The sequence below is a fragment of the Sarcophilus harrisii genome, chromosome 2, assembly GCF_902635505.1.
Source record: "Sarcophilus harrisii chromosome 2, mSarHar1.11, whole genome shotgun sequence".
Taxonomy (NCBI): Eukaryota; Metazoa; Chordata; class Mammalia; order Dasyuromorphia; family Dasyuridae; genus Sarcophilus; species Sarcophilus harrisii.
This window is the reverse complement of record NC_045427.1, coordinates 316,261,537-316,744,663: the sequence shown is the minus strand read 5'-3', so window position 1 is coordinate 316,744,663 and position 483,127 is coordinate 316,261,537. Positions and strand designations below refer to the sequence as shown.

The following is a 483,127-nucleotide window of genomic DNA, read 5'->3' as shown; positions in this document are numbered from 1 at the left end:
GCAAGTCCATAGGCAAGTCACTTAACTCACCTAACCTTTGTGTTGTAGATAATTCTCCAAGATTTTAAACTGCAGATAAGTAGTCTAACTGCCCTAACAGAGGACATCTTCTCTAATTAACTCACAGGTATAGATTCATAATGTCACTACTAATATTACCTACCTGAAAAAAATGATTTATAAATCTTAAGTACTAAATAGATAGATATAGAGGTATACACAAATATATGTATTGGACCTATTTAACAAAATGAAAATATAATAGAACACAGATAACATTATTATGTAGTATATGTTCAACTATATGTTGCCCAACATTGTAACTGCTTGGCTCTTCTTGATATGATATATGAAACATTCAAAGTCTTTTAACATTTTTTCCCTTCCTTCCTTTCTTCCTCCCTCCCTCTCTCAGGCAAAATTATTAATTAGGGAAAGCTTATAGCTATTCTATATCAGTTTTCCCTTCCATGTCTTTACCCTGTTCTTAGTAATTTAAATCATACCCTCCCCACGTACTCATAAACCTACCTGTCTTGATTAGGTGTTTTTCAGTTACCTTTTACTAGAAAGTATGGTTTCATTTGAGGTTATAAAATAAGTTCCAAACTTCAACAATTCCCAGTTAGTGCTATTTTTTATTGATTTTGGGGGTGGACAGGATGACTTCTCTTTTTAAATTTTTTTATTTTTAAAGCTTTTTATTTTCAAAACATATGCACATATAATTTTTCAACGTTGACCCTTGCATAGTCTTGTGTTTCAAATTTTCCCCTCCTTCCTCCCACCCCTCCTCTAGATGGCAACCAATCCCATATGTAATACATGTAAAAATATATGTTAAATCCAATATGTGTAAACATATTTATACAATTTTCTTGCTGCACAAGAAATATTTGATCAAAAAGGAAAGAAAATGAGTAAGAAAACAAAATGCAAGTAGAATGAGAATGTTGTGATCCACATTCAGTTCCCACAGTCTTCTTTCTGAATCTAGATGGCTCTCTTCATTACAAGATCATTGGAACTGGCATCAGTCATCTCATTGTTGGAAAGGGTCACATTCATTAGAATTGATCATCCTATAATATTGATGTTGCCATGTACAATGATCTTCTGGTTCTGTTCGTTTCACTTAGCATCATTTCTCTTTAGAGAGTCTCCAGGACTCTTTAAAATCATCCTTCTGATCATTTCTTATAAAACAATATTTCATAACATTCATATACAATAACTTATTCAACCATGGGCATGCACTCAATTTCCAGTTTCTTGCCACTATAAAAAGGGCTGCTACAAACATTTTTGTACATGTGGGTCCCTTTCCTTCCTTTAAGATCTTTTTGGGATATAGGTCCAATAGAAACAGTTTGATAACTTTTTGAGCATAGTTCCAAATTGTTCTCCAGAATGGCTGGATCTGTTCACAGTTCCACCAACAATGTATTAGTGTCCCAGTTTTCCTACATCCCCTCCAACATTTATCATATTTTCCTGAGGATGACTGTTATCTTGTACCATAAGGCCAGCCCTAGGAAAAGCTGAGGTGAATGAAATTTTTCTTGGTTGTCTTCCCACTTCCCTGATATGTCTTTCTTCCCTTTCTAGGCAACCCTAGACTGAATTTTTCACTATCCTGTACTCTGGACTCATATTTCTCCATTAAAACCTGTTATCGACTAGTTGTCACCCACCTTACAAGAAAGTTAGCTGATAAAATTGTTAAGTGTTGCATTAAAAAGAACACCAAATAGTCTCATATTCAACTATAACCAGAGCTCCCAAGTTAATTAACATGCGATTCTCTCCTTATTCCTTGAGAACAATGCTTTGGTGCACTGAGCAATGAAATAATCATCTATTTCTATTTTCTACTTTCAAGTTTTCACTTTCAATAATTTTCCATTAAAAATAATAGACGTACCCAAGTATTTAGAAAAATGAAAATCTATGCTAGATATAAAAATGGTTCTCCAAAATTTAACTGTTGCTTTAAGTTTTCACCTTTCAGTATTTTGTTTCCAAACTTATGCCATTTGAAAATTATAAATAAGATAACTTTTTAAATTGAGAAGACATAATCAGTCAATCAACAAATTTATATAAATGCCTTCTCTGTAGAATCTACAATCTAGATCTAGCATCAAATCCAAAGTCAAGAAGTTAACTGAAAGAATGGACAAACGAAAAATATAGTGAGTTATTATGATGATAGGGATACTCAAGACAAAAATGAAATAGTCATTCCATCTATCTAGACTAGTCCCTATCTTCCTATTAGTCAGCTAGGTTTACTATGAACCACTATGCTAAGTGCTAAACATACAAAGAAGGGCAAAAAGCAAACTCTGGTTTCAAGAAACTCATTATCAGATAGGTAAATAATCAAATAAACAAATAATCAAATAGATACAATAAAATATAAAAACAATAAATTAGGGATAATCTCAGAGAGAAGACACTAAGATTAAGGAAAACTGGAAAAGATTTGTTTTGGAAAATAAGTCTTAAAGTTGAGAATTATAGAAATCCAAGAAATCCAGAAGACTACAAGAAGCTGGAGTATAAGAAAAAAGAGAAATCTAGGCGGAGACAGCTAGTAAAAATGCTTTGAGCTGGGAGATGAAGTGTTATGTGTTAGGAATATCAAGGAAATCAATGTCACTGGATCACAGATTATATGGTAGTTGGGGGAAGTAAGATGTAGTAAGACTAAAAAGACAGGAATATGCCAGAGTACAAAGGGCTTTGTAAACCAAACAGAGAATTCTCTTACTCTTTCCTATTTAATGTTTGTACAGATGCATAAAATGGTTGTCTTTTGTAATTTGTAACAAACGTTAGCTCATCTTCATTTAATAGCCTTGCTGGAAACATCTTGGAACAATTCATGACATAAATATCAGCCTGTTCCTATGTGGTTTTAATTTCTTCTAAGTAACTATATTTTGATAGCTTTTCCTTGCATGTAGTTTGGAATATTTAGTATTAGAACATCAATTTTAAATGTTTAAAATTTTTTAAGTATTTTAATTTTTCCTCAGTTACATTTAAAATATTTTTTTTATATTTGTTTTTAAAACTTAAAGTTCCAGATTCTCTCCCTTATCCCCACCCCCATTAAGAAAGCACAGGTTATGCAAAAATATTTCCCCAAAAGTTCTGTTGGGAAAGAAAACATAAATTTCCCTCCCAAAGAAATCTGAAGAAAAGTTTAAAAAGAGAGCATATGCTTCAATCTGTATTCAGAAACAAATCGGTTCTTTCTCTGGATATGAATAGGATTTTTCATCATAAATCCTTCAGAATAATTGTGGATTGTTAAGTACAGCAGTCATTCACACAACTGATCATTCCAGAATATTCTTAAATTTTTAATAGATCAATGTTTTTTAGTCGATTGTGGACTTCTCAGTATAATGAACTTCTAATATCTGCCACCATTGGAAGTACCCTTTCTCTCTTGCCTTTTCACTTAACCAGTAGGTTTATGTCCTTCAGGTTGTGTGTCCCAGAAACTATCCAGACTGCAAGATGCCCTGCCACCACTAGAGGTGCCCAATCCCTTTGCTTCCCTTTTTGTTTCCTCCCTTTTTCTGGGGCTAACCATAACTCCTCTGAATTCCTTAACCTGAAGTCCTTCAACTTTTCCCTCTTAGGTTTTAATTTAATCCATTTTAGGACTAGGACTAATTAATTTTTGTGATTGCCTAGCCCTAGCTCAAAAGTTTTATTGTGCTTTTATTTATCTTTTTCAAAAGGCTACAACTTGAAATGGGCTCAGGATAACTCTCTATCCTACTATTATTCTCTTACACAGGTAGATAAAATAGCTTTTGTTGTTGTATTGTTGAATAAAGTGTTGAAGTTTAATTAATTATTTTGTAGGTTTACTGAAAGTATGCTCCGTACTACTCCAGTAGTACATAGGACAACAGGGGTGGCGTGCACCTTACTCTGTTTTCACATGATGTTATTCTCCTCTGCTAATTCTTCACAGTGTGAAAGTTTTTTTTTGTTTCAAGGGGCTTTAAGATCATGAAAATTTGGTAGAGTGACATGTACTTAACATGTCTTGAGATTTTTATGGATCAGTGTTATGTCTGGGGGATTGTGGGCAATACTTGGTCTATGATTTAAAGCTCTCTCTATGGGGGAAAAAAGTGCTATTCTTTACATCAATTGTTCTTGACATTTTTGTATTGTGTGAATGTCTTTAAATAAAGAAAAGTTTTCCAAGTTGTCATCAAATATTTTCTTGCTTTCTCACTTTACCTTAATCGATACTATGTATTTACAATACATTAACAAGCTGTGAGGAGTTGTTATATAATAACAGTAATGATGAGAATAATCCTCCAGTAGAGAATTTAAGTTCTTTTAAGAATGGACTATGGGACTATTTCTTTTTTGTTTTTGTACCCATAGTACCTAGCAAAAAGTCCAGAAGCAATTAATAAATTCTTGTTGAAGGCTTTAGAATAAGAGCATGGAACCAACATTCTTCAATCCACCTGATTGATTGATCTGACCACTTGGTCAGATCTGAACTGTAAACAATAAAATACACCCATAAAGTAAAGCTGGAATATACTTGTTCCTTTATCTGCAACATGGAAGCTAATATAAACAATATTCTACTTTTACCCTATCTTTTAGGTTTTTACGCAACTGATTACAGGCCAGCCTCAGAGTCTGTGGCCCTGGTGTCTCCATATCTCTCATTTGTATTCTTGGTTCCAAGACATCACTCAAGGTTCAATTTTTAGTTAAAAGGTCAATAGCCTGAAGATACCCCAGAAGTGGTGTGGGGCTTTGGGGATTTTGTTTTTCGTGGTCACTTTTCATCCTTTTTCCAAATGAAAAACATTTAAGTTGACCAATCAGGATCTCCCTAATCTTCTCTGAACCGAAAGCTAGCATGAGCTTTGGAGCACTCTATGGAAGCAAGTCATTTTTACCTGCGTAATAATAGGTTCTGTAGTAGCGAGTCAGCAACCGCGGCAGGAGGAGGAGCAGTAGCGGTAACAGCAGCAGGACTAGGAGGAAAAAGAGAAGGGGGAGGAGAGGGAGGAGGAGGAGCAGCGTGGCAACAGCAGAAGAGGCTGTGTGATACTGCAGCCTCCCAAAGTCCCTTATACAAGCAGCATCAGAGAACAACCCAGCCCGCCACTGCCTCTAGTCAGAGTAGCCTCCTCTACAAATAAGAGACAAGTGAGTCACCGAGTCCAGCAGAATCATGTCTGTGCCACCGGATCAAAAAGATGAGCTGCTGCTGCTGGCTGGCTCTGGGTCACAATGCTTCGGGGATGGGAAAGAGGAGGAGGAGGAAAAGGAGGAGGAGGAGGAGGAGGAAACGGTGACGATGAAAGGGTTTCACCGGCCACCGTCGTTGCTTCCACAGCAGTACTCGGCAGGAGAGACTTGCTGGAGCGGGGGAGAAAGCATTGAAGAAGGGGCGCAGCAGGAATTGGGCTCAGGAAAAGATCGCCAAGAGGAGAAACACCCTCCCGTTGCCATGGAGACTGCATCCACAGGTAAAGGCGAGGTACCTAGATGCTCTACAAATCTGCGTAGATTCTTAATGCTACCTCTCCAGCCCACTATCCCACCTCTGCCTTCCTCCTCCGCAAACTCCTTTTCCTCCACTTTTTTAATTGCGACGAACATTTGGAAATATTGCTAGACTAATAAAAATAATTTTATAAATATAAATAAATGTAAAAAATAAAAAACAATATTTTGATCCTCTTTAGGAAAAAAAAAAGGTATGTAATTGGCCTTCTAGGCTCAGAGCCTCGTAAACAGCTTAAGCTTGCGCCTCCGGCTCAAGTTTCTTCTCTCCCTAGGGGTAAGGGGCTTCTTTTTTAGCTGGTTGAAAAAAAAATTTAGGGCGTGTTTCCACGTAGCGTGGGCGCTAGCAACAAGGGACTAGAACAACAAAGCAGCGCGGACGGAGGCCCTTATCTCCTTTACAGTTAGTAGTTCTTGGGATAGATTCATGGAAGGGATAGATTCATGGAAGGGATGCGGTCATTACTCTTCATCACTTGCCGTTTCTTTTTTCTCCTCCTGTCTTAAGACACCATCTAATTCCTATCGTGTTTGTTTCTCCCAGATACGTTAGAAAGGGAGGATTTCTAAAGGTCTTGGGATCTAGGAGTCCCCGCCCCGAACTTATTTTCTTTCCTTGCGAAGAACTGTGTCTTCATTCTGCCGAGATGTTATTAAAACTTCAAATGCACAAGTGGAGTGCGCACCTTGGTAAAGGGTTTTTGTGGTTTGAATAAGAAATAAGTAAAGCTTGGTTCCAGAGAAACTAGGACCAGACCCGGCATATTTGGCTTATTCCCTTGAGATAGTTCCAATTTGCTCTAGCACCTAAGCGTCAGACAGCTGCCCAGAGCATTGATCTTTTGCTCTGTCGGACCTGTGAATCAGGTGGCTACCACTTGCCTGGAAGTGAGGCGTTGTAGGGAGCAGCAGGATATGAGCCAGAGTTGTGTTTCTAGAGACTAGGGTAGGTGGTAGGTGGTGCTATTAGTTGTGTGCCCAACATGGATGTTATACTGATGCAGACCATTACGAATTCAGTAGTATCGTGAGAAAAGGGGCTAGAGTGGGACGAGAGTTGCACTGTTTTTGAAAATATAGCTTTTCAATACAAGGGAACCTGATAGTGTTGGGAGGGTTAAATTGGGAAAAGATGATATTGTACTGTTTATTGGTTAGTCTCTGGAGCAGGTGGTGAAATATGAACTGTCCACTGGGGAAAGGAGTCGGGAGAGAATGAAGAAGGGAGAGGAGAAGGAAGCCAGGAAGGCAAGGAGAGGGTTCTGTTACACCTGCCAGTGCCGCCTCCTCACTCCACCTCTTCAAACAAGTAACAAGTAAGCTAGTTGGTTAAGGTGAGGACCTCTTTAATATGATGATCTAATTCTTGAAAGATGGAGTTTCTTAGGTATCTTTTGCACAAAAGATATGCATAGAAAGGAATTGGAGAATTGGAAATGGTTGGAGAGAGGCATAGAATGTGTTTTGTTCTTGGAGTAAGGACAAAAAAGTAGAACAATGCAATTGAATAAAAATAAAGACTATAAAAACAGAATAAATCATAGAGGTAGAGAAACTGTTCAGAGATGATCTAGTCCCACTCCTTCACTTTACAGTTGAGGAAACTGAGGCCCAAGAAGGACTTGTCCAAGGTCATATACAGAAAGCTTCAAAAGTGAGATTTGAATCTAGGTCTCATAGACCAATATTTTTTCTCCTGTATCAAGCAGCCTCTCAATAACTTTTAGAATAGAAGAGAATTAATAAAGGCAAACCATTAGATTTGTATACTTCTGAAAAACTATACACCTCTACAAATGATAAGTAGAAAAAATATATAATAATTGGCTGTAGGATAGCAGGATCAGGGATTACATTTTTTTTTGTCATGCAAGCAAAGATAATTTTTTGTGACTAATGATTATTTTGTAGCTGAATCAGAACTCAAAATTTTAAATTAGCATAGTTATAAGATTTTTTCCAGGAAAATTAGCCCCACCTTATTTTGAACAAATAAAATGTTCTAAAGATTAAATGTCCAGGGTGGGGGAAAGAAGTTTCTAATCATTTACTTATAGCATTCTGATATTCCTCCCCCTACACTTGATTCAATATGTTGGAGTATCAAAAGAACCAAGGAAACTTAAAATATTGGGGATTAATGGAATGGGGGTACAAGGAACATAAATTTTTCACATGTTCTGTCCCTATTTTGAATTATTTTTATCTGTTGTAGATATTTCTCTTATAGGAGCTGAATATTTATTTAAATACTTGTATTTCTTATGAAATAGACATGGTGTCCATGAACCAGCACAAAATGCCTAGATGACAAGTTTATATGACAAGTTTATAATTAGGCTTTGGAATTGCCAAACAAAATTGGGTCATATTCATCATGTTACTATATCTTCTTCTTCTCTAGACAAAAAGCAAGGAGAAGAAAATGTTGTTCACCTCATGTGTTAAGAACTCAATTGGGACTCAATTCAAATTAAAAATTTACTTAGGCTTTGGAGAAACAGTACTGTAAACAGATTGCCACCCCCCCTCCCCAAAGGATTAACTTGTGAGGCAGATTTTAGAGCTTAAGAATTCTGTTTTCTGAAGAAGAGGCCATGCCACCTGGACAAAAATTCTGTTATTTATTTTTATACATTGGTGGTAATTAAAGTTTCCCAAGAAACATTTCCAAAAATATTGTTCAGACTGATGTCATTTATCTGCTAAAATGAATGTATGTTTTAATATCATTAAAGTAACCACACACAAAAAGCTCAGCACAGTGTTTTTAGATATTTTAGTCTGGATCTTTTTTTCCACTAAATTGAAATATTCACAATGAAAAGTAAAAACTTTTACATTAATCAATCAATCAACAGACATCTTGTTAAATGCTTGCTGCTTGCTGGGCACTATGCCAGGCATTGGAGATACAAAGAAAAAAGCTTAACAGACTGTTCTGCCAAGGGACTTATATTTTATTGCAGGAGATAATATGTACATATATATGGATATGAAGAATAAATATGTGCAGAATAAAAACAAAATACAAGGTAGTTAAATAAAACAAGTTAGAGGAAGGCACTAGTAGTTGGAAGTGGGAAGATCGGGAAAGACTGTGATTAGAAGTTAGTATATGTAAATAGTTGTGAAGGAAGAAACCTATAAGGCAGAGGTGAGGAGGCAGTGCATTCAGGTATAAAGAGGACTATACCATGGAACATAGTTAGAGTTGCTCTTCCTTGTTATGCTCTCTAAAAGTAGTAGGGCCTACTTTTGCCCCTGTGATATCCCAGTGCTAATGAGAGTTGACATTTTTTAATGACACAGCAAACCTAAATGTTGCACTGGTTCTCTCCAACCCTGGGATGGTATTGGTGTATACATTGGCAGTATTAATTAAAAGAAGAAATGGCTTCAGCATCGTGGCAAGTAGTGTACTCTTTCTCTAGAATCCCTTTGAGGGATCTGGTCTTTGTGCTTTCCCCTTTCTTGTAACTACTGCCACGTGGAATATGCATTCAATTAGATAAACTCATGCCTAAACCGCAGGTAATCTTTTCTTCTTTGTTTCCTTTCCTGAGTCATGACTGAGCATCAGCCTTGCAGTCCAGACATCCTAGGCACAATGAATGGTTCTGGTTGGTACAGAAGCTTCTGCATTGGAGACCAACCTTGGCCATTTTACTAGGAGATATACTGGGAGTTGTTTGGAGAGTGCAGACAAAATGAAATGTAAAATGCCTGATCAGCAATCCCACAAACTGCTTTATATTCTGATGAGATTTGAATCAACGTTTTAGCAGATTGTTAATAGCAATTATGTTACATTACTTACCAGTACTCTCCCACAGTCACACTCCCTTGCACTATTAGTAAACTTTTCAAGTGTTTAAGTCTAGCCTTTATATCTAGCTAGTCATGGTACCTTGCATATAGATGTTCCAATCATTTAAAAATACTTATATTCTCTGTTTATAAACAGTTGTTTTTGAATAACAGCTAGATTGCAAGCTCTTTGAGGGTAGGCACTATATTTTTGAGGGTAGGAACTTCACAATTATTGTTATTTATTCTTTGTCCTCAAAGAGGATCATAACATCAGGGAGGTGATGCCATGACATGCAAGGGAATTGGATTTAAGTGAGGGAAGGCTGTGCAAGGTCACCCGCCTCATATCCCCCTCCAGAGCCATCTGGGTCCAATGGCTAGATATAGATCAGGATGACTGGAGATGGCCTTGGATGCAATGGAAGACCTTGTACCTAGTATTTCACAGTACTCATCATAGCTTATTGAGTTCAGCCCCATTATTTAATAGATAAGGAAACTGAAGACCTAATATGTTAAGTGACTTATCCAAGGTTACATAAATAGTAAGGATTGTTGTTTAGTTGTCTTGCAGTCAAGTAAGTCCATCTTGGCAAAGATAAGGGAATGGTTTTCTATTTCTTTCTTCAGCTCGTTTTACAGATAAGTAAACTGAGACAAACAGGGTGAAGTGACTTATCCAGGATCACACAGCTAGTGTCTGAGGCCAGATTTGAACTTAGGAAAATGAGTCTTCTTGACTCCAGGGTTACATATTATCCATTGGGCCACCCAGATATGTAGTATCACAGGGAAGATTTGAACCTAAGTTCTCTCACTCCTAGTGTTCTCCCCCTCTCCCCCGACTGGATCAAGTCCAATCTAACAATTCTGACAGATACTATTTGACCTTCACTTGAAGATGTTCAGTAAAGTGATAAAATTGTATCATTTTTTTTCCAAAAGTTGTGGGGGTTTAGTACTTTTTAAGAGTAGTGAAGGATTAGATGAGCTTAATGGAAAAAAAGAGAAAGAAATGGGCAAATGTTATATGCCAAGTTTTCAAAAGTAAAAAAAGGTATACTTCTGAAACTGCAAAATAGTAAGTTTAATGTTAATCATTGGCAAAATTTTAGACTTTTATCTAACAGATGGGCAGTGGGCACTTAGAAAAGAATGAGGTAATCATTACTGATAATCATGTCTTCACTAGGAAAGTTTATGCCAAACTTAACATTTCTTTTTAATTGGGTCTCTGAGTTGACCAGTCAGAAGAATTCCATTTACATAATATTTCTTGAGTCTAGCAAGGCAGTAGACAATTTTTCCTTATGTTTCTTTAGTGTAAATATGAAGAAATGTCTGGATAATAGCACTGCTAAATATGTTTGTGCTAGTTGGACAACTGTAGCTAGAAATTTTGATTAATGATTTGATGATAACTCAAAGGAGGAAGATTTCTTTTTGCATGCTGCTGAGCTCTATCTGTGGCTCTATCCAGTTCAGTAATTTTATAAAGCCTTCCTTAGATTAGAAGCCAACTTTCTTTCTCCTCATAGTTTCTAATGGGAATGCTATATGTCCAAAATGATTTTGAGATTCTATTTGCCTGCACTCTCAGGATTGAATTTATTGATTAATCAGGGGCCTAATAATAACGATGATGACATTAATAATAATTGACATTTACATAATGTTTAAAGTTTGCGAATTCCTACATGTTACTTCACAACATTATGAAGATACTTTTACCATCATTTTATATTCAAGGAAACTGAGGAAATAGTGCAAGTGACTTGTGACTGAAGCAGGATTTTTAACTCATATCTTTTTACTCCAAATACAAAAGTATCCATTATCCTACCTACCTGGCAAACACAGATTCTCTTTCAATCATGAAATTTTACTATATGGTAAGTTTATGGTGCTCCATCCATGTGACTTCAGGATTTAGATAACATCCTATTCAGAACCATTTGTTTATTACAAATGAACAACTACAAATAGGTCATTTAAGACAAGTTTTCCCCTAATGTTATAAATTAGGAAAACTTGAATTGACATGCAGGTTATTACCTTCCCCCAATTCCAAAGTTCACACCATATACTTTATGTACTAAATTTTAAGAAAAACATTGACAATATGAAGGTTAAGGAGAAGGATCTGGCTTGACCATTGAGGCATCTGAGATAAATTGAAGAAATTGGAGATGTTTAGTCTAAAGAATAAAAGTCTAAGGGTAATTTGATGGGTATATTTAAATATTTCAAGAACTCATATGCAAATATTCAATAGAGTTTAGGCTACTTGGAGGTCAAGTATTGTTTTATTTTTGACTCTGTATCTCTAAAATGTAGCACAGTGACTTGTGCATAGTAGGCATTTAACATATGCTTGTTGAACTGTGGCTTGGACATGGCAGATTTTTAATATATGCTTGCTTGGTGAGCTATAGATTTGAAATTAAATTATATGAATGAGATGTAAAACTTGATTCTTAGGATCAGAGGATGTAATACAAATTTATCTTTTTGGTAGGCAAGTAGTTATTTATGAGTATTATCTTTCTACAATATCTAAGAGATGGCCCTTCAGCCTTTGCTTAGTAGAAACTTTTACAACTTCCTGAAACAATCTGTTATATTGTTGAATGGCAAACCACTCCTGTATTTTTGCCAAGAAAGCTCCTGAAAGGGGTTTTCACAAAGAGTTGAACAAAGCTGAAAATGACTAAACCACAAAAAATCCACTATATGAGACATTTTGTGATGGTAAGATTTTAGGATTTATAACTTTAAAAGCTCTTAGAGGTCATCTTATCAAAATCTTCCTTATTGTATAGATGAGGTACAGATATGTTAATCAAGTTGACTAAGAGTATGCTAGTTGTAAGTAGAAGACTAAGTAAGGTAGGAGCCAAAATTAAAAAAAAAAAATCTCCCTATGTTAATTTTCAACTGAGTCTTGAAAAATCTAAGCAGTATGTCAAATTTGAATTCATGTATTTTAACTCCAAATTCAATTTTCTGATCACCACACTATATTAAAATGTGGTTACCATTTTAAATAGGGATATACAGAAAGATATTTCTTTCCATATTGAGGGCTCAGTAATTCCAACTTTAGGTGGCAGCATCATTTAGACATGTCTCAAAGAAGAAAAGTAACAAGCAAATGAAATCAGCAACAGTATCCACAAAACTTCAGCTAACTTCCAAATTAGAAGTCTCAAATGTGGAGATTTCTTTAATATATTTCTTTGAAATTATAGTTAACTACTTATTTGTAAATTATTAGTGTTCTTTTTTAAAAATAATTATAACTTTTTATTGACAGAACCCATGCCTAGGTAATTTTTTTTTTTGCAATATTATCCCTTGCACTCATTTCTGTTCTGAATTATCAGTATTCTAATAGTTTGTGCACTACTATTAATCCTCATGAATCTTTTCAGCCTTAGGTAATTCGAACAGACAGAAATTTGCTACATGTGATAAGTAATTCAATTTCTGTATATGTTTATCTTTCTCTTTACATCTCTTTGTCCATCTTCTCTCTCTTCATCTTGATCTTTATCCTTATTCGTAATCTCTCACTTTTTTTTATCCTTCCCATTTTTCTTTTTTTCTGTCCTATGGTAGCTAAAGAATGGTTTCCAACATAGCCAAGTACAGTGACATATCTTAGAATACCTTAATAACTTATTAACTATTAAATGTTTCAAATAAAGCATATCCTTTCCTGTCTTCTATTTACCCTCTTACTCTAATATATTGCTTATTACAAAATCAAGTTTAGTGAGTAGCCTCATGAACTATTTTTAATATGAACCTTTTAGTATGAATAGTTGCAGTCTTTGATGATGTTTATGTTTAAAATAATTATACTAAGTGGTAGTTTCTTGAAGATAGACAGTGTGTCTTATATTTTTCTTGTATCCTTTACAGTGCCTAGTACATTAAGTGCTCAATACATACTGTTGATTTGAATTGAAGATTCTGGCATGTATTGCATTATTTTTTATAAAGAAGAATGATGTGTATTAGAATGACAGTTAAGCTTTGGTGGTAATGGAGTAAGAATCAAAATAAATATATTCCTTCTATCTCCCTTGTTAATTTGCAACCAAGTCTGGGAAATCTGAGCATCTCCCATTGTCCAAATCATTGTACTATTTACTCTGAGAGAAACAAACAATTGTTCAAATTGTTTGAAATCTATCAAGAAGGGGATAGGATCTATAAAGATTAATTGTGATTTACTCCTAGGTCTGGAATTGGCATGGTAATGACAATATCTATCTGTTTGTTGATTTTTTAAAGAATAGGTCTCCTCATCTCACCTAGGCTATGGAAGGGCCTGGGCCACTATTTTTTTATCATGGCAGCTTTGACCTGTTCTATTTTTGAGCCAGACCACTTTTCACCTCCTTAAGCATATCAATAGCTTCCCTACTCCCAGGGACTTATTGTATGGATAACTCAGATATTGACTCTGTATAGCCAACTGCACTTTAGAGCTTCCAAGCTCTAGACCCACCAGCTTTTTCCTCCCAGGTGCCTGTGGTTATAATGTTATAATTATAATAATATGTTCCATAATGTCTAGATTAAAAGGTATTTACAAAAGAAACAGGAGGAAAAATTTAGAGCTAATTCAATTTCACAAGTATTTATTAGCTTACTATTATTAGGTACAGAAGTAGACTCTGGAAAAAGACACAAGGATGAAAAAAATGATACAGTATCTTGCCATCAAGTAGTTTAGAATCTTTGTAGAGGGATTGTTGTATATGACGAAACTGAATGTTAAGACATATATGGACAAAGACTGAGTAAGGAAAGTGGTTGAAGAACCTAGTAATTGGGCAAGTCAAATTATTCAGGATTGAAGGGGTTATTGCTGATGGAAATTATTCCTATAAAGAGAAATAAACAAAGTATCAAAAAAGTTCATCAACTAGCATTTATTAAATGCTGTGTAATAGGGATTGTACATAAGCTCTTGGGATACAAAGAAAGGCAAAAGACAGTCCCAGATCTTCTGCTTTTAACATTCTGATGAAAGAAACAGCAAGAAAATAAGACATATAAGATTGATTGCAAATAAATCAACAGAATGAAAGCACTAGTAATTAGGGGATAGTTGTTAAGATGGTGGGAAAACAGACCAAACTAAGATTTTAGTACTCAGGATTCTTAAATGTTAAGTGCCATGTTTTGGTGGTTGTTAATGGTACTTTCTTTAATTTCATCCTGGTGAGTGGTATCCTTTAGGGGAACAATTGTTTAATAAAGGCCTGCCTTCACTGGAAGAGTAACTGCCTTCCTTGGAGCCAAAAATTCCCTAAGTCATGGAGACAGTGTTAAATCCTTAGATAATAGTGGGAACTCTTAATTTCCCCATTTCTAATTTATTTTCAGATACTAGTCCAAAATGCTGATAACAAATATTAATATAGAATAATATATTATGAAACCATTAGTCATAGTACAAGAGGGAATATAATGAGGTGCTCAATTGTGAATATAACTGTTGTGGGAAATTAGAAGAGAGATAAATCAATGAGTATTGAAAAGATCATGGAAGACTTCTTGGAGACTATGATCCCATGGGAAAAATCTGGATAGAGAATGAAGGGAAACATTCTGGATAGGGATATGACACAGACAAAGCCCTAGCATTTGAAATAGAGTACAAGTGTTTGGGGCACAATGAAGAGAATAAGTTTACTCAAGAAAAGAGAAAATGTTTGGAGTAGTGTAGAAAACAATATTAACAAGGTTTTAAAAGCCTTGCTAGTTATGAAGAGGAATTTAAACCTGATTTGGAAGGAAAGAGAGAAGCATTCCGTGTTTATGTGTGGTAGAATAATATGATGAAAGTGATATTTAAGGAAGAAATATACAGGTTGAACTCAAGAAAGACAGAGATATGGATGGGAGCAAAAAAAAGAAACTAGGAGTTAGAGAAGTAAACTGTGAATGAAGAAAATGGGAGTTTCCATGTATGAGGTGATGAGGACATACCTATGCCAGTGGAAATAAGGATAATAAGAAACAAATATGAGAGACCTTTCAAAGGAAAAACTGGTAAGATTTAGTGACTAAGAAAAACAAATAAAGAAGAAGTATTCCTAATTTGTAAAAATGTAATGCAATACGGATGAGGAGTATGAAACAGGGATAATTATAATCTGAAAGTATATGACAAAAAGACATAGAAAATAAATTGTGGGGGCTTAGATTTATAAAACATTGTATTTAAATTCTGTCTCATCACATTATTCTATAAGCCTGAATAGGTAATTTATCTATGTACTTTGGTTATTTATGAATATTTATTTATGAAGTTATTGACTGCCTTTTGCCTTAGTGGAGAGAACTTTCATATCAATACTGAAGTTTCCTTAAGCTAACAAAATTGCAAACAGTATTTAAAACCTTAAAGGCTTCCATCATAATAATCCTGAGAGTTAGCTTGCTGTAAGCAAAATTGGCTCTATTTTACAGATGAGAAAAATGAGATTATGAGTCTATGAGATCTTATGGATCAAACTAAAGTATTGGTTCTAGCTCTTTGAACAATACATTTTTGTTGTTGTTGTTAAGTTGTTTGTCATATCTGAGTCATTTTTTAATTATTGTTTTTATTAGTCAAAGATTACTTCTAGGATTTTGGGTCATGGGTGACTCAAAGAATCCTGGTACTACTACTGAGAGATATAGGGAAATTATGAGGGGAACATAGTTCACTATATTTTCCCCTAAGTATTTGGTTGACAGATCCTTACTATTAGTAAGCTTAGAATGTAAACTCCATGAGGATAGGTACTGTTTTTGATTCTTTGGGCTTATCACAATGTCCAAATAATAAAAATACTTAATGAATAAATGGTTGTTGATTGGTTAATTGATCAACTTGTCATTTTTAGTTTGGTTTTTCATATGCAAATAATAAAATTCCTTCCTACCAAAGCAAAAGAGTATTTTGAGAAATTGGGAGATAGTGTAATAGGGTAAAATAAAAAGCCTGTGCTCAGAAGTCAGACAATTCAAATGTCAACTGCAGAGAAGGTTCCAATCAGCTTTGGAGTAGTTTCCTATATCATTGGTATTCCCTTTATCAATGATATAGTCCCTAGACTTAAAGAATGTCCAAGCAACAATAGTAGAATAGTGTCATATATATTTCTGTTTTGTAATATTCCTTATTTGTAGTAATAATAATAGCTATTATCAATAATATTTGGTAATCAATATTAATAATAATATTGAATAATATTAATGGTTACTATTATTAACATAATGAATATCAATCATTACATTATTAGGCAGTAAAGGGTTAAGCATAATATATGAAATCATCTGACAAAAGTGAGAATAGATTGCTTCTTTTCTTGGTGATTGTAACAGAGGAGAAAAAAAGTGAACATAGCAAGTGTTGATTTACTTTCCATCTCCATAGTTCTTTCTCTGGATATTGATGGTCTTTTCCATCCAAAGTTTATTAGGATTGCCTTGGATCATTGAACTACTGAGAAGAACCAAGTCTGTCAGAGTTGACCACCTCACAATCTTGCTGTAACTGTATCTAATACATTCCCAATTCTGCTTATTTCACACAGCATCACTTCATGTAAATCTTTCAAGGCCTTTCTAAAATCAGCATGTTCATCATTTTTTATAATAATAATATTGCATTACTTTCATATACCAAGACTTATTCAGCCATTCCCTAATTGATGGGCATATAATCATTTTCCAATTCTTTGCCACCACAAAAAGAACTATTACAAACATTTTTGCACATATGGGTCCCTTTCCCTCTTTTATGTATCCCTTGCTGGATCAAAGGATATACACAGTTTTATAGCTCTTTGGGCATAGTTCCAAATTGCTCTCCAGAATGGTTAGATCATTTCACAAATACATCAACAATGCATTAATGTCCCCATTTTCCCACATCCCCTCCAACATTTATCACTGCCTTTTTCTGTCATCTTAGCCAATCTGAGAGGTGTGAGATGGTACCTCAGAGTTGTTTTAATGTGTATTTCTCTAATCAGTAGTGATTTAGAGCATTTTTTTATAAGACTATATATAGATAGCTTTAATTTCATCATCTGAAAGTTGTCTTTCATATCTTTTGACATTTATCAATTGGGAAATGGCTTTTATTCTTATAAATTTGACACAATTCTTTATATATTTTAGAAATGAGGTCTTTATCAGAAACATTGACTATAAAATTTTTTTGTGCTTCCCTTCTAATCTTGGCTGTGTTGGTTTTGTTTGTGCAAAACCTTTTTAATTTAATGTAATCAAAAACTGTTCTTTAGTTCTTCTTTGGCTATAGATTATTCCCTTCTTCAAAAATTTGATAGATAAATTACCCATTACTCTCCTAAATTGCTTATACTATTACACACTTTATGCCTAAATCATGTATTTATTTTAACTTTGTTTTGGTATGGGATATGAAATGTAAGTGCATGATGAATTTCTGACATATTATCTTCCAGTTTTCCCAGCAATTTTTGGGAAATAGTGAGTTCTTATCTTAGAAGTTGGAGTTTTGGGGTATATCAGATATTAGATTATTATAATCATTGATTGTTGTGTACATCTAACCTATTCCAGTGATCTTCCATTCTATTTCTTATCAGGTATCATATATTTTTGATGACTGCTACTTTATAATAGTTTTAGATCTGATATTGCTAAGCTATCATCTTTTGTATTTTTTTTCCATTAATTCCCTTGATATTCTTGACCTTTGTTCTTCCAGATGAATTTTGTTATTACTTTTTTCTAGCTCTGTATTTTTTTTGGCAGTTTGATTAGTATAGCACTGAGCAAATAGAATAATTTAGATAGGATTGCCATTTGTATTATATTACCTCAGCCTACCCATGACCAATTGATATTTTTCCAGTTGTTTAGATATGACTTTATTTATGTGAAAAGTGTTTTGTAATTGTGTTCATGTAGTTCCTGGGTTTACCTTGACAGGTATTCACTCAAATATTTTATTTTGTCTATAGTTATTTTCAATAGAAATTCTCCTTCTGTCTCACTGCTGGGCTTTGTTGGTAACTTACAGAAATGCTAATGATATCTGTGATTTTATTTTATATCTTGTAACTGCTAATGCTGTTAATTGTTTCAAGTAGGTTTTTAGATGATTCTCCAGGATTCGCTTAAGCATACCATTATATTAGAGTGATAATTTCACCTCTTTATTATCTATTCTAATTCTTTTAATTTCTTTTTCTTTTCTTATTATTACTCAAGCTAACATTTCTTTTTTTTTTTAATTTAATAGCCTTTTATTTACAGGATATATACATGGGTAACTTTACAGCATTAACAATTGCCATACCTCTTGTTCCAATTTTTCACCTCTTACCCCCCACCCCCTCCCCTAGATGGCAGGATGATCAGTAGATATTAAATATATTAAAATATAAATTAGATACACAATAAGTATACATGACCAAAACGTTATTTTGCTGTACAAAAAGAATCAGACTCTGAAATATTGTACAATTAGCTTGTGAAGGAAATCAAAAATGCAGGTGTGCATAAATATAGGGATTGGGAATTCAATGTAATGGTTTTAGTCATCTCCCAGAGTTCTTTTTCTGGGCATAGCTGGTTCAGTTCATTACTGCTCCATTGGAAATGATTTGGTTGATCTCGTTGCTGAGGATGGCCTGGTCCATCAGAACTGGTCATCATATAGTATTGTTGTTGAAGTATATAATGATCTCCTGGTCCTGCTCATTTCACTCAGCATCAGTTCATGTAAGTCTCTCCAGGCCTTTCTGAAATCATCCTGTTGGTCATTTCTTACAGAACAGTAATATTCCATAATATTCATATACCACAATTTATTCAGCCATTCTCCAACTGATGGACATCCATTCAGTTTCAGTTTTAGCCACTACAAAAAGGGCTGCCACAAACATTCGTGCACATACAGGTCCCTTTCCCTTCTTTATAATCTCTTTGGGATATAATCCCAGTAGTAACACTGCTGGATCAAAGGGTATGCACAGTTTGATAACTTTTTGAGCATAGTTCCAAACTATTCTCCAAAATGGTTGGATTCGTTCACAACTCCACCAACAATGCATCAATGTCCCAGTTTTCCCGCATCCCCTCCAACAATCATCATTATTTTTTCCTGTCATCTTAGCCAATCTGACAGGTATGTAGTGGTATCTTAGAGTTGTCTTAATTTGCATTTCTCTGATTAATAATGACTTGGAGCATCTTTTCATATGACTAGAAATAGTTTCAATTTCTTCATCTGAGAATTGTCTGTTCATATCCTTTGACCATTTTTCAATTGGAGAATGGCTTGATTTTTTATAAATTAGAGTTAATTCTCTATATATTTTGGAAATGAGGCCTTTATCAGAACCTTTGACTGTAAAAATATTTTCCCAGTTTATTGTTTCCCTTCTAATCTTGTCTGCATTAGTTTTGTTTGTACAAAAGGCTAACATTTCTAATACATTATTGAATAACATTGGTAATGATGGACCTCATTGTTTCACCCCTCATCTTAATAGAAATGCATCTATTGATGGTTTTAGATGGATACTGTTTATCTTTTTAAAGAAAATTCCATTTATTCATTTGCTCTCTAGTGTTTTTATTGTTATATTTTGTCAAGTGCTTTTTCTGCTAATATTTTTTTAATTTTTGCATCAATATTAATTGGGGAAATTGGTCTATGGTTTTCTTTCTCTGTTACGGCTCTTTGTAGTTCATTATCAGTCCATGTCTGTGTTATAAAAAGAATTTGGTGATACTCATTCTTTAGGTATTTTTCTAAATATTTTACATAGTATTGGAATTAATTTTCTTTAAATGTTTGGTAGAATTCAGTTGTAAATTCATCTGGCCCTGGAGATTTTTTCTTAGGGAATTCATTGATGGCTTGTTTAATTTCTTTTTCTAAAATGGGACAATGTAAGTAATTTATTTCCTCTTGTGTTAATCTGAGCATTTTATAGTTTTGTAAATATTCATTTCAATTAGATCATTACATTTGTTGGCACACAGCTGGGAAAAATATCTCCTAATTTTTGCTTTAATTTTTTCTTCATTAGTGGTAAATTCACTCTTTATATTTTTTATGTTGATAATTTGTTTCTTTTTTCCCTTTTTTTCATAAAACTTTATCTGTTTTGTTAAAAAAAAGATTGTTAAAGATTGTTAAAAAGTATAATAAATAAATAAATTAAAAAGTTTGCTAAATAAAGTAATTTGCTAAATTGCTAAGTATTAGCCAATTAGTACAAGCCAATTAGCAAATACTTTAGCCAAATACTTTAGCAAATTACTTAGCAAATCTTAGTTAAAAAGTTTGCTAAAAAACTTTATCTGTTTTTTTTATTTTTTTTCATAAAATCAACTTAGTTTTTTTAGTTTAAAGTTTTCTTAGTTTCAATTTTATTAATCTGTTCTTTGATTTTTAAGATTTCTAACTTGGTATTTAATTGGGGTTTTAACTCTTCTGTCTACATTTTATTTATGTAACTATTTAGAGATACAAAATTTCCCCTAAGAACTACTTTGACTATATTCTACAGGTATTGGTCTACTTTTCTCTGCCCCTTTATCGAATGTAATTTTTATTGCATCATGATCTCAAAAGGAAGCATTTACTATTTTTTCTTTTCTGCATTTGATTGTGAAGTTTTATGCCCAAATATAAGGTCAGTTTTTGTGTAGATGCCATGTACTACTGAGAAAAAAGGTATATTTCTTCTATCCCTACTAAGTTTTCTCCAAAGAGCTATCATAGCGAAGATTTCTAAGATTCTGTTAATCTCTCTAGCTTCTTTCTTGTTTACTTTGTAATTAGACTTACCTAATTCTGAGAGGGGGAGGTTGAGGTCCCCCACTAGTATTGTTTTGCTGTCTATTTCTACTTGTAACTAACTTAACTTCTTTAAGAATTTGGATGCTGTACCACTTGCATATACATTTAGTATTGATATGATTTCATTATCTATGGTATCTTTTAATAAGATGTAGTTTCTTTCCTTATTTCTTTTAATTAGATCTATTTTTTACTTTTGCTTTATCTGAAATCAGAATCGCTATCTTTGCCTTTTTTGCTTCTGTTGAAGCATAATAAATTCTGTCCTAGACTTTTACTCTTAATGTGGAGGTATCTCTCTGTTTCCTATGTGTTTCTTGTAAACAACATATTGTAGGATTCTGGTTTTTAATCCATTCTGCCATTCCTTTATATTTTATGGGAGTGTTCATCCTATTCACATTCAAAGTTGTGATTACTAACCATGTTTTTCCTTCTGTCTTATTTTCACCTTTGTATATACTTTTTTCTCTCTTTCCATCATGTCCCTCTTTAGTAGTATTTTGTTTTTAACCCACCTTACCCTTAACTCTCCTTCTTATGACCTTGCTAGTGTTTCTGCCCTTTGTTCTATCCAGTCCCTCCTTTTTCTTTTCCCTTTTTCCTGCTACTTCCTTATAGGGTAAGATAAATTTCTGTACCTAACTAAGTGAATGTCATTCCCTCTTTGAGCCAAAAACTGATGAGGTTAAGCTTCAGACAATGCTCAAACCCCCCTCCCCCCACATATTGTAATAGGTCTTTTGTGCCTCTTCATGGGATCTATTTTGTCCCATTTTACTTCTCCTGTCCTTTATTCCCAGTACAATCCTTTTCCACCCCTTAATGTTTTTTTCTTTGATGTCATCACATCAGAATCAATTCATACCCATACCCTCTGTCTATGTATATTCCCCTCTAATTGGCTCAACAAAAGAATATAGTTCTCAAGAGTTATATATATCATTTTCTCATCTAAGGATGTAAACAGTTTATCCTTTAAATATTTCCCCCCCCCCCCATATTTACCTTTCTATGCTTCTCTTGAGTTCTGTATTTGAAGATCTTTTTTTTTTTTTTTTTTTTTTTGGTCAGTTCTGGTTTTGTCTATAGAAATGTTTGAAAGTCCCTTACTTTATTGAGGAATAATGGTGCTCAGTCTTTTTGGGTAGTTGATTCTTGGTTTTAATTCCACATCCTTTGCCTTCCAGAATATGATAATTAGGCCCTCCGACCCTTTATTATGGAAGCTGCTGCATCCTGGGTGATCCTGACTGTTACTCCTTGATACTTCAATTGGTTTTTTTCTGGCAGTTTGTAACCCTAACCCTCCCTCCTTCCTTCCTTCCTTCCTTCCTTCCTTCCTTCCTTCCTTCCTTCCTTCCTTCCTTCCTTCCTTCCTTCCTTCCTTCCTTCCTTCCTCCCTCCCTTCCTCCCTTCCCTCCTTCCTCTATCTCTTTCTCTCTTCCCCTATTTTGTGATATTTAAGGTTGAGTTCTATTTCTGGAGTACATGGTGTGTTGTCCCAAGTTTCTTGTGCTGCTCTGAGTTTTATTTTGAGTACAGGGGCTCCTCCTGTTTGGTCTCTTCCTCATAGCAGTCAACAGCCTGGTTTATCTGGGCTGTTTTGCCTTCAGTGCTGGGACTGGAGGCTAATTGCCCCATTGCTCTGCTACTGAGCCAGAACTGAGGGTCTCAGTTGCTGATACACTATGATTAAGACATTTTCACTGGCTTTCCCAGCCACCATCTGAGCTGGGCTAAACAACCCTTTTATCCCAGTGAGAGTAACCTTTCTTGAAATCCTTCGAATCTATCTTGAGCTGGAAAGTGGGTTTCATTCTGTTAGACTCTGTTCAGAGACTTAGTTTCATGTAGTTATTGAGAAAACCTGAGAAAGCTCAAGGAGCTTCCTGGCTTCACTCTACCATCTTGGCTCCATCCCTGGAACTAGTCATCTTTTTTAAATTGCTTATCTCAGTACTTCTATATAATAGCTTGTATTGTTATCTGTTTATGAGTATATTTCTTGGCTCTTCAACTTACATAAGAGCTTCTTGAGGGAAGGCACCTCAAGTCTTTTATCTCCTTGAATCTTATTATGTGAAAAGCTATTATTATGTGCATAGTCTCATACACAGTTCAGTGCCCAAAATACGTTTGTCAACTGATTGGATCAGCAGTTGAGCTAAGGGAGTGCTCTTCTCCCTTTCCTTCATTATGAACTGGGTAAGTTCCTCATTTTTTGTTAAGAATCCTTCCCACAATCTTCAGACCTATATTATTTTTCTTTAGCTGAATAATCCTTTGCAAAATAAAATTCTTAGGAATAAGGTACATCTGTGTAGAGTTAGAATTAATTTGAGAAAAAGAACAATAAACAAGAGAGTGCTAAGTGCTAAATTGTACAAATGTAGGCTATAAATGTGGTAGGAGTTGTGAGAAGGTGGAAATCAGTCATTGAAAGCTGGAGCAATTAAAAATCTGTTGAATAGTGAAGTATTTTCCAACTATGTTTTATTCTTCATGTAGGAGGTAGGAGTTAAGTTGGATCTTGATAAAGTTTTTAGTGATGGCAGACTATATCTGTAATTTAATAGTGATCCACAAAATCTAGCTCATTCCCCAGTCTCTTATAAAGCCAGGCTTATATTGTTTCAAGCAAACATCTGATAACATTGCATTTTTCAATAATTGAGATTGGAAATTCTACAAACCTGTAAATGAGACTTACTTAAGAAGATGTTTGAGGATCAGTGGTGATGGCTTTGCAGTGTTATTCCTTTAGAATTCCTATCCACCTCACTGGGAGATTTTGATAATAGGTAATGATTGATTGTATTTCATCTTATGTAGTTATTTTTAAAGGTCACTAATTAGATTTAAATATTTTTATCCTAGTAGAAATAACTTGAACCAGTTTGAGACCTTGGGTTGGTTATTCCTTTCCTGAAATGTTTTGCTAAATATTAATTTGAGGGGATACAATGAAAACAGATTGAATCATCATGGTCTCAGCGCATGCTTGTTAAATGTATATCAATCTAACTTGTGTTCATGCAGACAAGAGCCTTAAGCAGAGAATTTAAAAAAAAATTATTATAGCTTTTTATTTACAAGATATATGCATGGGTAATTTTTCATCATTGACAGTTGCAAAACCTTTTGTTCCAATTTTTTCCACTCCTTCCCCCACCCCCTCCCCCAGATGGCAGGTAGACCAATACATGTTAAATATGTTAAAGTATAAATTATAAATATGATAAAGTATAAAGCAGAATTTTTAATAGTTTTATATCCAAATAGGAGGGACATCACTTAAAATTATAGAAGTCAAATATTTCTGCATTTGTTTTTTCATGTCTTCCTCCTTATTAATTATAAATAAACATGAGGCAACTCAGCATAAATGTTCTAAATATTTTACTTAGTTTTTAGTTATTTGAAATGGGATTTTTCTTTTGTTGCTTTTTGTATTTTGTTACTATTATATAGAAATACTGTTGATTTTTGAGGAATAATTTTGTATTCTGGAACTTTGCTAAAGCTATTAGTTATTTCAATTCTTGTCTTTGCTGAGCAGATAAAATTTTAAAGTAAATTATTATGTTACAAATAGGAATAGTTTATTTTCTCTTTTTAAATAAATAGCTTTTTTTTCAAAATATATGTAAAGATCGTTTTCAACATTCATCCTTGCAAAACCTTGTGTTCCATATTTTTTTCCCTCCTTCCTCTCTTCTCCTCTCCTCTCCCCTAGACAGCAGTTAATCCAATATAAGTTAAACATGTGCAATTCTTCTAAACATATTTTTGCATTTATCATGCGGCACAAGAAAAATTATTTCTCTTAAATTATACTTAGTCCTTTAATTTTTTTCTCTTGTATTATTGTTATTGCTAGTATTTCCAGAATGATAGTGAACCTTCTTTCTTTCCCTTGGAAGCAGAGATACTCATTTTAAAAATTATTTTGTTATGATTATGCCATTTTCTTATAATTTCCCTTTTATTATGTATTTTAATAACTTTATGAATATATATGTATATATACAGTAGAAAAACATTTTATAGTGGTATCAAGAATAATGTTCAAGCTTTCATAAGATCAAAGGATCATAGAATTGGAAAAGAACTTAGCAGAGGTAATCTGGTCTAATTTCTGTCATTCTGCAAATCAGGAAACATAGGTATTATAGGTTTTCTGTAAAATTTATGTCTGACTATTCATGATCTCATTTTTTTTTTCTGCAAAGATACTGGTGTTATTTGCCATTTTCTTCTCCAGCTCATTTTACATATCAGGAAACTGAGGCAAACAGAGTTTAGTGACTTCTCCAGGGTTACATAACTAGTGTCTGAGGCTGAATTTGAACTCTTCTGATTCCAAGATAGGTATTCTATTCACTGTGTCACTTAGTTCACTCTTTCTGTGAATCATACCGCTCTAAACATGGAGTAAATGATTAAACCAATATAAAATAAAATATCACTAATTAATTTACTCATCCAGAAAATATTTATTGAATATCTCCTTTATATATAGCAACTATTTATTGAAAAATCACCTCTCTCTAGCCTTATACTAGACAATTTGAGGAATACAAAGAAGTGTCAGCATAGTTTCTATCCTTAGGGGGCTTAAATCTAGTCTGGGATATAGAATTCACAACTTTTTGTGGTCTTATCATCATGGGATTTTTCTTCATCAGGGAGATTCATAGCCTATCCATGCCCTTTCGTCTTATGAGACTCTTATTTATGCCTCTTTATATGAAGAGGACCCCCTTCTAGAATAAGATTTACTTATTAGACATTCAATAATAACATGAGAATTAATATAGTTAAAAACAATGATAATACAAAAGAGTAAAACTTGCTAATTAAAAGAAAGAACACTCTGAATTAGTGACAAATCTGAACCAAAGAGTTTTAAAAATAGTAATGCCCTTTTATTTCCTTCAAGTCTATATAGTAACCTGAATTTATGACTAACAATTACCAAACAGATCCTGCTATACCTGTTTAAGTGATTAGATAAGCATGATTTATAACTTGTATATCAATTTTTTCTCTGTTACCCTGAGTATGCCCAGACCAGTTTAGGTTATTTATATAAATGAATAAAGTTCTTAAACACCTTTTTCTTACAAGCAGAATATTCTCCCTTCCCCATTGTGGTATACTATTAATTTGTTTAACAATACTTTTTCTACACAGAAAAACCTTGTGATTTCTCTCAGACTGTCTTTTGAACATAATTCTGAATTAACAGTAGAAAGGTTGGGGAGTTATAGGCATCTGATAGTAATTTTTAAAAATAATATATTTTTATTTTCAAAATACATGCAAAGATAATTGTCAGCATTCACTTGCAAAACTCCATGTTCCAAGTTTTTTCCTCCCCTCTTACTTCTTATTCCCTTCCTTAGACAACAAACAATCCAATATATGTTAAATGTGTGCAATTCCTTTCTATATATTTGCACATTTATCATGCTGCACAAGAAAAATCAGATAAAAAATGAAAAAAAGAGAAATAAAGAAAAAAAGCATGCAAACAAAAAACAAAATGTGCAGATTTTGTTGTGATCTGCATTCAGTCCCAACACTCTTCTTTCTGAATGGAGTAATCTCTCCATTAGAAATCCACTGGAATTGCTTTGAATCACCTCATTGTTGAAAAGAGCCAAGTTCATATCTGATAGTATTTTTCAAAAAAGGAGCCAGTATTATGTTTATGTTGAGCAAGAATTATACTGATTATACTAACCCAAAGAAAAACTCCTGTCTGGATTTCTTTAGCCCTTTTCAAATATAGTATAACATTTTTCTAAAAGAAAATTAGAGGTAGATTTCTTTAAAAAGAAATTTACATTTAGATTTTAGGTGTAGTACTATTAAAAATATCAAAATTACTTTAGAAATGAATGCTTTATAAGTATTACCTCTACAAAACAAAGCTAACCCATTATTCTCTTTAGCACATATCTAGGTGTAAGAGCAACTCCCAGAAATATGGGTTTAAAATCTATTGATTGTGTCATTCTAAAGATAGCAAAACTTCTCTGCTGGTTGGATGGTCATAGAAGTCAATTTTAAACTACAATATTATCTAATTCAATATAAATACCTTAATCCAGCCACATCTGGAGTATCATGCTGAGCTTCAGATGCCACATTTTTATGAAGAATATTGATAAGTTGCACAGACTATCCAGAGGTGGGCAGCTATTATGATAAAAGGCCATTATTTTTGTCATGGAAGGTTTATTTGAAAGAATTAGGCATGTTTAGCCTGAAGAAGAGAAAAATGAGAAGAAATTATGCAGGCCTTCAAATATTTGAAGCATTGTTAGTATGGAAGAGGGCTTAATGTTTTGTCCCCTTTCCTGATCCATGTTATGAAAAACTTCTCACCCAAAGTGGAATGGGTTTGCTTTGGAGTTGTTGGGCTTCCCTTTACTAAAAAAGTCTTTTTTTTGCCAAATCTTGTTCAAGGATGGATTGAAGTTGATGACCTCAGATTTCTTTAGCACATGTTCTGGAATTATCCTCCCAAATTCCACTTACGGGAACAGTCTGGAAACCCAAAATATGACTGCTGTTGTCTCCTCTTATATTTCTAGGGGACCATAAGGGGCTGGGGAGATGTCTTTCTAATGCTGTAGCACAAGGCCTCACCAATGTGCTTTCCTCCATAATTTCTGACTAACTGAGGCTGGTCAATAAGACTTAATTGGCATTTAGAAAAGGTAGACTAGTAAGAATAATTTTACAATACATCACTTCTCCAAGAAAAAAAAAAAAACTGCAATAGACTCTTCTACCAGTACATATGGAGTCCAGAGGAAAATAGATACAGGCTTAGAAAACATGTGACAAAGGGATAATTTGCAATTCCTGGTTTCTAATAGTCCTTTTCTGTCCTCATGAAGTTTCATTTAGATATAGTGTTTCTTTATGCTGAGCTCCTTGCAGAGTCCCCAAACTGTTTTCCTCAGCAAGTCTGTCTTTCATTCTTGTTACAGATAGGTTCAGCAACTATTGCTGGTCTGGAGACACTAACTAAAGATGTTGATGAAAAGTGTAATTCTCCTAACTTTCTAAAGCTGACAAGGACCTCTTCTAATTAAGATTTATTTCCCCTCCCCAAAGAATTACTCCTATTGGATTTGACTGGACTCTTCTTTTTTCCATGTTATCAGATGCTGGAATCTTGGGTTCTAAAATGTGTTCTTTTATAGAAGATCAGCAGGTCATGACTGAATCAAGTACCAATATACCTTCTGTGAAACTTTACTTCATTTTATCCAGTGGTTTTCAAAGACTTCTAAAACCTAGTCTAATGTCTTTGTATGATTATATAAACACCTTTGATAATGGTATCCAATTATACCTAGATCCCATATAATGAAATGCAGTAGTTTGCTCTAAGTAGTTTGATGTGAGTGTCATAAGTAACTGTCATAAGATCAAAGATTCAGACCCAGAAGAGACCATCAAATCCAACCCCATTATTTTGCAGTTAAGGAAACTGAGATTCATATAAGGTAAGTTTAAGACTTGTTAAAGGCTACACTGGTAGCAAGTAGGGAAGCCAAGATTTGAACCCTGGTTTTCCTTTCTCAGATTAAGTTCTGGGAATGTTTAACTTGGGGAATAATAAAACTAGTTGTCATAGGGAAGGGAGGATATAGGGAAAGATATGATAATTGTTTTCAAGTATTTCACTTTACTATGATGCCTTTCTCATTTGAGAGTATAAGTGATTTCTGTCCTTGAAAATGGATGTCAGGGGGCTACAAGATGATGTAACGGATAGAGCATGCCCTGAGTTCAGAAGGACCTGAGTTCAAATGTGACCTCAGACATTAAACACTTACTGGTTGTGTGAAACTGGGCAAGTCACTTAATCCCATTGCCTTACACAAAAAAAGAAAGAAAAAAATGGATGTCATCTGAGATCAAAGGAAGATATTTTTAGGCTAATAAATGTGAGTGATTTTAGAGTAAATGGCGGGGGGAGAGCATAAACTCTGTAATGGGCTACACTATTAAAATTTTTTATTTTCGAACCACAAAGTTATTAAAAAGGATTTATGGGAAAACATATGTAAGATTTGTATGGGATGAGTCATGGTATAAGTTAGATGAGAGCTACATTGATGCTCAGGAAGGATTATGAACCTAATGAAGTAACACTGCTTTCCAGTATTCTTTTTCATGTCATCTTTTTCTATGATAAAAATTCTTAAAATTTTTTTAGTCCCTGAGAAAGTTTATTTTTATTGATGTATTTTCAAATCAATATGTCTAAGCCATAAGCTTTTTTGGAGTTTAACCTTTTGAGTGATTAAGTTTAAATAATTTAAATTTGATTATAGCATAATGGACTTTGGCCAAGTATCTTACTACTTCAACTTTTTCAAATTCAAACACATTTAATGAATCCTACTACCTCTTTTTAAACCCAAGGAAATGCTGTGAAGTCACAATTCTTTAAAAATGGAATGGGAGACTCTGAGATACAGTGAACTTCCTATTTTCTGGAAGTGTCTAATAGACCTAAGATGACTATGGATGTGGGATATATTCGAAAAAGATTTTGCATTGACTGGGATGATGAATTATCATGAAGACTTTAAGATTAAGGGACATCCAATTCTAATTATTATTTTGCTATGAGAAGCATATGACTTAAAAAAAAACAGTGGATTTGGTAATGTGCATTTGAAACATAAACCTGCTACTTACTAACCATGTGTTCATGGGTAAATCATCTAATCTTTCTGAATCTGTTTTTAACCTGTAAAAGGAGAATGTGAACATTTGTACTACCTACTTCATAGTGTTTTGAAAATCCAAATAAACTATATTTGGTACTATATAGTAAAGTACCATATAAATTGTAAAGAGCTATACAAATATTAGCTATTAATGCCTTATCATAAAAGCAGAAATTTGCCTTTAAATTTGTATAAGATCTTTTTAAAATATGTGAGCATATGTGTATGTTTTTGTATGTATGTATATATTTACATATAGATAAGAAATCTATATATATATAGTCATAGTATCATAAATTATATTTTAGTGGAAAATATGCATATGTTCATAAATATGGGTTAGGGTATCTAGCCTAATTTATTTATCTAAAATAAATATTCAACCAGTACACTTTTATATAACTGGTATTGAATCATATTTTCCCTTTTTTGTAGTAGTAGCTGTAGTAGTAGTCTTTTTCTTTTGACTCCAGAATTTTTAAAAATGGAGAGAAGGCTTCTTCTTATGGAGAGAAGGCTTTTCATTGATATCTCTTTGCAAATCTCCAGATCTATGCTTGGTTCATGAATAAATGATTTTTCTCAGAAGACAGACTTAGGAAGCTTTTCAGCTTAAGGATTACTGCAGCACACCTTAGGAAAATACCCAGGGATCTGTACTGACAGACCTACTTTTAGACTTACCTCAGAAAGCAGGTAAGATGATGGTCTATGCAGCACACTAACATAATTTCATTGCAAAGAAGTACCCCACATGAGCAAGATGAAGTTTTCAAATAAGACCATACCCTAACGTCTGAGTTGGATAATTGTTTTTTAGGCCTTTTTTTTGGAAAGACAAAATTAAATTTCGATGTCAAACCTTACATAAAACTCTGTTTTGTACCTAATTAATGCAGTTATTATTATTTTGTTTTACAGCTGTCTCTCACCTTGGACTATTAGCTACAAGATCCCTAAATTATCTAAACTCTTTCATGTCAAATAGAGATTTTCCCTACTATGTCAGTAAGTCTGACATTATGGTCTTAAGGAGATCACTCCCTAGACTTTAAATGGCTCTGATTTTTTCATTGAAGTAGCTATGTGACTCAGTAGACAGTGATGAACCTGGAGTCAGGAAGATCTGAATTCAAATATAGTCTCAGATACTTACTAGATATGTATCCCTAGTTAGCTTACTTAATCTCTCCCTTCTTCAATAGCAGATACTGCAGATAATAATAACATCTACTTTTTAGTATTCTTGTTAGGATTAAATGAGAATATATTTGTAAAGACCCTGGTTCAGAGAAGGTGCTTAATAAATGCTTATTGCTTTTCCCTTTTTTAAATCTATAAGATTTTTCAATATTAATACATTTATATCTCATCACTTCTCTCATAAACCATATTATAATTTATTTCAGGGTAGCAATATTGTATCTGGTTATTTCTTTTTATTTCTCTCAGAACTTACCACAGTGCTGAGTACAATATATTGGTTGAGTTTTAGAATTCTGCCACATTTAGATAATGAAATCTTTATTTTTTTATTAATGTTTTCAAATGAAAATTTCCATCTAGATAGGTAAGTAAGTGGATAGATTTATAGGTAGATAGAAGGATGGATAGGTGGATCAGTAGATAATCAAGTCACATGGAAATTTTCTTTTAAAAATAGAGATCTAGTAGGAAATAATTAGTTATCTCATTTAGTTTTCCCTCTCTCCCCCCAAAAACTGTAGGACTGGAGACAAATAAAGAAAATCCACAATAAAATCAAGGAATAGTTTTTCCTCTGGGTACATCAAGTTGATTTCACTTAATACCTTCAAATGTACCTGACACAAGTCTGATCTCTACATGTTACACAATTGATAGTCCAGGTAAACCAAAGTATGAATCCAAATCATGATTTAATAGATCTGGTATTATCTGTGAAGGTCTATATTCGCACACTGAGATTTAGTCTTTTAAATTCTTCTAGTAGTTTTTACTAAATGGCTTAGTTGTAGCAATTATTTGATTTCCTTATAAAGTTCAGTTTGCAATTCCTTCAATTGATACAACTCGCTGTAGATTTTGGCATGAAAAAGAGTTTTACATTAGTGTTTTTCTATAAGCCTTTCAGTTACTGCCAAATGCAAATTAGGATTCAATGAGGAAAACAATAATCTCCTTCTCAGATGAACTATTATTGAAGGCAACCTAACAGTTCAATATGAGCTGAACAAAGGATGTAATGGAATAGTGAACACTGAGCATTTCTTACCTTCCAACAACTTTTCTTATTAAAACAAATACAAATGTTTATAATAGAATATTTATTATGACAGACTTATGTAAAGTTTTTCACTTTCAGCTTAATTTATCCACAAGGTTGAAGAAGACTCAGTTAATAAGGAAAATTGGAAAAATGAGAATGATCATAGTCTTAGAGTGATTCCCACCCATAATTTTGTGATATTGAAAAGAAGTTGAAAGGTGGCAAGATACTCAGCCAAAATTGCTTATATCAATTCTTCCTCACTTGCTCTCCAGATCTAATATCCTTTTTATCTAGATGCTGAACTTTTTACCTATTTAATTAGAAGTTATATTGTTTTCAACAAAAGAAATCGCTGGGACTGGAAAGAAAAGTGCTTTTCTACCTAGATACAGGTTTCTTTTTATGCAAGAATCTAAAGACCCTTCTAGGACATTGTATCCTGGGACAGATGTGATGTTTAGAGAAGATGGTTGTCATTCACAGGTTTGCAGTCGTTAATGCAAGCAAGTCGTTAATGCAGAAGCACAATCTAGCCACTCAATTAATGTCTTCCATCTTAACAGGAAAAAACAACTGAGGAAAAACATAGAAAAACTACAAGAATCTATAAAGTCCAGAGCATGCATAACAAATCTTAAAACATCTCAGAATTTGATTGAAGTGACTCTGTATTACATCAGGCATCCCCTCACCTCTTTTACTTTTCAAATACGACAAATGCACATCTTCTATAGTAATGCGAATAGGAAGAACAAATGAGAATCTTGATTTTTGTTTCCAGTTTATGTTTATGACATAAATATCTTGGAAAGCCTACAATTATGCATTATTAATTGCATTATTAATACAAATTGTGAGTGGGTTTTGGTTCTCTTCATTCACATAGTATAGGAACCCAACATTGCTGGACTAACCTCTATTCTTGCAATAAGGCAGGGAAAGATGAAGTCCTGAGAGAATTTATGGAGTCTCAAAGCAGCCTTTTGGTAGAGCAAATTGAGGCCAGACACAAAACACTTGGGATTTTGACCTAAATCTTAACCTATTTATTTGCTTAAGATAAATCTAAATTTTCCTTTTTCCAAAGTCTCTCATCTTTAAAATGTTTGCAAAACCTACTGTGTGGTAATTGTTGTGTTTTAAGTTAAAGATGGTGAAAATGAATGAATGATGATTACAAAGTCATTGTAATAGATGCATACATTACATAGATATAGACTATTTTTTCAAAAGACATGAATTTTCAAGAGATATATCTCTTTAGTATTAGTTTAAAGCAATCTTTACTATATATCTCTTCAGTTTTAGTGTTAACTGAAAAACTGAGCTCCTTCTATAATATACTATACTTCCTTAAAGACTCTGAAATGGAGACTTCTCTTTCTAGATTTTTGCTCTTATTCCCAAGATGAAGAAGGGTTGATATTTTTTCCCTCTTTTCTGTCTCTTCCAGACAAATTTCCCCTACTGTTTCTCAGCAGTCTCTTATTCTTTGTAGTCCATGCCATCTGTCCCCTCCACTCTCTTCATGTCCTCATTTCTCTCATTTATTGACCTCTAAAACATACTTTCACCTTCTTTAGTGTTTTCAAAACTTATAACACAGCTTTTTTATCATGTGATCTGCTATCTTCCTTGGCACCTTCAACATTCATATTGATGAACCAATACTATTGTCTCACATTTCCTCATCTTCCTTAACTCCAATGACTTCATTTTAAAGTTCATATCTACATATTGAGAAACAGAAATATATCCCTAGATAAAAATGCAAACAAAAGTTCCTTGGTAGTTAAGAGCTGTTATCATAGATTCATCAATAATAGTAATGACAGTAATTGTATAATGCTTTAAGATTTACAAAGCACTTTACAAATATCATCTTCTTCAAATTCCACCTTTGATATTTACTACCTTGTTAAACTTCAGTTTTTCCATCCATAAAGTGTGGGTATTAAATTAAATTAATTAAATTCCTCTTAGGTTCCTTCTGGATTTAGCTTTATGAATCTTTTTCTTTTTATATCTTGGGCATATCAATCCCCTTAGCTTTCCTTTTTTTTAAATAGCTTTTTATTTTTGTAAATATATGCAAAGACAGTTTTCAGCATTCACCTTTGCAAAATCTTGTGTTCCAAATTTTTCTCTGCTCCCTCCGTTCTCTCTCCCCAAGACAGCAAGGAATCTGATACAGGTTAAGCATATGCAATTCTTCTAAATATATTTCCATATTCATTAGGCTGCACAAGAAAAATCAGATCAAAATGGAAAAAAAAGAAACATGAGAGAAAAAAAACAAGTAAATAAACAACATCAAAAAAGGTTAAAATACTATAGTTTTCCTTCTTCAGCTTTGAAATAAGAGACAGAAAATGTGTCCTAGAGATTTAAAAGTTGAGAAAAAAAGGAAAAATGAAGTAAGATACAATCAATACTGATTTATTCTCACTTAAGACTCAGATAAACATACGTATCAGGAATATAAACTTGAAATTCTTGAAACAATGTTTTACTTTATTCCACTTTATAGTTTATTTCCTTTATAAAATAACATTTATAGAAAATATCCATTTTCAAGATACTCTTGAGTCCCTGAAAAACTAAGTTTATCAATTCTGTGTAGAAAATATTTGCTAATGTTTTAGATTATGTACCCAGGTAAATTATTTATTTTATATACCCTTTGATGAGTCTTCTCAAAGATACATTATAAAGAATGATGCTTCTGAGCTGTGTTTTTCTATTACCTATTGGTAATTCTCTTAACCTATTCTCTTTCCCCATTTTTAATTTTTAATTTTCAGTAGTATTTTATTTTCCAAATACATGTAAAGATACTTTTCAACATTTGTTTTTGTAAGTTTTGTGTTCCAAATTTTTCTCCCTAACAAACAAAAAAAAGTGAAAATACTATGCCTCAATCCATATTTAGTCTTTATATTTCTCTCTTTGCATGTGGATGGCATTTTCCTTCCCAAGTCTATTCAATCTATTCTTTCTTGACAATAACTCTGATCACCCTATTTTCTGACTTTGAGTAGGGCAAGAGAAAGATGGAGAGTAGGCTCTTGCATTTTTACAAATGGAGACCTTAACCATGTCTTCTCAGTTTTATGTAGGAATCAGACTATGGAGAGGAAATGTCTCTCTTATGTATAAGATGACAGACTACAGTTTTGGATAGTTTAATAATGTTTATTATATTACCTGCAAATAGGGTTAAACTATATCACAAAGCATGCTGGATACATTTCCATGTTTTTAGGTTCTAGCGGAAGCTTAAGAAAGTGGTAAGCCCTTTATGTTCTGGGAAAGCATAAAAGCCTTGTGTTCTACTTCAAGCTAGCGGGGAAATTGCTAGGTAAAATAGTTTTTTTTAATAGTACTATTAGAGTAGAAGGAGAGGATAGAATACTTCTTGGAGTAGTATCTGGGTTGTGCTTGCTGACTCCATTGTATTCTATAATAAGACTGGGGAGAATTAGAAACAACAAAAATGAATATAGTTAACATAACCCTCTTTTTAGAGGAGCCAGGTTATAGTAGATCAGTGGTTCTCTAAATTTTGGGTATTTTACACTGTTAAAAATGCTAAGAAACTTTTATGTTGGTTTGTTTCTATCATAACTACTGTATTATGTGAATTATATCCAATATTTATTTGTTACATTTATCACAATTAGCATATTAGCTATTAAGATATATCAATATTATTTTGAAAATAGGTTAGACATTGTAGATCCCCTGAAAGGATCTTTCTCAGATCACATTTTGAGAACTACTGTGGTATAGAATAGAAAAAATGCTGAAGATAGCTCTTTTCTATGACATTTCAGAAGGAACATCAGAAAATTCATAAACAAAAGAGAGAATATATTCACCCTCAGCATCTAAAATTATGAGTATTTTTGTTCAACGTGAACTAAATTTGATGAAATAGCATATTAACAATATAAATTTGGATGAAATAGCCATATTAGCAAAAACAACTTATCCATCTTGGATGCAGAGAATACACTAAATTGCAATTTGTTGTTGTTAAGTAGTTTTCCAGTCATGTTAGGCTCTTTGCAACCCTATTTGGGGTTTTCTTGGCAAAAATACTGAAATAGTTTGACATTTTCTTTTCTAGCTCATTTAATAGTAAGAAAGCTGAGGCAAACGGGATTAAGTAAGGGGCATACAGTTAGAAAACATTTAAGGCCAAATTTGAACTCAGGAAGGTGAGTGTTCATGATACCCAGCCCTGTACTAATTGTATGGTTATGTCATAACAACTTCACCAAACTGGTTTTCAGAATGCCTAAAATCATCTAACCGTGAGTGTGGATACTGAATCCATTAAATCAAAATTCTTTCCTTTTTACCTCCAAACCCCATTTTTAGCTTTCATAATAATTAATTAGATAATTAATAGATAATTAAATAGCACCTAGTTTGTGCCAGGCACTGCTCTACCAAGGACTTTACAATTCTTGTCTCATTTGATACTCTTAACAATCCTGGGAGGTAGGTGCTATTTTTACAACCTTTTTGTAGTTGAAGAAACTGAAGCAGGTAGAGAGGTTAAATGACTTGTTCCCCATAGAGCTAGGAAGTGTCTAAAGTCATATTTGAATTTAGGACTTTCTGACTTCTTTATATTAATAGATTGCTTTTTCTGTTATTAGAATAAATTTCTCTTTATTAGACAATTTGAATTATTCCCCCCTACATTCCCCCTTTCCCCCCTCAGGATTTAGAATGGATTAAATAATCTGAATGTCTGCCTTCCCACCTCAGGAAAAAAACAAAACAAAATATGAAACAACATTAAAATTTATATAACCAAATAAATACTACAGTTCAAAGGATTTACCTTGGAAGAAAGGTGTGTTGTTGTTTTTCCCTCCTTTCTGATGGAACTTTCTATTTCATTGTCACGAGGGATGTCTGAGAAGGAGATTCCCTCTACATTGCAGACAACCATAGTATTAGAATAGTTTCCCTTCCAGTGACAATTAAAAATTTCTTGTGAACCCTCAACATAATTTAATAAACCACTTGTAATACTCTTTTATATTTATTGAATAAGTGCTTACAACAACTACAATGATATCTCTTCCCCCTAAAGTTCCAAACTAAAATGAACATTCTATGATTATAATTACAAAACACTATTTTTCTGCCTATAATTATTCAAACTCTAAATATAAAATCATAAAACCTTAATTATGAAATAATTAACAAACATTTTATGTGAGTATTCTATAAGAATTAAAAGAATATCCTGCAAGATCTCATGTGTGTATTATCTGTAATATTTTATAGTGAATTTCTTAATTTACGTATTTTGTTGAATATAAACATTTTAAATAACTTCCAATTTGAAAGCTGTTTAACATAACATAACAGGCACATAAATTTAATTTCAGTGTTGGACTTTTAAATTTAAATACAAAGATTTGTACCATTTGGTTCAGCACCACAGTCATATCTGACTCCTTATAAGATGTTTTTCTGTTATTTTGATTTAAAATAAGATTAAAGTAAAAATGCTTACTCACACAAATATGTGATAAAAATAGGAAAATTTTACAAGCTCCCTTACTGAGAGACAGAAATTCATTTTGAAAAAAATTAGCCACCTAATTCATCAAAATAAATGAATACCTAGTTATGATATAAAATATTTGTTTTTCTACTGGCTAACAACAAGTGCTATATTAAATGATAAAACTTAAAGTTCTATTGCACACATTGCTTTGTTTCTGACAATATTTATTGATAATCTTTGTAAGGAAAGAATCTCAGATATGACTTTCTTCTATTCTATCACTGGCACACTGGCTACATTCTTACAGAAATTCTACTGAATGACTAACCAGTGTTGCTAACCAATTTATCTGAAAATCCTTCAGATAAAAGAATAGTAATGTAAATGAAAAATAAATTTAAGTCAAAACAGCCTTAAAACTGCAATAAGAAGCAATATAATGTATATTCCTGCAAAATGTTTGTGAAGGTCCATGATGGTTTCAAGATGACTTGTAATCCACATGCCTAGAGATCGTGATGTACAAACAAGCCTGCTATTTGCATTTCAAAATTACTGGCATGCTGCTCTCAAGACATTCCTGGCTTTACACATCTTTTAACTCTTCTCTTTCACTTTTTCCATTGAATTCACTGTTATTAACTAAAAACCCTAACCTTTGTCCCCAAATAAATGGGTGAGGAAAGTGAGAAGAGTTGATTTTCAAGATCTCTTAATATTATTTTATTCAAAGACAAATTTAGAGCATCATCCTGTCTTTTTAAAGTTTATGGAAAGTTTATGGCAGTTTTAGCAGTTTATGAAAAGGATGTAAGGCTTCTAAATATTTGAGCAGATTTGGTGCTTTTCAGAAACTTATTATTTTGTTCCTTTTCACAGACTTTAGCAGTATGCTGACCTGGTCAGTATTTCTTATAAGACAAAGCTATAATTGGTCCCCATTAGTGACTATTAGTTGTAGAACAGTTCACTCACTGCTGCTCAGGGAAAGTTGTATACTTCATCCTTCCATAGTAACTGGGTGAATTTAGATTCACTTGGTAGTTGTACGACTACAGCCTTTTTTTCTGTATTGTCATCCACATCATAACCCTATACTAGTGGGTTTACTTGAAGGCTTTTTCCTAAAGCTGCCTTCTTTTTACTCTCTACACTCAGTGGTGATTTCATTGATTCATATGAGTTTAATTAGCATCTGTATAATAATGAAAACAATTGATGGCTCAGGGCCACCAATATCAAGTATAAACTTGAAAGAACTTTAAAAATATTTTCGCTAAACTCTTTAAGCTAGTGTTAGCTATACATATACACATGTACTACATATGGATATTACATACTTAGATATACTGTGTCATATAAGTGTATCTGTAAATATGGTATAGAGAAAGAATAATGTGATATAATTTAAGATGAATCATTTTCAAAAATCCTTGGATTTCTCATCTGAAAAATAGGCATATAATATCTTCCTTATATTACAGACTAGTTGTTTCTATATTGTAAACTATAAACATATTTATGAATGTTGTCCTTTTCCCAAATTCCTAGAAAAAGGTACCACTTGTGGCTGTCACTTCCTCTCTTCTTCAAGCTCAACTCTAAAATCTGACTTCCAACTTCATTACTCAACTAAAAGTATTGTGTCCCAAAGTCACTAATACTTACTGAATTTAATGTTTAATGTGATGCTTTTTCTTTAGACTAATTCTTCTCCATATCTTGGCAATATTTGACACTATTGACCATCTTCTCCTCTTAGTCTGTCTTTTGTGGGCCTTCATTTAGTTTTTTTTTTTTTTTTTGCTACTTATTCAACTCCTCAGCCTTTTTTTCTGTATTGTCATCCACATCATGTTCTATATCAGTGGGTTTACTTGAAGGCTTTTTCCTAAAGCTGACTTCTCTTTACTCTCTACACTCAGTGATGATTTCATTGATTCATAGGAGTTTAATTAGCATCTTAATAATAATGAATTTCAGATCATTATCTATCCAGTACCAATCTCTTTCCTGAATTCCTGTCATGCTTCACAAAGTACCTATTGGATATTTTGAATAGCAAGTCCTGCAGTCATCTCATATTCAATATATCCAAACAAAACTGGTTGTCTTTTCCCTCTTAAACCTTCCTTTATTTTAAAAATCTTTTATTTTGAACTTAAGAAATAAAAGTATTGTCTCATGAATATATACTTAAAATCCTTTTTGAATTCTTATTTATAAGGTATATAAAAAACTATCATGTTCAGTTTTATGAGTAGCTTTTAAGAGCAACTGAATGAAGTGAAACCTATAGACAGTATTTATCTTTGCTACCTTTTCATTTTTAATGTGTCTTTTTGTCAACAGTTTGGAACCTACTACATTGACTTAGGATTTATAGTGTACCATCCGAAAAGAATGGATATAAATACTATCATTCAGGAAATGTAGGTGCAGAAGATTGATGATTAACTGAAACATATCTTTAGAAAATCTGCATTTATATTTAGATAATCCTAGGAAGACCTCTTTTTATGTGTCTATCTGGATTGGATAATTTGAAGAAAATTGGCTTTTTGGAGAAAGTATCCTTAGTTGGGAAGAGAAGGCATTGTGGAAGATGTACCACCTGAGCTGAGCTTTGAAGAAAGAGAAGGATTTCATCTACTACTGCTACCATCACTAAACATTTACGTAGCGTTTTAAGATTCACAAACTACTTTATAACCATTATCTTCTTCAAACTTCACAACATCCCTGAATATATACACAATATTATGTGATAGCCCCTCTAGCTAAGATAAACTTATTGATTAAATTGTTCTATGATATCATTCATTGATTCATTTAAAGTCAGTGAAGCTGTAGGCTCAGAGAGGAGTCAGGTTAATAGTATTAAGCTACCAAATAGCTGATTTGGTTAAATGATATCTTAAGGTCTCCTCAGTTTGCATTTGTCTGTCAAGAGTAGCTGAGTCTGACAGACCAATATTCTTAGGAGACTTGGTTGAATGGTGACATCTTGTGAGGCAGCTGTGTTTACTGCTTGTATAATATTTATGCAGTGGTATCATAAACTGCAAGCTTCCTTCCCTTTTAAAAGAAAAATATTTTCTTTTTGAAATACTAAGTCTTCTTGAAGCATAAAACACAATTATTTCCTCAGTATAACCATATAAAAAGACTTAATAGAAAAACTATTCTGAATAAGTATTCAGACACATGGATCACATAGTAGTTCTTAGTAGTTTCTAGGTAGGTAAAGTTACATTATTTGAAGTCAAATTCTAAAACATGCCAACATATTTTAGTGAAAATTTTTAATTTATTAGTAGCATTTTGAAAATTCCAGTCTTCTACAGAAATTAGAAAGCCTTAAGTTAATAGGATAAGGTCATTGGCCTATAGTTCCAACCTATTGTCTTTTTTTTTTTTGCTCTCCACTATTGATTCTGCCTATATATATAATGTGCCCATTATATATCCTGAACAGGAAATTTAGCAGCTGATTGGATTAAAAAGGAAATAAACTGGAATGTTTCCAGTTATTTGCCAGAGTTGCTGTGAGGATAAAATGGGATAATATTTCTAATGTCCTTTGCAAACCTTAAGCTGCTATATCAATGCTAGTTTATCATCATTATGCCAGAAATATTGAGAACGTTAGAATATTTGATGTCTCATTGGAAAACTGAAGTTTATTCTAAACATTCTACTAGCATAATAATGGCAAGAAAAAATGAGAAAAAGCATAGTTTTATACTTTTGTTATAATTTTAATACTCTGTGGTTCTCCCTAAACTTGAACTTGTTATGATCTATTGAATAAAATTGAGTAAATCAAGTAAGAAACTTGTATCAATCATTTGATGGACATGAGTGATATAATATAACTCTTCATTAAACAGCTTTTTTATTCTATAGAAACTTTTAGACTATGCCCCAAAGAAGAATACAGACTGGGAGCTTTGAACTGGAATTGAAAGGTCAAATTAAATTAATGAAAATGATACTTAAACATATCTTTATTTTCTCTCAGTAAGAAAAAATGAGCATGAGAAAAAAATATGGCTGTTAAGAGACTGCCTGGCATCCTGCAATCTAAGATTAATGTAACAAATGCTTTTAGAGCAAATGATGCTAATGTAATGCCAGTTTTAAGGCACTTTTGGTATAGGAAAGTGGACCACAAAGGATATGTGTCCACACAAAAACCATGAAAGCACAGGGCTCATTACCCAAAGCCTAACACTTCATCGGTAAAAAAGAAGTGTGCTCAGGGTACATAATAAACACTTACCAGAATACTTTGGGGAAACATTAGTAAACCTCACTTTAGAAAACATTAGTAAAGTTTGGAAATAGGTATATATCCTTGGATTTGTTGAATGTAAGGAAATGTAGTTTATCTCTGGATAGAACCCATGAAATGGCAAATAGTGAAATCAAAAAGCTCTCTATGGGGTTATTAATATGAACTCAACCAACATATTAGTAAACATTGAACAAAAGTCTGTCATTTAGATTTGTGTATAGAAGCAGATAAGTTTATTAAAGTAATTAAGGTTTGTGTCATTGTCACAAGAAATTATATATAGAAGTTATTTTAATATGCCTGGCTTACTGACTGATGCAAAATATGAAAGGATTGATTAAAAAATAATGCAACATATCAGAGCAAGTTGAAAAAGTTAAGCATTAATTAAATGATTGGAAAATAGGTGACTAAAATGATATACCAGAAGCAGCTCATTATTTATAAACTAGCATCTCTGCCCTACAAATAACCCTCAAATATACTTTAAAATTCATTCAAAAACAGTTGTAATTAGAATGTTTCAAATAGAAGTTACCCACAACCATCCAAAAATACCCCGAATACATTATATTGAACGCAATATCCAAATCAACATTAAAGAAAAGCTTCCAAAATATTGACACATGATGGAAGAAATTAAAACCATGTGGGAATAGGGAAGAACTGTTTGTTCTGCCATTCTTTGTACTATTTGACTTGCCCTGCAGACAATTTGAGTGAATCTATAGAAGAGCTACTCTCTTTATACTGTTATTCAAATACAAAAAAAGTTATGTCTTACCCTCTTCCCCTCAACCCCTGGTCAGTAATCTATAGAACTTTAAATATGAAAAACAATAAAGCAAAGTAGGGATGACTCCTCCCTGGACCTTGTCTCTCTGAACCTTGTAAAAAGAGGAACTAATTATTATAAACATAATATTCGTTATATTAATATAAACAGCTGTAATATTTTGCAATAGCAATAATAAAGGTGATGCAAGAAATTTGTCCAAGGTTAGATAGTAATTAAATGGTTGAGCTGGGACCAAACCTAGGTCATCAAGTTCCATATTGTTCTATGTTTTCTTTCCCAAAGGAGACATATATCCCCCGTGGGATTGTAGGTGATTTTTGAATTTCTACCATTCAAGAATAATTTCTGTTCATTTAATTAATAATCACTGCCTTTGCTAAAATGCAAATTGCTTTGGGTAAAGCAGCATATAAAACCATTACAGGTACTTATCCTTTATGAATTACTTTGTAAGAAATTTTGTTTTTACAACTGATACCTGTCTAAGAACAAAGTTTTAAAGTAGAGGGTAGGCATGAGGTCTGCATCTCTAAGGAAAGGCAGGTCTAAGATTAGTGGCAAAATTGTAGGTTGGAGAAGACCTCGAGGCAAATTGTAGAGAGAGAGGAAAGAGGAAAGAAGGGAAAGAGAATATGAAAGAAAAATTCCCAGTTCTTTCATGATCTGTGTAGGGATAGCCTCAGTTCATAGAATTACTTTCAAGAATCCTCGAGAGTTTATTGTTCTCTATTTTAAAAAAGAAATGCAATTGTTATTTTTGTTTTCCATAATGACATTATTAGAAGACAGAAAGCAAAATCTGATTCAATGACTGATTCCTTCCTCCTTCCTCTAATGAAAAGCAACAAATTATACTTACCTCAGCTGACAATTTATATGATTTATAAGATAGTTGTTGGCTGTTTGCCATAATATGTCCCCATTTCAGGGAAGCTTCATTCATAGCTGAAGTTTTGTTATGAGTTATAGTTCCCTGTTGTGTTCCTTAAAAGATAAAATGGCTGGGATTTAAAGATATTGACACATAAAGCTGGAAGATTTCCATATGTCACATATACGGTGATGATAAATAGTAGCAAAAGTAATGGATTTGGAAAAACAGACCCTGGATTAGAGTTCCAGCTTTGCCACTTTAAGAATTTTCTTCCAAGAAAGCTTGGTGAGGTGTGGGTGACTTCCAGCCCTCAAATTCCTAATCCACACAGATGTTTGAGGAACTCATTTAAGGAGTAGAATTTCCCCATGAGAAACTAATTTTGCCTTTTTAATTTAAATTTTTTTTTTTTTTGCTAATTTTATTCTTACTGATTTTTCTTTTTTTTTCCATTTGGGTTGCTTTCAGGCCCTTAGGAGTACTAAACCTACAGTAACCTATGAAAACATACTAGAATGCCCTTTATTTATTGATTGTTATTCCTTTGTAATTGGGAGTGATTGTAATCCTCAGACCCACAAGATCTGGTAGATCTGGGACTTCCCAAAAGATCATTATGTGGGAAACTATATCAAAGTTGTGCCAGGGCACCTTTTTAGACTCTAGAATAAAAGACCAGGGAAATCACTTGAAAGGACAATGTTTGAGCCTCTCCAAGACTCCAGAGAATTTTACAGAATTGGGTCTATGGATAATAATGTCAACTCAACCCCATTTTATTTGCTAAGGACAGAAAATATTTAACCAGGGGAGAAATATACAAGAGCATTTGTAAAGCTGCTCTCCCTGTTTTCAGCCAACCATATGTGGCTGGTGCTTTGCAGCAAACTAACTATGGTTTCTCCCTCCACATACCATGCTAGTGGCAGTTGTGGGGGGGGGGGAGAGGAGAGGGTGCAGAGTAAGTATAAAGGAAAGACCCTTCTGCTCAGTTTCTTCTATTATCCACAATGTGTGACACATAATTTTCCTGCTAGGGGTAGAAATAAAAGCTACCCTTTTCCCTGACTCTTGCAGCCTGGTGACTGTTCTACATGGTAGCTAGAGTGAGAAGGGATCAATAGATAAATTTGAACTTGAGCTTCTGGCTGCTGCTTTTCTGTGTTTCTCCTCTGAACATAGTTGACTGTATGTTGATGCTGAATATTTTCAGGCAATATTCTGAGTTCAGAAAGTTCCTAGCTCAAGATCCTAGAATCTTGAATCCATTGAACAGAGCTAACCGGCATGAGGGGACCTTTCTTGCATTTACAATATGAGGATAAATGTGGTAAAATAAAAGCTTTTAGCTTGGTTTGCCAGAGGATATGAACCTGGAGGGAATGGTTTGAACAGTGCATGGCTGAGATGAAATACAAAAATGGTAGAATGTAGCAGTGGAGATGTTTCTGTATCTTAGAGCCTAAGCTGCTTCATAGATAGATAAAATGTAGATAATTGTACTTTTCTACTAGGAGCAATATCTTAACCTCTCTATGCAGTTTAAAGACTAATTTCTCCTTAAACATCATTGAAGTTATCCTTTAGATTTAGTTGACTGAGGAGATTAAAGACCCAGTCCATTTATATCACTTTCTGGTAACCTGAGAACAAAACAACTATACTAACATCTTGGAACTTCAGACACCCTAAGAACCTCTGGTGTTTCATAGACCATAATTGGAAACTTAGGCTAGGGAAGCTTGGTTTAGCTGATTCAGCCTGGGGAGTCTATAATGCATTTTCTTACTGATTACTCTCCTGCTATTGGTAAGTCAGTCTCCTTTTGTTAACTGTTGAATAAACTACTAAGGGACTGGCCTGAATGAAGCCTCATCTAGAAAAACTGCCTGGTACATAATGCTATTATGAGGATAAAATAAAACAATAGATTCATTTTCTTCATAAGCCATTAAGTGTGGGTTTAATGTGAACTATTATTAATCACTATAATTTATTAATCTAACTTTCTTAAAAATTACTCCTCTCTCTCATTTCTCTAATCAAATCATATTGCACATAGAGCACTCCATCTCCATTTCTCCATCCCTGGAAGACACTCCTTCCTCACATCTGTCCAAGCATTGTCATCTTCATGAAGCTTTTCCTAGTCCCCTAAGACTAATATATAACTAATATATTCCCTCTGAAAACTATTTTGTTTTTATTTTGAATATAGTTGGCAAATCTTGCCATTTTTACCTATGTGGCATCTCATATCCAAATCCTTCTCTCTATTCACATAACTGCTATTGTTTTAATCTCTTATCACCCATTACCTAAGTGATTACAGTGATTGTTCTTCCTATGCTATATCTCCACTCTCCATTCCAGTATTATCTTCTCCATAGTTGCTTAGCTGTGTGATTTTTTTTTCTTATGCACAGATCTGGGCATACCACTGCCCTACTTGGTAAACTCTGTTGGTTCCCTCTTGTCTCTACAATCAAATATAAACTCCTTTATTTCACTTTTAAAACTCTACACAACCTGATCCTAAATTTACCTTTATATATATTGCTTTTTTGTCTGGTTTTGTATTTGTTGATCTTATCTAGCATTCCTTCTGTCTCCATACTTTTTAATATCTCACACCAGAAATATACTCCTTTCTAATATTTGTTTTATGGAATCCCTTTCCTCAAATTGCAACTCAAACTCTATCTTCTTGGAAGTGTCAAACATATAATTTCAATGCTGTTCCTTGATGGAAACATGGTATAGGTACATATTAATAACGATAGCCAGTTTCTACAGGCTTAGAAAATCCATTGTTATGTGTTTAATGTGAGCATTTATGCTTTGGAAATTGGAAAATGATAAAAATTATGATTTGATTTATTATTTTTCATTTCTAGAGTTCAGAAGGGGATGGAGAAATTGTTAAAATGTAGATTAAACTTAAAATATATCCTCTATACATTCCCCTCACCCCCACCCCCTCCGCCCAGTAAACCTTTTGGTAAACATTTACCAGCACAGCCCTGGATAAAGGGATATTTAATAGACATCTGTACTAGTCCACTACATAAGCTATATTGTGAACATTCAATTTTTTTGATACTTTAACATCTCCCTCTCTTGGTTGTTACAGTTTGATGTTTGGGTCAAAGTTGTTCAATAATCCAAACCAATATTGTTAAAAGGCTTTCTTTTAAGTGGGCTCTTTGTCATATTGTACAGAATAGTCTTTCGTTGTTTTGTTATTTTGTTGGTGCCTGTCTTTCAAGAGGGAATTTGGATAATTGTATTCATTGTGTGAAGTAATAATATCTTTCTTAGGCAGCTCTCTTGTTAAATAGGAAAAGAAAATGCTAGAGAACTTACAGGAAATATAGGATTTTGGGATATTACTAAAAACTATTGAGAAATGTTTATTTCATAGCCCTCTGATTTTAATGTACCACCTGGGAAATTTTAGTTATAATCCTTTTGTGTAGTTAAGTAAGCATGAATGGTCTTATCAATAGGCTAACCCCTTTTTCTTTTGTGCGTGCATATGCACATGTTGCAAGTGTTTGTTAGTTTGTGTGCACATATGCATTTATATGTGTTTAGTATAATGACAATAACAGTAGTATAAAAGTATACTGAAATGAATGAGATTCCTGAACAAAGTAATAAAGTGTGTCTATGGACTGCTCAAAGTTACCTTGATCTTCATTAAATATAATAATGCAGTCTCTGAAGCTGCTTTCCAATCCCTGCTCATACCAGAAAGTCATTTCCACAGGATTTCAGGGTACCTTGACAGGTTGGCAGGTGGTTTTCTAAAATCATAATTCAGAAGCTTCACAAATTGGTATTTAACTAAAGTGGTATAATAAGTTGGTACAAACCATTGTTTCAAACTGGGGGTACATTTCCCCCCAAGTACTTTCAGAATCCAGGGGCAAGTGGGTTCAAGTTTAAGGTTCATGTGGCAAAGGATAGCTTTTATAGCCCTTGGAAGTCCTTTTACAAGAACCTCAAGAGGTTCTCCTTGAAGTATGTATGTCACAGCTTTCTACAGATATCCTTGTTTAACAAGATTTTATTGTATTTAGTTTAACCTCAACTCCCAATGAAGACACTACTCCCAATTACTGCTTTTTCCAGGATGCTGCTTGGATGCAGATGAAAAGTCCAAATCCTCTGACCTTTTGAAGTTCACAAGGTCATCCTTAGGCCAAGATGGTAGGGTGAGGAGAAAAATATTCCCTCTTTAAACGAATATTCAAGGATTTGACTGGAACTGCATTCTCCTCTAAGCTCCCAGAATACTTGCATTCTGGGTTCCAAACTAGTTTTGTTATTTTATAAAAGAACTATTGGGCATAAAAAAGTATAAATTAGTATAATACCTTTACTTGATTCAGAATAGATATTCTCACCTAAAAAATGTAGCACGACTAGAGTATATATTAGTTATTTTCAATGGGATAGAGTGTTTAATTCAAATTATGCCCTCTTATATTTTCCCCTCCCCTTCCTATCCTTAGAAAATATAATGGAATGGAGTCAGTCCATAATCCTGAATTCTGAATAACTATTTAGCGACTTAAGAAAGTGTTGCATTATTTCTTTGGAATGCCTTCCTCAGTGCCTTGCAGCATAGTTTTAGGGAAAGTATGTAAGGAATAGTTTCACAATCAAATCTGGTAATATCCTTTTATGCTTTCAATGTACACAATGATATAATTTAATACAAATCTGATTTCACAGATTTCTAATAGGTTACCATCACTTATCACTAATAGGTTATAATGCTCATGAAAAGTCTTTCCCAAAACAAAATGAGAAATAAAAATAAAGAAATTAAATTTAAAAAATAAAGGAAAAAATCTCAGAATGTCTAGTTCTCACAGTGTTCCCAGAGGATGTGGGACATTTCTCACAAGGATTAGGGATCAGAAGTTTTCTGAAAATTACCTCTTAATCTTTTAGGTGAGTAATTAAACCAATTTATTTTAGTCCTTGTATTGCAAACTGGTCTCCTGGCCTCAGCAAGGCAGGAATCTTTGCCATCTCCTTTCCCATGAAGGGCCTCTTTATACTCTGGGCACAGTCAAGCACCAAGTGATATAACCATCCAACATTGTCTAGATGAGACTAAATTACCCTTTTCCTTTACCTCTGAGTGATCCTTTTACTCTGGATGGTTCTCCTTTGTTTCCCTAGGCTGGATTTAATCCTGAGCTAATTTCAAAAGGAAAAAACAAAGATATTTCTTATTTGGGATGGTAAGCATAGTATCTTACAGAGATCTCAAATCATGTGGATCTCTTTCCCACAGAGATTAAGAATCTGGGTTTACTAGAAATGACTCCTATGCCTTTTTTAGTGATAAACCAAACTCTGCAGGGTGCAAATGAACCTTTACATGGTTCCCACAGTGCATTATTGAATTGTTTGGGACAAAAAGACCTACCCAATTTGACTACTACAGAGATCACTCATAGGAAGCATAATTATTTATTAGAATCTTGAGAAGCAGACCCCATCCTGGTCCGCGAGCTAAATTTCACAGCAGGATAGGGCCAGAGCCTTGAAAATGCTTACAGCTTTTATACATTTCAGACAAAGAACATCCAAAATCCCACCCTCTATATGTTGTGATTGGTCACATAAGTCTACTGTTCCCCTAGTTGGTCAGTGGAATGTAGTGGACAAGGTGATATACAGCTTCTTCGGCCATTTCCTTCCTTGGACAATGGAATGTAGTCCAGGCCTTATCTAAAATCACGTGACTCTAGAGAAGCCAAAACTGATCTATTTTTAGCTAATAGTCTCTGATCAATATATGCTTAATCTGTAAATTCTTCATCTTTTCTCACACAGAATTAATCTACTTGGAATCTAGACAAAATCTAGGTGTTCCTTTTTACACAGGGGACACCAAAATTTTTTCTAGAACTCTCCAATAGTATAGATGATACCCTTTGATATCCAGGAAAATGTCCTTTAAATTCCTATATCAAAAGGCATTTTTCAAACATTTCTAACTTGATATCAAGAAAATTATCTTAAAAAAAAACAAACCCAGGAAAGTTGTTAAGAGAGTTATATGACTCCCTATAAGGGATTAAGGAGTTAGATTTGATTTCTTTTTATTCCTAGATCAATCGACAAGCTTTATCCCATGAACATAGGTTCCATATCAATCCATATAATCCATAAGTATCTGAGAAAGATTGTATGTGCTCATGTTGATGAGATAAATGGGTACCAAGAGTGATAAATAAAAAATGTATTTGGAAGAGCAATAAATTTTGGAGAGCGTAATTGTAAAGAATATTATTTAAAAAAGCATAATACAGATTTGATTACAGTTCAATCAACCTGAAGAGATTGAAGTCAGGTATCTATTAAAGATTACAACAGGGTACTATTTTGTTTACATGAAAATAGCTTTATGAGCTCAAGCAGATATAGAAATATAAATGAATGAGTAGTTTACATTTTGGGATACACAGCTTTTAAGGTATCTGGAAAGCAGAGGCAGGATCTAGGCAGTAAAGGGAAAAGTTTGGTAGCTCAGAGGGAAGGATCGTAGAAAAGTCAGGTGGAATACATCTGGCTGATCAGATCCCAGACCTGTCTAAAGATATGTCCAGGAAGATCTCAAAGGCTGTTCAAAGATGCTCAGAGGTTGGAGAGATGATAGAGTTGGAGGCTGATAGAGCCTTTTTATATCACTTTACTTAAACAGGGCAGTGTGCAGAACGTGGTTATAACTTGGTTATGACTGATAATAATAGAATAGGATCCTTCCTGATAAAGAAAGAGAATAAACTGGTTTCAAAATCTACACCAATGTATATATAGGGATAAGATTATTTAAATGCAAAAAAAAGAAAGAAAAAATGACTGACATAAGGATCACAATAGAAAACAACCTGTTCAAATACAATCTATAACAAAAGAGAGAGATGCTATTTTCTCTCTAATCAGTTCTAAAAATTTGTGTGTCCAATATGACAAAAGTTGACTCTGATCCTTATAAAAGAATAGCTATTCTTTTCTCCCTATTGTTTCAACCACCTATAGCTAACTGCACGTTATATCTCACATGTAGGATGTTTTTTATTCTCTATTTAGTTTTCATATTTATACTTAACAGATCTTAGGTCTGTAGCATTATTTTATGACAATTTATTAAATCTTTCATTTTCTTCTCTTAAACTGAAGTAGTATTCTTTTTATACTGTCTCTGTCTGGAGGACATCTTGTTTTGCTTTGCTTTCATGACTAGTCTTTAATTTACAATTACGTGATTTCCAAATGATCCACTATACTGATTAGCATAAATTTCCCTTTCCTCACTTTGTTGGGGTTGCAGGGATACAAAGGATCCCCAAAATATATTGGGGTTCTGGACCCATGTTGCAGGTATACCCAAAGAATTTGGAAATTTAGATCATTTTTATGCAAGAGATAAAGTTTTGTCATAACTGTAATGCCAATTAAAGTAGGCTAAATTCCAAGACAGGAAGATTGCCAAGACCAAAGAGGAAATAGTTACATTTATAGGGAAAACTGTTACAGGTGGATTAGGGGGTACAGAACAAAAAATCGAGTAAATAATATCATGGGATTGAGTTAATATGATTGGTTGGAAGTTTGGTAGTGGAGGTTAACAACAACCCATCTTTCTTCTCTTATGAAACTAAGAAGTGCTTGTTGTTTGAGCCTCAGTATACAATAGCAACCTAGATTTTAGGATAACAAACCAGGATAGATTGGTAGAATAAAGATATCAGGCCCAACTTCCTTTTTTTCATATACATTCTCTATGGTTGTGCCACATAATTCCCAATATTCCTGTGGCAACTTCATCAATCCCAAGGTCTGGTGGCCTTGGTTTTCTTGAAAAGTATTGGGGTCTCTATGACTACTGGGGTTTCTACTATATCAACTAGGTACTTGGAAGTGTCATTCCCGCAGTTTAACAACACTGAGGACCACTGGATATGCCTACTCTTTTGGAACCAGAGCTCTCCTCTCTAATTTCTTCCTTTAATACAGCTTCATGTCATTATCTGTAATTTTTTTGTTATTAAAGTACCAAAGCTTTATCTAACTTTATCTCTTCTTGCTCCACTCCACTTATTTTATGTTCCAGTTAAATGAAATTATTAGTCACTACTAAAATCATCTCTCCTTACCAACATCTATCCCTTAAACATCTCATATGCTTTACATTCTGGTTTTTGCTCATTTAATGCACCTTGAATAGCACTCTCCCATCACCCTCAGGTTTGGCTAAAATCTTAGCAGTATTTTGTCTCATTTCAAATGATACCTTCTTTATGAAGTTTATTCTGATCTCAACAGTTAGGATCAATCTTCTCTCTAAGAAGATCAAGTACTATTTAAGATGTACCCTTCATGGCTCATAATTTTGTATCATAATTATTTGTTTAAAATGCTTTATTAGATTGTAATTCCCAAGCGGGGATTAATTTATTTTTTATATTTATCTTTGTCTCTACTTTCCATTACACCCATTTACCTCAGAATACCCAGCACAATACTCTATATATAGAATATAGACTTAGATTTAAAATTTTTTTCTTTTATATTTATTTGTTGTTGTGAACTTGATAAATACAAATGATAGTTTCTGTGTTTACCTGAACTCTCTCTAACTTTCTTGGAACTGCTTTTCTTCCCAATTCTGCTAGTCTTTTTGGTTTAGATGGGGGCTCTTCTAGTTTTTTCCTCAGTTTTCTTTTTCACTCTTTTTGGGACTTTTTTGAGTATTTTTCAGAGTTCATCCTGGAAAAGTGGGCTTCTCTATGACATTTCACATTGTGAGCTTAGTATTGATTGTTACTGATATTGAAATAATAGCTTGTTATCCTTATATAACCAAAAGGTATCACCATGTACAGATGGCTAACCTTCAGCCATCCGTGGGATTCAGTCATCCCAATCATCCTTGGGTTGGATGGGAGGAGCTGAATACTCAGACTACTTCCTTGTTCTTCGTCCCCCAGGACCTAATTTTAACCAAGAGCGTCCCCTTTGGCAACTATCCTCTCCTTTCCTTTCCTCCCTCTCATTTCTCACGAGTGAAGCAGAATCGAATTTAGATTGAAGGTACAAGTGGCTGCAACAATCGATCCACAGGAAAAGCCTTTCCTCTTTTAAGGATCTTATAAGATTATTAATTATAGATAGATAGATAGATAGATAAAGAAACTACTTGCCAGACCCTCGAACAACCACTTCTGTCAAATCACAAAAGTGACTGTATAGCTAGTTAAGTTTTATATATGTAGAGCAGCAAGAGCTGTCCCATTTGAGCTCTCTGAATATAATTAAAGACTTACATGTAGATAAATGGAGATTAATCTTATCTTTACTCTTGGGGAAAAAAAGACTTTAAAATACTACTGAAATAGCACCAAAAAAAATTTAAAGAGAAGTAGGAAACTTTGTATTTAAATCATCATTCTGGATAGAAGCAAAAAAAAATCATCAAGGAAATTGTTTTTTTTTTTTTTTTTTTTTTTTTTTTTTTACTGACTTGAGGACTTATTCTCTCTGCATTAGTGACTTATTACATCTGCATCTGGTTAATAAAGATGTTGATCATGATCCTCCCAGCAATTCCTCCTCCTTCCTCTCTGTATCTTCTCCCAATTCCCATAGCAGAATTTTATTCAATTCTCTTGGACAGGCATAATCTCCCTTGTTATCTAAATTGCATGATAGTTCCAAACAACTTTTCCTTTACTTCAGAAGAGAGGCAAAAAAACTCCAAACCCAATACTTTTCAGTGAGGATTTAGAAAGAGGAATTATTTGAACCCATTCAAATGTCTCATATGAAAAGGCTATATCCATAAGTCTATGCTTAATATTTGTCTGTTGAATGATCAATGTCAGAGAAGCATTATTTTATAGCAGAAAAAAAAACCACCAGAGACTTTATTTCTTTAGTTATTCATCTATTTGATTTTTCTACAAAGTATCAAAGCATCGTTTTTCAGTTCTCAGGATAATGCCCTATGTTTAGTAATGTACTTAATTAACATTTGTTGACGTTATTATTGAAATTAAAACTTCTAAATTGATAAATAAAAATTTTCTGTGATTGAGATAGAAGTGATCAAATAAATTTTCTGTGATTGAGAAAGAAGTGGTCAAATTTAATTTACTAAGTACTAATTTTATATTATTCATATTCTAGATCATCTATATCATGTGTTAAATAGGTTTTTGTAAAGTGGCCTGAAAACCTGACCATCTTTATAATGTTGGAATCATGAACAATTTTTTATTTATTTTTAGATGGTAGAGGGATGCATTTTTTTTTTTTGGCACAGAAGAAAAAGCTAAATAAATTGTAAACCCAACATATTCTTCCCAAATCATTAAACAAAACAGCATAAAATAAAGTTTGTAACTATTATTAAATGACTTTATATTCCTGTACAGCCATAAGTAGAGCAGTTCAATTGTAACGTTGGCCTAGAGTGATGAAAGCATTAGCAGACCTTCATATCATACAAACAACCAAGATTAGCACCTAATTAGCAAGAATGATTAATTAAAATTTGAAGCTCTCAGAACGCTCCTTTCTTTCTTTATTCTCCTACACCATAGCAGCAACACTGGTGACTTTCTTCCCAGGCTCTACCCATGCTCATTTCTATTTGTGTTCAAATGAATCTGTCTTTAAAAATTAATTTCTGATTTTTAAAATGTGTGCATTTTTGCTGCTTTCTCCAGGCACAAAAACCTAATAAATAGATTCACACCTTTCTAATCTTTGAAAAATATACTCTTCCATTCACAGACTTTTGTTTTTAATGGTGTGGTTGTTCATATTCAGATGATTTATCCATTTGAAATTTATTGTGGAATATGGAATAAGCTGCTGGTCCAGATCAATTTTTTAATTTGTTTGTTTCCAGAATGTTCTCTAGTTTTTCCAGTAGTTTTTATTGAATAGAATTGTTTCCTTCCTTCCTTCCTTTGTATTTGAACTCAGGTCTTCCTGCTTTCAGGGCCAGTGCTCTATCAGCTGAACCATCTAGCTACTCCTAGAATTGTTTTCTTTAGTAGTGCACTTATTGGCCACTAAACTGCAATGCCGATTTGTTTTTTAGTTTTATAGATCTAATCTATTACACAAATCTTCTTTATATTTTTATTCAATACCAAAGAATTGTGATAAATATTTTATAATATAACGAGATCTGGTAATGCCCATGCTCTCCTTTTTTCATTGCTTCTATATATATATGTGTGTGTATATATATATATATATATATATATATATATAATTTCTCTATAGGAATTATGTTTTAATTTGGCTAATTCTATAGTGTGTTCTTACTATATTGATTTGCTTCTTCAAAAAATACTGAATATGTCTCTAATTATTTAAATCTTCCTTTGATTCTGTAAAAATTATTTTGGTCATATTTATTTAAATCCTACATATGTATTGATAGGCTAACTCTAAGTAGCTTATTGATCTTTTAAATTTATTTTAAATTATTTTTGGCTTTCAATTGAGTTCCCTCACAGTTCCTTAGTAATAGCAGGAAATACTGATGCTGATTATAGATGTATTTTTCATTTTCCTACTTTGATGAAGCTGTCTATTTTCTTGATCAATATTTATTCTCGTGATTTTAAAGATAAACCATTATAAAATCTATAAAATGAGGTGTTTTTCCTCTTCTTTGTCAATGCTAACTCACTTTATTTCCATTTTATTACTAAAATTATAATAATTGTGACAATGAGCATATTCACTTCATTCCTGATCATTCTCGAAGTATAAAAAAATGTTTCTACATTGTATAAAACTATACATTTTTGGTTTCAGATGGATATTTTTGGTATTGTTAAGAAAAGGATATTTTATTTTTATGCTTTTAAAGTTAATAGCATATATGAGTGTTGACTTTTATCAAAGGTTTGTTTCTGCATCTCTTGATATAGTCATATGATTTGTATTATTCCATTAGTAATATGATTTATTGTGTTATTTGATTTTTTAAAAGATTATATTATCCTTGCATTCATTTTAATAATGATGAATAACTTTTTGCATCTACTTCTTTAGAGACTTTACCAATCTTCTATTTAGTAATTTAGCATCAATTGTCTTTAGTAATTTTGGATCACTTTTTATTCTTTTTCTCTGATTTGTCCTTCCCTGTATTGGAGATTAATACTATATCTCTCTTACATAAGGAATTTAATAATGTGTATATTTAATGATGCATGTAAGTAAATTTTAATGTATATTTTAATAATATATATTTAATTGAACATAATTCCTGTAGCAGAGGGATTGTTGTTGCTTGGATGGTTGCTAGAGTTCACTTATAAATTTATTTCATCCTATAGAAATTCATTTATGCCTTGCCCATTTTCTCTTCTTGAAATTAGGTTGTTTAGGTTTTGCATTTTCTGTTTTTAAATTTCAGTATTTTTGTATATATTCATCTATACATCTGAGTATTCAGTTTATTGATGTATATGATGGGGAATAATCATTTATAATAATTTATTTCCTCTCCATTTCCTATGAGTTCCTTGTTTTTAGTTATTTAGTATATTACTTTTTCATTTTTAAGTCTTCAAGTTTGTTCATATTTTCTTGATTCCTTACAATTTGTATTATATTGTGGTTCATAAGTGATGAAACCATAGCTTTGATTCAAAAGAAAAATAATTTGTTAAAATCTCTAAAGAGTTTCTTCTTTTGAAAATCTCTTTATGAGTTCTTTATAATGCAGAAAAAAAGCAATTTTAAAGGTACTATAGAATGTAGAAAAAATATATATATACACTATAGGATTCCTATTTTTTCTTTTCATAAATTAATTTAATCCATTTAAAAATATTTGGTTAATCTGTAATTTTTTTTCATTTGTTATATCGTAGAATACAAAATATTTGAGAAAGTTTTGGTTTTTGTATCTTCATTATCTAGTTTAGTGCCTTGAGCGTAGTAGACACTTAAAATAAATGTTTATTGAATGAAATTTAATTTAATTGTTCTATTCTATTTGTCAAGTTACTAAAGAGGAGTGTTAAATTTCCAAATCTTATTATCTTCCTTTCTTTCTAGACTCCCCCCCCCATTTCAGTTGTCTTTTTGAAAAGTGCTAAATTGTAACATTTTTATTTTTATAATGATATTTCATTGTCTATGGTATCTTTAAGATAATATGGTTTCTTTGTTCAACTCTATTTTATTCCCTTATGTCAATATCTTATTGGAAAGTTGCTAATGTCAGTTGCCATGATGGGGAGATCAAAATAACTTAGAGACCATCAAATGATCCAGATTTGCATCTGATCTCAAACTTACTAACGGAAGTTCTGTTTCCTTACTTACAGAAATATAACAGCTAACAACAAAACTTAGCCCTAAAATATAAATTCATTTATAAAGTTTTATAGAAAATACTGGTAAATTGTGAGCAACACCACTTCACAAAATAGTAGAAAATTAAGAAGGGGTATAAGAAGAGCATAAATCTAAAGAAAGTTAAATGATTAATCTAAATACCTGAAATCAATTCTTTGGCATTTTAAAATGAACCTGGAAAAAAACAAAGCAATATAAGAGAAAGGAATAAACATTTATATAGCACCTACTATGTACTATGTAGCATTGTGCTAAGGGCTTTACATAAATTACCTTATTTGATCCTCACAATAAGGAGATAGTAGTCAGATTGTCATGTATGAGAATTACCAAAATCAGGCTAAACAACAGAGTGTGTGAAGCATAATAACTTATAATAATCTAGAATGGAAATCATAAAGAGTATACATATTTTTAAATTCTGTACGGCACCTTTACAGAAACTGGCAAGTTGTTACCCTTAAAGGGCCAACTAAGTGACATAATGGATAGAGCACTAGACTTGGAATCATGAAGATTCATCTTCATAAGTTCAAATCCTGCCTCAAACACTTACTAGCTGTGCTATCTGAGCAAGTCATTTAATCCTGTTTGCTTCAGTTCTTCATATGTAAAATGAAATGTAGAGAAGGAAATGGCAAACCATTCCAGTATTTCTGTCAAGAAAAACCTAAATGGAGTCATAAAGAGTTGGAAATAACTGAATAGCAACTAGGACCTAAAAACTTCATAAACAAATGCCTAAAAATGGAAGCATTAAATCTATTTTTTCACCTTTGATAATACAATTAAATTATAATAAATTTAATTTGAATGGAAGAAGATATGCTTCAGGGAGGAAGATAGTTCTTGATAAAATAAAAGATGGAGATTATAATAAAAGATAAAATACATAATTTTTGTCATTTAATATTTAACTTTTCCACAAAAGCAAAATTGATACAATTAGAATTAGAAAAGAAACAGTTAACTGGGAAGAAAATCTTTGCAGCAAAATTATTTGATTAAGGTCTAATATTTAAGACATAAAGAAAACTGATATATTAAAAACAAGAGACATTGCTCAAATATAAAGGGTGAAAAGATATGAAAAGACAGTTTTCTGAAGAAAATAATTCAAGCTATTAATAATGACATAATTATGCTTCAAATCACTAGTAATTAGAGAATGCATATTAAAAAACAACCTTGAGATTATGCTGCATATCTATCAGATTGAAAAGATGATAAAAATCGAAAATGATAATCATTGGAGGATTCTGGAGAGACAAAGATACTAATGCATTGCAGGTGAGGATTTTCAGGGAAGAAATTTAGAATCAAAAGTGACTGAACACAGTGTATACTCTTCAACTCAGTGGCATTATTATCAGGAATACTCCTAAAGAAATCAAAGGAAGAAAGTACCCATATATACAAAAATAATTATAGTAAGACTTTTTATGGTACTAAAGAACTAGAAAACAGTGTTGGAATCCATCATTGGAGAGTGGCTGAACAAACAAACTGTGGTATATTAATATAAGTGTTTGAAGAAATGATGAATGGGACAGTTTCAGAGAACCCTATGAATGCTTCTATGAAATGATGATGAGAAAATTGAACAGAGCCAGGACAATTTATATTATAACTTTAATAAAATAAAGAAAAAACTTAAGAATTTTGATTAATCAGTAATTTGAAAAATTAATGATGAAACATTTCATTCTTCTTGATAGATAATTCACAATAATTGCAGACTGATACATTTTCAAAATTAGTCAATATGTAGATTTAATTTTTTCCCTTATACTTATTTGTTACAAGGGAGGGTTTTTAGAGTAATAGGAGAAGTGGATAGGTAGATATATGTATATATATATGTGTGTGTGTGTGTGTATGCATATATATATATATGTGTGTGTGTGCGTATATATATGTGTGTGTGTGTATATATATATATATATATATATATATATATAATAAGAGGAAAAGATCAAAGAAACATTTAAAAGATAGATGATAGTCCAAGGAAGTTTAAAAGTAATACAGACAAGTACAAGACTGATACTACTGTATGAAATTTATATTAGGTTGTGAATTTAATGTATATTTTCCCAGTTTCACATATAAAATTTTCCTATTCTTCTGTATAGGTGGAAATGCTAAGTTTATGTTTGTTAACTTCCTGATTTAAAAAAAAAATTCTTAAAATAAGAGTAGAAAATAGCAGAAAGAAAGGACACACTTCTCTTTTCTCTCTTTTTGTTACATAGAGGTACAGGCATCAGCTCTCCTTGTCCCCCCCCCCTTTGTTTTTTTTTTTTTTTTTGATGGGTGGAGGAACAAGAATAAATGCTTTTTCTTTCTTCCTTTTAATTCCCTCCTCTCTTTCTTTTCTTCTTGTTTAGGAGCTGGGAAGTCTGCATGGTCTCATTTTAAACTAGGACGCCTGAGCCCATGAGAGGGAACCTAATTCCATCCCATTTGCAGAAATTCTTCTGTTTTATATATTTACATTTACTATTAAGAATTATAGTCTCAATTACTATTAGTCATTATTGATGGATTTACATCAATAATATTTTCATAGAGCTAGAAAATTACCCCAAAGTCCACATTTGCTATCTTTATTAAGGAGTGGATGAGACTAGATAATTTCTAAGGACCTAACAAATTACAAATCTGTGATCTTATGACACATCCTCCTTTCTTCTGACTAGAGAAAAGAATCAGTACTTTTATTATTCATTACCAGGAGAAAGCTATACCTATTATCTAATTCACAGAGTAAGTAGGTAATGCTCTTGGGAGGAATATAGCACAGTTGTTTGTCCAAGGCCTTTACCTACACCCATAATAGGTGATTAAATGACTGTCTCTACCAGCTAGCAGACCCATCTCTGTTTTGTCTTCTTCCATTATATCTACTTAATTGTTTTTTGTTTTGTTTGTTTGTTTTTTGGCAGGGGGAGGCAATCAGGGTTAAGTGAATTGCTTAGTCACACAGCTATTAAGTGTCTGAGGCTGGATTTGTACTCGGGTCTTTCTGACTCCAGGACCGCTGCTCTTTTCAATGTGCCACCTAGCTTATCCCTACTCATTTAATTTCTATTTTACTTATTCTTCGAGGTCCTATTCAAGCTACCACCTCCTCCATGAATACTTGCCTGATTCCTTTCCTATATATATTTACTCTCCCCTTATATACAGTCTCACCCTAGTTTCAGTGCTTGTCAACTCTTCCCCAATTCTTCTAGTAATAACCTCTTTTTTGATTCTGCTTCAAGCCTCTCCCCACTCCAATTCATCTTCCACACAGTCATCAAAATGATTTCTTAAATTACAGTAAATTCCAATGGCTTGATTCTCTGGATCAAATATAAATTTCTTTGTTTGATATTTAAATGTCTTCAGAACTTGGCTCCTTCCTATTTTTTTTTTTTTTTAGTCCTCTAACACCTTATATCCACTGCTCCTCCGCTCCCTGTTGAACTCTGAAACCCAGTCTAGCACTCAATATATTTGATATACTATATCGCCTGCCTGAGTTTTTGCAACAGATGTCTCTCTCCATACCTCGAATCCCCTCCTGGATTCACTCTTTCTACTATCTCTTGGGATTCTTCAGCATTTAGTTCAAGCACACCTGATATATGATTTCTTCTCCATTCTTCCCTAATTAATACACATACACATACTATACATATGCACATATACATATATGCAATACACAAATGTACTTAAATCATGTTCATGTTGTTTTCCTCAAGGAGGTTGGGAACTGTTTTTACTTTTAGTTTTGCTTTATGTTTGCTTGCTGAGTGTGTCTCCTAGCCACAATTAATCCCAGGCACTCTCTTAACCTTTTGCTCTCAATTGATTTCAAAAGACAATATGAAATTCCCACTGGGGACAAGACACTCTTCTAACTAGAGATGCAAAGATAAAAATGAAACAGTCCTTGCCTTCAAGAAGTTTGAATTCTACAAGGGAGACAGTTCACATAATATATCTTGTACTTGAGTAAGGATATTGCAAAGAAAATTAAGAAATAGAGTATTAAAAACTGAGGTGATTTTCTATCTACTTATCACATTTTCATCTGTATTATTGTTGTTTGTGTTGAGTTATGCTGGAGGCAATTTAAACTGACTTTCAGAGCTAATTATTAATTTTCTTAGTATGAATATATCTTGGAAATTGATGAACAGCTATATATTAGTGTTTAATTTATTATATTTTGATTGTCTTGACTTAAGAAAGTGATGGATAAAATGTTAATAATTCAGATTAAATTTAAAATCTGTCTTGAATTAGTTTTTTTTTTTCTGGAGAGCTATTTGTTAAAATTTTTCAGCACAGATAGACTTGTATATCTGTAATCTCCATAATTTCTACAAAAGTGCCATTTTCTTGAGATCAAGAATCATTTGTCATTCATCTCTGAGATAGCTGATGGTGCACTGGATGAAGCACTGGGCCTGGAGACAGGAAGATATGACATCAAATCTGATCTTAGACATCGATCAGTTCTGAGATCCTAGGCAAATTAATTACTTATGCCTCAATTTCCTGAATTGTAAAATGTAGATAATTATAACATTTACTGTTCAATATTGTTATAAGGATCACATGAGATAGTATTTGAAAAATACTTGCCAGAGTGCCAGGCACGTAGTTGTTATTGAGCTGTTGTTCAGTCATGTCCAATTCTCCATGATAGTGTTTGGAATTTTCTTGGCAAAGATACTGGAGTGGTTTGTCATTTCCTTTTTCAACTCATTTATAGATGAAGAAACTGAGGCAGACAGAATTAAGTGACATGCTTAGGGGCACACAGGTAGGAAGTATCTGAGACTTGATTTGAACTCAAGACAATGGGTCTTCCTTATTCTAAGCCCAGTGCTCTAACCACTGTGTCACCTAGCTTCCTTCTAGCACATAATAGGCACTTAATAAATATTTGTTTCAAAAACTGCTGGGAAAATTGGAAACTAGTATGGCAGAAACTAGGCAGTGACCCACACCTAATACTGTATAGCAAGATAAGGTTGAAATGGGTTCATGATCTAGACATAAAGAATGATATTATAAAGAAAGTAGAAGAATATAGAATAGTTTACCTCTCAGATCTGTGGAGGAGGAAGGAGTTTGTGCCTCAAGAAGAACTGGAGATCATTACTGATCACAAAATAGGTAATTTTGATTATATTAAGTTAAAAAGTTTTGTGCAAACAAAACTAATGCAGACAAGATTAGAAGAGAAGCAATAAACTGAGAAAACATTTTATATTCAAAAGTTCTGATAAAGGCCTCATTTCTAAAATATATAGATAATTGACTTAAATTTATAAGAATTTAAGCCATATGAACAGACAATTTTCAGATGAAGAAATTGAAACTATTTTTAGTCATATGAAAAGGTGCTCTAAATCAATATTGAGGGAAATGCAAATTAAGACAACTCTGAGACACCATTACACACCCTCTCAGATTGGCTGAGGTGACAGGAAAGGATAATGATGAATGTCGGAGGGTATATGGGAAAACTGGGGTACTTATATGTTGTTGGTGGAACTGTGAATGGATCCAACCATTCTGGAGAGTAATTTGGAAATATGCCAAAGAGTTATCAAACTGCATATACCACAGCAGTGTTTCTACTGGGCTTATATTCCAAAGAGAACATGTGCAAAAATGTTTGTGGCAGCCATCTTGGTAGTGGCATCCAGACTGAATGGATGCCTATCAATTGGAGAATGGTTGAATAAGTTATGATATATAAATGTTATGCAATATAATTTTTCTATAAGAAACAACTGACAGGATGATTTCAGAGAGACCTGGAGAGACTTACATGAAGTGATGCTAAGTGAAATTGCAGAAACAGGAGATCATTATACATGGCAACAGCAAGATTATATGATGATCAATTCTGATGGATGTGGCTCTCTTCAACTATAAAATGATTCAAACTGCAGTTCCAATTGTTTATTGATCAAGAGAGCCATCTACACCCAGAGAGAGGACTGTGGGAACTGAATTTGGTTCACACCATAGCATTTTCACTCTTTTTATTGTTGTTTGCTTGAATTTTATTTTGCTTCTAATTTTTTTTCCTGGCTTGATTTTATTTTTCTTGTGCAGCAAGATAATTGTACAAATATGTATGCATATATTGGATTTAACATATATTTATTTCCACCATGTTTAACATATATTGGACTACTAAATTTGAACACAAAGTTTTGCAAGAGCTAATGTTGAATAATTATCCATGTATATGTTTTGAATAATAAAAAGCTTTAATAAAAGAAAAAAAAAAACATTTGTTTCTTTTCTTTGTTCCCTGATACCAAGCATCTTCTACATTATAGATGCTTTAGTACATGCTTACTCATTTTGATGGAACTGAAAACATAGGTCTCGTGATTTAGAGCCAGGTGATATGTATTGAAATCTTCATTCTGTTACGTATTGCTTATGTGATCTTAGGCCTCAATTTTCCTATCTTCAAAATGAGATGGGAAAGCCATAAGATGGGATTCAGGTTTTTTTATTTGTAAGTGAATTAATTGGAGTAGGATAGCTGCTAAGGTCTATTTTATCTCTACAATATCTCACTTGGTTGCCCAAATTTAAGAAGTTTTTTTGGAAGATAGTAAAATGAACATATAATTGGAAAAATGAATCTGTTTTTTTCTCTGCCAAAGTAGATTAGAATACTTCCTGATGAAATAGCAATTTTTCTAATTACCAGTAATGGAATATAAAGAAGTTTCCTAAATATTCTGATAGATTATTGTCCATTGGATGAAGACAACAACAAAACACTGTGAATGACCTTTAAATACCTACTCTTCAGGAAGTCAGCTCTAGAAGAAAATACTGAAATTTGAGGAATCTCTTCCTTTCAACTTTATTTTTTTTTTTTTTTTGCAAAATACAAGAAGGAGGAAGAGATTTCTGTTTCCTTTCCCCCACTCATCAGCAACAGCATCCTTCAGCAGAAAGAGATGCTTGAATGCAATCTGAAAGGAGAATTTGAGGTCACAGATTTTTGAATCCCTAACTTAGGACAGAGTTAGTTGAGAGAACAAAGAGGATATGTGTCTGAAGTTGAGATCCTGCTACTCAGAAGATGGCAAACTATAGAATTAAAACTCTCAGGGTGAAGAGTTAGGGAGATTTCTTGCTTTTTACAGGGTAAGGTATTCCATTGTTTCTTAAACAGTAAAGTCATCATTAAGGAATTCATTTGAAGGCAGAGGAGACAGAGATTACAACTAGCCAGTAGAACAATGTGTCTGGCCAAGACATTTGCCTATTGAGGAACAGATCAGGGACATTATGGGAACTCACCAGGCAGTGTTGGAGGTGGTAGTTGCCTATCCATATGTGTCTTCCAAATGTTAGCCCCATCAAAGAACTTCTCTTTCCTTACTCCTTATCGATGGTATATATGCTTAAGGGAGACTACTCCCTAAGGTTATGGAGAGAATGTCATATAGTGAAATCCAGAGGCTAACCTGAACATTTGAATTGTTTGAGAGGTGTCCTACAGGGTGCCACATCTATAAAAATGAAAAAAAGGAAATAAACCCAACAGAATTCTAATAAAATGGCATGGGCATTCATAAGTATCTCATAGTGAGAGAAATAAACCCAACAGAATTCTGATAAAATGTCATGGGCATTCATAAGTATTAATAGTGAGAGAAAATAACTTGGAAACATTTGGGCTTCATTTGCCTTGTAATGAATAAAATCTTTTTTACAAGAATGGGTTTTGTGTCCAGTGATATACTTGTAGCTCTAGATTTAGTCAAACCTCAGTCAAGGAAAAGTTAGCTTAATAAAATGGACTTTTAAATTTTGCCCATTCATATAATTATTACCCAGTTGGTCCTATTAAATAACTGATAAGTTAATATATAGATTTTCCAGATTTCTACTAGGCTTAGGGGAGGGGGAAAAGCCAAAAAAATCATAATTAATTCTAGTTTTTCATTGTTGAAAGTCAAGATTGATAACTGTAGGTTAGGCTACCAGAAATGATTTCCTAGTACCTGTCCTAAACTGTTATTCTCAAATTTCTGTATTTATAGGGAAAGGCAAAAAGGGGAATGGGGAGGGAACAGCATTTATTAAGCATTTACTATGTGCTAGTACTGAGCATTTTACAAAAAATTATCTTATTTGATTCTCATAAAACCTTGGAAGGTAGGTATTATTAACAGATGAGGAAACTGAGAAAGAGGTAAATTGATTTGCTGAGGATCATTTAATTACTAAGTGTCTGAGACTGATTTTGAACTGAAGTCTTCCTGACTCTAGGCCCAGGGCTCAATCCACTTGGCCACCAGTAGCCTCTAAATGGGAATAATTATATTTCCTTTGGATTATTTTAAAGCTGACCTCTTAAATGGGAAAAAAGGGAATAAGATGGAAAGAGAATGAAAGGAGCTTAGAATGGAAGCTCTGCCTTAGAGGAACATTGCGCAATTAAAAAAGAATAAATGAGGTAAGTGCTTTGAGATCTTTTCAAAATAAGTAGTATATCAGTCAATGACTGAATTTCTTCTCTTGTAGAAGCTTATTTTTCCTATCTTGATTCAAGTTAGCCAACCAAGTTTTCATAGTCAAGAGCTGTTTTTTCTCTTTCTGCCTTTTCCCAGAAGGTATTTATAGCATGTTGCCAAAATTGTAAGGTATTAAGAGTTAAAACTATGTTAATACTTTTGGAAAACATTGTATCTCAGATTTAATGTGCAGAACTGAAATGAGCAGAGTATGGCCTAGTATTAAGCATCAGGGTCTGATCAGTTCTCTAGGCCAAGTTCTCAGCTCTTTATTCCTATCTGATATAGGTGTCCACCCCCACCCCCACTCCCATTTGGATAAATGAGGAGGTAAGCCTGCCCTTCTAGAAGTAGCCTTTTACCAGCACAACGGGGGCTTATCAAGCATAATGGGACAAGTTCCATCCTTCTTAGCTTAAAAGATAGATGTTCAAGCCACTTAGGATACCATTGATACTCTTCCAGGTTCGCCTTGAACTTCTTTGGCTTACAGACACTGACTTCTTATTTTGATTGAATTTAGCTTTGTTTTTGGATACTATTTACTGACTTGATACTAGAGTTTTTGAAAATACCCCTTCCTCTGTCTCTTCCCAAACTGCTTTGCTAAACCTGATACTTTACCTTTCTTCATGTATAAAATAAGCTCATTGTTCTTACCCCTTGGATATTTGGCATTTCCTTGGTTCTTTCTACCAGGGTGCTTTATGTGGAGAAGCCTTAGCTTTAGCCCGTGCCTCCCAGGTGTTGTAAGCTAGTCGAGACAGAATAGCACTTTAAAGACACTTATTTTAATGCTTTTATCTTGGCAATCTGAGAGCCTGATGAATTATTGATGTTGATTACAGAATTTTGAATCTCAGAGTTGGAAGGGAGACCTGAATAAAATATTCAGCATATAATCATCTGGCCTCTTACTTGAAGAATATCAATAAAAAGGTCAGTGAATTGGAACCTGTGCTTCATTTTCTTGCTCAAGACTTCATAATCTCAGGGCAAAGTAAGAAAAAGAAGGTAATCTTTCTTGCTAAGGAAGGCCAGATGATTTTTGGTAAGGGACATTATAGAGAACATTTTTGTACAAGTGCTAATTTGAATAGATGATCTTGGAGTTACTTTCCAAAGTACACTCTGTGATTCTGATTTTCAAAGTTTTGTGACATTTGAGAATAGAGGGTTCAAGACAATTTTCAGATGATGAAATTGAAACTATTTCTACCTGTATGAAAAGGTGCTCCAAATCATTATTGATCAGAGAAATTCAAATTAAGACAACTCTGAGATACCACTACATACATCTCAGGTTGGCTAGGATCACAGGAAAAGATAATGATGAATGTTGGAGGGGATGTGGGGAAACTGGGACACTGATACATTGTTGGTAGAGTTGTGAATGGATCCAACCATTCTGAGAGCAATTTGGAACTAGGTTCAAAAAGTTGTCAGACTGTGCATACCCTTTGAACCAGTAGTGTTACTACTGGGCTTATATCCCAAAGAGATATTAAATAAGGGAAAGGGACCTGTATGTGCAAAATTTTTGTGGCAGCCCTCTTTGTAGTGGCTAGAAACTAGAAATTGAATGGATGCTCATCAGTTGGAGAATGGCTGAATAAGTTATGGTATATGAATGTTATGGAATATTATTGTTCTATAAAAAATGACCAGCAAGATGAATACAGAGAGGCATGAGAAGAGACTTACATGAACTAATGTTAAGTGAAATGAGCAGAACCAGGAGATTATTGTACACTTCAACAACAATACTATACGAGGATCAATTCTGATAGAAATGGCTCTCTTCAACAATGAGAGGATACAGATCAGTTCCACTTGATCAGTAATGAACAGAACCAGCTTCTCCCAGAGAAAGAACACTGGGAAATGAGTGTGGACCACAACATAGCATTTACACTCTTTCTGTTATTGTTTACTTACATTTTTTGTTTTTCTTCCCAGGTTATGTTTACTTTCTAAATCTGATTTTTCTTGTGTAGCAAAACAATTGTATAAATATGTATATGTATATTATATTTAACAAATATGGGACTACCTGTCATTTAGGGGAGGGAGTGGAGGGAAGGAGGGGAAAAGTTGGGACAGAAGTTTTTGCAAGGGTCAGTGTTGAAAAAACTACCCATGCATATGTTTTGTCAATAAAAAGAGAATAGAGGGTTCAGAGGATGCTGTCAAGTACACAGATATTGACCCTTTTGGATTATTATAAATCTTAAAACATACATAAAACTCTTCCCAAAGATTTACATAACATAAGAGGGGTACAGACAGGGGAGCAGCATAGGTAGGCAAGCATCTTAGAACTGTGATATTCTGATACACAGATTTTTTTTCTGGTTCTCTTTTCTGAAAGCACAGTCAGCTTGAGAACCAGTTTAGAAATGATGTTATAAAAGATTTGACAAATCAGTCAGTCAACCCAGTATACATCTAGCTAAACCCTAGGGATAGAAATATAAGTAAAAAAAAGTTAGTGCCTTCAAGGGGCTGATGGAGGAAGGCAATACATACAAAGGAACTGCTTCTCCTTTCTGTCAGTGGTCTATTTAATTCTATGATACTGGGAATCTCAACTACCAAGAATGCATCCAGAACAAGCAAAAATAATAATAAAAAAAAAGAAAATAGCTGTGTCAGTATGTTTCTTTGTTATTGGTAACTTGGAGTGGTTTGATGCTATAATGTTGGAAGACAGAGCTGTGATTCAGTGTATGAAACAGAACCAGAGTGGGTTTGTTGAGGGGATTAAAAAGTGAATGAGTGAGTGGAATAGAATATGGTGGATGGTGGGGAGGGGAGCAAGTTTTTAGTAAACATCTGCTATGTGCCAGGCACTTTGCTAAGTGCTTTACAACATTATCTCATTTTATTCCCACTAACAACCTGGTGAAGTAAGAACTATTAATGGAGTGGTATGAATTAGGTGAGTGCTTGCAAGGTGGAAGTAGAATATTACAAATGAATATGACAAGTGTCCATTTATGGATTCAGAACTGGTTTTGTGTTATTCAGTAAGGGGGGGGGGGTACAGTCCTGAGGATGGATGTTCCAGAGTCCAATCTAAGTTAGATTTTTATATAAAAAAGGTGGGGCTGCATAACAGAGGCAGGTTAATCCTGGCTGCTTAGCTAACCAAAGTTTATTAGTCCTGGATCCTAATGCTGATGTCTATGGCAATACATCTGCAATTGAGGTTTATGATTGTGAGTCCTGAAGGATATGAAAGTGTTTTGCAAACCGTAAGAGTTAGTTATCTTCATTCTCCTCATTCTTCACATTATTATTATCATTACAATTATTATCTAATTAGAATAGTTCTGAGCTTTTAAGTTGTCCTTCCCTGGGTAGGAGAACAATTGAAGTCAACAGAGCCAGAGTCTGAATGTATTGTTGGAGGTAGGTGCTTGTCTGTATGTGAGAAGGGACTATCTCAACTATATTCTGGCTTCACAGGGATCCTTTGTCTTGCCTTTCTAATCTTGATAACTTTGGGATGGATTTGTGCTGTAAGAAACAGAATCATAAAGCTTGGAGGAACTATAAAGATCATCAAATTCAATTTTCCTCATTTTACCAATAAGGACATCAAGGCATAGAGAGGTGAAATAATTTGGCCAACCTCACATAGCAAAGTGACAGCAGAGGAAGACCTGGAAGCTAGCTTCCTTAACTCCCACCCCAGTGCTCTTGTCTTTCTTTTCTTTTCCTGAGGCAATTGGGGTTAAGTGACTTGCTCAGGGTCACACAACTAGGAAGTGTTAAATGTCTGAGACCAGATTTAAACTCAGGTCCTCCTGACTTGAGGGCTGGTGATCTATCCACTGCACCAACTACTGCTCAACCTGCCCCTCCCCCAGTGCTCTTTTTAATATTATGGCCTGTGACTGTATATTAGCTTCCTGGCAGAGAGGCATAAGGTTGCCAAGCATCAAGGTTTCATTGTTTCTGGTGAGCTGTAACTGTGCCCAGACTATTTACTTGCTTTGTTTCCTGAACCTCTGCTGCTTAGATTGTTCAACTCAATTTCTATCTCCTGTATTGCCTTGGTCTTTTATTTTCTGTGGATTTTCTATTTCTTGAACGCTTGATTTTGTACTGATCACTTTGTATGATCTTTTAAGTATCTTTATCCTCCCAGTTCCTTCCTGCTTGCCTAATTTTTAACCAGTTTTCTTGGTCTGGAGTGTGGTAATGTTCATCTCCCAACTAAGGGACCAGCCAGAGTTTTATTTCTACTTTGACCATGTCAAGTTGGGTATATCCAAGAGTGTCCTAATTAAAGCGCATACAAGAAGAAAAGCAACAACAAAGTGAAATGAAGTGTGCCCATATTATCTGATAATTACTTTTCTCTTATATTCTTGTGCTTTTTAAATATATATATTTTATAAGATTGATAAAGTAAATAAGCCTAAACATTTCCTAACATTAACAAGAACAGAAAAGGGGATTAGCTATGGCATAGTCTGTTTTCTTTAGGTATATTTTAAATTTAACAAAATAATTTTTAAAATGCCTTGCTTGTCCATGTCCCCTAATGAACTTACTTTTCTTCTTTTCTGAATATTTTTAAAATGTTTCATTGATACTCTTTTGTTTATTAAAAAAAATTCTGATGATTATGAACTTGACACATTTCAGCAAACATGAATATATCTGTATACAAAGGAGGACAGAAAAAGAAAGCTTACATATATAATTTTGTATTCTATTGATGTACAACATAAGTTTTTAAATATTTTAAATTTAACACAGTATTTCCAACATTGTCCTTCCACTCTGCTTCCCTTTTGAAGTTTTTTTTTTTCTACATGCTTTTTATTCAATGCTTGATTAGCACTTTCTTCCTTTTCTTTTTTAGTATTTGGGCTAGGCCCAAAATCTGTGCGTCAACCTTAACTTTTCTCTTACTCTTAATTCTCCTTTTTTAATATTTCTCATAACATTTCCTTTTTCTCTTTGACACTACCACACATCTCTATTATTGCAGTAACTGATTGGTTGATCTCTTTATCTCAGCATACAGTTCATCGGTCCATTCAGCTGACAAATTAATTCTCCTAAAGCTGGATCTGCTTATATCACTCCATCCCACCCCCTTCAATAAACTCCAGTGACTCAGGATTAAATACAGGTTCTTCCAGAACCTGGATTCTTATCTTTCTGGTCATCTTACATTTTTCTCCCCGTTCCCTACTCCAAATATTCTGAGATGCAGTGACACTGGCCTTTTTGCTACTTTTCCAATAAGAGGCTCCATCTCTGAAGTGGGCATTTTCACTGATTGTTCCTATGCCCATAATATTCTTCGTTCTCATATCCTCCTCCGAGTTTCCCCAGATTCCCTCAAGTCCAATAAAATTTCACTTTTTGCAAAAAGCCTTTTCTAATTTCCCTACGTGCTATAGTCTTCTCTGGTGATTATCTCAAGTTCATCACACACACATATTATACACACACACATATAATACACATGCACGTATATATATACATACTTATACACAAATAACATAAAATCTTTTTGTGAACAGTATTTGCATGTTATTTCACCCCATTGGAGTGTGAAGTCCTTTGAGATCAGAAACTATCTCTTTGCTTTATTTATTTATTATTATTATTTGTATTCCCAGAATTCAGCATAGTTCCTGGCAAATAATAGACACTTATAAATGTTTATTGACAGACTAAAAATGTGTGTCTCATTCTGTACCATAGTGATTTTTGTGATATAATTCCAAATTGCTTCCCAGAATAATAGGGCTACTTGCTCATTTATTAAAAATAAGAATTTTTTTTTGAGGGGAGGTATGGCAATTGGGATCATAGGAATTGCCCAGGATCGTACATCTAGTAAGTGTTGTGTCTAAGGCTAAATTTGAACTCAGGTACTCCTGACTTCAGGGCTTGTACTCTATCCACTGCATCTATTTGCCTCCAATTGCTCACTTCAAAGAATGAATTGATATACCTGTCATCACACTGCCTTTCCAGTAATTTTTATTTATTTATTTTTTGTGGGGACTGAAGTGAGTCCTCTTTGACAATCTGATAGATGTGAGGAAGGATCTCAGAATTGCTTATGTGTAATGATGTGGAATTCTAAAATACAGTTCTTAATATTTTGCTTTTTGACTTTTGAGAAATAACTTTATATCTTCTGAACAGAATAATATTGAGATGGGTTTTATTTTTCTTGATTTTTATGAATTCCCTATGTATTTTAGATGTTAGATCCTTATCAAAGACATTTGTTGCAAAGATTTTTTCTTGTCAACTTTTTTTTCTGCTAATTTTAACTTTATAGATTTCCATTGTGAAAATCTTTTAAATTTTATGTAGAAAATTATCTGCTTTATCTTTTATGATAATCTCTATCCTTGGTTTGGCCAAGAACTTCTATCTTATCCCTAGTTCTCAAAGTCATCTCCTCTATTTCTCTAGTTATTTTTTGATAGGAACTTTTTATATCTAGGTCATATTTCCAGTTGGCACCTATAGATTGTGTGAGATGTTGATATAAATCTCATTTCTGCCTGTTTTCTAGGTTTCTCTACAATTTCAGCTAATAATAGAATTACTCTACTAGTTAGATTAGTTATGTCTTTCTGTATCTGACTTCTTCTGGACCTGGTATGCCCAATGTGTTAAACTGATTGATTCTTTTGTTTTATGATTATTGGTTTATAGTATTGTTTGGGATCAAGTATTTCTGGATCTCTTTCCTTTGAAATCCTCCCCCATGCTCATTATTTCCCTTGAGATTACTGACATTTTGTCCTTTAGAGTGAAATTTGTCATTTTTTTTCTAGTGCTATAAAGTAAATCGTTGGTGGTTTGTCAACACACTGAATCTGGAAGAGTATTTTATTTTTCCAAACTCTTTTCCTTAATGTATTAATATGATCAGATGATTGTTATCGTTTTGTTATTAAATTGTTTTATGTGTAGAAATTTCCTAATCTTGAATCAATTTTGCAGAATTCTGAGTTTCTCATATAATATAAACCCAACCTCATTGTAATGTATAATGTTTCAAATACATTGCTGTATATTTTTGCTAATTTATTATTTTATTAGTTTTTTGCTAACATTTTAAAATTGATATTCTTCTTCTTCCTTTTTTTTTTTTTTTGGCTGAAGCAATTGGGGTTAAGTGACTTGCCCAGGGTCACACAGCTAGGAAGTGTCAAGTTTCTGAGATCAGATTTGAACTCAGGTCCTCCTGACTTCAGGGCTAGTGCTTTATCTACTGCTCTACCTAGCTGCCCCCATCATTATTGTCATCTTATTCAAAAGGATGCATTAAAATTTATAAATAAGACATTGGTAAGCAAAGTGATTTTAATTTCATTGGCATCAGACGTCTCAGTTATATAGTCAATAATATAGTAGGCTTTCAGTAAATGAAATAAAGGAAAAATAAGATAATTATAAGGTGGTTTAGATTAGTATAGAAAGAAACTTTTCCCAAATTTTTCCCTTTTTTATTTTGCCCCAGTCATCTCTTTATTTTCTTTAACTATGCTGTTTGTCATTGTAGACAGAACTATTTTGGTATTTGTGGTGCTGATTACATAAAGCAGAGCTTGATGAACAAAACTCTTTTCAAGTTCAGATATCAATTCATTCCATATTTAGACATATGAAATACAGAACAATTTTTTTATATTTGGTTAAAAATAGGAGTAGAATGATATGTTTTTCAGTTGAGTTGGTAAGATGTGGCTGGCTTAGTAAATGCTTAATAAATGTTTGTTAAGTGATTTGTTGATGAGGCAATATAGTATACTGGATTTTTATTGTTGTTTTTTTTTTTTTTTAAAGTTATGTCTGACTCTTCATGACCCTATTTAGGTATTTCTTGGCAAAGATACTGGTGTGGTTTATCATTTCCTTATCCAGCTCATTTTACAAGTAAGGAAACTGAGGCAAATGGGGTAGAGTGACTTGCCCAGGGTCACATAGCTAACAGGTATCTGAGGCTTGATTTGAATTTAGGAAAATGAATCTTTCTGACTCCAGGCCCAATACTGTGTGCATTATGATGCCACCAGGCTGCTCAGTGTAGTGGATAAGATGCTGCATTTGGAATCTTAAATTCAATTCTCAATTTAGATACTTATTAGCTCTGTGAATTTGGACAAGTTGTCTTATTTCTCTGTGTTCAGTTTCCTCATTTGTAAAATAAGAGGCATGAAATCAGTGCCCTCTTTCATTTAAGATCCCATAATAGAAGATGAATTTCCATGGAAAGCTGTATCATAATTAGTATTTTAATGGAATGACATTCTCATTGTACAACTTGGTCCAATTTAATCTTTTATATTATTTAAATTATATCATTGTTTCATTTTATCTTAAAATGGCTAATATGTATCATCTTGCTCAAGATTTGCAAATCATTCATTAAATTTGATCAGTATTTATGCATTTTAAGCCTATTTTGTAACAAATAAACATATAGCTTGTTCTCATTCATTTGGGCAATGCTGAGTAAAGATAACAGAGAAAAAATACAAAAATAATTTTAAAATCTCTCTACAGCTTTTAGTTTTTTCCTCTCATAAAAACTACTGATAAGGAACTATTCAATATGAAAGAAATAATTCTGAAACAGCTATCAGAGAACTCAGATATAAATTCTGACTGCCATTTTCCTGAATGATGCTGGGCAAATTATAAATTCTCTGAGCCTAAGGATTCTCAGCCAAAATCTATTGGATGGACTACAGAATTTGTCAGGTCCCTTCTGTCTCAAACTTTTGAGTTCTGTGATTTCCTCCCTTTCCATTTTTCTTTATCTTTCCTTCTGATAGTTCTATTAATGAATTGGCCAAAAATAAGTAGTATCTTGCAATTAGGAATTGATAACATTATCTTCCTATATTTATAACCTGCTTACATTGCCCATCTAATATAATTTTGAAATAATGTAAGTAGCATATTGTAACTCAATTATATTACAGCATTTTAAAACTATGCTATTGTTTTTTTTTTTTTATTACACATTCACAGCATTCATAGTCCTGTTGCTATGGAAGTAGCTCTGCCTTGCAAAATTGTTTCACCTAGCATCGTTTTTTTTTTTTTTTTTTTTTTTTTTTTTTGTTTTTTTTTTTTTTTTTTTTTTTTTTTTTTTTTTTTTTTTTTTTTTTTTTTTTTTTTTTTTTTTTTTTTTTTTTGTAGAAGGACATAACAACAATATAGAGAGTATGCCCATAGATGCATTAACTGAGAAGTTGCAGTCCAGTTAATGACATTCTTTTCTGTCAGAGGTTTCAGGGTCACAAGTAGATAGAGCAATAGAAGAGCTATAGAGATGCCTTCCAGGACATTGTGGGGAAATGGAAGTTGCCTTCTAAAAGTATTATTAAACACCAATTTAAAAAAAATAGATAGGCAGCTTAGGGGAAAAAAAAGAGAAGTGAAAGGATTAGTTAAATCAGCATTAAAATAATCAAGAGTTGACTACTTTCATATGTTCTTAACCACATATGTCTTTTCTATTAAACTCTAAACATAATAGCTGACATTTGTATAGTTATTTAAAACTTCTAAAGCACATTACATATATCATTTGGGTCTCATAACACAGTGATGAAGGAATTGTAGACAGAGAAAGGAATAAATCCAAAAATAAGTTTAACAACTGAATAAAAAAAGTCCAAGCAACTTTTAAATTTAATCTGCATTATTACATTTCTTCATTTTTTAAGTCTAGAAATTTGATTAAAAAAATAAATACATAAATAAAAGCCTGATTTGTAGTGTTGCTAATTGCAAGATATCAAGGCTTACACTGAAATTCCCAGTGCCTCTGGTTCCTGATGTACTCTCAGAAGAGAGAATATGCTGTAGTAGATAGAAGACTGGACTTGGAGCTGGGTTCAAATCCTGTCTCAGATATTGGCTTTGACCTTGATCAAATTACCTAATGAAATCAACTAATGGACTTGATGACTTCATAAATTTTGATGTGGCATACTTGTATTACTCAAAACTCTTTACTAAAAATCAAATCACAGAATATTTTACTTCCATAAAATATTTAAAAGCACCATTATAAGAGAGAATGTATATCAGGATCCTTTTATTAAAAATTGGTTTACAAGAAAATAGCTTTTAGCTTCAAATCAACAAGATATATATTATTTATTTTCAATACTACTTTTCTTCTTTTATTCTTGGCCTTGGAACAGTGAAGCACTCTTGTTTCAGTGCTATATTTAGACTCCCTCTGGGTAGGTTTAATCATGTATTATTTTCATCACTCACTAGCAGAAACCAAAGAATCAGAACTTCTTTTTAGAATTTCTCTTCTAATGATGTTAGTTAATCAAGCCACAGCTAATAATATATATGCTATATTTTCCCTTTGTTTATTGATTTTTTATTTATATCATATTTATTTTTAAATATATTCCCCCTTCAGTAAATCCTTCATTATAATAAAATAAAAAATAAAGAGAAGAAAGCCACAACCAGAACACCAACCATATCCAACAATCTATACCGTATTGCATAGCTCAAGTACTCTACCTCTGCAATGAGGGAAGAAAAGTATATTATTTGAACTTCTCTGTAGGTCAAAGTATAACTAATAATATACAACATATTTTGTTAAATAGGTTAAAAACTTATGCCTCATTCTTGTTAATGCCCTACTGATAAATTCTTTCAAATAGGTATTTAGGAAAAGAATGATCAAATTAGAATCAAATTCATAAACTCCTTCAAGGTCAAGAAAATCATTTAGAGTTGGAGTGTTTTATAGCAATTGTAGCAGATTTATAGCTATTTTGAATTTCCTTATTATTTCTATAGAATAGATAGAACAGAATTTGATATAAGTTGAATATCTTATACCTTTTCCCAGAGAGGTTAGCTATCAAAGTATCAAAATAATGATTATTAATCTAATATTAAAGAAGCTTTGCTGGATTCATAGGAACTGGGGAACTTTATCCACATCCTTCTCTTCTAAAGGTCTCTTCTGTGCTGGACTCATGCACATTATAAACAATAAACACTAGGTTGTCTTGAGAGTGACTAACCTCTAATGCATGGGGAAATGGATTCCCTTTTCTCATATTCCTTCCCTTCTTAAAACCACACTCCAATGCTCCAGTGACAAATTATTTAAAATTTAGATTTTTTCAATATCAAAGGTTCCTCCAAAAGGGAAGTAAAAAACATTTTTAATGTTCAATGTAAATAAGAGACGGGGTAGATATTCCTTTCCTACACATAAAGAAATGCTACAACAGATGAGATTCTTAAAAGCATATATTGAAATAATGACTTAAAACAGAATTCACTCTTGACTTACCAGAGATTGTTACTTAAACTTTATCACAACATTAAACAATGTGTGATATCACTAGTTATTTTACATTTTATTTCAGCTCTGCACTGTCCAAAAACGTTGCACATTTCTGCCAGTAAAATGTGCCTAGCTTGAGCTCATCTTCTTTTCATTTTTGCCTAAGAGTTTTGAAGAAGTTGCTAAGAACTTCTCCCTAGACCACCAGTCCACTCTGATCAAAGAATCTAGGTCTGGATCTCACCAGGTCATCTCCAAGCCGGGAGATGTTCAGCTCAGAATATATACTGTTTGCCTAATTTTAGGAAAGGAAACAAAATTGAACAGGCAACCAGTAGTTCTGGTACAACCTTGCTGAGTTGAGTTCCCTGCTCTAACTGCTAATGGGGTACAGTCTGGAGACTGTATGGATAATATTGGCATAGAAATAAACAACAATATTTCTTCACTCCTCGTTAGAAAGCTTTGAAGTCAATGGCATAACCTGAAGGATTGATTGATGGAAGAGAAAGCAAATCTTAAATCATCTCTCTTATTAACTCAGAATATCCTGCTGGCAAGGGAAGGACCAAAGGATCATCCAGGATTTTCTTCATCATTCCAAAGTAACAATTTTTTTTTTTCAGCATTTTGCCACCACATGTCTAGAACCAGCCAGGAATTTTGTCATATCCTAAAAGTCCAAGTGCTGACTCACTATGTCTCTGGAATCCACAGGAATTTCCATAGTATCCAAGTGCTCAGTCTCTGGGATGGTCCCAGTAGGACAATTCATCTTTTGTTTTGTGAAGCAGCAACATCTATGTAGGTGTGTAATGACATATTCCAAAAGATAGGAAGATAAAAAGTACATAATATAATTGCTCCTAATACTTCTCTTTTATAAATGCTTTTGTTGCTGTTGTTATTCAGTTGTTTTTTACTCGTGCCCATCTCTTCATGACCCTATTTGGGAATTTTGTGCAAAAGATACTGGAATATTTGCTCTTTCCTTCTCCAGCTCATTTTACAGATAAGGAAACTGAGGCAAATAGTGTTAAATAAATTGCCCAGAGTAACCCAGCCAGCAAGTATCTGAGGCCAGATTTGAACTCAGGAAATTGAATTTTCCTGATATAGGTCTGACACTTTATCTACTCTATTACCTAACTGCTAATTGTGAATGATTAGCTATTTGATTTTATTAAGCTCAAATTTTCTCATCTATAAAACAGAAGAGTCACTTTTTCTACCTTACGGTTATATTGCAAATGATTTGATGATAATAACAGATGTGCTTTGAACTTCTTAAAAAGCACTAAGGATTAATAATGAAAAGGAGATTATTGTTATAATAACTTATATTTGCATATGTTACGTATGTTGTACTATATTTGCATAGCACATATATTTTATATATCTGCGTATAATATACTTATAATTTCAAAATGCTTTCACTTCTGTTATATCATTTGATTCTTGCAAACAGTCCTGTCAGTAAGCAGGAAATTTAGTGGAGTCAGAGATAATGTAATATAGTAGTAACAATGCTGTATACAATTCAGAAAGTCTGATTTGACTTCTTATAACTTTCTTAGTAGATATGTGAGCATGGTCAAATCGTTTAACTTCCATGAGATTTCCTCATCTATAAAATGGGATTATAATCTATATACTACTTGTATTTACCAAATGTTGTGAGGAAAGTTCTTTCTAAAACTTAAAATTATATGAAAATGTGAGTTGTTATTATCCTCCACTAGCTCATAAACAGAAACTGTACATTTTAAAAGGGGAAGTTCTAATCTAGAATGCTTATCAGTCATTTATACATAATATGAATGTAATGATAAAATTGGTTGGATCACAATGATTTTGCCTTTTCCCCTTAGCTTTTGTTCTGTCTTAAATTAATTAGTATGTCTAGATGGAGAAGATATTGAGAATTTGTAATCCTAAATCAGATAGTTATGTGGGACCAAGAAATATGATTCACCCCCAAACAAGGACAAAAGAGAAAACACACAAAAATGCTTTTGGACAGCTAGTTGGCACAGTAGTTAGAGCTCCAGTCCTGGAGTCAGGGAGACTTGAATTCAAATGTGACATCAGACACTTATAAAATGTGTGACCTTTGGCAAGTCACAATCCTATTTGCTTCAGTTTTCTCATTTGTAAAATGAGCTGGAGAAGAAAATGGCAAATCAATAGAAAATCTTTGCCATACCTAAAACCCCATTCCACTGCAAAGCAGGGAAGAAGGTATTGATATTTATCTTATGCAGTTTTATTAAGTACAATTTCATTTAGAGGTGGGACCTTACTAATTATGGTATTTTGAATGGACAAGGATCTATTAAGTATCTTTCCTGAGGACTCCATATGTGGGAGAAATGGAAAGAAACATAGTTTACATTTCATATAAGCAATGTGACTCTTGGTGAAGTGACTGGCCCAGTATCATAGAGCTAGTAAGTTGTAAGGCAGTTATAGACTTGTTTAGTGGTACAGTGCCGAGAACAGATCATTTAGTCTCCAAGATAGAATTTGAAATCCTCAAACTAGTAACTAGAACCCATCACAATATGATTTCTGCCTATCTTTCCACTCTTTTTTTGCTTTATTATATTCTCTGTTTAGTCAAACTAGCACACTAACATTCCTCATACTTAATATTTTGTTTACAGCCTCTATACCTTTAAGTTCTTTGGGAACAGAGGTCCCTTATTTTGAAGCCTCCTTACTTTCTTCTTTACTCCCCACTATGCCTAGTAGAGTGTTTAAAATATATTTGTTTAAATTTAAAATCTGTAATCTTCTATAAAATAGTCATATTTATGAATCAAAATGACTAAGAGTTAAAAATTCAAGTAGTCAGATTTTAAAAATTGTTTCAGGCCCTCTCTACAAGATGCCAAAGTAACTTATTGATTTAGCCAACTTAACTCAAAAGTTAGTCACTTGAATAAAAAAAAAATTATCGACCCAGCTTGTTTAATGTCATGCCAGCATAACAGTGAGAGAATTGTAAAAAATATTTCATTTCTCAGCTGTTTTTCGTGATATTTGAGAGAGAGCTTCCAGCAGTGAAAAGTAATTTTGTTATTTGGAAAGCTTTCTCATTGCCTTTAAATGCTCGATTTTATCAGCTTTTATGCTAGTTTACAGTTATGTCAGTCTCAAAAGTAATTACAAAAAGAAAGAGCAATAAATACAGTCAATGGAGAGGGAGTCACTGACAAGCTTAGCTATGGACACTCTCTTTTACTGTTATATCCCTTCTTGCTCACAGAGATAGTAAAAAAATGACAGGAGTCCATAAATGAATAATTCTCCAAAGACTGCCTTGTCACATACATGCTGGAGGAATATAATTGGAATTGTATATGTCTCTTATTTGCTGATAAGGATAATTGACTTTATAGTAATCCAGTAAAGGTTTCACCACATGGGAGTTGTCATTCCACAGTTTACTAGAAATTATGATTAAAACATTTTCAGCTACTGAAATAATCACTCTGACTTCCAACTACAATTTACCAACTTACTACAATTTCATGATCATAGATATATATTTGTCTGATACAGTGCTTTGTGTTTGCTCATGCTTAATACTCTTTGGTGATAATTTATTTGAAGTATTTTGTGTGCTTATGGATTCATGAATTCAGCTGCTCTTGGAGTTTAATTTTGCAAAATGGAAGAAATCAATTCTATTTCTTGGAAATTGCCCCCCTCCCCATTCCAGTAGTATTTTACTTTTCCAAATACATGTAAAGATAGTTTTTGGCATTCATTTTTAAGAGACTTTGTGTTCTAAATTTTTCCTCTCTTACCTCTCCCCTTCCCAAGACAGCAAGCAATCTGATATAGATTAAATATGTACAATCCTTTTAATATTTTGGAATACTGGAAATATTTGGAAACTGTTAAAAGAAAAACCTGCATTTGGTAGATGAAGATTAGACTTGAGTACAGGCACCTACTATCTATGCTAGTTAGTGGCTAGACTCATATCCAATTAGATTTATTCTTAGCCAACAACCCATTCCTATCCAGCCATCTTTTATATATATGGTTTTGTCATATGGGGGATGAAAGAGTTTAAATGGCTCATTTTAAATCCATCACCATTAAGAAAAAGTAACAATTCAAACAGATAGTCTACTGAGGATGGGTAACATTTTGTTTATGTACAAAAAATCTCAGCATATATTTCTGTTTTTTCTTTTTGTCTTGATACCAGTAAAAGGGCACTCTTCCACTTAATATATATCAAAAGCTTATGTATAAATGATAATTTTGGAATGGCTTGGGACACCAAGAGGTTAATTGATTTATCCATGATGATACAGCTAATATGTATCAGAGGTAAGATTTGAATTCCAATCTTGCTGACATCTTCCTTTGCTTTTCACTGAAAGCATAGTGGTTAGGGAATTGACTTGAAATCCAGGAAAACCTTCATTCAAGTCTTGATTCTGAAACATGCTGGCTATGGGACCATGGGAAGATTATTTAACACTCTTTCCAGGGGTCCTCAAACTATGGCCTGTGGGCCAGATGCAGCAGCTGAGGATGTTTATCCCCTTCACCCAGGGCTATGAAGTTTCTTTATTTAAAGGCCCACAAAACAAAGTTTTTGTTTTTACTATAGTCCGGCCCTCCAACAGTCTGAGGAACAGTGAACTGGCCCCCTATTTAAAAAGTTTGAGGACCCCTGCTACTATGAATCTATGAATCATCAACTGACTATTTGAAATGGGATGCTATTTATTTGTTCTCTTTTGCTTAGATGTACTTAAAATTTGGTTGTCTTAGTCTTACATAATGTTAGATGGGATTGCAGGAAGTGAATGCTAAGAGGAAGCTCATTTGTTAATGATGTTTTATTTCATCTCCAACCTAAAAAACTTGTTTAAAATTGCCTTTCAGCATATAGTTCTATTAGCTCTTTTCACTGTAAACGTGGACCTGTCATGACCACATTTGCTTTTAGTCTCAGCACTTAGTGCAATCTCATCAATTATTCTAATGGCAAAACAAGTAATTGATTGAGAGAGTGTCCATGAGAAATGCCTTTTATTTATAATGAGGTATTGAACCTTTCCGTTCTCTGGTTATGGTATACATCAAGCATTTCAAGTTTCAGAAATGCTTGCTTGCATGGATGCTACCCAAGATGACTTCCTAAATCAAAATGTATTCCAAGCTAAAAATTTTAATGTATTATTAATTTTTCTCTAAACCTCACCCAATAATACAATCTCTTGCTAATTCCTGTTGATTTTGCCTTTAAACTGTTGTTTGCATCCATTAGAAAGCAGATCCTTTCTATTTCCAATGCCACAATCTTAGTTTAGTTCCACATCACCTCTGGCCTACATTATTTTAATTGCCTCCTAAATGACTGCCAATCACATCAGTCTCCTCTAAAATCCTTTGTACAATCCATTTTACCTTCAGAAAAAACTGCAGATTCCTTACTCTTGCTTCCAAGGCATTGCAGTGGTCTTTGTAGTTTCCCTTTTCATTCATTTTTCATGCTACATTCCTTCACATACTCTATGTTCCAGATAAAATAGAACACCATTTGGACCCACCATCTCTCTTATCTTGAGTGGACTTAAAAAACAAAAAAAAAAAAAAACAAAAACAAAAAAACCCCAAACATTTCCACCTGGTAGCATTCTGCTCTTTCTTAGATGGCATCTTTTGTTTTAAACCTTTTAAGATTCTCCATCTTCCCTCTCTCTCAAGTCTTTTTGCTTGGCTTCTCCTATAGTCTCTTCTCATTCTGACTTGGAGTATATCTATTTAGATGTATATGTTACTGATCTGCAAAATTGTGAGTTCCTTGAGTCTAGTGATTTTATTTTTAGCTTATCATTTAACAGAGTCCCTTGAACATCCTAGATGATTAATGAAAGTTTACTGAAATATACTAAAACAGAATTTGTAATATAGGGTGACCTCACATAAAAATGAATTTTTAAAATATTGTTGCTCTTTTGTTTAATATGGGTATCTAGCTTTTAGATAATAGCTTTTTAGATAGTGTTTATTTCACTTCAACAATGGTGCAGTTATAAGAAAAACGTTTTCAAGAATAAGAGTAGAGATTTGGAAGCTTGAAGGACATTAATAGGAAGGGGTGGAGGAAGATGGGCAGATCAGGCTGTTAATAACAAAGTATTTGATTCAAATTCCTGTTTCATAAGTTAACATACAGTGGATAAAGCTTGCTCCTATTCCTTCTTATCCCTTCAGTATTCTATAATTGGTCCTGCTTCAGGGAGGAGCAATAGCCAGATGTTAGATCTTCATTTCTGGGTGCTTCTTATCCACCACTTTCTCCTCCAGGCTTTATTATTATACATAGTACATTATTTTCTTCTAAAGACTGATTCCTAAAGTGAATTGATTAGATACTAAAATAAGAGACATACTGTGATACCAATAGCACTATTTAACTTTTCATTATCTGAGGTAATGGTGGGTAGATGAGACAACATCTTCAGATAATAAAATCTAGGCCTTTGAATGGAATGTTTTTCAAAGTACAAAACTGACCAGCTTAAGAACAAATCTATATGTGGTCAAACAAATGGACTTTGCACCATGGTAAAATCAATCATGCATGCATGCATTTATTCATTCATTCACAGAGTGCTACTTTATCTGTGGCACTATAGTAAATACAAGATGTTATGGAATATAAACTTTCAGTTGAATTCACCGTTGTCTAAATGATCAATCCAGATTACCATATAAATTTAAAAAGTTGAGACTTGATTACAACCAACCAAAATAAAATTCAGATACACAAATACTTTAATAGAAGATAACTTATAAAACAATTGTTAAAGTAAATTGAATATCAACTTTATGAAAATAATAATAAGCCTTCCTGTTTGTATCTTTGTCGTGATCTTTTCCATATATGAATTTTTTCCAGTTGATTCTGATCTCTTTGCTCTATATAACTTAATTTTAAATTTCATTTTTTATCCTCTCCTCATTCTTTAATTTATGAATCTTATAATTATCTACTCTCTCTTTTTTCTCTGTATTTCTCATGCAATCAAAGCTTTCAGGGTATTCATTCTAATGTCTTTCCTCTAGATAATTTCTGCTAGTATCTTGTAGAGCTTGCCCCATGTATTCCCTTTTTCCATTGTGCCTTACTTTCAGAATAGTGCCAAATCTTTTCAGGTGTAAAGATCACTGCTCCATGGTAGGTCCCTACCCTCACCATGGCTCTATTTATGTACCCTCCCCTGGTAATCTTTTTTTTTCTACATTTTTCCGAAAATGTATTTCCTGGATACATACTTCCCCCCCCCCTTCCAGCAGTTAGCTGTGTTCTCTCCCCCTTCCCAGTGTATATAGCCTTTTACCCTTTTCCTCATGTTGCTCCCTATAACTCTTCTCTTTCTGACACCACAGAGGTCACCTTCCTCTCAATGCAAGTTTTGGTTTGATCCTGGCACATCACTAGCATCTCTTTAACCTCTTCTCCTCTTCTCTTTCATGTGCCTTCCCATATTGTAATATATTCTCACAAAAAACCAAACTGAAACAAAGTATTGTTTCACTTATAGGCAGGATATCAGCAGATTCTGTCCATAATGCCCTTAGTCTTCCTCTTCACTGTACCTCTACCAGATTTCTGCCTCCATTATGTCTCCTTGTATACATTTAGAAAGAAGTCTTTTTTTTTCTGGTCTCTCTGTTGTTACTCTGTTGTTGTCTTTGCCTGCTCATTTATTTATTCCCTCCCTTCTTTCCCTTCCTCCCTTCCTCATTTTCTTCTTTCATCCCTTCCTTTTCTTCCTCCCTTCTTTCTCTTCCTTCCTCCCTTCTCTTCCTTCCTTCCTTCTTTTCCTTCCTCCCTTCCTCCTTCTATTCCTTCTTTCCCTACCTCCCTCCCTTTCTTTCCCTTACTCCCTCCCTTTCTTTCCCTCCTTCTGTCCACAAAAGATATCATACCCTTGTCTACAGATGCTCTTAAAAAGTTGTTTTTTTCTTTTGGATCTCTGAACCCTGCCAAGATATCATAGGATTTACTGGTTAGATTTCTTTCTTAAAGAGCTATGCCTTAACTCAAACCTACTCTGATTCTCATTTATCTCAGGCCAAGCCCCATTTGGTCCTTATTTCTATCTCGATCAACTCAGATTGAATGTAAATAGCAATCATTTCTATTTTGGCCAGAAACTCAGAAGGTCTTCCTCTCCCTGCTTTATTTATTAATTTAATTAGTTTTAGTTTAATTTTTGTTTTTGTTTTTTGACCAGCTGAGATTCTTTGCCTTAGTTGCTACCTAGCCTTAATCATTGAATGGGTTTGGTCTCAGTCAAACTGAGACCTGTTGAAGACCTTAACTTAAAAAGGCCAAGGTCGTCTATTTCATCTAGGGCCATCTCCAGTCATCCTGATATATCTGGCCACTGGACCCAGATGGCTCTGGAAGGGAAAATGAGGCAGGTGACCTTGCATAGCTCTTTCTCACTTAAATCCAATTGACTTGATGTCATGATCCTCTTTGGAAATGAAAGACAAACAACAATCTTAATGTAAATTCAGATTTTCAAGATAAGTACCCTTAGTTTGTTTCTGAAACTCCATGGCTCTGCAGGATAAATTATTCCATTCCCTTCTACATTTTCTAGTGGTTGCAGAATAATCTTGCATTATTCAAATATCTTTTCCTTTGTATTTGAAGGTCTATATCCTGATGGCTTGTAGAACTTATTTCTGAATTAAGTTGTTAAATTTAACCATTATATGTCTTGAAGTCTGAAGCATTGGATTTTTCCTGGAGGCAGTCTGTGAATTATTTCAATTAGAATTTCATTTTCTATGTTCATAAGTTCTGGACTATTAATGTTCTTTTATTCTTTTCTGCAATATTGTTTTTTGTTTTTTGGTTTGATTTCATTCTTCTGGAAGACCTATGTCTCTATGCTTCCTGATTTCAAGATCAGCATGTTTTGCCTGTATCATAAAAATATTTTATTTTAACATTTTTTCTCATTCTCTTCTTCTAGGCAATCCTTCAATTCCGAATACTTGCATTCCAAAGTCTATTTATTCTTTCTTTTGTTATTGTTGTGGTTGTGTGTGATACAGGTTCCCCTGTAGATATTACTTTTCTTTTCTGCTACCTCTAGCCTCTCCCCACCCCTACCTGTGGTAGGCCATAACTGTGTACTCCATAAATTCTGTGAAGCACTCAGGGAACACCATGGGTTCTTTGTTCCCTCAATTTCCAAAGGGTCCTCTATCTCATCTAGTGTTGGTTCATTTTCCTTTGGTTTTCAGTATTTATTCATAGAGGCCTGAATTGATTACTAGATCTAGAGGTCACATTTCTTTCTTTTGTTACTGTTTTTCTTACTGATTTAACTGTTTATGTCCCAGGTCTTTGAGTTTTCTTTTTTTTTTTTCTCTTTCTGAAATCTTTGGTATTTCAGTCTTTTCTTCCCTTGTTTTCCCCATCTCTTATACTATGACTTCTTCTCCTATGCTTTTGATTTCCTTGAAGGCTGGCTCTCAAAGCATCTTCCACATTGGACAATTCATGGATCACCAACCTAGCCTTCACTGACTTTTGGGTAGGCAAAACTGGCTCCAACATGATGCTATGATCTTTGCCTCAAACTTAATGGAGTGCTACACAACCCAGCCACATAACACAATGTACTGCTCTAGTATCTTGCCTTATTCTCTCTGTTACTTGGTTCTTTGACCCAATAATGTTTGGAGTTCTGCAGCACTGGTACTGCAGGGTTATGGTCGCTAGTAGACTTTTATTCCTGTGGACATGCCACCTGGCTATCAACTAGCACCTCTATACTAATGACTCTTAGTCTCTATATCAAGTATGTATATCTCCTTTGAGCTTCAGTAATACATTTCAAATTGCACATTGGATATTTCTACCTGGAAGCTCAATATCGTCCTTTTCCTAACTTCCCTATTTCTGCTTCATCTATTCTTTCAGTCATTCAGGTTTTCAATTTCTGCATCATCCTCTTTATCTTTACTTCTCCCTCATATCAGTCACTTGCTAAATCTTATCAATTACATTTCCTCAAAATTTCTTGCAACCAAACCTTTCTCTCCGCCCCACCACTCACAACAAAGTACCCTTGTGATTTCCTTATTTCTCCCCTGGACTTCCTACTTCTCCCTGAATCTGAGTTTTCTCCTCTTCAATCCATCCTTCACACACCTGTTAAACTGATTTTACTAAATCATTGGTCTGATCATGTTATTCTCCTGCACAAGAAGCTTCAGGGCTCCTCTTTGCTTCAATGATAAAATTTTTATTTAGCATTTAGTGCCATTAGTCTTACTACACCATATCTTTCTAGTCTAATTATATATTATTCCTTCTCACACGCAGCGGTCCTCAAACTTTTTAAATAGGGGGTCAGTTCACTGTCCCTCAAACTGTTGGAGGGCCGGACTATATTAAAAACAAAAATTTTGTTTCGTGGGCCTTTAAATAAAGAAACTTCATAGCCCTGGGTGAGGGGGATAATTGTCTTTAACTGCTGCATCTGGCCCATGGGCCGCAGTTTGAAGACCCCTGCCTTTAGACACACCGGACTCCTTGATGTTCTCCAGAACAGTATTTCACTTCTTGTCTCTATGCATTAACTCATGCTGTCCTCAATGTCTGGAATTTTTTTTTCTCCTCATTTCTGTCTTGTGGGAGCCCTTACTCTCTTTCAGGTTCAATTCAAATGCCATTTCCTTCGAGACACTTTCCCTGATTTTTCCTGGTTGTTTTTCCATATATATTTTTCTATTTATTCTATATTTACTAATCTGGAAATAGTTTGTAGTACTCTAGGAGAGTATAGGTTCCTTGAGAACCGGGACTTTCCCTTTTTTTCTGTTTAGTTAACCAGTGCATAGCATAGTGCCTGTAGTACATAATAATTGGTTAACTAGAAGTTAGATGATTTATTTACTTAGTGATGACAATGACTAAAAACTAATTTTATCATTTCTAAGTAGTTAGTAAAGTGAATATATGATGTTTGCATGTGTTATGGTAGATATAGTGTTAGATTCATAGTCAAGAAGACTTGTTAAGTTTTTCCTTTGTTTTACTATCTGGGCAGCTCTGTCACTTAACCTTTGTATGTTTCTGTTTCTTCATCTGTAAAATAAGAATAAGAATAGCATCCATTTTTCAGGGTTATTGTGAGGATCAAACAAGGTAACATATATAAAGTGCTTTGCAAATTTCAAAGTGCTATAGAAAAGCTATTATTATTATTAATTATGTTGGTGAGATTGGAGCAAAGGTACAAAAATAAGTGGAATATAAACAGTACATAAACTACATGTACTTTTCGAAAGAAAATAAGCTTATTCTCTATTATTTTCAAACTTTTCTGTTGTGATACTGCTAGTGGCTGCTGGAAGTCTAACTCAGACCTGTAGAATGGATCTCTTCATGTGAGAGGATGAGGATGAGGATGAGGATGAGGATGAGGATGAGGATGAGGATGAGGATGAGGATGAGGATGAGGATGAGGATGAGGATGAGGATGAGGATGAGGATGAGGATGAGGATGAGGATGAGGAGACTGAGAGGCAGTTGCATTCTCTGACCTCTCTCCTCTTCTCTCTTGCCTTCAATTTATTTATTCCCAATCCGCAAGGAACACCTGTGTTAGTAAAGAATGCTTTGAAACTCCTTCAAATGTTATGATTCACAGCTGTGGAGGCTCTAGGAGAATTGACCTGCCCCTTCACTTAGGCATGATCTTTAACACTTTTCAATTAAGTTTTCTAATATTTTCATTCTGCAAATTGCTAAGTGCTAAAGAGAAGATTAATTTGCTCAAAGTCATATTGCACCTAATTGTTAACCAATTTAATACACTCATAGTTGACTAGCAGTTCTCAAAAGCTGGGCCAAGGATCCTTCGGTATCCTTGAGATACTTTCAGGTAGTCTGTGAAGTGAAAAGAATTTTCAGAATAATACTTAAATTGTTATTTCCCTCTTAAAATACTTGCCCTTTTTCTAATGACATCTCTGTGTGAGAGCCATTTTTCTTCATATACGTTTAACCTAAACAATATATAACAACCATTGAATACAGAAGTAGATATAAGAATCTAGATGTCTTCTATTAATCCAGATCAAAAAGAGATTTTTCACTATTATAAATTGTTTTAAAAAGTAAAATATATTATTTATGCTAACATATAATTGATTAATTATTATTTAAGTTAACAAATAGGTGTTTTATAATTTTTTCACTTTTAATTTCTAATATGGTCAATATTAATATAGCAGAGTTTTTTGGAATACTCAATGATTTTTAATTTAGAGAAGCAATTTTGAGACGAAAATTATTTGAGAGCTGCTGATCTAGACATTAATGCTATTCAAAAATTATTTATCCTGAGAAAATATCAATATTGCAAGACTCACTTGTTATTTTTATAAACTACAAATTTAGAAAAAGATACATGAGATGTTAGATTTCTTGCGTTAGTGAAATCTGCCCACACAATTAATGAATAGGCATAATTTTGAGAGTTCACAGGAGCACAGGATCCTTTTTTTTTGGGGGGGGGTTAAGGTTCTGCTCCTTCTTCATCCAGCCTGTGGTTGACATTCGAAAAGCTGATATTCTAACTCTGCTAAATCATGTCTGGACTTTTTATTCCTTTACTCAAGAACCTTCTATGGCTTCCCATTGCTCTTAGGAGTGAATGGGACTGATTGGATGAAGTATTTCTCAGTATTGAGTCACATGATCCTTATTCCCAGAATTGGAACCTTGGAGAGGTCATTTGATCTCTGGAGGAATGAACTTTGAACCTGGAGATATAGGAAATTGCAGGAAGTGATGTGACCTGTTGGAAGCAGCCAACCTTGGTGACCATTGATCAAGGATGGTTATGTCCTTTTAGTCTATCCAATGAGAAGGCTTTAGTGTTTTGCTTTTAAACCCTGGACAAGACAGAAGCTGGCCAGGTTCCAAGAGCACATGATGGGAGTTGGGATGGCTCCCAGGTGTGTCTGGGCCTCTGCCTGCAGGGATTACATAAATGCTTTCTCCTGTACCTGATGATGTCTCTGATTAGTTAATTGGGAAGGGGGTCTTGCACCCCACCTGTCCCACATAGGAGAAAACAATCATCTTGATGACATTTTGTAATCTGGGTCCATGCTAATTATACATAGTCAAAATAGCCTTATTCTTAACTTTTTCATTGCTATCTTCTTGTCTTTACACAGGTGGTTCCCCATTACCAGAATTCTCTTTCTCATCTGCCTCTTGGAACCTTCACTTCTTTTGCTGACTTAGCTCAAATAGTCTACCTTTCTTCTTTCTTTAAGAGATAGAAACTTCTTTACTCTTTCAGTCTCTATTCTGCTGCCATCATGGCAGAAATTGATGGACACCATATCAGCTAGACAGGTATTGTGTATTTTTTGTATGATGGTGTATAGGTTGTCATGGCCAAAGAATCAGAGAACCTTTTTAGATTCCACAAGTGGTTGGTGCCCACATATTCTAAAAAAAATAAAACAACAAAAGATCAAACCCAAGGCCAAAAATCTATGTATTTATATCCATGAACATGTTGTTTTCTTCTAATAGAATGTAAGATTCATAAGGGCAGTGATTTTTCTCACTGTGGTTTTTGCATCTTGAGAGCCTTACACTCAATGGACATCTAAGAAATGCTTGTTGATTAATTAACTTATTCATTAACCTTCATCCTAAAAGGTTTCTGACTATACCAAAAGTTACCTTAAATAAAGATTTGCAGTAATCAGTAATTTGTTTGCCATCTGTTGACAATCTCTTTTTTTCTCTTGTGTAATTTTATTCAATGCTCTCCATGTCTAATGTCTCCTAATTCTTCTCTGGAAGAAAGCATTCTTTATAGATATCTATAAGCTTTTGGCCTCTTATTTTTTTCTTCCTGCTCCTTATTTTCTCATACAGTTTTACTGTCTTCTTTTGTATTAAAGCAAAGAGTAGTAAAGTACATAGTTTAATTTGGAGGATTTTTACCAAGTTCTTTATAGAATACCTCCTTCTTGTCATCCTTTTCAACAATTGGTGCATAAGTTGCAATTATCTTCTTTGTAATTGTAAGAACTGCAATATAAGACAATAAAGATGAGATGTTATTTCGTGTTGCCTTTGGATACACTACAAAACCAACTCTGCTAACTTGTATTTGCTTCTCCGAGGGGAATCAGTGAAGCATTTATCCCTTTAGCTGCATTTTGTTGTTGTTGTTTTATTTCCTGGTTTCCTTTAGAGTAAGAATGTCATTCTTCATAGAATTCAGTTACTCAAATAGGATGACCACACATTGGTGACTGGACAAAAATCCCACATTTAGGACAATAGTTCAATTAATGCTTATGGTGCCCAAACTAGAAAATTCCTCACAGTCTTAATTTTGCTTCTATTGTGGCAGAAATAGATGGGTATCCTACCAACTAGAAGGATATTTGGTAGTTTTTACATTATATTTTGTAAGTTGTCACAGCCAAAGAACTATCATTTAGTGGTCAGTCTATCAGTGATTTTTTTTTTATTTAGTTAGGCTGATCCTTGAAAACCAGATATAAAATGTTGCTTGATCTGTACTAAAAGACTTGACAAGTCTGGGTGAACCTACTGAAGTTTGCAGTGTATTATATAACCTTGGAGAATCCAATCTTGATGATAGATCAGAGAACAAACATGTAGAAATATTCTATGTAAAAATAAAATGTTAGCTAACATAATTCAGTATCAAAATGAAATGCACATATGTACACATACATCTATCAATCTATCAGATCCTATGAAATAATCTGTTGTAATTCTGGCAAAAATAGAACTTTTGATTTAAAAACAAATATATTCTTTCATTTTTTTTTGTATTCATGGAAGCTTTATCTTCTCTTCTTTACCCCTAACCCTCTGAATTTCTGAACTTTCCTCTCACTTTTGAAGTTACCAATTGTATGATTTCAAATGTCCTTTCTTGCTCTAACAGTTTGATTCTGTTTGTATTCTTTTGTTTTTATGAATGGACTACTCCCAAATTTGGTATCAGGGCAGAAACTCCAACCAATAATGTTAATAGATGCATAATAGCTGTTTTTTTTCATTTTTAAAGAAAATTGATCTATAAAATAATCACATTATCACTACTAAAAAAAAACTACACTAAAAATTCACCAGAACCTTTTTTTATATCTTTTTAGCACCTTGAAACTAGTGATAAATTTAGGTTTTCTTCTTTCTCAATATTGAGTCCCATTAGTTGACCTTGAGCTAAGAGCTATGAGAGAAACTTCAAGAATGCTTTGTCTGTCAAAACAAGTTTTTCCAATAACAAATTGTCCATCCAAGTGAAAACCCTACAAGCTACTCATACTTTAGTGCTACTTAAGAGAGGAGAAAAAAATTGTTGACTCACCTTTTCTTCAAATTCACTTTGCAAGTCCATCTCCTAAACTCATTACTCCAGCAAATCAGCTTTGAGGATGTAAAGGGGAGAAAAATTACTAATATTTTATTGTTAATAAAGTTAGCTATAGACATGTACTAGCTATGTGACCCTGAGCAACTGATTTAACTTCTCTGTGTCTCAGTTTCTTCAGTGGTAAGATAGGGATAATAATAAAACCCGCTTTCCAGGGTTGTGAGGACATTTACATAGTACTTTGCAAACCTTAAAACATCACATAAAACATTAGCTATTTGTTGCCCTCGACAATTTAATTACTTAAGTGGAATGATTTTAATAAAATACAGAGATTTCCAGATTGTGTCCTGTATATCATTCATATCAGTCTTTCTTGGTAACTCCCTTGTTTCCTCCAGTTCATAGAATACTGTCCATTCACTGTACCAAAGCTACAGTGAGTCAGCTGATTTCCTGATAGAGATGAGAGATTGACTCTCAGAGAAGTTGAATAGGAGACTCCAGGGGGAAGCAGCGTAGACTAATCTTTACTTTATCTCCTGCCATCCATCAAATGGGAAGTCTGAAATATTTTGTTCTTTGATTTTGACCTGTAACTCTAGTCTCATCAATGACTCTAAGTCTGGACATTCCATGCCTTTTCCTGTCTATTTTGATATTCCCGGAATTCAAAGGAACAGATAATCTTTAAAAATGATGTGATAGTGCTTATTTTATTTATGCAGCTTTTTATCTATTTATTCAGATTTTTTCTTCTTGACATTCCCTTACTAAACAATTCTAAAGTAAATAATAAAAATAGAAGCTATATTGAGTAATATATGATAATAATAAGTAATACTGTCATTTCTATAGCAGCTATGCTGTCTCGAGCAATTTATAAATATTATCTCATTTGTCCTTCCATTAACCTTGGGAGCTAGGTGCTTTTATTATACTTATTTTACAGATGAGGAAACTGAGGCAAACCCAAGTTAAATAACTTTCCAAGGATCATACAGCTAGGAAATTATCTTGATTTGATTTGATTTGACCTCAAGTCTTCCTGACACTAGACCCAGTGCTATTGTAAGCAACACATTCCTTTATATCCTACACTTCACTTCAATCCAAACCCTGAAGTTTCCCTTATTTCCCTGCTTAAAATTTAAAGGAATTTAAATTTTGGGATTTGCCCTGGACTTGTACAAATATTATATAAATTCAGGCAAGTCATTCACTAAAAATGTGCTTACTATAATGCCAGGCATTAAACACAAGGAAGAAGAAAAGCATACAAAGAAGGAAAAACCATATCAAATCAATGACAGATTGTAACTTTGCTATCTTGGTAGTTTAATGGGGTCAAGATTGATAAAGTCCATTTAGGAGAAATTAAGACTCAGCAAATCCTAGTATATTTATTCAGTGTATTTCTGATTGAATGGTATCAATTCTATTCCCTGACAAATGTTCTAATGACTATTGTTCATTATTTTGATCATATCAAAACATGTATTGGTAGTGGATGTTGTGCCACGGTTCTCTTTTATTGTCCTGACTCAGTTTCCCTAAATTGGCCTGCCTTGGTTTCCCTGAATTGTTCTGCCTCAGTTCCTAATTGTTCTGGTCAATCCTGCAAAACCCCTCCCCCTCCTAATAATGATTATTCAGATAAGGAGAAAGACCATCTATCTTAGGAATCATCAGAATATCTGGTGCCTCTCCCCATTTTGTAATCCCAATTTATCTGAATGCCTTCCCTCACCCTGTCAGAACCAGATTGTTAGTCCCATGTTCCCGCTCTCTGCACCCTGACTCCGCCCCTGCCTCAATTTACCCCTGGAGCTGAGCTATGTGTATATATGTCATTGAGAACTCTCATTGTTTGCTGGATCCTTGGAGACCATAGTCTCATTCAGCTCTGGCACCAAACCATGGATCCATTTGGTCCCAGTAAATCTCTCCCTTTTAAATAAAATATAACTCTCTAATCTCTATCTTGCCTCAGTTTCTCCAGCATTACATTTTGGAGGTCCCAGCGAGATATTAGAAAATGAGAGCAAGATTAGAGACCTTCAGGTCTCCGTGTTGGGCCTCAGGGTGGCTAGAGATTTGAGTTCTTGGCCTGGAGAGGCCGGCCCTCTGGATTTTTTCCAGAGTCTCCAGGAAAGAGAGCAGTTTTCAGTCACAACCTGGTGGGGGACACCTCCATTTAGACACTGGAGTGTAAGTCTGGATGTCTTCCAGTCATCCTGGAGAGTAATTTGGAACTATGCTCAAAAAGTTATCAAACTGTGCATACCTTTTGATCCAGCAGTGGTACTATTGGGCTTATATCCCAAAGAGATTTTAAAGAAGGGAAAGGGACCTGTATGTGCAAGAATGTTTGTGGCAGCCCTTTTTGTAGTGGCCAAAAACTGGAAACAGAGTGGATGCCCATCAATTGGAGAATGGCTGAATAAATTATGGCATATAAATATTATGGAATATTATTGTTCTATAAGAAATGACCAACAGGATGATTTCAGGAAGGCCTGGAGAGACTTACATGAACTGATGCTGAGTGAAATGAGCAGGACCAGGAGATCATTATATACTTCAACAACAATATTGTATGATGATCAATTCTGATGGACCTGGCCATCTTCAACAATGAGATGAATCAAATCAGTTCCAATAGAGCCGTAATGAACTGAACCACCTACAACCCAGTAAAAGAACTCTGGGAGATGACTATGAACCACTATGAATTCCAATCCCTCTATTTTTGTCTGCCTGCATTTTTTATTTCCTTCACAGTTAATTGTACACTATTTCAAAGTCCTATTCTTTTTGTACAGCAAAGTAACTGTTTGGACATGTATACATGTATTGTCTTTAACTTATATTTCAACATATTTAACATGTATTGGTCAACCAGCCATCTGGGGGAAGGGGTGGAGGGAAGGAGGGGAAAAGTTGGAACAAAAGGTTTTGCAATTGTCAATGCTGAAAAATTACCCATGCATATATCTTGTAAATAAAAAAGCTATAACATAATAATAATAATAAAAAAAGATTCAATCTGTTTACTTCTCAGTATAAAACTAAATAAATCTTTATGTCTCAGACCTAAAAAAAAAAAAGTCTGCATGTTTTAGGACATAATCTGATTTGTTTATCTGTTCTGTCTGTGCTAGCATCTGGATTCTCAGAATAATAAAATGCTGATGGGCATTAAATTCTGAGAAGGGTATCATTCCAGGACACTGGATGATGCCCTATAGTTTGGCTGTCTTCTAAGACGCATCTGATCTGATCTGATTCTGAGCGCCTTTTGGAGCACTCTCTGGTTATATGTGTTAAATGTTTTGTTTAATGTTGTAACTGTGCAGTCTATGTCTGTGTGATTGTGTCTGTCTCTCTTGTTGGTTAAAGAGCTCTGCTAAAAGTTTAGGAACAATGATTAAGAATTGGCTACTTCAATGTTGCAAGTGTGCTTAGTATAAAATTGCTTGTGATTTTAAACTTTTTAACCTGTTGCAACCCTTATCTTATTGAAACTCAGGCAGGAGAAAACATTTGATTAGGAATTTTAGGATGATTCTGAAATTGTGGGAAATAATTTTACTATTACCTTTGCATGCTAGATTTGTTCTGAATATTCTTTTGGGCAGTTTTAAAATTGTGAGGAATAATTTTACTGTTGCCTTTGCAGGCTAGATTTGGTTATCTTGGAATGTAAGATCTTAAGAACAATGGCCTGTTAAAGAGAAGTTCTGTTAACTTGCCTGAAAGGGATCATGTGCCTCCAGTGAGGTAAAGTTTATTATCTTCTGAAACACTTTGGGTATTTTGTTAACATTTTAAATTATGCTTTAAATCCAGTTCTGCTGGACATGTGGGTTTTATGGAGTCATTTAGCTTTCCACTGTATTGTGAATCTTAATAGTTTTGAAGGCTATTTAGGAGAGACAAGAAGGAAAATTTGGATGTGGAAAAAGGTTGGGTGGAGTAGGGAGAAACAAGGTCTTTTGTCTTCAAAGGTGAAGATTCAACTCTCCCCCTCCCCCTCTGCTCTCTGCTACATTAGCAATGGAGCATAGTTAGAAAGATTGTAGGGTTGAGAATTGCTTAAGGAAAAGACAGAGGAAAGTTTTTAATGGAAAGATTTCTGTGTGAGGAAAAAATGAGTAGGAAATAGGAGGAAATCTTTTGTCTAGGGGTGCAGTTTAGTTCACCTTCCCTCCTCCCTGCCTCTTTGGAAGTGGAGTGGGGAAAGGGTGGCCATGAGGAATCCTCTCCTTGCTCCCCCTCACCCACTAAGTGTGTTTCAGCTGTTTTTTTTTTTTTTTTAATCAAGTTGTAGCCACCTGGTTCATGGCTAAAAGGAGCAAACTGATTTTAAGTTAATTGGCTGAATATTTGTTTCTTTTGATACATAAGGTTTCCTTTGTTAAGGAATATGGTCATAAATGTGATCTATAATATGGAAGGGTTATTTCTAAAACTTTAAGAACTTTTTGGATTCTTTTATGTGGAATTAAGATATTCTATATAAATTTTAGTTTATTGTATTGATTATATCCTGAGGTTATGTCCATCATTTAAAGAGCTTCTGAAAATCATAGTTTTTTAGTTTGTCCTTTTGAAAATGTCTCTGTTATGGACAATATGCAATTTGTATATTTGTCTATGTATTGGGTATTTTAAAGCACACTGATTTGTATCAATTTAAGGTCATGGTAACTATCTTTTTAGGATTTATTTGAAACTTTGGTTAATGAGATTTGTTATTGGAGGTAAAATTTCTTGGTGTAGTTAATATTATTTGGGAGTTTTAAACTCCCTTGGGACAATTATCTGGAGTAAAACTGGGTTAAAGTGACTATTTATCCTGTATGAGCTTAGGTATCAGTTTTGATTTCTTATGTTATATCCCTGCATTTTTTTCCTCCTGTGACTGATTTTTATAATCAGAGCAATGGTAAATAGAAACTGTTAATGCAATTCAATTATGTCATACCTTGCTGTTTCTAATCATTATATCCTAAATACTTGGGCAAAAAAGTGTTTAGTCCAGTCATCTATCTGTTACTAGATATTGTATCTGGATATTCAAGTTTTTTTTTTTTTTTAAGGTTTCTAACTAATGAGAGGACAATTAACAGCAGTCTATGAAACCTAACTGCTGTTTTATCTATTGGGACTATAGCTGACAGCCATTTGCCTGTCCTGTGAAGAAAACCTATTAAGGTGCTGGCCAATTCATACTGGCCTCTTCACATTTTTTATCAGTATTTTCAAGCCTTTATTTGTTAGATTTGTGTTTGTTTGTTTTTTTGTTTTTGTTGTTGTTCTAGATTTGGTCAAATTACAGATATTGATTTGCTTCTAGAACCTAGATCAGCTTTGATTGTCAGCACCCCACACCACACCCATTCCCCTCCCTGGACTGAGCATCTCCGCCCATCTTCAGCAGGAAGCAGTTTTTGAGAGACTATTGCCTCTGCTCCTAGTATACTTTGGACTGATAGGGGGAATTTGGGAATGGTTGAATGGCTGTTAAACCCTGACTGGGTCATGTATTACTGTGTGTTTTAAGATTTGGGATGGAAATTGTTAAAACTGTGTAACTATTGATGTTATGTTTGAGGGATTTTTAGGAAGACCTATTATACTAGCCTGTTATTTATAGGAATTTTGATTCACTCAGGATTTATATATGTAATGGTTACTTGATAATTCCTTTCTGTGAGAAAAAAAGGGAGGAAGAGATAGGAAATTGGGGGAATTGGTGTATTTTTCTTAAAATACCTGAAAGAATGGGTACCCCTAATTCCTATTTACTTTGCACTTCTGCACCATCCCCTATCTCTCTAGTTCAGATTAAATTGGAAATCCTTTAAACAGTCCTTTTCGTTTTTACTCCTTGCTTAAATTTACTGGACTATGATTTTCTGGTTATGCTTTAACCTTGGAAGCCCTTATTCTGTTGGAATTGCCCTGGTAGACTCAGTTATTGGGATTATTTTTTAGAAATAACCAAAAATCAGACACCTGTCTTGGGACTGGCAGTCTCTCTGATTTGTTTCTCCACTCCTGTAACTCCAGTTCCTTAATTAGTGTTTCAGTATTCTCAAAGAACCTTGCAGTTTTGTATCAGGCCTCTAAGAGTTTGGGTTGCCTGTGTTGGTCTAACTGTGCATAATCTGCTCAGAAATCTGGATTCTAGTAGTATCCCTGTCTGTTCCTCTGGCCAGGGACAGGTAGAGCTACTTCAAGTGTCACCCTTCTCCCCTGGAGTGGGTTGCCCCTCTGAATGGGCAGCATGATTGTCTTGAGCACCCTCCCACTCTATAAGCAGAGGCTGAGTTAAATGCACAAGTGACTGCAGACTAACTAACTCACAGTAAACTATCCATCTCAAACTGGATTCTCTGGCTAAGATGCTTTGGAACTGCAGAAGACCTGACATGATAGCAACAAGGGAGCCTTTGTATTGCTGATTAACTCTATGGTTATCAGGGAGAGACTTGTTCTTGCCATATTTTCCAGTTTTATTTTGGTTTATTTGCTTCACATAGGGTTGGTCAAAATTATGGTGCTAAGACCTCCCAGGAATCTACAGGAAGGTAATTCAATGATTTGAATATTCAGAAGAGAGAGAAAGAGAGAGGGTGTGTGGAATTTTGTGCCATACTTCTCTATTATTGTCCTGATTCAGTTTCCCTGAATTGTTCTGGTGAGTCCTACAAAACCACACCTCCTTCCTAATCATGATGATCCAGATAAGAAGAAAGACCTTCTATCTTAGGCATCATCAGTATGTCCGGTGCCTCTCCTCGTTCTGTAACCCCAATTTATCTGAATGCCTCCCCTAACTCTGTCAGAGTCTTGCGTTTCTGCTCTCAGCACTCTGACTCCACCCCTGTCTCGGTCTACGCCTGTATCTGAGCCACATGTATATATATATGTCATTGAGAACTCACATTGGCTGCTGGATTCTTGGAGACAATAGTTTCATTCAGCCCTGGCACCAAACCATGGATCCATTTGGTCCCAGTAAATTTCTCCCTTTCAAATAAAATATTATAACTCTCTAATCTCTATCTTGCCTCAGTTTCTCTGGCATTACATAGGGAAGAGGAAGTATGCAGTAGAGTTCTAGAGTCAAGAAACTTAGCTTTATATTGTCTCTGAGGCTTCCTTAGGCAAATTATTTGAAATCCCTGTGATTTGGTTTTCTTATCTGTAAATGAAGAAATTGAGCCAGATGGGCTCTAAAATCACTTTTCACTCTAGGCTTATATTCTTATTCACTTTCTCTTAGAGCTGAAAAGGGTTCTCACAGAACCTCCTCAGAGTCTATAGGTATCTTAGAAGCCATTTAATCAAACATAATCTTGATCAAAGGCCCTATGATGATATTGTTGAGTTGGGAAGGGGGGACCCTGTCTCAAAAGAATTTGCAGACTTGAACCTATTTCCTTAGCCAAGTGGCAAAGTTTATTGAAATTTTAATATCTTTTTTTTTATTATAGCTTTTTATTTACAAGTTATATTCATGGGTAATTTTACAGCATTGACAATTGCCAAACCTTTTGTTCCAATTTTTCCCCTCCTTCCCCCCACCCCCTCCCCTAGATGACAGGATGACTAATACATGTTAAATATATTAAAGTATAAATTAAATACAAAATAAGTTTACATGTCCATACAGTTATTTTGCTGTACAAAAAGAATCGGACTCTGAAATATTGTACAATTAGCCTGTGAAGGAAATTAAAAAAAAAAAATGCAGGCAGGCAAAAATATAGGGATTGGGAATTCAATGTATTGGTTTTTAGTCATCTCCTAGAGTTCTTTTGCTGGGTGTAGCTGGTTCATTTCATTACTGCTCCATTGGAACTGATTTGGTTCATCTCATTGCTGAAGATGGCCAGGTCCATCAGAATTGATCATCACATAGTAAGTATTGTTGTTGAAGTATATAATGATCTCCTGGTCCTGCTCATTTCACTCAGCATCAGTTCATGTAAGTCTCTCCAGGCCTTTCTGAAATCATCCTGTTGGTCATTTCTTACTAAACAATAATATTCCATAGAAATTGTAATATCATTATAAAGTGCACTGAATTACTAAAAGAAATTAGCAGAGAAACAGAAGCAAGGAGAAATATTTATCTAGCTTCTATCATTGATATGCTAATTCTATGGTTCATCAGTAGGATGGAGGAGTGGTCTTCCGAATTTGGTTCCTGTTGACAAGATTAAAAGTCAGCAATGAATTGAGGAATGGTTCTACAGAATCAGGCAGGTTGTTAGAACAATAGCATTCCTAGATTGGGTGTGTATGTGGGGGGAGGCAAAGTCAGAGGACTTTGGAATCAGATAGATTGCTAGAACAGAAGCCCTCTCAAGGTCAGGGGCCCTCAAAACTATCCCTATATTTCCCTAGAAGCTATACCATATCAATATTATTTCCCACAAGCAGTCCTCCTGGTTCTGTTTGAGATGACCAATCTCGTACTTATGTAATGCTGAAGAGAGTAAAACAACATAGAGATTAGAGTTTTTAATATTTTATTTGAAAGGGAGACATTGTGCTAGGGGCATGCTGCCCCTAGGGCTGATGTCCAAAGGATCTAGCAGATAATGTGTGCTTCCCATGAAGTATATATACATAAGTAGTTCTAAGCTGCCGGGGAGTAGACTGAGGCAGGGGCAGAGTCAGAGCACTGAGACAGGAATGGACTATCAATCCGGTTCTGACAGGATGAGGGCAGGCATTCTGATAAATTGGGATAAAGAAGAACAATGATAGAATGGGGGGAGCACTGGACATTCTGATAAGTAGGGAAGGGCTGGGGTCATGATATCTAAGTTAGAAGGTCTTTCTCCTTATCTCGATCATGATGATTAGGAGGGAGGAGTGGTGTTGCAGGATTGAGCATAACAATTAGTATCTGAGGCAGAACAATTCAGAGAAACCAAGATAGGACAATTTAGGGAAACTGAGGACAATTTAGGGAAACTGAGTCAGGATAATAAAAAGAAACTCTGGCACAACACTTATAATTCATTAGCTCCCGAAGCAATTGATTTCACTTTAACATAACTGTAATTGCTAGGAAATTTTCTCTTGTGCCTATTCTAAATTTACCCTCTGGGTTAAATGAAGCAATTCTAATCTCTCCTTTCTTATAATAATCCTGAAAATACTTGCAGTTAGCTATCAACTCTCCTTTCCTTATGTCATTTATTTCTTATCTTCAGTCCTTCAATTCATTCTCAGATACCATATTGCCTTATTTTGTCACCATCCTGATCAAACTTTTCTGGATATATTCCAGTCTGTCTAGGACTTTCCTGAACTCTGGGGCCCCAAAGGAAATATGCTATTCCGAGATGTAGATTGATCAGGATAAAATATAGCAGAGCTTTTACCTATCTTTTTCGCTGAACATTGCTCAATAAATGTAATAGGGGATAGAAGGAGTTTTTTGGCTGCTGGTGCGTACTGTTGACTCATACTGAATTTGCAGATCATTTTTACAGGAACTGCTGTCTAGCCAGACCTCTCCCATCTTGTATTTATAAAGATGATTTTAAAAATCCAAATGTAGAACTTTACACTTATTAAATGTCAACTTGCTCAGTTTGGCCCATCATTTTGACCTGTCAGCCTCTTCTTTTTTGTTTGATTCAGACTCATCCAATATGTTTAGTTATCCTCACAGGCTTTGTGTCATCTAGAGATTTGATAAGCTTGCCATCTATTCCTGCATCCAAGTCACTGATAAAAACATTGAATTGCACAGAATTAAGCACAGATCTCTTGTATAACTTACATCTTTTGCTTTTATCCCCCAAAATAAAATGATAGACTTTGTGAAATGTTTTCACTAAAAGCCTAAGTCCACCATTTCTATAGTCTTCTCCTGGTATAAATGATCTGGTTATACTGTAACCAACATAGTATGAGATTAGTATAGTATGACCTGTTCATATTGAAGTTATGGAAAAATTTTAGTAATTTTTTTTGCTGCTCTTTCTGAGTATGCAGAAAGTATACTGAAAGGCAGTAAGTGCAACTAGCATGTTTTCAAAAATTTCCACCCATAGAATTCAACTTCACCAGCCTATAGTTTGAAATATATATATATTATAGTATGAAAATTCATACACTTATTCTTCTCTTGTCTAGCAATTCTTTCTCTAAGATCTTTCAAGATCACAATAACCTTAACAACAATGCCAGTCAGTTCTTTTAATAATATAGGATGTTCTATAGTTCATCCAGCCTAGATGTCTTAAACCTACCAAGGAAAGTTAAATGTTGCTTGCTTGTCTTCTGACTTATTTTGGGTTCCCACTTTCTGATAAATATATGGGTTGTCCTTCAGAGTCCAAAGAAAATTCATTTTGGAAGAAAAATAAAAACTAAAATAAGAGTTGAGTGGTTTTTTTTTTTGTTTTTTTTTTTTTGTAACTATTTGTAACTATTTCACTTAGCTTTGTAAAATAACCCTTTAGTTTTACAGGTTAAAGGTGTAAATTAACTTTTCTTGCTTAAATTTTTTATATTGGTTTTAAATGTATGTCATGAGTTATTTCAGTTATTTAAGGTTTTTTTTTTTTTTTTTTTTTTTTCCCTTCTGTCTTTATGGCTCTATCCAGCTTTTGGTTTCTTTGGATTTTTGCTTTTCATTCTTTTTCTTGTGTTGTTAATAACTTCTCTCTTCTTTCTCACTCTTGGATCTTTTGATTTCTATTGTTATACTGATCCCTGAGACTGGGTGTATTCAGCCTTCTCTGTGTTGGAGAGTTTGGGAGTTTAGTTGGCTCTTTGACCAATAAAGAACTGAGTCCCATTGAGTTTCTAGCCCTCTTCCCGTTGGACACTGGAGCAAAGACTTTCTTCTCCTCCATTCAATTCTGTATTGTCATCTTTTCTTCTGTACAGAACTCTGCAGAATAACTGTCTTCCAATCCTTGTGGCATATGATGGGGTTTATACCAAGTCACTGATGTGGGGCACTTGGCAGGGATCTTTTAAAGTAGACCCTGAAACACACATCTGTGAAGTGCTGGCTATGTCCCACATGTAGCATGGGGCAGATGTATTAAAAAGTAGAAGCTCTATGTATTTTCATTGCTGTTATTTTATATCTTTTTAAAAAACAATGTATGGTGATTGTCTTTTTTTCTTGCTCATTCAAATTTACTTTATATTGGTATATATTATATACCATACCATACCATAAAAGTATATATTATATACTTTTTATGAGTCAGCACTATGTAGAAAACAAATGTTCTGCCATTCTGCCAATAACATCTATAATTTTTTAAAATTTAAAACAGATTTTCTCATTGGCCATGTCATTCATATACATATTATATATATCCTATCTATCTATATCACTCAATCTGTACTGAGTCCAATACTTCTCTATCAGAAGATGGGTCATTATGAGCCCTCCGGAATTGTGGCTGGTTATTGCATTGATCAAAGCTCCTAGTATTTGAAAGTTTTGTATTTAAAATATTGCCATTCTTGTAAAAATTGTTCTCTTGCTTTTCCTCATTTCATTCTGCATTAGTTCATATAGGTCCTTCATAATTTCTTATAGTACAATAATATTCCATCACATTTATATACTATAATTTGTTCAGCCATTTCCCATTTGATGGAACTCTCTGAGCTTCCAATTCTTTGCTACCTCAAAAAAAAAGTTTATAAATATTTTTGTGCATATGAGCCTTTTCCTCTTTAATCTTATTGGAGTAGATAAACTTATAGAGCAGAAAGTAAAAGAAGCTGAGACTGTTGAGCTGGCAACTGTAGCAATTGGTGAAAGTAGTAGTACAGTTAATGGTTTCTCTCTTGACCATTTTTTTTTCTTGAGCATAATTCTAGGAAAACTTCACTTAGTTTAAATTATAACCCCTTTCTTTAGTAAAGGACTCCCCACCCCCACAAGTTGAGAGTATGGTAGGTAAGGAGGAAAAAGATGACTGTTAGCTGTGAGTTTCATCATAGACTATACTTCATACAACACATTAATATAATAATTGGCTCAGCTTTAGGGAGTTTACTTTAGATGAGTCATAATCATTTTGAAGCCTGAGGAAAAATGGCTAATACACAGTCAGAGTAGCTGGATTTACATTTAAATCTGTGTCTAATTAACCACAGCTATTTTTGTAGTTGAGCAAAATTCAGTTTACCTGAAATAGTTGAGTAATGAAACAGGAGAATATTTATTGCTTATGGATAAATAGAAATTGAAAAGGGAAGCTAAGGAAAGAGCTGATAATTTTTTTTGAAATTTCTTGCTTTCTGGATCTTCCTATTTGTAATACCTATAGAATCCAAGGAGTATTCTCAATTTCTTCATCTCTATGACAGTTCACTCCTCCCTTTTTTCATGCCTGAGTGAACCTCTTGAATCTTTTCTTTCCCAATTCTGAGATAGCATTCCTCTTTTATAGGTGGTGCTTAGTTCATGCCCCAGTCTCTCACATAATAGCTTTGATTGATTCAGGGTGTACAGGCCTTGTTCCCACAACTCTGATTGATTCAGTCAAAAAAAAAAAAACTGAAACTAATGAAGAGAACAGAATCAAAAATGGGGTGGACTTGATTAGTATTCATTTTTATTTGCTAATAAATTACAGTGATTTTGTTTTACTTGCTAATAAATTACAGTGATTTTATCTAAATCTATAAGTTCTTGGTTTAGAGTTAAGATAAAGGAAACTGGTTCATAGCATAAGATATTTCCCTAATTTTAGTCCTAGGTAAGGACCAGTAAATGAGAATCTTCATACTTTTGCTAACTTCTGATAATATTCTAGAGCATATTCTCTACATGGTCCCCAGTGAACCCTGAGAATTGGCAAAAGGGAATGAAAACTAATATGACTGTCTTATAGTGAATCTTAAAGATAATATATTTAATTTTTCCACATTTCATTTATCATTTTATATCTCTTCTGTCTTTTGTATCTAAACTCTTCCAAAAGACTGTCCACAATAAGTGTCTCTACTTTCTCTCCTCTCATTCTCTTATCACCTTTCAATCTGTCCTTAGAAAATTCCTTAGAAACTGCTTTCTCCAAAGTTGTGAATAATCTATTATTAGTTAACAAATCTAAAGACTTTTTCTCAACCTCATTCTTCTTGAACTCTCTGCTATCTTTGGCACTCTTCACTCTCTCTTCCTTGATAATCTCTTATCTGTAGATTTTGAGGAAACTACTGTCTCTTGGTTTACTTCTATCTGACTTTCTCTTCTTTGCTGGATCCTTTTCTAGATCATGCTCTCTATCCAAAGGTGTCCTTCAGCATTTTGACCTGGACCCTCTTCTGTTTTCTTCTCTCTATATACCACTTCACTTGGTGAACACATCATGATTTAGTTATTGTCTCTGTGCTAATAATTCTCATAGTTACCTATGCTGCTCCAAATTCTCTGCTGACCTCCAAATTCTCATCTCTAAGTGCTTTTCAGATACCAAAAACAAGATATCCAGTAGCTATCCTAAATTCAACATGTTCAAAAATGAACTTATCTTTTTCTCTAAAGTTTACCCAGCACTCCTCCCCACTCCATCTTCCATTATACCTTTCATTTTACTTTAGAGGGAAATATTCTCTCAGTCCCTCAGGCTCACAACCTAGGAGTCATCTTTGACTCCTCATTATCTTTCACCATCCGTATCCTATCTGTTACCAAGGCATATTAATTTCACCTTTGCAGCATCTCTAGTTTACATCCTCTTCTCTCCTTTCTTCATATTTGGAAAACTATAACAGCCTGCTGCAACCTGAACTCTCTTTGGGCATAGTTCCAAATTGCTCTTTAGAATGGCTGAAAAAGTTCACCATTTTTTAAACATATAATGCAACTCTATCTACTTCCATTATGTTTTTGATTTCTTTTGAATGACATATACTGCCCCAAAACCAAATTCTAATCATGAATTCCATTTAATCAGTCCTCAAAATCACAGCCAAAGGAACTTAGGGATTATTGGGTAATGATTTCCTGGAATGATACCTTCCTGATTCCCTACAATTCCCAGAGTTAAAATTTATATTGATTTTTATTCCTTTCCTTGAATAAATTTGCTTTAGTTCTAAAGCACAGGATATTGATTCTCTAGAAACTTGTCTGAAAGTTGGGGATTTTGTCATATCATTTATATACATGATGGTGTTCCCCAGAGAAGGATGAGAATTTATCTGTTGTTTGGGAAGAAATACTTTCAGAAAGGCAATTCTATGACGATACAGCTTTTGTATCATATTGTATTATAGTAACCTTGTAATGCCAGAGAAACTGAGGCAAGACAGAGATTAGGGTTTTAATTATTTTAATAGTGGAGAATTTGAACCTAGTGGCTGAACAAGATCCTTGCCTGGCCCCCAGTCAGTTTAATGAGACTCTTGTCTCAAAGCATACAGCAATGATTAAGTAATTCCAGAGACTTTCATAGGGCTCCAGTTATCAGAGAAATGAAGGCAAGGGGGAGCAGAGCACTAGGTGAGTGGAAATTCCAAGAAAGGACCATAACTTTTTAATTCTGACAGGTTGTGGGTCAAGAAGATGGTTGAGCAGGAGACAGAGTCTGAGGCAGAAGATATTTGAGATAAGCCATCTGGAGTTTTATGAATCTTTGGAGTGTGAGAGTGGTCAAAGGCCCTAATTCTCTCAGTCCTAATGACCAGGAAGGGGGTGGTGGTGGATTCAGGGCATAATAATTCAGGGAAACTGAGGTATTTCAACTTGAAGTCAGAATTTTGGGACATTTTAGATTAACAAGTATCAGAGTCAAGTATATTAAATACTTCACTAGTGCCAGTAGAGTAGTCAAAACCTCATTTAGGAAAGTGTAGAGCCAGTTGTGTTGAGTCATAGATGAAAAAGAACAGTCTAATTCTAGGAGAAAAAGGCCAAAGTAGTTAATGGATTGTTTCCTATCTTGAGGTCTCAAGTGAAAATCAATTGAGATATTAAAGAACCTGTACATAGTAAGTGACATATAAATTATAGCTCTTTATTAGTACATTATCATAAGGTAACAGATTATCAAGACTGGTGTAAAGAGCATTATTAGTCAATTATCAGTCGAATTGGATGACTGAACAAGCTTCTTGCAACTTTTGAATTTCTCTGATTTTATTCCAGATGATTCAAATAAATATAAGCAGTGAAGGTAGAGCAACGATTAATTAGTCATTGTCTTTTCTATTTCTTCCTCCTTTGGGAATTTGGAAGAGGAGCTGCTTCCTTTGAGACCACATCTTTCTTCTCCTGCTAAATCATCCTGGGGCATGACCTTTCCCTAGGTTTTTACCTTTAACATGCTCCTTACTTAGAGAAGAATCTCAAAGTCCTTAGATAAAGAGCTTTGCATAACATTGAATTTTATTTAGTTGTCTTGCTATGAGTTAGAAATGAAATCTTTGTATGTCTCTGTTCCAATCAATTTAGTTTAATTCAATTTAGTTCAAATCAACAAAAATTTAAATGTTTCCTCTAATCAGAAGAATATTTGTCACATTCTTTGCAAAACTGACCAAAACCACAAATAATGTCATGTTTGGGACAGTTTTTGAAATTCTTCAGAAAAAGAATATCTGTGATTTTCATAGCATAACATTGCTTTTCATAGCACACAAAGAAACAAAAATGAATTAAACCATTTGCTCAGCTACTGTTAACTGTTGTTATTTTGATTTGTAGGTGTTGCAGATGACCCTTATGCTAGAGATTATACTTCTCCAACAGCAGCAAAAGAAGAAGGAGCTTTTTATACATCATTGATTTCTGACGTCCATTCATCCCAGCAGGATTCTATGTATTTCACTGGAATTCTTCAGAAAGAAGATAATCATACTACCAATTCAGAGAACACTGAGAAGCTGAATGCACAAGGCTCTTCCTTGCAAGATGCATCTGGCTTGGAGTCTCATGGCTTATTTAGTTCTGATTCTGGAATAGAGATGACTCCTGCAGAATGTACAGACATGAATAAGACTTTAGCAGATCCCCTAGACCAGATGAAAGCAGAAGCTTACAAATACATTGACATAAGTAGGCCAGAGGAAATAAAATACCAGGAACAATGGGAATCAGGCCAGGAAAGCAAGGACTCAGATTTTAAGAATGAATGTGCTGAGACATCAGTAAAGTCAAAATGTACCTCTGAGCCTGGAACACAGGCTGCTATAGAGGTAAAGGAGTCCAAAGAACATTTATTGGAAGAGTCAACATTTGCATCCTATAAAAATGATTTGTCTGAGGATCAGCACTGTGTCTCCTTGGTTACAGCACCAGTCAAAATCACACTGACTGAGATCGAACCAGTTTCAGAGACTTCTAGCCAAGATAAGACCCCAGAGAAGCAGGACATATGTCTGAAATCAAGTCATGAAACAGTGCCAACAGTCACTGTCTCAGAACCAGAAGATGACAGCCCAGGATCAATGACTCCACCATCTTCTGCAACAGGTAAAAAGCACAAGTGTTCCTACTTAAAAAAACAAAAAACCAATCACCAGAGTAGGATATGACTGAACAACAAAAGTAGAGAAAAATCTAGTTCAGGTCTATATTGCACTGGATTTTCTTAGAAATTTTAACTCTGAGATTCTGGAAACATATTCTTTTGCTCAAAAATCTAGTGACTTCTTGGAATTTTAGGTTCATTTCAAACTTTTTCCTCTTAGTTCTGGTTCAGTGGATAGTGGTGGAGCTGGAGTCAGAAAACCAGAATTCAAATCTAGTCTCACAAAATTACTAGCTGTGATCCTTGGGCAGGTCACTTAAGTTCCTTCTGCCTTGATTTCCTCATCTATAAAATAGAGATAGTAGCACCACCTTCTTCCCAAGGTTGTTGTAAGAATCAAATGAGACATTTATAAAATGTTTAGCAGTGTCTGACACATAACAGGTATTTAATAAATGCTTGTTTCATTTTTTTCTTCTGCAAGAAACTTTTCTAAATACTTCCAAAAAAAAGTATTCTCTTCCTCTTGAATGCTGCACTACTTCAAACGTTGATGTAGCGTTTATATTAATTTATATTTAGTTACTTGTATACTTGTCTTCTCTATGTGACTACAAACTCCCTGAAAATAAAAACTATGCCTTATACTTCTTGGCATCCCCCTCAGAACCAGCATAGGGCTATGTACTATAGGGTGTTGTTTTCTTAAAATGTGACATAATTTGAGAAGCAGTGGTACCTCTACTGCTTGACTCCCTTGCTGATTACTTCTTGCATACTGTGTCAGAGCATTCTATAGATAGGGCTTAATTGGGAAGGATCTCACAGGATCTGATACTGTTTTTAGAGCAAGAACTAGGAATGCTAGGTCAGCATGAGACACATAGACAGAAAGAAAAAGACAGAGAAAGAGAGACACAGACACAAAGACAGACAGAGAGAAGAGAGACAAACACAACACAAAAAGACAGAGACAGAGAGATAGAAATAGAGCTACAAAAAGAGATAGAGGCAGAAAAAGACAGAGAAAAGAAAGATACACAGAGAAAAGAGAAATAGAGAGACAGAAACAGAGAGAGATAGAGACACAGAAAAAAGAGCAATAGAAAAATAGATAAAGAGAGTGAGACAAAGACAGAGATAGACAGAGACAAAGAGAAAAGAGATGTAGAGAGATTGAGACAGCGATAGAGACAAAGACAGAGACACACAGAAGAGACAGAGACAAACAGAAATGGAGAGAAAGAGAGACAGAGAAAGAGACAGACAGACACTATCCCAAAGGACACATTAGTGGACCTATGCAATAATACACACATTTTTCATTTCAGCAGTGGAATAGAGAGCATTGGTGGCCTCAGTTATAAAAAAAAAAAACCCTGCCTAATGCTTTGGGATTATGGAAATTGACAGCCTATTTTGTAAAGATGGTTAGAATCTGAACAAAACCCAGTAGATATAGTCTGTGCATATATTTTCTTTTGTTCTGGCCTTTGCTCTTGAGCAGGGAGTTGGAAAATATGAGAAATGTAGGTTCTAGTATCTGTGTTTATTTGCTTTTGTTCTCTTAGTCCTGATCAGACAAGAAGTGTTTGAAAAGACAGAATACACCCACAAACATCTTTTCATTTATAATTTTGAAATTGAATTGAATTAAAAAAAAGATTGAGGAGCAGAATCATCAGCTATCCCATCTGGACCATTTGAAAATTTCTCTAATCTTTTTTCTGAATAGAAGCTATATTTGTACTGAATGATTCATTATAATGAAACATTCAGGGATCCAATCAAATGGTTCACCTAGCAGAGACTCTTCTAGAAATGATGTCCCTGCTAATAACATTTTTTCAGCTTTTAATCATCATCAAACTGTATTTATTTGCTTCTACATCCTCTAATTAAATGTTTTTTATTCAAGTTTGCATTTATTAAGGTTAGAGGATTTTAGATTTAGAGCTGGAATGGACCTCACAGGCAACCTCTTGTAGAGTCGTGATTTTTCTTGCTAATAATTCATTATTAAACATTAGATCATTCATTAAAGACTTATTAAGTGTGTAGGGCACTGTGCTGTGGAAGGCATATTGATCTTCTGGAGCTTGCATTCAAATCTAGTGGAGAAATAAAATTCTGGCATATAGTGGTCAGTGTTTATAATCAGTCTCCAAAAAATGTGTTCACCTTTCACTTTTTAATCTGCATTATTAACATTTTGTCCATCATTTCTTAAGCTTAGACAAGCAACAAAACAATAAAACAAATGCTGATTTGTACCAATTTCCATGATTTAAATAGTTACATTGAAATTTTACCAATTGGATCTTACTTAGTGGAGTTGACTCCAGCACACCATCTCTAGAGAACACAAGTCTAGATAATTATACTACAAAATATTGCATAGATAATAAAGAAACATTTTAAAACATATACTATGTATCAGGTATTTCTCTGTCTCTGAGTGATGCAATGACAAATCTCAAGGGGCAAAACAAAATAATGTGTGAGATATAAAGACTAATAGATCATAATAGACAGCACAGAATGAGGAAAGACTTCATGGAGGAGTTTCCATGTAGTTTTTATCCAAAAATGAGCCAAGTATATATCCCCCAAAATTGGATTCAATATAAATAACATTCTACTTGTGGTTAATTATATGTCTGCTTTTTAATAAAACTCAAGAACATTTCAGGTTAAGAGGGAGAAGTTTCTTTAAGCACCCCTCCCATGCTACCTTTAATTAAATGTTAAAATCTATGCTGCATCAAGCATTGGACTAAATTCAATGGGATAGGAGATTTAACAAAAATTCAAGTCGTAATCTTGGTCCTCAAAGAGCTGACAATATAGGTAGAGAAATAAAATGAACCCCTATGAGGCAGCACAACTATATAAGGGCTAAATTATGTAATCCGAACCAATAGAATTTTGAGTACAGAGAAAGTAGAGATAATAGCTCACATTTATGTAGTACTTTGAGGTTTGTAAAGTGCTTTACAAAGACCACCTAGTTTGAATCTCATGGCAATCCTGTGAGATAGGTACAACTAATATTCCCTATTTTACATATTAATGTTCACTGTAGTTACCAGAGAAGGCTTCATGGAAGAAGTGCCAAGGACTTGAAAAATTTTTTAAGTCTAGTAGCATGACTCAACTGTGCCTTTTCTTGATGTAATTGCCAAAGGAAATAGATCAATCAGTCAATAATCATTTAAGTGCTCTAATATGTGCAAAATTCTGTACTAAGTTGCTAGAAACTTTAAAGAAAGGAGGTCTAGCAATAGCCAATATTAATTGAAAACCTGCTCTATGAAAAGTTCCATTCCACTCTCTCATCCACATTTTGAGGAAGTATAACTCAGTGGCCATATACATACCATACACAGGTTTTTAATATTACTTCAGTGGTTCAGCTCCATTTATACTCAGAATAACAAAAAACAAACCATAAATCAAGGGAAATACTGCAAAAAAATCATGCTGAAACACTTGGACTTAGTAAATTTCTCCTAAGCCCTTGGAATTGGGAAGGATCTCAGCAATTATGTCAACCAAAGCCTGAATAAAAATCCCCTGTACAATTTTTTTTCTAACTTCCATATAATCATACACTAATTATACCTCTTCTAATGCAGAATCTTTTCAGATTTCAAGACTCAAAAAAAGAAAAAAGGCAAATTCAGTCTTTGTATTGATAAATTAGTTGTGTAATTTCTGCCGTCCCCTACTCTTGTCCTGTTCTTCTCTCCTGAAATTCAACAATTTTTATAACTGCTATAGTGTTTGAAGTCACATAGAAAAAGTAGATTTGTATAATCTAACTTAACAAGGACTTCATTTTCATATGTGGATTAGGCCATTTTGGTAAAGAAATTTGGTAAAAATTTCTTCATGGACACATGAGAAAACTGAGATCTTGAGAGATGAAATAACTTAGCTGAGACCATATAGGTAGTAAGCAGTAGAATTGGAACTAAATGTAGGTGCTGCAAATACAAACATAGTATGAATATTTATTTCAACTAAACATTTCTCAAACTTTTTGGCCTCAGAAATATTTTATACTCTTAAAAAATTATTGGAAATCCTAAAGAATTTTAAAGAGTAATATCTATTATGTTTACCATATTAGAAAATAAAACAAATTTTAAGTATGTGACTAGATTAATTATTTTTAAAATAAGAGCAATAAATTCATTACATTTTAACATAGATAATATATTTTTTTCCTGGAAAAAAAAAAAAACATTTTCCAAATGGGCAGCTAGGTGGCATAGAACATTGGACCTAGAGTCAGGAAAACCTGAGTTCAAATCTGGCCTTAGACACTTACTGGCTGTGTGACCCTGGACAAGTCACTTAAATCTGTTTGCCTTAGTTCCTCATGTATAACATGAGATAGAGAAGGAAATGACAAACCAATCCAGTATCTTTACCAAGAAAATCCCAAATGAGGTCATGGGGGTTGAACATGACTAAAACGACTCAACAATGACAATATATTTTCCAAAACAAAATAAAAAAATTAATGAGGATGATATTGTTTTACACATTTTTTGCAAACCTCTTTAATGTCTGTCTGACATTTTAGAAAACAACTAAATTCTCCTATCTGCTTTTACATTCTGTCTGCTGTACTTTGTTATTTTACTTAACTTTGGGAAGAAAAGCCAGCCATGCACAGATAAGTTGTTGGAAGAGGGACTAGTATTTTAATAGGCAAATAACATCTTACTTAGTAGTACAAAAGGAATCTTGTCTTTGTGGTTTGAAAGGTTTTTGTGGAGGCTCAGGAGGACCAGGACTACACTTTGAGAATTGCAACATTAAATCATGTTGTTACCTTTTTACATAGGATTTATACCTAGAACAGGATTTTTCTTTTCTTTTCTTTTCTTTCTTTCTTTCTTTCTTTCTTTCTTTCTTTCTTTCTTTCTTTCTTTCTTTCTTTCTCTTTCTCTCTTTCTCTTTCTCGCTTTCTTCTTTCTTTCTTTCTCTCTTTTGCTCTCTTTCTTGTTCACTCTCTTTTTCTTTCTTCTTTCTCTCTTTCTTTTACTCTTTCTCTCTTTTGTTCTCTCTCTCTTTTTTTATTCTCTCTCTCTTGTTTTCTCTTTCTTTGTATATTTATTTTATATATCAATATATCTAGGGTCATGTAAAAATTTCTCAGGAGAAAAGAAGTCATGAGTAGAAAAAAGCCCTGGTTCTAGCCCAACCCCCTCACTTTTCTAAATGAAGAACCTGAACGTCGAGTAATCAGCAAATAATAGAGTCTGGATTTGAACCCAAATTCTTTGACAGGCAGATTATTAAGAGATTCAGGAATTATTTATAATCCTTTATTTAAAGTATGATGGAATCCCCAAGATATAATAGAGGTCTCCAGCCAATAGATTGGGATTTAGTGATAAATGGGAGAGATACAGCTGGGTGGTACAGTGAATTGAGTCCTGGAATTGAGTCAAAAAGATCTTGAGTTTAAATCCAGACTCAAGCATTTGCTGATTCTGTCACCCTTGGCAGAGCACTTCACCTCTATCTTCCTCAGTTTCCTTATTTGTTAAATGGGATAATAATAGAATTTATCTCCCAGGATTGTTGTGAGGATTAAATGAATAATATTTGTAAAACATTTTACAAATCAGGTGTCATCACACTCATTACTTCCCCTCCACCACTAGAACCACTCCAACCCATGAACTCCTTATATTAATCTTCAGGCTTTGAAAAAAGAAAGAATGAAAAATAGCTCATCTATATGAAGTTCAGAGCAGTTAGGATGATGTGGGAAAAGTGATGAATATCTATCAAGGATCTGGGTTCAAATCCCATGTCTGCCCTTTGTGATGTATTTGGCATCAGACAAATCACAGCCTGACTTTTCCTTATCTGTAAGATGAGAGACTTGGTACATGACCCCAAAAGTCCTTTCCATCTATAATCCTTGCTTGAATGGGTCCTGAAACAGAGCCCGGTGGAGCCAACCTTGTGGCTCAAACACATTAGGGTAGTCCTGGGGTCTTTGCATCTAAAGATTATAAAATCTTCACAAAGGTTTAGGTTATTCTTTCATCAGCATCTAAGTTGGACATCTGAGCAAAACTCAGTTAACCAGGAGAAAGGAAATTCTCCATGAGGTAGGAGTATACAATTGTATACCACTGACTAGCAGGCTAAATCCACAAAGTTAGAACCCTAAAAGAGTTAGTTGACCACAAGGAGAAAAACACCATGAGACATAGTGGGTGAATGAGAGGAAAGATACCAAAAGTTACTGGGGAGGGATGAGGAAACAAATACCCAAAGGGCAGTGTTATGGCATTCTTAATACAAAAGAGGTTCAACAAAAATGGTGTGGGTCGTGGACATATTTATAAGAGAAATTTAACTTCAGTGGTTTGACATAACTTAAATTTCTGATTGAACACAGCTAGGTGGGGTTACCCAGAACTTTTACAGAGGGTGAGACTATAAAGTTTAACTTGCCTCAGGGTATAATCTTATAAATACTTCAGTCTTTCTCAGTTAACCCCACATGGTTACTCAGGGCCTCATCATTAAATCAGAACTGACAAATGGGATCTAGGTTTGTGTCCTGCTTCTGCTAGTTATCCCTTGTGTGATGTTGGGCAAGTAAATTCACCTCTCTTGGCTGCAGTTTCATCTACAAAATGAAGAAATTAGATCAGGTAACCTCAGAGGTCTCTTCCATCCATAAATCCTTGATTTTATGACAAAATAAACTTGTCCTTTCTGTCTAAGAGAATGCAAAAGTTGGAGTAAATGAAAGAGAAAAATAATTTACTTTCATTTATTTTTATAATATAGTAATAAGTTGAGAGGGCAATGAATAATATGTTTTGCTAACCGAAATTGCATTGTTGATATTAAAATATCTTTTCCAGAGAAAGAAATTATGAAATAAAGTACTGACTTTTAGATGTCACATGCTGCAATTAAACATACAAACTAAGATTTTTTTGGTAAAGAAATCATCAGTATTGGGTTTCTTTTATTTTTTAATAGTTAGTTGCCTTTAGAAAGATATAGCATTAATAATTGAACCGTAAAAGTAATTAGCTTTTATACTCAGGTGGCCTGTCTCTGTGCCTAACCTTGGAAACAAGCTAGATTTTTGCTTGCAAGATTTTGTTGCTAAAGAAATGATAACGCATCTTCTCTAATAGAATTTTGTTTCTTCTGTCTGTCTGTCTCTGTCTTTCTCTGTGTATGTGTGTGTTTGCCTTCCCTGTCTCTCTTTCTCTCTTTGTGGAATAATAGAACCATCTGGCGCAGAATCCCAAGGTAAAGGAAGCTTCTCAGAAGATGAACTTATCAATGCCATCAAGGAAGCAAAGGGATTATCTTTGGAAACCGCTGAAAGCCCGCAGATGATAGGACAGGTTCCAGATAAACCAGAGCCCCAAAACAAGTCTGGACCACCAGCTGCTCCTTATCCCTTGGACCATGAAGTTAGCAGTGCTGAATCTGGTGACTCAGAGATAGAGCTTGTCTCTGAAGATCCTCTGGCTGCAGAAGAGATGTTGCAATCTAACTATATGACTTTTAGCCATATCAGCGGCCCCCCACCATCTCCTGCCTCACCTTCTATACAGTACAGCATCCTGAGGGAGGAAAGAGAAGCTGAACTGGACAGTGAGCTCATCATTGAGTCCTGTGATGCCTCCTCTGCTTCTGAGGAAAGCCCCAAAAGGGAGCAGGACTCTCCTTTGATGAAACCCATAATCATGGACATTATCAAGGAAGAAAATGGCTCCAGGACAGAGAATATTGGAACTTCCGAATATGATGTGAACAACAGTGCCAAGGAGAGTAAAATGAATCGGCAAAACCTGGCAGAGTCAGCCTCATACCTGAAATATTCCTTTGTTTCCCCCCAAATCAGCACTGAGCTCCTTTTGTCTGAAGGCAGAACTGAAGAGCTAAAGGGGGAAACATCCCAGAAGAAGACAGCTGATGTGACAGGTGTTAGTCAGAGTAATCGGTCTTCAAAGGACTCTGGGCAAAATATCTGGTCCTTACCCCCACTGCTGTTTTTAAATAAGCAAAAAGGTAATTTCAAAGCTTTTATGATTGAAACATTGTTTTTTTGCTTAGGTATCATTTCTTTCTCCTAAAATATAGTCATGAAGTAGATCAAGATATTTTTTCTCTCTTTAGCCACACTCCCCCATTCCCCTCCCTCCCCATCTCCTTGGCTTACTATTTATTAATGGATTGGTTATACAGCTGACCAGAAAACAATAACAAGAAAAGAGACAATGAAAAAAAGAATTTAAATTCACAGCTGGAATTTGGGTGGCTGAATCAAATGCTCTGAATGGCTCCTCTGCTGGCAGAGCCCAACCATCCATAGTAATGAATTGTTTTGCATACATTCTCAGTTTTTCTGAATGGAGTAAGCTCTCTTCAGCTGCTCTAAAAATCCTTCTAGTATTTTACTCTGGGCCTGAATTTCCCATTTTCTCATTATCTTCTAGTTCCTTTTCAATTTTCCTTTCCTCCAATACTGGATGATAAAAATTTTATCTTATAATCACAGGGCTATCGTATTTGCCCAGCATTAATCTCTCTCCTTTTTTGTAAGTCAAGTACTCTCTAGTGGAGGATTCTCCTGATATACATTTGTTCTTTTCCACCCCCTCTCCTGCCTCAAGAACCACTGAGCCTCAGTGTTTTAGATCTCTGCATCTCTGGGAAGAGATGAAGCAATGTTTGCCACTAGAACTTATGCTCCTAAAATGAAATCATAGAAGCTTTTCTCTCCTCTGAAATAATCTACAAGTGATTTGCTCATTTTCAAAGTTGCTTACAGATTAGAGTGCTTGAATTTTGCCATATGATCTCTCACTGATTGATCCTTGAGTGGAGATTTTGATTATCAGTGAATACTGACAGACAATATACAGCAATCATGTAAGGAAAAGATGACATAGTTGATTAAGACCTTGATATATGTATATATGAGTATAGAAATCTTCCCAAAAAACTGGCTATTGAACCCTATCTGAATTTCACATTTTTGCAATAAAGTCATAAATGAACAAATAAGATCAAAATTTACTGTAAGAAAAGATGGATGTTGATTCTAACTGCCCCCTATATAGTATGGAAATGACCATCCATATAAAATTTCAATGTAGATCTGAAGAATTATAACATTGACTGAATACCCTGTCCTATCCATCCACCTGCTCTTTTATTTTTTTAGAATAAAGGCTTGTCTTCTTGGAGTTAATTTTTCTAAGGATATAAAATCATTCTGGTGCAATGTTAATTTCATTTAGTTTGCTAGCAATTAGCATTATATAAAAATGAGAGAATCATTTTTCCCTCCCTGATCACTTTGAAATTTAGTCTCTGAGTTCTTCAAAATAAAACTCTGGAATAAGGGAAGATTTACTGCAGTATATTGATAGAATATAATAAAAATAGTCTGAACATGGTTATTACTTCTTTGGATCAGAGTCATTGGTGTGATTTCAGTTATCATAACTTCTTCTTGCCTGATGGATTGGGTAAGTAATGGAGGGAGATGCCCTTTCTCATGAGATTGTAATAAAATTCCTTTCTGCTTTTGCCTTGAGAAATCTCCTTAATTTATTTGATTTATTTGAGCTAGCGGTCTTGTGCCACACATAATAAAATAACACCAGACAGTGAAAAATCTGAACAGCCTTTTCTCATTGACCTTGGACTGCATTATAAGGGGACTTTGACAACTAAGTTCCATTTTGGTTAGGCTAATGCTAGAATTAGATTCTATTCTTTGAATAGAACACTAACTGGTGCAGGCCAGATTAGGATTAATAATTTTATAAGAATAATGTATTAAGGATGATCCCCCCAACACATCTAGAGTGAAATACACTAAGTGCACATAAAATTTAAAATATTACTATAAAAACGTACTTTTAAAGCTAATCCCCCAATTAATGATTATACACTGAGTTCACTGCATGCAAAGCTCTGTAGGCTATTGTTGAAGTAACATAATTGATTATATATTATCTAAATTCTTAAATGGACCTGTGTAAGGCAGTATTGACCACAAAAACAGAGACTCTCAAATTAAGAAAAAGCAAAAAGGGGAATCTCATGAGAAAGGATATCTCCCATCTGACAAGGTGTTTTTTCCTTAAATGCTGATTTAAGAGGTGGGGGGAAACCAAAGGAGACAAACACCTGCAAAGGTTTTTTTGTTTTTTTTTTTAGTTATAATTCTATTTGTTGTTATAAAGTCTCAAGTCACAATTAAGATCTAGTTTAAGGCTATGTTCCCATGAGAGTGTCTTCGCTCAGTTAATTCCACACAGACCTGTGATTTCCAGAGTATTATTAGTATTCTTTGAGTACTAGTTCACAACTTTTCTGTGCCTTATTTTTTAATTCTTGTCCATATCTTTCATGGGAAACCCATCTAAGGTTTATCCCAAAGGTCTATCTGTGCTCCTATTAATATATTGAGAGTAACAGTGCAGTATATATGCTGTCCATATGTTGTCCTTTTCCTTGAATGATCTAACCTTCTTTTGGGGCTATACATATCCCTGGGTGATGGTTTTCATGTTTTTTCCTCAAAGCCACATCAGTATTGGCAATGTGCTGCATCTTGCAAACACTGACCATGTAGCTTTCTCAAACATTTAGGTATCTAATGTTGATTCTTTTGAGTGTGACATTGCAATATTATATAGCATATATTTTAAAATTTTTTATTGATTAAAAAGTTTTATATGGCTTCAGTTTCCTCTAGAAAGTTGTATTAATAGGAAAAATGTTGTTGTTGAAGTTGTGTTATTGCAGCATTGAACACTAAAATTTATGGAAAACACTGAATTTTCCCAAATATAGATTTAGCATAATGTCTTCCTCCTGGTCATTGGTGGGCACAGTAATGTCTATCCAGACTATATACTATCATATTGGTTTGATGCCCATCTGTGTATTGTAATTTCAGCAACAATGATGATAGGAAAAAATGACAACTACATTTTCACCCACTTTGTTTTTCAGTGTGGATGGTTAGTCTGTTCAGTTTTGTATTATTATTACAGTGACTATTAAAATGTGGTCCATAGACTCCTGGGCATCACTGAGGTCCTTTCAAGAGATCCTTGAGGTCAAAATTATTTTCAAAATAATACTAATTTGTTTAGCCAATTAAATACTTCTTTTTCCACCTTCACATTTGAGGCCAAATTTTCCTCATTTCTTTAAGTAAAACAACATAGTGCAACAGATAAAATATAAAAGTGATGAGGTTAGTAGCAGTGCAGAGAGTTGTGGGAATCCCCTTCTGGTCAGTGCAGGTGAAGAATGAGCTTATGAAAGAATTCACAAACCCGAAAGGTTTAAGTGGCAAAAAGGGAAGTTTATTGTAGGATGAGAAGATAGCTTTGCTAGGAGACTGATTTCTTCAATGGAAGAGAAATAACAAAAGGTTTTTGCTGAGAAGAGAATGTCTTCACAGCAGAGAGGAATCCTGGAAGGCAGCTATGCCCTACTCCAGACTTCTGCAAGGATCAGGAATTTAGAAATATCCTTTATAGAAATCTGAGACTCAGGTTTCAGGTTGAAAAGAAAGCCAATGCCCTCAGGCCTAGATGTTTATCAATATCAGGCCCAGATCTCCAATTGAGTGGAAATAAGGCTTCCCTAAATGAGGATCTGACTACCAAAGTTGGGGTGGTGATTTGCCTTAGAAAAGGCTGACCCAGGAGGATATGCTCTCTTTCATAGACTCTATGCAGCTTGGGAAACCAGAAATATCCCTTCTTTTATAGATCAAAAGGGGACACAATTTTAGAATGATAATTTTATAGATTAAAGGGAATATAGTTTCACTCCCCCATCAGAAGCAGATAGCAAAATTCAGTTGTTTTCTGTTAAATCAGACATTAATAAGATTTGCAAAATTGTAAAAATTGTCATTATCACCATTTTTTTGGAAAATATATAGTCATTTTTCATAAAAATGTTACTTATGTTAATGTAATGGGTTTATTATTGTCACTTCAAAATAAATACAAAAATATTTTATATTTTCAATTTTAATTTCTAATATGGTAAATACAAATAGATATGACTCACATAAACACTAGGTCTTTGAGGTTCTAAATACTTATTAAGAAGGTAAGAGGATCCCGAGACCAAAAAATTTGAGTACTACTTTTTAACCAATTTTGTTTAGGATGTTTTGCTGTTTTCTGGAGCTGAGTATGAATGTAATATTAAGATGTCATTGCAACTTAGCAGGTAGATATTTTCAACAAAGGGTAATGATTTTACAATCTTTCCTACATAGTGATTTGGGGACTTGAAACATAAGACAAGTTACTATTGGGGATTAGGGAGAGACCCTAAACCAAAAGCTAAAACTATATGATGAAGGATGAGAGGTATAACAGATGTGACTGCATAGGAATGCTTCATAGCATATTTTAGAAACTTTGTCTGCTTGTGTCACTTCAGACTTTTGTGAAAGTTCCCCAATATTGCCTGAACCATCTGTTACTAAGTTTAAAAGTTAGAAATATATCAGGCAATCCTTGCAAAGGACTAAAAATAATCACTAAAATAACCATCCTTCTCATTTTGTCCTTAAAAATTCCTTTGAAACCATCCTCAAACCTGATGTTTCAGTAAGACTTGTTTTAATGAACAACAGAAACAACAAAACAACAAAGCAACCTTTTGAAATATAGCATGTTACTGAAATATTTTGTTTTTATATTCCCTGTATTTCCTAGGGCATCTTTCTTTTTACTCCTCCAAAGATGCATTCCCTATATCAAAACATAAAAAAGAGGAAAAAGAAAAATTAGTTCAGCAAAACTAATCAACCATGAAGAAAACTTGACATCATGATGCTAGTCTATACTCAGAGTTTCCCACTTTTGAAAAGAGGGATTTTAGAAACTGTCTGTGCCTTCTCATATCTCTTCTGCAGAACCAGATTTAGAAATGATCATTTTTTTTAGCATTCAATTTTGAATCATTTTGCTGTTTTTGTTCCATCCATATGTGTTTGTTGTTGTATGTGTTGGATAAAATCATATACATAAAAAGTTTTGCAAATCTTAAAGTGTTATTTATATAGCAGTTACTATTATTATTATTCATTTGTATCAGCTCATATGTCTTCCTATGCTTTTCTGCACTAATCACATCCTGCATTTCTTACAGTAAAATCCCATTGCTTCATGTACTGTAATTTGTTTATTCACTCAGCATTAAATGGGCATACATATAAAATAACAATAATTTATTATTTCAAATTCTTTCCCCTACAAAAAGCCCTTCTAGAGGTCCCATTGGCCTCATTGGAATATATATTTAGCAAAGAAATCTCTGGGACAAAGGGAATGAACTTTTTAGTTACTTTGTGTACTTAATTCCAAATTGCTTTCCAAAGCAGTTATGCTAGTTCGCAGCTCCACTAACTAATCATTAGCATATTTGTCTTTCCACAACTTTTGCAACATTAAGTATTATATATTTATATGAGTTTCTTATATGTAATGGAAATCAGTTTCTTATCAAATATATTAAATGCAAGATTTTTCTCTCATTTAACCTTTTTTTTTAACCTTAGTTGCAGTAAATTTTACACAAGCTAAATTTTTCAATTTCATGTCATTAAAATAATCCATTTTATTATTTTGTAATCTTTTTGATCCTTTTTTTTTGATTAGGAATTCACTCCCTGTCATAGCTATGAGAGATACCCAGTCTGATTCTCTTCTAATTTTTTTAATGGTATGATTTTTGTTATCCAGGTCATATATCAATTGTGAATGTATGATGGAGTTGATCATAAGATAAATAGGGCCCAATTTCTGTCGGACTATTTTCTACTTCTCCAACTGGAAAAAGAATTCTTTCCTGAGTGATTTGTTTTTGTTTGTTTGTTTTCTCCTTTATGAAACACTGAGTTATGAAATTTGATTGTTTCAGATTCTTCTTTTGTTGGTATGTTTATTTGATCTAATTTATTATTTTTAGTCTAACATAAATTGGGTGATGATGACTTTTAAATTTTGATTTAATTGTGGAAGAGTTATTCTTCCATCATTTCTACTTTTGTTCATTATTTCCTTTGATGTTCTAGATCTTTTACTCCTTCAAATAAATTTTATTAATCTTATTAGTTCTGTAAAAACATCCTCTTGGTAGTTTGATCAGTATAAAATTAGTTTGAATAATATTGCCCCTTTTATTATATTGCTACAATTCATATATAAGTACAAAATATCCCTCTATTTGTTCTTTTCATGTGGAGTTGAGAGAGATATGTCATCATTTAATTTCTGTTCACCATCCAATTTTCAGTTCTGTTCCACAAAATGCATTGTTTAATATATATCTGAGTTAGATGGGTTTGTAAGTTGAATATTCTGATCTTATCAGCATTTTTAGGAACATCTCACTCATTTGCTGAGTGTCCATCTTGTCGATTTATGATTAGGTTCATGTTTATAGCAAACATCATTTTGGATTGTAACAAGTTCTGTTGATGTTTGCTATATAGGATTCTATTCCCTTTGTGTAAAATTTACACAATCTTTTTTTTTACACAATCTTTTTTTACACAATCTTTACACAAACTTTTTTTTACATAATTTTACACAATCTTTTTGTGTTCACAAAATAATATATCTCATTTGGATTTTTTTTTCCTCCTGGCCTTGTGAAAAACTTGTTGTCTTTGAAATTATTACATTTAATCATATATATGTATATATGCATATATGTTTATGTGTATATACATATACATACACACATATGTCTTAAAATGTGAAGCATAGAGTTTTTTCCTAGAGATTAATTTATGAATTTTCTCTACTAATGTTTTGATTTCTGTATCTAGAAATTCTTAGTTTTCTTTATAATTATTTATTGCATTATGATGTTCAAGTTTTTTTTTAATTTATTATGTTTTTTTCTATCCATGGTCTTTTATTTTGTTTCTACATATCCTTTCTTCAAGATCAATTAACTTTGCTTTGTTAGTGTTCATGTACCGTTTTCTTATTATTCAAATTATTATCTCTGCTTTGCTTCTGCTAAATTTTTCTTCACTTGAGTATTTTTGATTTTCAAATCTTTTTATCTCTCTATACTGTCTTTAAAGAGACTCCCTATAATGTATTCACTTTTTAAAATAGTATTTTATTTTTTTCTCCTGTTACATATCAAGAAAATTTTTAGCATTCATTTTTACAAGATTTTGAATTCCAATTTTTCCTCCCTCCATCTCCTTCTCTCTTCCAAAGATGGTAGGCAGTTTGATATAGTTTCTACATGTGTTAACATGTAAAACATATTTCCATATTAATCAGAGTTGTGAAAGAAGAAACAGATCAAAAGAAAAAAAGCATGATAAAGAATAAAGTAAGTGAAAAAATATGCTTCAGTCTGCATTCAGAGCCCTCAGTTCTTTTTTTTTTTCTAATTATGGATAGAATTTTCCTATGTGAGTTTCTGGACTTATCTTGCATCATTGTATTGCTGTGAAGAGCTGAGTCATTAGAGTTAACCATCACACAATGTTGTTGATACTATGTGCAATGTTTTCTTATTTCTGTTCTTGGTTTTCTTGGTTCTGTTCATTTCACTTTGCATTAGTTTATACAAATTTTTCCAGATTTTTCTGAAATCTGCCTGCTAATAATTTCTTATAGTACAATAATATTTTTTACATTTATATTCCACAGCTTACTCATCCATTTCCCAATTGATGGGCATCCACTCAGATTCCAAGATTACCAAAAAGGCTGCTATAATCATTTTTGCACATGTGGGTCCTTTCCCCTTTTTTATGATCTCTCAGGGATGCAGACCTAGTAGTGGCATTGCTATACCAACAGGTATTCAAAATTTAGTTGCCATTTGGGCGTAGTTCCAAATTGTTCTCCAGAATGGTTGGATCAGTTCACAACTGCACCAATAGTAGAGATTAGTGTTTCAGTTTTTCCACATTCTCTTCAATATTTATCATTTTCCTTCTTTGTCATATTAGCCAATGGGATAATATGAGGTGGTACCTCAGAATTATTTTAATTTGTGTTTCTCTAACCAATAGTGATTTAGGGCACTTCTTCATCTGCCTATAGGTAACTTTGATTTCTTGATCTGAAAACTGCCCATTAATATTTTTGAACCATGTATAAATTGGAGAATTTCATAAATTTGACTCAGTTCTCTATATATTTGAGAAATAAGGCCTTTATCAGAGATATTTGCTGGAAAGATTGTTTTCTAGCTTTTTGTTTTCCTTCTAATCTTGGTTTCATTGGTTTTGTTTGTACAAAAGCTTTTTAATTTAATATATTAAAAATTATATATTTTGCATTTTGTAATCCTCTGTATCTCATTTGGTCATGAAAATTTCTCCTTCCCATAGATCTGACAGGTAAATTATTCCTTGTTTTTCAGATTTGCTTATTGTCACTCTTTCTGTCTAAATCATGCATTCCTTTTGACCTTATCTTGGTATATAGTATGAGATGTTGGTCCTTACTGGGTTTGTGCCCTATTGCTCTACCTATTAGTTTTTGCAGCAGTTTTGTGAGTTCTTATTCCCAAATCTGTGGTCTTTGGGTTTATCAAGCTCTAGATTATTATGGTCATTGTTTACTGTCTCTTGTGTATTAAATCTATTCCGCTGATCCACCACTCTATTTCTTAGCCACTTTTTTTCCTAATCTAATAATTTAAAACTATTAACATTTCAAAACTGATAAGTCTAAGTTTTTACTTATATTCAGTCTTAATATTTTGGTTTTTTTTAAAATTTGATTGGCATTTCTTATGTTGTTCTGTATATGTTGTATTTCTTGGGAGTGTAGGAGTTTCTGTTTCATTAAATTCTGATATGCTTTGGTTTAGTTTGGAATGTTTGTTAGAAGAGCTTTGTATTCTCTTTGAGAGTTTATTCTTCATCCTTCCTTCTGGCATTAGTATTCACTCTCTTGATTTGCCTGCTTTTTCTTTTGTCTTTTGTTAAGGATTTTTTTTTTTGAAATCTAGTCTTTGCAAAAATTTTCTGTCATTTATTTTCTCACTCACTATTCATTCTCTGTTGGTGGATATACATTGAAGTTGGCTTGTCAGAAACTAACGATTTCTGTTCTCGACCTAAGTAACCATGTGGAGGACATATTTGGATTTTAGCATTCAATCCTCCAGGTCCAGCCAGTCACTCACATTTTTCTCTCTCTCAGTTCATCCTTTTCTTCATTAGCTGACTTAAATTAGCTTCTTCTGATTTTTGTAGAAGCAGGGAAAGTTGGAGAGGGTATTCCAAGAACAGTGTCTACAATTTTTAGAATCTTTACCCTAAGGTAGAATCCTAGTCAGAAGACAGAATAGTTTTATTCTCTTTCCCCTTCTCATGTACCTGGAAATGGGTGTGAAAGTGCATCTCAGGATGGGCCCCAGACTCATACTTGATACTAAACTTGAGTCCCAAATTCTTGCCCTTGTAGGCTCGTAGAAGCATTAGTGGCGAGTGAGACTTTAAGAATTAGAATTCTCCAATATTAATTCCCTTTTTCATGTTAGCGATTGTGAATTCATAGTAATAATTGTTCTATGTTTGACGCAGAAATTGTTTTTTGAGAGTTATAATCAAGTTGAAGGGATCAGAGGGTCATGTGATCTTGACCTTTTAAACAGTCTGAAAATGCTTTTTTCTGTGACTACTAAGACACATTTGCATGTTATTTGACTTCTCAAATTCTTTTCTGTCTTTTTTTTTTTTTTTAATTTCATGCCTGTACTATTACAGTAGATCAGATGGGAATGTTTCTTTGATTTCTGCTCAGGTAGGGAGTGTCAGGTCAATGAAAATGTGTTCAGAAATCACTACTTATTAGTGTATTGCCCCCAAGCAGTGTCTCTCTCCATGAGCACAACTCCCTTTTGTAGAATCTTGAAGAAGTAGGTCAGTGAGGTCAACTATTACTGCTCTACTGTGAAATTTAAACTATGTGAATAAAGGATGTTCTAATCCTTTTGACTTGGTACTTCAAGACAACATTGTACAGAATTAAAAAAAAAAAAACTTATCTAGGAATCAGACAAAAGGGAGGTCAAATTTTAGCTCTTTTAATTGTCTTGCCAAATTAGAGAAAGCTAGATCAGTGTATTGAGTACTGGGTCTGGAGACAGGAAGATGAGTTTACATCTAGCCTCATATACTTACTAGCTGTGCATTCCTGGGCAAGTCATTTAACCTGCTTCAGTTTCTTCATCTGTAAAATGGAGATAATAGTAACTATATAGGATTGTTGTGAGGATAAAATATGATAATAATTGCAGAGTGTTTCACAGACTTTAAAACAATATATAAATACTATTATTAAAATATTGAACATAAAAATTGCAAGCAATGTCAACTTTGTTTTTTATGGAATAAACTAAGTATCAACTGCTTAGGTGTACATAATGAGGAAAGATAGCCCATTAATTAGGCATTGGCTAAACAAATTGTGGTACAGAAAGTAAGAAAACTATTGAACTGATAAATAGAACTAAGAGTTGGTTTTATGAAAAAAAACCCACCAAAATAAATAAATCTTTGGTTAATTTGATTAGAAAAAGAAAAGAAGAAAACAAATTGTGTACAGCATGTTAAGAAATACTAAATATAAAAGGTTCTTGGAACCATGGGAAGATATATGAATGATGCAGAGAAAGATCAGAATAAGGGAAGTTATGCCCAGTAGCTATAATAAAACCAGTAAAATGAAGCAATACACTGTGAAATTATAAAGACCGTACTGGGACTCAGAGAATACATGAGAAAATGTATCTCCTTCCTTTATTACAGAGGTAGAAAGATTATGCTCTCATATGTTTCATTTGTTGTCAGATGTTCTCAAGATGTTGATTGGTTTTTTACCAAACTTCTTTCCCACCTTTACTTTCAAATGTTAAAAGAAAAGGGTCACTGAGTTGGGAGAGAGAAGAATATATTCTTTTAAAATTGTGACATCAATTATATGACATCAATTATAAATGTAAACTGATTTATAAATTTATATAATTTTCACCATAGACATAGAACTATACCCACTGTCAACACCATGGACATCTTTTTTCAGTGATTTCCTAGGGCAAGTCTCATAATCTAATGCACTCATTCTAGTCCTCTTTATATTCAGTTTTAACTTACTGACTGGCACATAATAAGAACTTTATAAATATTCTGAATTCTCTTTTATAATCCACCAATTTTGTAGAAATTATAGATATTATTTTCCCTTTTCTCTTCATCTCAGAACTAAAGTCTCTTCTCTACATTTCCCCTTTTAACTTGCTTCCCCTTTCTCCCCTTCAAAGATTTTCTACTTTGTTTTTTCTTCTCTAAAGATTTTAATTCACAAGAGAGTATGGTCTTTGGCAATTAGTATGGAGGATGAACTTTAGTGGTCTAAAGACAAGGACATCAATACTATTACAGTAATCTGAGTGATAAATGATGTATTAGTGTGGTAGTTATGTTAGAGACTGATATGAAAAATGTTATAACTGATATGAGAGATACTGCAGAGGTAAAAATGACAATATCTGGAAAGTGATGAAATACATAAATGAGTGAGAGTGTGGTAGTGAGGGTGATAACTCTAAGATGATTTTCTGGGTTTCTGAAACAGTGGTAGTAGCCTTACAGAAATGGAAAAATTCAAAAGAGGGGTAGGAGAAATTTTGGGGGGTATATTGAATTCCTGGGATGCCTGAAAGACATTGAGTTAAAAACAATGTTCCTTCACAGCTGAAGGCCTGTCTCCTAATTGGTTGCAAATTAATTGGTTGTTTTTGGAATTGTGAAATTTAATCGCTACAGATTTGTATTTTCAAGCTCGAGATTTTTCTCTGGCCACCATCTGAAGTTGATCAGAACTTCTTTGTATGTATTCAAATGTTCTGGGAAGTTTTTGATCTATCTATGTCTATTTTTGCAATATAATGTTAAGGTTTTCTCATTTATTAACTCTTTTTCTTCTCTTCTGCCAAATTTTCTACCACTTCTGTATTTTTAAAGTTATAAATGTGTCATCATCTTTTTAGGGTCCCCTACTTCTTCAGAAGAATATTCCCATCTGTATTCTTAATTTTCTGTTTGTCTTCATTAATTCTGATTTGAGTGCTTTGATTTCTGACCTAGATTCCACCCTAAAATCTTAGTTTTAAAAAAGAGGTGCTGAGTGCACTTGGCAAACAGTATAGGCTAGGGCTTAGAATGATGAGTGAGTGCTTTAATACTTTTCTCCAATGTTATTTGAGAAGATTTTACCTTGTGTGGTGTCCTTAGCTTCCTATTCTGTGGATTCAATTTTTGTTACTCTGTAATTGGCTCATATTCACTTTTTGGGTGGTTTTCAGTTTGGAGACATTTGTGGGAAAACAGTTACTTCATCATCTTGCTGATCACATAAGTACTAATTTTTTTTTCCTGAGGCAATTGTAGTTAAATGACTTGCCCAGGGTCACACAGCTAGGAAGTGTTAAGTGTCTGAGATCAAATTTGAACTCAGATCTTCCTGACTTCAAAACTGGTGCTCTATCCACTGCACCACCTAGCTGCCTCCACTATATTTTTAAGCAACCAAAGATAGAAACAACAAGGTATTTGCATTAAAATCAGTGCACACAGAATATACATATATATATATATATGGCAAATTCTTTCACATCCTCACAACAGTCCTATTCCTTTATCAAATTGTGGCTTGGAGGTAAAGCTAGGTTCTCGAGAGTTCTGCTTAGTGGATCATGACTCTTGCAGGTCAAAATACCTAGAAAAGGATTTGCATATAGACCTAGTTACTTTATATAAAGCTAAGATTAAATGGTTGTCATTTGTCCTTCATTTTCTAAGAGAATCACAGATGATGTCTTGACTTGCCTGTGAATTAAATTGAAATGAGGCCGAGTTGCACAAAGTTATCGGCCTCACTTTTCCTGATTTTATCAAATCCAATGGCAAAACAACAAAGTTGTCTCAGGATGCAGTGGCTGACCTTGGCTTCTTCAATGTCTGATCAAGCTCGAAGAGCTCCACGGCTCTTGCTTCCACTACCTTCATGATTGTTGGAATAAATTGTTCTCATTCATCCATCTGCCTGGGAAAGTCTTCATATGCTTCATGTAAACATATCCTTAACTCACCACTGCTGCCCATGTTGCAGCTTCTTGGAGCTATAAGTGAGAGTTGGGCGAATCAAGTGAACACCAAAGATGGATGAGCAGCCCTGAAAAGAGTTTGTCAAGCCCTCAGACCAGAAGTGCTAGTCTTCCTGAGCACTCCATATAGTCCCCATAGCTAATAAGCATTAGAGTTGGAATATGAATCCAGGTCCCAACACTTGGTCCAATGTTCTTACTACTTCAAAAAATAGCACATTTAATTTTTCCAAGTGATGCAGTCATTCTTCAGAATACATGTATGCATTCTTCCAAGATAATGAATATTCTATATACTGAAGTTTTCACTGCATTTTTATTTAAAAAAAAAAAGTTCACTTCAATGAACATATTGATTTTTTTTTTTGGAGGGGATTGCAAGGCAATTGGGATTAAATGATTTGCCCAGGATCATACAGCTAGTAAATATAAAATGTCTGAGACTGGATTTGAACTCAGGCCCTTCTGACTTCAGAGCTGATGCTCTATATACTGCACTATCTAGCTATCCCAAAATATTGATTTAATGCTGCAATATAAATGGACCAAGCCCACCCACAAGCTATCCTTTGGGTATTCCCATGAACAAAAAGAGAGAATAGCTTAGCTTTTATAATAATCATTTATAATAATTAGAAATCTGACCATTTTGCAGGATATTTTTATAGTTCATGGTCCATAGTGCAGAATTGGAAGGGATCTTAGAGATCATTAGTATACATGTACAACAGTTGAGAAAACTGAGGCCCAGAGACAAAAGTGACTTGCTTAAAATAATATTGATAGTAAATATGATCAGGATTAAAACTGGTGTAACAGGATTAAAAATTTGGTCAGAAATTCCTCTGACCAATCCAACATTCCTTCCACTCTTCTCTTGTTTTTCTCAGTTTGTTGGACATGGCAGTAGTGATTGCCCAAGTCCCTATCTTTACTTATTTAGATTCATCAGCCATATAATCATTGTACACAATAGGTGGGGTCAGTTATTATATTGGCACTTAGAAAAAAATAATAGCCTTGGTACTCTATCTGATCAAAATATGCTTATGCATAAGCTCTTATTCTGACCTCACCCTTTGGTTTATGATTTCTCTTATTTAGGTCCTATGTAGGAGCCAGCCAGGAATCTATGTCAATCTTCTCCTTCCCACTTGTAGGTAATCTGCTACTGAAGTTCTTCTCTTCCCATCTTTCTACCCCAAGTTAATCCACTGCATAATCCCTTCCCATGCTTTTAAAATAAAATATCAAGATGAAATTTAGATCAGAAATCAGAGGTCTCAAGTCAGAATTAATTTAGACAAACAGGCTAGAGAATTTGAAACATATAATGGAGCATTTTTCTAAAGAAGTAGGGAGACTCTGATAAAAGAAAATGAGATATTAAATTCAAAAACATGGAAGTGGCAGATTTCTCTGTAGTGAAGCAAATGAATAGATAAATCAATGAACAAATATGTCTCTTCTCCTTCCACATGAATCTGTTACTTCTCATATTCTCATATACACTTCATCTAATTCTTCCAAAGTCTCCCTCTCCATTCTGATAATCTGTTGTTTACCTACAGATTTTCCTTTCCTCATTCTTTAGTGTTATCTCTTTTCAGGGGCTTATAAGTGTAATTGGAATAAATTCATAAGGAAATCAAAATGAGGTCATTGTTGTCACTGAAGAATAATCCCTTCTCTACCCCTGTCACCTTTTCTTGATGCTAATTTTGAGCTTCATTCTTTTCAATAAATACATCATATATATATATATATATATATATATATATGTGTGTGTGTGTGTGTGTGTGTGTGTGTGTATGTGTGTGTGTGTATGTATAATATGTATATATATATATGTGTGTTCATTTATTGTCACTATATAATTTTCAATTGCAATAATAAAATAAGTCTGCTTATTTGATCACGATCTGATGGTGATGTTTTTTTGTATCAGACCATAATAGCCTTGATTCCCTCAGTCCTTGACCTTTCTGAGAAAAAAGTTTTGCCTAATGTTTCATTATTCACCAAGTTTTATTTGGTCTTCAGCCACTGCATCTGTACTTCCATCATAGCTCTCTTGTTTTGCTTCAGAGCCTATACCTAAGATGTTCTGGGCCTACTGAGATGCAGCCCTTCTTTACAGAGGTACTGTGATCCTCCAGTTTTTAATAACATTGGCCTTACTTTGGCTTAAAACCCATTGATATGCAGAAACAGTTAAGACTGTCTCTCAGATTTTTGCATGATTTGTTATCCACCCAATCCTTTTCCCCCCACTTCTTGCTATGCTATTTTGTCTTACTCTTTGTAATTAAGAATCCATTCTGAATGAAAAACTAAAAGGCTCTTCTTTTTTGCTGAACAATAGAATTGATAATTGTGGTGTATGCTTCATTTGGAGTTTTAAAAGCATCATATTTCATTTTTAAGCTTTGCAAGCATGCTTGCCATGTAATTCCAGATTGTATGGCCTTTAGGTCCTGCACAAAAACTAGTACTGTTCCTTTCAGATTTTTCTTATAAATTCTCTTTTATGACTGTGGTGCATGATGATGATGATGTAATAGATCTAACACTTGGCTAATCCAAGCTTCCTAGCAGCATTCTCTTAGGAATCCTAATTCTTGTCCTGAAAAGATTTCTATTTTGTAAACAAATTACCTCTCTAGCACAGGGTCTCTGACTACAACCTTACCTATGGGGAAAAGACCTTTGCATTTCCAATATGAATCCCACTTATCTGAGAGAAGGTTTTCTTTGTTTCTTGGTACATAGGATTGGTTACTGACTGATATAGCCCTTTATTGCACAATACCAACTTTACCTGTTGTTTCAAAAGCAAGGTGGTATTTGCCATGAAAGCATGGGGAATTTCAATAATCAGCATTGTTTTCTTGCTTCTTGCTTTAAAAGGGAATTCTTGCTTTTTTAATGCAGTTCCTCCTACACAGGGGCTAGTCCACAGAATCATTCCCAGGAAACTATTTTATACTGTCGGCATATCAGGAATGCTTGACTAGGTAAGGTATGGGTTAGGTAATTCTGAATATCTTCTCCTGGTTTCATATTGCTATATATTATAATCTTCCAAGTCTTTCATATTTTTCTTGACTTTTCTCATAACACATTTATTCTTTGTTGTCTGTATGTATTCCTAATATTAGAGGTCTTCTTTGACTTTCAGCACTTCCTAAATGACAATTCATTTAAACTATTCCAACACCCATCTTTCAAAGAGATTGCTCCATGTCTAAGTCATATTTAAAAATAATAATGTTAATATAATTAATAAACATGCAACATTCTACCAGAATAGCACAGTTATGAAGGATATATGAAGTTAATAAAAAGATGTAAAAATAGTAAGCAAATGTACAAACTGATGTCAATATAGCACCAGTAAATTAAGGATCATAAAAAATATAGCAATAATTTATTCATGTATCAGTATAACAATGCAAATAGCATGCATCAAATCAGAAACATTTGCTTGTTTTCCTAGAAACATAAATTTGATATCTTATCAGTATAGGGCATCAACTAATACCATCAATAGAACATTTTGTGTAATAATATTTTGCAGGGGACAGGTTGGAGAGAAAGGATTGTTTCTATGAGGCTAAAGACAAAATTGAAAACAAAAAGAACTTTTTTTCATTGAATGAAAGTTGAAAAAATATAGAGGCTAACCATAAAGTACAACAATGGGAAAAAGATGAAACAAGGAAACCAAAATAATAACTTTTTCAAAGTAAAGAGAGGGAGAGGGAGAAAGAAAGGGAGAAGGAGAGGGAGAGGGAGAGGGAGAGGGAGAGGGAGAGGGAGAGGAAGAGGGAGAGGCGGGGAGAGAGAGAGAGAGAGAGAGAGAGAGAGAGAGAGAGAAGAGGAGAGGAGAGAGGAGAGAGAATAAAATAAATTTCAGAGTGGAGAAGAGAAAATCTCACTGGCAGCAAAACAAAAGAAAGCAAAATTGGAACAAAACCAAAAACAAAAGTAGGACTTAAAATGTCATAATAAGGAAAAAGTCACTGAATAAATACAATACGTAAAATTGAATAGTTGAAGCAGAAAAGTACAAGAAAAGTGAATGAGACAAAATTCCTTTCAGCTAGAATATTGTGAACAAAAGTTCACAACTCAAAACCACTGCTAAAAATCCTAGTCTTAAGGGGACATTAAAATAGCTTTAAAAACATAAATGTCAATGACAAGAGATAATGTAGGAGGAAAATAAAGAAAAATAAGCAGTCAAGAGTTAATTCCAAAGGATGATTTCCAATTTGTAGCATATCCAGGGGTTTGTTTTTCATGACTATGACATGAAAGGCAACCCAAATATCTTATAGACATCTGATCCTTCCTGGGCTCTTCTTAGATTTGTTTGAAGAGTTCTCTCTGTGTGTGTTTCTGTGTCTGTGTCTCTTTGTGTATCTCTGTGTTTTCGTCTCTGTCTCTGTCTCCCTCACTTTATTCTTCTGTCCATTCCTTCCTCTTCCTCTTTCTCTCCCCTCTCTCTTTTCTTCTTTCTCTTCCGCTTTTTCTCTCTCCATCTACCCACATTTATATATAGTATATAGGCAGATAGATAGCTATAAGTATATATTTACATATATATATAAGTATATAAAATATAATTATATAGATACATGAATATAGGGGTATTTAGGTGGTACAGTGGATAGAATACTGGGCATGGAGTCAAGAAGATCTGAGTTCAAATTAGACCTCAGTCATTTATTAGCCATGTCACCCTAAACAAATCATTTAACCCTGTCTGCATCAGTTTCCTCATCTATAAAATGAGCCAGAACCACAACATAGCATTTCCATTTTTTCTGTTATTGTCTGCTTGCATTTTTGTTTTCCTTCTCAGGGAATTCCAATTCTAAATCCAATTTTTCTTGTACAGCAAGATAACTGTATAAATATGTATATATATATATATATATATATAATATTTAACATATTTAACATGTTTTGGACTACCTTCCATCTAGGGGAGAAGGTGGGGGGAAGAAGGGGAAAAGTTGGAAAGAAGGTTTTGTAAGGGTCAATGTTGAAAAATTACCCATGCATATGTTTTGTAAATAAAAAGCTATAATAAAAATAATGAGCCAGAGAAGGAAATGACAAACCACTCTAGTTTCTCTCCCAAAGAAGATCCCAATTGGGGTCAGGAAGAGTCAGACACTATTAAAAATGATTGATTTACAACAAAGATATATTATAAATATATAGATAGAAATAAAAATATAGAGATACTTTCTTATTTTAAGTTTTCTTATTAATAGAAACTTGTGCTTACCTAAAGATATGATGGTAATACATAAGACCTCTAGATAGGTTCCCTTTCCATTCCTCCATTCTTACACTTCAGCCTAGTTAGAAGCAGGAATGTGCCTCTTTGTGAATCAATACCCACTAACCCTATTAATCACCCCAGGTAAAATATATGTGGCCACTGAATTTTCTTTAGTTATAATCAGCCATAAGATATATAGGGCAATTCGTAGTCTTGCAGGATAAGGAGAGAAAGGAGAGAGGGAAGAGAGAAGAGAGGAATCCTGATTAGAAGGTAAACACATGAATGAGCATGGGTTGCTTTGACTATGCTTTGACTGGGAGTCAAACCTTTGTCTCTTTTTTGTTTCTTCTCCCTCTGAGTTCAGTTCCAAAGGCCATTGTCCTGTTATTTTGAGGCAAAGAAGCCATAATTTTAAAAAATCCGACATTTCTTGATTCTGCCAATGGCACAAGAAGGATAATCTTTTGATTTTCTCTTCCTTGAGGTCTGCAGTGCCAATTAAGAAATATTTTTGCATTATTAGGAACTTGACAAATATCAATGTACCTGATCATTTCCACATATAAAGAAAGATAGGAAAGATTGCATATGAAATTGTAAGTTTGTGGTTTTTAAAATAAAAAAGTATTTATCTGGCTTACTTAGCAGAATGTATTCATTCGAAAGTAAGACAGAAAATGAAACAGGTTATAGATGTGGAAGCAACTGTATTAGAACTATATAAGAAAAGAATTCTATCGAGAATTATTTAGACTTGGAAATATTTTAGGGAACATTTGGAATATAATTCTTAGGTATGTCTGTTCTCAATAGAATGCATGCAAGACAGAAATAAAATGTTCATGCAATAAACAAACAAACAAATGAATAAATTACAAATTTACTATGGTAATTCCAAAATTCCTGCTCGCTATATCTCCCACAGAATGGCCTCCTCCTTTTTAAATTTCCATGAAAACATTTTATGAATTTTTTTTCTTCTTTTGTGTCACTATTACCACCCTTGCTTTGAGTTCTATAACCTACTCCCCACTAAAAAAAACCTCTGCCTTGTAACAACTAAGCATAGTTAAAATAAATTCACACATTTTCTATATTTGAAGGTATGTCTCATCTTGCATCTCTTATCTATGACTTCTTTGTAAAAAAGCATAATTTATCATTGAACTTCTGGAGTCATGGTTAGTCATTTTATTAATTAATATTCTTAAGCCTTTCAAATTCGTTTTCTTTTATCATTGTTATAATATGAATGATTCTTCTGGTTCTGTTCACTTTTTTTTTTACAATCCATTCATCTCTTCCGAAGTTTCTCTGAAAATCTGCCCTTTTCCCTAATTCTTAGGTATTCCTTAATTAATACCCCCATTAACATTCTTCCCTTATAATAAAAAGCACTGTTGTCAATATTTTTATACAAATGAATAACTTTCATTTTCTTTTATCTCTTTTGGGCAACATGCTCAGTAATTGAATCACTAAATCTAAAGTTAATTCAAAATTTAGTGACTTTTTGGGTATATTTCAAAATTACTTTTCAAAATGGCAGGACTAAGTCTCTTCCACCCAAATTGCCTTACTATCTCTGTCTACATGCCCTTCAACAATGTCATTTTTTTATTATATTTGTAAATCTAATGGATATGAAGCAGTACATACAGTTTGCTTGATTTGCATCTCATTTTTGGTGATTTGAAGTATTTTTATGTGGTGGGTGATAATTCACTTTTTTTTTAGAATCTTCTCTTTATCTCTTCTAAGAATTTATTATTAAATTGCTTTTATGCCTCTAATACTTATATATTTGAATCATTTCCCTATATATCTTAATTATGGGACATTTATTAGATAAATTTGCTGCAGATTTTTCTCCCTAGCTAATTGGCTTCTATTCTAATTCTAACTACATAGATTTAATTTCTGTTAAAATGTTTCAATTTTATGTATTTTCAATTCCTTCTTTTATCAATAATTTTTCATCTATTCATAATTGTGAATTTTCCTTTCTATTTTTCTTTCCTACTTCCCTAATTTATTTATAATATAGCCTGTTATATTTAGGTTATGTATCCATTTGAAGTTTTTTGGGGTATATGGTGTGAAATATTGGGCCAAACCCAATTTTTGCCAAATTTCTTTTCTATTTTTTCTAGCAACTTTCATTAAATAGTGAGTTTTGAACCCAAGAAATTGGGAGTATTTGGGTTTACTAAACATTATGCTACTATGTTTATTTGCCTTTGAGTCTTCCTGTATTTAATCTTTTGCACTGATACAATTTAAAATTTTTTAATCAATACTAAGTAATTTGGATAATTGCTACATTGTAGTTTGAGATCTATTAAGGTGTCCTTCCTTACTACTCTTAACTTTTTCTTTTCTTTTTTTTTTAAATTTTTCTTTTGAAGTTCTTAACCTTTTGTCTCTTCAGATGAATTTTATTATGATATTTCTTTGGCAGTTGGAATGTCCTGTCATTGAATTTATAAATTAATGTAGAACAATGTTGTCACTTTTATTATACTGGCATAGTCCAACCCTGAACAGTTAATTACTACCTAATTTTTTGTTGATCTTTATTTTTTAAAAGAGCATTTTGTAGTTGTATTCATATAATGCCTGCATGTTTTGTTAGATGGACCCCTGGCTATTTTATACATTTATTAGCAATTTTGAAGGGATATTTTTGCTACATCTGCTTGTTGGTTTTTGTTGGTAAAATATTGAAAGATAGATGATTTTGTTAGGTTAATTATATAACCTCATAATTTACTGAAATTCTTTCACTGCTCTAAGATTCTTTAATTAAGCTATTATAGTATCTTAAAAAAGTGATACTTTTGTTTTTTCTCTGCCTATGCTTATTCCCTCAAATTGCATTACTTCTCATTTCTGTGGGTAGCATTTCTAAAAAATATATATAAAAAATTATACTGTTAACAATGAACCTCCTTGATCTTACTGACAAGATCTCCACTATTTCTCCACTACATATAATGCTATACTGTTTATTAAATCAAGAAAAAGTTTATTTATTTTTATAATTTTAATGTTTATTTTTATGAGTTCTTTATCTTGTCAATTTTTTCCCATTTCTATTCATTTGATCATGATTTTTTATTATTTTTGTTATTCATATGGTCTATTATGTTTATTGTTTCCCTGATATTAAGCCATCTTGATTTGCTGGTATAAATTCAACCTATCTGATATGATCATTTTCATCATTTTTGTGTTTCAGTAGTCTCTACTAATGTTTCATTAAGCAATTTATCTTCGTATTCATTAGAAATATTGACTTGTAGTTTTCTTTCTCTCCTTTACCTCTCTGGATTAGAAATCAGGACCATACTTTTCTTACAGGAGGAGTCTGGTATCTCTATCCCTATTTTTCAAACCATTAATATAATGTTTAGATTAATTTTTCTTTCAAAGTTTGGTAGAATTCACTTATAATTATTTTTTTGGTATCAGATTTTTTTCCTTTGGGAATTCATTCATAATTTATTCAATTTCTTTTCCTGAGAATCAGTTGTTTAAACTCTCTATTTTTATATTTTATAGATATTATCTTTAATTTGTTTTCATAGTGATTGATGATTTCCTTTGTTTTCTCTTCATAAGTTGTTAATTTTTTTATTTTAGCAATTTGGTTTTTTCTTTTTAATTGCAAAATAGCTAATGATTTATCTAATTAGGTAATTGATTTTTCTCCTTAAAGTTCCAAGATAGTTTTTATCACTTCAATGAGGTTTTCATTTTAAATTTTCTCTCTTCCTTGATTTTCATAATATCTATTTATTGTCTACTTGGATTTTTTGAATTGTATTTTGTAGTTATTCTTAGTTGTGTAGCCAATTCATTCATATGATTGTTCTCCCTATACTCCTTTTTTTCTGCATGCTGCCATTACTACTAACTGTCCTTGTTTTTTTGACTGATAACATGTCTCACCCTCTACTAAAGTTTTTGGCTTCTTCTTCCTCCTTTCCTGTCTTCCCAAAGTGGGTAGTGGCCTAGGTCTTTCTATTTCTCTTTGTATAATTTCCCAACAAGAAGTTGTTTCTGTCCTCTTCTGTGTCCTTTGAACATAGGAAATCATACTAATTTCAGGCTTCTTGAAGGATCCACACTACTTTGCTATATTATTGAGTTATTCTTGTTTTCTCCTATAGCTGTAGTTGCTTTGCCCCAACCACTTTGCCCAATATCCTTCTTTCCCCTGTTGCTCCAAGAGGCTGGGGCTAAAATCCTACTGGCTTCAGATCCGGATTATCCATAGTCACTTAAAACAGCAACAACAACAACAACAACAACAACAACAATAACACTACAATGTCTTTATCATCAGAACACCATCCCCAACGCCATCCCAGGCTTCTATCCTTGTGAAATGCATTTACAATCAAGACCTCTTGACAAGCCCCTGCTTTAAGTACCCTTTCTGCCTCCATGCTTCAGGCTATTTTAATAGTTATAGAACTGGCTTCTACTTTTTCAGTTACAAACCTTCTTTGAGTTATTGGAGGTCATCTTCTTATTATTACTATTTCTTTTTGGTGTTATTTTTCATTGATTCTCTTTTAGATACTGTCTGGAACAAACATGTGAGAGCCGAGTTCCTCTTCTATTCTTTGCTATCCTATCACAAGCCAGGAATTAATGTCCAAAAGTTTTTTTAAGCTAAAAAAACTTCCATACTTCTATGTAAATCTTTTAGGAATTCTTTCACTTTTGATGCTAACTTTATTTGGGAGATCTCTTGAAGGCTTCAGGTACCATTTCATTTTTTGTAGTTCAAATGATTATCTGCCTTGAATTCCATTTAAACTTAAAGCGAATCATTATAGTTTGTCTCTCCTAGCAGAGGAGAATGTATCTTGCTTATTGCTAATTGTATCTCCATTTCAAGTATTCTTTTCTGGTCCCCACCTTCCCTGAGAAATTGGATCAATTTATTCAGATTACCTAGGTCTGCATCCTGAAATATCTAACAAAAGTATAGGAAACCATTTCTTCCAGGCAACAGTGTCTGTATACTGGAAAGAGGAAGTAATTTGTCATCTCTGCTGAATGAGGATATAATTTAGTCAAATTTCAAGTATAGTACTGATTACAGAAATGAATTCTACATACAAAAACAGATGTGAAAAACTTGGTGAGAATTCAGAGGGGAGCAACAAAGATGATTAAAGTGTTGAGGAATAAAACAAAATCAAACCTAAGAGTTAAAGTTGAAATTGCTGATATTATTTCATCTCAAGAAGAAGGCATAAGCATACAACTTAATAAAAATCTTAAAATATAGGAAAAATTAAAACAAAAATACTTTAAGCTTCAATCAATCAAGCATCTGTTAATTAATTTATTATATGTCTGGCATTGTGTCAAAGCACTGTGATATAAAGAAAGGCAAAAACAGTCTTTATCTATGATGATTTTAGATTCCAATGTGAGACATAAAACATGAATACTTAGGTACATACATCATAAATGCAGAAGCGAACAGCTGGGAGGTAGGGAATGACCTCCTGCAGAAGATTGTATTTGAGCTGAATCTGAAAGAAGTTAGGAATTCTTAGAGTCAGAGATAAGGAAAGAACATTCTAGGAATGGGGATCAGCCAATGAAATATCATAGAAATAAAAGATATAGGTATTATTTGTGAGGGATGAAAGTATAGCAGCATGGTTGGATCATAAAGTGTGAGGAGAGAAGTAGAATGTAAAAAGATTAGAAAGTTAGACAGGGACAGGGTTGTGAGGAACTTTATTGACCAAAGGATTTTAAATTTGCTCACAGAGGTAATAGGAAGGGCATTGGTTTTTATTGAGTAGGGATAGAGAATGAGTGATATAGTCAAGCATTTTAGAAAAATCACTTTGTCAGCTTTGTAGTGTATGAATTGGAGTGAAGATTGAGATATGAGCCTCATTATTACTCACTATTATCCTTTTGAGCCTCTCTTTTCTCCCTTTTCCTGTTATCTTTTTCTGTTATTCTCTTACTACTTATTCTACCTTTATTCTTTCTTTATTAATTTTCTCTATATATTTTAGAAATGAGGTCTTTCTCAGAAACAGTGGCTGTAAAAATTGTTGTCCAGTTTTCAAAGCAGTGATTCTTTATCAAGAACAAATCATGATAGATTAACTCATTTTCTTTTCTTGACAGGATTACTAAATGAATTAATTAGAAGGATATTGTGGGTATAATCTATCTAGATTTTTGTAAAGCTTTAGTAAAGTATCTCCTACCATTCTTGTGAAGAAGATAGAGTGATATATATTGGAAAATAATATCATCTGATGGTTTCAGAATTGGTTAGAAGACTAAATTCAAAGAGTAGTTGTTAATGCATCAAAGCCAATAGGGCATGATGTGCCCAATGGAGTACCCAAGAGATCTATATGTGGCTTAAAAGTTTTAATTGATTATTTTGATAAAAGTATAAATATTAAAACTAAAATGGCAAATGATCCAAAGCTGAGAGGAATAACTACTATATTAGATGATAGAGTTAATGTTTAAAAAGAATCTTGATAACCTAGGGTATTGAGCTGGATCTAACAAGATAAAATTCAAAAAGGAAAAAAAATTACACTTGAATACAAAAAAAAAACCTTCAAAAATAAGAAAAGGATGATTAAACATCAATTCTGAAAGAGATCTGCGGTTTTAATTGACTAAAAGCTCAATATAAATCAACAATGTGATGTGTTAGTCAAATCTGTTAATATGATCTTGAGCTGTATTGAGAGGTATAGTTTTCAGAATAGGGAGTTTCTAGTGTTATTAAACCCATTTATCTGGATTTATATGGGGCCCAGAATTTGAAATCGGCATGATAAGCTGGATATTATGCAAAGGAGGCAACCAAGGTGTGAACAGCCTTGAGTTCATGTCAAATCAGTAGAAGGAATTGGAGAAATGAAGATTGTAGGGATCAGAGAGGATTGTAGATGTCTTCTAGCATTTGAATTTCTGCCATGGGAAAAGGGTTTAGACTTGCTCTATTTGGCCACAGAACCAGGAGCAGTTGGTAGTTTCTGCATAGAATCTAATATAGGGATGGTATTGGGAAAAACCTTTCTAAAGAATACAACTGTCGAAGAAGAGAATGGGCTATCTAGAAAGGTGGTTGGTTCTCTTTCCTTGGAAGTTTTAGATGTATGATTATTTTTAGGTAATAAAGACTTGTTTTGTGTATGGATTGAACTAGATGGATGCTCAAGTTCCTTTCTACCTCTAAAATTCTGTGGTTCTTTGGTCTGTGGACCCAAATCTTAAGGTAGGAAAGGAAGGTTTGGTCATGCTTTCTCCATTTTTTTCTTAATATGTAAAGAGTGGAAGTAAAGCTCAAGAAGGGCAACATCCTTTAAATATTGAGAATTCAGGATGAGGAAAATGGTGTTCTCAATTCTTGCCACAGAAAGAAAAATTCAGGATCAATATTTGCTAGTCTTCTATAAAAACTATACCTTCACATATCATTAAGATACTATTCTGTGTCAAACTATGTTTTCTTCTGAATACTGAACACTTATCCCACCAAACATTATGAGTTTGCTCTGTGAAATCTTGTTAGTCAAAGCTAGGGCTTCTGCTTCAATAGATATATGATCAGGCAAATGACATTACAATGTAAGAATTGATTATAGTTTTTTACCAATACTATTTTGAAAAAAATGTCTATTGGGGTATTCTCCTGTCTATTTTATAATATTATCTTCCTAAGTCTGAGCCCTAGAAAATAACTAGATCTCTTAATAATATCATCTAGAATGGAATAGCTAGAGAATTAGCTATAGAAAATCAAAGTCTATTATTCTGACTTCATTACAACATATATTCATATGACCTCCAGTGAATTTTATTTATCATATATTAAAATGAAAATGTGCAAAATAGAATGAGGAAAGTAGATGAGTTGCTTCTATGTTGATGGGTTTTGATTCACTGTTGAATGTCTGTTGCCATCCAGTGGTAATAATGAAAATGTCCAGCATCATATTTTAAAATTTATATAAAATTATCATGGCATGAACAATTCATTGTGACTTTGTAGGTTGTATTTTATTACTTAAATCGGTAAATTATCTACTCACCTCTACAAAAGAGATGAGATAGGGAAATTGTTTTCTCTTATCTCTTCTTTGGATCTAGGTTTATTCTTTGTAATTTTGCAAATTGTCTTTTATTAGACATAGAAACCAATAGTTCATAAAAGGTCTGAGGGATTTTATTCTTAATTATTTTTAGAAATTGTAAGCTAATATTTGGGTTAGTTTGGTTTCTTAATAACATAATTGTAAGTATCTTTTTCTAAGAATGACTATCAATTTTTTCATATTGACTTGGAGTTAATGTTCTTGTAAAAATCCAAATTTTCTCCCTCTCCACCTTCCCCTTTCCTAAGACAGCAAACAATCTGATATAGATTAAACATGCATTTCTTCTAAGCATGTTTTCTTGTCATGCTGCAAAAGAAAAATCAGATCAAAAGGGAAAAAATACATGAGAAAGACAAGCAAGTAAACACCCAACAACAATAGCAACAAAAAGTATTTTCATTATGCTTTGATCCATATTTAGTCTCCATAGGTCTCTTTCTGAATGTGGATGGCACCATCCTTCACATATCTATTGAAACAAACATGTGTAGGCTAGACCTATATAGGTAGCCAGTTAAATTTTTACAGAAGGGCAAGTCAGTGAGAAAATCAGTTGAATCAGTAAAACAAACAAAAAAAAATCTTTGAATTGATTTAATGATCTGACCAATTATTGAACTATTGTGCTTCATACATAATTTAAATTTTACTTAGCAAACTTCTGTAGTAAAGAAAACCAGATAAAACATTTTTAACAAAATGCTTTTTTAAAGTAAAAAATTTACAAAATAAATCAGTGCTATTGAAGAACAAATAGATAAAATATTCCCATTAACATTATAATTTATTAGTTTTTTTCCTTTTAAGAAGACATTTTTATTTTCCTTTCCAACTTTAAATAGAAACTCTTACAATACTAATATTAAAATATGATATGGTATAATATGTAATACATTTTGTGTGAATTCTGTGCATTTTTAGCAATATATGGATTATTTTCTAGTTCCCACTTTTTATTTATAATGCTTTCCATAGTTTACATTCTGGTTTTATTAGATGTCTGATTTTCTTTTCAGAGTTCTCCATTTTGGTTGAAAATAATAATAGCTAATAAAAGGACATACTGTGTGCTATGCACTGTGCTAAGCACTTTACAAATATTATCTCATCTGATTCTTACAACAACTCAAGGAGGTGGGTAAAATCCTCATTTTACAGATGAGAAAGTGGAGGCAGAGCTTAAGTGATTTGTTCATTGTCACACAGCTAGTAAGTGTCTGAGATTAGATTTGAACTCAGATCTTCCTGATGCCTAGCCTGGCATCGATCCATTATACCATCTAGCCCTATTTGAGGGTAATGTCCCTGATTTAAATCCTGGGGACCAAAACCAGTGTTATTCCCAGTGGAAGAAACACTAGTTTTGCACTTAGACTGACTGCCAGTCTGCTGCAAACTGCATTTATTTTCTAGGATAAGGTACAATGTTATATTTCTGAGTGGCAAGCTTTGTTCTCTTCATCTCTAAGTAACATTTGCCTCCAGTATATTGTCAGGATTTTCACAACACTTAGCTTCTTCATCATAAAAAGTAGCTATATAAATGTCAAGTTATTTAAATTAATGTGTTTCCTAACTGTTGGAAATTAGGGTCCTGACAGAACTTTTTTTCTTACTTTAAGGGAACAGGCTAGATGTGGCCGTCAGCTCCAGAATGACTAGTACAAAAAATGTCTAGGAAACACTATAGTAAAGAGAGCTGTACTCCCACAACAGGAGCATGGTGTGTGGATTTTTGGTCACTGCGATCACAAAAGAGGTGCATTCTCTGACATGGTTGTTTTGTCCTCTTTCTGATCTTTTGAGTCAATTTTCTCTTGTCATACATCTTTAGTTCCAAATTACTTTGCGATTGGTAGCCTTCTGTACGAGCTATAACTCTTAATAGATATGTCATCATCCAATTTATGATGAGCACTTTCAGGGCTGAGGTACATAGATGTACAAAAAATATGAGGGTAGGAAATTTGGAAGAAAGACAATGGAAAAGAAAAGAACAGCTGTTGAAATTGATTTGGCTTGCCTGTTCCCATAACCAGGTTATCATCAGGAGGCACTGTGGTTGTAAACAAACTGCCATTGATTCCAGGAAGGGAAGGAAGAGAATAAGCATTTATTAAGCACCTAGTGTGTGCCAGGAACTGGGCTAAGTGCTTTACAAATATCTAATTTATCCTCACAATAGGTTCTATTATTATCCTCATTTTATAGTGGAAGAGACTGATAGAAACAGAGATCAAGTGATCTCTTGGGTCACACAGCTAGTGTCTGAGGCCACATTTCTTTCTAATTCCAGGTTCTAACATAAAATGCTTTAGACAGCTGCCTACTTGAATCTACATATGATATTCTCCTCAGAATAGTTGAAAGAACTAGGGATGCTTAGTTTGCAGAGTAGTGGATTATTGTTATATGGGTGAGGAAGTAGATTCAGTAGAACTCCCTTCTAATTCTGAGATTCTTGACTTGTTCACTTCTGCTCCAGAGGGTAAAGGAAGAACTCATGTCATTAAGAAAACTGATTTTGTTGACTATGTAAACTTTTTTTTAAATTTAGAATAATATTTTATTTCTTCCCAATTACAGGTGAAAACAATTTTAACATTTGTTTTTTAAAAATTTTAATTCCAAATTCTCTCATTCCCTTCATTCCTCCCCCCATCCATGAGACTATAAGCCATTTGATGTTATGAAAATATTTTCTAAATAGAGCTGTCCAAATTAAAATGCTTTAGGAAGATAATGAGCTTAACATCAGTGGAGATATTCTTGTAATTCAATTCAGTTTAACAAACACTAAGTGCTTGTTGTGTGTGGAAAGAGCAAAAGATTTGGCATCATCAGACTTTTCTTGACATTGCTGCTTAGTATCTGTATGACCCTGAGCAAATAAATCATTTTACCTCTTTAAGCCTCAGTTTCTTCACCTGTAAGATACATAATAATACTTGCCCTACCTAATTTACTGTGTTAGAAGATTGATCGAGGATATGTGTTGTAAATGCTCTACAAACTATAAAGCACTTAGAAATATAAATTATCATCACTTTTATTATTTTATTAAGTGAAGCACCTCTAATGAAGTCCTTCTCTTATGCTTCCTAGTGGCATGGAGTTGATTTTGTATTCTCAAAGGCTCTGCCAGCTAGCTTTGAATATAGCTCAATAATATGCTCTCTGTCATCCAAAAATCACCCTAAGTTTATAGAGGTTAACCAAAAAAACATTGATAATCAGGGTAGGAATTTTTTTTTATTATAGAACTTCATTCAATCTAATTCAACAACCATTATGAAACAGTAGTTGTGTGCAATGGCAGTGAGTGCTCTGGGAATATCTTCTCCCACTCCCCAAATGAAACATCTCTGCCCTCAAGGAGCTTTTTTTTTTTTTTTACAAAATGGAGATTCTATGGAGCTTCATTGGTATAATTTTAAATCTACACTCATTTTCCCCTATGTCAATAGCATCTTTAAGCAGAAATAAAGTTATCTATGTGTTTTAACTGTATGTTAAATTAGAAACTTTGAAGGAAATGACTTGTTTTAAGTGAAGCATAAATAATAGCTACTTAATGAATATATGTTGAACTGACTACCCCCTTCTCAACTTTTGTACCTGTGAGTGAAAATGGGAACCCATAATCCCACAAGGCATAGGTCCCATAACTCAAGGAAAAAGTTTCAGCAGAGTCCAGGCTGAAGTGAAAAATGATGGCAAGGAATAAAGGCCTCTAGGATAAAGAGAGAGAAGAAGAGTGGTGGGATGAGAGACTGGAATGGGAATCTTATGAGGTTGAAGGTAAGGTGCTATAGGGACAAGTCTTCCAAACCCTTAGAGATACTTCTTAAGTTCTGATTGTTTTATTAGTCATACTTTTTTTTCTTTAAGAAGCTTTAAGGATTATTATGCCTTTCTTTTCATTGTTTCTACCTAGAGAAATTTAGCAATTTTTCTCCTCTCTGATCAGATGTTGAAAAGAACAGCTTCACAGTTTCCTCCCTTTCTATTCCCAGCAGTTCTTAAAGAGATTTTTCTATGGGTTACTACCAAAAACCATGAGAATTAGACAAGAGAAGATGTGTTTCCTTCTATTGTTTTCTTTTTTCCATTTAGACTCTAAGAGGGAAGTTATAGTTGTTAATGGAGTAAAATAAGGACTGAAATAAAATTTGTCTACATTTTAAGAGGAAAAACTCAAAATTGCTCATTCTGGGTCTTTCTTTGTATTTCTTAGGCTTAGCCCATTGTCTGGCATATAGTAGACACTTAAAATTCTTATTGATAATTGAATGGCTTCCTGTATAGGCCCCAGAAAAAAGCTGGAGTTTTTTTTAGTGGGACAAAGTCTGAGGAGGAACACTATTGGAGTTTGCTCATACAAGGAGAATATCAATGTTGGAATCAGTGGAGTTTAGAGAGAGAGAGAAGGAAGAAGTCGCTTCAGGGGGTTATCCTGTCTTCTTTTTTCCTCATCTGTGCCACTAAAAACCATGCTGTGAAACACCCTGCAATGAGGTGGGAGGTAGGGATGAGTTAGAGAGAGAACAGATGGTAGGGAGGCAAGAATGTAGGGAATTATATTGTTGAATTTTAGAGGTAGAAGAGACCTTTGAAACCATTTGGTCAAATCTTTTCATTTTAAGTAGAAGATATAGATACAGAAGTAACTTGCTCTAAATCACATAATAGGTGATAAAACTGAGAATGGAGCACAGGTGTCCGAACTTTCAACACTGTTCTTTCTGTTCTGCCATATTGCCTCCTTTCAAGATGTAGCTTTGAGGGAAGAAGGTCCCCAGTTAGCTACACCACTAAAGTAATTTCTAAGATGCTTATTCATATTTAAGGATTATTTGTAACTTAAGTTGAAAACTTATTATAATTAGAAAATAAATATTCTCCATAAGCTATTTATTTTCTATTTGAGTTATTGTTCATCCATCCAACAAACATTTATTGAGCCAATTATTTGCAACTTCTCTATTTAAAGAGGACAACATGAAGTTTCTCTAAACTATGAAATAGTATGATACTACCTGTGAGTGAAAAGCTAATGCTTTTACTACTACATATATCCTTCCTACTAATTTTCTGTAGACCTGGAACTTACCAATTTAAATTCTCTCTACCTTAGCTTCTTACCAAGGAAATGGATCAGTATTTGCTATAGCTCTTTTTCTTGAGACTTAATTAAAATTTGCAAAGTCCTTGATAGTGGCCTGCCTAGCCTTTACAAGGTATTTAAAATTTACAGTCTTTTCTCCTATGATCTCAACACACATGATCAATATTATTTACCCTGCCTTGCAGCTGACATTCTTTTTTAAAGTATGCTGGGAGAGGAAGGACTGTGGGAACTGAGTGTGGACTACAACATGGCATTTTCAGTCTTTCTGTTATTGTTTGCTTGCATTTTGTTTTCTTTCTCAGTTTTTTCCTTCTTGATCTGATTTTTCTTGTGCAGCAAGATAATTCTACAAATATGTATACAAATATTGGATTTAACATATATTTTAACATATTTAACATATATTGGATTACCTGCCATCTAGGGGAGTGGGGGGGGGGGAAAGAGGGAAAAATTTGGAACACAAGGTTTTGCAAGAGTCGGTGTTGAAAAATTATCCATATGTATTTTTTGTAAATAAAAAGCTTTAATAAAAAAAATAAAGTATCCTGGGAGACCCAGATGCTGTATTAGGAATCACATCATCCCATTAGCTTAGGTGAGAAAAATCACAAGCCATCCTTTAAAAAATTCTCAGGCAAGTGAAGCAGGCAATGTGTTTACATCATCTGCACTGTCAGTTGTATTTCAACATTATCCAAAAATATCTAGCAGAGGTATTTGGAAAGAAGGAAAACAAATCTGCCCTAAAATTTTTTGTTAAAAAAACCCCACACAATAAAGTCTGTCTGAAGGTTGCTGCTGTTGCTATGGTGATACCAGAAGCAGATTTTCCCTGCTCTGCCACACTGAGCTGGTTTCTGAAAAGATTCCAGTGAGTGTGGCCTCCCCCCTCCCCTTCTATTCTAAATGTTTTTGTGAGATCCAACCTTCCCTGAATAATATTAACATGTTTCTCTTGTGAACACATACTAGGCACTAATGTTTAGAGTTGTTTTTAGCCAAATGATTTAACTATGTAGGATTTGTTCTTCATCAACATATTTTGAATAAATGAACTCTATAATCAGCTGAAATATAGCTCTACTTAGAGCAGAGGGAAATGTTAGTTTAATATTTTAGTGCCATCTGCTGTAAGTTATACAGAATACTGCCCCATCTGGTTACTTGCTGCAATTCCTTTAAAAAAAACAAGTCCTTTAATGCCTTAGGAAGATCCAACAATTCTGTCTGCAAAGCATCTTTATTGACTGGTCCACCTTCTCCTTTTTAGTCTCAGTGAGTCACACATGTCAGTACAGCTCGTTTAGCTACTGTTTTAACTTCTTGTAGGTTTCTGCTACTGTTTCTCCTTCTGTTTTATCTAGTAGCCAGTATGATTTTTATCTTCACCAAACATTCATTCCCTTATATACAACTTCTGTAATTCATACTGACTCTTAGCAATATAAAATCCATTTCTAAAAGAAATTGGAATCTCAGAGACCAAGGGAGGAAGCTAGACTTGCCTAAATTTGGAAGGTCAATGTCTGGAAGGACACGTGCATTCCTAAAATATATACCTTGGTGCCACTGTCAGAGATGGCTGTATGAGCCAGGTGCCTGAGGCTTTAATTTATGGACAATTCTTTAATTGAAGAAACATTTTCTGAAGGTCCCATTTATGTTTGGTGGCACAGTGGATAGAGTACTGGACTTGGAATCAGGAACATTCTACCTTCCTGATACTTATTAGCTCTGTGATTCTGGGTAAGTCACTTCACCCATTTGCCTCAGTTTCCTCATCTCCTCATCCTCATCAGTAAAATGAGCTAGAGAAGGAAATGGGGCAAACCAGTCCAGTGTCTTTGCCAAGAAAAACCCAAATGGGGACACAGAGTAGAATACAACTAAAATAACTGAACTACAGCACATTTATATGTAGCATGAGATCCGGTGGGTATATAAAGGAAGTAAAGAATATGATATAGAAGAAATTTGCAGAAATAAGAGCCAAAAGACCTTAGATCTTATCCTTGCTCCTTAGCTGACTCATTTGCTTATTTTGGCAGGTACACTGTCCTTGGCTCCAGTATCTTATCTATAAAACAAGGGAATTGGATCATATGCCTTCTACAGTCTTTTCTCACTATAAACTGTGATTTCTTGGATAAGATAGAGTCCCTGTTTTTAAAGTGGTTATGATTTTATCAGGAAGATAATATACCTTCTTACTGTGTGTTATTAAGTCTCATATATTATCTTCATTTTGAAGATCAACAATTTTAGTTTTCAAAGGGCTTTGATTATTTCTAGTCTGATCTATAAATGGAAAATTGACTTTTTGGATGAAATCCAAATTGCTTGATTGGTTGTGTTTGTTTTGTTGTCCCTTGACTCTTTATCCCCCAAAAATTAAGTACAGAAATATAATTGGCTAAACTGAAGATTTTGGTTCCAGTTAATATATGCAACGCAGGGCATGATGAGGGATCCATATAAGTTCTGGTTTTGGAGTTAATGAACTTATATTTGAACCAACTTTCAAATTTTCTGATCTTCTCCACCAAATTCTTGGAATTTTCCCCTAAAAGTTTCCAGAAGTGTGAAGGACAGTATCTAGAAATTTCTAGAGAGGGAGTGTGGATCGAGAAGTGTTTTTAAAGTTGTGGGTTAGTTCAGAATTTTCCACAAATAGGCATTCTGATTTAGACAATTCTAGATGTGGGAGGAATAACCCCAAAATGCCAAATCCTTTTTTGAAGAATGTCCTCTTTGCTTTTTTTGGAGCCAATGGATTCTTCATACACCTGAACACACACATCCTTTCAAAATTGATGAAATATCTTTCTGTGGCAATTGGAATCATAAATAAAATATTTAGATATTGATTCCTCTATAGACCTATCCATTATACTTATTTGCACTATGATACTAAATGAATTTGTTAGCTTCTCTATGCCTTTATTTCCCAAGCTTTTAAAAAACAACAGCAACAGCAGCAACAAAAATGTCAATCTTAAATTAATTAAAACCAGGAAAAGGAGATAAAGATAAAGAGAATGATTCCTCATTACTGATCACTCTTGAGAAATGCCATGTTTTTGTGAGATAGCTGCCATATTTATTTTAAACTCCCAGGGAAAAAAATGAGTCCAAAATAGTATTTCTGTTATAATTATTTGATTGCTACTATCATGTATAGTGATGATATTATGCCACTGGGAGGAAAACAGCAATTGATAAGCATGTAACAAACACCTATTATGTGCCTGGCACTATGAGGGATGGTTGGAGGCACACAAAACTACAGAAGAAAAAAATTAAGATTTTCAGGAGTGAGTTTATATTAAAATGGGAATACAAATTGGAGAGTTGTTAAACTTATTCCAAATCAGCAATAGATATCCCTTTTCCCGAACCATGAAATGCAAACATGATAACTCTTGCTAGTCTGCTTGGGGACTGAAGATTGTAAGAAAGTAAAGAGAGTAGTGAATTCTGAAGGAAGCAATGACATTGAGGTGCAAAGGGTAAGTCAAAAAGGCAGGAATTCAAGGATATATGGTTTCATATTTACTCCCATTCAAGAAACTGAGATCATGCCTTTATGGTCTATAAAGGTGAAGTTCATACCCATTATATTTTACAAATTTTTCTTTAAATTTTGTCTTTCCAAATAGAGGAAGATCTTTATTAGACCAGTTCCACATGGAGTAAATTGGACTTGGGGGGTATTTTTTTGGTATTGACTATTAATCTTCCTGATAAGACCTTGACATGACAGTGATATTTTTGTGGTTTCAGTACAGTTTTTGTAAATTATGGATTCTGTTCCTTTTTACTGTATTCAGGTGGCAACCAAACCCTTTCCCTTCTCTTGTCCCCAACCTCATTGCTTGTGATTTCACTATATCCCCTCAGCTTTCTGTTCTGTCTAAATGAATAGTTCCAAATACTATCTCTATTTTTTCTATTTCTTTTCATATTCTATATATTTTCTGCATAGGATGTTCATAAATTAGAAATGTGACAAATGCCTCATCTTTATGAACACAAATCAATGAGTGTTTATTGCTTTCTTTGTGCCAAACACTGAGCACTAAGCACTGAATCTTTACATTGGGAATGTTGATGCCAGTCAGAATCAAAGAATGAATATATCCCATCACTTTTTTGATGAAATACAATATTCCTTTTTTTTTAGTTTTTAAAAAAGTATTATTATTATTTTGTAGCTTTTTATTTACAAAACATATACAAGGGTAATAACCCTTGCAAAACCTTCTGTTCCCACTTTTTCCTTCCTTCCCTCCACCCCCTCCCCTTAGATGGCAAGTAATCCAATACATGTTAATATATTAAATATGTTAAAGTATATGTTAAATACAATATATGTATACATATTTATACATTTATCTTGCTGCACAAGAGAAATTGGATCTAGAAAGAAGGCAAAAAAAATCCTGAGAAGGAAAACAAAAATGCAAGCAAACAGTAACACAAAGAATGGAAATGCTATATTGTGGTCTACACTCATTTCCCATAGTTCTCTCTCTAGGTGTAGCTAGTACTGTTCATTACTGATCAATTTGAACTGATTTGGATCCTCTCATTATTGAAATAGCCACTTCTGTCAGAATTGATCATCATATAGTATTGTTGTTGAAGTGTATAATGATCCCCTGCTTCTGCTCATTTCATTCAGCATCAGTTCGTATAAGTCTCTCCAGGCCTTTCTGAAATCATCCTGCTGGTCATTTCTTACACAACAATAATATTCCGTACCATTCATATACCACAATTTATTCAGCCATTCTCCAATTGATGGGCATCCATTCAAATTTCCAGTTTCTAGCCACTATAAAAAGGACTGCCACAAACATTTTTGCACATGTGGGCCCCTTTCCCTTCTTTAATATCTCTTTGGCATATAAGCCCAGTAGTAGCACTGCTGGATCAAAGGGTATGCACAGTTTGATAACTTTTTGAACATAGTTCCAAATTGCTCTATAGAATGGTTGGATCCATTCACAATTCCACCAACAATGTATCAGTGTCCCAGTTTTCCCACATCTCCTCCAACATTCGTCATTATCTTTTCCTGTCATCTTAGCCAATCTGAGAGATGTGTAGTGATATCTCAGAGTTGTCTTAATTTGTATTTCTCTGATCAATAATGACTTGGAACACCTTTTAATATGCCTAAAAATAGTTTCAATTTCTTCATTCGAAAATTTTCTGTTCATATCCTTTGACCATTTATCAATTGGAGAATGGCTTGATTTCTTATAAATTTGAGTCAATTCTCTATATATTTTGGAAATGAGTCTTTTATCAGAAACTTTGACGGTAAAAATGTTTTCCCAGTTTATTGCTTCCCTTCTAATCTTGTCTGCTCTTTTAACTTAATATAATTAAAATTTTCTATTTTGTGATCAATTATGATCTCTAGTTCTTCTTTGGTCACAAATTCCTTCCTCCTCCACAGGTCTGAAAGGAAAACTGTCCTATTTTCTTCTAATTTATTTATATTCTCATTCTTTATTTATGTCTAGATCACGAACTGATTTTGACCTTCTCTTGGTGTATGGTGTTAAGTCTGGGTTAATGTCTAGTTTCTGCCATACTAGTTTCCAATTTTCCCAGCAGTTTTTGTCAAATAGTCAGTTCTTATCCCAAAAGCTCGGGCCTTTGGGTTTGTCAAACACTAGATTGCTATAGCTATTGACTATTTTGTCTTGTGAACCTAACTTATTCCACTGATCAACTAATCTATTTCTTAGCCAATACCAAATGATTTTAATGACTGCTGCTTTATAACATAGTTTTAGATCTGGTACAGCTAGGCCACCTTAATTTAATTTTTTTTCATTAGTTCCCTTGAAATTCTTGACCTTTTGTTCTTCCAGATGAATTTTGTTGTTATTTTTTCTAGCTTAGTAAAATAGTTTCTTGGGAGTTTGATTGGTATAGCACTAAGTAAATAGATTAGTTTAGGTAGTATTGTCATCTTTATTATATTTGCTCGACCTATCCAAGAGCACTTAATATTTTTCCATATATATATATATATATATATATCCCATCACTTTTTAAAAACCTTATCCAGGTCTAGTAAATATTGAAGACCAAATAAATATTCATCTACTAAGGATTTAATATGTTTAATATGTATGAATCCACACCATTCTCCTGTTAGCACTTATTGAGTAGGTTTCATTTTATTCTTACAAAGACATCAGTGCTTATATTAATACTATATCTTAGAGATTTATAAAGCACTTTCCTCACAGCCTTATGAGGTAAATAGTTTAGGTAGTATTATTATTCTCTTCTTGCAGGCAAGGAACCATAGGTTCAGATATGAAGTGATTTGCCTAAGGTCATGAAGTTGGTAAATGACATTTTGGATTGTTATCCTCTACTAGCTGCCTAGTGTTGTTGTATCAGGATGATTTATGGAGGGATGTTCTATAATCTTTTGGGGTGGAGGGAGGGAGGGTTACAGGTAGAATACATTATAATCTTCATGGAATATTTTAGATATGGTCTCAAAAAATTTTTTAGCTCTTTTCTAATTGACTTCAGAAAATGAAATCTGCCCTTTCCTTTCGTTTGTTGACTTTTACACAGAGGAGCTGCTTCTGTCAAGATTACATGATTATATTTATATTTTTCAAGATACATTTTAGATAATGGTTCTTAAATTTTTTGTATATCACTGACTCAGAAGTATTCTGGTAAATGTTTAACAAGTGGCTCTCCCCTTTTCTTTCCCCCCATCCCCAAGCACGGTGTACATACTTTTAAGTTTAATCTTAATTATTAACATTTTCCCCATCCCTTTTAAAAATCTAGACAATAGCAAAAAAAACAAAATCAAGCTTTGATTGTAGCAATTGCTGTTTTCTGAGGTGTAAATGCTCACATTAAAAATTTAACAATTGACCTTGTAAGTAGCCAACATGGTCAAGGCATGAGTTTTATATTGGAAAAAAAATCTGAATCATTAGAAACAGATGGTCAACTGGTTATAGCAGATTTTTGCGTATTAAGAGCTATCTATCAAACTCAAAATTCTAATGTTTTAGCCAAATAAGCAAATCTCAGAGGGTTGGTTCAGGAAATCATTAACCTTCTGTTGTTGAAAGGCTATGGGAACAACAAATAACAATCCATAAGGAAACCTTCTTATGCTATCTCTATAAACAGTAAATTGACCTCTAAAATAAGGAACAGATCTTGAAAATGCCTATGTGGCATATTGTTGATCTTTTGGTAAAATCTCCTCATGACTGCACTGTGAGGCTTTAATTAACTTAAATGCTTCAATAATAAGATATGCTTTTTATTTAACTAATGCTTAATCTCAAATCTTCCTTTGTTTCAACTTCTAAAAATGCTTCTAAATGTTCATGGAATTTATCTGATTTAGAAAATATAAATTTTAAATAAAATGGCTTTTTCTTTGGGAACTGTCTTGGGATTATATCAAGTCTCACAGAATCAACGTTTTGAAGATCAGCAATTTTAGTTTTCAAGAGGGCAAAGAACTATAACTATTTCTGTTCTGATCAATAAATGGAAAGCTGACTTTATGATGAAATCCTTGATAATGACTTGGTCATTTGTTTTTGTTTGTTGTCACTTGCTTTTTTCTCCACAAAATATAGAAAAACAGTTGGCTAACTGAAAGTTCTGACTCCATTAATTAATGAATTAATTAATATTAAGAATTTATTGCATTATTTATATTATTCATTCAAAGCAATTTTCACAAGGAAAAATTGTTTTTTCTTAATAGCCAAGTTTTGATTACTAGTCTGTAAGACACTTTTGATTTATCCATAAATCAAGGGATAAATGTACCAGGATCAGCAAGCAAAAAAAAAAGTATGTTTCTGTCAACATATATTCTGTTAATGTACTCAATGACAGTGAACTAGAACCCAGTTCACTTTGTTCTCATTCACTGCACACTTGAACCTCTTCTAGGAGAAATGTAGACATATTAAGAGGTCCAAAACATTACTTAACTCTCAGGAAGATTTGTAGTCACAACCAAGACTTCAGGAAGTACTACTGATTTAATACTAACAACAATTTACCTGAAAGATAGGCCTTGATACTGATATTAAAGATGGAGTCCATTTTTCAGCATGCCACATTAGGCAGTGTTTTTAGTTTGGTTTTCCTTTATCTTTTCTCCATTAATTACTACAGTCTGGAAGTCTCACTAACGCACAGACTACCCAGATAGAGTCAGATTAGTAGTAGAACAAAGGTAGACAAGCCAATGTTTTGAGCAGTGTATTTTAGTGACAATCATCACATTTTTCTCTATTGATGCAGTAATAGTCACTTAAAAGTCTACTTAGGTTAGAATGGCATTAGTGCATGAAGAGATTTTAATACATGTACAACATTCAAAATCTATAGCAGAGAAGGAACATTTATCAATAATAATATCTAGTATTTATAGAGTATTTTAAAGTTTACAGTGTTTCATACATGTTATTTCATTTAATCTTCATAACAACTCTAGGAAATAGGATCTTTTATTACCCTTATTTTTAGAGATGAGATTACTGAGACAGGCAATAATTATATGATTTGTCCAGGATTACACATCTAATAAATATTTGAGGCAGAGTTTGAACTGAGATCTTTTTGACTCTGGGGCCAACAAATATTATATCATTCAGTACCCTGCACAATCTTAGGCTCTGAAGATACAGACAAAAATATCTCTGACCTTAAAGAATATAAGATATATATGTTATACAAGCTATTGACTTTTTCTCCCAACAACCACTTGCCTTGGTGGCCTGGGTCCCCAAAGTTGAGTCATACTTCTCTCCTCAAGGTTCTAGGAGCAACTTCTTTTTTTTTTTTTTTTTTTTTTGAGATTAAGAACATTTTATTTCACAGATCATATACTAAAGAGAAATTAGAACTGGGAGGGTCCTTAGAAGTTATCTAGTTTATTTTTTAAATTTTTTTGCTAATTATTAGTATTTTAATTATTACACTTATTGTTGCCCATTCAGAGAACTTACAGTTAAAACAATAGCCATTTATCTGAAGAAATGTTTCCATGGACATTGATCAAACTAAGTTATATTACTGAAGCTAAAGATGTTGTTAGAAATGAGTAAAATTACCTTTTTTTTTTTTTTTTTTTGGCTTCTAATAACTTTTTATTTACAAGTTATATGTATGGGTAATTTTACAGCATTGACAATTGCCAAACCTTTTGTTCCAATTTTTCCCGTCCTTCCCCCTCCCCCCTCCCCTAGATGGCAGAATGACTAGTAGATGTTAAATGTATTAAAGTATAAATTAGATTACAATAAGTATACATGACCAAATTGTTATTTTGCTGTACAAAAAGAATTGGACTCTGAAATATTGTACAATTAGCCTGTGAAGGAAATCCAAAATGCAGGCAGGCAAAAATATAGGGATTGGGAATTCAATGTAATGGTTCTTAGTCATCTCCCAGAGTTCTTTTACTGGGTGTAGTTGGTTCAGTTCATTACTGCTCCATTGGAACTGATTTGGTTCATCTCATTGCTGAAGATGGCCACATCTATCAGAATTGATCATCATATGGTATTGTTGTTGAAGTATATAATGATCCTAGGAGTAACTTCTAAGTGGTAACTTTTTTTTCTCTGGCATCTCAGAAGCTATAATCAATGAGCTTTTGCTGATAGCTTCTGAGATGCTTAGGGCTTAGAATAAAAAAGCCTCATCTTTCTGAGTTCAGATCTGGTTTCAGACACTTACTAGTTATGTGATCCTGGACAAGATATTTAATTCTTTTTGCCTCAGTTCTTCATCTGTAAAATGAATTATAGAAAGAAATGGCAAATCATTCTAGAATCTTTGCCTAAAAAACCTTAAATGAAATCAGGAAGAATTGAACACAACTTATATGACCAAACAGTAACAACAAATTAACCATACTTAATTAGGTTTTAGAAAAGAGTTATCTTACTAAAATAACATTGTAAGGTGGTACAAAATATCACCCCCCCAATACCCACAGCCCCCCTGCCCCCCAACACACACACACACACATACACACAACACACACAATAGCTGTGTCATGATCTACCATTAGTATATTACAAATTCAATGGGAAAGAGAGCTCAAGCATAGATATAGCATCTAGTACAAAGAGAAACAAAGCTTTTGGTGTCTGGAATTATTTTGTATTCCTTCATGGGGTACTCATGTATTTCTCCTAGGCATGGTGGAGTTTTCTCCTGGGTTCCTTCTAAAGTCCTTTAAACTACTTTCCTAGGCATATCTAATGTGTCCTTGGTTGCCATTAGCTTTTATGGGAATGTAGCTAGAAGACTAATGAAAAATCAAAAACTTAAAAAATACAGACTTTGAAAATCTTCCAGAACATCTGAATCTTTATTAGATATTCCTTTAATCAAGAGCAAGGGTGGGAGTCTATTTTCCCTACCCAAGCAATTCCATTACAGAGGCTTTGTTGGATTGCTCTGAATTCTAGCTTGTCAGATGCTTGAATGTTCACATTTTGATCTGGTTTACTATTTTATAAAAATCCCACATGGTGGGATTGAATTTCTTCAACCAATACTAACATTCTTCCTATGAAACATCACACTGCTGACCCAATGGCTTCCAAGGACTTCTAGAAATTAAGTCTAAGGAAGTCAAATGACTGATCCAATAAAGATTCCTAGACCTCTTTCAAACTTAGTTTATACTTAGAAGGATCCATTTGAGATTAGGTAACCCCCTTCCCCCATACAACATATAGATTACTACAAAATATAGACACAAAACCCCCTACTTATGTAATGGGAGTTGAAGAAGTAGTACCTAGAGAGGGTGTTAGGAACTCCTTAGCAATTGGGCTGAACTTTGAAGGTCTAGCCACTGGGAGAGCTGTGAGCAAGTTTTTGGTTCTCTGATTTCAATTGCTAACAGCTTCAGGCACTGAGAACATTGCTTCCAGCCAGGCCACTCATACTTAAAGAGACTTTATTCTTCCTTTAGAGACTGGACTTATCTCTCAAGCCATAGCCTATGAAATAGCAAAAGAATATGGGGCTTCCAATGTGCATGATTTTTGTTTTTCCTCAGCTCATTGTCTCCAAGAATAGCTGTTAACCTTGAGTTCTTCTACAAAACACTTGTGTACCAAATATAGTTAATGAGAAATAATAATGGCATTCTCTCCTGTCTCTATGACTGGCTCTGTATGGCTTTGTCTCAGCCCAGTTTTATAAAGTAAAACAATGCCTCATCTTTGAAAAAGAAGTTTCTCATTTCTTAGTATCTTAGTATATAATAAATGCAGCAAACAGCTTGAGTTCTGTTTGTCAACAAATTATTCTTCTATAAATAACAACTGGTTTAAATAATGCAAACATAAAATTAAACAGGGAAATTGAAATCCTAAATCCAGCTGCAACAGCCAAACAAGGATAATGGGAAAACTAGGAAATTAAAGGAATTAACTAGCAGAGAAAGTTGGTTTCTTTATGAAGGGAGGGAAGAAGTGATGGATGTTCATTCTCTTATTTGTACTTTTTTCCCCTTGACCATTAGTCTATTCACCTTGACATGAACTCTATCAATTGTGATGGCTTCTTTCCTGAAATACTCATGGTGATTTCTCATTACCTGTTACCATATATTTCCTGCCTCCTTTTCACCTAGAAGATAAAGCTTAAGGTCAAAGTCAAGACTAGGGATATGCTGAAAGCCAGTTGTTAAATTGAGTTTTTACATTTTGGAAATCAACAAATGTTACACATCAGAAATTGAATTATTGTGGTGTTGACTAGATAGACTTTAAAAATTAATTAAGATAGAACACTGGCTGAAGGCAGGAGAATCTGAGTTCAAATGTAACCTCAGATATTTAACACTTACTAGCTGTGTGACTCTAGGCAAGTCACTTAACTCCACTTGCCTCACTGAAAAAAGCAATGAAGAAAATATTAATAATTCAGATTAAATTTTAAAGTGTGTGATACAAACATTATTTGTTCAGAAAATTGGCTGTCAAATATTTACCAAGATACTGGTAATTTGGGGAAAGTTACCTATACTGCCTAACAAATAACTATTGTCCCTTAAGGTTTCCAATGGATAATTAACAGGGTACTAGATTAAGATCCAAATAGAACTTAACATGCTTGTTCAGAAGGGTCAAACATAATCCTGGGCCATATGGTATACACTTGAGTGTAGCAGAAATTAGAGAAAAATGCAGTTGGAAAATATTTAACAAAATAAATAAAATATAATAAAATATATTTATGTTAATATGTGGTCTAAGTCAATGCAAGATTACAGGATTCCTTATGTATGATTCAATGACCTTCATTTCTTTTTGTTTGCTATAATTATGTTAGAATATTTGTCTGCATATAATGAAATGAAATTCAGCAAAGATAAATGGAAACCAATAACTCAAGAATGATAAATAATTTCCCAAAGTAACTACAAAAGTAGTATAAAGAGACATAATTTGATCTTAGGTCTTCTGTCTCCAAAACCAAACATTTTTTTTAACCACATTGCATTTTCTCCTTGAGATTTCTCTTCTCTAATGCAAATTAAGACAACTCTAAGATACCACTACACACCTGTCAGATTGGCTAAGATGACAGGAAAAAATAATGATGATTGTTGGAGGGGATGTGGGAAAACTGGGACATTGATTCATTGTTGGTGGAGTTGTGAACGAATCCAACCATTTTGGAGAGTAGTTTGGAACTATGCTCAAAAAGTTATCCAACTGTGCATACCCTTTGATCCAGCAGTGTTACTACTGGGATTATATCCCAAAGAGATTATAAAGAAGGGAAAGGGACCTGTATGTGCACGAATGTTTGTGGCAGCCCTTTTTGTAGTGGCTAGAAACTGGAAACTGAATGGATGTCCATCAGTTGGAGAATGGCTGAATAAATTGTGGTATATGAAAATTATGGAATATTACTGTTCTGTAAGAAATGACCAACAGGATGATTTCAGAAAGGCCTGGAGAGACTTACACGAACTGATGCTGAGTGAAATGAGCAGGACCAGATCATTATATACTTCAACAACAATACTAGATGATGACCAGTTCTGATGGACCAGGCCATCCTCAGCAACGAGATCAACCAAATCATTTCTAATGGAGCAGTAATGAACTGAACTAGCTATGCCCAGAAAAAGAACTCTGGGAGATGACTAAAAACCATTACATTGAATTCCCAATCCCTATATTTATGCACACCTGCATTTTTGATTTCCTTCACAAGCTAATTGTACAATATTTCAGAGTCTGATTCTTTTTGTACAGCAAAATAACGTTTTGGTCATGTATACTTATTGTGTATCTAAGTTATATTTTAATATATTTAACATCTACTGGTCATCCTGCCATTTAGGGGAGGGGGTGGGGGGGGTAAGAGGTGAAAAATTGGAACAAGAGGTTTGGCAATTGTTAATGCTGTAAAGTTACCCATGTATATATCCTGTAAATAAAAGGCTATTAAATAAAAAAAAAAAAAAGAGAGAGAGAGAGATTTCTCTTCTCTGCATTAAACATATTCAGTTCCTTCAACCAATCTTCATATGACAGGAACTCAAGATCTTTTGCCATTCTGGTTATTCTTCTTTGGATATTCTTCACTTAAAAGAATTTCTTAAACTCCAAAACATAAATCAAAGAAAGTATACATTGGAGAAAATAGATTGGACCATATAGATTGAATGAGCTCTACATTTGAGAACAAGACAATTCATTTCAACCAAGGTAGAGAGTCTCAGATCTCACCAAAATAGTCAGATTTTTAAACCCCAGCACTTTAGGGTTATAATATAGATCAAATGAGATAATAGTTTTAAATATTTAATATAGACCTTGGCACATAGTAGTTGTTATGTTTGTTGTTGTAAAGTCATTTCAAATGTGTCCGACTCTGTGATCCCTTTTGAAATTTTCTTGGCAAAGATACTCGAGTGATTTGTCATTTCCTTCTTCAGTTCATTTTACAGATGAGGAAACTGAGGCAAACAGGGGCACTTATCTAGAGTCACATAGTTAGTAAATATCTGAGGTTAGATTTGAACTTTTAACTCCAGGGCTAGCATTTTGTTCATTGGGTAACCTAGTTGCCAGTAGTTCCTTTATCACTCTCTTTCCTTCCCTTTTACCCAAAGGTAAATTCCCCAAAGTCTCCAGTGTAACAAGTTAAAAATAGGGATATGATTGTAGTTCTACTTGCTGGCTTTTTCAATGAGTCTTTCTCCTTTTATAGAACTTGAATCATGTATCTTCTTTTTCAGAAATTAGAAGTAAAAAAAAAAAAAAACCCAGGATCTCTCTTTTCTTCCAGTCTCAACAACTTATATTGCCTCAGGACACTAAGTAATCAATCTTTATCAGTGAGGAGAGAATCATATATGAATGGCCCTTTCATTTAAGGATTACATGTGTAATATTATTTTATATAATAAATGAATAAAATAAGCCTTTCTCTTCTGATATAATATAATAAATACTTTTTTTTTTAAACAGAGCCCATAGATGGCTTGGTCAGAATAGATGCATTTTTATTCAAGGATTTCTTTTTCTCTTCTTCCTCTTCGCCTTCTGCTTCTCTTCTTTCTTCTTCTGCTTCTCCTCCTCCTCTTCCTCCTCTTCTTCCTCCCCTTCTTCTTCCTCCTTTTAATCCTTTCCCTTTTCCTTATCTTCTTCTTCTTCTTTATCTTAACTTAGATAAAAGAAGAATCTGGATTTCTGAAGACTAGAATTTGATTAACTTGTAAAAATTGCTGGTACTGTACTCAGCAAAGAGCCTATTTAATATTAAAAATCTAATGACCCATGTGAAAGGGTAAAAGAACAAGTAAGCCTGAGTGATAAAGTTATAGTGGTAGCTATGGTACTCAAAATGAATTTTTATCTTGATTGGAAAATTATTTATAGTTTACAGTTTTACAGGAGAAACAGCTCTGGATGTGGACAGGGAAGGGATGAGAACAAACACCGTGTTATCATTATGGTTTCTTTTGAGTTTTATTTTTCCCTTTAATTGCCCTATGAGGAGACAGAAAATGGAGGAGCTTGGTTGTTTGAAGAAAGACACTTAGGACATATACATTCAATATAACCTGAAACATGGTACAGTCAAGGTACTTGCAAGAGTCAGTGGAATAGGAAGGAAGAAAGAAGAGAAAGAAGGGAATAAGGAAGAAGGTACAAAAGATGAAAGGAATGAACAAATGAAGGAAGGAAGGAACAAAGGAAGGAAGGAAATGAAGAGAAAGTTAATGAAAGCTTTAGTACTGTAAAAGTATATAGTGAAAAGATCATCAAAATGAGAGTTGAAAGAACTAAATTCTAAGGAGTCTTTCCTGGCTCTGTAGTTTGCATTGATTAGACATTGAATAAGTTCTTTACCTTCAATGGGTCATAGTTTTCTTATCTGTAAAAAAGGATTTGGACTAGATTTTTTTTCTGAGATCCTCTCCATCTTTAATATTTCATCTGATACCACAAAGCACAATTCATTTTTGGAAGACAAACCAAAATATAGACCTTGCCGGGGAACAAATGGAATGTAAATAAAACTCAGCCCCATAATTGGCTTGATCTTGATGCTTCTAGTTTCTTTTGATTCCACCTATGATCCTACGATATATTTATAGAAACTTTGTTGAAAGTTCAGAAATGAAAAAATAGAATATCTTTTCAGAAACAGTATGAAGACATGTAGATTTCTGTACCCACACAGCCCTACCCATGGTATTTCTGAAGAAGATGAAATGGGAGCCTTTTTTATTATTTCATTACCCTATCAGTATAATTACCTCAATCAGAAAGAGAAAAAAATATTTCTTTGCAAAAAACCAAAATATTAGCACCTCCCCTCAAAATAATACCTCAAGAGTAAGAAATTGCTTATAAATTAGCTTTCTACACAAGCTGTGCTATTGTTCTATAAACTAGTGTCTTGACAATGGGAGTGATTAATAATTCTGGCATGAAGCACTTTCTGTATACCAAGGTGATTGTTCTCTGGGTCAAGTAATTCATTTATAGTTTCAGTGACATTTTGTGGTGTTTCTGTAAGTTTTAAAACTAACCTTTTTTATTGTCTCGGGATAAAAAAAAATAAAATCTGTTAAAAGTAGAGAGATCTAAATTTCATATTACCTGTTGGCCCAGTTGCAGTAAAGTTCTTCATTAAATCATTGCATTCTTCAGGCTGTGAAAAACAAAATCAAACCATAATTTCCTGAAAATATAAACTTTATAAAGCACCACACTGGTTCAAGTCTTGCCCAGAAGCTCTTAACCTTTTTTGTGTTATGGATTCTTTTGGTAGTCTGGTGAAACCTGTGGACTCTTCTTAGAATAATGCTTTTAAATGCATGAAAGGCAATATGTAGGATTACAAAGGAAATCAATTTTCTAGAAATAGAATTATCTATCTATCTATATTTAAAAATAAACTCAGAATCCAGATGAAGAACCCCTAATATAGTCAGAGAACAATTTTCCCACAGACAACTGGATAGGAGGGCTTAAAATTCGACTTAGGGATATTTTATTTCAAAGTGGTCTATATTTACTTTATAGAAACAGAGTGACATTTTGGAAAGAAGTCTGAGTTGGTGGCAAAAGATCTGGGTTAAAATCTGGAAATTTACTAGATGTATAAACTTGAATAAATCATCTAATGTTTTAATTTCATTTCTTTCCTCAACCTTTTGGATTCTGATCTTTTTTAATCTAAAAATCTTATCTAAATGATGTTATCTAAAAATGAGGACAATAACTCAGCATTATGTGGTGTCTGAAGATTTGTGAATTCTGCCTCCCCCCATAATCAGTCTATGAAGCAAATAATAGTACTTGGAGATAGGACTTACAGATGGAACATAGCACTATTTACTTCACCCAAGTTATTCTGAGGGAGAAAAAAGAACTTTGTAAAGTGCATGGAAGTGTGAGCTTTATGTCCTTCTGTATTTTTCCTACAGCTTATGAGTTCTTTTTCAGGTTTCTAAAATATATATATCATGGACCTTATGCAGTAATGATTACATTCTTTTCTAGTCAACAGATAATTCTGAGGATTGGGTTAGGAAATTCTATTGAGTTCAGTGTTTTCATTCCTCGCCAGATTGGCATCCTGACTTTCCCAGACTTTCTCTACTTTCTCTACAATCTATAGACTTTTTAAATTATCTTTTTCATTCACCCCCTTTTAGATTCCTTTTTAGCACGTTGTCATACTCCATTAGAATGTAAGGTCATTGCTTGTATTTGTTTTCTCAGTGCTTAGCATAGTTCGCCCATCATATAGTAAGCAATAAATATGTGTTTTATGACTCCCTTATCTATCTATTTAGCTCAAATCTCTCTCCTGAACTCTAGTGCCATATTTCTAATAACCTGTTTTAATATCTGTACCTGGTTGTAGATTTCAAAATCAACATGTCCAAACCTGAACGTTAACCCTTATAAATTCACAGTTCTTCAGAATCCCTATTTTTGATGATGATACCATCAAAACCTTCCACAAATGTTTAAATTCAACAAACATTTTAGCCATGAATCATGGATAGAATGTCAGCCCTGGAATCAGGAAGACTTGAGTTCAAATGCACCCTAAGACACTTACCAACTGTGTGACAATGAACAAGTCACTTAATGCTATTTGCTTCAGTTCCTCATCTATAAAATGAACTGGAGAAGGAAATGGCAAATCACTCTAGTATATTTGCCAAAAAAACAACAACACAAAAACAAAACCCAATGGAATCACAGAGTGTTGGACTTAACTGAAATTACTCAACAACAGCAGCCAACAAAATGAAAAAGGCACAGTCTCTGGAGATACAAACATAAAAATTAAAGTATCTATTCTTAAGAAGCTTATATTCTATAAAATCTTTTATCTCCCCCCCTCCCACTGTCCATCCTTCATTGTTAATCACAGTTAATTCCCAAAGCTCTTTTCCACACCCACAACATCTAGCCCTTTCTCTTTACCCATGAAACTACCCATCAAGGGTTCTCACCCTCATCATCTCGGGCCCAGACTACTATAATAGCATACAAGATGGTCACTTTATTTCCAATTTTTCTTTTATAACCCATCCTTCTCATATCTGTTAAAATAATCTGTAAACATAAGACTTACCATATCACTCTCTTGACCAAAAAATTTTGTGTTTCCCTATTATCTCTAATATATAATTTATGGTCATTTTAGCCTCTCCATAGTTTGATACCATCTGGCTTTTCCAGATTTTTAACAGTACTTTTTTTCACTCTGTATTCTAGCTAAATTGCACTAGCTAGCTTTTTCCTATTTTAGCTCTTTATTGCTCCCCCTCGTGCATTCAAAAACCTGTTCCCCCTGACAGAAGTGCATTCTCTCCTCCTTGTAATCTTTCAATATCTTTACCTCCCAATGATTAGCACAGTACTTGGCGCACATAGTAGGCACTTAAAAAAATATTTACCAATTGATTTCCTTAAAGCTCATGAAATCTTCCTCACTTACATGAAACCTTCTTTTCTGGCCCCCTTCAACGGTTAATACGGTTATCCTAACTTGAAATTTTCCTGAGGATCTCCCTGTATCTGAATGTTAGAATCTTAAAAAGTTTCCTGGGATGAGAGTATAAATTACTTGTCCATGCTCACAAAGCTAGTATATATCAAAAATAGGATTTGATCCCAAGATCTGTCCCTTTCTTAGGCCAGTTCTCCAACTATTATTCTGCACTATCTTTTGTCTCTTATGTAATAGCCTTATGTGATAAGGCTAATTAAATTAAAGAGGCAACTAGATGGCACATAAGAACTGGACATAAATTCAAGAAAACCTGAGTTCAAGACTAGCCTCAGACTAATTCTGTGACCCTGGATAAGTCATTTAACTTCTCTCCTTCAGTTTCCTCATCTATAAAATGTAAATAATAATAGTATTTGCCTCCAAGGGTTACTGTGAGGATAAAATTAATTAATATTTGTAAAACACTTCACATTAAAGATCTATGTGAATGCTATTATTAAGATATAGTTAACTTCAACATACAACATACATTATCAATATGTATTTAATACAGCAATATTCAGTTAGTCACAGAGGCCCAAATTTGAATGTGCTTATTATAAAGGAAAAGTAAAAATTTTTAAAAAACAGGTAAAATTTAGTGAGTGTGAGAAAAACTAAAAGAACAGAAGAAATCAAAGGTAGTACTATGAGTGGAAGGGTTGAATTGTTGAAATTGTCATACTAATATTTAAATAAAACCTTGAAGTTGTTTGATAACACAATATCTGATTAGATTCACAAAAATTTTTTCTTATTAAAAACTTTCAAACCTAAGAAAAGAGTTTCAATTATCTCCAAATTGAAAGGATATACAATTGATCCACTGCTTCTTGTAAAAATTCTTTATAGCATTTAATTTTGTAGCTGGCAGAATCCAGGGGACAAAGGGTGAGGAAAGGTAGATTGTAAATCCACAAATATACCCCATAAAACTGACAACATAGGGTCATAAGATCCTAAGTACCAAAAGTTCAAGGGAACACTGAATTCACCCAACTCTTGCAGATGATACAGAGGAGAAAATAGATGAGAGAGAAACAGACTGTAAAACCTCATCTGAGATGTTGTATTAACATGGCACCGTTTAAGATAGCCCCTATCAGCTGGAGTTCATGTTGTTTGAGTGCTAATTGAAGGAATCAGTCATGTTTATCTTGGAGAAGAGAAGACTGAGAGTTGAACTATTATAAAGGGAAGATTGTTGGTTTTGGAGTTAAAGGGTCGAGGCTTAAATCATATCTCCTGACACTATGTTTATGGCATTAGAAAAGTTATTTAATTTCTTTGGGTCTCAGTTTCCTCATCTGTACAATGAGATATTTGAACTAGATAACCTCTGAGATACCATCCAGCTATAAATATATGATTCTAGGACATGTTAGCTATCTTTAAACATTTGAAAACCATCATATAGAAGAAAAAGTTTGGCTTGATTTTTGTTTGTTTATTTTATTTTACTTCAGATGATAGATAGAAGGATTGGGTAGAAGCCATGAAGAGATCATTTTAGCCGTGACACAGGAAAAACAAATAAACTTCCCAACATTTAAAATTATCAAAGATAGAATTTGTTACCTAAAGATTTACTAGCATTCCTCTTTTTAAAGAACTTGTTGTTTTTTGCCCTTTGTTTTCTTTCCTTTTTTTGAGAGGGGGAAGCAATCAGGGTTAAGTGACTTGCTAGGATCACATAGCTAGTAAGTTGTCCTTCATTTTCAAAAAGGACCAATGACATCATAGGATGATGTCTTAATATGTAAGTAAATTGGATTAAATTTGATTTAAGTGACATAGAGTTGTACAAAGTCATCAGTCTCATTCTTCCAGAGTCAACAAAGTCCAGTGGCAAGAAAAAAGTCAAGATGACAACTGACAATGGTTCAAGATGCAGTGGATGACCATGATATCTTCATCATCCAACTAAGCTCTAAGTGCTGCACACCCTCTGCTTCAGCTGGCTCCATGGCCATTGAAATCTTCACATGTGTGGGGGAGCCATTTCCCTAACTCACTGATAGGTTTGAGGTCAGCTAGTAATTTTCAGTCCAGTTTAGCTCATCTGCCAATAGGGTTTTCTGGGGTGTGGCTGCTGAGCAAGCCATACCTTCTTGGAGCCCAGATGAGAGCTGGCTGAGAGTGAACACAAAGGTAGAAGGCAGGGCAAGCCCTCCCATCAGAGGTCCTAGTCTTCCTGAGCACCTTATATACCCCACAGAGGTAGTAAATAGTAGAGAATAGATGAGCCCAGGTCATCTGATTCAATATCTAATCATTAAGCAGACTACAGACATTTTATATAGATTTGCTCTGATTTTCACATAATAATAGATACGTATATACCACCAAAATAAAAAAAATATAGGATTGGAAAATTTTAGAAGTGGAGAGGAGTTTGCAGATCATTTAATGCCTCTGATTCTAGTGTTTAATAGAGCATGCATTGAGAAATTAGATGTTTTCAATCAGTTATAGAAATGTATGCATGGAAATCTACACCAGTCTTTTACCTTTAGCAAATGAAGAGAGAAACAGACTCAGAGAAATTAATTAGGTCACATATATAATTAAAACAAGGGGCAGGTCAAATTACCATAAAATTCCAAAAAAAACCAGTCTAAGCAAACTTTGAAAACAGAGTTAAGCAAGACTTAGAGAAAATGGAGCATGATTTTGATGGACTATAACAGGAAGATGAGGGTACCATTTTAGAATAAAATACCCAGTATATGTTTTTCCCTGATTTGTTAACAAACATTTTAAACAGATATTTTCTGAAGTTGTGAGAGGCAGTCAATAAAATACTAGGTATTTATAACAATCTAATATGTGGCACTTGGTCCTTGAATTCACACAGTAACTGGAAGAATACAAGGAAACTCTTCATAGAAAAGGGAATCAATTTCAGTCAGAAGTTAAAATCTAAGGTAAAATTAGATGGCTCATTATTTGTTCTAATACAGACAGGGAACAGAAATACTTTACTGTCTAAAAAGGTCAACTACCTGAAACCAAACAGAGCACAGAAAGAAAAGAATAATTCTAAAGTAAAAGAAAGGAGACTTTCAAGGGAGTTACCAGTGAGCTAGTGCATCTAATCTTTCAGGAAACGGAGGTAGATGAACAGATTTTTAACTTTTTTTTAAAAGTGCCAACTTGCTGAAGAAACAAAGAAAGTTTTCAATGACTGTGATAGAATTGCATTAATTGCTATCATTCAAGCCTAAATTGGACAGAACCAAGAAAAAGTATATCAAAAAGTGTTCTTGTATTGGCTAGAGAAAAACTTTGTGACCTAGTTTCTTTCATTTCCTGAAAGAAAAAAGAAAAAATAAAGGAAAACCATTATCATCAGAAAGACTTGCCATATTAACACAAAACTTTATATTCCTATCATTATTCAAATATAAAAAATTACATTACCAATAATAGCTATGATAATTAATATCTTTTATCCATTTGCTATTTTAACCCAACCTTTGAAGAAATCATTAGTTCATCTAGCTGCACTTTAGTTTTCTCTTGCACACAGTGAGGGGCTTGGGACTAGTTGGTCTCAAAGAACCTTTCCGTCTATGATTCTTTATAATTTGAGGGAATTAGATGGTACAGTGGTTGGAACACTTACCCTGAAATCAAAAAGACCTAAATTCAATTCTTCACAAAAAGAAAAATTTGTATGATACATAATAAGCACAGAAATAAGTACTTTCATTAATTCATTCCCTTAACAGCCTCTCTTTAAATACTTATATTGATGGAGAACCCACTGTCTCCCAGGATAGTCTGTTTCTTTTTTAGACAACTATAACTTTTAAGAAGTATTTACTTCCCCACAATTAAATGTAAAAACTATTTTTAACATTCATTTGAAAAAGTTTTGAGTTAAAAATTCAATTCTTCTTTCTCTTTCCCTCTCCCTGAGATAGTAAGCAATTTGATATACAAATGCAACCATGCAAAATATATTTTCATGTTAGTTATTTTGTGAAAAAAAAACAGGTCAAAAAACCCTCACAAAAAATAAAGTGAAAGATAGTATGCTTCAAATCTGCATTCAGAGTTGAACAGTTCTTTCTCTAGCATTTTTCATAAGTCCTTTGGAATTTTCCTGGATCATTGTTTTTCTGAGAATAGCTAAGTCATTCACAGTGGTTGATTATCATACAATATTGTTTTCACAGCTATAATTTTAAAGATTTTTTTTACATTGATGAAAAAATATGTTCTCTCATAATTTCTGTTCACTGGTTCTATTTGTCTGCTTTGGAATCTGGCATAATAATTTCCAATAACAATCCTCCAGATATTTAAATATTTCTATTATATTCATTTTGTCTCTTCTTTTCTAAAATAATTTATTGTTGTTGTTGAGTCATTCAGTTGTGTACAACTCTTTGTGACCTCATAGACCATAGCATGCCAGGTCTTTCCATTTTTAAATATCTGTCCAAATTCATGTTCACTGTTTATATGACACCATCTCATCCTTCTCTGTCCCCTTTCTCTTTTGCCTTCAATCTTTCCCAACCTCAGGGTTCTAATGAATCCTATCTTCTCTTTATGTAGCCAAAACATTTAAGCTTCAGCTTCAGTATTTGACCTTCCTGTGAATAGTCTGAATTGATTTCTTTAAATATTGATTGATTTGATCTCCTTTCTATTCAAGGGACTCTTAAAAGGTTTCTTTGACTTCATAGTTCAAAAGCATGAATTCTGCAATGCTCAACTTCCTTATCATCAACTCTCACAGATTATGCTACTGGAAAAATGATAATTTGACTATATAGATTTTTGCTGACAAGATGATGTCTCTGCTTTTTGGTATGCTGTCTAACTTTGCCATAGGTTTTCTTCCAAAGAGCAAGTGCCTTTTAATTTAATGGCTACAGTTGCTGTCCGCAGTGAATATAAAATTTGCATTCAGTTTTTTACTCTCTATTTTCCAGGAAGTGATGGGACTTATTGCAAAGACCTTATTTTTTGATGGATTGTTGTTTTATGTTAAGCTTTAAGCCAGCTTTTTACACTCTTGTCTTTCACCTTCATCAAGAGATTTCTTAATTCCTCTTCACTTTTTGCCATCAGAGTGCTATAATGTGCATATCCGAGATTGTTAATATTTCTCCCAGCAATCTTAATTTTGGCGGTTGATTTATCTAGCCTGGCATTTCACATGAGTTACTCTGCACATAAGCTAAATAAATAAGGTGGCAATGTATAGCTATGTTGTATTCCTTTTCCAATCGTAATCCAATCAGTTGTTCCATGTTCATTTCTAACTGTTGCTACATGCCTGCATACAGGTTTCTTAGGAAAAAAGTAAGAAGATTTGATACCCCCATTTCTTTGAGGATTTGCCACATTTCACTGTGATCCAAATTATCAAAGACTTTGGTGTAGTCAGTAAAGCAGAAGTAGATGTTTTTGTGGAACTCCTTCATTTTCTCCTTATTTCAGAGAATGTTGGCAGTTTGTTTTCTGATTCCTCTGCCTCTTTGAAAACCAGCTTGCTCTTCTGGTAATTCTTGGTTCAACTATTGTACTTTCAAGTCTTCCAGACTACTTCCTAAAACATGGCATTTGGAAGTGGACACAATATTCTAGATGTGATCTGAACATATAAAATATTTGTTTCATCTATTCGTATGATGAGTAAATATTAGATATAAAGGAAAGTAAGACCAGAATATACTTGATGAACTAGGAGAACATGATCAAAAGGTCATAGACTGCTAGAAAGATCCTTAAAGGTCATCTATAGATAAGCAAACTAAAGCTCAGAGAGCTTGAGACTTACATGTGATCATACAATTAATTGATGTTAGAAGCAAAAGTTGAAATGAATTTTTAGATTTGATGAAAGGAAAAATTTTCTGACATTTGTAACTACTCAAATGTAGTAGGATTCCTTTAGAAAAGGAGGGGTAACCACTTGATGGGGATGTCATAAAAGGTATTCTTGTTCAGGTGAAGTTGGACTAGAGGTCCTCAAAGGTCCTTTCCCATTATGAGAATCTGCTATTCTATAACAGAAAAATAGTTTAGTCTACAATAATTTCAAGCAAGCAAACTTTTATTTAGTTTTACTATACTCCAGGCATAGTGCTAGGTACTGGGGATACAAAGATGGTTTAAAAACAATATTTACTCTCAAGTGCCTTACATTCTAAGGAAAGACACAATATATATGTGTGTGTGTGTGTGTGTGTGTGTGTGTGTATACACACACACACACACACACACACACACACACACACAAAACTAAAAACAAAGCAGAAGCATATTAACCTTCAGGCAAAGACATTAGTAGCTAAGGGAATTAAGAGAGGCCTAATGGCAAAGATGACACCACATAAATCTTAAAGGAAATCAGGGATCCAAAGTGAAGTGGAAGACCATTCGATACATGGGGGATTACTAAAAAATGGAAATGGGACATATAATAATACATGATAGGATCAGCAAGAAATTCATCATTGTTAAAAGACAGAGTATATGGAGGGAAATAATGTTAATGAGTTTAGAAAGGCAGAATAGGAGTAAGTTGTGAAGAGTTTTTAAAACCATATAAAGAAGTTTGTTATTTGATGTTAGAGAGAAATAAGAGCCCAGTGCTTCTAATGAATTAACAGGGAGCTGTAAGAGGGTGAAATGGTCAGATCTATTTTTAGGAAAATCACTTTGACAGCTATATGGAAGATAGCTTGGAATAGGAAGAGACTTGAGGCATGGATACCAATTAGGACACTGTTGTAATAGTCAGGTGAGAGGTAATGGAGGCTAAAACTACTTAGGTGGCTGTATGAGGAAAGTTCACTTTCTATCATTTCCTGGCAAATATAAGGGGAAGAAATGGAAGCAGGATCAGATTTTATATTCTTGGACTCAAAGATCACTGCAGATAACAGCTATAGCCATGAAGTTAAATGAAATTAAAAGCCACTTATTCTTTAGAAGGAGAGATAAGATTAAAATAGGGTAACCAAGTACATATTTGAGGTATGTGAGAAGAAGTAGTCAAGAATGAAGGGTAGTTCCCTAAATAAATATATAGGAATTAAGAAGATGGGAGGGATGGTGAAAGACTTATCATGTCGAATTTGAAATGCATGTTGACATGAAGTTTAAATGCCCAATAGTGATATACACACACACACACATATACATATATATATATATATATATATATATATATATTATTAGAGATCAAGAGAGAAACTAGGATTAGAGATATATTGATTTCAGAGACAGTAATATGAGATATAAATTGAACCCACATGAAATGATGAGGTCACTGTGAGACAGAGTAGGAAAAGGAAGGAAAAGAGAATAAAAAATAGAGAAGGAAAAGTAAGGGAAGGGGGTCCTTGATAGATATGTTTTAGGGAACATCGGCAATTAAAAGATTGTTATGAATGATAATCCATTAAAAAAGACTGAGGAATAAAACAGGTAGGAGAACCAAGAGAAAACATCATCATGAAAACCCAGACAGGAGAGAGTATCCAAGAAGAGGCAGTACTCAGTAGTGTTAAATGCTATAGAGAAGTAGAGAAAGATGGGGATTGATAAAAACTCACCAGATTTGAAGATTACTTATTAGTAAGTCAGGGGAGAACAATTTCAGTTAGTGGTGAAAAGACTTGTTATTAATGTGGAAATGATCCCTGAATCAGCTCTATCTACTGCCTCTCAATTTGTTAGAGCCAAATTCAGAATTAGACAAACAACAACAACAAAAAAGAAAGAATAATCTTAGAAAAAAAGATGTAGCATACGGTTGAAACTATTTAACCCTGAATTTAAACAAACAATAGAAAATTAAAAATGGGAAATGGGGAAAATGACATTAATATTGACAACAGTGATTTAATTTAAAAGTGACAAGTTTTTGGACCACAAAAGCCCAGAAAGTACCTTAGCAGACATTTGACTTACTCATCAAATGGAGAGATGGATGCCAAATAAAACACTGGGTAATAATAGAAACTCATTTGCAAAATCTTGCAAGGAAAGGTAATAGTTAGTTATGAGAAATATCATCTCATAAAGTAGCAGGAGTTAAATACAGTTTAAAGAAAATGTGGTAAATTACATAAGCAATATTACTCCAAGAGCACTCAAAGATAAAAATGTAAGGATGAATAAAAACAGGAGAAAAATGAAAATTTGCAACAACCACCACCAAAAAAACACTTTAGCATATTTTTTTCTATGCTTGATTGAATCACCATACTTGGATCCAACCATCACAACCTCAGATCTGTTTATCAAGGAAGTTAAAAATAGAATTAAAGAGAAGAAAGACAGGAAAAGTAGTTGGAATAGTATGTGTGTATGTTTTTCATATGCATATGAGAGAAAGAAAGAGAGGGAGATTTGTTCTATATAAGGTAATTTGAGGAGCAAAGGATAACAGATGTGGGACAAAAAGTTTCAGATCTTATAAAATAGAAACAAAGATCAAAGAAACATCAAACAAAAAAAACAACAACCATGCTATATGCGCTCTCTCATCTATGTAAAATTTTTGAGACTCACTTATACATGAATTGGAACTTCATCAATGAGAATATTTATAACGAAATGAGAAGGCTTTTACTAATGATATTCAACAATGAATTGTATCTTCAAAATTTCAAAGATGTAGAGTGCATAAAAATCTCATTCTGCTTATTGTTTGTTTACTTAATTATTGCTGTTTGCTTATTACTGTTTGTTGATTGTGATGAGGCATTTGACTCAGCAGAACAAAATGCTTTACTGTATATTTTATAAGATATCCCTCATCCATCCATCAATGTTATTCAAGATTCTTCAGAAGATATATAACAAAAGAAATAATCCTATCCAATTACAATAAACATTAGTCAAGATATAAAATAGGGAGATATATATACCTACCAAAGATATTCACCACTGTCAGAAAGGAGATGCAGTGCAAAGTCTATGTTAAAGAAGTCTTCCCTGTTGCACATTTGTTCTTTTTTTGGACATAACATTAGGTTGATTTCATTGATTCCAAAGAAGAGATCTGTAGTCATTCAAAGGAGTTTGACTTGTTAATCCCCCCAAGAAAAAACAAGCAAGTAAGGAATTTTCTAGTGCCAAAATTTCAACATGCATGTGGATGGTGACCATATAGAACTTGACCAACATTATGTTTATATGGCACAAATAGTATAGATTCATTTTTAGTGAATTGAGTTGAGACAGGAAAAGAACTGCCTATATTGTTTTCTAGAAATTATAAAACTTTTTTTTATTGATTCCAAAATTCTCATGAAAGCAAAGACTCATCTTTTCAACACTAACATTTTATCAGTGTTGCTATATGTCAGTGAGATCATCTCTGAAGAACTAAAAATGACTGTCAGACAGAAAGGAATAGAGAGTTACATAGTTGTTGTGAATAGACTGTAACACATAACTTAGAAGAAACTCGGAAGAATATAAGTAAACAATGTTATTGAGGAACTATTTACAAGGCAGGGGTGAGAAATGAGAGAAGAAGAGCTAGAATGCTTAAGAGGAACCCTCAAGATATCAAAACAAGGAAAGCCTCCAAAATATTGGGTGGACTTCCTGTGGCAAACTGTAACAGGTTGTGGACAAGAGTCACACAGAATGGGAAGTCATGAATAAATTGAAATCTGCATTGCTGGCAGTAGCTTCTTGGTCTAAGAGATCAAAAATTTACATAAATATATGAACATATATTTTTGTAATAGAATGGAATATTTTTAAAAATATAAGAAATGTTTCAAAAAGATATAACAATAAGCTTTATATAATAAGATGAAATTTAGAAAAGATAAATTCCATATTTGGGTCCAAAAATTTCAAAAAATGTGAGAGGATAGTTAGCAGACTGAATAAAGTTTATATGAGAAATATATGTGAGTTGTAGTAGATTGCGAACTCAAAAATGAATTAATTGTGAGAATTATCAACTCAAGACTAACACCCTCCCTTAATAGAAGCCTAGTGGGTACTAACCAAAATGGCAGAGAGTACACAGGTCCTTATCTGAGTTCTTCCTGGTATCCCTCAGATCAACACTAGATCAAGCATCTGAACTGGTTATAGAGTGACAGAACCCACAAATATTTGGAGTGTAATAAATTTTCAGCAGAAGATATTTTGAAAGAACTTCAGAGAAGGTCTGTTTCAATTGGGCATGACTGGAGGAGAGGGCAAGAGGCAGCTGAGTGCAAGCACAGTGCAGGGACTAGGGTGATGTGATGTTTGCTCCCTAGGGAATCTACCAGGAGGATCTTAGACAAAACACAGCAACATTGTCTACTCTGCTCTTCTTGGAAGCCAGTGGATCAGCAGATTAGCTATGAAACATCCAACACAAATACAAAAAGCAAATAGTGAGCCTCTGAACCCAAGAATAACATGGGACTTGGCCATGCACACCCAGTACTGGAAAGAAGTCAGCAGCATCGTCCCAGGGCAGCCTAAAGATGTTGTTGCCTATAAAGGAAGCTTGGGACAATATCTCCTTTCCCCTAAGAGCAGATTTTAACTTTAAAAATGAGAAAAAAAGCAGAAAGAACTCTGACCATAGATAGCTTTTATAAGGCAGAGAGTAGACCTCAACCCTTGAGAATACTAAAGGCAAATTATCTCCAGATGAAGTCTCAAAGGGTGATATGACTTGGTCCCCATCCCATAGTACCCTCTTGGAAGAATTCAAAAAGGATCTTAAAAGAGAGTTAGAAGAAAAATAAGGAAAGGAAATGAGAACTTTGCAAGAAAGTTTGGAAAAACTCTGAATCTGAAATTATCTGAAAAAAACAACAACTCCTTAAAATAGATTTAGTGAATAGAAAAAGCATATAACTCCTTACAAAATAGATTTGAAAAAGAAACATTGAAAAATAGAATTTGTGAAATGGAAAAAATGCAATGAACAAAGCACCTCATTTAAAACTTCAATTGGCCAAATGTAAAAGGAGATTTAAAAAGCTAACTGAAGAAAGTAATTCATTAAAAATTAAACTTGAAAAATCAATCAAAGCAAAAAAAATGAAAAAAAAAATAGAAGAAAATGTAAAATATCTCACTGGAAAAAAAACAAGTGACCTGGAAAATAAATCCAGGAGAGAAAAATCTAAGAATTATTGTACTACCTGAGAGCCATGATGAAAAAAGAGTTTAGATATCATCTTTCAGAAAATCATCAAGGTAAACTGCCCTGATGTCCTAGAAACAGAGGGTAAAATAGCCATTGAAAGACTTCACCAATTTCTTCTGAAAGACACCTCAAAATGAAAAGTCCAAGGAACATTATAGTTAAATTTCAGAATTAAAAGATCAAGGAGAAAATATTTCATGCAGCCAGAAAGAAACAATTAAAATACTGAGGAGCCACAATCAGGATTATCCAGGACCAAGCAGCTTCCATTTTAAAGAAATGAAGGGTCTGAAATCTGATATTCAAAACTTAGGAACAAACAAAGGAACTTAGATTGCAGTTAGGAATCAACTATCCAGCCAAATTAAGTTTTATCTTTCAGGGAAAAAGATGGACATTCAATGAAACAGGGGAATTTCATTTATTTCTGATGAAAAGACTAGAGCAGAACAGAAAAATCTGATCTTCAAATACAGAACTCAAGAGAAGTATAAAAAGGTAAAAAGGAAAGAAAAAGAAAACTTTATTTTAAAAGTTAAAAAGCTTACATCCCTATATGGGAAGATGGTATGTTTAACTCTTGAGATTTGTATTTCTGTTATGGGTATACTTAGAGGATACAGGTATAATTCAATTTTTATTGTTATGATATAAAAAAGAAACTAGAGACGAAAAGGGGATTCTATTGGAAAAAGAGGAAAATATTGGGGAGGAGGTAAGGGGGAAAAGTTGGAAAGGAAAGAGAAAAACATAATTTGGGGAATACAATATGGTGGGAAATATAGAGTTAACTCTGTATATGAACAGGATGAATTCTCCCTTAAAACAGAAGTGGATGACAGACTGGATTAAAAGTAAAAAACCTACAATATGTGTTTATAAGAAACACATTTAAAGCAGAGTGATACATTCAGAGTAAATTAATTATGCTTCAGATGAAGTAAAAATATCAGGGGTAGTGTTCCTAATCTCAGATCAAGCAAAAGCAAAAATTGATCTAAACAAAAAAGATAAAGAAACAACTTCATAATAAAGGGTATCATAGATAATGAAGTAATATCAATACTAAACATATGGTGTAGAATCCAAATTCTTAGAGAAGAAGTTAAGAAACCGTAAGAAGAAATAGACAGCAAAACCATACTAGTGGGGGGATCTGAACCTTGCTCTCTCCGAACTAGATAAATAGAACCACAAAATAAGAAAGAAGTTAAGAAGATAAATAGAATATTTAAAGTTAGTTATGATAGCCCTTTGGAGAAAATTGAATGGAGAACGATAGGAATATACTTTTTCCTTAGCAGTACATGGAACCTATACAAAAATTGACCATATATTAGGTCATAAAAATCTGAAAATCAAATGCAGAAAGGTAAAAAAAAAAAAAAGTAAATGCATTTTTTTCAGATCATGATGCAATAAAAATTACATGCAACAAAAGGCCAAGGGAAAATAGACCAAAATTTAATGGGAAATTAAATAATCTAATCCTAAAAATGAGTAGCTGAAACAACAAATCATAGACACAATTGATAATTTCATCCAAATGAATGACAATAAGAGACCACATAACAAAATTTATGGGACACAACTAAAGTAGTTCTAAGAGAAAGTTTTATATCTCTAGATGCTTATTTGTATAAAATACAGAAAAAGAAGATCAATGAATTGGGTATGTAACTAAAAAAGCTACAAAAAGAACAAATTACCACCTCCCCAATTAAATTAAAAATTTGAAATTCTGAAAATAAAAAGAGATTAATAAAGTTTTTTAAAAAGTTAAGAAAACTATTGAATTAATAAACAAAACTGAATTGATTGTATGAAAAAAAAACAACAAAATAGAAAAACCTTTAGTTAATTTGATTAGAAAAGGGGAAAAAAATCAAATTGTCTTAAAAATGAAAAGTCAGAATTTTCTACCAATGAAGAGGAAATTAGAGCAATAATTAGAAGCTCTTTTGCCCAACTGTATGTCAATAAATATGATAATCTGAGTGAAATGGAGGAATGCTTTTAAAAATAAGCATTGCCCAGATTAACAGAAGAGGAAATAAATTACTTAAATAGTTTCATTTTAGAAAAATGAAGTTGAACAAGCTATTAATCAACTCCCTAAGAAAACAATCTCCAGGGCCAGATGGATTTACATCTGAATTCTACCAAACATTTAAAGAATTAATTCCAATTATTATGTAAACTATTTGGAAAAAGAGGCAAAGAAGGATTCCTACCAAATTCCTTTTATGGCACAGATATGGGGCTGATATCTGAACAGGTCAAGTCAAAACAAAGAAAGAAAATTATAAACCAATTTCCCTATTGAATATTGATGCAAAAAATCTTAAATAAAATTTTAGCAAAGAGATTACTACAAGTTATCCCCAGCATAATACACTATGACCAACAAGGATTTATACCAGGAATGCAGAGCTGGTTCAATATTAGGAGAACTTTTAGTATAAGTGACTATATAAGTAACCAAACTAACAGAAATCATATGATTATCTTAATAGATGTAGAAAAATCATTTGACAAAATCTAACTAGAGAGTAGAGGAATAAATGAAGTTTTCCTTAAAATGATCAATGGCACCTATTTAAAACTATCAGCAAGCATCATACAAAAGGGGGATAAACTAGAACCATTCCCAATAAGATTAGGGGTAAAACAAGGTTGTCCACTATCACCATTACTATTCAGTATTGTATTGGCTATATTAGCTTTGGCAATAAGAGATGAAAAAGAGATTTAACTAATGGCAGGTAATGAGGAAACCAAATTATCACTCTTTGTAGATCGATATAATAGTATACTTAGAGAACTAGAGAATCAATTTAAAAAAACTACTAGAAACAATTCACAACTTTAAAAAACTTGCAGGATACAAAATAAATCCACAAAAATCATTAGCATGTCTATATATTACTAACAAAGTCTGGCAACAAGAGATACAAAAAGAAATTCCATTTAAAATAACTGTAGATAATATAAAGTATTTGGAAGTCTACCTACCAAGGCAAAGTATAATTACAAAACACTTTCCCCACAAATAAAATTCTATCTAATCAATTGGAAAAATATCAAGTGCTCATGGGTAGGCCGAGCTAATATAATAAGCATGACAATACCACCTAAATTAATCTACTTATTCAGTGCCATACCAATCAAATGCCCAAGAAATTATTTTACAGAGTTATAAAAATAACAACAAAGTTCATCTGGAAGAAAAAAAAGTCAAGGATTTCAAGGGGAATAATGAAACAAAATGCAAATGAAGGTATCCTAGCTGTACCAGATCTAAACTATATTATAAAGCAGCGGTCATCAAAACCATTTGGTACTGGCTAAGAAATAGAGTAATCAATCAGTGGAATAAATTAGGTTCACAGGATAAAATAGTCAATGATTATAGTAATCTAGTGTTTGACAAATCCAAAGATCCCAGCTTTTGGGATAAGAACTCACTATTTGACAAAAAACTGCTGGGAAAATTGGAAATTAGTATGGAAGAAACTAGGCATTGACCCATACCTAACGTCTTATACCAAGATAAGTTTGAAATGGGTTCATGATTTAGATATAAAGCGTGATATTATAAGCAAATTAGAAGAATTAGTCTACCTCTCAGATCTGTGGAGAAGGAAGGAATTTGTGGCTAAAGAAGAACTTGAGTACATTAATGAATGCAAAATGGATAATTCTGATTATATTAAATTTTTTTGGCAAAAAATTTTGGTAAATTTAAAAAATTTACATTAATGTATTATGATAAAGACCTCATTTCTAAAATGTATAATAATTGACTCAAATTTATAAGGATTCAAGCCATTCTCCAAATGATAGTCAAGGGATATGAACAGACAATTTTCAGATGAAGAAATTGAAATCATTTCTAGTCATATGAAAAGGTGCTCTAAATAATTTTTGATCAGAGAAATGCAAGCAACTCTGAGGTATCACTACACACCTCTCACATTGACTAAAATGACAGGAAAAGATAATCGCAAATGTTGGAGAGGATGTAGGAACACTGGGACATTAATATATTGTTGTATGTTTGAATTTCATTTTCTTTCTCAATTTTTTTCCCATTTTGATCTGCTTTTTCTTGTGCAGCATGATAATTGTGGAAATATGTATGGAGTAATGTAGTGTTTGACAAATCCAAAGACTTCGGCTTTTGGATTAAGAACTCATATTAATAGATATACTTTTTTGAAATGGTATTTGTTATTATATATTTTGAATCTTCCCTGTACTGCTGGGTACAAGACAATGTTCTCTTTTGTTTTGTTTTCCTTTTCTATTTTTCTTTTTTCTTATTCTTTAAATAAAATAAATTTGGAAAAATAATAAAGGAATTTGAAACTGTGCTATAGAGGACTGATTGGAGATGGTTGGAATAATTATACTGGAGAATGCTTAAGGGAGACAAGACAGGTCACCTCAAATTTTTGAGGATAAGTACATAGAAAAAACAGCTTCTTAGAGTAAGAGAATAATAGCCTTGGAGTCAAGAACTGGGTTTAAGTCTTCAGTCTTTGTATCATTAACTTTGTGTGTCATTACATTATTATGTCATTGTGTCATTATGTAATAATGACAAACTTTTTGTGTTATTAAATTGCTCAGTCACAGATAAGTTGTTGATTTAAATATGTGGAGGAAGTTTTCACATAGAGTTCTATACAGTGATGAAATCAGAAGTCTGGATGCTCCCTATTTCATTATCTGACCGTCTTCTATTTAAATAAAAGAGGTTTATGCTTATCCTAAGAGTTCATTGATTACTCCCTTCTTATGAATCACATGGTCAAGAACCCTAGGGCAGGACCCCATCGTTGGTCAGTTATAAATCCTATTACATATAATAGGTCTCCTTGTCTCTAATTTTCCCTTTTTTTAAATGTATTTATTTGTTCAAAACTTAAATACAAAATAGAAAAAAAAACAGAAAAGGATAAAAAACATTGTCATGTGCACAACAGAACATAAAAGAGGATTTGAAATATGAAACAATAAAAATCCAATTCAAGAAATTATATTATATATACTGCACATTATATTCAGAGATGTTCATCTTTTCTTTTTTTCAATGTTGGTTTTCTATTATTCTCTTCTGTGCACATTTTATTTTATTCTTTCATAAGAAGGGAGTAAACACAAGAGTTTTATTCATTTTTATCCTTTCCTCCCCCCTCTATATCCCCTAAGTAGACTACAGTTAAGTGTGAATATATTTATACATATTGCCACATGCATTATGTATATACACATAAATATATAAAAACATACACATGTACATTCATTTATATCTATGTAAGATTGTACTACACTTATTAGTTTTCTGTTTCTCTGAAGGTATATAACAACATCATCCTTCTTAGTGTTGAGTCCATATTTTTCTAAATTCACCAACTCATCATTTCCTACACCATAGATTTATTTCTACCATACACTATTTAGTTGTTTTAAACAGTCTAATATAAAATTGATTAATATGGCTGACATAATGTAATTTCTCTATTTTTCTCTTTTGATTAAATCTAGTTTAACTTTAACTTGGAGAGAAATTATTACAATTCCTGCTTTTTTCTAACAAATTCTACTCTTTATCATTATTATTTTTGTGTATAACTTGTTTCCTATCCCTGCTGACTCCTCTATTTTATTTCTAACCATTAACTTGCCTTGCTATAACTTAATTTACTTCCCCCCACCAGAATCCCTCCCTTATCTTCTTTCATTCTTTCCCCCTCCTCCTTTCCCTCAGGTCTTTTTATCAAATTCTAAACTGCACACTTTATCTCATTCCCATTAATCTACACAGCCTTCTCTTCACACCCTTATCCTATTTCCTCTCCCTTTTATTTATTAATAAATTTAGAAGACTTTTATATCCTTCCCAATCTCTCTCTCTCTCTCTCTCTCTCTCTCTCTCTCTCTCTCTCTCTCTCTCTTCATGTCCTGGGATAACACGTAGGGTGCCTCTGGCTTCAGAGCATCCTTCAGTTCTCCACTTTGGCCTGAAACAAAACCAAGAATTGCACCTCCTGTATGTGCCCATAGTCAGAAGCTTCTGCACACACTAGACATGTGCTGGCCTTTCTCACCTAAGGGTGTCTCAGCAACACAGTTGGGCTCAGCATTCCTTTTCAGCAGAGGTTCCCTCAAAATTTCCATTCAGGCATTGACTCTTCACACTGTCTGGCTGATGAAAATTCCTGTAACTGGGGTCAAGGCTACTTCTCAATCTAATTAACCTCAGGACAGGCTGCCATTAAAGTGGAACTAGCCTGGAAGTGTTTACACTTCACATTGGTTGGTCTCTTCCTGCTATCTTTCTTTGGATTTTCTCTCATTGTCTCAGGAGCATCTCTGTTCTGCCTCAATTCTTAATTTTTAAAATTGCTTCTACTTATCCCTGATGCACATTTTCATCTTATTTGTGTGTGGGGGGGGAAATCTGGAGAGTATAGAAATTTCTGATTAACTCCATCATCTTTTAGAATTTTCTCTTAAATTCTCCCATTGTCATGTCATACTTCTCATAGAGGTTAAAATAATCTCTCCAGTACAATGGTCTGATCATGTCATTCTCTTCCTAAAACAAAATAAACAACTTCAGTGGCTTTCTATTGACTTTAAAGTAGGAATATTTTATCCTGAAATGTCTCTCCACAATACTGACATCTTTCTAACCTTATTTCACATTGATGACATCAGGGTAGCAATTCCTAGTTCGAAATACACTTATGTGAAATTCTTAATGGCCATTCTCTTTGCTAAAAGAGATATTTATTTAGGAGAAGAAGTTACAGACAAAATAAGAGGTAAAGTAGGCACCAGGAGTGGCAAATATGAAATAGAATTGGGAAACCAATAGGGTTACCAAGGAAAGGATTTTGAAACAATCCATTAAAGGAATATGCTATGAGATCAGAATATGCTATTGATTGACTGGCTAAATCCATAGAGGACTTGAGCAGACTAATCAGAATTACCTATAGTAAGGAAAAAGACACCATTAAAGGGAAGGCACTATGAGGGAGAGAAAGAAACTACAGCATAACTAACTTATTCCTGAAAAGGACTTAGCAAAGATCTTCATTGTGAGTACGTCTTTTATAGGGAAAATATAACATTGGGGGTTTCTCAGGGGAGAAGAGGAAGCAGCAGAGAAGAATTTGGTAGCTCATAGGGAGGGATCAAGGAGAAGTCAAATGGAATGCACCTGGCTGACCAGGTCCCAGATCTGTCTAAAGATATGCTAATTAATATCTCAAAGGTTGTTTAAAGATGCCCAGAGGTAGACTCAGACTTTGTTATGCCTGATAATATCCAAATGGGCTCCTTCCTGATATGGGAGGAAAATAAGCTCAAAGTCCACATCACATATCACTTTCCATTATGCCCAGAAGAATTGATCCCTCATCTTTGCCTTTCAGACTAATTTCTTCAAGACTTAGTTTAGATCTGTCCTCTATGAACATTTTCTTGCCTAGCTGAAAGTTATTTCTTCCTCTTCAAATTTTTTTCTAAAGCCCTTTACCTGAATCTCTCCTTTTCCTCCATCATGCTTTCCATTGCATTATATTTCTCTGTGCTCATGTTGATTACCCGTTAGTAGCATGTAAGCTTCTTAAAATAGTTATTATGTTATTGGTTATTTTTTCTCTCTTGTACCTTAAAAAGCTTTTTATACAAAGTAGAAAATTGGAGTTATAACTTTAGTGCCATGAGGTATCTTAGAGGCTATTTAGTCCTTTCCTCATTTTATAAATGGAGAAACTAATGACTAGAAAGAATAATTGATTTGCCCACAATCAAATAGGTAGTAAAGCCAGAGCTTAAATTTAGATCTTTTCATTCCATACTTAACATTCATCCAATCCATACATCCTGTCTTCTGTTGTTAAATTGTTATGCCCTTCAAGTTTTAAAGTTCTTTCACTGTCTCTAGCACACAAACACACAGAGACATACATATGCATATATGTTATACAACTATGCATACATGTATATAAATATATGTATATGCATACATGGGTTTATTTGTGTATAGATAATAGATGGATGGATAAATAATAATTTTTCTTTTACCATAACCCCTTGAGAAAGATAACACTGACTACTGACATTTAGCATAATGTATTTTTAAAGAGTCTGACAGTAAAACTAAAATTAAGGGAAAAATTAAGTATTCTTTGACTCCAATTAGTAGTTTTAGAAAAGCTAGATCATCAATAACAGGAAGATAAAGATAAATTTTCCTTTTCTGTGAGGCAGCAGGTGAATAACTTTGATCTTTAAAGATCTTTAAAAATGAACTTTTGATCTTTGAAACCAAAGAAGGATTTTACGGATGTAGAAATAAGTAGTACAGGTGGAAAAGGTAATACTAGCAGATTTAGGGCCTCATAGGCTGGGAAGCATCATTGCTGACCCATATATGGGTTTTGCTGGAAAATGTTTTAAACCCTGGTAAAATTAGGGTTGTAAGAGAAAAGAATAAAAGAAGCAGCAAGAGATCAAGCAAGGATCCTCAGGCTTTTGCCATCAACACTCCTTAGGATATTAATTCCTTGGCAAAGGAGGTGAGTAGGAAGTGAGGAGTTTGCAAGATAAATTTAAACAGCAATCTAATGCCATCATTAGGAAAATAGTGAATAAAAATCTATTAAGATGTAGATAATCCAGAGTTTTTACTAGTTGCAGAGTTTCATTGGTTTGCAGAATTTACAGAATAATTTTTTTCTTGCAAAGTCAGCTGCATCAGAGGTCCCAGATAGGGATTGCCTTTGTGACCTAATAGATGGCTAATGAACATAAAATTTGGAGAGTTCTCTGTATAGCTCCAACAAAGATGAAATCCCTTTGAAAGAAGTGAACAGGTTGCTTCAGATGTAATTAGATTCTGCCTTTTGGGCAGAACCTGGCCTGCATGACATCAGTCTTTAACTGTGAGCCTTCTCTACTTGGCCACCATACAGGGATGAGCAAATCGTCTAATGAAGGGCAGATCCGACAAGGAGATCAGGGCAGCTTAATAGGTCTTCAGGGAAATGGGATTGTATATACAAATAAGTACTCTAAAGATGAAGAGAGGAGGCATTATGTCTCCTAACCACATTAGCAGAGTGCAGGTAATTATACTATTTTCCTATATGGAACTTTGGGCATGGCTTTTGAAAAGAGATTGGATAGTTGATCATCAGAAGCAGAGTCAAAATCAATAAATATTAAGGGTCTACATGTGCCAGGTACTGTGTTAAATTTTAGGAACCCAAAGAAAGATATTAGATAAGCTCTTAAGGACCTCAGAATCTAATAGATAAAAACAATACATAAAAAGAAGTTGACAAAGTGGATGGCGGAGTAAGGGAGAATATAACGAAGTTCTAAAACCAGGATGAAAGGTAAGAGTTACAGAATTGAAGGCTAAAAGGGCAGCTATATGGAAAATGATGAGGTGAATAGGACAGAAAGACAGAGAAAGAGAAAGAAACTTGGAATATGAGGAATTTAGATAAGCATGAGGCACTAGAATGAATGAATGGAGAATGAGGCTACTGCAGGCTACAAAAGTATAAATAAAAGGATTAATAAAACAACACCAAATGGCTATACTTGGCCCTAGGGAAGAATTGAGGAAATGTTCTTCTTTCCAATCCTTGGAGATATGGGAATTATCAGTATGGAATACTGTTAGATAAAATATATGTGTGTTAAATTTTCTTAACTCTTCCTTCCTCCCTCTTATTACAAATGAAGAGAAGGTTCACTAGATAGAGATGTGTGGGTTGTAGGAAGGATATGATTGTTAATGACTTTAGTGGTTAAAAAATAGAAACAAAGCCTTGAAAAATTTGTGTTAAAAGATAGGGAATAAAGATAAATAATGAAAAGGAAGGTATCTTATAGAAAATGATGAAAATTATCATTTCACTCTTCACCAGTTATACAAATCTTCCCAGTTTTCTCTAAATTCATCATAGTCATAATTTCTTACAATGCAATAGTATTTCATTTATCTACATTTACCACAATCTGTTTAACCATTCCCCAATGGATGAGCGCCCACAATTTTTCCATTTGTTAGAACAATAAAAATACTGTTGTAAATATTTTATATTTGTATGGGTTCTTTTCCTTGGTCTTTGACTTCTTTGTGAGTATGTTCTTAGTAATGGTATCACTGGATCAAAAGATACCAACAGGTTAGTGATTTTTTGAATCTGTTTCCAAATTATTTTCCAAAATAAAACCTATTCTCATTTCTACCAATCATGCTTTAATATACCTATCTTTGTACAGTCCCTCCAACAATTTTCATTTTAATCTTGTGTCATCTTCAAAATTTTATGGATATGTGATGGAATCTCAGTTGTTTTCATTTACATTTCCCTTATTACTATGTTGTTGCTGTTGTTCAGTTGTTTCAGTCCTGTCCAACTCTTCATGACCCCATCAACCTCTGTCGATGGAATTTTCTTTGCAAAAAGTGATTTTCCTTGCAAAAAGTGATTTTCCATTTCCTTTCTTAATGGCAAGTAGTGGTTAAGTGGCTGTTACAAAATTACACACCTACAATGTTTCTGAGGTTGGATTTGAACTCAGATCTTTCTGACTCCAAGCCCAGTGTTATATCCATTGCTCTTTCTAATTGTCCTTCTCTTATATGGAAAACTTTTTTCACATAGTTGTTGATAGCTTGCATTTCTTTTTTTTTCATTTGAAAACTGTCTCCTTGAGACTTACATGAACTGATGCTGAGTGAAATGAACAGAACCAGGAGATCATTATACACTTCAACAACAATATTGTATGAGGATGTATTCTGATGGAAGTGGATTTCTTTGACAAAGAGAATATCTAATTCAGTTCCAAATGATCAATGATTGTTAGAATCCATACAAAGTGATGTTAGTTGCCTAATTTTGCATGGTACTTAGCAAATTCTCTAGCTCACTAATGTATTTAAGTACTCATTGGAGTTCACACTTTTGAGAGATTCACAAGTCAGTATTCAGTATGAGATTCACAAGTCAGAAACCCCCACAATCCCACTCTTGGATCCCATAATCCCACTCTCAGAGGAGGAGTCAACCTTTGAGATAGCATAGAACAGCTGATCTCAGTCAGCCAAGTTCAGCTGAAAAGATTCAGAGGAGAGGAGAGTTCAGTTCAGAAGAAGCCCACTCTCAGAGGTGGAACCAGATTCATTCACTTCATCTCACACCACCATGGTAGTTCCTGCACTGAGACCAAGGCTGGTCTGAAAGGCTCTCCAGAAAGCTGCCCAGCCCCAGGCAAGGAGACAAGACTCGGAAGGAGAAAATAAATGTTTGGATTTTATCAGCTGTCTGTATTTGAGGTGATTATTACTCTGAACTGAAACTAAGACTGCTTCCAGAGAACCTCCCCCAAGAAACCTGCTCTCAAGGAGAACCATTATATTATAAAAAAGAAGAGAACACCACAAATGATGGACAGAAGCAGCTACACTCAGAGAAGGAACACTGGGATATGAGTGTAAACTGTTTTCATTTTTGTTTTTATTTAAAAAAAAAAAAAAAAGAAAACTGTCTCCTTAAATAAGGATATAAAGGTTATCCTTATATAAAGATGTAAGGATAAAGGTATCCAATTTTATGTTGTGAAATGCTTTTTAAAAATAATCTTATCAGTTTCACATATAACTTAGTAAAATGAGAAGAACAGAAAAAAATTAATATAATGACCCCCAAAATATAAAGAAAACATTGAAAAGTAATCAGAAATTCTGATCAATACAATAATCAATCATGACTTCAAAAGACCAATCATGAAACATGTCATTTAATTCTTGGCACAAAGGTGATGGACTAGAGATATAGAATGTGACATACATTTCCAGACATGACAAATATGTGTAATAATTTTGCTTAACTGTGGAAGTTTCTGGGGATGGAATAGGATAAAGTGTTTTTGAATTAGTGGATAATGTTAAAGATGAAAAAAAAATAAATATGATCAATACAGTATTTAAAATGTAAAGAAGTTTATAAGGAAACAAATTAATAAGTCAGTTTTGTAATTACCACACAAATTTTTATATATACCTGTACAGTATATCATATATAATATGTTTATATATACATGTACAATCTATATAGCATATAATGTTTTATAATATATTATAGACACATTACATTAGCTATACAATTCTATATATTGTATAGTTATGTACATTGTTTTTAACAAGCTGTGGCATAAAAGAATTTCATGATTTCCTATGCAATTTTTAAAAATTTAAATGTCTATGTTTATTGAAATAAACTGGTAAAAATTACTTTGGTAAGGCCCTAGCCCCCAGATATATATATATATATATATATATATATATATACATACATATATATACATACATACATATATATATATATATATATACAAAGATTTAAATAACCCAAAGATTTGGCATTTTCCCACTCTCTAGCCACTAGACAGAGTTATATTTTTTGGATCTCTGCCTTTCATTTCTTAAAGGGCAGTTCAGAATTTTCTGATTTCAGTGGTCCAAACTACCACTTTGCTTTTCCCACAGATGATGGATCAATCTCTTATTAATGTCATATCATCTTTTTGTCTAAAACCGTATAAATTTGAGTTCTGACTCCCTTTGAACCTTGGATCAAAGATCACACTTTATTGTATGTCCAAGTCACTAGCCTATCCCTAGGACTGGAGAGAGCAGAGGAACAGGTAGATTGGAGTGGGGAGGGGGTAGAAGAGTGTTTCTCTCTATGTTGTTTCCATTGGCATCTGTCCCTCTGTCAAGATTACCATCCCTTTGTGGCAATGTCACTCTTGGGGACCAGTTCTCTATGATTGTTAAATTCATTATAAAATACAATATGATATTATATAATAACATAATAAAAATTCAAATAAAAAAGATGGAAAATTGAATGATATGAAATCTGAATAATTAGTGATTGCGTAAATAATGACTTTTATAGAATTACCCAACAATCTTTCAAGATAAAAGTGGTACATTAGAAAAAAAGATTCCTAGTTCTGGAAGCACAGATGGACCAGTTAGCCTCTGAAGTTCCACTCAATTTCATGACCTTATGAAACTGAAAATATAATGTATCTTAAACAAGGAAAGATGAGGCTAATGTTTTCAGTCAGATAAAAGAGGTGTAAATCAGTGATGACTTTTAGGCTCCTATCAAGAACATTCATGCCAGGTGTATTTTCTGTCATCATGGCTAAAATTATCATCCTGTGATATTTTTACTCTCAAATCTTTAAAAATATAAAATCAAGAATTATACAATTTGAAAGAGAGAAAGATTGCTAGTTTTTCTGGCAATCTTCCACATGTACTAGCTAGGGGAGACTAAAGTTGCCCTCATCTTTATTTTGATGCTGTGGTTTCTGCTTGACAAAGTGAGTCTAGCTCTCTCTTCTTCTGGCTTCAGCAATGCCAGTTCTTTTAAATAGCTTTGCATAATTTATCTTTTTTTAAATCTTAGAACAGTGTTTAGATGCCAAAGCACTTGAGAGAGAAAGAGAGAATTAATTTGTCTTTGTTTTTTTAATACTATTTAGGGATAGGATTGGGAGTGAAAAAAAAAAGCTTAAGATCATGAAATGAGCCATATGGTATTTTAGGGAATATCTTTAAAAAGCCTAAAGTTAGTTTGTTACCTTACTTTAAGGGTTTTTAGTAGTGGTCTTCCGACTTTCTTTCAAGGACACTCCTATGATTCTTGAATATGAGACTAATGTCTGTTCCTAGAATTTGTACAGACTGTTGATTTAACTTTGATCATGTTTTAACTTAATCAGAAGAAATACAATAGATTAAGTTTATCATTTTACTATTTATCTTTGACAGCTGGTTTCATATTTTTTGTCCTCTTCCTGATAAGGTAAATTAGTATTATGCCTTATACTATGGCTCTCTTCAGTGTCTATTTTAAAATATGAATTAATCTCTAGTAGTAGATATGTAACATGAAGATCAAACTCTAAATTTCTTTTATGTCATATACATCAGTCTATATCCCCTTCATTTCTAATCAGTTAGCATTTATTAGCACCTATATGTGACAGGCATTATTCTAACCAGAAGACATACAAAACTTGTAAAAAGAAGTTAAACCATGTTAATTAATGTTTAAATTTGTAGTAAGATACTATTAGATTAATCTTTGATAAGCCTATTTGTAGTTTTTGCCTGACTTTCTAAGGCTGCTGTGTGGTTCATAAATGGTGAGGGGTCATCAGTTAATTAAAAAAGCTGGAGAGATCTCTAGAAGCAAAGCAAAGTTTATTATACATTCTCTCGAGAAGGGCATCCTACCCTTCTAGCAGACAATCGAAGGGAGGAAACATCGTAGAGGGCAGGGTCAGCACTTTTAATTCTTAATGCAAATTTCCCCTCCCATCACTGGCCCTCATCCTTATTGGCTGAGGATCTTACATTCTAAAAACATTAACTATCCAAGAAATTGAACTTGACCAATAAGTACATAGTTTTCCATATTTGACTGAAATAGGGAGACACTGATGTCATAGGAGGATAGCAGGAAGAGGACTTAAGTATACCTTTGACTCAATCTTCAAAGTCCTTCAGGCCTACTCAAACTCTGAAGTAGATGAAATCTTACTCGATTTTCACAACTGTCTTGAAAATCTCACCTCATCTCGTTCAGTGCTGAGGAGAAAAGGTGCTTTTTATTTTTTTTCTTAATGTAAATAAAACACCTGAGGCATTACTTTTTCTGTAACTAGTAATTATCATATTCTATAAGATATCTGCCTATCCTTTCTTCTTTTATTTTCCTTCTGGGATATTTCTGCCCACATTCTAAAAACATCTTTTCTAATCCAATGATATACTCTTCCACCAATGTGTCTGTAAAAATGGGTGGGAATGTAACTTATACATATATAGCATGCAAGCACATGAATGATAAAATCCATGTCTGTGAGGCAACTCATAAATTCTGGACTTTAGTCCTTGATGTTCTTAGTCTCTTCAAGAATAATTTGTACTACAAAAGATGTTTCTGGGTTAGTTGTTCCACTTTTGGTCCTCTGTATGCCTGTCAGCAATTCTATTCCTCTTCTGCTCTTAAACTTTTAAAATAATTGACATCTTTAAATTCACTGACACCTTTAATAAATAAACAAGTGTAAAACTCATATTTGAAAGCAGTTTTTTAAGCCAGAGAACTTCAAAATTCGTTAAGTTGACTCTTTGGGTAAGACAGACAAAGCTAACTAGCTCTTTACTCCACAGGATTCTTTTGTTCAATCACCTCGTAGTCTATTTTTATAGGAAAATGCAGTTCAGAACAAAACTCAAATTGGCTTTCTGGGAAATGCAGACAAGCCCATCCTATCCCTTATTCAACAAGATTCTGTATTACCTAAAAAATGAGAAGCCTCTTTTTAAAGCAAAGCAGCTAAAAGCCTGACCATTCATTTCTCTTTCTTTCAGACTAGATAGAGCAATAGAAAGATACTAGATTCCTTCAAAAGGTTTATTCCTCCTATACTGTAGGTACTGATGGAAAGCAGTAGCTTAAAATATAGCTGAATTCAGTTCTCTTCTAGTGAGCTTCTGGGCAACTCCTCCAGCCTTTTCTTTAGTCAATCTGCAGAACAATATCTCTCTTCCAAACAGCAAGCTATCAGCACAGTAGCTGAAACTTTCCTTTCAAGTCATTCTCCTGCTAGCTTCCTAACTATTTCTAAGGCCTCAAAGAATATGTTAGTGACTCATTTTCTCCTTACAAGTTAAAACTAATGAGATCTGTCTTCCTTTCTGATATGAACCCAGCAATCTATTTGAATCCTCCCATAGGATTTTTTTTAACACCTTCCAGGCTTCAAAAATGACATGCAAATGAACTAAAGGATCACAATGCTCAGGTAGTCTTAGTCATTATTTTTTGTTTTCAAATAGGCATTCAGAACATATATCAGAGAGCCAATTGTTTTACAATCTTCCTAACAATCTGTGCCTTTTCACATTTTATTTGAGAAACTTTTTTTTTTTCCCACAAATGGATATGACAGAAAAGGGGAAAAAAATGACAAATGTTGGAAGTTATGTGGGGAAATTGAAACACCAATACACCGTTGGGGAAGTTTTGAACAGGTTTAACCATTATGAAGAGCAGTTTGGAACTATGCCCAAAGGGTATAAAACTGTGCATACTTTTTAACCCAGCAATACCACTACTAGATCTACCTCCCAAATGAATTTTTAAAAGAACACAAAAGAAAAAGAACCTTTAACTACAAAAAATATTTATAGCAGGTCCTTTAGTGGTGGCAAAGAATTAAAAATTGAGGGAATGCCCATTAATTTATGATATGTAAGTATGATGGAATTCTATTATGCTTTTTACAAGAAATGATGAGCAAGATCAAAATGAAGTGAGCAGAACTAGGAAAACATTGTATAGTAACAGTAATAATGTATGATGATCAACTGAGAATGACTTAGCTATTCTCAGAAGTACTATGATCCAAAACAATTCTGAAGAATTTATGATGAAAAGTGCTCCCCACCTTTAGAGGAAGAACTGACAGAGTCTGAATGCAGGTTGAATCATACTTTTTTAAACTGTCTTTTTTTGTCTGTATTTTCTTTTATAATATGACCAATATAAAAATATATTTTGGACCACTGCACATTTACTACTACTTATATCAAAAGGGTATGGGAAGGAGGGGAGAAAGATAATTTGGAATTCAGAATTTTCAAAACTGAATATTAAAAATTGTTTTTACATGTAATAGTGGCAAAAATAAATAATAAATAAATGATTTTTTTCACTCTACCTCTCTCCCCTAAACAGCAAGCAATCCAATATAGGTAAAACATGTGCAATTCTTCTAAATATATTTCCATATTTGTCATGCTGCATAAGAAAAATCAGATCAAAAGAGAAAAAGGAAACATAAGAAAGAAAACAAAAAGGAAAAAAAGGTCAATCCTTTGATCCACATTCAGTCTCCATAGTTGTCTCTCTGGATGCAGATGACTTTTTCCATCATAGGTTTCTTGGAATTGCCTTGGAATCACCTCATGGTTAAAAAGTGCCAAGTCACTCGATTGCAGTCATCTTGATGCAATCTTTAATCCACAATAAATTATTGCTTCTCTGATTTTCTTGACCCTAAGTTACACAAGATAATATCATAAATTATATTCTGAATGCCCACTATATGGAAATTTTAGTCTTGTTTTAATTTTGTTCAAGAGATATGCACTAAGTACCTAATCTTTGCCCCACACTGGACTGGGTACTAAGGAAGATTTAATCAACATTTATTAAATGCCCACTATGTGTAATATATTGCACAAGGTGCTAAGGGAGACAAAGACTAAGTATACCCATTCTTGAGTAACTTACAGTCCAAAAGGAAAAGTAAAATTGGGCCAAAAATAATTGTAGTTGAAAAAATAAAGATAAACATATAAAGATATTATATAAAGTGTTGTTCAAAGTCCAAATTAGAGAATATTAGTTCTTCTTGGAAAAAGAAAAGAAACTTTCATGGAGGAAATGAATTTGAACTGGTTAGGTTTTGAAGAATAGGTTGTTTAATCTGAGGTGTGTTGGAACAAGCTCTATCTAGCTTGGTAGACATAAACAATTATTAAATTTTCTTCATGAGCACTTATATCTTAGAAATCAACTAAGGCTATAAAATGGGATTTTGTTATTTGTTATATTTGTTAATTGTCTAGGTTTATGAAAGTGTGAGTTGAAGCTGGGAATGTAATAATCTCTCACAGAAGAATCTAATCTTTTATTAGAAATAACATTTTATTACAGAAAAGTCATAGAACAGAAGCAGGCAAGAGTTTTGCCTCTCCTTGTGTATATAAAGAAATATGAAGTTTTACCTTTCTTTGTTTTTCCTGATTTGAATTTAGATGCATTTGGTAATGAAATAAAGACATACTCTTTAGCACAGTGGAGGTGGAGCTAAAAACACAGAAGCCATAGATATTTATTCAGCAATAAATAACCTCCCAAAACACAATGTTTCTGGATGAGTACCTGTTCTCTTCCAAGAGTATGCTCTTATTTCTGGGCCAAAAGGACAGTGATTATGCTGATGCCCAAGGGCACACATACACTTTAGTCAGCTTCTGTTCTATCACCTTTGCCAAACATTGGGATGATGTCATTATCTGGAAGATTCAGGCCAAAGCACATAATTTTTCCTGAATCACAACCAACTGCATTGTTTCTAGCATATGTAACTACTATCAGCATCCTGAACCCTTTGGAAAACTCTATGGGACCATAGAGATTGAAATCATTCTCACAATTTGACAACCCCCAAATTTCTTAACTAAAGTAATTTTATGTACCTCAAAATTCTTAATTCCAAAATAATTTGACTATTTGTTTCTTTTTGCTGAAAGAATTTTACCAAACAAAAAACAAAATGTGTTACTCCTGAAATGTACTCATACCTGTGATTTACTTTGGGAGTTCACATAAATGTTCTCTCCTTTATTCTTTCTATGCTGAGCACAACTTAATTGTTTTAAGGGGTAAGGGGCTTCCTCACTGTTGATAATTTTAGATTGGGAAACAGAGAAAGTGTCTCAAAAGTCTTAAGTTTTAAGCCTCAATAACATATTTTAGATAAGAAATATATATATATATACATATATATATATATTAATGTAAGAAATGTGATGTCTATCTACTTATCTATCTGCATGTGTATGATATATACACACACATAGCAGCACTTGCTTTCCATACATGTAATACTCTCCATAGATTATATATATATATATATGTGTATATATATATATATATATATATATATATATATATATATATACACGCACACACACATATGTATGTATGTGTATGTGAGGAGAGAGAGAGAGAGAAACAAAGAGACAGAGAGAGACAGAGACAGAAAGAAAGAGACACAGAGACACAGAGACAGAGAGAGAGAGAAAGAGAGAGACAGAAAGGTCAGCGACAAAGAGAGAGGAGGGAAGGAGGGGGAGAGAGAGAGAATTTGCATTAGAGAGCTGTTTTGGAGTGCAGAAGGCCTGAATATAATTTTTGCATCTTAAGACAATTTTCTATTTAAATATCCATGCACACACATACACATATATAAACACGTGTGTATGTTATACATGTATGCATTGCCAAGCAAATCACATTATCAAGAGACCTTTTCAAGAGACTGAGAAACTAAAATGGACCTAAAAGATTATTTTTTGTTGTTGCTACTCTTTTACATTCACATTATTATAATCATTGAGTTTATTGTTTTCCTGGCACTTCACTTTGCTTTAGTTCATTTTATAAGTCTTTGTATGCTTCTCTGTATTTATCATAGTCATTACTTCTTATACTATATAGTAAGGTCATAAAAATCAGATATAGGCCTTTATCAGAACCTTTGAATGTAAAAATCTTTTCCCAGTTAATTGTTTCCCTTCTAATCTTGTCTGCATTAGTTTTGTTTGTACAAAAACTTTTAAACATTTTTTATTATAGCTTTTAGTTTACAATTTATATGCATGGGTAATTTTACAGCATTGACAATTGCCAAACCTTTTGTTCTAATTTTTCCTCTCCTTCCCCCCATCCCCTCCCCCTGATGGCAGGTTGACCAACACATGTTAAGTATGTTAAAGCATATATGTCCTGACAGTTATTTTGCTGTACAAAAAGAATCGGAGTTTGAAATAGTGTATTATTAGCCTATGAAGGAAATAAAAAATGCAGGCGGACAAAAATAGAGGGATTTGGAATTCAATGTAATGGTTCATAGTCATCTCCCAGAGTTCTTTTGCTGGGTGTAGCTGGTTCAGTTCATTACTGCTCTGTTGGAACTGATTTGGTTCCTCTCATTATTGAAGATGACCATGTCCATCAGAATTGATCATCATATAGTATTGTTGTTGAAGTATATAATGATCTTCTGGTCCTGCTCATTTCACTCAGCATCAAAAACTTTTTAACTTAATATAATCAAAATTATCTATTTTGTGGTCAGTAATGATCTCCAGTTCTTCCTTGGGCACAAATTCCTTTCTTCTCTATAGGTCTTAGAGGTAAACTATCCTATGTTCTTCTAATTTGTTTATAATATTATTCTTTATGTCTAGATCATGAGCCCATTTTGACCTTATCTTGGTATATGGTGCTATGTGTAGGTCAATGCATAGTTTCTGCCATACTACTTTCCAATTTTCCCAGCAGTTATTGTCAGATAGTGAGTTCTTATGCCAAAAGCTGGAGTCTTTTTGTCTGTCAAACATAGATTGCCATAGTTATTGACGATTTTGTCCTGTGAACCTAACCTATTCCACTGATAGAATTTACTCTATTTCTTAGCCAGTATCAAATGGGTTGATAACTGCTGCTTTATAATATAATTTTAGGTCTGATACAGATAGGATACCTTCATTTGCATTTTGTTTCATTAATTCCCTTGAAATGCTTAACCTTTTGTTCTTCCAGATGAATTTTATTATTAATTTTTCTAGCTCCATGAAGTAATTTCTTGGGGGGTTAATTGGTACGGCACTGAATAAATAGATTGATTTAGATATTATTGTCATTTTTATTATATTAGCTTGGTCTACCCATGAGCATTTGATATTTTTCCAATTGATTAGATAGAATTTTGTGTTGAAAGTGTTTTATAATTGTATTCATATAATTCTTGCCCTTTGTCTAGACCCCCAAATATGTTATATTCTATATAATTATTTTAAAAGGAATTTCTCTTTGTATCTCTTGCTGCTGGACTTTGTTGATAATATATAAAAATGCTAATGTTTTATATGGATTTATTTTGTATCTTGCAACTTTGCTAAAGGTATGAATTGTCCCTACCAGTGTTTTAATTGATTCTCTAGGATTCTCTAAGTATACCATCATATCATCTGCAAAGAATGATAATTTGGTTTCTTCCATAACTATTCTTTTAATTTTTTTCTTCTCTTATTGCCAAAGCTAACATTTCTGATAAAAATAATATTGAATAGTAATGGTGATAGTGAGCAACCTTTACTCCTGATCTTACTGGGAATGGTTCTAGTTTATCATTATATCTGATGCTTGCTAATGGTTTTAAATAAATGCTATTGATCATTTTAAAGAGAACTTAATTTATTCCTATGCTCTCTAGTGCTTTTAATAGGAATAGGTGTTAGATTTTGTCAAATGCTTTTTCTGCATCTATTGAGATAATCATAAGATTTTTGCTAGTTTAGTTATTAATACAATCAGTTATACTAATAGTTTTCCTGATATTGTACCAGCCCTACATTCCTGATATAAATCCTACTTGATCATAGTGCATTATCCTGGGGATAACTTATTGTAATCTCTTTACTAGTATGTTATTTGAGATTTTTGCATCAATATTCATTAGGGAAATTGGTCTATATTTTTTTTTCTCTGTTTTGTCCCTACCTGGTTTAGGTATCAGCACCATGTCTGTGTCATAAAAAGAATTTGGTAGGAGTCCTTCTTTTCCTATTTTTTCAAATACTTTGCATAATTTGGAATTAATTGTTTTTTAAATGTTTGGTAGAATTCACATGTCAATCCATCTGGCCCTGGAGATTTTTTTCTTAGGGAGTTGATTATTAGCTTGTTCAATTTTTTTGTTCTAAAATTGGACTATTTAAGTAATTTGTTTCCTCTTTTGTTAATCTAGGCAATCTATGTTTTTGTAAGTATTTCTACATGTCACTTAGATTATCAGATTTATTGATATATAGTTGGGCAAAATAACTCATAATTACTGCTCCAATTTCCTCTTCATTGGTACAAAGTTCATGCTTTTCATTTTTGAGACTAACAATTTTATTTTCTTCTTTCTTTGTTTTTATCACATTAACTAAAGGTTCATCTATTTTGTTAGTTTTTTCATAAAACAACTCTTAATTTTGTTTATTAGTTCAATAGGTTTTTTTTTTAACTTGGAATTTTATTAATCTCCCCTTTTATTTTTGGAATTTCAAATTTGGCATTTACTTGGGGGTTTTTTATTTGCTCTTTTTGTAGCTTTTTTAGTTGCATTCCCAGTTCATTGACCTTCTCTTTATTTTATGCAACTAAGCATCTAGAGATATAAAACTTCCCCTAAGTTTTAGCTTTGGCTGCATCCCATTAATTTTGGTATGTTGACTCATTATTCTCTTGGATGAAATTATTGATTGTGTCTATGATTTGTTGTTTCACCAACTCATTCTTTAGAATTAGATTATTTATTTTCCAATTAATTTTTGGTGTATTTTTCCCGGACTCTTTATTACATATGATCTGAAAAAGATGAATTTACTATTTCTGCCTTTCTGCATTTGATTTTGAGGTTTTTATGCCCTAACATATGGTCAATTTTTTTATAAGTTCCATGAACCAGTGAGAAAAAGTTTACTCCTTTCTGTCTCCATTTAATTTTCTCCAAAGATCTATTATAACTAAATTAATTTATAACTAAAATTCTATTTAGCTCCTTAACTTCTTTCTTATTTATTTTGTGGTTTGATTCATTTAGTTCTGAGAGAGCAAGTTTGAGATCCCCCACTAGTATAGTTTTGCTGTCTATTTTTTTCTTGCAGCTATCTTAATTCTCCTCTAGAAACTTGGATGCTACACCACTTAGTACATATGTGTTTAGATTTGATATTACTTCATCATCTATGGTACCCTTTAGCAAGATATAGTTTCCTTCCTTAGCTCTTTTAATTAGGTGTATTTTTTGCTTTTGCTTAATCTGAGATCAGTATCACTATCCCTGCTTTTTTTTTTTTTTTTTTTTTTTTTTTTTTTTTTTTTTACTTCACTGGAAACGTAACACATTCTGCTCCAGCTTTTTACCTTTACTCTAAATATATCACTCTTCTTTAAATGTATATCTTGTAAACTACATATTGTAGGATTCTGGCTTTTAATCCAGTCTGCTTTCCACTTCTATTTTATGGGAAAATTCATCCCATTCACAATGACTAATTCTGTATTTCCAGCCATCTTATTTATCCTAAATTATGCTTTTCTCTTTCCTTTTCCCTTTTCCTCCTGTATCTGACCACCAACCTCTTCCCTCAAACAGCCCTCCCCCTTTATAGTTCCTTCTCTTTCTTATACCTTTCCCCTACTACTTGTGTTTTTCCTTCTATTAGCCTCCCTCTTTCCTTTCCCCTTTCCCCTCCTACTTCCCTATAGGATGAGACAAGTTTCTCTATGAAATCAAATATGTCTAATATTCTTTCTTTGAGACAAATCTGATGAGAGTAAGATTCACATAATGTTCATCTCTCTCCCTTCTTTCTCTCAGTTATTATAGGTCTTCTTTGCCTCTTCATGAGATGTAATTTCCCTTATTTTACCTCCATTTTCTTCTTTTTTCAGTCCAATCCCCTTTCCCACTTCTAATTTCTTTTTTATATTACCAAAATAAAATCAAATTATACCTGCACTCTCTAAGTATACCCATAACAGAATTATAGTTCTCAAGAGTTCTTTCCTTTTTACTTTTTTATACTTCTCTTCAATTCTATATTTGGAGATCAAATTTTTTGTTCAGGTCTGGTTTTCCATCAGAAATAAATGAAATTTACCTGTTTCATTGAATATACATCTTCTTCCATGAAAGATAATGTTTAATTTTGCTAGATAGTTCATTCTTGGCTGTTCCTTTAGCTTTTGGGCTTTCAGATTCCAGACCCTTCATTCCTTTAAGATGGAAGCTGCTAGGCCCTGGGTAATCTTGATTGCGACTCCTCAATATTTGAATTTTTTTCCTTCATCCAATAATTCTGAAATTTAATTACAATAGTTTTTGGAGTTTTCATTTTGGGGTCTCTTTCAGGAGGTGATTGGCGAATTCTTTCATTGGCCACTTTACCTAATGAGTCTATGACATCATGGAAGTTTTTCTTGATGATTTCCTGAAAGATGATGTTTAGGCTCTTTTTTTCATCATGGTTTTCACAAAGTTCAGTAATCCTTAGATTATTTCTCCTAGATCTATTTCCCAGGTCAGTTGTTTTTCCAGTGAAGTATTTTACATTTTCTTCTGTTTTTTCATTTTTTAAATTTTGTTTGACTGATTCTTGCTGTCTTATTGAGTCATTCATTTCCATTTTCTCAGTTCTAATTTTTAGTGAATTATCTTCTTTAGTTGCCTTTTTTAGCTCTTTTTGTATTTGGCCAATTGAATTTTTAAATGTTATTTTGTTCAATGGATTTTTTTTTCATTTCACAAATTCTGTTTTTAAGGCATTGTTTTCGTTTCCCATTTTGTCAAATATATTTTGTAGGGAGTTATATTTTTTTTCCATTTTGTCAAGTCTATTTTGTAAGGAGTTATTTGCTTTTTCCATTTCACTAAATCTATTTTTAAGGAGTTTTCTCCAGATAATTTCTGTGTTTCCTTTTCAAAATCTCTTGCAAAGTTCTCATTTCCTTTACCCATTTTTCTTCTAACTCTCTTTTGAGATCCTTTTTGAGTTCTTCCAAGAGAGCCTTGTGAGATGGGGGCCACCCTTTATGGCTTCATCTAGAGGTGCTCTGCTTTTAGTATCCTCAGGGTTTGAAATAAGTTCTTTTCTTTCTCTATAAAAACTGTTTATGGTCAGAGTTCTTTTTGCTTTTTTCTTCATTAAAAAAAAAAAATTAAGGTCTGTTTTTAAGACAAAGCTTCCTCTAAGGCAGTTGTGCTGTGCTGGGTCAGTGCTGACTAACTTCTGGTGCTGGGTGGGTGTGGTCAGATACCAAGTTATTTTGGGGTTCAGGGGCTTAGAATTTCCCTTTTGTATTTGTATTGGATGTCTTACAGCTTATCTGCTGATCTACTGGCTTGCAACCAGGATGGAGTAGCCAATACTGCTATAGATTCCTGTGGTTATATTCCCCAATCAAAGAGGCCCACACTGCCCTGGGTCCACACTATGCCTGCTCTCAGGCCCTCTCTGTGCCCAATTGAAACAGACCTTTTCTGAAGTTCTTACAAAATATCTTCTGCTGGAAATTTGGTACACTTCAAGTATTTGTGGGTCTGTCACTCCAAAACTAGTTTAGAGGCTTAATTTACTGTTGATTTGAGGGACATCAGGGAGAGCTCATATAAAGATGTGTCTCCTCTCTGCTATCTTGGAGACCTTACCCCCCTTCCCCTCATTTCATATCTTCTCCAACTTTCCAATATTTCCTTCCCTTCTCTATCAGATGAGAGTCTTCTCATTTCACTGAAAAAAAAAATTGAGACTATTTACCTAGAACTCTCTCTTCTCATCTCCTAATCTCACTTCACTCAGATGTTTTCTGCCATTATTTCCTTCACAATCTCACATGAAGAGATGGCCTTTCTCTTTGCCTTAACTAACTCCTCTAAATACCAGTGATCCCTTCCTCTCCAGCAGATTGTCTCCTCTATCATCTCTACTCTTTGACTTCTCTTCCATATGTCCCCATTTGCAACAAGTTTTTTTCTATGATGTGCTGCCTACAAAATGCCCATTTACCCCTCATCTTTTTAAAAAAAAAAAAAAGAAACTCAATCCATCCATCCCTACTATATCACACTATCTCTCTTTTCCTTATGCAAATATTACCTCACCTTAATCCATCCTTCACTCATCTACCAAGATGTTTATCCTGAAATATAGGTCTGACTACCCATACCCACCACACTTCTAGACCTCAACCTAGGGCTTATTTTTATCCTATCACTATCTGGACTGTCAATATACTCTATTCTATGATCAGGGTGAGCATCAAACTCAAAATATGCTATAATTGGAGCCTTACGAGCAGTTGCACACACAATCCCAAACGAAGTAACACTAGCCATTATTCTTCTCCCAATCATACTGATTAACGGATCCTTCACCCTAAAAACACTTTCAACAACCCAAGATGCTCTACTGAATAAATTCTGATGATTCCAAATCCAAATATGTTTGGCTTTTAAAGCCTTTTATAACCTATCCCTTTCAAGTCTTCTCACATTTTACTTCCTTCTTTGTAGTCCCTAATCCAGTGCTTTTTCTTGCACAGCAATGCACAGTCCATCTCCAAAATCCAGATATTTTCACTGGCTTCTTCTCATATGTTGACTGTTCTTCCTATTTACTCATCTCTGCCTCTGAACTTCCCTGACTTCCTTCATATCTCAAAATCTTACCTTTAGAAAAAATATTTTTCAGAAATATCCTCCAATTAGTTCTTCTTCCTCCTTCTCTTCCCTTCCCTCTCCTTCCCCTTTCCTTCCTCTTTCTCCCCCTCCTCTTCCTCCTCCCCCCTTTTCCCTTTCCCTTCCTCTTCCTTCCCCTTCCTCCTCCACTCTCTTTCTCCTTCCCCTCCTCTTCCTCCTCCTACCTTTCTTCCTGCTCCTCCTCCTCTTCCTTCTTCTCCTCCTCTTCCTGCTCTTCTTATTGCTCTTCCTCTTCCTCTTCTTCCTCCTCCTCCTCCTCTTCCTTTTCCTTCTCCTCCTCTTCCTTCTTCTTCCTCTTCTTCTTCTTCTTTCTTCTTTTTCCTCATTTCATTAAATATTGCCTTAAAAGTTTCATAATTTTATCTGTCCAGTTATGTGCTTTAGTAGAGTCTCAGAAATTTCATGTATCTTGTATCTTTTAAATGGATTCTTCCTTCTTTTATTCCCTCTTGAACTTTTTTGTAGCATGCAACTTTATTGAAACTATTAATTTCCTCAACTAGTTTGCTGATTGGAATTCTAAGTAAAAAAAAGAGTCATTGGCAAATAGGGATCATTATCCCTAACTGTGTTCACTTTGCCTATCTTTTTGTTTTTATATTTTTGTGCTGTTATTGTTAACATTTCCAAAAATATAACAATTAATAGTTGGGAAAGGGAGCATCCTTATTTTATCTTCTATTTTTTGGAAACCACTGAGTGTTACCCATTGCATATAATGATAGTATTTTGTCTTACATTGATAGTAAACATAGTAATTTTTTAAGTTAGGGCTTATACTTTTAATTTTTAAAATCTGAATGTCATAAAGACTTATTCTGACTATTGATAGAATTATATGTTTTTATATTTTGTATCTTAATTATGTTATTTTCTTAATTGAAACAGTATTGTTTATTAGCATTTTGATAGGATTAATCCAGAATTTCTTGCTTCTCCTCCTCCTTGACCTAGGAGCTCTGGATTTTGGTTAAAATATTTCTAGATTTCATTTTGGAGTTTTTTCAAGAGATAATTCGTGGATTTTTTCAGTTTCTACTTTATCCTCTGGTCCTAAGGACAATTTCCTTATATTTTTTCTTGAAGTATGATGTTTATGTTCTTTTTATTATTCATAGTTTTCAGATCGTCCAGTGATCCTTAAATTATCTCTCCTTAATCTGTTTTCTAGGTCAGTTTAATTTTTCTATGAGATATTTCACGTTTTCTATTTTTTTAGACTTTTGACTTTGTTTTATTATTTCTTGATGTCTCATAGTATCGTTTGCTTCTACATGACAATTTCTAATTTTTAAGGAATGATTTTCACTCCTTAAAAAGAGAGCCTTTTTTCCAAGTTGTCAATTCTCTTTTCATAATTTTCTTCCCAATCTCTTGCCTCTTTCCCCGTTTTTCCTCTATTCTCAATTGGTTTTTGAAATAATTTTGAGCTCCTTTTTTAGGAAGTTTTTTGGACTTCTGTCTCAGCTGCATTTTACTATGAGGCTTTGCTTATAGATGTTTTAAATTTATTCTTTTCTTCTATTTTAGTGTCTTGAGTGTCTCTATTGTCATAATAGCTTTTTATTATCAGATTCTTTTTTGCTCATTCTTCTAGTCTACTTTTTGACTTTAAACTTTATGTTAATTCTGGGGTATGTACACGTTTGATTTAGAGTAAAAATATGGGGAAAGGATGTAGAGTGATGCCTCGTCTGAGTTTTATCTTCTTGTGTCCTTCTACTGCTTTTATATAGCTGGTTGGGTTTTTTCAAGCTTTGAATGCTTTCAAAGTGGTGTAGTCCAGGAAGAAGTCTGTTCATTGCATACCTGATTTGAGCTCTGAAAGTTTCTGGCTCAACTTTGAGAGTTCTGGCAGACTGTTAATTGATTCATCCACAGTTGACCTGCTGGGATGCTCTGCAGTTCCAGAGTATCAGAACTGATGGCTCTTTGGTTAAGACACTGAACTCTCCTCCAGGGATCAGAGCCATATACCTACCATTTGCTTCTTGGAACTTGTTCTTAGGTCTAATGTTCAGGACTACTCTTCATTGGGATCTCTTACCCAGAACTGGATGGTAAGTGTCAGATAGCAGCTGCTATATGGTCCCCATTTCTCTACCAAGAATTTACTAACGTAATAACTGGTATCTCTTTTTCTTGCTTCTTGCAGTCCCTGGGCAATAGAATGCTCCCCAACTTCCACTGCCATTGCATTATGCTGAGGCCAGAAACCCTCACACCAGTGGATACAGACCTCTTTGTCTCTTTCTTCAAGCCACTTTGTACTGGAAAAAAAGATTTCACTGTGATTTTTTCTTGGTTTTCCCAATCAGAATTGAGTTTATTTATTTGTGTTCTATTTTTTAATTAAATCATCATTCAGTTGATTAATTCTATTTTTTTCTATTTTGTTTATGTGTATTTTAGAGATATAATTTTTCCTTTGATGATTATAGTAGCTATATCCCAAAAATGGGATACCCCATTAGTATCTTGTCTTGTCAGTAACATTGACCTTTACATAGTTATTTATTTCATTTTTAAGCCTTCATGTGGGTCTGTCTTTTGCTTCTTCTGCCTTTGTTAATCACTTTTATTTTATTATGTAAGATAAATGTTAAATTTAGTATTTCTAATTTATTTTAATTATTTGTAATTTTCTATATTTTAATGCATGATCTATTTTTATTAAAGTGCCATGTGATACTGAGTCTTTACTTTTCTTATTGAAAGATCATAAGTCTTTTTAGATCTAATATATCAATAATTTATTTGGATCTCTATATATTTAAATTATCTTTCCATTAGATTTCTCTAGTCTAAGAAATGAACAGTAAGCCTCCCCACTATTTTATTGTCAATATCTTTTTCAACTAATTTTCCCTTTGTGCTTTTGGATGCTTTGATGTTTAATGTATATATACTTAAAATTTATATTGGGTTAATTATTTTTATGCATAATATAATTTCATTTATTGATATTTAAATTTTTTATTTTTTCTCATTTTCTGATAGCATAATGGCAATTCTGCTTTCTTTTGGCTTCATATGTTTCATGGTAAATTTTGTTTCAGCCTTTCATTTTGATTCTATTTATATTTTTGCTTTTTAGATATTTTTCTTACAAGCCAAATATAATGGAGATGCTTTTCTTATGCATTTTCTTACCTTTTCTTTTTTGCTGAGGCAATCAGAGTTAAGTGATTTGCCCAGGGTCACACAACTAGGAAGTGTTAAGTGTGTGAGACTAGATTTGAACTCAGATCCTCCTGACTTTAGGGCTGGTGTTGTATCCATTACACCAACTAGCTGCCTCAATTTCCTTATTCTTATGTGAGTACTTTGTTTTCCTCCATTTGTTCTCTATTACTGCTTTAAAAATTATAACTAATTTCCTCTCTTAAGTCAATATCTTGCCCTTACCAACAATTTGACATAAATTACTTTGATTTTCAAACTTGTTTCTACAAGTTTTCTCCTCCTTCCTCTACTCCCATTTTTTAATTCTCTTCCAACATTTAGGGGATATATTTAAATGTCACCTTGTCTCCAAATCACATATTCCAATATTAATCCCCAGGCTTTTCTCCGGATCATTTTGTCTCTCTTTGGCCATACTGTCTCACCTCTTGTCCTATGGAATTATTAAATTTTACCAATATTTCTGTCACAGAAATTCTGGATTCCCTTTCATCACTGCCTTTGAAAGCAAATTTGAAACTGCCTGTGGATTTTTTTGAACATACTCTGTTTCATATTTTCAGAAGTTCTAGAAAGTTGTATTCTCTGCTTTATGGTTTTCAGGATTTTTGGTTTTACTGTTCTTATGGAAGACCTAAGATTCTTAAATTGTCTTTGTACACCCTGTTTACAAAGCCAGTGGCTTTTATTTATACAGCTATTGTCTGTTTGTTGATGCTTACTAAATTTTTGATGATTTTTTTATTAAAGCTTTTTACTTTTCAAAACATATGCATGAACAATTCTTCAACATTAACCCTTGCAAAACCTTGTGTTCCAATTTCCCTCCCTTTCCCCCTCCACTCCCCTGGGTGGCAAGTAGTGCAATATAAGTTAAACATGGTAGAAATATATGTTAAATCCAATATATGCATACATATTTATACAGTTATCGTGCTACACAAGAAAAATCAAATCAAACCAGTAAAAAAAAGAGAAGCAAAATAAAATGCAAGCAAACAACAACAAAAAGTAAAAATGCTATGTTGTGAACTACACTCAGTTCCCACAGTCTTCTCTCTGGCTGCAGATGGCTGGCTGTCTTCATCACTGAACAATTGGAATTGGTTTGAATCATCTAATTGTTGAAGAGAGCCACTTCCATCAAAATTGGTCATTATATAATCTGTTAAATACCACTTCATAAATGTTTTTAAAAATTCAAAATGTTCTTTGGCTCCAGCTGAGTTTATTGCTCTAGAAAATCTATCAAGTCCTCACTATATTGGAATAGTTTTACTCTCTCCTTTTCTTGTGTGTGTGTGTGTGTGTGTGTGTGTGTGTGTGTGTGTGTGTGTGTGAGATTCAACTGGGATTAAGTAACTTGCCCAGAAGGAAGTTTTAAGTACCTGAGTATGAGTTTGAATCCAGGTCCTCCTGACTTCAGGGCCAGTGTTCTATCCACTGCACCATCTAGCTGCTCCTACTCTCTCTTTTTAAAATGCCCAGTATTCCTCTAGTTTTGTGGTTCTTGTGTAATGACATAGAGAAAACATGTTTTGGGAGATGCTTAACCAGTTTCCCCTCTATGCAGATATGTTCCTCAAATGGCAAGACTCATTGCTCTCCAACTAAACTTATATAACTAATGAGGAAATAGTGGAGTCATATACTTTTTAAAGCACTTTTTTAATCCATCACATCCCCAGGACCCTAAAATTTTTGAGTCCTCTGATTTTAATAATAGCACTCAGGATCTTATACTCTTAATTTTTTTTTTTACTAATTTTGTTTTTACATCACTTTAATTTCTCTCAGTATTGTTCCACTTCCTTTCCAAGAGAATTGTCATAAATAGCAAAGAATATTTTTAAAGAAGAGAATAGTCAACAAAATACATAAAACAAGTATGAAAATACATGCAATGTTCCACATTTGTAGATCTTCCACATCTACAAGAGAATGTATCTTTCTATCTTCTTTGGGACTATGCTTATTCTTTCTAATTCTTCAACATTCACTTTTAATTGTTTTGTTGTTACATACATATGTATGTATACATATATTTATACATACACATATGTATTACATTTACATTTTTGTAGTCATGTATCTTTGAGCTAGCTTACTTCTCCTGAATCAGTTCAAATGAGTCTTTTCATGCTTTTCTGTATTCATCCATCATCTCCACCACTTTTTCCAATACAGTAATATTCCATTATATGTTCAGCCACTCCCCAGTCCTCTACTTCATTTCCTGTTTTCTTTTGGTACTCTAAAAAATGGCTCTATAAGTATTCCCATATATATGAGGACTTTCCCTAAATCTTCTTTCTTTGTAGATTATCAGTTTCACTTGCTGCATAGTCTCTTGTCATTTAAGAATGCTTGCTCCAATTTCATCCTACCCTATGCCAAGGGTAGTTATTATATGTGCCCATAATACTTCTGTGCCAAGAGAGAAAGCAAGACTACACTGATAGGACAAACTTATAGCCACTGAATCTAAATCTGGTACAATTTCATAACCACAAATGCCACTCTGACATTCAAAGTCATGGAATGATAACTGAGAGGTAGACCTCCCCATATTTAGAACCATCAACATCTCTAGTTTTTCTTAACATTTCTAATTTTCTTTGACATGAAGAATAAACCAGCATACACTTTAGGGGTTAATTAGCATTTGGCTCTTTACAAAAAGATATTGTCCTTGCTTTCTGTTTTGTTGCACTTGTGGCCATCATTATCATGCTTATTTCCAGTCTTCCAATTGCAGGTGGCAATAGAAAGAGGAAAAGAAAAAAGAGATTCCTTCCTCCCCCTTCCCCCCCCCCCTCAGCTTTGGACAAGCTGTAAGTGTGTTTTCCATTACAAAGAAAGTAAAAAATTGGAAATTTTTCATAAATATAGTGCTGTCTCCATCTCTCCTGGCAGTTAGATGAAATAACTTGATCTGAGTCTTGGAACCTTTCTTTTACTTGTATATTGCTTCAATAATTTTCTTCAGTTCTCTTTGAAAATGTTAGTTAACAGTTTCTCCTAAGCTAATGTGTCTTCCTATAGTGTTGCCTTCTCACAAATGTTTCTGTAAAAGTCTAAAATGCAGCTTTCCACCACTATCACTACCCCTCACTCAGTTCTACCCAGCCAAGCCATTGTCCTATCTATAGCTGGAAAACAGCATTCTATGAACAAAGTAAATTCTCTTCTCCTTTACCTTCAATGTGTCTTATTGCCCTCTAGTGAAGAGCATCTGTGCAAGTTGGGAGAGAAATATTTTTTGTCCTCCTGCAACATCCAAATTCTAAACAGAGACTTTGATTATTCATTCTCATTTACATGTTTACTTTTGCATTACTGCCTCACAAAATTCCAGTGTCATTGAATTAGTTTTTTTGTTGTTGTTGTTGTTGTTGCTCTTGTTATTTGTTTTTAACATTTTTTTCCTTTTAAGTTAGGGATAATATGCCTGTTTATTCCTCAAGAAGAGGATCTGTTCTTTTCATCTTTACTTAGCACGTAGTAAGCACTTGTGCTTGTTTAATGAATAAATTAATATTCTAGGTTTTAAGTATTCAATGAGATAATTCAATCTAGTTTCTGATTCTTCATTAAAATACTTTCAATGGAGGAAATGGTTTGAGGCAACTTTATATTAAAAATTGATTAAATATTTATTAGTTTGGAATGTATCTCTTTTGCTAAGGCAGAGATTTTAAAAGTTTGTAAATGCTATATGATCTATTGCTAATGCAATGAGTTGACTGCATATTTCTTAATTAAAGAATTTAAAAGGAAGTAGAGGTAGGTAGTATTTCTGATGTGGGAGGTCTGCCTTTTACTTGCCATTATAATAAAAGGTTTACATAAAGTAGAAGAAAGTAAGAATATACAAAAGAGCTTGATCTTAAGCATTTTTCTCCCTGTTACATTTTCATCATTGGTATAAGGAGATTTATTGAGTACCCATCAAGATCTAGAGTTCTCTTGTTATTATGGTGTTTCTTGCTTCAGGTTTTTAATTCTTTAATTATCCACTTCTTTTCTTATTATGATCCACTGTTTCTTTGGAAGCAACAGAAAGTTCTAAACATCCCTTTGTGGAAATAATAATTCAAGTCCTACTCTGATAAATTACTTTGTATCTATATTCTATTTCATTTGTACATCTTTAAGCTGTTTTCCCTGAGTAGAATGTAAGCTTCTTGAAGGGAGGGGCATTTTCAGTTTTGTCTTTGTTATTTCTAGCTTCTAATATTGTTTATGGCTTATATTAGTTGTCTATTAAATGGAGGTTAAATTGAAAGTAGTAGCTAACTGTGACTCTGGGCGGAACCACTTAATTTTTCTGGCATTAATTTCCTCATTTAAAAAATTGGGAGTAGAACTTGATGGGAATCTCAGGTCACTTATCTCTAATAATGGCCCAATTCAAAATTCTTTTAGTGGACTCCAGTCCTATACCTACAGTCTATACATAACTATAATTACATGTTCAACCATCATCTTTAATCCAAATTAAATTTCTCTCTACACTAAACCCTGTTCCTTTTCTCCGGCACTCCATTTTTTTAGTGCTACTCTCATTAAAAAAAATCTCTTAGCCTGATTTTAACTAAGAAACATCCTTGGCATTTAAAGTTAAAAGTAATAGTAATTAGTCTGTCAAAAAGCATGAATTAAGTACCTACCATGTGCCAAGTATCATGCTAAGGTATGGGAACACAAAGAAAGAAAAATGCCTTTAAGGAGCTAATAATCTAAGAGCCTGTGGCAACTCAAGTGTCTCTAGTGCTTTGAAGTTTTCAAGACCCTTTACATGAATTATCTCACTTGATTCCGTCTCCTTCATTCCCTTTGTTTAATGTCACTGAGTATAAAAAAGAAAACTGTTCATAGATGATTACAGGAGTTGATATGATTTATCAGTAAAGTTTACCAGCTATTTTCAGGCTATTACATACTGTCATGAAATGCAAGTCTAGATCAACAAAAATTCTGTGGCTATATTACCTGCAGGTACAGACTTGTCAGTTCTGATTAGGTGAGCTTGTTGGGTTCCTATTAGGATTGGTGACCATATTCACTAAGCTATATTGCAGACAGTTGGAATTCCTAGCTTCTTTCTCTCTTCCAAGGGAATTTTACAGAGCCCATCCTAACTCCCAGCTAAGCTCACCACCACCCCTCCCAGCTGCTGCTATTCTCCTTAATGATTTTTAAAAATTTGTTTGTGTATCTTTTGTGTTTGTTTATTTATATGTATATATATTTTCCTTCATATAATCCTGGGACTAGAGTGAGCTTCTGGGATGAAGAGATTTCTGGGATGTGGTAGAAAAAAATCTGGAGAGGAATAAAGCCTTTTATTGATTTTGTACAAAGTTAATATCTTCTTACTTTAGTATGTATTTATTAATACTTATTAGATACTAAAAATAAGTATCTATATTTAATTATTAGTATCTACTTATGTTTTACATATAAGTTCCTTGAAAGCAGGGTTTAATTCCCTTTTGTCTTTCTATAACTAGAACTTAAAACAGTGCTTGGAATATTTTGTCTTTCATGTGTTCATTCTTGTCCAACTCTTCATGACCTCCTTTGGGGTTTTCTTGGAGAAGATACTGGAGTGGTTGTCTATTTCCCTTTCCAGCTCATTTTTCAGATGAGGAAATTAAGGCAAACAGAAAGTAATTATTTTAGGCCATATTTGAAATCAGGAAAATGAATATTCTTCACTCAAGCCCAACATTCTATCCACTGTACCATCTAGTCTGGAACATAGTAGGAACATAATAGATGTTTGTTGATTGACTAAATCAAGAAATGCGTACTGTACAAAGTTGTTCCAAGTATATGGGTCCTTAATTTTTATTTTGTTCCAGCATTACAATATTGAAACTTTAATTCTTATGCTTGGAGGAAACAAACAAAACAACTAATCAAATAACAACAAAAAACCAAACAAATCACTAGTTATCTATTGATTAATACTTTCATTCTGAAAATTAAAGAAATGAATGTGCCTTGAGTATCGTGTAGTAACTAATCATAGCTAATACAAATCTAATGCTTTAGAGTGGATACTATAGCAGCACTTTCATCACAGAAAATAGAATGTTAGTTTAACTAAGCATGGTCACAGAGAACTGTTTCATATACCACGATTTATTCAGCTATTCTCCAATTGATGGTCATCCACTCAGTTTCCAGTTTCTGGCCACTACAAAGAGATCTGCCACAAATATTCTTGCACATACAGGTCCCTTTCCCTTCTTTAAGATTTCTTTGGGATATAAGCCCAGTAGAAACACTGCTGGATCAAAGGGTATAACACAGTTTGATAACTTTTTGAGCATAGTGCCAAATTGCTCTCCAGAATGGCTGGATGTATTCACAATTCCATCAACAATGTATTAGTGTTCCTGTTTTCCCACATCCCCTCCAACATTCCACATTATCTTTCCCTGTCATTCTAGCCAATCTGACAGGTGTGTAGTGTATCTCAGAATTGTCTTAATTTGCGTTCAGAGAATTGTTTCCATCAAAATAGTAGATTACTTAAGATATATTTGGAGATTGTCATTAAACTTTTACTGATTACAGGTGGACCTTGAAAACTTGTTTTATTTAAAAGACTGTATTCTCAGCATCCCAAGCTCCTCCAGTAGCAAGGTAGAGCCCTTTCTTTAGTGGTATCCTAGCGTAAAATGGGTCAACTTCTGTTGCCAGTATAATTTCCCTAACTCAATAATTATGGCTCTAGAAATTCTCTGTGACACCATACACATACATGTAATGGGCTGAGGCTTGAGTTGATGCACTGAGGTCCCAACCACATGAGGCTAAATAGTAATTGGACTATACTCTATTAATATACATGCTTGGATAAAGAATGGCCCCCGCCCACTCTCTGTGCAAGTCCTGATTTGTTGTATAGGAAATGACGATTTTGGTGGGTGGAGGCAGAGAGACAGGAAGAGAGGCTGGGAGAGATTGGCCTGGGTTCTATGCTCATAGCTGCTGGTCGTGTGGCTGCTGGTCTAGCTAGCTTCTTGACTCAGCTGCACACATTGCTATTGCCCATTCTCTTCTACCTCCAATCTTTCTTCACTGAGAATAAAGATTGATGATTTTCCCCCAATCTGAATTCCTGACTCCAGCTGATTTTAAAATACATGTCTTCACATATACATACACATACACATATGTGTACATATGAGAGAAACAATAAGTTGGGTTTGGGGGTTAGGAATTAAAGAAAAAAATAAGTTCACTTAAAGCCAAGTAGTATGGCAGAAAATGTCATTCTATTTTCTTTAAGGAATGTCCTGGTTTGTGATTGTTTGGCAGGACCTGCTGTGGCATAAGATTAGTATTAGTATTGATTAGTAATCAATGCTAAATCTGTTAATGCTGTTGATGTCTAATATTCAGGGCTAAAACTGACTGCTGGCACTTTTTGCTGCTAAGCACATATTACTAGTACTAATATTAAACTAAGTTTCTACTGGTGTTATACTCCATGTACTGTCAGAACTTCACTAAAAGTAGTTGTGGAAACAATACCTAATCATTGATAAAGGGCAGGTAGGTGGCACAGTGGATAGAGTCCTGGTCCTGAAACCAGAAAGCTCTGAGTTTAAATCTAACTCCAAATACTAGCTGTGTGACCTAGGTAAGTTACTTCACCCTGTTTGCCTCAGTTAACTCACCTGTAAAATGAGCTGGAGAAGGAAATGACAAATCCTTCAAATATCTTTGCCAAGAAAATCCCAAATAGGATCATGAAAAGTTAGACACAACCAACTGAAAAAACTACAAATATTGTTATCTCATCACACTCAGTTTCATTTAATGCTTCCCATTGAATATAGGACATCATATTCTAAGAGACCTTTGGTTTCAACTGTCTCCTTTATAAATGAATCAAATGGGACCCAGGGAATAAAGTAACTAATCCAAAAATAAGCAGCAGACTCAAGATTAAACACAGATTCTATAACTTCCAACTTGATCATGTATTCTAATACAATATACTGGCTCCTCTGTAGTAAAAACAATTAAATAATGATCAGTTACATCCTTTCCCTTTTTTAAGTGAATCTCCAGATGTTACTAGATTTCCATAATTTTTTTTAAAATTCATTTTTAAGAAGCTCTCAAATACTTTTCCTGAGCAGCATAATTTGTTATTTTTTATTATAGCTTTTTATTTACAAGATATATGCACGGGTAATTTTTCAGCATTGACAATTGCAAAACCTTTTGTTCCAATTTTTCTCCTCCTTCCTCCCACCTCCTCCCCCAGATGACAAGTAGACCAATACATGTTAAATATGTTAAAGTATATGTTAAATACAATATATGTATATGTATCCATACAGTTATTTTGTAGATCCATACAGTCCCAAAAAGAATTGGACTTTGAAATAGTGTACAATTAACCTGTGAAGGAAATAAAAAAATGCAGGCAGACAAAAATAGAGGGATTGAGAATTCTATGCAGTGGTTCACACTCATTTCCCAGAGTTCTTTCGCTGGGTGTAGCTGGTTCTATTCATTACTGCAGTATTGAAACTGATTTGGTTCATCTCATTGTTGAAGAGAGCCACGTCCATCAGAATTGATCATCATTATCATATAGTATTGTTGTTGATATATATATGATCTCTTGTTCATGAGCAGCATAATTTAGACAATATTTTTAATAATACATTCATTATTTCTGATATCAAATCATCATCAGATTATATTGATTAAGCATCCTCAGGCCTACAGTCCTCTAAAATGTGAGACCAAGTCACTCTGATTCAGTCCTTCTTTAGGATAAGTTTATATTCTAAAAAGGAAAAAAAACATAAATAAACAAATGTCATTTTTAAAAGTATATGTTTCTTGTAAACATCATTAATATGTAATCTTGAAATCTTCTCTTTTTATAGTTTTTCCTAGAACCCATTAATAGCATAATATATGTGCCAGGAATGGGAAAGTAATGAATTCTTTGAAGATAACTGAAAAGACAAAAAAAAAAATATCTAATGGGATATGGTAAAGGACATTATAAAAAAAACATCAATGAGAGAAACACTGTGGTCAGGACAGGCCAGATCTTAGCAGAATTTTTTTTTCTTGAGTGTTCCTCTACTGAGAACCAGAGAAGATATCTAAGCAAAATTAAGAGGCAGAGTAGCTTTTTGCATCCTTCATATCACTTTCTCTATGGCTTCCTATCCTCTGAGGAGGCTTGATTACCCAGGATACCTATTGCCAGGATACCTATCTAAGTCTTCTTTATAGTTAAGTCATAACTATAGTTATAGTTATGCTTCATGTAACAAATTTATCTAAACTGCCATCCTTCCTTTTATATCTACTATATTCTCCTCCACAAAAAAATGTACTGTTAGAGTTTCCATTCTGTCAGAGCTTGTTAGAAAATCTGATAAACTATTTCACACTGATATTAATAGATGATAGATTAAGGTACTATATTCTTCTGGGACAATTGCATTCTACTTGCATACTTTTGCTAATACATAAATATTGGTCTCTATTGCTGAAATATCATGCATTATTACAGTATTTTGGGGGGAAAGGGGAACTTTTTTAGTAGACCTCCTTAAATTATGTGATGTAGGTCACCATTCTTGGTATAGAATACCAAAATCAAATGAAGGAGGCCAAAGGAAGATGAAGTAGACAGTAAGAGAGTAGACAAATTGGCAATAATCCAGAATAGACAGAGATCCTAGAAGTTGAAAGGGAGATCAATGAAGATTGTGTGTGTGTGTGTGTGTGTGTGTGTGTGTGTGTGTGTTTGTGTGTGTGCGAGAAAGAGAGAGAGAGAGTAATTAATAATTTAATTAATGGGCATGAAAAATAGGTCACATTGTTTCTTGTTTTCAAGACTGTATATAACGGATAGTTAGGACTTCTAGGTCTTAGTTCAGCTATCCGGGAACAATTTATTTCTTGGTAATAGAAAAAAAGCTTATTGAGATAAAGACAGTGCTGAAAGTTTGAGCCATTTTTTCTATTCTAGATTCAAGATATAGGGGAAAATAACATTTTTGGCTCCTTAATTTAATTATTATTTGGCCCATTTATTTCTTATGAAAATGGCAAAAAAAAAATATAATCTCAGACTTTTTGACTCATCCAAAATATTGAAATGACATTTTTTCTTCAGTTTCCAGAATTCTGTTTATTTTTCAATGATAAACAAACCTTAGTATTTGACTTATTAAATCTGATTTGTCATATCTTTCTTTAGAAATATAGATTTACCAGCAGTGCTTCTAATGGGTTTATATCCCAAGAGATCTTAAAGAAGGGAAAAGGACCCACATATGCAAAAATGTTTGTGGCAGTCCTTTATGTAGTGGCAAGAAACTGGAAATGGAGTGAAGGCCTATCATTTGGCTGAATAAGTTATGGTATATAAATGTTATGGAATATTATTGTTCTATAAGAAATGATCAACAGGATGATTTCAGAGAGGCCTGGAGAGCCTTACATGAACTGATGCTAAGTGAAATGAGCAGAACCAGTTCATGTACACAGCAACACCAAGATATATGATGATCAATTGTGATGGACGAGGCTCTTTTCAACAATGAGATGATTCAAGCCAATTCCAATGATCTTGTGATAAAGAGAGCCATCTATACCCAGAGAGAGGACTGTGGGAACTGAGTGTATCACAACATACGATTTTCACTCTTTTTGTTGTTTGCTTGCATTTTATTTTCTTTCTCATTTTTTTCCCTTTTTGATCTTGTGCAGTAAGATAATTGTATAAATGTGTATGCATATATTGGATTTGACATATATTTTACCATGTTTAACATATATTGGATTACTTTCCATCTAGGAGAGAGGGAGTAAGGGGAAGGGGTGGGGGGAATTGGAACACAAAGTTTTGCAAGGGTCAGTGTTGAAAAATTATCCTTGCATATGTTTTGAAATTAAAAAACATTTTAATTAAAATAGAAATATAGATTTAACACATTACCCATCCCTTAAGGTTGATTTGTTTTAGAATCAGTACTGGGAATGTAGGTCCAGACTGACAAGTCTAAGAAATCCACTATAATTTGGAGCACCAGGACAGATGGTCAACAGCCCAAGCTTGGTTTTGGCTTAAATATCAAGTCTAGCTATCAGTCAAGTCTTTTCAGGGATTCTGGTTCACTCTGGGATGGACATTAATAATTCCGTCTGTGATTCTTGAAGCCAACTAGGCTATAAGACATAATCTTGAAAAGAACTTCTGAAAGGCTCCAAGAGCCTATCTATCTCCTAAGTGGTCTCCTCCAGTTCCTACCCAGAACTACACTGGTGACCCAGTAGAGATTGAATACAATTTGCCTCCATGATCAATTTTCAAATTTTTCATCAATTCAATTAAAAAAAAAACACTTAGTAAGTACTTACCATGTACAAGGGAGTAGGCATATAAAGAAAAAAATGAAAGTCTCTAACCTCTTGGAGCTTATATTCTGTTGGAAGATTATTTAATGAATCTGCTGCTAAGGCTTGTTGAATAACTAGTTCTTCCCTTGCACCATCGTTCACTGTATATTCATCTAATTTGTTTACTTTGTATTTGTTTAGTTTTGTTGTGTGAAAAGATATTTTGCTTGGATCTAAAATCCGAAAAAGGCAGTCAGTTGTCATAGTCAATAGAGTGTCAAGCCTAGGAGTAGAAATACTTGTTTTCCTAAGTTCAAATCTGTCCTCAGACATTATATGTGTGATCCTGAGCCCTGTTTGTCTCAGTTTCCTCATCTGTAAAATGAACTGGAGAAGGAAGTGGCAAACCATTCCAGTAGCCAAGAAAATCCCCCAAAAGGAGGTTTGATTAAAGAACTGAACTACAAAAACGACAAAAATCTGAAAAAAAAAATTTTTTTTCAAATCTCTCTATCCCAAATATATTTAGTACTGTTCTGCAGTGGGCCAGGAACTAAAAAATATTTATTTCATTAGAGAGGCTTATGATTCAGATTTTTAGACTTTTTACTTTTTGGAGGAGACAGTTTGTGAATAGTTTTATATTAGGTATTCAATAAGCTTTATACAATAAGATCCAGCAAATTATTAAATCAAATTGTAATATATTGCAACTTAAGCCACAGAAATGACTAGATTTTTTCATATTCTTAAGAAATTTCTAGAACATTAATATTTAAAACTATATCGTAGGAAACACTTAGCAGACTCCCTCCCCCACTCTCCCATCCCCATGTCTTTGATTTTCCTTCTCTCTCCTACGACTTTGGTTTTTTGTGCCTTTCCCAGTCAAAATTCAGTTAACTATTTCCACGGCGGAACAAACCTGAGCTGCCCAAGAAACGCATTTAATTTGCAAGGCAACTGCATCTTTTTTCATAGGCAACAACAGCTCCCCAGGGCAATCACATCCCAATGCTGATTTGCTGCAGTGAAGACTGCAGCACTTACAATATGCCCTCCCCCTTTCCCTGTTCTGCTTACAGCATCAGTCTGTAGCCAGTGCAAGGAAGCAGTGATACCCACTAACCTATTCATGCTTTGGAATGCCTAAGTGGTAGCACAGTAAGTACCCTGACAGAAAGCAACAGAGAGACTTCCTTCGCCACTCCAAGATGCAGGCCAGTGCCGATTCTACCAAGATGGACTATCTGTGGAGCAACTGGAAATGTCAGGGTATTAAATTTATTCTAGTAATGCATGCCTACAATGAGAGGGTAAAGCCTGCCTGTGAGAATCTCATAGAAGGAACTCACCCATTTTATATTGTTTCACCTGTGTGGGATCTTTGCATGCTTTTATAACCAGGAGCTTTTGACTGGAATGGTAAATCTGTTTACTTTCATCACAAAATTGTGCTTTGATGTAGTCTGGTTTTCATTTTGGGGTGTGTTATGTGATGCCTCATCTTTTGCTTGCCCTGGAAGCTCTTTATAGAAGCATTACTCTTTTACCTACCATTTGTTTAAGTTTTGCCCATTTCTGTGGTTTACAGTTGAGTACTGGCTGATGTGTTTTTCCCTGACAGTGTAGTATACCACTTTTATTTCTGTTGAGAGAATAAAATCTCTTAGAAGCCCTATTTCAGAGAGCTCTCTCTCTAGTGCATCCTTTTAGACAGGGACACACCCATTCCAAGGTATATGCTTGTGGTCAAACAAAAGATACTGGGACTTGGGAATAGCTCTCACTATTCTGAAAAAGACTGTGGCGTAGCTATATATTATTGTTCAATTGAACACATTTTTTTTTCAGTCAGCCAGTGGGGCAAGCATATAACTTCTATTTGTTAATAAAATACAATAATGTGAGAAGCATCTGTTGAACAATTAAAGAAAAATCAACGCACAGTGCTAGTTACCCTCTGGCATAATGGATTTTTTTTTTTTCAGAACAGTCTACATTAGAACAGGGTGTGGCTACTCTCTAGCTTCCCTTAGATTTCTTTTCAGCCATTTTTATTCAGCCTCACACTTCACAGCTAACACTCATCCATCCTTTGTTGTTAGAAAACTCTCCGTCTAACCTTGCTCAGAGAAGAGATTTCCAGGAGACAGGGATTAATTGCAAAAATGCATCTCGTGCCATAAGCTCTTTTAGGATTTGAAAAAAGCAGTTGTGAAGAAAGCATATTTGGCTTAGACTGCATGGTTTGTAGCATACTTTACACTCTAACAGCATCTGATTCTAAATAGCTGGCTATCCTCCCATTATAATGTTGCATCGTGGATAGAATAGGAAGTCTTTTTGTCTGTAAAACAATCCTGGGTCTTTTGTATCCTTTTATCTTAAAAAAAAAAAAGAAAAGAAAGAAAGAAATGGTGAACATAAACCTTCAGAATTAAAAGGACGGTTACTTTTCTTTTTTTTTTTCCTTTTTGTAGTGATCAGCATGAAACACCAGAATCTTTTTGTAAATTCAGAGGGATGGATCAGGAAGTCAAGTAACTACAAAGTAAACAGTAAACAGATTTGGATAATATAACTCTCAGGAGATTAAAGACTCATTAGTTACTGCTATGAGCAAGGATTTTTAGTATGGGATGCCACTTCTCTCCAGCAGCATACACTCATTGTGGACGTTGGGAGTTTTCATGTAATACCCTATTTTGTAGTTTTAAAAATTGGTCTTGTTATCTATTCACTAAAAAAATAAAAGAAAATATTCCCATTAGTGCAAAGAGGTAAATTTAATCTCATGTTTTCTTTGAATGTATAGGTTCAGTTTTTAGTAGCATTTAGACATCTGTTTCTTACTAAGAGTAGACATCAACCAAAAAAGACATTGATGTATATGAATTTGTACACTTGCAGAATATAATGCTCAAATACAATTGGCTCCCTAAGTTCCCCAATTGAGTTGTTTATTAAAAATTAAAACTAAAATATTCTAATCCATTAGATCATTTGTGATGAGAAAAACAAAGACTGAGAAGACCCTATTTATTCACATCTATTTATAAATTATAGATACTGTATGCCTTTCAGGTTATCATTTTAATTGAGCAATGTAATTTTAAAACCTTTTGTGAAAAATTGCTCTAATCATCTAAAATATTATTATTTTATAATAAATTAAAACAAATCCAGTGTCATTCAAAAATATTACTAATGTCATTTGTTTCTATACCACCTGTATTTCCAAATATATAGTTTTCACCTCTCTTATTCATCCAGAAACCTCTTGTAACAAATAAAAAAGAGAGGAAAAATCAATTCAGCAAAACCAATACACTAAAGCATGTTTAATAGTATTTGTACCTGTAGTGTCCCGCCTCTTCAAAGAAGAGAGAATCATTTTCTCAAGTCTCTCTGTTTCTCTCTCAATTTTTCTCTTTGTCTGTCTGTCTCTCCCCTTTCTTTCTCCTTTTTCTCCTTGTCCCTTTCTTCCCCACTCCCCCTACCTTTTTTTTTTTTTATCTCTTCCATGCTGAAATGCAAGGATCAATCATAAGCCCAATCCCATTAATGATGACCACCTGCTCCATTTCCATCTTGTGTTAGTTTACCCTTCCTTAGGCTATCTGGAGGTCCCCTGTTCCCAGGGGGTCACCATATAAATGGTGAACTTAATATGCACACGCATTTGGCAGAGTCCACTTTACCTTAGAACTTCTGAGCTCAAGCAATCAATCTTCCAGCCTCAGTCTCCATGTGCCACAATGCCTAGCTATTTTTCTCAACTTCATTCAGGGCCAAGTTTGGGCATTATAATGATTTAACATTTAATTTTGACAAATTAAATATTTTAAAAATGAAAAAGTCTATCTAAAACTCCATGATATATAACTGAAAATTATTTTCTTCACCACAGGAACCAAAACTATTTTCTAATAAATATTCTTCCATACTTTCCCCCTTTTATTCATCTTTCCTTTTATCACCACCTAAAGCCATTCTTCTCTTAAATGGCCTAGAAAAGTAAGCATAAAAATAAATTCATATTCTAGGACAGACAAAAGTCATGTAATAGTATTCCAGATAGTATTCTAATAGTATTAAAAGAAATTTAATAACATTTGTGCATACAATTGAAATAACTACTGACACATTATCAATAATGCTTTTATATATTAAGAAAAATAATGGTTTGCTTTTAAAGAAAAACAAAGAATTTTAATTTCATCTTATAACTTTCTTTTTTAATTCTTAAAATTTGGTGGAAAATTTGGAATGAATCAAATATTTCACAAGTATCATGATGAAATGTGCCATAAAAATAATACTATGCGTGTAACTGCATATACATACACACATACAATCTCAAGTTTTGGATTTCATGTCAATAATACATTGTATTTATGGCTTGAGAGAGGAAGACAAAAGCTAACTTTCATACTTATTGCTCTTTTGGAATGGAAACATATGGGAACAAACTCAGATATCATATACTTCATAGGCATGAAATGGAGGGGGGAAATTAATGTGAGGAAATTAAATAATGCAGATATGACCAAAATAGATGATGGACAACTTTGACTGTCAAATAAAATTCTAATCTAATTGAGGAAAATGCTTGAAAACTGAAAATAAATCTCTTATTATATAGGTGGGAAAATATAATTACGATAAATAGATAATTTTCTAAAATGAATTGGAATCAAAATTATACATACACATATATGTATATTCTGTTGTATGAATTTTGTTTCCTTATCTATAAAATGGGATAGCAATCCTTGCACTATTTGTTTTATAGAATTGTTTTAAGGGAAGGCACATATAATTTTGAGTATATAATAAATATACTTATGTATAACTATATAAGTAAAAAAGTACTTATGTGTGCATATATGTATATATCCAGATATTACAATATGGTATCATTTTTAGAAGCAAGGCACTAAAAGTGTAAGTTAATACTATCTATAATTTCAATGAAATAAGAAACTCCCAGTGAGGAAACCCTTCTCCTAGAATGCAGATTAGCAATTGCTTGATAACTTAAGAGTCTTCAAGAGTTCCTTGGGGAACTGAAAGGTTAAGTGAATCACCTAGCATCAAGTAACCTGGAGTTAAAATCCATTTCTTTGATATACATTTGAACTGTAATCTACTGGATAGCAGAATTGGTTTAAAAAACCTTAAAAGGTAGGAATGATGGTAAGAATTTAATAAAGTAATATTTAATTTTTAAAAATACATTTAATAGGACTAATGGAAGTCAATAGCTAGAAACCTCTGTATATAAAACAAAATTTCTAAGGGTTTAGTAGAGATCACTGGAATAAAGTCAGTAGGAATCAGCAGTATGATGTAGCGCCCCCCCTAAAAAAAATCCAATGTAATTTATTGAATACATTAATAATAAAATTGTAATGTCACTAGAAGTGATAAGGAATATCGTCAGTCTTATCATCCCTGTTTACACTTTAGCCAGCAAGAGACCAAACCACATTTATTATCAGAAGTTAGCCAAACTCATGCTTAATCCCACTACCTCAGTTACATTTTTGTTGTTTGGTTATTTTCATTACGTCTGACTTTTCTGAATTCCATTTGGGGTTTTGTTGGTAAAGATACTGACGGGGTTTGCCACTTCCCTCTCCAGATCATTTTACAGATGAGGAAACCAAGGCAATCAGGACTAAGTGACTTATACAAGTTCACACAGCTAATAAGTTTCTAAGGCTAGATTTGAACTCAAGAAATTATTCTTTATAACTTTAGACCCAGGACTCTATTTCACCCCAACACACAAAATTTCATATATATTAAATTACATATAATTTGTATATAACATATGCTAATATATATCATTATATAAATATATATTTAAAAGAATGTGCATAATGATGATGGGATTTAAGGATATTTAGTTTGATAATAAAAGACAGGGAGGAAATTAGATTATCAGTTTCAAATATTTGAAGGGTTATTTTATAGAAAAAAAATAATTTTGTTCAGATTGTTGTCAGAGCATTTGAAGGAGATAGATCTCAGTTCTTCATAGGGAAAATCGTTCTAGCAATTTGAATTCTTCAAAATGGAAATACTCTTTCTGAGGATATACAAGTTCCCCATCAATGAAGCTTTTCAAGCAGAAACTTGAATAACCTCTTATGGTTTTTTTTGTAAATCACTCAAATTCTCTAAGCCTGGGACTATTCATTTGAAAATGACAGGACTGGATTAAATTATCTCGGAGGTCTCTTTCTAAGCTAAACCCTATATTGAGACTACCTTCCTGTTTTAAGTGGCCATTTAATTATACCTCTTGCGTTCTTTCTAATTCTGCAATTCTATGATTCTATTAAATTTGCCAGTTTGTACCTGGTTGGTCTGATTGCTCAAATAATCACTGGAGTTCACTTATACTATCAGAACTATTAGTTTTAACTTAATAGGCAGAAAAAACAAATTGAGGTGATATTTTTCTTAATGATCTTGAATTATTGTCTGAATGGGGGGACTAAGCCATTTTCAAATAAACATTTACAAATATTAACACTTCTGCTCACTTCCATGGTATCTGTTGTTTCTCTTTTCAGCTTCTATTGCTTGCCTTTTTTTCTCATGTTCCTCCATTTTTCTTGAGTCAACTTTATTCACTTTTCCTTATTCTCCTCAAGTTTCCTGTAATTCTCCTATAACACTACATGGACTAGGGGCAGCTAGGTGATGCAGTGGATAGAGCTCCAGCCCTGAAGTCAGGAGGACCTGAGTTCAAATCTCACCTCATACACTTAACACTTGCTAGCTGTGTGACCCTGGGCAAGTCACTTAATCCCAATTACCTCAAGGGGAAAAAAAGACTACATGGGGCTGTCAGCAAATTGGTATGAGTAGGCAATGGCTTTATTTGTTCTAGACAGATCTTATTCTCCCATCTCTTAACCAGACCTATCATAATCAAGGTGTATTTTTAAAAAGTAATCAAACTGTCCCCTTCCTTACTGATAGAGACCTTCTCAGTAACACCAAGAAGACCCAGAATGGAATTAATCCCAGTGATGGTAGAAGAGTTCTAAAGTCTCTAACTTTCAGGCCTACAATATGGCATGTCCTAAGCAGCTTCATCTTTAGCACAATTTATAATTTTAACATTGGTACATTATAGAAGGCCCACATTTCTATAGCACTTTTCTCAACAATACCCTTCTATAGTAGTAAAGACCCAGCAATATTTCCATAGGAGTCATCTAGTCCAATCTTCTGGGGAAAGAAAGGGAAACTGAGCTCCAGAAAAATTAAGTGATTGGACTAAGCTCACAAAAATCCAGGATAGTGGGTGGAGACAACCGTCTCTGGGAGCCAAAGGATTTATGACATTCAACCTGCCCTGTTACTCTGTATGCACATATATAATTATGTATCAGGTTCATTGTTGGAGAAATCCTAACTTTTTGGTAATGAAAGTGGTTAACCATTTCTCACCTTCATTGACTCATTACTCCTACCTTGATTATTCTACTTTTAGTTCTAATATAGTTTTTTTTTCTCCCCCAAAATGGGATCTGACGTTAAAAAGAACAAGACAACACCACCAACAAAAAATATTTATTATGAACAAATATGATTCAAGTTTGGAACAGATTCTTTATTTCACTGCAAAAAAAGGGAGCAGGGAACCACTAGTCACAGAAGAATAATACTGTGCATAACAGTGAGTAAAGGGAAATAAGTAACATCACTACTAGCATAATTATTGGAAAGATATATTCAAGCCCCATTGGGACATGAAGAAGTTTTTAGTAGGTTGCTAATTAGCCATTTCACATTCATGTCTACTGAACAGTCTGCTCAAATGCCAGCTGTGAACTTCTTTCTGGTGGTTTCTTTCTCTCCAATGCTGACTCTTCCCTTGGCACCAGCCCATTCTTGCTGTTGCATAAGTGCTCTCTCTTGGAACAGTGAAACTGCTCAATACAGACACTACCTTCTGCCGTCAATCATTGACACTCCAAGAGCTGCTACTGTCATCACTTTGTTGGTAGGAAATGCTGCCATTGTGATAGCCACCTTTGAAGTTTCCCTGTAGTCTTTTACCAAGGGAGAGAAAACGCACAGGAAGGTGGCTCTATCCTAAGCACAGGTTTTCCTATGAAGTATATACATGCTCTGCTTGTAGGGTATAGGAAGCATACTCTCATTTGATCTCTGAATAGTTCAGAGTCTCCTTCTCACACCTCAAAGGAAGAAGCAATAGGGTGAGCTGAGGGGCAGATTATCCCTTTAGTGCATCCCTAGAATTCTGGTTTAGCAGCCAATTATCACTCAACATAGTGATAAATCCCTACTTGACCAGAAGCTGATTATAATACCCCTTTCCCTAAGCTTTCACATGGTCACCAAGAATAAGTAAGAATTCTGCAGAATTTGGAGAGAACTGGAGAAGAGCACTAGAAGAGTACCTATTATATAAACATTAAATATTATAGCTGGTATTTTAATTTAGATCCCATAACTGCAACTTGAATGCTCATTCTGCAGCACCATGCTGCCATTCTATAAATGAGGAAACGGTGTGTGTACATATATGTACATATATATGTGCAGTGCATATACATCCATGTGTATATGTATGTATAATGTGTGGACTCATTATTTTATGTATATTTGTGTCATTCTATGCATCATTTGCATGTGTTTATCTGTGCCTGTGCCTATCTTACATCTACACCATATACATATATGTATATATCTCTCTAAATTACATGTTGGTATTTATACATACATATGTATACAGTATTTATATATGTACAATATATGACTGTGTATAACATGTATATATGTGTGTTTATATATGTGTAAGTCATATATCTATGTAGGTGTATTCAGCATATCTCTATGTATATTATATATGAAATATGTATATTTCAATGATATGTCTTCTTATGTCATTGAATTTTGTAGAAACAGTGACCTAGCCTCAAATTTAGAAGATATGATATCAAATCTTGCCCATGATACATATTACGTGATCCTCATCATTTAATGTCTCAGTGCCTATTATAGTGCCAATTATCAATTGCCTCACTCTTACTTTGAAAAAAATTATGGTTACTATTTTGGAGGATAACTGAAAAGGGGAACTTTCTCAGCCTTCTGCCCATTTTCTTTCATACAAATTTTTTTGTATCCTCAGTACTAAGTACCATGCCTAACAAATAGAAAGTACTTAACAATTTGATAATGAACTGATCAGCTAGTTTTTATATAGTGCTTTAAGGTCTGAAAACATTTTACAAATATTATCTCATTTTATCTAACTACATTTAGTAGCAATTGCTATCTTTGCTGGGGATGTTTGAGGGGAGTCTATGTTTGATTCTGGAAATTCCCTTTAACACCAAAGTGAGCAGAAGCTCCATCACCTTAGCCATTCCAGCTGTCTCAGCACCCTCCTAAGTAAAAGTGTTAAGATTAATTGGCCAGCCACAGCAATACCAAAGCTAAAGTCATCTTAGTTTAATTTTCTTATGCATCTCCCTACCTGTGTTTAGGGTATAATCAGAATTCATCTTCTCTCTGTCTGTCTGTCTGTGTCTGTCTGTCTGTCTCTTTCGGTCTGTCTCTCTGTCTCTCTCTGTTTCTCTTCTTCCTTTCTCTCTCTCTCTCTCTTTCTCTTTCCCTCCCTCCCTCTTCCTCCCCACCTTTCTGGCTGTAGGTTTCCCCCTACCCTACCTGATGTTGAGGAGCAAAAATATTTCATTTTCCAGTCTTTTAGAGGAAAAACCAATCTCATTCTTTGTCAAAAATAGCCACATTATTTTGCATTGATAGCCACTAATACAATATCAAAAACTGAACTAACACAGACATTAAATGATTAAAGAGTTGGGGAAACAAAAATTTAAGTGCTGGCTGCTTTTTGTCCGGCAGCTGAAAATGTGCATTTGGCTTGCCTTTCTTCATCCCTTCTCCCTCTGGGTATAAAAGATCTAGGAACTAAATTGTTAGGTAATTAAAGGAGAACAGCTGACTTAGGGCTAAGTGTTAAAAAGAAAAAAATTAAGCTTAGCATTTCAAATACTCTGATACATGCCTCATTCAAAAGGCCTTCTGCCTCCACCTATCAGGTCCCCCAGTCTCTGACCAAAACCCTTCAGCTCTTTTATCTTCAACAATTCCATTCAGCCATGAGCAGAATATCCTTGGGTTGGGAAGGCTGGATATGGTATACTACTCTACTTCAATGTCAGTACCCTTCTCCTTAGCTAGACAGCTTACATTGCAATGAAGTGTTTTTCTTGGCATCCTCCTCCAAAGTAAAATTCAGTATCATGGATACTTAGAATTCTGGGTAGGATCTGTTCACCTACAATTAGACCTCCTTATGTCTTTTGTGTCCCCTGTGATACTCTGAATATGGTGAGCTGAGGAGTGAACATAATTAAGCATTTTTGAAGATGACACTACAGGTAGAGGGCACAAGAATAATAGGGTAAGCAGGATAAAGAAAAAAAAATAATAGGATCTTCAATATCTTGAGTTATTTTAAGAATATCTCTAAATAACTTGACTATCAACAGAGAGAGTAGTTTGATGAACTCTTGGGGCAAGGTAGAATTACATGACAATAGAGCCTTTAATTTCAGGAGATACAGATCTATTTCTAAAATGAAATATGACATTTAGGGTTTACTGGAAAAAAAAGTGTTGAGGTCAGGAACCAAATGTTGAGGTGTAGACCACATGTTGAGGTCTACATTTGAGGTACCTAAATGAAATTAGGGTTTAGTTAAGGTCTAGTGGCAGGTTTGGGATACAGGGAGTCAAACAGAGTTCCCCTGCAACCCCCTTGGATTCGGCGCAAGGATACGGCGGTATTTGAGGTCTAGTAGCGGGGCGGAATTCCCAATAAAAGCATTTATTGGCCCGGAGAGCTAGATTGATAAAAGAGGTTTATTACTGAGTTTAGAAGTAGGAGATAGGTGAAGGTAGAGACAAGGAGGGCACTGAACAGAGGGTCCAGTGGACAGAGGGTCCTCACATGGCTACCATGTTTGGAATCTCTGCAAAGAGGGGTTCCCAGTGTGGTCCTTTTAAGTCGGAGACTTAGCTCGAGGGGCTTTGGGGTGTAGCCCCAAAGTTGGCTCAGATCCGGGTGGGGCTGGGACAGGTCCGGATCTTCTATTGGAATTCAAAGGGACCAGGATTTGTGAGTCAAAGGGTAATTTACATTAGCTAGGGGGGGTTGGGAATCAAAGATTGGAATCTTTCCCGCATCAAAAGGAAACTCTAAAAAACAAATGTATCCCTATGTGGCAGCTGCAAATCAGACCTCATAGAATGAATAGTGGCAGTTATAGTTTAATTGTCTTCTAGTACAAAGCTGTTAGGCAGCTAGATGGCACAGAGGACAGAGCACTGGGAGTGGAATGAGGAAGACACTTACTAGCTAGATGATCCTGGGCAAGTCATTTAACTCTTTGCCTAGTTTCCTCATCTGTAAAATGAATTGAAGAAGGAAATACTAGTATCTTTGCCAAGAAAACCCCCAAATGGGATCATAAAGAGTCAGATGTGACTGGAAAATGGCCAAACAACAATAGCACAGTGCCACAGGCATCTCTCTTAAGGCTACAAATTGTGGAACATTTGCCAATCTATAGTGATAATGGCGCTTCCAATAAAAAAAAAATTCAGCTATGGACCAAATCCTGTCCCTTTCAATAAAATATACTATATTTTACCTTATGAATAAAATAAATTAAAATACCATGATTTTCCATGTCATACATATTTAAATAGATTTTCTTAATATTGTAACCATTAGAGAGGCAATTGCCTCAGTAGTTAGACAACTAGCCTTGAAGTCAGAAACACTTCAGATCATAACAGGGACTCCTGAGCAAATCATTTAAACTCTCAGTTCCTGAGATAACTCAATAAGACCATAAATTATCAAGGAAATGCCTATCTGCACTGGTACAGAAAGTTCATCTCCAGGGTTGCCTATAGTAATGAAATCACAGGTTCAACTTTAAAAACAACAACAAAAATTATAACCGTAATTTAGGCTGTATTACTGAATATACATAGTAGTAGTACACCAAAGCTATTTATCATAGAGTAGCATTTGTTGAGAGCAGGTAAATTAGGACAAAATCCAAACCAAATAAAAAAGAATAAATTATCTTTTTAAAAATCAGTATATTTGAATTTTATAGTTTTTTTTCTGAAATTTTTATTAAGGAATCAATTTCTACTCATTCATCTCAGTTAGTGATCTTTAGTTTCTGGGAACATGGATAAAAATGATTTAAAAAATTTAAACCTGATAGCATTTCTCTTCTGTTTGTAAGTGAATTTTTTATGTTCATGATATAGAATATAAAACTGGTTTCTAAACTATTCAAGTATGATAATTTGTTGATTCAGCTTTCCCAGTTCACATTTCTCTAAAAACAGTTCTTCATTGACCACATTATTGACCCCACGGCATCAAAATTATTCATTTTACAAATGAAGATGCTTTGGCCTTGGGGAGCTGGAGTATCCTTTACCATGAAAAATGCTCAGTTTCACAGACACTGGATTTAGTTCTATAGAAATTTGGCCCAAAGTAGGGAATCAGAGTCTTCATAAATTTTCTGGCTCATTACACTCTGAAGATAATTATTTCTTTTTTTCCCCTCAACAATAATTTATTAAGCTCTTTTTATGTGTTCATCATTTTGCAAGGAAATGGGGTTAAAAAAGAAAATAATGAAACATTCCCTGTCCTCAAGGAACTATAATATAATTAATAGCTTATATGTATATAGTTTTAAAGTTTTACAAAGCACTTTAATTATATAACTTTACTTGATTCTTACAATTATACTTTAATAAGTACTATTTTCATTGCATAAATGAGAAAACTGAGGGTACCAAGATAATTAAATCTTAAATCAAGCTTAGGTCTAGCTTATAGTTAGGGCCTCCCCAAAAAAGATTAACAAGGACCCATCTAGAAAGGTACTCATTGTACAGAGGTAAATTCCTATTTAGGAATGAGCAATAGCCTTGGAGGCTAGGAATCCAAGTTTATTCTGGCCTCCACCTCAATACTACCTGTGTGGTATTGGACAGGCACAAAACAGAAGTGGCTCCAAGGACAGTTTTAGACTTATCCAGACCAGTATATGTGCATGTTGTTGTGTGTTGATTTCTGCTAGAACTTCCAGGTAGAAGTGAAAAGAAATATTCTTAGAATGTCCAAGGGAGAGCTATAAAAGTCCCAATGTACACATTCAGAAGAGGAAAAAAAAGAGAGAACAAAAGCTGTTCTATTTCTCTATAAAGTCTGCAGAGTGGAGAGCTCCTAATTCTGCTTGGTCACTTGGCTTTGATACAATCCACTGCCACTGGGATGGTAGAGAAAGACTGCTATAGGGTACTAAACCATGTTTGTTTTTTTGTTTGTTTTTTTATCAAAAAGCCAGAGCACATGTCTTTTTATTGGCCAATTTAGCTAGATAGCACTATGAATGTTCCATGAGATAGACCCAACAGACCCAATCATGCTTCCTCATAAGGTGAGTTCTGATCCAACTCCATCTATATCATCTTAGTCCCTTTAATTTATTTCATTTTTCTAATCTCTAATTCCATTACCTAATTTGTCTCCCTATTCATTCTGGGTTCCTTAGTATAATTTCAGTGCTTCCCCTTTAACTCCTTAGACTTCCTAATCTGCACCATAAGCTTCCTTTATACCCATCAAATCAATCACCATCTCTTTTTAACTTTCAATATCTTTTTTGATCCCAAACTCTGACCAGGAGTGCTGCTGGAGAAAGCCATGAAATTGAACTGATTTATTCTATAACAAATTTGTTCTATACTAGATAATAGTTTTTTTTTTTCCATTCTCAACACTCCATGCCATTATCACTTCATACCTGAACTATTACAATGATCTCGTACTTTGCCTTTCAACTTCTAATATATCCCTCTTTCAACCCACTTTATATATTGATGGTGGTTTAAAGTTCTTAAAATATTGGGTCTATTCCAACACACATATTTATCAAGTTTCTCATGGCAATAATGTGTCCACCTACTTCATCTAGCTACAGTTCTCATAAAGTCAGCAGATTCCACAAGACTCCTAAGATTTTAGGATGATTCTAGATTTAAAACCAAAAAGACCTTCAGGTGCCATGTAGTCAATTTCTTCTTTTAGTAGAACAAGAAAGTGCTATCCTTTGCACTATATTACTCAGATAACAAGTAGATAGGAGAAATGAGATCTGAACCCTGACCCTTTTTACACCAAATTCATTATATCATATTCAGCCCCTTTATATGGTCCCCAGTCTACTGAGCTCCTCTAGTTTCTTTTCTCTCTTGGTAATCTAAATAGCAAAGTCAAAGAAAAGAAGTGAAAAGGCAAAAAACAGAATACTTCAAGGAGCAGATAAGGACCTCTATGCATGAGTTCAGTGCCTGATGACAGGGAAAATGCAATCCCTGTTCTGCGCCAGGATCTTCAGAAATTGCTATTTCAGTCACTATCATTGAACCATCTCCTTGGACACAGAGATATAATAGGGCAAGCAAGATACTAGGATACATTGTCCTTATTTGGAATGTCATTTCATCTTCTCCCTGTGTAACAAGTTCTTTACCCTTCCATCATGAAACTCCCTGTACCTAGCGCATTTCTCTGAAGAAGCCATCCCAAGCTTTAGTGGATTGTTAATCCTGTAATTATAAATGTGCCCTTTTAGTAAACTCAATTGTAGTTATCTTCAAAGGCAAGGGTAGTAGCGTCTAATAATTATGATTTGGTGCTTTGCAAAAGCACTTTATCTACATTATCTCATTTGATTTTCACAACAGCCCCCATAAGGTAGCCCCCAGGTATTATCTCAGGAAACCAATAGTATAGTTATTCACTTCCCTGTTTTGATTTTAACCAAGGTTTGTGACAAAAGATCGTTTTCTTTGGCACTTGTTAAATCAAATTAAAGTGGGGGGAGTAATTATTCATTTCCATAAAAGGGTTAATGAAGGAAATAAAATTAACTTTAAATAACAGGTTCCCTAAGTGAATTTAAAATAAAATTCAATCCACCTGGAAAGAAAGAGACAATAAATGAGTAATTTGGGAAACATCATAAGCCTGGCACAGAAGTAGCATATGGTAGTGATGAAGGACTTCAATTATCCAGGCATCTGGTGGAGTTCTTTCTGTGCCAAAGGCAGAGCAGCTAATAATTTTTTGATTTGCCTTGATAATACTCTTCTTCTTTAAGAGTGGTAGGGGTAAATGAAGAGGAATTTTCACCAAGAAGGAGAAACTAGTTTCTAAGGAAGAAATTATAGGAACCTTGTAAGTTATAAATAGGAAATTTAAAAGTGATGATGGAGGAAATAGATTCTGGCGTATTTCCTGGTTCTGAATCTGTGCTATCATTGATGCATAGGTTCTTTCCAACAATGTGAATAGCAATTCATCCATGTCTGCCCATCCTTGTTTTTTTTTTATCTCAGGGAATCTGCTCATAATATTCAGGGGCTTTTCTCATTTTCTATTGGATATCATAAAGAGAACAATGAAGCCTACCAAGTGATCAGTTAGAACTCATCTTTGCTTTGTGATTTAAGCTATATTTTTGTTTTTTTATTGAAAAAATGTTAAGATTTACACAATTATATTCCATTAGGCATCTTTTCATTTGTTCATCATTGAACTGGATCCAACATTTAGAATATCAACAACTAAATTCATGTTTATAGACCTCTAAAAGATATGTAATTCTTAGTACTCTTTGCTCCCTTTTCTGACATTCTGCTACATCATTAAAGGAACAGAACAAGGGAAGAAAGGGAGGAAATGAGCATTTATTTAGAATCTATAATATGCCAGCCACTGTGCTGAACATATTACAAATACTGTTTCACTTAATATAACAATCCTGTGAGACAGGTGCAGTTCCCATCCTCCTCTTACAACTGAGGAAAATGAGATAGGCATAGATAAAGTGATTTGCCCAGGGTCACACAGCAACTAAGAAACAAGGGTCATTTTGAGGATCACTGCACCAGATTGTGGTTCATTTTGTATTTTTGTTTATTTATTTCATGAGTTATCATGGTCAAAGAATTTATCATCAACATCCTGGTATTGAACCACTTTGTATTTACCTACACTGATTCCTATTTCAGGGACTATACTCAAAATATTCCCTCCATGATAGAATCTTTCAGAGTTTATGCTCTGATAGCATAGCCAGAATCCAGTAGTCACCTCTATGGCTTCTGGGGTCTCTTTTAGCGCCAACTTTATGAACCGATGAAATATCTAACGAGTATTTTATAGAATAGTCTAATGTATCATAGATTTTAGGACAGAAAATTTCAAAAGATTCAGAGAAAGGGCTAGGTAAAATGAAGTGAAATATAGTTTTACAGAGGAACTCATACAGGAGGAACATGAAAAGTGCTCAAGAATGAAATTCTTAAGATACAAAGAGTGGTGATCTTGAGGAAAATGGAAAAGAAGCTTTGGAAAGACTGATATAGATATAGATAAATAGGGAATTAAACATGAAATTTAGGCACTAGTGTGGTCATGAGACACTCATGTCATGATACATGAAAGGTACCCCAAATCCTAAGGATGGGCCTTTTGTGTCTTCTGGTAGCCCAGAAGCTATGCCAATTTGGTGAGATGTTACTAGAAATCTATATTAAGGGAGGAATAAATTGAGTTTTTCCCCATCTCTGAGCTAATGAATTTCTATATAAGTCAATTTTTTAGAGAGAATTTAGTCTAATTCATATTGTAGGAGGTGGGTTGGAGAGAGGGGAACCCTGGTAATTAAACTACCTCAAAGTATTTGAAAGTCTGCTATGTGCAAAGGGGATTGTAATTTTTCATTGTTTTGGTTTAATTTTGCATTTCTTTATATTTTCAACCTTTAGCACATAGTCTGGCACATAAGAGACATGTAATAGATGGTCATTGGCTGAGGATCTCAAAAGACAAAACTGGGAAGTGATAAATGAAAATTACAAATAGAAAAAATTAGATTTGGCTTAAAGGAAAGCTCACTAGCAATCAGAACTATCCAAAAGTGGAGTGGATTACTTCAGAGATCATAGGGCATAGACTTCAAAAGAGATCTTTCAATAGCTGTAACTGAATGATGCCTAATCAGACATGATGGAAAAGGAATTCTTGTTTGGGTACTAGTTGATTAAAGGGGTTTCTGTGGTCCTTTTCTATTCCAAGATTCTGTGATTCTTATTTCAAAAATTCAATTTGAAGCATTTAAGGCAAGGCATTTCTTGTGTATACACCATAGAATACATTTATGTATGTAGTATGATGAATAGAATATGATGGTAGAGTCATTGTTTAATTTCTTTTTTCTTAAATTTTATTTTTAACTTAGTTACTTGGAAAATTTCCACTAACATTAGATGCTAACTGACAGATACATTAATGTACAGTTTACACCTAAATTAATTTTACTTAATTAATCTTTACCAGTCTGAGCTATTGTCTGTCATTTTCTTTACCCATTTCATTCTTATTCCTTTCTCTTCATACATGAAAAATGTATAGTATTTGGGAGATTTGGTGTTTTTTTAATAGTGCATGATTTTTGCATAGTAGTCAAGGAATTAGGCAGAAATATAGTTGAAAATTGAGGATAAATATATATTTTTCTTGCTTATTAATTATTAATATAATGGTATATGATTTCATATTTCAAAATTTAATACATCAAATAGTGAGGACAAATTGCCTCAAAATGTCATTTATTTGAAAGGGAATATCACTGAGTAAAGGACAAAGTAGTTCTTTATATGTTCCTTTTGTCATTTGTATTTAGGGATAGCATTCTTTCTTACTTTATACAAAACAAAGCTTAATAGAAGTAATTACCAATCCTCTAAGTGGTTGTTATAGGGACATTTGTGTTACTTCAGCCAAACTTGATTAGATGTAAACCCACTTCCCTAGTTTAAATTGTCTGGATTGACTCATTCTATTTCTGAAAAAAAAAATCGTGAATTTAGAAATCCTTCCCTTTGTTTATAATCGAAATTGTTCCCTCACATCTATAGAGCATGCCTATTCTTCACCCTCACTGAGACCTATCCCTCACTCCAATCCTAAAGTACTATCACTACTACCACCACTACTACCACTACTACATTACTATTTCTACCACTAATTAGTCTAACAATGCACTCATGTCTTCCCTAAGATAAACCATAGTATTTACTCTCTCACTAGTGCTTTTTTTTTGCCTTATCATCATACCTATTTTGCTAATTGTACCATTCAATATTTTTTTTTCCTTTTGTCAAGAAAAAGCTACCAAAATTATCCACTACTTATTTATACTATGAAGGATGAAGAACAAGCTTTTTTTCCTGTGTCTTATCAACATCTCCATGATATTACTAAAATTCAGTGGAATTCAATTCAGTGAATAGTTAAATGGCTAATATCTATGCAGGCACGTTGCTTGGCTTTGAGGATACAAAGTAATAAAATCTTGCTTGCAGGGTCCTTGTTATTTTACTAAAGAGATGCACTGTACATACAAACAAATCAATCTGAGAAAGGAGAGAATACTAATAAGGGTAGGTGATAGGATATCAGGAATCAACCAGTCTTAATCTAGAAGGTAGCATCAGAATTGGATCCTAAGGGAAGCAAGCTAAAAGTCCCACTGATGTGAATGAGGATGAATTTATAATATGAATTTTAAACATAGGAGATAGTCTATGAACAGAGATAAAAACCGGGCACTGTGAATAAATTATTTTGTTTGAAAATGCAGACCATGTAGAGGAGGGATTGGTAAGGGGAAAAGACAGTTTAGAAAAGGATCTTGGAGGTAGAATGGGGAGGAAAGGGTTATAAATATCAGGTTGAGAAATTTAAACTTTATGCTATTGGTATCTTTCCTTCCTTTCATTGTTAAACTTCTAGAATAGTTTGTTTTATGCCAATACTACACACTCCTCAAATCTTTACAACCTAACCTCCACAGTACTTTTGCAATTGCTTTCTCCAAATTTATTAGTGATATCCTAATTGCCAAGTCTAATGGCCTTTTCTCATTATGCAGATTTGATACTTGACAGCTCCTATAAATTCTCTGTTGTGATTTCATTTTGTCCAGTTTTTATGTTATTAATTTTATTTTCAACCTTTTAAATCAGTTTAATTAAAGATGAATGATAAAGATGAAATGTTTATCTTTTCCAAGAAACAGCTGTTAGTTTTATCACTTATATGGGTCATTTTGTTTTCCAACTTATTTCTCTTCCAATTTTTAAGATTTCTTATTTTGTCATAATTTGGAATTTATTTGTTGGTTTTCTAGAGTTTTTTACTTGCATATTCAGTTCATTAATCCTCTTTCATTTTGTTAATATATATTTTAGGGATATAAATTTCCCTCTAAGGACTGCTTTAGCTGCATCTCAGAAATTTTGGTATGTTGTCTAGTCATTTTCATTGTCTTTTATGTATTTAATAATTGTTTCTATGATTTGTCCTTTGACTCTATCATTATCTAGTATTTTGTTATTAAATCCCCACTTAGGTTTGTGTATTTTGCTTGGGTTCACTGCATTAATTATTGCTTTTTATTGTGTGATAATCTACAAAGATATATTTAGCATTTTTGCTTTTAAAACATTTATTTGTAATTTCTCTGTGGTTTAAAATAAAAGCTATTTTATCTGGTTACAGATTTCATCTTGTCCTGAGAAATATGTATTTTAATGTTTTTATTCAGAAGATAAAAAAAATATTTTAGTTATAAAATTTACAAGTTTGTTCATTTCTGTATGTTCATTTTTGTTTATTTTTCTTTTTTCTAGCTCTGATAGAAGAATGTTAAAATCTACTATTACTATGTGTGCCTTTTTTGCAATTTATTTGACTTAGAAATTAAGATGGTATGCCCTTGATGTCTGTTTTATATTTATATCAATTAATCATCTGTGGTACCTTTAAGTAAAATATATTTTATTATTTCTCTGTTGATATTAATTTAAAATTTGTTTAACATGATAGCTTAATTGCAACTTCTAGGCTGCTTTTTTTTTAATTTATCTCATGTGTAGAAAATTTTGTTTCAGTCTCTCATTTAGATTATACATGTCTTTTTTTAAATTTATTTTTGATAAATAATAAATTGGGTGATTTTATTTTCTTATCCTTCTTTTTCATTTTACTGAATTGTTAAGCCAGTTCACCTTTAAGTTAGGGAGTGTCATGGTCATGTATCCCTCTGTTTGTTTCTGTAGCTTTTTTTTTCCCAAGATGTTTGCAATATTTTCCATTTTTAAGTTAACATTGTTCTTGCAATTAATTTTGCTGACTATCTAGTACAATTTTATTCACATAGGTTTTCTTTCCTTTTACTCTACTCCCTACTTCCATTTGCCTATCCTTTCTCTAGATTTGATATTTTACTCAAATGATTTCTTTTTCTTTTTTTATTGTTTTATTTATCACTTTTTTCTCTTTTCTTCTCTTTACTTTTTCCCCTTTCAGATAAGTGGTTACTTCAAAATCTTCCCATTATTCTCCCCTTCTAACTTGCAACTATATTAATTAAAATGATTTGATTTTTCAAATTTAAGACCACATACTTCTGGGTTCTCTGCAGCATTTTACACTGTTAATTATCTTCTCTGTCTAGTTACTCTCTCTTCTCTAGATTTTTATGATTTCTTATTCAATTCTCCTCCTACCTATCTGCTTGTTCATTTATCATCCACAATCCATTCCCTAACTATGGATTTACCTCAAGGCTCTGCCCAAGGTCCCATTCTTTTTTTTTTCTCTGTAATTTCTCAGTGATTTCACTTGTTCCTATAGGTTCAGTTTTCACCTCTATGCGTTAACATCCAGATCCATCTTTTATTTGTGTCTTGAATTGTATTCCCACAGTATCTCTTTCTTTTGGACATTTCAATTTCAATATCTTATATTCAATATATCCAAAAAAGAATTCATTATCTTCTGTTGTTTCTTCCTTTACAACATCTTTATCTCTTTGCTAGCCCTATCATAACCCAAATGTAAGCCCTAATTAGTTCCCTTTTTTTTGGACTATTGCAATAGCCTCATATTTGTTCTCTATGCCCCATCTTTTTCTTCCCAACCCATCCTCTATATAGGTTCCAAAGTGATATTCCTTAATTTCTAAATACAACTATGTTATCGCAGTATTCAAAAAGCTTCAATAGCTCATTACTACCTTTGGGACAGATAAACATTTATTTAACATTTGCTCTATTTCAAGCATTTTGATAAGTGCTGGGAATATAACTCTTTTTGGCATTCTAAACCCTTTACAATTAGAATGTGGACTATTTTTGAGGCTTTTTTACACATCAATCTCCTCACCAACTTTACTTTCTGATTAAACTGACCTACTTTTTGTTCTTTGTATATGATATTCCATTTCCCATTTCTGTGCTTATACACAGGGTTGTTTTCCATGATAGGAATTCACTCTTTCCTCATCTCATTTCTTTCCCTAGTTTCTTTCAAAGCTTAGCTCAAGTACTCACTTCATGCATTCTGGATTCACACCCCACCCTCAACTGACAGTGTTTCCTTCTACCTCCAGTAATTGTGTATCTGTATCTTATCTTGTAGCTATTTCATATAAATACATATAAAAAGGTGTGTGTGTGTGTGTGTGTGTGTGTATAGCCACAAATGCATACATATATACATTTGTATATGTATTAATAGATATATGTGTATATACATATATATTTATACATTATATATAGGTACATGTCTCTGTGTATGTGTGATACACACACACATATACTTGTATATAATGTTCATTTATGTGGGCAACACATAATTGGTCTAGCAAAGCAAACTGAACAGCCAGTACACTTGATGGGGATGAGTGTGGAGCACCTTCAGTATTGTGACTTTCTTTTCAAAATCAGTTTACCAAAAAAGGCATTAGAAGTTTAAAAATGAAAACTCACAAACCTTGCTCCTTGAATACCATTCTCTTATTAGTTTGTGATTTCCCCCCAGTAGTAGTTAGATCCCAAATTCATATAACAAGCTTATGCATCTATGCAGATGAATACTGCTCTACTACTTTGTCCTAACAGTGCCAGCCTCCACATTAATTTCTATTGGTCAATTGTTGGTCTTCTTAGAAATTCTTAATTTTTATTAAGATTCTTAATAAGATTTATTTATTTATTAAGATTCTTTAATAAGATTCTTAATTTTTTATTATTTCATAGATGTTTGTAGAGTCTGATAGACTTCCTAGACCACTTTCTTAAAGTAAATTTATAATACATAGGATCAATTATATTGAAATATAATTATCAATCTTTTTTAAAGTTCACAGACCCTAGATTAAGAATGCCTCATCAGGAATGGGGAACATTCTCTTCCATATTCTTTCTCTACTTCTAAGCCTTAAATAGCATACATACCTTTACATTTTTGCTGACTAAAATAGTTTTATAGTAGAAAACTGAGATTTAAAATGAGAAAAATAAGATAAAGAATAGGCAAGCTAGCATTCCTGGCTAACTATAAGAAAGGAAATTAACTTTGCTAGGAAATAGAAAAGGCCTCACTGCCCTAGAGCTATGGATCTTTGTGTTCCAGTACTCTTTCTGTGTCACAGCAAACGATCAATCCAGATCTCCTGATAGGTCATTAAAAGTTCTTTATTGGAATGCTTCCCACTTTCATGCTCAGCTCTCCAGCACTTCTGTCCTACTTTCCTACGGTCCCCTTGTGTGCTCTTTTTCTATAACTTCTTTTCCAAAAGAAAAATTTCAAAGTCCCTAAGTCCCTCTGCCTCAAAGAAAGACTACACTTATGTGCTAGCATTTCCCCCTCTCTAATAGAATTTAAACTTCATTAGGTAAAGGAGAGTTTCATTTTTACCTCAAAATCCCCAATTTATGGACAAATAATATATGCCAGTAACTAGCTGTGTCAAAGCCAACAACAACCCAATTCACCTTAATTTTCATGATAATTTTTTTCATGGTAGCTTATTGCCTTATAGACTTGTATTTTTTAGAAATATTTGAATAGGTCAATGAAATTAAACAATGAGAGAAGGGACTCTCTGTTGGTTTCTAAATCCAGCCTTAGAGATGCCTTTGGATAGAATTGGAATGTACTTTAAAATTCTTCCCTTTATCTAGGTTTTAGCTAGGACTGCAGAGATGTTACTCCCCAGGGGATCCTCCTCAGATATTCAAGACAAGCTCTTCCTATAAAAAGAACTTGAAAAATCTAACAGGTGGTAAGAACCCAGATTTCGTGGATTAGTTCCAGGAAGTTATATGGTCCCAATTTTAGCATGGCAGTCACCTTGTATGAGGCTTCTTCTGTGCCCAGGCTCATTAGAAAAACTCGGATGAAGTAAGTGCCTAGAAGCATTTTTTACCTGGGTCGTTTCAGCTTGTTCATCACAAAGCTAGCTGTCTGGAGGGCCTCAGTATCAGTCAGAGTCAGAATCAGTCAAAGTCCTTGCTCTTTAGGAGGAAAAGTAAAGGACGCAGGCAAGCTGCCACATGGCTCATCAAAGCTGGATCCTGGACTCTGGAGTCTGGAGCCTGAAGTCTTCCCTGCTGAGCGAGATGTGACAGAGAGATGCTGACTCTCTCCCTCAGCCCTCCAACCCTTCCCTATGATTACTTCACCACGATACATTCAGCAGGTGCCAATTAGGAGAGCCATCACATCACCATATCATCTAAGTATATGTTTATAGAACCATTATCTTACATTGAGTAGTAGTCTTAAGTACTCTGCTGTCTTAGATTCAAGTACACCTTTTCCAGCCCTCTACAAATGTACATACAGGTGTGTACATATGCATGTATGTACACATGTGTATAGAAAAAGAAAGATGAAGAGGAAGTCAGATTATTATAGAAGGATCTATCAAATTAGTTTTTTAAAGCAAATTTTAGCCGCAGAACCTTTTTTCATTGCAGGTTTCCCTAAGATCTAGAGCATCAGTTCTCAAAGTGTGATCTGTGGACTCCTAAACTATTTCAAGGAAATCTGTGAAGTCAAAAAATGTTATGATAATCTCAAGATATTTTAATTTCTAGTGCTATTAATAATGATAAACATAACCCACATAAAAGCTCTTTTGGGAGAGGATCTCCAACCATTTTAAAGAATATTAAAGGGGCCCTGAGAACAAAAAGTTTGAGAACTACTGATATTGGCAAAGCTGGTGGTATCTACATTCTGGCATACCATATTGTAAAATACCATTTTTTGCATCCCTTTAGGAGACTAGATAGCATTTGGAATCTATTTTGAGATTTCTTTCTTAATTCTAAACCCTCTTAGGGGCTATAAAAATAGTACTGTCTTCATCCTGACCTCTTCCCCCTCTTTGGGAGACATAGTAGAAAGACCCTACTTTTGGCTCAGATCAAAGAACTGTAGGCAAAAGGCTTAGTTCTGATATCATCATTGCTCTTCCTTGACACATATTTGCCCAAAATGTCAGATCTAAAGTAGATTTTGAATTGTCTTTAATGCTTAGTAAAACTGTTCTATACTTTTGAAAATTTATGTCAAGTATCTAATAAGAAAAGATCTTTAATTTAGCAAGATGGCACATTCTGTCTGTGACAATTTGAAATCCTTATTACATTTTAACGTACAGAAAATATTCACTGGTGCCTATCATTAGTTGATAACTGGCTTTGAACCAAAGGTCAACAGCAATTCATATTATTTCCATGATTATAGAATTGAAAAGGCAGTGGTCCTCTACTCCCTAATGCATACTATAAAAGAAATTCTTACTACAACATACTTGTCAAGTTATATTTTGACCTTTTCTTGAAGACTCTCAATGAGGGGGAACCTATTATCTCCCAAGATAACCTATTCTACTTTGGGATAGCTCTGATAGCCAATAATAATTTCTTTATATCAGACATAAATTTGCTTCATGAAACTTCCAACTATTACTCCTGTTTCTGATAGATAATAACCCACCAAGTACTTAAACTCATATATCCCTTAAGTTTTCTCTGTCCTGGCCAAACAAACATCTCTATTTCCTCCTGTAAATCTTTATATGACATAGACTTAAGCCCTTTACTGGTTTCCCTCCTCTGTATGCTTTCCATGTTAGCAATGTCCTTCTTAAATTACGGTGTCCAGAATTAAATGGAATACTGTTGTCTGGTTAAGAAAGAGTACAGAGGAGCTTCATTCTTTCTGAAAGTTATGCCTTTCCTTACTGCTGCCTAAGATCTCATTAACCTCTTTGACTTCTGCATCACTCTGTCTACTCATACTGAGCTTACAATTCAAATTTCTCACATTGTTTTCAGATTAAAAAACATTTTAATCTTGTTTCATTCTTTTATATGTGAAGTTACTTTTTTTTTTTTAACCTGAGTAACTCTTTATTCCTATTGAATTTTATGTTGGACTGATCTGATCATTCTAATCTGTCAAAAATTTTGGAAGAATGACAGTGCCCTCCATTATATGAACATAACACCTGTGGCTTCCTATAAACCATTGATAAAAATCTTAAGCATCAAAGAGCCAAAACCAGATCTCTGGAGTATATCACTAGAAACTGTCTGCCACATTGACATTTAATCATTACTTGGTGAAGTGTCAAGAAGGGTTAGTGTTCACTAAGGGGAATTAAGGGTGTTGTATTGTTGGAGAGAGAGACAGGAAAATGCTATAAATATAAAGGATGAAGTAATATGAGTATGGGATATTCAATGTGTGTACACATTAGGGTTGATATTATTGTCATTCCAAATGAAAGATTAGCCATGGCTCTGGGGATTGAGCTTCAGGGTTTTACTTAATTCCTTACTCTGACCATATATAGATATCTGGACCTGGGTTACCAATGTCAGAGTGGGGGCACTAGTATTGGCAGTTTTGTGTTGTATGGCTATGTTCTGGGTACCATTTCTTTAAGAAATACACTGCATAATGAACTGAACCAACTACACCCAGTGAAAGAACTCTGGGAGATGACTAAGAACCATTACATCGAATTCCCAATCCCTATATTTGTGCCCACCTGCATTTTTGATTTCCTTCACAGGCTAATTGTACAATATTTCAGAGTCCGATTCTTTTTGTACAGCAAAATAATGGTTTGGTCATGTATACTTATTGTGTATCTAATTTATATTTTAATATATTTAACATCTACTGGTCATCCTGCCATCTGGGGGAGGGAGTGGGGAGAAGGAGGGGAAAAATTAGAACAAAAGGTTTCATAATTGTCAATGCTGCAAAATTACCCATGCATATAACTTGTAAATAAAAGACTATTAAAATTAAAAAAAAAAAAAGAAATACACTGCACTTCACTCCATTATCTACTCAGATACCAACATGATTTTTTCAAAAGCATTGTCCTGACCTTGTTTTTCCCTTGCTTAATGAGCTTTAGTGGTTCTTTATTACCTCTAAGACTTGATAAAAAATCTTTTCTTAAGCAGTTAAAACCATTCATAACCTAATCCTTTCCTATCTTTCAAGTTTTTTTACAACTTATTTACTTAGAATTAACGTGTTTGCATTTCCTCTCACATGACACTCTATGGCCCATCTCTGGGGCTATCTTTGTACTGGATGGCCCCAAAGCCTGGAATATTCAGTCCGTTTTTCTCCACTACCAAGTTTCCCTGGCTTCTTTAATCCCAACTTCTTCAAGAGGCTTTTCTGGTCCCCCTACCTGCTAAGGCCTTCCCTTTTCATATTACCATGTAAACATAATACCTGTTACTATCTATCAAATCTTCCTTCCCTCCCTCTTAATATACTTTTATATCATTTTTGTATATATGTACCTGCTTATTTATATGATCTCCATTTGACCATAAACTGCCTGAAACAGGTGTTATTTTTTATCCTTTCTTTATTCCCCATACATAGGACTGTGGTTGGTATATATTGTTGCTCATTCATTCAGTCATGTCTTACTCTTTGAGACTCTATGGATCCATATCATGATAATAGTTTTCATGGTTTTTTTTTTTTGGCAAAGATACTGTTGTGGATTTTCATTTTCTTCTCCAGTGAATCAAGACAAACAAATATAAAGTAATTTGCCCAGGATAATACAGTTAATGTCTCAGGATGGATTTGAATTCAGGTCTTTCTAATTCCAAGTCCAACATTATATCACTGAGCCACCTAACTTCTGAGAAAAAAAAAATGAAAAGTCTCAAGAGACATAGTTTCTCGGTAATTAATAATAATTTATTAGTTATGACTAGCAAATAATAAAATTATTTAAGTGATCCACTTGGAAACCAGAGACAAACACTGGAGGTCCCTGAATGCTTAAATATTCTTGAAGAAGGGGTTGTTCCTGTTGGATGAAAATCAACTCTGATTGGTTAACGATTAATGAGAGAATGAACATTATAATGGAAGATGGCCTTCCTAATGAAGGACTAGGATTCTGACTATGATCATGTCACTCTTGGACAAAGAGACTCATCTTAAGCCAGACCACTCCTGCCTTTGGCAATCTGTACAAAAAGACCTATTCTCCATCCAGTCTACGAACAATGAACGATGGTGGGTAAGAATTCCACCTACATGAGATGGACTGAGAGGGGAGAATTCTTTGGATGAGATCAGAAATGTCGTTGAAAGGCTGGGCTCTGAATGATGAAATAGAAAGGGAAAAGCCCTGGATTTCTTCCCCCATATTAATAATTGATTATTGATAATCATTTCTTTTACTGTCTGACATAGGTTGAACTCTTAATAAATGTTTGATGACTGACTGACTCAGATATGGTACACAGAGGTCAAACTTTTGTCAGGTTCCGTTTCTCAGGATCTGATTTATTACTCAGTCTTCTTCACTGCCTGCCTATAGGGCAGGGATTTTTAACTTGTAGCCCAAGGATTTAAAAAAAAAAACCTATTCCAATATATTATTGATTTCCTTTTAGTCTTATTTATTTTGTGATATATATTTTAAAACATGATTCTGAGAAGAGATCCATAAGCTTCACTAGGTCACCATAGAGTCACAAAAAAGGTTGAAAACTTATTGATCAAATGAGATAAAATTTGTAAAGCACTTAGCATGGTGCCTGACAATATGGTAAATATGAAATAAATGCTTATTCCTTACTGCCACTCCACTCTTTGACCCTAACTAAAATGGAACAGAAGTAAATATTACTAATGTATTAGAGATATAGTTCATTATTTTTCATCAGCATTCAAATTGGAAATGCAAACTCAAAAGCTATATATAGATCAACTCAGCCCAAAGGCTGTTATTCCAAGGGAATAATACTACTACCTGATGAATTTCATGTATGTATGGTTTGAAAACTGTTTCCCACATTAATTCACTTTTAGTTTTTGTTGCTTGCAGCTATTGACCTGTTGTACTGGCGTGATATTAAGCAGACGGGGATAGTGTTTGGAAGCTTCCTGCTACTGCTCTTCTCTCTGACCCAGTTCAGCGTTGTCAGCGTGGTGGCCTATCTGGCCCTTGCTGCACTCTCGGCCACCATTAGTTTCAGAATCTACAAGTCTGTCTTACAAGCTGTGCAGAAAACTGACGAAGGCCATCCATTCAAGTGAGTACTTGAAGTCAGGAAGGGTCTATCCCATGCTGGGGTCTCCAGTACGTTGCTTTGAACTTGGTTCAATCAAATACATTGATTATGAGTCATTTATTCCCTCAAGTAACAGGAGAAGCACATTTTCCGATAAACCCTGTATTCTTGATGGTAAATCTTTACATTTCAAACAATTTCATAATGGGTACATACTTTGTTCCCATAACTGTTTGTGTATTTTGTCTAGAATATCTTTGTCTAGAAGATATTATTAATATGGTGTCTTATGCAGCATAGGAGAGGCAATATGACTCGGAGGATAGAAAGCCTTAAATTGCATTTAAGTCCTGTCTCTGATATGTCCTGCTTGTTTAATGAGGCAATGACTCGCTATTCTACATCTTAATTGCCTTCAGTCATGTCTATAAGATTGGAAATTGGGCAGTGAGTATTGGTCTGCATAGATATACTGAATTCCCTCACTGAAAATTCTCTATACTATGAAATAATCCCCCCTCTAAAAATTTTCTTAATACTAGCAGAACCATCCTTTTTAGGACACAAGAATCAATGTTTGCACATCATTTCCTAGTTTTTCCCTGCTATGTAATGCATTACATTTTTATACATTACCTGTTTTATACAGGTAAAATATAAGCTGAAGGATCATAGAAGGCAGAGATCCCATGAAAGAGTAATATGCAGGGAGAGAGAGAGGGGGGGGATGTGTGTGTATGTGTGTGTAGGAATTGGGGAATGTACATATGTGTTTTCAATATTTATTTTTTGGTACCATCTCCTACCACCTTTTCACTTCACTTTTCCTTCCTAACAATCTCCTAAAATTTTAGGTGCCTAGGTGCCCCAACTGAAGAATCTAGGGTTAATACGCACACTTAATACTGTAGAGACATGCCTAGACACCAAACTAACAACAACAACAATAATCAATCAATAAACATTTATTAAGTGTTATGTGCCAGGCACATGTGCTAAGTTCTGGAGGTACCAAAAAAAATGAATCCATGTCCTCAAGTAGATTACAATGAAATGACTAACTTTAATAACTTGAATGAATATAGTGGTTTAAGATTTGCAAAGAACTTTACATATTTTGACACATTTGATCCTCACTATGAAGTAGGAATTATTATTATTCCTATTTTATAGATGAGAAAATTAAGCCATAGAGAGAGATCAAGTTGATTTGCTCAGAATCTCACAGTTAGAGAGTGTCTGAAACAGAATTTACACTCTATTGAGTAATAGATTAGATTAAATTAGAGTGAGGAGATAACCATGATCCAAAAATCTTGTCACTAGGAAATTGGTGGATCTTTTAATTGGTTGATCTTTTGATACATTTGTGCTGGGAAGAGTTGGGATCATTCTTTCAAGAGCTGAATTTGATAATATGTATAGATGAAAAATATTTATAGATTCTGACAAAGAAACAATAAAAAATAAGAAAACTTTTTTAAAAATTAAAATAATCCTCATTTTAGTTTTATATATTTTCCACCTAGAACCTTGAAGTAAAGTCGTTCACCTCAAAGAGTGTTGGGACTCAGTGCTAATTAATTAGGTATTGGCAACTGGGATTGGTAGGTATTTAGAGACTAAGACAAGGACTTGACCAATGACCTCATTGGTATAGGGAATTTTCATGTGAGGAAACTGTTAGAAAAGTGACAGTAAAATGGTACAATGGATAGAGTTCTGAGCTTAGAGTTAGAAAAATTATAGTTCAAATCTGGTCTTAGATATTTCCTAGTTATGTGATTCTGGACAAGTCACTTAATTCTGCCTTATCTGTCAAATGAAATGAAGAAGAAAATGGCAAATTACTCCAGTATTGCAGCCAAGAAAACCCCCAAAAGGCTTCACAAAAAGTTGGACACAACTGAAAAGAACTATTTTTTAATCTGTCTAATGGAATTTTATTTTGTTTTGTTTTGTTTTTTGTTGTTGTTTTTGTTTTTTTGTTTTGTTTTGTTTCGTTTTTTGCAGGGCATACCTAGAGCTCGAGATCTCTCTTTCCCAGGACCAGATTCAGAAGTACACAGACTACCTGCAGTTATATGTGAATAGTGCTGCTAAAGAACTGAGAAGGCTCTTTCTGGTCCAGGATCTGGTAGACTCCCTAAAGGTACATGGGCTTAAGTAGTTTATTATACAGCCATTGTTTTTCCCTGGGGTCAAAACTGTAGGAGTTTTTAACAAAATATGCCTTAATAAGATAATATTTTTACTTTGTTTTTATCTGTTAGATTGGGGATACATTAGGATTACTGGTTCTTAACCATGAACCCGTAAGAATTCAGGGCATCAGTATATATAGATATGTATACATATTGCTCTATGTATGTTTATATATAGATATATGTGTATATGTGTCTGTGTGTGGGTGTGTGTGTATATCTATTAAATATAGCTGTGCTTAAATATAGCCTGCTTAGGGAAGTGGTGGGGATAAAAGGGGGAAAAAGAAAAAAGTAAAAAAATCCACAGCAGAGAATAAAAGAACAATCTCCGAGGAAGGAAAGAAAATGTGGACACTTGTGAATATAATTTCTTTTACTATTATGTATCTTTTTTTGAATTGGAAACCCACTATTACATTTTGAATCCTCCCTGACATTCTGCTGGGTACATGACAACATTCTGTTTTATTTTGTTTTATTTTTCTTTTCTGCCTTTCTATTTTTTATTAAATTTTTAAAAATAGAAAAAAAAAAGAATTCAAGCATCCACTAACTTGACATTTTTATTTCAATGTAATTGGTTTCCTTTGTAATTCTATTTATTTTTACATATATAAACATGTATATTTATATACAAAATATATATGTTTATATGTATTAAAATTTTATAAATTTATATATATATATATATAAATTATCCCAACAAGGATATATAGTCTTCTTTAGAAGATTTCCAAAGGAAATTATGTCATCAAAAAGGTGAAAAAATCCTGAATTAGCTGTTCTTTGATATCTCTTCTAGTTTCGCTTTTATATAATTCTTTATATTAAAGCAAAAATACCACTTGCTCATGACTTCAAAATCTGTCTTCCCCTCTCCCACTTTTCCTAAATTCTTAAACCTTATAGCTCTTCTCTCCTTCCACTCCCACTACATACTCTCCATTGACCTACTTGCTGTTCCTTGCACAAGACAGTCCATTTCCTCATTTTAATGCATTTTTACTTCTGTCCCTGCCATGCCTGGAATTTTTCTCCCTCCTCATCTCTACTGTTAGCATCCCTGGATTCCTTCCAGTCCCCACTAAAATCCTATGTCTATAAAAAGCCTTTCCTATTTCCTTTTCTTAGTAATCTCTCTCTTTTTCATTGATTAGCTCCATTTTAGCTTGTATGTGTCTCAGTGGTCCATAGTCATTCTCATGCTATCTCCCTTCTTAGTAATCCCTTTTCTCCCTTGATTATTTATAATTTATCTTTATGTATCTCACTGATGTATATGTTTAGACCAGGAACTCAATGAGAACACAAATTTTCCTTTACCTGTCTTTGTATCCCTAGTATTTAACACAGTTCCTGTTTGTAGATGTAGTTTGCCAGACTTCCAAACTATTATTTACCTTTTGTATCAAATTTTATTTTAAAGCAATTCTCATTTGAATCTAAGATAGCAGTAGAAACATATTTTTCAGATTCAAGGACTATGTGCTTTATACATTAAAAAGTTTCTTGCATTATCTGAAGTTTTTGTTTTTGTTTTTATTTTCAATTAGCATATTCTTTTAATGTTTGACTCTTCTTACACTAATTTCAACTTTGAGGATGAATTATATAAAATAATCTAACATAGCAAATAGAAGCTCCAGGTGTGAATCCAAAGCATTAGACTTTATTTTTAGTTCTAAAATAGACTTAGCTATCTTTGGATAGAAGGAGCTCAGTGGTACAACAGATGCTGTAAATGCTGGAAATCAGGAAGGCCTGACCTTTGACTGCAAAAACTTGCTAGCTGTGTGACTCTAAGCAAGTCACTTAACTTCTGATTGCCTCAGTCTCTCATTTTTAAAATGAGGGTGAAAATAATAACACTTGCCTCCCATAGTGGTTGTGAAAATAAAATGTCTCAAGTTTTCCAAATCTTTGAATATTAAGTATAAATGCTAGCTATTGTATTTTTTCTTAATTTGGGGGATTATGTTTAAAATAAGAATAAAATCAGTTAATCAATATTTATTAAGCATCCACTGTATGAATGATGCTGCTAGAGATGCAGATAGGCTTCCCTGACCTTAAACATCTTTTAATAATGACCAAATTGTAAAATTATGAAATATAATAAAAACTTTGTTACTATTCATAATAATATCTTAAGATGAATGTTAAATTGTATTCATAATAGAAAAATGTAGACCCCAGAGCATTATTTTAATTTTTTCTTAGAATTTCTATGCAAGGAGATTCAGAAGAAACAGAAAAATGGAAGATTTAATTAGTTTTCATTTCTTTTATGATACATTTATATAGTGATACTTAGTAATTTTTTAGCTGATTTACTTTTAAATTTACATCAAACTCTTTCTTCCAACTTGTGGTCCAGGGGATAGATCCTAGATTTGGAATTGGTAGGATCTGAATTGAGATCCTTCCCCTAATCTCTTTGAGCCTCAATTTCATCATCTTTAAAGTAGGATATTAATAATACCTCCTTCCCGGGGTAGTTGTGAGGATCAAATAAGATAATGTATGGAAAGTTATTTGCAAACATTAAAGTACTACATCAATGAGAATTAACTCTTTGAAAACCTGACAATCCTTTTAAATTTCAGTTTGCAGTGCTAATGTGGCTACTGACATACGTTGGTGCTCTCTTCAATGGCCTGACACTGCTGATAATGGGTAAAAAAAATTCAGTATTATTACTTAATTTTTATGTAGAATTTTAATGGAATTTGATGCTGTCCTCAATGTTGCTCTTATCTTATTTTTATTTTTTATATTCTGAATATATACAATATACATTGTAAATAAAAACCATGGAGTTTCCCAACTATAAAGTAACTTTCTTGCCATGGAAGAACATGTTTTTTTTAAAGTATAATATATTACTCACTAAAAATGTAATCTTATTCTCTTGCCTTATGTTTTCTATCAAATATTGTTCTTCCATTGGCTTATCTCACACTTTATATTGTGGCATCAATGGATTAAGATGAATTACTCACCTGGGAAGTTCAGACAGCATTTAACTTCACTCCAGTGAAAGTTGGATCATCACTGTAGGCTACTCCATGTCTTTTCTTTTTTCTTTTGTAGCATCCTTATATTTAGCATCTTTATTTTTGGTGTCCATAGAATGCTAAAAGGAACTATGCAGTGGCATCTTATAAATAGATGATGTGACATGTACACAGGTTTTTTTTAATTACTCCCTAGCCTCAGAACATTAACTGTATTTTTTTTCCCTTCTCTCTAGCTGTGGTGTCAATGTTTACTCTCCCGGTAGTATATTTTAAGCACCAGGTAAATTCAATGGGGTGTTTGTAATTTGTGTTAAATTTCAGAGTTCTATCTTTTGGCATGCTCATAATTCCTTTTTCTTTGTAGGCACAGATTGACCAATATTTGGGACTTGTGAGGACTCATATAAATACTGTCGTGGGAAAGTAAGTTCAATAATACATTTTTAAAAGGAATGTTTTGTTTTCTTTGAATATATTTGATATTCAAATGTGAAATATGATTATAATTGTATTAGTACTGGATTTGAAGTCAGAGGACCTGAGTTAGCACTTACTACCTATGTGACCCTAGACAAGTCAATTTTCCTTATTTATAAAGTAAAAGATTTGAACTAAATTTTGTCTAAGTTCTTTCCATGTAGAAATCCCATAATTACTTATGTACTTATTTATTTCAATTATACAACTGTGTTCTTTGTTCCTAAATAAAAGCACAAGTTTGGAATTTTGAAACAAATTAAATTATTGAAATAGAATGATTATAGCATGGATTATAATAAATGTATTTGATATAGATGATAAAGCCATCCATAGAAGATACCCAATGTTCATTGATTGAACAGGACCCACATAAATGGAAAGAAAAGTTCACTGGAAGCTCCCCCCTAAAATGAAATTAAAGATTTTTTTTATTAGGTTTAAAACTTGGGGCAGCTAGATAAAGAGGTGGATATGGCATTGACCTTAGTCAGGAGAACCTGAGTTCAAATCTGGTCTCAGACACTTAACATTCACTAGCTATGTGACTCTGGGCAACTCATTTAACCTCAGCTGCCTCAAAAAAAGACACCAGGACAAATATAGTAGCACAAGCCTTTTAATCTTTATTGTTTAGAAGACTGAGGCTCATGAATTGCTTAAGTTCAGGAGTTCTGAGCTTAAATGAGCTAAAACTAATCAGGTGTTTGCACTAAGTCCAGCACTAATATCTTATGTTCCCAAGAGCAGCATGCAGGAAAGAGTCATCAGGCTGCCAACAGAGGACTGAACTTGTTCTGGTCAAAAATGGAGTAGGTTAAAGTTTTTGTGATGATCAGCAATGGGGTTGGGCCTGTGAGGGGCTGTTCTATTACCAGTCTGAGAATGATAGGGAGAGAGAGGGAGGGAGGGAGGGAGGGAGGAAGGAAGGAAGGAAGGAAGGAAGGAAGGAAGGAAGGAAGGAAGGAAGGAAGGAAGGAAGGAAGGAAGGAAGGAAGGAAGAAAGGAGAGAGGGAGAAGGGAGAGAGGGAGGGAGAGAGGGAGGAAGGGAGGAAGGAAAGGGAGGGAGGGAGGAAGGAAAGGGAGGGAGGGAGGAAGGAAGGGAGAGAAGGAAAGAAGGATTTGGGGAGAGAGTGAAAGAAGGAAAGGAAAGAAAGATGTAAGGAGGGGTGGGAAGGAGAAGAATAAGAAAATATTAATCAGGTCCTGCCTCTGCTTGAAGCATGAATCCCAACTCTGGCATTTCTGTAATTGGGTGAAGTTTTCTTTTTTTTTTAAATGAAGAAGTGTTAAATAAATTGAACACTGGACTGGGATAGGACCTGAGGTTGAATTCTTGTTTCAGTCATCACTAGCCATATGATTATTACTTGACAAGTCAATGAATCTCTCTAGATCTCAATTTATTCATTTGTAAAATAAAGTTCACTAAGTAGGTGTGCTAAACTATTTTAATTTTAAGAGATTTTAGACTAGAAGAAAATGGGTAATGAAAAGAGAGTTTGGAGATTACCCTTCATTTCATAGAAAAGGTAACTAAAGCTTAGAAAAATCAAATGCCTTATCAAAAGTCTCTCAGGGAAATAGCAACACTGGCAGCAAGGTGGTACAGTGAAGAGATTGCTGATTTTAGAGTTAAGAAGACCTGAGTTTGAATCTGACCTCAGATACTTGCTGATTGACAGTAAGCAAGTCATGTAATCTCTGTCTGCCTCAGTTACTTCATCTATAAAGCAGATAATAGCACCTATCTTCCAAGGTTGTTAAGAAGATAAAATAAAAAAGTGTAAAGGATGTTACAAACTTTAAAGTGATATACAAATGTGCTAGTATTATCCATATATACTATTTATTAAAATAATATAATTATATATTACATAAACATAATATATTAGTCATATAATATAAAACATCTGCTATTATCCAAAGTCTATAATTCAAAGTCCAGATTCTTTCTAATGCATCAGATTTATTGTGTATATTTTACTTTGATGATTTCTGGACATTATACTGGCATTTGGCAAAGTTTCTCATGGTGTCATCATAAATAATACTTATGTGGGCTGAAAGATGATACAGTTAGTTGGATCAGAACCTAAATGAACAATCATACTCAAGTATGTTTCTTAACAAAATGAGGTCAATTTGGAGGAAAGTCTCTAGCAATATTCCACAGTGCTGTGTTCTTAGATCTTTCCTTTAAAATACTTAGATGTTGAAAATATCTATATCAAATTTGTAGGTGAAAAAATAAAGTGTAATTTTAAAAAATATGTAGGTGATCTAAAACTGGGTTAATTAATACTAGGTGACAAAATCCAGATTAAATTAAATTATCTTTTCCAAGTAATATATAATAACTATATAAATAAATATATAATAAAGTGTTTTCTGCATTTAGAGTGAACAGAAAAAGAATTGATGCTTCATTAAAGCTATATAGGGAAAGAAGAAAGAATAGGAGTGCTAAGGGGTGATGATAATTGATGATGCAGAGGAAGAAGAGTTGTTTAACTCTGGTTCACTTTCTTCCACAAGGAGATCTACCTTCAGACTGGAAGGACAGAACAAAAACAAATTGCTAAGATTCAGCTTATAATATAAATAAATATAAAAATATAAAGTATAAAAATAAAAGAGAGATATTAAGAGACTTTCTAGAAGTCCTTAATAAATTCAGATCACCAGACCTTGATGAAAATCATAACTGGTAAACATGATTTCTAAACTACTGTGATTTTTGAAAGAACAAGGAGACTCATAGAGGTGCCCTAGGACTAGAGAAGGGTGAATATCCTGAGTTTCAGAAACAAAGAGTAGAGTCTTACAACTCTGTAGCCCAGAAACCTTGACTTCAAATTGTTGCAAAATTCTAGAATATAGTTTTATTCGGATGGTTAGTGAAAACCTCTGAAGGGAAGCAGTGATCATAAAGAGCCTCTCTGGCTCCATGTAAAGCAAACTAGCCTTATCCTTTTTTGGCAGCATGGTGATTCTGATAAATTATCTCCATTAATATGGAGTTTACTTACCCACATTTTAGTGAAGGATTAACAAAATCTCTTATTATATGTATAGACAGGATGGAAAGATAGGAGTAAATATTAGTACATGTATAGATGGGGAATGTCCAGAGAAAGTCAAGTAGAGCTCAAGATCATGAAAAATGAAGAGCAGTTAAGAGTACTAAGAATTTTTAGCTCAGAAACAAGAAGGTTTTGGGGGAAAATGAACTTTCTTGAGATATATGAAGGACTGTTATATGAAGAAAGAGTAAACTTGTTCTCCTTGATCATAGAGCACTGTGGGTAGAAGTCACAAATAGGCAGATTGAGGCTTGATTTCAGAAGCAAACTTCCTAATGATTAGAGCTATTCAAAAATAGAATTGTCTGTTTTAAGAAATAGCGAATGCTACCACATTCAAAGTCTTCAAGCACAAATGGAATTTATCCCTTGTTAGATGTATTGCTGAGATTATTGTCTAGGAATAGCTTGTATTGCTGAGATTATTGTCTAGGAATAGCTTGAAAAGGAAAGGAGATCCTTTCCAATGCTGAGATTCTTAGAGACTGGGATTCTGTGATTCAAAGATTGAATTATAAAAGAATGGACTGAGAAAGACTATCTTAACTTGGTTCTTAGAGTAGGATTAAAAAAAAAACAACAACCAAAAATTTGGTTGGGGAGAGGGAAGTTAGTTGATCATAAGCCTAATATGAGCCTTAGCTGCTTTAAAACATAACATGAACATAGATTTTATCAATAGAAATATAGTTTCTAGATCACAAGAGGTAATAATTCTGTACTATCATGCTCTAATCACATCACTTTATTCTGTTCATTTCTTTACATTACATTTTATAAAGGAAATTGATAAAGGGCAGCAAAAACTAGAGGAGATTGACCAAAATGGTAAGAAATCTGGAAAAAAAAATCCTATGAGGAATTTATAAAGGGAATCCAGATGGTCATTTTGGATTAATAATAAGCCAGCATTTAATTGGTTCTTTAAAGCTCATATAGCACTTTACCTATGTTATCTCATGTGATCCTCATACCAATGCTGTGAAAGAGATTGTCCCTATTTTACAGATGAGATAACTCAAGCTAACTGTTAAGTGGTTTGCGCAAGAGTCACATAACAGTGAGTGTCTGATGTCCCATTTGAATCCAGGTCTTTTTAATTCCAGGCTCATCATTCTATCCATTTGCTTTGGGAACAAGGAATGGGAGCATGGAAGTCACAGTAATTCTCTTTCAATATTTGTGATGCTATCATAGATAAAAAATAGCATTTTTTTTTTTTTGTGTTGGTCCACAGAGTAAGACTAGGAGCAGTGGGTGGAATTTATAGGAAGATAGATTAAGCTTAATATAAGAAGTAACTTTCTAGCACAGCTGTTGAACAAATTGTCTCATGAACTAGTGAACCCCACCCACTGGAAATATCAAAGCAAAACTAATGCCTCCTGCCAGGAAGCTTGTAATGGGGATACCTGTAAGGGGAGGAAATTTAGATTAGATGACTACAAAAGTCCTTTCTAACTTCAAGATTTTATAATTCTATGAAATGAAATAAATGTCAAAAACTTGTGAAAACTATGAGGTACTAGACAAATGTGAGATATTATTAACAAGGAGTCTAAGGTAGAATTACTAAAACTGATAATTTTCCTGGTGTATAATAGCTCCAAAATGAAGCTTCTAGAATACATATGCATCAAAGAATGGGAAGATTGCCTTGATTTTAAGGCATTTTAGGGTAAGGAGTCTATATTATCCTTCTCTGATTGGTCATCAGTCCAAACTTCCCCTTTGAAAAAACCGAGGGTGTGTGCGTTGTTTCCTAAATTAGTCATGCTGCTCATAATACTCTTAATTATTGTATTGGGAATATTTACAAAATAAATATAAATATAAATTGTTGTTCAGTCATTTCAGTTGTGTTCAACTCTTCATGACCCCATTTTGAGTTTTCTTGGCAAAATTATTAAAGTGGCTCACCATTTTCTTCTTCAGCTCATTTTACATAGGAGAAAACAGAGGCAAACAGGGTTAAGTGACTTACCCAGGGTCACAGAGTAAGTATCTGTGACCAGATTTGAATTCAGAATATGTGGCTTCCTGACTTAATACCTACACTCTATCTACTGTACCACCTAGCCGGGAACAACATAATTAATAGATGTTTGTTGATTGACTAAATCAAGAAATGCATACTGTACAAAATTGTTTTGAGTTTATTAGTCTTTAATTTTTATTTTGTTCTAGCATTGCAATACTGAAATTATAATTTTATGCTTTGGAAAAACAAATGAAACAACTAGTGTCTTAGACTAGATTTGAACTCAGAGAGACTCATCTTCCTGATTCCAGGTCTGGTACTGTATCCACTGTACCATCTTGCTACCCCAGATCCTTAGGTATCTTTATATATGAATTAGTGGCCCCCCTTTTTTGCTAAGGGTTAAGTGACTTGCCCAGGGCCAGGTAGGAAGTGTTAAGTTTCTGAGACCAGACTAGCTGCTCCATGGGCCCCCTTTCTATTTGAGTTTGATAGCATTGCCTCAGACCACACTATTGCAAACTTGAAATGTGTCATCCTATTTAAGCAAATTCATAAAACTATTTCAACTTACTAATTTTACTATTTTTGCCAGTGTTCATATCAAGCAGCCCTGCATGAAAAATTGATTTGTAGAATTTGTCTCCATTGTGATAGCTACTTATTATCAGATCTGGTATTTACTAATCAGAAATAGTTTTGTAAACATTCATATTCATATACGGACTATTCTATTGTTTTAAATTATATTAAACATCAATCAGAAAAACAAATATAGTCTTGTAAAAAAAGCACGCATTCTTTCCCCGTATTTCTTTCACAAATACAGAAACATATTTCTTAAACAAATATTTCCCATAAGAATAGTGACCCTATCTCTAAATTTTAGAGTAGTGAATTAAAATATTATCTGGAAACCTTTTTTTTTCAAACACAAAAATGATTGACTGTGACAAATTTAATTTTCATCTTAAGTATACTGTATATTCCATTGATCCTAAGAGATTCCTGCTTACCATACTAACCTTTTTACCAAGCATCCCTGAGATTCATTGCTATCTAATATCATGTAATTCTATCTAAGCAGATATATACATTAAAATGATAATGTTCATAAGCAGTAATTTGTGATGAATTGTTTTCTGATCTTATAATCCTTTTCATTTTTAGGATTCAGGCCAAAATCCCAGGAGCGAAAAGGCAGACAGAGTAAATTGGATTTTCATCAGGCAACTAGGGATTAAAGAGGAGTGGTAAAAGCTCTGTTCTTATACTTTACTGCAAATTGATTGTTTCCTTCCCCCAATATCTTGGTCTTAGAAACATATACTTTTCAACAGCTGTTTTTAGGCTGGTTCTGTACTCTTAAAATATCTGCAATCACTTGTGTCGAACACTATAGTATAGTAAAGAGAAAATGTGTAGTGGATATGGTTTTTATTTTGTGTTGCTTATAAAGTGCATGATGGTGAGACTCTGAATAATCTTTCTTTCTTTAGTGTTCTTCCCTCTTCCCTTCTCTTTGCAATGCTTATGTAACTTTTAATGTTCCATTTAGCTAGGCTTTTCTTGCTTGGTGAACTGTCACTGAGTTGCTGGTTGGATTAATCTTTAATAACTATATATAGAATCGTAGGTGGATGTTTTAGTGTTTTCCCAGCACGTGAACACACATACACACACAGATGAAAAGTCAGTAGTATTTACAGTAACCAATTTTGTATAACTTAAGAAAAGTAAAAACAAAATAAATACCCAGTACTTTTGTTGTATGAGACTGATGGACTGATTTACATGTATGGTAACTAAAGAGTACCAGCTTGTTAACTTTATTACAATTTGTATTACTTTCTCTGTAGTTCCTAATGAACTTAATTATGAACTCTGAATATTTGCACTTATGTACTTGATACCGAATGCAGAAATAAATGTTACTCAATATAGAAAGGTCTCCTTTTTTTATTCTTCCATTGATATACATGGTTCTCTAGAAGGTTTAAAGAAGTAGACCCATTGATCCATGTATGAAAGACTGGTTTCTTGGCCTTTGGGGATCTAATGACCACTTTGTATCAGATGACCCAATTCCAATAAATTTCATGCACTCTTTGGGTAATATTAACAAATATCTTTGAGCAATAATGTGATGATAAGATGCAGGCAATGTGTGCTGGTGTGATCTCATTGGAATTACTTCATTCATTTTCCTGTGCCACATTTTATAAAGGAAATCAACAAAAGGCAACAAAGCCAGAGAAGATTGACCATAATAGAGAGGGATCTGGAAACAGTGTCTTATAAGAGATCTATAAAGGGAATAAGGATATTGAATTTGTAATAATAGCGATAAGCTGGCATTTATAAAGTTCTGGGTTTCCCCAGATGACACATAAAAGACTCCAAGAACAAAAGGAGACTAAACCAGAATTGTCTCTGCTTTTTTATAAACCTATAGGGAGCAAGACATCACACTATTTATATGATCAGTAAAAGGCATATTCATACCTGTTTGCAAACATCAAAAATCTGCCAAGATTCAGACTTCAAACACATGAATAAGAATTTAATCCTTGATGGCTCAAATTTATGAATTCTAAACTATGATATACAATATTTTTTTTCAAAATTAGTAAAACAGAAAAATCAAACCCTCAGTTAATTCTTCCTTCAGTATCTCTCCGCATATATGGTGCTATATTTTTTTATTATATAGGCAATCCAGTTTGTGGCTGCAGATGTTTTATTTGTACAGGAAAAATAATAGGAAAATTAATCATTTCCTCAAATTGCCTTCCATTTCCAGCTTCTCTTCTCACTTTCTCCAGATGGGGAAAAATTAGGAGAAGTAATAACATCTTTGGGACTCCTTTCCACATTCAGAGTTCTATATTAATTGGGATCAAGGGAACATTATGGGAGAGGAGTTTATCCTCCTTCCATCTCACCTGCTGATAATGCTTCTCAAAAGCTTCTGGCTCCAGGTTCCAGATCGGATTCACCATGGCAACAATAATTTTCCCAAACTTGTTAGACAGATCTCATCTCGGTTTTAGGTCCCACCATCCAAGTGCTCATTGCCCTAGGTCATAAAAAGTGGCTGAAGTATCAATCTATGTGCCCTGCTGGTTATTTTCTATGCCCAGCTTGACTGAGGAATGTGGCTCCTGATGCTCTCTCTTTCCTTTTCTTGCACCTTGACCTTATGGCATGAAGTTCCTTCAAAGACCAAAAAAAAAAAAAAAAAAGAGGGAATAGAGGCAGTGAAGGGCCACAATGGAATGTTATAATCCTGGAGTCTTATATTTTTATAATTTACAATTTCTTCAATTATGAAATGGGAAGTATCATAGCACCTAACTTACAGGGTTGTTGTGAAGCTCAGGTAAAATAATATTTTGAAAGGACTTTCTACAATGCATGGCAGGGAGAACGTGCTTAATAATTGCTTATTGACTATTCCTTTCCTTTCTAAAAAACTCATGTAAATTTCCTCCCTTCTCTGTTGTCTCACTAATTTATTTTCCCCAGGTTAAACTTCTGAGAATGGTTAAGGATAAGAAAAATATTTGCCACATTCATTTTTTTTTTAAATGGAAGAACAACACATTTATTAGTATCTTGATTTTTTGATATTGTTATACCAGAGAGAGGTAATGACATTGTGCATAGAGTCAGGAAGATTGGATGTTTTTGATGCATACTGGTTGTGTAATTGTTATGTCATTTAAATCTCTCAGTGCTTCCCAGTCTGATCTAAAAATTGTGTGACAGATATATATGGAGATCTGCATCAATGGAGAATATATCCACATCAGGAGTTCCCTTATATCATTGAAATCACTGATCTGGTGAGGAATCATTGAGGAGGGGAAACAAATTACACTACCATTGAGACATATGAAAGAGTTTTTTTAATTGAAATTAAGCTTAATCTACTAGGCAGAATATTGACACAATAGTTTTAATTGCTTCACTTTTAAATTGTTTACTCTATTATTTTTTCCAGTCAACAAACATTGATGGCTATGTGCCAGGAAATGTGTTAAGTATTGAAGATATAAAAAACCCTTCAGGTGTTTAAATTTTATCAAGGGATATCTTATTTTTAAAGTAGTGAAACATGTTTTAGTTTGGGATTATAATTGTTACTATGATTCATAGTTGAAGAAGTCAGTAAAAGCAACCCTGTTTGGACAGGAAGATAGACGTGATTAAGCCATTCTTCAGTGTTTCCTGAATAACCAAAATGATAGTTCTTTGAGGACATTAACACTAACTGAACAATTTCAACTGGTCTTAAAAAAAAGTTATGGAGTTATGGAAAGTTATGGAAAAATACCTGAACTTAGCCATCCTGATGTAGTTCTAGGCAAGCCTTAGGCTACAAAAATAATTTTAAAATAACAAAAGTAGCATTTATGTCATGTTACCAGAGCTCTAAACCAGTATTAATTCATTTGATTCTCATAACAACCCTGGGCAGATGGTAGATCCTATTATTATCTTCAATTTGCAGATGAGAAAACTGAGGCAACAGAGGTTAAGTCACTTGCTCAGTAAGCAGAATTAAATCCAGGTCTGACTGATTCCTGTATTCTATTTACCACACCAGGTAGTGGCTTTCAAGAAGCTTTCATTCTACTAAGGGCTACAATATATATTCAAATAAATACAAAATATTTACACTTTACAAAATATTTATGTGAGCTGAGCTCTGAAGAGAACAGAAGATTCCAAGAGATGAAAGTCCAAAGGGAGATCATCTGTTCCACATGTGGGGACAAGATATAAAGGTGCAACTGTGGAAGATAGAATGTTGTGTAGAAGAAATATTAAGTTGTCTAGTTTGATTGAATGATGTGGGGAAGAGGGGGAATGATGTGAAATTCAGACAGCTAGGCAAAGCCATAGTGCATAAAGGACCAGACCTGAAGTTAGCACTACTCATCTCACTGAGTTCAAATTTGGCTTCAGACAACCACTGGCTGTGTGACCCTGGGCAAGTCACTTAACCTTGTTTGCCTCAGTTTCCTCATCTGTAAAATGATCTGGTGAAGGAAGTGGCAAACCATGCCAGTATTTTTGCCAAGAAAACCCCAAATAGGATAATAAAGAGTCAGATATGACTGAAAAACAATTGAACAGCAATGTGAAATTAACCCCCAAAAGTAGGGTATTACTAGCTGTATGGCCCTGGCCAAGTAACAATCCCAATTGCTTTGCAAAAAAAAAAAAAAAAAAAGATTTCAATTCTGAAATAAAGAATTTTTATATTACATTCCACAAGTAATGGGGAATCATTGAAGATTCTAAGAAAGTAATGTAGTCAGATTTGAGGATAATCATGAATTACATAAAGTATGTTTAGTGCTCAAAACCTGTGGAATTTGGTAGTTGGATATGATAGGGAAGTTCTCTTATCTTCTAAGATAACTTGGAGCTAACAGTTCAATGGACCTTTAAAAATAAATACATCTCCCTGCCTTGCTTTATTCCTTCAACTCCCCAGTGCTAGGAAGTAAGGGCAGCTTGCCCTAAATGCAGGAGGAGCCCTAAAGCCAGCTGTAATTAGTTCTCACCATTGTTAAACTTTTAGTGTAAGAATTTACACCTCAGCCAACTATGTATCAGAGGTTGATTTATTTTTATTTTCTAGACTTAATAAAGTGCTAGAAAAATGCAGATAATACAATTAAACTTAAAAGTATGTGTTGGATTCATTTTTTCCCCAGAGTATCTAAACACTTGCTGATCAGCTTGGCACTGCCTATCTCCTACACCTATGGCGAAGCATTCAGAAGCACATGTTTATGTGGTGGGTCATCCTGGTTCTGAAGTTGGAGCTGCCTTTTCTGTATTTTTACTATTTTTTGGTTAATGATTAATAGCCCTAAGTTCAAGACTCTCAGAGGTTCTGGGCTTCGATTGAAGCAAACTGATGAGAAAAATAAAAGTCCCTGGCAATTGCTCTATAGTTCTTGGAATAGATAAAAATCAATAAGAGAGTAAGCCCAAGTCCTAGTTGAGACTGACAGAATAGTTACTAGCATTGAGGTTTATGGAGAGGGGTGGTGGGCAGAGGAGATAGTGCAGAACTGAGGTGCATTGTAAAATGCTCACTCGGCAATATTATAAAATGTTTTACATTATGCTGAGGTTAAACATTAATCTTTTGGTAGAAAGTATAACAATAGTGAAAAGTTAATGAATTCTGTTTTAAAGTCATTTTGGCTATGTGCCAAGTAATGTTTTGTGTTTAATATTACTTTTTTGTATAGGAAATCAATAACTGTCCCCTACTTGATTCACATTGTACATTGAGTACCTTTGCCACATCGTTCAATTTTGGGGAGATCCTAGAGATCGGCTAATACTTAAACTTTGTATAAATCATTTATACAAACCTATTAATAGGTTTAATATTATTAATATTATTTATTATTATATATAGTATTATTATTATTTATTAATATTATTTAATATTAATAAAGGGGCAAATGCTTGTCTTGATTTATGGATCTCATTTCTTAAAAGTTAGAACAAAGAATTGAAAAGGGTAGGTGACACCACAAGGTTGATGACAACATAACAGACTACACCACTGAGATTTGGGAAGTAATAGGATTATTTGAAAGTTGGAAATGAGAAGCTAACAGCAGCCCTCTCCTTCCCTCCTGTGACTTAGTTGTGTTCATTAGTTGAATCTGCAATGATTAAAAAGTAATGGGCCAGATTTCTTTAGATAGCAAACTAGCCATCCTATATGCTATAAAGGATAGTTTGGTGGTCCAGACCAGACTGCGTGATGTCCATTCACATTCCTTAACTTAGAAGATTTCCTTGAGGAAAGAATAGAACAGTGATTAACAAAAGAAGTGGATTTCTAAACTTAACTCATTATAGGTCATCTGAATTTCTGCATTAAGTTTAGAGACAAAGAGGAATGACTTAGTTGGTTACAGGACAAAAATAAATTAACTGAAAATAGAATCAATAAAAAAAGATACAGGATTAATTTAATCTTCTCACTAGGATACTAGAGTGGGCGATTGCAATAAGCCAAAGTATGTCACACAATGAGTCATATCTATCCTTCAGGTAGCCAGGTTCTCCCAAGAGTGAATCTTATCTGAATCATGTGTATGGCTCCAGAGCAAATGAGTTCCTTAGAGGATAGAGTGTGGGTGCAGTATAAAACCCCAAAAATAAGCTTTAAGAATATTCATTTGACAGCTATGAGGACAAACTGCAGAGGGAAAAGATTGGAAACAGGAAGACCATTAGGAAGCTATTGCATGTTAACATCTTTTTTAAAAAAATAGCTTTGGATTTTCAGAAATGAGTATGGGAAATTACCCTGTTATCATAGCCAATATTTTCATTATTCCCATTGTGCTTATAAAAACTTTCAGAGTCTATGACATTATTATATTCAGAAAATAAATACAAGCCCTTCAGTAATTAGGAATGGCTAGAAAAACTTAGATAATATATAAAATATGATTTGCAAGATTTCATTTATGTAATTGGGTATCATATTTCTTTCCTTCTCAATGAGTGGGGGAAAGGGTGGGGGAGAGAGAATTTGGAATTTAAAAATACATTTTAAAAAATACCTGGGGAGCAGCTAGGTGGCACAGTGAATAGAGTACCAGCCCTGAAATCAGGAGGACCTGAGTTCAAATATGATTTCATTCACTTAACACTGCCTGGCTGTGTGACCCTGGGCAAGTCACTTAACCCCAATTGCCTCAGGGGAAAAAAAAGAATACCTGAAAGATATTTCTTAATTGATTGATTGATACAAGGGGATTACAGTTAAACTGACTGCTTTGCCACAAGGTACCCAACCTTTTAATGTAGTATATAGATCATTGCTTTTCTTTGCTGATTCTAGGTAGAAAATATGACAATAAGTTCCTGCTACAAGGGAAAATAACATTGCCACGAATGTAAAGCTATATCTTTTCTTTGAAATCATCTTATAATGAAAATAAATTGCACAAAAATATAGCTTTAGCTAGAGTTTTTTAAGTCAAAAAGCAAAATCTATGTTAGGACAAATATGTTATTCTCAATGAAGTCAAGTTGGGGATTCTTGGGGAAGTACAGGAGAGGAGAAAGAAAACAAAGAGGAAGAATGGTGAAAAAGCACACAGAAAGAGAAGAAGTAGGTAAAGACAGAAGAAAGTACAATTACTATATGATCTTTAACAAGTCATTTCACCATGCTTCAGTTTTCTTATAGGGAAAATGAAGCAATGAAATGTGCACTACATGACTTATAGGATTTCCATAAGCATCAATAGAATTATATAAAGTGCTTTGAAATTTACCAAAATTATGTATTATAAGCTGCTTATCATGAGCAGCAACATTATTATTGTATCTAATTAAATATTGTACCTAATAAATAACTGACCAGGATACCTTTTGCCAAGGGTGTTTACCAGTGCTACAGAAGGTATCCTAAATTAAGTCCTAACAAAAGAGTAAAGTTCCATTGTGATGAGGTTCTACAAATATTCCTTTTTTTGCAGATGAGATTGCAGATGAGATATTTCCAAATGCTGAAAAATCAAAGTCTCTTGGTGAAATTGACAGCAAATGAAAGCAATTGATTAGCCCAACCATATCAGGAAATAGCCTAGAAGATAATTTTGTACATTATGAGTGGAAACAATTGTTTGTTTAATGTTCATCCTATATTTCCTTTTTTTTTTCTAATGTATATATCCACAGATTTACTACTTATCTCCTGGAATTGATTTTAAACAGAAATTTCACTCTGATATTGTATAGTTCCCTCAAGCTATGAAATAAGGTTAATGATACTTAATAAGTTAAAAGTAAACACTATTTAAGACATCATAGGATGTCTTTAAACCTATAGGTTTAAAGCTAGAATCATCTATTATAATAGATGATTTAAAATATCTACTAAATTCCTTATTTTACAAATGAAGAAACTGAGACCAGAGAGGTTTACTTGGCAAAGATCACAAAGATAGTAGGCAAAAGGAATAAGATTTGAACTTGGGTGCCATTGCTTTTTTCCACTGTACCATGATCTAAATTCAGCTTTTTAAAATAATTTAAATTAGCATTGCCAGGTATAATATCAGGTGTGTCATTCAGTATTTCAGACTCAATTTAATTTCTAATTACATACTGAAAAAATCATGAAAAATTGATAATGTTGTTGTCCCTAACAGTAAAATATTACCTTAGGTAGAAATAAATATTATTACCAAGTGTAACTGCCAACAGAAAAGCAATTTAATTTGTTTTTTATCAGGAAATAATTGGACTTTTGTGAAAAAGAGAATTTCAGGATACTTCAAGCCCTAAAAGGGGATAGGTACTAAAGGTGTCTATAAGCAGGAGAAATACTTTATGTAAGAATCCTTTTGAGTTCTTTGGAGTTCAGTTAAACAGTTTCTTCCACAAGTACATACTACCATCTCCTAACTCCACATCTTTGTTCTCACTGTTTTCTAAGACTACAACACCATTACTTCAATCTCTATCTATTGAAATGTTAGCCAGCCTCTCTGATCCAAGCAAAAAAAAAAAAGCACTATCATAACTTGAACTTTGGAAGTAGTTACGTAGTACAGTAGGCTGCTGGGTCTAGAGTCATGAAGACTCGTTTTCCTGAATTCAAATCAGGTCTCAGATACTTGCCAGCTGGGCAAGTCACTTAACTCTATTGGTCTCTATTTTCCTCATCTGTAAGCTAGAGAAGAAAATGGCAAACCACTCCATATCTCAGCCAAGAAAATCCCAAATGGGATCACAAAGGATTGGACATGACTGAAATGGTGGAACAAAGACAAAAGAACATTGGAAACACATACCCTGTTCCTTGCTGCTCTCCCATCTTTGTATGGTCTTTCTTTCTGGATGTTCTTTGCAGCTTATTAGCACATTTATAATACATTCTTAGAGCCAATGTGGCCACCCTTGAACACTCTTCTAGGTCCCAGACACACTGTGAATAGAGATTGATGGCCACTAAAGATCACAATTCACAAGCCGATTATATATTTCTTTTACGCATCAACTAGAATACACATTACTTCAAAAAAACATTTAATGTAACAATACAGCTAGAAAGTAACACAATTTTTCTCTCATGGACTCAGTGGGTACTCTTCTACAGGGTGCTACGTACATTACTAGTGCCTGAGAAGAACTAGGAGACTTATATAAGCAAGGAACATATGTGAAATGGCATAAATGGGGTAAATGTATATATGGAATGGGGTAAATGGAATATGTATAGACATGACAACTCATGCTTTTGAAGCTATGGTGCTATTGATGCTCAATGGGAATGTCATCACAGGAGCTGTTTTCTTCATGGAGAGGAGAATCTTCTATTCCTCTGTTCTCCCTGCTGGCTGTCTCCTCTGAGTATTTACACCAAAATTCTGTCCTTCACTTAGGATTTCAGCAACTGCTCTTTGCTAACATTTGCTGATCTTTGGCAACTTCGTGGTTTTTGAGCTATCATTTCTTTAGCTCAAAAACTCAAGGGAACACTTTTGTTAGCATTTTTTTTATAATCATATTATATAATTGATGTAAAGTGCTTTGAAAACCTTAAAGTGTTATATAAATGTCAGTAATGAGGAGGAGGAGAAAGAAAAGAATCCAAATCTCAGCTGCTAGTTGGAAAAGCCTTAAGGAATTTAAAAAATCTGTTTACTTAATTCTTTTTCTCTTCCTGTTACTGGTCCTTCCAGTTTTAAATTTAAATTTGAATTATGATCTGAAATGTCCTTAAACTTTTTTTCTTTCCCTAGTTCATTAGTCTAAGTCCCCTTAAAATCATTCCAGGAATTCCGTTGAGCAAAACTGCAAGATTTGAGGAGAACCTGAGTGAGGAAATTACTTTCAACATCCCTTTAATACTTTTGTTTGCTATACAAATTAATTCAAGAGTAAAAACAAAAAGGCCTAATTGGAGTCACTAGAATTTGTGACTTCTGTTTTACTTTATACCAACAACCAATATCATTATATTCCCAATTCTGTTTTATATCTCTTCCAGTGAGTAGCATAGTGTAAATGTTTATCTAATAAATGAAACTAAATTTGCATTAAAAAAAAAAAAAGATGGAAAGAGTGAGATTAAGGGAAACCACTAGTCATTAAGAATTATGAGAGTATAATAATGATATGGAATGATAGAAAGGACAGATCCTGAAAACATCTTAAATGTTTAGGAATAATGAAGTCCAAAACAACAATTTTTTTTAAAACTAACATTTGGTCATGTTTTAGAACTGTCTTTGATCTGTGAAATAAAAATTAACATATTTTTATTTTCCCCAATTGCATGTAAAACAATTTTTATATTTATTTTGTAAAACTGTGAGTTCCAGATTTTCTCCCTTCTTTCCCCACTTTCATTGAGAAGACACATATGAAGTTATGTAAAGCATTTCCATAAAATTTTTATTAGATAGTAAATTATTATTATTATTATAGTAGTAGTAAATATATTATTAATATAATGTGCTAGAAATATCTAAATGGCTCATGGAAATCAAGTGCTAAATTTCCATTGCAAGCACTTATATTTCAGAAATTTAGATTATACTTCAGAAATCCATAATAACTAAATATCAAGAATTGATTTATTGTTCCATTGTGTGTCTACAGTTAAGAAAATAATGGAGACCAAGGGAAAATCAGAAACTTTATGAGCAAAATTACAGACCACTTTTCACACAAATTAAGTCTGATCTAACCAATTGGAAAAATATTAAATGCTCTTGGATAGGGCGAGCAAATAATAAAGATGACAATATTACCTAAACTAATCTATTTATTTAGCGCTATACCAATCAGACTCCCAAAAAACTATTTTAATGACCTAGAAAAAATAACAACAAAGTTCATATGGAAAAACAAAAGGTCAAGAATTTCAAGGGAATTAATGAAAAAAAAAATCAAATGAAGGTGGCTTAGCTGTACCAGATCTAAAATTATATTATAGAGCAGCAGTTACCAAAACCATTTGGTATTGGCTAAGGAATAGATTAGTTGATCAGTGGAATAGATTAGGTTCAAGGGATAAAACAGTCAACAAATATAGCAACCTAGTCTTTGACAAACCCAAAGATCCCAGCTTTTGGGATAAGAACTTACTGTTTGATAAAAATTGCTGGGAAAATTGGAAACTAATATGGCAGAAACTAGGCATTGATCCATACTTAACGCCGTACACCAAGACAAGGTCAAAATGGGTTCATGACCTAGGCATAAAGCATGAAATTATTAATAAATTAGAGGAACATAGGATAGTTTACCTCTCAGACCTGTGGAAGGGAGGTCTTTATGACCAAAGCAGAACTAGAGATCATTACTGATCACAAAATAGAAAATTTCGATTATACCAAACTGAAAAGTTTTTGTACAAACAAAACTAATGCAGACAAGATTAGAAGGGAAGCAATAAACTGGGAAAATATTTTTACAGTCAAAGGTTCTGATAAAGGCCTCATTTCCAAAATATATAGAGAATTAACTCTAATTTATAAAAAATCAAGCCATTCTCCAATTGAAAAATGGTCAAAGGATATGAACAGACAATTCTCAGATGAAGAAATTGAAACTATTTCTAGTCATATGAAAAGATGCTCCAAGTCATTATTAATCAGAGAAATGCAAATTAAGACAACTCTAAGATACCACTACACACCTGTCAGATAGGCTAAGATGACAGGAAAAAATAATGATGATTGTTGGAGGGGATGCGGGAAAACTGGGACATTGATGCATTGTTGGTGGAGTTGTGAACGAATCCAACCATTTTGGAGAGTAGTTTGGAACTATGCTCAAAAAGTTATCAAACTGTGCATACCCTTTGATCCAGCAGTGTTACTACTGGGATTATATCCCAAAGAGATTATAAAGAAGGGAAAGGGACCTGTATGTGCACGAATGTTTGTGGCAGCCCTTTTTGTAGTGGCTAGAAACTGGAAACTGAATGGATGTCCATCAGTTGGAGAATGGCTGAATAAATTGTGGTATATGAAAATTATGGAATATTACTGTTCTGTAAGAAATGACCAACAGGATGATTTCAGAAAGGCCTGGAGAGACTTACACGAACTGATGCTGAGTGAAATGAGCAGGACCAGGAGATCATTATATACTTCAACAACAATACTAGATGATGACCAGTTCTGATGGATCAGGCCATCCTCAGCAACGAGATCAACCAAATCATTTCTAATGGAGCAGTAATGAACTGAACTAGCTATGCCCAGAAAAAGAACTCTGGGAGATGACTAAAAACCATTACATTGAATTCCCAATCCCTATATTTATGCACACCTGCATTTTTGATTTCCTTCACAAGCTAATTGTACAATATTTCAGAGTCTGATTCTTTTTGTACAGCAAAATAACGTTTTGGTCATGTATACTTATTGTGTATCTAATTTATATTTTAATATATTTAACATCTACTGGTCATCCTGCCATCTAGGGGAGGGGGTGGGGGGGTAAGAGGTGAAAAATTGGAACAAGAGGTTTGGCAATTGTTAATGCTGTAAAGTTACCCATGTATATATCCTGTAAATAAAAGGCTATTAAATAAAAAAAAAGAAAATAATGGAGAAAATATTAATACTGCAGATTAAGCTAAGAATTGTCCGTATACATTTTTCCCCTAGAGAATTCTAACATTGTAAGAAAATATAATTTTGACAAGCATTTTCTGAGCACATACATAAAATTGTCATCCTTTGTAACATTTTTTCCCTTTGTAACTATAGCAAATTATATCAAGACCAGAGAAGTATAAAGACAATGATTGAAGAATTTATTTTGGTCAGATTTCTTTTAAACTTGCCACCATCACCAACAGAAATCTTATGATCATCTCAATACATTCAGAAAAAGTTTTTGACAAAATATGACACCCCAAAACACAAGAAACCATAAGGATAAAGGGAGTTTTCCTTAAAATAATAAGCAGTATCTATCTAAAACCAACAGCAAGCATTATTTGTAATGAAGAGAAACTGGACACATTCCCTGTAAGATCAGGGGTGAAACAAGGATGTCCATTATCACTGTGATTATTCAATAGTGTATTAGAAATGCTGTTTTTTTGAAATAAGAAAAAGAAATTAAAAGAATTAGAATAGGTAAAGAAGATAACACTATCACTTTGCATATGATTCGATAATATACTGACAGAATTCTAGAAAACCATCCAAAAACCTATTTGAAACAATTAACAACTTTAGCAAAGATGCAGGAAATAAAATAAACCCACACAAATCATCAGCATTTCTCTATATTGCTAACAAATCCCAACAGCAAGAGATAGAAAGAGATATTCCATTTAAAATAATTATAAACAAAATAAAATATTTGGGTGTCTACTTGTCAAGACAAACCCAGGAACTTTATAAATACAATTACAAAACACTTCTCATAAAAGTAAAATCAGATCTAAACAATTAAAAAAAATATCAATTGCTCATGGGTAAGGCAAACTAATATTATAAAAATGACAATTCTACCTAAGTTGGTCTACTTGTTCAGTGTAATACCAATCAAAATGCCAAAAAAAATTATTTTATAGAGCTAGAAAAAATAACAAAATTCATCTGGAAGAATAAAATGTCAAGAATATCAAGGGAATTAATGAAAAAATACAAAGGATGGTGCCCTAGCAGTACTGGATCTAAAACTACATTATAAAGGAGTAATCAAAACCATTTGGTACTGACTAAAAAATAGAATAGTGATAGTGGAATACAATAAACATAATAATCATTGACTACAGTAATCTAGTATTTTATAAACCCCCAAACTCCAGCTTCTGGGATAAGAATTCACTATTTTACAAAAATTTCTGGGGAAAATGGAGAATAATATGTCAGAAACTTGGTATAGAACTACATCTTACACCCCTTATCAAAATAAGGTTAAAATGGATACATGATTTGGGCATAAAGGGTAATACTATAAGCAAATTACCTATCAGATCTTTGGAGAAGAGAGGAATTTATGACCAAAGAAGAACTAGAAAACATAATGAAATACAAAATAGATAACCTTGATCATATTAAATTAAAAAGGTTTTGCACAAACAAAATTAACACAAACAAGATTAAAAGAGAAGTAAAAACCTGGGGAAAAAATTTTACAGCCAGTGTTTCTGATAAAGGTCTCATTTCTAAAATATGTAAAGAACTGTGTAAAATTTATAAGAATACAAGTCATTAATTGATAAATGGTCAAAGGATATGAACAGATAATTTTCAGATGATGAAATTGAAACTATTTCCACTCATATGAAAGAGTGTTCCAAATCACTATTGATCAGAGAAATACAAATTAAGACAACTCTGAGATACCACTACATACCTGTCAAATTGGCTAAGATGACAGGAAAGAATAATGATGAATGTGGGAGGGGATGCGGGGAAAACTGGGACACTGATGCATTGTTGGTGGAGTTGTGAACGAATCCAACCATTCTGGAGAACAATCTGGAACTATGGCCAAAAAGTTATCAAACTGTGCATACCCTTTGATCCAGCAGTGTTACTACTGGGCTTATATCCCAAAGAGATACTAAAGAAGGGAAAGGGACCTGTATGTGCACGAATGTTTGTGGCAGGTCTCTTTGTAGTGGCTAGAAACTGGAAACTGAATGGATGCCCATCAATTGGAGAATAGTTGGGTAAATTGTGGTATATGAATGTTATGGAATATTATTATTCTGTAAGAAATGACCAGTAAGATGAATACAGAGAGGCTTGGAGAGACTTACATGAACTGATGCTGAGTGAAATGAGCAGAACCAGGAGATCATTATATACCTCAACAGCAATACTGTATGAGGATGTATTCTGATGGAAGTGGATTTCTTCGACAAAGAAAAGCTCTAACTCAGTTTCAATTGATCAAGGATGGACAGAAGCAGCTACACCCAAAGAAAGAACACTGGGAAATGAAAAGAAACTGTCTGCATTTTTGTTTTTCTTCCTGGGTTATTTTTTACCTTCTGAAGCCAATTCTTCCTGTGCAACAAAAGAACTATTCGGTTCTGCACACATATATTATATCTAGGATATACTATAACATATTTAACATGTATAAGACTGCTTGTCTTCTGGGGGAGGGGGTGGAGGGAGGGAGGGGAAAAGTTGGAACAGAAGTGAGTGCAAGGGATAATGTTGTAAAAAATTACCCATGCATGGGTTCTGTCAATAAAAAGTTATAATTATTTTTAAAAAGAATACAAGTCATTTCCAATTGATAAGTGGTTAAAGGATATGAACCAACAATTTTCAGAAGACAAAATTAAAGCCATCTATAATCATATGAAAAAAATGCTCTAAACCACTATTGATTAAAGAAACTATTAAAACAACTCTGAGGTATCACCTCACATCTTTCAGATTGGCCAAGATGACAAGAAAAGACAATGATAAATATTGGAGGGGATATGGGAAAACATATGTTAATGCATTGTTGGTGGAGTTCTGAAATGATGCAATCATTCTGGAGACCAATACGGAATTATGCCAGAAGGGTTATAAAACTGTGCAAACCCAATACTGAGTCCGTATCCTAAGAAAATCATAAAGGAGGAAAAAGAATTCAACAAGTGCAAAAATGTTTTTAGCAGCTCTTTTTTGTAGGAGCAAAAACTTGAAAAATGAGTAGATACCCATCAACTGGGGATTGACTGAATAAGTTGTGCTATATAAAGGTGATGGATTATTATTGTTCTATAAAAAATGATGAACAAGCTGATTTTAGAAAGGCCTGGAAAGATTTACATGAACCAATGCTAAGCAAAACAAGCAGAATCAGAATATAGTGTACATAGTAACAGCAAGATTGTGTGATGATCAATTATGAAAGACTTGTTTCTTCTCAGCAGTTCAGTATTCCAAGGGAATCATAATAAACTTTGGATAGAAAATGCCATCTCGCATCCAGAAAAAGAACTATAGAGATTGATTGTAAATCAACACATGCTATCTTCACTTCTTTTTTGTCTTTTTTTTCCTCTCCTGTGATTCTCCCCTTTTGTTCTGATTTTTCCTCCCAACATGATTAATAAGAAATGTATATTGTAAAAGTTAATGTACATGTATAATCAGAAAAATTAAAACAATAATAAAGAAAAAACTGCCATAATTTTGTGTCAAAGTAGTACTCAAGAAAAGATGGGCACCATGCTCAGGTGCAGTTCTCCTTCATCACCTCAAATAAGCAACAAATACAGCAACCTAAAGTAACAACAAAAAACAGAGGGAAAGGGGATCTTTGCAGGAGGAAAAAAGCACCTTCAGAAAACTAAAAAACAAAACAAAACAAAAAATACTAAAAAATAAAGACGCCAAAAAATAAATAAATAAATAAATAAATATTATGGGCTAAAAGATAGAACAATATAGGCTACAAAAGGACAGAATGATACAGAAGCCTTATAAGAATACACCCAGAAGCAAATAATTAACCAACAAACACCTACTTGGTGCTTAATAAATAAAAAGCATTATAGTATCATGAACAGAGAACTGGCTTTGAAGGCAATAAAAATTCAGTTCCAGTCCTACTTTTGATATACATTGTCTCTCTGGTCTTAGGCAAGTATCTTAACCTCTCAGTGCTCTAGGCAATTCTCAAAAAATATAAATTGCTAATCTGTGTTGGTAAAAGGAATTTTCTCACCTGGGAGTTTCCTATATCAATGCAATCACTAGTTTAGAAATTTTCCCTTTCCCTTTCCTTATCCCAGCAATGTGTTAGATGTTGAGAATATGAAGCTAAAAATGGAAAAATCTCTATTCTCAAACAGATAACATTTCATCATTGAGAATAATGAATTCATATTCAAGTCTTACAGTTATTCAGACAGGTTCAGCTAAATTTCTCCTGCAGTATAAGGAAGCAATTTAAACCTTCACTAAAAATTGTACCCTTCTAAAAACTGGAAATTGAAGGGATGTCCACCAATTGGAGAATGGCTGAATAAATTGTGGTATATGAATGTTATGGAATATTATTGTTCTAAAAGAAATGACCAGCAGGATAAATACAGAGAGACTTATAGAGACATATATGAACTGATGCTAAATGAAATGAGCAGAACCAGGAGATCATTATATACTTCAACAATGATCAGTTCTGATGGATATGGCTCTCTTCAACAATGAGGGATCCAAATCAGTTCCAATTGATCTGTAATAAACAGAACCATCTAAACCCAGAGAAAGGACACTGGGAAATGAGTATGAACCACAACATAACATTTCTACTCTTTCTGTTAATGTTTGCTTGCATTTTTTTTTCACAGATTATTTGTACCTTCTTTCTAAATCTGATTTTTTCCTGTGCAACAAGATAACTGTATAAATATGTATACATATATTGGATTTAACATATACTTTAACATATTTAACATGTATGGAACTACCTGCCATCTAGGGGAGGGGATGAGGAGAAGGAGGGGGAAAGTTGGAACAGAAGGTTTTGCAAGGGTAAAAGCATTAATTTTTCAATTGAAAAAGTATCCATGCATGTGTTGGTATATAAAAAGCTATAATAAAAAAAAAATTTTAAATTGTGCCCTTTCACTTTTCTTAACCTTACATTGGAAGAAATGTACAATTTAGAGGACTGAATAGGATGAAGGAATCCCAATAGAAGCTTGAATTTATCTGGATTAGGAAGGTGGAAAGAACCAAGCAGTTAAAAAAAGGGAAACAGAACTAGGTAACAGGAGAGTCACAGGGTTGCTTTGGTGATCAAGAATAAGAAGTAAGTGTTGAGGTTGCAAAAAGGCTGCTTCCACTGCCCACTTTTGTCACAGCAGACTAGGAATTTTCACTGAAAAGTGTCCATCCTTTGGCAACAACTGTTAGAAAGCTCCACAGACTTTTCTCTTTCTTATTTTTCTACCACTATTTTATAAGGCATTCCTTTATGATTTTTTTTATAGATATTCCCTTATATCTTTTTCCACATAAAATTATGATTAACCAGGAATATCATGTCTGGTTGTATTTTATTTATTTAGTCAGTTTTTGCTTCCAGAGAGTATATATCTAATTTATAATATGTCTGAGGGCGGAAATATAATAATCAAAATATTTTTAAAACAGGCTCATGGACCCCAGGTTAAAAACAACTGACCTAGCAGTACACTGAACATAGAATGCTCTTAAGAAGTGCTTAATGCTGAACTGAAGAGTTTTATTATACAGTCTTGATAACTTAAAATGTATATTTCATATGATCCTTTGTAATACTTTTCTCTAAAATATATTATCTTGTTGGGGTTTTCTTGGGGTCTCTGAAGGCAGCCTTAGTTTCAGTTCAATAATCACCATACGAGTACAGCCAGGGGTTAAAGTCCAAATTCTTTATTTTCTCTTTCCAAGTCTTGTCTCTTTTACCTGGGGCTCCACTAGTTTTCCTGGAGGCCTTCCTGATCTTAGTTTCAGTGGAGAAACTAAGGAGGAGGTCCTGCCATCACTTCTCTGGTCTTCCCTCGTTCTGATTCTGGCTGAGCTTGTCTGAGCTTATATGGTCTCTTATTAAAGGTGTGAATCTTGTAGAACTATAATAAGTACTAAGTACATGGACTGAACTAGAGAACTGTTAAGCACCATGCTAAACAACCATTGTCTCTATCAATTCCACTGACTTAGCACCTTGTTTCAAGTTCTGGCCCATAAAAAGAATGCCTAAAGAAGAATGTAGCCTATGAATTCCTTGAGGGAAAGGTCACTTTCATTTTTATTTCTGTATCCCTAGTGATAAACAGTGCTTAGCACATAAAATGCACCTAATCCATTCTTGTTGAATTTATGAATGGAAGTAGATTGTGTCTATTAGGGGTTCTTAATTTTTTTATATCAGTCTAGTAAAACATATGGAAACCGTATGTTTAAAATACATAAATTAAAGTGCATAAGATCACAAAGGAAAATCAATGATATATATATATACACAATTATAACATAATTATTTGTAATGACATCATAATTCTGTCATAATTATTATATATTAATAACATAATGCATTTATATTACATTATATAATTATATGTTTTCTATAGTTATAATCATTACATAATTGTATATACTTTATATAATGATAAGTATAATTCCATTAAGCCAATATATGCTATGTAATTATAGTATATATATTTATGACAAAATTATAATCATATGATATATAATTGTATTAGAAGTATAATTTTATATATATTTTAAAATTCAGAGACCCCCATGTTAAGAACCTGTGCCATAGATCAATATTTAAATAGGGACAAAAGCCATATACCAGGTGGAGCTGTAGGAAGCATATGCCACCAGACAGAAGGAAGAGGAGTTCTAGACGTTGTAGGTAGAATCCTTTCTAGTTGTTAATGGAGGCAGTGCGATTTTTAGGAAGAAATTTAGCAAAGAGTCACCTTTATAGCCACAGAGACTGTCAGGAAACGATGCGACTAAAGGTTTGGGTATTCTGCCATCTGGTGGATATAATATACATTACTCTTTCTCACTGATAAAATTATAAAATAATAGGTCAGGAGTTAGTGAGTTCTCTGTGTCCAACTTTCCATGACCCCATTTTGGGTTTTTCTTAGGAGAGATACTGGGATGTTTGTCATTTCCTTATCTCAAGTGTTACATGTGACATCCAAGTATACACACAACCTCCACTATTGGTACAATAGTTGTTGATATTTATTTCATTCCCCTATTAAACTATATTTTTCTTGGGGCATATAGGATAATAGTTACAACTGAAATAGATCTCAAAAATAATCTATTCCAGAGGTGGGGAAATATTTTTGTGGCCCACAAACTCCTGAATTGAGTTCAAACCAAATTAAATGTATTTGAGAAATATATACCAAATATATGGAAATATCATAAAATATACATAGATGATGTTAATATATAATTTTCTAAGTCAACTCGCAGGGATTCTTATATATCATTTAGTGGCTCCCTTTTTGAGTTGAGGTTGACCCTACTTCTCTAGTACAGACCCATCATTTTACAATTGAGGAAAATTTCCCCAAGAAGTTTAAGGAACTTAATGAAGCTCATAAAAGCATTAAGCATCTGAAATATATCTTGAGCTCTTCTTGAATCCAAGGTCAGTGATCTCTCTGCCATACTGGTACTATGATACATTATTCTATGGTAAGGACTTTTAAGTTACTTTTTCAGCATTTTGTTTCCAGTACCTACACATTTTGATGTAAAGCAGATATTAAAATAGAGGGGCCTTGAGAACCCTAAAATTCAGTTACTATGAATTGAAGTATTGTTCTTTGTCCTTTGTTTTTGAAAAGGATCAATCACAAGGTAATGTCTTGACTTGTATATGTATAATTTAAGTGAGGCAAAGTTGCACAAAGTTTCAACTCTTTCAGAATTATAGAAGTTTAGTGGCAAGACAAAAGTCAAGATGACTGGTGATGTTCCAGGATTCAATGGATTCATTGGATGCAGTGGACGACCTGGCTTCACATGCTTGGAAATAGATATTCTCCTAGTTCACTGAGAGGTTTGGTGCCTGTCAGCTCTCAACCAGATTTGGCCCATCTTCTCACACAGTTTTATTGGGGTATGGCTGGTACATATGCTACACCTTCTTGGAGCCACAGGTGAGAGTTGGGTGGCAGATGGATTTACAGATTTGACCTGTAAACCTTTATTAGGCATAGAACTCAGAAGCATTAATTTAGAGGTCTACATACTGAGTAAAATTCCTTTTCCGAGAGTTAGATGGGTGAGTGACCGGCTTTTGAGAACTATGGTAAGGTAGATATAAAATTTTAATGAGATTTTTATAAGGCAAGTATGTGAAAACTTGGATAACATTTTGTTTCTCAGGATATCCTTACAAGAGTCAAAAGACATCCTGAGTAGGAATTGTATCAGAAGGTGGCTCAGGCTGGCGGAGGCAGAGCCAGCCGCTCTTTAAGCATGTCTTTTCTATACTGTCACCTGGGATGGTTTCTACAATGACTGCTCCTATCCCCAGGGATGCTGGGAAATTTTCTTCCTCCACTACACATCTCCTATCCTTGTTGCCACGGCAACTGGCCAAGACTTCTGAGCACTAGCTGACTTCTTTCTCTGCAGCTATGGATGACAGTCTCTGCCCCCTTTCCTTGGGTTCTTCAGTGGCCATAGAAGTGCTGGAGAAGCTCTTTAAAGTTGGTAAGGTAACTTTAGATTCTGTAGAAACATGGATGGATAGTGGAAAAAAGAGGGAGGGAGATCTCCCCCTCCTCCATTCCTCTAGAACACAGCATCTTAAACTGTGGTTTATGGAGTCTCATAACTGAATGTAGGGGTTGTGAAATTATGATTAATTATCAGTAAATTTTTGGTTTGTATACCTATTATATATATATACATATATGTTTTTATATACTCAGAATGATGTAAAAATTTCTCAAGGAAAAAGTGATCATAAGTGAAAAAAATTTTAAGAAGCCCTGCTTCTTAAGAAAAGCTTGAGTTTAAAAACTGGGAATGATTTTAGAAGTTCCTGATTCCATATCTCTTTCTTTTTTACAAAGAAGGAAATCAAGATTCAGAAAGAATACATCACCTGCCCAAAGTCACACAACATAAAATGCACAGAAACAGTATTTGAATTGAATTTGAATTTGAATTGAATTGAATTGAACAGTATTTTTGGTTCTAAACCCATGGGACTCTTGCTATACTATATCTGCTGCCTCCTCTTCAGTGCTCCTAAGTAAAAGTAGAAAGTTATCCATATCCCCAGAACTCTGTCCTAGGACCTTTCTTCTCCTTCCATCTTATTTCACTTGATGATCTTATTGGTTTCCATGGTTTGTTATCTTCTGTAACCTGATGATTCTCAGCTCTCCTTTCTAGCTCTGATCTCTGATCTCTCCTAACATCCCCAACTTCATAAAGATATCTTGTACTCAACATATTCAAGAACTTGTTATCTTATCCCCCAACCCTCTTCTTTTCCACACTTCACTTTTATTGAGTCTCCCATCCACCCCTGCTAACAAATTCAGTGTAAACTTTGACTCCTTTCTTTCTCAATTCCCCATATCCAGTCAGTGTTGGAATCTTGTTTCCATCTCCATAAAAATTATCTATTTATAAGCCCTTTTCTCCACGATGCTGAAACCACTTTGGTATAGTCTGTTATCACCTTTAGTCTGTAACATTGCAATAGTCAGCTAGTTGCTTAATCTCTTTGCCTTTCTTCTTCCCACTTACCTTTGCTTTACTTAGCTGTTAAATTAATCTTTTTAAATTTTGGATCTGAGGGAAATGAAATGGTACAGTGGATGGAGTACCTGACTTGGAGCCAGGAGGAGCTGAATTCACATTTAACCTTAGACTAGTTGGGTGACCTAGGCAAATCACTTAACCCTATCTGCCTCAGTTCCCTCATCTGTAAAATGAGCTGGAAAAAGAAATGGCAAACCCTTTCAATATCTTTGCCAAGAAACCCCAAATGGGATCACAAGGAGTCAGACATGACTGAAATGAGTGAACGACAACAAAAAAGCTCAGATCTGACCTTGCCATTTTACCTCACCCCCATTCAATACTTCTAGTAGGTCCCTATTGTTAATATAATCAAATATAAAATCCACAATTTGGCATTCAAATTCATTTGATCAGTATAGCCCCTTTATACCTTCCCACTCTTCTTATACCTTTCTCTTCCCTCCTTCACATACTCTGAAAATCAGTGAAAATGGCTTCCTTCCTCTTCACTGCACAATTCGCTCCATGTTCAGACTCCGAGAATTTTCATTGGCCTGGAATGTTCTCCCTCTGCAGCTGCTTCCTGGCTTCCCTGGCTTTCTTCAAGCTTCACCTAAAATCTAATCCTCTACAAGAAGCTTTTTCTTATCCCTCTCAATACCATACTTTATCTGTATGGATTATCTTCAATTTATTTGCATGTAGCTTGTTTTTATACAGTTGTCCTCATACTATCTCCCTTTGCCCTCATCCTCTAAACTCATTGGACTGGATAACTCCTTGAGAGCAAGGAAATAGTTTTAGGGGGTTTGTTTTTACTCTTTTTTGTATTTTGTACTCTTTTTTGTGTGTTTGATGTGGTGCTGGGCATATAGTAGGCAAACATATAAATGCTTATTGACTGACATGTTGACTGATTAATAAAATAACATTTTAAAAGTATTTAGTGTTTACTATATACTAATCACTGGGGGATACAAAGACAAAAATTTAGATAGCCCCTGTCTTCAAGGAGCTTTGATGATAAATTTTCTAACAAGTGTTGCTAAAATACATATTTTTTATGATGGAGCATTTTAAAAGGTTTGAGAGCCATAGTTTATGGTTAATTTAATCACTTTATTAACAAGACCAGCTTGTATATTAATATAAGGATGATTCTTTGGCCATCTTTTTTAGACCAAAGATCCCTCATGGTGGTGACCTCACAATTTATATGTCTTTGAAAGAGCACATATTCCTCAACATGGCAATCAACCCTGATTGGTTAACACTTAATTAGAAAATGAATATTATAATAGAGGTGGACTATATTATAATGAAGCTCTTAGGGTACATGAGTTGGGTCACCCAAATCTTGATCAAAGAGACTTATCAATTTCCATATAGCCTGTCTGACAAAGGGAAGAATCAAAACTTCCTCAAACCTAAATGAACAAACACAATGAGCAGAAATGCACCCAATAGCCCAAACTTACAATTTCTTTTACTACTTGAATAGATCTTGGCTTGCATGAATCTCTGCCTAAGATTTCCCATACTGGTTGATTTATGAATAAGAAAGCAGAAAATGGAAAAAAAAAACTTTAGCCCTACTATAATAATTAGTTCTCCAATAATTAGTTATTAATATCAGAGAGAAATAATCATTTTTCACAATGATTACAGATTACTCTTCTATGATTTTCCATATGTATGTTCTCTCTTTCCAATAAAATCACGTAAGTTAGGGAAAGAATCCAATCTTAAACTTCTTAAGACCCTCTACAGCATCTGGTTATTAGGTAATACAATGGTTAGAATTCTGGGCCTTGAGTCAAGAAATACTGAATTTAAATGAGATAATTGTAAAGTGCCTGGCATGTAATAATAACCATATAAATATTAGTTGTTATTGCTTTGAATTTTATTAGTAACAATGTTTTTAATTTAAATACTTGCATATGGTTTTGTTTTACTGATAACCTGCTTGTTGCACTATATCCATTTCCAAATACTCCTTTTCCAGTGATTCTTCTCCTTGTAATAATTTTTTTTAAATAGTTGAGCAAAAACCAACAGAAACAGCAACCAATAGCATGCCAATGAAATATTATGCAAGTACACACCCTTCTTCTGTAAGGAAATAAGGAAGGCAAATGTCCTTATTTTTTTTCTAAGGCTAAACTTGATCATTACAACTATATATCATTCAATTTTGGTTCAATGTTCTTTTCAATAATAATAGTTTACATTTATATTGCACCTATTGTGTTCCAGGAACTGTGCTTAGTGCTATACAAATACTTTCTCATTTGATTCTCACAACAACCTTGGTGAGGTAGGTCCTATTTTGATTCTAAAGATGAGGAAACTAAGGCAGAGATTAAGTAACTTGCCCAAGATCACACAGCTAGAAAGTATGTGAGGTTGGATTTGAACTAAAAAAACAAATCTTCCTGATTCCAGATCCACAATTTATTTACTGGGCTACTTGGCAGCTCATATCTATTCATATGTGAATATCATTGAAATGAATTGGCATGATGAAAAGTCTTGGCATTTTCTGATTCTCCTTATTCTTCTCCCTATCACTCATTTTTTCATACATTGGCAAAAGTCAAGATATTGCTGTCTTTGATTGATAGTAGCTTTCTGCTCACTCCTTTAGCTCAGTGATTCAGAGGCAACTTTAAATTTGAATTTTCATAATAATCATATTCATGATATGAATGAATGAATAATTCATAATAATAAATTAAATTAAATCAAATTTAATTATATCAAAGGCTACTTTCCAACTAACCTCATGGTAACTTAGTGTAACACTTCACCTTTTGCTGTTTTTATTTAACTTCATTTCCTTAATGTGACAAGTTAAAAAGGTTTACTTCCAACAGCATTTCCAAACTGGGGCACTGTGGCATTAGTCTTAAATACAAAAGTAAAAGTACTCTGGGTCAACACATTCATCCAGAGTAAATAAATTTGACCAGTCACATGTAGCTAACCTTTCCTCCCAGATACAAAGGTGATAATCAAATCATACTTATGACCCTGGATGTCATTGAAAGATATAGGAAGGGGACTACTTGATCAACCAAATAAATGTGTCATTCTTTTACAAGTATTGAGGAACTAGCTATGCTTTGCAATTAACTTCAAACACAGTATGTTGGAGCTAAAAGAAACCTTAGAAATACACCACTTTTGTTTTATACATTAAAAAGCTGAATTCCAGAGAGATTAACTCTGCCAGGTGAAAGATGAAATGAATGAGAAACAAAAAGGTTTGAGTTTCTAAACATTTCAATTTATTAAGTAATGAATGCCCATTGCACAATGAACTGGAACAAGACCCCCTCAGAATATGAGTGAAAACAGACTTTTATACATTAAAAATAATTTAATTAATTAAAAATAAAGAAAAATCCAATTAATTAAAAGAAACAATCCTGATACAATATTAGGTAATCAGATTTCAAGTTGGAGGAAAGATTAGAAACTTTCTAATTTGGAAGGGGAAGAGTAAATGGGTACAATTCCATAAAATCAGAAAAAGAAATATTCCACTCTCTCCAAATATCTGTAAACAATCAAAGGAACATAAAAAAAAAAAAAAAACAACTGATCATTATGGGGCTAGTTTTCAGATAAGCCAAATTATTTGCTTCAGAGGTATACTTGTGGGAAAACTCCTTGCAATATCTTTGGGTCTAATTGAGTTTCTGATCAGCATAATGACTTTAAAATCATAATTACTTAACATCTAAGAAAAGGGAACAGTGAGTCTTAGGTTGTTAGTTAAAATTCTCTAAGCAAAAGGTAGGGGTAGTTCAGCTTCCCAGCCACACATAGCTAGATTCAAACAGTGGAATAACGTTTTGTTCCAATTTCCACAAGTGAACAAAGTTTTCTCACAGGACAAATTGGACTAGACCCATAAATGAATAGAAAGAGAATTGAGCTAACTTCAGAATTAAGTTACAGGATAGAGTCAGTGTGGCTCATCTAATTCTCACCATCACTTGCTACTTTAATCCCTTCAATTCTTTTATAATTTACTTGCCCAAAGTCACATATCAAATCTATTTAGAGAACCTATTTGGCATAAACTATCATTGTTTACCATTTCCTTATTCTTATGCCTCTCTTAGTAATAGCCTTGCTTCACATTTTCCTCCTCCCCTCCTCCTCCTCCTCCTCTTTCTCCTCCTTCTCCTCCTCTTCCTCTCCTTCTTCTCTTTCCCCTCCTTCTCCTTCTTTCCTCTTCCTCCTTTTTCCTTCCTCCTTCTCCCTCTCCCCTCCTCCTCCTCCTTCTCCCCTCTTCTTTCTCCCCTCCTCCTCCTTTTCCCTTCTTCTTCTTCCCTCTCCCCTCCTCCTTTTCCCCCTCCTCCTCCTCCTCCTCCCTCTCCTCCTCCTTCCTCTTCCTTCCCCCTCTTCCCTCTCTCTTCCTCCTCCTCCCTCTCTCTTCCCCCTCCTCCTCCTCATCTTACTTCTTTCTTCTTCTTCCCAATAAAACCCCAGATGTTTTTGTTAGATAGACAGTTATCTAACCCTATCTTATACTTGGGGAATTTATTTTTTTAATTTAAGGATAAAGCCAGTGATACAGTTTGTCCAGATCTTTTAAAAACCTAGCTTTTTTAACCACTGTTAGTTGTCCCATTATGCAATTTGAAACTTTGATGAACATATCATTTATACATAAATCATCCATAAAAATCTAAAACAGCACAGGACCAAGCACAGATCTCTAGAATCACTCTATTGGAGACTGTTTGCCAAGTAGACATTGTATCATCAAAAACAACTTTTTGAATCCACTTATTCAAGTACTTCCAAATCCATTTGATTATACTATCACCTGGCCCATATCTCTATCTTTTCCAAAAGAGTAATATGAAGTACTTCATCAGAGTATTTACTTTCAAAAATTTAGGTAAACCAGGCAGTATTCATCTGATCTAAGAGTTTAGTAAGCCTATTAAAAAAGGAAAAAAGCTTAGTCTGGAGTAATGTTCTTGATAAAGCCATGGCAGCTTACTGTTGCCATTTCTTTTCTTTTCTTTCTTTTTTTTAAATCTTTATTTTTATTTATTTTTATTTTATTATTATAGCTTTTTATTTACAAAACATATGCTTGGGTAATTTTTCAGCATTGACAATTGCAAAACCTTCTGTTCCAACTTTTCCCCTCCTTCCCCCCAACCCCTCCCCTAGATGGCAGGTAGTCCAATACATATTAAATATGTTAAAGTATATGTTAAATCCAATATATATATATATATATATATATATATATATATATATACATACATATTTATATAGTTTTCTTACTGTTCAAGAAAACTAGGATCTAGAAAGAAAGAAAAAAACCTGAGAAGAAAAACAAAAATGCAAGCAAACAATAACAGAAAGAGTGGAAATGCTATGTTGTGATCCACACTCATTTTCCATAGTTCTCTTTCTGGGTGGAAGTGATTCTCTTCATTACTGAACAATTGGAAATGGTTTGAATCATCTCATTGTTGAAGAGAACCATGTTCGTCAGAGTTGAGCTTCGTAAAATCTTGTTGCCGTGTACAGTGACTTCCTGGTTTTGCTTATTTCACTTAGCATCAATTCGTGTAAGTCTCCCCAAGCCTCTCTGAAATCATCCTGCTGGTTATTTCTTACAGAACAATAATATTCCATAACATTCATCTATCATAACTTGTTCAGCCATTCTCCAATTGATGGGCATCCATAAATGAAGTCGTATTTTAAATACAGGACCGGAGTTCAGTTAGGGGAAAATCAGTCTATTCTCAGTGAAGAAGATTAGGTGGAAAGAAATTGGCGATAGCAATGTGCATCATCAAGTAGCTAGACCCAAGCCACTGACCAGAGCTGGAGATGGACCCAGGCCCAATTCTCTCCCAGCTTCTTTCCTGTTCCTCTCTCTGCCCACCCACCAAAATCGTCATTTCCTGTACAACACATCCCAGGACTTGCACAGAGAGGGGCAGGGACCATTCTTTATTCAATCATGTTTATTAATGTAGCCCAATTACTATTTGCCTCTGTACGGACCTAAGTACATCAACCAAATTCAGCCATTCTCCCTCTTTCTTTATTTTTAGAACACAGGTTACCATCCTGACCCTCAGAGTTGGGCCCGGGGAGGTCACAGCCTCCACTTCTCAGAAAAGGTGGTGAAAGCACTAAAAAGGAGATGATCCGCCTCCCTGACATCTCAGGAAGGGTGAAACACCAAAGGGAAGGGGGTTGCAGCGGTTCTGACTGAAGGGTCTTATTAAGCAAACCCATCAGCATGGGAGGTATTCACACACATAGCAATAATGCAGAGGCTATTAGGGATGGCTCTACCACATCAGTGCAGGCTCGATGTGGTGAACAAACATGAATTGTACATGCAAGTGGGAATAGCAAACAATATAAATCAACATGGTGTTGGAAGATCACCAAAGCTCAAGGAGGGTATGTAAACAAGTCACAATACACCTTCTTCAGCAGCCAAAGAATAGTCAAAACCAATCTACTGTCCATTGCTTCACATGTCGGGAATCCAATGATCCGCCTGAGTTTTTGAAGTCCTCCAAAAGTCATTTTATGTGTTAGAAGTCCAATGATTCCGCAGATTTTGAAGTCCTGTAAAGTCTTATCATTTCTCAGAATCCAATGATTACTGAGAGTTTTCAAGTCCTATGTCTCAGAATCCAAGTCTGAGGGTTTCAATCCTATGTCTCAGAGAATCCAATGATTCCTGAGGGTTTTCAATCTATGTCTCAGAGAATCCAATGATTCCTGAGGGTTTTCAAATCCTATGTCTCAGAGAATCAATGATTCCTGAGGGTTTTCAAGTCCTATGTCTCAGAGAATCCATTGATTCCTGAGGGTTTTCAAGTCCCACAACAATTATCATGTCTCCAGAGAATCCAATGATTCCTGAGGGTTTTGGTCAAAATCTTGATGTCCAGAGTCAACGCCGACTGCCACGCTCTTTCAATGGTGAAACAATCGCAACAGAACCACCCAATATTTCTTGGGTCGTCTCCTTTGTTTCAGGGTCTGCTCCATCTCTGCGATGGACAAGGCGAATATGGCTCGTTGGCACCCATCTGATTCCTTCTCCACCTGTGAGATACAAGCAAACCCTCTCCCCAAGCAGTTAGCCTATCTGGTCCTTTCCATTCCACTTCTGGGTTTTCCACATCACCTGGCGATTATCTAAAGATGGTGGAGCTGCTCGCACTGGACACTGACCTTCCGGTGGGTTATAAAACCTGTCTCTGGAGCCAGTGCATCTTGTCAAAAAATCAAAAGTTAATAGTATAAAGAGCTAGATTTAGAAGTTCTCTAGGGTTACCTGTGGCTCCCCCTTTCTTTTTGTTTTGGAGGGCGTCTTAATATCTCTGTTTCTCCCTCTCCACTATTGCCTGTCCTTGAGTTGAAAGGTATGCCTGTGGTGTGTAAAATCTTATACTGTGCACAAAAAGTGTGCAAAATGTTTTAAGTATAAGCAGGACCATTGTCTGTTTTTGCTTGTGGCACACCCATAATGGCAAATGTTATATGAGAATTCAGTGACCACTCGGGCTGTCTCTTTTGCTGCTGGCATTGCAAAGTGAATCCCGAAAAGGTGTCTACCAAACGTGGATGAAAGACAGACGACCAAAGATTTATAATGGGTCACATCCATTTGCCAGATTTCATTGGGTCTCAAACCACGAGGGTTCTTCCCTGGAGGCAATGTAGGAGCGTGGAAAGGAAGGCAAGCCATATAGGCTTTTACTATGCTCCTAGCTTCCTCTCTTGTTATTCTAAATTGTAAACGTAAAGCTCGAGCAGCCTGATGATATTTAGAATGAGATGCCTAGGCTTCCTGGAACAAAGGGATATTGACCAACATAGTTAGAAGGCTATATGCCTTTGAATTGCCATCAAATATGGGACCTGGAAGTCCACTATGAGAGTGGACATGTAATATATAGATCTTACCTGGATGCTTTCTCACTTGCTCTTGAAGTTTCTTAAAGAGTTGATATATATTAGAGGCTGCAAATTTTATTTGGGCTGTGGCAATTCTTTGTACCACACCTACTGAATAGGCCGAATCAGATATTATATTTATGTCTCCTGGATAATAAGTAAGAGCTAGAATGAATTGTAAATTCATTCTGCTGGAGTGGAACTGAAAAGGAGTTCTAACTACTCTTTTATAGTTAGATCAGAGACACAGCACAAATATTATGTTTGGATGCATCCGTGTAGATAGTTGGTCCTTTAAGAGGAACTTTAAAACTTTTCTTCAAAGAATCCATCGCCAATTATGTAATAGTCTGTTATCTTTAATGGAGACCCATGTAAAAATTTGGAGCCATGGCTAATAAAATTTGCCCACTCTGGGATGGTCTCACAACACACATTAATTTGTGTATTGGTATAAAGGTGTATATCTTGTCAGGTCTTGTCCCAGATAATTGTATTGCTCGTTTAGTGGCCTTTAATAAAATTCTAGCCACAAGCACTGGGTAGGGTGTAAGGCTTTGTTCTGGTTGTGCTGGGAGGTTCACCCACTCTATCACACTGTCTCCTTGATGAAGGACTGCTATGGGTGCCTCTTGTGTGGCAAAAACTGATATCTCCAAGGGTTTTTGAGTGACTCTTTCAACCACATTGGATAAAGCCAGTTCAACTTCTCTCAAAGCCTTTGAGCTTCTTTTGTAAGCTGGCGTGGTGAATTTAAAGCACTGTCTCCCCTTAAAATGTCATATAACGGTTGTAACTGATAGGTAGTCAAATCTAACACTGGTCACATCCATTGGATATCTCCTATCAATTTCGAAAATCATTCAATGTGTTTAGCTTTTCTGTTCTTAAGGACAGTTTTTGAACTGTAAGCACCTTAGGGTATACTTCATATCCTAAATATTGAAAAGGAGCATGTCTTTGAATTTAGACATGCTTCTAACATTTGTTCCTCAGGTGCACATCCCAATATGTCATCCATGTAATGTAATAGCATAACTTTTGGGAATGCTTTTCTTACTAGAGCAAGAGCAACATACATTTGACACTAGTAGGGCTGTTTTCATTCCTGTGGCAAAACTGTCCATTCATATCTTTTATAAGGCTCAGCTAAGGTTGGCTGGGCACTGAAAGGCAAATCTTTTCATATCCTCCTTATCCAGAGGATAGAATAGAAACAATCCTTAATATCTTGACCCAAAGAGGCCATTCTCTAGGGCAACTGGTAGGAGATGGAAGTCCAGGTGAAGAGTTCCCATAGTTTCCATCTGTTCATTCACTTTTCTTAAATCCTTAACATCCTCCATTTTCCAGATTTCTTTTCACACAAACCTGGGAATTCCAAGGACTTAGAGAAGGTTTAAGTGTCCTTGGTCAAGCTGCTCCTGTACTATATCCTAATAAGGCCTGAATTTTATCGTTACTTAAGGGCCACTGCTCTATCCCACACTGGTGTATCAGTTTTCCATTGGATGAACAGGTGAAAGTGTTGGCAGGTTCAACAGCAGCCTGCTTAAAAACCAAGTACTCATTTTTAACCCTAATTGCTGTAAAACGTCTCTTCCCCACAGATTGATGGGATTTTTTCAACTATAAAAGGGTAAAAACTCCTGTTTTGCCTTCAAAAGTCCATCTCATAGGGAGCACTAACTTCAGCTGCTATTGATCCTCCTACCAGACATGTAGGTGTCTGCTTTAATCTTTGGCCAGTGATGGGCCAATTGGCACCTCTAATGACCGTCCGATCTGCCAGTGTCTACCAATCCTTCCAATGGAAGGCCATTTATATAGATCGTGAGCATAGGTCGGTCAGTTGTTACAGCTGCTGTCCAATATATTGCTGGATTTTGTGATCTGAAATCGGTATCTGGGTGACTATCACCAAGCTGCTTATTAGGATTCTGTATAAGTAAATCTGATGCTACTATTTCTCCTGGGTGATAAGTCACACATTGTCTGCCTGTATTGGTGACTGGGATATTATCTACACATTCCCCAGTTTCCCATATCAGTGTGTGGATGGACACTGTTTTTGTATTGTTCCTCAGGAGGTGAAATGGTCAAGCCTACTGTGCCTGGAGGCAGGGATCCATAGGCTGGAGAGGAACAGATTTCACCCCTCTCCAGGGGTCTCAGTTGTCTCAGCTGCATACAACTCTGTTCTCCCTAATTGTAATCCCTTTCTCCCATCATATGGCTTCCTGGCTGATTGGTCATATTGGGGTATTGGCCATTTAGGCACTCTCTGGGTGCACCATTGGCTGCCATCATGCCCCAAAGTGTTTTTTGCCTGGGGCCTGGGGCTGGGCCCCTCATCCCTTCCTGAACCTGTCTACATTCTGAAGGCCCAATGGAAGCCTCTGTTGCATTTGGACATGGGGTACTGGGTCTTTCTCCACCCTGCTTTTCTCACTCTGCCTCTATACCAACATTGAGCTTTCAGATGCCCTACCTTTACCACACTGAAAGCATTGACGTGTCTCTAGAAGTCCCTTGCCAGAAGGGACCCTGTCTACCATGTTGGGATCTTGGGAAGTCTGCATCATAGTCTGGCTATAAAAGGCATTTGTGCCCACTGTGGCACAGCGTCTTATGAACTCCTCTAAAGGAGCATCCTTGCGCAGTCCTAATATAATCCTTCTGCACACCTCATTAGCATTTTCCTTAGCAAGTTGCCTTATTAAAACATCTGTTGATGCATTTTCGCCATTAATTCTTGTGATAGCAGTCTGCAAACGTCCCACAAAATCAGCAAAGGGTTCATGTGGCCCTTGTGTTACTTTTGTGAAGGCCTCACCTTTGTCATTTTTATTGATCAAGTCCTTTGATAGCATTAGCAGCAATTTGCTCATATGCTGCTACTGGATAATTAATCTGTGCTGTGACGTCTGCATATGGGCCTATACCTGTTAGTAGGTCATAGGTGATCGCAGCATGAACAGCATTTTGACTATTTTCTTGGGCTTGTATCCTACAGAGCTCACTATTTTCAGAAAGCCACATGTAATTTTGTCCAGGTTCTAGGCATACTCTTGCTATAGATTTCCAGTCATTAGGAGTCAAGATTTCAAAAGCCAAATTCTGTAATAGCATCTTAACATAAGCTGATGTAGCCCCATAAAGAGTGCAAGCCTTTTTCAGGTCTTTGATGATTTCTATGTTAAAAGGGGCGTATCTTTGACTTTGTTGACCGAAGGCATTAAACTGGGAAATTACAGGAAAGATATGTGGTTGGAGCTCTCTGACGTCCACGCCCTTTTCTTTGGCCTTCATTAAGCCCTCTTGTAATCTACTCATGATTGGATACTGGGGATGCTGGGGGAGGTGCTTGCTGTCACTGCCCCCCCACTTCCCTCCTCCCATCCTGGAGGGTGGAGTTGATGGAGGAGATTCAATCACTTGCTCCAGAAGGTGGGGCTGAAGCTGCCTCCTGAGGTGGAAAGTCACCACACCCTTGCTCACTTAAGTCTCCATGCCCTGTGGGGATATGGTCATTAATCTCTTCATTGTCTTCCTCCCTTAATATCATGGCTACTCTGAGAAGGAGCAGGAGCAACAGGGGTTTTCTTTCTTCTAGGGATAGGGTTTCTTAGTGCTAACTGAATTATATTGTATAAATAAAATGCCTCGATGGAAATTGAATGAGGACCGTTTTCACTGTAATACGTGGACATCTCTTGTCCAACCAGGGACCAGTTATCTCGAGAGATCTGCTCCTGCTCTACGAACCAAGAGGAGATGTGGTTTAATGTACCCACAAGTCTAGCTACCTGTTCCCAAGTTATAAGTAGCCCTTGTCCTTCTATCAGCTTCAGCATGCTTTCTATAGCACCACTAGTGGGTGGGGTTGAAGGGGTTGAAGGGGTTGGGGATGGAGAGTTTTTAGCTAGCATTTGTCCCATTTTAGCCAAAAAAAGATTACTGGTTTAGTTTTTAAGAACAATACTCACCCAAGTTCCTGGTCACCGGAGACTTCTTCAGTCCTTGGTTCCCCACGTTGGGCGCCAAATGTGAAGATCGCGTATTTTAAAATCAGCAGGAGTCCGGAGTTCAGGTTAGGGGAAAATCGTCAGTCTTTATTCTCAGTGAAGAAGGATTGGAGGTGGAAGAGAATCTGCAATAGCAATGTGTGCATCTGAGTCAAGAAGCTAGCTAGACCCACAGCCACATGACCAGCAGCTAGGAGAATGGACCCAGGCCCATTCTCTCCCAGCTTCTCTTCCTGTTCCTCTCTCTGCCTCCACCCACCAAAATCGTCATTTCCTGTACAACACATCAGGACTTGCACAGAGAGTGGGCAGGGACCATTCTTTATTCAATCATGTATATTAATAGAGTATAGCCCAATTACTATTTAGCCTCATGTACTTGGGACCTAAGTGCATCAACTCAAACTTCAGCCCATTACACATAAACTTTCCAGTTTCTTGCCATTACAAAAAGGGCTGCCACGAACATTTTTGCACATGTGGGTCCCTTTCCCTCCTTTAAAATCTCTTTGGGATATAAATCCAGTAACAACACTACTGGATCAAAGGGTATGCACAGTTTGATAACTTTTTGGGCATAGTTCCAAATTATTTTTCAGAATGGTTGGATCCATTTACAACTCCACCAACAATGCATCAGTGTCCCAGTTTTCCCACATCACTTCCAACATTCATCATTATCTTTTCCTGTCATCTTAGCCAATCTGAGATGTGTGTAGTGGTCTTAATTGCATTTCTTGATGTATTTTGTCTTTTTGATGCCTTAATTTGTCTTAATTTGCATTTCTCTGATCAATAATGATTTTGAACACCTTTTCATATGACTAGAAATGGTTCCAGTTTCGTCATATGAAAATCATTTGTTCATATACTTTGACCATTTATCTATTGGAGATTGGTTTGAATTCTAAGTCTGAGGAAATTCTCTATATATTTTAGAAACAAGGCCTTTATCAGAACCCTTGAATGTAAAAAATGTTTTCCCAATTTATCACACTGTTCCCTTTTCTAAGATGCCAAATAACTGTGACTCTAAAGATTCATTCTAGAATTTTCTCAGGAACACCCAAGTTCATTGGGGGTCTAGCTGACAGTTGATTGGATGATTTTCTGCAGTACTGCTCAGCAGTATGAGATAAAGATGCTCAGAAGGCAGATCATGGAAATAAATCTATATATGGCATATCAGAGAAAGCAGACAAGTTGTTCAAGGTTGGAGGAATGGGATAAAATTGAACTGGTCAATTATATGGTCAAGAATGAAGGTAAGCAACTGCAACCATAGTAATAAATTGGGAAAAGAAGGAAGAAGATTTGGTCCATTTATCATGGTAAGGATAAAAAATAGTATAAAAGGTATAAGACAAAGGGAAATATATGGAACAGCAACAAGTCTAGGAAAAGACAGGAATTTCTGAGTTTGCATGGCAGTTTCCCATTTATGTGTTGTAAAAGTAGTTCAAGAAAAGCAATTAATAGTAATATTTACAGGCCAAACCTTCTGTTTTAGAAGATATATCTATATAAATAAGTACTAGTAGTTAAAAATATATTACATTGCATGTAAAAATAATCCATGAATTTAATTTTATTTTTAAAGAAAAAGCTCTGAAAAATGAAACTTTTGAATTCAACCAAGAAGCTAAGACTACTCTTGAGGAAATTGCTGAAGCAGTTAAAAAATTGGTATGGTATAATCCATGTTATTGATGTAGATTTTGTTAAATATTCAAGTGTCTACTATGCAAAACATGCCCTATCTTCATAAAACTTATAATCTAATAGGGACATATGAAACACAAGTAAATATAAAACAAAAGGCATTTTGTGATTCTTGGGATTCCCAATTATGGCTTGGGAAAAGAATTATGGAGTAAATGGCATTTGAGTTGAATTTTAAAGTATGCAAAGTAGAGTAAAAGAGGAGAGTTTGAGAGCTGAATGTAATTGTGAAGACTTTTTTTTTTTAAATCAAAGCAACTCAGCAAATACTCTGTAAAGATTTAGTTTAGTTTTTGTAGCACTGAGGTTATATGACTTCATCAAGGTTACACTCTCATTATGTTTCAGTCAAAACTTGAACCAAGCTCTTCCTTGTGGAATCCAAAACTGTTTTTTTTAAAAAAAATTACACTCAAAAAAATTGCTTTACACATAAATATTTGCTATGTGGGGATTTTTCTTTGTTTCCGGTTTTTTATTATGTGGACTTTTGGGGATAAATGTGACTTTCTTTTCATTTATAGTTTGGGTATTAAATGCCTCTCCCTCATCCCACAAAGTTCTTGGTTTTCTAATTACATTTCAGGTTCTAAGTTCTATTGTGGGTAAGGATCTATGCAAATCCATATCCTTGATCTCCTTACCAATGATTTTGCCAGACCATGCCATATGATTCATGAAATCAAAATAAAAGACATTTAGTTAAAACAGAATGAAAGGTAAATAAAAGGAATTAAATCATTTAAAAAAGCTTGCTCAGTTAATCTCCCAACAACATGACAGAAAAGATTGATTGGGGAATGACAAAACAAGTTGGGGCACATAAATGTAACAGAATATTGCTATGCTATAAACAAAATGATGACTGTGGAATACAGAGAAGCATAAAAAACATCTATAATTAGATGCAGAGTGAAGAACCAAGATAACATTATACCAATGACTACATCATTGTAAATGGAATGACTAATACAAAAGAAAAAAAGTGAATGCTGCAAAATTACAAAAAATAAAAGTAGCACCAAAGAAGAGATAAGGGAAGACACTTCACTCTCGCTCCTTTGAAGAGGTGGGAGAAGAGCTAAGCAAGAATAGCAGTAAATACATCAAAATGTTATAGGAACCAAATTCAAAGAAAATGATAATAAAAATCAGAACCTCGGGTATCTATATGCAAATGTACAAAATATTAATTATACCAATACTTGGTATAATTTTATTGGTATAATTAGTCAACTGGGTAGTATAGTATAGTATAGTTATACTATAAAATTGTAAGTGCAAATCCAGTTTCAGACACTCTTTAGCTGTGTGACTCTTGACAAATCAATTAACCCTCTATCTGCTTCAAAAATGTGATACATTATCCTCTAGAGAATCACAAATTTAGAGTTGAAAGATTCCTTTATGACCCTATGATTTAAGTTCTTCATTTTATAAATGAAGAAACAGAAGTCTGGAGTAAATAATTGATTTTCCCAAAGTCACACAAGCAATAAATCACATAGCTGGCATTTGATTCCAGGTCTGCTGCATCCAAATATAGAATTCTAGCTATTTCAACATACCATCTTTCATGTTGTCTTTTAGGGGAAATACCAGTAGGTGCTCCTCTAAGATGAACAGACATCCATCAAAGTTTTATACTTGGCCATGTTGAACACCAAGACTTATTGACAGGACTTTATCCTTAGGACAGAATTCTTGAAAGTAAACTCGAACATCATGCTGATGGTTGTTCTTTTTAGAGTTCATCTGAGCCCAGCCAGAAGACACACTGTGATTCTAATTCTCCACAGTTGTTCACAGAGTAGACTCTTATATAATTAGGCTCAGGTCCAAAGTAATACCTGTGGTATTGATGGCATTATATACTAATGCTAACTCCTTTGGACCTTTTGCTCAGATCTAAGAATTTCTAGCACTCAGCAGCATGCAATTTCAATGTTCTGATTGAAGACCTCCTTGAGGATGATAAGGAATATTTCTACATTTTTTCATTCCTCCCAAAGCTAGTATCATCTTGTGTAACTTAGTCTCAAAGTCTCAATTTTGATGGCAACTTTGGAAGATCTGTGGGAAGAAATGCTTCTTCCACAGTTCTTTGGCTAGGGTAGTAGCCACCTGTTCCCTGATTGGATTAACTTGGGCACACAAAATGAAATGGTCCATCACTACTATATTATTTATGTTCTTCACATCCAAAAGAGATGTCTTAACAGACCAGTTCCAAAAGCTTTCTAGTGCTTGTGCTTTCTAAATAAATTATGCCAAGATATCCCCTACATTTGTGATACATATGTATTTGCCTCACATGTCTATATAAAATTATCCAAAGCTTTGTTAATAAAAAAGATGAACTATAGATCCAAATTCAAGGAGATAATTTTAAACCAAAATCTATCACTGAGACTCAGTGAAAAGACACTATTTATTTGAAATGTAACTCTAAAAGGGTATAATTTGTTCAAAAGAATCATATATTAGGTAAAAGAATAAGGGGGAAGCAGCAGTGTATATTAAGATATATTTCTGTAAGAAAATCCAGGAATTGAAGGAGAAATATGATGGAGAGCATTGGATGAAGTTCACTGGAAAAGAAACAGTAGCAGTGTTTATTATCCACATAGCTACTAGATGAAGTTTATTAGTGAGGTTTGGCTATATAAGACTAAAAATCATAGATATTTGCTCTTTATTCTCCACTTTAGGAGTAGGGGTATTACTAGTTAGGCTTTTGTATCTCTATGAAAGCAGGAGATTTGGGGTGAGGGGAAAAGTGAGTGACCTCACAGCCCCAAACTTATTACAGAGAGCAAAAAAAAAAAAAAAAGGAACTCTAATTTATTTTAGTCCATACATACAATGGGATGGGGTGGTGGTCTATATATGAAATTCAAATTACTTCTTCCTCTTAAGCAGTTTATAAAAGTCATAAATCAAAACCATTGAAAATCTTTCCACTTTTTTCAGAACTTTTGGTTAGGAAAAATTCTAACACAGATTTAGTCATTGCTTTCCTCCATTGCATTCATCTCTGCATTCAGACATGAATCAAAGACCATATGTAATTAAGAACAATTTATAGGAGGCAAAGTCACCAAATAGAAATATCTTAAAAAATAGAGAAAGTCATGGAGGAAACACCTTACCCACTTGCTACTGACACTAGAGAAATGAGAAAGAAAAGGTAAATCTTTCCTAAATCTCAAAAGGAGCAATTGTAGCTAATGATATCAGGGCAAAAATGTTTGACATTTTTCACTTCCTCTCCATGACCATTATTGTGCCCCTGAACTTGTTACTACTAGACCACTGCCCTGGCCCCTGTTGGATACCCTCCTTTTCCTGGAATCTAAAACTGCAGGACAACTCAATGGAGGCTATGTCTTCTCTGGTTCAGAGATTGCAATTATCTTAGTCTGTCTTACCTGTTAGAATAAGAATTAAAGGCATAATCATAGACAAGGAGGAGATAGAATTATCCCTATTTGGAATTGATATGGTTTACTTAGAAAATCTTAGAGAATCAGCAAAAATACTGGGACAATAGCTTCTGCAAAGTTGAAGTCTGTAACATAAGAACATGAAAAAATAACTAATAGATGTAAAAAGGTATATCGATCTAATGCCACAAGCATTTATAAAATAGATTGGGTATATATATTTTCCTCACTTTGGAGGGAGGGAGCATGTCAATAAAAATTAGAAACTTAGATCTAAGTAAATATCTATGGAGCATTGTTGTTCTCCCCTTTCTCTTATCCATATTGTTTTAGCTTCTTAAATATTACATACATTTTCAGGAATGTATGAGGAAAACCACAATTGATCTTCTAGAAATTGAAAGCATAGAAGCCAGCAGACTCCGTTTTCTGTTAATCCATCTTCCAGGAAACATTTCCAAGGAAATAGAAGGTATTTTGGTAGCAAAAATATATTTCATCTGTAAAAATGTAAAATACTAAGAAAAAAAATCCATTCATATTTTGAAAAGGAATTTTCAATGTTTTTGCCCTTTCTAAAATGTAATTCAATTTGACAAATATTTATTGAGTGCCTATTATATACTAGGTGCTAAGGTGGGAAAACAAACAAATAAAAATAAATATTTGGCCTTAAGGAATTCATCTTTCACTGAGTAATGAAATATGTAAATAGATAAGTAAAGCAAAATTATTTAATTTGAGGCTGAAAAGAATAATAACAAATTATAGAGAGATTAGAGAAAGCTTCCTAGAGAAGATGACACTTAAGCTGAGTCTTTAAAAGAAAGGAAGGAAGCTTATTAAGCATCTACTATGTATCAAACACTATGCTAAACACTTTACAAATACATCATTTAAGCGTCACAACAATCCTGGGATGTAAGTGATAATTTTATCCCTATTTTATAATTGAAGAAACTGAGATTTAGTGACTTATCCAAAGTCACATAACTAATAAGTGTCTGAAGTTAGGTTTGAACTCAAGACCTTCCTGAATCCAAGTCTACACTTTATCTACTGTATCACCTCATTGCCTCTAGACAGAAGTGAATGAATACATTCCAAAAATAGAGGAAAGTATATATAAAGGCATTACTGAGTTCCGGGGTGGGGAGGGGGGGAAAAAGCATACCATATTGACTGGAGGGAAGTATGATAAAATAAACCTACAAAGATAGATGAGATCTATATTATAAAGGGGTTTAAAATCAAATTGAGATGTTTGGATTTTATGCACTAAAGATTTCTGAGCAAGAAAGGGACAATAATTAGCTCTATGCATTAGGAAGATTATTTTGACAAGAGTGAGATATTTACAAATATTATCACTTATTTTTAAGATGCTGTTATTGCTGCCCGTGTAACAAATGCAGAGGAGATAAATAGTTTAAATAATGCAATTGAAACTGTCAACTTTGAAATGGAGCTACTGAACGAAAGACTAACCAATCTGGAAAAAATGAATATAGAGTTGTGGTAAATATTGTAATTTTTGCAATCACTTCTTTGAAAATTTATCAATATTTAACAATTTGGCCAATTAATACTTATTTCCTGTGATAATCTTTTTAGATTAATTTTTAGATAGTCTTTTTAGACCTTGTTTATATAATTAAAGCAACTACTCATGTGTTATAAGTTCCTGACACAGGACCGCATTTCTTAACTCATTTTTAAATACTATGCAGCTCAACTTTTCATGTATAAATAAGCATATGTTAAGTGTTTGGATGACATCAGAAAAGTCCTTTTGATCACAAGTTTTCACCTCAATCCTTTTATTCTTCTATAACTGAATCCCACATTTCAGGCCCCACAGAATCATTATAAACCTCTTCTTTCTTAAATCTTATCACACTTTTCCTACCCTCAGCTGAAGACCTCATCTCTTACTCTACTGAGGGGCCACTTGTTATAAGTTCCTCCTTCTCCCTTTCTCTTCATATCAAAATCCTACTATTTCATCTTCCTCTCTCACTTACTTTTCCTCAGTCTATGATAATGAAGTGGTTCTTCTCATTGTCAAGCTCTTTGATCCCATCCCCTATCATTCTCTCTAGCAGAGTATCATTCAGTCATCTCCTCTCTCTTAAATCTTTGGATTTTTTTGCCGATCCTTTTCCTACTACCTTCAAAATGCCTTCTCCCCCATCCTTAAAAACAAAACAAAACTTAAACTCTTATCAATGGTGATCTAATTCACTTTCCTTTCTTGGACAAACTGGTAGAAAAAAGATTGCATTGTACCTATGCATTGCCTCTGCTTGTTCTTGCCTCATATGTCAACCCTTTGCAAATTTGGTTTTTGATCTCATCACACAAATAAAATTATTTTCTCTAAAGTTAAGAATGACCGCTTAATTGCTAAGTCTGGCATCTTTTCTCAGTTTTCATATCCTGCTTCACCTCTTTGATGCATTTTTAGCATCACCTTATTTCTGCCCTTTATTTTAATTTTCAATTCCCTCCCAATTTAATATATTAAAACAAAACCCTCCAAAACAAAGCCCTCAATAGAAGGTTATTTAGTCTGGCAAAATAAATTTCCACATTAGCCACGTCCAAAAATGTATTGTCCTTTCTACATTTTAAGTTCATCCCCTCTCTGTCAGGAGGTGAGTGGTATGTTTTATCTTTCCTGTGGGCTTGTAGTTGTGGCTAACATGAAGAATAAATTATTGTTAAATCACTCTTATCTCTTTATCACCTAATTACCTATAGTTTGATATAGTTTTACATGTATATCTAGCTATAGAATAATATAAATTTACATAGTTATATACTTATATATGTATATATATATTTCAATATATGTATATTATTATGCATGTATATGTGGTTATATGATATAACCTCCCACCCAGAGATTACTAGAGTCTTGCCTAGTTCCCAGGCCTTCAGAAAATCTCTGGCCACTGTCTGGTACAGTGGTTCTTTACCCCAGTCAGAGGTCTTTGGAGATCTCTGGCCCCTGCCTCTCTGAGTGGTGGTTCTCACGTGCAACAGAACACCCTAAGACTCAGCTGCCCACAAGCTCAGGTCTTTATTCCACATGTTCACATCCTGCCCTTGCCCTACTCCCTGGTCCCCACTCCTTATATTGGGTCTATGAGGTCATATGCCAATAAGCACAGCCAATAAGAGAAAGAGATTATACATAAATAAGACAAAGGTAAAGAAAAGTAAAACAGTAAGAAGTAGGCCCAACAGGGGCCAAAACCAAGCAAGGATAATGTGGTGCTCAACCCACTCACGAAAGTCATGTTCCAGAAGGTGGGATGCCATAAGTCAGTGGTTTCAGTTGTATGCACCTTTTGTAAGAAAGGTACAGAGGAGAGGGATGCGAGAAAAGTCATGCCCTGTAGCACTGCCTCATTAACTTTGGCAGGGGCCGACTTGGTTTTTCACCCACTGATTTAGAGGCCTTGCCTACAAGGGAAAAACAGGGCAAAGCCTCTCCCCAAGTCACCATATGAATAGCAGGAGGCTGTGGGAGAAGCGCACAAGCGCATTGTCCAGTTCTGTCAGCCTCTAGACATTGCACATCAACCAGCACAGTCCAATTCAGCTGTTTCACTGGTATTGCATCTGCCGTCTTTGGTGTCACGGTCAGGAGGGACATGGCTGCCATCAGCGTCTGAAGGGCTGCTGACATCTGACCAATCCTTCTGGGCTATTGTCTGGTCCTGTTTTTGATTCCCCAGGTCCCAGATGTTTCTGGTTGGGATTCATTGCTCTGCTGTTGGGTCTGCATCTGGAACAACAAGCACGCACCCAGGACCCCACACTCTGACCCAACCAGGCCCCTTCCAGATGCCATCTAGGCCCTTCCACATCCCTGTGGAGAGAGGGCTCTTGTCCTTGTTGGCCAGTCTGTTAGTTAGCCGGGCTTTCTGCATGTGCCAGAAGCGCATTGTTGGGGTGAGATTCAAGGAATGTGAAAATTGCAAGTACTTGTATGTATATATTGCTGCATCTAAGCGAGCCTTTGTGAGTTGGGTGAAGGGTCCTGCGAACCCAACACTCTCTTTTCTTGTTTGGACAGGAGTGTTTTTAGGGTGTGATTAGCCCATTCCACAATGGCTTGGCCCATAGGGTCATAAGGGATGCCAGTGGAGATTACAGAAGGACCAAAAGGCAGAAGATGTATAAGCCGGTCCATTATCTGTCTTAAGTGCATGTGGGACTCCCGCAATGGAAAAGCAATGATAGAGATGGCTGATCACATGCCTAACCACTTCCCCAGGAGGGAATGAAACCATGAGGAGCTGAGAATGTGTATCCATGGTTACATGGATGCACTACCTTTTAACAGGAGTGACATCTATTCACCATAAAGCATTGGGTGACTCACCACAAGCACTTGTTGCAGCATTGTGTGGAGCAGGACGAAAAGGAGCACAAGTAGTACAGCAGCGAACAATAGCTGTAGCTTCTGCTTTAGAGATGCCATACAGCCTCCACGATGAGCGGGCAGATAAATGAAACGAAGCATGTGCCTCATGGGCAGAGGATTAAAGCCCACACAAAGGATAAAGAAGGGCATCAACTACCCTACTGCCCTCCAATATGGGACCAATACCATCAGTATGAGACCTAACATGCATAATGAAGAGAGGTGTGGCTCTGCTGTTCAAGGCATTCTGAGCCTGATGAAGGAGCCCGATAGTAGAGTGCCTGTCATCTATATATGCGTGTGGTAGCTGTTGGATGGCTTGACAGGCATAAAGACTGCCCATAATGATATTAATAGATAATTAATAATAATCCAGAATTAATAATTCTGTTGCATGGCATGTACGATGGCATATAACTCATTTTTCTATGTGGAATCATAGTGGGTGTCAAGAACGTGTGTCTCTTGAGCATCCCCTCTGTATATTGTGGCCCTGTGATCTTTGGTAGCATCAGTGAAAACCTCAGGGCCTTGCACTGGCTCTGAGGAAAGAGATCCAGCGGTGATGCTCACCTTAACCTCCTGTACAACTGCCTAGGTGGCTGAGAGGTATGCAGAGGCGCCAAGGGACAAAGCTGTAACAGCCCACATTAAGTTATCCTGGGCAATAGCAAGCACTTGATGTGCTGGGATACTGAGAGCCAATTGAGAAGGCCGTCCTGAGATAAGTATGGTCCATTGGCAACATTGCCACAAAAAGGAACCAAGTCTCTCAGTCTTATTGGTCAGAATACATGAAGGTCTAGTAGGGTACAACCATCCAATGGGGTGCTCGCTTTGGTGCAGTGTGGGGAAAAAGGGCTTATCCACAAATGCCGACAGCATCAAGGGTTGTGAGGGATCAGTTCTAGAGAAGGGACAAGCGCACAGCGAAGGAATAGATTGTAATGCTGCAGGGGCCTCTGCAGACCACAATCGTGGTGATTTTAGGGCAGAAGGGCCTTTCAAATATCGTAAAAGGTGCACAACAGAAGGGGGGATAGGATGGATGGATCGTAACCACTGTAAGATTCCCACCAACTGTTGGAAGTCGTGAAGAGTTTTATACTTACCTCATCCAGGGGCACCTTGGACACAGTGAGGTCTTGAATAATATGCCCTAGAGAGAGAAATGGAGGCTTAGTCTGTATCTTATGCGGTGCCACTACAACACAAGGTTCTGCTGAGCCAATATGCGAATAACGTGTTGCACAATGCGTTGCCACTGTGCCTCTTCCTTAGAGGCCACCGGTACATCATCCCTGTAATGGAGTACATAGACATTGGGGTATATATAACCTTCTGACTGGAGCAAGAATCTTATTCCAGTACCGTTGACAAAGGGTTAGCCATCCCTTGTGATAATACTTTCCACTGCCACCCAGTGGGAGAAGCTTGTAAATTAATAGCTGGAATGGAGAAGGCAAACTTCTTCCTCTCAGGAGGGTGTAAGACAGGGGTCCTCAAACTTTTTAAATAGGGGGCCAGTTCACTGTCCCTCAGACTGTTGGAGGGCCAGACTATAGTAAAAACAAAAATTTTGTTTTGTGGGCCTTTAAATAAAGAAACTTCATAGCCCTGGGTGAGGAAGATAATTGTCCTTAGCTGCTGCATCTGGCCCTCGGCCGTAATTTGAGGACCCCTGGAAGGGAATAGAGTAATCCTTTATGTCAATAACCACCATATGATATTCCCTAGGGACCATGTTAAGATATGGAAGGCCTGGTTTAGGGTTGCATGGCGGCATTCACAGCTCTCAAATCAATTAACATATGCCATGCCTTGTTCTTTTTCCTAATTACAAAAACTGGTGAGTTATAAGCACTAAAGAAGGGCTCAATATGATCGAGTATTTCTTTGTTCAACAATGATGGATCTTAGGGCAGTGAGCTTTTCATCAGATAGGGGCCACTGATCCACCCATATAGGATGGTCATGTTTCCATCTTAAGGATGCACTGCCAGGGCCTTCTCAGTGGCCCCTATTAGTTTTTCTCAATGTGTAATGTGGTCCAAAGGGCTTTCAGTAAGTCTCTTCCCCACAAGGAGGTTCTGAGCCCAGTGATGACAAGAGGTCTAAAGATGCCCTTCTCTTCTCAAATTCCCAATGAAGTTTCCTACTAGACTAGGAAACCTGCTGCATGTTGCCCACCCCATTAACTATTACTGTTTGGGTTTGTAGTGGCCATTCAGGAGGCCAATCAAGTTTTGTTATAACAGATATATCAGCCCCTGTATTAATCATTCCTTGAAATGGCCTATGTTTTATATGAATAGTACACATTGGTTTTTCTCACCCAATCATCTCAGTAAAATTCACCTCACCAAAGGGATGTAAAGGGAGGGCTTTGGCAATTGGATAATCTCCCTTTAAGTTCACAGGATATGGATGAAGATTGGTGACCAAGATAAATGGTGCCATGTGTTGTACAATCACAGGTGAATAGTCTGAAAGTCCAATCACTAATCTATCTCCAGCCTTGAGTTGTATCTCAACATGTGCAGTGATCCATGGATTGATATCAAAATCCTCAAACTCATTCATCAAGTGCTGTCCATATTCCTCATCAGAGCTTGATAAGTCTCTTTGAACCCTGTAACTCCTCCTTAGGTACGTTTCCGATCTATCTTGAATAGGTTCTTGGGGGCCCTGTTTTATTGAAGTAAAATGTCGCTGTACCAAACCTTCCTTACCTATTCTCTCCTTAGTCTGTATAGGGCACTGTGCAATAGTGGAAACACATTCACATCATATACAGCCCGAGTCTGGTTGTGGAATAGAGGCCAGTGCCAGTAATTATAAGGACAGACTCTTCTGCGACCTTCTTGATGATCAGTGGCCACAGCACACTTCTGAACCTTTTTAGCAAATTCTGATAACCATACAACTGATTGGCCACGAGTAAAACAGGCAGATGCCATGGATTTCCATGAGGGCATACCTACTTGATAACAGTTGTAACATTTGTAGGGTATAGGGAGCATGGGGGCCATAATTAACACAAGCTTATTTTACTTCCTTCAACATTTTAAATGGGATGGGGACATGCATCTGACCTCCGGCCCGTCATCCTTCACTGGATAGGCCTGGAGGCCCCAATCAGAATCTCACAGAATTACATCCTCCCCCTCAGCATCTGCCCTTATCAAAGCTTCCTGTTAAACCAATCTCAGGCAAAAGTCAGGAATTTCAAGATTGAATTTATCTATTCCACTCTAAATGAACCTGAAGCAAACCAGCAAGGTGACTAGTGATTTCTCCCCTGTTCAGAAAAGAGGATGTGACACTCCAGAGAAAAGAGAGACCAGGCCTTGTGGTAATGTGTTTACCATTTGCAAGGGGAAAAAAAGGCTGGACATTATATTACTGATGAATGACCCTTTTGAAAGAGTTATGAAAGATTTGACTTGGGGAGGGGGGAACTGAAGCAATTTTCCCTGAAAAAAAATTTCATTTCTAAGAGAATTCTAAAGTTACTGAATCAACTTTATAAGGAAAGACTTCCCCCAATTAATTACAATAGATAGCATTAATAAAATACTTTAAAGTTTCCATCATATTACATTACAAATATTATTTCATTTGATCATCATGGCAAATTTGGGAAGTGTTTGGAAATGTGAGGCAGCCATCTATGATCACACAGAGCATGGTGTTAAATTTTAATTCAAATCTTTTTTAAATATCAGTTTCCAGTCACTATTAACTAAAGAAATGCACATTAAAGCAATTTTGAGGTCTCACCCCATGTAATTATTGATCAAGTTGACAAAAATGCAGCCAATGCAACCTGACGTGTGTTTTCTCCCTTGCCATTATAATGTGTGATACCTATCTTTGAGTTATTTTAGAGACAAGATATTCTATATTATTACTGCCATATAGGAATAATGGGAAATAATGGAAATATTGAATTTTCCTTCTGTGGAAAGATTAGTGTCAGTAAAGGAGCTTTGCAATTTCCTGAAAGCAATTGAATTTTAGGCTCTCTTTACTGTCTTTACTATCTCAGTTATACATATCAAGCTTTCTTGAATGTTGCTCCAAATAATAATATAGTAACTAATACTATTTAGAAGTTCCTAAAATGAACTACCATTTATTCCAATGAATCACTGATATTTGTTTCTACATAGGGAAGAACAGGAAGAATTAGCTGATGATCATCAAAAAGCTGTACTTATGGTTAACATGAAGATGAAAGAAAGAGCTGAAAATGATACTTCTACAAAAGAGATATATGACAAGAAAAAAGTTGATGAAGAAAAAATTGACCACTATCAAGATCTATTGCACACAATAAATACTGAACTGACTGAAGAAAGGGACATATTTGTAACGAAAAAAGAAAGTTTAGAGAAAAAGGTAATTATCATGATTAATATTTTTATAGGACTGATAAATAGATGGAATCTTAGAGATAATCTTAATTGATTGAATGCATGTTCTAATTACAAGATGACTTAAGTAGTAAGTGCAAACCCAAGGGATGAGGGCCTGCTCCTGGGTAAGAATCAGAGAGCAGACCAAGAGAGCAATGAGCACATCTCTCCCTAGATCACAAAACTTTGGAAAGATCCCACATTTCCAAATCCAGAGAACTATCTCTGAAAACAGTTGTGCAAAACCAGGAGCAGGCCTTGGGAACCACTGAATTAGCAGCAGGTTTCAACCCAGATAGTATGGAAAGGTCAACTAGCTGTTAAGAAGGAGATTATAGAGGTCTCTTTGCTAGCACTGAGGTAGGACTCTGTTGCTTTATCTACACTTAAATCTGGACACAGCCCTGGCTCATAGTCCCAGAGTGAAGAGAGCATTAGCACTCTAGGGTCATGTAGCCCCAAAGGAGTAGGGACCCTCCTTACAGTTTCATAGCATAAAAGAGTAATTGTGGTCACTCACAGACATAGAGCACAAACCAAGAGAGTAGTGAACACACTTTCCTTGGATCATACCATCTTAAACGAACTGAAAACGTACAGGTCCCTAGAAGGCTCTCTGAAGACAACTACACAAAAGCCTTGAAGCTTGAGAAATTGTACCTTACACCCTGGAAACAGAGCTGTTCTTTAACAAAGTGTTAAAAATCAAGTAATAAATATCTGGGAAAATGAGCAAACAACATAAAATTATTCTAACCATAGAAAGCTACTATGATGACAAGATCAAAACACACTCAGAATAAGATAACAAAATCAAAACTCCTACATTTAAAACCTCTAAGAAAAATGAGAATTGATCTCAGATCATGAAAAAGCTCAAAAAGAATTTTGAAAATCAAGTACAAAAGGTAATAGAAAAATTGGGCAGAGAAATGAAAGTAATACAGAAGGAAGTACAAAAAACCAATGAGGAGAATAATTCCCTAAAAAGGCCAAAAGGGGGGGGGGGAGGGAAAGGTATAAAAGCTTATTTTGAGGAAAATAATTCCTTAAAAATTAGAATTGAGCAAATGGAAAGTAATGACTTTGTGAGAAATAAATAATAAAACAAAAAAATGAAACAATGTGAAATATCTCACTGGAAAACAATGCATCTGGAAAATGAATCCAGGAAAGAAAATTTAAAAATTATTGGATTAATGAAAACCATATTCAAAAAAGAGCTTAAATATCATCTTTCAAGAAATTACCAAGGAAAACTGTGCTAATATTCTAGAACCAGAGGGTAAAATAGAAATTGAAAGAAACCACCAATCACCTCCTGAAAGAGCTCCTAAGATGAAAACTCAGGAATATTATGGCCAAATTTCAGAACTCCCAGGTCAAAGAGAATGCAAGTATACAGAAAGAAATAACAAGTATGATGAAGCCACACAGTCAGGATAACCCAAGATTTAGCAACTTCAATATTATAGGATCAAAGGACTTGAAATATGATATTCCAGAGAGCAACTAGGAGGTAGGATTTTTATCAAGATTCTTCTACCCAGCAAAACTTAGTATAATGCTTCAGAAGAAAAGGTGTACATTTAATGAAATGGAGGACTTTTAAGCACTCATGATGAAACTATCCAGAACTGGATAGAAAATTTGAGTTTCAAATACAGAACTCAGGAGACGCATAAAGAGGTAAAAAGGAAAGAGAAACCATAAGGTATTTAATAAGGGTACACTTAACTAAGGTTACTGTTTACACTTTTACATAGGAATAATGATAACTTTTAACTCAGAAGAACTTTATCATTATTAGAGCATTTAGAAGGGCATTAGATACAGACAAAAGGTATAGTTATAGTTTGAATATGAAGGGATAACATAAAAATAAAAGGGATAAAAGAAGAATGTACTGGGAGAAAGGGAAAGGGAGAGGTGGAATGGTGCAAATTAACTGCCATAAAAAGGCAAGAAAAAGCTTTTACAGTGGTGGAGAAGTGGGGGAGGGGAAGGGGAGTGAATGAAACTTAACTGTCATCTGAATTGTCTAAAAGAGGGAATAACATACACACTCAATTGGCTACAGAAATCTATCTTGCAGAAAATTAGGATATAAAGGGGACACAAGAAGGAGGAAGGATGATGGAAGGAAGAACATATTGGGGGATGTGTAATCGGAAGCAAAATACTTTTGAGGAGGAATAGTGTAAAAAGAGAGAACAGAATAAATAGGGGGAATACAGTTGAAAATAGTAATTGTGAAAATAATTTTGTATTATCTGAAAACCATGATTAAAGAAATAGCCTAGGCTCCATAATTCAAGAAATTATTCAATAAAATATTCTTGGATAATTTATATCTTAGATTCATAAGACAACATAGAAATTGAAAGAAGCCACCAGTCACCTCCCAAAAAATATCTTAAAGGAAAAACTCCCAGGAATATTATTGTCAAATCTCAAAGCTCCCTGGTCAAAGAGAAAATACTTCAAGTACCTAAAAAGAAACAGTTCAAATATGGAGCCATAGTCAGGACAACATAAGATTTAGCAAGTTCTATGAAAAGGAAAGAGTTGAAATATGATATTTTGGAAGACAAAGAAGCTAGAATGAAAACCAAGATAAACTATCCAGCAAAACTGAGTATAAGCCTTCAAGGGGAAAAAAAGATTTGATAAAATGGAGGACTTTGAAGCATTCCTGATGAAAAAAATGAGAGCTAAATAAAAATTTTGACATTCGAACACAAGACCAAAGTGGTGTAAAAAATGAAAGAATAATCATAAGGAACTCAATAAAATTAAGTTGTTTATAAATTATAAGGAAAATGGCATGTACCTCCTAAAACAGTTATTAAGAAAGTTAAAATGAGTTTTCATAGATAGAATTTGGATGTAAATTGGTTATGTTGGAATAATCTCAAAAAAATGAATCAGAAAGATACTTGCACTAAAAGAAGGGTAAAGGGAGACTTAGGATGAGAAAAAAAATTATTACATAAAAGAGACAGGCAAGGAAAAGATTTTACAATAAAGGAGATAATTTTTTTTTGGGGGGTGAGCAATACTTGAACTTCGTTCTCATAAGAATTGATTCAGAGATGGAATACATGGAGTTTTGTGTAGAGATGTAACTTACTCAATAGGGAAACAGGAGGGAAGGGACAGAAGAGCAATGAGGGAAATCATAAAAGGAAGAGATTAAGGGAAGCAGTAGTTAGAATAAAAATAGGCTTTTGAAAATGAATGTGTGTGTGTGTGTGTGTGTGTGTGTGTGTGAGAGAGAGAGAGAGAGAGAGAGAGAGAGAATCAGTCAGTCAAAGGACATAAACACAGTTTTCAGAAGAAGAAATCAATTATACATGGTCATAAGAAAATTTTATTTTTTTATTAAAGTTTTTATTTTTTAAAACATGGGTAATTTTTCAACATTGACCCTTATAAAACCTTGTGTTCCAATTCCCCCCCTCTTCTCCCTACCCCCTCCCCTAGACTGCAAATAATCTAATATAAACAGGATAAAAATATATGTTAAATCCAATATATGTGTGCATATTTATAATAGTTATCTTGCTGCATAAGAAAAATCAGATCAAAAAGAAATAAAAAATGAGAAAAAATAAAATGCAAGCAAACAACAACAAAAGGAGTGAAAATGCAATGTTGTGATCCACTCCCAGTTCCCACAGTTCTCTCATCAAAAGGATGAAAAAAATTAATTGTTGGAGGAAATGAAGAATAATAGGTACACTAATGTGCTGCTGGTGAAGTAGTGACTCGGTCTAACCATTCTGAAGAACAATTTGAACCTATGCCCAAAGGACTATAAAACTGTATATATCCTTTGACCAAGCACTGCCAGTCCTGGATCTCTTTTTTCAGAGAGTTAAAAAAAGAGGGAAAGTACCTGTATGTTTTAAAAAAAACCTATAGCAACTTTTTTGTAATGATACAGAGTTAGAAATTGATGGGATGCTCATCAGTTGGAAAATGGCTGCATAAGTCATGGCATATGACTGAGATGGAGTACCATTGTGTTATAAAAAGTGATGAAAGGAGTGGTTTCAAAAAGACACAGCAAGACCCATGAATTGAGGCAATGTGAAATGAGAAGAACCCGAAGATCCCTGTATATAGTAAAAGATTTGGTTGCTCTACAGTGATGGAAGACAATTTCAAAAGAATCATGATGAAAAACACTGTGCACCTCCAGAGAATTGATAAATTCTGAATGGAGATTGAAGCATAATTTTTAAAACTTTCTTAATTTTTATTGTTTTATTTTGTGTTTTACAACAAAGACAATATGAAAATATGTTTTGATGACTCACAGGTGTAATCAATATTACATTTCTTAACTTCTCAAGTAATGGAAAAAGAAAGAATTTGGAATGCAAACCTTTAAAAAATGATTGTTAAAAATTTTTATATGAATTGAGGCAAAATGTAAAAAAAAAATTATATGTAACTAGGAAATGGGGTTGGTAAGTGGCTCAGTGCTGAACCTGGAGCCAGGAAGATCCATCATCCTTAGTTCAAATCTGATCCCAGACACTTCCTAGCTCTATGGTCCTAGGAAAGTCAGTTAATCCTTTTTGTCTCAGTTTCCTCATCTGTAAGATGATCTAGGGAAGGAAATGGCAAACCATTCCAGTATCTTTTCCAAGAAAAATCAAATGGGATGATGAAGAGTTAGACACAACTGAAATGACTGAGCAAACAATAATTGGGAAATATTTAATGAAATAATAATTTAAAAAATTAATGTGATGTGAGCTATTGTAGTCTAATGTGATATTAATCTACTCAATACTATTTTAACCAACTGAATAAAGAAATATTCCCAAAAGTTCTCTAATGAAATTTTTCATTCTAAACAGATAAATAGTTTCTTCACAGCATTTGAAAAGTTGTCTTGTTTGTCAAATTTTTTTCCCTATGCATATATTTTGCCTCAAATTCTACCCCCCAAAATAGTAATTTGATCTAAAGAAAAAATATTTTATTCATCAATACATTATAATTTGTCTTTAAAAAGTTTACTGTGTTTATCAATATAGATTGCTGAACTTAAACAACTAAAAGATGATGAAATTAAGTGCACTCTTAAAAAGAAGAGACAATTGTCCCAGATGGTTACTGAAATAGCAAAAATAAAGGAGGAATTCAAGCGCAGACAAGGGGTAAAAATAAAATAAATTACTGATATATTAAATTTTTTTAAATTGTCAGTTCATTAAAATTTAAGTTAACAGGTTTGAAAACTTAAATTTTGTGCCATGTAATTCTTGATAACATGTATATGTAATCTTCACATATCATATCTTTGGATGAAAGAGATATTATGAACCTTAAAAGCCAATTACTGTAGAGCATCAGCCCTGAAGTCAGGAGAATCTGAGTTCAAATCTGGTCTCTTAACACATTCTAGCTGTGTGACCCTGGACAAGTCATTTAGATTCCAATTACCTCAGGGAAAAAAAGCCAATTACTAGGATGATAATAAGAATGGAGAAAACCTCTATGGCATATATTTTGGAATTCATACAAAATGACCTAAATTCTTTAAAGTAGATCACATTTTATTGATATTGCTTCACTTTAAAATTACATAGTAATCATAGGGATTAATTTCTATTCAATAGTGCTTAATTCAAAACAATCAGAATTTATGAAAAAAATGAAGAGAAACTAGGCTGGTTTACTTTGCTTTATCTGAGAAAAATGAATTAATTTAATCAGTAAATGGGAAATGTTTACTTAAAATATCAAAAAAACTTTAGAATTTTTCAGGCTTAGTGAACACTTTAAAATACTTTTATTTCATTTGAACCTCACAATCCTATGAGATATTCTTATTCCCATTTTACATATGAAGAAATTCAGGCACACAAAGATGAATTGACTTGTTCATTGTCAGGCTATTAGTCATTGGCAGTAGGATTCAAATACAGATGTTTATGCCTCCTAAATGACTGGAAATCATAGGAAAATTCAGAATAGGAGTAGGTTTTGAGAGGGGAATGTTTACGGGATATTGAGGTGGAGGTACTTAGGTGACAACCAGTTTGAAATGTCCACTAGGTAGGGGGTAATGTTAACTTTAAAGGAAGAAAAGTTATTGAGTTATAAGAGCAAAATGAGAATCTTGATGTGGTATTACTGAGAAGCATTAAATATATTTCCTTCTCTAGGACATTTGAAGTTGGGAGAAAAAAAAAGAAATGGTCAGTATTGGAAAAGGCCTCTACTTTTGTGAAATCCTTAGGAGAAATACACTTTTCATTTCATGCAAGGATATAAGGGAACTTAATTAGGATGAAAATATAGTTTGTATTAATAATGTAAACAAAAATATTAAAGGAATGATGAAATTGGAGCCGAAGGAAGATAGTGATTTTGGGAAGGGATAAAATTAATTGGAGTGAATATAGATATGAGAGTAGGGGGCTCAGCAACAGAAGGATGGATGTAGAGAAAGGGACAATGTATCTGAAAACTGAGAAATTAGCTACAGGAGAAGGAATGTATGGCATTGCCAGATGTGGCAACTTCAAAAAATTATAAGGTCAAGTAGCTTCAGATTTTCATGTAGAAGTTTAATTGTATGGTAGCAATACCTTTGATTTCTTGGTCAGTTCCACAGGATGGGGTAGGATGGGATCAAGTAGAAGTAGAACTAATTCCCTAAACCCATAAGCTCAAAAGAATGTTGGAGGTTCAAACTAGACTTCACAAATCATTAGCTTAAACTGTTTTCTACTTCTTCAAAATGTACTAATAAGTAAGACTCGCTAAGGGAGATAAACTTGGTGATAATAAAGTGAGTGCATAATGAGCCTGTTCATCCTTTCAAATTCCCAAGTGATATTTTAGCAGGATTAAAATCTTCTTGGTTTCAAAGTGTCCAAGTTTGAAAAGAACAAAACCGTTTTATCAGATTCTTCATTTATTTATTTATTTGTTTGTTTGTTTTGTCATTAATGGAAGCCATGTAGAATTCATTATAAACAATGACAGTTTCTCCTAGTGTTCTTGAAGCAGAAATCTGTGCTTGTTTGAAATAAGGAGCATTATAAGAAGGATTACTATTCCCTCAGTACCATTCAAAGAGCATTCACCCTACAAAGTATTCTCTTTAATAAGAGCAGTAAGGAGTGTTCCATCCCCATTCAGTAGAACTGAAACACCAAAATGAATTCTAGCATTCTTGTTGCATATCAAATCATTTCATTTTTAATAGGCAATGAAGGAACAAGATGTGGCACGAGACGAGCTGGAAGAGGGACTGAAAAGGTTGCAAAAAGAGTTGCAAATACAATTAAAACAACCAGAGCAACTGGTGACTAAGAGGTATTATGTTGTCTTTTGGTTCATGTGTTTGTAGGTGGTCACATGTTTTTTTTAAGTGATTGAAAGCATTTTATAAGACAGACTACATTCAATAATAATTGCTATTTGTTATAACATATATTAGCCATAAATTCTCTATCATTTTTATTAATCCCATTGACAAGTAATTGAATTTGTCCTGTTACTGCTTTTTTCTTGTAAGTATTTAAGTCATAGTTCTTTGTCTTTGAATTTAGTTCAGAGTTCAGCTGACTTGTAATGGATTAAGTTTAAAAACCCGGCTCTCGATTTCAGAGAGGCTTGGAGAGACTTACATGAACTGATATTAAGTGAAATTAGCAGAACCAGGAGATCGTTGTACACGGCAATAATATTATACGATGATCACTTCTGATGGTCTTGGCTCTTCTCAACAGTGAGATGATTGAGGCTAGTTCCAATGATCATGTGAAGAAGAGAACAATCTATACCCAGAGAGAGGACTGTGAGAACTGAGTGTGGTTCACAACATAGTATTTTCATTCTTTTTGTTGTGGCTTGCTTGCATTTTGTTTTCTTTCTTTTTTTTTTTTTTTTCCTTTTTGATCTGTACAGCATGATAATTGTAGAAACATGTATAGAAGAATTGAACATGTTTAGCATATGTTGGATTTCTTGCCATCTAGGGGAGGGGTGAGGAGAAGGGGGGAAATTTGGAATGCAAGATATTCCAAGGGTTAATGTTAAAAAAAAATGATCCATGCATATATTTTGAAAATAAAAAGCTTTAATATTTTTCAAATTAAAAAAATCCAGCTCTCCTTCCTCAAGGCAAGAGAATGAATGTGATCACAAAGGAAATTTGGGCTTGATATTTTTGTTAATATAGCTGCTCCTTCTAACTTTTTTTAAAGTTTTTTATTTTGAAAACATATGCATAAATAATTTTCAACATTCACTCTTGCAAAACCTTGTGTTCCAAATTTTTTCCCTCACCCACCCCCTCCCCTAGATGGCTACTAATCCAATATATGTTAAATATATGCAATTCTTCTATATATATTTTCACATGTATCATATTGCACAAGGAAAAAACAGACCAAAAAGAAAAATTGAGAAAGAAAACAAAATGCAAACAACAACAAAAAAGTGAAAATACTATGTTGTGACCCACACTTCTTAGTCTTATAGGGGAAGAAGAAAGCTAATTACTAGCCCCCATTACCAAACTTCCAATCAATCATGTCATTCCCTGTGTATCAGCTCTATAACTAATTGCATTGCCCATACTCCCATGATATCATCTTTTCTGCTTTGATTTTTCTTCTGTATTCTCCAAAACCTAAATTTTTCTTTTGCTCATAATCTTTGGCATTAATGAATGCAATCTATTTATTGGCCCATTTATTGACACGTAGCATGCCCCTGCTAATAAAAGAAATCTTGTTCAGTGAGCTGCCCCAGTTTACTCTTTTGTTGAAATTCAAACATGATATTATAGAACTTCTTGTTTAATGATCTTCGTAAGAATAAATTGAAGATTACAGCTTTTGAAGAGAACAGATGCTTGGAATATGTACTAATAGATTGCCCTCACTTTTTCCCCCTTGCTCCTTCAAATATATTGTTGCAATTTGTTCCCTACACACATACTCAAAGAATCATAACCCTATTGCCAAAGAGGCAAAGATTAAATTGGAGGATAGCCCAGGTCTTGCTTCACATGAATCTCAGGGAGGCAAAGATTAAATTGGAGGATAACCCAGGTCTTGCCTCACATGAATCTCAGGGACTTTGATGCATATGTGCAGCAAATACTTGTCCCAGACCCATAGCTAATTTTTTTGGTTAATATAGCTACTCCTTCTAACTTTTTTTAAAGCTTTTTATTTTGAAAACATATGCATAAATAATTTTCAACATTCACTCTTGCAAAACCTTGTGTTCTGAATTTTTTCCCTCTCACCCACCCCCTCCCCTAGATGGCAACTAATCCAATATATGTTAAATATATGCAATTCTTCTATATATATTTTCACATGTATCATATTGCACAAGGAAAAAATATATCAAAAAGAAAAATTGAGAAAGAAAACAAAATGCAAACAACAACAAAAAAGTGAAAATACTATGCTATGACCACACTCAAGTCCCTCAGTGCTCTCTCTGGGTACAGCTGACTCTCTCCATCACAAGACCATTGGAACTGGCCTGAATCACCTCACTGTTGAAAAGAGCCCAGTCCATCACAATTGATCATCATATAATCTTGCTGTTGCTGTGTACAATGTTCTCCTGATCCCTCTAATCCTGAAGCAGATCAATGCTGCTTATAAACTTCCACAGGGTTGTTATTTCTGGCACTAAACTTCCTTCACTTTGCTGCACTATTCTTCAGGGTGATAGCTATGAAGACTTAACTTCTATAAAGATAGCCTTATAGAATTTAATCTTTGGAACAATTCTCCCACTAAAGTGTTTGCCCAAGCAGTTTTGAAATTATGAGTCATATGCATCCTTCTAGAGAGGATTGTCAGCTTTGTGTCAAGGCATAAGTATTTTGTCTTTCATATGCTTAGAAAAACAGGACATCTTCACTGGATCCCACTAAGCCCTATAACTGTGGGGGATGGAGGGAATGAGGGAGCTGGAACTACACATATTGGTCTGTGGCCTGAAATAAAGAGTTACTTGTAGACTAGTTAATCCTAGTTCCTCTTCTGACTCCTCCTTAGGTCACAACGTTCTAAATCGCCATATACCATGCTCATATACCAATTTAGGGACTTGATTCACCCCAATAAATGGAGGTGATTTAATAATCACATTTTGTAGTAAGAAAAAAAGGCTATTCTCCCATGCCATGCAAAACAAACAAACAAACAAAAATCGACCAACAAAATAGCCCTTGCTCTCAAAAAACTAACAATCTAATGGGAGATCAATATGAAAAAACCTGTACAAGCAAGTCATAGGATAAATTGAGAATAACCTCATAGGAAGGACATTAAAATTAAGTAGGAGTGGGGAAAAGTGCTCTTGCGGAAGATTGGTCTTTAGTTGTAACTTGAAGTCAGGAAAGGTAGAAGATAGAAAAGAGGTCTGATAGGATTTCCTATATGGTGTGTAAGTAAGAAAAGGGAGGCAGTGAAAATTCATAGAGTAAAAAGATGGAGTGTCTTGTGTGAAGAACAACAAAGAGGCTAGTTTCACTATGGTACAGAGTATGTGGAGGGGAGTAAGGTGTAAGACACCTGGAAAGAAAGGAAGAGGCGAAGTTATGAAGGACTTTAAAATCCAAGGAGGATTTTACACTTAATCCTGGAATTAAGTGAAAAGTGATTATCTAGATTTTATTGATATTTATTGAATTGGGGAATGTTATGGTCAGACAGGTACTTTTAGGAAGATTACTTTGGCAGCTGAGTGAAGGATGCATTGGATTGGGGCAACACTTGAAGTAGGGGGATCAACCAGAAGGCTATTGCACTGGTCTAGCAAGAGAGGACGAGGGCCAGACACATAACATAACAGAATATACTGTCATAAATGATGAATTAACAAAGATTGACAACTGATTGGATATGAGGATAGGAGTGTGTGAGAGAAAGTGAGAAATTAAGGAAAACAACTAGATTGTGGGTCTGATTGAGTAGAATAGTTGTGCCCTTGACAATAACAGAGAAGTTAGAAAGATGGTAGGTTTGGGAGGAAAGAGTAAGTTCCATTCTGCACATATTGAGCTTAATTATGTCGTCCATAAAACATCAAATTGGAGAGGAGAGATTATAAATCAGAGAAGAGGCTAGAAATGTATAAGATCATCTGAGAATCATCAAAATAGAAATGATAAATGAATTTATGATTGCTGATAAGATCAAATGAAAGCTAAATAATCTCAGGAAGTATAAAATCACTCTATTACTATTAATCAATACTATTTAGTACCACTAATAAGTACAACAGAATTCACTCTTTATCTAAGCACACATAATCACAATGATTGCTTTGGAGAAGATTATGAAGAAATATCATCTTGCTTTCTAAAGGATAAATTTATGTTGTAATAAACCAAAAAAATTATGGATTTAAAGTTGGAAGATCATTCACACCATCCCTTACTGAAATCATGAATCCTATACAATATCCCAAATAATTAGTTGTCCAGAATCTGTTTAGAGACCTTGAAAATTCAATAATATGGTTGACTTTTGGACAGTTTTCACTGTTAGGAAGTTTTTCCTTATGATGAACTTTATTTTGAATTTATCATCTTAATGAACTTTCATTTACTGATCCTGAATTTACCATCTAGAACCAAGAAAAACAAATGAAATCTCTTTTCCATATACAAACCATGTAAACCAGAAGTTCTTAATCTGGAATCCTCAGGCCTCTCTAGGGTCTATAGATAGATTTCAGGGCATCTAAAAACTTGAAACTTCAAATATTTAAATAACTATATTTCAATATGATTGACTTTTTGGTAATCCTATGTAGTTTTTTGGATTTAAAAACATCATTCTGAGAAGAGGTACATATCTTACACGAAAATTCCAAAAAGAATGATGATGACACCAAAAAAGGGTTAAAGATCTTTTTTTCCCAAAATTTGAAGACTGGCTCAAGTTTTCCCCTCAAGTTTCCCTTCTTTGAGTTAAAGATTTCTAGTTTTTTTGTTTTTTTTTTTTCAAATGGAGATTTTATGACATTGATTTTATTTTAACCCTTTACAATGTTAATTGACCTTTTCAAAGATACTCTCCAGTTTGTCAATATTCCTTCTAAAATGACACCTAGAACTGAGCACAACATTATTAGAGTGGTCTGAACAGACCAGTAGACCTGAAAGACAAACAGCTCTTACTGTGAGAGAATTCAGTAGGTATCACATCCAAATAGCAGCTGTGAGTGAAACAATGCTGGCAAACAGACCTTAAAGTTGGAGCTGGATACACATTTTTTCTGGAGTGGCAGAAGATGAGGGGAACCATGAAGTTGGCATAGGCTTTGCAAACAAGTCTTATAGTCAAGAAGCCTGTTTGTCTTTCAAAATGAATGATGACAGGGTCATGGCAATGCGGTTGCCACTTAGAGAAAAGTGTAATGATACTTTCATGTGTACATGTGATCCCACCATGATGAGCCCTGATGAAGTTAAACAAAAAGTTGTGCATCTCATGACCTTGTTGTCAACAACATTGTCTTCCATTGACCTAAAGGCAATTCATGAATGTACCCTTGCAGCAACCATTAACATTTAATAAGCTAATGTGATTCTAAGGAGAAGAGACACAACATGGTAGAGTTACAAAGGTAATGAGTGGCACAGAATGCTGGACTTATCATAGACTTATGTTTTCCAAGCAGAACATCTGCATTCAACCAAAGCAGCATCCCCAAGGCAAGATGACTATCTAAAGATTCAAGGTCAACAGATTAGAGCATAAGTGTAAACAGCTTGTTGTTTACTTCAGGGAAAAGTTGATCTAGCACATGGCAACAGTAAACCAGAAAAGGAATGAGCAGCTTTCAGAGATTTTATGTAGAGTACTACATTTATTCATCTAAGCCAAAAAACTTAAAAATTAGTATTGGTTTGATGAAAATAATGGGGAAATTCAGAAGCTACTAAATAAAAAATGAGAACTCCATAGAGTTTACTAGAAAAATAATTTTTCCATGTCTAAAAGCATTTAATTTCATTAAAAATTAAGTTCCAAGTAAAGTTTAGAGGCATGCAAGATTATTGGCTCAGTAAAAAAGCAGATAGAATTCAGTTTTACACAAATAATAATCCAGAGTACTTCCATAATGCCTTGAAGGCTATTTATAGGCCAAAAACCTATGGTGCATCTCAATTATTCAGTGTTGATGGAGCCACACTGATCACTGAAAAAGATATGATCCTAGACAGGTGGACTGAATATTTTCATAGTATTCCAAACAGACTCAACCAATGATAAAGCCACTGACCATTTGCCTCAGGTTGAAGTCAATCCTCTTTAGCCATATGTTCAACTGAAGAAGTTTTGAATGTCATTAAGCTCCTCTTCTGTGGCAAAGAACCTGATCCTGATTTTATTCCAGTCGAGATATACAAGACTCTCTTACACTGCTCACACAAGAGCTAACTGAAATCTTCTAGGTTACATAAGAAGAAGAGGTTATATTCCAGGAGATCAAGGATGCCTCACTTCTTCATCTCTTTCCTAAGAAAAATGAAATTGGTTGTCCTGTGACAGCCACAAAGCAGTCTCTCTCTCTCAGTTATTTGCAGCAATATTCAATAATAAATTAAATAATTAAAATAAATTAAATTATATAAATAATAAATTAAATAATAAAAGTCATCCCCAGCCTAATACATCATGACCAAGTAGGATTGTAAAACTATTAGCATAATTGACTTTATCAATAACTAAATTAGCAAAAATCATATGATTATCTCAATAGATGCAGAAAAGGCATTTGATAAAATTGAATATCCATTCCTACTAAAAACAGTAGAAAGTATAGGAATAAATGGACTTTTCCTTTAAATAGTCAGTAGCATCTATTTAAAATGATCAGCAAACATCATATGTAATGGGTATAAATTGGAACAATTCCCAATAAGATCAGGAGTGAAACAAGGTTGCCCCCTATCACCATTACTATTCAATATTGTATTAGAAATGCTAACCTTGGCAATAAGAGAAGAAAAAAAGATTAAAGGAATTAGAGTAGGTAATGAGGAAAACAAATGATCACTCTTTGCAGATGATATGATGGTATACTTAGAGAAACCTAGAGAATCAACTAAAAAACTATTAGAAATAATCCACAACTTTAGCAAAGTTTCAGGATATAAAATAAATTCATATAAATCATAAGCACTTTTTATGTTACTAACAAAGTCCAGCAGCAAGAGATACAAAGAAAAATCCCAACTGTTAATAGTATAAATATTATAGTATTATAATATAATATTATAGCATATAATATTATAATATAGTATTATATTTAATTAAATTAAATTTAATAAAAATAATAATATAATATAATATAGTATAGTATATAATATTATAATATAGTATAATAATATAATATTATAGTATAAAAATAGTATAAAATATTTGGAAAACTATCTGCCAAGGGAAAGTCAGGAACTATATGAGCAAAACTACAAAATACTTTCTATACAAATACAGTAAGATCTAAATAACTGGAAAAATATTAAGTGCTCTTGCATAGGCCAAGTGAATATAATAAAGATGACAATAGTCCCTAATCTATTTATTTAGTGCTATATTAATCAAACTCCCAAGAAACTATTTTTCTGACCTAGAAAAAATAACAGCAATAATCTGCGAGAGCAAAAAGTCAAGAATTTCAAGGGAATTAATGAAAAAAAGGAAATGAAGGTGGTCTAGCTGTACCAGATCTAAAACTATAAAGCAGTGGTCATCAAAACCATTTGGTACTGACTAAGAAATAGAGCAGTTGATATTACCACTCATATGAAAGAGTGTTCCAAATCACTATTGATCAGAGAAATACAAATTAAGACAACTCTGAGATACCACTACACACCTGTCAGATTGGCTAAAATGACAGGGAAAGATAACACGAAATGTCAGAGGGGATGTGACAAAACAGGGACACATACATTGTTGGTGGAATTGTGAACACATCCAGCCATTCTGGAGAGCAATTTGAAACTATGCTCAAAAAGTTATCAAACTGTGCATACCCTTTGATCCAGCAGTGTTTCTACTGGGCTTATACCCCAAAGAGATACTAAAGAAGGGAAAGGGACCTGTATATGCCAAAATGTTTGTGGCAGCCCTGTTTGTAGTGGCTAGAAGCTGGAAAACGAATGGATGCCCATCAATTGGAGAATGGTTGAGTAAATTGTGGTATATGAATGTTAAGGAATATTATTGTTCTGTAAGAAATGACCAGCAGGATGAATACAGAGAGGATTGGCGAGATTTACATGAACTGATGCTGAGTGAAATGAGAAGAACCAGGAGATCATTATATACCTCAGCAATGATACTGTATGAGGATGTATTCTGATGGAAGTGGATTTCTTCAACAAAGACAAGATCTAACTCAGTTTCAATTGATCAAGGATGGACAGAAGCAGTTACACCCAAAGAAAGAACACTAGGAAATGAAGTAAACTGCTTGCATTTTTGTTTTTCTTCTCGGGTTATTTATACCTTCTAAATCCAATTCTCCCTGAGCAACAAGAGAACTGTTCAGTTCTGCACACGTATATTGTATCTAAGATCTACTATAACCTATTTAACATGTATAGACTGCTTGCCATCTGGGGGAGGGGGTGGAGGGAGAAGGGGAAAAATCGGAACAGAAGTGAGTGCAAGGGATAATGTTGTAAAAAATTACCCTGGCATGGGTTCTGTCAATAAAAAGTTATAAAAAAAAAAGAAAAAGAAAGTAGAAATAGCACCAACTTAAAAAAAAAAAAAAGAAATAGAGCAGTTGATCGATCAGTGGAATAGGTTATGTTCACAGAACAAAATAGTCAATGATTATAGCAGTCTAGTGTTTGAGAAATCCAAAGACCCCCAGCTTTTGGGATAAGAATTCACTGTTTGAAAAAATTTGTGGGAAAATTGGAAATTAGTATGGCAGAAACCTAGGCATTGACCCACACTTAACACTGTACACCAAGATAGGATCAAAATGGGTTCATGATCTAGGTATAAAGAATGAGATTATAAATAAATTAGAAGAAGATAGTATAGTTTCCCTCTCAGGCCTGTGGAAGAGGAAGGAATTTGTGACCAAAGAAGAACTAGAGATCATTATTAATCACAAAATAGAAAATTTCGATTATATTAAGTTAAAAAGCTTTTGTACAAATAAAACTAATGTGGACAGGATTAGAAGGAAGCAATAAACTGGGAAAATATTTTTACAGCTAAAGATTCTGATAAAGGTTTCATTTCCAAAATATATAGAGAATTGACTCTATAAGAAAACAAGCCATTCTCCAATTGATAAATGGTCAAAGGATATGAACAAACAATTTTCAGATGATGAAATTGCCACTATTTCTACTTATATGAAAAGGTGTTCCAATGATCAGAGAAATGCAAATTAAGACAACTCTGAGATGCCACTACATGCCTCTCAGATTGGCTAAGATGACAGGAAAAGATAAAGATGAATGTTGGAGGGGATGTGGGACAACTGGGACACTGATACTTTATTTGGTGGAACTGTGAATGGATCCAACCATTCTGGAGAGCAATTTGGAATTGCACTCAAAAAGTTATCAAACTATGCATACCCTTTGATCCAACAGTGTTACTACTGGGCTTATATCCCAAAGAAATGAAGAAGGGAAAGGGACCCATATGTGCAAAAATATTTGTGGCAGCCCTTTTCGTAGTAGCTAGAAACTGGAAATTAAATGGATGCCTACCAAGTGGAGAATGACTGAATAAATTGTGGTATATGAATGTTATGGAATATTATTTATTATTCTATAAAAACCTACCATTATTTCAGAGTCTTGGAGAGACTTACATGAACTGATGCTAAGTGAAATAAGCAAAACCAGGAGATCATTATACACTTCAACAATACTATATGATGATCAATTCTGATGGACAAGGCTCTCTTCAATAATGAGAATATCCAAATCAGTTCTAATTGATCAGTAATGAACAGATCCAGCTACACTCAGAGAAAGAACACTGGAAAATGAGAATGGACCACAACATAGCATTTCCACTCTTTCTGTTATTATTTGCTTGCATTTTTTTTTCTTCTCAGATTATTTTTACCTTCTTTCTAAATCCGATTTTTCTTGTGTAGTAAGATAATTGTATAAATATGTATACATACATTTAATTTAACATATACTTTAACATATTTAACATATATGGGACTACCTGCCATCTAGGAGAGGGGGTGGAGGAATGGAGGGAAAAAGTTGAAACTGAAGTTTTTGCAAGGATCAATGTTGAAAAATTACCCATGCATATGTTTTGTATATCAAAGCTATAATAAAATGTGTTTTATATATATAAAGAGTTCAATGGCATAGTTCTAATGACAAATGAATGTTTGCCTGAAAGACTATTTTATGGAGAACTCACATAAGGTGATTACTCTCAGAAGAAGTTCAGAAAAAGGGATACAAAGATACTCTTGAAGTCTTTTTGGAAAACTTTGACATTCATTGTGAGAAATGGAAGACCTTGGTACAGAATATCCAACATACCATACCTGCATCAAAGACAGTGCTATTCTTTATAAGCAAAGCAGAATTTCAGTAAGTCAAAAGGAATGCAAAATACCATCTTCAGAATTTTCTACAATTTGTGCCTGACGTGTGGTAGAGCCTTCCCATCTCATATTGGTTTGGCCATCCATAGTTGGAGGCATTATACATTGATTCAAACACTCCAATGTCATTTTGGTCCTCTTAGAAGGAAGGACAGCATTGAACAAATGAACCTAGGTATGTGCTGAATGAAAATTTCCCAACTCTTCTGGTTTCTTCTCTCAAGTAATTGATTTACAATGACTAAACATCCTTAGAAATTCTGAGTCTTTAATCATCAAAAGAATGTCCATTCTTGTACCTATTCTCCACTCCCATCCCCCAGTTCTTTAAAAAAAAAATCTACAGATTATTTAAATAAGTCAGATTGGAGTTGCCTCTATTGTTTGCCATCTTTACCATTTTTGTTCTTTTTTGCTGATGTAATTATAAGTTTGGCTTTTAAAAGCTTTAACAGTTCTTCTCTATTGACCTTTGTTTCATTATCAGGTCTTAATAACCACTGACTATGGAATTCCACACTTACCCTAGAGGTGTTTGTACTTTCCCATTGAGGGGAAGAAGTGTAAAATACAATTTCTCCTAAAATTACTGAAAATCCAATGACTCTCAATACCTCAGTTACATTTTAGTATGTAGAATTAGCCCCAATTGATTGTCAAGGAGTGTGTGGATTTATGGATTTGCACAATTATAATTTCATTCTAAGCCATTACCCTATGCTGAAACTCATTCTCCTTTTCAGTTTCCTCACATGAATAGTAGAGTTGGCTCTCAATAGAAGTGGACACACATACTTAGGTATTATTTGTAATTTTTCCTCTTAGAATCAATTTTAATATATTTATTATTAATTGTTTGATTTTCTAAGTGGTGTTGTGAACCTGTTGGTCTTTGAGACTCTGAAGTTCTCCATGCATAGGACTAATGTGGACTCATAAATCCTAGGAAATGAACATCCTAAATTCTAATAAAAGGTTCCAAGGATGGGTGTTATTTCTTTTTTTATATAGCTTTTTATTTACAAGATATATGCATGGGTAATTTTTCAGCATTGACAATTGCAAAACCTTTTGTTACAATTTTCCCCTCCTTTCCCCCACCCCCTCCCCCAGATGGCAGGTTGACCAAATATGTTATATATATTAAAGTATATGTTAAATACAATATATGTATACATGTCCATACACTTATTTTGCTGTACAAAAAGAATTGGACTTTGAAATAGTGTACAATTAACCTCTGAAGGAAATAAAAAATGCAGGTGGACAAAAATAGAAGGATTGGGAATTCTATGCAGTGCTTCATACTCATTTCCCAGAGTTCTTTCGCTGGGTATAGCTGGTTCAATTCATTACTGCTCTCTTGAAAATGATTTGGTTCATCTCATTGTTGAAAAGAGATATGTCCATCAGAATTGACCATCATATAGTCTTGTTGTTGCCATGTATAATGATCTCCTGGTTCTGCTCATTTCCCTTAGCATCAGTTCATGTAGGTCTCTCCAAGCCTCTCTTAAATCATCCTGATGGTCGTTTCTTACAGAACAATAGTATTCCATAGCATTCATATACCACAATTTATTCAGACATTCTTCAATTGATGGGCATCCACTCAGTTTCCATTTTCTTGCTACTACAGAGAGGGCTACCACAAACCTTTTTGTGCATGTGGGTCCATTTCCCTCCTTTAAGATCTCTTTGGTATATAATTCCAGTAGAAGCATTGCTGGATCAAAAGGTATGCACAGTTTGATAACTTTTTGAGCATAGTTCCAAACTGCTCTCCAGAATGGCTGAATCCATTCACAGTTCCACCAATAAAATATCAGTGTCCCAGTTTTCCCACATCCCCTCCAACATTCATCATTATTTTTTCCTGTCATCTTAACCAATCTGAAAGGTGTATAGTGGTATCTCAGAGTTGTCTTAATTTGCATTTCTCTGATCAATAGTGATTTGGAACACCTTTTCATATGGCTATAAATAGTTTCAATTTTTTCATCTAAAAATTGTCTCTTTATAGCCTTTGACCATATAACAATTGGAGAATGGCTTGAACTATTATAAATTTGAATCAATTCTCTATATATTTTATAAATGAGGCTTTTATCAGAATCTTTCAATGTAAAAATGTTTTCCAGTTTATTGCTATCTTGTCTTTAGTTTTGTTTGTACAAAAAAATTTTAACTTAATATAATCAAAACTATCTCTTTTATGATCAATAATGATCTCTAGTTCTTCTTTGGTCACAAATTCCTTCCTCCTCCACAAATCTGAGAGGTAAACTATCTTATGTTTTTCTGATTTGTTTATAATATCATTCTTTATGTCTAGATCACAAACCCATTTTGACTTTATCTTGGTGTACCATTTTAGGTGTGGGTCTATGCCTACTTTCTGCCATACTAGATTTCATTTTTCCCAGAAGTTTTTGTCAAATAGTGAATTCTTACCCCAAAAGGTGGGGCCTTTGGGTTTGTCAAATACTACCACTGTAATAGAACTGACTATTTTGTGCTGTGAACTTAACCTATTCCACTCATCAACTACTCTTATTTCTTAGCCAGTACCAAATGGTTTTGATGACCGCTGCTTTATAATATTATTTTAGGTCCGGTACATGTAGGCCACCTTCATTTTCTTTTCTCTTGATTAATTCCTTTGAAATTCTTGCCCTATTGTTCTTCCAGAGGAATTTTGTTGTTATTTTTTCTAGGTCAGTAAAATAGTTTTTTGGAAGTTTGATTGGTATAGCACTAAAAAAATAGATTAGTTTAGGGAGTATTGTCATCTTTATTATATTTGCTTGACCTATTCACAAGCACTTGATATTTTTTCCAGTTGCTTAAATCTGACTTTGTGTGGAAAGTGTTTTGTAGTTTTGCTTATATAGTTCCTGATTTTCCCTTGGCAGATAAATTCTCAAATATTTTATATTATCAACAGTTATTTTAAATGGAATTTCTCTTTGTATCTCTTGCTGTTAGATTTTCTTAGTAATGTATAAGAATGCTGATCATTTATGTGAATTTATTTTGTATTCTGCAACTTTGCTAAAGTTGTGGATTATTTCTCATAGCTTTTTAGTTGATTCTCTGGGATTCTCAAGCATACCATCATATCATCTGCAAAAAGTGATCATTTGGTTTCTTCATAACTACTCTAAGTCCTTTAATCTCTTTTTCTTCTCTTATTGCCAAGGTTAGCATTTCTAATACAGAATTCAATAGTAATGGTGATAGTGGGCAACCTTGTTTCATACCTGATCTTATTGGGAAAGGTTCTAGTTTTTCTCCATTACATATTATGCTTTCTGAGGGTTTTTAATAGATGCTACTGACTATTAAGACCGTTTAACTGGCAGTCAAGATGAAAGGCAAAGCTGGGAATGGGTCATTGGGCCTTTGTTTGTTTTTTAGCAATTTAGAAATGACTTTCAAAAATCTTAGAGATTTTGGTGCTAGGGTGGAACCAGTTCCAAGGGTCTGAGAAGCAATGAAGAAAGGAGAAATCCAAAGCCAGTTAGCTCTTCCTCATTTTTCCTCTTACATGGGACCATGATCTTGGAGTGATCCTCACCTCTTTCTCCCTTGATCTAATATCCAATCAATTGCCAAATCCTTTTGATTCTATCTCCACATCCTTTGCATCTGTTCTCCTTACTCCCATCTTATTTTATTATTTTAGTCACTCATAAACTCCCTGCCTGGATTATTGGAGGTGCTTTCTTAACTGGTCATCCTACCTCCAGTCTCTTTACCTTTCTGTTCCTCCTCCTCAGAAAAATCAAAATGATCATCTTACAGTCATTCATCCCATCATTTAAAAAAAATTGCAGAAGCCCCTTAGAATAAATGATAAAATACAACCTCCTCAATCTAGAGTAGCTATGACTCTTGATAATCTTGCTCCAACTTGCCTTTCCAGACTTCTCTATGCAAAAATTGGTATGTTCTAGAGATTTTCCAAGCTTAACAAGATACCTCTTATCACTATGTATTCTCTCTGGACAAACTTCCTCCAATCCCAAGCCAGGAATACAGTGTCTTCTTATGTTCCTTCAATGCTGAGCTCAGGGAAGACTTCCTTAATCTCCTCTGTTATTAATAATCATTTCCTCTTTAAATTACATTGTGATTACTTATCTGTATATATTTTATATATTGTTGTTTAGTCATTTTAGTTTCTGTCTCTTCCTGATCCCATTTGGGGGTTTCTTGGCAAAGATCAGTATCTTTTATGGCTTGCCATTTTCTTCTCCAGTTCATTTTACAGATGAGGAAACCGAGGCAATCAAGGTTGTGATTTGATAGTAAGCAACCTTAGTACGCAACAGTAAGAACCTGAGGCCAGATTTGAACTCAATGTCTTCCTGACTCTAGGCTCAGCACTCAATTCACTGAACCACCTAGCTGCTACAAGAGACAGAGACAGAGATAGAGAAAATGAGAGAGAGAGAGAGAGAGAGAGAGAGAGAGAGAGAGAGAGAGAGCAGAGTTCTTGAAGGCAGAAGCTTTGTTATTGTTGCTTTTGCATTCCTAAAACTTAGCATAGGACCTTGGCAAATATGAGGGGGGTTGTATACACACACAGATATGTATATGTCAATGTCTATACATATATACATATCTATATGTACACACAGATATATAATTTGAATTTAGTAGACTAGAGAAAGTACTCTTCATATTGGAGCCCTCTCTTTTGTTCTTTTATTACTTCAGGTGTCCCAATGTATCATTTTTTATATCATTACTATTGCAGTCCAATCTGTCTCTTATTCTGGTTGTAAAAATTGTCATAATATTTTTATGCTCTTATTGGTAACATGTTATATACTGCCTATACCCACTGTGTATCTATCAATGATTCTGTAGATAATTTGCCACTTTAATTCCTCTGAATTGTGGTGTTGTGTGATTTGTAAATATATATATTCTCACCAGAAATATATTATTGTGAGAATCATAAACCATTGGAGCTATGTACAATATGTAAATGTTGAAAATATGATATTATCTCCTAATTGTAATCCAGGCCAGTCTTTCCCCTTTATTTAATTTCAAGCCCAAACTGTTATTCATCTGCAGTAAATGTCCAATATATACTTAATGGTAAATTAAAAATTGCTCAACCAGAAACTATGTCATAGTCTTGGCAATATTTCTTTTTCAGTCACTTTATTTTTCTAGTGTGAATGGATAGACTAATCTCCCATTACTCTGAATTTCACTGAATTTCCAGTATGCCTGGATTAGTTATAATTCTGAATGCAAGCATTTGTAGAACCTCATGATTTATTATAAATTCTTTTATTTTGATCTTTTGCAGGTCATCTTCTAAGATACTAGTGGACCACTGTTGACATTCATATATCCACTTATTTATACCTGTTAATTGATGCCAATATTCAATGAATAGCTAAAAAAAACTTGAGATTGATATGTATTGCCTATTCTTGATCTTTGTCTATTGAAAATGTAAATAAATGGTTATGAAGTCATATATGTTCATGTTTAAGTGTGCAAGTTGTTCTTTAAAATATTTTGTCATATTATTCATATATTTTGGGCTATTTTATTTCTAGGACTGATTATGACAATGCCCTTGTGGATCTAGTAGAATCATCTAAAATGAAACAAAAAGACCTTATTGATAAGATAAGACAGGTGAGAAGAACAACAGCATGCCTCCCTTAGGAAATTGATTTTATTTTTAAACATTTAACAGTAAAGCATATGAAAAATTGATCAAAATTAATGTATATATTTGTGACACCTTAAAATAAAGGACATTTGAATTTTTGCTAACTAATAAAAGTCATGAGCAATCACAATTTGGAAAAAAACTTAAATCTTAATCTCCCCCAAAATATGTTAAATTTGAAAGAGTAGAACTCTCCATATGTGAAAATAACTTATATTTTGCTGAGAAATTTCCATGAAGCTAAATTTATTTCACTTTGTAAGCTTTTGAAACAAAGTATATAGAAATTTTCAAACTGCTTCTTCATGGTTCTTTCCTTTTGAGGATAGGATACCATGGAAGTCAATTGTTACTGGAGAAAGGCAAGAAATACATACATTCTCTCCATTCTACCCCTGTTCCCATGGAAAGAAGGAAAAGGCTTAGACAGTTTCTATATCTGTTAAAAAGAAATATACTAGATGGGGTGATAGCCACCCCTATTTCCTATAGAACATGCTCAAAGTCACTATTCTGATTCCAAGAAACCATGTGACTACTTTTCCATCTCAAGTTCTTCATCCATAAAATGAAGGTAATATTTATAATGTTTGGGTGAAAGAGCAATGAGTCAAGCATTTTGAAGAGGTAGGACACAGATGTGAAAAGGGATCTAGATTCGAAGTCAGGATGAATGGATTGGATTGGATTGGATGCCCAATCCTTAAATAGGCAAGTTGCTTCAATTTTACACATTTCAATTTCTTCTCTCACAGGGCTGTTGTGAGTATCAAAAGAAGTGCCATTAAAAGTGCCATAAACCTTAAAATGATTGATTGGGTAGATATCAACCAATGCTAGTGCATCTGTGAGATACTTAATTGGCCATATCTTTGAAAGCTGTTAATTATTTGTCCATTTTTTCTGCTGCAAAGGGCATTTGGGGTTTTAATTCAGCTCTGCATTTCTTGATACTCTACTGTTGTGAAATCTTATATTTATTTCTTCAGTCTTTATTCATATATTTATATTAGATGACATGGTGACATAGCAATATTGTCATAATTTCTAATTTGTGATAAGGATCCTAAAAATATTCTCAAGTCTCAAAGTGAATATGGACATAGCAAAGTCAGAAAAAACTTTCTTTTCTGTGTCAGTGCTTAAAATGCAATCATGATCAAGTCAACAAGCAGTTCTGTATTTCAGACACTATGATAAGCACTGAATACAGAGAGGAAGAAACTAAGCATTTATTTATACAACTATTATTTAAGAAAGGGGAAAGTGGAAGGGAGGTAGAAAGGGGGTAGTGGGAGGGAGGAAAGGAAAGAAAGAAGGAAGGAAGGAAGGAAGGAAGGAAGGAAGGAAAGAAGGAAGGAAGGAAGGAAGGAAGGAAGGAAGGAAGGAAATGGATATAGAGATAGAGATAAGAGTCAGAGAGAAAGGGAGAGGGAGGGGAAGGGAAGGAAGGAACATGGAAAGATTTAAACATGGAATGATAAAAAAGGAGACAAGAAGGGAGAGATCTCTTACACTGTTAATTTTGTTTCTCTCCAGGCTACAGAAAAATTCTCAAAAATAAAGGCACGACATACTGATCTTAAAGGAAAAAATAAAATTCTTAATGGACATCTTAAAGCTGCTCAACTAGAAGAACATGAATATTATATAAAAGAGCGGAATTCTAGAGACTTGTATGTTTTAATTTATAATTTAAAATCCACTGTTTCATTTTGCTGCCACCAAGTGGTGAGAATTCATCAAGGCTTAAGTTGTCAGGAGCTGCATACTTTGTCTGAGATTCATATTGGTGATTCTTTAAAGCCATTTCAGATTTCACTATAAGTTTTTCAATAATGCTATGAAATGTTAGGTTGTTAGCTTCATTAATATGTTCATGTCCCAAGTCTAGCTGCCTTTATATCGAAGATATCTATCTATCTATCTATTAGAATGTCAACCACCTTTAGAACTGGCAACACTATTTTATTTCTAAAATATACAGAAAAAAATTTTCCAAAACAGATGCCCCTTGAAGCCAGAACCAAGTAATTAAAAACTTAATAAATTTGTCACCATTTGAAGTTGGTATTATGTAGATCAAGAATAGCTCAGGTCAAATGCTTGGAATACAAATAATCTGGCAGTTATAAAGAAAAATCAGAAAAGTTTTAGAGGATGACTTGATTGAGTTAAAATGAAGTAGCATTCTCAGCTCTACCTGACCTTTCTGAAATTACTTTTGCCATTTGTGAGATGGAGAGTAAGAAAATCTATACACACATAAACAAGGAAAGAGGGGGACGCTATGTTTAACATTACAAATTTGGTGTTTTTAATTTATAAAAATTTATAGTGTTTATGATATATAATAAATTATAAAATATAATTTGCCAGTTTCCCTGATCTGAGTAAAGAGAAGCTAGTCAAAATGGAAAAAAGTCCAGTTTTAGAAAGCTTTCTCAGTGAAAGCTTTTAAACTGAATAAGAACTTATACATTAACCCAGAAATACAAAAGTAATAGCAATTATTACTTCATCTTTTGCTTTATTTATTCTTCTTTCTGTGATTTGGAATATCAAAAGAATTTATTGAAAATTCTACTCTCTCACAGAAGAAACAGTAAAGGGCCAGAAAGGGTTTCTGGTTTGCTGTTTTCATTCATTTGGTTAAATACCATGCATTGCCAAATATTTTACATTTTGGGGGAATCTTACTTGGTTATGAAAACTTTCTTCCTTTTGAGAAGTTTAACTCACTAAAATAGTTTTTTTTTAACTGATTAGAGTTGACAAAATAGAATTACTTATCGCTGAGAAAAAAGCTCTCTTAAGCAAAAAACTAATGGATACCGAAGCCCTAGAAGAGGCAATAGAAAATCTCAAGCACCTATATCGGTATGTAATCTTCTAAACTGTATGAACTGTGGTGACTTTGTTTACCTTATTCATTTTTAAATGGATAATTTTAATAGCTAACTTTTAAATAGCAGCTATTGTGTCAAGTACTGTGCTAATTGCTTTATAGTTATTATCTCATTTATCCTCACTTCTTCTAAGGCTGTTGCCTTAGAAAATAGCTGCTATTATTGTCCCCATTTCACAGATAAGGCAGAGATTAAATGATTTGTTGAAGATCACACAGCTAGCAATTGTCAGAGGCTGAATTTGAACTTAGCTATTTCTGATTTTAGGTTTACCCCTCTGTCCATTGAATAACCTTTAATCATAAATCCATGTTAGGTCACAAAGAACTGTAAGGAAAGCAAATCTTTCTATTCAGCTACTTTGATCTAGTTATAATTAATTTGTTCCATTTTTTGTTAGCATTGATATTTGAGTGCCTATTAAATGCGTATCTCTATAGATATTTCTATAAAAACAGAAAAGCACAAGGCTTCCTGAGCAGAGCATACTAGTTTCATTTTCAGGATGTTTCCCTATCATGCTATTTCTGCCTCAGTGCTTCTGTGGTTAAATTTCCTGTTCTCAGAGACAATAATATGTCACCAGGTGTCAGTTTTATGTCATCGTCATGTTGATGTTTCCCAAATACAAGGTATGTGCTTTCTCTGATATTTAAGATGATTGCAAAATTGTATCATGCATAGGATTAAATCTATACTCAGGAAAACTTAAATTCAAATAAAGCCTAATAAATTTATTCCATCTGGAAAATGAGAAAAATAATAGTCTTTATCAGGCAGCTAGGTGACACAGTGGATAGAGTGCCACGCATGAAGTCAGGAAAACTCATCTTCCTGTGTTCAAATATGACTTTGGATACTTAACACTTTTATGATCCTGGGCAAGTCACTTAACACTGTTTGCCTCAGTTTCTTCATCTACAAAATGAGCTAGAGAAGGAAATGGCTAACTAGTGTCATTGCCAAGAAAACCCCAAATAAGGTCACAAGGAGCTGGCCACAATTGAAAGGACTGAACAACAATAATAGCACCAAGTAGAACTTATCTTGAAAGGTTACTTTGAGGATCAAATAAGATATTTATAAAGTATTTGGCAGACATTATAGTGACATAAAAATTAATGTTAGGTATTGTTATTATTAATAGGGATAATGCTTTCTTTTCCCATCAGCTTTATTATCATAGGTTTTCAAAAGAAACTTTCTTTGCTGAACAACTGGAATTTAGTTTTAATTTAAATGTCAAACTTTTAAAATAATTTGATTCAATATTTACCCCACAATCTTCAAGGATATCTCTCTGCTCTGTAAAGTAAGGTACACTCATGCTAAGAAACTGCTTTGAAACACTGCCAGAACTTGTTCTATGAAGCCAAGTTCTTTTTTAGTACATTAATCATTTCCATTTACTTTACCAGTTTCTTGCATAACAAATATCTGAATCTACTTAACAAGATCATTGTCTCTGGAATGAGATTTCTGATTCACAGACAAAGTCTTGGTGCTTCACTTTTTAAAGAGCAAAATTATCAATTCAGGGAAGCAAAGTGATGAATAGAAAGATTTTAGTAATAATTCACACATGAACTGAGATGAATTTGGTCTAGGGTGGTAGCAGGTGAAATAGGATTTATAAAAGAGATATCTTGAGGAGCAGATTAATAACACTTGATGAATGACTGAATATAAGAAATCAGTCAGCAAGTATTTATTAAGCACAAACTGTGTGCTGGGCATTATGCTAAGGGCTGGGCATCACATAAAGATAGACATAAGTACTGGACCCATAATTTTATTGGTGAAGAAGCTTCTTCTTCAAATGCAGGTTGGCACCTTCCCTGCTCCTTAAAATGTTAGAAAATTGACCAGAGTATCAACAAATTGAGTGACTTGCTGAAGATCACAGAGTCAATATCTTCCTGGATTCATATCAGGTTCTCCATCTATTATGTCATGTTGCCTGTTATGGGGATGAAAACACAAAGACAAAAAATTAAATGATCATTTTTTTTGAGTAGCTTACATTCTACTATGGGAGACAACAAGTATATAAATATATATTCACAAAATAAAAGCAAGATAAAATATGTAGTGTTGAAGAGTGAAGAGGGTATCACAAAATAGAAGAATTAGGAAAGGATTCACATAGAATGTATGGAATTCTAAAATGCAGAAGTAAGGTTAGAGTGCATTTTAGATGGGAGGGAAAGTCAACAAAAAGATCTAGAGATAAGATAAAGTATCCTATATAAAGAAAAAAGGAGTTGGTTTCAGTGGACCATAGCTTGTGAGAACAGAAATTTATAGCAAATTATAGCAAAAATAGAATATTGAGTTCGGATCAGGTTGTGAAGAATTTTGAAAGCTAACAGAAAAATTTATATTCAGTCACAGACTCCTTTATATAATAAGTCATTAGAGTTTGATAATAGAAGTGACCCATACTTTAGGAAATTTGTTTTAGCAGCTTGGTGAAGGATCGATTGGTGAGAGTTAGGAGGTCGGAAGCTTGTGTTCAAGATTTTTAAAATGAACTTTATTGCTGAAGTCTGGGTAATTTTATTTTCTTCTTCCATTTTCCCATCACTCACTTTCTGAATCCTTCCCCTTTGATTGTGGCTCCCATAAGGGGCGGACATTAAAGTTGTCTCAGCATTCTCTCATGTTGAAGAATTCCCCTTTCATTGGCCTCAGTTCTTGACCTAAGAAACTTCTGAGGGGAAGAAAACTGGCTGGCTGCTTTCCAGTCTACTTTGCTTTAGGTTTCAGCATAGTGCTCTACATTTTATGTAATCTGCTTCCACTCCCATACCCATCATCTTTTCCTCCTACTCAGACCCCAATCACAATCTTTCTTTTCTTTTAAATTCTTCTTTTCAATTTCTGTGAATTAGTTTGTTTTACATACAACTAACCCCTCCCTGAATTTACTCTTTCTTTTTCTTCTTCCCCCCACTTCTCTTTCCCTTTTAATGACCATCTGTATTCCACCCTGTTGTTGACCTGTTCAGATGGAAATGAAGTTAAAGTGATGTCCACTCTCCCTACTCCTTCCTTATTTATATACATAGATTTCACACCTCAATTATATTGAGATAGCTCAGGCAATAAAATTCAAGACAGCCAAGGTGTTCATAATTTAGAAGGTGTTTATTACCAGCTGGGATGGACCTCTCAGTATGAGTTCCATCCTGAACAGAAGTAGAGACAGGCTTATAGGCATTTTCGTTCAACCTTGTGGTTACAAGTTTCATTGACACAGTCTCTCACTTACAATGACAGGATGTGGGGGAGCACACAATGGGGCATGTTGACATACATTGTAATGTTGGCCCGACATTGTTAGGCAAAAACTTCTTCAGAAAGTCCACGACCTCATGACCTTTTAGGTAGCTACTTCTTGGAAAATCTAGGGCCTCATACATAACCCAGGGATGGGGCCCAGTCTTTGGTCCATTACAATATAAGCTAAATTCCTATAGCATTATTGTCTTTTCTTTTCTTGGCGAATCTCTTTCCCTCTCTCTTTTCTTTATTCTTTTAAGATCATCAAAACTTAAAACCACTAGCCAATCCTTCTAATATTTAAATCCTTCTGCTGGTCCTGAAGACATTGGGATCACCTTCTCATTAAAATATAAACACTTCATTCCTATATAATCTCTTCTGATTACTCCTTGTTATTTACCTTTTTCATATTTCTCTTGACTCCTGTACTTATAAGATTTCTACTCAACTTTTGTCTTTTAATTAAGAATGCCTGGAAGTTCTCTAATTAAATATCCATTTTTTTTCTATAAGTATGCTCAGTTAATTTTTATTGAGCTTATATCTTTTATTTTCTGAAGTATTGCATTCTATAATTCCTACCACTTATAGTGTTGCTGACAAACCTTCTGTACTCTTGACTATTGTTCTTCAATTCTCACTGGCTGTTTACAATTTTTTTTTTTTTTTGCAAGAAACTCTGGATTTTGTTTCCACTGTTCTTAGTTTTCATTTTGAGATTTCTTTTAGAAGCTGACAGTGACTTATTATTTTCATTTCCCCCTACTGCTCATAAAAATAATGATTTCTTGAAATATTATAAGCAAGCTCTTTGTATTTATGTTTTGTAGTCTGAGAGGGGTAATGACTGACAAGCAATGCAATGATTCCTAAATTATCACTCTTCATCTGTTTTCCAACATAGTGTTTTTAATACATTGTTAAAACTTTGTTTTTCCAATTTTTTGACCTTATTTTTGTTTTTTTTCCTCAGTAGTATTTTATTTTTCTAAATACATGTAAAGATAGTTTTCTTTTCTTTTCTTTTCTTTTTTTTTTAATTTAATAGCCTTTTATTTACAGGTTATATGCATGGGTAACTTTACAGCATTAACTATTGCCAAACCTCTTGTTCCAATTTTTCACCTCTTACCCCCCCACCCCCTCCCCTAGATGGCAGGATGACCAGTAGATGTTAAATACATTAAAATATAAATTAGATACACAATAAGTATACATGACCAAAAGGTTATTTTTGTTGTACAAAAAGAATCAGACTTTGAAATATTGTACAATTAGCTTGTGAAGGAAATCAAAAATGCAGGTGGGCATAAATGTAGGGATTGGGAATTCAATGTAATGGTTTTTAGTCATCTCCCAGAGTTCTTTCTCTGGGCGTAGCTGGTTCAGTTCATTACTGCTCCATTGGAAATGATTTGGTTGATCTCGTTGCTGAGGATGGCCAGGTCCATCAGAACTTGACCTTATTTTTGAAGAAGGGACCCCGAAACTCTAAAACTCTTTGAAGGAGAGAATCTTCTTCAACTCTGCCTCAGTGAGGAACCTGGCTTGAGGGAAACAGTTTCATTCTATTATCTAGGTGGGGTTGGTTCAGTCCTGAGCAAAAGAATTCCAACCCTATTCAAATTCCAGCTCAAGCTGAAACCCAGCTTGTAGATAAGCCAACTTGGGACTCTACCCACTAGCCCCTTTTAGCTTGTAGCCAAAGTTCCTATTATAAAAGAGCCGATCTAAAATCCTCTCTTTGCAGAGGTTCTAAACATGCCATTCTATGCCATGCTAGGCTATGCCAAAAAATCCTCAGACCACTGGAATAATATTCTTTTCCAGTGCTACCCTCTCCTTATACTTCTAATGCCGAAGAAACTGAGCAAGACAGAGATAAGAGACCAATTCAATAATTTATTAAATGGAGAGAAATACTGGGACCAATGCATCCATGTTGATCCCAGGGCTAGACAAGACTATCATCTCAAAGAGTCTAGCCCCTAGTATCCTGGCAGGGACCCTTTTATGGAATAATAAGAACAATGACAGAATGGAGGGACCTAGGTGGGGATAACCTAATAAAGGGAGGTTACTGATGTTCTAATGACATTAAGGAATGTCTATAAAACCTTTATCTCAACCATTAAGAGGGGATGGTCATAACCTAAGGCAGAATTACGAAATAGGACAATTGGAGGAACTGGTCACCCCATTAAAAAGGAACTTTGGCATAACATCCTCACCTATTTCCCTAACTAGACTTTAAGCCTCTCTGTCAGGATTTCTATCCTTACTTCCCAATCCCTATAATAAGCATTTTTTATTAGTCTAGGTTTTAGGGTTTGTAAATTTCTTTACAGAGAATCCTTGCACCACCAGAAGAGAGTTCCCCAAAACTCTCTACCCTTGGGTCAAATCCCAAGGGGGTTTGGGGAGCCAAACCTCTCCATTTGGTTCCCTGAATCCCAAACTTGCCACTAGATATCGCTTAACTCCCTGACCACCAGAAATCCTAATATCATTTTGGTTCCCTAAATCTAGATCTTATCATCTGGTTCCCTAATAAAGGGAACTCCCAAACCTAAACCTCATCATATTTTTGGTTCCCATACCAGGAGCCCCAAAAACTAGACTTCACCTCATCAGTTTTCATATATCTTGTTGTTTCATAAAGTCATTGATTTTTGTTTAGCTCATTCTAATTTTCAGGGAATCTATTACCAAGATAAATTTTGTACCACTTGTACTTAATTCTCTAAGACTTTTTTTTCTTTTTTTTTTTTTTAATTATAGCCTTTTATTTTATATGTATACACACACACACACACACACACACACACACACACGGATAATTTTTGACATTCACCCCTACAAAACCCTGTGTTCTAATCTTTTCCCTTCCTTCTCCCTACCTCCTCCCCCAATTGACAAATGATCTAATATAAATTAAACATGTGCAATTCCTCTATGCATATTTCCACAAATATCATGCTGATGACGAGAAAAATTAGATCAAAAAAGAAGAAAAATGAGAAAGAAAATAAGATGTAAGCAAACAATAACAGAGAGAGTGAGAATGCTATGTTGTGGTCCAGATTATTTCCCACTGTCCTCTCTCTGGGTGCAGATGGCTTTCTTCATCACAAGAACCATTGGAACTGATCTGAATCACCTCACTGTTGACAAGAGCCATGTCCATCAGAATTGATCATAGTATAATCTTGCTATTGCCATGTATGATGATGATCTGGTTCTGCTCATTTCACTTAGGATCAGTTCATGTAAAAGTCTCTCCAGGTCTCTCTGAAATTATCCTGCTAATCATTTCTTATAGAATAATAATATTTCATAGCATTCATATACATAACTTTTCCAGCCATTTTCTAATTGATGGATATCCACTGTTTCCAGTTTCTTGCCACTACAAAAAGAGCTTCCACAAACATTTTTGCACAAACATGTGGGTCCCTTTCCCTCTTTTATGATCTCTTTAGGATAAAAGTACAATGGAAATACTGCTGGATTAAAGGGTAATGCACAGTTTGATAGCCCTTTGGGCATAAAGACTTTTTTTTTTTTTTGGTTAAAAAAAGTTTTGTTTATTTTTAACATTAAAAACATCAGTGTTCCAAATTCTCTCACTGTAGCCCCTACCCCACCTACCAAGAAGGCAAGTAATATGATATCCTTTCTATATGTAAATCATGCAAAACATATTTCCATATTAACCATGTCAAAGAAAAACATGAAAAATAAAGTGAGAAAATTATAATTCAATTTGCACTGAGTTCACCAGTTTTCTCTCGGGAAGTGGATAGCAATTTTTATCATGAATCTTTCTGAATTGTCTTTGATTGATGTATTGATCAGAGTTGTTATGTTTTTATTTTTTAAATTGCTTTTTTTGGAGAGGTTATTCATATATTTTAATTTTTTGTATTTATTTCCTTATGAATCATGTTGAGAAATAAATCAAAACAAAAGCAAAAAAAAAATGGGAAAGAAAAAAAAAGAAGAAAAAAAGTGAACATGGCATTTATTGATTTGCTTTCAGTCTCCCTATTTCTCTCTCTGAATGCAGATGGTGTTTTCTATTCGAAATTTATTGAGATTGCCTTGGATCACTGAAGTGTTGAGAAGAACCAAATCTTTAATACTTAATCATTGCACAAACTTGCTGTTACTGTGTACAATGTATTCCTGGTTCTGCTTATTTCACTCAGCATCAGTTCATGTAAATCATTCCAGATCTTTCTAAAATCAGTTTGTTCACCATTTTTTATAGAACAATAATATTTCATTGCTTTCATATATCATAACTTATTCAGCCATTCCCCAGTTGATGGGCACATACTCATTTTCCAATTCTTTGCCACCTCAAAAACTTCACTTGGTCATAATATATTATCCAAGGATAAATTGTTGTAATCTCTGCTAATTTTATTTAAAATTTTTGCATCAGGGAAATTGGTTTGTAATTTTCTTTCTCTGTTTTGGTTTATTCTGGTTTAGGTATTAATACCATATTTATGCCATAGAAGGAATTTGGCAGTACTCCTTTACCTATTTTTCCAAATAATTTACATAGTATTGGAATGAATTGTTTAAATGTTTGATAGAATTTACTTGTAAATCCATCTGGTTGGTGCCGTGTTTAATTTCTTTTTATATATTAGGACTATTTAAATAACTAAGTAATTTATTTCTTTTTCTGTTAATCTGGACAATTTATATTTTTTCAAATTATGCATCTATTTCAATTAGATTGTCAGATTTGCTGGCACATAGTTGGACAAAATAGCTCCTAATTATTTCTTTAATTTCTTTTCCATTGGTAGTAAGTTCACCTTTTTCAGTTTTGATGCTGATAATTTGGGGTTTTTTCCTTTCCTTTTTTTAATCAAGTTAACGAAAGGTTTATCTATTTTGTTGATTTTTTCATAAAATCAACTCTTAGTTTTATCAATAAATTCAATAATTTTCTTAGTTTCAATTTTATTAATCTCTCCTTTGAGTTTCAAAATTTTAATTTTGTATTTAATTGTAGATTTTTTATTTGTTCTTTTTCTAGTTATTTTAGTTGCATGCCCAATTAGTTGATCTCCACTTTTTCTGTTTTATTTATATTACTACTTAGAGATATAAAATTTTCCCTAAGAACTGCTTTGGTTACATTCAATAGGTTTTGATTTGTTGTCTCATTATTGTCATTCTCTTGGATGAAATTATTGATAGTTAATATAATTTGTTGTTTAACCCACTCATTCTTTAGAATTAGATTCTTTTACAATTAGTTTTCAGTTTATCTTTCCCTGGCCTTTGATTGAACATAATTTTTATTCATTGTGGTCTGAAAAGGAAGCATTTACTATTTCTGCCTTTCTGCATTTGATTTGAGATTTTTATGCAGTTTTTGTGTGGATGCCTTGTACTGCTGAGAAAAATTGTCTCTATTCAATTTTCCCCAGAGATCTATCATGTCTTAAGTTTTCTAGGATACTACTAACTTCCTTAGTTTCTTTCTTATTTATTTGGTAGCTGAATTTATCTAATTCTGAGAGGGAGACTTTGAGGCATGCTCTACCACTTGGTGCATATATATTTAATGTCGATATTACATCATTGTCTATGGTACTCTTTAAGAAGATGTAACTTCCTTCCTTATCCTTTTAATTAGATTGCCTTTCACTTTTGCTTTATCTGAGATCAGAATTGCCTACTACCATTTTTTCTTGCTTCAGCTGAAGTATAACAAATGCTGCTTTAGCCTTTTATCCTTACTCTGGATGTATCTATCTCTTTTCAAATGTGTTTCTTGTAAACAACTTATTGTAGGATTCTGTTTTTTAAAGCACTCTGCTCTTCACTTCCGTTTTATGGAAGAGTTCATCCTATTCACATTCACAGTTATGATTAACAGCTCTGCATTTCCCTCCATCCTATTTTTTTCCTCTACCTATACTTTTGTTCTGTCTTTCCACCCTGTCCCTCAGTAGTAGTATTTTGTTTCTAACCCATCCCACCTTCTACCCGCCCCCTTCTATCACACCTTCTTCCTTTTCTTACTATTTTTCCTAGTGTTTCTGTTCTCCTTCTATCTAGCCTCTCCCTTTGCTTGCCCCTTTATCCTCCTACTTTTTTATATATGTAAGATCAATTTCTATACCTAACTGAATGATTGTTATTTCCTCTTTGAGCCAAAATTGATGAATTTAAGCTGCAAATAATGCTCATCCTCCTCCCTTTAGACCCTAAGCCTTAAATCCTACTATGAAACCAGAAAATTTCAGATCTTCCACAGCTAACCTAGCCCAGTTCTAAGTCCCAGCATCATGCGCCATGATGATTCCCTTGAGTCAGAACATATGGCTCTGTTTGTAGCTCAAAGGTTGAGTCTGCAATACTGGCCCATTCCTATTCCACATTTCCTACCATGTTCATTCACAAGTGGGCTAAATTCCTGATCTTGGCATGAAAAAAAGAAATGAGTCACTGTGGTTTCTGTTTGGATCTTGGATCTTGGTCTGTAGTTCTTCCCAAATCTTTGTTAGAGTAGTTGTTAGGGAAATTACACTGTACCACTTCTTCCTATTTTGCCATATTTGCTGATTTCTAATCTTCCATTTAAAAAATAAGATTGTATCCAATTTCATAACCCATTATTTTTCTATTTTTTTAGTGTCAAGCATATACTTGCCCCAGAATTCAAGATCTGCCAATAATTTTCATTTTGAATCTCCTAATTTCATTGCTCATTAGCTTTCTACTTGTTAAATTTTCAATCTTATATTATTTGTTTCAATTTGTTTCTATATCCTTATGCGTTATATTCTTCCACCTGATATAGCTTTCCTCTGTTTCTTAACCACGTATATCAACCTATTCAAAATGTACTTCTGGGAAGACTTCTATCAATCCATAAGCATTGAATGAACATTTACTATGTGTCAGGTAAAAACTGACTTTGGGAAACAAATACAAAAAATTATTCTTAAGGAGTTTATATATCCTACATGAGAGACATGTATATAGATAAGTGAAAGTATAAAATACATGTAAAGTAAAAGGAAAAAGGTAATTTTAAATAGGAGGTCAAAGTAGCTGGATGCTCAGGAAAGATCACTTATAGGACTAGGACTGAAGCTAAACTTGGAAGAAAACTAAAGATTTAAGGGGGGAAATGAGGAAGAAGTATATTCTTTGTATGGAGGACTTCCAATGCTGGAAATGAATTTCCAAATTTTTTAAATTTTCCCCAGTTGCATGGCAAGAAAAATTTTAACATTCATTTTTATGAGATTTTTAGTTCCAATTTTTCTCCCTCCCTCCCCTCTTCTCTTCTAAAGACAGTAGGCAATTTGATATAATTTATATAAGAGTTATCATGTAAAACATATTTCCAAATTAGTCATATTTGTGAAAGAACAAACAAATCAAAAGGTTAGTGAAAAAAATATCCTTTGATCTGCATTCCAAATCATTTAATCAGTTCTTTATCTGGTTATGAATAGTATTTTGTTTTATTTTATTTTATTTGTTTGCACTTATCTTAGATCCTTGTGTTGCTGAGAAGAGTTGAATCATTCATAGTTAACCATCCCACTTGTTCATTTCATTTTATAACAGTTTGTACAAGTCTTTCTTGTTGCAATAGGTCAGTTCATATATTCCAGCTTGTTCAGCATTCTCCAATTGATGAAAATATCCCCTCAATTTCCAACATTTTGGCACTGCAAAAAAAAAAAAAAAAAAAAAAAAAAAAAAGGCTGCTATAAATATTTTACGAATATGTAGATTTTTCCCCTTTTTATGTCTTGGGATACAGACCTAATAGTGAGTTTTATAGCCATTTGGGAGTAGTTCCAGATTCTTCTCCAGAATGATTGAATCAGGGCACAACTCCACTAATAGTGCAAATCTGGTAGGTTTGAGATGGTATCTTAGAGTTACTTTAATTTGCATTTCTCTAATCAAAAGTGGTTTGTAGAACTTTTTCATATGCCTATAGATTGCTTTGATTTCTTCATCTGAAGATTGTCTGTATCCTTTGACCATTTATCAATTGGGGGATGGCTTGTATTCTTCCAAATTTCTTCTTAGTCCTCTATATATTTGAAAAATGAAGTCTTTTTATTATCAGAGATGTTTGCTACAAAAATTGTTTCCCAGCTTTCTGCTTTCCTTCTAATCTTGATTATATTGTTTCTGTTTGTATAAAAGTCTTTTAATTTAATATGATCAAAATTATTAGCTCTTTTCCATTGTGTAATGCTCTCTCTTGCTTCATCATAAATTCTTCCCCTTCCCATACATATAACAGGTAGACTATTCTTTGTTCTTCTAATTTGTTTATGGTACTTTTTAATGGCTAAATCATGCACCCCTTTCAACCTTATCTTGGTATGCAGTGTGAAATGTTGATCTAGTTTGTGTCCTGTTTTTCCCAGTTTTCCCAGTTTTTGCCAAATGATGAGTTCCTCTCCCCAAATCTGGGGTCTTGGCTTTATCAAACACTAGGTTATTTTATCATTGACTATTGTATCTTGTGTACCAAGTCTATTCCATTGATGTACCACTCTATTTCTTAGCCAGTACCAGATAGTTTTGATTATTACTAAGTTATATGATAGAGTTTAAGATATGGTATTGCTAGACCACCTTATTTGGTATTTTTTTTCCATTAATTCCCTTGATATTCTTAACCTTTGTTCTTAAAGTTGAATTTTATTGTATTTTTTTTCCATCACAATCAGATTTTTTTTTTTTTTTTTGGTAATTTGATGGGTATGACACTGAGTGAGTATGCTAGTTTAGGCAGAATTGTCATTTTTATTATTTTGGCTTGGCTCAACAATAAACAATTAATATTTTTCCAATTGTTTAGATCTGACTTTATTTCTTTAAAAAGTGTTTTTTAATTGTGTTCATATAGTTCCTGGGTTTATCTTGTCAGGTAAACTCTCAAATATTTTGTACTGTTTATGGTTATTTCAAATGGAATTTCTCTTTTTATCCCTTGCTGCCAGTAGGCTTTGTGGGCCATATAAAAATGCTTATGATTTATGTAAGTTTAGGGTTCATATTACATCCCACAAATTTGTTAAAGTTATTCATTATTTTAAGTAATTTTAAAATTAATATTCTAGGGTTCTTTAGGTATATCATCATATCATCTGCCAATTTTGTTTCCTCATGGCCTATTCTAATTCCTTTTTCTTCTCTTATTGCCACAGTTAACATTTCTAATACAGTACTGAATAATAGTGATGATAATGGGCATTCTTGCTTCACCTCGATCTTATTAGGAAGGGTTTTACCTTATCCTCATTACATATAATGTTTCTTGATATAATTGTACAATCAACAATTATAGATGTAATATAATGTTTAAAACATTATATTATATATAATATATGTAATTATATATTATATATAATGTTTATATATAATTATGTATAATGTTTTAAACAATCATTTAAATGATTATTTAAAACCTAAAATGATTTGGTTTTACATAAATTTTTTAAAATGTTCTCTTTATTCTTATGCTCACTACAGTGAGGAATAGGTACGTTATTTTGTCAGCATCTATAGAAATAATCATATGATTTCTGTTGATTTTCTTTTTGATATGTTCAATTATATTGATTGGTTTTCCTGATATTGAACCAACCTTGCATTCCTGGTGTAAATCCCACCTGATTATAGTGGTAATACTTGTAACACATTGTTGTAATTGCTTTGCTAGTATTTTGTTCTAAAGTTTTTCATTAATATTGTTAATTTTATTTGTCTGCTTTTGCTCTTCCTGGTTTGGATTTCAGCATCATGTTTGTGTCATAAAAAGAGTTTGGTGGAGCTTCTGTTTCGCCTGTTTTTCCAAATAATTTTTTTAGTATTAGAATTGTTACTCAAATGTTTGGTAGAATTGGTGAACCCATCTGACTTTGGGGATTTTCCCTAGGGAGTACCACATTGATGGCTTATTCAGTTTCTTTTTCTTTATTTTTTATTATAACTTTTATTGACAGTACATATGCATGGGTAATTTTTTTACAACATTATCCCTTTCACTCACTTCTGTTCCGATTTTTCCCTTCTCTCGCTCCACTCCCTCCCCTAGATGGCAGGCAGTCTTATACATGTTAAATATATTATAGTATATCCTAGATACAATATATGTATGAAGAACCGAACAGTTCTCTTGTTGCACAGGAAGAATTGGATTAACAAAACAGAAATACAAACAGTTTACACTTATTCCTAGTGTTCCTTCTCTGAGTGTAGCTAATTTTGTCCATCATTGAGCATTTGGAACTGAATTAGATCTTCTCTTTGTTGAAGATATCCACTTCCATCAGAATACATCCTCATACAGTATTGCTGTTGAAGTATATAAGGATCTCCTGGTTCTGCTCATTTCACTCAGCATCAGTTCATGTAAGTCTTTCCAAGCCTCTCTGTATTCATCCTGCTGGTCATTTCTTACAGAACAATAATATTCCATAACATTCATATACCACAATTTACCCAGCCATTTTCCAATTGATGGGCATCCATTCATTTTCCAGTTTCTAGCCACTACAAAGAGTACTGCCACAAACATTTTGGCACATACAGGTCCCTTTCCCTTCTTTAGTATCTCTTTGGGATATAAGCCCCAGTAGTAACACTGCTGGATTAAGGGGTATGCACAGTTTGATAACTTTTGGGGCATAATTCCAAATTGCTTTCCATAATGGTTGGATTCATTCAAAACTCCACCAACAATACATCAGTGTCCCAGTTTTCCTGCATCCCCTCCAACATTCGTCATTATTTTTTCCTGTCATTTTAGCCAATCTGACAGGTGCGTAGTGGTATCTCAGAGTTGTCTTAATTTGCATTTCTCTGATCAATAGTGATTTGGAACACTCTTACATATAAGTGGAAACAGTTTCAATTTCATCATCTGAAAATTGTCTGTTCATATCCTTTGACCATTTATCAATTGAAGAATGGCTTGATTTCTTATAAATTAGAAATCAATTCTCTATATATTTTGGAAATGAGGCCTTTATCAGAACCTTTGACTGTAAAAATGTTTTCCCAGGTAATTGTTTCCCTTCTAATCTTGTCTGCATTATTTTTGTTTGTACAAAAACTTTTCAATTTGATATAATCAAAATTTTCTATTTTGTGATCAGTAATGATCTCTAGTTCTTCTTTAGTCATAAATTCCTTCCTCCTCCACAGGTCTGGGAGATAAACTGTCCTATGTTCCTCTAATTTATTTATGATCTCGTTTCTTTATGCCTAAATCATGGGCCCATTTTGATCTTATCTTGGTGTATGGGGGTAAGTGTGGGTCCATGCTTAATTTCTGCAATACTAATTTCTAGTTTTCCCAAAAGTTTTTGTCAAATAGTGAATTTTTATCCCAAAAGTTGGGATCTTTGGGTTTGTCAAACACTAGACTGCTATAGTTATTGACTATTTTGTCCTGTGAACCTAACCTATTCCAGTGATCAACTAACTAATCTATTTCTTAGCCAATACCAAATGGTTTTAGCAACTGCTGCTTTATAATATAGTTTTAGATCAGGTATAGCTAGGCCACCTTCATTTGATTTTTTTTTCATTAATTCTCTTGAAATTCTCAATCTTTTGTTCTTCAATATGAATTTTGTTATTTTTTCTAGGTCATTAAAATAGTTTCTTGGGAGTCTGATTGATATAGCACTAAATAAATAGATTAATTTAGGGAGTATTGTCATCTTTATTATATTCGCTTGGTCTATCCAAGAGCACTTAATATTTTTCCAATTATTTACATTTGACTTTATTTGTGTGAAAAGTGTTTTGTAATTTTGCTCATATAATTCCTGACTTTCCTTTGGTAAACAGATTCATAAATATTTTATGCTATTATTTTGTTTTGAATGAAATTTCTGTTTGTATCTCTTGCTATTGGATTTTGTTGGTGATGTATAAAAATGCTGAAGATTTATGTGGATTTATTTTGTATCCTGCAACTTTGCTAAAGTTATGAATTATTTCTAATAGCTTTTTAATAGAATCTCTGGGGTTCTCTAAATATACCATTGTATCATCTGCAAAGAGTGATAATTTGGTTTCCTCATTACCTACTCTAATTCCTTTAATCTCTTTCTCAACTCTTATTGCCAAGGCTAGCGTTTCTAATACAATATTGAATAATAATGGTGATAGTGGGCAACCTTATTTCACTCCTGATCTTACTGGGAAAGGTTCCAGCTTATCCCCATTACATATGATGCCTACTGACACTTTTAAATATATGCTCCTGACTATTTTAAGGAAAACTCCATTTATTCCTATACTCTCAAAAGTGTTTTTTATTAGGAATGAATGTTGGATTTTATCAAATGCCTTTTTTGCATCTATTGAGATGATCATATGGTTTTTGTTAATTTGGTTATTGATATAGTCAATTATGTTAATAGTTTTCTTAATCTTGAAACAGCCCTGCATGCCTGGTAAAATCCTGGTCATAGTGTATTATTCTGGGGATGATTTTCTATAATCTTTTTGCTAATTTTTATTTAAGATTTTAGCATCAATATTCATTAGGGAGATTAATCTATAATTTTCTTTCTCTGTTTTCAACAGAGGTATCAGGACCATGTCTGTGTCATAAAAGGAGTTTGGTAGGACTCCTTCAATCCCTATTTTTCAAATAGTTTATATAGCAAAGAGTTAATTGTTCTTTAAATGTTTGGTAGAATTCATATGTAAATCCATCTGATCCTGGGGATTTTTTCTTAGGGAGTTGATTAATAGATTGTTCTATTTCTTTTTCTAAGATGGGACTGTTTAACCAATTTACTTCTTCCTCTGTTAATCTGGGCAAGCTATATTTTTGAAGGTATTCTTCTATTTCATTTAAGTTATCGAATTTATTGGCATAAAGTTGGGCAAAGTAACTCCTAATTATTACTCTAATTTCCTCTTCATTAGTGGCGAATTCTCATTCATTTTTTTCATTTTTAAGATTAACAATTTGATTTTCCTCTTTCCTTTTTTAAATCAGATTTACTAAGAGTTTATCTATTTTGTTGGTTTTTTCATAGAAATAACTCTTAGTTTTATTAATGAATTCAATAGTTTTTTTAACTTTCAATTTTATTAATCTCTCCTTTTATTTTTAGAATTTCAAGTTTAGTGTTTGACTAGAGATTTTTAATTTGTTCCTTTTCTAGCATTTTTAGTTGCAAGCCCAATTCATTGAACTTCTCTTTCTCTATTTTATGCAAGTAGGCCTCTAGAGATATAAAATTTCCCCTTATTACCATTTTGGCTGCATCCCACACATTTTAGTATGACATCTCATTATTGTCATTTTCTTGGGTGAAGTTATGTTTATGATTTGCTGTTTCACCCAATCATTCTTTAATATGAGATTATTTAGTTTCCAATTATTTTTGGTCTATTTTCCCCCTGATTTTTTATTTAAGGTAATTTTCATTGCATCATGGTCTGAAAAGGATGCAGTTACTATTTCTGCCTTACTGCATTTGAATTTGAGGTTTTTATGTCCTAATATATGGTCAGTTTTTGTATAGGTTCCATGAACTGCTGATAAGAAAGTGTACTCCTTTCTGTCTCCATTTAGCTTTCTCCAAAGATCTATCATATCTAACTTTTCTAGTATTCTATTTACCTCTTTGATTTCTTTCTTATTTATTTTGTGATTTGATTTATCTAATTCTGAGAGTGCAAGGTTGAGATCTCCCACTATTAAAGTTTTGCTCTCTATTTCTTCTTTCAGCTCTCTTAATTTCTCTTTTAAGAATTTAGATGCTACATCACTTGGTGCATATATGTTTAATATTGATATTGCTTCATTATCTATTCTACCCTTTAGCAAGATATAGTGCCCTTCCTTATCTCTTTTAATTAGATCAATTTTTGTTTTTGCTTGATCTCAGATCAGGATGGCTATCCCTGCTTTTTTGACTTCACCTGAAGCATAATAGATTCTGCTCCAACTTTTTACCTTTAATCTGTATGTATCACACCACTTCAAGTGTGTTTCCTGTAAACAACATATTGTAGGATTCTGGCTTTTAATCCAGTCTGCTAACCACTTCTTCTTTTGGGGGGAATTTACCCCATACACATTTATGGTTAAAACTACCAATTCTGTATTACTTGCCATCTTGTTAACCCCTGCTTATGCTTTTCTCCTTTCCTTCCTCCTTACCCCCCTCCCCAGTATTAAACTTGTGAGTACCACTTGCTTCTCACAGGCCTCCCTTTTTAGTATCCCTCCCCCCACCCTAAAGTTCCTCCTCCTATCTTACCCCTTTTCCTCACAATTTCTGTATTCCCTTCCACTTAGCTTACTCTTCCCCTTTTCACTTTTCCCCTCTCACTTTTCAATAAGATGGAAGAAGTTTCATCATAAATCAAATATGGCTAATATTTTTCTTTTTAAGCCAATTCTGATGCACGTAAGATATACATTATGTTCATCCCTTTCCACTCTTTCTCTCAGATATAATAGGTTTCCTTTGCCTCTTTGTGAGATGTAATGCCCCTAACTTTACCCTTTTTCTAGTACAATTTCCTTTCCACCGCTAGTTTCTAGAACAAATTATACATGTGTTCTTTATATATCTTTATAGCAGAAATATAGTTCCCAAGATTTTTTGCCTTTTTAGGTTTCTCTTGAGTTCTATATTTGGAGATCAAACTTTTTGTTTAGTTCTGGTTTTTTCATCAGAAATAGATGAAATTCACTTATTTTGTTAAATGTCCATCTTCTTCCCTGGAAAAAATGTTCATTTTGTCTGGGTAAGTTATTTTTGGTTTTATAACAAGTTCCTTAGCCTTTCAGAATATCAGATTTCAGGCCCTTCAATCCTTTAATGTGGTTGCTGCTAGATCCTGGGTAATCCTTATTGTGGCTCCTCTATATTTGAATTGATTTTTTTCTAGCAGTTTATAATATTTTTTCCTTGGTTTGATAGTTCTGGAATTTAGCCACTATATTTCTTGGAGTTTTGATTTTAGGGTCCCTTTAGGTAGGTGATCGATGAATTCTGTCAATGTCTATTTTACCCTCTGTTTCTATAACATCTGGGCAGTTCTTTTTGATAATTTCCTGGAAAATAGTATCTAGGCTCTTTTTTTTCATCATATTTTTCAGGGAGTCCAATAGTCCTCAGATTGTCTCTCTTAGATCTATTTTCCAAGTCTGTTGTTTTCCCAAGAAGGTATTTGACATTTTTTTCCATTGTTTCGTTTTTTTGGTTTTGCTTGACTGATTCTTGGTGTCTCCTTGAGTCATTCAATTCCATTTGTTCAATTCTGATTTTCAATGAATTATTTTCTTCACTCACTTTTTTATATCTTTGTCTAACTGTCCAATTGAGTTTTTAAGTGAGCTGTTTTGTTCTATGGAATTTTTTTCCCATTTTGCCAATTTTATTTTTTAGAGAGCTATTTTCTTTTTCCAATTCAGTAATTCTATTTTTCAAGCATTTGATTTCTTTATCCCCTCTATCTTTAAATGAGTGAGGGGATTTATTCAGAGTCTCTTGCCAAGCTTCCCTTTCTTTTTCCCATTTTTCTTCTAGCTCTCTTGTGAGAGCCTTTTTAATTTCTTCTATGAGAGTCTTGTGTGTTGAGGACCAAATCACATCCCCCTTTGGGGATTCATCTGGAGACAGTCTGTTTTTAGTTTCCTCAGGGTTTAAGGTCTGCTCTCTATCCACATAGAAGCTATCAATAGTTAGAATCTGTTTTAATTTTTTGCTCATTTTGTCAAAGAATCAAAGACAACGAACTAGCAAAAAAACAAATGCAGTCTGCTTTTGGAGAAAGGGGGATTGGATGGTATTACCAAGCTTCGTCTACAGACTTGGGGGGGCAGCAGTGAGGCACTAGCAGGACAGCAATGACTTCACTGTGTCTGCGCTTTGAGATTCTAAGACTCTGAGAGTGTGCTGAGATACTCCAGGTGGGTGTGGCCAGGTCCCCAGGGACCCTAGCTTTTCAGGGTTATATTCTTTACCTCTTGTGTTTACAACTACTCTACTGATCTACTGGCTTGCTGCCAGGGCAATGTATCCACACTGTGGTAAAGATCTCCCCATAGAGATGGCTGAGATCACACCCCACCCCACCCCACCCTCAGTCAGCTCTGTACTCTCACTGTCTGTTGTGCTGCCTCTGCCTGCCTGCTTTCAGTCTGTGCCCGATCTAACCATCCCACCCACAAGCAAAAACAGAAATTCTGGCGAATTTCAGCATATCTTCTGTTGGTAATTATTTGGGGGGGGGGGGGGGTTTCGGTCAAGCAATAATTCTGAGGCCTTGTCATGAAATAAATTCTGAGGGCAAAGACGGAGATTAAGTAGATGTGTGTGTCCTCTCTGCCATCTTGGCTGGAAGTCCAGTTTCTTTTTCTAATGGGGTTATTTAGGCATTCTTGATTTGTTATTTTGCTCAGACTGTCAGATATTTTGGCATATAATTGGGCAAAATATTTTCCAATGATTAATTTCTTCTTCATTGGTGATGATTTCATCCTTCATTTTTGATACTGGACATTTGGTTTTCTTCTTTCTTTTTCTTAATTTAACCAATGGCTTTTCTATCTTATTGGATTATTTTCCCATAAAACTAGCTTCTAGACTTATTTATTAGCTCAATATTTTGTTTGTTGTTGCTTCTTACTTTCAATTTTATTAAGTTATTTTTGATTTTTAGGATTTCCAGTTTGGTGGAATTTGAATTTGATTTGTTGCTTGACCCATTTATTCTTTAGGATCAGATTATTTTGTTTCCCATTAACTTTTAATCTATCTTTCTGCTGCTCTTTTTGAATGTATTTATTCTTTAGGATCAGATTATCTTATTTCCCATTAACTTTTAATCTATCTTTCTGCTGCTCTTTTTGAATGTATTTTTATTGCATTATGATCTAAGAAGAATATATGTAATATTTCTGCCTTCTTCCATTTGATTTTGAGGGTTTTATGCCCTATTATATGGTGTATTTTTGTCTAAATGTCATGTGCTATTTAAAGGCATATTCTTTTCTGTAATATCTAACTTTTCTATATTCTATTTCCTTCTTGTTTATTTTTGGTTGAATTTATTGAGTTTTGAGAGGGGGCAGTTGAGATCCCCCACTAGTATAGTTTTGCTGTCTATTTCTTCCTGTAGTTCATTTAATTTCTTCAATAAGAATTTTGATGCTATGCCACTTGGTGCATATATTTTAAGTAATGATATATTTCTTCATTGTCTATGGTACCTTTTCAGCAAGATGTAGTTTCCTTAATCTCGTTTAATTAGGTCTATTTTTGCTTTTGCATTTCTGAGATCAGGATTGCTACTCCTGCATTTTTTTTTTTATTTTAGCTGAACCATAATAGCTTCTTCTTCAAACCCTTACCTTTACTCTGAGGGTATCTCTCTACTTTAAGTGTGTTTCTTGTAAACAACATATGGTGGGATTCTATTTTTTGAACCACTCAGCTATCGTCTTATATTTTATGGTAGGGTTCATCTGTTTTACATTCACAGTTATGATTACTAGCTATGTATTTCCCTTTATCCTATTCTTTCTCCTGTTTATACCCTTATTCTTTTCATTCTCTCTTTTTTCCACCAGTATTTTGCTTCTGTCTACCACCTCCTCTTATCTGCTCTCCCTTTTACCAGTCTCTCCTCATTTTTACTTAATTTCTTTCCCTCTTACTTCCCTGTCAGGAAAGACAGGTTTCTATTTTCAATTGATTGTGTATATTATTCCTTCTTTGAGTCAATACCAATGAGAATAAGGTTGAAATTATGCTCATTGCCCACTATCCACTCTTTTCCTCCACAGTAAGAGGGCTTTTGTGGTTCTTTATGTAAAATAATTGATCACATTCTACATCTCCCTTCCTTTGATACCCAGTGTAATCCTCTTTCTCATCACAATTTTTTTTGTCATTCCCTCAAATTTACCTTATACACACACCCTTTGCCTGTGTGTATTTCTTCTAGCTATACGATTGATGATAACATTTTTAAAGAATTACCAGGATCATTTTCCCATGTACAGATGCAAACAGTTTAGCTCCTTTGAATCCCTTTTTCCCTGTTTATGATTCTCTTAAGTCTTGATATCAGAGGTCAAGTTTTTTATTTACTTTATGAAAGCTTGAAATCTTTCTATTTCATCAAATTAATTTTTCCCCTTGAAATATTATGCTTAATTTCATCAGGTAGTTGATCTTTGGATGAGTTTTAGTTCCTTTATCTTCCATAATAGTATGTTCCACAACCTCTGGTTCTTTAATGTTGCTTCTGTCAGATCCTGTGTAATCATACAGTTGTTAGCTTCCACTTGTAAGTTTTAAAGTTGTATTCTTTGATTAGGTTTTGTATTTTCTTTTCTATTTGGCAAATTGTATTCTTTAAGGAGTTATTTTCTTCACTGAATTTTTGTACCTCTTCTTCCATCTACTTTTAAAGCAATTAAGTAATTCTCTTGCATCATTCAGTTGTTTTCCCAATCTTTCTTCTATCTCTTTTATATGATTTTTAAGCTCCTTTTTGAGCTCTTCCATGAGTTCTTTCTAGGCTTGAGATCACTTCCCATTTTTCTTTTTTGGAATTTATGGGGAAAATTTTGCTCATAAGTGTTTGGGCATTATTATTCATTTCTGAGTTTATGTGCTCCCTGTCACCATAATAGCTTTCTATGGTCAGATATTTTTTTTGTTCTTTTTTGACTCATTTCTCTCTCTCTCTCTCTTTTTTTTTTTTTTTTTTTTTGATGAGAGGGGGAGGGAAAGAGACTTTTCCCTTTTTAAAAATTTGAGTTCTTCTCCTTGGGTGGAAGGAGTATTATCCTGTCTTGGACTGCTGCTTCCCACTCTTACCTGAGTAAGATGGACCTCTCCTCTGGATCCTCTTAAGTTTTCTGGAGTAAAGGATTGTTTTCTCTTTATTGTCTCCTTGTTGGTTCTGCTGCTCCAGATTCTGGCTTAGGGTGCTATTTTATGATTGCCTAGAGATGATTATTGAAAGGTTACAGAAATTCATTGCTTTCCCACCATCTTGGCCCCTGGATGTCAACTCTTTTCTGGATTTCCAAATTTGTTAAGAAAAAACAAGAAGGCCAGTTTTATCTGGACTGTAGGATGAGTGATGGGAAATAATTTATACTATACCTTAAAAGTCTTAAAAATTTTTGAAGAACTTCAAAAGCCAGATTTTTAAAAAATGTATATTTATCCATAGAAAATAAAAATCCCTGGAGTTTATTGAGAAGGGTTTAAAGTATTTTAGGGATATGTTTTGCAGCTTTGTGGAGAATAGTTTGGAGAGGGGAGAGACAGCAAAATCAGAGAGATCAATTATAAGATTATTACAGGGCATTACAGTAGATAGAGGACTGGGCCTGAAGTTAGGAAAACATCTTCCTAACTTACAAGCTATGGGAACCCAGGCAAATGACTTAACCCTGTTTGCCTCAATTTTCCTGTCTGTAAAATGAGCTGGAGAAGAAAATAGCAAGCCACTCCAGTGTCTTTGCCAAGAAAACCCCAGATTGAGTTCCAAAGAGTCAGATACAACTGAAAACAAAAATGAACAAAAGAGGTATAGCATAAGCAATAAGGACCTGCATTAGGATAGTTGTAGTTAGAGAAAATAAATGTGAGATTTTATTAGAGGTAGAATTAAGAAGACTTGGCAAGCAAATGGTTATGTGGCATGAGTGAGAGTGATACAACAAAGATGACCCCAATGTTGAGGACTTAAATGATTAGAAACAGGTTAAGGAGAGAGATGGCTTTTAAGAAAATGATAATGAGTTTTATTCTAAACATACTTTATTTGGTATGCTTAGGAACATTCAGTTCAAAATATCAGATGTTAAATATAAAATGTTATTGTTATCATTGTATTAAGTTGTGAGCAAATTCTTTACTTGTTTTTTAAGTTTTGTCGTTTTCATTCTAACTGGGTTTTTTCATTCTTTTGATTTTCTTTTCTTTCTTTTGATTTCTCATAAAGTCATTAGCTTCCATTTTCTCAGTTCTAATATTTAAGGAATTATTTTCCTCAATGAGCTTTCTTGTTTCTCTTCCTAACTTTTCCTCTATCTCTCTTACTTTATTTTCGAAATTCTTTTTGAGCTCCTCCATGACCTGAGACAAATTTTTATTTTTCTTGGAGATGTTGGATGTAGGAGTTTTGACTTTGTTATCATCTTCTGAGTATGTATTTTGGTCTTCCTTGTCAGCATAGTAGCTTTTTATGATCACAATCTTTTTCTGTTTTTTGCTCATTTCCCCAACCTATTGCTTCGTTTTAAAATTTTGGGTAAAGTAAGGCTCTGTTTCCAGTGTGAAGGACATAATGCTCCATGCTTCAAAGGTTTTGTGCAGCTGTTTTCAGAGATCCTTCTAGGGACCTGTACTATAAACCAACACAGTTACCCAGATGAAAGTATGGGCAAAGCAACAAAGTCCTGCCACAATGCCTGCAAAGAGGCCCATACGACCTCCCTCTGATCAGTTGTCTGGATCTGTGGACTGAGATCTCTGGAACCGCTGCTGTCTATCACTGACACTGCTCCTACCATAGTGTTGCTGCCACTGTTGATTCAGTGACTCCCAAAACCCAATCCTGGACTGGGCCTCCTTCATACATCCTAGTACACCAAATCTTTCCTGCTGAGTTGTCATTGGCTTCTGTGGGCTGAGAGCTCTGGACATCATTTCTACTGCCACCAATTTAGAGGACCCACATCCTGCTCCTGATTTACTGGGGCCTGGGCTGTGCTGGCACTGTGGCTTCAGACCCTACCAACCTTCCAAGCTGCCTTCAGCTAGAAAATTGTTCCACTTCATCTTTTTGTGGATTCTGATGCTTTAAAATTTGTTTAGAGTCATCATTTAAAGGTATTTGGAGGGATTTGGGGGAGAACTCAAGTGAGTCCTCTCCTTCACTCCACCATCTTGACTCTGATTGGCTCCCAAGTGGAAAAGAAATTTCTTCAGAGTCAAATATTTTATATTGTGCATAAAATCAATATACATTTATTATTAAATTTTAAAATATTGTATTTTATTTCAGAACAACAATAGAATCCTATCGTAAACAAATAGCATTTCTGAAAGGAAATTGGATGTCAGAAAGCCAAAAAAGGTAAGTTTATGTTTAAAATTTATTTTGTAAAATGTAAGTTAGAAATATTTGATAAGGACACAGCAATTTGTATAACTCCAGAGGAGATAACAGAATCACTTATTGATTATTGTAGTTCAAAATGACCAACTTTACAAAATGAAATTCTGTTTAGCTTTAAACTTTTTTGTCTCCATGTAAAAGAACTAGGATTGTCAGATGTAAAGTGATTAAATAAAGAATATTAAGAAGTACTTAATTAAAACATGTACATTTATGGAATATTTCTATAATATCAAGAAAATTATATTAACATGTGAATGTCAGTAGCCATAGTGAAAGAATTCAGAGATCATTCTTTAGTGCTCTTCAACTTTTTGTCAATGACTTATATGAAATCATAAGTGACATGCTTCTCAAATTTGAAGATAACACAAAGCTAGAAGATTTAGTTAAACCATTTGTTGTCAGAATTGGAATTCAAAAAGATCTCAATAGAATAACAACTCTAAGAAGATGAAATTTAATTGGGATAAATGTAAAGTCCTACAACATTTAAAAAGAACTGTACAAGGGCAAGATAAGAAAGCCATAATGACAAAAGTTCTCATGAAAAAGATCTATAAATTCAATATGCATAAATAACAGTTTGGTCATGTATACTTATTGTGTATCTAATTTATATTTTAATATATTTAACATCTACTAGTCATCCTGCCATCTGGGGGAGAGGGTAGAGGATAAGAGGTGAAAAATTGGAACAAGAGGTTTGGCAATTGTTAATGCTGTAAAGTTACCCATGCATATAACCTGTAAATAAAAGGCTATTAAATAAAAAATAAAAAAAATTCAATATGCATTTATATTATGATCTGGTGACTAAAAATGCTAATTGTCATCTTAATCTTAATTGTGGAAAATTGAATAAAGGCTTTTGACATTTTTCTTGTACCCTAATGCAAACAGATCACAATTAGAATATTTTGTTTTATTCAATAGATTATATTTTAAGAAATATTGAAAACCTAGGATGTGCATAGAATAAAACAGCTACTATATTGAGGGAACTGAAAAGGAAGCCATTAAGATTATCTAGTAGAAGAATTAGGAATATTTGACATGAAGGAGAGGTTTTGGTTGAGAGTAGAAGAGTAAGACATGTTTAACCTATGTAGAATTACTCAGTGTCTTAGAGGGAAGGGAGGGAAAGGGAGAAAAATTTGGAATACAAGGTTTTACCTTGTAAAGGTAAGTGTTGAAAACTATCTTTGCATGTATTTGGAAAAATAAAATGCTATTTTTTAAAAGAGAGAATAGAAGGGCAAAAAAGAAACCTCTCACAAAAGAGTATCATATAGAATATTTATCTTTGGTGAGGATATATATCCTTCTATTATATTTCAGCTGATGTTTATGATCGGAGGGTCATTGATTAGAATTATTTGCTTTATCTCTCCCTAAAAAAAAAAATCAAATTATCATAAATGGATGGGAAACAATTTGCTGCAAAAAAAAGGTTTGGTGGCATTTTGTTCTGTCAAATAAAAGTGTTTGTACAATCAGTTCACAATGGTAAAGAGAAGATCCATTGTTTAAAATCATTGGGAAAGCTTTCTTGCTACCTGCAACGGTCTTCTATGTGGTTGTTGATATCTACCATCACTACTTGCTGTGCTGGTGAACATAACTCAATTATTTTGGGTTACATCCAGAATCATTTGGGTTCTCCCTATATGTACTAAATAAGCCTATTTTGACATGAGCTCCTTTAAAGGCAGTTATTGTTTTATTTTCTATTTCTATCCCCAGTGCATAGTAAAGTAATTTGTACATAGTAAGTGTGAAATACACTTTTTTATTCATTCATTACCCAATGGAGAGTGCAGAGAAGTTCCCCAAGACTTGACTGAGCAGACTTTGGGGTTTCATAGCATAGTTCTCCTTCCCATCTTTTGCTTCTCATCTGGGCCACTAGCTATTCTAGAATCTGTTAGGATTCTTACAAAGTACTAAGATAGTGGAATTGACAGAAACAATAATTACCTAATTTATCATGGTTCAGTATGATTGATCTGATCCTACAAGGAGATGTTATGGGCCAGAACTTGAAACAAGGTACTAAGTGGAATGGAAGAGACAGTGGTTAAATCTAGTTTAGGATTGATTTAATCCTACAACAAATAATGGTTTCCTAATGATATAACGATTGGTATGTACTCAGTGTGCAGCATATAAGGAAGAAGCTTTCAGGCGAGGAGGACAAACTCACTAAAGGACAAGCCCATTAGAACAGAAGCCACAAGAAGCTCTGGCCCTTAGCCAGGATTCAGTCAAGGAGATTCACAAGCCAGAGAAGGCAGCCTACGCTCTCGGAAGCAAGACTACAGAAGGCCTCTAAGAAAAACTAGTCGAGTCCCAAGTGAAAGAGAGAATATTTTGAAGGAGACAATAAAGGATTTGGACTTTAACTCCTGGCTGCATTGGGGTGATTACTGAATCTGAAATGAAGGGTGCCTCCAGAAGCCACCCAAGAAACCTTCTCCCAGAGAACATTATATTTTAAAGAGGAATATTACAAGAATCTATGCCACTATGATGTCATCTGATACAATAAATCTCATGCTATCAATTGTAAATATCAGTATCCTCAGGAATGGGATCTTTTTCATTTCTCTGCCCATTAGAATGTGGCAAAATGAAAGAGTTCATGTGGTCCTGGAGAAGGATGATAAAGGCATATATTGGACTGTCTATTCCATATAATAGTAAAGTTCTTCTGACTATTCTCAGACACAGAAAGATAAAAATGTCACTGGTGAGACCAATAACCTCTGAGAATTCACCTGGGGCCAAAACAACATAGTCCATCACATTGATTAGGTAAGGAGGAATCACAGTGATAGACATAACAATTTTGTTTAGATCCTTATAGCCTATTATAAATCACCAGACATCATCACCTTTCTCACTAATTACACAAGCTTTTTATAAGGGGATGTGATGTGGTAAAGTACTCTGGACTCCTTCCTCTTTATCATTAAGGATGAAGTAACTTTGGCCTCTCAAAGAACCTGGTTCATTTGATTTTAACTTTATGATATGATTTGGGTAACTTCAGAGATTTCCATTTGATCCTGCCAACAACAGTCAGCAAAGAGGTTATGGTAGCTCCTATATATATTCCAACTTCCAAAACTCAAAAATGTTCCTGTCTATTTCACAAACTCCTAGAGAAACTGGAGTTCCCCAGTGGAACCTTTGGGAGTCTCCTGCTATAATAATAATCCAGCTGACAATATCCAGAAGCCCTTTATATTCAAGTGGGGTGAAGCTTTAAGAGATGTCTTAGAGTTAAGCACAACTGGAGGGTCCTTACTGCCCTGTGTATTTATGTTACCTGTTGGAATCTTTACAAAGTGTTAAGCCATTGGAGTTGATTTGATCTTAGAAAGAGATATTTTGGGCCAGAACTTGAAACAAGGTACTAAGTGGAACTGATAGAAACAATGCTTGTGTTCACACCTTTAGAGAGTTCATAAGTATCTAAGTACTCAATGGAGTTCACACGTTTGGGAGAATGCAGGGCTTAGTAGGGCTTAGTCCGAATTCACACCTCCCTTAGGACCCAGAGAGCACTCTGGGAGATAACCCAGAATCCCTCTCCCTCCAGAAGGCAGAGTTAACCTTTGGGAGATCACATATATAGGGAGTTCTTGGAGCTTGAGTTTAGTTCTTCTTGTGGGACTTAGGAGAGAGAGACTCTGGAAGAAAGCCTACAAGCCCTATTTTCGAGGCAAGAGAGATTCATTGCATCTTCCAACTTGGTGCTGGCTGGAGGCTGAAGAAAGCAGAGGCAGAAGCCAAGGACAAAGCTGCAAGATCTCTTGGAGCCAGGCATAGAGTTAGGCCTCAACTAACCGGGCTAATTTGGAAGGAGAAATAAACGTTTGCATTTTTACCAGCTGGCTACATTTTGGAGTAATTATTTATTTTAACTGAAACTAAGGCTGCCTCCAAAAAACCTTCATAGTTACCTTACATTTTTACTAGTAGTCCTATCATATGTCAATCAATAGTCTCTTTATTAACATATTTCAGGAACCACACTCCTGAAATTGTCACGCAGGCCACTAAACAAGGTGGTAAGCTCTCTGTCTGCTATCCTTAGATAGCCTATTTGTATGGACATCCATATTTGCCAGACTAGTGACCTCCCACTCAAATCTTACCAGCTGGTCGGTCTGGGTAAAGCCTGATGCTATTTGAATAGAGTTCTACCCAAAAGACAGGCTCTAATTATTTTTGTTGTAGGCTGATCATAAGGCATGAAAACCACTGGCAGAACAGCCTAGATCCAGTCTATTAAATCCCTCTCTTTTAGGAATTTCACCCTGTCCTTTGCTATCCCTAAAAAAAAAAAAAAAAATTGGCTACAAACTCATCTGCATAAATCTCCATCTTAACTACCTAAAAAAAGACAAAGGATAATGCCCATCTGAGGTCTCTAATTGATTCAATAGGTTTTTATAAAATAAATTTCCAATGAGATTCTTGAACTAATGAAATTCTGGCTTGAAAAGGCTCCAGATTGGTTCTTTGGATCAGTAGTGACTGATCCACTGAATAATAATTTGCATGGGGACAAATTTGTAAAGTTCTTCATAGATATCTCTGTCCGCATCTGCAAAGTGATGAGACTCATCTCCAGGTGCAGGGTAAGTGAAGGCCAGTCCGATCTTGGCCATCTCAATGATAACAGCATTATGCCAAGAAACAGGATAGATTATCGCAATTTACAGGCAGGGAAAAACAATGCCCTGGTGGAAGATGGGAAGAAGGTCTGGTCAGCAAGACAACTAGTAAGTTTCCACATCAAATTAGAACTTCATCACAAGTTAGAGTAATAAGATGAACCTCAGACCACACAACACAATCAAAAAAAAAAAAAAAATCAAAGGAAGGCACAATGTATATCTCCACTATATACAACTGTATCCCTTCCATATCACAGATTAGCATAAAAAATTAAATAAGAATTTGGAGAAATTTTTTCTTCTCAGCATCTTATACTATCTTTTTTGGTAACTTATTTTCTGAAGTGTATTGTGTCAGTAAAAGTAGAAACCAGCACCACAAGTTGTTTTTGTAGAATTATAATGTTGCAAGACTCATTAAGGAATTATCTTTTTGCTTTGCTTTTATTTCTTTTAAAGCAAAAGTGTCCATTTAATCATCATTTTGTATGTGCTCACTCTTAGCATTAAGAATCAGTGGAAAGTAATCAATTTTCAAAAAGAGCATGAGCGCTGGAGGAAAACAGAACATGATGACGTAGAAGAACTCATCAAAAGAGTTGAATATATTGAACAGAAGCGAGCTGAAATATATGAAGAGGTGGGGGAACTTTTTAAAAAATGGAAATTTTAGGAAAATTGGACATTCTTTTAAAAAAAATCCTTATTGACCAGTTAGACAAATGATAATATATTTATTGTCTTTTCAAAACTTTTTTTATTACTCAATATCATGCTTATGAGTAGATAATTTTACTTTCTTAAGAAAACTGTCTATTTACTGTATCTCTGCAATGGAAATTTACCAAAGGATAAAGAATTCTGCTCAAGAATATAGTTGTATGTTCACATATCTTTGAAACACTTCATTGGAAAATTATTTGGGGTTTTCAGCAAGGGCAATCTCCAAAGAAAAATGTCTTTAAGAAGGAAAATGAATTATCTGTATTCTCTACATGGTCCCCAAAGCCTATTCTATAGCAATAATAATAGATATTAGTAGCTAGCATTTATATGGAGCACACACACATTATAATATAAATATAAACATTAAGATTTACAAAATGCTTTACAAATCACCTTATTTTATCCTTATAACAGCTGTGGGAAGTAGATGCTATTATTATTATTATTATTATTATTACCCTCATGCTACAGATGATGAGGAAAACTTAGGGAAACAGGTTAAGTTACTTACTCTGTATCAATACTTACTGTGTTGTATAATGCAGATGATAGGTTCAGTGTAGACAAATACTACTTTCTGAATACCCTTTTTTAAAATGAAAGTAACATTATCCTTTCATTTTCCCAGGTTCACAATTTTGACCTTAATTCATATTCACTTAAATATTTTTGATAGCTTCATCTTCAGTTCTACCTATGGGGTGTTTGGAGTCAGCTCCTACTGGCTCCAGAGAGTCAAATGTTAAATATTTATTGAACCTTTTTTTCTAATTTCAAGTATGGCTTTATATTATCAATCAGTGATTAGGCAATGGTGACACCATTATTACGACATGTCTCACACCTATCCCCTTCTCTCCATTCACAAGATCACCACCCTGAGATAGACTGTCATTATTACTTCTCACCACAGGACCATCACACTGAGATAGATTGTGATTATGATTTGTCAGTAGGACTGTGCAATAATTTCCTAATTGTTTGCCTTTCTTCAAGTCTCTCCCCTCTCCAATCTCCTTTCACATAGCATACTGATGAGATGATATTGAAACATATGTTAAACCATGTCAGTGTACTCTAGGTGTACGCAGTGTACTCCAGTGTACTCCAAGACTTCCCTATTCACTCTAGGATCAAATATAACCTCCTTTTTTGTATTTAAAGCCCTTAAAATCTCCAACTTACCTTTTAATTCTTTATATGCCTTTCTGAGTTCCTTTTCTGAATAGGGAACTACAGAGGCCAGTCAATGAGCCTAGAGAAAAAAATATTTTATTTGAAAGAAGCCCAGACTTGTCTTTTTCCCTTTAGCCCCTAACAGAGTACTTAATAAATGCTTTATTGATAATAGAAAGATGAAGTTCATTCCAGGAAATAAATTTGTGTGATTAGAAAGTGCCAACCTGATCACTGGGGAGAGTTATAGCTCTTTATTATTTTTCAATAAACAGGGTATTTTCTGTGATGAAACAATCTTTAAACATGAAGAAAAGATAGAAGAACTTAGTGAAGCAGTAAAAGAAGAAGAGGAAATATTTTCACAAATTGAGCATGGTGTCACCGAGGAATTAAAAGTAATTGAGGTAAATGTTATTTTCAATGAAAAAAAAGTAACTTGAAGCATATTATCCTAATGTTATATTTATCAAATGTTCAAAAAGATGTCAACAATTACCAACTCACACACCCACTTTTTCCTCCCTATAAAATTTCTGTCAAAAATATTTTTGATGAAAATTTGAAAAGAAATCAGTTAGGTTTTTTTCAAATAACATTGTATAGTGGTCCTAATCTTCACAAATCATACAACTGACACAGGGATACAGTATATATAAGACTCCACTGAATTAACTTGTGAATAATTATAAAAAAGAATATTATTCAATAGAGAAAAACTCAGTCTTAAAATGTTTCTCTTGCTAGGCATCTTCACACAGATATTGAGATCACTCAATATTCCTCAATTCATTATGTTTAATAATCTTTCAAATTCATCAGAGAGTTGTTTTCTACCATGCCCATAAGAATAGATGACTTATTTTTTTTACTGATTTCAACTTTTTTGAATATTTCAATATTTTGTCAGTCACCTATTTTTTGCATGGAAAATTGTATGTTCTAAAAAGAATTGGAAATTGGCAAAAACTATAAATTAAAGATTGATTTATTGTTTTATTGATTGTCTAGATCAGATATCAAACTCAAAGCCCAATTCTCCTCTGCAACTAAACAGATTAAAATATAATGGGAACATATTGAACAAAATAAACAAAAATACAATAGAATGTAGGTAATGTAATGTTTGCTTTCTAAGTCAACATGTGACCCTTAGGGATGCTTAATATAGAGTTTGGTGATCCTCATTTCTATTTAACCTTGACATCACTGATCTAGAACAGTGGTTCTCAAGCTTTTGTTCTCAGTATCTTTATATTATTAAAAATTATTGAATATCTGTCCATTAACTTTTTATGTGGGTTATATTTTTAGCTAGTTACAATATTAGAAATTACGACTTAATTTTTAATTTATTGACCTTCTGAAAGGGTTTCAGAGCCCCACCCACCTCCCAAGATTCTCAAGACTAGACTTTAATCTAGAACACTGAAACTGAAATGAAAGAAAGAAAAGAAGAAAGGGGGAGGGAAAGAAGGAGGAAGTAAATAAGGTAGGAAGTGTAATGCTGAAGAAACTGAGGCAAGATAGAGATCAGAGAGTTTTTAATGTTTTATTTGAAAGGAAGAGATTGTGCTGGGGCCATGCTGCTCCTAGGGCTGATGTCCAAAGCATCTAGCCACCAATATGAGTTCTCAATGACATATATATGCAGATGGCTCAACTAGACTGAGGCAGGGGCAGAGTCAGAGCAGTGAGAGCAGGAATGGACTATCAATCCGATTCTGACAGGGTGGAAAGAGGCACAGAACATTCTGATGATGTCTAAGATAGAAGGTCTTTCTCCTTATCTGGATCATCATGATTAGGAGGGAGAGGTGGTGTTGCAGGATTGAGCAGAACAATTTGGAACTGAGGCAGAACAATTCAGGGAAACGGAGGCAAGACAATTTAGGGAAACTGAGTCATGACAATTAGGGAAACTGAGTCAGGACAATAAAAGGGAACTGTGGCACAATATTCCACACTCTCTCTCTCTCTCTCTGAGAATTCTGAATATTCAAATCATTGAATTGCCTTCCTCTAGATGCCTGAAAGGTCTTAGTACTGTAATTTTGACCCACCCTATGTGAAACCAAGATAGAACTAGAAAAATGCAAGGACTTATGGCAAGGACAAGTCTCTCCCTGATAACCCCAGAGTTAATCAGCAATACAAAGGCTCCCTGTTGCTAGTATGTCAGGTCCTCTGAAGTTCTGGAGCATCTCAGCCAGAGAATCCAGTTTGAGATGGACAGTCCACTGTGAGTTAGGTCGTCTGCATTCATTTGTGCATTTAACTTTGTCTCTGCTTATAGAGCAGTAGGGCTCAAAACAGTCGTGCTGCCAATTCAGAGGGGCAATCTACTCCAGGGGAGAAGGATGAGGCTTGTAGTATCTCCACATGTCCCCACCCAGAAGAACAGACAGGGCTGCTACTAGGAAACAGAAAGGATCCAGATTTCTGAGCAAAGTGTCAGAGTATGCAGTTAGACCATCAAACCCCGAACTATCAGAGATATGATACCAAATTGAGAGGTCCTTTGAGAATGCTGAAATACTAATTAAGGAACAGGAGTTACAGAAGTGGAGAAACAGATCAGAGAGACTGCCAGTCCCAAGACAGGTGTCTGATTTCTGGTTGTTTCTAAAACAAAAATACTAATCCCCAAAACTGAGTCTTCCAGGGCAATTCCAACAGAATAAGAGATTTCAAAGTTAAAACATAACCAGCAAATCATAGTCCAGTAAATTTCAGCAAGGAGTAAAAATGAAAAGTACTGTTTAAAGGATTCCAAGTCAATCTGAATTAGTGAGATACGGGGTAGGGCAGAAGTGCCTAAGGCAAAGGGAATAGGAACTAAGGATTCACATTCTTTCAGGTATTTTGAGAAAAATCCACCAGTTTCCCCAATTTCCTATCTCTTCCTCCCTTTTTTTTCTCATGGAAAGGAATTATCAAATAACCACCCCACATATAAATCCCAAGAATAAATCAAAATTCCTATATATAATAGATTAGTACAATAGGGTTTCCTAAAAATCCCTCAACATAACAGCAATAGTTACCAATTTTAACAATTTCCATCCCAAATCTTAAACACATAGTAATAGCTGACCCAGTCAGGGTTTAACAGTCATTCATCAACCATTCCCAAATTCCCCTATATCAGTCCAAAGTACACTAGGAGCAGGGGCGATGGACCCTCAAAAACTGCTTCATGCTGAGAATGGGCAGAGATGCTCAATCCAAGGAGAGGGATGGGTATGGTGTGGGGCGCTGATAATCAAAGCTAATCTAGGTCCCAGATATGGCTGTAATTTGACCAAAATCTAGAACAACAACCAAAAAAACCTAACAAATAAAGGTTAAAACAGTCTGAAAAAGAAAGATTTGATTCACAAAACTGCTGCAAAATGTGAAGAGCCAGCAGATTCCTATGTGAAAAGATGAGTTTGCTTCACAGAACAGGCAAACGGCTATAATCCCAATAAAAAAAATAGCAGTTAGGTTTCACAGACCACTGTTAATAATAGTCCTCTCATTATTTAGAAACCTTTAAAAAATACTTGAATATCCAGACACAATATCCAGTACAGATAGATGACCAGACTAAATACTTATTTGTCCACATATTTAGGATATAATGATTACATATAACCAAATTGAAAATAGCAAGGTATGACATAATTGAATTGCATTAACAATTTCTACTGACCATTGCTCTGATTATAGAATTCAGTCACAAGAGGAAAAAATGCAGGGATATGACTTTAATAATATAAGCAATCAAAACTGACAACTCCCAAATAATATTAACTATAAGCCAAAGAAATTTTACCTCCAATAACAAATCCCATTAACCAAAGTTTCAGATAAATCCCAATCAGATATTTACCATGACTTTATATTGACAACAGTAAGAAATTTGTCTCAGTAAGTTCACAATTTAGAACAATTACCTTTCATATCTAAGTAGATGTTTCATAATTGAACATTATACATACAAAGAAAGCAGTTTGCTTCTAAAATACCCAATACATAGGCAAATATCCCAAATTGCATATTGTCCATAACAGAAACATTTTCAAAAGGACAAAGAAAAAACTATTATTTTCAGAGGCCCTTTAAATGACCTCAGGATGACCCAATACAATCAATGAAAACTTATACAGTATATCCTAATTCCACATAAAAGCATCCAAGAAGTTCTCAAAAATATTAAACTTTTAGAAACAACCCTACCAAATTATAGATCACATTTATGATCACATTCCTTAACCAAGGAAACCATTATGTATCAAAAGAAACAAATATTCAGTCAATTAACTAAGCCTTTGCAGAAAGTAGCTAAGACACACTTAGTGGGGGGAGGGGGAGAATTCCATGTGGCTGCCCTTTCTCCCTCTCCACTTCCAAGGAGGCAGCCATGGGCAGCGAAGGTGGGGTCCATTCCCTGGACAAGATTCCCTCCCATTTTCCACATAGAAATCCTTCCATTAAAAACTTTCCTGTTTCCTTCTTGCTACATATTTTAACCAATTTCTAACAACTTTTCGAACTAGATGCTCCATTGCTAAAGTAGCAGAAAGCAGTGGGGAGGTGAGTTTAATCTTCACCCTTGAAGACAAAAGATCCTCTTTTCCACATGCAACTTTTTTTTATTGTCTCTCCTAAATTGCCTTTAAAACTATTAAGTTCACAATAAAGTGGATAGACCCCATAAAACTCACATGTCCAGCAGAGCTGGATTTAAAGCATAACTTATAATGTTAACAAATTACCCAATGTGTTTCAGAAGATAACTTTACCTAATTAGAGGCATATGACCCCTTTCAGGCAAGTTAACAGAACTTCTCTTTAACAAGCCATTGTTGTTAAGATCTTATACTCAATGAAGATAACCAAATCTAGCCTCCATAGACAATAGTAAAATTATTTCCTACAATTTTAAAACTGCCCCCAAAATATGTTTGTTTGTTTGTTTTTTTCACTTAGGTTTAAAGTAGTTCTCCAAAACCTTTCCAAGTTTCAAAGCTATTAGCATAAACTCCTTTGTCCTCCAGAGGCCTTATCTGCCCAGCCCAAGCCAGGCTTGAATTTCATTGCTTTTTCCCTCCTCTCTAACTAAAGCAGGTTGCTCTTTTTTTTTTTTTTTTTTTTTTTTTTTTTTTTTTTTTTTTTTTTTTGAGAGAAAAACTTTTCTACCATTTTTAAAATAGCCAAACTTTTCTGTTCCTTTTACTTATAGATCACTGCAACAGATTAAAAACTTTAAAATCACAAGTAATTTTTATGCTAAGCACACTTGAAACATTGAAATAACCAATTTTTAATCATTGTTCCTAAACTTTTAGCAGAGCTCTTTAACGCACAAAACAGACAAGTCACACAGAACACAGATCACACAGACATAGACTGCACAGTTACAACATTAAACAAAACATTTAACACATATAACCAGATAGTGCCTAAAAAGGCTCTCAGAATCAGATTAGACCCGATGTGACTTAGAAGATGGCCAAACCAGAGGGCAGCATCCAGCATCCTGTTGATACCCTTCTCAGAATTTAATGCCATTGGCATTTTATTATTCTGAGAATCCAGGTGCTAGTACACAGAGCAACAGAACAAAGAAACAGATCAGATTATATCCTAAGACATCCAGACTTACTCTCCTGTGGTCAAAATGGAGTGTCCACTATTGGGCGTGGCTGCAGCTAAAAACCACTCTCTTCCCTGGAGACTCTGGAGAAATCCAGAGGGCCAGCCTCTCTAGGCCAAGAACCCTGATCTTCAACCACTCCAAGGCCCAAGGCGGAGATCCAAAGGTCTCTACTCTCTAATCCTGCTCTCGTTTTCTAATATCTCAGTGGGAACCCTCCAAAATATAATGTCAGAGAAACTGAGGCAAGATAGAGATTAGAGGTTTTTAATATTTTATTTGAAAAGGAGAGATTGTGCTGGGGGCATGCTGCTCTTAGGGCTGATGTCCACGCATCCAGACACCAATGTGAGTTTTTAATGACATATATATGCAGGTGGCTCAGCTACAGGGGTAGACTGAGGCAAGGGAGGGATCAGAGCAGTGAGAGTGGGAATGAACTATCAATCTGGTTCTGACAGGTTTGGGGGAGGCACAGGACATTCTGATAAATTGCGATTACAGAATGGGGAGAGGCACCCAACATTCTGATAATGTCTAACTAAGATAGAAGGTTTTTCTCCTTATCTGGATCATCATGATTAGGAGGGAGGGGTGGTATTGCAGGATTGAGCAAAACAATTGGGAACTGAGGCAAAACAATTCAGGGAAATTGAGTCAGGACAATTAGGGAAACTGAGTCAGGCCAATTAAAGGGAACTGTGGCACAACAGAAAGAAGAAAAAGGAAGGAAGGAAAGGAAAGGAAAGAAATAGAACGTGATTTAACACTTATCTTGAGCTAAATCAACACTTTTTCTAGATGCCCACCATATTACTGGCAGTAAAGTAGCACTAACCTACCCGACTCATGAATTTACCCCAATATCCAAATCTACATGCATTCTTCCTGCCTCTTTTCAGTGTTAGAGAGATCTGAACTGCAGAAGATTGCTGGGACCTCAGTAGCCCACATTCTCTGCAACAAAAGATCTCCACAAGAGCATGAAGAAATAGAATCAAAGAAGCAAGATATGTACCTGCACTTGAAATGGAGTTTAACCTTACTTCCTGATATTCTCCCTCATTCTTTCATTTTGTCCAAGAGCCTCAGAGATCCAAAGTCCAAATGACAGCAATCATCTGCAATAGAATCCATACAGCAGCATTCTAGAACTGCTAAACCAGGGAACTGAGAAAGGCACAAGACACTTATCTGTAAGGGGCTGAACCATGAATTGCCTGATGTGGGAGAAGGTTGAGATGCTTTGGGGGCTGAATCAAAAGGGAAGAATGAAATTACGAAATATTTCAGGAAAAGCTTAAGGACTAATCATAAAGAGATAAACCAACAGGTAAAACATCATTATGTAGAAGGAAACATAACCTCCAGATCTAGTAAATAAGTTCAGGTCTCTGTGAACAAATACTGCAAAACAAAAGAAAATGATAACATTTGAAGAATTTGTAAAATTTTGGGTGAATATGATACCATGATATACTGTTCTTGAATTGATTTTAAAAAGAATGAAAATGACAAGGGCAGAATTTATGACTTTTATATCAGAAATAATTGGTAGCATAGAAAAATTTGAATTTGTCATGGCAAGTCTCACCAAAGAAACAAAAAAGAGGACAACTGATAAATAACACAGAAATGAATGACAATCTAGAAGAAGAAAAACAAAAAGTGGTAACATTAAAAGAAAACATGGTCTCAATTCAAGTAAAACATACTGATCCTGAAGTATATTGATCTTGATGTGTAGAAATACCCTAAGGATTACAAGGAATCCTTGTACTCAGAAGAACATGACAAGTCAAAACACCTCAATACTATAATGCAGGAAATAATATAAGAAAATTGTTTACATCTTCTGAATACAGAAAAGGAAATACCAATTGAAAGAATGCAAAGGTTGCCATTAGAAAACATCTCAAGGCTGCTAAATCCAAACTCCAAACAACATCTTGGTTAAATTTAACAAGCCTATAAATTTAAAATATTTTACAAGTAACTAAATGAAAGACCTTCAAATACAAAGAAAAGGAAATTCTAATAATATAGGACTATTTTTTACCCACCAGAAAGTGCAAGAGGAAATGGAGTGATATTCCAAAAAGTAATAGAGTTATAAAGCAGCCCAGGATGACCAACTCTACAAATTTGAGATTAATCATAAATGAAAAAAGGTAAATGAAAAAGATGGCTGATCAATAATAAAGAGCATTCTAAACATTCTTAGAAAGAAAACAAGATGTGAAGAGATGATTTGCTTCTTTAGAACTCAACAACAGAAATGAAGGAGAAATGAATGCAACAGAAATATAGCAACAGCAGAAAAACCAATAAAAAGTAATTTATTTCTAAGTATATACAAAAAGACAAGAGTGAAGGCAGAAGTCAGGTGGATCCAGGTGGAGGTAAAGGTGAAAAGTGAGGCTGCCTGGGGTATTATGAATAGACCTTGTTGCACTCTATTTATAGGTAATCATGTCTTTTGTGGGACTACATTACAAAATGGAAGGGTACACAGAAGAGTGTGTGCTGTAACCAGGTTAGTCTCCCAGGAAGAGAAGACAACCAGGAAAGTGACTGAGGAGCAAGGAGGAATGAATTATAATGGAGAGAGGATAGTGGGAAGGAGATTCCACTGATAATTCCTCAAATAGATGAAGGGAGACTTACTGTGATGGGAGATGGGGAATATAAGCTGAGTTTCCTGGGAGTATTTGGTATTTTCAAAGACCACTTGAAGTCCAAGCACAGGAAGTAGGGAGGTGGAATTTAGGGAGACAATTGGCATCTGGGAGATTGGAAGGTCATGGCCCCAGGGAAGATATTTTGAGGAAAATAAAGGAGGAAGGTGACCACAGGGAGGGTATAGTTCAGAGCTTGGCTGCATAAGCAGGGTGGGAAGGAGGTTGGGACTGCTATGGGCCAGAGGTACCACCACCTGAAGGAATTAGCATTATTCTGGGAGTGAGGTATAATGAAAAGGGGAATCTCTTTCATAAGGATTTGGTATTTAATATAAGTAAACAATTCATTATATAAGACTAATAAACATTCCACTTTAAATAAGCAATCAAAGAATATGAACAAAACAATTTGAAAAGAATTGCAAAATATTCACAACCACATTTTTAAAAGTGATCTGAATCATCACTAAATAGTTAGAAAAATGCAAATCAAAACAGCTCTGAGATTCTTCTTCACACCCTGCAAATTGACAAACATGACAAGAAAAATGGCAATTTGCCATTAGGTCGGAGGGATTATGAAATAATAAGCACATCAACACATTGTTAGTTGGGTGGTAAAATGCTACAATCATTTAAAAAAGCAATTTGGAATTATGCAAATTATGCAAATAGACACTGAAGTGTCTATACCTTTTGAACTAGAGATTCTATTACAGGGCTTATTATACTCCAAGAAAGTCATCAATGACAAGAAAGTCTCCATATACACCAAAATATTTATAGCAACACTTTTTGTGAAAGCAAAGAACAGGAAACAAAGTAGATGCCTATTGACTGAGGAATGGCTAAATAAGTTGTGATAGATGAATATAACGAAATATTGTTGCATTATAAGATGTGATATACCAAAGGTTCTGGTAAAGGCCTCATTTCTAAAATACATAGAGAATTGCCTCAAATTTATAAGAATATAAACTATTCCCCAGTTGATGAATAGTCAAAGGATATGAACAGACAATTTTCAGATGAAGAAATTAGAACCATTTCTAGTCATATGAAAAAAGCTCTCAATCACTATTGATTAGAGGAATGCAAATTAAGACAACTCTGAGATACCTCTTCATACTTCTGAAATTGGCTAAGATGACAAGAAAAGATAATGATAAATATTGGAGGGAATATGGGAAAACTGGGATACTTACATGTTAGTGAAGATGTGAACTGATCCAACCATTCTGGAGAGCAATTTGGAACTATGCCCAAAGGAAAATCAAATTGTGCATATCCTTTGATCCAGCAGTCTCTACTGAATCTGTATCCCAAAGAGATCATAAAAAATGGAAAAGGACCCACAAAAATGTTCATAGTAGTACTTTTTGTAGTGGCAAGGAAATGGAAACTGAATGGATGTCCATCAGTTGGGGAATGGCTGAATAAGTTATGGTACATGATCATAATGGAATATTATTGTTCTATAAGAAACAATCACAAGATAATTTCAGAAAGTACTGGAGAGACTTACATGAACTGATGCTAAGTGAGAAGTGAATAGAACCAAGATACCATTGTACACAACAACAACAAGATTATATGATGATCAACTGTAATGGACTTGGGTCTTTTCAAAAATGAGGCAATTTGGGCCACTTTCAATAGGCTTTTTTTAAAAAAATAGCCTTTTATTTTCAAAATATATGCAAAAATAGTTTTCAACATTCACCCTTGTAAAACCTAAGGCTAAGTGAAGTGAATAGAACCAAAAGAACGCTGTACATAGCAATAAGATTATGTAATGATCAACTGTGATGGACTTGGCTCTTTTCAACAATGAAGTGATTCAGGGCAATTCCAATAGACTTGTTATGAAAAGAGCCATCAGCATCCAGAGAGAAAGGACCAAGGGGACTAAATGTGAATTGCAACATAGTATTTTTACCTTTTTTGTTTTTGCTGTTTGCTTGCTTGTTTTTTTTCTTTCTCATTTTTCCCCTTTGTGATCTGATTTTTCTTGTGCAACATTATAATGTGAAGGTATGTTTAGAAGAACTACACATATTTAGTCTGTATTAGATTACTTGTTCTCTAGGGAAGTAGAGTGAGGGGGAGGGAGGGAGAAAAATTTGGACACAAGTTTTTCAAGGGTGAATGGTGAAAACTATGATTGCACGTATTTTGAAAGATTAAAAAATTATTAGTATTAAAAAAAAAAACAAGATGTGATGTAATGAATACAAAGAAGCATGGAAAGTAGAGTAAGCAGAGCCAAGAAAAGTATATACATAGTAACAACAATGTAAATGGAAAGAACCATACTCCCCAAAGTCACAAGTTAATATAACAAAATTACAAGATCAAGAAGGACTTAAATAAAGAAATATGAGAAGGCGATTCTAACCAACCCCTTCACATGGGAGATTCAAAATTGTTACATATTGAACATGTTTTCAGTATCGACCAGTTGTGCTGATTTTTTCCTCTTCTTTTTTCTTTCCTTTTTTATCTTTTTGTTTTTATAACTAAAAATAGTTCTAGTTATATGGATGACATGGCTCTCTAGAAGAGAGTTAGGGAGGTATGTTGGAAACAACTCTGATGATGTTTAAAAAGAAGACATCAATAAAAACTTTTAAAAAATGTGACATGCATACTTTTTTTTGGAGAGCTAATTGTTAAACATTTATCAACATACTCCTAATTCTATCTAATTTTTCACTTTCCTATTTTTATTTGTCCACATTATTAGAATTTCTATGTATCCTCTTTTTACTACCCATTCTTTGAAATTCACTGATAATTTAGATGTTGAAAGATAGTTACTGTTTTAAATTTTATTTCCTTTTTTTGTTACATTTTAAGTGTTGAACTGTCTCCCTCTTTTCTTCCCTTCCTACCCTCCACTAAAGAAAGCCACCATTTGACACAGATTTATAAATATATGTAAAAACCATTCTGTCTATACTTCTGTTAGTTCTTTCCTTAGAAATGAATAGCATTTTCCTTCATAGGTCCTTTGTAGTTGATTTGAATATTCATAACATTCAGAATAATTTGATTGTTCACAATTATTCTTCAAACAACATTGCTGTTACTGTATACAATGTTCTCTTAGTTCTGCTCAGTTCACTTTTCATTATTTTATGCAAGTTTTTCCATGGTTTTAAAAAATCAATCAGTTAATCATTTCTCACTGCACAGCACAACTTGTTTATTAGGAGGTTGTTTTTAAAAGTTGAAAAGTCATTAATTATATGAATCTGAATATTTAAAGCCTATTTTAAATTGCAAATTTTAAATAATTGTATGATTGATTTTTTTTGGTTTTTCTAGACTTTATTTTTAAAATAATCTGTTTTTCTAGACTTTATTTTAAAATTGAGGAAATGTATATATAACTAGGGAGATAAGTGATTTGGTCAAAGTCATATTTCATAACCATTTTTTAAAGGATGAATATATTATAGAAACTGAACAAACCAAAGTAAGGGAAGATGAATGGGATGAGTACTTTCCCAAACTAAAAGCTGTTAAGGATGAATATGAAGAAAATATCAAAGAATTTGAAAGCCTCAAAAGTGAAATATCAGGTACACATTAAGCATTTAATATTTCAATAATCAAGTTTCCTATTGCTTCTTTTGTAGTCAAGGACAAAATATATATTCTGTTTATTATAAATCAGAAGGGAAGTAAATTAGCAGAAGAACAGGGGTAGAATTATAGCAGCAAAGAACAGTGATGTCTAATGTCAAGTAGTATATAACCAAGTATATGAACCTCCTGATATTTTCTAAAACTGGGCAGTGACTGTGTCATAACTGTATTACTTTAAGTATTCAGGATGCAACTCATTAAGGCATTCAATAAAATTCCTCTGTTACCATAAATAGTATTTATCTATTTACCCACAGATATATCTTTATTTTTTTTAAATAATGTTTTATTTTATCCAATTACATTAAAAAAAAAAAACACATTTTAACATTTGTCTTTTTTTTTTTTAAAAAGTTTTGAGTTACAAATTCTATTCCTTCTTTTCTTCCTTCCCTTCTCTTTCCCTAAGAAGGTAAGCAATCTTCGATGAGTTATACATGTGAAATCATGTAAAATATATGTATATTGTTCATGTTTTATAAGAAAACACACCAAAAAAAAAAAAAAAAGGAAAGAAAGTGAAAAATAGTATGCTTCAATTTACATTCAGATTCCATCAGTTCTTTTTTCTGGAAGCTTGTCTAGAATTATTTATTGCTAATAAATGATTAACTAAGAGAATAGATTAGTCATTCACAATTGTTCATTTACAGTATTGTTGTTCATCATTTTTCTCATTCTGCTTACCTTAACTTTATATCAGATTGTGTAAGTTTTTCCAGATTTTTCTTATGGAATAATAGTATTCCATTACAATCATATACCTCTACTTTGTCACTCAGTTTGAAGAAAGGACCCTGAAACTCTCTAAAACTCCCTAAAGGAGAAAATCTCCTTCAACCCTGCCTCAGTGAGAGACCCTGCTTGAGGGAAACAAGATAAACAGCTTTATTCTGTTCTCTAGGTGGGGTTGGTTCAGTTCTGAAGCTAAAGAATTCCAACCCTATTGAATTAAAGAGATTCATTCAATTCTATTCAAATTCCAGCCCAAGCTGAAACCCAGCTCATAGATAAAAAGAGCCAAGTTGGAACAACTTCTTGCAGAGGACCTGACATGCCAAGGAAACCTCTGCCCATTGGGATGATATTCTGTTCCAACACTACCCTCTCTGTATCTCCCTCACTTATTTCCCTAATGAGACTGTTTGCCTCTCAGTTGGGATTTCTCTAAACTTTACTTCTCTGCCAGAACTCCTCCACTAAGAAATTCAGCTTTTCTATTCTTGCATAGTAAAGGCTGACTTCCAAGGCCAATAATAAATATCTTTTATCAGTCTAGCTTTTTCCGGTTTGTAAATTCCTTTTTACAGATAATCTCTACACCTCCAAAAGGAGGTTCCCCAAAACTCACTACCCTTGTGCCAAATCCCAAGTGGGTGTAGGGGAACCTAACCTCTCCATTTGGTTCCCTGAACCCCAAACCTGCCACTAGACCATATCATTTAACTCCCTGACCACCATGAACCCTAATCTCATTTTGGTTCCCTAAATCTAGACCTAATCATTTGGTTCCCTGACAGAAGGGAAACCCTAAAACCTAAACCTCATCAATTCCACAATTGATAGGTATCCCTTCAACTTCCAATTTTTAGTCACCACAAAAAGAGCTGATATACTTTTATTTCTTGTTCCTCTCTTCTAATTCTCATTCTTAATGTTCTGAATTCCAATGTTAATTTTATTTTTAAAAAGAGTTTAAAGTAAAGCTTCTTAAGCCATCTTTTTCAGGTTTTACTTTCCCCATCACTTTATAGCCAAATATGTTTCTTTATTAACACAATTAAAGAACATTTTCATTTCCACTCATGACTTTGTAGGCTATATCTAATTTTTTTTTAACTTGGCTTTTCATATATCATAAAACACCACTTTTTAATGCAAATGATTATTTTAAAATATCTATTAAAAAGTCATTTTGAAATTTAAATTATAGTTAGGTATCACAATGAACAGATCAGGAATACCTAATGTCCAACCTGGCCTCAGACACTGTGACTTCAGAAAAGTCACTTCTCTATTTGCTTCAGTTTCTTCAACTAGTACCTATCTCACAGAGTTGCCATGAAGATCAAATGATGTAAAAGTTCTTATAGTTCTTGACTCAAAGCCTGGCACATGTTGTTGTCATTATCATTTTCAATCATGTCTAACACTTGTCTATGTCTTCATGACACCATTTTGGGGTTTTCTTGGCAAAGATATTGGAGGGATTTGTCCAGTCTTTCTCCTGCTTATTTTACAGATGAGAAAACTGAGGCAAATAGATTTGAAGGATTTGCTCAGGATCACACAGCTAGTAAATGTCTGAAGTCAGATTTCAATTCAGGTCTTCCTGACTCCATACCCAAAAAACTATACACTGTGCCACCAGCCTGGCACACAGTAGATGCTTCATCAATGCTTTCCCTCAAGTCTTGGTTCTTTTAATGTAAAGAAGGGAGAATCTTTTCTCTAGCACTATACATACATAAAGGCTATGTGATAGACCATAAGACAAGGTATGGGTATCATAGAAGTGACTAGGATTTCTCATTTGGGACAAAAGAGGAATCAACTAATGGAGAAAGGATGCATGTAGAAATAATAGGGATGAATGAAAAATGAACCAAAAACAAAAAAATACATAGTTCAGCATATGAAAATTAACTCAATATTTTCAGACTTAAATTCGTAAAAATCCAAACTGGATGCCAAGAATTGTGATTTTTTTGTATTTCACTAAACTGTTTTTTTTTTTTTGAGATTTTAATCTAGTTTCTACTTCTATATGAGTTTTTATTTAGTCATCTGAAGATAGAGCCTGCCTTAGATACTACTTAGCATTTGTATATAATCCTAAAACTTGCAAAGCTCTATTGTACATGTACTGTCTCATTTGAACCTCACAATAGGAAGCTGTGAAGTAGGTAATGTTATTGTCCCTATTTTATAGATGAAAAGACTGAGAGGTTAAGTGATTTGTATTGAAGTATCTGAGGTAGGATTTTAACTAGTCTGAAACTTCAAATCCTGTTCTCATGATTACCCATCTTGCTCTTAAGGAAAATTTGGACCACTTTCAGAGATTCCAGGAATAGTTTTACCTCCATCCCACTGAAATGCTTCCTAATTTCCTGAATGCATACAAAGGAAATGGGAGGCATTCCTTCACACTCTCTTTGTTCTAGGCTCAACTGACAGAAAATGCTTCCTCAGAGGTTGAAAAAAATAAGTTGCTTTGGGGTATTTACATGTTAGGTGATATAAGTTCAATGTTCATTATTATGAAAAGAGAACTGAAAAAAAAGCAAATGCTAATGGGAATAGAACAAACAAGGAAGTAGAAAGAAAAGAAATGGACATGAAAGCAGGGCAAATCATAATAACTGAGGGAAAAAAAAAAACAGTACCTAGTAGACATTTACTACTTAGTATCTCAGGTACCACCTCTGTATCCAGAGTTCCTAAAGAAACTGACACATCTAGTGCATGACACATATAAAAAATGTATGAATAAATTTGAGTGTGATTGTTTGTTTAATAGCACAGACTCGTGAACATCTTTCATTGGAGCGTGGCATTGACTTGATGAGAAAGGAAACAATAACATACCAAAAAGAGAGGGTAATTTTTAAATTGACTTTTTTTCTCCTTTTGTAAATATCCTGGTAGTATAACTGTAATACTATAGCATCTCATATTTTTCAGTATTATAAGGGAATGAAAAATGAGATTTTCCAAGTAACTGTCTTGTTACTTTAAATAGCAAAGCTTAAAAAAAAAAAGGAAATCTTTCTAAAATGTATTATACATTTTACAGTCCTTCAGAACAGAGAACAATTTAATCAATTAAATATCATATTATGAATACTAATTATTGTCCTGAATAGCAGCCTGTAATGGCTTTTTTTAGTCTTCCCATCTCGTCTCTTATGGTCCGGTTATCAGACATCACTTCCCCTGATTTCATCCCTCTAAAAGCATACATCTCAGGACCTTTTTTGTCATTTCAGTATAACTGATCCCATTTTCTTGGCAAAATGGAATTGCAGTGGTTTGTCATTTCCTTCTCTAGCTTATTTTACAGATGAAGAAACTAAGGCATATAGGATTAAGTGGCTTGTCCAAAGTCACAAAATTAGTGAATGTCTAAGACTGGATTTGAACTCAGAAATGAATCTTCCTAATTCTAGACCAGACAGTCTATTCACTGCACCATTTAGCTACCCCTTAGGGCTTTTGCTTTTTGTTGTTTCTCATCCAATATGAGCTTGTAAACCACATAACCAAGTTTTCGATTGGTTTGGGTTGTTATTGTTCATTTTTTGTTTTTTCATTTTTGTACCATATAATTTCATTTACTGCATTAATTTCATTCAGATGGGGAACTAGTTGAAAAAAACTTTCTTTACCAAAGCAGATTGGCATCTGCATTTTTAATATATGGTCTTAAAGATCTGCCTGGAAGTCTGAAGACCTTAAGTGAGTTGCCTAGCTAGGGTCAAATAATCAATAAATGGCAGTCTTTATGATTCTGAGGATAATTTTCAATGCCTTAGATTACATTGCTTCTCTGATCTAAATTTATGTAACCCCTCCTCAAGAGACATCACCATTTATACTTATTTTAAAAAAGCATTTGTTATATAGCTTTACTGATGTAAAGCTCTGGATAAGAGGGTAAAAATTGCTTGACTTTAAAGAGGAGTTTATGAGAATTATTTTGGAAACAGAAAGGCATTTTTCCTTTTCCTATTAAGGTCTGTATGTTGGTACTATAAAAAGATTGATCTCTATAGTGGACATGATGCAAATGAATTATGTAATCACTCTGAAACTGTGTTCCCTTTTGATCTTGGAGTCTCAGGCCCTCCTGGGAAAGCATATCTCCCTAGACAAGTTAAGTGTCGTTAATCAATTAGAAATTTTGGTCAAAAAGCACCTTCTTGATTTTTTGGGGGATGCCAGACCCTTTTAAATTCCAATTGGAGATCTGGGCCAGATATTGATAAGCATCTAGGCCTGGGGACTTTGGCTTTCTTTTCAACCTGAAACCTGAGCCTCAAGATTCCTTTTAAAAGGGCAGTTTCTGAACTCATTCTTTTCAGAAGGTCCAAAGCAACTTTCTCTGCCTCTTTGGCATAATGGTCAGGGCCCTGCCCACTGAAAAGACATTCTCTTCTCAGTGCCAGCCTCCATTTCCCTAATAGAACCTTGCCACTAAAGAAGTCAGTCTCTTAGCAAAACTGACTTCCTACCCAACAATAAACTTCCATTTTTTGCCATTAGTATTTCAGGATTTGTGAATTCTTTCACAAAGAACCTGTGCCTCCCACCAAAAGGGAATTTCCACAATTCTCTGCAGTACATTAACCTCATCAGACAGATCATCTGAGTCCAGGTGTCAGGGAAATCTGAGTACAAATGCAAACACTAGTTATGTGACCCTAGGCAAGTCATTTTCACCCTTTTTGCCTCAATTTCCTCATCTATAAAATGAGTTGGAGAAGGAAATGGCAAACTACACCAATATCTCTGCCAAGAAAATCCCAAATAATCTTGAGGAATCAAACACAACTTACATGATTCAACAGGGGAATAGGTTGGGAAGGACAGGTATTCTAGATGAGTTATCCTGCACAACTTATTTATATTCCATTTAACTCCAGAATTTTGAGACTGAATACATGGTACTTATTGCCTATTACTTACCACTTGACTCAAGAAGTTACTTGCTCCTGCATGCCTCCTGTGGGTGGCTTAGTGTATGAGACAATAGGACTGAATTAAGAGCCACAAAAAATTCCTCTGCCTAACTATGGATTTGAACTTGATGTCACAGTGGATTGAGCACTGGGCTTTGAGTAAGAGTAGATTTGAGTACAAATCCTGCTTCAGATATCACTTATTTGTGTGACTCTGAGCAAATAATTTAATCTCTTTCAGTCTCAGCATCAGGAAAATGAGAAGACTAGAATCAAAGATCTCTAAATTTGTGAAACTATAACTTCAGGCATGCTCTTTACTCCATCTCAGTCTTGAAAATTCTGAATCTCTCTTTCCATTAGAAAAAGTCACAAGTAGAAAAAAATAAGACATAGTATGAAGAGGAAATGTTTTCCTTTTCTGTCAAGATTACAAATAACGATCCACAATATAATCAAGAGGCAGCCAGATGGAGTTAAATTCAAAGGAAGATCACAAAAAGCTATTAATATAAAATCAGGATATTTGATAGAATATCCATATCCAAAATGATAAAAGTATTATTTGACTTTAAAATTCATTAACATGAAGACTTCCCAAAAATGAAACTCCCTCTTCAAATACTTGCTTTACAACTGACTGCCTTTGAGAATGCCCTTGCATATTGTGAGATTGAACAACTTGGAGAGGATGAGTGTAGGTAGAGGAAAGCTTCAAATGCAGATCTGACTTCCAAGACAGCTCTTTACCTCTTTTACCTTGATATCTATCCAAAAGAAGAGCCATTTATAATTTTTCCTTCCAAATAACATAAGGAATCTCCACTGAAGATTTTTTATATACTACTTTTTTCCCCTTTGTCCTTAAAAATGAACATTTCATTTGATGAATCACATCTTCTTTGCTTCTGCATATTCTTCTGCAAACCTTATATATGCTGGCATATCTTCAAAGTATTAAAAAATTAATTGCTGACATATGTATAAACAGGAACATATAAAGAATTTATTGAAGAAAGGCCGAAATAAGGAATTTGCCTTCATGAGAAATCATCTGGACTCTATGTATACTTCAGAAAAAAATATTTATGAAGTAGAACAACACCTGAAACTTTTAGTTCTGGAAAACTATCGACTAAAAAAGGTAAGTACAAATTGGATCACTTAAGCATGGGGGAATAGAAGTGATACTGGGTTGAAATTAGTGTTCTAGATAATACATCTGCAGATGTATTAATATCCACTAAAAATGCTCTAAATGATTAACGTTAAGAGAAATGCAAAACAAAGCAACCCTGAGTTTTCATCTCAAACCTATTAAATTGACAAAAATTGGGAAAAGTCATTGTTGGAAGTGTTATGAAAAAATGGGCCTGAATGCCCATGATGCAACTACAAATAAGAGTAATCATTTTGGACGTGGATATTCCATCAAATACCCTGATTTTTTTTATTATAGCTTTTTATTTACAAGTTATATGCATGGGTAATTTTACAGCATTGACAATTGCCAAATCTTCTGTTCCAATTTTTCTCCTCCTTCTCCCCATCCCCTCCCCCAGATGGCAGGTTGACCAATACATGTTAAATATGTTAAAGTATAAATTAAATACAAAATAAGCATACATATCCTAACAGTTATTTTGCTGTACAAAAAGAATCGGAGTTTGAAATAGTGTGCTATTAGCCTGTGAAGGAAATCAAAAATGCAGGTGGACAAAAATATAGGGCTTGGGAATTCTATGTAATGGTTCATAGTCATCTCCCAGAGTTCTTTCACTGGATGTAGCTGGTTCAATCATTAATGCCCTATTGTTGCTGATTTGGTTCCTCTCATTGTTGAAGAGGGCCACGTCCATCAGAATTGATCATTATATAGTATTGTTGTTGAAGTACATAATGATTTCCTGGTCCTGCTCATTTCACTCAGCATCAGTTCATGTAAGTCTCTCCAGGCCTTTCTGAAATCCTCCTGCAAATACCCTGATTTTTAATATTAATAGCTTTTTTATAAGCTTGCTTTGAAGTTAACTCCATCTATCTGCCCTTGATTATATTGTGGATCATTATTTGTAATCTTGACTGAAAAGTAAAACATTTCTCTCTTCATCCAACAATTCAGGAAAACAATTTGAAATTATGGGGAAAAAGTGATTACAATATCTCTATCCCATAAAATTGACCCATAAATTCCACTGTTCGCACATATTCCAAGAAGCTTAATGACAGATTGAAAAGACTCATATGCCAAAATATTCATAGCAGCCCATCAATTGGGAAATGGCTGAGCAATTAAGAATAGATTTAATGGACTATGACTATAGTGTAAGAAAGGATAAACAAGATTAATAGAGAGAAACCTGGAAAAACTTAAATGAGCTCATGCAGAGTAAAATAAGAGACTCAGAGAAACCATACACAGTGAGTATAATGATGGAAAAGGACAGAACAATTGTAAAGTAATCAAAATAATGTCACAAACTTTTAAGAAGCATGATTGGCCATGAAGAAGAGATGCATGTGAGAAGATACCTACCCCAACTGCTTTGTAGAGGAGATGGGGGTCCATGAGTATGGAACATTGCTTGTAACGTCAGACTTTATTTTTTTTTACAAGGAGATTCTTTTTGTTGATTTGTTTTTCTCTTCTTCATCTTTAAAAAAAAAAATCTTATAAAGGATGGCTTTCTTGGGGGGGTAAGGAAAGATATAGGAGGAAAAATAGCTGATATAAAAACAAAAGATATCAATAAAAATCTGTTTTAAAAGAAATACTCCTATGCATAAGAGTTTCTTTTATGTGTTGTCCAAGAGTATAATGCACATAGTGTATTTTGGCAGATTGTAATTAACTCATACTCTTATAAATCCTTTGAATACCACTGTAAATTGATTAACCATATATAATTAAAATATTAATTTATTATGCTGGTTATATTTTGACTCAAAGATATTATGTAAATAATTTTTCATAATAATGAAAATGGACACAATTAGGTAACTACTTTGCATGAGTAATTCAGCATTAAAAACTTCTAAGAGTAACTTCTAACTACTATAGTCAGAAAAGTCAGTTTGTAAATTAATAGGCCTTACAATCATGAGAGGGGAAAGTCCTACCTTGAGGAGAGATGAACTGTTGAGGACAAAAAGGGAGGCCACAATTTGTAGAGAAAGTAATATGGAGAAATAAAGATGGGATTCCCAAGTTTTCACTGGATCATTCTTGTGAGGATGTATAGAAGTTCCTAGTTAGGTAAAGAAAGGAAGAGAATCTAAGAGATCATTCGCTATTAAAAAAAATGGCAAGCCAAATTTCTGAGAAAATTGAGTAAGCAGGATGAGGAAATATCTTCTGAGTTTCTCTTTAAGAAAGAGAAAGGGGGAAAATAATTAAAAGGGGAAACAGTATTTAATCATCCTTGCCAAAAAATACTGCAAGAGAGAAAACAAAGGAGAAAAATATTTCTCTACTCTTTAGTTTTTAATACATTTTCCTTTTATTATTATTATTATTAAAACTTTTTTATTTTCAAAACATATACATAGATCATTTTCAACATTCACCCTTGCAAAATCTTGTGTTCCAAATTTTTCTCTCCCTTTCCTCCACTCCCTCCTCTAGATGACATGTAATTCAATATATGTTAAACATGTGCAAGTCTTTCATGCAATCCTTCCTCCAATGATACCATACAGAACCCTGACAAAATAGACACTATAGATATATAGATGTACTAGAAAGAGAAAAGAAAAAAAAAAAAAACTTGATCATAAGATCAATTAGAATTGCTAGAAGAAATGAAGCAAGAGTTAACCCCCCTTCAAAAAATAGGTGCTTTAAATTAATATTATTAATGAAATGAGAGTAATAGATAAAAGAATTGGGAAACAGGAAAGCTTTGGAGAAAAGACTTGGAAAGAGAACCAATAATTTAGGGTAAGAATAACCAAACAGAAATCAATGACAATATGAATAGAAAGAAATGAAAGAAAACTGGCAGATTTCCTAGAACCAGAGAGTAAAGTGAAAATAGAGATAATACACAGGTTCTCTCCTTAAAGAAACACCCAATTTAAAACTGCCAGGATTGTCATATCCAAAATCCAGAGCTTCTATATCAAAGAAAAAAAAATACAGCAGTCATCCTCCCTCCCCCACCTTCCCCCAAGAAAATTCAAGTACCAAAGAATAACAGAATTTTGTAAGACTTAACAGCTACCAATATATAGGAATTGAGTGCCTGGAATATGGTATTCAAAAAGGAAAATATATACATGTAAATCTACAACCACAAATAACCCAGTAAAATTGAGTACAATACGATGGAGGGTTAAAAGTAGTACTGAGGAGGCTTAGAACTCAAATGAAATTTCAAAAATTCTTACTGAAAAAATCAGAATAAAGACTTTGGCATAGTAGCATTTGAGTTAAAAGAAAGACAAAAAAGTTAATACAAGTAAACAATCAGAAAAGACTTTGTTTACATTCTAATATTTTTAATAGTATTTTATTTTCCCCCAATTACATGTCAGGAAAAATGTTAGCATTCTTTTTACAAGATTTTGAATTTCAAATTTTTCTTCCTTATCTCCCTCTTCTGAAATTGGTAGGCAATTTAATATAATTTAACACAAATTGTACATGTGTTATCATGTCAAATATATTTCCATATTTGTCACAGTTGTGAAAGAAGAAATAGATCAAAAAGAAAACAAAAAACATGAAAAAGAATGGAGTACATGAAATAAAAGGATGCTTTGATCTTCATTCAGAGTTTATCTTTATCTAGAAATGAATAGCCTTTTCTTTATGAGTCCTTTGTACTTGTACTTAGAACCAGAGAGTAAAGTGAAAATAGAAATAATACACAGGTCCTCTCATTAAAGAAACCCCCAAATTAAAACTGCCGGTATTGTCATATCCAAAATCCAGAGCTTCCATATCAAAAAAAAAAATATTATTGCAATCATTCCCCTAAGAGAATTCAAGTAGCAAAGAATAACAGTCAGAATTTTGCAAGATTTAATAGTTCATCATGTTACTGAGAAGAGCCTAGTCATTCAGAATTGATCATCACATGATGTTGCTGATACTGTGTACATTTTTCTGATTTTGTTCATATACCTTTGCATTAGTTCATACAAGTCTTTGCAGGTTTTTCTGAAATTACCTGTTCATCATTTTTTTATTACACAATAACATCCCATTACATCCATATACCACAGCTTTTCAGCCATTTCCCAATTGATGGGCATTCTGTCAGTTTTTAATATTTTGTGCTACAAAAAGGATTGCTATAAATTTTTTGTATAATATATGTATAATTGTATAAATATGTTTACACATTTTAGATTTAACATATATTTTAACATGTATAACATATATTGGATTGCTTGCCATCTAGGGGAGGGGAAGGGGGGAAGAATGGGAAAAACTGAAACACAAAGCTATGCAGGGTCAGTGTTGAAAAATTATACATGCATATGTTTTGAAAACAAAAAGCTTTAAAAAATAAAGTTTAGCTGTCATATTTTGAAAAAAAAAAGAAAAAGAAATGAGGTCTTTATCAGAAACAGTGGTTATAAATATTTTCCCACAAAGTTCTGCTTTCCTTCTAATCTTGTCTGCATTTATTTTGTTTCTCAAAGCCTTTTTAATTTAATGTAATCAAAATTATCCATTTCGCATTTTATAATGTTCTCTAGTTCTTCTATGACCAAAAGCTCCTATTTTCTTTAGAGCTCTGAGAGGTAGACTATCCCCTGTTCTCCTAACTTGCTTATAATATCATCCTTTATGCCTAATCATATACCTATTTTGACTTTTATCTTGATATAGATTTTGAGATGTTAGTCAATTGTTGTTTTTTTGTCATATTATTTTCCAGTTTCCCCAGCAATTTTTGTCACATAATGAATTTTTCCTCCAGAAGCTGGAGTCTTTGGGTTTATCAAATACTAGATTAGTATAGACACTGACTATTGTGTCTTATAAACCTAATCTTTTCCACTGATCCACTAATCTATTTCTTAGCCAGTACCAAATAGTTTTAATGACCACCACTTTATAATATAGTTTTAGGTCTGGTACAGCTAGGTCACCTTCCTTTGCATTTTTTCCCATTAATACTCTTGAAATAGTTGGAACATTTGTTCAACCAGATAAATCTTGTTATTATTTTTTCTAGCTCTATGAAATGATTTTTTGGTAGTTTGATTGGTATGGCACTGAATAAATAAATTAATTTAGGTAGAATTGTCATTTTCATTATATTAACTTGGCCTACCTATGAGCACTTGATATTCTTCTGCTGGGCTTTGTTGGCATCATAGAAATGCTGATGATGATTTACATAGGTTTATTTTATATCTTGCATTTTTGCTAAAGTTGTTAGTTGTTTCTAGTAGTTTTTGATTGATTCTTTAGGATTTTCTAAATGCCCCATTATATCATGTGCAAAGAATGATAGTTTTATCTCTTCATTGCGTACTCTCATTCCTTCAATTTCTTTTTCTTCTATTGTTGCTAAAGTTAACATTTCTAGTACAATATTGAATAACAATGCTGATAACAGGCATCCTTTTTCACTCTGATCTTATTAAGAATGACTCTAGATACTCCCCATTACATATAATGTTTGCTGATAGTTTTAGATATATGCTGTTTATCATATTAATGATAACTCTATTTATTACAATGTTCTCTCATGTTTTTAATAGGACAGGTACTATATTTTGTCAAAAAGCTTTTTCTGAGTCTATTGAGATTAACATATTATTTGTTAGTTTTTCTGATAATGAACCAGCTTTGCATTCCTAGTATAAATCCCATTTTCACATAGTGTATTATGCTGGTGACAAGTTGCTGTAATCTCTTTGCTAATATTTTATTTAAAATTTTTGCATCGATAATTCATTGAGGAAATTGGTCTATAATTTTTTCTTTGTTTTGGTCCTTTCTAATTAAGGTATCAGCACCATATCTATGTCATAAAAAGAATTTGGTAGGACTCTTTCCCCTATTTTCCCAAATAGTTTATACAGTATTGGAATTAATTCTTCTTTAAATGTTTGGTAGAATTCACTTGTAAATCCATCTGACAATGGAGATTTTTTTTTTCCTTAGGGAGTTCATTAATGGTTTATTTAATTTCTTTTTTTCTAAAATGGAACTATTTAAGCATTTTATTTCCTCATCTGTTAATCTGAGCAATGTATATTTTTGTAAGTAATCATCCATTTCATTTAATTTATCAGATTTATTGATATATGATTGGGCAAAATAGCATCTAATTAGTGCTTTACTTTTCTCTTCATTGGTGATAGATTTACCCTTTTCATTTTTTAATGCTGATAATTTGGCTAGTTTATTATTTTTTTTATCAAATTAACCAAAAGTTTATCTATTTTTTGGTTTTTTCCATAAACCAATTCTTAGTTTTTATTTATTAGATCATTAGTTTTCTTACTTTCAATTTTACTCATCTCTCCTTTGATTTTCAGCATTTTTAATTTGGTATTTAATTAGGTTTTTAAAATGTGTTCTTTTTCTAGTTTTTTTGTTGAACACCCAATTTATTGATCTTCTCTTTATTTTATTCATGTAAGCATTCTAGAGATATAAAACTTCCTCTTAGGATTCCTTTAGCTGCATTCTATAAGTTTGGGCATGTTGTCTTATTGTCATTCTGTTGGATGAAATTGATTGTTTCTATGGTTTGTTGTTTCACCCACTCATTCTTTAAGATTAGAATATTTAGTTTCCAAATAATTTTTTCATGGCCCTTTATTACATATAATTTTCATTGTATCATGATCTGAAAATTATGCATTTACGATTTCTGCCTTTCTGTATTTGATTGTGAGAATTTTATGCTCTAATACATGGTCAGTTTTTGTGTAAGTTCCATATACCATTGAGAAAAAAGGTATATTCATATGCCCCATTCAACTTTCTCCAGAGTTCTATTATATCTAATTTTTCTAAGTTCTATTCACTTCCTTAGCTTCTTTCTTGTTTATTTTGTGATTAGATTTATATAGCTTTGGTAGAGGGAGGTTGAGATTCCCCCACTAGTATAGTTTTGCTATTTCTTCTTGCAACTTAACTTCTCCTCTAAGAATTTGGATGCTATACAATTTGGCCCATATATGTTTAGCATTGATATTACTTCATCATGACTAAAAACCATTACTTTGAATTCCCAATCCCTATATTTATGCCCACCTGCATTTTTTATTTCCTTCACAAGCTAATTATACAATATTTCAGAGTCTGATTCTTTTTGTACAGCAAAATAACGTTTTGGTCATGTATACTTATTGTGTATCTAATTTATATTTTAATGTATTTAACATCTACTGGTCATCCTGTCATCTGGGAGAGGGGGTGGGAGGTAAGAGGTGAAAAATTGGAACAAGAGGTTTGGCAATTGTTAATGCTGTAAAGTTACCCATGCATATAACCTGTAAATAAAAGGCTATTAAATAAAAAAAAAGAAAAAGAAAAAGGAAAAAAAAAGATATTACTTCATTATCTATGGTACCCTTTAACAAGATGTAATTTCTTTCCTTATCTTTTAATTAGATCTATTTTTGCTTTTGCTTTATTTGAGATCAGGATTGCTATCCATATTTTATTTTTTTTAACTTCAGCTGAAGCACAATATATTTTGCTCCAGCCTTTTGCCTTTATTCTGTATGTATCTCTCTGCTTCAAGTGTATTTCTTGTAAATAATATATTATAGGATACTGGCTTTTAATCCATTCTATTCACTTTTGTCTTATGGGAAAATTCATCCCATTCATAGTTAAGATTACTAATTCTATATTTCCTGTCATTTTAATTTGAATCAAAGGAAAAAAAAATGGTGAGGGAGGTGTTGGAAGCAAAACACACTAGTAAGGTGAGAAAGCATAAAAGGAGAGAGATTTTTTTAGTGACTATTTTGCTCTTTGGTTCTAGGATATCAGGGCAGTTTTCCTTGATAATTTTTTGAAAGATGTTTGTTCTTTTGTTCTTTTGTTTGTTCTGTTTGTTTGTTCTGTTCATTTGTTCTTTTTCCAACAAGACATTTTACATTTTTTTTTGTTTTGTTTGACTGATTTTTGATGTCTCATTGTGTGATTGACTTCCATTTGTCTAATTCTAATTTTTAGTGAATTATTTTCTTCAGTTAACTTTTTTACCTCCTTTTGCATTTGATCAATTGTACTTTTAAAGGAGTTGTTTTGTTCAGTGGATCTCCCCCCCCTCCCCCCGCCATTTTGCCAATTCTATTTTTAAAGAGTTGTTTTCTTTTTCCATTTTGCCAAATTAATTTTTAAATTGTTTTCTTTAGTCATTTTCTGTGCTTTTTCCAAGATGTTGGCTTTTCTCAAAAAACTTTCATAATTCTCTTCATAGCTCTCATTTTTCCCCCTTCAACTTTCTCATGCTTAATAAATATTTGTTAAGGCAAATTGAATAATGAAGAATTAATCCTTAATGTACATTTTCTATGTTATTTTAAAGAACTGCCTATGTTTTATCTCAGGCTATTAGACTAGTGAAAGAAGATATAAATTATCTTACAAAGGAAGGACAAGGATATAAGTTTACAGTAAAAAAATTGGAAACTGAAGTGCAAAATCTTCGAGGTAATAGGCAATTTGTTATAAAGATTTAAATAATCTCTTAAGTTTTAAAAAATATTTTTTAAATAATTAGTAATGAGAAATTATTTTCAATAATTTTCAAAAATTTTCTCTTAGACGTGTTTTTGAATATGTGGAAGGAAACTCTGAAGGAAGTAAAGGTGGGTTCATATATTTGTTTAACATAATTCCATTACTTTATAAATACCCTCCAACAATGCAGGTCACGGGACCTCTTTAACTTAATAGATGTTCTTTATGAATTGCTATGCCTCAGAAAATGCATAACTTGAAGGTGCAATTCAGAAAAACATAAGCTTCTTGAGGGAAGGGATTGCTTCATTTTTGTATCTATAGTTTTAATGCTTAGCAATTAAGTCCAGAATATATAAATTGCTTTAAAAAGTTTGAAATTGTTGAATAGTCAGCATTCTAGGAATGACCCTCCCCAAACCTATATGTAGATGCAGAATGAAGACCCTCACTCAACTGAATTTAATCATAGAAGGCCCAGATATACTGAATCAATCAACAAAAAGAAAAAAATATATGAAAATGAGTCTATAATCAATTTGAAAAGATTTGGGGGCTTTTGAGTCATTTGATGAAAGTAGATGATATCACTCAGGAAATATCTAGTGATTGGTAGGAAGAATCTGACACACCCCTAAGTCACACACAGAGAGCCAGTTTAGCATCTCTCTTCATCAATAGCAATCCAGTCCAAAGATGGTGCAATCCAGCATTGAAGGAACCCAGAGGGAATTGTCCTTGGAAGTAGGAGAAGCAAATTTCCCTTTCTGACCCCATAATTGATCAGTTGACAATCTTGTGCACCACAAAGTTCCCAGTGAATATCCACCAGAGGCATAGCAATATCCCTAGAGCAGTAGTGGCTGGCAAGAACATTTTCATCAAGAGGGGAAGGACAGCTAGGTGATGAAGTGGACACTGTTGGGCCTGAAGTCAGGCAGACTCATCTTTTTGAGTTTGAATTTGGCCTCAGATGTGTCCTAGCTGTGTGATCCTGGGCAAGCCACCTAACTCTATTTGCCTTGGCATCCCCATCTGTAAACAACCTGAAGAAGAAAATGGCAAACTAGGCCATTATCTTTGCCTATATGAAGTCATAAAAAATTGACAAGACTGAAACAAATGAAGAAGATGTGGGGAAAGAAATATTAAAGAGAAACTAGATATATCAAATATAAAACAGCTTCAATATTCAATGAGAGGATTAATACTTGGAGCCTCATCAAGAACCACATTGAAAAGAAGCTTCCATAAGACTACTAAAAACTTCCCACAACTTAAAAGCTGTGAGTTTACCCCTTGACCACATATGCTGCCTAAATTTGAGCCCAATCCATGCAGGGATCTTACATTGCAAAGGAAGAGTGCATGAACAATTTTAGTTGAGGTTATTGTGAAAGCTGTCTTTGTTATATATCTAAACAACTTTTTTTTCCTAAAAACTATGGCTGGCTTGTAATAAATTAGGAGTACACTCAGAGACCCTTGAAAGGCCTTGAAAGCATAATCCATTAGGATTGCTAATAGTATCCCAAATAAGGATTATCAATTGCCTTTTAGGGACTAGGTTCCTCAATGTGAATGAGATCTGGAGAGACAGCACTGGAGGAGGAAATAATTAAGTTAGATGGATCTGTGATTGGTAGACCAATTCTTGCTTTACTGAAATAACCAACTGGGGGGAAAAAACTAAATTAGCTTTAAGCAACTATGTCCATAGTATACTTTTCCAAAGCCTAAGAAGGTATACAACTTTGACTTTCTTATCAAAACTTTGATCTTGAGGCTTCTCATTTGGCACTAAGGAGCTCTTCACAAGTGAATGTCACCTTCAAAGTTGGCCACCTCCATCTCAAAGTCCACTGTGGAAGGATATTCCTATCCCATTTTTCCAAAGTTCTAAAAGGACTTATAATAATACTAGACCAAACCCACTATAAACACCAAATAGCTTTAGAAATATCATCAATAAATATTAGAATCAGAAAAGACATTTTCCAAGAATCAGTGTTTCCAATGTTCTAATTTTGTACAATTTAGGTGCCCTATATGCTCATTAGCCACTACAGTTTTTGTCTAGGCTCAAAAGAGCACAGAAACTATAGACTACTTAGTTAATACTCCCTCTGGCCCAGAAATCCCTTGTCACTCAGCATTAATCTGCCAGCCAGTCCTGATTTTTGTCCTCCCATTGAACTCTGAGGACTCTGGAACAAAGAGAAAGGCTGATGACTTTGCACAATTATGCCTCACTTAAATCCAATTCATTCACAAGTCAAGACATTACCAATGATGTCACTGGTTCTCTCAAAAATGATGGAGGGACTATACTAATAATGGTCACCACCAGACACATCTTGTATCTGCTAACTGTTAGTACCATTGACAACACTGTTTCTGCTTCTATGAATCTATAGTGAAGAAAGAGGAATATGCATGAGGAATAATGTGGATGTAGACTCAAAGGACATGGCAATGAGAAAGAGTTAAGCATATCCCCAAAGTTTTAAACTTAATAACTGGAAGGTCGGTAGTAGAAGGCCTACTCTAAGCCAATTGACCATTTACTAATCCATTCTACTGTGCCCTTTGGAATCCTAGCTATATTTTCTAATTTTCAAATTCAAAGCACTAAACCCAAGGCAGCTAGATGGCACAGTGGATAGAACACCAGCTCTGAAATCAGGAGGACCTGAGTTCAAATATGGTCTCAGACACTTAACACTTACTAGCTGTGTGACCCTGGGCAAGTCAATTAATCCCAATTGCCACAGTGGGAAAAAAGCACTAAGCCAAAGGATCCATAAATTACTCCAGAAATATCAAGAACACATGCTTCAAAAGCAAAGACTCAATGTAGTTAAATTTAACAGTTCCAACAATGTATAAGTTTTGCAAGTGATCAGGAGAAAAACTTTCATTATTATTGTTGAACTGTTTCTTTATTATATTGTTAGTATATGGTATGGTTATTTACATTTCCTTCATATTTGAAAGTCTTTGTCCTGATAAGTCACAAAGTAAATGGAAAATAGTCTGAAAAGTAAAGTTCAAGATGAAACCCAAAATGACAAACTTTGTAACCCTGAATCAATGAAAACAAAAAGGCATTAAATAAAAATGAGACTTCTGAAGCAATTTAACAAAGAAAAAAACAACAACAACAAATTATTTGATTTGCAAACATCCCAAAGAAATGTAAATAAATACAACTAACAAGGAAAGGACAAATACTGTAATAAGTTATATTACCCTGCTTAAATCTGTTTTCTGATGGAGCCATATCATCCATTATTATGTCAAATGATTAATGAGATGTTTAGGTTCAAGTCCTCATTTATTTAGAAATCATTCTTAATTGTATTTTGGGGATGGTGAAAATGTCAATTAAGGCTAGGCCCATAAGGGCTTTAACATTTCTTCCTCAAAATGCCATATTTTGCATCAGTTTTTCTTGATATTATTTGTTTTAAGTAGAGAACAGTTTTTCTTTCTATTCTAGGGTCTTGCTTGGAACTTGTTAGCAATATTTTTTCTTCTTAATGTATTATTTTCCTGTAAATTGTCATAGTTTTTAAAAAATTAAAAGGGTAATTGTTTTCTTTTTAATTTTTATTTTCCCCAGTTACATGTAAAAAAATTTTTGTTATACACGTACATTCTTTTTTTTTTTTTTTTTTTTTAACATTTCCTTATGAATCATGTTGGGAGAGAGAAATCAGAATAAAAGGGAAAAACCCATGACAAAGAAAAATTTAAAAAAACAGAAGAGAAAAAGAAAGTGAACACAGCATATGTTGGTTTACATTCAGTCTCCATAGTTCTCTCTTTGTATATGGATGGAATTTTCCACTTAAAGTTTATTGGGATTTCCTTGATTCACTGAACTTCTGAGAATCAAGTCTTTCATAGGTGATCACTGCACAAATTTGCTGATGTATTTCTGATTCTGATTCATTAAATCTTTCAGGCCTTTCTAAAATCAGTCTGTTCATCATTTTTATAGAACAATAAAATTCCATTACTTTCATATAAAATGGTAAGATTTTATATAGATATAAGTGGCCTTTACATATGTGAGAAATCTTTAGGGTTTTGTTTTGTTTTACGTTAAAGGGATCTTCTATTAAGGGAGATCAGATCTAAGAGGAAGTTAGTAAAATATTATTATTACTATTATTATTATAGAAATTTAAAGAAAAAAATATGATTACTCTGGATGAAACTGAAAAGTTGATAAGATATCTTTATTTGAGAGAAGAGAGATTGAAAGTCATTTGTGGTTGGCTCAGACGGAATGCTGATAATCTGGAATACATAATTGATTATAAGGAATCAACCACTATCATTGACATTGTGTAAGTAATGTTTTCAAAGTATTAAATCTTTGCTTGTATTTAGATCTATGACTAATAAGCAAAAAAGATAACTAAGTATGATCGTGTGGTTGATGGAGAAGGCCAAATGGTAATGGAGGGGTAATGTGTACGAGTCATTTTTTTTCATTTTTATAAATTTTTTATGCCTGAAAATCCATTCTTTATAGCACACAGGCCTTTATTTCATATAGTATAGTAAAGGTTCCAGTCTTTCACTGAGCATTCAGTGAATACAGTTTCAAACCTTTCTTGGGGAATATGAATATCAGATCCTTCTCTCTTTATATCTTCAATTTAGTTATAATCTAGGATAAAAAGCTCTGAAGTTACCATAATCTGAATAACCCAAAGCTTCTTAAATTGTGGATCACAATCTCATGGGAAATTTCAAAACTGAATGTGGAGGGTCACAAAATTATGATTAATTCTCAGGAAAAGTAAAATTTGTATTTCTATTTTACATAAAAATTTCTCAGGTGAAAAGAGGTTGCAAGTAAAAAATGTTTAAGAAGCTCTGCAATAGCCTATCATGATTTCTTGATTAAAGACTCAAATATAACTTTTTAAAAATTGCTATTCATTTCTGCAATTGAAATTCTTAACCAGCATCAGTAGAAAATGAAATATTCTATTTTTGTGAAATTCAAGATAACTGAAAAGTGCAAGTATTTCCAATTTAACCATTTGAAATGACTATCTTTTTTAGAAAGACTGATGAAGGAAAGAAAAAGAAGAAAAGCTCCCAAACTGGAAAAAAGTGGGTAGAGTTCTTTAAGTAATAAAGTTCATTAAATAATGGAGTCCATTAGGCAATGAAAGAATATAAGTTCCTTGAGAGCAGGGATTATTTCATTTTTGTCTTGGTAACCCTTATCAGTAGACTTAATTAAATTTGTTGAGTAATTGACTGATAAATGAATTATGGTTTTTGTCCTAATACCTTGTCTTCCACAAAATGGAATTTTAAAAAAGACCCAGCAAATCAAATCACTTTGTATTTTGATACTTCAATCAGTAAATGAAAGGCTACAAAGTACTAGGAATGGTGCTATTTGCTGGGGCTAAAAAAAAAAAAAAAGTTGAGACAGTCCCTGCCCAGATAGAGCTTACAATCTAATGGGGTAGACAATGTGCTATATAAACCCCGTAGAAGATAAATAGGAAATAAGTAGTAGAAGAAAAGCACTAAAATTAAGGGGAGGTTGGGAAAGGATTCCTGTAGAAGGCACAAATTTAATTGGGATTTAAAGGAAGCCAGGGAAATCAATGGGCAGAAGTTGAGGAAGGAAAGAGTTCTAAGTATGCAGAATAATCCAGAGCAGAGAGATTCAGTGCCTGGGTCATGGAAGTCAGGTCATTGTTGATGAGGTCTAGATTTGGGGTACCTAAATGAAATTAGGGTTCAGTTGAAGTCTAGTGGCACGTTTGGGGTACAGGGAGTCAAACAGAACTCCCCTGCAACCCCCTTGGATTCAGCGCAAGGATACGGCGGTAAATGAGGTTAGAGCAGCACGAGTCTCCAATAAAAGCATTTATTGGCCCAAAAAGCTAGATTGATAAGAGAGGTTTATTATGGGGTTTGGAAGCAAGGTTAAAGTATAGGCAAAGGTTTTAAGTAGTGCCCTGAGGCTAAGAAAAAAAAAAAAAAGACCAGTTTAAAATCCCCCATGTTTGTAGACAGCCCCCTAAGCATGCAAAAGCGTAATTCTGAGGCTTCTACAGTTAAAAGGCTGTGCCAGGAGGGGTATTGCTCTAAGGCAGGATGACCAAATCAGGGAAAGCAAGTTCCATTTTAAAAGGTATGGGACAGCATGCGTCCTGAGTGCTGGAAGCTGTGGCTTGTTTAAGAGACAGGTAGAGGTTTGGGAGGGGTGCGGCCCACTTGTCCAGATTGCCAGCAAAGTTCCGTTTTAAAAATTAGTGAAAACCAGATTTGAGAAGATTAAGATTAAGTCCCCCATCTCCCCACTGTACAGTAACTCCAAGAAGGGGACAGGATAGGAGAATTTAAATAGAAGGTTGCCAAGCCACATGGGAGAGGTCTGAAACAGGCCTGAGTTCCACGCTCCCCACTGCATGGAAGAAGGGGAGGAAAGGCCAGAGCGAGGGTGGGGGAGGAAGAGATGCCATTTTACCCAGCGCGGTGCATCCCGAATGGCGAGGGCTCCTCTGGCGAATCCGCACAGGAACTTGAGGGCAGGGTAGCTCATCTAAGCCCCCAAATCTTGCTGGGAGAGCAAGACCTGAAGGAGAGACCGCTCACCCCTGTCCAGGAGTAGCAGCCGTGGGCAGAGACATATCTCTAAACTCACCCCAAGTCAGTGACCTTTCCCTCGTAGCTAGAGCCTGACCATTAGAGACTCCATTGCATTTAACAGTGGAGTGGGAGAAGGGCTCAAACACGGCTCCTCTTATGTTTCTCCGGTTATCTCCCCAGCATAGATCAAAGAGACACCGGCCTGGGACCCCCGAGAGGGGTGGGGTCCCCAGAACGGCCAAGTGTCTCCTTGGTCTGGGGGGTGGGGAGGGAGGTTAAAGAGACAATTCCTATCCTGTCTTGGAGTCCCTGCCTGAGAGCAGGGCTTTCTGGTGAGAAAGAAAAAAATTAGAAATGCATTTAGATGCAAAGGAAGGGCCTTTGTCTCTGGAAACGATTTGGACTGAGGGAGTTTCCTCAAGCAAAGCATCTGCTCCAGGAAAGATTTTAGAGGCACAGGTGTGTCTAGATTGTGGACAGGTAAAAGCTTTTAGTTTTCCAAATCCTTGTATCTCTTAGAAGCAGAGAGTGAGACAAAAGAAGGGCTTTTGTCAATCCTCAGCAATTCCTAAAGAACTGTGGTAGAGCTCCAATGATGACCCAAGCCCGACCCAAGGGCTCTGGGTGTCCACTGCAATATAAGGAAAGAAAAAAGTCTTTTACCTTGTCCAGAGTTCAGGATTTCCTGGTAAAAATAGAGGCCTTTTTACCTGAAATGCAAGTAAGGTGAGATGGAACACAGATATTCTCCCCACTACCTTTAGAGATAGAGTGAGATGAAAGAAGGAACGCAGATTTTTCCCAGAATACTTAAAAAAAACCTAGATTGGTTTTAAGTATCCTGAAAAGGTTGGGGTTAGGTTTGGTTGCCAAATTATCTGGTTTCTGGTGGTCAGGAAACCAAATGATGAGGTCTAGATATGGGGTACCTAAATGAAATTAGGGTTTAGTTAAGGTCTAGTGGCAGGTTTGGGGTACAGGAAGTCAACCAAAGCTCCCCTGCAACCCCATTGGATTCAGCGCAAGGATACGGCAGTAAATGATGTCTAGTAGCGGCACGAGTCTCCAATAAAAGCATTTATCTGCCTGAAAAGCTAGAATGATAAAAGAGGTTAATTATGGAGTTTGGAAGCAAGGTTAAAGTAGAAAAGAGATAAGAAGGGCACCAGACAGAGGATCCAGTGGACAGAAAGTCCTGACATGGTTAGCATGTTTGGGACCTCTGCAAAGAGAGGGTCCCATCGTGTCCCTTTCTAATGGGAGATTTAGCTAGAGGGGCTTTTGGATGTAGCCCCGAGTTGGCTCAGATCTTCTATTGGAATACAAAAGGACCAGAGGGGATTGGGAATCACAAAGAAAGGAATCTTTCCCACATCAATTGTAACTAGATCAAAGAGCATATGGCAGGGAGTAATTTATAACAAGACCGGAAATATATAAGGGGGCTGCGTTATGCACTTTGAAGACAAAACAGGAATTTGTATTTGATCCTGGAGACAAATTGAGAGTCACTGGCGTTCATAGAGACAATGATAGTAAATAATGGATATCATTCAGGAATAAGTGAGAACAAGATTGTGTAAACTACACAGAAAAATTTTATTTATATATTATGAATACTTTTTTCCCTAGGAAAAAATCTGCAGATCCCAAAAAAAGAAAATGATAAATTACAGAAAACTGAAGTTGATCTTTTTTTTTAACAGACAAGATATAAACTGTCATTGATGTGAAAGTCATTTCTTAATCAACAGACTGTATATAATCAACCTTTGACTCAAAAGACCATAAGAATTAAGAGCTAGAAGAAAACAAGGAATCCATCAAGCCTAATTCTTTCCTTTTATACTGGAGGAAACTGAAGTCTAGGAATGTCAAGTTAGAGCAAAGATTCAAATTAACATAAATTTTAAAGAATAAAAATAAGAAAAATGTTATATGATTAAAAGTATTATAACTTAAGTTCAAGTAACCAGATTTAGACCAATCTTACACCGTATTAATAAAAGATGTGGCAAAAACAACTGCTGACTCATTTTCATAGTTTTTGAAAACATGCTCATTGAGAAAAAAGAGGCAGAATTGTAGGAGGGCAAATGTCCTGATTCTCCACTATCTCCTGCCTTAAGAGTGGAGTTTATAAACAATAGAGTAATAAAATTGATTTTATTATTAAACGGTTGGTTTATGACCAGGTAAAAATGGGCTTCACTAAGGACATATGCTACCAAAATAGTCTCATTTCTGGTTTTGGTTGGTTTATGAGGGATATATAAAAATCTAGTTAATCTAGGTTTTAGCAAAACAGCAGAATATCTTATGAAATTCTTATGCCCAAAGAAAAGATGAAGGCTAAATTGATAATTGCATGGATAATTAAGTTTAAAACTAATTTGGATGGCAAAAAGTCAAGAGTAAGTAGATCATTTTCATCTTGAAGCGGAATACTTCAGGGTTCTATATGTCCTTTGTCTTACATTGTTCAACATTTTATGATCATCCAATTTTTTTAGCACAATAGTAGCTTATACACTTTTAAAAAATTTTTGCTAAACAAAATTCAAAATAAGAAAAAAAGACAAAAAGGAAAAAAAAATCCAAAACATTGCCATGTGCCAAAAAGAACATCAGGAAGGATTCAAAATGATGAGGGACGAGGGTACCAATGTAGAGGTTAGGCAGGAATGGGTGAGGTTCCCTTCTCCAAGGTGGGAGTTTGGAAATGGAACAAAGGAATTTGCTAAACCCAAAGGCTATGGTAAAAAGCTTTATTGTTAAAGACACACCAAGAGGGATTCTCTGCAAAGAGTAATTTTCTGAAGACCTATTTTATGTGTGAGTCTAAGGGAAATCTCAGGTAAACATAAAATCTTGCCTGGAGTTGTGACTTCCCCAGGAAAGCTTATCTTCCTCTGAGAGGATGCAAGACCATTTGGGTTTGTTACAGGGCTCACTCAGGTCATACAGAGTTTACTCTCATCATCTCCCCCCTCAAGCAATAAGCACAAATTCTTTTGGGAAAAGGGGGCAGGGTCTCGGATCTTCCATAGCTGCTTTCTGCTGAAAGTGGTTGTAGAGCTGGCCATGATGGGGGGGGGGGGGGGGGGGGGGGGGGTTGTACTTGGAGGAGAGAAACGGGATCTGAAAACAGCAGCGTCAGCACCCAGTGGATGTTGAGTTTGCCCATCAGTTGTCTCATGATCCCCAGGTCGCAGGAGAAGTTGGAAGTCACAGCTTGAAGCCTAGAGGAAACAAATCTCACAAGCCATCTGAAAATGCCCGGGCCAAATATGAGCAAAGGATCATCATCAGAAGAGGAGTTAGTATGGGGGCCAGCAGGGGCCATATCCAGGAATCCCACCCAGAGGAGGACTTGGGGAGGAGTGAGAAACTGCTAGTGGATGTCTTACATGCAGGCAGCTTTCTGTAAGATTCTCTCAGTGTGAAGCTCGATTTTCCTTGAGTTGTTAATGTACATCCAGCAAGAGGTGTTGCCCAGAGCACAGACACCTCCGCTGGAGGCAAGAAGATAACCTAAAACTATGAGGTTATCTAAAACCATGTTAGCCAATGAGTCAAGAGATTCCTGGATCTCCCTCAGAGAATGAGCCCTTTTGTTGAGAAGCTGGTTGATTGTGGCTGTTAGGTAGGAGAGAACGCTTTCATGTTCTAAGTGCCCAACCCAGGGAATTAGCATCCCAGGCCCTTTCTTCAAGTAGCTCCTAACATTTTCCCAAAATCCCCGCTTTTGTCTTCTCAGAGGGGTGGGGGCTGTGTCTGAGGAACTGGCATTGTATACAGTGAAAGGGGTGATCAAGCGGCCTAAGGTACAGGACCTGCAGTGTTTAAAAGGATTCTGGCACCAGGTGGAGAGAATCGCAGGTGGGGGAGGGTCCCAGTCAGAGGTATTTCTCTTAATATGCCCCTTAGAGATACTGGAAAGGGATGGGGAACTTACTTTGCACAGATAGTACCTGAGGTCAGATTTTGCAGTAGTCTCCTGGTTGCTCGGCCCCATGGATGAGTCATAGTCACATAGTATTCTATCAATCGGAATGTTAGTTTTCAGGAGGTTATGGGGGAGTTTTAAGGAAGGAGCTCTAGAAGCACTGGGAAGGAGTTTGCCAGGATAACTCCGGAATGGTTCTACACAGTTACCCTTTGGGGAGGTGCATGATCATAGGTGCACCTGACCTGTGACCCTCCTTGCAGAGAGTGCAAGTTGCCATGGTAAAATTGCGGCAGGCCTGAGAGAGATCACACTCATTTGCACCCACAGTGTTGGAGGTACAGGTCAGTGTCCCCACATCAGGCTATATAGACCTGGCCATTATGGGAATCAGGGACAGCCACTGTCCCTGTGGTGATGTGTAAATGCGAGAGCCTTCCCAGCCAGAAAGCAGGAGACAGTCTGGTCAGAGTAGTTCCCTTGGGGGTTGGCTAGTACGAAAGGGGTAGCATCCAGGGAGGAGATAGTGACTCGTGGGAGTGGGACCTTTGCAAAGAACGCATTAGGCTGCATCTGTGGCCACCCTGGGGGTGGTGATGGCACACCAGCAATCCTGGACACCCCCATTCCCCACAGAGTCCCCTGGTCTGACCAGGAAGTTGTCACCCCACTGGCGAGGGCCCACAGAGTAAGATCAGGAAAGCTAGAGAGAGAGCATCAGGAGTAAAGTCCTCATGATGAGGAGGGAAGAAGATTATAGGCAATTTCACCCTTCTCCAGAGATTTCTCAGGATTCTTGTGAAAGAGAAACTTCAGGTCCTCTGTGGCCCACAGAAATACTCTGGGGTATCTGAAGGAGAGGTAACAGCAGCAGCATTTTTAATTCTAGAAATATGAGTCCAGCTGGGGGATCCTTCCAGTTTAACTGCCGTTGGAGTGGTCAGAATGACCCTGTATGGGCCTTTCCACTTTAAGCCTAAAGGGTCGGATCCCTGGGGCTCCCAGGTTTTCAAAAACACCAAATCACCTGGATTGACAAGGGATGGGATCTGAGCCTGAGCCTCTAAGGGCCTAGGGAGGTGCTCATTTGCGAAATGCACCTAGCTGAGTAGCAAACTGGGTGACAAGGTGCAGCTCCCAATCCATAAAGGAGTTCAAAGGGACTCAGCTTAATCATCTCCCCGAGGGACAATTCTGACTCTGAGTACCCCAAAGTGAGATTCTTTATCCAGTCCTCTCAAGTCTCTAGGCAGAGTTTAGTAAGGACTCTCTTAAGTGTGTGGTTCATTTTCTCCACCTTCCCAGAGGCTTGAGGACGCCAAGCAGAGGGGAGATGATAAGAAATGTTAAGTGCCTAGGCTACCCCTTCGTTACCTGAGAAATGAAGGCTGGCTCTTTATCGCTCTGTAAAGCGCTGGGCAAGACAAAGCGTGGTATGATCTCTTTCAGCAAGTACTTAAGATTCTTCTTGAGCCTCTCAAGTCCTGGAAGGAAAAGCTTCTACCCAGTTAGTGAATGTATCAACCAATACCAGAAGCAGCTTGAAACTCCTACAAGGGGGCATATGCGTGAAATCTAGTTGCCAATCCTCGCGAGGGTACATGCCTCTCCTCTGGACTGGCGTCGGGAGAGGTAGAGGCTTCACAGCTCCCTCAGGATTTACCTGGGCACAGATTGGGCAGGTCTGGCACACCTGTCTGATCGTTTCTCCCAGCTTGTGGCCAGCTTGGGAATGGGGAGCATTTCTCCCCAGGTGCACGGCCTAATGGAGACCAGAGATCAGTTTCCACTGACTTGCCTCTGGGATTAAGAGATGGTCTGAGGGTGTCTGAAACTAACCAGAGAGAGAAAGGGTGAACCCCCTTTCCTCAGCAAGAGCCTTTTCCTGTGTGTTATAGGAAGGAGCAAGGCTCAGGAAGCTGGGGAATAGTCAATGGTGAAAGAGCAGCTGCTTTAGCAGCTGGATCTGCCAGCCTGTTTTACCGAAGTGAATCTCCTTTCTGGTGCCCTTTACAGAATATGACCAAGACCTCTCTGGGTTCACGGACAGCTTGCAATAGGTGCAGAATTTCTCCCGCATGTTTAATGGGAAAGTTTTTCATTGTCAACAAGCCTCTTTCTTTCCAAATATGAAAAGCATATTTGGAGTCAGTGTAAATGTTGACTCTCATCCCCTTCTCCAGTTCTAAAGCTCTGGTTAGGGCTATGACATCAGCCTTCTGAGCAGAAGTCCCAGGAGGTAATGACTTAGCCTCCAGAGGGCTATGAAGAGACACCATTAAATAACCTGCTTTTCTCTCCCCATTCTCAGGAAAGCTAGATCCATCTGTGAGTCACTTCCTGTCTGGGTTCTCAAGGGGGGTTTCCCTTAAGTCAGATCTGCTGGAGTACACAGAATCTATAACTTCCTCCCAATTATGGACAATCTCTCCTGGTTGAGAGACTTCAGGGAGAAGAGTGGCAGGATTTAAAGTGCAATAGACTCGGAGAGTCGGGTCAGGAGTATTGAGTAGGAGAGCCTGGTACCTAGTAAGCCTCCCATTCAAGAGCCACTGATGCCCTTTGGCTTCTAGAATACTTTGGACTCTGTGGGAGGTTAGAACCTCTAATGGCTGACCCAGAATCAGTTTGGAGGCTTCCTCAATTAATAGGGCTGTGTCAACCACTACTCTAAGACAGGAAGGCCTTCCTAGGAAAACTGAGTCCAGCTTCTTTGAGAAATAAGCCACAGGTCTGGGGTCGGGTCCTAGAAGCTGAGTAAGGATTCCCAATGTCTGCCCTTATCTCTCATCTACATACAGAGTGAAAGGTTTCTATAAGTCAGGGAGGGCCAGGGCAGGGGCAGAAGTCAGTTTGGCTTTCAGGGTTTTAAAAGCCTTGGCCTGATCAGGTCCCCATTCAAGAGGAAGGTTATCGGGACCTCAAATAGAATCATAGAAGGGTCTGGCAATAATCCCAAAATTAGGAATCCAGATCCTGCAGAAGCCGACCATGCCTAGAAAGGTACTCTCACCTGCTTCTTTGAGGCAGGGTCTGGCAAGATTAGGATGGCCTGTTTCCTCTCCTCAGTTAGAGAGCGAGAGGTGGGGGTAAGATTGTGACCCAAATATTTGACAGACTGTCAGGCAATGTGGGCCTTTGGTCGGGAGATCTTGTAGCCTCTCAAGGATAGAAAATTTAGGGCTTTTGTGGCTGCTGTTAGGGACTCCTCTCTGTGGGGCTGCAGAGCAAAGTATCATCCACATATTGGATAAGGCTGCTTGCTGGGCAACTCCAGTTCCCTTAAGTCTTTGACTATCGCTTGCCCGAACAGGTATGGACTGTCACGGAAGCCTAGAGGCAGAACAATCCAGGCTAACTGGTGGGGGAGTTCCCCTGGCTTAGCCCATTCAAAAGCAAAAAGGAACCTTGAGTCCTTAAGAAAAGCAATGCAGAAAAAGGCATCTTTAAGGTCCAGGGTGGAAAACCATTGTGTATTCCCTGGACTCTGCGTGAGAATCGTATATGAATTGGGCATGGGAATGACTGCTTCATTTATTGCCCTGAGATCCTGCCCCATGTGGTAGTCTCCGCTTTTCTAACAGAAGGAATCGGAGTATTGCAATTTCCATCACCTTATGGGGAGAGGAGTGAGCAGGACCCGAATGGAATGCACGAGCAGAACAGAAAGGCTCTGTATCAAAGAGAAAGGAGATGGGCATACCTGCTATGTGCCCCCCGGCCCAGAGGGTGAGACTGGGGGCCGTGGCCCTCCCCTTCCCTGGGCAGTTGCTCTTCCAGCGTCCTTCCTGTTTGCATCTAGGGCAAGGGCCTGGAGGCCGACCTTTCAGAGGGCAATTCCTTGCCCAGTGGCTGTGCCTTTTGCACCTAAAGCACGAGCCCTGGGGCTCTTTGGAAATAGTGGCAGCCAGAATCTTGGCCTGCTCTTTGTTCTTTACTCTGGCCTTTCAATCCTTCTCTGATCCCTGTTATTGAATACCCCAAAGGTGACTTCCAATAACTGAGTCATGGGAGTCTGGGACCCTAGAGCCCATTTCTGTAGCTTCCATCTTATAACTGGGGAAGACTGATTGATAAAATGCATGCCAAGGACAGTGGTCCCCTCTGGAGAAGTGGGGTACAGATGAGTGTATTTCCTCATGGCCTCTACAAGGCAACCCTGAAAGAGGGCAGGGTTCTCCTAGCTGCTTGGGTGGTCTCTCTAAACTTATCGTAATTCACCTGCTTTTTAATCCCCTTTTTCATGCCCTCAATGAGGCAGGTTAGGAGATGATTCCTCTTCTCTCTGTCCCTGCTCCCCTCCTGATAGTTCCACCGGAGGCCTGAGATGTGTATGGCTATGGCCCCTGCTTGATATCTACCAGGGGAAGAAGAAGCCATGTCAGCCTCAAACTTCTGGGCCAGGTCCCAGATCCTCTTTTTCTCCTCTATGGTACAACAAGAGGAGATAATGATATTAACATCTCCCCAGGACAGATCGTGCTGGAGGGCAATGGCTTTGAATCCCTCAATATATTTGGTGGGATCCCAGAGTATTTGCCCAGTTTCTCCTTAATTTGGGAAAGATCCAACATGGAGAAGGGCATCTGCACTTTGAGTCCCCTCTCTTCCCCCACAAGGGTGGGCCACTTTCCTTAAGGGGCAGAATTTAGAGGAAGTAGCCAAATCAAGGTCCTGAACAGCAGCTATGGCTGAATCAGGCTTGTGGGGAGGAGTAAGAAAAGGACAGAGGCTTGGGGGCAGGGCAGCCTCGGAGGCAGGAGGGAGCGTGATGAGAAGGAAGCCCTGCTTCTCATCTGAGAAGGACTGAGCAGTAGCGTCCCAGACTCTGGGACTCTCTGGGGGAGAGGGGAGTTGGATATCGTGGGATCTGCCATCCCCTGTCTGATAAGGGGGCGGCTCTGGAGGCGATTTGGGAGGGCTGTGGGGTAGGGGGCAGTTGCTTCTCGCACCCTTAAGGGAATAGAAAAGAGGGGATCATTTAGGGGATCAGTGTTTATCTCCAGGTCCCTCACAGTAAACTTAACTAGCAACATTCTGCAATTTAACCTTAATTTAATCCTGAGACAGACCCCTGAAGCCTGAACCTTGGTCCAACTACCTTGTCTCCTGCAAAATAAATCCAGTTCCCTAATGGTAGTGAAATTGATTGAGCCATTAATTGGCCATGCCTCCTGGTTGTCTAATTTATATTGTGGCCAGACAGTATTGCAAAAATAGATGAGCTTTTTCGATTTTAAATCTCTCAAGCCGAATTTGTCCCTCTTTTTCAAGAGACGGCCTAAGGGAGAAGAATTTCTAGGAATGGAGGAAGGATGCTGACCCATCCTGCCCCAAGCCCCAAGCTTTCCTAATTCTATAGCTCTTGTCTGCTCTAGGCATCCCCAGAGAGACAGAAAGATGTGACAAAGGCTCTCCTCGGCTATCTGTCCCCCAGAGAGGTTGTCTGTCTAAGCATCCTCAGAAAGACAAAACTGCACAAGCTCAAGGCTCTAAACAGCTTCAACGTGCATGCCCCAGGGAAGTCAAGCTGTCTCCTGCTATAAAAGGGTGGTATGGTGGGTTTATCTCAGCCGGAAAAACCCTGGTGGATGAAAACCTTGTGGAAGGGCCACCAAATGATGAGGGATGAGGGTGCTGATGAAGAGGTGAGGCAGGAATAGGTGGGGTTCCTTCTCCAAGACTCAAGTTTGAGAGTGAATGAATTCACTAAACCCAAAGGCTAAGGTAAAAAGCTTTATTGTTAAAGAAACACCAAGAGGGATTCTCTTGGCGGGCATATCATTCTCAAGAAAGAAGTGATCTGCCAAGAGTCATTTTCTGAAGACCCATTTTATGCATGAGTCTTAAGGGAAATCTCAGGTGAATGTGAAATCTTGCCTGTAGTTGTGACTTCCCCCAAGAAAGCTTATCTTGCTCTGAGAGGATGCAAGATCATTTGGGTTTGTAGATCAAAGGAGACTTTTTTTTTGCGTGTGATTTTTACATAATTTTACAGGGCTCACTCAGGTCATACAGTGTTTTACTCTCATCAAAAATATATAACAATAAATTTCCATTTCAAGAAAGCATACATAGTAATAGAAGAAATGATATTCATTAGTGTCCATCTTTGCTTCCTTTTAGGTTATTATTCTGTTTTCTGCTGAGCACTTTTTACTTTATGCTTTTTTCCTTTCATCTCCCTTACAGGCTACAATTAAGAATAGATATATTTATACATATGTAAGTATTGTGTGTGTGTGTGTATATATATGTATATGTACATACACACATATACATATATACGCATATATGTATATTCACACCCATACACATATACTTATATCTATATAGACCTACACACAAACATACCTGCATATACTCAGAAACATATATATGCATATATATTTACCCATATGTAAATAAGCATCCAGAACAATAATATGGCTAACATATAATGTAAAATTTTTTTTTGATTACATCTTTAAATTTGACTTTGTCTAAGATCAATGATTTGACTTATAAAAAAAAAAATTCTATTCCTGATCTTTGTTGTAGTATTGGTGTATATCTCATTTCCTATCCCTGATAACTCTTCTATTTTAATAATAACTCGTTATTACTTAACCTCCCTCCACCCATAGATTCCTCCCTTATCTTCTCCCTCCACCTTCATTCCTTTCCCATTAATATATACACCTTGTCCCATTGTCATAAATCTACACATCCTTCTATGCCTTACCTTACCCTATTTTCTGCCCTCATCCTTCATCCCTTTTTTCTTTATAGATTTTGAAGGGTGTTGTATCCTTCATGGCATATTTATATCTATATCTATATATACAGATATCTATAGATATAGATATATAGATAGATAGATATAGAAAGAGAGAGAGAGAGAGAGAGAGAGAGAGAGAGAGAGAGAGAGAGAGAGAGAGGTATATGGAGAGAGTTGCCTATTCCCATGCCTATGCCCATTCCCAATGTAAGTTTCCAGAACTACAACCTCTATATCTCTGTGTCTATTCTTCCTTTGCACTTCATTTGCATCAATCACATAATTATTATTAATATCTTTTCCTAGACAGTTTTGCTTTGTAGAGTTAGATCATACTCAACTCTGCCCCAATCTTTCTTTTGAGCTATCTAATTACTGATGTCAACCTTAAACATACAGTATACATTTTCATGTAAAAAACAATTTGTCCATACTAAGTTCTTTAAAATTAATCTTTCATATTGATTCTACATGTTAAATTTTCCATTAAGTTCAGATTTTTTTGAACGTCCTGAAAACCTGCAAATTGGTTGAATGTCCTTTTGGGTATAGGCCTAGGTCTTTTGATTGCCTCCATATGATTCTAGGACTTGCAGTCTTTTATTGTGGATGCTTGATAAATACACTGTTCAATTCTAATTGTAACTCCAGCATATTTGAGTTATTTTCTTGTTTCTTGCAAAATTTTCTCTTTAATCTGGGGGTTTCGAAATTTGGCATTAATATTGTTATACTGAAATAAAAATGCCAGAACCAGATCAATATGATTTAAGTGGAGAGCTTATTGTAGCCAACCCCAAGGCTAAGGATCAGAAGGTGCAAAAAAACTTTTAGATCTCTCTGAATCTTTAAACTAATTAGCAACATATTACATACTGTAATCATGAAAGATGAAGTGGACCTTAATCCTAAATAGAATACTAAATTAAGAAAATCCCAGATTGAATATCTGTTCTATTGCTTACTCCCTATGACTTGGATTAAGTCATTCTGTGACTCAATTTTCTCATCTGTAAAATGATGAAACTGGAGGTAATGCTTTCTGGCTCTCAATCTTATGACACTATGAAATGTTGTGGAAGGGCATAGAGCAAAACTTATTTAAAACAAATAAATCAATACTATAAAAAACAGCTTTAATAATAAATCAAAGTTCAACAGTTGTTCAGTAGTGCCAACAACATTCAGGTAGTTTATACCTTCTCCTGATCATGTCATTATTTAAGAAAGTAACTTTCTCTTCTTTTTTGCTGAGGCAATTGGAGTTAAGTGGCTTGCCTAGGGTCCCACAGCTAGGAAGTGTTAAGTGTCTGAGGCCAGATTTGAAGTTAGCTCCTCTTGACTTCAGGGCTGGTGCTCTATCCACTGCACCAACTAGCTCCCCAAGAAAGTAACTTTAAAATACATTGTGCATCAACTATTTCAAAATTATTTGATGATTACTATCTGTATATTTTCTCTCATTTAGATTTGACTATAATGGGAAGGGGATGAGGGAGGATATGAGGAGAGGGGAAAAAGTAAGAGGGGGAATTGTTTATTTACTTCCAATAGTACATTCTTATAGAAAATGTAGCTCTTGTAGCTAACCTTAGTATTTTCTATTTATCAGTCACAATCAGCTTATATACTTATTACCAGTCTTTAGATAAATCATAAATTCAAAATAGATAACTTTTAAAATATAATAGGAAAACATCTAAAACTGTTATGAAGTGTTCAGGCTAATCATTTGCCATTAGTAACTAATTCAGACTTGTATCACAAATAGCTTTTTTAGATTAAAAGTATATCTACAGAAAAAAAAAAAAAAAAGAAACAAATTATACTCCAATTGGGTTATCTTGCTTCATACTGATCTAAAAAAAATTAAAAACAATAGCAGTCAAATTACCTAGTGTTTACCACTACAATAAATTCAAATTGTATCAACAGTTAACAAATAGTACTTTACAATGCATTGCTATTATTTATGAAACTTCAATGAGAGGATCTAAATTTCCCTTAAAACAGAAAAAAAAAAAAACCATCTAAATCACAGGGGAAAGTCCAGCTAATGGGCTACATGCGGCCTGTGAAATCATTTAGTTTGACCCTGCCATGGCAACCATAGGTGATGTTAGGTACAACCACTTCTCACTGCTTATATAAGTTGATTATTTTGTATGGCCCACCAATGATGTAATAAATATCCAAATGACCTTAGCAGAAAAAAGGTCTCCCACCCCTGATCTAAATCCAAGATTCTTGATCTTTTCTTGTGTTATACAACCCTTCAACCTTTGGACCCCTTCCAAAATGTTTTCATATGCATAAAATAAAATAGGAAATAACAAGGGAAAGATTAGTATAAATAAAAAATCTATTTGGGTTTCCCCCCTTCATCCAAATTCATGGACCACATTATCAATAAAACTTGAAATTTTTTATATGAACTGCTAAAATTTATACTTTGAAGTTCCAATCATTAATTTTTGTAATGGGCTGAGGCTTGAGTTGATGCACTGGGGTCCCAAGCATGTGGGGCTAAATAGTAATTGGACTATATACTCCACTAATATACATGCTTGGATAAAGAATGATCCCCACCCACTCTCTGTGCAAGTCCTGATGTGTTGTATAGGAAATCACGATTTTGGTGGGTGGAGGCACAGGAGCAGGCAGAGAGGCTGGGGGAGACGGCTGGCTGGGTCTGTTCTGGTGGCTGATGGTCTCGTGGCTTCTGGTCTGGCTGGCCTCTTGACTCAGTTCCCTTTTACCTATGTTTCTATCTCGGATTCTTCTTCATCTCTACTGAGAATAAGAGATTGAAGATTTTCCCCTAACCTGAATTCCTGACTCTGGCTGATTTTAAAATACGCGGTCATCACAAATTTTAATTGCAGTCCTCAGATCCATCAAGAGGATAATTTTAAGGAAAAAAATTCTGTATTTTTATTCTCAAAAATTGGATATGCAGGAAAGGAAATATTTAAGTAAATTAACAGTCTTTCATTTAACTTATAGGACAATGATTAGAATGCTTTAAAAAAATAAAATGTAGTTTTTTTAATTTTTAAATTTATTTTTTAATTTTAATAACTTATTTATTTTTATTTTTAATAACTTGTTTTTTAAATAAAAAAGAAAAGAAAGTTACTTTCTTAAATAATGACATGCCCAAGAGAAGGTATAAACTACCTGAATGTTGTGGGCACTACTGAACAACTGTTGAACTTTGATTTATTATTAAAGCTTTTTTTTTTATAGTATTGATTTATTTGTTTTAAATAGGTTTTGCTTTATGCCCTTCCACAACATTTCATAGTGTCATAAGATTGAGAGCCAGAAAAAAAAAATTATCACTATTTAGAATTTAGCATTATTTCCAGAATTAGCCAGGAAAGAAAATCCTTTCTACTAACAATGTAGTTAAAATGACACAAAATTTCAGAATTTTTATTTTAGAATTTTCATTAAATTATTTTATTTTTTTTAAGGAACAATAATTGCAACATCTCTTCAATAAAGCTATCTAAATTGAAAAGCTATTGCATACTACAACTTTATTCTTTGTATTAAGTCAAAATAATATGTAGGTGAAAATAAATAATAAAAACAAATTTTGTGGGTTTTATATACCATCATCAAGTCAACTTACACATATTTACACATTTATTTTTTAGGAAACAGAGTAGAATACCATTCTGAATTACAGCAAAAAATATAAGCTAGAAATAACCAAAGGGCTATTGTTTGCCTTTTGAAGTTTAACTGAAGCAGTAAGACAACACAGTACTTCATCATGGGACTTGATTCTTCCAAGTAAATATAACTTGGAGGTTTTCTTGGTCTTTTTAGAAATCTAGTTCACAAAGTTTGCAGACAATTAGATGGTATCAGCTCTGGCAAAAAGTGCAAAGAGTTCACACATTTCACATTTGATTCTCCAGCTTGTTTTTATTGGGAATGCTTCTTGTGTTTGTTGGCACATGTTCCATCTTACTTAATGTCCATTGGCTCCTTCTGAAAGTATCCTGGAAGGTTCTGTATACCTTGCAGTAAGTATGTAAAAAAGTGCAGGGGCTGGCACCAAAGCCAAGAGTGGCAAGTCTTGCTCTAATTTATCTACTCTGGAAATGGAGATTATTCCATAGGCATGAAGTAACCAGTGGCTGAAGAGAATAATTAACCTTTTCTTTCTGAGAAGAAGATCTTTGAAGGACTGTATATAATAAAATAAAACAAAAAAGAAATGAAGATATATGTTTGACTAATAGAATTTAATATATCTTAAAGTATCTGAAGTTCAGAATTCAGAAAACTATTGCCTATATTTTTACATTAAAATGTGACAATATATAGTGAAACATAAAAGTTTTTTGGACATGGCCAACGTGGAAACTTCTTTTGCTTGATTATACTTATTTAAAGTTTTCATTTTTCTTGATTTCTCAATTGCAGAGGATTGAGAGGGATAAAAAGGAAATATTTGTAAAAAAAAATTAACTTTTAAAAGTGTGACAAATAATCATAATCGCCTTTGAGATGCAAATAAAAATATTTTCACCATCACAATTATAAGAAAGCAAGTGATTTCTATCTTCACAGCTGGCTAAACTGTGGTTATACAGTGCTATGGAGAAAAAAAGGGAGTACCATTCCATTCCCTTCTCCCACCTCTAAAAGTCTGATGACTACAGAAACTAAAAAGGATACATGAATATTACACCTTTTTTAGCTCTATTACAGCATCTCTTAGTATGTAACTCCCCATAATCACAAATTTAAACTCAAAAGGTGCTGAAAATAATTTTTTACTCAAGTTCCAAATATCTAGAAAAGTTTAAATCACCAAATTTATGAAACATCACAAAGATAACTCCTGGATGGGGAAACTGCCTCTACCAATTTGGCTGAGCACCTTTTCTGCAACTTATATTTTTACACAGTTGCCCAGAGCACTGACAAGCTGTGATTTGCCAAGGTCACACAGCAAGTATGTGTCAGATGCTAAACTTGAACCCAAGTCCCTAGACCAGATTAGGTAATATATTCAGTATAATTTTACTGTAAGAACACATTTGGTCATACACTAATTATCTGCGAAAACATGTATATAGCATTGTGACAATACAAACTCAAAAGTAGATTTAAAAAAAAAAACAAAAAAAAAAACTCCATGATCTATGGAGGGTATAGAGTAATACCATAATTATCCAAAGAATAGAATTCAGGCAATCTCAAATATCCAGAACTACAATGAATTAGGAATTTAAAAAAAAAAAAAGGCTCTCTGGTAGTGAAGAGTTGTACACTCCAAGATAATGCCAGGTTTCCTCTCCTTCCAGAAGGAGAGAAACCATTGCTGGGTAGTGGTTTATAAGCTAATGCATAGAATGAGACCTGGGAAGATCCTAAGTGCTAAATAGCAGCAGCTGAGGTGGGATACACTGACCAAGGAGAAAGTAGCAGACATTCATATCTCTGAGAAAGGAAGAGTTAGCGCAAAAAAGACCAAAGATGGGATCACCTGCAGTCTGGGGAGACCTACATATATTTCTCACTCTGAATTCCTGTATTATCCTATGTGCTCAAAATTATGACAATCTTGAGTTATTAAAAGAAAATGTTCATTATATTAAGAGGCATGTTGCCAGGATGGTGGTAGAACAAAGAACTCTTCACTGAAGTCAATCAATCTAAATTACCAAGACAGAGGGGATGCAATCTGTTTTATTAGGGAGAATATCTAGATTGAGAAAATTTTAAATCATGAAAGTATTAAAATAAATATACTCCATTCAAGATGGGAGGGAAATGAAAGATCCTGACTGAAAAGATCTAATGCTGAAAAGAATAAATCTCAGTTACATGAAAGACTAGGCTTTAAACAAAAACTACCCTATCTTACTGTGCTAGTATTTTTCAGCAGTTTATTAAGCTGTTAGTAAGTTGTAAGAGTTATTAGACATTCTCGACTCATATATAAAAATGGCTCTTAAATCTATAAGATCTTTAACAATAGGTAAAAAGGACTCTTACCTCTATTTCTGAAGCAGACATGTATACAGCCAGGGTGACCAAGGACAAGACTAATACAATATATGGAAAGGCATAATCTGCAGGACAAATAATACTGTGTTTGAAAAAAAGAATCAAATCCTCATCTTAAGTAAATTTTAGCAAAAAAACAAAAAAATTTGACAATTTTACAGAAGCTGTCTTTGAAAAATCTACATACCTAAATTTACCTTTGGAAAAAGTCTGATTATCAACGTGCTTTGAAAAAGCAAATAACTATGCCCAAATGACTATAAAACTGTGCATACCCTTTGACCCAGCAATATTAGCATATGGTCTGTATTTCACTGTTCAAAGAAAAAGGAAAAGCTTCTTAAATGTATAAAAATATTTATGGCAGCTCTTTTTGTGGTAACAAAAAATTAGAAATTAAAAGGATGTTCACCAATTAGGGAATGGCTAAATAAATGGTTGTGATATATGATTGTGATGAAATATTATTGTGCTGTAAGAAACAATGAGCAGGATGCTCTAAGAAAAACCTGGAAAGAGTTACATGAATTGATGCAAAGTGAAGTGAGTAGAACCAGGAAGAGATTATAAACAATAATAGCAATACTGGATGTTGACCAACTGTGAATAACTTAGCTATTCTTAGCAATACAATGATTCAAGACAATTCCAAATTGTCTTGATAAAAATGCTATCCATTTCCAAAGAAAGAACAGATGGAGACTAAATGGAGATCATACTTTTTAAACTTTATTTTTCTTGTTTTTTATTTGTTTGTTTGGTTTTTTTGCAATACAGCTAATATAGAAATATGCTCTACATGATTCTAACTTTTAATGAATAGTTCTTAAGATGACTACTTTATGGTATAATTTGAGATCTGGTAATACTAGACTAGACCCCCTTAACTTTTGTTGGGGTGGTTTGGTTTGATTTGGTTTTGTTTCCATTATTTCTCCTGAAACTTTACTTGTCATTTCACCACATGAATCTGTTATTTTAGCTAGTTCTTTAAAGTAATCCCTCAGAAATTTAATTAGCATAACATTCTAAGTCTTTAAATTAGGTTGTACTGTTATTTTTTATAATTTTAGTAGGTATAAAGTATATCAAAAGGCTTGTTTTAACATGAGTTTTATGGAAATGTTTTGCATAATTTCACATGTGCTTTCTCAATGGGGGGAGAGAGGGAGGAAGGGAGAGAATCTGGTACTAAAAGTTTTAAAAAACAAATGTTAAAATTGTTTAAATGTAACGGGAAAAATATTTTTTTAGAGTGTTTACCTTCTCAATGAAAGGGAAAGATAAAGAGGGAATTTGAAACTTACAAATTATCCTTTAAAAATGTTTAAATTTGTTTTTATAGGTAATTGGGAAAAAAAGTTAAAACATTCCTTAAAAAAAAAAAAAAGAAAAAGCAAATGTATCATTAAGATCTCTCCCCATGTAAAAATTACTTAACTTTCCATTTCATGTGAAGTAATTCAGATAGTCAAATAAGGAAGAACTAATCAGAAAAGAAAACTTTAACTAATATAAGTATAATGATGCAAAAATATTAAGTATAATACAGAGAAGAAATATACAGAAGTGAAATGAGAACCTGGAAAACAACAAATACAGTGCTGCATAAAGGCCAAATTTGTCTTTGAAAAAGAAATGAGATGTTCCTCCCTTTGTTCTTTTCACAGATGGGGCAGTATGGGTATATTAGACAGTCTATACTGTCAGACACAATTATTGTGCTGATTAGTTTTACTTAACTTCTTTCCTTTACTTTTTTAATTCTTTGTTACCAGGCTCATTGGATAGGAGGGGAAGAGATATAGTCAGAAATGAAGGTGATGTAAAAACAAAAGATATCAACAAAATATATTTTAAAAGAATAATTGGCAAAATAAGGTAATGCAAATATATGATATCAAAAGCCATTCCCGAAAAGCTAACTGGTAAAAGGATATAAAGTTTCTGAAAAAAGAAATGTAAATGATAACCATTTGAAAAATGCTCCAAATTACCAAAAAGAGAAATGGATAATAAAACTGTGGTTTCACTTCACAACAAGAAAATTGGCAACAAGGATAAAATATGAAAATAGTACTGCAGGAACTGTGGAAAGGCAAATACATAAATACTTTTGGTAAATTAATAAATTAACATTTCTGAAAACAATTTGGAGGTACATGAGAAAAATGGTCTGAAAAATACTCTGAATTATTAATATCATTACTAGACAAATATCTTAAGAATATCAATGGCATAGAAAAAATATTTTCAGTAGTACTTCTTGCAGTAACAAATAACTAGAAACAGGATGAGTGTCCATCAGTTAGGGAATGGCTAACAAACTAGCATATTAATATAATGAATATTATAGTGTCAGATGAAAGAAAAGGTGAAAAAGAACTCAAAGAATCTAGGAAGACATGAAATGATCCATAATTAAGAAGAATAGATATAATAATATGCAGAAAAATAACACTAAAATGCATCAGGATTTGAATTACAGCAATGACTAATCTTGATTCCAGAGAACTAATCACAAAACAACTTTCTTCTCCTGAGTAAAAAGGAGGTGGACTAAAAGAACAGAATATCATATTATGTTGTCAGAAATGGTTGATGTGCTTCTAAGACGAACTTACACTTTACTTCAAGTATAGGTGTTTAAAATGCTTATAGAAATAAAATGACATTTTATATACAAATAAAAATGTATTTCACTAACATGACTCCACTTACATAGAAGGCCTCCTCCAACTGCCTGAATGACGGTTAAAATTGGGAAGAAGTAAAGTGCTGCATAAATACTCTTAAATCGATCAGACTTCCCTAAGCCACAGGCAATCTTCTTTACCAGAAGTGGTCGGAGTAGCATCATTAATACCAAGCAGAAGGCATAATAGATAAACACAATGGTATATCTATAAAATAAAATTAGATCAATAAAATTTAAAGTAAAAAATAAGTAAGTGCATAATATGATGCTATTTCTATGAAATCAAATTTTAAGTAATTTTAACTAATATATTAGTTTTTAAGTTTTCTTTCATAGCCATTTTCAAATCAAAAGTCTAAGAAGGTTCAGAATATATATAATATATTCTTTGATGTGAGGATCAAGTTTTCAGATCTTTTATAAAAATAATACCGGAGTACACCTCCAGAAATGTCATAAATTTAAAACATTGATTTTCATGTGTAGCTTACAGAATCCATCTCAAAATTTTAGTTACATTTTCTATCTCCATACATTCTCACAAGTTAGGCAAATCCTTCTCACATTTCAAAAAGCTCTATCCTAAATATCTAATCCTAAAATATTTCATTAGGCTATTTGGATTTTGTTATATATGGTATGTAAAATAATATAAATGTGTATACTTATCTTTAAAAGGCCATGTGATTTATCTTCATTAATACTTTTATTTATTAACAAAAAACACACTTGAGGATTAATGCTGACCTAAGGTACACTTTTTCATCTCTATCTCCCTCAAATTCACTCAATGTAAGTTTTTTTTTTTGTTTAGCATGAAATAAAAAGCTCACATGGTTATAATTCTTAGAACCCTAACATCAGATTAGTGTATTTTCTTTACCAAGAAAAATGTACCAATTATAAGTATCAAAAATATAAAAGGAATAACTAGTATTCTCATTCATATTAACATCTCATTTTCATAAGTTATTATTTTTAAATTGGGACATTTTGATGAAAATTAAACATTTACTATATCATAGGATCATAGATTTACAATTATAAGGGCATTTAAAACTAGTCTTCCCCATCTACTCTCTCTAGCCTTTACTCTCTCTCATAGTTCTTTATTATATTTAAGTAGAGATTTTTAAAAAAATTTTTGGCAGTTGGGTGCTTAGCACAGGACCTAACACATAGTCAGCACTTTGTAAATGTTTTTGCTTGGCTGATTATAATTAGATCTAATCATTTACACTTTCACTCACAAATTTTCAAGTGTTTCCTTCTTGTCTACCTAATAAAGTTCACATTCAAACACCTGGTATTCAAGGCTCTTCAGAATAAAGTATCACCCTACCTTTCTAAACTTGTCTGTTACTACTTCCTTTCACATGGTCTCTATTCCAATTAAACTAAGTTACTTGCTATCTCTTGAATATGGTCTATGGTCTTTGTCCTTTTCTTCTATTAAGAATCCTAACTTGTTCTTAACTTGAAGGATTCATAAAACTTTTCCAGATACTTTCCACTAAGAAAAAAATTTTCCTCCATGAACTATATTAAGTACTTTTCACCTTTCTGATACATTTTAATATTATTTATGTGTGCATATCATATTGCCCTGCTGCATTATAAACTAAAAGTAAGCAGGGGTTGAATACTAGCTGAAATTTTTCTTCTTTAGGGCTGACTAGAAGCTAAATAAATGTTAAAGTGAAATGAAATAAAGTGAACTAGGAAAAACTCTATACTTACAGTGGGTAGACAGCTTCATGAGTACAGTGTATTGTGGTAATATAATCAGGACTTGGGTTATAGAGCATGGTATACCAGTCAGAAAGCATTAATACTCGACAAGAACGAATTTGCAGAACACCAACTGGATCACTCACAAGTAATGTAACAATAGCTGCGATACTGCATTCAAATAAGGCAGTTACATGCTGAAATAATGCACTGGAACTAGAGGGAGAAAAAGGTGGCAAGAAATTTATAAAGTTTTATGTAGCTATTTCAGAATCTGATTTCTTTTACCTTTTACCAAAAAACAAAAAGAAACAAACAAAAAAAAACTATATACAGAGAAGGTACAAATATGAAAATTGAGAAGAATTTTAAATTAATCTAGTAAATAAGAGATACCTGTACCAGTTTTAACACTAGCAAATAGTACAATTTAAGTAAAAAGTTACACAGAGGGGCAGCTACATGCTAACAGAGTGGATAGAGCACTTGTCCTGAAGTAAGGAGGACCTAAGTTCAAATCTGATCTCAGACAAGTATCTACTATTAGATGTGTGGATTCTGTCAATTCACTTAACACCAAATGCCCCCGTATCTACTACTAGATGTGTGATTCTGTCAATTCACTTAACCCCAAATGCCACCCCCACACACACATACACTATATTGAAATTATCCCTACCCCTTTAAAATTAAAGCCCAACTATGACTATTACCAAAAAAAAAAAAAAGAAAAAAATGTTTAGTGGGAGCTTCCAGTTTACTTTGCTGGATATATTTCATGAAGAAGTAATTTCGGGATCATTAAGATGGTTTCAGAATTCACTGAACAATCAAACCAAAGAGCACTGCTTAAGAGACATCAATCAAGAAAGATATGTTACATGGTTCTATCTTGGACCCTGTTATAGAAATGTATTGGATAAAATTTACAGATAACACAAAGCTGGGTGAGCAAGGTATTTGATGACAGAACTAAAGAGATCTTGAAAAGCTGAAATAACAATATAAAATTTAATAGGAATAATTATAAGGTCCTGTAATGGTAATTCAAAATGCACCTAATCAACAATGTGAAGTAGCTGCTCAAAAAAGCAAAAATTTTAAGTTGCCCAAACAGAAAAGGTACTTTCTTGTATTTTTGTCTAAGAACATCTGAAACACTGTATCCAAAATTGATCCCCATATTGACAAGGATGAGGTAACCAAAAGAGAGTAAGTAGAATGACAAGAGGACTCAAAATCACATCACATAAGGACTGGTTGGAATAATTAGGAATATGAAACCTAGCAAACAAAATATTTGGAGAGGATGATGACAAATATAATCGCCAGTCATCTGAGAGTTCTCAAGAAAAATTAAAATTATTCTTCTTGAACTTAGGGAAAAACTAGGGTCAAAAATGGAAATTTAAGGGAGTTTATGCAAAAGTAGAACCAACCATTTCAAAAAGTGAACACACTATTACTGCAGATGGATGAGCACAGAATGGAATGAGTACCTGTTGGGGATGTCATAAAATGGATTTATATTAGACTAAACAACCTATAATGTCTCTTTAAACTTTTAAAATTCTATGATTAAGGATGCTGCTTCAATAATTTAAGGATCTTTATTTAAAAGTTAACTTAAAAAAACTTGAAGTTCAAGTTTTCTCCTATGGTTAGTTTCCTTTTTTCTGTATGGTACTCTCCACTAAGAGTGAATAGGGATTAATTACTGCTCAAACAGAAGAACTTATTTCCCTACTCAACAATTTCTTCTAAGACAAAAAGTATGTCTTGGTCTATTAGAGGTCTGCTAGCAGACTGTACCTCTGAAGATTAATAAATGTTTATTGAATTGAACAAAACCTTCCCATCTCTTTCGGCATATGCTGACCTATTCCAATTTAACTCTTGCGAGTATTAAAACAAACTCACAACAAATTCAACTGAATATATCTTAATAGAAAGGATAAAACTATTGGGATAAAAGTCATTTTCAGGATATGGATACAGTCAGACCACAGACTACTTATTTAAATATCAAATTCAAAAGCATATTAGCATGAAGGGAAGACATTGTATTTAGTTAAAACATCTTCAGTCTGACCTATTTAAACAGTTATTGAATGTCCCCCAAATATGAAATTATTTCCTACATAGTTTCATGCTATAATAATCCTTAATGTAAGTCCTAAAATGACTTCCTAATCCCTAAATCAGACAAAGCATGTCATTGTTGATAGTGATATTATTACAATTTATCTTTAAGTTTATCATTCCACCAACCTTCTTCCCTCATTAAGTTGAAATCATTTTTAGGCACTGTTCTCTAAGAAGCCTCTAAGAAGAAGAATTCTTTTATGAATTATTTTGAATGACTGATTAGAGTTAAGTGCTAACTCTTGAGCAAAGCACTGTACTAAGTTCTGGGAATAAAAATAGAAAAGATACAGGCTGCTCTCAAGGGAGTCAAACACTAACTTTGTAAAGGAAATTAACATTTTCTGATGTAAATAATCACTCCCAATTTATTTGTGCTTTCCTCCTAATTTTTTAAATAGGATTAATCCAATGACATCTGTATTATTGTAAACAAATGTTACTAATCATTCGACTAAATTAAAAAACTTTTGTCAATTCTGTAATTATAAACATTAAGTCACAGCACTGCACAACAACTAGATACTATACCATAACTATATAAAATCATCTTTTTTAATATCCTCAAAATAAAAGAAATATTTACTTTATTAATTAAAACTAACCAGATTTTGGATGACTATGACTCAACTATTCAACTAGATCAGTGCTTATAATCTGAAGGTAAATAATTGAAAATATTTAATTTGAATGCTGTAAGATATTTTTACAACAGGAGTTCTTAATCTTTTTATCATGGACCTTCTGGGTACTCTTGTGAAGTTTATGGCTCTCTTCAAAATGTCTTCACAATGCATGAAATACATAGGATTATCAAAGAAACTAATTATATTAAAATATACTTATCAGCATTTTACAAAGCACATTCATAAATTTCAGGTTAAGAATCCCTATCCTGGAAGATCCTTTCCCCAGCCAATTTCATCCATAAGCAAGGTTAACTAACCTCTTTTTGCCTGAATACCACTCAATGAAGAACCAGTGGAGAACAAGAGGAAGCAGGGCCATAAAGCCAAGGTAGAGCCAGTCATAAAGTTCTGGTGACTCTGTACACGGCTGACAATATTTCTGAGAATTTGTTCTCTGTCCTCTTGGGCACACCTAAAAAATACAGAAACTTTCTTATTTATAGAATTATTTTGGGAATATTAACTGAAAGCATAAAAACATAATTGCTCTGTAAGACCATCATTTCAGCAGTCTTCAGAAATTAAAGACATTATTAAACCATAAGTGTGCTCCCTTCATGGAATCTACATAAGATTTATAACTGTTATTAAATATTTTATGATGAATGAACTCCATTTGCTAAAGCTATTAATAAACAATGGGAAACCTACTTATTAACTGAATTTAAAAATAATTCTATAGGGATGTTCTGTGGGTAAAAACACTAATCTATACTATTTAATATGCTACAGTAAATAATAAAAATAATTAGAAATTACTATAAAAATGATTTAATATGTGCCTAAATAAATATAACTTTGCAGGAAGAAACTGCATTACTCTGCAGATAATCAATATAATAAAATATTTATTTTTGTGTTAACTTTTCATAAATTATGGAAACCTTTAAGTAAAGCAAAAGAACAAAAATTTTACTTTTTAAAAAATTTTAAAAAGTGAGGAAGATCAAAAACTGACCGATGAGAACCAGATCATTGTACAAAGCAACCTTTAAGTAAAGCAAAAGAACAAAAATTTGACTTTTTAAAAAATTTTAAAAAGTGAGGAAGATCAAAAACTGACTGATGAGAACCAGATCATTGTACAAAGCAATTGTAATATTATGCAAATATCAATTCTTTTTTTTTTTTTTTTGTAATCAAGGGATCTCAGTTTTTTTTTTTTGTTTTTTTTTTTTTTTAATTTAATAGCCTTTTATTTACAGGGTATATGCATGGGTAACTTTACAGCATTAACAATTGCCAAACCTCTTGTTCCAATTTTTCACCTCTTACCCCCCCCACCCCTCCCCTAGATGGCAGGATGATCAGTATATGTTAAATACATTAAAATATAAATTAGATACACAATAAGTATACATGACCAAAATGTTATTTTGCTGTACAAAAAGAATCAGACTCTGAAATATTGTTCAATTAGCTTGTGAAGGAAATCAAAAATGCATGTGTGTATAAATATAGGGATTGGGAATTCAATGTAATGGTTTTTAGTCATCTCCCAGAGTTCTTTTTCTGGGCATAGCTAGTTCAGTTCATTACTGCTCCATTAGAAATGATTTGGTTGATCTCGTTGCTGAGGATCGCCTGGTCCATCAGAACTGGTCATCATATAGTATTGTTGTTATAGTATATAATGATCTCCTGGTCCTGCTCATTTCATTCAGCATCAGTTCGTGTAAGTCTCTCCAGGCCTTTCTGAAATCATCCTGTTGGTCATTTCTTACAGAACAGTAATATTCCACAATATTCATATACCACAATTTATTCAGCCATTCTCCAACTGATGGACATCCATTCAGTTTCCAGTTTTTAGCCACTACAAAAAGGGCTGCCACAAACATTCGTGCACATACAGGTCCCTTTCCCTTCTTTATAATCTCTTTGGGATATAATCCCAGTGGTAACACTGCTGGATCAAAGGGTATGCACAGTTTGATAACTTGCAAATATCAGTTCTGAAGTACATAGGAGATGAGATGATTCAGATCAGTTCCAATGGTCTTGTGATCAAAAGCACCATCTATACCCAGAGAAAGGACTGTGGGAATTGAGTGTGATTCACAACATAGCATTCTCAATCTTTTTGTTGTTTACTTGCATTTTATTTTCTTCATCATTTTCTTTTCTGGTTTTGATTTGATTTTTCTTACACAGCAAGATAACTGAATGACTATGCATATATTGGATTTAACATATATTTCTACCATGTTTAATACATATTGGACTACTTGCCATCTAGGGGAGGAAGGTGGGAGGGGGAGAAATGGAACATAAGGTTTTGCAAGGACTGATGTTGCAGAATTATCTGTGCATGCTTTTAAAAATTAAAAGCTTTAATAAAAAAAATTTAAAAATAAAATAAATTTTGTAATTGCTTTTCACAGATAATAAAAAAAAAAAAAAAAAACTGACTGATGAAGCCCTAAATAATAGTAAAACTTACCCCACATTCTCCATATATCTCGGTTGAGCTATTTTTATATATCAATGTCTTTCCACAGTAAAGTCCAAGGCATGCTGGTTGAATATCAATAGCTTTTGAAAAATAAATGACAAAATTGTAACCTATTACTGAACATACTAATGAAATAACAGTAATCGAAGCATCTTTGTGCAAACATTAGAACATATTTCAACGTCACTTCAACATATCATTAATCTCGGAATGCAAGCTAAATATTAATAAATTAGATTCATAATTTTAAACAATGAAATTACTTTCCTGGGCCTTTGAAAACCCTTAAGAGCTATATTATTATTATTATTAATATTAACTTATTACTTAGAATTTTAAACTGAAAATTTAAATTTCTCCAAACCTTTTCAATCCTTAAAGCACTATTAAAAAAAAAAAACTTTAGATTCAGCATTTTAAATTTTGAGGTCACTCCCCCATCTCCATGCAAACTGTTAAGTATTACATAAACGTTATTAAAAAACATACAGCTTCTTAAAATTTTGAATTCACTCAATCTCCACTCTTTATAAACCTTAATGAGATGCATAAATATCACTCATGATACGCATTAGATTCAGTATTTTAATTTGGAAACCACCGTTCTCTCTCTACTGCTAACACATAACACAAATGGACTTCTTTTCTAGTGAGTTTATTTCACTTTACGGTTCAGCTTCCCCCGCTTCCCCTCACGTTCAGGCGCTCCGACTACACCCCGCCCTGGGCCCCCGGAAATCCCAGTCTCTAGGAGGTTCATTTTCCCGGACACACGGACCAGGGTCGCGAGGAGACTGCGGCTGGTCCGGCAGAATGGGGGGTGGGGAAGGACGCCTGAGAGAGCGCTGGAGGGATCAGGCCCGAGCAGCCTCCACCCCGGAAGAGTGAGGCGGCGGGCGAGGTTAAAGTCTTCATGGCTACCAACGACCACTGACCACTCACCCATTGGCCTTTAAGACTGACAACCAAGACCAGCCTAAAGCCTGCACCAGCCAGAATGATTACATCCGAGCCGCAGGAACCCCCAAAACTGGTAACTGTGGCGACAGCTTGACTAAAGCTCCGCCCTCTGCCTAGGGGCGACTAGTTCCGGAACACTCACCCATTGGTCTTTCTGATTCCGGATCAGGAAAGGCCACACCACACAGACAATCACTTGGGAGCTCTAAGCTCCTCCTCCTCTTCCTCCAGAGAATGGTGGCGACACTAGATTAAGGCCCCGCCCCTTCCCCTCTCGACCAATACTAGCAGCTCTTGTTTCGAGGCCACGCGTCCCCCATCTTGCTGCCCCTCGCCCGCAGGGCAGGTTGTAGGACTCGCCAGTAGGCAGCTTCTTGTTATGGAAGGCCCGCGAGAATCCCCCCAGCTACCCCCGCATGCCTCGAGCACCCCGGTGCTGTCGGTCCTGGACATGCACACGGGCGGGGAACCCTTGCGGATCGTACTTTCGGGGTGGCCCGAAGTGGGTGGCTCCACCCTGCTGGATAAACGCCGCTACGCGCGGGAGCACCTGGACTCCTTACGGCGGCGCCTGATGCACGAGCCGCGGGGGCACCGTGACATGTACGGGGCGTTGCTGGTGCGCAGCGAGCTGCCCGACGCTCACCTGGGCGTGCTGTTCCTGCACAACGAGGGCTACAGCTCCATGTGCGGCCACGGCGTGCTGGCCCTGGGGCGCTTTGCGCTCGACTACGGGCTGGTGCCGCCTCCCCCGCCTGGCGTCGGCGAGGCCGAGGTCCGCCTGCACTGCCCCTGCGGCCTGGTCACCGCCTTCGTGGCCTGCGAGGGTGGCCGCAGCCGGGGCCCGGTCCGCTTCCACAGCGTCCCGGCCTTTGCTCTGGCCACAGGTAACCGCGACGCCCCTGCCGGCGCCGCTCAAGATCCAGGGGCTGCGGTGGAGGAGTGGAGCCCGGTAACCCTACTAACGAGGACCCTGCCGCTTATTAAACTGCTTTTTTTGATTCAAATGTTTATCGAGTGTTCACTAATTGCACTGTACAGCACCACTAACTCGGGGCCACGGAAATTAATGAAATGCAATTAACTACATATGACATAGTAATTATATATTAATAATAAATAAATGACTAAAACACAAAGCTGCCTGCAAGTATTCCCTGCATGCTTGGAAAGACCAGAAGTTTATTACATTGATATCTACAAGCCAGTACCTTAAAACAAGGGTTTTAAGTAACTTCGGGCCCTTGAATATGGTTGGTTTTTGTTTTTAATGAATGCTTGACAACTCTCAGTATTTGTTCAGTATAATCATAGTGCACATCCGTATGCATACTTATCTGTGTGGGGGGATGTGTGTGTGTATGTGTGTGCGTGCATGCATACAACACACATTAGATTAGGTAGCACAATATGGAGTGTAAGGACTGCAGTCAGAAATGTTCCTCTCCCTAAGTGCAAATGTGGCCTCAGATACTGTGTGATCCTGGGCAACAAGGCCTGAAAACACAACATTTATATGGCAACTACTACATGCCAAATGCTCCATATTTGACTCTCTTGTTAATCTTGGGAGATCGGTTCTATCAATATTACCCATTACACAAATAAAGTGAGACCAAGGCGTTAAGTAACTTGCCTAGGATCACACAATTAGGGGGTTTCTGCACTGCTCTACCTTGTTGTTGAGTTGTTTTGGTCTTGAGTTTTGTCTGGTTCTTTCTGACTTCATATGAGATTTTCTTGGCAGAGAAACTGAAATGAACTTCTGCAGCTCGTTTTACACAGAGATGAACAGGCTTGCCCAGGTTCACACAGTAGTAAGATTCTGAAGCCAGATTTGAACTCAGGAAGATGAAGCTTTTTGATTCTGTGAGGGATAGAAAATCCTATCCAAAAATGATTATTCAGAGACCTCTCGAAGTAAAAAGCAGAAAAGTTGTTTATTTAATTAATTCTCATGAGAATGAGCAATTCCACTTCGAGGAGGGAAAGAGAGAGAGCTCACGGTAGAAGGGCTAAAGAAGGGGATAAGGTATACAGTTTTTATAGGGTTTAGATATAAAGGATTACATCATGAGTTGGAGAACATTAAGAGATAGGTGCCCCCACTCCCCCTTAATTGGATGTTATTTGTGCCAAAAACAGCAGATTCCTAGTTCCGGGAGGAACCATACATCAGGCAACTAATTGGCCAGATGTTGGTAACTTGAACAGTGATAAATGTCATCATTCGAGGTTAAATACATATGTCTAAAATCTAAGTATATATTGGCTACTACTCAACATACTAACGGAGGTCACAGAGACCTAGAGAAACTAAAAATACAGAAGAGGAAGTTAAATGTCTTTGGAAGTTCAACTGCTGGAAGTTCTTCACCTTATCTTTACTACATACAGCTGCTGGAAGTTCTTCAATTACACACACACACATACACACACACAATTCTAAACCCAGTACTTTATCCATTGCATCACCTAAATGTCTCTAATAAAATTGATTTCCTTTATCATCCTATGCATTTTATTTTATTCATTTAAAAAATATTCTGAGAAGTGGTACACAGGCTTCAACTTCCTACCATAGGGGTATGGTGATATAAAAAAGATTATAAGAAACTCAGCAATAGCCTCCAGAAGGATAGTAAGAACTTTATAATAACTTGTCCCAAGACCATTCCTATTTGAACTTCATTAAAAGATGGTGAGATAGGGGTAGTTAGGTGGTGCAGTGGATAGAGCACCAGCTGAAGTCAGGAGGACCTGAGTTCAAATTTGACCTCAGACACTTAAATACTTCCTAGCTGTGTGACCCTGGGCAAGTTACTTAACCTTAATTGCCTCAAGGGGGAAAAGAGATGGTGAGATGATATTAGTAATAGCAACAATAATAATAACTCCTCTGAAATCCAGTCAATGAAAGAAGGAAAATGCAAAGAAATTTGAGCCTGGATATGTACAGTACCTGTGAGTTTTATAACAGTTGAAATAAGGCCCTGGCTAAGGGGAGCAGAAAAAAGGTTTCCCAGGACAGTTCTGGAGAAACAAAATAGAGGGGATAATCACAGCTGGTAAAGAGTTTACAATCCAGTGGAAGAAAAAAGGTGCACATTCAAAAATTTAAAACAAGAATGGTAAATGATTAAAGGGAGCATTCGGTGTTGTACAAGTTTTGAAAGGGAAAAGTGACTGTAACCTTATGTGGGTTGAGAAGTCATAAAGGAAATGGGATTTGAACTGGACCCTGAAGAATTTATAAGAGTTTGTTAAGGAGGCATCAGAAATGTGGAACGCTACATCTTTATCACAAGGCAAAGCTGGAGATTACATAATATGTTTTGAAAAAGGAAGGGGCAAAATTAATTATAGCAGAATATCTTTTAGAAAACAATAGTGAATGATGATTCTACTCCTAAGGAGCTTATTTTGGAGAATTTTCTGTAGAAAAAAAAATAAAAACTTATCTGAGAATTCAGACATAAAAAATAGAAAGATTGTGAGTAATCTGATTTCACTCAAGGAGCAGAAGGTAGGAGGAAATCTTATACCTTAAAAGTAACTTGGAATTGTGAAGAAAGTAGTTCACGAGTCTTCTGATATTTTATTAGGACTTAGAAGACATGATCTCCTAGAAACTAAAAAGATGCCTATCATTTGAGGAATGGATAAATAAAATGTTTTTTTCTATGTAATGAAATGTTTTTTCATTGTAAGAAATGAAAATTGGGATAGTTTCAGAGAAATCTGGGAAACTGATGAAGTAAACAGAACCAAGAGAACAATTTATACAGTTAACAACAATGTTTCAGAGGGTCATTTCTGACCTTTTTTCCCAAAATTCAGCTTTTATCTTTTTTGGGTCACCTTAGTCACCAGCTAACATTTATAAAGTGCGAGGCACTGTGCTTTACAATGATTTCATTTGATCTTTACAACAGTGCTACTTTATCCCCATTTTATAGATGAGGAAACTAAGGTGAACAGGTAAGCAGATCATCTAGATTCCAAGTTTAGTCTTGGTGAGTTTCTCTTTCTCTGACCTCCTTTATCTCTACAGCCTCTCATAAATTATAGCATCCTGAAAGTCAAAGATTCTACAACACCCACAGTCAGGATTCTTATAGGAGGTAAGGTCAGTTTTTGTCCAATCTAACTCAGAGGGATCTATCTGTCTGAACACAGTGCATATTTAAAAATGTTGGTGAAAATGAATTGAAATAGAACATACTAATGTTCATGAAATATGCAGCTAAATAGAATGGGATTAACCAAGCCCAGTACAAACCACTTTAAGGGGAAAGGGTTAGACTTGCAAATTCAGTAGACAGTTAAGCTCTCCAAAGTTCCACTGGGTCTGAGCCTGTTCAACAGTTAACAGGGTACAAGAGTTATCTGCTTATATATATCCTCCTTTTCAATTTACCAGTTTGGAAGCTACTCCCTTAAATTTAAGAAATGTCCAAATGAGCAATGAGTCACTTCTATTCAAATCTGTATTATTATGCAGACCTCAATTTTTACCTAGTCATAACCAAGGGAATTTATATTTCTGATTTGAATTTGAGTCATACTATGAGAACTGAGCAAATAGAAAGCTACTTGTAAACCCTACCTATATACACTATAAAACCACTTTCAATTTAAGCTACTTCATAACTTATAAAACCTAGAATTTGGAAATAGCACGAATAGATGCTTGTGAAATTACCTAGAAAAAAATAAGCATCATGGGGGCTTATGAAATTCATAGATTCGGATAATAGTACATGATTGCTTCTGAACCTCATCTAAGTTAAAAATGTGAAAAAGGCACTGAAGACCTTTTATACTAGTCGGAACTTATTCATTCCAGTTTGATATAACCTTTTAAAATGTATTTTTTTTCTGAACATCTGAAAAGGACAGCATTTTATTTGTAAAAATACTAAATGTGAAATGTCTTTTTCTTAAACATTTTTAGATCTCGTGGTGGATGTTCCTGGAAAAGGGGAGATTGTAGTTGACATTGGATATGGTGGTGCATTTTATGCATTTGTTAATGCTAAAAGGTTTGGATTAAATGTCTGTTCTTCGAAGACAAGGGATCTTGTAGATGCAGCAAGTGCAATTACAGAAGCAGTTAAAGCACAGGTAGATAGCATGTACTTTGGTAGCTTCCTTCAGACCTTCAAGAATCCATGATTTTTTCAGTATGGATATTCCTTATACTCATACAAATCACAACTCCTTCATGCTTTAACGTGTTTGTTGACTGATGTTGTTGCCAAAAAAATTGTGACTGTGTCCAGTCTGGTGATGCTGCTGTGCTAAATTCCTATTGTTTGATGCATCATCATTGTATTAAGGTGACTCTGGGTTTTTGAAGGCTAAGACACTAGAATTTTTTTTTTTTTCTGGCAGATCTTACCAAAATGGAATGGCTGAGCATGGCAACAATAGTGGCCTATACATCATTCATCTGAGGACCAGCCTTCTTAAATTCAGAGTTCATTATCAGACTTTCTAAAAAACACTTACATATACAAAAGTGGTACTGAGAATGAAAAACCTAATATTTTCTTATCCTAAATATCATCATAATGAAAATATTTAAAATTCCTTGTAGAGGATGATAACAGAATGAAAATAAATATCTCATTCTATTTGTTGAATATATTTCTTCAAGTTATTACTAATCTTTCTTTAACATTTATTTACAATACATGTGACTGACTACATAACCAAACAATCAGTTTGGACCCCACTAAATCAAAAATTAATGATTCTTTAACATTGGCATTATATATATGCTTTATGCTCTCTCTTGTAACTTAGAGTAGAAATTAAAAAATCATTTAATGTAAATGTAGTTGGATGTATTATGTAATTCAATTGAGTGAAATTTTCTATTTTAGGTAATAAGATATATTATGCTATTCTTATGCTATGTTCTATTGTTCCTGAACCTTTTGGGCTTTACTTGACAAAGATAATAGAGTGATTTGCTATTTCCTTCTTTAGCTCATTTTACAAATGTGGGAATTGAGGTAAAGAGGGTGAAATGACTTGCCTGGGGGATCACACAGCTAGAAAGTATATGTGGCCCACATTTGAATTCAAGAAGATGGATATTTCTAACTTCAGACCCTGGACTCCAGCCACTGCACCACTTAACTGTACTATAGTAGCTTATCAATTAAGGTGTTGATTTATGTCATCTGATAAACAACAAGTAAAATTCCCAGTTTAATTCTGGTTTCTTTATAAATAGTCTAAAAGATTTTATTCTTCACTACCAACAAAAATTTGCCATTATACAGTACATTAAGACCGTAATTTCGATTTAGAATCTATAAATATTTTCTTTGCTTTGTTTCACAAGAATTTGATTTTTTTTTGGATTAAAAAATAACTTAGAGAAGGTTAGCATAATAGTTCACTTTTCTATACTTATATTGATAATTCATTATTTTATTTTTTAGCATTTCCAATATTTTCACATGAAATGTAACATTTAATATAAAGAATAAGAAGAAATTACACTAGATCTATTTAAAATGATATTTTGTAGAATTGTTAGGATAATTCCCTAACCGAAAATCATAGAGTGACTCTGAAATTTTAATTTCATTTGACTTTATTTTGAGACTGCATTTCTAAATTTCCCAACTTAGAAATGCAGAAGATTGTTACCTAGTCAGATTTGTGACTATTACAAGTGCCCTGGCCTGTTCCATTTCCAGCTTGAGCCAGTTTGCCCCTTTTTACCCTATTCCCACCCCATTACCCAAAATCCCCTTCCCCAGGGACTCACCAGGGACCAATCTTAGTGCAGAAACTTGATCAGCTTCAGGAGCTCAGAGTTCCTGAGTTAAGGGATCTACCAGTTTTAGTCTGAGCCTACCCAGTAGTAGAGATGCACCAATAAACCTGTTTAAAGTACTTATCTTGCATCAGTTTTTCTGCTCCAGGTATTTTTACTGAGCTAGCAGTTGAATACAGTTTTACAAGAGATAAATTTATTACAACATTTTCCATAAGAAAACTAAGATAAAGGTATTAATTTCTTAATCAGAGAAACAATTCTTAAGTTTGAGGACTAACACTAATAAATATCAAAAGAAGTAGGAAAATACGAAAAATTGTTTAATGATTATACGGTGAAAACAAAGTATCACATGTTAGAATTATTTTGTAGATTTTAGAAATCTCAGTGCAGTAAAATAAAGTTGATAGGTTTATCAGTGGAAGGGGAAAAAGAAAAGATCAACTAGTATAACTGGTATGTTGTTATTTGGAATTAAAAGCAGTATGCCATAGTGGATAGAGAGTTAGAATAAGAAAGACATGGATCAATTTTACCTCTTATGCTGCTGAAAGTTAGAGGTGGCACAATGGTTAGTGTGCTGAGCCAAGAATCAGAAAGACCTGAGTTCAAATTCAGCCTGACTTTTAACTAGCTGTGTGATCACCTAAGCTTTATTTGCCTCAGTTTTGTCAGTTGTAAAATGAGGATGATAATAGCATTTACCTCCTAGGTTGCTGGGAGAATCAAATGAAATAATAACTCTCAAAGACCTAAACTTTAAATTGCAGAGAAATACGTAGAGGAAATTTCTTTTGTTTTTGTAGAGGAAGCTTCCTCAATTATAGAATGGGGTAAATAATAGCACCTACCTTACAGGATTTTTGTGAGGAACGAATGAGAATAATTGTAAAAAATTGCTTAGTACAATATTGGGTATATAGTAAATTCTATTCCCCTTCCCTTTCCCTATGCTCCTCTCCATTACAAGTTTCCTATATCAATGAAAAAACAGGTCCAGTTCCCCCCCCCAAAATGGAGTAACAAGATTGTTTTAAATTCATCAAATAACCAAACAACCTTTCCCTTGTGTTTATATACTTATTAGAGTGACACAATTTCACATGTCTACCATAATACCTTGTAGATACTCAATAAAGTGAAAAGTGATGTCTTTCAATACTTATATCTATATTATTTTATAAAGATCCATTTGAATTAAAAGTCATTTTCTACATTTCACATATTAGTTACTATATTTTATTTGCTTTTCCTCAGGTTAAAATTCATCACCCAGACAATGAAGAGCTTGCATTTCTATATGGAACTATATTAACAGATGGAAACGATACATTTAGTGAAGAACCAACAACTAACATATGTGTGTTTGCAGATGCACAGGTATTGAAACAAAAAATTTTTTACATATAGACACTACCATCTATTTTAGGAAGAATTTTCAGTAGAAAATATACTGAGTTAATTGTTCAGGAGATCTTGGTATTAGATACATTTCTCTCATTTACTAGCCATGCTTTTTGTTGTTGTCGAGTCATTTTTCAGTCATGTCCAACTTTTCACAATCCCAAAGATACCAGAGTGGTTTGCAATTTCCTTCTTCAGCTCATTTTACAGATGTGCAAATTGAGGCAAACAATGTTAAAGGGACTTTCCTAGGGACACATAGCTAGTAATTGTCTGAGGCCAAATTTGAATTCACAAAAAAAAGTGACTAACTGACTCCAGGCCTACCACTCTATCCACTGGGCCATCTAGCTGCCCACTGGTCACACTACTCTTAATCTTTTTGTGCTATTTAACATCTGTAAAATCAGACTAATAATAATAATAATGATCAGGTCATGCTTTTTACAAATTGAGATAATAGATATGAAAGCATTTTGGAAAATAAGAAGCACCATACAAAGTCAAATCATCTTCTATTGATAATGTTAGCTTAATTCTGAGTCACATATTATATTATATTTTGTTCCAAAGAAAGATAATTTCTGTCTATTGATATTAGGTTCTAGGAGCCAGATGAGACTTATGTTATGTTAAAAACACAATATAAGTACTGTTGCTTCCACCTCCAAAATATCTATTTTATCTGTTCTTTTCTCTCCATCATGCAGCTTCCCTCCTAAGTAAGGCCTTTATCACCTTTCAACTGGACTATGGCAATAAGTCTCATGACCTCTGATTTCTCCCTATTCCAATCTCACTTCAAGACATCTGCCAGATTCTTAAAGCCCAAGTCTGACAATCTCTTTTCTCTACAGTGGAAGTGCCAATAGCTCCCATTTGTCATTATAAAATATAAGCTCCTTCTTAATCTGACTTCAGACTACTTTTCCAGATTTATTGTACCTTTTACACATTTTATATTCCGGCTAAATTATTCTACTGCTGCATTCCATAACTCATTTTCCATCTCCTACCTATGTAATCTTGCACAAATTGTCTCCTAAGTTTGGAATACATTCCTATCTCACTTCACTTTCACCTTGTAGAATCCCTAGTTTCCTTCAAGGCTCAAATCAAACATTACTTCCTATTAGAAGCCTACCTGATTGCTAGTCTCCCATTTCCATCCTTCTGCTCAAGAACTTTTTATCTATTTATTTTATCCATATTATTTAAATTATACACAAACATATCATTTATCTATATTTGATATTTGCTTATCTTGCATTCATGTTTTTCCATTCAAAAAAGTAAAAATTCCTCTGAGGGTAAAGATTATTTTTTTGATCTCTTTATCTTTGGTATGTTCTGCTGCTGCTGGTGATGGTGGTAATTATAACTAGCATTTATATAGCACTTTGAAGAAGAGGCAAGATGATATTTGAATCCAATAAGGTTATGGGAAGAATTTTTTAAGAACTTGAAGTTGTATGAAGGAGGATTAAGGGAATGGGATAAAGGAATCTAAAAAAGTTCTAACCTAAATGAAGAATAGGTGAGAATGATGCTGAGAAATTGTGAGGAATGGAAGATCCCTATACGAAATCACAGTGGATACCCCAGACTTCTCAGTGAAGCACCTAGGTATCTAAGTCATCAACTTTAGATGTGGTAAGTTTGGTGCAATCACTGTGGGAGGAATGAGAGAGGGAGAGAATTGTGTTAGAGTGGAAGCATAGTACAGGAGCAAGGAACTAGATGAAATTATGTATAATAAATTTAGAGTGGGTAGCATCAGATCAATTTTTTAATATTTTTTCTCCAATATTTCCCAGTATACATGAAGTAAAAACAGGGAGATTGGATGGTACAAATTATACAGGGACAAGTATTAGCAGATTAAAAATAGAAGGGCAGAAAACTAAAATAATTAAGTTGTATAATAACTAATGAAACCTTAAAATGTCAGACCAAGGGGAAAAAGTTGAACATGAAGGCAAATGAAACTAGGATGGAAAATGGATCAGGATAATAAGGCTGGATGAGAGGATATGGAAAAGGCAACCAAAAGTTTTCCTCAGAATACGGTGCTGTATTTTACTTAAGTCATGTAAATTAAAAGTATGCTCAAGGTTTTTTTGTTTTCTTTTTTAATCATTATAAAACATTGCTATCCATGGCATTTATTCTTTTTTTATTATAGCTTTTTATTTACAAGATATATGCATGGGTAATTTTTCAGCATCGACAATTGCAAAACCTTTTGTTTCAATTTTTCCCCTCCTTCCCCCCCCCCTCCTAGATGGTAGGTTGACCAATACATGTTAAATATGTTAAAGTATAAGTTAAATACAATATATGTATACATGTCCATACAGTTATTTTGCTGTAGAAAAAGAATTGGACTTTGAAATAGTGCACAATTAACCTGTGAAGGAAATCAAAAATGCAGATGGACTAAAATAGAGGGATTGGGAATTCTATGTAGTGGTTCATAGTCATCTTTCAGAGTTCTTTTGCTGGGTGTAGCTGATTTAATTCATTACTGCTCTATTGGAACTAATTTGATTCATCTCGTTGTTGAAGAAAGCCAAGTCCATCAGAATTGATCATCATATAGTATTGTTGTTGAAGTATATAATGATCTTCTGGTCCTGCTTGTTTCACTCAGCATCACTTCATCTAAGTCTCTCCAGGCCTTTCTGAAATCATCCTGCATGGGATTTATTCTTAAGGAAATGTAAGCTACAGGAACTTGGTTCAAATTTTACATTTTAATGACTTTAATTGAAGAAATAATAGACTCTGAAGATGAAATATAAAAGTAAATTTATTTAGAGTGAAAATTAGATTATACAGTTGTAGGCTCTATGTAATTTTTTTAGATCCTGAGAGTAAAAAAAAAAGTGGGGAGTACCCTTGAAAAGGTAAATTGCACCCTGTAGTCTATAGAAAAGAAATATATAACAGTTGTGAAAATATAATTTACTGCTTTCTACCAAGAATGTTCCAAATTATTTTTAGGAACCTATCATCCCAAAAATCTGATTTTGAATTTTAAAAGTTAGGATATTTTAAAACAGCATGAGAATTCCAAAAAAGATGAGGCACAATATAGCATAGGATAAATAGATGAGATGAATATATTTGTGATGATTATATCTCATTTTTGTTATTCCCAAACAGGTTGACCGCAGCCCCACTGGTTCTGGAGTGACTGCTCGAATTGCCTTACAGTATCACAAAGGACTTATTCAACTGAACCAGACCAGAACCTTTAAAAGTGGTGCAACAGGCTCACTGTTCACTGGGAAACCAGTGAAGGTGATCAGAAGAATTATTCTAATTTTTGTTGTTGTTGTCAGATTTAATATTATGAAAAGAGGAGACTTAAGTTAGGTGTCAGATACATTTCTTCATTCAATTCTGCCAAAACATTATACTACAACATTATTATGATCTTAGTTCAACATTATTATGATCTCAATTGTTTCTTGTACATATCAGGACTGCCTCACCTTTCAGGGGTCCTCAAACTATGACCCGCAGGCCAGATGTGGCAGCTGAGGACACTTATCCTCCTCACCCAGGGCTATGAAGTTTCTTTATTTAAAGGCCCACAAAACAAAGTTTTTGTTTTTACTATAGTCGGGTCCTCCAACAGTCTGAGGGACAGTGAATTGGCCCCCTATTTAAAAAGTTTGAAGACCCCTGGAGATAGATATGTCCTTAAAATTTTTAACACATGCACTAGGAAAACTGACTAAAGAAAAACTATAGATAAGATGTAGAGTTTTTTATCATGCACTACCATGAGTAAAAAAAAAAAAGAACATATCCCTGATATATGCATATTTATTTGTAAATTATATATTATGTACATTATAAAACATAAGCAAAAATTGAAATACAAATGATAAAATCTTTTAATAATAATTACTTTATATTTTAAATTGATAGAATAAGAAACTTTTTTTGTTTTTTTGCTGAGGCAATTGGGGTTAAGTGACTTGCCCAGAGTCACACAGCTAGGAAACTGATTTGAATTTGGGTCCTTCTGACTTCAGGGCTGTTACTCTATCCATTGTATCATTTAGCTGCACCTCTACTACTGTTTTAATGATAATCATATCTGAAAAGGTATCTCACATGTGGACCCAAATGGTTATGACCAAATTATTATTTTTATTTTTCAGTCCTATCCACGTTATGCAGGGTTTTGTTGAAATTTGACTCATTAAATTTCTGCTTTTTTATGATGTCAATCAGCTGTTTTTACAAACTAATAAGGTGTTGCATTTTAAGATTTTATAACAGAATCTAAATCCATTAAAACTGCATTTGAAAGATTTTTAAGTAAGAAAATTCTTTTAACAAGTGGAGATATGAGAAGTTTTATAGAGAACACCATCATTTTGGGAAACAAAATCTTTGTTTTTTATTATCTTGCTAATCATATTGATTTCATATCAAGACACAGCTAGTCAGAATGAGGTTCATCATTAAAGAGTGAATATAAATCCCTACTTCAGATAATTTAGATAATTTTGAATTTTTTTGGTCAGCTTCTTATCATAACTCATTGTTTTTATCTTTTAGTCATATGTTCATTTTATGAGGACTAGTTCATCTATACTGGTTATTCTCTGCTTATTAGTATCTGGTTATTCAATTTATAGTTTAGGCCTTCAAAATTTTGAAAACAGTCTCACACATATGGAAATTTAAGTGATGGGAACACAGTGTGTTAGAGCTACCATACCTCAGTCTATTCTTTGCCTTCAAATAGGACTTCTTGGACCATTTATTTGATAGGCAGTTCTTTCAGGTCTTCAGAAGTGTCTGTCTTCGTTCAACATCTTCTCTGAGATGTGTTTCTTCTCAAATTAATTCAATCAGTTTTCCTTACACAAATGTCCTTTTCCATTCTGGAGAGCAATTTGGAACTATGCCCCAAAGAATTATAAAACTGTGTATATCCTTTGATCTAGCAATACTATTGCTAAGTCTATATTCACCCCCCCCCCAAAAAAAAAAAGCCAGAAACAAAACCAGAAAAGGATCCACCTGTGCAAAAATGTTTGTAGAAATTCTTTTTGCAGCAGAAAAAAAATTGAAAAATGAGTGGATGCCCATCAATTGAATAATGGCTGAGTAAGTTATTACTAATGTAAGGAATGCTATTGTTCTATAAGAAAACTGATTTCAGAAAAGTCTTGAAAGAGTTACGTGAACTAATGCTGAGTGATGTGAGCAGAGCCAGGAAAATATTGTACACAGCAACAGCAAGGTTGTGAGAAGATTAATTATGGTGAAAGTAGTTCTTCTTAGCAAATCAGTGATTTAAGGCAATTCCAATAAACTTAGTTGGAAAATGCCATCTTCATCCAGAGAGAGAATTATAGAGAATGAATGCAGATTGAAGCATACTATTTTGATCTTTTTTTCTTTCTTTTTTTTTTCTTTCTCAAAGCCTTTTCCTTTTTGTTCTGATTTTTATTCCTCAACGTGATATATAGGAATATATTCAAAATGAATTGTACATCTAAAAATAATTTTTTTAAAAGAGGAGAAAAAGTTCTTTTTTCTGCCCCTTTAAACAACTAGAATATCTACATACAAAAGGGAAAGTGCCTAACATGAGGGGAGAAAAAAACATTTTTCTTATTTTTCTTTCATTTATCAGATATATTAGCCCAAATTTTAGTTTGAACAGTATGATACAAGAAGAAAGTCTCTTTCTTTTTTATGCAATGGAGTGTTTGTTGTAGGTCAAACAAAATATTCTATCTTGAATTAAAGCATCATTCTTAGTTTTGTGTCAAATCATTTTTATATTAAATTCCTTTCTTTTTTTCTCTTTTCAGGAAACCAAATGTGGGGAATTCAAAGCAGTTATAGTTGAAGTATCAGGACAAGCCTATTATACAGGTACTGCAAGCTTTATAATTGAAGAAGAGGACCCACTGAAAAATGGATTTCTTCTCAAATGACCTTATTCAAGATCTCTTACTGGCCCCTTTTAGAGCTACCATTATCTAAGAGCTAAATGTCCTCATGTTCTACTAAAAAAGTGTATCATCTTATATATGTATATTGCCATCCTATGTAATATCATAATCCTTTATTATACAAAATGTTGACAAATAATAATGAAGCTACCATTTTATTTTTCAATGTGTTAGATTTTTAATAAAAGACACTTTTAAAAAATAATATAGTTTATTCTAAAACGTGATACACTAGGTTCTTAAGCAATATCTAAGAGTCATAACAATAAAAATTATGCACTTATGTGCCAGACACTGTCCTAAGTGCTGGAAATATAAAGAAAGGAACACTCATGGCCCCTGCCCTCAAGAAATTAAAATAAAAATTCAAAAGGCATGCAGATACATATACATACGTATATGTCTGACCTTCCTTATTATGTGTGTATATACCTACACATGTGTGCACTTATGTGTTGTGTTTATACATTTTACATAGATACACACATATTATCTGACCAATCCTATTAATTATTGTTTTATATTTCTATTTCCCTTTGCGACTATAAACTCTTTGATAAAGCCATTAGCATTGTCACTTCCTTCTAAGTTCTCTAAAATTAGGTTTCCAACCTCATCATTCAGTAAAACTGCTCTCTCCAAAGTAACCAATGATTTTTAAATTGTCAGATGGTCTTTCCTTAATCTTGATCCTTTTTTAGCTCTGCAGCTTTTCACATTGTTGATCATCCTTTTCTCCTGAATATTCTCATTTCTCCAGAACTATATCACAATGCTTTAACCTAGTTCTGGTTCTGCTTTCCCTGTCAGACCTGTTTCAGTTTTCTTTGCTAAATCTTAGTTCAGGAAATGCCCACTAACCATGGGTGCTCTCTGATTACTCTGGATTTCACTGATTGGTCAATCAACAATAAGTCCTAGTCCAAGCTTCACTTGTTCTTTGGGTCTTGATGGCTCAGAGTAAGTGTAAATAGCAATTATTTCTGTAGCCAAAAATTCTGGGTTTTTCCTTCCCAGAATAATACTTTTATGCAGGCAACCAAGACCATTTTTCCCCCTCACTATTTACCTAGCCTTGTATATATATGCATTTTTTTCTTCCTGTGGTTGCAAGTATCCTTTTTTTAAAAAATTAAATTACTTTAAGATTTTATTTTACTAAAGATTTTTATTTTCAAAACATGCATGGATAATTTTTCAACATTAATACTTGAAAAACCTTGTGTTCCAAATTCCTCCCCTTTTCCTCACCCTTTCCCACAGATGGCGAGTAATCCAATATATGTTAAACATGTTTAAATAATATATGTTAAATCCAATATATGTATACATATTTATACATTTATCATACTGCACAAGAAAACAAAAAGGAAAAAAATGAGAAATAAAATGCAAGCAAACAACAACAAAAAGAATGAAAATGCTTTATTGTGATCTATACTCTGCTCCCACAGTCCTCTCTGAGTGTAGATGGCTCTCTTCATCACAAGGTCTTTGGAACTGGTCTGAATCATCTCATTGTTGAAAAGAGCCAATACATGCACTTTTTTGTTATTCAGTTACGTCCAACTCTTCATGACTCCATGGACATTTTATATATATACATGGGATTTTCTTGTCAAACAGTGAAGCAGAGAAGATTGTCATTGCCTTCTCCAATGGATCTAGTAGACCTTTTGTCAGGCAATCAGAGGTTAAGTGATTGGCTCAGGTCACACAGCTAGGAAGTGTCTGAGGCTGCATTTGAACTCAGGTTTTCCTGCCTCAGGTCCAGTGCTCTAGCCACTAGCAGCCTCATATATACACATATGTATTGTGTGTGTTATAGATACATGTGTATACCTTTGCATGTATACATACATAATACTCATTTACATGGAATGTATAGATACATGTATGCCACAGATATATACAAATATCTACATATACAGCCTAAATGAAAGGTAATCTTAGAGGGAAGCCATATGAAAGGCATATTAAAACCCAGAGTTCACTAAGACTGGAGAGGAAAACTAAGGATTAAAAAACTAACAGATGAATGTTTTATATTTTTAAAAGTAGTAATATCAAGTACAATTACTTCAAAATTTATTTATAAAAACATCATTCTATAAATAAACCAGAAATATTAAAGAAGAAGGGGTTCATTTGGCCACTTGACTCTTTAAGCAATATATGTGAGCTAATAAATATCATTTATATGATGTTTTTATATTTGCAAAGCTCTTTACAAATATTATTTCATTTTATTCTTGCAGCAAGTCTAGGAAGGAGGTGTGCTATTATTGTCCCTATACAGTGACAAGTGATAATTATAAATGACTTATGAGAAAAAATTGCTACTCACTTCCAAAGACAGAAGTGATTAATTCAAACTGAAATATAACTTTGTGTTTTGTTTTTTTTTTACTTTTTTGGTGTTATAGCTATTATGGAGATATGTTTTGCATGGATTCACATGTATAATTGATATTTTATTTTCTATGTGGGGGAGTGAGCTGTGGAAGAAAGGAAGAGAATCTAAAACTCAAAATTTAAAAGGAAAATAAATAATCTTAATTTTAAAAGTAAACATTTCATATAGTTTTTAAATGATGAAATAAATGATTTCAGAGCAGTTTGGGAAGACTTGTATGAACTGATACAGAGTGAAGTGAGCAGAAACATTTTTAAATGACTTAAGATTGATCAATGAAATAACCAACCACAATTCCAGAGAGCCTATGATTAAGAATGCTACCTGCCTTCTGAGAGAAAAGTATTGGATTGTAAAAGTAATGCAGAATGAGACATACATTTGTGAATATGACTAATGTGGGAAATTTATGTTGTTTGATAATACATATTTGTTTTTAAAAAAGGGATTTTGGTTTTCTTTTTTTTTTTTTTCTTAAAGGGAAGGAAAGTGAAGAGAGAAAAGAAATACTTGTTAATTAGAGAAAATAATGTCTTTTTGCAGCAGCAGCAGCATACCCAACAAAAATTAAAAAAAAAATTGGGCAATGTGCTAAGTAAGGCACAGAAGATGTAAAGACAGAATGAAAAGTTGGTCCTGCGCTCAAAGAGCTTACATTCCATTGAAAGGATACACTCAAAGTCTTTCATAATCATTTCTTGAGTCAATTAATATTATATTCACATTATTAAGAGCAAAACCTTATTCTTTCCTTCCAATAACAAAAGATTCCCAGGCCAACCTTTCCACTACTGACTGCACTTTAAACATTAAATTGAATGAATCAAATTTGCCAGTCCAATCACACGGAATGAAAGAAGGCTAGTAAAGACTGGTCAGATTCAATTTAATGCAGCACATGTGTAGTTAAGTGCCTACTAAGTTTTAAGACGGTATACTTTTCTCCCTAAACCGTGTGGAAGCAGGAGTAACCACAGGGAAATCGGGGTCAGTCCACCCATCTATCAGTCCACCAGCCGCGTATCTCGCTCCCTTTGACCAGCAGACTCAGGTATGTAGTAGTGGGTGTGTCAAGCGAACAGGAGAAAGCTCTTTCTAGCGCTGGTTGTGCGTAAACACCCGGTTGATATGGCAACTGACTGAGCTCGCTGCAGTCACCTGCTCCGAGAGCCCCCAGTAGCGGCAGCCCTGGGGCGATGGGCAGTGGGGCCGCGGCTCCTCCTCTTCTCCCCCCTCCGCTGCCTATCCCGTAGGCCGGGGGGTGTCCTTTCCCCCTCCCCGGGGCTTCAGAGGGGCAGCCTTGGCACGGGCCGAGCTGAGGCATGAATGGTCCGGTCTTCGCAGAGCCCCATGGAGGAGGAGCCGCCGCCGCCCTATTCCACGCCCACGCCGCCCCCTCCCTCCGCCTCCAAGATCGCCCAGATGAGCAACCTGACGAGCCTGGGGGCCGCCCGCGGCGGGGGCAGCCTGCGCCCAGAGGCTGCCCTGGACTCGGGCTCCCCGTCCAGCCCTGTGCGGGTCGCGAGCTTCCACGCGGCCGTGATCTCCTTTACCACCGTGGCGGCCGCGGTGGCCGAGGCGCGGGTGAGCCGGGATGGCGGCGGCAGCGGCAGCGGCAGCGGCCTGGCTGGGGGGGAGAAGGCTGGCCCGGGCAGCAGCCTCCCCAGCAGCAGCAGCAGCAGCAGCATCCCCAGCCTCGGCAGCATCCCCAGCGAGGATCCCGTCCCGGCGGCGGCGGCCGGGGCGAAGCGGCTGCTGCTGGAGCCCTGGGCGGCCGTGGCGGCGCAGGCGCTCGTGCTGCTGCTCATCTTCCTTCTCTCCAGCCTGGGCAACTGCGCCGTGATGGGGGTGATCGTGAAGCACCGACAGCTCCGAACGGTCACCAACGCCTTCATCCTGTCGCTGTCCCTCTCTGATCTGCTCACCGCCCTGCTCTGCCTGCCCGCTGCCTTCTTGGCCCTCTTCACTCGCCACGGCGCCGGCTTGGACGGGCCCCCAGCCGCTCGTCCCTGGCGGCGCTTTTGCGCCGCCAGCCGCTTCTTCGGCTCCTGCTTCGGTATAGTGTCCACCTTGACAATGACCCTCATTTCCCTGGACCGTTACAACGCCATCGTGAGGCACCCTAGGGAAAAGATGGGCTGGCGCAGGGCCCTGTTGCTCTTGGTCGCCGTTTGGCTCGTGGCAGCGGGGCTTTCTTTCCCTTGGGATCTACTGGGGAGTTCCGAGGGGGACTGGGACGAGGATGCGCTAGTGGGACCGAAGCAGAGTTTCCACCGCTGCCTATACGTTTCCTATCCAGGCCCCTCACGCTTGGGTCCCACCTACAACATCTGGCTGATTGTCACCTGTTACCTGTTTCCCTTTGGGATCATGTGTTTCTGTCTCTACCAGATTTGCAAGACCGTGAAGTTGTCGGAAATTAGGGTGCGACCGGTGTCAACCTACGCGCACCTGTTGCGCTTCTACAGGGAAACGCGCACAGCGACCACGGTGCTCATCATGATCGTTTTCATTATTTTCTGCTGGGGACCATATTGCCTCCTGGTACTGTTCACAGCCGCAGCTGGGGCTGCGGGTGCTCAGACACCCCCATTCCACCCCGTCCTGAATATCGTGGCCCTGTGGATGGCTTGGGCAAATGGAGCCATCAACCCTCTCATCTATGCCATCCGCAACCCCAACATTTCCGTGCTGCTGAGGCACAAAAGGGAGGAGGGCTACAGGACTAGAAATGTAACCGCCTGCCTGTCTAGTCACAACAGAAATCTGGAGGCCAGAAACGCGGCGAATCGTCTTAGAGAACGCTACGCCCACAGGCTCGGCGTGTGCAGTAGAGGATCCTCTTGCAGTTCTACTAATGGTGAAGGAGGAAGGGATGTGGCCATGTGGGCTTGTAGAAATCCAGCCCTACTCTTCTGCAGAGATAGTCTACCAGAGACCGCGTCAGAAATAGCCATGCAGCGTAAAACAGCAGACACTAGTCTCTAAAATGGACTGTGTTCATGGATAGAGCCAAGTACTACCACAGGAGTATTCTGTCCTTTACATTTTAGGGCTTAGGGAATTCCACTGAGGATGACTGGAGTTTCTGAGAACCAAACATTTTATACTAAGAGAAACAAGAGGGAACAGGGCTTGCCATTTCCAGAAAGCCTGACTAAAACACATACACACACACACACACACACACACACACACACACACAAAAACCAAACCCAAACCCCACAAAAATTATGTTTTTGCAAAAGTGCTGAGACTGATGTAAATTGCAAAAATTAGACCAACGTGACTGATTATTGTGAATTGTAAGTGCCAAAAAAAAAAAAAGACCGAAAACCAAATATCAGACCACCTAAAGCCCATATGTATAGGAATCACACTGTGAAAAACAAAAATACATTGTCTTTGGAAGAGGTTATTGGAGTTTATTCAACTGCACAAAATGTCTCCAGTTATGGGATGGAAAACTATTTTACTTTTGATTAACTTGTATTAAGATTGCCCTTTAAATGACCTATATTAACAAAATTGACAATCAGAATCCACCAAGCTATAGAAAATGCAACTTAAGGGTTTGAGGGAGATGGTATAAGGAACTAACAATTCTGTTTCTCTCATCAGTTTATTGGGAGAAATAGTCCTGCCTGGTCCAAATTTAGAAATCGGAAAAGGTTATATTTATGTATTAAGGTGCAAAAAACAGGAAGAACAAAAACTACAAGGTGTAACTTTAAGGAAATGTAATTGACTTGATACATTGCAAAATATATATCTAATTCAATGTTGCCTTTTCAAGTAGTCACCTTAGGAAGACTTAAAACATACTTGGTGCTCCCTTGTTTTGTATGGCTTTTAGAATCTACAATGTATTCTTTTAAATATCCTTAGTAGCAGCACATATGGATTCTTTGAAAGTGGAAATGATTCTTGGATAAAGTCAAAGACAAGTGTGATAAATGAGGTTGATGATCCAGCTGAGATTTTCTCTTAGCTGATCAATATTACTATAAAGTAATGATAATGATTTTATTGTATAGCATATAACAACTCTGAAGGCAGTTCCTAAAAAGTAGTTCTAGAGATGGTTGGGCAGCAATAATAATTTGATGAACTCAATAGCTTCTCAGGATGACTACTCTGAAAGACAAGGGTCATTTGAATGTAGACATTCTGATATTTAAAAAAAAGTCAGTTTCATTGCTTTATGGTTAAATGGTTCAACTCACATTCCAGGCATATCTTGGTCATATTCTTTAGAGAGAAAAAATATAAATTGGCTATGTTAAGGGCGAATTAATTGTGGGTCCAGAAAGACTGATGTATTGTATTGGTCAAATGATTAATTAGATGTATCCAGAAATTACTGAAAAGTTCTTTAACAATTCATTTCTTGACTACACTTAAAATAATGCCAAAAAAGCACAAACTAGGAAATTTTTCAAGTGAAATGCTATTGCACATAAATTCTTTGACTCAGTTTTTTAAAAGATGCTTTTGTGTTTTCTCCCTTACTTCCCTTCTTTCTTCCTATCTCTTTTCTCTTCCCGTTTTTCTCTCATTCCAAAGAGGCTCAGGACTTCGTAGCCTTAATTTAATATTTAAAATTAGGCATAAGATTCATCATCCTGCTACTTTCTGAAGACATAAATGTGAAATGGTATCCAGTTATACAGTATTAAAAGATGTTTTAATATTTTTTTGTTTGTGAGAAGTCAATATATATATCATTATTTTGTAATCAAAACCTTAAAATAAATGGTCTTTTATGCAAAAATTGCAAATGTAGTTTATTTTTCCTTTCTGTGTGGATAATAAGACAAGCATCATGATGGAACAATTAACTAACTTCAGAGTTCAGAAGACGGGAGGGTAAATTTTACCTCTGACATCTACTAGCTAGTTGATCTTGGACAAGTCATTGATCTCAGGACTCCCTGAAACTCTTTAAGAATAAAAGTTATACATGAGTCTCTGATCTGAAGTTTTTACCCAGGGGGTTCTTCATGCTAATAAAATCACAGATTTGGAGGAAATGGAATAAAAATAGTAGATGAGGGAAGGAATAATGATTGGAAATATGTAAAAAGGATGTCTGTGTTCTAGTTCCTTCCTAAGTCATGCACAAAGTAAATTGGACACAGCTCTTTGTCATAACTTATAGTCTTTATCACAGGGGAAAATAGCCTCAAAAGACCAGATGCAAGAATTTCAGTGTACTTGATGGGATTATAATTCAAAAAGGAGTCATGGCTACACATAAAAATAAAATGCTGTTCTAGTTAGGGGAACTTGCACAAAAGAAGAATTTCAATAGTTGTTTGAATAAAGGACGAAAAGAGGCTAAGAATATTGGTAAAGCAGGAGAAAAGTTTCAAAAATAGGATATTGCCTGAGAAGAGAGTTTGGAGGCAAAAATGCCATAGAAAGGAAGTTAATTACAGTTTTTGTTTGCTGGTTTCCTTCTTTCTTGAAAAGGACCAATGACATCAAGAAGGGTGATGTCTTGACTTCCAAGTGAATTAGATTTAAATGAGGTAAAGCTATGCAAAATCATCAGTCTAATTCTGTCCTCCAGAATCATTGGAGTCCAGTGACAAGACATAGGTGCAGATTACTGACAATGGCTTTGGATGCAGTGGGAGACCTGGGCCTTTGTAAACTAAGGTCTTTCCCGGGTCTCAGTTTGTCTGAGGCAACATCCATTCTAGTTAAAGGATAGATAAGAATAAAGGCAAAAGATGGCCTAATCTGTCTTCATAAAAGAAGCAATCAGGGCAGAGGAATTAAATAACAAACAAAAGGGGAATCAGAGAATACTGGAGGTAGGCTGGGCTGCTGTGAAGGGCTCTGAAACCAAAAGATCATGCTTTAACATCAAATTGTACTAGTTCCTCATGACCAATAAGAAAGCATGTATGATATTTCAGGAAACTGGGAATATTATGTTTTTCCCTTAAGTATAAGCAAATACTACAATGTAGTAGAAAAATTCTTGTCTCTTCTTAAAGGAGGGAAAGAGACCCACATGTGCAAAAATGTTTGTGGCAGCCCTCTTTGTATTAGCTAGAAACTGGAAACTGAGTGAATGTCCATCAGATGGAGAATGGCTGAGTAAGTTATGGTTTATGAATATGTTATGGTATATGAATATTATGAAATATTATTGTTCTGTAAGAAACAACAAACAGGATGATTTCAGAGAGGACTGGAGAGACTTACATGAACTGATGCTAAGCAAAGTGAGCAGAACCAAGAGAACATGGAAAACAGCAAAAAGATTCTACAATAATCAATTCTGATGAACGTGGCTCCTAGCTTTCATGGTGGTTATGAGTATCATATGAGATAATTGTAAAGCACTTAACATAGTGCCTGGCACATAGTAGGTATTATACAAGTATTGATTATTATTACTATCACAATTTTTAAATAATGGAGGGTTTTGAGCAATAAATTACTTTTATAACTAATATAACAAGAGGAAATTTATAAAGTCAAAGAAAAACATATTTCAGTTGAACACAAAGAAGCATAATTATGAAGGTAACAAACATAAATAATATACCATGAACATTTATAGAATCTTTGTTTCTAGAGATTTTGAAAAAAGAGCATTTTTAAAAATTTCTGGGAGGGGTAAAGCAATTGGGATTAAGTGACATGTCCAGGGTCATACAAGCTAGTAATTGTTAAATGTCTAGGGCCATATTTTAACTTAGATATTTCTGACTCCGGGACCAGTGTGCTGTCCAATGCACCATTTAGCTACCCCTGGCATTGTCTTCTCTGTCCTGGATGGTTTGAACTAAGGATCTCCAATTTCTTCCTAAAAAAAAGAACTGCTTCCTATAAAGGAAATCTTATAATGGGGGATCAGAAAGTGGAATGGGGAAGGAGAAAAATGAGAAATCACAATTGGGTCTGATAGACTTTAGGGAGGGCTAGACTTCATCCAGGAAAAATTCTGAATGACCTTTTGTTTTGGTTTTCAGTCATGTATGAAAGAAAGGAGAAGTTTACTAAGTTGAAAACAGATTATTTGCAAGCCTCTAGGTTTCCAAAGCTAGCCAGAGCTGTTTGCAGAACAGAAAATATATTTGTAGTTTATCAAGTTGTCTCTGTTGAATATCCGCTAACATATATATCAAATTTCTATTTGTCTAATGTTACTTCCAATAGAATATTGTTATATAGGGAATACATTTTGAAATTTTAACTACTTTTAAGGTGTTTAGGACCCAGGGCTGTTCTGTTACCATCTGATCTGGCCAAAAGAGAAAAGAGAACAAATAAACAAAACCAAACCCTCATCCTCTTCAAGGAAACCTTCTGGTTCTGAATCTCTGTATTGACTGATCAAGGATGAATAATAGGCATATGTGTCACCAGGAATAAATTCAAAGTTTGTTCAGTTTAATAGACACTACCAGAGTACATAGTCTGGTGACACAGTCTTGAAGTACCTAGGATCACTGTTATGTTGCAGTAAAGCATCAGAGTAGGATGGAAAAGAATAGGATTGCTACTTTCATGTTGACTGGCAAAAACACCCTATACCACACACACACACACAAAGGCAGCAGGAGATCAGAGGTTTCACAGAGATCTCACAGATTTAGGTCTACAAACACTCAGTTAAAATAAGAATAAGCAAATATATAAGTATAAAGAAAACTGAAAAGGAGAAGGAGACAGTGAAGAAAACAGACACTGTGCTAAGGAGTTTAAAATGAAAACAATATGCAAAAAAAAACCTACTGTATGATACAAAATACTAGAATAAATTGAAGGTAATCTTTGGAAGCTGAGAGTGGGTTGAGATAGGCTTCTTGCAGAAGGTAGGATCTGAATCTTAAATGAAGCCAGGAGAAGGTAAGGAGAGAAAGCATTCTAGGCATGAGGAAAGACCAATAAAAAGAAAAGAGCTGGGAAATAGAGTGCTTTGTATAAGGAATAGCTAGGGGGGAAAAGGGCATTGCTAGAAAGTCGGTGTCTATCGATAGTAAATTATGATTCAGGCTAGAATCAGAGGAAATTAACTTCACTGTAACAAGAAGGATTGGGGATAGATTTAAAGGACTTCATTCCAAGGAGGCTTACAGAATTCAATAATGGATTTCAAAGGAAGAGCATCCTCTTCCTCTTTTAAGTCCATCGACTTAAGGGAGGAAAGGAGAGAATGCTGGCAAAGTAGGAAGAAAACTAATTGTGAAGAACTTTAGAGCTCAAAAAGATTTTATGTTTTGTTTTGAGATAACAGGGAGCCACTATAGTTATTGAGTAGGAATTGTGTTGTGGCAAAACCTGGACTTAAGAGAAATCATTTTGGCAACTGATTGTAAGATGTAATGGAATAGGGAGATGTTTGAGACAAGAAAACTAACCAAGCAGGCAATTGCATTAGTCCAGGCTTGAGGTGATGAGCATCTATACCAGAATAGCAACAATGTCAGAAGAGAGAAGGGGATGTAATCAAGAGATGTTGTGAATGTAGGAATGATAGGACTTCGGATATGTAGAATGAATGAGATTGAGGACTTGGGAATGACTTGGATAATTGGACGGATGATTGTGCCCTTCTCAATAATAGGGAAGCTCAGAAGAGGGGAATGGTTGGGAAAGAAAGATAATGACTTCAATTTTGAATATGATGTTTTTAAGATAGCTATGAGATGTCTAATTTGAGATGCCTAATAAGTAGTTGGTGATGCAACATTTGATTTCAGGAGAAAAGGTTAGGGCTGAGAATATTACGAATAGGTATGATAATTGAGGCCGATATCAGCAAGTAAAATAGTATGGAAGGAGAATAAAAAAGAGCCTAGGAGAGAAATGTGGGGGATACCCATAGTTAGTGAAAATGATAACCCAGTAAAGGATGTTGAGAAGAAGCAGTTAGAAAGGTGGAAGAAGAACTTGAAAAGAGAAGTATCATGAAAAACAAAAGGAAGAAAAAGAAAAAGAAAGACAAATGAGAAAATTATTTAGGAGGAGAGAGTGATTTGGCAATGTTAAAGCCTGCAGATAGGTTAAAGATGATGAGAACTGAGGAAAGACTATTAGATTTTGCAATTAAGAGATCCTGGGTAATTTGGGAAAAGCAACCATTGAAGAGGATGAACAAATAAAAAAATTCATGGAAGAACTTAGGAAAATCCATAGTATAAAAGCATGATGCTAGGCTTGTCTAAATAATTGTGCTTGTAAAGAAACTAACTTACTTCATAGGCTTATGAGAAGATTAGGTAATGCTAACATTCAAAACTATGGAGAGATGTTTCCATGGGAAAGATGCTATCCCTTAGTAAGGTAATGGAAAATACCTGAAGAATTGAAGAATTTCTTTCCAGAATATTTTATTCACAATTTAGTCACTGTGTCCTAATTTTGCCTTCATTAATCTCTTAACTCTGTATGTCCCTTATAGGCACTGTACTATCCTGCCTTCATTTTTTCAACTGTATACCATTCCCAATTTATTTTTTATTTCAACCTACTTAGAACTGACAGTACATTGGTTAGTTTCCACTTTGGGGAGAGAACAGCCATGAATGCTGGTGATATTATGTCCATGGTCCACTTCTCCCTTATTATTTTTCTTGTTCAATCATTTCAGTCATGTCTAATTCTTTGTGGGTTTTCTTGGCAAAAATGCTGGAATGGTCTGCCATTTCCTTCTCAAGTAAAGTCTCAAAACAATTAGTGCTCAAGGATCATATACAATCCCATATATATAGATGAAAATAAAAATTAATACAAGTTTTTCAGATTCAACAAAATAAGAAACATTTTTACAAAAATTTTCAAATATTTCTCCTTGATTTAGCCATCACTTAAAGAACTTTTTTTTCAATCCATAAGCAAAAGGACTTGCAAAAACAAAGGCTAGCCTGCAACAAGATTGAAATTTAATAATACACAGTAATTCTGTATTCTTTTTTTTTATTCCACTCACAGAAACATATGTACCACTCTATCATCATGAAGGCAATCACAGTACAAATCACCAAATGGTGATGCTAACTGCTTGTCATTTCCTGAAATTAAAAATCAATAGTATTCCTTTTGTAAGTTCTTCCTATCCATAACAAAGATTCAACATAATTACTTTTGTTATGATCCATTTGGGGTGAAAACATCTGGCAAAATTAGCAATTTTCAGGGAAGAAGTCTTACCCATTTGCTAGTGAGCATCTTAAATTCTTCTAGCAATTTCCAGAAATTCCCAAATTACGAGATCATATTCCTCTTTATGTTCCCCCAAGCTGAACAAAATATGTTTTCTTCATATTAATAATGGGGACTCTTATGGTGTCTGCAAGAAGTAGGCTCTAACCTCCTTCTATAATGAGTACAATTGTGTAAAAGAATCTTTACATTGATTATCCCCAGGATATCAAGACCCTTTGTGAGATTGTTAAGCAAATACTTTTATGTCCAACTTAGACCTACATTGTCAAAGCCACTAATAAGGTTTTGATTTCCTGGCCAGACAAGACATGGCTTTCTTTAGCCTGTTAGCTATGGATGATTCTTGAGGTAATCACTCTTTCCTCCTAGAAGTGTGCTGTTAAGGAAATGCTGTCTTTATCTGATCAGTTATATCTAAATCCTGAACTTGGGTTCTTTGGATCTATGAATTAATTGCCAAGTTTGGGAACATCTATTACTCAGGATCACACGTGGCTGATTTGTACTCTGGGAAGGAAATAGTAAGACAGCCAGGACTTAAGATTCAGTTTGTAAGCAGCTGTTCCTGCTATTTCAATAGAATTTTATGGGTAAACTGAGATGTGGGCAGCTAGATGGTGTAGTGGATGGAATGTCGGCCTTGAAGGCAAGAAGACTCAGCTTCAGGAGTTCAAATCATGAAGATACCTGCTGTGAGACACTGGGCAAGTAATTTAACCTTGTTTGCCTCTGTTTCCTCATCTGCAAAATGAGCTGGAGGAAAAAAAATGACAAAATAGTTTAGTATCTTTGCCAAGAAAACCACAAATGGGGTCACAAGGAGTCAAACATGATTGAAAGTCTGAACAACAAAATGAGGCACAGAATTCTGAACTTTATCAGTTTATTAATAAGTATCAGAACAGCTAACAATATGGGTCAGTTAGGCCAGTGACTCAGAAAAGGAGTCCCAGCTCCTTTTTATAAGAATAGAATAAAGAGCAGAACAGAGTAGGTGAGAAAAATAATGCACTCGGTTATAGGATAGCAACATCATGGAAGTGAGGGAAATATAATTGGTTGTAAATTGGGAATGAGAAGCTAGCAACAACCTCCTTTCCTTCTGTGACTAAGAAACAAAAAATTATCCATGCATATGTTTTGAAAAGTAAAAAGCTTTAATTAAAAAAAAAGAATTTCAAATATTGGAAACAGAATAAATAGTACTACCACTACCAGAAATAGTTGCTTTGTGGGAGAAAGGTTTTTTTTTTTAATCTTTAAAAAAAAAATTTATTTTTTCCAATTACAAGTAAAAATTTTTTAACATTCTTTTTTTTTTTAAATTTTGATTTCCAAATTCTCTCCCTCTCCCCATCCCACATTGAGAAGGAAAGGAATTTGATATATGATATGTATGTATAGTCATACAAAGTATAATTTACACATTACTCACGTTGTAAAAGAAAACACAGATGAAGACACCATACAGAGACATCAAATAAGTTTTTTTTAAATTAAACTTAAATCTGAATTCAAACTCCATCAGTTTTTTGAGCATCCTGTTCATCATTTCTTATAGCACAATAATATTTCATCCCAATTATATACCACAACTTGTTCAACTATTCTCCAATTGATGGGCATCACCTGTTTTCAATTCTTTGCCACCACGAAAAATAGTTATATTTTTGTATATAAAGGTCTTATTTCCTTTAAAAAAATTTCTTTGGATTAGAGACCCTGTGGTAATACTGCTAGGTAAAAGGGTATATGTACAGTTTGGTTGCCCTTTGGGCACAGTTCCAAATTGCTTTTCAGAATGATTGTATCAGTTCAAAACTCCACCAACAGTGCTTTACTGTTCCATTTTTTTTCACATCCTCTCCAACCCATTGTTATTTTCCTTTTGGTCATATTAGTCAATGTGATAGGTCTGAGGTGGTACCTCAGACTTGTTTTATTTTGCATTTCTCTAATCAACAGTAAATTAGAGCATTTTAAAAATATGATTCTAGATGGGTTTGATTTCTTCATCTGAAAACAGCCTGTTCATATCCTCTAATATTTTAAATTGGGGAATGCTTTATATTATAAATTTAACTCAATATTCTATATATTTAAAAAAAGGACTGTCAGAGAAACTTGCTGTCAATTTTTTCCACACTAAGTATGTATTTCTATCCATCTTACTTTCCCCTTATTTATACTTTTCTCTTTCTCTCTTTCTCAAAAATCTCCCTCATTGGGGATGTGGGAAAACTGGGACACTGTTGTGGAAATTGTTGTGGAATTGTTGGTGGAACTGTGAACAAATTCAACCATTCTGGAGAGCAACTTGGAACTATGCTCAAAAAGTTATCAAATTGTGCATATCCTTTGATCCAGCAGTGTTTCTACTGGGCTTATATCCCAAAGAATTATTAAAGAAGGGAAAAGGACCCATATGTGCAAAAATGTTTGTGGCAGCCCTTTTCATAGTGGCTGGAAACTGGGAATTGAATGGATGCCCATCGACTGGAGAATGGCTGAACCAATTGTGGTATATGAATATTATGGAATATGATTTTTCTGTAAGAAATGACCAGCAGGATGAATACAGAGAGACCTGGAGAAACTTACATGAACTGATGCTGAGTGAAAATGAGCAGGACCAAGAGATCACTGTATACTTCAACAATACTATATGATGATCAATTCTGATGGACGTGGCTCTCTTCAATAATGAGATGATTCAAACCAACTGCAATTGTTCAGTAATGAAGAGAATCAGCTACACACAGAGATAGAACTATGGAAAATGAGTGTGGACCACAACATAGCATTTCCACTCCTTCTGTCATTGTTTGCTGCATTTTTGTTTTCCTTCTCAGTTGTTTTTTTTCACTTTCTTTCTAGATTCGATTTTTCTTGTACAGCAAGATAACTGTATAAATATGTATACATATATTGTATTTAACATGTTCTTTAACATATTTAAGATGTATTGTACTACCTGCCATCTAGGGGAGAAGGTGGGGTGGAAAGGAGAAAAGTTGGAACAGAAGGTTTTGCAAGGGTCAATATTGAAAAATTACCCATGCATGTGTTTTGTAAATAAAAAGCTATAATAATAAAAAAAAATTCCCTCCTCAAAATGTTTTATTTCCTACTATCACCTCCTGCAATCTGCTCTTCCTTCTATTAGCTACTTCTCCTCCCCCCCCTACTTTCCTGTAGGATATAAAATAGATTTCACTATGTATGTAATTATATCTTTGGTCCAATTTCAATAAGAGTAAGCTTCAAGCATTACTCTCTGCCTATCGTGCCAAAGAGGCTCTTTGATATCTCTTTTATGGAAGATAATTTATTCCATTAAACTTTTCCTTTCCCTCTCTATTACTCACTTTCTGGTATGAAGGCTAGAAAAAGTACCTTAAAATTGTTTGTTTCACCTAACCCTAGCCTGATTACTGTGCAAGCAGAAATCTCACCCAGTGGATAAAACACAAGAAAAAAATGAACACAAATTTTGAGAAAATGATTCTATTCATCACTGATACACGGAATGTTCATGTGCTCATGGGCAACACAAAATCCAGTAGATCTGAAAGATGAATAGCTCTTATTGTGAGAAAACTCAGCAAGTATTGTGTCCTGAATGATACAAGGTTGACAAATGGTTAGTTTACCAAAATTGGAGGAGGATATATATTTTTTCTGAAGTGGCTACTTCAATGAGGAGCACGGCAGAGCTAATGTAGGTTTTGCAGTCAGAGGCAATCTAGTCAGCATAGTTGTAGACTTCCCAAAAGGAATGAATAACAGGCACATAACAATGTAGTTGCCACTTGCAAGAAAGTACCACATCACCATCATCAGTCTTTTTTTTAATTCTACCATAATAAACCTTGATTAGATCAAAGAAAAAAAATTATTAAGATCTGGAAATCCTCATCATCAATACACCAAAAGAGGACAAGCTTGTAATTTTGGGTGACTTCAGTAGGCACAAATTGTCAGGCATATGTTTTCCTTTTACCTAATGTTGTTTTCTGCTTACCTAAAACACAGTGGAACATAATGTATGCAGCCTTGCAGCAAGCACTGCCATTTAATGCACTATGCCATTATCTAGAGAATAGACAAGCAGGATGTGAGAGCAATGAAGATGATGTGTGATGCAAAATACCAGTCTGGTTGCAGACTTGTCCTTTCCAAGCTAAACATTCACCTTCACCAAAGTAGCAGCCCCAAAGCAAGACAGTTATCTGGAGACTCAATTTCAGAATATTAGAGCAATTCTTCATGCATGGACAGTTTATTGCTGATCTTGAGGGAAAGCTGAGTCAGCACACAGCAATAGTAGAGTAGAAGAGGACTGGGGAGCTTTCAGAGACTTGGCATGTAACATTGCATTTACTTATCTGGTCCAGGACACTCACAAACTTTAGGATTTGTTTTGATGAAAATGATGGGGAAATTCAAAAACTATTAAATGAAAAACAGGAACTCCACAGGGTTTATCAGTAAGATAATTCACCAATCTTTAATGAGGCAGTGTTTAACTCCATCAAAGAAATGAAGGATTTTTGGCTCAGTAAGAAGGCAAATGAGATTCAATTTTATGCTGATAATAAGAATTCAAAGAGCTTCTAAATGCCCTGAAGTTTATTTATTAGACAAAGATCTATGGTGCATCTCAGTAACTCAGCCCTGATGAGGTGACTTTGATTAGTGATAACAAGTGGTGGGATGAACACTTATTTTCAACACATCATCATAAAGTAATGCTGATTGAAGTCAATTCTCTCTTTAGCTAAACTTTCAAATGAAAAGAGACACTAAATGCCATTAGGCCCCCTCTTATATGATTTATACATTCTCTCTCCTAGATCTATTTTTCAGTTCAGTTATTTTTCCAATGATATATTTCACATTTTCTTCTCTTTTGTTTTCATTCTTTTGAGTGTTTTTTTTTTTTTTGAACTCTCATGGAGTCATTGATTTCCACTTGCTCACTAATAAATTTTGAGGAATTTTATTTCAGTGAGCTTTTTTGCCACATTTTTCATTTGATCTATTCTCCTTTTAAAAGAGTTCTTTTCCTCAGTGAATTTTTGTGCCTCTTTTGCCATTAGGCCAATTTTCAAGGCATTATTTTCTTCAGTATTTTTTGTTTGTTTCACTCAGAGCTGCTACTTGGATGCAAGACCTGCTATTCAGCTTTCAGGTCTACTGGATTTTGTGTTGTCCAGGCACATGTGCACCAATGGTGAATAGAATCATCTCAATTGTGGGCCTACAATTTAATTTTCTTTTCATAATTTTCGTACGCCAATCTCATTTCCCTCCCCCCCCCCAATTTTTCCTCCATCATTCTTATCTCTTTCTTTAACTTTTCCAAGAATTTTTCTGGCTTTTGTCCAATTTGCATTTTTGTTTGAGGCTTTTGCTTGTAGCTATCTTTACATTATTGTTTTCTTTTGAGTTTGTCTTGGTCTTCATATATATATATATATATATATATATATATATATTCAAATTCTTTTGTTGTTATTGTTTTCTCATATTTATATATATATTCAAATTCTTTTGTTGTTGTTTATTTCTCATATTTCCAGCCTATTTCTTGACTATGAACTATGTGTTAAAGTTGGGCTCTGCTCACTTGGGGATGAGGAGGCAGTCTGCCAAGTTTCAGAAGCAGTCTTGAAATTCTGCAAATTTTTGTGCTTCCAAGGTGGTATGATCCAGGAAGAAGTGTGACTATTACTTTCTTGGTTTGCTTTTTGGCCTTTACCTAGGAAGAGCTTCAGTTCCCCTGAAGCTACAAGTGCTTGCCTTCTCTCTGTCCTGGAACTGTCTCCAAGTCTACTCTTCTGCAGCCACAAGTGCTAATTCCTGTAGTGACTGACTATTAAGTACTCCTTTCTGCCCTGAAATTGCCACTCAGGTCTGAATGTGGGCAATGGAGATGTCCATCAGCACCAACTATACCCAGTTCCACCAAAAGGTCCCCTATGATCTCTTTTTGGCCAATTTTCCAACCCCCTTACCACCTCTAGGCTGAGAGCTCTCAAAGCTCCTGCTGCCACTGTTGCTTCTCCAAGGCTCGCCACTGATGCTGCAGTCACAGGTGCTGCTCACTGCCCCCCACTCCAGTATCATAGATTTCTGCTACTGACCTTCTAACTGTCTTAGGCTAGAAAAATTCCTCCCTCTGATCTTTTGTTGCCTCTGTCACTCTGAAATTTATTTGAGGTGTTATTTTAAAAATTGTTTGGAGAGGATTCTTAGAAGAGTTCAGCTGGTTTTTGACCTTTATTTAACCATCTTGACTTCCCAACAGTCATTCCTTAGACACTTCCATAACCACCATTCCACTCATCCCAATTTAATTTACCCTATATGCCAATTTTTTGCTTGATTCCTGGATACAGAACACATTAGACAGAAGAATGTTTGAGACTTTATGTTCCTAGAAATAGCCAGTAGATGGCACTATTGGTTTCTATAATGTGGTTTTGCAATATTAGCCTGTCCAGATAAATTATTAAATTCAAGTTCAATATGGTTTTACTGGTCCGTATAGCATATATGCATGGGATAATTTTTTCCTATTAAAATAATTATTATGGTTCTTTGTTGCACACAATAGGCGAAATAAGAGTAGGGTATCTGAGGTCTATTTATCTCAAAAAAGAAAAAAGGTAAAAGAGTACTTTATGTCAAATAGCTCTCAATACTCTAAGGCAATAAACGCCTAAACATAAAACCTGGAAAATGTATAAACACTATTTAAGTAGACCTAGTATTAAAGGGAGAGAGGCTTCTCTACTGGATTGCTATATTTTAGAAGTGAGATAAAGAATAAAAACATTCTCATTGAAACATTATCTGGGAAGAGGTGGGGGAAGAGGGTTTGCAAATGTAAACTTCAACCATGGAGTACCTGGTTTATCTCTTAGCATGGTTTGTTAAATAAATCAGACAAAGATTCTCTTAGGAAATCAAAGACTACATATGCTGACTCTCTTATAAATTCATGATGATTTATTACACAGATCATAATCTATTAACAAGGGAATTATATAACAGTGATAGCAGGATGATTTCTACTTAAATTCATGGGAAATATATCTAATACACATCCTTTTCGTCATGTTTGACAACCAAGAAATTTGTGATTTTGTCACCCTCTCACTCTACTAAAATTCCATAATAATCACCCTGCAGAATTAACAGTCATCTTAGAAAGTCATCTTACTTGGTTCAGTAAAGACATAATAAAGTGATTGTATAAGTCTTTAGAAAATCCATTTGACAAGGAAAATTCAACTTTAGATGAATAAACTGGGTGCAGTAGCTTAGGCCTTTAATCTTTGGTGAGAAGAGTAGGCTAAGACTAGGCTAATGCCTAAGCTCAGGAGTTGTGAACCACAGGAGGGCTAAAAGTCTACACTAACTCTGGTACCAATAGGGTGATCCCCTGAGAGCAGGGGGTCAACCATGCAGCCTAAGGAGGAATAAACTGGCTGAATTTTTAAATGAAGCAGGTCAAACAAAGTTTATGTGTCAAGAAGCGGTAAGATTGTGAATGGCCATTGCATTTCCAGTTTAAGTGAGAAAGGAAGAAAAGGAGGAAGAAAGGAAGAGAGGGAGGAAGGAAGAAAGGAAGGAAGGAAGGAAGGAAGGAAGGAAGGAAGGAAGGAAGGAAGGAAGGAAGGAAGGAAGGAAAAAAAGGGAGGGAGGTAAAAAAGGGAAGTAGATAGGGAGGAAGGAAGAGAGGGAGAAAGAGAGGAAAAAAGAAAGAGAGGGAAGATGGGAGGAAGGAAAAAAGGAAAAAACATCTTGAAAGAAGTATTCTTGCAAATTTTTTCTTTCTTTTTTCCTTCCATTCTTCCTTTCTTTCTCTTCTTTCCTTCCTTCTCTCCTTCTCTTTCTCCTTCCTTACTTCTGTTCTTCCTTTTTTCTTTTCTTTCTTTCTTTTTTTCTTTCTTGCTTTCTTTCTTCCTTGCTTTCTGGTTTTCTTGATTTCTTTGATGAGACTGAAGAAAACTTGTAATGGAAGGAAATTTTTAAAGGTGTGAATTTTGTTACTTAGTTCTCTGAAACATATTGCCTCTTTCTAGAATTCTTTAATGCTTTTTACAAAATTTGTTTTAAAGTTGCCTAAGTATTTAAATAATAAGACATAAGCATTAAAACTCTGAAACATGCAGATGTGGTATTAATCACTATTAAAGATGCCATTTCAGCTGAAGCAGGACAGATATTGGATCATAATATCTCCCTTAAGTGAATAACATGGAAAAACAATTTATAAATAGCAAAAATATCCTATATCTGCCAAGAAACAAAAATTCCATTTGTGACCACACAGAGAGGAAAATGTATCCAATAAAGATTTTTGATGAGCTGGGTGAATCTTCATAGAGCAATCATCTTTGTAACTTCAATCTTGGAAAAGATCATTGTTTCCAAGTTGTAAGAGTTCTTAGAAATTGTCTGGGCAAACTCTTTCATTTTATAGATAAGATAATTAGGGCCAAGAGTGTTTCAGTGATTTCTCCAAGTCCACATACTTGGTAGATGTAAATGAAAGAACCAGGCCTGAATTCTAGGACTCACTTCATCTTTCAATTAAATTACTTTCTCTAAGTTCTCTAAGAAGAAAAAAGTAGGACCTGGAAAATCTCAAGTTTCAAGCTGATTATATGTGAATATGATGCATTTACTGCAACCTAAAAAACTTGGTTTTATCCCTTTCCCCAAAAGCAAACATACATAGAAATTGGAGTATGGTTGACTGGCCATTCCTATTTACAAGGGGAAGTTGTCATTTGAAATCAGGATCCCCTATGTATTAGGGAGCATACATTTTCTTCTTGCATCAGAGTGCCAACGAGTCAGAACAGCTGAAATTTTTCTTCTCCATTGGGATGAGCTCAGTCAGGTGGAAATGCCAGCCTGATTTCATACAACTTTTCCATTACATACATTCTTTTCAACTCAGTGTTTTCCAAACTTGTCCCAAACATTCATAGTTAAGTAAATAAATGTATATATTGGGCAAATCCAAAAATAAATATCTGATTCTCTATCTTGAGTCTATTACCTCTCTGTCGGGAGGTAGGTACCATGCTTCATGAATGATCCTCTTGAATTGTAGTTGATGATTATTGATTAGAGTTCTTAAATCTTTTTGACTTGTTTGTCATTATAATATTGTTATTATGTACATTGCTTCATGGTTCTGTTTGCTTTATTTTCCATACCAGATTTCTTTGAAATCTCTCATTTCATTATTTCCTATAGCACAATTATATTCTTTTACATTTGTGTACCATAGTTTATTCAGCTGCATTTGTTTGGCAACTAGGATAGAGAGCTGGACTAGGAGTCAGGAAGGCTTAATTTCAAATCCAGACTTAGATGCTTAAATGTTATGTGATTTTAGAGACGTCATAGGAATAACAATAGCACTGACCTCCCAAAGTTGCTGTGAGGATAAAATGAGATAATATTGTATTTTTGTAAATCCCAAAGCTCTATATAAATGGTAGGCATTATTATTATTTTTACTTATTCCTCTTAGTTTCCTCCTTAGTTTCCAGTTCTTTGCAACCATACATTTTTAACTTTAAGGAGTTGTTTGGTTTTTTATATATGAATCCCTTTTCTCTTTTTCTTTGATTTTTTTAGTGGTATAAGTCTCATAGTGCTCTTAGTGGGTCAAAAGATATGTATGTACAATTTAATAATTTTGGAGAAATAGTCCTAGATTGACCAGATCAGTTTCCAGCTTCATTAATATTGTGTTAATGTGCCTGTTTTCCAATAGTTCTTCCAACATTTGTCATTTTCCTATTTTGTCAACTGTGCTGTTTTGATGGCTATGAAATGGAACCTCAAAGTTACCTTAATTCATTCTATCCTTTTTAATGAGTAGCTAGGTGGCACTAGGCTTGGAATCAGGAAGACTTTTCTTCCTGAGTTCAAATCCTGCTTCAGACACTTACTAGGTGAGTGACCCTGAGCTAGTCACAACCCTGTTTGCCTCAGTTTCCTAATCTGTAATATGAACTTAAGAAGGAAATGGCAAATCACTCTAGTTTCTCTGCCAAGAAAACCCTAGAGTCATGAAGAATCAGGTATAAATGCAAAACAGAACAACAAAAATCTTTTCTAAATTCTGCATTCTTTCACTAGAAAGTTCCCTTCCTGTCCCACTTCTGCAGGGTCAGTCTATTGAGATATTAGCAGTCCTTCAAAACCCAGCTCAAATCTTACCCTATTTATAAAGCTTTCTTTGACTTTGCCCAGATTATATGGGTGTAAGTAGAAAGACTTAGATTTGAACTTGGACTTCCTGACTCAAAATCTACTGTTCTTTCCACTGTATTGTGATGTCTCACCAGAAGGCTTCTTGTGTTATTCCACATTTTCCCTGAACCTCTCCTATGCTTTTATCATATTCTAACCTGTATTAGTGTTTATTCATGAACATATCTTTCTCTTCTAGTAGACAAAATCTTTAAAGGATAGGTATTTGCCTCATCTATCTTTGTATTCCACACAATAAGATTAGTATACTTCCTTATATTAATGGGTCTTAGAAATTTTTTCCATCAACTGATTTGAGGATAGGGAATAAAAGGATGAATGATAGTTTTGATGTGGAATGGTTTGTACTCCCTAATCAGATTAAAATGTAACTGAGAAATACTTAACATAATAATAAATATGCAATAAAACACAGATAATATTAATATCTGCAGTCTGCAGGGATGCTTATGAATAATTTAGTGGCCCCTGTTTCTACTTGAGTTTGATACCACTACTTTACAGTATAGACATTTCATGGACTGGTAAATATCTGTGGCAGATGAACATTAAAGAAGTTAAATACATTCTTAAAGGTGCAAGCAAAGAAGGAATTTGAAACACTATGAATTTGTACTTTCATTATCCTTCACAGAACTTACTATAGTGATAAAAACACGTAGTATTTAAATACTTTAATTTTAAAATTCACACTAATCTCCTGTAGTTGTAGGTATAAGATCCCATTATGAATGTTCCAGTCAGTGGCCTGGAGCTTATTTCTTTATTATCTCCATAATATGTGATTGTATGCTCACCTAGACATATTTCAAATGAGGTCTAAACAATACAATGGGTTTTATCTGGCCCCTCCCTTTAAACCTTATGTGGATTCGTAATTGTCCATCTATAATTCCTTGGAGTTTTTTTAACCTCTTCTTTTCCAACCATATATTTTCTTAACGAGATTCCTCATGCCACTTATGACTCATAGATTATCATTAGAAATACATTACAATCTAGTTGTTTCCGCTATACATGTTTTTATTGACCTTTGGGTCAAGCATAACTAATTCTATGACGATTAAGGCATTTTGAGATTCACAACCATTCAACATCACTGGAAGAATCAACATATTAATAAGATAGGTTTTTATGATAGGGAGCAAGCTAGGATCATTGAAGACACAGTGTAATTTCCAACTTCAACTAAGCTTGCTCTCTTATGAATTTTTAATTCTGGCCATACTCTTAATATGTATGTAATTCCAATACTGTTATGAAAATGAGAAAGAAAGCTTATGAATCAGTGGTTATTGATGTTCATCTGATCATCTTTTTTTAGAATAATAATATCTCTGAGTTTGTCCATTCTTTTAGTGTCCTTTCCTTCAGAATAGCTTGTGAAGTAATCCCTCATTGCTCCCAAGTTTATCTCTTCTCATCTAGATTCTTTAGACTTTTGCTTTGTCTTCTCTACCTATTTTCCCCCATGCTTCCTTTTGCATAATTGTAATAGTCATAGTAGTAATAGTACTAGTAGTAGTAGTAGTAGTAGTTGTAGTAGTAATAGTTGTAGTAGTAGTAGTAGTAGTAGTTGTTGTTGTTGTTGTTGTTGTTGTAGTAATTGTTTTTGTTGTTGTAGCAGCAGCAGCAGTAATAGCATTTACATAGTATTTTAAGAGTTACAAAGCACTTTACAAACATTTCTAATTTCATTCTCACATGAAGAAACTGAGGCAGACAGATGCCCAGAGTCATATTTGCAGAAAGTGTCTGAGGCAAGATTTGAACTCAATGTTTTTTTTTTTTTTTTTTTTTTTTTTTTTTACTTCTAATCTAGCACTTTATCCAATCTACCACTTAAGGGCTAATTTCATCATAGTTAACATCAGAGATCCAAATATGGTGGTTCCATTGAAACTAATAATGAAAATAAAATAATTGTAGAACTGCTGACAGATTAGGTCAGTTTTTCTTTTATTTTCTATCTTCTTGACAGTTTCATCTATGAATGTTTTTGTGAAGAAGGGACTTAATTGAGTATCATATCAAATTTTCTATAGACTTATTTTCACTTCCATTGCTTTTTATAATTTTATGAGGTGATATTACTTGTAGTCAAGTTCACACACACACACACAGAGAGCACTTGTCAGCACTATGATAATATAAAGAGCATCATACTTATAATGGGAAAAATCTGTATCTGAATTTTGACTCTGCCCATTATTAATTGTATGATCTTGGAGAAATCACCTAACTTTTCTTTGCTGAATTTTGTAAATGTAAATTTAGGATGACAACACTTGCTTTACTTATCTTTCAAGGTTGCTTCCAGGAAAGCATTTTTAAAAATCTTTTTAAAATATATATTTCATTTGATTTGTTTATTCATTATTTTTGCCAGTTACATTCAAAACAAAAATTCTTTAATATTTGTTTCTAAAATTACTAGGTATTCTCCCTTGTCCCCACCCACAATTAAGAAACCACATGTGAACTTATCCAAAACATTTCCATAAAAATCAAGTTATGAGAGAAAATACAGATCTTCTATCCTAATGAAAAATAAAAATCCTCCAGAAAAATTAAGTTTAAAAAAAGAGAGAGAAAGAGAGAATGCTTCAATCTGACACATTCAATTACTTCTCTGGATATGGACAGAATTTTTCATTATAAATCTTTCAGAATAGTCATGGATGATTCTACTTTGCTTTTTTCAAAGTCATTTACAGCTGGTAATCCCAGAACAATGTTATTACTTTGTATGCAGTATGTCTTATTTTGTGTGAAATTCATAGAGGATTGAGGAAAATGTATTTATATATGCCAAGAGGCACTGTTGTATAAAAAGAGGAGTCAAAAAGTTCAAGTTGGAGAATAGAGATTGCAGAAGAATTAGATTTTCCTCAGTGGGAGTTCCCTATACCAATTAAATCACAAGTCCAATAATAAATATATAGGGTGTTCTAAAAGTCTTAGTGCAATTTAAGCTATCAAAGTTTAAATTTGTATATATAATGTAACATATTGTGCACCTTGGCAGTTGCCCAAATAAGTACTATGCATGTTCAATTGCTCAATAGAAGACGACCACAATCACTTAGAATAAGAAACACCTGACACTAGGAAGAAAAAGATGTTTGTAAGAGAATAAATGACATCATTAATGTACTGTCTACAAAGTAACAGCAATACGATGATTAGCTGTGAATGACTTACTCATCCAAGTCTACTCTGAAGGACTAATGAAAAATATTATCCTTAACCACAGAAAAAAACTATGATTTTTATATTGAAACATACTTTTTATTAAAGATTTTTATTTTCAAAACCTATGCAAGGATAATTTTTCAACATTGACCCTTCAAAAACCTTGTGTTTCCATTTCCCCCCTTTTCCTTACCTCCTCCCTTAGATGGCAAGTAATCCAATATGTGTTAAACATGGTAAAATATGTTAAATCCAATATAGGTATACATATTTATACAATTATCTTGTTGCACACACAAAAAAATAGATCAAAAAATTTTTAAAAATGAGAAAGAAAATAAGATTCAAGCAAACCACAACAAAAAGAGTGAAAATGTGATATTGTGATCCACACCCAGTCCCCACAATCCTCTCTCTGGATGCAGATGACTCTCTTCACCATAAGTCTATTGGAACTGTCCTGAATCATCTCATTATTGAAGAGAGCCATGTCCATCAGAATCATTCCTTGTATAATCTTGTTGAAGTGTGTAATGATCTCCTGGTTCTGTTCACTTCACTTAGCATTAGTTCATATAAGTCCCTCCAGGATTCTCTGAAATCATCCTGCTAGTCGTTTCTTACAGAGCAACAATATTCCATAACATTCATATACCACAATTTATTCAACCATTCTCCAGTTGATGGGCATCCACTCAATTTCCAGTTTCTTTCCACTACAAAAAAGGGCTGCCACAATGTGGCACATGTGGATCCCTTTTCCTCCTTTATGATCTTTTTGGGATATAATCCCAGTAGAAACACTGCTGGGTCAAGGGGTATGCACAGTTTGATAGCCCTTTGGACATAGTTGAAACATATTTTTTAGAAAAACTTTATTTTTCTTGAGTTTTTGATCTATGTTTCTTTCACAACATTATGGAAGTATTTTGCATGATATATGCAAAATGTATAATTTTTAAAAAATGGTGTCATTATCTTCCACAAGCCCCTGATGCAGGCAACCTAAGTGTCATCTTTGACTCCTCACTCTCAAACAATCTACTGCCCGAATCTGTCATTGACTGGTCCCTTCATAATATTTCTCATATGCACCACCTTCTGTCATCCGACACTGCTATCCCCATGGTGCCTCTCATCATCTCATGCTTGGACTATTGGAGTAGTCTGCTAGTTGGTTATCTTGCTTCAATTCTCTCCCCATTCTAATCTATCCAGTGCTCAGATGTCAAATTGATCTTCCTAAATCACAGGTCTGACCATAAATGCCCTCTGTTCAAGAAATTCTTATTGCCACTAGGATTAAATATCAATATCAATAATACATATTAAATATCAATATCAATCCTCTGGCTTTTAAAGCATTTAACAATTTGGCCCTTAAAGACACCCTCCCCATACACCAAGCGATTTTCAATTTTCTTAACACCTTTCTTCTCTCCATATATTCTGCCATACAATGACACTGATCTTTTTGCTATTCCTTCTACAAGATCTTCTCTGATTCCAAGCATTTTCATTGGCTGTCCCCCATACCTGGAACTCTCTTTTTCTCTTTATTTCTTTCTTGCTTTCTTCAAATTTCAGCTAAAGTCCCATCTTCTGCAAGAAGCCTTGCTCATTTTTAAAAAATCTTAGTGCCAAACATGTTGTTTGTTCATGGTAGTCTGTGTACTATCTCTACTATTCAATTATGAACTGTTTCAGAATATGGATTTTCTTTTGACTTTCTTTGCATTCCCAGGATTTAGCAGAATGGCTGGCACACAACAATAGTTTAATAAATACCTAATTGCTCACTGACATCACCTGGTTTCCCTCACATCCTGTCCAGTGCTCTTTTCTTATGTTGTGCTATTTTCAGGGAGGTGACCATCTAAGCAGTCTAGTAAAGTATCCCACTTTTAACATTACTCTGGACATCCTACTGATTATTTGGCATAATGTGGAATATATTAGAACCAAGGGCACTTCACCTATGGTTTGATTACCCACCATCATAAAATTAAGAACCTCTATAGTTAAGTTTATTTTATCAATTTCACTGTGTAACACAAAAATCTAAACAAATCAAAGTATAATATTATTAAAAAACATTTCATTGGAACAGAAAAAAATGAAATAAATATTAAAAATACTTTGAACATGCATTCTCTAAATCAGTGCATTCTCACTCCTTTTTTCCCCTGTACAATCTGAAAAGAAAACTTTCTTTTATCCAGTCTATCTTTTTGGATTCTTTCTTCTTCCCAAGCAAAGTTAATGAAGGAACTAGAAAATAATATATCCAGTGATCTCAGCAATGTAAATGGAAAGAAAAACAAAAACAAGTAATACTGTGAAATCATAATGAATAAACATCCTCTAAGAAGAGAAAGAATGATGTACCTCCCTCCCCCCTTTGTAGAAGTTGGGGACAATAGCTATAGAGCACTGAAGATGTCAGCTATTTTCAATGTATTGGCTAGTTTTGTGAAACTATTTTTGTTGTTTGTGATGAGGGATGGTGTTCTGGGAGGGGAATATCGTGAAAAACATAGGTAATATAAAAATAAAAGATATAAAAATGTTTATTTAAACATTTTAAAAGGAAGGTTATTAAAGGATAATAGCACTGTACTATGTGACTTTCTCATTTTCAAAGTGAAAAAATGTAATGGGCCAGAACTCTGGAGAAATATTCTTGAGGGAAGGATTCTTAGAACAAGGTGTTAACTCGGTGGAATTGATAAGACAATGGTTATCTAGTTTAGCATGTGAGTTCTTTAATTCAGTATGATTGATTTAATCTTATAACAACTAATGGTTCCCTAGTGATATAATGATTGGTTTATACTCAGTATGATGAATTGATTTAATTGTAATAGAATATATAAACTGGAGACAAACTCAGCCACAGAGAGAAGACTTGACAGCTATCCTGGTGGCTCTCCTGCCTCCTGCATTACTCCACTGAAACCAAGCCAATTCAGAAGGTCCTCCAGAAAGCTAGCCCGGCCCTAGGTGAAGGAGACAGACTATGAAGGAGATAATAAAGATTCTGGACTTTATCCCTGACTATTCTTGTGGTGATTATTCTGCTGAGACCAAGGTTCTGATACCTTCAGAAAACCAGCTGGAACATTACAAAAAAAGAGTCGTCTTCAAACCATAGGCCAGTTATCTTAGCTTCATTTCTTGGAAAAATATTAGAATATATAATTAAAGATATAGTTTAAAAATATTTAGAAAGGTAATTAAATCAATTCTATGTTATGTCTCCAATTAACATCCTTGTGACTTCCCATTCTAAACCATTTTCCATGGCCCTCCCTTTTCTGTATATGTTGTCTTCCCCCATTAGAACTTAAACTCCATGAGGACAGAAATCTGATTCCATTTTAGGAGAGTCTTTCTCCTATGGAGAAGACTTAGGTGTTCTTATTTCATAATCTTCAAATTATATTCCCATCCTAAACTTGTTGATTTGCTTAAGTGTAGATTTGTCAGTATCTAACGTAAAAAGGCACTCAATACAAAATATGAATCAAGTATGGGACAATTATTTATTTCCTACATACAAAAGGAATGATAAACACAAAACACAAGCAAATATTGAAATAAGGATTTAAAACAAAATTCTGTTAACTTAACTCATAACTACTGTTATACTCTCCTAGAAATGAAATGTAAACTTCATCAGACCATGAAGCAGTTTTCAGTACTGTTCAACCTGAGCTGTGGACTGGTCTCTCAAAAATATATGTCTGTATTGACTAATATGGAAATAGTTTACTGATTGCACATGTACAAACTATATCAGATTGCTTGTTGTCTCATAGAGGCAGAAGAGAAGGGAAAGGAAGGATAGTATTTTGAACTCAAAACTTTTAAAAAAAGTTTAAAATTATTTTAACATGTAATTGGGGAATAAAGGAAATAATAAAATTTTAATGTATTAAAATATATCTATTGGCTAACCTTACCAGGGGTTAAAACTCCTACTTTTGTTAATGGTCATCTTCTATGCAGAAACTTCCCCTGTTATTAGTTAGTTATAACCAAAGGACATAAGAACTCTAGACCTATTAAACCCACAAGGTTGTTCTCAAGTCTGGAATTGTATATCCTGAGAATGATTTTTAGTCACCTATTCAGGAAAGAAAATGCAAAGCAAAGAAAGCCTAGGGACCAGGAAAAGTTTGCTTAATTGAGTCCCCCAGTGTTATTGGCTATTTGGAAGTGATTATCATGGGTCTTGGGGTGAAGAAAATGATGTATTTTCTTCTTTACCTTACCTTTCACAGTTAGTCTAGTGAAAGAGAACTTTGTTGTTCTTGTTCAGTAGCTACAAAAGAATGACTCCTTGATCCCCAAAGCAGCCAAACTTTCTGCCTAGCCAAACATTCACACACACACACACACACACACACACACACACACACACACACACACGGAGGCAGGGCAATGCTTCCCATGCCTTATTTAGCTCCCACTTACACCTGCAGTAAAGCACAAGTCTCCTAGAAAATGAAGTCCTAGTTAAGTAATTCTTGCTTGGAAAGGGATGCTCGCCTTGTATAAGGATATTCCTCTTACACCCTTCAGTTGTTTAAAGCCAGTCTAGACATTGGTGCTTTAAATCTTTTGTTCCTATTTGAACCTGATTTTGAGTCCTAAGTAATGTTGACATTGCCACTATATATATACAGATGTTAATATGAACTGGCAAGCTTGAATGCTAAAGCAGATCTTTGCCCTATCCTCACAGCAACTTGGCAAGCAGGCCAGTCAATCTATTCCTGTCTTTAATAAAATTTAAAATGACACTTCTGCCCTGACTCCAGAAACAGAGCAGCAATCCCCAGTTTATGGTCAGCTTTATGCAGCACAGTAAGTGGGCCGTGAAAAATTCTGGGCCAGCATCAGTCATTGTCACTTACAACCAAAGAAAATCTCAGCTGCAATACAAAGCTGCTGGTGGTGGGGACTCTGAATCCCCTGACCTATAAAATAATTTCTCTTATAAACAAAAGATAAATCAAGGAGAGAAAAACAATTTCCTTCACATAGACATCAATGAAATCTGGGTCAGCTACATTGGTGGCCCATCCTATTCCAAGTGCTGTGTTCACAGCAAGGAGTCACTGAGCAGTCACCCTTCATTTAAGAAAGACGCAGAGAGAAAATTCTATCTTGCTTGTAAAGCTGCCTAGAGCAGATTCTCACAGAGGAATCAATGCAATTGTAGCTCACCATGTTGAGAGCATTGTTTTTAAAGCCACATTTAGGGTCTGACATTTGCTGTCAATCATCGCTTGATCTTTGTAAAAGCTCTCCTACCCTTAGTACCATTCCTAACAATAAGGAATAAGGGGCTGGGGTATTGCACTCCCTCCCTCTCCCCATGGACTTCCTCTGCTCTGGACCCAGCTATAAATGTTGGAATGTTTTAATTTCTAAAAAAGTCAGAATTTAAAACATTAGAATCCTGGCTTCTAATAAGAGAAGATATGCTTTCATTCTCAACTGTTTGGCTCATTAAACCACATCCTATATATTGTGTGTGTATATAATTTAAATATTCCATCTAAATATTTATTTAAATAAATCTTGATATATATTAAATATTTATTTAATGTAAATGTTTATTTATACATATTTAATATAAATATATTATATAATGTTGTGATATAAAATATGTAAATTTATATTAAATAATTCTGACACATGTCTAGATCTCCCCAAAAATAAGAAAGTAGAAAGGTAATCAATATAAATTATTAATTAGGTATGGGGCATTATTACTTCCTTCACACAAAAGTAAGATTAAAGGGCACAAAAGACTCATTACCCATTATTGACAGAGGGATTTAAAAACAAGAGTCAGTAATATGATTACAATCCCTCAAGAAACTTATATTGAAATCTCATCAGAACATTGAACTGTTTGTGGAACAGTCAACAGCATGACCAAATTTCATTTAGCATCTACACTGTCCAGATAAGCTTTGAGCATTTTCTGGCTGGTAGTCACCTTTTTGAATGAAGAAATCCCTCTGGTCACCAGTTAGCTACACCTGATAGACCTTATAGACTTCCAGACTTTTCCTTCCAGTGCTCATCTCCAAGCCAGGACACATTCACTTCCAAGCTATTTGCTTATTTAGGAAAGAAAATAGATGAGGCGGCCAAAGGTCCAAGAGAAACGTATCTGAGACTTACTGTTTTAGCTACTATGTGAGCACAGTCACCAGGATGCTAGAATGGAGAAGTACCAGTTGTGACAGATAAAACCCCTCAATTCCCTCACTGCTTTCTCCCCCAGATATATGATAACACCTCAGGGTTAAAGAAAGATGAAGCTGGAAGCATCTTTCCTTTGGCTCTTCTGGCTTATTGGTCAATGATGGACTGATTTGTCATTTCAAAGCATTCATGTCTTTCAGTCCTGAGATAATACATGACCAAAAGCAGGAAAGTTAGTCTTATTCATGTTGGAGTGGCTTTAACTCCCCCTGGAACTTGGGTAAGTTGTCAGAAAATGGATAGGGGCACCATAGTTATAACTTCATGATCAGAAGAAAAAAGCTTTCTAAAATTGTGGTGAATGTTTAGTCTCCATCTAATTATATTTTATTGGGTTTATGAAGGACATTATGGCCTAATAGAGAGTAGGGTATGTAGTCAGGAGATAACCCGAGTATGAATTCTGCTTCTTATCCCTGAATTATTAGCAAAATTCTCTGACCTTTAAAATATGAATGTGTGTTGGTTAGGTAAACTATCTGGGTCTATGGCATACTCAATACTCATGACATACATATTTTATTGCCACAGTGTTTGTAATGTTCAAATATTCAGTATGGCCTGTGGGGAAATTCCATGCAGAGAAATATACTCCTCACCCTTGCTTGTTTGCCCAGGGCCTGTTACTAGGAATTGTCACTTAATTGATTTATTGACTGAATAAGGATATTCTACAAACAGAAGAAGAACTCCTAATTTTAAAAAATGGAAAAGAATAAATTCTGCAAACTTTAGGCCAGTGAACTCGACTTTGAATTCTAGGAAGTTTCTATAAAGGATATTTAAAGGTATTATTGGTGAATTTATAAAAAGGAAAAAAGTAATTTCAAAGAGAAAACTTGGTTTCATCAAGAACAAGTCATGTCAGATTAATGTCCTTTCCTTTTTTTTTTTTTTTTTAACAAGGATTCCTAAACTAGTAGATGAGATAAATGCAATAATATAATTTATCTAGATTTTAACAAAGCATTCTAATAAAGTATTCCATACTATTCTTGTAGAAAATATGAAGAGGATGGATTAGATGATAATAAAAATCATAGGGATATAGAATGGGTTGGTTGACTGGACTCAAAGAGTTATTGTTAATGACTCAATGTCAATATAACAGGAGATTTCCAGTGGAATATCTCAAAAATCTGTGATTGCCTGAATGCTGTTTAACATTTTTATCATGGACCTGTTCAAAGCCTAGGTGATCTGCTCATTATATATACAGAAGATACTAAATTAGGGATATCTAACACAGTAGATGAGAAAGTTAAGATCCAAAATGATTGTGAGGGCCTTATGGTGACGTCAAACTTAAATAGAAATGGATATATGTGGGGCACATATTGACTTGTTTAGTTATTCCTAGTCATGTCCTACTCTTCCTGACTCTACTTGGGCTTTTCTTGACAAAGATACCAGAGTATTTTGCTATTTTCTTTTCCAACTCATTTTACAGGTGACTTGATTGGAATCAACAAAAGCTTGTAAGTGTCTGAAGCCAGATTAGAATTTAAGAAAATGAGTCTTTCTAACTCCAGGTCCAATGCTTTATTCATACTCCTAGTTGCCCACATCTTGACTAAGGAAAACACAGATTAACATCATCTATGTTGTATTTGTTTATTTGTTAAATATTTATCAATTTATTGTGGGCTTCTGGTTTGACATCTCTAAGGTCATAGAGTCACTGGATTTGGAAAAGGCCCTAGAGATCATTCTCATCATTTTATAAATGAGGAAATTAAATCTTATATTGATGAGACAATTAACTCAAGATCACCCAGTTAGAAACAGAAGCAAAACCAGAACTAGAAGCCAAGTCTTCTGATTTCCCTAGCCAGGATTCTAGCTTGTAAGACAATAGTTGTTGAGACAGTATAGTTGAAGTCTTCTGCTTATTTTTCTTTTTTTTTTTTCTTTGATTATTTGCTCTTTGGAGCCACGTATGAATCTATAAAAATAGATTTAAAAACAAAACTTAAGTTTGATATTAATTACTGAAGCTGTAGTAACAATCTGACTAAAATAGGCTGTTCAGTCTACATACATTAACTTAATCTTTTAAAAATGCATAGAATATAAGGTTTCTGAAACAGAGACAGAAAGGTATATTTCCATGGAGTGAATGGTTAAAATTGGTCTAAAGTATCCTTGTTTCCCCCAAGGTCTTTCTATACTTGGTTCAGAATCCTGAAGCAATATGGTCTACAACCATTGATCATACACTACTTTCAGGGAAAAATGTGAGTAAAATATTAATCTTTCAAAATGTACTTTATTACTTTTTGAAATCTTGGTTTAACATTGCAATACAGTGGCTCAAAGGACTATTTTAAAGTTCAGTCTATTTCAAAATCTTATTTTAATGGCTTTGTTTTAAATAACCACAATTGAATGTTACAGAATTATAAAAACCCAGGCTTGGTCCCTGATAAGAGGTATGAGAAGGTTTCTTTCTTCATTCCTTTGCAGAAGTGGGAGTAGGGAAGGGCAGTGGGAGGAAAGGCAGTCCAAGGGAATGAAACATAGCATCTAATGTCAGATTTTTTTTTCAATGTTTTCATTAGTATTGCTGAATTTTTCTTTTCTTCTCCTTTTTCTTATTTTTCAAAAGAAAATTGTAAAAGGGATGATTCTCTGGGAAGAGGAGAGATGAGGGGTATAGGAGGAAACCTAAGACATAAACAAAATATATCAACAAAAATTTTAAAAAGAAAATTCTGTGTCTAAGCTTTAAGAATGTATGGAAATGAAACTTTCTGTAGGTGACACCTTTATGTTGTTTCCAGTTTTAAAAAGTTATCTTTAAAAGTCTTTATAACAGAATGGCTTCAGGCTATCATTAGCTAATATCTCAAAATACAATGTATACTTGGAGTGAGATCCATTATTCTTGAGAGGATTCCAAATTCATATTTCAAGTCATTTTCTAGATAATTCCAAAAGGGGTGGCGGGGTTGACCTTATCAGATCTAATTAGATCATCATTCCTCATAAGGTGACTGATAATGAGAACAGGAAAAATGTCATCTATGCCATTGTCCTATTGTTTGTTCTGGATTATTTTATTCCTATTATCTCCAATTATCTGTTTCCTTGCAGGAAACTTTTCAAGGTACTTGTCAATTGGGCAAGGTGCTATTTTAATTAATAACTGATAAAATAACCCAATTATTTGGATAATATAATAATCCAGTTATGTAATTCAATTATGTTGGATTATATAACTTGATATATAATCCAATATAAATCCATTTAAATGAATGGCAAATTGAGATATGATAGATCTCAAAATGCTGAAAGTGAATAAATAAATACTTCCCTTGTCAACCTTTCTCCCTTGTGGAACCACCATTCTTCCTCAGAATAGTTTTTTAAGTGCTATAAACGATGGTGACCATTTGTCATGCAGCTTTTAGGAGAGAGCCAATGAATTTTACATACTAAAAGTAAACCTTAATTTTTAAGACTAAAAGATAAATATAAATAATAGACTTAATATTTTCTTCTTTTACTCCAATGGATATCTTCTGCCTCCCTTCCCACTATGTAAAAACTACTCTAGTATAGTGATCTCCAAACTATTTTGATAGCATATCCCATTAAGAAAACATTTTTGAATATGAACTTTTAATGAGTTTAAATATGGCCTCTAGATACTTATTATATAGCTATGTGATCCTGAGCAAGTCACAACTTCTGTTTCCCTCTAATGTACAAAAGATTGTTGTGAGAATCAAATGAGATAATATTTGTAATGTACTTAACACATAAGCGCTACATAAATGCTTATTCTCCTCTCTTCCCTTAATATGTACTTATTTATAAAAGATCTATATGTATCTCTGTACTTTAAAAATTCTATAATTTAAAAATTAAAATTGAAAAGTTTTAGATAAAATGAAATTATAAATAATCCTACCATCAATAACAGAGTGCCACTGCAGTTCTTTGACTAGGAGAATACATAATCAACTCTGCCTTTAAGGACAAGGGTTTTGGTAGCTCTATAGAGGATGCATTTGAATTGGAGAGATTTGAGACAGAGAGACCAATTAGGAAGATCTGAACTAGGGTGGTAATTATATAAACAGAGAAAAAGGAATAAATGAAAGAAATGTTTTAGTGATAGAAATAATAAAATTTAGCAAGTGATTAGATATGTGGGTTGAGGGAGAGCAAACTCTCCTTGTATGGTGATATGTGTTGTGAATCTAGGTAACTAGAAGGCTGGTGGTGTCCTTGACACTAATAGAGAAGTTTGGAAGAAGGATATTATGAAGAAAGATGATATAATGAGATTTCCATATGTCCATGTTTATTCATCCCATAAAACTCATTCTATTCCACACAAAAGAAAAAAGGTAGGAGGTGAGGCTTTTGTTCATTGGTCACTGTATTGGAGTATCTCCCACTCTCAGTGGTGCCTGCTTGAAACATGAGGACAAGAGGCGGGCAAGTTAAGAGGGAGATGGAGAGATGGATAATTTTCCCAGTGGTACCTACAGCTGTTATTGTGACTGCATAGGGAGTAGTTAGATTATAATTGCCTGGAAGAGCTAAAATCTGATTCAGAAATGGGAAGATTGAAAGTAAGGAGAAAGTGGAGGGTAAGAGGAAAGCAGCAGTGGAGAGAAGTGCTGAGAAATAAGGAAGGGTGACTGTGAGGTGTGTTGGAAAGCCCCAGAGAGATAAAATGGAAAGGAAAAGATGCCTCAAAGATTAGAAAAGACTCAAAGAATGAAGAATGACAAATCTAAGCTAAATTATACCTCCTCATGCCCCATACCACAGACATGAAAGCCCTTTGGAGAAGGGGAAATTAGTTTTTGGGATGGAATTTAGGTATTTTAAAGAATCTGTGAGTCTAGAAATGAAAGAAAGCAGGAAGTTGTTATTAAGAACAACTTAAAAGAGCAGATCTCAGGTGGGCTAGATTTTGGTGGAGATGCTGTGATGGTGGGGTTGTAGGACTCTGAGTAGCTGATAGCTGATGAAGAAGGATTTGGAAAACATCAAAATAATACTTTGTCTATTTCAAAATTGTGCCCAGGGCCACAGCCTGATATTCACACATCATGATTTTTTAATAGTCTTTGGTAAGTTAATCTGGGAACATAACTGCCTCATAAAGTATTAGTTCTAGGAGAAAACTTGTCCCAGAAAAACTTTTGGAATACAATCTCTTCATAAATTTAGAAACTACCTCAGTCTCCTGAGGCATAAAGCCTCAATTAGGGTAGTTTTTATGAGACTGTCCTCACTGCCAGGCACAGGTTAACTATATAGTTTATTTTTCTTCAGTTTCCCTCTAACCACCAGGAGGAGAGCTTGAGCAAGTCCAAGAGCCCTCCTGAATCGAACTGGATGGAATTCCAAATGGTTTTCCTAAAGTTGATGGGCTTCAACTTCAAGACATGCAAGAAGTCACTACCTTTCACACTTAGAAGAGGTTGCTCCTTCACCAGCATCCCTAAAGTGTTCTCTGGAGAAAAAAGTGGCTCTTTTACACACACACACACACACACACACACACACACTTTGGATAAGAACCACTAAGGACTCCAAGAGGGTTCTCTTTCTCTTCAGTTCACTCCCCTACCACATCAGCTTCCTGTCACTTTTAGGGTTTTGATTCATCTCACTATCCCTTCATTTAGTAACCGATTGTGGCACCTTCTCTGGGGATACTGTTCCATTTCACATTTCTGTCACAAAGGTATTTAAGGGACAATCATCTCTATGTACTGTGTGGGTCCAAACTCCTGAAAGCATAGCTCATAAATCTCCAGTGAGGCTTTTATCTTAAGTAGTCAATCAGTTGACATAACTGACTGAAAACTGAAGCATTTACTAAAAGGACATTAGTAATAAAATTTTCTCTGCATAAGTTTGGGGTGTACTTATCCTTAAATACACATTGTACATATTAGTAGGGAAAGTAGTCACAGACATGGGATTTATATGGGTAAAGAGCAACAGGAAACAAATATGGTCAAGGCAGCTCGTGTGTCCAGAGCCACAAGCTTCCAGTGTCATTTCTCTCATCATGGTGTTTTCATGTTGCTCTCCAATGAACCTAGCAATTTCTACGAGGCAAGTCATTAAGCTAGGCAGATCGCTCAGAAGGATTATACCTCTGCAATTCAACTTCTGACTACCAATATTAATATTAACTTCCTGTCTCTAGCTCCCTATCTGCTTTTTCTGCAGCTGTACTCTATGGCCTGCTATCTGTTGGGGGGAAAATATATATATATATATATATATATATATATATTCTTCTGCAGTAATTACAAAACTATTAATATTCGGGGAGGATGAAGGAGAAAGAGAAATCTCTTTTATTTTTATCCAATGCCAGAACTCATGCTCTTCAAAGTTTTTTTTTTCCTATTTTGATCTTCTTCTAGATAATATATCTGTCTGTAGAACTGCCTGCTTGATTCTACCTTAGGACATGTGACTGATCCTTTGATCAGCAATGGCTCCATGTTCAATAATTTCCATCAAATCAACTGATACTTCTTCACACTTCCCAAAGGAGTAATGGCATGCAAACATTTCTTTATAGTCAGTCAGTCAATAAACATTTTTAAAATCACCTATTATATAACAGGTATCAAGCTAACCACTGGTAATACCAAGAAAAACCAACACCGAGTTGGGGCAGCTAGGTGATACATTGAATAGAGCCCCAGGTCTGGAGTCAGAAAGCTCCGAGTTAAAATGCAGCAATACAAATACTTACTAGCTCCAAGGCATTGAACCTTGTTCACCTCAGTTTCCTCATCTGAAAATGAGCTGGAGAAAGAAATGACAAAACACTCCAGTATCTTTGCAAGAAAACCCCAAAAGGGATGCAGGAGAATCTGACATGACTGAAAAACAACTAAACAAAAACATCGAGTTGTCTCTGTTACCAGATCTTTATATGCTACAGTTTCATCAAGTGAATCAAAGAAAACTCAGTTGATCAGTCTTTGAACACATTCTTTCCTCCCATTTTTCTTCCAAGGAGTATGCAATGCAAACATTTAGAGTTAATGACCATTTAGTTTTATAGCAATAATTTAAATAACATAGACATGAAAGTAAACATGGAAATAAAAATAATCCCCATATCAACTTTTGCCTAATAGCTGATGAGAGGTAGTAAATATGGTTTTGATAAGATTGATTTTTCAGATTGGGGAAAAGAAACAAACATGGATTCTCTCTGGGTGTATACACAGAGAAAAGATTACATTTCTCTTAAGTCCCAGAGTCCTAAAGTTATCATTTTGTTCCTGGAAAGGTACAATGGATCCAAATTAATCCTGGCCTTATAAGTGAAGAGAATGGGATGAATATAAGAGATCTGTAGAAAAAATCAATAAAATTTAACAAATAATTATCTATGGAGTTTGAAGGTGAGTGATAATCTGTGATTGTAAAGGTGGGTGGTTGAAAAGATAAAAAAAATGAGAAAAAGGAGTAGATTTCAAGAAAGTAGTACTAGTATTTATACAGTATTTAAAGTTTGCAAAGCACTTATATATAGTATTTCATTTATTTTTTTAAATAGTTTTATGAGGTGTTTCTCTTATTCTCTTGTTCATAGATGAGGAAAGTGAGCATGAAAGATCTTAAATGATTTGTCCTGATTCACACAGCTCGTAAGTGTCTGAGGAAAGACTTTAATCTATGTGTCCCTTACTTCTTTCAAAATGCAATGGTTGCCTCTATTTAGAACAGATTATGGATTAAGTTAAAGTGTTATGGAATATCTAAGTGGAGTTTTCTAGCAGACAGGCAGGGATGTGAAAATATAAAGTGAGAGGTGAGAGTTGGATATATAGGTTTAGGAGTTATGTTCATAGAAATGATAATTTATCCCATTGGAGCTGATAAAAGCAGTGTAAAATGAAAAGAGGACTAAAGCTTTAAGGTAGAAGTTAGGGGGATCATGGATGATACTCAATAAAAAATATTGAGGAGGAGTTAGGCAAAAGGAGAAATAGGAGAAAGCACAATCATGAGGAGGAATATGAGAAGATAGTGGGATGTGAGAAGAGGAAAGAGAGGTAAATAGTTTTTTTTTTCTTTATTTGTTTTATGATGCCTGAAAAAAGACTGGGAGAGGAGAGAATGAAAGAAGTAAGATAATTTATTTCCTGAAAGAACTATATTTAACTCTCATCTTGTAAAGAAACATGAGTAGAATTTTTGAATCTTTTTTCTGAGAAGAGATTTTGGTATTAGTAGAAAATTAAATTGAAAAATCAAAAAGTCAAAAATTGCATTGAGAGTTAAAAGTAACTTTGGTTATGATCTTTCTCACAGCTAATATTATAAATATTTTTGTATGTTTTAGAACCCTGCGTAATAAGATATGTATGTTAAGGAGTTATGTTCTGAAACTGAGAAAACATTTTCACAGTTAAAGGTTCTGATAAAGGCCTCATTTCCAAAATATATAGAGAATTGACTGTAATTTATAAGAAATCAAGCCATTCTCCAATTGATAAATGGTCAAAGGATATAAATAGACAATTTTCAGATGATGAAATTGAAACTATTTCCACTCATATGAAAGTGTTCCAAATCAATATTGATCAGAGAAGTGCAAATTAAGACAACTCTGAGATACCACTATACACCTGTCAGATTGGCTAAGATGACAGGAAAAAATAATGATGAATGTTGGAGGGGATGCGGGAAAACTGGGACACTGATGCATTGTTGGTGGAATTGTGAACGGATCCAACCATTCTGGAGAGCAATCCGGAATTATGCCCAAAAAGTTATCAAATTATGCATACCCTTTGATCCAGCAGTGCTACTACTGGGCTTGTATACCAAAGAGATACTAAAGAAGGGAAAGGGACCTGTATGTGCCAAAATGTTTGTGGCAGCCCTGTTTGTAGTGGCTAGAAACTGGAAAAATGAGTGGATACCCATCAATTGGAGAATGGTTGAGTAAATTGTGGTATATGAATGTTATGGAATATTATTGTTCTGTAAGAAATGATCAGCAGCATGAATACAGAGAGGATTGGCGAGACTTACATGAACTGATGCTAAGTGAAATGAGCAGAACCAGGAGATCATTATATACCTCAACAACGATACTGTATGAGGATGTATTCTGATGGAAGTGGATTTCTTTGACAAAGAGAAGATCTAACTCAGTTTCAATTGATCAAGGATGGACAGAAGCAGCTACACCCAAAGAAAGAACATTGGGAAATGAATGCAAACTGTTTGCATTTTTGTTTGTCTTCCCGGGTTATTTTTACCTTCTGAATCCAATTCTTCCTGTGCAACAAGAGAACTGTTAGGTTCTGCATATATATATTGTACCTAGGATATACTGTGACATATTTAACATGTATAGGACTGCTTGCCATTTGGGGGAGGGGGTGGAGGGAGGGAGGGGAAAAATCGGAACAGAAGTGAGTGCAAGGGATAATGTTGTAAGGAAATTTTTTTTTCAAAATAAAAAAAGGAGTTATGTTCTGAAAATTTTCATATTAATTACTGAATTTGTAATATTATTCTCATGAAACAATGAACTTTGAGTTTCCTCCTTGAT

The 483,127-nt window shown here is 34.4% G+C and overlaps 5 protein-coding genes across 11 annotated transcripts; 4 read left to right on the top strand and 1 right to left on the bottom strand.

The window, feature by feature from the left end:
• Positions 1–4,957: 4,957 nt before the first annotated feature.
• On the top strand, positions 4,958–260,840 carry RTN1 (reticulon 1). 2 transcript variants are annotated; one of them, XM_003759325.3, is made up of 9 exons: positions 4,958–5,537; positions 108,312–109,079; positions 116,362–117,153; positions 247,940–248,147; positions 250,140–250,278; positions 252,940–253,009; positions 253,587–253,633; positions 253,718–253,776; positions 260,068–260,840. In XM_003759325.3, the coding sequence occupies exons 1-9, from the start codon at positions 5,240–5,242 to the stop codon at positions 260,108–260,110; spliced, it is 2,424 nt and encodes an 807-aa protein (XP_003759373.1). In that variant the 5' UTR covers positions 4,958–5,239; the 3' UTR covers positions 260,111–260,840. The 2 variants fall into 2 exon arrangements, with proteins under 2 accessions (XP_003759373.1, XP_023351484.1); XM_023495716.2 differs by lacking the exons at positions 4,958–5,537; positions 108,312–109,079; positions 116,362–117,153 and adding an exon at positions 220,499–220,769 and having other exon boundaries at positions 260,068–260,565.
• Positions 260,841–281,010: 20,170 nt separating this feature from the next.
• On the top strand, positions 281,011–401,572 carry CCDC175 (coiled-coil domain containing 175). 5 transcript variants are annotated; one of them, XM_031952668.1, is made up of 21 exons: positions 281,011–281,141; positions 295,791–295,876; positions 299,719–299,830; positions 300,741–300,876; positions 307,972–308,200; positions 313,272–313,394; positions 315,455–315,564; positions 331,443–331,524; positions 333,101–333,237; positions 334,331–334,441; positions 358,855–358,926; positions 364,164–364,299; positions 365,837–365,968; positions 377,335–377,473; positions 381,064–381,143; positions 384,216–384,368; positions 392,765–392,867; positions 392,982–393,025; positions 397,086–397,255; positions 397,983–398,033; positions 401,240–401,571. In XM_031952668.1, exons 1-21 carry the CDS (start codon positions 281,066–281,068, stop codon positions 401,259–401,261), a joined length of 2,304 nt encoding a protein of 767 aa, XP_031808528.1. In that variant the 5' UTR covers positions 281,011–281,065; the 3' UTR covers positions 401,262–401,571. The 5 variants fall into 5 exon arrangements, with proteins under 5 accessions (XP_031808528.1, XP_031808530.1, XP_031808531.1 ...); XM_031952670.1 differs by having other exon boundaries at positions 397,987–398,033; positions 401,240–401,333; XM_031952671.1 differs by lacking the exon at positions 313,272–313,394 and having other exon boundaries at positions 401,240–401,572.
• A 12,200-nt stretch (positions 401,573–413,772) lies between these two features.
• JKAMP (JNK1/MAPK8 associated membrane protein) lies at positions 413,773–427,181 on the bottom strand. 2 transcript variants are annotated; one of them, XM_031952667.1, is made up of 7 exons: positions 427,099–427,181; positions 425,985–426,076; positions 423,799–423,953; positions 420,717–420,923; positions 419,000–419,181; positions 416,267–416,343; positions 413,773–414,446 (listed from the first exon to the last, which is right to left on the bottom strand). In XM_031952667.1, exons 1-7 carry the CDS (start codon positions 427,100–427,102, stop codon positions 414,228–414,230), a joined length of 936 nt encoding a protein of 311 aa, XP_031808527.1. In that variant the 5' UTR covers positions 427,103–427,181; the 3' UTR covers positions 413,773–414,227. The 2 variants fall into 2 exon arrangements, with proteins under 2 accessions (XP_031808527.1, XP_003759363.1); XM_003759315.3 differs by lacking the exon at positions 427,099–427,181 and adding an exon at positions 426,939–427,087.
• A 139-nt stretch (positions 427,182–427,320) lies between these two features.
• L3HYPDH (trans-L-3-hydroxyproline dehydratase) lies at positions 427,321–441,486 on the top strand. The gene is made up of 5 exons (XM_003759323.4): positions 427,321–427,843; positions 431,914–432,083; positions 435,016–435,138; positions 438,331–438,468; positions 441,012–441,486. Exons 1-5 carry the CDS (start codon positions 427,336–427,338, stop codon positions 441,135–441,137), a joined length of 1,065 nt encoding a protein of 354 aa, XP_003759371.1. The 5' UTR covers positions 427,321–427,335; the 3' UTR covers positions 441,138–441,486.
• A 3,233-nt stretch (positions 441,487–444,719) lies between these two features.
• Positions 444,720–446,984, top strand: GPR135 (G protein-coupled receptor 135). Its single transcript, XM_012541001.3, has one exon. The coding sequence runs from the start codon at positions 444,898–444,900 to the stop codon at positions 446,557–446,559; it is 1,662 nt and encodes a 553-aa protein (XP_012396455.2). The 5' UTR covers positions 444,720–444,897; the 3' UTR covers positions 446,560–446,984.
• Positions 446,985–483,127: the final 36,143 nt, after the last annotated feature.

What these genes read in the sequence shown, in the direction of transcription:
- RTN1 (XM_003759325.3), top strand. Translation starts at nt 5,240, where the DNA reads ATGTCTGTGCCACCGGATCAAAAAGATGAGCTGCTGCTGCTGGCTGGC. An exon ending in CATGGAGACTGCATCCACAG is followed by an intron (nt 5,538 to 108,311) that starts GTAAAGGCGAGG and finishes TTTGATTTGTAG; the next exon opens with GTGTTGCAGATGACCCTTAT. An exon ending in GACGAAGGCCATCCATTCAA is followed by an intron (nt 248,148 to 250,139) that starts GTGAGTACTTGA and finishes CGTTTTTTGCAG; the next exon opens with GGCATACCTAGAGCTCGAGA.
- CCDC175 (XM_031952668.1), top strand. Translation starts at nt 281,066, where the DNA reads ATGGATGACAGTCTCTGCCCCCTTTCCTTGGGTTCTTCAGTGGCCATA. An exon ending in GGAGAAGCTCTTTAAAGTTG is followed by an intron (nt 281,142 to 295,790) that starts GTAAGGTAACTT and finishes TTATTTTTAAAG; the next exon opens with AAAAAGCTCTGAAAAATGAA. An exon ending in CTGAAGCAGTTAAAAAATTG is followed by an intron (nt 295,877 to 299,718) that starts GTATGGTATAAT and finishes ATACATTTTCAG; the next exon opens with GAATGTATGAGGAAAACCAC.
- JKAMP (XM_031952667.1), bottom strand. An exon ending in AGTTGGAGGAGGCCTTCTAT is followed by an intron (nt 416,344 to 418,999) that starts GTAAGTGGAGTC and finishes TTTGTCCTGCAG; the next exon opens with ATTATGCCTTTCCATATATT. An exon ending in TGTCTGCTTCAGAAATAGAG is followed by an intron (nt 414,447 to 416,266) that starts GTAAGAGTCCTT and finishes TATTATATACAG; the next exon opens with TCCTTCAAAGATCTTCTTCT.
- L3HYPDH (XM_003759323.4), top strand. Translation starts at nt 427,336, where the DNA reads ATGGAAGGCCCGCGAGAATCCCCCCAGCTACCCCCGCATGCCTCGAGC. An exon ending in CAGAAGCAGTTAAAGCACAG is followed by an intron (nt 432,084 to 435,015) that starts GTAGATAGCATG and finishes GCTTTTCCTCAG; the next exon opens with GTTAAAATTCATCACCCAGA. An exon ending in GTGTGTTTGCAGATGCACAG is followed by an intron (nt 435,139 to 438,330) that starts GTATTGAAACAA and finishes ATTCCCAAACAG; the next exon opens with GTTGACCGCAGCCCCACTGG.
- GPR135 (XM_012541001.3), top strand. Translation starts at nt 444,898, where the DNA reads ATGGTCCGGTCTTCGCAGAGCCCCATGGAGGAGGAGCCGCCGCCGCCC.